General features: G+C 43.0%; 1 protein-coding gene across 2 annotated transcripts; it reads left to right on the top strand.

The window, feature by feature from the left end:
• Positions 1 to 175468: 175468 nt before the first annotated feature.
• PRICKLE2 (prickle planar cell polarity protein 2) lies at positions 175469 to 410330 on the top strand. Of its 2 annotated transcripts, XM_086939086.1 has the most exons (8): positions 175469 to 176223; positions 226562 to 226745; positions 257836 to 257949; positions 270327 to 270464; positions 273595 to 273798; positions 283854 to 284040; positions 295928 to 296776; positions 407620 to 410330. In XM_086939086.1, exons 2-8 carry the CDS (start codon positions 226614 to 226616, stop codon positions 408519 to 408521), a joined length of 2526 nt encoding a protein of 841 aa, XP_086795212.1. In that variant the 5' UTR covers positions 175469 to 176223; positions 226562 to 226613; the 3' UTR covers positions 408522 to 410330. The 2 variants fall into 2 exon arrangements, with proteins under 2 accessions (XP_086795212.1, XP_086795213.1); XM_086939087.1 differs by lacking the exon at positions 257836 to 257949 and having other exon boundaries at positions 176088 to 176223.
• The last annotated feature ends 166386 nt before the right edge of the window (positions 410331 to 576716 follow it).

Genomic DNA, 576716 nt, shown 5'->3' with positions numbered 1-576716 from the left:
AAGTAAGCAAAACTAGCTCACAACCCACAGAGTTCAGCCAAGAGATATGGCCCAGACCAGACCTCTAAGACCTCGAACGGCCTCAAACGGCCCGCTCTTAGCCTGGTCTTTGCCCCGGGCTGCGTCCCGCGCTGCGGGAGTTCACACAATGTTTATAGTAGGCGGAAAGGGCGTGGGGCGGAGCTTCAGGAAGAGCGGACCAGAAGATGGGCTCGGTCTCGCAGGGACACCTGGGTCAGGTAGTCCCTGCACACTCGCAGCCCTGAAGCTTTGCAAGTTCCAAACGCCAAACCAAGGAACCCCCACGGCAGCAGGCAGAGACAGCACAGGTCCCGGCGCGAAGCGGCACCCGCGGAGCGGGTGCGTCGAGCTCCTCGCAGGAAGACAGCAAGGGCGGCAGGTAAGCGCTAGTCCCACAAAGCGCTGACAAAGTGCAGGTGTCCCAAGGGTCAGGAGCAACTCCTGTTGCTTATAACACTCCTCCGATGGGCGGGGGGGCGGAGCTTCAGGGAGAGCGGACCGGAAGATGGGCTCGGTCTCGCAGGGACACCTGGGTCAGGTAGTCCCTGCACGCTCGCAGCCCTGAAGCTTTGCAAGTTCCAAACGCCAAACCAAGGAACCCCCACGGCAGCAGGCAGAGACAGCACAGGTCCCGGCGCGAAGCGGCACCCGCGGAGCGGGTGCGGCGAGCTCCTCACAGGAAGACAGCAAGGGCCCCAGGTAAGCGCTAGTCCCACAAAGCGCTGACAAAGTGCAGGTGTCCCAAGGGTCAGGAGCAACTCCTGTTGCTTATAACACTCCTCCGATGGGTGGGGGGCGGAGCTTCAGGGAGAGCGGACCGGAAGATGGGCTCGGTCTCGCAGGGACACCTGGGTCAGGTAGTCCCTGCACGCTCGCAGCCCTGAAGCATTGCAAGTTCCAAACGCCAAACCAAGGAACCCCCACGGCAGCAGGCAGAGACAGCACAGGTCCCGGCGCGAAGCGGCACCCGCGGAGCGGGTGCGGCGAGCTCCTCACAGGAAGACAGCAAGGGCGGCAGGTAAGCGCTAGTCCCACAAAGCGCTGACAAAGTGCAGGTGTCCCAAGGGTCAGGAGCAACTCCTGTGGCTTATAACACTCCTCCGATGGGCGGGGGGCGGAGCTTCAGGGAGAGCGGACCGGAAGATGGACTCGGTCTCGCAGGGACACCTGGGTCAGGTAGTCCCTGCACGCTCGCAGCCCTGAAGCTTTGCAAGTTCCAAACGCCAAACCAAGGAACCCCCACGGCAGCAGGCAGAGACAGCACAGGTCCCGGCGCGAAGCGGCACCCGCGGAGCGGGTGCGGCGAGCTCCTCACAGGAAGACAGCAAGGGCGGCAGGTAAGCGCTAGTCCCACAAAGCGCTGACAAAGTGCAGGTGTCCCAAGGGTCAGGAGCAACTCCTGTTGCTTATAACACTCCTCCGATGGGCGGGGGGCGGAGCTTCAGGGAGAGCGGACCGGAAGATGGTCTCGGTCTCGCAGGGACACCTGGGTCAGGTAGTCCCTGCACGCTCGCAGCCCTGAAGCTTTGCAAGTTCCAAACGCCAAACCAAGGAACCCCCACGGCAGCAGGCAAAGACAGCACAGGTCCCGGCGCGAAGCGGCACCTGCGGAGCGGGTGCGGCGAGCTCCTCACAGGAAGACAGCAAGGGCGGCAGGTAAGCGCTAATCCCACAAAGCGCTGACAAAGTGCAGGTGTCCCAAGGGTCAGGAGCAACTCCTGTTGCTTATAACACTCCTCCGATGGGCGGGGGCGGAGCTTCAGGGAGAGCAGACCGGAAGATGGGCTCGGTCTCGCAGGGACACCTGGGTCAGGTAGTCCCTGCACGCTCGCAGCCCTGAAGCTTTGCAAGTTCCAAACGCCAAACCAAGGAACCCCCAGGGCAGCAGGCAGAGACAGCACAGGTCCCGGCACGAAGCGGCACCCGCGGAGCGGGTGCGGCGAGCTCCTCACAGGAAGACAGCAAGGGCGGCAGGTAAGCGCTAGTCCCGCAAAGCGCTGACAAAGTGCAGGTGTCCCAAGGGTCAGGAGCAACTCCTGTTGCTTATAACACTCCTCCGATGGGCGGGGGGCGGAGCTTCAGGGAGAGCGGACCAGAAGATGGGCTCGGTCTCGCAGGGACACCTGGGTCAGGTAGTCCCTGCACGCTCGCAGCCCTGAAGCTTTGCAAGTTCCAAACGCCAAACCAAGGAGCCCCCACGGCAGCAGGCAGAGACAGCACAGGTCCCGGCGCGAAGCGGCACCCGCGGAGCAGGTGCGGCGAGCTCCTCACAGGAAGACAGCAAGGGCGGCAGGTAAGCGCTAGTCCCACAAAGCGCTGACAAAGTGCAGGTGTCCCAAGGGTCAGGAGCAACTCCTGTTGCTTATAACACTCCTCCGATGGGCGGGGGGCGGAGCTTCAGGGAGAGCAGACCGGAAGATGGGCTCGGTCTCGCAGGGACACCTGGGTCAGGTAGTCCCTGCACGCTCGCAGCCCTGAAGCTTTGCAAGTTCCAAACGCCAAACCAAGGAACCCCCACGGCAGCAGGCAGAGACAGCACAGGTCCCGGCGCGAAGCGGCACCCGCGGAGCGGGTGCGGCGAGCTCCTCACAGGAAGACAGCAAGGGCGGCAGGTAAGCGCTAGTCCCACAAAGCGCTGACAAAGTGCAGGTGTCCCAAGGGTCAGGAGCAACTCCTGTTGCTTATAACACTCCTCCGATGGGCGGGGGGCGGAGCTTCAGGGAGAGCGGACCGGAAGATGGGCTCGGTCTCGCAGGGACACCTGGGTCAGGTAGTCCCTGCACGCTCGCAGCCCTGAAGCTTTGCAAGTTCCAAACGCCAAACCAAGGAACCCCCACGGCAGCAGGCAGAGACAGCACAGGTCCCGGCGCGAAGCGGCACCCGCGGAGCGGGTGCGGCGAGCTCCTCACAGGAAGACAGCAAGGGCGGCAGGTAAGCGCTAGTCCCACAAAGCGCTGACAAAGTGCAGGTGTCCCAAGGATCAGGAGCAACTCCTGTTGCTTATAACACTCCTCCGATGGGCGGGGGCGGAGCTTCAGGGAGAGCGGACCGGAAGATGGGCTCGGTCTCGCAGGGACACCTGGGTCAGGTAGTCCCTGCACGCTCGCAGCCCTGAAGCTTTGCAAGTTCCAAACACCAAACCAAGGAACCCCCACAGCAGCAGGCAGAGACAGCACAGGTCCCAGCGCGAAGCGGCACCCGCGGAGCGGGTGCGGCGAGCTCCTCACAGGAAGACAGCAAGGGCGGCAGGTAAGTGCTAGTCCCACAAAGCGCTGACAAAGTGCAGGTGTCCCAAGGGTCAGGAGCAACTCCTGTTGCTTATAACACTCCTCCGATTGGCGGGGGGCGGAGCTTCAGGGAGAGCGGACCGGAAGATGGGCTCGGTCTCGCAGGGACACCTGGGTCAGGTAGTCCCTGCACGCTCGCAGCACTGAAGCTTTGCAAGTTCCAAACGCCAAACCAAGGAACCCCCACGGCAGCAGGCAGAGACAGCACAGGTCCCGGCGCAAAGCGGCACCCGCGGAGCGGGTGCGGCGAGCTCCTCACAGGAAGACAGCAAGGGCGGCAGGTAAGCGCTAGTCCCACAAAGCGCTGACAAAGTGCAGGTGTCCCAAGGGTCAGGAGCAACTCCTGTTGCTTATAACACTCCTCCGATGGGCGGGGGGCGGAGCTTCAGGGAGAGCGGACCGGAAGATGGGCTCGGTCTCGCAGGGACACCTGGGTCAGGTAGTCCCTGCACGCTCGCAGCCCTGAAGCTTTGCAAGTTCCAAACGCCAAACCAAGGAACCCCCACGGCAGCAGGCAGAGACAGCACAGGTCCCGGCGCGAAGCGGCACCCGCGGAGCGGGTGCGGCGAGCTCCTCACAGGAAGACAGCAAGGGCGGCAGGTAAGCGCTAGTCCCACAAAGCGCTGACAAAGTGCAGGTGTCCCAAGGGTCAGGAGCAACTCCTGTTGCTTATAACACTCCTCCGATGGGCGGGGGGCGGAGCTTCAGGGAGAGCGGACCGGAAGATGGGCTCGGTCTCGCAGGGACACCTGGGTCAGGTAGTCCCTGCACGCTCACAGCCCTGAAGCTTTGCAAGTTCCAAACGCCAAACCAAGGAACCCCCACGGCAGCAGGCAGAGACAGCACAGGTCCCGGCGCGAAGCGGCACCCGCGGAGCGGGTGCTGCGAGCTCCTCACAGGAAGACAGCAAGGGCGGCAGGTAAGCGCTAATCCCACAAAGCGCTGACAAAGTGCAGGTGTCCCAAGGGTCAGGAGCAACTCCTGTTGCTTATAACACTCCTCCGATGGGCGGGGGCGGAGCTTCAGGGAGAGCAGACCGGAAGATGGGCTCGGTCTCGCAGGGACACCTGGGTCAGGTAGTCCCTGCACGCTCGCAGCCCTGAAGCTTTGCAAGTTCCAAACGCCAAACCAAGGAACTCCCAGGGCAGCAGGCAGAGACAGCACAGGTCCCGGCGCGAAGCGGCACCCGCGAAGCGGCACCCGCGGAGCGGGTGCGGCGAGCTCCTCACAGGAAGACAGCAAGGGCGGCAGGTAAGCGCTAGTCCCACAAAGCGCTGACAAAGTGCAGGTGTCCCATGGGTCAGGAGCAACTCCTGTTGCTTATAACACTCCTCCGATGGGCGGGGGGCGGAGCTTCAGGGAGAGCGGACCAGAAGATGGGCTCGGTCTCGCAGGGACACCTGGGTCAGGTAGTCCCTGCACGCTCGCAGCCCTGAAGCTTTGCAAGTTCCAAACGCCAAACCAAGGAACCCCCACGGCAGCAGGCAGAGACAGCACAGGTCCCGGCGCGAAGCGGCACCCGCGGAGCGGGTGCGGCGAGCTCCTCACAGGAAGACAGCAAGGGCGGCAGGTAAGCGCTAGTCCCACAAAGCGCTGACAAAGTGCAGGTGTCCCAAGGGTCATGAGCAACTCCTGTTGCTTATAACACTCCTCCGATGGGCGGGGGGCGGAGCTTCAGGGAGAGCAGACCGGAAGATGGGCTCGGTCTCGCAGGGACACCTGGGTCAGGTAGTCCCTGCACGCTCGCAGCCCTGAAGCTTTGCAAGTTCCAAACGCCAAACCAAGGAACCCCCACGGCAGCAGGCAGAGACAGCACAGGTCCCGGCGCGAAGCGGCACCCGCGGAGCGGGTGCGGCGAGCTCCTCACAGGAAGACAGCAAGGGCGGCAGGTAAGCGCTAGTCCCACAAAGCGCTGACAAAGTGCAGGTGTCCCAAGGGTCAGGAGCAACTCCTGTTGCTTATAACACTCCTCCGATGGGCGGGGGGCGGAGCTTCAGGGAGAGCGGACCGGAAGATGGGCTCGGTCTCGCAGGGACACCTGGGTCAGGTAGTCCCTGCACGCTCGCAGCCCTGAAGCTTTGCAAGTTCCAAACGCCAAACCAAGGAACCCCCACGGCAGCAGGCAGAGACAGCACAGGTCCCGGCGCGAAGCGGCACCCGCGGAGCGGGTGCGGCGAGCTCCTCACAGGAAGACAGCAAGGGCGGCAGGTAAGCGCTAGTCCCACAAAGCGCTGACAAAGTGCAGGTGTCCCAAGGATCAGGAGCAACTCCTGTTGCTTATAACACTCCTCCGATGGGTGGGGGGCGGAGCTTCAGGGAGAGCGGACCGGAAGATGGGCTCGGTCTCGCAGGGACACCTGGGTCAGGTAGTCCCTGCACGCTCGCAGCACTGAAGCTTTGCAAGTTCCAAACGCCAAACCAAGGAACCCCCACAGCAGCAGGCAGAGACAGCACAGGTCCCAGCGCGAAGCGGCACCCGCGGAGCGGGTGCGGCGAGCTCCTCACAGGAAGACAGCAAGGGCGGCAGGTAAGCGCTAGTCCCACAAAGCGCTGACAAAGTGCAGGTGTCCCAAGGGTTAGGAGCAACTCCTGTTGCTTATAACACTCCTCCGATGGGCGGGGGCGGAGCTTCAGGGAGAGCGGACCGGAAGATGGTCTCGGTCTCGCAGGGACACCTGGGTCAGGTAGTCCCTGCACGCTCGCAGCCCTGAAGCTTTGCAAGTTCCAAACGCCAAACCAAGGAACCCCCACGGCAGCAGGCAGAGACAGCACAGGTCCCGGCGCAAAGCGGCACCCGCGGAGCGGGTGCGGCGAGCTCCTCACAGGAAGACAGCAAGGGCGGCAGGTAAGCGCTAGTCCCACAAAGCGCTGACAAAGTGCAGGTGTCCCAAGGGTCAGGAGCAACTCCTGTTGCTTATAACACTCCTCCGATGGGCGGGGGGCGGAGCTTAAGGGAGAGCGGACCGGAAGATGGGCTCGGTCTCGCAGGGACACCTGGGTCAGGTAGTCCCTGCACGCTCGCAGCCCTGAAGCTTTGCAAGTTCCAAACGCCAAACCAAGGAACCCCCACGGCAGCAGGCAGAGACAGCACAGGTCCCGGCGCGAAGCGGCACCCGCGGAGCGGGTGCAGCGAGCTCCTCACAGGAAGACAGCAAGGGCGGCAGGTAAGCGCTAGTCCCACAAAGCGCTGACAAAGTGCAGGTGTCCCAAGGGTCAGGAGCAACTCCTGTTGCTTATAACACTCCTCCGATGGGCGGGGGGCGGAGCTTCAGGGAGAGCGGACCGGAAGATGGGCTCGGTCTCGCAGGGACACCTGGGTCAGGTAGTCCCTGCACGCTCACAGCCCTGAAGCTTTGCAAGTTCCAAACGCCAAACCAAGGAACCCCCACGGCAGCAGGCAGAGACAGCACAGGTCCCGGCGCGAAGCGGCACCCGCGGAGCGGGTGCTGCGAGCTCCTCACAGGAAGACAGCAAGGGCGGCAGGTAAGCGCTAGTCCCACAAAGCGCTGACAAAGTGCAGGTGTCCCAAGGGTCAGGAGCAACTCCTGTTGCTTATAACACTCCTCCGATGGACGGGGGGCGGAGCTTCAGGGAGAGCGGACCGGAAGATGGGATCGGTCTCGCAGGGACACCTGGGTCAGGTAGTCCCTGCACGCTCGCAGCCCTGAAGCTTTGCAAGTTCCAAACGCCAAACCAAGGAACCCCCACGGCAGCAGGCAGAGACAGCACAGGTCCCGGCGCGAAGCGGCACCCGCGGAGCGGGTGCTGCGAGCTCCTTACAGGAAGACAGCAAGGGCGGCAGGTAAGCGCTAGTCCCACAAAGCGCTGACAAAGTGCAGGTGTCCCAAGGGTCAGGAGCAACTCCTGTTGCTTATAACACTCCTCCGATGGGCGGGGGGCGGAGCTTCAGGGAGAGCGGACCGGAAGATGGGCTCGGTCTCGCAGGGACACCTGGGTCAGGTAGTCCCTGCACGCTCGCAGCCCTGAAGCTTTGCAAGTTCCAAACGCCAAACCAAGGAACCCCCACGGCAGCAAGCAGAGACAGCACAGGTCCCGGCGCGAAGCGGCACCCGCGGAGCGGGTGCGGCGAGCTCCTCACAGGAAGACAGCAAGGGCGGCAGGTAAGCGCTAGTCCCACAAAGCGCTGACAAAGTGCAGGTGTCCCAAGGGTCATGAGCAACTCCTGTTGCTTATAACACTCCTCCGATGGGCGGGGGGACGGAGCTTCAGGGAGAGCGGCCCGAAAGATGGGCTCGGTCTCGCAGGGACACCTGGGTCAGGTAGTCCCTGCACGCTCGCAGCCCTGAAGCTTTGCAAGTTCCAAACGCCAAACCAAGGAACCCCCACGGCAGCAGGCAGAGACAGCACAGGTCCTGGCGCGAAGCGGCACCCGCGGAGCGGGTGCGGCGAGCTCCTCACAGGAAGACAGCAAGGGCGGCAGGTAAGCGCTAGTCCCACAAAGCGCTGACAAAGTGCAGGTGTCCCCTTATCTTTTCCAGCACTGCTGGTATCCATCACCCCAATACTGTCTCTTCGATTTATCTTTCCTTCTTAAATGCTAGCTCTACCCACATTTGCCCTGAAAATTGACAGTGTTCTTCAGTTTTGGCATGTGGTTTGAATCCCTCCTTTTGCCACAGGGAAAGCGCCCATATGTTTGTGCAAGACACACATAAAAATACCTCCACATTCCCTTCCACCACAGAGAAGCCTTATCAAAACACCTGCGCAAAACCGTTGGTCTCATGGTCCACCTGCTCCGGTACAAGTTCTACTCTTCAAGCTAACTCATTACCATCACCACAGAAGCCTTCTTTCACATCTCCAGACATTCATTACAGCCCCAAACCATGGCCATCAAAGATATCCATGATGCTGACTCAAAATGCCTCTCCCAAAGACTTGTTACATTGTTGCTCAAAATCTCCACTGCAACAATCAGACATACCTTACTATTTAAAAATTGCGATATTTAAGTCTACCCGGAATTCTCTTCTTGAAAACATTTCTTTGCTATAGGAACCTACATTCAGCTCCCACTTTCATGATTGCCATAAAAACCATTGTACGAGGATCAATGTGACTGATGGTTTCTGCTCTCCCCGCATAAATGCCTCAGCAATAACCCCACCCATTTCACCAACATTCATCCTCCCTCCAATAGCATACTTAATTAATTCACCCCATGTAATATACTCTGTATGGAAACTGTCATTGTCTCCGCCTAATATTTCACGCCTTGTGTCATGCGTGTCTCTAATTTTACGCACACAGACTGATATTGTTCTTATGTCACCTACTTTTAATCTCACCAGCATCTCAGTTAGAAATGATACTGTGCCCAAATAAATCAACACACAAAAAGCTGAAAGGGAACTTTTGCTTCTGCAATGTTTTCTTGAGCAGCCAAGAGTACTCGGTTGGATTGGCAGGCAATGACCTATCTCTCATCCTGCTGTTTCTTTAAAGAGATCCAGTCTCTCTCAAAGGTGACATCTCTTTGTACCCGATAGAATTTAGAGTGCCTTGAACCTTCTCATGTCTTGGCACACACATGTTTCTGCTTGAGAAGCCTCTGACAGACACTCTGCAGAGCGAAGGACGCTTGTTACAAGCTGAGACTTAACTGCTAACCTAGCAGATTTCTTATAACTCGTTTTCGCTACAGTGATTATTGGTCACAAAAGGTTTTTTGAATCTGTGAGTCTTGTCAGAAAACAAGTGAAAACAAGAGACAACAGCAAAAGAATATTGCGTAACAAGCAAAAAGCAGAGACCAGAACTTAATGTGCAACAAAAAGTGAATGGTCCCAAAGTTTTTCTAAGGAGCTATGCTAAAGGCGCAGGTGGCCGAATAACTCGAACTGTTGTATTCCACCAGTCTACACTTCCTTTTCCATTTTCTCATTCTCGTGGGTTTTCTTTAATTCCGCTTTGCTACTTTTTCTTATCAGTCCCTTCATCCACACTTCCTTCTCGTGTTATGCCTTCCTCCCTCCTGATCTTTGGTCAAAGCCTAATGATGAAAAATAAGTTCTTGTCCCCATAAGTGAGTGTCTGTGCCAACCACTTGCAAACCCTAGCACAAATTAAGCGCCCCTCACTCTCACCAAGGGCTAATTTGAACTTGCGTTCTAGAATCTTTCATGCTAGAATTGGCTAGCATTTTTACCAAGATCACTTTCTAAAAACATACTCATGTAAATACTCAACTTCTGGGTTATTGTTAGCTATAAAGAGGAAAACAATACATTGAGTTCTTGATATTGCATCTGATTGTCTGAAGTAATTGCATGTTCTATGGGCGCTGGATAATTATCCTTGGAATAGAATTTTATTACAACTGGCCTGTGTATAAATGGTAAAATCGAGATGATTAGGAAGAGTACTTCTCTTTTTGTTTCAGTAATTTAGAACCCCCTGTTTCCACCGTTTCCTTTAATGCCACTTTTTCAGTCTTAGCGCCTGGACGCCTGAGGGCAGCTGTAGCGCTCAATAAATCCTATTTTCATTTCATTTCATTGCAACGGAGGATGAGGGAGTTAAGGTTGTAAAGTTTCCCAACTGATGAGTCTGAAGTATATCCCGCACTCAACCCGAGGTGACAGGTCCTACATGTTTATCCCCTGCCCAGCAGCAATTTTATTTAACATTCACTTAAATGTACACACACGATTTTATCTAACTAGATTTCGTCTATATACTTTGCATCTTTTAGTGGCCTTCCTGACATAATCCGGATGGGCAGATAAACTTACGCCTGGCCCTTGCGATAATTCTGTAGTCCAGAGCACCTTGCACTTTACGCTATTTTGCCCCCTTTATAAAGAGCCGAGGGGAACATTTTTAGTTCCACTTTTAAGAGAAATTAGGCCACGTTCTTATATTGAAGGTTTTAATTATCTGCACTCTTTGGCTATCCCTGCTATTTGCATTATGGTTTCAAACTACATTAAAGTCACAATGGCTATCAAGAAACTGTATGAGTCATAGTAGACGGACATGAACGTGGTAACCTCCTTACACACAACCTATGTACCGATGAAATTGTAAGATGTGGTTATATTTTGTCGTGGTGTTAAGTGCCTTGTACCATGGATCATATCTTCACTAAAAGATTGAATTTTAAGGATTATATGCTTTTTTAATCATTGAATTTTATGAATTTCTTCTCAATAATTACTTATGCTGTTTTGTAAATAGGCCATGGGAATACTCATTTTTTAATTTTTTTTAACCTTTTTGATGCGTCGGACGGCCCTCCTGGTCCTTGGCTAAGGTCACAGTGAGTAGAGGGGCAAGAAGAGGCCATGCACTTCAATTCTTGACTCTTTCACCAAGATCACAGATTTTAAGACACCCCTTGAATAAGACTTGGGAGTAAGGGCGTATTTATTTCACCCCACCCATAGTATTAGGGAGGAAGGGGCTCACACAACCGTCTCCGGCACTGGATATATATCAGGGTAGAGGGTGGTACAAGCGGATCCCCGTCCTCACCTACACATAAATCAAGCTGCTGCTCGTGTGCTACTCAAAGGTGGACAACCTTAAAGCGAATATATATATATATATATATATATATATATATATATATATATATATATATATATATATATATATATATATCCACCACTCTGCTTTTCCAGTAAAGAAAGGACTGTCCAGGCCACTCGTTCCAAAGAGCGTGTTTATTTTAGAACAGCATCGCTCGACGCGTTTCGAAGACCAAGTCTTCTTTATCACGAGTACGAGACTGCTGTTTACAAATGTTTAAATAAAGATCACATGGTATTCACGTTATACCGATAAACATGTAAAACAGACTCGCTGAAGTTCTGTAAACGGACCTAAAAAACTATTGGCCCAAATTATAAATGCAAAATTAAACATTCTTAATGCAAGATTGTAAATATTGCTTAGACAGTACATTGTGGCAAGTCAAAAATGAAAAACAATGTTATTCAAGAAGCCTAATCATTTTGCCACGGTAAAAGGAGTCAATAAAGCATCATTCTTCAAAATAAAGGTACATTGCCCTTCGTGATTAAATTTCAACATATATACTGCCCCAGTGGGCAAAATATTATCTATTAATCCTCAATCTGCAGATATAAATTACATACTTGTTAGGCACATAATCATTGTATCGCTTAAAAAACAATCATTTCAACAACAGTAGGAGTGGCCCAAAACAGACAGGATCTGTGGAATAAGCTCTGAAACTCCTTAAGAATGAACAAAATAAATGGTGGGAGGCCACTACATTGCAAAACTATGTGGAAGCTAACCGAGTGCCACGGGGACTACGTATCTACACGACGCCCACATTTAACGACCCAGATCCCGACCTGGTCGAAGAATGGGCTAACAACAGTCACAAGTGCTCTTTGGTTATGCTAAAACTTCTTGTGAAATATGCGTCGAAGGAATGCGACAAACTAACACGTGAAATTGATGAAGTCATATCAATATTAAAAACTTTGTACACTGACCAAGGGGAATTTGAAACGGAAATGGCCAAAATATAGACCAAGCTAGAACGGATCGAGAAAGATATACGACAGGAGGAGGAGAGAAAATTCATAAGGGACAGTGTTGATTATGAGCGCGGACAGGTCCTAACGTTCGCTAGAAAATATGACCACCTGCGAGCTAGATCCACAGTGCCCAACTCTGTAACACTACCAGTTACAGGCTCAGAACCGCAATTTAATCAATTAACAACAAGTGTGCAAGAAAATGATGCACCAGGGACATTGGGTGAAACCCAAAAGTTGATAAGTCCAGGCATACTGAGCCCAAAAGACCACATTTTAATGGAATTTGCACTTGTGGCACAAGGGAGACTGGCCGGACAAAGCAAAACCAACGCCGGAGGTCCAAAAGGACGAGGTCAAGGCGGCAGAGGCACAGGAAAAACCAACACAACAAACTTCAGCAACATATCGAGCCCGCTGGGATCCAGAACAAGGGGCCAGAAGAGAGGCAAATAATGGATTCCAAAACAGTTATCAACTTATCCGAAAGAGAACTCAATGAAGCTGAAATAGAGGTACTGTCCTTAGGATTATCATTTTGTCCATCTTCTTCCTTTGATTATACTCAAAGTAGAATCGATCTTTTTTACTTTACCCGTAAATTGAGACTTCGCAAATGGTTTGCAACTAAAGCCAACATTGACACTTGGGGAGGTGCCAAAGAACCTAGTAGCCTTGTGGTGGAGGATGCCGAAATGCTTCATCTACTGCATGAGTTAGGCGGCAACCCCAAAATCATTGACAATCCAATTCTCAACCTTATCAACGAAGACATTAGCCTTGATCTTAATTCACAAAGTGGTTTTAGACCTAAATCTGTTTTTCTCCCTCAAATTGTTAATGAAGCCATTGATATTTTCCAAAGAGGTATCATTAAGGAATTTGACAAACTGGCTAAAAAAGCCAAATATGTAGAGCGAATCTTAGCGCAGTCCAATTTGAAGCTATCAAATCACTTAGTAATAAATAAATATTGTCATAAAAAAATCAGATAAGGGGGGGAACATCGTTGTGCCACCCCGTGAGATGTACATTAATAAAGGCCTCTCACAACTTATTGACATCAGCAAGTACGAAAAAAGTAACAGACTCACATACAACAAAGTATCAGGAACAACTGGCTGACTGGAAAGACAAGGGTCTTATAGAAACAGATGAATTTAACTTCCTCAAATCCAGGCACCCCAAAATACCCGCACTGTATCTTTTACCTAAGATGCACAAAAGTGTGACTCACCCTCCAGGGAGACCGATCGTCTCCTCTAGAGGAAGTTGCTGGGAAAACACATCCAGATACGTGGATTTTTTTCTGCAACCACTCGTGAAGGAACTACCCTTGTATCTGAAAGATTTAGGTGATTTCCTACGCAAGATAGATGGCATAGGGTGGGATCCCAATTGGTTACTGATGACCCTTGACGTTAACAGCCTTTACACATGTATCCCTCATCAATTAGGGATTGAGGCATGTAGATATTTTCTTAGAAAAAGGTTCCTATCATACTTATTTCACACTGAAATTTTACTGGATATGGCAATGTTATGCCTAACTCAAAATTGCTTTGTATTTAATAGAGCTGTATACCATCAACTCCTCGGGAATGCGATGGGCACCTGCTTCACCTCCAGTTTCGCAGGTTTATACCTGGGCTGGTGGGAGGAACAGGTGGTCCAGCATTCACCCTTTTTCCAAAGCAAGGTCATTAAATGGCTCTGTTACATCGACAATATTTTTGTCATATGGGACGGAACCACTGAAGAGGCCGCAGAATTTGTGCAGACCCTCAATAGCAATATCTTCAACCTCTCATTCACAAGCCATACTAGTAACCTTGAAGTTGACTTTCTTGATCTTAAAGTTAGAGTGGATGATATGACTCTCAATACCACTCTATTCAGGAAAGACACTGCGGGCAATAGCCTGCTGCATGCCCAAAGTTGCCATCCGAATAACCTCATCAATTCCATACCATTAGGTGAATTCTTACGTGCCAAACGCAAATGTTCTAGAGATGAGGATTTTGCTCAAGAAGTGCTCATTATGACCGAGCGCTTCAAACAAAGAGGGTATTCTAATAAATGCATCTCCACAGCGGTTAAAAAAGCTAATGCTAAAGAGAGAAGTAGCCTTGTTATGGAGAAAAACACTAATATCAATATGACAGAACCAGTGACCACTAGATTCATTACTGACTTTCATCAACAAGCGGGGAAAGTTAAACAGGTTATTGGCAAATTCTGGGATGTACTAAAACTTGATAAAGACCTGATGGAGGGAATCAGTGAGTATCCTCAAATTACTTATCGGAGGCCCAGATCCCTTAAGGATATGCTATGCACCACATTATTTCCAGGCAATATCAAGAAAAATCCAGTGAGAAGGTTTTACCTTTGCGGCAGATGCAAAGCTTGCCACACGAGCAGAAATGTAAAGGAAATCAAACTTTCCAGTCAGTGTGACAATTTAAAAATTCTGACTCATGTCACATGTCTGACTGATCATGCAGTTTATTCCCTCAAATGCCCTTGCCAGTTACACTACATCTGGAGCACGATACACCCAGCCAAAAAGAGGGTATTGGAGCACATGCGAGCTATCACCAATGGTGATAAACAATATCCTATAGCGAGACATTTTGCCACACATCATAAAAGCAATGCCTACCTTCTATCATTTTGTGTTCTTGAAGCTGTCCCAGTCAGGGAAAGAGGGGGAGACAGAATTCAGGAATTTAGGAGATTAGAATCCACTTTTTTAGTCATATGTCTTATTCGTCTTTTATTATTTTTACAGATCTCTGGGAAGTCTTAATAGGAGAGTTTATTTTCTTGGTCCCCGAAAAACAGCACACTTGAAGCACGCACTACAGTTTAAGTTTTGAGATAAAGCCCAGCACCTGCCTCTTTGACAGATCAAACATGTGGCTCTACGAGCAAGCATTGAACGTTTGCCTACTTGGGAAGGACATAGTCTAACAGTTTTGTTTGCCCACTTGGGCTTTACTTTATACTTTATTGTATGATTTACTCCTGGAATTCCTTTAAGTTCCCTGCATTAATTCATTTCTAGCGGAGACCTATATTTTGGTTTGCCCACTGGGGCGGTAATTATGCAGAACATTTTCGTAATTAGAAATGTTCCTTTAGTCTTATCTTGTTGCTGCATTGAGTTTCACACAAGAATCATGAAATTATCGTTTTTTTAAGCGATACGATGATTATGTGCCTAACAAGTATGTAATTCATATCTGCAGATTGAGGATTAATAGATAATATTTTGCCCACTGGGGCCGTATATATGTTGAAATTTAATCACGAAGGGCAATGTACCTTTATTTCGAAGAATGAAGCTTTATTGACTCCTTTCACCGTGGCAAAATGATTAGGCTTCTTGAATAACATTGTTTTTCATTTTTTGACTTGCCACAATGTACTGTCTAAGCAATATTTACAATCTTGCAGTTTCCATAGGAAATTAGCAACATTCTATTTGGAATAACTTTGGCGCAGGTTGACGAATCTTCACGAAATTCTCTAAGAAGATGGCCCTCTCTGCTCTGCTCCTCTCCTGAAAGTTTCACGGTGATTCGTCAAGCAGGGGCCGAGAAAGAAGGAGATCCCAAAACGTGTTTTCAACATGCAATTTTCAATAGGGACCTTTAGCCACGGCTACAGCCCGAACTGCTGAACGGAATTACACCAAATTTGGCAAAAAGGTAGAGTTTGGTTCACAGTTCATGCTTTTTGTTAAATGGTGTAAATCCGTGCAGTAGTTCCTGAGAAAATCAAAAGTAAAATCATAGATATATCTATGGGCGCGTAGGGTACGCGTACCTTTATGAGCACGAGCTGCATGCTAATTGGCTGTCAACTGTCTGTCAAAACTCCAAACCAGGAAGTGTTGGTAGCCATCTTGTGTCTCGGTAGAAACGAGGCACAAGAAAACTGAAAAACAAAGTGCGCAAAGGACGCAAAGGGGGCAGGGTAGAAACACCCTGACCCCCTAGGCCTGCTCAGGGGGTCCCACAAGGACCCACAAGGACCCCTAAGGCCCCAAAAAAATATATATTTTTTTTAAAATCGCAAGATGCGCGTAGGATAAGCGTATCCCATGAAAAAAAAAACAGAAGCCTGATTAATTTGTATTTAGCCCCTGGGGGGCCAAATCCCGGGGGCAAAAGTATATAATTAAAATGGGGGGCCCAGAGGGGCCCTCCAGCCCCGGGGACCACCACACCTGGGGCTTTATTGCTACGAATGCGGGGGGCACAGGGCCCCCCACAGCCCCGGGGACCGCCACCCCAGGGGATTCTTTTTTATTATAATAATGGGGGGCCCGGAGGGGCACCCCAGCCCCAGGGACCGCCACCCCCGGGGCTTTAACATTATGTATGCAGGGGGCTCACAGCCCCCCCCCGCAGCCCTGGGGACCAACACCCCCCACCTCCCGGCTCAAGCCCCCCCATGCCCCAGGGACCGCCACCTCCCCGGGGCACTACATTTTTAAAATGGGGGGTCCGTGATGGATCCCCCCAGCCCCAGGGACCACCACCCCCGGGGCTTTTGAATGTTGGGAGGGGGGCCGTGCGGTCCCCCTCCTGGAGCCTTGTGGTGGCCCTGGGGACCGCCACCCCCCAGGGCCGGCTCCTGCAGTGTCCCGGGGTGCCTACCCCCGGCACACTGTAGTTTGCTATGGTAGCTATGGTTTGCTATGGTATGGGAGCCGCGAGGCTCCCGCCCTACTATAGCAAACTGCTTTGGTTTTTGTAAGAGAGAGCAGGAAACCTGCTCTCTCTTCCAAAAATCAAAGATGATTGCTTTTCTACATGGGGAGCAGCATGTTAGCTGCTCCCCATGTAGAAAAGCAATGCCGGCTCTCACAGGACGTGGGGAACTGGCAGGGACTGTGGGGGAGTTGGGGACCCCCCCCCCCACGGTCCCCAACGAAGATAGCCAGCCCCAAGGGATGGGTCCCCGGGACTAGAAGTGGCCCCCCCTCCACAAATAATAAAAAATAAATAAATACATTTAAAAAAAGGAGGCAGGCCGGCCCCGGGGGATGGGGTCCCCGGGTCAAGAAGTGTCCTGGGAGGGGCCCCCTCCTCAACAAATATATAAAAAACCGAGGCAGAGCCCCGGGGATGGGGTCCCCGGGGCTAAAAGAAGCCTCAGGAGGGGGGGGGGGGGGCAGACAGGCAGCCCTGCTCCACATTTAAAAAAAAAAATAAGGGGGCAAGCCCTTGGGGATGGGGTCCCCAGGGCAAAAAAAAATAGGAAAAAGCCCCCTTCTTAAAAAAAATAAAGAAAAGCACCGACATCCCGCCGGAGGCCACGCCCCCTTCTTGCAGTACTCTGAAAATGCACCCCCTGGCGCGTTTGCAGGGGGGGGAACGAATTCCCCTTGAATACTGGGGGTCCCTGGGAACGAACTAGCCCACCAGGAACCTCCAGTATGCGCCAGGGGGCTGCGTTGCAGAGTGGTGTCCTGAGGCTACGCCCCTTTTTACACCTCTCTGCAACACAGCTCTGTGGTGCTTACTAGAGGTAGCTGGTGGGCTAGTTGCACCCCAGGCACCCTCAGGATTCAAGGGTAGTTAATCCCCCAACTATATAGAACTGTTGGCGAATGAGTGGATGTGTATGTAGATTTTGGAATTACTGAATAGGTTGTTGTAACTGGTATTGGTATCTCCATTGTTTTGAAAATGTTAGTTTATATTTTTGAATGTATGTATCAAAGGTTATTTTACGGTGAGAGGTCTGCCACTCTTTCACAAGGATGATGTCATCAGTAATGTCATCAGTGATGTCATTTGAGATGTCATCAGTGAAGTCATGAGTGATGTCACTGACCATGTCACGAGTAATGTAATATGTGACATCATCAGCAGTGCATTGCGGGCGCGCGAGTTATAGTTAGCTGAACTAACTATAACGGGGGAATTTCAATGGTTTTGTATGAGCGAAATGTCCAGCTAACTATAACATGTGTGAAACCTATGGTCTTTTCAGTGAATATATATATATATATATATATATATATATATATATATATATATATATATATATATATATATATATATATATATATATATTTTTTTTTTTTTTTTTTTAAAGGATTTCACTTACCTGATGTATACTTACCTTTTCGTTGTAAAGGCATGCATGGTAAAGGCATATGTGTGGTAAAGCTTTGCGTGTTACAGGCAATACATGGTAAAGGCATTGTGTAGTGAAGGATGCATGGTGGAGGCATGCGTGGGACAGGCATTTGTTGTAATGTCATAGAACCAAACAGACATTAAAGGTGAGCAGTTTTAGAGTGGTAGTGGTGTTGTAGAGTGTTCCATATAAAAAGGAGTTGTTCTCCATTTAAAATTAGGGAACTGGGAGGAGCTACGCGAGCGCCCAAGATGGCCGCGTAGTTTAGCAGCTCCGTGAGACCCGAGCCTCAACCCGACATCCCGATGCCTATCCTGTGGCGCCAAGTCTGACATCGGCCGGCGGAGAGGGAGCGGTGCCTATTGAAGCTACTCTGGTCCCGCTGCGGGGTCGGGGGCCTGAGCAGTTTGCCTGGACGGTTCGGGCCTGGTGGACTGCCGGAGCCTTGGACTCGATTGGGAGAGGTGGCCAGCCACTAATTGAATAACACCCGGGATGATCGATTCCAAGTGGGGGTCATGGTTGGATTCATCTGCGGTGTTGTTAATGATTTCAGGTTCGGATGGTGATGCATGGTTCGGGCCCGGGTGCCGAAGGAATCCTGCCCGCGTCGGTGAGCGGGGCTTGCGGAGTACGACCGAGGCATCGTGGAGGCCCCCGCCCCCACTGCCTGTGACATTGGCTGTGCTCTTTGGGGGGCGACCAGCCTGAGAGAAACTGCGGTAGGAGGACCCGGTTTTAGGCGGTAGAGGAGACCCCTGCAGTGGGACTAATTATTTGTGCCTGCGGCGGGTGCTGGGGGCCTGGACTGCCTGTGAGAGTGGGACTCGACTGCTGGGACTAGTGGAGGCTTGGATATGCTACATATTGAAGACACAGGACACGTACCGGCTGCCCTATTGGATGCACGTGTGACAGCTGCAGCATAGAGAATAAGGGGCGGCTGTGAGGTGCAGTGGGGCCCCTCGGTAAGGGGCTGTCAGCTCGATCACCTACGCCCGAAGCTTTGCAAGGGTGGGATACACCTCTGGTGGGGGCTTGATAATACGGGCGGTGTAGCGCCGTGGAGAGACGTTGGATGGGGTCCCGATTGATGGTTGGGATCGGGGAGTGAATTGGCACAGACCACGGTTGTACGGTCTCAGAGCCCTCTTGGCAGGTGCCTTCACCACCTCTTTGTTGAGAAGGGTACCTAATGGGGAAAAACCGGGAGTCTGGCTTTGGTGTTCATCCTGTACTGCCTTAACTGTCGACCAGCGATTTTTGTGCTGGCTGGGCATTGGCCCTCGGATTGTTTGTTGGCAGACCTGTGTGTTGAGACACAGACTTGTGGTGTGGAGACCGAGTCACACAGTGTCGCTCTGTGCCACCTAGGGTGAAATTGAGGTTCCCGCTGTACCGGTGGGCCTTGGGTGGCCCAAATAGAGATTCAAAATGGCGACCAAACCTGAGAGTGAGAAGCAGCAGTCAAGGTCAACTAAGGGGTCCTGCTACATCCAGGCCAACAAGCTTGGCCGACACACACAGCCCAGGGGATCGCCTCCTGGGCCGGGGAGAGTACAAGATGTTGGTAGGGATTCTGCTGGCCCTTCATCGGAGCCCACGCTGCTGGATGTGATGGCGGCCATCAATGGTGTTAAGACTTCTCTTGGACAGAAGATGGAGTCGCTTGACCACAAGCTGGATACTGTGACCATAGAGGTCAACCTTATCCGAGCCGATCTCACCAAAACCAGTGAGAAAGATAATTACGCACTTGTATAGAAAGTCAAGTCGTTAGACATTTAAACCGCTAGCCTGACAGATGATGTATTGCTGCTGCAACAGGAAGTACGGATTCTTAGAGCCTCTAGTGACCTTACAAGCTGAAAGCTGGATGACTACGAAGGGAGGGCTCTGAGGAATAATGTGAGCATCATTGGTGTCCCGGAGAAAGCCGAGGGCCAGTCCCCTGACCTCTTTGTTGAAGACATCATCCTCAACCAACTGAAACCCAAGGTGCTGGGAAATTTCTTCACGATAGAGCGGACACACAGAGTCCCGGGGGGAAGACCGAGGCCCGGAGCCCCACCTCGTCCAATGATCGCAAGGGTGCTTAATTTCAGGGACAGAGACACTATCCTGCAGGCCTCCAGATCGGGAGGCCCCCTGTACGAAAACTCCACTTACACATTCTTTCCGGATTTCACTCAGGCGGTCCGGAGGCAGCATCAGAGTTTTCTTGGAGTTAAGAAGAGACTCAGAGACAGAGGTTTAAAGTATGCTATGATGTTTCTGGCCCGGCTGAGGATTGAGATTGAGGGGAAGGTCTGGCTCTTTGATAATCCAGACATTGCTTCGGACTTGTTGGAGAGACTTCCCTCCAGGGGGGCCCCAGGGACAGCGTGCTGATGGTGAAGAGGGCTTGCAAGAGCAGGAATGATGCGCGTCGCATTAGTTCAAGACGTTGGTGTTTGTCAGATGGTGCACCGCTCACAGGAGTTCCCTACCATTTTGAAAGTGAGCTGCAATAGGTGCAAGTCGTGGCATCCTGGAGGGTGGGGGGTGGAGATGTGGGGTTCTGACATCCTCCTCAGTTCTACTTTTAGATAGTTGGTTAGTTAGAGTATGGGGCGACAGGCACACTGCAAGTTGGGGATTGGCGGAGGCCGCAAGCAGGGGTGCAGGGTGGGGTGAGGGGGGTTGGGAAAGTTGTTGCATAGTTGTTTTTTTTTCTTTTTTTCTTTCCTTTGCATTAGGAGGCAGAGCTATGATTTATCGGCGCGTTTCCCCCTCCTTTTTTCTTTTTGCATCAGGTGACAATGCTGCAGCTAGACATTCTCTGTGTGGGTCAGATGTCGCATGTTAGTCAGGGATCGGGGATGAAGGTGCTGAGCTGGAATGTGAATGGTCTGGCTGATTAAGAGAGTGATGGTGAATGAGCTTATTAGAAGGCACTCCCCAGATGTTGTATTATTGCAGGAGATGCATCTTGTTGGCAACCGCTGCATGGGCCTCTCTTTAAACGGCAATATACATTGGTGGCACATGCCGGGTTTACAACTGGATCCAGAGGAGTTGATATTTTGACGAAAAATTCCTTTCCCATGGCAATTCAGGCCACTTAGTCGAATCAAATGGGCAGATATGTCGGTGTCTCGGGGCAATTGTGGGGGAAGACGGCTACATTTTGTCGGTATATGTGCCGCCTGGCCTTCAGCCCAACACTTTCCGAGACCTAAGTATTGTTTTTCTTAATCTGCCCCTGTGCCTTTTGGTGTTGGGGGGTGATTTTAACGCGGTGCTTGATGGGGAGGCTGACAGAAGCCCAGCACGAGTACTTAGACCATCGCAGAGGAGGCTCTCAAACTTCCTTGAGACGTTGGGGCTGGTAGATAGTTGGGGAGTGCGTAACCAGACACAGACATCACCCACATATCTGCTGCGCATAACAGCTTGTCCAGATTAGATTACATATTGATACCGGCGGCTATGGCAGCCACAGTTCAAGAGGCACGGTATCTTGGTAGAGGTATTTTTGACCATTCTCCACTGTGGTTGCAGTTCGCGTTTGGACAGCCGGCGGTGGGCAGAGTAGCTCCTATTAGTGCATGGCATTTAAAAGACCCTGCCACCAAGAAGGAGGTGATTCAAATTTTGGAACGCTATTTCCAGGAGAATGTGGGAACGGTCGCTTCAGCGCAGTCCCTGTGGGAAGCATACAAAGTTGTAGCGAGAGGTGAGGTCCTATCTCTGGTGGCGGAGAGGAAAAGGAAACGTCAGGCGGAAATTACTAAGATGGAGGCGGAAGTGATAAGATTGGAGGAGAAGGTGGCTAGATCGGCCGCTCCGGAGGACCTCCACCTTTTGAAGTTAAGACAAGATGAATACAGAGGCCTAGCCAGAGATAGAACGATGGCCCAGAACAATGCCATACAGGGCCGAATATATGAACACGGAGATAAGGCTGGCAAATTGATTGTATGGCTTGAGCATGAGGAATGGGCATCGAGGCTGGTGCCTGAGTTAGAGGGAACAGGGTCAGACACAGTTACGGACCCGCAGGCGGTGGCTGATACATTTTCTGATTATTACAAAGGGGTATACACCGCAGGTAGAGGGTTTACGGAGGCAGAGAACAGTGAAATGATTAAAGATATCGACATGCCAGGGTTATCTGAGGAGGATAAGTGCTATTTAGACTCCCCTTTCTCCGATGATAAAGTTGCACAGGCAATTAGAGGGAGAAAATCCGGTAAGGCGACTGGTCCCAATGGGATACCAATAGAATTGTATAAACTGAATGCTCAAAAAAACTCGCCCTGTATATCCAAGCCATGTTCCTGGAGAGTAAAGGGAAGGGTCAGCTTCCATACGACCAGCGGGTTGCCAATATAGTGGTCATTCATAAGGCGGGTAAGCCCAAGACACAATGCTCTTCGTATAGGCCCATTTCACTTCTTAGTGCAGAACCCAAAATCTTGGCGAAATTACTTGCTACCAGGTTGGTCAAGGTAGTCACAACCTTGATACACCCCGATCAGTCTGGCTTCATGCCACGCCGGAACATGGCTCTAAACCTGAGGAGACTACATGGGATTCTGGGTGGCCCCTCGAAGATACAGGAGCCGGCAGTCCTGGTGTCCTTGGACGCCGCTATGGCATTCGATAGTGTTGAATGGAATTATTTGTTTGCAGTGTTGGCAAAGTTGGGTTTTGGAGCGGAGAATATTGGATAGGTACGATTTTTGTACGCTAATTCCCTGGCCAGAGTGGTTGTCAATAACTGTAGATTGAATGATTTTTCACTGGTGAGGGGCACGAGACAGGGATGTCCTCTGCCCCCGCTGCTTTTCGCTCTTGCACTGGAGCCTCTGGCGGCATGGGTCAGGTGGAATCGGTCGATACGTGGCTTGCGGTGGACACTGGATTGGGAGGATAAAATTTCACTATACGCGGATTATATCCTGCTTTATCTCACCAATCCCAGGGTGTCTTTGATCAGTTTTCTGGATATGCATGCCATATTTGGTAGGTACTCCGGGTTTGCTATAAATTGGTCGAAATCGGTGCTATTGTCCTAGCGGGCGAACCACCGGTAATTCCGCAGTCATGTCCCATACAGATTGAGCCAGTAGGATTTAAATATCTAGGTATCTACATTATGCTTGACACAAAGCTAAGGTACACCAACAACTTGGGTCCCCCCTTGAGCCGGTTTAAAAAGGACGTGGTGCGCTGGAGAGTTCTTCCACTGTCTTTGCTTGGGAGGGAGGTGCTGTTTAAGATGATGGCCCTACCTCAATTTTTATATGTACTCCAGAACACAATCGACCCAGTACCAGTCTCCTATTTTAGAGAAATTGAGACACTTCAGAGGCAGCTTCTCTGGGACGGTAGACCCCGAATAGCATTTGTCAAGCTAAGTCTCCCGTGGTATGATGGGGGAATTGGATTCCTGGATTTAAGGAAATACTACTGGGCTTCGCAATTAGCTGCTGTGAATCATGTCGTTTACGGTCCCCCTGGGGACACAGGTTATGCCATGGACCACAGGCAAGCACCCGGTGGGGATATTAGCAGAGCTTTGTATGCCAAGTCAGGGCGGTTCGAGCTATCGGGCCCAACTGCACATGCAGTGCATGTGTGGCACGCTGCTAATAGGTATTTGGGCTGGGAGGGACGATTGACATTGGCCACCCCTCTGTTAAATTCGGAGAGACTGAGGAGCTTGTGGAAGTCTAAGGGATTTGACAAGTGGGATCTTATAGGGATTACCCAGATTAAGGATGTGTGGGGAGGGAACAACAAATATACATTTGACTTTCTTAAGCAGCAATATAGTTTGCATGATAATGAGAACTATCGATATCGTCAGGTGCGACACGCTCTCCTCGCTCACGTACCGAGGGACACCACGCTTCCAGAGGCTTCTCCTCTTGAAGATCGAGTGCTGGATGGGCACCTTCTCGGGAAGACTATCTCCTTAATATATAAGAAGCTTGTTAATAATATGGAGGACCCGCAGGGGCGTGTCAGAGCACAGTGGAGTGCAGATGGGTTGGAGTTAGATGATGAAGACTGGGTGGAGGCGGTTTCCTCCCCGAAGGTAGTGGCGATTTAGATGAGTCTTCGACTGGTGCAGCTAAAGATCTTACACCGGGCCTCGATTGGTGCGTATGGGGGGAGTGGTGAGTGGAGAGTGCAGAAGGGGTTGTTAGAAAAAGGTACAGGCAGAAGACCCTTTTCCGCAGTTGCCCGGCGTTAACCGCCTCTATACCCATTCAAGTTACCAAACAAAGAGGCAGGCGCTGGAGACCGAAAGGCAGGAAACAAGGGTTTATTCACTCCGGAGGAGAACACATCAGTTCAGACAGCAAGTATCGTCTCGAGGTGCTCTAACCGCATCTCTGAGGCCTGGCCTCTTATACATGAGTTTATTGTTTTATTACGTTAAACACATCCCTGTCGTTACTTTGATGTAAGGAAAGACATCCTCGGAATCCCCGCTTTAGGCCCGTTCCCACACATATTTACAGTTGAAGTCCCCACCCCGGTCACATCAGATAATGATTATCGCGCAGCTGGACATTCCGCCGATTCACGGAATGTGTGAGGTTGATCGGATCTCATGGGGTGGGGGCTTTGATCAGCTCAAGGATCCTTTGATGGGGAGGGGATTTTCTACTGTACAGGAGGAAGGGGGTAATGACAGTATCCGCAGGGTCAGGTGGTGGCTTGGGAACGAGTGAGACAAACGGGCACAAAGGAAAGAGGGGTGTTATCAAGGAATCCGGGACCATGAAAGGGACGGAGGGAAGTGTCCCGCTGGGAACAGGATGGGGTTCCGAGGCAGAGCTGCGTGGGAGAGGGGTTTATGACCCAAGGCATGTGAGAGCAGGGGCTGTCGACGTGCGGGGGATGTGTTTGTGAGGGAGAAGAGCCGTGCTAGGGGTCAGTGGCGCGCAGAGCGTGGTTCTGGCCAAGGTACCTAAGATGGCGGGTGTGCATGAAAAAGTGTGGCATCGAGGGAAAAGGCAAGATGGCGCAGATAATGTTTACCAACCCGTATTAATTTTCCACAGGGTTGTGGAGAGCCTGGTACTTTTATACATATTCTTTGGCACTGCGTGGCAGTACAGACGTTCTGGACGAAGATTCATGATGAGATGAAAGAAGTATTGGGGGAGGGAATACGAACAGAGGCTCGGAGGTGTATACTGAATGTGTGGGAGCCCATGGATCAGAATGTGAATCGGAAGCAATGGGTGACACTAGCATGCATGGTGGCTAAACTAAATATAGCTCAACTTGGGGAGCAAGCCAGCCGCCTCGAGTTTCCAGATGGGCGGGGGATTTAGACTGGTGTATGCTTAGGGAGAAATCTGTTTATGTGGCCAGGGGTTGCCCTGAGAAATGGGGGAAGGTTTGGGGGGCATGGAACAGTCATCCTGGTGAGATTTGTGAGCCTCCAGTGCCCCGAGCGGAATCGGAAGCGCAAGAATTCCTGTGATCCTGTTAAAATATATACAGTTGCATGTAATTCTGTGCATGTGGTATATTGACCTATACGAGGAGAAGATTGTTGTTTCACCTTATGTTTCTTTTTTTCCTTTTTGCTAATTTGTCATTAAAAGAATTTTTTTAAAAATTATAATTAGGTAACTACTCAGGGCTCACAACTTCCTTTTTGCGATCCCTCATTCCCTCGTTCAAGGACCAGTTTAATTCCCTCGTTCAAGGATCCTGGAAAGTGTTCTAAATTTTTCATATTCGTTTATTTATTTCACTTCTGAGAGTGCAGAATTCTCACACACTAAACATATTTTTTCACGATCAAATAAACGAGAGTTGCATGTGTCCGTTCACCTGGCTATGGGGGTTTTGGATTCGAAAAACACAAAACAATGTGTCTTGATGACTTTGCCTCTGCTCCCTGATTACTCTTTTCCATCTGAAGCAGATGAGTTTTCTGCACGTGCTATTGCAAAGACGCTGTGCCAAAGTGACTGAACTGATGATCTTTTGTCATTGTGTGCTGACATTATCTGCATATTTTCTGCCAATGTACTTTTGGCTTGGTCTCAAAAACGTGCATCTTCAAAAGATGGATTCAGAAATGTTGCTGCATGCTCAAAATATTCTCATGTTTGGCATTCCTTTCACACTGTTGCCACCATCACCCCAAATGTATGTCACTGCCATATAGTTCTTTTCCCACTAACACTGCTTACCCTGCTTGACTCTTGTTGTAAATGTCATGTACAGTGCCCTGAAACCTGACTGATAGAGTCCACATGATAGAATTCAAATAAAAGTAATTAAATACATAAATAAATGCATAATCCTATGACTGATGTCAGCAATTCGTTCTCTAATCAATAACTTTTGTGTAAAAGTAGCAGGATTAAATGCCTAGCCTCCCAATCTGTCGTTTTCAGTTAGTACTTTTTTTTATAACCTTTCCCAAATAAATGTGTCTATATTATGTTTCAAATGACTATTAGGAGTAGAGGGGCTGAACTTGTCTTTTTGACACATTAATGAGCAAAACAGTGAACCCAGTTTCTATCCCTGGTGCTTGCGAGGATGATGTGTAGTACAGGCGCTCCTCTCTGTTCATATTTTGGCACACATCATGCAGATGCTTTTGGTTAACAGAGACCACTTTCCATGTGTGGTACCCTCGTGGGGTGGGTGTGAAGGGTGAATAATTCCTTCACAGGTGGAACTGTACTCCCTCATGCGCTCTCCTTTTGTTTTTGCTTTTTGCATCTCTGGAACTACTCTTCTTTTTCCCCCCTCCGAGCTCACTGGTCGCACATTCTGTTTCTTTAGCAGAATCACCCACGTTTCCTTTTCTTTATGGTATTCCCCAGGAGTCCTTGACCACCTTCTCTTTTCAATCTAAAGTTTCCCCCGCTCAGGACTTATGGCCTCTTTCAATAATTCTTACCTCCTTCAAGCTGAGGAATCCAAGCTCTTCCCCTCTTTTTACTCTGCTACTCTTCATGACACCATCTTATCTGGTAGTAGGCATCTGGCTGTTCTTTCGCACACTGGATCTCAACCACTTTAAGGTTTAAATTCTTTCCTTCCCCCCAGCCTCTACTTATTCTGCTCCTCCTCCTTTCTCTAATACTTCCCACCAGGCGCGCAACACCCATTGGGCTCACCGGGCTTCAGCCTCCCCATAACCGCCCCCCCCGCCCCGTTGCCTCCTCTGCCCGGGCTAAGATGACACGCACTGAAATGGTGCAGGAAGGCTGCGCATCCGATCCAAGAATGTGATTGTTTTAATGCTTTCTGAGAGGCCCAGCAGCCCGAGCCAGACAGCCAGCCTCTGAACAGTTTCAGCGAGTGAACCCCCCTGCTCTGACCTCTTGTTTTCCTTTAGAGTGGCGCAGAGGTGAAATCCTTGCCTGAAGGCAGGGATTTCATTTCACCTAAGCACTTGATGGGTTGTGAGCATGGGGTGTGAAGATGTGCACAGCAGGGGGAAGGCATAGCCAGTTAAGGTGATGCTTTTCCTTTGTAAAGGAATTTCTGCTGGCATCTTAGCACAGGGTGTGCTGTCTGTGCACTTGTATAGATGTGTATTCCATACAAGTGCACAGACAGCAAACCCTGGGCTATGACGCCAGCAGGAATTAATTTACAAAGGAAAAGCTTCACCTGCACTGGCCATCCCTTTCCCCCTGCTGTCTGTGCATTTGACCCACATTGATCTACACAGTGAGACCTTCGGGAGGGGCTGGATGCCAGGACACAGTGCTGCTGATCAGCCAGACTCCACAGTATAGTATCAGAAGAGCAGGCAGCAGTTTTTTGTGTAAGTTCCAGTAACTTTAATGCATTTTTCAGCACAGCATTACCTACTGCCTGCATATCTAGGTTACTGTGAATGTTGTTCTTGACTTACATACATAGAAACGTCAACGAGGACAGTCCCCTCCAAATATGCAAATGTAGTGTAAGTTTGTAGTGTTTATTTTTTTTTGAGGTGCTAGTGGTTAATTTTAGAGTTCTGGGTGGGTGTGGGTTTTAGGGTGCCAGTAAGTAATTTTATGGTTCAGGGTGGGTTACGGATTGGGGTGTCAGGGGGTAATTTTAGGGTTCTGAGCGGGTATGGGTTTTGGGATTCCAGGGGGCAATTTTAGGGTTCAGGGTAGGTATGGGTTTTGGGGTGCCAGGGGACATTTTAGGGTTCAGCGTGGGTATGTGTTTTGGTGTGCCAGGGGTAATTTTAGGGTTCAGGGCAGGTGTCGGTTTTGGGGTGTCAGGGGGCAATTTTAGGGTTCAGGGTGGGTATGGGTTATGGGGTGCCAGCGGGGAATTTATGGTTCAGGGTGGGTATGGGTTATGGGGTGCCGGGGGGGGAATTTATGGTTCAGCATGGGTATGGGGTTTGGGGTGCCAGGGGTAATTTTAAGGTACAGGGTAGGTGTGGGTTTTGGGGTGCCATGGGATTAATTTTAGGGTTCAGCGTGGGTATGGGTTTTATAGTGCCAGGGGTAATTTTAGGGTTTAGGGCAGGTGTGGGTTTGGGATGTCAGGGGGCTATTTTAGGGTTCATGGTGGGTATGGGTTATGGGGTGCCAGATGGGAATTTATGGTTCAGCATGGGTATGGGTTTGGGTTTTGGGGGGCAAGGGGGAATTTATGGTTCAGCATGGGTATGGTTTCTGGAGTGCCAGGGGTAATTTAAGGTTCAGGGCGGGTATGGGTTTTGGGGCTCCAGGGGGGTGATTTTAGGGTTCAGGGTGGTATTGGGTTTTGGGGTGCCAGGGGGTAATTTTAGGGTGTGGGGTGGGTATGGGTTTTGGGGTGCTGGGGAGGGATAATTTTAGGGATAGGATGGGTATGGGTTTTGGGGTGCCAGGGGTAATTATAGATTTCAGGGCGGGTATGGGTTTTAGGGTGTGAGGGGGTTAATTTTAGGGTTCCGCGTGGGTATGTGTTTTGGTGTGCCAGGGGTAATTTTAAGATTCAGGGTGAGTATGGGTTTTGGGGGGCAATGCATCAAGCTAACAAAAATGTGTGCTTTAATTGTTGTCCAGTTTCAAATGCAGAATTCACCACATTTTTTTCTCAGCTTGACCTGAGCATTAACCGATCCTGATTATCTGCCATTTTAGCTCCGCCCCATTGATTTACATTAGCCACACCCCTTCATCTGCCATGTTAGCCCCCCCGAAATTAAGACCTAGTTGTGCCCATGCTTCCCACCAATCTCTCTCCGTCCAATGCACCCATATTCCGAGTAAGATTATGTTCGTTTCATCTCTCTGCATATTTCCTCTGTTTGTTGTGTCTGTTTATTTCAACTGCACAGCCTCCAGGCCTACAAAACTCTTATTTTCACTTTTATTCTATTTTACCTTGGCTATTGTTCTCTTTCTTCACTCCTCCCTCTTTTGGTTTTGTTGAACTTCTTTCTTTTTTAAACCGCTTTATTTTCTTTAATATGCACCATTTTTATTGGTGCTTAGACGCAAGTCTTCTATACACAAAATCAAATGAAATGTCATTTCGTGGTGTGCATTGATACTGTACCATGGTGGTATACAAAATGGGGAGTCCTAAAACACAACAGAGTGTCTGCACTGTGGGGCAAAAGGCCCAAATACAGTACTACACCAGATCTATTTTTCAACCATATACATGATTTGTTGTGTCCATCATCACCCCATATGAATATATGTGTGGACACCTCGGAGCAGTCTAGTTCCCACGGATTTATGATGTGTATCTTGGAAGCTGTAAATTTGGGTGCCCATAGTCTTTCTCTCTGGGTTTACAACCAGGGGATTAGCCCAAATTACCCTGAAGCATTAGTTTGCGCAATTTTCTCCAAGTGCTTCTTCGAGGATATTTTATGGCAAAACAGTGTTGCAATGGGCATTGCATGCGGAAAACCACTAACAGGGCATTGCATTGCACCTGGATAAATATTGTCTTGGGGTGTAGTTCAATACCTCTACTCTATGCAGCCTGCTCATATGTTTTTGCAACAATTCTTTGTTGTTATTTATAACCAGCAAATTGTGAAACAGGAAACACCCACAGCACCATAAGAATGTCTTGAACATACATACAGATTTATTGTTGTCACAGCACAGTGACAATTAAGAGGGCGTTTGTGGAATTAACGCCTAATTGAGCGGAAATAAACACAATTAAACACAAGTGGGTAGGAGGCAAAAGAGAGTGACATCACTCATCAGACCAACGATTCAGCAGATTCTAATCTTCCCGCGTGGGCCATAAATTTGGAGCTAAGTAAGGAGCATTGCAAACTTAGGAGTGCCCCAAATCCAGTGACAAGCAGTTGGCAGTAAATATAGAGCAGGACAACCAGACAGGCATTAATAATGGAGGGGTGTATCACATCCACAGGAACGTGAGTGCAAATAATTGGTTGTGACAGTAATAGGATTGTGGGTAAGAGGGAGTGGTCTTTGGCAGTGGATACATCTGCAGTTATAGGAGTGGCGGTTGTAGGGGTGCTGATGCTGCATGTCTGCAGGTGGTCCTTGGGCATCTCATGAGTTCTTGCTGAGTGAGGAATCATGTGTCCGAGCGACACCTTAGAAAGAGGATGATGGTATAGTGTCATTTCTCATCCTACCATTTTCTAAAGACAGTGTGTGTACCACCATGCCTCTCATGCCAGTCAGATGTTAGACACAAACACCGTCAAGGCTGCAAAGAAAATAGACCCAGACGTAGTTGTATGTATCCAGTTGGTCATTAATCTTATATTTAAGGTGTTCGCAGTTTGCAATCCTCAACAACTGTAGGCACAGTGGGTCAGCACTAATGATGTAAACTGCACATGGCTGTGGACACCTATATATGGCTGTGAATGGATAGGTCTACAGTGTCAAATGTGTAATGTGATAGTGCTAAATTTGTAGTCTGAGGGTTAATAATCTACTTTATTGATGCTTTTTTTCTATGGATTTCCTGTATTTCCCTTGACAAAACAGCTTCGAATAAAAGTAAACCATTGGTATGCCCCTATCTTCTAGTAGCAGCACTTCTTCAAATTGATGTCATGATGGCCGTAAAGATTGGTTTATATTAAAGTGGCTCTTATTGCCATAGACTGTAGTTGCTACAATGTAGCCTTATCAAAATGATGGATGCCCCGCTAAACTGCTGGAATGTCTAAACCAATCTAGAAGGTAATGTTCTATGACCAAACTAATAGTAAAAAGGACCAGAATGTAGAATTTTGCATAGTTGCATTAACATAGAACCAAACCAATATTATTGGTTACGTCAAAGAAATTATGTATTAAGAAAAATATTAAGTTATATGACTGGTACACTGAGTTACATGCCTAGAAAGGCAAATTATTTGGCATAGAATTAAGCAACATATTCTAGGCCATTACCCAGCTTGAATATCAAATTAACACATATGATCATTAACACAAGTTGACCCCAGAGGTTAGGAACAGTGGTGCCCAATCCTGGTCTTTGAATTTGAGATCTATGCCAGCTTTGCACTTGTGAACACAGCAGGGATGTGCCATATGTGTAGCTACTTCCATACTCTCAATGGCATCCATCCATACTCACTCATTTCACATTCATAACATCCAACAGCATTTGTTGGAACTTTGCACACAATCCTCCCCTTGATTGGAAGCTGATGCCACTCTCCCCTTTTAAATTTTTAGATCCTGAAGAGATCCCACACCCGCAGAGGGGTCGAAACGCCTGTCGACTAAAAAGAGAAATTAATCCCCACACCAGCATTGTTTATTGAATACAGTGTTTGGATAAATAACTATTATTTTTCATTGACCGTTTCTCGTATGAAGGAAACCAAATTGTATATATCACTGTTGTCACAAGTTTGCACCTTTTTTGTTTTTTGGTTCCAATACACACTGGGGACACAAAGCACTATTTCTATGTATACTTGTGAAAACTATTCGAACAACTGTTATAAACTGTAAATAGTCAACCAAACTGTATTCGGTCTCCTCTCTGTCTGACATCCATACGATCCACTTTTGAATGCCATTGCGCAGTATATACAACACTAAATCAAAAGATAGCACTTATTAAATGTCCCAGCTAGCCCATGCTAGAGGCCAGCTCTGGCTGCTGTAATATGTTTGTGTAAAAAAAAAAAAACGTTGAAACTAAAACATTGTTTCAACAAATTGATATTCCAGACTAATTTGGGGCAAACTAATTACAAACGGAATTCTGAAGTAAGTTTGACGCCAGAGCATATCATTTCTAACTCCCGCAGTGGATGTAACCAGAATAAAAAGTGCACATCTTTTAGTTTTTTAAAGAATGTAAATGCTAGAACTGGAAATAATGTCAAACACAATGTAAAACTCGAAATAAGACATGTTAAGCCCTAAAAAAAGACGTTTACGTTTTGCAATATTTGTTATATTCTAACATTTCTCACTTTAAACTTTGTTTTCCCATTTTACACAAGGCACCTCATTCCAGCTAGTGTTCACACGTGTTTAATCGTCCTTGTGTCCGTGTTAGTAGTCAGCTGGGACTGATTCTGACTACGTTTTTGTTTGCAACAGGAAGCCAGGGTCAATGTTCGGCGTTTACTCTGGCTCTATAAATTCTCAAGAACTATTTACTCGGAGTGAATTATTTCCTGGTACAGTTTTGATAATAGTGCTCCGTGTGTATGAAGCAAGCACTTTGGCATTTGTTCGCTGGAGCTATGCAACATAAATGTTAAAACAAACATGCTTCTTTTCTAGGAAGGAATTTCCAATATCCACTAGGCACAAAGACAAGCCTTGTAGCAGAGGTTAACAAACATTCCCTTCGTGCTGGAAATTAAATCCCAAGCATTATGGTGACAGTTTTACTGGTTTATTCATAGAACACTGCTGCGAAGTAGCTCCTTAGTGAAACACAAGTTGCATTCTGGGACTTGTAGTTTAACTTTTAATATTATAAGTATGAGTTCAAAAATCACAAGATAAAAAACTGCTGTTGGCTACTAAGACAGGGCTGTCTGTCACACATGACATGTATGTTGAAGCTACCCTGCTTTCTATGACTCCTGACACCTCTATTGAGAATGCAAAAACGTTACATGTCAGCCATGCCAAGGTCCCCAGCTCCATGAGTGAGGTGCTGCTCTAGTCCAGGTTTATACTTGGAATTCTGGGGCTTGTAGTCTTGTTTATTCTACTCTAAAACGGGGCTACAAATCCAAGAATTCAAAGGAGGAAAAAAACATGGACGAAAGCAGGTTAGCTGAGACTACCGCAAGACGCCGGACCAAACATATTCCCAGACTGTACTTCGAATAGTGTGTGAATATGTGTGGGTGCATGTGTATGCATCTCTGACACCAAAGGCACAACTGCTAGGGGTGGCACGGACTCACGTGAAGCTGCAATGGTTATAACACTGGGCTCGTGCTTTCGGAGTTCACGAGTCTGTACAAATCAATTTGACCTCGCCCTGAGATATGCTTTTAAAACCCATTATCTGCAACTATGTAAATCCAAATTGGCTCAGTTGAAATGAACCAAGACTACTACTCCCAGAATGCATTAGATTGTCCGAATGGCATCACTGCCCATTGAGGGTCAAACGATTCCTGTCCGAGGTACCCTTTCCAATGGTTCAGCTGTGCTCAGCAGGAGGCGCCCCAGCATTCCAGGCCTAAGGCAGAGGCGCCATCCGCCCCCTCCAATCAGAAGAAACCTACGGAACTCTTCCTTTCTTTGTTCTGCTTTAGTTGTTTGATCTGTTTACACACGCCATGCATTCAGCAGATCAGCGGAATGACCATGTAACCTCGGAGAGCAAATACAAGAGGGGAATGAATTAAAATACCCCTTTCGTTCTGCCGGCCTTGAATTGTGTTGCCATGCTGCTGGAGGTCAACAGAAGAGGGCTCAGTGTATTAAAGGGGGAAAAACCCCCAAGAGCCGGGCCTTAATGAAAAATAAGCCCACATGCTAAGATCAATGAGGACATGGGCACTCGTTATATGTTGCGTAGCCTCGAGTTCGAGCAGCCGGGCCCTCCTTATTACCAAGGTCACCTGGCCTGGTCACGCCGGTGATGGATGGGTTCGGGGTGGGTCGGGTAAGCGCCACCCCGAGGGAGGGGCTGCCATGTGACGCGTCCAGCAAGACAATACAGTCCCTAGAAATTATGCCGGTACCATTTGTACATCAGCACAAGTGCAGCACTGATAAAACAGCGCGGCGCGTGCACTTGCATCGGACCAGGCGCGGGGCCGCGCATTGCCCCCCTTTAAGCCCAGTGGCATCGATAGCAGCTCGGATGGAGATGTCTGCTTACGAGTTAAACTAAACAGAAGTCGATATTCGTTTGTGCGCGCTCTGTGGTTCTTTGTACGGTCGTCTCAGCTCTAGGGGGCGCTGTTCCTAATTGACTTTTATTCAGAGAGTGGCCTTGAAATGCAGGGCTCAGTGGGAGGCCAGGGCTTATCTTTAGCTCTGAGTTTTAAAAATGTCCGCTCAGCTGTTGTATTTTTGAGTGGACTGGCCCATACGCCCTGCAGCAGCTGTGTCCCTGGCTGTAGTATTTTTAACTTTCGAATGCCGGACTTGAGGGAGGGCTGTGCTCGCCTCTGATGCTGGTGTGCGGATGCTACTGGCGTTCTGCGAAAGAGCAGTGTGAGCGCAGTGTGGCCACATTTCACTTCGAAAAACGCGAGCAGCAGCAGCTGTAGGGGCTACACACGTGCAAAAGACTCGAATTAGCACATCTGAAGCACAGCTATTCAGACATGTTTGTGTCTGTCCTGCGTGCTTAGGAGGGGGAGGAGTGCGTTTCAATTAACTGCTTTAATTGGGTTTCGCTTTCCCTTGTTTGCATTTTTTTTTAACCTCGGTGACCTGCTGTGTCCATTGGCATTCGTAATTTCGGGCAGGAGCGTAATACAGACCTCTGGCGCAGCCCCCCCCTCCTCAACCTTTCAGGGGGGGCCAAAACTTCCAAGTGGGGGGCATTCCGCCCAAGGCCAATGACATGGGAAACTCGGGGGCTCCTCATATTTTGCAGATGGACCCCATCATTATGTGTTACTCCACTTATCTCATTATCAGCCTTCTTTTTTTTCTCTCTACAAGTGGCTAGTGCCCACATGCATCAAGCATTTTTGGAATCGCAAACGGTGCGATTCCTTAAATTCGGCCGTTTGCGATTCCAAAAATGCTTTTTGGGATGCATCATTGCTTTTTCTTTGAAATCGCTAATTTTGCGATTTTCTGAAATGCGATTGCATTTAAGGAATCGCAGTTTTGCGATTCCTTAAATGCAATGCATCATTCTTTAAAAAATTGCGATCTTGAAGATTGCAAGTGCAATTTACCACAAGGTTGAACCTCGCTGTAAATTGCGAAAAATGTTTAAAATGGTCAAAATCACATTTCAAACAATGTCATGTTACAGACACACATGTCCTTAGGACATGTGTGTGTGAAACATCCATTTAAAAAAACATTTCAAGGGTGCAGGGGGGGGTCCAAAGCCCATGGAATGCATCAACATTATGCGAATTCAAAATTGCGAATTCACAATTTCCATTGATTCCTATGGGCCTTTTGGCCCATAGGAATCAGTGGGAATAGCGAATTCGCAATTTTGAATTCGCATAATTTTTGCGATTCGGTAAAAATTGCGATTTTTACCGCATCGCAAAAATTATGCATTTTCTGTGATGCATCCCGTTTTGCGAATCCATACTTGCGATTCGGTAAAAATCGCAAATTTGGAAACGCAAAACGGGAGTTTGATGCATGTGGGGGTAAATGCTTTGGGCACAAGCAAATGGAATGTGGGGTGGACTATCCCATAGGGCACACGTTCACTGGGATGTGGCATTTTGATTTTCTTGTTTCACCTATTTTTGCTCTCTCTGTCAAACTAGCAGTGCAGTAAGGGTGTCAATGGCCCTTATGAAAGCAAGGAAACAGCCCCCTGAGCCAAAATATGTTAGAACAATAGAGCTGTAATTGGAGTAAAGAGTGCCCCTCTGCCACTGCACCTACAGCACTAGTGACAAACCATGAAATGGCTTAATTACTTACTTACTAATAATCTCCATCACCCCGAGCTTAGATCTTCCTTTTCAGAGTCCATGTGAGCCCTGCCCTGGCACAAGACAGATATTACACTACCATAGTAAAATCCAAAACAAAATAAAGGAACCACCAAACAGGAATACTCACTTGATACTACCTAACGGACTAACAGGCTTAATGTTATAAACACTTTCTGATGTTACCAATCAGTCCCAAGTCTTATCAAACTCTGTGACCATCAACTGGGCAAGAAGGGTGGGAATTTAGGGCTGCGGCAAGGAACTGGACTCGGAGTAATGAAGATTACCAGCAACTGCATGAGCTATTTTCTTCTCATCCGACTTCTTCGCCAAAGTCTAAACCACACGAGCTATTTCAAATCTAAATAAGATTATCACTGGGGAAAAATAAATGAAAATAAATACCATATACTCTGTATTTTGTGTGCTGGTACCCATTAATCACGATGGATCCCAAAAGAAAAACAGTTTGAGTTCACAGCACTCAAATCATGAGTAGTAAGACCTCCCTAAATCCCTTCCTCCACCTGGAAGTGAAAGTGAGTTATGAACTAATGAGGGGTGGCCCAAGTTGCAGCATTACATATATACCATAGAAACACTTCTTTAAATGCTACCCAGGAGATTGCCATGCCTTTAATAGATCAGCCGGTACTGCTCCTGGCTATTGTCCATCTTTTTCATGATAAACTGAAATTATTGCTAATCAAATGTACATACTTAGAGTAAAGGAAAAGGGTGGTTTCTCTTGATCTTGTAGATCAAAAAGGATTTATAGAAAATTAGTTTTTCGAAACAAAGATTTCTTCTTGTAAATAGAAGCAATGCAGGGCCAATAATTAAAGTTTTTCTTCCACCTCAGAAGAAGAGGGAAAGAAAACAGGGAAAACTAGGTTTCAGGAACAGTTGAACATTGATGGGTTTTTCAGAAAGAAAAACAGGTTGCACATAACACCTCTTTATCAGGAATGAAAACTCAAATAGGGCAATTCACATACAACAACTACCAATGCTCCCACTCATCATCCTGAACTAATTGCTCCTAAAACAGAACTTTAGCAGTCAATTACTTTAAATTTACTGTCTGAAGAGGTTCAAAAGGATAGGCTTGAACAGCTTGGAGAACCAACGCTAGGGGAGAGGAGTTGGCCTGATGGCTAGGGCAGTCGACCTTGAATCTGGGGAACCGCTGAACATCCTATCATTCTGGGCAAATCACTTAATCTCCTGGTGCCTAGCAAATATGAATGTGTCCTCATGTAACCCAACTGGTGCTATGTAAAGCGCTCTGATACCCAATACCTTTGGGTCAAGTTCGCGCTATATAAAACTCTATATGCATTTTTTTTTTTTAGAAGCTGATTCTCATGAAGGAATCGATGAGCTTGTCACCGGTTCTGAAGAAAATGGGCTTTAAACAGCATAGAGGCTAATTCCTCACTAGGCAGCACTCCTGATCCCCTGGAGGCTTTCATTGCTGCCCATTGGCTCTTCAATGTAGAAACCGCTAAGCCTATAAAAAATCCAATTTAAAAATCACGGCTTTTTGATGAATTGCAGAAGGAAGCCTGCACTCTTTTGTTCTGATGCAAGGACTTGAAATTCCACCAGTGTCTAGCATGAACCATTATAGTTTCTGGTCTTAAAGATAGCTGAATTCATAAGGGCTACATCTGAAGAATAGCCATTAGCCTCCAGTGCTAATCCTTCAAGAGCCAAACCTCCAGATGAAGACGCACAAGAGTTGGCAGGGACAGAGTTAAATAGAGACATGAGGATGTAGAGTTAAGATATATGCAAAGGGAACTGCATGCCAATATGAACTAGAAAAAGGTACAAATGGTACGTGAATCAACATAGAGCCACAATCAAAATGTTTACTTTCTCTTTCTACGGATTCTCTAGGACCCTGGAAGTTAATGGAAAGAGAGGAAAGCCTTACAGTAGATCTTGAGGCAAGATAATTGACAGCACATCTATCCCCCAGGCCCTCAGGAAAGGAACTAGGGAGCAAACCAATGGCAGCAGAGCATTGGTTTTTGATGCACGTTGGTCTATCGTAGCCAGGCTAGCCGAAACAGGAGAAAATCTCCTAAAACACAATGGGATATTACCTCATTGTCTCTGATGAAGGAAAAGTCCTGTTCAACTCGTCCACAGGCCCATTGACTGTCCCAAGGAGAAAACAGCTATCAGATGGAGAAGATGCTCCTCTGCACAAAAGCATATCTCATATCTGTAGCTGCCAAAAGAGCATTCTGAGGACTTCCATAGCAGTTTTTCTAAGAAAAGGCAACTTTATGTTCTGTCCAGACACAAACAACTTATCTCTGGACTAGATTCCTGAAAGGACAAAGAGTCTGAAAAGTAGCAATCTAATCAGAAGATTCCTGCTTCTCCTCTGCCGACTAGAATACTCGTGGGAGAGGTGTGGGGCCGCAGCCAGGGCGACTGACGCGGGAATCGGGGGATCCCGGTCTGGTTCTATCCCAAGCTCCGGCGGCAGGTTAGCCCAGCACCATGTGACTCTGGGCAATAGCTTGCTTAATCTTCCCGACGGCCCCCAGCGCGCGCTTTACAAATGTGGATTATTATTATTAATACTGGAGCAGCTGAGTCTTCGAGAATTGCACCCCATCCTTGCTGCTGGCATCCATTATCAAAATGACTCAGGAAATAAGAGAAAGGGCATACCCCTTCCCAAGTTCTATGACTGGCGCCACCATTGAAGTAACTACTGAATATTTAGAGTAACAGGAACTCTGCCCATGTAGTTCTGTGAGGCAGGACTTCACCAGGCTAGAACATGCTGTACAGGGGTTGAAGATGACTGCAGAACCATAGGATCACTGCTAGCATTGCGCCAATTGCCCCGCACCACAATCCATTCCCTCTTTGTTGCTTAGGTCTTCTGAAGAAATGTCAATAAATGTTGGATCAATTTCTCCTTTCTTGTCTGTGTAAGAAAAGCTCATCCCAGATCTGTTTGAAACAGTGCTCTAATGAACTGGATGGTCTGAGTCAGCACCAGATGTGATTTTCGGAGTTAATGATCCAACCATTGCTTTGGATTAGCTAAGAAAGAGAAGATGCAGAAATTACCCAATCGCCTAATAAAGAAGGCATTTTAATACCCTGAAATTAAGGATTCCCACCAATGGTGCTAAGAGTTTAGTACATACCATTGGTACAGACTTGGTGCAGACAAGAAAGGAAAGCAAAGGGAGACCATTGAATTGGTAAAGGTGCTCCAACATGCAAAATCATAGGAACTTTTGTGACTCTTGATGAATTCAGCTGTCAAGTTAAGCATCCTTTATATCCAGTGATGCCAGGTAATCCCTGGGGAGAATTAGCTGGAGAATGTATTGAGGAATTACCATCTTGAACGGCACATGAGGGATGAACAGGCTGACCTCCTGCAATTTAAAAATCGGGCACAACTTTCCAACTGTTTATGGAATAGCAACCCAGCCCTTTCTCTGTTTCTGGTACTTGAGTAATTGCAGCTTTTTGAAGAAATTCCGACATCCCCTGAAGAAGAGCCTGATCTCAAACAGTGAAAATTGAATCTTGTATCCATAATGGACTGTTTGTGAAACCCAATAGTCCATCCTAGACTGCCCCACACTTTCACAAAGTCAACTGGGATGTTTTCTGAATATTCTGTAGGCAGATAGTCAACACTTGGGTGAGGAGGCAGGGCTGGCAATTTGGTAACATGCCAAAATGTGTTGGCAATTGGCCCCACTTGGCCACGAACCCAAGCATAAAAGGGCTTTTTTGAGTTGAAGCAGGGCCAAAAGATCTTCTGGATCCAGCACCTCAACCTTTGCAAATGAGATGTTAGAAATAATCAGTTACTGGTTTTCAGAAGATGTTTTAAACATCTCCTCCAGCTGATGTCGGAACAGCCTCATTCCTGAGCAAGGTATTATACAATGGGATAACCCAGTAACCCTCAGAGCCTGGGTGAGTGTACAAAAAGCTACAATGGCTCTGTCGGGGAACAAAGTAAGGTGGTGATAAGTGTATTTAAAGTGACATGGGTGCAAGTGCTAGTGACAAGGTGTATATACAATTAGAGAAATTATATACAATTATATTTGGATCTAAATGGGGGCCAGCTCAATAAATTAGTCAAAAGGACTGAAGGAGCCTCTAACCATATCCACGGACAATTGCCTGGTATGGAGATCAACCTGTTCGGAATAGTCCCCCTCCACATACTAGTGTTGGAATAATTTTCCTTCTGCTAAAAAACCGCAGGGCATTCCCACATTGGAACTAACTACCCTTGCCACTGGCATTACTTGGCTGAAATCCCTCAATCTACAGGAACCCGTGGAGAATACCCTTCTCCTCCCTCTCCAATTCGCCTCTTATCCTGACTCTGCTGACCATTCTGGAAGCCCACACTCACTGCCGGACTCCATCCATTACCCAGGGCTGTCCACCTGCCCTGAAGAAGACCCGCCGCAGCACAGTACTCATGCGTCGTTTGGGTCGAACCGTCGACGCTTAATACCCTGGGTTCAGCCTCCGCATACTCTCTGGGCTCGACAGAAAGCATCTTAGCCACCACCAGAGAGAATCACTAATTTATTGAGCTGACCCCCATTTAGATCGATATATAATTGTATATAATCTCACTAATTGTATATACACCTTGTCACTAGCACTTGCACCCATGTAACTTTAAATACACTAATCACCACCTTACTTTGTTTTCACCTGGACAGCCATGCAAATATGTCTATCCATGTTCTTGTTGTAAATATCCAATAACAAAAACGTGTTTGCAAAATGTCTTTGTGTTCTCTTTTTCTTACGGGGATGTTTCAAATACTTTTTGCTTTGTTGCGCTCATCTGAGTAATTCTCCCTTAAACTGGTCGAGCTTAAATGTGGGTTTTTACTTTCAGTTGATGTGTTCTTGATACACAAAGCAATTATTGTTCCCCGGCAGAGCCATTATAGCTTTTCATTCCTGGGCAAGGCATGTGCATTAAGAAAGATTTCTGGCCTTGCATGATCTTGTCCACAAGTGTATGCATCAGCTCTGGCTAAACCAGAGACTGCAGTTGCATCACACAAAGAGTCGACGGAAATGTCTGAGAGCAGTCTGACTTCTTGCTTCATCATGGACAAAATAGCGGTGGAATCGTTGCCTTGCTGTAGACCAGCTGAATGGGCTTGGAAGTCTCTCAAGAGGCACTAACTGGCAGAGGAAGCATGTCAATTTCGTATAGATTGCAAAGATGGAAGCTGCATAGGGATTCCGCTTGACTGCCACATCCACCTTCTCTACTAGGTCAGCCGAAGTTGCATCCCCTGAAATTATAGAACGGTGTGATGATAGCACAGCTATCAAGGAGTCAACTTTAATAATGGGAGGACATTTCTCATTAAATCCCAGCAAATAGTATCTTTGTCACAGGAATCTCAGAAAGTTTAGCTTCTCAACCTCATTCCATTCCTTGGTTAGCAGCTCGCGGACAACTTATTCAGTGGAAGATTTTATAGAGCTTTCCATTGGTATTCCTTGAAGAAGACTTTCTCTTCATCTTACAGTTTAGTATCTGGGAGAGTCAAGTTTCCTCTGAGACAGGAAGAAAAACAGAAAGTGTTTAGGGGGATACGCTTATTCACTTCCCAGCCGGTCAGGGTGGTATCAGAGGAAGCATTCCTGATCAATGTATATTTTTTTGTTTTGGATTTTGCTAGGGTAGTGTAATCTCTTTCTTTCATTGGTGGTGCAGCATACATGGTTAGAACTATGGTGAGAAAGACAGACAAAGAGGTAATGAGGCCTATGGAGTTGTTACTTTACAAAGCAATAGCCTCCAACTGGCCCCGTGTTTTGACATCACCAACCGGCTCTAGCTTCATGAGCAACAGTGTCTGCATTCTGATACTTGAAGTTTCAGATTCCACTGTTCATCGTAGAAGGACCTTAAAACTGCACGTATATGTCTCTAAATTTGCCCTGTATAATGTAGGTGACTTTCAGCCAGTACTGCTTTTAAATTTAGTGGCACAAAGCATGCTGGGAATTGTAGTTTAACGTTTTTCATTACATTTAGGGCCTAACATTGCAGCACTTTTTGTGTTTGTGTCTCACAAAAAAGTAATGGTCATCTTTATAACATGACTTTTACAAGGGGCCAGTTGAGATTGCTTTTTTGTTTTAATAAAATAGCTATGTTCTGTTTTTCGAACAGTTTTTTAATCAGAAAAATATGTCCAGGTCAAAATTGTCTGGTTAGTACATTTTTTTCCTTAAGGCTTAAGATTCGAATCCACGAAAACAAAGCTGTTAAGAGCCCCCACGAGGATAACTTTCGCCAAGCATGCTGACATTTGTAATTTCACATTCCCCATTATAAGTATGGCCTCCATGTCCCAGCATGCTTAGTGATGTTGGTAGCTAAAAAGCATGACTGCCTGAAAATCAGTCTCGATAATAACTGATACTATGCAAAAATGAGGACTGACAGAGACTGTCATACATGTCATGGGCCTAGGTGTCAGTTTCCTGTTCGAAACGTGCTCCCAAGAGCGGTCTAAGTTCCATGATTAATTACCATATGTTCAATGATTCCTCAGTGTGGTTAAAATTGGACAGAGTATATATGCAGATTTAAATATGCTGCATGAGGCATTTCTAGCAACAGAGGCGATGCCCAACACCATAACGGCCGGTTTATGTCAGTCCACACCAAGAATCAATTTTACATTGTGCACAAGAACATATTTATGAAATTCACGTTTATTTGCTCAAGAAAGACAGTCTCTCCCTCTTTTGCAGTAGCTAAGTTCTGCTTCGGCATCATTACAGCACAAAAAGGCTGCTTTATGGACCCAAGTTCCTTTAACTGCGTGAATCATTTTCTGTGCATTTTTGTGGTGAAGTTTGAGGACGATTAAACATGTTCTGTCTGCAGGAAATGACCATGTGAGTTGAACATTTTCCGGAATAGGATTCAGATGGTCCCTTTGCCTGGAACAGGACATAGAAGGCTCTGTCGCGGCTTTATGCTCTAATGTACAAAATTAATTGCCTAGCGTTTATGCTGATCTGCTTGTGCACACTCAGTTAGAAAAACATTTTACATTCTTAAATATCTTAGATATTCAAAATATACATTAACATGACATTCATGGAGCTTTACTAGCTTCGGTTGAATGTTCTGCTATAAATCTGCACAAAGCGGGGATCAAAACCCACATTTCCCGAACATAATGTCCTATCAATGCATTGTTCTACATAATTCACAGAGACATTCAATCTCCTTAATTTATGGAAACCAATGGAAAGCCCAACATGTTGTCAATTATTACACGGTATTCTAGAGTGTTCTAGTCTACCTATTTCAAAATTCTCCTATTTTTTTTAAATCAATCTTACAATATAGGACATGTATAACGGGTGTTGTCAAATTATGCCATATTAAAGTTCTGGCTACACCGAGAAGTGGCAAACCCTAAGCTGAGGTCCCATCCTAACTTACTCTCGGAACAACCATGCCTTCTGCAATACAAGATCTGCTGGCAAAAAAACAGCAACATCCATAATCTTGTCATCAATCTATCTTTACACCTGAGTGGCATGTACCTAGCCCAAACAGTGGCATCCCAGAAGGCTCTCGCTTACTCCAAAGGACCACCACTGTTTCTTTTATTTCTCCAACTATCTGAAAATCAAGAATTTTGAAGGATCTTTTCTCAGGTACTGAACCCAGAGTCTGGAATGTTATTCCTCTTGCTAGAAAGAGAAAGCCTTCCTATTATATAAAGGACAATGTTTTTTTTCCAGGGTCACTTCCACATATGACATATTATATGATTGACTCCATCGACCGTGATTGGCCAGATTGAACCTGAAAATGCACCTATGTATGTCCTATAGTAGGGTTTGTGTTGCGTTATTCCGTACTCTATTGCACTGATTACGAGTGTAAGTGCTATTTAGCACATCTGATAGATAACTATACCACAAGGTACGTTATTAATCAGGCACAATAAATAGCACCTATTACAAGCTTGTGGGACATAACATGCAGATTTTGATGTTTAACGTACCAAACTACACATGGTATGGTAATTGTCTTACACATTTCCCGTTATAAATTTTGGCAGGTTTGACCTGCCGAAATTTAACGCAGCTTTATGTTTTTAATGCATCTGATAGTTACCAGATATGTTAAATACCTTTTAACTCGTAATTCTGATTTGTGTGTAAGCATGGGTTAATAATAAGAATAATTTTGAATTTGTAAAGCGCAAAAGCTACCTCCTAAGTGGTTTCCCGGCTCTGGGAGCCCTCTGGAAGATTAAGCGAGCTATTGCCCAGAGTCACACAGTGCTGGGCAGACCTGGCACCGGCGATCGAACCGTGAACCTCCTTGTCTGGAGTCAGGCACCCTGGTGGCTGCGCCAGGTTGTGAATTAATCGACCTAGTCATCATCAGGCTCTCTGTTTAGTCTAATTCGTTAACTAGTTCATTGTGTTTTGTATACTTTATGTATCCTCTGTTACTTTATGTACCTTTCCAAAGGACTCTTTCTTCCTTTTTGGTCTGGTTTACACTTATTAAACTTCAAATATAAAACTAAACCACTCGTATTACTATTACTTCCCAAGGCGTGGTTTACTGAAACAGCTGTCCAGCTCACTCCGATATCCTCTTAGGCTCTCATTACGAATGGCCTTTTCAGAATTGTGAGATATGTGGCTTTTTCTTGGTTCTGTCGATTTTGGCTGCTTAATGTGAAAATTCATGGAAAAACTAGAAATTACTCGGCACTCATATCCGGAATTACCAATTGGCCAGTAATTCTTCATTTTTAAGGGACCCTCAGGGTCCAACTTATAATGGCCTCAGTTGTCCCCGGGCCTGGAATTACAAATACCCTCAGTATTGGTAACTTGCGGCTTTGGAAAATCTGTGGCATTTTCTGAGCCACTCCTAATGAGGGCCTAGAAGGACAGTACAACCTATTCAATAATTCAGGTGAGAAGGATTATTGAAACCCCTAATCATCTTCAAGAAATTAAGTGATTTTTATGAGGTCTTCCTTGAAGTTCCCCATCATACTAGGGGACCTCAACATTTTGGTCAATTACTTAAAATATGCATGCGCATAATAAACTATGTTTTCAGTCGGCCATTACCTGTCTGCACATGATGCAGACCATGGCCCGGTGTGTTGTTCAACCAAATGCCAACCTTGGCATCCCCAAATATCAATCCCTTTCTCTTTCTTATCACTGACTTCCAAGTTACAACCGGTAACTCTGATGCAGTGTCTCCCCATACAACAAGCATGTGCAACAGCAATAGGTTTTCACCTTTAATAGATATATAGGCGGTGTCAATGTTCTTTTTTGATATTGCACAGCAGCGTGGGCTCCTGTGCAACATGGCTTAAATTAAGATAAAAAGTGCTATGATGCAACGAGCATTGACCATTTTTTTAAAGCCAATGTTGCACTGTAGCCCGTGCTGCTGAGCAAAGTGTCTAAAAAAGCGCTGCGGTGGTTGGAGGGAACAGAAACTTGTCAACTGGCGGGTAGAAGCAACACCGGGGAGGTGCGTAAGAGGAGGGAAGGAGCAGCATTGGACAGTGAGAGGAGGGTGTGGGATTGAGGGGAAGCAAAATGAGGGAGCTGTACGTAAGGGGATGGGAGAAGCAGCAACATACAGTGGGAGGAAAGTGGGGGAGTGACAGTACCATGCCATGCATTCTTCAAGAGTACATGGCAAAAAGTTGAAAACATAGTACCTGGAGTAGCACGCAGTCTGTTTAAGGACACTGGCTGTGAAGAGGAAGCTGTAATAGGTCCATGCTCCACAGCAAGGACAGAAGCCCTGGGAAGAAAGTAGGAGGAGGTGAACAGCTTAGAGAGAGCAGGAGGCGTGACTAAAAAGTAGCAAGAAAACAAGAGTGAGCTGGAAGCCAACAAATGGCAAGTATTGGTAATTTATCAGTGGGATCTAAGCCCATTCTTAAGCCTTTTTATTTAACAATCGATTTCTCTGACAGAGCATTAACACTATTGAGGCGAAATCTGAAAAGTAACCTAGCTAAAGAATGTAACAATAAATGGTTTGCAAAGAACTCAGATTTTGAAGTTAAGAGACATACGGCCACATGCATCAAAGTCCGGTTTTGCGATTCCTTATTTGCGAAAATTAGGGAATCGCAAAACGGGATGCAACCATTTATTCGCATAATTTTTGTGATTCAGTAAAAATCGCAATTTTTACCGAATCGCAAATATTATGCGAATTCTAAATTGCGATTTCGCAATTCCCATTGATTCCTATGGGCCAAAAGGCCTATTTAGGAATCGCAAACGGCCGAATTTACCGATTCGCACCGTTTGCACTTCCTAAATAGGTTTATGCATGTGGCCGATAGACCCTGAAACCCCTCCACAAGTGTTGCCTAGCACAGTCACGTGCGGTGTGTGCCCTAAAATGAAAGTAGATACAAGCTGGCAAAAACACTTCAAAGTCAGACAAGAAAGATATTATCAAGTTTACTCCTGAATTATTTCAGGTGACTGATTCTTAGTAGCTCCATGCTGACTTGATACAATTTTTTATTGATATATTCTCTTTGCCTCCATCCAGTCCATAAAGGCAGCCACTCTTTCTTCATAGGCCCTCAATGTCGCAGTGCCAGATTGTTATATTTTATACAAGTTTTCTCCAAGTACAAAGAATACATAATCACCACCAAGATGACGAGTACCTATTTTAATAATTTATCCCTGCAAAAGAAAAAGATTAAAACTCTGCAAGACAGCCATTACCCAGGTCGTCTCAAGATTTGTCTGTGCACCATTTAACTCAGGGGTTATTCTCAATTTGGTGACAGACCACTCTATACCTACTACAACGCTTTTGGAAATCGTCATCACATCACAACTCTCTGCAAACCCTGAATCTAACAACCCACTCAGAGATTTGAAGTCAGGTTTAAGACCACATATGTGTATAGAAGTCACTTTAATTACCATTTGGGAGAATTGCTGATATATGCTCAGGGCTCAAGTCGGGGTACCACGCGGGTGGACGGCGTCCCCGCACTTATTTTACCGGGGGGGGGGGCGTCCCCGCCAAACAGCTGGACTTCACTCTCTTGCCTCTCTGGGACGAGGAGCTCGGCACCTTTCGTGCTGTCACTTCCTGACTTGACGTCACTTCCGGTGACAGCGTCCCCCCACTTCTTTTTTTACGACTTGTGCCCTGTATATGCTCTATATGTCTTTCTCTTGTACCTCCCTCTGTATTAAGCAGACACAGTGGAAGGCAGACGGCTTTTTAGAGAGCACGCTAACAAACTGTCGCATTTCCCATTTCTGTCCTATGCCCCCTTCTGGAACTAAAGTGATGTCATCAATAATGTCAGTTGAGCTATCATCTTCGGCGTTCTGTGAAAGGTCACGAGAAGTGCTCTGGGTAGTCGCAGTTATGCCACTAACTAGAAGTGTCAATGCTTATTGAGTTTTAATTTGATTGATGGCCATAATGTCCACCAGTTGAGTGTGTTTTGATCATTTTCAAAAGTTTTTCTTAACATAGACTAATAGAATGATAACAATGTCCTAATAAAGTGTTGTTACATCAGTGAGGTACCTGTCTTGCTGATTGTATTGTAAATGTGCTTCGATTTATATAACGCGCTTTAACCCAGGGGTCTCAAGGCGCTTGCTTAGGGAACCCGTCCTGGGTATCCACAAGGTGAAAGCCAGGCATCCCGAGGGGCCGTAGTGGAGATTAAGCAAGCTATTGCCCAGAGTCGCAGAGTGTGACCCCGTGAGTCGAGTAGGCACCGGAATTTGAGCCCGAGACCCGCCGAGGCGGGGAATCGAACCCTGGTCCACGGCCGATCTCAGCTTCCGGGTCTGCCGCCTCTAACCACTGAGCCACGCTTCTTGCACAATTCCCATTAATTAATTGCATACTCTGCGGCGGTGTTTTCAATCAAATATTTTTCCTTTAAGAATCCATGTAATACAACGGGTAACAATTGTTGCATAGTGAAGAAATTGCTTTGACGGGTTTCTAATGGGGTTAATTATGTCGCTAGCGTTCCTGGCAGGTGCCCGAGTAGTCTTGCATAATTGTATCCCTTCAAAATATGCGGTCAGAGAAATGAGTGGAGAAATTGAAAGGGGGGTGGCCTTAGCAAACCTCCTACGTGGCATTTACATGTCTGGTTCGAGGTGTGTGCAGACTTCTGCCGGGGGGATTAGATTGACAGCTGGGCCGAGCATTGCTCACCACCAGGAGCGCATCATTAACAGAAAATGGAGCTGGGCCTTTGAATGGAGTTGTCTGTGAGAGGGAGGGTGCTAATTAGGGCTTTGCTCCTCAGCGTGCACCTCGCAGGAAGGTCAACACAAGGTGGCATCTTTTTTATATATATTGCCCTAGATTCCTTCGCCGCCAAGGACTGCCCGCAGTGTGGGATTCTAAAATACATCTACCTCTTTCTTCACAAACACACACACTCACTCTTCTATATGTGTGATGGCTCCAGGTCCTGTAATGTCGTTTTTAATGCGCCTCGCGTGTGGAGTCGTCAGCCTTGAAGCGTGCACGAGGCAATCTGTGATTGAAGACACCTGTATGAGGATTTTGATGAGCTGTTAAACTGGTCACGTGGGCCAAATTCGCCTGAAAGCACCCCTCATCAGTGAACAAAGTTTATGCATTTGTTCTCACTAGTGTGAGTTGCCCTTTACAGGGAAGGCACGCAGAGCTAGTGAGGCTGCAAGCCTTCAACGTAAAGTCCCCACTAGGGTGGGAGAAGATGCTTCTGATGCCGACAGCGGTGTGTGTAGGAAAGAACAACATTCCAACATCACCAAAGCCATCCTATAAAGTCAATGGCATAGCGTAACAATCCGCAATATGCTGCGGCCTTGTATTGATCAATGAATCAATCAGGGTTTTGTAAGCACAGCTACTCACCCGCGCAGGGCCGGTCCTAGGCATGGGCGGTATGGGCAGCTGCCCAGGGCCTCGCGCTCAGGGGGCCCACTGCCGGCCCCGCAGAGTAGCAGTAAGGCACTTAGAGGGGCCTCACATCTTCCCTTTCGCTCGGGGCCTCAGAAGGTCTCAGAAGGCCTAGGACCGGCGACCCGCGAGGGTCTCAAGATGCTAAAGGGGGAGAGGGCGGGGGGCAGCTCAAAAGCGTGCTGGGGTCATCTGAAGAGCCAGGTCTTGAGGTCTTTCCTAAACCGGGAGAGAGTAGGAGGTATGCTGGAGGCGGGTAGGGAGCGGTCATTCCAGGCCTTGGCTGCGAGGTAGGAGAAGGACTTCCCTCCTGTTCTGGTCTTGTAGATGCGTGGGATGGAGGCCAGAGAGAGGTCGGCTGATCGGAGATGTCTCTTGGGTGCGTGGAAGAAGAGGTAGTCGTTTAGGTATGTTGGTCCGGATGTTGTGGAGGGCCTTGTAAGCGTGGGTGAGGAGCTTGAAGGTTATTCTTCTTTCGATTGATCACATTAGCGCTCACAATAGATAGCAAATGCTATTAACTTCATAGCTTACATGTTGCTTTTAAAACACTTCAGGGCTGCAGAACTGCTTACCGTCCCAGAGAATAGCCATTGCTTAATACTAGAATGTGTTAGACGATGTTGATGATGGGCCAGAGCTGCCGACTTTGGAACTGTGGAATCGGGTATGAGCCTGGTCGCCAGCGCAGCATCCTGTGAGTCTGGACAGCTCAGTTTATCTCCCTGTACCTACAAAATGAATATGTCCTTGTGTAATGTTACTCGTCCTCATGGGAAGCACTTGAATACCTTCGAGTCGAGTTTGCACAATGTAAAAACTGCAACAACAAAAAAGTTAACATAACTGGTATATAATGTGAACTTCCATTAACACTTTCCCATCTATCTTTCTACTTAATATGAGTGAGTCTGGTAATGGTAGTCTTAGTAGCCCTTTAAACGTAATTCAAGGGTAGTCTATTACTCTCTTCCGTTGCACCACGACACTGATCGGTCACCTGGAAACATTTATTTGGCCGTGCACCACACAGTCAGCACTTCATGTCATTATATAGACATGGTCATTGCCTTTGTTTTCAAAAGATGAAATATTAAATGGTTCCTTAAATCTTTTTTTTTCTTAAATTAGAATTTTGAAGGTCATGGCCATGCTGAACAGACTCCACAATGCAACCTTTTCAGGGGGTAAGGATGTGTTTGACCTGTGATGCTCCAATGCAAGGGTATTTGCGCGCTCTACAAATTTCTTAAATAAATAAATATTATTCAAAATTAGATGAAGCCCACTGGCTGAAATTAAATTCTGACAGGACAGATTTCAATGAACTCTGCTATAAAGAAACTTAAGATGTGTTTCATGTTTTACATTTATGTCCGGCATTGCAAAAGGCTCGGACCGAATAGGTATTACCGCTGATTGAGATCTAATATGGACACACATCAAGATGAGATGGATTTGCTAAAAAAAAATCTGCAGAATGAATTTACTTGTTTCAAAGTTTATACATTTTTTAAATGCCTCTTAATTTTGTTTTGAATATAGGAATTTTATGATTTTGTTGGTGATATGAATTATGGTGATTTTTATTATTGTGAGGTGTTGCGTTTTTACTGTGTTTTCATGATGTTGATTGTAGACCTCAGCTGAGGTCAAAACGATGTAAATAAACTTGAACTTTGTGGCACGTGGCACTCATAAACTTCAGACCTCATGTTTCAGGGCCTTCAAGATGGGCATCTGTCCAATGCCAGTATCTTAGTCAAGAACCTGACATTTACGATTGATGCTACGCTGTCATTGGAAGAGTACTTTAAAGTTTCTGTGCTGCCTTTTCTTAAGCTGGCTGTATTAAGAAAATGTGTTCTGAGTCTGACCCTATTTTGGAAGCCTGCGTCTACTCGGTCTCTTTAGGACCATGGGTATGCCTTTTATTGAGGCTGATAAAATAACTTCTTAGTGAGATACAAGTGGCAAGAAAAAGTCAAATAGGCAATTAATAGGAGCCGAAATGTTTGAGCAAGTGATCCATCACAAATACCAATTAATTGGCTGCCTGAACCGCAATGTGTTCACAATTCTTTTGTTGTATACCTTTTTATCTTGAGGACTGGCTTCAGTTTTTGAAGGATAAACTGATGCTTCACACTCCAATGCAATCAATCAATCAATCAATCATGACACTTATAAAGTGCACTACATACCCGTGAGGGTCTCAAGGCACTTAGGGGGTGCTGCTAGTGATCGAAGAGCCAGGTCTTGAGGAGTCTTCTGAAGGCCAGTAGGTCTTGGGTCTGTCGTACGGTGGTGGGGAGGGTGCAGCGTCGGATTGGTAACACGGGCATTCAGGCAATGCCCGAGGGGCCGGTGTCCGAGTGCTGCTGTGGGCCTCTTTTTTTAGCAGTCTGGGGTGGCCATTTGGGCGCTGTCTCCATTGTTCGAATACAGACAGCGGCCCAGTGGGTGTCTGAGTGGCCTTTCTAGAGGCAGATGGGCGCTCATTACCTCCGTTTAGCAACAGGCAAGAGGTGTCATTCCCTTTGTCTCGCTGGCCGGCCCATTAATGTGTGCACATACTGAGCGGGGGCAGGGGGCCTGAGTAGAAGTGGCCTAACTTGTTTCACCACTGTAAACTAACGTGTGCATTTTTTTACCCCCCCTCCTAAAGATTTTTTATATGATTACGCCATAGCAGTGATTTGAGGAGTAATTATGGAAATGTGGGCCGATTTTTTTTTTATTTGCGTGCCTGGGCCGATTTTCAATCCCAATCCAACCCTGGGAGGGTGTTCCAGGTCTTGGCGGCGAGGTGGGAGAAGGATCTGCCACCGGCGGTCGTTCTTCGGATACGGGGGACTGTGGCGAGGGCGAGGCTGGCGGCGCGGAGCTGGCGGGTGGAGGTGTAGAAGTTGGGTCGTCTGTTGAGGTATGCTGGGCCGGTCTTGTGGAGAGCTTTGTGTCCATGGATGAGGTGTTTGAAGGTTATCCTATTGTTGACGGGGAGCCAGTGCAGGTCTCTCAGATGGGGTGTGACGTAGCTGCATCGGGGGATGTCGAGGATCAGATGTGCCGACGCGTTCTGGATGCGTTGCAATTGCCTAAGGAGCTTGGCCGACGTTCCTGCGTAGAAGACGTTTCCGTAGTCCAGCCTGCTGGTGACCAGGGCCTGGGTGACGGTTCTTCTCGTCTCAGTGGGGATCCATTTGAAGATCCTGCGGAGCATTCAGAAGGTGTTGAAGCAGGATGAGGAGACAGCTTTGACCTGCTTGGTCATGGAGAGGGTGGAGTCGAGGATGACCCCTAGGTTGCGTGCGTGGTCGGTGGGTGTTGGGGCTGTTCCTAGTGTTGTCGGCCACCAGGAGTCGTCCCAGGCTGAAGGGGTGGAGCCGAGGATGAGGACCTCCATCTTGTCTGAGTTCAGCTTCAGTCGGCTGTTCCTCATCCATTCGGCGACTGCCTTCATTCCTTCGTGGAGGTTGGTCTTGGCGGTGTGAGGGTCTTTGGTGACGGAGATGATCAGCTGGGTGTCGTCGGCGTAGCAGATGATGTTGAGGTCGTGCTGTCGGGCGACGTGGGCGAGGGGTGCCATGTAGATGTTGAACAGCGTCGGGCTGAGAGAAGAGCCCTGGGGTACGCCGCAGATGATTTCGGTGACAGTCGAGCGGAATGGGGTAAGGCGGACGCTCTTAGTTCTGCCGGAGAGGAAGGATGTGGTCCAGTCCAGGGCCTTCTCTTGGATCCCGGCGGCATGTAGGCGTGTTCGTAGTGTGCGGTGACAGACCGCGTCGAAGGCGGCTGACAGGTCCAGGAGGACGAGGGCTGCTGTTTCTCCATTGTCAAGCAGGGTCCTGATGTCATCGGTGGCGGCAATGAGGGCGGTTTCGGTGCTGTGGTTGCTGCGGTACCCGGACTGGGAAGGGTCCAGGATGCTGTTCTCCTCGAGAAAGCGGGTCAGTTGCTTGTTGACAATTTTCTCTGTGCCCTTCGCCGGGAATGGGAGCAGGGAGATGGGCCGGAAGTTTTTGAGGTCCTTGGGATCTGCCTTGGGTTTCTTGAGTAAGGCATTGATCTTGGCGTGCTTCCAGCTTTCCGGGAAGGTTGCTGTCTCGAAGGAGATGTTGATTACTTTCCGGAAATGGGGTGCGATGGCTGTGCTGGCTTTGTTGGAGATGTGGTGAGGGCATGGGTCCAGCAGTGATCCGGAGTGGATGGTGTTCATGATCTCGCTGTTGTCCTCGTCGTTGATGCTGGTCCAGGAGAGCAGGCGGTTGGTGTGGGTGGTGGTCGTGGGTGCGGTGGTTGTTGGGGCGGTCGTGGCGTTGAAGCTGTTGTGGATGTTGGCGATCTTGCGGTAGAAGAAGGTGGCCAGCGAGTCGCACAGGTCTTGCAAGGGTGGGACGTCGTTGGTGTTGGACCTGGGGTTGGAGAGTTCCTTCACAATGATGAAGAGCTCTTTGCTGTTGTGTGTGTTGTTATCCAGACGGTCTTTGAATGAGGCCCTTTTGGTGGCTCTGATGAGTTGATGGTGTCTGCGGGTGGCCTTCTTGTGGGCTGCGTTGCTGTCCGGTGTTCGTTGGCAGAGCCAGTTCTTCTCCTGTTTTCGGCATGTTAGTTTGGAGGCCTGGAGGTCTTAGGTGAACCAGGTGGCTTTCTTGTTGGTGTGGCTGTTGAGGGTGTCTTGAGCAGGGCCAGGGTGTTGGCGCAGTCGTTGATCCATTTTCTGAGGTTGCCGGCGGCGGTATCTGGGACTGTGGAGTCGGTGGGTTGGCTCTGGGCGAGGGTGTTGGTTAGCTGGTCTTCTGTGACCGTGCTCCAGCAGCGTCGAGGCATCTGTTGAGTGCGGTGGTGCGTGGTGGGCTTCCTGAAGGTGAAGTGGACGCAGTGGTGGGCGGTCCAGTGGGTTTCGGTGGTGTGGCTGAAGGAGACGTGGGGGCTTGCGCTGAAGATGGGGTCAAGCATGTTGCCAATGGCGTGGGTTGGTGTTGTCAGGAGCTGTCTGAGTCCTAGGTTGGCGAGGTTGGCGATCAGGGTGGTGGAGTTGGTGTGGTTGTTGTTCTCGAGGTGGAAGTTCAGGTCCCCGAGGAGGATGTAGCCAATGGAGGCGAGGGCGTTTGTGTTGATGTAGTCGGCGATGGAGTCGCTGAACTGTGGTCGTGGTCCGGGGGTCTGAGGGTGGTGTTGGGGTGAGTGTGGATCTGGAAGTGCATGTGTTAGGCGGTGCTGAGGGTGTCGTCGGTGTTGGTCGAGACTCTGATGGTGTTCCTGTGGACGATGGCGATACCTCCTCCTGCGCCGTTGGTGCGGTCCCTGTGGGTGATCTTGTACCCTTCCGGGACGGCTATGGCGATGTCGGGAGCTGAGGCAAGGTTCATCCAGGTCTCCGTCAGGAAGGTGATGTCTGGGGAGGTGGAGTCGAGAAGGTCCCAGAGTTCGACGGCGTGTTTGTGGGCGAAGCGGGTGTTGAGAAGAATACATCTGAGGTAGTTGGGTTCTTTGGTTGGTGGTTTGGTAGGCTGGATGCTGGTGAAGCTGCAGTTCTGGCAGGTGAAGGGTCCTTGGGTGCGCTTCGGGGTGGCTTGGTAGCAGGTGTGTTTTCGTCCGGGGTTGAGTGTGTGGAGGGTGTTGGTATCGTAGCGGAGTCTGGCGTTGTGATGTTCGCTGGGGCCAGGGGTTCTGGTGCTGGGCACGGGCCAGGCGCGGACGGGCACAGACGGGCTTGCCTTAGAAGCTCCTTTGGCGCGCCAGCGGTGCGGCCGCACAGCGGCCGCCATATGAGGGGAGGTGGGAGTGAGGTGCAGCTGGGAGGCGGGAGCGGGGAGGCCAAGAAGGACGAGAGGGGTGGGCTGCAGGGGACACAACGGTGGGAGCCGGGAATCGGGGGATAACGGTGAGTGATGGACAGAGGCAAGGGGCAAACAGTGGTGGCAGAAAACGTTATAAATGCAAGGCAGAAAAAAGGCAGGCACAAAACAATGGCACAGAGAGGCAATACTGCGCAATGCAACAAATAGGGGAAAACGAGCAGAGCCTACGGCGGGCGTAGAGCCCTGGTCACAGCGGCTGCAGCTGGGCTGGGAGCACCGGCGTGGTCAGGTGGAGATGCGCGGTGTGGGGAGCGACCTGCCTGGAGGCAGGGTCAAGGGTCACTTCTCACTGCCGCACAGCACCCGCTTATATGAGGGGAGGTGGGAGGGAGGTGCAGCTGGAAGCCAGTGGAGGAAGAGGGGGGCGGGGCCACAGGGTACGCAGCGGCGGGAGCTGGGGATCGGGGGAGAACGGCGAGTGATGGGCAGAGGCAAGAGGCAAACAGTGGGGGCAGAAAAACGCTACAAATGCAAGGCAGAAAAAAGGCAGGCGCAAAACAATGGCACAGAGAGGCAATACAGCGCAATGCAACAAATAGGGGAAAACGAGCAGAGCCCACCGCAGGCGTAGAGCCCTGGTCACAGCGGCAGCAGCTGGGCTGGGAGCACTGGCATGGTCAGGTGGAGCTGCGCGGTGTGGGGATCGACCTGCCTGGAGGCAGGGTCAAGAGTTGTCATCTTAATTTGGTAGGTTTATCACCAGACCGTTTCTAAAGTGCCCCCCCCCCCCACTCGTGGTGGAACCCACTGCCTCTATCTTTGTGTGCTACATCCAGTCTTGTTTAGTTCAGAAAAACAAGTTAATTTCTAAAGCTTTTTCTGTTCCCTCAGTTCTTGCATCCTCAAAGTAGTTATATACTAGTACAATTGTAGTGGACATAACTCAAGAATGATCACTACCAATCACTGTTGTGGGAGTTGTGAAATGATTATGTACAAAAGAATATGTGGTGGCATCACTTAATCCTCCTGCTCTAGTGCTATTGTGGAAAGATGTGCAGCTTAATGTCAAAACATAGTAAGGGGATAAAGTGGACACCAAACAAGCCCTTCAGTACCTAGCACACAGGTTGGTGGACGAATATATAGGAAAATGTTGAAGGGTCAAGATAAACCAAAATAAAGCTTGACTTAACCACAAGTTTCAGTGTCAAATACCATTTCAACAGAAAATCACTAATAACTGTAAAGTCAAAGAGAATGTACTGAGAGACCTAGTGCCTGATTCACAAAGGTGAACACACACTTTTGTGTAAGTTTACAATGTTTTGAAGGTCACAAACAAATTTTAGGTTTAGTATCTTTACAACTGTGGAGTCTCCGCATTTGTGGCAGAGACTCCCACATAATAACATAGGACGTGAGACAACAAGACTACAGCCACAGACGACTCTTGTTTGAATAGCTACAAGGCTTATCAAGGCCTTCGTGGCCCATCCCCAACTCGGGGGTGGAATCGCGCCCTGCCCCGTGTCTGGAACTCCTGGTCTTCTTTATGTCTTGGTTCCTTTCATACGTGTGCATACAGAGTGGAGATTAATAGTCCTCACACAATTCTCTTTGTATGTGTCAGTTGTTACAGAATGCACCAGTGTTGTGCATATTGGCCCACACGCATCAAGCATTTTTTCATTCGCAAACGGTGCGATTCCTTAAAATCGGCCGTTTGCGAATGCAAAAGTGCTTTTTGGGATGCATGAAGCAATTTTAGAATTCGTAACATGTTTGCGAATTCTAAAATTGCGGGTGCTTTTAAGAAGTCGCAGATGTGCGATTTCTTAAAAGCAATGCATCATTATTTTAAAAAGTGAAAATTCGCAAATAGGGTGCCAAATTTACCGAGTGGTTGAACCACTCGGTAAATTTGGAAAAAGTGTTTAAAATGTTGAAAATGCTTTTTTTTCAACATTCATGTTACGGACACACATGTCCTTAGGACATGTGTGTGTGCAACATGATGCGAAAAATACATTTCAGGGGTGCATGGGGGGGGTCCTTTGGACCCCCCCCTGCACCCATGAAATTTTCTAAGTGCCACTCGCAATTTGCATTGACTCCTATGGGCCTTTTGGCCCATAGCAATCAATGGGAATTTCGAAAATTAACTTAAGAATTCGGTATTTCTTTGGGATTCGGTCAAAATTGCGATTTTTACCGAATCACAAAGAAATACTGAAAAAAATGATGCATAGCATTTTGCACTTCTTAATTTGTGATTCCTTATTTTTCGCAAATTAAGAAATGCAAAATGACACAATGATGCATGTGGGCCATAGCACGCTGATCTTTCATCAGGATTTGCTGCGCGAAAATACTCCAACCTACAACAGTGAAAAATTCACAGCCATCTTTCATTTATTGCCTGGAAAGAATTTTATAGCCTTGAAGAAGTCCGTAGGACGAAACACATCTCGGCTGCCTTTTGCCTGGCCTGTGTATCAAGACTGAACAATAAACATCACACATTTTGAGAAGGAAAGGAAAATTCGGACTGTATCTATATTTTTTGTTATAACTTGGCAATAAATCATTTTATTTGCTACAACTAAGTACCACTGTTAGGACTTTTTATGTGTGCTTCGGTACTTCCTTCAGTGTAATAAGTTTACTCTTAGAGCTTTTCTCTAGTGCTTTACCCTCCAAGTGGTTGGGGGGATTAGTACCTAGAGAGCACCAAAACTATTACTTGTTGTTTTGAATATATATCCGGAAACTTTCCTAGTAGATGTGCATTTGTTTTTGGCAGAGCCACCATTGTTGTGTAAGGACATTGGACTGTCCCATTGTTTAGTATGCGGAGACTTTTCCACGAGTGCGGCGACTCCGCAGTCGTAAAGCTACTACTCGTAATATTTGTTTGTGAAAAGCAAAAAATTATAAACTTTCTCAAAAGTGTATGTTTACCTTTTTGAATCAGACCTCAAAAGATAAATACTCTTGAAAGATTACAAAAGACTAAAGGCACAACACTTGAGAGCAAAAAAGGATGAAAATTGGATGGAAATTAACTAGGGTTTATGATCTACCAATAATGTCTGAAAAGCCTGGCTACTTGTAGACAAATGTTGCAGTTGAAGCTGGACATGTCATAGACAATATATTGGCATTTCTGCATTTAATTTTTAATCTCTATCCCGGACTCTCCTACATGCTCTGATTTCTTTTATGGATTCACAAGCCTTTATGGTTATATAGGAAGAAAAACCCTCAAGAGTTCCTTCGCCAGGCACCTTGCATGGCAACATATTCCAAGATGAACACTGGGCTGGTCCACTATCTTAGGCTTCAGTATTGTAATGTCTCCTTGTTGGACCTGGAAGCAAAGTTTTCGCCAAAATATTGATATGCAATCCACAACAAACTTGAGTAGAAGAGAGAAAGCTTCTCCACCCAACTCAGAATAGATTCTGCAAAAGCTGGTTTACCGTAGATCACTTGTCAGCTCTATCTTTATTGGGGCACGGGAACTACATAAATCCAACTTTAATCCGCTGTTCTACTTTGTCAACTTTTCTGCAGGTCATTAGGGCTTAGAAAGTTATCTGTTGATTACGTGTTAAACCTGGCATCCTTGGCATGGCTTCCCCAATCTTTTTTGGCTCTACCCACGGTATTTCTGACTGTGTGCTGGACTTCATTTTCGCTGGTTTAGGTACTCTGGGCACATGCCACTGCTGATCAGTGAAAATGTGCAAGTGCTCCCTGTGTAAATTATGATTATGATTGGTTCTCCATGATTGGCATATCTGATTTACTGATAAGTCCCTAGTAAAGTGCACTGTGGTGCCCAGGGCCTGTAAATCAAATGCTACTAGTGGGCCTGCAGCACTGGTTGTGCCATCCACACAAGTAGCCTGTCCAATATGTCTCAGACCTGCCACTACAGTGTCTGCGCATACAGTTTTAAACTGCAATGTTGACCTGGCAAGTGCACCCACTTGCCAGGCCCTAAACTTCCCTTTTATTACATGCAAGCAGTACCAGTTCCTCGAGGGAGTAGTGCGGGACGGTGGGGTAGGGTGAGGGAGGGGCAGGGTGGGGGGTAGTAAACTCCGGCATATGGCCGAACGGAGGTAATTAAATAAGTAAATATGTAAAACAAATTACATTGCGTAGGCTGCAACGCCAAATGGCGATGCAGCGCATGTAATGTAATTTGTTTTATTTATTTATTTATTTACTTACCTCCGTATGGCAGTATGCCAGAGTTTACAACCCGCTCCCTGTCCCTCCCTGTTCCGTTGCCAACCAGCCAAACACCGCAGGAGTGAAGAACGTCCCAATCCCCTACCCTCGCCGTAACCCCCAACACCCACAGATATATACCGGGTGATGGAGAACACGACACCGGGAGAAGGTGGGTAAACAAAACAAGGGAACCCAAGGTCTTGGGGAATACAGCGTGTCTTCTCTAATTCCCTGGTAGCGAACTGCTTGACCCCAGTCGAGACCACTGAAAAAGAAAAGGGGGATAAGATTAGACACACCCCATTTACAAAACAAGTGCCAAGTACACACACGAACTACCGACCTCCCCGCTTACCCCAGTCAACACTCAGGAGTAGCTTAAAATGAATCAGGAAACAATCGACAGCTTTCGTATAGGATCTTTCTTCCGTAACCCCAGACCAACCACGCCCCCCCGGGAAACATCGAGAATGACAAAGGGGGTGGAATCAGCAAGAAACAAAAAAAAGGACTGGGAAGGGATAGGGGAAAAAAGGTGTCCAAGAACATAAAAGACACCCAAAAAAAACCTATTATTAAAAGGACACGAAGGTAGCACAAAAAACGGCCGTTATTCAGCTCCTTCGTGAAACTACCCAAAAGATACACAACAAGATGGTTTAGATACAAAAAAAATAGAAAGACGGGACGCCCAGCTCTCAAGGGAAACGTAGCCGCGTATCCCGAAGCGTCACCAATTACAAAACAGGTCCCCACTAAGGGTTCAATTTTGTTTTTTACTATCACAAGGCCTGTCTCTCCCATAGGTTATCATTGGAGCTACCTTGTAACATTTTATAATTGTAACTTTCAATTGGCAAGAGATAGAGATTTTACGTTTGAGCTTCCTGAGCTCAGAATGTAACAATACATCTTTTAGTGAAGATGGTTTTTAATGTGCAAGAGATAGAGATTTGACATTTGAGCTCTCTGAGCTCAAAATGTAAAAATACATATTTTAGTGAAGATGGTTTTTAAATTGGCTTGGGTCTGAGCTGTTGGAGCCTTCCAGTCAAGAGTTGTTTGGATTCTGGGTTGTAAGGGTTGCAATTGGCCTCCATCTACAAGGTGGCCCAAGTATAGAACAGCTCCCTCCCCTAACTTTGATGCCTTGATAGTTATGCCTGCAGACTGCAGGGTCTGTAAAACCTTCACCAAGTGGATCAGGTGATCCTGCCAGATGGATCTAAAGACAGCAATATCGTCGAGTAAGGCCGCAGTGATGGTCTCCATGCTAGCAAGGACTTGATTCACAAACCTTTGGAAGGTGGCAGGGGCAGTCATCAAACCAAAGGGCATAACAGTAAACTGGTAATGTCCATCAGGGGTGGAGAATGCTGTATTTTCCTTGGCTCCTGCGGTCATGCCAATCTGTTAGTGTCCTGCAGTTAAATCAAAGGTACTGAGGGATTTGGCTGCACCCAATTTGTCTAATCAATTTGTCAGGCCTTGGGAAGGGGTCTGCATCTATCTTGGTGACAGAATTGAGACCTGTGTATTCCTCACAAAACCTAATTTCTCACTTTCCCCCTTGGGGGTGAGTTGTGGGGACTAGGACCACTGGATGGCCCAGGGACTCTCAGAAGGTTTAATGACTCCAAACTCCACCATTTTGCTCACTTCAGCTTTGATGCTCTCCTTAACTTGGTCAGACTGTCTGTAGATATTTGTTTTGACAGGCAAGCTGTCTCCAGTGTCCACATCATGGGTCCACCAGTGAGTCTGACCAGGGGATAAGGAGAAGAGCTCAGCATACTGCTTGCAAGACCTGCCTGCAGTCAGCCTGCTGTTGGTCAGAGATGGTATATGGGTAGATAACTCCACCCCTGACCCATCTTTGCGGCTGTAAGAGAGGTGATCAGAGAGAGGTTCACTCTCTGTCTCCTGATCCTCATCAGTAACCATCAACATAGTTACATCAGCTCTGCCACAGTAAATGTCAGGTGATTCACATGGATCACCCTTTTGAGGGTCCTGCAAGTGCCTAGGTCTACCAAGTAGGCAACCTCACCTTTCTTTTCTAAGATGGGGTAAATCCCACTTCATTTCTCTTAGGCGGACCTTGGTGCCACAGGCTCCAAAATCCATACCTTTTGCCCTGCTTGGAACTCCACCAGTGCAGCTTTCTGGTCATACCACAGTTTCTGGAGCTGTTGGCTGGCCTCTAGAGTTTTGGATTCCTTTTCCATGTACTCTGCCATTCTGGAGTGAAGGCCTAGTACATGGTCCCTCACATATTGTTTAGGTTCATTGAGTGGTCTCTCCTAACCATCTTTTACAAGAGCCAGTTGCCCCCTTACAGGACGGCCAAACAGAAGTTCAAAGAGGGAAACCCCTACTCTCTTCTGAGTCGCTTCCCTGTAAGTGAAGAGCAGTCATGGCGAAGAACATCCATCTCCTTTTGAGTTTCTCAGGGAGCCCCATGATCATGCCTTTCAATGTCTTGTGGCACCTTTCAAGCAGACTATTGATTTGTGAGTGATAAGGTGTAGAGACGTTGTAGTTCACTCCACACTCATTCCACATGTGTTTTAGGTAAGCTAGCATGAAGTTGGCACCTCTGTCAGAAACCGCCTCCTTAGGGTACCCTACTCTAGTCAAGATACCAATAAGGGCTTTGGCCATTGCAGGAGTGTAGTGGACCTAAGGGTAATTGCTTCAGGATACCTGGCAATGTTCCCTCTAATTTTTTTCTTCTGTGTGCGGCAGTGTAAGGTCTCTGTGCGCTGCAGTCAAGGGTATGTGCACCAGGAACCCAACTGCATGTGTGGGTGCAGCGACAAATATCAGTGCAGATTGTGTGAATATTCATGTTAAATGCAGCGCCAGCCATGCGCTGCAATTAACATGAATACTTTCTCAAAGGCACACAATATGCCCCCAGAGGACTGACCTTAGCGCTGGTGGTGCCCTGTGTGACAATGTTTGTTGGTGCCCCCAATAACCACCTCTGCCAGTGATTCCCTCACTATTACCCTTTAACAGTGCCCCTCTAGTCTCCATTACCACTCTCTCTGAGATGCATTTAATTCATATTATAGTGCCACTCATACCAGTGTAGGGTGAATGTTACATTGCACACACATTAAACAGAGACAATCAATCATAGGTATGTAAATCAGTATAAGAAATGTTACCTATGGCAGAGGACTGCAAGGTAAAGGAGTGACATGTAATTCATACTGGTAGGCAGTATAGTTTAAGATTGCTTTGTCTTGAGTTGCACAAACTCGGAATTTAAAATTTAACACCATGGTTAGGGTTTCTCTTTAGTAAGAATCGCTTTGTACCCAAATTAACCCTTTTTGCAACATTAGGATAATGAATTGCTGGGGAAATAATCATAACACTCTAATCTATACCTTGCAGTATGCATGAAGTTCTTTGATGACAGTTAATAGTTTACTGATCTATATTAGGATTTTAACTTATAAACTGCAAGTAACAAAATGAACTCACTGACAAAAGTAGTAACCCGCCAACCAATTTTCTTTTTTGCAGTTTGTGATCTGCATGGCAAACGTTCTTTGCAGCAGGCACATTAAACATTCTGTGCTACCTTAAATATTCCACCAGAGAACATTCTGATCTCTCCAATACAACAATAACATTACACCTACAACAAGCCAGGGCTGTTGGCTATGTTAATGGTTCTTAGTAACATATGACAAATGAGCACCAACTACGCCTTTGTTGTATATAACATTGCAAATGCTTCAGTTCTGACATGATGAGACTGAGAGAACTATAACAAGTCTCTTTGTAGTTACATACAAGGCAGTGAAGGGTGGTACTGACGCAGAGTTAAGTTTTTTTTTCACCCTGAGGGTGAGGACCAAAATGGAGAGCCTGATAGGGACCCGTCTCGACACCTGCTGAGCACCGGCAGGACCCAGCACACTTAAAGCCCTGAGTTTTTGTTTTCTTTCTGTGTCCACCCGTTATCCCGCGCAGCGAGTCACAGGCGTGAAGTGAGTGCATTGACACCACAGGATGGCACATCAAAGCACGGCATGCTCGCAATCAGGGCTTTAAGTGGGATGAAAAAACTGTGGGGTTCATCATAGAGGCGTGGCTAATGTAAATAAGGAAGTGGCTTAAAACATTTAAGTTAAAAATCTGTACTTAGCATAGTGTGCTGCCCCACTGGTATTTAACTGTGTCTGTCCATTCATCCAGATATATAACAAAACAAGTAACATTACACCTACAAAAAAACAGGGCTACTGGCTTTGTCAATGATTGTAAATTGCATTAGATAAATAAGTAACAACTTTGAATTCGTTGTATGTAATATTGAAAATGCTTCCTTTCTTGTGGGCAAGGTTGTAGCTAAAGCTAGAGCTGCTGACTTTCAGGCTGAGAAAGTAGCTTCTAGCCTCACGTTGGCTTAACATCCTGTGATTCAAAACTTGTAGTCATGCTGGATTTCTTTTATTAATAGAGTGCAGCATACAATCTGCTCCGCTCTATTTACAAAGGAAATGCAGAAGTCTACAAGCATGGCGTGTGCTTTGAGGTGATTCTGAAATCACACGACATGCTTGTAGACTTGTTGCATTTCTTTTGTTAGAAGGGCACAGCTGTGTGGCAAATTGTATGCCTTTGTGAAAGTAATCATGTTAATTGCAATGCATGACGGGCGCTGCGATTAACATGAATACTTTCACAAAGGCACACAATATGCCCCACAACAGCGCCCTTTTAAAAAAGAAATGCAGCAAGTGCAAGAGGCACTTGCTGTGAACTTACTTGCCGCTGTGCACGCTTCAAACACCACACTGCTTGCTCGAGCTGAGACAGGTGTGCACATGCGCGCACACCTTATAGGGAACAATGATACCTGGTAGCATGATTCACTACTACCAGTATATATTGGTTTCCTGAGGCTGTGGGTAGTTCAAGTGGGCCTACTATGTCCACACTTACATGAAAGGGAACCCAGACCAAAGGTATTGGAATTAAGGGGGTCTTTGGGTGCCCACCTGTTTTGCCACTGGCTTGACAGGTTACACAGGAGCTCACAAACTCCTCACATTCTTGGACATCTGGGGCCAGTAGAAATGGCTGACAAGACTTTTCCAAGTTTTAGTTGTGGGCCACCTAGGGGGATGTCACGGGCCAATATGAGTAAAATTCTCTGTACATCTGAGGCACTACCACTCTCCTAGTGGTACCAGGTTTGGGGTCTCTGGCCTCAGTATACAGGAGTCCCTCCTCCCAATAGGTACTGTGGGAGCCACTGACATCTCCCTTTTCCTGGTCAGCAGCCTGCTGCCTCAGGCTTTCAAGAGTTGGACAGACCTGCTGTCCAAGGAAAAGTTGTTCCCTATAGGGTCCACCTGGGACTTTGAGCTCAATCTGGTAAGGTTCAAGTCCCAAAGTCTCAGTACCCTCTGGGGTTGACAAGCCCTCCCCCTAGGAGAGGGGTCCTGATCGTTTTGCTGTTGGGAAGCTGGTTCCACAGTCTTCCTACCTTTTCTCTTGGGAGGTTGGGCCATACTTTTTGGCTCCAACATTCCTTTTATGCCCTGTGCTCGGGTTTTCCCACACACAGTCTCAGGGATCTCCATCATAGCTTAATTAATTCTTAATTTTACTTCAGCCCATGCCGAGGTTTCCAGGTCATTTCCAAGCAGACAGGAACCTGACAGTTTTGGAGAGACCATCCATTACCTGTTTCAGGCCAGTAACCCGCCCCAGTCTAATGTCACCATAGCCAAGGAATGATCTGTGGTTACACTGTCAGTTTGGTGACTGGATAAGTTTGTCCAGTCAGGTATTGTCCTGGGGAAACCAGCATATCTTTCACCATAGTGACACTGGCACCTCTATCCCTCAGGGCTTTCAACTCTAGTCCCATTAATCAAGGTGTACTGCAGATACTTCTTTAAACTAGTGGGCCATACAACTAAAGTGGCAAAGTCAACCCCCCCCTTCAGAAACAAAAGTTGCTTCAGTGTGAACCCTGATTTGCTCTGGAGACACAGCCAATCCCATCTGAAGATTAACCACACCAGCAGGGGTGGGACTAGAGGCAGTCTTATTAGAAGTGGCATTTCCAGTTCAGTGTCCCAACTTCTTTGCCTTTGCGGGATCAACATTTTTACCCTTATGTCCACTAGTGGATGGGGAAGTTTTCTGGGGCCCACCCCCTGTGCAGTGTTCTGCAGGCCTTTAGAAGTCTCTTGGTTTTTATCTTTAGGGGGTCACCCCCTTTCCCCTTCGGAGGTTTGGTAACCCCTTTCTTATTGTCACCCCCAGTGGTAGTCTTGGTCACCCTAGACTTGACCCAAAGGTCTGCCGTCTTTCCCAATTCTTAGGGAGAAATTTGACCTGGATCTACCAGATACTGATGTAACCTTTCATTAGTGCAATTGCTTAACATGTGTTCTTTCATAAGAGATTGTACAGTCCAGTATAATAATGCACACCACATCCAGTTAACCAGCCATCTAGTGTTTCTACTGAGTAGTCTATGAAGTCAACCCAGAAATGATTCTGGGTTTTGTGAGCCTCCCTGAACTTGATTCTATACTCCTCAGTTGTGAGCCCAAATCCCTCAATCAGGATGCCCTTCATGAGGTCATAAGACTCAGCATCTGCCTCAGTAAGGGTCAGTTCCCAAAGCAGTGCCCCCGGGGCAACTTCTTCACTTTTTTCATGGCACTGGCCCTCTCGAGGTTATGAACCATTTTGTGATATCATCACCCTCCTCAAATTTAGGGGCAATCTCTTTGGGGATTTTGGGATCGTATGATCCTTCATTTTCTTATTGAATTACTGCCACCATTTATGGGTGCAAGACCCAATTCTGTTCTTTGGTCTTCTAGATCCAAGAGTGTGGATTCCTTGGCTATACTTTTGGCCAACCTTGCTAGAAGGATGTCTTCTTCATTGAGGCTTTCCTCAACAAATTCGTTAGAAGAACCTGGCCCACCTGTGTGGAGCCTAAGTCCTCCAACTAGTATTCTGGGGGACATGGGCTTAGTGTCCCTGTCCTGCCTCTCTAGTGTGATAGGTTGGGAGTCTACCTCTTCTCCATCTTCAATTACCTCTGCTTAATTCTCATCTCACTGCTCAGAGGGGTGGTCTTTAGCATACACTGCCAAGAGCTCCTTGAGCTTTTACTTGGAGAGTGGAAACCCCATGGTGATGTACTTGAATCTACATTGAAGCCTAAGTTCACTCATCTCTAGATGAGCATCAGGGTGAGATTGAGCTCTTCACTCTCAATATTTAAATCAGCCAGTATCACACTAATGGTATAGGACTTTTTTGAAGAGGCTATAATTTCTAACTACTTCCCCCTAACTAAAGTGAGTTTTTTAAATGTCTGGAAAAAATCCTAAAGACTTAACCAAGGCCCTAACAAGACTTTTAGGAATTTAGAAAAATAGTCAATTCAATTATATTTTTGGGATTCTTGCCATGTGATAAGGTGTTGGCTACGTTAGTCCAACAAATGCGAAGTCGTAGACCCCAGCGCTGGTCCACCAATCTAGGAAGCTGGCTCTGTATATACTTAACCAAAGCAAGGTATAGTGTGCCCAAAATCCAGTGGATCCCCTAAGGTATAGCAGAGGGTAAAATAGATAATACTAACAGCTCTATTTGTGATAGTGTGGTCACGCAGTAAAGCTTATTTATCAGAGGTTGGTGTTAAGCATTTATTGTACACACTCAGCCAAGAAATGTTATCACACATTCAAAGACTGAATCTAGACCAAATGGAAAGTATAAAAAGCTATACTTTGTACTTTGTTTAAGAACCAAAGTTTACTTAATGCAGGTAAGTTGTAATGCTTTCAAAGTATCAGTGTTTTGCAAATAGAATGGCTTGGAGTTTTTCAAACAGTTTTTTTCAGTCCGAAAGAAAATACTTTGTATTCAGGCTATACAGTTAGCACAGTATATAGAGAACGCCAGGCAATCCTGTGGGGAGAAAGACAGGTGATGGACTTACATGTAAGTACCAGGTTTACAGTTCCAGACGTCTAGTGGTCCAGGCCAACAATGCAGGCAATGTTGGTTGTGGAGGACTGGGGCACCCAGAGGTGCTTGTTTCAGTATCTGCGCCACAGCAGTTGATACAAGCAATGAGATTTACCCTTGCGGTCTGCAGAGAGTAATGTAGTAGGTTGGTTTTCAGGAGACCACCAACACAGTTTCCATTGCAGTCGCTGGTGGCTGGCTGCTGTCATTCAGGTGGAGGAGTTACACCATCGTTGGACCATCATGGGGAGGTTGCGGTCAGGCGGTAGGACCGGAGAAGGCCAACATGGACACTTGCAGTAGGGTAGGGGCTCTCGGACCCCAGCTGGGCACACCTGGGGTCGTGAGGGCTGAGGGGATCCTTTGAGGTCGTCCAGTGGGGATGTTTTTCTTCTGGAAGGGCAGAGCCTTGTTGACACAATTGTCGGTCCTCTACCACTGCGGTCAGGGAGATATTCTGTAGTACTGAGTCATATCGACACCAGTTTTGGTCCTCACTGTGGCGGTTCTGGTACCTGCGGGCACCAGGGCCTAGAGTGTCTAGTCTGCAGGGAGATTCTTGGCCCTTTGGCAAAGGTTTCAGGGCCTCTGGCATTTCTTGGAGGTCAAGCAGGGTTTCTGGCAGACCAGCAGGTCCAGTTGTCGATCCGGGTGCAGATGGCGGGGTTCTTGCTGAGTTTTGTCTGCAGCGGTTCCATTCCTGGCAAAGCAGTGGTCCTCCTGGTCCATCTTCTTCTTTGGTCCATCGAATCCGAAGAGGTAAGGTTCAGGAGTGCCCAGTAAATACTAGATTTAGGGGTAATATAGGGGTGTCCAGGTCAGGACCATCTGATCCCTTCCTTGGGGTGTCTACACCTTCTAGTATTCCATCCTCCAGTGGGAGGGCAGACATAACCGTCTTCCTAATTGGCTGAGTCCCCTCATCTTCAAGATGAAGGGGACTGAGATGTGTGCTTAACCGCGCTTCCCCCATCTGAGGAGTGGGGTTGGCAAAGGTGGGCACACCTCCCTTCCTGGCTAGGTTGTTCCCTGGTTCTGGTGTCCAAGTGAGGGTCAGAACCAGTGGGAGCCAGTTGCTGATAGCAGCAAATGGCTGGGGGTAGCTAACAAAGGTGGCAGGCCTTTGAAGCTCCCTCTTCGTGGACCCTGCCCATCCAGGGGAAGGAGGCATGACAACTATGCCAGGATGTGCTTTGCTTCAAGACCTAGAGAGCGGAGGGCTCTCTATCCAGGGGTCCAGAAACATGTCTGGTGGTGGCAGATGATTGGTAGCCAGTCATGAACCACACCAGGGCTGGTTGTATTTCAGGAGGCATCTTTGCCCTCACCCATGGCATAGTGCACCGAGCTAGATGGGTGACGTGTCTATGCCACTGGCAGTTTTTGTTAGGCATGGCACCCCAGAGCGGGTGCCATGACGACATTTGGGTTTGAGGTCCCACGCTGACACACAGCAGCAGTAGCAGGTTGTATATGTCAGAAGAGCAGTCTCTGAGGGAGGGAATAATACATGCTGCAGCCCTCAACGGCACTCTCTGGTCACAAGGCCCTTTGGTACAAGTGGTACCTTTTACAAGAGACTTACATGTGTGCCAGAAGTTGTGCCAATTGTGGATGAAAAGGTACAGCTTTGGGAAAGAACACAAGTGCTGGGCCCTGGTTAGCAGAAATCCAGCAAACACTTTAGTCAGGTTGGAATCAGTTCTAGGCAAAAAGTTTGGAGGCAACCATGCAAAAAGGGGCACTTTCTTACAATACATATGGATAAATACAGATGAAAAAGTGAAAAGGAAAATAGATACCATAAAACCGGGAGCCCTAATCATAATACACCTAATAACACATTATGTAATTATCATAATGCACAAACAAGGACCTTGTCATTGAAAACAGTTATTCATATTCTGGACTACACAGTTTGGTTGTATGAAAAAAATATAACAGACACAAATCGAATTACATTATTTAGATGGTGGTATTTTTTGTGAATACATGTTTACTGTGTTATCAAGCAGGTCTGTAAGTACAGAACTCTCCATTTAATGAGGCACTGAGTAGAATGTTAATTTTTTGTTTGTGTAAGCTTCACGGAGAGATTGTTAATCAAACAAAGGACAATGATGAAGCTGCGCGATGCACTTTGATGGTCTTCATCATTTAAATACATTGTCATGCTAAAATGCTAACTCGCTGTTGAGACGGAAACCATTTGAATAAAAACCATAAATCACAGAAATTATGTTGATGTCATTTCTGCAAATTATGGGACATATTCATGGGCGTAACATCATCTTCATGAAATGGGTTTTGAAAAACATGTTTTTGTGCAATACAGTTAGTCAAACAGGTACATTTGTGAGTGTGCACTTACTATATACGTTCACTCGTGTAAATATAACAATCAAAATAAAAATTGGACTGCTTTCATGTCAAGTGAATGTGTTGGAGCCTGAGACGTGTGCTTTCAGATCAAGTACATGTGTCAGAGCATTGGACATTGCCAGTGAGGGTTGTACGACGGTACAACGCAGTTAAATACATTGCATGCCTTTACCACACATTTCTTACCACACATGATTTTACCACACATATGCTTTTACAACGCATGCTATTACCACACATTGTTTTATATATAAAAACAATGTATTTGTGGGGGGGAGACCCCCCACTCCCCAACATACCTTAATGCTTGGTAAAGGCATGCTTTGAAAAGGCATGCACATGGTAAAAGTATGCATGCTAAAAAATGCATGGTAAAGGGATAAGAAGGTAAAACCCGATTTGTAAAGGCTGTTTCCCACCAGTGGGGGCAAAAACCTGTGAACACCAGAGGAGGCCCGGTTGGAAACAGATTGCAGTTTTCCACTGCAACAGTACTCTCATCTGGTATACGCAGGCATAGAGATAGCTGTTGGAACTTCCTTAGAGTACTACAGCAGTGCACAGATTGAATTTCACAGAGCACAGAACGAAATTAGACAGACATTTTACATTCATGCTGGATTTTGCATGAGCCACATCAAAACTTAAGAAGGAGTGAGAAGTCTTTACAGAAGATATATCCTCATCTTCCCAAACAAAATGCTTCAACAAACTAAAGGAGGAAATATTTTGAATATCATAAAGTGAATGGTCTAGCCGAGACCGGTAAGCAACGGCACCCAGGTAAATCTGTGCTCACCTTACATTTGTCTCGGACGTGTGTGAAATTAACGAAGAGTTTTTATGGATATATACCTGGGCGTGTATATATATATATATCTATATCTCCACATGCCGGTTCACAGTTCCCCGACCACTGAGCGCTCGTTGTGGGTGCGTAACCCTACGGCAGAACCACGCCGTTACATATTCCACACTTCTTCCCTTTGTCAGAAAAGAATTTGGGCGCACACCTTTTGGATTCCACAATCTGGTTTATTTCGATCTCTTTAGCATGAAAGCAGATGATCTACGCGTTTGGATGCCAAAAGCATCTTGCTCACGATCGTGAGCAAGATGCTTGTGTTACAGACACACATGTCCTAAAGACACATGAAACATGAAACATGCAAACATGAAACATGCACTTCAAAATACATTTCAGGGGTGCAGTGGGGGGTCCTTTGGACCCCCCCCTGCACCCATGGAATGCATCAACATTTTGCGAATTCTAATTTGCGAATTCGCAATTCCCATTGATTCCTATGGGCCTTTTGGCCCATAGGAATCAATGGGAATTGCGAAATCGCAAATTGGAATACGCATAATATTTGCGATTCGGTAAAAATTGCGATTTTTACCGAATCACAAATTTTATGCACTTTCAATCATGTATCCCGTTTTGCGATTCCTTATTTGCGATTCGGAAAAAATCGCAAATTAGGAATCGCAAAACCGGACTTTGATGCATGTGGTTGATAGTCTGTTGTTTTTGTCCAGCATCATGTGACCCAAACCATCACCGGGGAAGGGGTGTGTACATTGTTAACCACATTACAAAAAGTGAAAAATGCATAATGAACGCTGAATGTGAACAAGGGCTCCTGAAGCCCGAAACGTGTTGCTGGCTGGGTTGAACAACTAATAAAAACTTACCTTGCCTGAAAAAACGCTGTGGTTGGTCTGAGTTCCTGCTTCGCCGCGAAAAAGCGGAAGTGGCTGGAATTATTGGTGCATATATATATATATATATATATATATATATATATATATATATGTATATATATATATATATATATATATATATATATGTATATATATATATATATATGTATCCACTCGACAGTCGTCCTTCCTTTCGTACAAGAACGATATCCAGGCCACAGTTCCGTTCAGAAAGTGTTTTATTTAATTCACGTTGAGTGCGTTTTTGAATTAAATAAAACACTTTCTGAACGGAACTGTGGCCTGGATATCGTTCTTGTATGAAAGGAAGGACGACTGTCGAGTGGATACGGGGGAGTGGCGATCGCGTCCCGGCCCGCCGCTGATAGCGGCCATCAAAGCTTTTTCGCCAAAACAAGGTGGATATATATATATGTATATATATATATATATATATATATATATATATATATATATATATATATATATATATATATATATATATATATATATATATATATATATATATATATATATATATATATACAAGCCAAGAATCGGGTCCTGCTGGGATCCTTTCTCCCGAGTCAGGTGGCACACTGGAGTCGGCGGACCACACAGCCGAATTAAAGTTTAAATCCAAGTTTGCTTCAAAGCAGTTAAATGCGCACTCAGGAATCCATATTCAGCAAAAGAAGTTTATTTTCAGAATACACGCTACGCGTCTTGACACTTCTTGTGTCTTGATAACACGTCTATATATGTATATATATGGGCCCTCACCCACAGATACCACATGTGGCTTGCTTCATCATTGGACCCTCACTCACACACATAAGGTGTGTGAGTGGACTCGACTCGTTTGTAAGCGGAGTTCTGTGATAACTGTGAGTGAAGGCAGGAGATCTTGGTGAGTTTAAAATACCCTCCGAAACCTGAAAGGTTATGTAATGCCGTAGGTTTAGAGGCTAGATCAAAGTATGAAGAGTGACACTATATTAGGATATAATGGTCCCAAGTGTCTGGTCGGTCGACATGTTTCAGCCACAAACTGCCCCGCAGGTCAAATGGATTTCTTCAGGACCTGTGTTTTCCCTGCTAGTTATAATAAACAGCCTATTACTCCTCGAGGGTTGAGCGGCGCGGTACCCTTGACGAATGTGTGACTATAGGGACAGTCCATCCCTGAAATTTCGCTATGATTTCGGTAAATTGACCTTGACCTAGACATCAGTTGACCATACAAGGAAAATGTCCTCAGTGTATGGTCTGTATGTAAATGTGCATGCTTTTCTAAAAAACAATGTGATTTGTACATGCCAATAGACAGTTTGCATGAGCCATTCATTGTGAAGTTATCTTCCAGAGTACAAAGCATGGGGTTCGGAAGAGAGACTTTGACAAATAATGCGCTCCATGGGTTGGGTGAAGGAATCTGTCTACCATTTTCTTCCCTTTTGCCCTTTAGCTTTGAAAACAGGCAACTTATATTAACAAAGTCAAGAACTGCCAAGATAAACAAGTCTATATATGTTACTTCTTAGGAAAGAAGCATAATAATTGTGTGCCATTCTTTTAAAACTTAGGTAACAAACATATCTCTCTTTTTAATGTATCTCTACATTCAAACTCCTAAACACAAGTCAATTTGTATTTAAGGTTCTTGTTAAAGAGCCTGCAATTTTCATTAATCCATTCATATTTACTAATGAACACAAAAAGCACATATCATTCCATTGAGACTTCACTGATAATATTTTGAATTATAATTTTCGTGCGTCATTTGTTTGTTTTGGCAGTGACCATGCATGGCATATTTATCTTAAATCCCTGCCTTATCCACTCCAATTATACAGAATTTATATTTGCTTTTTGAAATGGTCTTGCCTGGGTTTGAATCTTAATAGTTATTTCTAAATTGAACAATATTGCGACAGCGATCTTCTGCACATAAATGGAGGTAGTTCATACTAAATCACTTTCACTCCTTTGGCATCCATTTTCCTGTCTTTGAGCCTAGACAATGATTGACAGATGCCTGAAGTCAGATCATTTCCAAATATATAACACCACAACATATTCTGAAGTTGGCTGAGGAGGGGGAAGCCTGCATTGTAAATACATGTATTCTATGTTGGTTCATGAGAATCTGGAAAGAATCCGGTACTTCTAAGCCACTATTGGGTATTCCTTTTTTTGCTACTATACTAACTTCTTTTTTCCACTGTCATTACTCTCTGCTGGCTGTCAAAGCCATAGTTGAATCTGTGATATCTATATGATACAAGATCTGCTAATAGTCAAGTTCTCTCTTTCCTTTTTCCGATTTCTTCTTTGCCCTCAGACTGACTAGTTTGCTTCTATTTGTGATTATCTCTAACCTCTTTTCCTTACTTGGTCTTATGTACCACCTTGCCTGGCTTTGTCCTTCCCTGATATATTCTCTTGTTTTTCTGACACTCTTATCCTCAAGTTCACTTTGTGTATTCTCTTTCCCTTTCTCTGAGGCATCCACTCAAATAGGATAGGACCTAGGAGGTCAGTGGCCTCCTCTAGGCATAGAGACACACACACATACGCCCACACACAAAATGGTTGTCTCCACATCATGTTTCCTAACCATTGTCAGGGCATCCTCTGCAATTAGAAGAAGCTTCTGGCAACTGCGAAAAGATCAGAGATTCAATTATTTAATGCGTGTGAATAAGATAACTTTAGAAAACAAATCTTGAACGCGTGCTGAGACCATGGTGGAGAGGCAATCCACCAAAAGATTTATGGTTTCAAATATACCACAGCGTTATTTTGAAGCAATGCTGTTGTAGTTAATTTAATATTCTCCAAGACGTGCTGGCAAAACACCAGGGGGATGTTGCATTTTAATAGAGTTCTGGGCTCGCTGAAATGGCCAATATCATTGGATTAGGCAGAAAATAGGCTTTTTTACAGATCAATATTTTGAAAGGATTGAGGGTGCCCCACCACAAATATTGTGTGAAAAGAGACATTCCTGCCTCAATTTCTGAGAAAACCGGTGGGCTGAGCTGCAGGGTGTAAAAAGGCCAGCAGGCTTTCTCATTAACTTTAGCATGTGTTGCTGAGATCTCTGTGTCACTCGGTGGGCACAGAGCAGACACAGAGCATCATCCTTACAGGTTGATAAATTCAGTATTTCAATTGGGTAGTACTCGTTCATGTTATATATAGGACTGAGAAATGTCAATCTGTATAGGAAGTGCTTTATAAAAACGATATAGTTGCCGTACCCAGCTAAATTTGTCTGTCGAACTAAGATCCAATAATGGTAATTTGCTGACCCCCAAAAACAGGATATTTGTGTGAAATAGTAAACCTACTGGCAGTAAAATTACGTATAAAATACATTTAAATAGCTCATAAATTGCATGACTATGCGGCAACAATTTACAAATAAAACAGTTCAGTTTAGTGATTTGCTTTCTACAACTGATATAAAAAATACACCTACTAAAAATATTAATAATACAGGAGAAAATAGTGAGCGGAATGATGTCCTTGGTCCCTAACTGCTGCAGTTCTTTGATATAATTATTAACTCCATAGGTTTCTCAATTCATGTCTGCATCCTTTGGACACATATCCTTAGGAACACTGGTTTAATTGGTGGAAGTCGGGCTGTGTGTAGGGAAGTTTCAGTCAAAAACATCTTTACAAATATGTAGAGTCATTCATGTATCAAAAAGTGATGCTTTACATTTACAAGTGCAAAAATGGTATTCCTTAAATTTTGAAAACTGTAGTTTGGCTGTCCTTTTAAAAAAAGTAAAGCTAATATTTCCCATTATGTCCCTTAACCTTTCTTTAAGACTTTTTCACAAGAGTGGATGGAAAGATGACAGGGACATTGTGCTCTTACCTGTATTTCTCCATCTTCACTATTCCCAATCCGCCTCCCAATATGCCAATTTATTTCTACCTCAGGGATCATCTCTCAATGCACACCCTCTTCCATGTCTGTCAAGCGGCTGTGACTTTTCACCACCTTCACGCCTCTGTTACTTATTTTGTATTATTAATTTTACCTTCATGGCCCTAAAGCACACCACTTCTCTCTTATCCACAAATAAAAACAATTGTTTCTTCCTTTGACTTAATTCATTGCTCTCCTGATGTCATTCCACCACTATCAGCCTTGCCTGCCCAGAACATTAAAGAGGAGCCGGCGTTGCTATCCGTAATGTTGCAGCCATCTTTAAACAGTATGTTAACTAATTGGAATTGTTATATACATATTTCATTTAAACTTTTATTTAAAATTACTTTTTTTGTAACATAGATTAATGGCAAACACACGTGTGACTCGAGGTTTTCTAGTCACAACTTGTTTAACTGCAAAATATTTAGTGCAATCATTAATTACCCTCTCAATTTTACTTGGATAGCTCCTCACCAGTTCAAGTTTAATAGAACATTCAAACGTGATTCTGCTAAAATTCTTCACATAACTCTCTGAGTGTACAGTTTGATGTTCTTGGTGAAACAGTTATGAAGATTAATGTGGTACCCACTTCACTTGTTCATACAAACATATACCTCATTTGTTCATACGTTTCACACAATTAATCATTTTCTTATTTAAATCGTTTTAAATGGTTTTAGTTAGCAGATAGTTTTCAAGAAGGACACAATGTCTGTATCTTGAGGAGACTTGTTATCAAGCAAATTGTAACATGTTAGTGCGAGCCAGGATCTTAGGTGTGCACATGTTTGAGATGTTTTGATTACTTTCTTGAGATATGTTAATCAGGAAGGTGACATTGATTTATTTAGACATTACACATTAAAGGACGGATAGTTTATCAGCTGGGAACACTGGTGTTTGGAATGCAAGACTTTCGAGAGATGTAATTTGGCCTGGTCAGACAAGTTATAGAGCAGAGAAAGATATTTAAAGGGATCGCCTTAGAAGAGTGTACTTCATGCATCCAAACAACCTATGAAGAGGGGTTGTACTTCTCTTCAAAAACGGATTAGGGATTTGATTTGCAAAACATGCGAAACCTGTTAGTTGATTTGTTGGAAAGGTTGGTGATGTTATTTTGAATAGAGATATCTGGATCTTAAGTAAAACCCCAATAGCCAATTTCACGAAAGTTCATAGTGGAATGATTGTAAAAACCGGATCTGTAAAAAGGTGAATTTCAGTTTTCTTGGGTTTAGTTTTTATGAAAACCGATGCTTGATGTTGAAACATGAGGACTTCAGGGCCTTGAAATTATCACTGGATGAAACTCCCAGGTGGATTGGGTATCTTATATACACTGGTGAATTTTGGTTTCTACCTATGATAGCAATACATTCAGTGGCTCCGTGTATCAGTTGAAAAGATTAGATGAGGCCCTTGATCCATTGAAGATATCATAAAATAAGAAAAGGGAAGGGATGGAGATCTGAAGGACCCATTTTGCGAAGAATTTGACTTTCCTGAAAGAAAGGATGAGAATCAATGCAGGGCAATTACCTCTCAAGTCATCCCAGGGACATGATACCCAAGAATGTTCCATTGTCAACCCTATCAAAGGCAGTTGGCTGATGCATAAATGTAAATAAACACCATACACCACCAGAATGTGGGGAGGTGCATTCCCTACCTACAGGGTCTAACGTTAGTGTAATAATGATATTTGAAAGCTGCGAATGAGTAGATCAGTGTTTATGAGTGTTTATGGGGAGAGGAGTTGGCCTAACGGTTAGGGCGATTGACCGCGAATCTGGGGAACTGGGTTTGAGTATCAGCAATGATGCTGAACATCCTGTGATTCTGGGCAAATCACGTAATCCCCCCCGTGCCTAACAAATATGAATGTGTCCTCATGTAATGCAACTGGTTCCCTGTAAAGAGCTCTGATACCGAATCGGGTCAAGTTTGCGCTATATAAAACTCTGTAAACAAAATATATATATATGAAGCTTTGGAGTTGGATTGAAAATAATTTGCTATTGATTATTTATATATAAGGTAGCTTCCTGACTGATCTAAAAATTAAATTTCACTCCTTTGCTGGAATTCACTTCCCGAAATTCACAGATATTAAAAGGTCCGACGTTTTTTAGCACTTGAAAATAATTATAATATTAAGAATATCACACAGGGCACATGGGCCTGGGGTGGTGAAAGATGCATTAAACTGAGAGGTGGATTGATGTGAACTGTTTGAAGGAGAGAGAATATCATCTCATATGGAACTATTTTGTCACTAAGTACATTTTTGCCACTAAATTGAGAGGGAGCTGGAGCGCCAGTCAGATTCAAATAGTGCTGAATATTGGAGATGGTATATAGGCTCTATAAGGAAAGGTTAATCTTATCCTTAAAGTAGAATGCTTATGTGCTTATAATTAGTGATAATTGCTCTTTCCATAGTTGGCAGGATCATAAGCCTTTACTCTATCCTACTCACTGTGCAATGTGTTCAGATAAATTTTGTGAGCTCCATGTGATCTCTAGGTCGAGACTGGGCAGCGCATTCGCTGCTCTGCGAGGTGTGCTGGATTAGGTTATGGACTTGAAGCTCCTCCCACTCTCCACCCATATTTTTAATTGGCTTCTGTGACTGTCCTTTGTATTTGTTGGCTTTTGATTTGGTAATAGGCTTATTAGTCCCTCCTTAGTACCTCCCTGTCTTCTTTTGTAACCTTCCATAAGGACCGTACCTTTTACTATGTCCTTACTGTGTCGCTTGCGCTAACCCTGCAGGAGAACTCTTTACTTAAATAATCTAAAGAGCGCCAAAGGCATGCCAGCTTTAACAATGGTGGCTGCTTTTTTTCACAATGGCTTCCACTTTCACAATGGCACTACTCGCGGTACGGGCCGTGCAGCATGGCCAAATCATTGTTTTTTGGGGGTTTTCATGAAATCATGGCTGCTGGCCCGTCTCCTGAAGCTTAAAGATTTTTTTCCTGGTTGGTATTTACCTCAGTGTTTCTTTCATTTGTATATTGCCACTGCATGTTGCCATGTAAAATCCCACAAATTTTTCAAACAAAAATGCAACACACAAAGAAGGTATGGTGCTGTTATTCTATTGAAAAAATAGAGTTTACCGAGCCGCTTCTTTCTTTTCTTCAGAGCCGCTCAAATAGGTCTTGCATTTCTTAAAGTTGGAACATATGGTTCTCGAACTCCCTGTGACTGTGGGTCTGCAGACAAATATTATTTAGAGAGAGGCAGTCGTAACATTATCACAAAGCGGACGAGGGCACCTGACACGGTCTTGGGTCCAATTTGCCGTATACCCACTCCGGGTCAACCCCAAAAAGGCTTCACAAAATAGCTAGATTGTGCAACTTGCCAGCATGCATATTTACAACAGGGGGTGGTGAGGGACAGAGTCTCTGAATTAAGCAGAAAGCTCTCACCCAGTCAAGAGATCAGGGCTAGATCCAACACCGTTTTTTAGCTCACTGCACCATCCCAGTTTCAGAACCTGGCTGTATGCAAATTAGTCTGTTCCTGTCCCAGTGCATGATGGGAACAGGGCAAACCAAACTACAAAAGCCAATTCTTACACTGGGAAGGAAACAAGCTCCCGGGGACCGGTTTCTGGCATTACAGCCATCTTCGGCCCGGTTTGCTTGAATCCTGATGGTGCAATGAGCAAGGGTCTCACATCTGAGAATACCCTTCCACGCTTAGGGTGGACAAAAATATTTACAACAGGGGGTGGTGAGGGACAGAGTCTCTGAATTAAGCAGAAAGCTCTCACCCAGTCAAGAGATCAGGGCTAGATCCAACACCGTTTTTTAGCTCACTGCACCATCCCAGTTTCAGAACCTGGCTGTATGCAAATTAGTCTGTTCCTGTCCCAGTGCATGATGGGAACAGGGCAAACCAAACTACAAAAGCCAATTCTTACACTGGGAAGGAAACAAGCTCCCGGGGACCGGTTTCTGGCATTACAGCCGTCTTCGGCCCGGTTTGCTTGAATCCTGATGGTGCAATGAGCAAGGGTCTCACATCTGAGAATACCCTTCCACGCTTAGGGTGGACAAAAATATTTACAACAGGGGGTGGTGAGGGACAGAGTCTCTGAATTAAGCAGAAAGCTCTCACCCAGTCAAGAGATCAGGGCTAGATCCAACACCGTTTTTTAGCTCACTGCACCATCCCAGTTTCAGAACCTGGCTGTATGCAAATTAGTCTGTTCCTGTCCCAGTGCATGATGGGAACAGGGCAAACCAAACTACAAAAGCCAATTCTTACACTGGGAAGGAAACAAGCTCCCGGGGACCGGTTTCTGGCATTACAGCCGTCTTCGGCCCGGTTTGCTTGAATCCTGATGGTGCAATGAGCAAGGGTCTCACATCTGAGAATACCCTTCCACGCTTAGGGTGGACAAAAATATTTACAACAGGGGGTGGTGAGGGACAGAGTCTCTGAATTAAGCAGAAAGCTCTCACCCAGTCAAGAGATCAGGGCTAGATCCAACACCGTTTTTTAGCTCACTGCACCATCCCAGTTTCAGAACCTGGCTGTATGCAAATTAGTCTGTTCCTGTCCCAGTGCATGATGGGAACAGGGCAAACCAAACTACAAAAGCCAATTCTTACACTGGGAAGGAAACAAGCTCCCGGGGACCGGTTTCTGGCAATTCAAGCCCTGATCTTTGGACTGGGTAAGAGTGGTCTGCTCAATTCAGACACTCTGTTCATCACCACCCCCTTTTGTAAATCGATTTTGGCCACTATAGGTGTGGCAGGGTATACTCAGACATGAGTCCCTTTCTCACTGCTCCATCAGGATTCAAGCAAGCCGGGCCGAAGAGGCTGAAATGCCAGAAACCGGTCCCCGGTAGCTTGTCTCCTTTCTGGTAAAGAATTGGCTTGGTAGTTTAGTCTGCCCTGTTCCCATGATGCACTGGGCCAGGGACAGACTGATTTGCATATAGCCAGGTTCTGAGCTGGGATGGGGCAGTGAGATAAATAACGGTGATGGATCAAGCCCTGATCTTTGGACTGGGTAAGAGTGGTCTGCTCAATTCAGACACTCTGTTCATCACCACCCCCTTTTGTAAATCGATTTTGGCCACTATAGGTGTGGCAGGGTATACTCAGACATGAGTCCCTTTCTCACTGCTCCATCAGGATTCAAGCAAGCCGGGCCGAAGAGGCTGAAATGCCAGAAACCGGTCCCCGGTAGCTTGTCTCCTTTCTGGTAAAGAATTGGCTTGGTAGTTTAGTCTGCCCTGTTCCCATGATGCACTGGGCCAGGGACAGACTGATTTGCATATAGCCAGGTTCTGAGCTGGGATGGGGCAGTGAGATAAATAACGGTGATGGATCAAGCCCTGATCTTTGGACTGGGTAAGAGTGGTCTGCTCAATTCAGACACTCTGTTCATCACCACCCCCTTTTGTAAATCGACTTGCCAGCATGCTGCATTATTTGGGGTTGTAAAGCTTCAACCCAGACTTTCTAGTCCTGAATATCAAATTACTGGATTCAATGGAGAAAACAGCAAAGCAGAGATTTTAAAACAAAATCACTTTCCAACAGTTTCTTGGAGGTTGTTCAGCCAAGCGTAAAGAGCAGTAGGGTCTTCCAATTACGTGCTGCCAGGAACGAAAAGAAGCGGCCTCTGGTGGTTGTGTAGTGGATGCGGGTGTCCAAGGCAAAGAGTAACGAGGTCTAGTGAAGAGCATGAGGAGGCTTGGTAAGGCATATTTTGCTTCTGTGCTGGAAAAACGTTGTTTACTCTGGGTATCCATATATTTGGGGTTAAGGTGTGGCTATGAAAGAGGGTAGAGTCGCAAGGGACGGAGTCATAAAAGCAGTCTTAGTCAATCCAAAGCAGTCTGAGGAAGCCTAACTTTACTGCTCCTAAATGCCTTTTGTGAAAACCAAATGTCATAAAGTTAGGATTTTGTCTCAGGTTACTTTTGTGAATTGGGCCCTTAGTGTTTCTCCTCCCCATTCTATTATTACATATAATCCCTACCAGCAAAGACTGACTCCTACATCTTTCGTCTTTCTTTTCTTCAGTGCCTCTCGAATAGGTTTCGCATTTGTTAAAGTTGGAGCTGTTGGCATTGAAAATGACAATGTTTTTTACTTTTTCTTTTTTAAACCAATGGCAACAGCGCTGTGCAAATATAATTATCCACTGCAAAAAAATGTCATTGTCAACGCCAACAGCTCTAACTTTAACAAATGCAAGACCTATTGCATTGCAAATGCTTATTCTTTCTTTCATTGTACATTTAACACGTTTTCCCTTGAGAAAAGCAGACATGTGCATGACATTACTATTCTTTGGAAAGTTTTGTGAAATCATGAAATTTTATGAGGAAGTGAATATCTTAATGTATCTCACCTAACTTGTCACAGTGTCTATCACAAGAATTGCTTTTCTGATGAGCGATTGACAATAAACACTAGAATAATGACAGCAAGACATTTATGTCTTGGGAGATTAATGTCAATAGGAATGGCTGTATAATCTACCAATTGCTAGCTAGGGATATTGTTATGAATTGATGTTTTTACTGTAAATGGGAGATTGTCAGTGTCTTTTTTTGCTGAGGGTGGGGAAGGACGGCTGGGGGAGATCCAGTGTTAAATGAAAGTCCCTTAGCGCTCAGTCATGTAACATACCAGTGTAATCCAATAAAAGTTCAAGGCACCTAGGAAGAGGTTGTTGGTGTATTGCAAAGTTGAAATCCATGAAAGCTCCTAAACCTTTTACAGGAAAGTCCTGCCATAGCAACATACATACCATACTGCTGTCTAGAATCATGGCTAGTGTCTAACACATACATTGCTGCTTTATATAAAGTGCTGAGCAACCTCATGAGCCAGTTGTATAGAAATACTTCTATTAAAATATCATATGTATGTATATATTTTGTGCTCCACAATTCACAAGGTAGTGCATTTGCTCATAATGAACAATTCCTAAGAGACTCAGCTGGTCAGTAAGCAAGACTACTCTTTAGCTGGGACCTCCACCAGGGGCTGTATCATGAAGAGCTGCGCCGAGCCTTATTGCTGTATTTTTGCACTTGTGATGTCTAAAGTTCATACATATACCGCAGATATTTTCAGAGTTAATCCACAAAGTATAGACAGCACTATTCAGAAACAAAAATAGGCAATCCCTGCTAACTGTTTCTGACATACAATCTGCAGTTATGAGTATTGACTATAATATTACATTTAGAAACCTCAAACATAAAGAAACTGTAAATGTTATGTGCTAAACCAGTGAATCGCTGCCAGACACAGCCCTGGGATTTTCAGCAATTCAAAAAATCCGCTTAGCCTACAGAAAAAGGGCCAGATATAGAACCGGCTGCAAAATATTGGCAATTTGTGAACCGACTTATTTACTAATAGATTGGTTCTTAAATTGCCAATTCCTGGTGGGCTACACTTCGACCTACCTCATGAAAATTAATGACTCATTGGCAGACACGGCCATCACTTGTAAGGTGGCCAGCTGAGTGCACAGACCAATACGTGTCTGATCGCTTTTATGTTTGAAAGCTTTATTGAATCAACAAGATTGAAAAAAGAAACCACAAGGTAACATCAGGAGAAACAAAATGAGTATGGGAAAATGGGCAATGATAATGAATATGAAACTACTGATGTTACAAAGCAAAAACCAAGCATTTTCTAATTAAATAAAGCATTTCTTTTAAATGCCACTCGTTTTCCTTAAAGCAACATGGGATATGTTTTAACATAAATGTAACGTGTAAGCTTCACTTTTTAAGAGTAGGCAGTGGTACAAAATGTTTTGATCAACATTTAAAATAGGGAAGGGGTCCTTTGGGGACCACTTCCTCTTTGTTACTGGCTTACCACCTCTTAGAGGAGGTGGTAAAAGCTTATTTTCAAAATAGTAATACATTTCAATCCGATTCAGTATTTGAACGGGACGCCCTAAAGACGCCCCCTCCAAATACAGAATTGACATTTAGTTGCAAACCTAAATTGTGAGTCAGAAACGTGTTACAGCATTGCATTTTATTTATGTACATATGAAAGAGCCTGTTGCAGTCGCAAACAGCCCAATTATGCAGATTGAACTTTTAGACCACAAATAACCTTTGTATATCTGGCCTATCATTTCTTGCACATAAGCTTCAGTTAAACACGTTTTACACCCACCCTTTTAGCTACCATACAAAAGACAAATGTTTTTTTTTTCAATTAAGCTGCATTTGTTAGGTTGGTTCATGCAGTTCTTAATCACTGTGTAAACCAATCCAACTCCCTATGAAACAGGAGAAAATATATACCTTGTGTGCTGTTATATTTTTCTTCCAGCTGTTATCCACATTGCACTCTGACTGCAGTGTCTTTTAGATCCTTTTACATTTATATGAGTTTGTCAGGGCCTCACTTCCTGAATTAACTAAACCACACCTTCTTTGATACTGTCAGTCAAAATGCCACACATGATTTCTCCTGGAAACCTGCTGATGCGGTGCAACGCTTCAGATGCATAATTGATGTGGTTGTAGGTCAAGTCGTATGCCCTTTGGAGGCTGCCTCGTGGTACTTTCAGCAATCTGGGAAACGATGCATTACAACAATAAATATTACAGCTGCTTAATAAAGGTAAGTGTCTGAGATTGGGCATGTTTAACTGGTAGAAGTGTGGGTGTGATTTGAGCATACAATGATTTGACACCCTTGAACTAGTCCATTTCATAATGTTGTTTACAATTTCATTCAGGAAAACACATTGCTTTTAAAAACAAATTTTTTTTTTTTACACTTTCATTGTTTTTATTTCTGTATCTCGCCACTCCTTTGTTCTCGCTCTGCAGCTCAGGACATGTTACCATGGTTTCAGTTTTAACTTTTATCCCAAGTGCAAGCAAGTTGTGTGCGTAATTAATTTAGACTAGCAATTATCTGCATTGTGCAGCAGGTACAATGTGTAGGTTATTTGGGTACAGATGGCTATCCTTCTTCAGTACTGTTTGGGACAACAAGCTACCTTATAGGGTTGTAATTCACAGTTGTAGTGATAATTGTGCATAGAACTTGCTGGAATAATGCACATTTAAGCCTTGGCCGTCCTGTGTCATAAAGAGGTGCTTAATGTGTGGATATGTAAGCCATTTCTGTGGATGGTGTTGTTATTTTGGAGATTTGTGGGTCATGTCCTTGGAAGGAGAGTAAAGTCCATTTCCCTTGTGAAGATTCTCACTATGTAAGATAACTGTTTGGCACAAATGCTATATAGATTGAAAGCTTTAATTTATTCAATTTACGTTTGCCTGGTCTACTTACCTCCTGTTTACATATGCAGCCAGGCAAGGTGTCCATTAACAAGTTTTATGCTGTGATTTTCTGTGTGCATTTTTTGAGGCTCGTATTAATTATAAAACTCACAATTTATATGTTAGACACTATGGGCATGATTACAATTGTGCCCGACACTTTTGCAGTCTCGGGACCGACCGACCTCTGGTCGGTCGGTCCCGACACCGCAATTACAATGCGGCAGCACATGGTGCGATTGCATACTTCCATTTCTCTATGGGAGCTTGTGCTGCAGCCGTAAACCGGGCATAGCACAAGCTCCCATGGAGAAATGGAAGCCTGTGTAAATCCCTGCATGGTGTGGCAGGCACCTCACGGTGCCTGTCACATGGTGCAGGGAGTCAAAGGAGGGGACCATATGTGCCCCCCAGTCTCCCAACCGGAGGGCCAGGTGGGAAGGGGGCCATGATAGGGGAGACAAAGTCACCTTTTGAGAGCAAATCCATGTCGTAAAGGCCAACATGGATTTGCTCTTGGAAAGTGCCATCATAATCCTGAAAGCAGAAATGCCTTCCTTACAGGATTATGCGGCCCTTCCGACTGGCCGACGGGCCCCTAGAGCCCCTCAGAAGTCAGCCAGATTGAACAGCCAGTTTGAATTCCGACCACCATGATTGTAATACGACAGTCAGAAGTCAAGCCAGTGGTCGGAGGCGGTCCAACCAACATTCTAATTAGCCACTAAATATCACGAGTGTTAGGTATTCCCTTTGTTACAGAGGATGCAATGATCTGTTGTGTATTTCCTTTTGCTGTGTATTCCAATATACAGTGGCTAGGCTGCAGTGCATTCAGAATGCTGTTGCCCGCCTTATTCTCCCACTGAAAAGATTCTTCCGATTTCCTCCCTGCTCAACTACTTGCTTTGGGTCCCAAATCAGAAATGCTGTAGCTTCAAGGTGGTATGTATTTATGTTAAAGCTTTATATTCTACTTCATCCTGTTACACAAACAACCACTTCTCACATTAAATTCTTGGCAGGGCTCCTCTCTCTTAATAATGGTGTCTAAAATGGAAACTTGTCTGAGTTCCTAATTCATTAGGTTTCATACTAAATGTATTATTCAATAAGTCATTATAATATTCCTTTCTAAGTATGACTGATAACTACCTTTAAATCAAATATATGGAATATTAATGCAGACATTACATAAATTCAATGTTGTTTATAGTAGGATTACATCCTGCATATATGAGAAAGTGTTTGATCACAGTTTCAATTAGTTAAATGTTATTCACGTGAAATAGCACACACATTTAGAAAGTCACATTTTATCTCTATGGTGAGTACATCTACTAAATACGGATGATTCTTTATTTGTCACACTTAATTAAGGCAAATCAGTGAAGGCACTCTTCAATGAATGTCAAGTGCAACAATTACATTAATTTGTTAAACCATACATGAAGCATATATTAAGTGCACTTTCATAATGTGTGTTTCTTAAGTGTCTGTGACATTTGCAATGTGTAAAGGGTGGGCCATCTTAGTGCTGCACCAATACCTCTTCTGATGGCAAACCAAGCCGTCACATCAATCTGTTGTCAGATGGACAAATCCCAATATGGATGTTTTATCATATTTCTTATGGAATCCCTCAGAAATTGTATATCATCATAGTATCTGCTCTGTCTATTCTCTAGTTCCATATCTGTTTTCTTTCTTTTCACGTCCTTCTTTGGTTGTACACATTTGAATACTTTATAGATCACGATCAGAAATAATCCACAAAGAGCAATTATCACTAAGGGTTTAAAGATGCTTCCAACAATTCCACTATCTAGGTTTCCAAACCATCTGTCTAAAGCAGATAATCAATTCCTTGTTGCTTTCCATGCACCTGTTGCTGTCAACCCTTTCAAATCTTTCTTCAGGTCAGTAATGTTGCTAATGTATTTCCTCAGGCCTTTGCTATTGTCTGGCTTGTGAGTACAACATTGTTGAACATTTAACATCCAGCAGACTCTGCCCTCTTTTGCAAAAAAGACTTCTAAAGCAAGCCAAATCTGTAAAACCATTAATCTGATGGCATCCATTTCTGTATCTATAACTAAGAATCCTCCGGCTGCACTAGTATATATTTAATCAACTAGAGTAAAAAACATTCTAATCTTGTGAGAATTGGTTATCACTGCTACAGATGGAATTAAAGCACCAAAAATGTCTCTTACAGTTTCACTAGCACTATTACCTCTTTTTTGGCCTCCTGTGTTGTTCTCTTGTTGGATCCTCAATTTTTCCCATGTGATACATTTTCAGAAGTAGTATCCAAATGTAACATGTTCCATACCATCTCTTGGGTAACCTGTAAAATGTGTTTTTTCCCACAAATGTAGTAAACTCAAAGAACAACAGAATCTCCTCCATCCAAGTATAATCCCTAATTTCCTTGAACGTGAAATATATGATAACATTCCCCAGTCCCTACATTTTTGTGTCAGTTGTGGGTTTTCTAATGTGAATGCATAATTTCCCTTTTTGTTGCCAGTCTAAAGCTAAGGCTGCCATGTTTCCCACTATTCTGTGTTCACTTTCTTCTTTAGCCCAAGGTGGTACTTTTGAATGATTCGCTATAGCCAAGATGTCTCTTCTCCTATCCTCTACATAATCTATGAATTTCTTTTCTACAGCTGTTAGTATGCAAGTTAAGTTGTGCCTATGTTTATAAGCTGTGTACAGTGTCATAGTAGCTCTAAAGAAATATCCCATTATCTCAGCATTTTTAGCATCAGGTTGTCTATTCAGGTGCTTCAGCACAGGAACTTCTAAAAGAACCAAGTTGTAATTTGAATAATAATATTGCAAATGAACTTTCCCATACAATAAGCTCATCAATAAACTACAGGTGCTCCATATGTCAAAGGGAGATGATGGTACATTATCCCCTCAGCAAATGATTCAGGCAATTGCATACATATGTAGCAATTCCTAGCATCCATAGTGTCAACATATTCATAAAGCAGTTTAGAATAAACATTCAGTGAGTAATCTCTATGAGAAGCTTCTGCATCTAACTCTTTCTCATCTATTGCAGGTAACCTATTGTCAGTAGGAAAGGGCACTTGCGGGGCACATATAGTCTTAGGCTCTTCTACCTGTAAGTGATGGAACAAGTTCAAAATGATAACCAAAACAACTAACCCTATTGTTGCAGCAGCAAATACTCCTGCATAAATGCAGTTATGTCTAAGCAATTTTGCATTAGGCTTCCTGACTTCTCTAGTGATAGACAGTTAGTTAGAAGACATGCAGCACAGTTATCTCAGATAGTTTCCACCAGCACAAACAGCAATGCAAAGTTCTAATGTCTCTTCAAATCTTGTTAAGTTTGTCTCTAGTACATGCGCTGTTCATACTTCTTAATGATCATTTCCAGAATAAATTGAATCAGTCTGTTTAGTGGCAATGAGATTACAAAATTCAGTTCAGCTGCAAAGTTCAGCTCAAGGTTACTCAGCTGGATGCAAATTGTTATAGCAAAAGGTGTAAATGTGTTTCTCCCAATCTCTGAGTGCTAGGTAAGTGTACCCTTGCTCTCTTTGATCTCCTTACTGTTGGCACCTCGTCCTTAATGTCACTTTGGCCAACTCTCTCGGTATCTTCAGAGATAGTGCGTGGTACGTGCCTTTCAGACAGATGGTGTCTTCCTCTCTCTTGTCTCCTTGGTCACCTGTCTCCTGACAAAACTCATGTTACAGCTGCACTAAGTCCTTCCCCAGTGTCTGAATCAGGTGCAGTCAACTCTACTGGATAAGACCCTTCTGTACCGACTCCAACTATTGACTCTCTCAGAACTCTTTCAGGCCAAACGAGTGCTGTCCTAGCAGCTTGTTGATCCCCAACAGCTTGACTAACCTGCACCCTCTGTCTCACTGTAAACACTGTCACACGAGCAGGTGCTGTTATATCCTCAAGAAGACATGGGGCACTGCCAGTATGGGCAGCATCTACCCAGTTAGGGAGAGCTCTGCCCTTCACATCTATCGCTGTAACCAGAATCACCTGGTAGGAGCCACGCCACCTAGGCTCAAAGCACAACATTCAAATGTGCTTCTTCACCATTACCCAGTCGTCGGGACCGAGGTCATGGCAGTGCTTGTGTTGAGGTGGGGCTGTAGCCTCTCCAACCTGGTGAGACACAGAACACATTACATCAGCCTGCCCTTTGCAGTAATCAAGAATCATGTCACCTGTAATTTTTACAAGTGCAATTTCTGGCACAGCTGGCAGTCTCATGGCCTTCCCTATGATGATTTCATGGGGTGGCAAACCAGTCCTCCTATCAGGAGTACTGAGTAGACTCATCAGTACACAAGGGAAAGCATGGGGCAATTACAGAGATGTTGAAGCACAAACTTTAGCCAACCTGGAATTCAAAGTGCCATTCACTTGCTCCACAATTCTAGAAGGCTGAAAGTGATGTTGTGATAGTGATTGGGGCTTGTACATATGCCCTTGTGTTTGAGTACGAGTTAACATCACTTCAACATAGTGGGGGACAAAAACAGTCAAGGAGTGGCCCATAACAAGACTTTTTTATTTTCCTGGTGCTTACACTAGTGGAGGCAAAAGCTTTAAGACAGCCAGCCAACGCAGCAGCTGCAGGGTCAAGTGTGGCAAAAAATAGGCCACTGGTCTGCGAGAATTGCCATGCATTTGGGTTATCACTGAAAGAGTGAAGCCCTCTTATTTTATTTTATTTTATTTTATATGCTTATAAAGCGCCAGAATAGACCCCCGAAGGGGTATCTCCGCGCTGTGGCTGCAAATGAGGTAAGGTATAATAGTGTGTCCAATGGTGGAGAAAGACAGTTAGTTAGTTACTGGGGAACAGGTAAGTTTTGAGGTTTTTCCGAAACATCATATGGCTGGTGAGAGACCTTAGTTCCGGCGGCAATGAGTTCCAGAGTGTTGGTCCGGTATAAGCCAGCGCACGGCCACCCTGCCTGGTCTTCTTAACTCTAGGTACCTTCAGTAGTTGTTGGTTACTGGAGCGCAAAGAGCGTCCGGGAGTATAGGGCTGGAAGATGTCAGTCAGATGTTTAGGGCCCTTCCCTGTCAGGCTCTTATGGATGGTACAGAGAGTTTTAAACTGGACTCGCTTCTTTACTGGCAGCCAGTGTAGTTTGGTCAGTAGGGGGCAGGAGGGAGTCCTTGGTGGAGCGTTCAGGACAATCCTCGCTGCTGTGTTTTGGATAACCTGCAATTTCTTGAATTGTTCCTCGTTAGCTCCAAGGAGCAATCCGTTGCAGTAATCTAACCTACTGATAACAAGAGCTTGTACCAGTGTTTTTCTATAGTGGTCCGGTAAATAGGGGAAGACACGTCTTAGCATCCCTATAGCCCGGAAACAGGTACCGGCTACTTGATTAACATGATCCTTGAAAGTGAGTTGTTGGCCAAATAACACTCCCAAGTTTCTAACCTTACTCTTGGGAATGGGGACAGGTCCTAGTTCTAGGGGCCACCAGTCCAATGACCAGTGTGCCATTGCTTGGCCGAACAGCATGACTTCGGTTTTCCCGACATTACACTGCAGACAATTAGATGACATCCATTCTGCAATGGCTCTCATGCCATCTGCAAAGGATCTTTTTATTGCAGGTGTAAGATTTTTGAAGGGAAAAAGGAGTTGGGTGTCGTCAGCGTACGACACGGGGTGAACCCGAAAGATCTTGCTAAGTTGGCGAGGGGGGCCACATATATGTTAAAAAGTGTGGGGCTCAAGCAAGAGCCCTGTGGGACCCCCTTATCGAGCTCCCTGTGAGTGGATTTATGGGAGCCGAGCCTAACTTCTTGGGACCGACCAGAAAGAAAGCTCTCCAACCACGCCAGAGCCTCTCTCTCTATGCCTACCTCCTTTAGGCGATGGAGAAGCACTCTGTGAGACACCGTATCGAAAGCGGCGGAGAGATCCAACAGCACCAGAATCATAGAGCAACCATCATCCAGTGCCATTTTGATGTTATTGGTCACTGTTTGAAGTGCTGATTCTGTGCTGTGGTTCGGCCTGAACCCAGATTGAGAATAGTCCAGGCCTTCCGTCGCTTCCAGATGTTGAGAAAGATAGGTGTTCACGTGCTTCTCCGTGATCTTGCCCAAGTACGGTAGAAGAGAGATGGGACGTAGGTTGGAGAGGTCTGTCCAGGGAGATGATGCCTTTTTTCTTATCGGGTTCACCACTGCCTTTTTCCAGTCTGCTGGGACCTGGCCTGTCCTGAGGGAGATGTTAACCACTTCGAGTACGTGGGGACCTAGAAGAGAGATCATAGGGCCAACCATTTTAGCAGGAATGAGGTCATTAGGGGACCCTGTTTTGATATGACTGCAGAGGGTGAGGAGCTCAGTGTTATCAATCGGAGAGAAGGATGTCAGAGAGGGTTTATTGTATATGGCAGAGGTCAGGGTTGAACATATATTGGTTTTATTTGTGTTGTTATTATTGGCTGCTACTATTCTATCATAGATGGTATTTATTTTATCTTCGAAGAATAGGGAGACTTTATCGCATAAATCCTGCGAAAAGTCATCGGAACTTTCACATGCAGTAGGTTTTATAAAATTCTGCAGAATATTAAAAAGTTCCTTAGAGCAGTTGCCCGCTTCTGCTATCTGTTGTGTTAATTGTTGTTTTCTGGCCAACTTAATAGTTTTATAATACTCTGATTGAGCATTTAAAAAAGCTGCTCGGCTATTATCCGTTTTCGTTTTCCTCCAAGCCTTCTCAGCTCCTCTGCATTTTTGTTTCCCTGCTCTCAATTCCTTAGTATACCAGCTTTCTTGTTTTGACACCGGATACTGCTTTTGTCTTTTTAAAGGAGCTATAATATCGATGGCTTGTTTAATAGATTCATTGAGCTTGGCTAAAGCCATATCTGCTGTGTCTGATTCCTGAATATTGGGATCTATCCATGCTTCTTGGACTTTATTAACAGTTACTTTGTGCCATTGTCGTCTCCAGGAGGGGGAGGAAAGTGCATTTTTTGCTGATCTTGCAGGAGTTAATAGTATGAATTCCAGCAAAGAGTGATCTGTCCATGATACGTCTTTGGCCGGTGAGCAGATTACTTTGGCACAGTTGGAGAAAAGTAGATCAAGCATGTGTCCTCCTATGTGGGTAGGACCGTGATTTTGTAGTTCTAAGCCCAAATTAGAAAGATCTGTGATTAGAGCCATGGATTCGGTCAATATTGGTCGATCTACATGTGTGTTAAAATCACCCAGAAGAAGAAAATCTTCTTTCGATTTTAAGTGGGGGGCTAATATTTCCTGGAGGGTGAGTGCAAAGTTGGGGTTTGGTCCTGGAGGGCGATAAACCAAGGCCTCTTTCCAGGTAAAATGGTTTGTCAAAAAAAATTTAAAAAGCAGAATTTCTAACTGCGAGTTTAAGTGTTGTTCTATGATGGTAAGTTGTATATGGTCCTTGTGTATAATTGCCAATCCGCCTCCTGTTTTAATGTCTCTGTCTAGATGTTTAATCTTGTATCCAGAAGGAATCCCCATTGCTATTGCTGTGATTGTGTGGGGTTTTAACCATGTTTCCACAAGAAAACATATGTCCGGTTGGGTAGAGTGAATTAGATCCCAGACCTGATGTTGGTGCTTGGGTAAAGAGCGTACATTTAGTAGGAAACACTTCAAGCCCTTTGGGGGGGGTATTAAAGTCTGGGGGGGGAGCGTTATTATTAGATAGGCGCCGACATTGTAGACAGGAGAATCCGCCCTCAATGCGCAGCCAAGGTATGATTGTGCTACAGCGAGTTGGTGGTCTAAGGCTTAATAGCGTTTGGGCGGAATAGGTAAGTGTATGGTTGCCCTTACCGATAGTTGCTCGTAGAGCAGGGACAGGGTCCATCGCCCCTCGCCCCGTCCTGTCGCGGACGGGCGCAGACGGGCTTTTCTTCGGCGCTTCTTAGGCGCGCTCGAAGGCGCCCCCTGCGCGCAACCGCTGCGCGCTTGAAGGAAGGGCGTGGCAAAATAGCCCGGAGTGAGGTAGCCACTAGAGCGCTAACCTCAGCTCCGGCAAAACCGGAAGTGCTGCCTGGCTCTTGCCTGTCCGCCCTCCGCTCAACGGCACTGCTTGCCGAGTCGGACCGGGGCGGGCAGGCTGCAATATCGAGCCCAGGCGATCTGTTTGTTGGGAGAGAATGCAGGTATTTAAAAAGACACGTAAAACTGTCAGAAACTAAATATTGCTGTCGACTATTAAAATCAGTCCGCAATTGTTCTGCTTCTCGCAGCCCAAACGTGGGAAATTGGAACACTCTATACTCACTCGCAGGTGCAGCAGCGGGTCCGGGAGAGACTGCCACCGTCTCCCTACCGCGTGCACCCGAGAGTCAGGCCGGCCTAAATAGCCCGGAGTGAGGTAGCCACTAGAGCGCTAACCTCAGCTCCGGCAAAACCGGAAGTGCTGCCTGGCTCTTGCCTGTCCGCCCTCCGCTCAACGGCACTGCTTGCCGAGTCGGACCGGGGCGGGCAGGCTGCAATATCGAGCCCAGGCGATCTGTTTGTTGGGAGAGAATGCAGGTATTTAAAAAGACACGTAAAACTGTCAGAAACTAAATATTGCTGTCGACTTTAAAATCAGTCCGCAATTGTTCTGCTTCTCGCAGCCCAAACGTGGGAAATTGGAACACTCTATACTCACTCGCAGGTGCAGCAGCGGGTCCGGGAGAGACTGCCACCGTCTCCCTACCGCGTGCACCCGAGAGTCAGGCCGGCCTAAATAGCCCGGAGTGAGGTAGCCACTAGAGCGCTAACCTCAGCTCCGGCAAAACCGGAAGTGCTGCCTGGCTCTTGCCTGTCCGCCCTCCGCTCAACGGCACTGCTTGCCGAGTCGGACCGGGGCGGGCAGGCTGCAATATCGAGCCCAGGCGATCTGTTTGTTGGGAGAGAATGCAGGTATTTAAAAAGACACGTAAAACTGTCAGAAACTAAATATTGCTGTCGACTATTAAAATCAGTCCGCAATTGTTCTGCTTCTCGCAGCCCAAACGTGGGAAATTGGAACACTCTATACTCACTCGCAGGTGCAGCAGCGGGTCCGGGAGAGACTGCCACCGTCTCCCTACCGCGTGCACCCGAGAGTCAGGCCGGCCTAAATAGCCCGGAGTGAGGTAGCCACTAGAGCGCTAACCTCAGCTCCGGCAAAACCGGAAGTGCTGCCTGGCTCTTGCCTGTCCGCCCTCCGCTCAACGGCACTGCTTGCCGAGTCGGACCGGGGCGGGCAGGCTGCAATATCGAGCCCAGGCAATCTGTTTGTTGGGAGAGAATGCAGGTATTTAAAAAGACACGTAAAACTGTCAGAAACTAAATATTGCTGTCGACTATTAAAATCAGTCCGCAATTGTTCTGCTTCTCGCAGCCCAAACGTGGGAAATTGGAACACTCTTATCACTGCAAAACAGAGCAAAACCACGTGCCAGAGCATGGTAGAGACAATCTCTTAGTTCTGAGAAAGCACACATGCAGCTGTCATCCTATGGTACCGTATCTGACATGTCTTTGTGTGTCAGCCTCTGTAAAGGCTTGGCCATCAGGGAAAAGTTAGAAATCCACTGTTGACAGTAGCCCACCATTCCCACAAACATTCTGATTTCACTCTGTGTTGTTGGAGGATTCACTTTCAAATAGCTGAGATTCTCTACTGTGACATCTTCCTTGTTCCTTTGTCAATGTGATATCCTAGATACAGGACTTCTTTCTTACAGAACTGCAATTTGGTCGGGTCACTTTATGTCAAATCGCCGTAAATTGGTTCAATAGATCAATTGTGTCTCATTTGGAAGCCTCCAGCATATTTGAAACCACCAATAGTCGTCAATGTATTGCACTAGAATTGAGGGATAGGGCATTACTAATGATTCTAGATTCTTTTGAGCAGTTGATTGAAGATGACTGGACTCTCGATATACCCTTGTGGGACTCAGCACCATGCCAAAACAAGACTGTCGAAATGGAAATTAAAGAGGAACTGGCTATCCTTTTGCAATGGTATGGAGAAGACGGCTTGACATAAATCAATATTAATAACCACTGGTCTCAAATGGATTCTGAAAAAAAAAATCACAGCTGGATTTGGTAACACGGAAGAACAAGGAACAACTATGGCGTTCACCTTTTGCACCTCCTTGAATTTCACCTTTTTCAAATCCTGAACAATGCATTACTTGCCGTTTGGTTTCTGCAAATCCATAATGGTGAGTTCCATGGCCTCCCCATAATCTCTTTCAGAATGCCTTGGTCAATCATTTAGTCAATCACAAGAGTAATCCCATTAAACATAGAACCTCTCAAGGTATTTAAGCTAGAAATTTCTCAAGGAAGATGTCTGCTGGGTCACACAGACAGGAAGGAATCATCAAGGCATCTGGGAAGAATCTGATCAGCACAAGGAAAGAGATGTGAGAGAAGTCTGCAAGAAAATCTGAGAAACAGTCCAAGGGGAAACAGTATATCATAAGGTGCAAAGTCTATTGTGCAACACCCCTTCGATCACACCTTCAGGGATCCATTGAAATTGTTGTATCATCATGTTTCAGACTGCAACATTGCTAATTTGTTCCGCACTGGACATGGGAACAACATTTTCCCTCAAACACATGTAGATGGTGACTTTTAGAAAATAGATTATTCAGTTAGGCCTCTGTTTCTCTGTGCACCTTCATCAAGGTCCTTTTCTCAGGTTCCTGTTCCCCCCCATCTCTAGTACACCAATGTATCTATACTAAACTAAAAATGCATGTGAATACCTGCAAGAAATGTTGAGTTAGCAGAAAAGCGAAATCAGCTTTATGCAGCATGGTGACATACAGGCCTACTTAGGACAAGTTTAACCATTAGCTTCAATGGTGCACTTGTGATATGTGTGTGCTCGTCTAAACATGAATGAATATACGTTTTTATTGCATTAGGTTTCATACTGAATGCACTATTCAATGTCATTTTAATATTCAACTATAAGTATCAATGAGAACTACATTTAAATATAATATATGGAATATTAATGCATACATTACATAAATGCAATGTTGTTTCTAGTAGCATTACATTCTACATATAAGAGAAAGTGTTTGGTCACAGTTTCAATTCATTAAATGTTATTCATGTGAAATAGCACACACACTTAGTCACATTCCATCTCCATCATGAGTACATTTCCTACTAAATAATGATGATTCTTTACTTGTCACACTTCATGAAGGCTGAGCATTTATGTGAGTGAGTTCTCCAATCCTATGGTGATGGCACTCTTCTATAGTGCAACACTTACATTATTTGTTAAATCATACATAAACCATGTACTAAGTGCACTTTCATACCATGTGTCTGTGACGTTTGTGACTTGTAAAGGGTGGGTAATCTTTGCTCTGAAGCGTGTGCCCAAACTGTAAACCTAGGAGACCAGTAAAGCAACCTTTGAAACTGAAGCAGGATTTGAAACGTTGATGTCAGAAAGGATGCTCACAGTGATTGGGGCCTGTCTGGCTGGGGGCACAAAGGAAGGCCCAGGGCTCAGTGTAGCTAAAATGGGCCTGTGACAGGGGAGGCCTTGTTGAAGTCAATTAGTTACTTGCCACAGCCCATTGACCAGCCAGCCAAGGAAGCAAAACCTTTCCACACCAAAAGTATTTATCCTGCCCCTGGAGCGTTTTTTTAACTTAATAAACAGGCCAATCAGCTGCAAGGAGACAGTTGGAGTTCATGGAAATTGTCTTCCTGATACTTTAGGCAGAGAAAATGCAACTTTCTAAAAGTATCTTTTCCCTCATAGGTATTAAAAATTAGATGTTACTATTCAAATGGATTCTAAATAGATATCAAAAAGAGTCTTTGAATTATATTTCTAGCTGTTTCTTAACTGAATTTAGCATTTGTAAATGTAATGGTGTAGCCCAGGGCTTTCCTACTGAACAGCCAGCCTTGCTACAATGAAAATGGCTTTTGGTTTTTATTCTGTGTACCGACACATTTAAAATTAACCTTTTACAAGTCCTACTTTTACATACCCTGCACTCTGCCTTATGACCAATAAGGCCTTGTCACGGGTGACTTACAAATATTTAAAAGAAAGTTTTAACCTGTCAAAATGGGTTATTGTGGCAGGATGAATTTTGTTATTTAAAACAGCAACAGCTAGACTACAAATGGTAAACCTGCAGCCATGTTAACACTATAGTAGATCACACAACGGGTGCTGCATTTCACTAGTAACATTTTGCTTACAGGCCCTGGGTCCCCTTTGTACTATATACTGGGAACTTATAGATAAGTCAAATATTCCAATAAGGTATGTGGCTATTAGAGCATTTGAGAAAGGGGAGCACAAGCCTGTTAATGTTGGTTAGCTGGGGTGAAGTGCTCACAGTTCTAATGGCAGCAAAAGTATGTGGTGCAGCAATAGACAAAAAGTATGCGGAGACCATGCAGAAAAGGTGGCTATCATACAGCTTTGAAATGAACATGAGATGCATTTCAAGATATCAAGCACCATTTCTCACAAGCCTTGACAAATGGTATCAACTGGTTTTCTCCAAATGCACAATTCTTTTGTGAGCCTTTTGTTGAAAACTTGCTCATTGTTAGCGAATACTCACTGACATTTACACTTTGAAAGTAGGGGCATCCTAATGAACATAGGGCCATATGTATCAAGGCAAAATGGGTTCGCAAACGCCGAAATTCGCAGAATTTCTGCGTTTACGAACCCATTTTCGCTAAATGGTATGTATGAAACATTTTTGGTGCAAAATAAGAAATCGCTAAATTTGCCATTCCTTATTTTGCGATTGCATTTAAGAAATTGCAAATTTTGAGATTCCTTAAATGCAATGTATCAAGGAAAAAAAAATCCAAAATGCCATTAAGGAATCGCAAATTACCACCAACTTCTAGTTGGTGGTTAGTTGCGAATTCTTTTAAAAAAGCATTTTTAAAAAAATCAAAAGGTGCCATGTGACGCTCATACATGCCCTTAGGGCATGTATGTGCGCCATATGCGCACACATGTCATTTGCAGGGGTGCAGCAGGGTGTTCTTGAGACACCCCTGCACCCTTGAAAATATTCACAATTTGCGATTAGCAAATTGCGATTTGCAATTTCCCCTTCATTCCTATGGGCCTCCTGGCCCATAGAAATGAATGGGAAATTATTCCTTAAGTGCGATTAGCAATTTGCTAATCGCAATTATGGACTTTTAAGAAATCGCTAAAAAGAAGCGATTTTCTACATACATACCATTTTGCGATTTCTAAATAGCGATTCCTTAAAAATCGCTATTTAGGAATCGCAAAACGGAATGTTGATACATATGGCCCCTAGTATCTAGTACAGTATGTGGAAGGCAGATCGAACGCTTACATGGTTACGTGAATCCTGTTAATGTAGAAGGCTTTTTCAAGAATTGATCCTACTCAGTTCATAAGTTAGATGTCACAATGAAACTTGAAGAGATGCTATCAAAGAACCTAAGTGCACCGCTAGAGGCCACAGGCGCTACTAAGATGAGTGGGTCAAGGAAGGTCATGCGAGTGACTGATGAGAAGTCAACTGTTTCAATCAATAGCTGGCCTTACTAGAGTGATGTCGAAAGAGGTAGTCATTTTTTATTTACAGTTGCTGTGGTTGTGATTGCGCTGCGTGAGCTGTCATTGCGTGCCTGGCTGCTAGTTTCTCTTGGTAGACTGCATTTAATGTTAATCATAGCACTGGTAAGGCCATTCAAAAGGCCACATGGGTTGACGTCTTCGGGCATTTGTTTGTGCTTTTTAAGTTGGTCATTCATTCATTCATTCATGGGTTGCAGTTGCCCTTTATCCAAAAATGTGCAATTCATACCTTAACACCACCAGCACAATATTTTCTTTACTATCTTTTTTAAAAGAAAAATTCACTTTCCTAAAATAAAACTGGATTGTTGACATATTTTCAAATGTGTGTTTTAAATTCAGAGGCAGCTCTGCGTATCTTGGGGCCGCACTTTATCCTGTGGCTCAGGGCCTCTGTTGGCACCTTGCTCCGAGTCTCAAATTACCTCATCGCTAAAATGGAATTATTCATTGTGATCATGTTTTAATCATCAATAAGACTGCAATAACTGCTAGGCCTTGCGTCTCGCTTTCCTCAGTACTTTGATTTCTAACAAAATGCATGATGGACCCTTCTTACAAAGCTGGCTATCAAAAAGACGGGGCAATGTTTCATTGCCTTTAATGTTGCCCCTTCTTTCATGGCAAACAAATAAAATGTAGCTTCACTCCATGCTGTCGGGCATCTTGCTTTGGAAAGCCTCCAAAACGGTACAGGGCTTGCCATGGGAATTACTGGTTAGGAAGACATGTTAAATTGCAACAACAGTTATTAATGTCAGAATGTCTGGCTTGCTAAGCCTTCCAGGCCTCGCACAGCATGTTTATTTCACTTTGATGAAAAAGGTGAAGTGAGGAAAATTGATTTATCTGCTTAACAAATAAATCGCAGTGTATAATAGCCTTGTCAGCCCTTCTCATGTGTTTGAAAACCAATGTCCCCATGCAAATCCCATTTTGAGCTAAGCAGGGCTTTTAGGTTGCCCGACAGTCCGGCTTGTCCACCTTCCCCCGCCCCTCCCCACTGACCTCTCTCTTCTGGTATTTCCTAAGGATCAATGGTCTCTGCTGGTCTCTACTGACTCATTCTGTTGATGTGTTTCTCCTTCACGATAAAAGCTCTGTTAGATCCTGCAAGCGGAGGCGATCAGTTGATCTACCAAAGTGAAAAAGGTGATTTGTTATGCACAAAAGACGCAAAAGGAAGCAGGCTTCTCGCTGTGATCCTATTGACACCTATTTAGTCCCCGTTTGATTGATTTGGGTTTTTTGAGGGTCTCGCAATGCTGACCTTTCCTCTAAGAGCCAAAGGCCTTAATGTTTGTAAGGGGGCTGTTTTTTTTTTTTTGTTTTTTTTTTTTAGAGTTTTATACAGCGCAAACTAGACCCGAGTGTTTTTAATGTCGCGGTTAGCTTGTTTTTTTTTTTTACCTTTCTGTGGTCTCGGGCTTCTGCGGAGCCCGCACAGAAAATTCAATAAATACATTAGACCCAGAAATCACATTCCACTGCTTTCCGCGCCACTGGAAATCCAAGTTGCTTAATTACCTGTGAAATTACAATTTCACGTCTCTTTTTTTCCTGCTTTAAAAATAGCCCAATCACACAGGTTGCTGCTAAAAATCGCCACCCTAATCAAGACGGTCTTTCAGTTAATCAACGTATTTAATTAAAAATTAGTTTTTGACATGTCTGGATGGAGTGACCCATGCCTTGATTTCTGGAGCTGTTTGATAACATCTTAAGTGCCAAAATTTGAAAAGAATATGAAATAATAATAATTTTGAAAATATTTGGAAAATGTAAGCTTAGATGAAGCTTGTACACTGCCGAGGCTGGTGAAATATGCAAGTCTTTTCTGCACCTCCTACGTGCACCCACCGCTTCCATATAAACACAATTTTCAAAATAAGGATAGCATGCTTTTTTTAATGGATGCTTTAGCTAATGCTTCCCAAGAAACAAGTGTCTTTTTTATACTTTTGGGAAGCATTTGGATACATTCATGGTGAATCCTTGGTGAAGGGAGTTTGCTTCAGCTTTCCCATTCACACCGTTCTGTACTCTCAGATTTGTATTGGTCATTGTGATGGGACTGGGGTGTGGCACGCTCGCGGTCACCATGCCCCCCTCCCCCCCTCACCCCCGTTCCATAGCCCCTGTAACAGTACATGTTCAGAAGACCATTAGCTAGAAAAAATACACAGAGGCAGGGCTTTAAGTGGGCCGGGTCTCAAGGGGTCTGAGCACCGGCAGTTTTTTTCAGGGGGCCTCGAAACGGGTCTCTATCGGGCTCTGTTTTGAGCCTGACACAGGCAGCCCGTTTTTTTTCCCGGACTGCAATGAGCGCTGTTTGCTGTCACTGCAGTCCGGAATAAAAGTGCCAGGGCTCAAAATAAAGCCTGATAGAGACCCGTTTCGAGGCAGCACCAAGCACATCAATGTGCGCTGCTCACACTGCTCACTTCTCAGTAGTAGAGAAGTTACAGCATGACGTCATGGCAGGGGAGCGTTGTGGGGGAAGGAAAGAGTAATTTTCTTTCTGGATTTCCCTTCTCTTTCTGAAACTCGGGAGCAGCAACATTGTGTTAGGGTCACCAAGGATTTAATTGGAAGCTTTGTCAATATTATATACAAGTTATAGTTGCAGCTTATTTATCTTCTGCAAGTAATAACTATTGACAAAGCCAATATTCCTCACTGATTGTAGGTATGATGTTACTTGTATCAAATATCTGGATGCAATGACGGAAACAGCAAAACACAAGTCGGGCGGCACACTATGCTAAGCACAGATTTTTTGCGTAAATGATTTAAAGCCACGCCCCTAATTACACTGACCACGCCCCTTTGAGAGACCCCTCAGTTTTTTCATCCCACTTAAAGCCCTGCACAGAGGCCAAAGAACCCGTCCCGAGGCTCGGAAATAGGGTTGAAACTGGCAGCAAACAGCGCCTCACTGTCTGTGCCAAAGTTTGCATTCATTAGGCGCAGCTTTCAGCACAGCTGCCTGGCCCAGAAAGACCCGTTGTGACTGTGACCGCAGTAAATACACGAGACCCGGTGGGGACAGGTAAAGCAACGTCACACATTAGCGTCTCCGCGCGCCAACCACTTGTGCTGATGGCAGAGGAGCATGACCCTTCTCAGAAGCATTGATTCCTTTCCCGCACATTGGGGTAGCCTACTAATTTAAGCTCTGTGCTTATATATTTATTTATATGTAAAATATTTTTGGGAGTTTCCATGACCTTGGGCACCACAAGTTCTGAGATGTTTTTTTGACATCCTTAGATTACATACATAACAGTGGCATGTTCAGGGCCCTGAGGACACAGGAATTATCTTATTCTGCGGCTATTGCATTTTTCCATATAATTATGGGCTTGTCACATTTGCCACATAAATCCATCATATGCGGCACAATCTGCCGCTTTTACCCCCAACATTTTTCTAGCTTAAACAGATCCAGTGTTACTAAAAACGTGGCTGCTTGTGCTCGCAAGCAGAGGAAGGCCCTCCGCAAAGGTTGACTGGCCATGTTTCAATTGCTTATTGCTATATTTGGGTAGTTAAACTGGTATTGATAAAGTGAAATCTTTAGCCAGACAGTGTTACATGTGTAAAAGTGCCAAAATAATAAAATAATACTATTATAAAATGTGTTGCATTATGGCGTGCAGTTTTCCTTTTCTTGACCATAATTAGGTCCTCTCCTGCCGCATAATTCCAGCGGCCCTGTGTATGTGGTATTTTTGACACAGTAAATCCGTTGTTTCGTATACTCACTTTACATGTTTCAAAATACAGTTCCCTTCTTACTAAGAAATCTCTTTCCTTGTCCCCATGTGTATGAGAATAATTTCCCACTGTTCGATTCCTTTCTTGTCCCAGTTTAAAGCTCGTGTAGCATTTCCAATAAAGAGTACTTCTCAGAATTGCTGGCAGATGACTTTTGAAAAATGTACACTAAGACTATGGTGCACAATGTTTAACTGTGCTGTGATTTAAAGATGCACTCTTCTCCAGTATGCTTGCAAGTTAGTAAACTGATGTTGATCAGCTTTTAGACTATGCCATGTCAATGGCAATTATACAGCTTAATGCATCAGTTCTGCCATTTATATGTAGTGTAAGTAAATAGCAGATTTTACAGTATTCTGACAGTATCGACCTTAAGAGCGTGAAAAACTGAGGGGCATTTTTACTAAAGGCTTGCGTTGCCTTTGCATGGCACAAGTCATTGCAAGGCAGCGCAAGTCCTTAAATGATGTTTTCTAAGCCAAGCAAAGCCACCTAATCCCAAAGTAATACAAGGTAGCGCATATCTCTGCCTTGTGTTACCTTGCGGCAGGAGGCCGTCCATGGGTGAAGAGTGGGCGTTCCCTTGGATCCACCTTTGGTTTTTGACACAATACCAGATTTACTAAAGTCAGTTAACCTGGGATTGCTCCAAAATGTAGCTCCTTCCTTATTGAGGCATAATGAGGAGAAATATATTTATTTCACTTTGTTACTTCCTCCTTTATGCATGCTGCGCTCTGCAGCACACATAAAATGAGTTAAATAACTCAAAATATTGTCTTTGTGCAGGAAGGTGGCCCTTAGTGCACAAAACCAATCCTGTTCATAACACAGGCACCCTTGCAGCATGGCGCAAGGCTGCCAGAAGCGCTTCAATGAAGCGCTGCGAGGCCTCCGGGTAGTTACGCGCTATATAAGTGCAATTTTCATTTCATTTCATTTCAATGCTAGGAGACAGAAGAAATGCGCCTTTATCTTAGTAGATATGATACAGTTCTGCTGCCTCCCTTTTGCGCACTGCAGCGCAGTACATTTTCTTGCTGCATTGCGTTGCATAAATATTAGTAAATATACCCCTGAGTCTGCCTTTTCAGGGTTTGTACTTGTTATTTACAGTCCATGTAAGAGGCAAACAGCAAACACTTTACAAGAGCTGTACTTTCTTGCTAATTAAGTTGTGAATATGACTGTAACAATATTCCATATCTCTGGGTGTGTTTCCCTACTTTCACAGCCATTAGGCACAGCAGAAAAAAAGTATATGTGTATATATATATATATATATATATATATATATATATATATATAGATCCTGAAGTTTTCGAAAACTGCCTTAGACTTAAAAGTTTCTGTTAATTGTAGTTGGATAATATTCAACTTGCAGAGTATTTGAAAGAGGATGTGGTGTAAGTTCCCATGTTGAAATGATGCCATCTTAAACAGATGGTCTATTATTTAATCACCCACACCTACATTTATTCAAAGAGGGGCATATATTTAGTGGTCACTGACAACCTCAACTAAGTATATGTCAACAGAAAATGCAGAACAATTTTTCTCAATGTTTTGGTTGATGGCAACCAGAAAAAAAAGCATTAGCACACACCAGCGGTATTGTTGGTCTTAACAGATGTGGCAGAGTTTCTCAGGAAGGTTGCACAGTGAGTCCACTGACCAGTGTAACATTCTGTCAAAAAATATCTTTTTTTAACGCAAATGCACAAGTGACCCAGAATGAAGAAAACCAACTGATACTTTTGATGCTTTTTGCCCAAAATATTAGTATCCTGTGCCATTGGACAGGAAGTAAAAACCAGTTATCACTGAAGAATATTATGAAGATGACCATACTGCTACTTCCAGTTAGCATACCAAACCACAATACTCCAACCCTTCAACCAAGAACTTAAGAAGAAACTACCACTAAACCATGCTCTGCATTCAAGATAGGTAGACGTCTAGGGCTAAACTGTATACTAAATTCAAGATTACAGCACAATGAAACGAGCACAAATCTGGAAATAATGTACCAATTAAATTCAAGATTACAGCACACTGGAAAAAAGTGGAAATCGAATCCCTTCAAACATGTATATAGAAAAAGTACCACTTCGATATCCCCAACATATCTACAGGAAAAAATGGGTAATTGCAAAGAAAAACAGTAATGTGATGCATCTCGGGAAGATTGATATTCCATATTGTAAGAAACTGACAGGAGCTGTATTAGCCTACATTTTCCACTGCAAGGACAGTCGATCCCACATAACGCCATTTGTAATCTTAAATACAATGTTGAACAAAAAGAAAATGAGAAAATTGCGCAAAAAGTGCTGGAGCGCACGAGGTCCTCAAAGAAAGAGTTGTGAAATAGAGACTTGGTGCACTGTAGAAGGATGTGATCTCGTGGGCTTTATCAAAGCCAGATAGAAGATTCCTCGAAGACTTTCATTTTCAGATCCCTTCTGATTTGGAGGTATGAGAAGGTGAGTTAGAACTGAAATGAAATATTGTTCCAGGTCTTGGGTGCATAGCATCCTCGGATTGTAGTCTGATTCTGTTTGCATTTCCTAGCTCCCAAACTAGTCAGGCTTCAATTGTTCCACTGTCCACCAGAGATGTTGATGTGTTTTTCATCCATAAGCAAAACGAAAAGCTATGTTTCCATGTGTCCTAAACTTTGTCTAGCGTACGTGTTTATGTTCTGTCGCCTATACCACAGACGTCAGGCCCCTCACCCACAAAGTGTCTTGCTTGCCCGTCAGACTACCCCATCTAGCTCTGTTAGGGCTGACTTTGAGGTAGTGCTGGCCACACTGACTCAGTGTTTTATGGGATATGGTCCTTAAATGCTTAAAAAGGGTGCATCGACTTTCTGCTAACAAGTTTACTAAACATTAGAGAACATTGAAAAAAATAAAGTGAGTGCAGTTTGCTGTATTCTTTTTCTTTTAGTATTAGAGTAAGAAACATGCCTGCTGCCTCTTTTTTACAAGCATTGCCCCACTATCAAATACGCCTGTTCGCACCACCAATTCAATGAGGGCGGTAAAGCCAACAAGCAGACTCATTTGGCCGTATCATACAAAGTGACACTGGCGGTGGCTACAGTTTTAGCCTGACTGGTATTTTAAATGACCGAAGACCTGGAGCAGCACTATTTACCCCTGTAGAAAGTGGTGAATGGTTGCTTGTCACAGGAATTTTCAGGTTTTAGGTTTTAGTTGTAAATATAGCAGGGTTTGCTGTCATATTTAAATTATACAATTGAACATAACACTATACGATACACAAAGCATGATAACAACCCTATTAAAACGTAAATTGGGACATCACAAGAAAGCAGTTAAAAAGAACGCAACACAAAAACTGCAGTTCAATAAAAGAAAATCCAACTGCAGCAATGCATCACAAAAACAATGCAGCACAAAAAACAATAGAGCACATTGATCGCACAGCAAACTGTCACACAGCGATTATACAAAATGTTCTTGTCACACACTCCCATCCACAGAATCCTAGCAATTGCACAAAACGTTCTCGTCACACACTCCCATCTCCAGAATCCTGTTCTCATAATACGGTGGTAAAAGGTGTTCAGAGCAAGCACTGCTTTAATAGCACCAGTGAAATGTGTTTTGTGATCTGACCAGTGCTACGGCCAGAGGGGCATCAAAGACATTAGGCAATCAATAGCTATCATCGAGTTCAATTACTACTCCTGGGTTTCTTTTTAAATCTACAAAAAGCTGGAAGTCTGCTACAAACCCAGACAGACATAAATTTCACACTTTGGCAAGAAAGGCTTTGTGAACTCAGCCCGGAATGCTTAAAGCCAGTTCCTTCAATTGAATGTCTGTTCTTATCAGTAGCGGCTGGTGTCCTTGCAAAGTGGCGGGGCGGGGGTGAGGAGAGTATCAGGGCAACGGACAACCAAAAAAAAAATCAAAAAGAACTTACCTGCTCCACTGGTGCTCCTCTCTGGCTCTGTTCACTGCACACAGAGGCTCTCAGAATCCCTGGCGGCCAATCCTGAGGCTCTTTTTATGCTGAACGCAGCATCAGGATTGGCCGGTGCATTCTGAATTTGTGCTCCCTGGTAGAATGGGAGCCTGTGCCTGCTGTCTCCAACCCAGCAATGCAGCTCGGGTTGGAGGGAGCTTCAGTGCGCTTGACTGTTTAGTCAGCCTGAGACGATAGGCCAAGCCGTCATGCGGACTGAAACAATTGCACCTATTACTACACATCTGCCTGTCATCCCCATGGCCTCGCCCCTAGACATGGCGCTACAGAGAAAAATGAAACAATAGTAAACACAGGATAGTTACTGTTTTATTTTTCATTTTTTTGTCTTCTCTCAGGGGGGGGCGATGCTCCTCCGCCATAGTGGAGGAGCCGCCACTGGCTCTTATCCCCGCCGGTCTCTCACTCACATGTGTTCTTCTGTCTAGCATTGTTCATGTCTTTAGATGGCTTGCAGAGTATTACACATTTTATATTTAAATCTGTAAAACTTGTGAGTAAGAAAACCAAAATGAGGCCAATATCACACCTGGCAGAGAAAACATTCCACAGCCAGTGTCTACTAAAATAGTCTTAGCTTTTATCTCATCAACTGAAATGCACTTTATTTCCAGAAAATTAGTAGAGAACCCCATTTGTCCTGCTTCTAAGGTTTAAAGACAACGCATATTATTTAGCGACCTATATTTAACTCGGGTTTATACAAAATGCATTGAATGGAGCTTTTTAAAGCATTTGACACTCTCCTGGGTAACTTTATGGGAATCTTAATTAATGTTTCTAATTCGAGCTTCATGAAGGGCTTTGATTGTACGGCGCTCAAGTCTTGTTTAAACTGGAACTTTATAGGGACTTTGGGAAGAATATAGAGTTATATTGCTATATTACATACTAGTTAGGGAATAGTCTTAGTTTTCAGCTTGAGAGCGAAAGAAATTTCATATCCATAAAACTAAATAGTATGCAAAATACAATTTTTTTCTCACAGCCAGCCCTCTGTTCATGTGTGATTAAAAGTAAAATAAATACAGATGCAGGTTTATTGGGTGTTTTAATGAGATTATGTCTTGCAGAGCTTTCTGTAGATTTTTGTTTGCGTAGTGCGAGATGTGATTTGAAGAATTAAATATGAGTTAACTCTTATTGGTGATGCATGAGAACAGAGACCCTGCTTTGAAGCATTTTGCAGCCCCACTAATTATAAACTCTTCACCTAAGAAACATGTATAGCCTTAAGTTGAAATATTAAACGTTTTATACAGCCATGGTGCCTTACGATAAGCTTATTCCAGTTGCATGTATTTAACAGTAAAAACTTTAAAAAAAAATGAAGTTTAAATACAAATACATTAATTCACACACATTGCAACAAAATACATAAAAATGCTTTACATGCTGTAATACATCAATAGATCAATTAATGTTATTATTTCAAAAACATCATAAAGTACTTGCCTATTTACAGATTATTTTATATCACATGGTTAACAAAATAATGGAGCTGCCAGTGCAAATAGAGCAACTCACAAATTATATTCAGTTACATAAAAATGTCCTCAAGATAGGCACAGATCTTTTCAGGTACTTGGGAATGTATATAAAAATGAACCTCCAGCACTGCTACGCTGTTAACTTGCCCCGCCCCCCCCCCCACCCCCGTACTACACATACTATGCAATGGCCGATCTAATTGGAATTCAATTCCCTTATCAATCCTTGGTAGAATAGCACCTTGCAAAATGGTTCCTTGACTGATTTTACATAACACAACCCTACATGCTTATAGTTTTCACCCCAGCCACACAAAGGTAGGCATACCGCATGGTGAAATGATACATGCTGTGAGAAATTGTAGTACAAGTTCTGATCTGCAGAAATGTCAGGATGAAATGGAGAGTAGCTTTAAGCGGAGAGGTTACAATACCTCAGTAGTAAAGGCGGCATATATAGCAGCCAATGGAAAGACTAGGGAGGAATTCTCTTCTCCCAAGGGAAAAAAAGAAAGAAGGTGAAGCAACAATCAGATTCATAACCCCTTATAATAGTAGTGAGAGAGAGTTAAGAGCTTTAATGAGGAACAATTGGCATTTGGTCACATCAGACCCGGTAATGGGCAAGTTGGTTGCCAAAAATCCCTTCATAACTTACAGAAGGGCACCGTCCCGGGTATAGGTCAACCCAGAGATACGTCGGTAAAAAAGTTGGTTGCATTCCCAAGAGCCAGGTTTTAGAAAATGTACACATTACGGAGCTTGCAATATTGGATACACCACGGCATATAAAATAACATTTCACCAGATGCAATAAAAATCAAGGGCACATACAACTGCAAAACTGAACATGCAGTGTACGTACTAACTTGCAGCTGTAAATTAAGTTATGTAGGGAGCACAGCATTGCCAGTCCACAATAGAGTAATCATACATATCTGGTGGCACGCCACTGTGAAATGGTTCACCAAAAACATCTGAAGCAAATGAAATATTTTGTTATTGATGCAGTATCTCCAAGTGTACATGGGTGACGGAATCAGATTGCTCAGATAATTGGAAATGCAAGCCATCATACCATTTGATTGCAAAATACCAAATGGTCTAAATTATGATGAGGAATTACATTTAAGTCCTTAGAAAATGCCAGTAAGATAGACAGGATAGAAGGTAAAATTGAAGAAAAGGGAATATGTATCGGGCATAACCCGAACCTAAAATTTCCTCCGACAGGTATTTCTCCAGGTTATTTCATCTCGACTATTGTACATACAGGCAGTTGATAAGCATTTATATTATGACTTCGTTTAGATTCCAAATGTCTGGTGGACCCTATGCAATGTGATCAAATTATGATTACATTTGCAGGAAGCTCTAACCAATGTGAGTGTGAAGCACAGAGAAAATAGGCAGGGTGCAGAATTAAGGCCCATCCTTAGTAGCCAGTGTGTACACAGCCACACCAACTATAGCGAAGAGGAAGAAGTAGAGAGACACAGTACACCACATGATGTAACCATGAAAGCCTCTTTCTCCTTTGAAAGGAAGGTTGGATAAATAAAATAAAACAAAAGTAAATGGGCACTTGCCAGTTAATAAAGAGGGTTCACACCTGTAGAGACAAATGACACTATGAGTGTTGGGGGCCCAAATGAACAATGTGGTTGATGTAGTGGTGTACATAATAATGGTGACTAGAGATGACATACAATGAGCCATAAATGCAAATAATGTTTTAAAAAAATGTTTACAACAATCGTTTATAATAATGATGGTGATGAAATGTTATATTAGCCTGAATTAATTTAATTCAGATAAGGAATAATTTATTGTTGAGCACCGATATGTATCCCATGCAAGGTCTGTTGTCACTATTTTTGATTTGCAAAGCATAAAATGAACGACATGACATGTGCATGTCACGTGATCAGTGCTGCTGCGTTGCCGAAATGCGTTATGCCAGAAGGAAAATAAGCAAAATCATTGTAATCTGTATTGGTATCTGCTTTGGATCGTATGAGAATATAGAAAGAGCGTTAAGTGATATTTATATATATTCACTGAAAAAACTAAAGGTTACACGGATGTTATAGTTAGGGTCAGATTTCACACGTACAAAAACAGTGAAATTCTGCAGTTATAGTTAGCTGAGCAAACCTTAACTCGCGCCCCCGCAATGTACTGCTTATGACTTCACATTTTACATTGCTCATGACATGACATTATCAGCGACATCACTCAAGACATCACTGATGACATCTCAAATAACTGTGAGTGTTTTAAAAAGTTTATGAGTGTTAAATATACATGCCAAGGTGTATTGGTGAATAAGTGGGCCAGTGACTGTAAAGGTGAGTGAGTATGTGTTAGTATCTGTATGAGTAAGTAAATGAGTATGTGTGTGTGTAACTGTAGGGGTGAGTAAGTGGCTGTGTGATTGACTCTACGGTTGAGTGAGTAGGTGTGTGAGTAGCTCTAGAGCTGAATGACTTAATGAGTGAATGGCTGTATGGGTATATACGTGGATAAATCAGTGGCTGTATTAGTGAGTGAGTGGGTGTAGGAGTGGATGTTTGGGCGAATTTGTGTGTAGAACTATGAATCAGTGAGTGAGTGTGTAAGTACTGGTATGGGTCTGTGAATGGGTTGGTGAATGATTGTGTGGGAACGGGTGTATGAAGGTTCTATGGGGTGTGAGTAGATGCATTAGTAATGGTGTGGCTGATGTAATCAGTGATGCCATGAGTGAGGTAATTTGAGATGTCATCAGCGATGTCTCTGACCATGTCATGAGTGATGTAATATGTGAGGTAATAAACAGTGCTTTGCGGGGCGCAAGGTATAGTTAGCTCAGCTAACTATAACTGCTGATTTTTACTGGTTTTGTACAAGTGAAATCTAACCCTAACTATAACGTCCCTGTAGCCTTAGTTTTTTTGGTGAATTTCTAAGGTTTTTTAACTAGTAGTCGTGTTTGCAGAGTGGTGGAGAAAGGGGAGCAGGGCCTCCGACCAGCTCTCAGAAATCCCTGTTTAGGACCAACAGGAGGTACCAGGAGGGCTTTTTGGCCCCCAAGGCCACTCAGCAGTAAATTGAACATCATGCCCGTCCAGTAGTGCACCATGAGCCGTGTTTGCAGAGTAGTGGAGAAAGGAGGTGTGGCCTCTAACCGCCTCTCAGCAATTCCACTGTGTGAGGATTAGTGGAGGTAATAGGAGGGATTGTTGGCCACTAAGGACCGTCAGCAGTCAAGGGGACTTTTCCCCCAACCAGCAGTGCACCAGGAGATACGTTTGCAGAGTAGGGGAGAAAGGGGGTGGGCCTCTGGCGAGTTGCCACCTTTGATTTTTTTTATGTTGTAGGAAGGGGGGCTGCGGTCCCATTTTGGGCCCAGGGACCCCATTCCCCGTTTCCCTGCCTCCTGCGGGAGACAGCACTGCTTTTTACACACAGAGAGCTGCTGACATGCAGCTCTGTGTGTGTAAAAAGCAAAGTGCTCTGCTTTCAGCAAGTGAGAGCAAAACGTTCTCGCTTTCTGAAACTGGAACTTGTTTGCTATGGCATGGTGGAGCTCTGCTCCTACCATAGCAAACTGCAATTTCCCGGGGGTGGGCATCCTGTCCCATTATCTGAGCTAGCTGTGGGGAGTGGAGGTCCCCAGGGCCATCTATGGCTCCTAGAGGGGGGCCGCACAGCCTTCCTTGAGTAGGGGCTGCCCCAGGGAGGTGGCTGTCCCTGGGGCCCAGAAATGCCCGGGAGGATGGCCTTGCAGCCCCCTCCCATTTATTAAATATAGAGTTTGGCACTGGGGAGGCGGTACTCCCAGGGCCGGGGGAGGGCCTTGTGGCCCCCCATATTAAAATGTTAAAGCCTTGGAAGGTGGTGGACCCCGGAGCAGGAGGGGTCTTTGAAGCCCCCTATTACATTAGCCACGGGCGGTGGCAGGCCCTGGGGCTGCAGGGGAGGCCATATAGCCTCACCAGCTCCTTTGTTAAAAAGATTTGCCCCTGGAAGGTGGCGGTCCCCGTGGCCGCGGGGGGTTGTAAGGGCCCCCACCACCTCTTTAATTATGTTTGTACCAGGGAGGTAATGGTCCCTGGGGCATGCTGGTGATGCATAGGTTGCCCCACATTAGCTCATAAACTGCCTCCAGGACCTGGCCCACCCGGAGGCCTTTATTTAATGGAGAGCGGGAGACCGTGATTCATTTTTTGTAAAACATTACAGTGGGAGTTGCAGATCCAACGCAACTCCCACAGAATTCTTTTTTTAATGCATTTTTGGCCTTGGAGAAATTTAAAGATTTCTAAGATGTACAACTGTGGTCGCAGTGGATCTGAGACCCCTCCTGATCTCATGAGTGAGATCTGATTGGCTGCCAACACTTCAGATAATTTCCCTGCTGTGCTGAACGTTCCAAAACGGGTGTGGCCGTGACGAGCTCAGCTCCGATCAGCTCCTCTGTGCCTCATGACGAGGTGAGCTCGTCACCAGCACGGTGGTGCTGTGCACGGCCCCCTTTCCCCTCGGAAAACACCCCGCAGCGAAGGGGTTAATCTATCTTTGGACAACGAGAGGACCCAGATCATTGACTGGAACTTCAAGGTTCGTTAGAGATTAATCTAATGTCCATGTTTTGCAGTGACCCGATCCCCATGTCCCTTCCTCTGGTTACTAGAGTGATCGTGGAGTATTGGCATAGGGAGCTGAGATGGATGGGTATCATCATATTCATAAGAACACATAGGAAACACATCTGTCATTCAGAGGTTTTCTGATTCACACTGCCTAGATACTTGGCTGTAAACACGAGGGCCATACTGGTATATCCAAGTTGGGGGAAGTTTAGGAGGGAGGTCACCTCAGAACTTAAATTTGAATTCTTTCAATACCTCAAATTTCGCAGAAGGTGCAGGAATAGGATCTGAACCCCCTTCCATAATTTAGCCCCCTATTTCCTGGAATATTTTCAAATAACTGTGAGATGATACTGCACATAAATTCGAGATAGCAACTGCTTTAAAGTGTGCTATGCTGGACTTTGAATACTGAAACATGCAGCCAACAATATCCTTTGTGTTCACCTGCCAACTTATTTGAAGTTTAAAACTGTGAAACTGATGATGTCCTTTGTAAAAAATGCCAAAACTGCATCAAAACTCATTATCCCTTTCATGTTTACGATACCTTCACATAGTATTTTTCTAATACCCCAACCTTCTGCAAAAATTGTGCAGTAGCAAACTGATTCACGTGGTCTTAAGTCCAGCGCAGCACAAAATATGTTTGCTTTATTGTTTCCTCCTTATAGTTTAAAAGCAGGACTAACATTGTGCGCGTCTCTACTGGCTAAGGACTTAAAAGAAAAATTATATCACAGTTTCTACTAACAAATTGCAACGGAATGCCCTGTGCCGGCCTGCAGTCAGTGAAACTATGACCCAATTAATCACCCGCATATCAGTCTCTCCTTCACCATGGAGAGCTGGTGAACTATGAATCAAATGCCGAAAGTGAGAAGAGTCTCTGATAATAGACTTCCCAGGGTGATGGGCAGTCACCATGTGTCCTTTTGTCGACACTACTTTGAAAGGTTCTGCATCAAAGGGAGCATCAGATTTTTTTTTCTGTTGTCTCCTCCCAGGAAGATGATGTATTTTGCGTGTCTTCTTTGTTTAGCATATGTTTTCATCTTTTGTTTCTGAACCAAGTCCCTCGTACTAGTGGCATTCTCATCTCGTTCTCTCTAATTTGTTCACTGGGGTATCTTGGTTGTCATTGCTCTCCCGAGCCTCAATGTTGCTAGACTTTCACCAGTGGTCAAGTGAGGCATAAATTCACAATGTAGATTTTAGCACAGTTTGTAAGTTGAACTTTTCAATTGTAGCACGCTGCATTGTTTTCTTTAGCGTACTCATACATTTTCCAACCAGTCCATTGGCCTGAGGCAACAAAGGAGTGCTTTATACTTAGATGCTCTAAAAAGTTTTTGAACTCCCAACTATTAAAAGACAGGCAATTTCAGATTTTAGTATGGCTGGAACAACCCATCTAGCAAAGATGCCATTCAGTCTCACAATGACTCGCTCTTGGGAGGTGGAAGACAGAATGAACTGGTGTGGTTTTAGGACAATCGCACTCCTGAGTTTATGAACCTTCAAAGTATGGTCTTTGACGTTTAGTTGGTGCTATCCGGTAATCCGTTAGGGACTGTAGGACCAAGTAAAATGCTGAGTTGCGCTATCCCAAACGTGGGTAGCAGCACCGGATGCACACAGTAAAAGAAAATTTCCAGCGAAGTAATTTAGGCGTTTTAAATTATTTTATTGCGAATCAAATTTTAACTTCATTCAAAATGTTGTATTCACATGATGAAATTGATACATCCATCTTCATTTCTTTGTTAATTCAAAAGATTCCCCATGAATTCCCAATGCATTTCGGGCTTGAGGCCCTTCATCAGGGGATTTAATTATACTGTAGGCAAAAAAGAAAAATGATACACATATTTAATACGCCATCTAGTATGCGTAATGCAAATCAACACATTTCAAAAAATCGATAAATCTCTTAAGCATCAATCTGGTTATAATCATCAGAAAACTGAAAGTGACCCGGTTTAAATAAATAGAGTACACATTTAACCCCTGAAAGTTTATCAAGTGTAACATGAAGTCAAACAACACGGGTGGAAATGGCTGAGACCGTTAAATAGTGTAGGTACTGACTGGGGTCCGTTCGGTGGAGGAAGGGTGATGGCGGGTGGAAGAATTGAATGTCAGCAACATAAAGCTGGTAAACATGGAAACCCGTCCAAATTAATAAAACCAAGGAACATTAAATGTATAGGGAAGGTCTCAACCCGGGAGAGGGGAAGGCGGGTTAGGCAGATGGCTGTGGGATGGATTCCGCCAGTCGGCTGCAATTTAAACTAAACAGCGGTGGCTTACCGGTATCAGTGCGGAGCACTGGCAACAAAGTCGCCCTCCATGTGCGGTCGGCGGGATGGAATGCGGAAGTGCCGTGTGTGTTTTTCTACGTGAAATGACGTGTGACGTGTACGTTCACGAAATTGACAGGGGTGGAAAACAGACTACTCGGGGTCTAAGATGTTCGTGTGCTGGGGTGGAAAGACTCATGAAAACCGGGGGTGAAAGTCGGAGTTGTGTAACACCGGGCGCAGCTGTACAGGGCCAAACAAGCACTAAGGCTGTAAGCAGACAAGTATAAAAACAACATGAAAGATAGAATTGATGTACAAAGATTAAACAGAAAAATTAGATGATGAACATCACCACTATAAAATAGAGTACATATGTCTATTACGTGGTGCGGAAACTGGGTAATATTATACAGCAAGGTGAGACTAGGTACAAGAGAAATACAATAATTAGCGTGTCTTGTTACAGAAAGCAATGAAAGTCAATCCGATCGTTTAATCCTTTGGGATGGGTCGTGGTAAGACGGTCTATCCAATATATTTCCCGTCTTAATAAGTACTGGCTATTGTCTCTACCGGGTAAAATACTCGGTTGTTCCAACACTAGAAATCTCAGTTGACTGGGGGTGTGATTGTGAAGTTCGAAATGTACTGCCAAGGGGGATTTAGAATTCTTGGTACGAATGTTGCTCTTGTGTTCTGTGAGCCTGGTTTTTATTTTTCGCTCAGTCTTGCCAACATAGGCCAAGCCACATGGGCATTTCAACATATAAATAACATTGCGACTGTCGCAGGTGGCAGATACTTTCAATTTGATCACAGTTCCTTGACTGGGATGTCTTACTTGATTTCCTTTGATGATGGCGTTGCAATTACCACAGTTGTGGCATGGCAGAGTACCTTTGTGAACAGCTGTTTTTTTTTCTGTTTTGGTGTTCAATATCTCCTTGATGTTTCTGGATCGCTGGTATGCAAATCTAGGTGGACTTGAGAAAATACCCTTAAAATCTTCTTCAAGTGCCAATAATGGCCAGTGTTTGAGAATGATTTTTTTGATCCGATAACTTTCTGTGGAGTATTTGGAAGTGAATGCTATTCTCTCTTGCTGGGTGGTGATTACCTTGTCTTTCAATAGTGTGGTTCTGGAGATGTTGGATGCCTTGGTTTTAGCTTCCTCAAGGATTGCCGCGGGATAACCTCGCTTCTGGAATTTGTCGATGAGTTTGGAAAAGTTTTCATTGTAAATGTGTTCAGATGAAGATATTCTTTTTACTCTCAATAGCTGAGAGTACGGGAGGTGTTGTTTCAGGGATGGTTGGTGAAAACTTTGAAAATGTAGCAAATTATTTCTGTCGGTAGCTTTGGTGAAGATCGTCGTTTCCAATTGACCCTGTTTGTTTTCAATCATTACATCCAAAAAGGATATTTTGTCTTTCTGTATATTGTGAGTAAATTGAATTCTTTCATTTATCTCATTCAAATTTTTGATGGCAATCATCAGGCTTTCTCTCGTTCCTTTCCACAAAATAAAGATATCGTCTATATATCTTTTGTATAGAATTAAGTTGTTCGTCCATAAGTGGTTGTTCAAAATGTGATCGAGTTCGTACCTGTGCATGAATAGATTCGCGTACGCCGGCGCGGCGCAATTTCCCATGGCGGTACCGGAGGATTGGATGTAGTACTCATCGTTCCATTGAAAGTAGCTATGGTATAAGGTGAAATTTAGTAATTCCATGAGGAATATCGTGAAATTTTCTTCCATTTCTGATGTCACCAAAAAGGATGCCACTGCTTCTGTTCCCAAGTTGTGAGGAATTGAGGTGTACAGGGCTTGTACATCAATCGTGCATAGTAACATTTCTTTGGTGTTTGTCGGTACCTCTTCCTTCAAAATGTTTAAAAAATTCGTGGTATCCTTAATATATGTGGACATTTTTTGTACGATGGGTTGCAGGTGTTTGTCAAGATATCTTCCTACCGGTTCATGGATAGAATTCACTGTTGAAACAATGGGCCGACATGGTGGGTGGGTGGGATGTTTATGAACCTTGGGGATCATATAAATGTACGGCACTGATGGATTGTCCTTGATGAGATAGTTCTTCTCCTTGGTCCCGATGATGTCGAGGTTAATGGCTTTATCAATGATAGTAGTCAATATCACAATGAACTGTTTAGTGGGGTCATTGGAAATCTTGTGGTATATTTGGGTGTCTTTGACATGGTTATCCAATTGTTGTTGATAATATTCCGTGTCCAGTATGACGAGGGCGCCGCCCTTGTCAGCCTGTCGAATGGTTATCTCCGTGGTCTCTGACAATTTCTTAAGAGCCTGATACTCTTGTTTTGACATGTTGGTGGATTTAGATACAGGTTTTTTGTATATTGCTTCAATTTCTTTAGAGATCACCTTCTCATAAGCATCTAGTACTTTGTGACTGGTGGGAGGCGTGAATTTACTTTTGTTACGTAACCCCATCAGTGTATCCTTGGTAGGTTCGGAGGGTTTTGGAATGTAGATTTTAGCACAGTTTGTAAGTTGAACTTTTCAATTGTAGCACGCTGCATTGCTTTCTTTAGCGTACTCATACATTTTCCAACCAGTCCATTGGCCTGAGGCAACAAAGGAGTGCTTTATACTTAGATGCTCTAAAAAGTTTTTGAACTCCCAACTATTAAAAGACAGGCAATTTCAGATTTTAGTATGGCTGGAACAACCCATCTAGCAAAGATGCCATTCAGTCTCACAATGACTCGCTCTTGGGAGGTGGAAGACAGATCCTCAATTAATGGAAATAGTGAGTATTCGTTCACAATTACCACACAGGTGATGCCCATTGTCGAGCACACCGAAAAAGTCAATGGCTATTCTCTTCCAGGCATGCTTTGGGAGTTCTGACATGTTTAAGGTGTTTTGAGTAACTTTTGTTGATAGGCAGTTGCATAGATGACAGGCCTTCAATTGCTTCTCAACTCGCTCATCGAGTTATGGAACCAGACTAGGTCTCAGAGAGGTTGTTTTGTGGCAAATATTCCCCTATGTCCTACGTGGGTCACTTCAATCATTTTCTGCTGCAGACTCTCCGGAATCAAGACTCTCGACCGTCGCAATACAACCCCCTCTTGAGTTCTGGACAGTTCATCTCTGACATTTCTCTGTTTTTGATTTTCACACTTACTGTTGAGAGGTTGAGTGTGCTTGTTCCATGACTGATGTGTAATAATATCTTTCAACTTTAGCATGTCACTATTGTGGCTCATTACAGTGATAGAAGAAAAGAAGTATCAGAAAATCCCTAGCTAACCGTTTAATTGGGAGAAAAGGACATAGATTAAATCAAGAGGAGATTCTCATAGCTCTTAAGTACCCATCATGACCACATGTATATTGAATCACATAAAAAGATACACATAGAAAAACAATTACAAAATGTGTATAAGAAAGTTGTACATTTTTTTATAGAAGTTATACATTCATAAAATATACTTTTTTTAAAAAACTTTTCAGTGCCATAGAAAAACAGTTAAAAAATTGTGTCCATCAATATAAAAAATATTACAAACATATATTTGTTACAAAAGTTGTCGACGCAGCGTTTCGGTAGAAAGATAGGACCTTCATCAGGACAGGGTTCTTATGATATCAATGTTATGTGGATGGTCCCAAGTCATTACAGTGATAATCTGGGCTAACAAAATAGCAGCTGGTGTATTTGAATTTACGATGAAGTTGATATAAGCCTCAGCTGACTTGAATGGAGTGCCATTCTATTCTCTGTCCGTCTGATTGGTCCACTGGGGTTTCTTGGATGTCATTGCTCTCCTGAACAACAATGTTGCCAGACTTTCACCAGTGGTCGAGTGAGATAACACTCTGGAAAAGTGGTCAGCATGGTTGTGATCCTTTCCTGGATGATTTACAATGTTATAATTGTACTCTTGTAGCTGTAGTCCCCAGTGTTCAATGTGAAGAGGCATCTTGGCCTTTGAATTGCCAAATATTGTTAGTAAAGCTTGATGATCCGTCACCAGCATAAAAGGTCTTCCCTACAGGAATACATGGAAGTGCTCACACGCCCCCACCACGGCGTAACGTTCCTTCTCAGGTTGTGAGTAAGCACGTTCTGGTTGGGAAAAACTCCTACTTACATTCGCCATAGTATGCCTTCGAGCATTCAGGTGTTCACTGTGCTGTGCAAGCAAACAACGAAGGGAACTGACTTACTATTTCTTGGTGAACATTCATGTTGTAGTTCGAGGATATCACTCCCATATCAGCAGCTTTGCTGAAACTGAGTAGACAGGTACTTGACGCTGAGTTTTGAAGCACATGGACAAGTGCTTGCCCCTTTGTTTTCTTGTGTTTCATCACCACCACAATTGAACCTTGACTTTTTAAGGGTGTCGATGCAGCCCATATGTACAGTTTGATTTTTGACAGCATAAATTGCTGTAAGGGATGAAAGGAATTATATTTCTCCTCAGGCTTAATGATTACCGAAGCACCACATAACGATGATGAAAGGTATTGAACAACCATTTACTTTCAGTGTCATTTTCCGACAATGTTTGAATGACTTTGGTGCTTTGGCATGTCAACTGTTCTTTGGCTGACATTTTTCTTCACATGCGGCCAGTCTGATATGCGCACACGTTTCTAAAGTAAACATTGACATGGCAAAACCATCTTCTTCACTTCCACTTGAAAAAAATATGAATGAACTGTTTGATGACGATTTAGATGACAATCAACTTCATTCAGTGTCAATTTGTCGAACCTGATGCCTTTTGGGTGCTTGTCGAACTTTGCTTCTGTAACTTTCTGGTAGCCATTTTGTCATCACTCCCTCTGCATTGCACACTGTCACAAAATGGTTCTCCTTCCCACAGCCCTTACGGGTCTGTCCAAAGGCAGGACATTTGTATTTGTGTGGAAATTAAAATCCACATCTAAAACATAACATATTTTTATGTGTAGGCACCATGTTGTGTTCTTCAGTGTATTTTGCTTTGATTTGCTTTTCACACTCATAACTACTTAATTCTGGGCACCTCCAGCCTCCATGTCAGCAGCTTGTCGATTGGCATGCTCTTCAGCTCTAGCAGCCATCAACACATGTTCCAGACTCAAATTTTCTCTCAGCATTCGCCATCTGAATGAATCGGACCCTGCGACGTATGGCCTCTTCGTCATTAAATTAATAGAACTTACAGTGTTTCATTTTCTCTATAAATTCATCAATAGTTTTGTCAACTCTTCTGTCATTCTTGACTGACAATATATCTTTCATAGTCAACGTTTGGCATTGGATTGAACTTGAGATTCAAGGCTTCTTTATTCTGACGTTATGTGATTTCTTCCTCAGTTCATGGCATTTTCTTTAAGACTTCCTTTACGCCATCACAAGCAAGATTTTTGAGGTATTTGATCATCTTTTTATTATCAGTCTTGTCAAATGCATCAATTAAATCTACAAATGTCTCTATCTACGTAGCCTATTGGTAGCCAATATTTAGCTTTTTTGCAGTATCAATGATGATGGTGGTTTCAAGAAAGCAACAGAATTGTAGACCAGTCTGGACGTGGCAGTCTGTCGGCCACTGCTTCTAGCTCATTCTCTCTGAGACCCTGTGATGTGCTGGAATCTGAATCATCCGTAATATTAACTGGATATGTACTTTTCTTCTTGATCTCTATCGAAGCAATAACCTGCCACTATTCCGGGCTCCTCACTGACTTTCACCCTTTAAAGACCTGTAGAGTTGTTCTGAACCCCATTCAGTGGCTTTGGTGCCTCGGCTTCTCAGGTATGGATGGCTTCATAAGCACAACCCCAGGCACTTCTCCTTGGACTGTTGTGCCCAGTGCAGCGGCATGAAGACTCTCTTTAATTACTTTTGGTAAGCAGACAACTGTTTCATTCAACTCTGCCACTTTGCTTGTCATCTCTATGCACCTAATCACACACTGGTTGATCACTGCCTTACAGCACTTATGATCACAGAGTAATATTGAGCTTGGCTGTTGCTTTGTACTTTTGCCAACAGGTTTATCTCTGCTTGGCAGCACTTGTAATCACAGCATTATCACTCTGTACTATGAATGGCTCTATGTTACATAATAGTGCTGTACCTGTATGTATAGCCTGTATGTATAGCCTAACCAGCAAGTTCTCGGCCAACGACATGTAGATTCTCGGTAAATGCTTTAGTTTTCAACTGCTTCACAGAGGCTGGAACTGCACATTGACTCCACATACATTCAGCATTGATTCTATACTTCAACGACAGCACACATGGCACGTACAAACAGTTTGCTAATCTTTGGCCAGGCCGATTATGAGTTTTGGTGGTGCGGGAGCTAGCAGGCCACCACCGCCCGCTCCCACAGCGCCAAGACTCAGTGATGCCCGTCCGCCAGATTACAACTTAAAAGTGGTCTGGCCGGAGGGCAGAGTGGTGGTCCCGCAGCTGTGCCTCTTTCAAAGGTGGTATTGTCTTTTAAAAAGGCACTGCAATGGGAACGCCACACAAGGTTCCTTCACTGCATGGACACGAAAGTACATACCGTGTAGGAACTGGTGTGCATACACACAGGGGGGGGGGGCACGTGTTATGCCCTGTGTGCATCCACATGCAGAGGAGGCATAGGGTGCCTTGTAGGGCCCTTTTGTTGTCTACACCATGGTTTTCATGGCAGTGGAGCCACCATGAAAACTGTGGCAGAGAGGAAACTCGTAATATGCTTGCTGAGACCATGGCGGTCTCACCAAGCATATTGTGGCCTCAGGACCACTGCGCTACCTCCAAGGAACGGTGGTTGCCTGGTGGCGGCGGCAGTCCCAAGGCGGCCCAACCGCCCAACTTGTTGTGAGGCAGTCAGACAACCGGTGCGGCGGTGGCTGAGCTGCCACCGCCGTACCCCCGCGACAAACAATCAGGGCCTGAGTGTGTATATTAAAGAAATCTTGTTTATCAGTAATCCGGTTCGTGGTTTATCACTGTATACTGCTGTATAGCTGTTTTGTTATGTATTTTATTGTATACCTTTTTACATTTTGACCATTTTTACAGTAACTATATATATATTGATAACAAATATGTATATTGATGAAAACTAACAACACTAGCTAGACATTCACATTTTTATTGCAACTATGATGAATGTATTTCACCACACCTAGACTCAAATGTGCAAAACATCCTTAGGTTATGCCTATACTACTCATCCAAGCCTCCCCAGAGAGTCAAGTAGCCTTAAAAGGTCAACCTTTCACTGCAGAACGAACTTCTGTGGCCGGCTTAGTGGGAAATAAGCATGGTCTCTTCACAAGTTGGCATGCTTACTGAAACCTGCACAAAAGCCTACAAAACCTACAGAGCTTTTTAACCGGTAAGGTGTATTTGTGCTTGATCTAGCTAGCAAGTGTGCAATAATCGAATGCATTATTTTAGGTATCGCAGCCAAGATGGAAGGTAGCTACTACAATACCTTTTGAGAGGGTTTTATGAAGGTCATGTGATCCCCAAACTCACTGAGGTCCAGTACACGTTTTGGGGTAATGGGAAAAAATTACTCCTCTGGGCATCTCTGTTGGAGCCACTATCCTTTGACGTTTTACGTTCATTCCACTCACCTCTGGTGCAAGGATTTTTGAAGCACTGTGCAACATTACAGGTTATGTTTGGGTTACCAGCCCCACAGAGTATTAAGGTCACTTTTAGGTGCCCTAACACCCCTTCCTAGAAAAGCCCTTAATGTACCTGTGGCTAAAATTCTATATTTAGCTACTATTATGTGTTTAGGGCTCCCGGTTTTATTGTATTTATTCTTTAAACATTTCCGTCTGCATTTATTCATATTTATTTGTTGTCCATCTTATTTGTATTTATCCACATTTATTTTGTGCTTTGTGAACAGATGAATTGACCACTTATATGTTTCCGCATTTATTTAATAGATAAATGTGCACTCATACTTTGATGCCTGTCAGGCTTTAGCACATTGCATAGCCAACAATAATAAAATAATAATCCCTCATTAAAGAAACTAGTATAATATCACAAACACATATTGAGATTTGCAGTAATTTAAGAAAATCTGATTCAGTTTTGTAACTCCATATGCTGCCAATATGTACACCTATTAGCCTGAAATTCATTAATCATAGTATAGATAGCCAATCATAGAAACCAAATTAACTGTATTTTTCAGTTTTTTAAAAAAATACAGACAGGAAACACAATGTTTTCTGTCTATATTTATCTGTAAGATGTTATCAGCACGGGCCAAAGGGACAACGCGGGGGCCTTGTTGGATTGCCTTGTTGGACCACCACTCGCGCCACAGATTAACTAGTGGGGTGTCAGATTTGTCACATGACTAAAATGCCTATTAGACTCAGTGCTACAGAACCTCTCTTGTATCTTTCTTTCACCCCTTTCTTTCCTGTTTGTGTCTTTCTATCACCCTTTGCGTAATTTCCCAGCAAGTCAAGGTAGAGGGGATTAGCTAAAACATATATCTTACCTTAAGTTCCTGTAATCATTGCATACATACTACGTTTGGCTAACCCGTGACAGAAATGCTATTGTATTTGTATATTAAAAAAACTAATTAAAATACTTTGAAATAAAAAATAAAAAAAACAGTAAAAACAGAAAACAGGGAGTCCTACATATGATATTGAGAAAAATATTGATTGGAGAAAAGACAGAAGACAAGCTGACGTGTAAATGCAGTTTGAAGTGCACACAATGAATCAATTAGACACACAACTAGCAACAAATAGCCAGCAGCATACATGCCGACCCTTGTAACTGAATGAAACAACAAACATCAGAATGAGTTACATTTGTCCTACACACTGTTTATTATTTTAACTGACAGAAACCCTGCTTGCCAGTTCACAGCATTTGAAAATCTGCTGGGTCTGTAGTCAGCAATCACATCTTGCAGGCAGTGTTTGTTTTTTGTTTTTAGAAAATCTCTTGCGTCAAGACTTGCCAAGATGGGAGAACCATAGCCAGAGAGAGTTGAGGAAAACATTAGGAACATTACTTACATTCCCAACGACATGCATTGGAAAGAGAATTTTTCTGAGAAAGTGAACACAAAATAATGCATCAAAAAGGTGAATAGTGCATTTATGGATGACGTTTTTAAAAAAGTTGAGAGATACAAGCTTCTCTAATCTGGGTAAATGTAGAGCTATATTACAGGTGTTGCTTCAGTTCTGGTTATCATAGCAATTAGAATAACTCCTCCTTTAATCAGAGTTTAACAGGAAATGCAGTAGGACTCTTGTGATAAGACTGCAAAACATGCCATGGGAGCCCAGTGTATCAGTTTGGTGTTACGGCTAGTGCTCTAAATATCTGTACGAACCCCTTTTCCAATATCATGTGTATGTGTCCATATTGGTCCCTCCGAAGTGCACAGTGGTAGTTTCCTTTTTAGCATAGGTGCGCAGCATTATGCAAATGAGGGGATGTTTTTGCTTACTCCATATTCCAAATGCATGCACAGAGGCATTGAAGCCCTGGAAGGAAATGCCACCGGTGTGTTAATAACTGTGTGCCTCTTCCCGTGTTTGACACGTGGGAGGAGGCACCACAAGGTCTCAGGGACATCATTAAAGCCTGTCTCCCTATGAATTTCTGTCCTTTAAAGCCAAGATGGGGCAGCTGTATCTGAAGCCCCACCGCCTGCATCTGTGCAGATACCCGGAACACTGGGGGTGACCATACCTCCACATAATATCTCCTTTAAGCTTGATAATATGCACATTTGAACTCAAAAAGCAAATGGTACACGTGGTCTATTCCCTCAATAACTTCCTACACTGTAACAATCTCTCTAGTGAACTGCAATAGACACCTGCAAATTTTCTTGTCATCCAAACTCCCTAATATCAGGTTTTAGAAACTGAAGACATGAAGTGGCTCCGCGAAATAATAGTCTGTGTATACAGTGTTGGACATAGATTCTGTCTCTCTGCACAGGAAAGCCGATTTGGACATCCAAAGCTCAAGCTGAACATGGACGGTACACTTGACTTCTGAAGCTGAGCATGGGAGGTATACGCTGAGCATTTGATGTTCTGCCTATAGAAGGCGAGGCGAGAATGGGCTACCAAGGCCACACCTGCCCATGGGCAGAATAGTGTGGGCCTTTACAGACTGGACCCCTCTGTATTTCGAGGCTGCACTGGACATTTGAAGCAACATTTTCAAATTTAGAAGCTGAATTTGAACGTTTGTGATTTTATCTGTGCATCTCAACTTGCGATTTTCAACTCAAACTACTGGGCACTTGCCTACAGACCTGCCCATTGTGGCTTCATTGGGCACTTTAAGTTGTATGTGTTCATTAGGAGACTGCACTGAACAGTTCAGCATATATCTGTGCCCCACGAGATTTTATCTCTGCTGTTTCTAGCATGAGCCTATGATTGTCATAAATGGGCAGGCGGGGAGCAGTTTCTCGGTCTACAGTGGCTGTATCTGTCTATTCGGATCTCAACCTGGACATGTGTCTCTTGCCTGGTACTGCTCTTTCGGGTCTCTGCCTGGGTGTATGATTTTTGTGTCTGTTTATATGGTTGTTCTTGTGCATTTGAGACTGTTAATTGTCATTTATATAATTTTCTGTGATGTTACCAAGGCCAGCGGTCATATGATAGAACTTCTAGTTATGTAATCAGGTGTGAAAGGGTCCATATTTTCATGTCCACTCCCTCATTTATTTCGGTCAACAGAGTTACTGTTCATAAGTCGGTTTAAGTGTAGCTAGCCAAAGTGGATTCTTAAGGCACAATGGCAAGTCTGGATCCGGAAATGAGGTCATTGGAAGGGGGTACAATATTTAGTAGTAGGAACTGGAGAGAATTGGCCTGTTTACTGCATGGCAAAGATTAGAGTCACCCATGGCTACTTTACTCATTTAGCACATCAGACAATATAGAATAGTTGAATCCCAGTTAGCTGGTGACATTCCACTGCTATTTCCATGTCTTGTTTTAATTTTTCTTGGCAGATGCTCTGATAATTGATTTAGTGAGGGTCCTGGTCAGAATATATATCCAGATTACTTGTTCTAGACTTCCTTGAGCAAATCAGTATGACACCAGGAGCCAGGGGGAACTTTTAAAGGCAGTCTTCATACAGTTCTTAATTTTCTGTTGTGAAGTTGAACCGTGCAGAATGTTTTTGCCATCTCAGTAATTGTTTGGGAGACCGCGAGTTCATCTATGCACCCCCCCATATCATCAAGCACAGCACAGCCTACCTAATCAGCACAATGATACATATTGCCATGTTTTATCAACTCCAGTGTATCATAAACATATTCAGTATAGAAGCAAGGGATGGGTCGCAAATGCTGGCAAGGTTCTCAACAATACATGCCTCAAAAAATGATAAACGTGCTCTGCTGAGATAAGGACTACCATTTCCTCCCCTATTCCCCCATACCATGGTGACATAAATGTGTTGCAACCCACCATGAACACCTGCAATTAAGGAAGGGGCACTCTTCAGTGCTACGCATCACCCTAAAATTATCTGACACCCACACTCGACCAATTGTAACGAATAGTGCATTTGGGTGTGATGTATACTTTTAATCTCATACCACAACAAACTGAATAAATTCAACACTAGGCCTGTTGATTCACACACAAGTGCACCAACTGCAATGATGTGTGCTCCTTTAGGTTTTCAGCAGTAATATTCAGATTCATTTTTTCCCATTGATTCTTACAAATGTATTTTGAGTCTACAGAAAAGGTGTGTCATCAGATGGTATCCTGTGCCTTTGTTGTTCTGTATGTTCCAGATGTATTTCCCTAGATTTGTTCTAGGTACAGTGTCTGCTTCAAATTGTGTTAGATGTAGGAGACACTGGTAGTATCACAGTGCACTTCCTGCTGCCGGCGCCAGCATCCGAGCCCTAGTTTAGTGTGATTGAAGTCCTTCACCATCTTGGATTTGCCCTGACATGTTGCATTCATTGTGTTTGCAGTAAAGAAAAGCAGGAACTAATGAAAAAGTAGGTAGGTCAGGGCAAGGAAATCTTTGCTCCATAGGTCACAGAGGAATTAGTGCATTAGGATGTCCCACACCCACAGGCGGGTGAACCGTGCAAAGCTGCACCCTCACAAAGCCTTACTCAGAACACTGTTGGACTTGTGAAAGGTCTGCTGAACCTGCTGCACTTTGTATCTGTGACCTGTGAAAAGGATCAGTGGTGGTTGGACCTCATTCCACTTGAAATCCAAGGACAGAAACATCGTCTGGGTGTCTCCAGGAACATAAAAAAGCTGAAGTAGACATTCATGTGAAGAATCCCCGCTAACCAGTACCCTCTGGACCTGGGCTCGGCTTTGCTGTTTCTCACTGCCCCAGAGTCTGTAAATGGTCCCTATTCGGTCCTGGGGGCCTTGAGAGTAGACTCCTCTGTGTGTTTGGGCACCAAAGAAGCATGGGAACTTATTGAAACTTTTCCTTCCAGAGATTCAAGGGGACAAACCACGGAAAGTATCCAACTGGCAGTTCCACAGTGTTGGATTCAATTTTAGGGTTTTCCTGAGTGTAGAAGATTTTTTCCTCAGAAAAAAACAAAACAATCCCTTTTCAGATTGGGACTTAAAAACTGTTTCAAATTTTCCTACTACTGGGTGCTAGGGGTGGCAATCTACTTGTTGTACTTGAGCAGTCCCCATTGCAGTAGGCCTTACATCGTGCCTAGGTCCTCTACTGCAACCATTGAACACAATTGTCTCTTTGAGCTTCTTCGCACTATTTTCTTTTAAATTTTTCATATCTTTAGTTCCCTTTAATGGATAATTGTGATTTCAGTAGTATTTTGTTCATTACATTTTACTCTCTTTTTATGCATTGGAGTTGCAATATTATTGTGATTTTTTTACTTTTGAATTGTTACGGTACATTCTAAATGGTTTACACATTTTTGTTAAGTTAAGCTTGTTAAGCCTGTTTGCCCTGTGCCATTGCTACTAGGGTTTGAGCTCAGGTTTAAATTACTGGAACGTTTGACAAGAACCAACAAGATAGTGAGTTCATTGCACGCGGTGGACACCAATAACCCCCAAATTAATATACCACTTTTGCACAAGAATGTATTAACATTTAAGATTTTACATTTTGCATTTTTATGTGCTTATACTTTTCTGACCTAGTAACTGTAGCATCGTGCCACAAGTAATCACAAACTCTGATTGCATTATACTGGAGCTTTATTTAATACATCTTACTCATGCCCTGTCCCTACTCTAACTAACCACTTCCTGTGTCCACTCCTCCTCTTCCTCTAGCCCCCTAGCTCCGCCCACACCCAGCTACTAGACTGCACTCCAACATTACATCTCCCCCCTTGTTAACGAGATGAACTTAGTGTCTAACATATTTAGAGTTTCTGGGTCAGCCATACAAGTCCGCGGGCTGTTCGCTTGAGATATATGGACGTATCTCAGTTTGCGTTGTGTGGCCTTCTGCCTCCTCGACGAGAGCATCTTTTATTACGAGAGTACATCTTTGCACTTGCGCAACTTCTCGTGTGATGTGCATATGTTCAGATTCATGATGTTTGTTTCTCAACTTCTGAGTGATCCACTTGCCTTCAGTGTCTGAGGTGCCTATGGAGAGCTCAGTTTGATATCGGCAGTCTGTCTTCCTTTGTGACTCTTGCTCACGTGACGCTCGGCCTCTTTTCCAAGGGGATATTATTCTAGTTCCTTTCTGAGTGTCTGCATGTATTTTTACTTCCTTTTGCCTTGTCAGGTCAAGAACAACACTGTCTTCCTGTTTCGAGTCTGGGATGCCAGCCGGTGGGATATGAACTGTGGAGGTCATCTTGGTATGGCTTGGAGATTGATTTGCTGTCTCGGGATGTCTTTCCCACTCCTGCTCGCGCCTAGAACAGGCAAACCCTGGAACCGGCTGGGTATTTGTGTGTTTCATTCTCGTCCGATGATGACTTGGCTCTCCTGACATGTCCGGCTTCCTTTGCAGATCGACTGGTTGGTCCGTTTTTATTTGGGTGCTAATGGCCACGATGTCGGTTTCCATTTTATAGGACCAGGACCAGGACCTTCGAGTCAACCTTGCTGCCCCTATCCGGGGTGACGGTGTAGTATTTGTGTCGCGATGCACCTGGGATCGATATGACAGGTTGGCTGGTGGAGTGATCGAGTGTGCATTGACGTTGGTGTGAGTCGTGTCGCTCTTGACGGAAGAGTGTCCCTTGGTTCTCTGATGTGTTCGGGTGCTTGGTGCCACGGCCGTTGTCGGGACCATGACTCCGTCGACTCAAAGGATCGGACCGAAATGCTATCTGAATCAGAGGGGTTCTCTGTCACTTCCCTCTGAGAATGTTCCTTTGAGAATGTTGCGCGTGGCCGTTGTTGGGACCACGACTCTGCCGACTCAAAGGATCGGACCGACGTGCTTTCTGAATCAGAGCGGTTCTCCATCAGTTCCCTCTGTGAGTGTTCCTTTGAGAATGTCTTACCAGGTGGTCTTCGGAACCGGGTAGTCCTTGACGAGCTGCTTTTCACCTCGGAATTGTCTTTGAAATGCTTCTCCGTGTGTCTTTGTTGGAACATCTTCAATGTTGTCTCATTTGGGAGGTTGTCTGATGATTCCGTGCTTGTTCCTTGTGCTTGATCCCAAGCTTTTGCCTCTTCGTCCTTCTCGCCTGAGGTCAACCATCTCCGCTCTGTTTCTTCGTTGTCGGGGGGCCCATGGATGCATGGATCTTTTCTTGTTTGTTGTTGTTGTGAGGGACCAGTCCATCTTGTGCGATCTGGTTCTCCTTCCCGATTATTTGGTGCTCTAATATCTCTGATCTGTTGGTGGAGTGTTCTCCTGCCAGCTGTTTCCTCGGACTCATCTTCACTCCTTGGCGATTGATGTTCCGGCGTCGATTTCCGGTGTTGACCATTGCGGCCCCTTCTTCTATGGTTTGTCTTTCTCCCCCACTTGTTGTGCAGAAGGCCATCTTGTCCAGGAGTGCAATCTGTCCCACTGGACGCTCCCTCCTCGTCAGAGTAGCGTGTGTCATACTTTGAATGACTCCTTGAGGGACTCCTGGGGGATGAATAACTCCTGGGAGTTGTTATTTGAATGGTTGACTCTGAGTAATCTTTGGTTGATTCCGAGTGGTCGGACGTTGAGTAATCTGACTCTGAGTACTCCTTGTCACTTTCCTTGTCACTGTCTCTCCCCCGTTGTCTTTTCGCTGGTCTGCCTTCTCTCTCTCTCTTTTTGTGTTTGTTGGATATCTGGGTTCTGTCACTTTCCTTGTCACTGTGTCTCCCCCATTGTCTTTTCGCTGGTCTGCCTTCTCTCTCTCTCTTTTTGTGTTTGTTGGATATCTGGGTTCTCTCTTCCCAGGTATCTCGAAGTTTTGCACTCAGATGCACATCCATCAATTTGTCCCTTGCTTGGACTTGCATTCCAATTTCGGCTTTCTTGATAATTTCCTTTAGCGACCAATGCCCTCTCAGTATTTTGTGCTTTGTTTCGGGGTTTTCACAGCCTTCAATTATTCGGAGCCGAACAGCATCCTCATTTGTAAACGTGTTAAAATGGCAGCCTTGTACCAGACTTTGCAACGAGTGATGAAATGTGGCAATGGTTCGCCTGGTTCCTGCCGTGCTGTGTTGAAGACCATGCGATTATGATCCACATCTGCCTGTGCATTGAGATGGGCACAGAGCTCCTCTTGGAGTCTATCATAGATGTCCGCTTCTTCTCTGGAAAATGTTCTATTTGGGCATCGTCCCCCGGGACCCACCAGATGGAGGAGTAGCACCAGACATTTTCTTTCTCTTTGCTCACCGTTGGCTTTCAAGAAATTGTCCAATGCTTCCAGCCACCAGTGCCATTTGAGGCCCTTGATCCAATCATCACTCAAGCTGTGGAGTGAAACATTGAGCTACGTCTCCTCCCGCCATGAGAGAAGGAGGTTCTGATCTGTCGTAGACGCGGGGCATTGTGCTGTACACTTTTCTTCGGGTTTCAGTTGCTTCTGCTTGTGTTTTAGCTTGAGCTTGATTGTCAGTTCTTCCTTCAGTTCACTCGTGTTTGGTCAACATTGCACCCTTGAATTTATCCATGGTTAGTGACAATGTTGGGTTTCACTTGCTTGTTGTGTGTGTTCATTGGCTACTCCACACTTGTATTGGCTCGTGCTCGTTGCTGATTCCGTTGTAATTATTTATGCGTTGTCTTTATTTATGTTTGCTTGTTGCTTCTTTTATTTTATGGACACGCGTTACTTCATTACATTCGCCACTGTGCATTCGCTTGCGTTTCTCACTGTTCGCGTTTCCACCCGTGCTGACCTTTGTTTTGTCAATGCTTGTTTGTTAAGTCACTCTTGTGGCTGCTCTTGCTTGTTAGTTGATTCACTCTCGTGTTAGCATGTGCTTATTCTGTTTGGTTGCCAAGACTTGTTCATTGTTGTCCACGCGCCGTTATCCACGCTTATTTATTTGCCTTACCAACGCTTGCTTCTTTGCATTTACCAGTGCTTGTTTATTTGCACATACCAAGGCTCGTTGACTTGCACGTATCAACGCTTGTTTACTTGCATGCACCAATGCCTGTTTACTTGTCTTTGCCAGTGTTTGTTTGGTCATTACCAATGCTTGTTTATTTGCATATGCCAATGTTTGTTTATTTGCTCCTATCAATGCTCGTTGGTTCTTCGCCAATGCTTGTTTGGCCTTCGCCAATACTTGTTCGGCCTTCGCCACTGCTTGTTTGGTCTTTGTCAATGCTTGTTTGGTCTTTGTCAATGCTTGTTTGGTCTTCGCCAACGCTTGTTTGGTCTTCGCCAACGCTTGTTTGGTCTTCACCAATGCTTGTTTGGTCTTCGCCAATGCTTGTTTGGTCTCCGCCAATGCTTGTTTGGTCTTCGCCAACGCTCGTTTGGTCTTCGCCAACGCTTGTTTGGTCTTCGCCAATGCTTGTTTGGTCTTTGCCAATGCTTGTTTGGTCTTCGCCAATGCTTGTTTCTATTATGTTCGCCAATGCTTGTTGCTAAACTCAGCTCGCCTGACCTCAAAATGGCCGCCTACAGTTTGCACAGGGAAGGTGTCCCAGAAGTTGCCTGACTCAAAGATGGCTGCGTGGTTATCTGCAGGCACTACTTTCTCTCTCTTCATTCGACCCGATTCTTCACACAGGACTCACCGGCAATTGCTCCCAGGGTCAGCATACTCTGGATTTGGCTCCCTCTGGTCAAGGCTACAGTCAGGTGAGGTTGGGGTGGGCTCCCGCCTTACTTTGCAGGGTCCTTCGGCGGCGGCGTGCCAAAACCCACGCATCCGGCGTGAGGTTTTCTGACACCGGGCTCCAGATTTACCGCGCTCAGCAGCGCTTGGCAGCAGACCTTTGTGGGGGTAGTCTGCACCAGGACTCACTCTTATTCGGCCAAAGCAGTCATCAGGTGAGATTGGGGTGGGCTCCCAACTCACTTTCTGGGTTCCCGCTCTCTTGCGCCGACAGCATGCCAAACCTCACGCATCGGGCGTGAGGTTTTCCGACGGCACCCAGGCTCCGGTTTCGGCGCGTTCAGCCGCGCTTGGCAGCAAGCTCTCGGGGACAGCGTCCTCTTCACCAGGGCACCTTTTCTTCACTTTGGGGGTGCTGGACAGGGTCGGAGTGGGCTCCCGACTCCTGTTTCTTCACCACTGCTGGGCACCACGCATCCGCCGGGACTCGCACTTTCGGCGCAAAATGGTTTCTGTCATTGAGCGTTTCAGTGCTCACTGTCTTGACTCTCTTGGGGCTCCCCAGCGTCGCTGAGAATTGGGGTCACTCACTCCTGACCTCCTTCGCCTGGTATCAGCTTCACTCGGCAGCGGAGCTCTTCTCTCGACGCTGCAGGGACAGGGTGCCTTTACACAATCTTGTGGGCTGCATTCACGCTGATCCCACCCTCGTCGCCAGTTGTAGCATTGTGCTACAAGTAATCACAAACTCTGATTGCATTATACTGGAGCTTTATTTAATACATATTACTCATGCCCTGCCCCTACTCTAACTAACCACTTCCTGTGTCCACTCCTCCTCTTCCTCTAGCCCCCTAGCTCCGCCCACACCCAGCTACTAGACTGCACTCCAACATTACAGTAACTAGATTTAATTTTCTAAGCAGTAGATGACTATTTTGTAGGTGTTGTGGACTCAATGTTGATAACTGCTGACAAGGTAATCCACATAATTGTTGTCCATCTCATATTCAACCAAAGGTTTCCCTCATCAGAAGTTCATACTTATCATGATCGTTTGGTCATTGCACATTTTCAAGTGATATAGGTTAACATCTTTTGGCTTAATCCCGGTTCAGAACTCATGAGCTGCCCCCTTATATTTCTTCGTGTTGGCTGGACACTGGTAATATAAAAGTAATACAATTCTGTTACTTATTTTTTCTTGAATACTCTGTTCTAAATATATATATGAAAACATCTATATCTTTGTGTACACAAAATGTGCATACTTCCCTCTTTTATCAGTAGAACTGAATGTCAAATGGCAATGAATTGTTAACAGTGATCCTAAAATAGGCTTTAATATCCGCATGTTTAAAGTACACTTATATTCTATAAATTATGCTTTTTTTACCGCACACAGGTGGTCACACACAGGAATCATAAAACGATTGTATTTTCTTTCGCTCTCCTTGTATGGTGTACTAAATACAGTGGGTAAACACATATTTTTAGACAGTTGGCACATTTTATAAACAGAAAGTAGGACACCCCCTAATTGTTAGTTTTGTATGCTGTTTCTCAAGTATGCCAGTGTGGGAGGAGAAGTGTTGTCACCAGCACGAATCTTAACAAAGTTTCTTTCCTCATTTTCTGTAGTACAGATTTGAGCTCTGAGTCATTTCACCTCTAGTAAACTCCTCTTGCAGCTACACCTTTGCATCACTTAGCAGGCACCCACACATTTCCTTTCCACCTCCTCATCAACTTGTGTTTCTTGTGGAATTACCATAGCTTGACAGCAATGCCACATTGTCTTTTCAGCCGAGGGAGGTAAAAAAACGAGTGAGCACTGCTAGGCCAGGTGTAGGCCGTGAGCTCGCTCAACAATATGAGGCACTGACAAAAACACCTGGACAACCACGATGAATAGGAAGGGTAAAAATACACAAAGGCAGTGGGCACAACTGCAGGAGAAACTGGAGCAAAAAACGAAGTTTGTCTCAGAATAAGACTTCTTGGATGTGTGTGTGAGGCAAAAAGAAGTGCCTAGTGTAGTAGGAAATGCATTGCATCATTACAATGTAATTGTTGGGTTAGGGTCATCACAAGTAAGTGTAGAACAATCTGGCAGTAGATGCGACTAGGCTGAGCTGTGTCTGTCAATGTGCACATAAGTCTTGGCTCCAGCTCCATTGTCACTGGCAGATCTATGCAGGTGAATAGATAGACCTCTGAAAAGGACTCACTGACTGAAGGTCTTTTCCACCTCTCCTTGCTTTAGGCCACTGCAGTTACCGCATCAGTGCGTGCTTTCCTCTTGGGGTCCCGTCTGCTCCTGCTAGCCTTTCTATTTCTTTGTCTAATAAGGGCTTTAATTTGGCCCCAGCGACTGACCAGAGAGGGCCAATACCCCACCAGTAGCTGCTGGAATGGGCATGCATCTGGTTGAAGTAGTTGTGAGACTTCTCAGGGATCATAATTAAGCCTGGGCAAAGTACTACGCTACGCTCGTGTAGTTTGCGAAATTTGCGCTACTTCGCACTACGCGAATTGCAAGTAGAACAGTGCGAACACGCATGGCGTAGCGCAGCGGTTACTTTTTGCCTGCTCGCGGTCCTCAACGTCAAGTTGGCGACAGCGAGCGAGCAAAATGGCACCCCGGCAAGACTTTTTCCTCGTTCGCAATCAGCAACATCAAGTTGGCGATCGCGAGCATGGAAAATAAACCTCTGGGTGAGATTCTCAACGCAAGGAGGTCAGGTTTCTCATTACGAGTGGTCGCGTATGCTCGCGACCGCTCGAGATGAGAAACTACCAGTCTGCGTTGAGAAAGCTGCCGCTCGAGTAAAAATCTATTTGAGTGGCAGAAAACGACAGCTCGCACTGCACAAGATGCTGTTTTCAATGATTGCACAGTGTGGACAAGCATCCGGCACTGCGCAATCATCGCGAACAGCGTACTACGCAGTTCGTGTAGCGCTAAGCGTAGCTCGCCTTGTGCACTTTGCATAGCTACGTGTAGTGCTACTTCGTGAACTACGCCCAGGGTTAATCATAACCCTGCAGTCATTGTATGGTTCCTTGTCTGTAGGTGTTTCTGATACACATCCATCCAGTCATAATTGTAACCCCACTTGGTATTGTCATTTTCAAGGATGTTGATGCTGTGCTTTTTGCCTTACTGTCCATTGCCTCATTTAGCATGAATTTGATGCTATTCTCTGTTAATGGCCATATCGTGTACTACGAGGCCGACGCGCAGGAGATACCTCCCCTTGAGAAAATGACAATGTTTTTTGCAGTTGTTTTGATGCAAAGCATCACAGTGGAGCTCTGACTAGTGTATCACATCCTGATTTGCTTGTCATTTTGTATTGCCTATGCTCCATGGTGGCAGGATTGTTTTAGGCTGTCCTCATGAAGGCCTAGATATGCCACGTCACCTGTCGGAGGAAAAGCAAGGCGATTACTGGCCACATTTGTAGGGTTACACACTTTGTTGTGCATGAGCTGATATGTTGTCAGTTGCCTAGTAATATGCTGATACCCTAGAAATCTCGTTTGACTTACCCGGTTTTTTATATTGTGTTTATGGATAGATGGTCTTATGTGTCATTTTGTTTCGAGTGCAGGTGTGAAATGCCAAATTCCCCTACTGGTAAGGTTGGTATATTCGCCAGTGCTTATCTGGTGTCTCTCTGGATGGAACTGGTGGAATAATATTTGAGAGCACATAACTGTAACCAGCGTCTCCTATTCCTCAAACATAACCTCTTGTGTTCACTTTTTGTTAGATAATGTGTAGTATGCTCTTAATGAGAGCCTTTGTTAGTCAATATCTCTGTAAAAATGTGGTAGTGAAGTTGCTCAGTTACTTTGGGTGTTTGAATTTCCTTCTACAGTGTGCCTAACTTCTTCTTACACAACTGGTGAGGTGTGCAATGGGGAGTTTCTTGTCTATGTGGTACAATTCCTATTAAAGTGTGCAATGGTGCTTGCCATTTTGTGGTTTCCTCCCAATGTACATGTAGAAAATGTAGTGTGTCTGATGTGCCCACAGTGCTTCCTGTGTAGGTGGGTTCCATGGTTCAAGTATTTTTAGTCTGCTGGCATGTTTAGTACTTTTGGAGTTAGCTGGTCTAAATGCACGTGACTCTTTTGTTGTTTGTCGCCACTTCTTTGGGATAAATATATGCTGCTGACATCTGTATGTTCTGTGTTTATATTTTATGAGTGGCTGTTGTTGAATGTGAAGTGTGGGACAGCATTTGGCATGGTTTGGATTTTGCTGTTTTTTTTAATCGACCAATAAGGATGCAAATCATATTCCTGTGTAGCTGGATGGCATCTCACATTTGTGCAGCCACACGAACTGATAGGTATCCTATTCACATTGAGGACATATTCTGTCCTTTTAATGATTTCCTAGCGTCACACAAGACAGCAGGAGTCTCTGGCGAAGGCTTCAGAGGTGGAGTGGGCAGCCCACTTGGCATCTACCACATCTACGTTCACCAATCATTCTGGAAGCAGAACTGTGCACACCCATCAGGCTCGCCATCTGGGTCAATGAGTGTGCTGGTGTTTGCTGGGGGTATTGCCCGCTGAATTGAGATCTGCAGGTGGCATTCTGCTGTGCCCTTTGCAAAGTGATATTCCTCAAGGATGTTTTCCATTGACGTGCACATGGTGCCGTGTCTGGCTCATGGCACAGTGCCCTACAGTTCTCTAAATAAATCTGTTGTGCCAGTGTGCAGCATGATGGGTTTGTCTTGAGCACTGTCAGGTACCACTCCTTACGATACCCGTAGGGCGATGATCACAGACATGTGTATGCAGGTATGTAGGTGGCCCATGTCGATTCTTTATGGAGCAATCCTCTGGGGAATTCCTGTGTTGTTGTGCAATCGTGAGCTGAATATTTGGTCTGATAATCCATTTCCCTGCTGAAACCTGCACCTGTGTCATTTGTTTCTTAATTAGTATGTGCTTTGTTCCTCGGAACACCCAACATCCTCCCCTATGTTGATATTTCTTGCTTTAAATGCACCTTTTTTATTTCTAAGCATGTTCAATATTGTCTCTGTTGTGCTTAGCATGTTAGTGTAGCCTTCGCTTTTATGTAGGATGCACACGTCTCCTTTCAGCGAATGCAGGAAAAACCTTTGGATTGCATGCGTGCCATGTTGTCCTTGTCCTCGTGGTATGGTGGCTTTCTATTCGTGAGCCAGTGACATTCTGGGGGATATGTACTAGGAAGTGGAGGAGAGAGGCGTTAGCCTTCCTGGCTTAACGCCTCTCTCCTCCACTTCTGAAACGCAAGGCTGCACCATATTTACAAGAATGTGGTGCAGCCTTGCATTTCCCCCTGCGATGGCGCTAAGTTTACCAACTTTGCGCTAACGTAGGCACCCTTGCACCAGAGTGCAAGGGTGTCTGCGTGCAGGGGGGGATTGTTTATGTGGAGGAAGGTGCCCCTACCTGCACATAAAAACCCTAGAAATGCCATTCTGTCACTTTCATGTGTGCTGCTTCATGCAGCACACATGAAAGTGACAAAATGGCATTTTTTAAAAAGTTTGTTTATGTACAGGAAGGGACACCTTCGTACACATAAACAAACAATGGCATTTTGCTTTTTCCATGTGTGCTGCACACAAGGCAGCCCACATGGGAAAAGCAAAAACGAGGAGAAATAATGCGTTTCTCCTCGTTTCGCCATCTTAAAGCCAGTTTTTACCTGGTCTTAATGTCGGCGCTGCTTCTTATGTACGCCACCCTTGTACCTAGGGGGCAGCATCAAAATGAATGGGTGTTGCAGTGGAACCCCCACCCCAACACCCACTGCCCAGCCCTTTCAAGCTAAGCATTGCGTGAAAGGGAGCTTATGTACAAAGCAAAGTTAAGCCGCGTTAAGTGGCTTAACGTTGCCTTGTACATAAGGCACAGCCCCTTTCGCCACCACATCGTCACTATAAGTGATGTTGTGGTGGTGGTAGGGGCATTTACATATCCCCCTCTGTATGCTTGCTGTTGCCCTCTTTTTTTGTCCACATCTACCGCATTGCCCCCATCAATTCTTGTCTGCGTTATTTTTGCTGTTGAAATTTTTAATGTGTATATGAATGCAAAAATGGATACTATTTTTGATATCAATTATAATATATAAAAACGATTTGAAATGAAATCTGACTGGGTGAAATAGAAAAACTTGAAACAAAAAACTACAATTTAAAAATACTATTGAACAATAAAATGAAAATAATTTCTTATATTTATGGGTGACAATTTTGGTCTATTTGTGATGTGTTTAGTAAACTTGTTAGGTGGGTACATGCTATAATTAGACCTAGAACTGCTTATGTCAATTGTTTGACTGAACTGGCTATAGATCTTTACTTAAAGTGTTTCTTTCCCTATGTATAGCTAGTTCACCAGATATATAGGGGTCCCCTTTTTTTTTCAAAAGAAGCCCACTGTTTTTGTACCATGGCGATAATTCTGTGCATTAATGCAAGCAAAAGAAACATTTTACCCTTTAAATGTCTTTTGTATTTGAGAGAGAGAGAGCGCTCACGTGCTCAAGCATGTATATACGCATTTCTAAGTGACTTTGGCAGCAGCCTACAATAGAAACACTATTGTCCTCTCAGTCATAAACACTGGCCTTATAAATAAGTGATTTACAAACACGATCTATTCGAATCACCTCTGAACAGCAGATTTCGAAAACGAGTACAAATGTTTACCCATAAAATATTGCAATGACAGTGAAACCCAGTAAGTGCACAACAATAGAAGCTTTTGTGTCTAGGAATTGTACTCTTCGGAGCTTGTTCAGGGAGGCTGTTCGGCTCCCTGCCTTTACAGGAAATAAGCAATATTCTAGCGACGCCTCGCTCCCTCGAGAAGATGAGCCAATCTCCGTACAGCATGTCCTCTAAATAATTCAGGACGTCAACTTGATCTGGCATCCGTCTGCTTTAGTACCTTGGCGACGAGGCGACTGCTGATAACCTGCAAGCAGTGAAGCTGACGATGCCGTGTTACGGTTCAAGGGACACACACCGCAACCACAGAACCGGCTGTAATTACCGGCTACTAACACACGAACTACTGCCCTCTCGGAAATCAGCTCTCGTCCTAATTACGCAATTAATCGGGAAGCATTGGCAGGGTGCCTTATTACGGTGCCGAAAGCTTCTGAACTCGGAGGAAGGGCTAGGGAGGGACTAACCAGGTCCCAGTATTATTTCATTTCATGTATTTATTGTGCAGTTTTAGAAACGATGCCCCAGCCCTGTCCAATGTCCGAGGCACCTTCATTTCCTCGAAGGCTTGTCGACCTCACATTGTATCTCGAACAGTTCTTAAACAGATTAATTTAATTTAATTTAATTTAATTTGCGTGTTTATATAGCGCTAGAATCACTCCCGGGGAGTATCTCTGCGCTTCGACCACTGCGAAACCCTTCCTGGCTTCCCTGAGAGATGGTCCCTTAATGGGTATCTCCAGGGTGAGACCAGGCATCCCCGGCGGTCTGGTGGGGCTGTTAGTGAAGATGAGGCAAGCTAATGCCCAGAGTTGCCGAGTGTGATCGCTGATCAGAGTGGGCACCGAGGCGAGAGAATTATCGAGTCCGCTGACCCTGGTCCAGAAACCTGCCGCGCCGGGAATCGAACCCTGGTCCCGGGCCGTCCTCTGCTCTCGGGTCTGCCGCCTCTAACCAGTGAGCCACACTACCTCACTACGTTCAACACCTGCAGCAGACTACTAGATTAAACCAATAAATCGAGTTGTTCCATGACATGATAAGAAACGACACTGAACAATATTAAAGGATTATGCATCAAAGGATTTTGGACTCGCAAACGGTGCGAATCAGAAAAATCGGCCGTTTGCGATTCCAAAATCACTTTTTGCTATGCATGAAACTTTTAGGAATTTTTTGCACTTCTAAAAAATGCGTTTGCATTTAAGGAATCGCATGTGTGCGATTCCTTAAATGCAATGCATGATTTAAAAAAAAAAAAGCGAATTCTAAAATAGGAGGTGCAAATTAACACGAGGTTGACCCTCGTGTTAATTTGCGAAAATTTTAAAAAAAGCAAAAAAATGCATTTTTTAAACATGCATGTTACAGACACACATGTCCTTAGGACATGCGTGTGTGAAACATGCACTTGAAAATACATTTCAGGGGTGCAGGGGGGGGTCCTTTGGACCCCCCTCTGCACCCTTGAAATGCATCAACAAATTGCGAGTGCAAAACAAAAGAAATGCAAAACGGCATTGATTCCTATGGGCCTCTAGGCCCATAGGAATCAATGTAATGCCATTCCTTAATTGCAATTCGCAATTAAGGAATCGCTATTTCCGAAAATTAAGAAATCCTAAAAACTTTTAGGATTTCTTGATGCATAGGATTTTGCATTTCCTAAATAGCGATTCCTTAATTTTCGCTATTTAAGAAATGCAAAATCCTAGATTGATGCATGTGGGGGCATGAGAACACTAACAGGTAGCTTTTATGAAGCTCGTCAGATGCCTGTTATTGGAAGTCGCATCCTAGAAGCTTGATTAATGTTTCTTCTACATGTTTTTTTTGTTACAGGTTTATATAGCGCAAGTTTGAACCGAAGGTATTGGAGCGCTTTACATGAGCACCAGTTATGTTACACAAGGACACATTCATTATTTGGTAGGTTTAGGGAGATTAACCCCTTCGGCGCTGGTGACGGAACCGCTCCGTCACCAGCCTCAGTCGCGCTGTGCTGTTGACGGAGCGGTTCCGTCACGGCCCACTCGGCGCGCCTGCGCAGCGCTGATTTTGCGCCTACGCGGTGCGTTCTATTGAGCGGGCGGGGCCATGATGGAACCTCTCCGTCACAAGCACAGCGCGCCCGAGGCTCGTGACAGAGCGGTTCTGTCACAAGTACAGGAGCACCGCGCGTCCTCCCTCCCCACTAGCGCTGCGGCGGAATAGCCGCCGCAGCAATGGAGTTAAGTGAATTGCCCAGGATCACAGGATGTTGAGCCGACACCCGAACCCGGTTCTCCAGCTCAAAAGTCAGCAGCTCTAGCCATAAGGCTACATCCTCTCTCCATTACACGACTTAAACTATTGTTACAATAACAGTAACTTTGTTTGTCCACTAAGGTGCGCACGTCAAAGGCAAAGGAACCAGAATAGAAGTTAAAAAAAAACGGATAGTACTGAAGTGCAGGTAGGTGATGGTGGTGGTTTTGGGTGTACAGACAACCATCAAAGTAAGTGGTCCAGGGGTCAACAATACAACCAACAAGGTGGCCGCTACCAAAGATTTTCATGAGCTACAACATGTACCTGCAAACTTCACCAGATTACCTTTGATCCTAAATAATGTTTTTTTTTTCATTTTACCCAGATATGGTGAGTCTTCCAACCAAATATGCCACAATATACCTTAATTCTATTTGATATATTTTAACAATATTTTACAGAGATTTTAAATATTTGTAAATGTATTGATTGAAAACATGAGTAACTGTATTCTATCCTATTTTCCATTGTGTGTGTGTGTGTGTTTGTGTGTGTGTATGTATATATATATATATATATATATATATATATATATATATATATATATATATATATATATATATATATATATATATATATATATATATATATATATATATATATATATATATATATATATATATATATATATATATATTCAATCCAGGGATTGCTTCAAAGCAACAAAATGCGCACTCAGGAATCCAAAGTTAGCATAGAAGGTTTATTTTCAGGTTACACGCTACGCATTTCGACACGAATGTGCCTTGATCACACGTGTGATCAAGGCACATTTGTGTCGAAACGCGTAGCGTGTAACCTGAAAATAAACCTTCTATGCTAACTTTGGATTCCTGAGTGCGCATTTTGTTGCTTTGAAGCAATCCCTGGATTGAATGTTAATCGGCTTCTGTGGTCCGCCGATACTATATGCGCCACCTGGCCCGGGAGAAGAATCCCAGCAGGACCCTGTTCTTTGTTTTGAATATATATATATATATATATGCACATTCATTAAAAAAACAAAGGTTATAGGGGCGTTTAAGTTAGGTTCAGATTTTACACACACAAAACTCCAGAAATGTATCAGTTATAGTTCTAGATATCTCAAGTAACTATAACTCATGCCCTAAGCTAACTATAACTCACGTCCTCACCATACACTGCTATTTACACCACATATTACATTGCTCATGACATGTTCTATGACATCGCTAATAATATCACTGCAACAATTGCTGAGAAAACTGTGCATGGTGGGGTGAGAGTTATAGTTACCTAAGGGCAGAAGTTATAGTTACTTGGGATAACTATAAATATAACTGCTGAATTTCTATGGTTTTGTGAGTGTGAAATCTGAACCTAACTATAAAATACCTGTACATTTTGTTTTTTCAGTGAATCTCTAAGTTTAAAAAAATTCATTTTCCTAACTTTAATGGCCTTGTTACTTTTGTTTTCTTCAGTGAATTTCTATGATTTCTTTAATATTATTTGATAACTATAACATCCCTGTAAACTTTCTTTTTTCCAGTATCTTTTAGTTTTTTAACTTAAAGTAATATTTAATTATGATCAATCAATCCGTCATTATTTGTATAGCGCTGCTAATCACCAATGAGGGTATCCAGGACCTAGTTAGCAGGGTTCAGTGAAAAAAAGCCAGGTCTTGAGTCTCTGCCTGAATACTTCCAGCGAAGGTGAAGTTCGGAGATGAAAGGGAAGGCCGTTCTAGGACTTGGCGGTGAAGTAGGAGAAGGAACAGCCTCCACCGTGACTTTGGCGGATATGTGGTGTCTCGGCGAGGGCGAGGGTGGTGGAGCAAAGGTCTCTGGATGGTTGAGTGAAGTTCAGGCTGTGCTTGATGTACACTGGCCTTAGGTCGTGGAGGGCTTAGTAGGCGTGCGTCAATATCTTGAAATAGCATCTTTTCTGAATGAGGAGCAAGTGGAGGTTCCTAAGGTGTGGGGCGGTGTGGGATGGTGTGGGTCCATTTGGACAGGTTGAGTATGAGTCAGGCTGCTGAGTTCTGTATTGTCTGTAGTCTCTTCACGAGTTCGGTGGTGGTTCCTGTATACAGTGCATTGCCATAGTCCTGCTGGCTGGTGATGGTTTTCTTTGTGCCTTTGGCGAGCCATTTGAAGATTCTTCAGAGCATGCAAAGGGAGTGGAAGCAGGCGGTGGAGACTGCTTTGATCTGCCATTTCATGGTGAGCTTGCTGTCCAGGATGATGCCGAGGTTGCGGGTGTGGTCTCTCGTTGTGGGTCCAAGATCGGAGGGACAGCAGATATAATTTGAAGGGGAGGTGTTGTTGTCGAAGATCAGCTCTTCGGTCTTGTAGGTGTTGAGCTTCAGACAGATTGTTGTAATCCAGTTGGCGTTGTTCTTCATGCAGTTGTGGAAGTTAGTCTTCATGGTGGTTGGGTCTGCTGAGAATGATAGGATTAGCTGGGTGTCGTCGGCGTAGGATATAATGTTGAGGTCTTGGGTTATGGCGATGTCAGCTAGAGGTGTCAGGTAGGTGTTGAAGAGGGTGGGGCTGAGGGAGAAACCTTGAGGGACATTGCAGATGATGCTCTTGGGTTTTAAGGCCAAGGAAGGAAGGGGGATTCTCTGAGTTCCTCCCTTTAGAATCAATGCGATCCATCTGAGGGCATCTCCCTGGATCCCAATGTGGTGTCTGCCTGCATCACAACAGGTTAAAGCAATTGGCCAACCCCTGCATGCAGGCAACCCGATGCCACGCACAGCCTTTGGCTATGAGTGGCAGGTGTGCAGCCAGAACCCCGCTTGCAGCCTACCACATGCCATGCAGGACCTTTGGCCATGCACAACGGAGGTTGGCCACAGGCCTAGCCTGTGGCCAGGTCCTGTGGCCAACACCCCGGGGCCCAGCACATTTTGTGAAGGAGTGGGGCATGTCTCCACCTCCCTGGGCTGATTTTGGTCCTGGGGACATAAACTCCTGGGGCCCAGTGTATTTTTTAGGAGAGGGGGTACGTGGCCATCCTCTCCGGCCTGTTTGTGGCCCTGATAACTTAATCCCCCAGGACCCACCACTGTTTTTATGGGGGAGAAAGGTCCTATCCTGGGCCGATTTGGCCTGGAGACTCCATCTACTGGGGCTGGCACAGGATGGGTGCCCCAATGCCCACCCATAGCACCCACCATATCCTCATTGGGGCCATGGGGGAGCCCCAAGGCTCCTGTGTCCCCAGCTGGGTCTCAATTCCAGAGGGAGCCAGCATTGCTTCCACCCGCAGGGAGCAGTTAAAAATGCTGCTTCCTCCTGGCAGGAGCAACATTCAGAGCTGGTTACCTGCCCCTATCATTGCGTGCAGAGAAACAGATCTGAAGTCCGCTCCTTGCCCACTAGAGAATTTTTCTATTTTTATTTATTTTTCCATGCATCTAATGAACTGGATTATTTTTAAAACTCCAGCCAGCAGGGAGAGGACTTCCATGTTTGCTTTCACTTGGCGGGTTCTTTGAAAGTGCTCCCTCAAAGCAAGAACAAACACAGGTTTCTCTGTTCAGGCAGGGAAAATGCTATGTTCTGGGGGCGGTTATTCCGAAACATAGCAGTAGCTGGCCCGTAGGAATGGGTCCCCAGGGCCATTAATGGCGCTGGGAGACCCCCCTTTGATTTTGTGGCTGGGCCCTGGTGAATGTGCTCCCTGGGGCCACAATCCACCCGGGGAAGGGGCAGCAAGGTTTATTTTACCAGGTTGAAATGGCAGTTTAAAACTTCACATACAGGCTGCAATCACAGGCCTGAGACATGTAAAGGGCTGCTTAAGAGGGTGGCAAAATTATAGCTGAAGCCCTAGTAGTAGCATTTAATTTACAGGCCCTGGGTACATGTAGCCCAGCAAAATCAAGGAGGAAGGCAAAAGCAAAATGTGAGGGGGTATATCACCCTAAGGATGTCAGGTCTAACACAAACAAACATTAGGGCTACTGTTTCTAAAGAGGAAGAGGAGATATTGATAGGTTGTGCAGGACTCGGCATACGCACGGTGGCAGTCAACAGGACTGTTTCATGTTGCCCTCACACATACCAAAGGCTCATGCCCTAATGTTTGTTTGTGAGATAAACCAAGGAGCATGGGCACTGGATCTCTCATCCAGCTCCTAGTCCCCCACCTCCTCTCTCTAGGAAATCCTTTGACACATTGTCAGGTCTAACAGCCATGAACTACTGTGGTAATGTGTGCTTTTTTAGACCAAAAAATAGTTTTGCCTTTTGCTAGTGTTTGTAATAATGGTGAGCGCCTGGCTTCTCAAATAACAAAAATGTTTTGCAAAAATCATGTCAAAACAAGACAGGCATTGACCAAACTAAAAGGCTAATCGCCAATGTCAGAGCTAGCTTGCTTTTCCAATGCTCGTTTATTTTCATGTTTCCGATAGACTTGTTGTAATTGGTTACACTAATATTCCTTTCAAAAATATTCTTTTGAAATACCAGCACATTTTACTAAACGGTGCTTCAAAGCAATGGTACATAACATTTCACAGTGGGTTAGCAAAACATTTTGTTCTAGTTGCTATTTTTGTATCCATTTTATTTTAAAAACAAAGAATCATCAATCATGCTTTCAAGCTTCTGCAAATATTTGCACCTAATCAGAGAGCATTCTGGGAGAATTATTCGTAATCTCATATTGTTAAACTTTGCAAACATGTGTACGCATTTTTATACGGGAACCACTGTAAGTAGTGCAGTCCGAATTTCAACAGTTCTTTAGAGTGCTCACCCTCATAATAAAGGCTTTGCATTAATGAACATTATAAACAAATTCGAACTGCATAAACATATTGACACAAATATTACCATAACTGCAGGCATCCCTTCCCTTCATAATATGGTATTGTAAACTGGCAGCCAAAGGGTATGTGCTGCAGTGAGTTGTGCCTACATTTCCCAATAAACATGAAAACTTGTCCTTGACCATACCATGGTACCATATGTGTGGACCTTTGCAACTCCAAAATGTAAGAAAGAACACTGTGATTAGCCTCTCTGGGCAGGCCCAGAGCCCAATTCTCCATAGGCTGCAAATGGTCTTTGACTTTGTGCATTGGCATTAGCCACAATCCCACTGCAGATGCCGAAACATCAGGGTTTGGAACAGGGTCTGCTATATAGCCAAGCCCTTCTTTCCTTTTTTGTCACTTTTTTTTGGTTCCACAGTTCCTATCAAAATAGGAAACTGTGGTCACAAGGCAAGATCATGTTCTGAAGTTGTGGTCCTTTTCAACTGACTGTTGCCTGGATACCGGCTCCGGTTCTGGTAATGCGTTTCTGGAATTGGTCAGAGACACCTGCACAGTGGATAACAAAGCTTTTCCTGGAACCACAGTACCTATTTTGGAACTGCGGAATAAGGGACCTTGCTGGCTTCCATTGCTCCGGCCACTGAGATCGATGGATCCAGTTCTAAAAACCTTTTCACATTTTTTTAAACATGGTGGGCGTCCCTTTGCGCCTGCACCCACATGGGCCTTACGGTCAGGGTGCCTCTTAGTACTCCTTTTGTTTTTCACTTTCAGGACATGGGGATGATGCCTAGCATCCTGTATCAGCAGCGCAACATTCTCTCCTGATGTTGCAGCCAGCAAATTGGACTGCTCTGGAACCTTGGATCTGTGGTACAAAAGGGGCTGGCAGGAGAAAAAGCTCTCTTGGCCAATCAGCACATTTTAATCTTGGAGCTGTGTAGGTCCACAATACTGTGCTATGGATCCTCTGTGAATTAATGGTCTTTATAGTTCTAAAATGTAACCTCTTCATGCCCAACAATACCACCTTTTTAAACTCTAATTTATGGATAATTGGTGAACATATTCACAGCAAACCTGAAAAGGCACTTCCTTGAGTAAAGTCCTACCTTCATACCAAATTTGGTGTAGTTCTATTCAGCCATTTTTCTGTATTGAAGAGCAAAATGTTGTAGGAAGGTGGAGTATTATGTGATGATGCGGGTTAGGCTTCACTATGCAATACAGTCACAACCCCAAAGGTGGGCCTTGTATTCACACTAATAAATCCTTAGCTCAGTCCTAGCAATGTGGCAAAGAACAGTCAGGCTTTACTAGACGAACATGTGTTAAACATTTCAGAGTACCAAAGTGGACGATAAGTAATTTGCACAACTCTAGAGAAATCCAACACCAATTTATAACAAGCATTGGTAATGCATCGGTTTCGCCTATGCAATGAATACAGAACTGTTTTTCCTACATAGTTCAGAAGAAGGAAAGAGCTCCCTGACAGATAACACAGGAGAGGGGATGTTGTGGTGCAGCGGCCCGAGCTGCTGACTCGTGAGCTGGGGATCCTGGTTTGAGTCTCGGCGACACCATGCAGCATCCTGTGAGTCTATGCAAATCACCTAATCTCTCTGGGTGATAAATTGTTATATAAATATGCTGCAAGAGAAAAAGGCAAAACTTTATGAAAATAAAGTTCTACCAAAGCGGATGTTAACAGCATTTCAGCTTTGGGAAAGTGATAAGAGTAACAGAGGGGGAGCAAGCATTAGTAAATGCAGGAAAATATGCTGCAGCCAATAGAAATGGAGGAAAGGTTAGTGGCACACACATGAACCAATGAGAAGCCAAGAAAGAGAGGAGGCAAGATGTAAGTCTCTTTTAAGATCATATTAAAAACAATAGATTTCGCAAGGACAGCGCATCCCTGTGCAGGCAAACCTAAACAATGATTACATTTTTATCTTGATACCAAAACAAATGGAGTAGCATACATACAACTGGTGTTCTATATTTTAGAACCAATATAAAATCAGTGAAAATGTAACATTGTGGTCAATGGGAAAAACCACTAGTGACAATTGGCCACTTGCAGGTGGAGTTGTGTTGCACCCTTACAGGGCAAAGGGGATGTGGGCCCCAGGACCAGGCCACGAACGTCAGTTCAATTTTACCTGGCCCGTAGAGTACGGGTGTAGATTTATCCTGGCTGTTCCTGTTGCTGAATGGGAGCCGTGGGGAGAGATGTTTTTACCATTTACATGGTGCTGCAGGCGAACAAGATGCAAAAACACAACAATGGGGTGGTTGCTGGCATTGGTCGAAGGTCAGATGGAGTTCCCTCTAGGCCCAGCATTGAATGAAGGGAGCGGTTGCCAGACTTTCAACCAACAAGTCTTGGCAGCGGTAATCCTTAGAAAAGGGTACTTTGACATCCGGTGGTCCCGGGGCACACAGTAGCTGCCTATAATTTCGTAGAAGGCAGAACCACAATTCTCATTATACACAAGACCATCTGGATTTGGGTGATCCCATGGAGGGCCTGAAGGCCAGCAGTTTTTCAGATCCGGGGCATTGGTTTACCTGCAGTTTGCAGGGGATTAGAGCCACTACTCCAGGGGAGTCTGAGGGTGCTGCAGGCTTTCACAGGTGCACCTCTGTCTAGAGGAACTGGGAGTTAGCCTAGGATGAGTTTCGATCAGACAGTTCCAGGAGCATTGCCACAGGTGCAGAGTATCCATTTTGGCTTTGTGCAAGCCCTGTTGTTGCAGGCACAGGTCTCTTCTTTTGCCCTCTTCGATGCAGGTTGTTCAGAACGGACGTTTTGGTGTCAAGGGTAGCTCGTAAACCCTAGGGGCATTAGGGGTGTGGGTGCAAGTGGCCATTGGGCTGCTTGCCCCAGCGGGTATTCCGCCCCTGAGGTGGCCCCACCTGGGGGAATAGGTCACCTTTTCTACCCAGAATCCTTTATTCTGCCACTTCTAAAAATGGTACCACCCTTCTTTCAGTATACAGACAGGGCTGCCCACCCTGGAGGTGTGGTTCGTCTTCAGGGGCTGTAAACCTCCTTGACTATAAAATGTCCCACCTGCCCAGGGGCAATTGTGCCTGGGGCAAGGGTAGAGCTGTTTCTTCCTCTGGGAGTCAGCCCTGATGCCTATCAGAGGATTGGCAGTCTTTGAAGCTCACCACCTTGATGTGCTACTTCAATAGCAATCCTGAGAGGGAGGAGGTGTGCCCCCCTTCCTGCTCAGGCCTTTGTTCGTGCCTCCTGGGAGTGTACACAGTGCCTGGTAGGAGGTCAGAATCCTTTCTTGGTGGTAGCAAGCACGGGCTGCCAGACAGAGCACAGAGAAGCTGAGGCAACCAGGTGGGTGACCTCTAAGGTATCAGTTACTTGTAGAGGGGGGACATGGAGCTAATAAATGGTCAAGAACCCTTTCCCCCAAGGACAAGTACTAGAATACTAGTAGGGTAACTGTTCCGGTAAGAGTGTATCTCAGGGTGGAAAGATGCCAAAAGTGAGGGGGCTTTCCTAATTAAAAAGTAGAGCCCACACATACCCGTAAGGGTATCATGCTTCATCTTCAGGCTTAGCTCCTCGTGGGGTCGGCACTGCAATACCCCACGGGCCCCGCTAGGAGGCTCTTTGGTGGAGATCTTTTATTCAAATAGCCGTGATGATGAGTGCAGGTGTGTATGATAAGTAAAAATGGATGAACTAAAAATAACTAAGGGGTACCAAAATCAATTTAATCTGGGGTCGCCTTGGTAAAGATAGAAATAATGTGTCAATTGTTTGCTTGTAATTGTCAGGATGCAAGCCAATTTCCACAGGAACGAAGAGGAATCCCCAACACCTCCAGAAAACAGAAACAAGAATGTGACCGTGAACACACTCCTGACTACTGTTCCCTAAAAGTATGGGGGAAAACCCAAGGAGTGTCCACCACTCTCCCCATACGAGGGGTTGGGCAACAGGGCAGGTGCAGTTCTGGTTGGTGTAGTCCAGGCTGTAAGAAAACAGGACATGCACTAATACACTAGACAATTATTCTAGAGAGTGACTATATTACATTGACATGCGCTATTATACTACAAGGACACTTACCCCAGTGAAGTCCATGGGTTGTCTTAACGTGAGTTCTTTCTGAGGAAATATGGCTTGAGGAATGTGATACCAAGCCTAAAGGAGCAGAACTCGAGAAAGGACACACCCACACCAGACACACAGGAAATTAAATAAACAGAAAGGGTAAGGACTTTAGGTGCACTGGCCGGCTCTCTCGAGGACAAAGAGTGGAGCAGCTACACTCTCAAGAGGAGAGACACCCGGCCTGGTTAACTATGCCGAGCGGAGCGCTCTCTCTCAGCAGGGAAAAATGAAACAATGAGCCCAGCCTGTGGTTTGTGAGCAGGGGTTCAGAATGAAGTAAAAGGGTATTCAGGAAACACGGTCTGGAATAGCTTCCTCCAAGCACGGGGAGTGGAGAGAATGGGCTTAAATCCCTGACAAGGGGAAAGAACGCCCTCCGTATGCGTGAGAAATCACAGGGCGGGAAAGGGAATCTGGCCGGCCCAGAGAGAAGCTCTCCGGAATGGAGGACCTCGGCAAAGATGGGGAATACCCGTTCTCAGGAAGGACGGCAGAGCACTACCGGAAAGTGAGACCTTGCAGACACAGCGAGGAGTCAGGAACAAAACAGCGCCAGCTAAGGGAAGGAGCTGCTCGGAACCAGGAAGTAGGAAGGGGGCGTGCATACTGGAACAGTAAGCTAAGCAATGGCTACGTTCCGACGCTCCTCTTTACGTGTGCAAGGGAGTGTCTGCAATTCTTTGTTCTGGAATGGTAGTCTTGCCGTAAGGTGCGTGTAAAAAGGACATACGGGGAACCTGAGGCTAAGAACACATGACAAGGTTTTCTAATGTGCCCGAGCCTCGGATTCCTAACACTAATTATGATGAAAAACAATTTGGCAAGTGTGCAGGTCATGTAGGTTGACATGTTTCATGCCTCAGCAGTCCAGGAGGAATCCATGTTGGTTCATCAGGACCAAAATAAGTGATAATACGTATCCCAACCCTTGGTCAGGGTTGGGTAGATGCGTTCTGGAATCAAATGATGACCAAAATGTGTTTACATAATGTGGTAAGTCAAATATGTACCTATTAGGAATTAAACCAACTGAGATTTTCCTATGTTCAAACCTTACAAACAAGAATTCCGTACACCTTGGGTCATTTGCAGATGACTATGTCAGTGCTGCGGGGAGAGTTGTTGATTATCGCGGTGTAGAGCGAGGTCACCACCCCGTCATCTGTTATCCCGAAGGTCAAGACAAGGGTAACGTAAATTTGTTCAGTTGTTTTTGAGAAATTAAAGTTAAAAATGTATAGATATATCAGGCTGCATTAATAATGTGGGACAGGCAGATCAAAACTGTTCGCCTGTAACCTGATGAAATATATGAAGAAAACGAGAACATTTAAAAATTGCAAAATCTCTGGGAAAGTGTGATCCGTTGTCGTTCTTTGCTGTGGTAAAGGATTTGGAGGATATATATATATATATATATATATATATATATATATATATATATATATATATATATATATATATATATATATATATATATATATATATATACATATATATATATATATATATATATATATATATATATATATATATACATATATATATATATATATATATAGAGAGAGAGAGAGAGAGAGAGAGAGAGATATTATAGATATATATATACATATAGACATATACAAATATGTATATTATTATTTTCATTTTTCAGTTTCCAGCATGCAAGCTGTCGCACCTCTGACACAGACAGTGCCACGATGCGTGAAGGCGGTCTTCATGTAATATGCGTTTCTCAGAGAAAATGTTGCGGACTCATGAAGAATCTCCCAATTTTCACATTTATTGCCCATGCAACAAAAAAGAAATCTTGACAGACTGTTTCAGCACCAGGCCTTTGTCAACATAAAGATGGCCGGCATCTTGTTGTCATTTAAATACAAAAATCAGGATGATTGGATTTCAGCCTGCAGTCATCGACAGAGTGGACGTACTACCAGAATTGAATTTCACTTGTACATTGCTGGTAGAATGGCGGCCATCTTAGTGTGTCATAATTAATCAGCAAACGTAAATGAATGTATTCTTCAAACATGTCTGCAAAGCCAGATTGTACAATTATAGGTGATTGCCTACAATTCCAATTGTACAAAATACTTGGTGGCACATTATATACTTTCTACCACATAATGCCACAAGAACTCATAATGATTGGCTGGCAGCCTACAGTCATCAACTCCACCAATAGAAAGGCAGGCATGTAAGGAATCCAGGTGATGATACATGGCAGTTAGTGAAAAAAGGTAGAACATCTGCCAGCATTTATTTTTTATTTTTGCTAAGCTTGATAAGTACAATAAATATTTTTTAACAGTAAGATTTTAAATTTAAATATTCTTGAAATTGAAGCAAACGTTTCACATACGGCATGCATTTTGAAATTTTGAAACACGAGGGTGTTTAAATTCTATTTTTTCATCAAGGGGGTAACCCCAATTCACAGGTTCATCAAATAAAGACGCTGCCTGCTCTTTGCAACTACACGATTTGGTGTGAGAAAGCAAAGTAAAATCAAAGAGCAAGCTGAAATGCTATAGAGACGGTGCATTCTTATAAACTCTGTCCATGTTCCTAAAAGTGCATTGCTTTCCTGTACTCTTGTGCTATTGTATGCCATAATATTAACCCAACATATATGTATTTTTGTAGGTATGTGTTATTTCTGTAGCACAAACCTACCTGAAAGGCAGTTCAGTGCTGTACTTGGTCAAAGACAAGCATAAAGTCAACGAGTAATAGCAGAGGAGGCTGATTTGTGTATGGTTAAGGTATTGTGATGCAGTGTTCTATAAAGAGGTGCATCTTCAACTCGTTTCTGAAATGGAGAAGCCTTGGGGCGGCCATGATGGATCTGGGGATGTTGCTCCACATCCCGGGTGCAGAGATGGATTGGACCTACTATCTTTTTTTCTTCTTTTCTACACTTCTTCGCCTGGTGTCCTGGTTGCATGTGTATGGACAACCAGCAGAACTCCCTATTAACTGCAAACCAGAATCTCTGTGAGCAGACATTCCTAAACCCTCTGTGAAACCCCTGTCAGTGTCTGCTGCTACTGCTAGGCCATCAAGACAAGACTATGTGTGTTGTTCTCCTAACTTGCTACAAACCCTAGTAGCTTACAGTGTTGAAGAGGCTCTCCCATCTCTGTATAAGCTCCTGAACTAATCTGAGAATCGACAGACCATCTTTGTACTTAAATAGCGTTGTGCAGGATTTATAATTTGTAACCAAACTAAAGTGTGCATTGGATGGCACATATACATATTTAACGGTTATGTCTACCTTCATACAAGCACAGAGCAGCTGTGTGTATGCACTTCCTTTAATTAAATCTGAGGTGCCTGGAGTTTGTGTGTGATGTATAGGACATGTGAGGTTTAGGAATAAATAAATAATATCTTCAGGTGCTTTCTGTATTTGCAAGAGCTCGGTAGATCTAGATAATCTGGATAGAACCTCCCTGGCTGTAGGAAATCTTTCTCCTCGCTGTGCAGCTCCGCTTGTGCTGTTTGGCTGCGAACGCCCACTTGTTATCAATCACAAGCTTGTGTAGTGGGTGACATAGCAGCTATCCATCTGCAGAAACAGCAGTCTTTAATAAAAATAACTTGTTTTTGTACTGTACTTGCTGCTTTTTCGAAGGCGCTTGCTGCCACAGTCATGTTCTCTAGTCCTCTATAGAGTCAGCGGTACATACTGTGCCTCAATATATTGATACTCATAGAGTTGAACAAGGAAGTCATTGTCTGATGTGACCCAAGGAAGTAATATGCCTAACCTTCAGGTTGGACACATCTCTGCAGCAGATGTAGGAACCAAAATGTTTGTCTTAAATTGAAACACACACACACTTCTGTGAAATTCAGATTCCATAAAAAGCATGTAATTGTTATGCCTTAAGCTAGCTCCTCCACGCATAATGTGTGGTACAGTCCATGGCTTGTTTTTTTGCCCTGAGTAGGATGTACTAATTGATTACAGTCAAGAGGCCAATTCACGAAGATTTGCACAAAATCCTACCTTTTATGTGTTCAGGAAGCAGGACTTCTTTTGCACTTTATTGAAACTGCAAATGCAGAGATAAAGTCTTTCAAGGTCCAACAGACATCCAACTCTGCATTCCAATTTACAAAGATGCTGTAAAGCAACTATTTTAGAGGCTGGCATTCCAAAAAACGTGGCATGATATGAAAGGGACATCAGGAGTTCATGTTCCTTCCAATAACCACATTATCAAGGAGTGGCAATTACCTTTTAAAGGTTGTATGACAGAGGTATGCATGGCTAAACCATGCGTGCCTCTACCATGCAGCTCGAACCATGAATGCATCTTAACCACCCATGAGTGGTAAGGGGGTATGCGTGTTTAAGATCGCCACTACCCCGACCCCCCTTCCCGCCCTAAAATTCTATCCCCCTACCTCACCCTCCCTACCCTGAGGCCTAAAACCCTGCCCCCTACCATATACTACCCCAACCTCAGCCCCACCCCCGCACTGAGCCCCCAGCCCCACTTACCTTTCCGTGTCCAGAGCTTCCTGTTCCAATGCTTCCTCTTGTGCTCCCCGCTCATCCTGAACACTAGAACGCTATCTGCCTTAACAACGTATATGTGCGGTTACGGCAGATGCGTTGTTCAGACAAGTGTGGTTGCGCTTGCGCTGTTCTGGCACGTGTGGCTCTGCCTGCGTTGTTCGCGATATTACCCCCTTTCAAAACTTAGCAACTGCAGGAGGGGTGTGTAATTTTGATACATTTTCTTTTGAGGAGCAGGAGGAAAAAACTACTTTGGCGCCCCATTTGCCTTGAGACTCCTAAGGAGCTGTTGTGCTGACATTACAAGTGACAACAACATTCATGATTTACAATATCGCTTTTGCACACTGTGAACTGGATTTCGGCAAATGTGAAACAGTCCAAAGATCACAGTGTGGCTGCGACTTCATCAAGTCCCTGCATTTTAAATAAGGCATTTTAAAAACTAAGAGAGCTGCCTTTTAAGAATCTGAAAGTGTCTCTCTTTGGTTGGCTGGTTGGGTGTGTGGTATGCGTGGGGAGGTAATGATAAAATGAGTCAGTTAGTGGATAAATGATGCGAGGATTGCATGGAATGAGTGAATACATCCATGCAACCAATAGCTCGCCCATCATAAAGCCATCTACTGTCACTCACCTATTAAAAAATGCACATAACTATTCAGTATTTCATCATACATGCAATCACTCATGCAACATGAGCATTAATTCAGGCATGTTGCTACAAGTGGCCGCATCGTCATTGCTACCACGAACTTCAAGACCATCAAAGTTCCCATGGTACAGCACCAGACCAGTACTAGCACAGTGGCACCTGAATGGACCAATGTAAATTGTACCAATTTCTTTTTCCTCCACGGATGTTAGACTGTAGCAGGCACAGCCAGGTATCCCTGAGTAATTCTGCATTTTCCTTCCATGTGCACATTTGTTGAAGAGCCAGAGTGGGAATTTTAATGTCTTTTAGGCGAATTAACAATTGTCTGCCCCTGCCCACCAAGAAGGCTTCATATGAGGCTTTTATGGGTTATCTGGCACCACTATGATGGTGGCAACGTATAATTGCATTTCCCTTAAAGCCCCACATCATTTTGCAACTCTATAGAAAAACATCTTTTCTTAGGGCATCGCAGCCCAAGTTGTGGACGATCTGCATGCCTCTAAAAAGCTTCCTTATTTTGCTTCTCCAACAAGATACTTGATTTCTCTTCCAACAGAGGAGACAAGTGAAGCAAAAGTTTTGGTTAAGTCATTTGAAGTCAAGAACCTGTCAGGAATGGATAGTGTATGCAAGTGTCTTCTGAGTGGAAGATTGCCCCCGGGAAATCATCTTCTTTAAAAAGTCATGGCTCACTAAGCTGCGTGGGCTTTCTCTAACTGCTCTTTTGTTATCAACGTCACTTCCCCCTAAGATGTCTCTATTCAGGAGGCTACCTGTACTCTTAAGGAGGTCCATGCAACATCTGTATTCTACAAGGTTACATGTGGCAGTAGCTGCAGTTACAGTAGCATTCATCTACATCCTTTGCAGCCTGACAGAGTTGTAAACAAGTGTTGGCATATCTCACCACAATGGTATTCATTTTCTTGACTAATGAAGTTTAATAGTTTGAGTCAACCCCTGGGTTTCAAATTTCTGACCTTCAAGTTGCACATAAATGAGCAATCTTAACGCCCTAACAAGGGAAACATCCTTTACAACGAAACTTTTACAACGCAGTGCTATTACAACGCAGGTTTTACAACGAAAACCATTACAACACATTGCACTGGGGGGCACTCTAGGATAGGGAATAGATTTAATTTACTATCCAACACCTTCCCTAGTGTCCACGGGGACTGGAGTTGGAATAATAAATCAAACTATTCACTATCCAGCACCCCAAGGCACTATGCGTTGTAAAGGTTTGCGTTGTAAAACTGGTGTTGTAACAGCATGCGTGGTAAAAGCATGCGTTGTAATGTCATACATCCCCTCACAACCATGTCCACGAGAAAACCAAGGTAGAAATACTGCACTCTGGGGTCTTATTTATGGGCTTTTGCTGTAGGGCAGGGCCGCAGGCCTCCCTGCTGCACTGCCCTATGGCAAAAGGAAAGGGCAGGACTTTGCTGTATCTATATGATTCGGCAAATTCATGTCCTTTTCCCCTGCACCGGCGTACAATGGGCTGCCGTGTGCCAACGCAGGCACGTTTGCACCATGGTTTAAGGGTGCCTCTGTAGTGGGGGGGCTGATTGATTTTGTGCAGGAAGGGACGCTTCCTGCACAAAATCAATCCATTCATGTGCTTTCCTTTTTCTATGTGTACTGCATTCTGCAGCACACATAGAAAAATTAAAGCACAAGGAGAAATGTTTTCATTTCTCTTTGTTGCGCCTCTCTGGGGTGGCGTTAGGTTCTGACCCATTTCCAGCTTTGGGATGCCTCATATATCTGGGAATGTGCCAAGTTCCATGGGTGTTGCGTGAGAACACCCACAGCAACACCCATTGACCGCCCCTTTCACGCAGTTTTCTGCGTGAAAGGGTCACATACATAAATGGCCATGAAAAGCCACGTAAAGTGGCTTTACGTGGCCTTCTTTTACGTGGCTATTCATATGCGGTGGCACATTGCGCCACCAGAACGTCAAAAAAGTGACGTTCCGGGGGTGCAAAAGTGCCGATAGGGCCACATAAATGAGGCCCTGTATTCCTATACCGCATGGTGTGGTATTGTCCAGATGCAGTATCACCGCCCCAATACAGGTTTCCACATATCGAATAGGGTGTTCCACGGACTTGTTTTCTGCGCATTACCGCCGTTCTTTTTCCAACATTCCAGGAATTTTTACTTGGAGACATTCTGCCAGCTTTTAACTACAAAAGCTTGCCTGTGGAAACAGATGTGTGGTTTTACCTCATACCTCGCAACCCCCGTTTTCTGCTCACTCAGGATTACCGCGAAAACCCCAGTGAGTGTCGAAGAGGCCTATCGGCGCCAAACGTGATCAGGGCCGGACTGGCAGGGGAGTTTGGGGGTGCGACCGAGCTCTCTGCCGGGGCCGGTTTTCGGCCGATTTTGTTACAGGGCCGATTTTGCAGCTATGCTTCACAAACGACCCTGTAAAAAAACGGCCCCCACCCTTGCGCCGCTCTGGGGGATTGCCCGGTGACCGCAACGGCCACTCCGGCCCTGAACGTGATGCACATGATTGTGGTTGGGGCACAGATCCGGGCATTGAAGTAAAACGGAAAATAACAATTCCAATTTTGTTAGAAAACAAGCCTTCTCTTGCCTCCAGGCTACAAACTGGTGTAGCTGGTGCCTTCCTCCTGGGCATGGAGCCCTCAGCCAGTCCCCACATCCACAGTGTACCAGCAGACATCTGCTCTGTACCACAACCTCCTTCCCTCGTCTTCCTTTCATAGCCTTGCCCTCCTTGGATCTTAGCTTTGATGTAATTAGCGAGCTGGCTATGCATGCTAAGAAATTATCTCGATTCTTTATGGCCCCATTTAAAAGAGGGAAACCGGCTCCCAGATGTCTCTTTTACATTTGCTTTACATCGCAGTATCCCATGCAAATCAATTATAGCGATTTACTTTCCGCTGATGAATCGAAATGATTATATTTTCATTATTGTCCAGAGGCGTGCCAATTGTTTTATTGTCCAATAAATGTGCCACGCGCCGCGTTAATCTTTCTGCATCCTCGCCCCCCTCTGACCCACTTTTCAAGTCCGTGCTCTCTGGCGAGGCGGGATAAGAAAATGAGAGGAAATCTACATTAACTAGAAAGTCGTGAACTCCGAGGAAGAACAGAGAGGCCGAGATATGGCGGCATCTGGTAAATATGAATTTTCATTAAGTACCGTTGCCCCTTGAATACCCACATTAAATAAACATCAGCCAATCTGTATGCAAGCCGGCCCATCACTTGTCAGCTATAACCTGTACCCAATCACCCTTTGCAATATTTTTACATAAAAAGCATACACTGTATTATTTTGTAGTCTGGTTGTTATCCGGGAAATTGCATGAATTTTTGAGAAGCAATCACTTTCTCGACACTTTGAAAATTCGTGTTGGATACTGTAATTGACTTAAAGAAAGGTGGGTGGTATCTGAGAGTGCTATGTTAGCAATACAAGCCAGGTCCCTGGCGTCCCATTAAAACCCATAAAGAGCCCTTACTCTATAATATTAATGTAATTACCAGCATTCTATCTCCTCCTTCGAATAGTTTCATGCTATTGCTATTTGGATCTGCCCTGCATTGGGCTCATAAAATATTCCTTGAGTAGCCCACCCTCTTGAAGTTGCTGATCTTGGGCTCTCTGTGTTCTGGACTTGACTCAAAGTTTAAACAGTCTTGTTGTGATAGGTTGTCTGGGATGTTCCTTCTGATCCCTGTCGTTATAGGATGACTGAATGAGACTGGGCACAACTATTCCCGGAAGAATCATTCTGGAATTATATATGTATAGACCCAGATTCTGGGGGTACCAGGTACAACCATGTATATTTAAATTGCACCATACTAAAGCATGATGAGATGTTGCTGTGTCTACATGTTTTTATAATTTTGAGAACCACAAATCTTTTTTTTTTTTTCCTCATGTTGCGATTGTACGGATAAGGAGGCTTGGGAGTCTGGTGGTTCCACATTCTGTGCCTTCACTGCCCCGTTGTTTGGGGAGTATCCCTTTGTAGGTTATCGCCTGCCAGATTCTCTCCATGTCCTCTATCGTGGTCAATAATTTCGGTGGTCGGGGGAGGAGCTAGCCCTTCGGGCTACTCAGCAAAGAAAATTATTTCTTGCCTGAAATTATTGTCATCGCTTTAATCATTGGAAAGATCCAGTAACCCAGAAGGTATTAGGTGGTTATCTGGAGATGTTGTTCCCAGATTTCCCAGAAATTAACTCTCCTTGTGCTTTTCCCTTTCCTATCAAGTTTGTTATGTTTTACTACAGAGTTTAACCAGTTTATGTGCGTGGGTGCTGATGGTTTAACCCAATTCATACAGATCTCTCTCCTCGCCAGTAGTGTCAGTACAAATAGAAGGTTTTCTTGCTTTTTGGTCAACATGCCCATCCCCGCCTCATTACTGTTATATATCCCAAAAATAATTAGAGGTGTACTTACAGTAATCTGGACTCCCAATACCTTTGTCAAAATCTTACCGATCTCATACCAGTACGGACCAAGTACAGGGCAGTTATGGAACATGTGGATGTCATCCGCCTTCTCCTCTCCACATTTAGGGCAGGCCTTAATATTTGTTCCTTTGAATTTTGATCGTTTTTTTGGAGTCCAGTATGCCCTGTGGATAGTGAACATATGGTTCCTTTTCAAGGCGGACGGTTTTATACAAGACCAACATTTTTCCGAGGATCTTTGCCATATAGTCTGTAGGTCTAGATCTGGATCAGGCATATCTTTCCTCCATGTGAGTTCTGGTATTAAAAAGTATTCCTCACCAGCCCCGAGGAAAGCCCAGTACCATTTTGCTATTTCCTTCTTTATCGATGAACCACAAATCTTTGTATTCAATATAAACGTATGTAAGCCTATATAACCCTGTCCCACTTAACTGTATTCTGCTCACTGTCATTATTCTCTCAAAATTGTTGACACACTCACAGGCCCTGCATAGACTGCATGAAACTGCAAAGTAGATAACTATGCATCAGGGCTAATTATTTAACATTTCAGAGGTTTGGTGAGTTGAAAAAGCATCTTGTGGGTATATAGTTCCAACACAGTGACTTTTGGTGTCTACATCGTGACCATCCAGGGCAGAGATTTTTTTTTGTTGCAGTTTCTAATGCGCAATCTCGACCCGAAGGTATTGGAGCACTTTACATGAGCAACAGTTACACTGCACGAGGACACGTTTATGTTTTTTAAAATTTTATGGCATGGGGAGATTAAGTGATTTGTCCAGACTCACAGGATGTTGAGCTGACACTGAGACTTTTGCCTGGTTCCCCACTTCCAAAGTTGGCTACTCTAGACGTAATACCACATCCTATCCACAAATCCATGTTCACTTCTTCTACTAGTGTCACAAAGTGATTGCCAATGTCCATTCTTCGCTTACCCCAGGCTTGTAAACGGTCTGTTATGTGAGCACTATTTGATTCAATGCCTATGTAGATTACCCATTTGACTCATATACTGAACTGTTACCTTCCTTTCCCTCAAATTGTAAAGCGCTCTGATATCCTTCGGGATCAAGTTCGTGCTATATACAACTTTATAAATAAATAAATAAATAAATAAGTAATAATTGGCTCACCATAACCTTGATGTCTACCAAAAGGAATCTGAAGGAATGCTCGATAAACAGTCATGAAAAGGACCTCTCTGTTTGTCTAGTGTGTGGTAATAATGCAAGGTGAGGTTTTGCTGTAATTATGGGTTTCTTCTGTAGCTCTTCAGCTTCTGGCACAGCTTGTATTAGTGTGATCTGTTCTCAGGTGGTTCTGTTATTGTTGTGGTTTTGGGACTGTACTGTTATTTCTTCCTCTACTTCAATTTTTCTGATTTTGTTGAGACACTGATTTAAATTCTCTGGTTCTTGTCTCTTCTGTGTTCTTTTTAGACTTGCTACTCTACTTGGTATGAACTAGCTCTGGCATTGTCCTGACATTCTCAAAACCCTTTTATTTGTCTAGTTTTGTTGTTGTTGTGGTTTCTATATTGAAATTGTTTTGGCTGTCGTCATGCAGTGTATTGCCTATTGTACTATTTTCTATAGTCTTTTGTACTGTCCTCCATCTCCGCAATGGCTCCCTGATACAGTGATACCATCGGAGTGGTCAGTGTTTTTTACGTTGGAAAACAGGCGGCTGAGCTGAAAAAATGCATTTTCTTTGTGGGTCATTTTTTACATCTTTGTTATCAATCTAAGTCACTGAAAAGAGAATTGGGTATATCCACCTTTTTTCAGTCTGCCTGTGAAGCAAACTTAAGGTATAAATCCACCCAATTCCTCTTTATATGTAAACTAGAGAAATGGGTAGATTTTAGCCCAAACTCCAGTCAGCTGGTAATTTCGCAACATTGGCTTCTTTTGTCCATTGTAGGCAGATGTGAATCCTTAGAAAATAGTGGATTCACGCAATGACTCGCTCCGCATACAGTGGATAAAAAAAAAACATCCTTCCTTAAAGGTAAATAAAGAATACTATAGACCTGATTTGGTGTACAGAGGGCTTGGTACTCCGCCACAAATGTGGCAGAGTACCCTGTCTGACAAACTCACAGTTCATCCACTCTATTTAGAGTCAGGCAGGCTGTCATGTTTCCGACACTGGTGCCCCCGCTGGCTCTGCCAACAGAAACCCTACACTGAAAGAGTGTGGGACCAACGGTGTAGGTGCATCACATCAGTGACGTAGCTAGCCCTTGTGCCACGCATGATGGTCACTGCTTTCACTGCGTGAAAGGGCGGGGAGGTTGATGGCGTGTTTTGCGTTGCCGCCCGTGACGGCCGCATGAAAGAGCGAGGAGGGAGTGAAGGCCGCTGCCCCAAAACTGGTGCCGTACAGGGCGGACCGCCCCCTCTTGCTATGACACTTCATCACATCGTCCACCCATTTTAGACCAGACATTTTGTACTTTTTTTCAGTACAAGACTACCAGGTAAACCCTGTCACTTTAAAACAGACAACAATTTAAAATGACTCCCACTTCCTGGGAAAAATCTCCCAGCAAGCCAGGGTCATTGTTTAAAAATAAAAAAATTTTAATTACGCTTTGGTGGCTGTTCAGCAAACTTTCAGTGTCCTCAGAGATTCTGATGTGGAGTGGCTCTTCTGGAGGCAAAGAGATTTCCGTGGCCCAGTGAAGACCTCTAAATATGGTAGACAGTAATTTGGCCAGGGTGGTGGAAGTAATTACCACTGCCACACCGAAAGAGCGTAGGTTTTCTGCCAAACTTTAAATGATGCCTTATATTTTAACACCATCGATGCTAGTGTTATTTTCCTCCTGTGCTGAGCTTTTGGTTTTCCCATTGTTTCATGACGAGCTGAGCTCGTCATGAGCGTTGAAGGTGTTAAATAACATGAAGTTCAACTGTTTTAACAACCCCTCATAGCATGTTACAGAAGCAATGAGATTTTAAATAACGAAAGATGCTGTATCTACAAAATAGGACTAAAGGCCCCATTCTATATTGGGTGCAACTCCTGATTCAGGTTTTTGCTGCATGGTTTTTGCAGGATAAAACCTGTTGAAAATCATGCAAATGTCACACTTCCGGAAGTAGTGCACATTGTGACTGTAAATAACACACTGTTGTAAGCATGTCGACCACCTATTCTGGGGTGCGTAAATCATATTGGGGTTTAAATAAACATCAGGTAGGTACCACACTGTCAGGATTTACAAGGTGCATAATTTGATCCCAAGTTTGCATCTAGCATGAAATTGAGGGCCTAAGCAAAAGAAAACTAAAATAAAAGGAAGAAAAGGGATCCCAGACATCCCACTGGTATCATAACAAACTAGTAGCTTCTAGTAGAAGCAGCCGGAGTAGCCAGAAGAATAAAACTCTGCCCTACACATTTTGAACTAAACCCCTAAAGGCACCAAGCAGGCAAAGCAAATGAGCCCAACTCTCCCACAGAACTCCCTTGTCTCTTCCATCCAAACATCTATCCACTCATACTTTCACTCTTCCACCCACCCGCTGATAGTCACCATTTCACCTTCACAGTCTGTCATTCATTCATTCTTTCATCCATCATTTAATCTATCCCCAGTCCATCTATTCATCAACTCTGCCAGTAATCCAGCCATACACTCTGCCATCCGTTGATCCATCCATTCATCCATCCATCCAGCCAGCCACCCATCCATTCACCCACTCTGCCACCCACCATTCCATCTATCCACTCTGCCATTTATCCATCCACTCTGCCATCTATCCATCCATCTAACCATGCTGCCATCCATCCATCTACTCTGCCATCCACCTCCCACATATCCATCCATACCCTCCGCCATTCATTCATCCATCCACTTTGCCATCCATCCATTCATCCATCCACTCTGCCATACATTCTTTTGTGTAGCCACTCTGTCATCCACCCATCCACTCTGCACTTCATGTATCCATCGGTCTTACCATCCAGCCATCAAACATTCATCCACTCTGCTATCCACTCATCTATCCACTCATGCATTTGTCCATCCACTCTGTTATCCATTCACTCATCTTTTCACCCACTCACCAATTAATCCTTTTACTCTGCCATCCTTTCACTTGTCCATCCACCTATCCATCCATCACTTTATTCTGCCAGCCTTTCACCTGTCCTTCCCCATCTACATTTACCCACTCATCCGTCCATCCATCTTTCTACTCTGACGCTCTTTTACCTGTTCATCTCCTGTCCATTCACTCATCCTTTCACCCACTCATCCACATGCTTATTCATCCAACAACTCAGCCAGCCATTCTTTCACCCTTCTATGACATATTCATTCCATCGTGCCCTCTTTTATTGACCCATCTTTCCTTCTTCCTTGCTCCTGCTTGCTCTCCTGATAACGCTGTATTTCTTTATAGCTGTAGTTATACATTTTATGCATCCTCCTCATCTGTCAAACAGACTTTATTAGACATTTGACAATGTTCACGTTTTTCTCTGGCTCTGTTCTGCCTTGTACTTTCTATGACTGTTTTAGTGTTCTTTAATTTCAGGGTTGTTTTATTTTGGATCTGGCTTCTGTACATGTTGTGGCTGTATTCCACATAAGTTATGATGTAAAATGCCTCCTACACTATTCTAAGTCTGGCTGGAATTTCCTTGTGTTTCAGCCCTGGCAGTCCTATGTTTTCCATGTACTCGTCTGGATACTTTCAGCCTTGTTGTAGCACTGCTTTAGTTTTAGGGCCTTATGGAGATCTCAGCGGATGGGTTACTCCATGACAATGGTGATGGATATCCCGTCCGCCGAAATATAAATCCCATAGGATATAATAAGATTTATATTTAGATGGACGGAATGTCCGTCACCATTGTGACGGAATAACCTGTCCACTGAGATCTAAACCAGGCCTTACGTCTCATTATGAATTTGTTCTGAGGCTGTCACTCTGATGTTTTTTTTTACATTTTACAGGCTTTCTTCTGCTCCTATTCTGGCTGCCCCTTGGTTGTTTCTATAACTCAAAAAGGGGAGTAGGAAGGAGAGAGAGGACCACCCCAGGGACCACTGTCCTACTATTACTAGAAAGCCCCGGAATGGTCTTTGCTGAAACCAACATGAATCAAATGTCAGTATGTGTCGGGTAGATCAATGTGAAGGGGGCTACTCTTTATAGGATGAAAGCACACTTTCTCAGAGGGCTTCTCCTCACATTCATTGGGTCTACATCCATGTGGGCTACACCCTATATAAATATAGGGGAGCTCTTGCAGTATGACTCACATAGGAAACTCAAAAGATGTCCTGATTTGCTTCGAATTACAAACAGAGGAGATGTGAGTGAAAAGATGATGAAACTGGCTATTTGGAGACTATATGAACCTTTCTTCTGGGTCCCAAGTGAACAGAAATAAAAACGGTACTGTACTGGACAGTTTTCTGGCTTGTGTGTTTGGCATTCATTTGACGTTCTTATATTTGCAGCACTCTTTTTGCTTTGGTATTCTGCTGATTTTTTTCCTGGTCTTGACTTTATTCTGTAGATGGCGCTTTTCTGCTTTTTTTTTATACTTCTTGCACTGGTCTCTGTTTCCTTTGGCCATGTCATTGTTCTAACTATAGTTTGGTCCTTCCTCTAATCTAGCTATTTCTAACTCTGGCACTGTTAGGGCTTTATTTAGGTACTTTTCTGTTCTTCTTGTTTTACAGGTTTTTTTTGTCTGTCACTATTCTAGATTTATTCTACTTTGACTCTTTTCTTGCCTTCTCTGGGTTCAGTTATTTTAGAAACAAATATATCCCAATGCCTTTTCATATTACTGTTATAATGTGCACAAATATGCCATTTAAAACTGTTGAAAACATCCTAAGTATGTAGAGTTAGTGATTGCACTATGTCAGTTCCCAAATAAATTGTGTTGAGATACCCCTCACATCAGGTGGTAGAATTTGTTGCAGATAGCTAAGAGCTGGGTGTGATGGAGAGCCAGGGAGGAGTTGCAAGGAATTGTGGCACAGTTATGCAGTTAGTTGCAGGATCCTTTTATTACCTTTTCTATGGCCATCTTTCCCACACAGCACCTTTTCAAAGAGCTTTTGATACAACCAGAAAGGAATACAAACTGGTTCATCTGTTTGCACAAATGTATCTTAAAAGCATTAGGGAAATGATATGGGGAATACATGTCTGATCTTCCTGAATTGTGATACCTGCGGCAATATGGATCACTTTACAGACATCCGTATAGAACAGCCTGTCCTTTTTGTGTTGTTCAGTAGATGACAAGGTGTAGAGGCAGACCCTATAGCGCGGGTTTTAGAAAGTGCTGGAGAACAGGCAGGTGAGTAGAGTGAAGTTTTATTGCTTAAGAACCTATGATTCTTGGTTTTAATTACTGTAGATTGGAATTGTGGTTCCTTTTTGATTGAATTCAAGGGTAGTTCTGTGATTTTGATTGCTAGTCCTGGGGAATGGTCTTAATCCAGTTTTCAACTGTGCACACCTGTCCTCTCACCTCAGATTTTTACTTGTTTTTCCATATTTTACAACAAAACTTGCCCCAGCTGAGTGCCTTTACAAATACCCTAGTTAAACTCGGGCAGCGCAGAAGCCTTCATTCCCTTTTGTGAGGCAGGTGCTAGTGTACATTTGATGGTTGCCTGGATTTCACCACTCACAATCACACACACTTGTGTTGGCCCCTCACAATTCAAAGTGATATTTGGCATCAGTCTCCCTGAGTTCGCATCCAGAAAGCATCTGACCTTTTCTGTGGCTGTGTGTGCCTTCCCCTTCTCCTTCTTCTTCTCCTTTTGACCAGTAGTGTTATATTTGGACGTCTTAAGCTGTCTAAGTTAAACCCCTTGGACAGCATTACAGAAGTATTTGCACATATTCCAGACATGTGCAAGTAATGTTTTTAATCCAGTCAGGGTAGAATAAGTGATTCATCCTTTTGAGAAGTTTAAAAGTAATTACAGTTCTTCTACAATTCATATATGATCTAATTGGTATACTGCTTAATATGTATTCTAAATTATTGATAATGTGTTAGTCTATTTCATAGGTTCTCATTGCACACCTTGTAGTATGCATGGCATTTCCTCTGAAATATCCCATGTTGATACCATATAACCAATGGGTTTCAGCCCAAACAATGCACCAATGCAGTCTACAGCTCAGCACCACTGGGGAGCCCACACTCTGCAGTCCATCACGAGGGAACCAAACATTGGCTGTAGCTCAGTATGCAACTAATGTGAGAACTCAGTGCCACTGACTATAGCAGCAAGCAGGAATTGCACTGACTTCATAACAGAGTGCTTTTTAGTAGGGTCACCTATGGTTGACCAATTATTCCATGTCTGACAGAATTCTCAGAGGCTACTCACCATATTTAGCATAACCTAGCCTACTATCCCGTTTTTTCAAGGTTGGTTGTGCAGCTGGGTGGTTTGTCCCATTGCCCGCACTCAACTGGTGAGTGGCAGCAAATCTTTTGCTGCTCACATCTAGTGCTTGATATGACATCTCTAGCTTCCTGGCAGTGTGTCCAAATACACTATTTCAGCTGTGAAAGAGGTGGCTCTTTGAAGCTGGAGGGAGGAGCTGCAGCAGGGGAGGAATCTTGCACAATGCAACTTCATAGGCTTGGTCACCTTTAGATGTCCTAACATATTGTGGCGATGTGCAGCTAAACGACTCCGAATTTGTGGGTCAATACCATGATGGGAGTATGTCCTTCATGTTCATTTCTTTCATTAAGCCTCCTTCAAGGTGCACACTGTAGGAAGCAGGCTCTGTATACACTATACCAAAGTATGGTATAGTGTGCACAGAGTACAGTGGATCCCGAGAGATACAGCCGAGGCTAAAATAGATAATACTGTACTCTCATTGGTGGTAGTGTGGTTGAGCAGTCAGGCTTATCAGAGGGTAGTGTTAAGCATTTGTTGTATACACTCAGGCAACAAAGGATGTCACACACTCAAAGATTGAATCCAGACCAATTGTTTGTATAAAAAGTTGTTACTTTGGTTTTTTTATTTCTAGAACCAAGATCTATCCAGTAGCAGGTAAGTGATACTTTAAATACAATGATACTTTTCAAGATACAGTGTGTTCTTGTTTTGTAGGAGCATACAAATAACTTTGCAGTCAAGAAAATGGGTTGTAAACTCTTCAGAATACTTGGAATTACTTAAGATTACTTTTAGTTACTTGTCAGTTACTTTTCTACTTTTGCACAAAACAAACCAATCGCAGTTTGGGTGTTGTAGGACATTAGCAAGTGGGTTAACTCTTTTGAAGACACTAAGTTACTTTGGTAAATTGCAAAACAGGATCAACAGAACATTTTTCTGAGAAAACCCCATCATACAATCCTATGGAGAAAAACTAAGTTTTAGGTTTGCAGGTAAGTAAACAGTTTTGGTAACTGAGTTTTGAGGAGTAGAGCCAAGGTTCCCCTAGATTCAAGTGAGCACTCCAGGTGCATCACCAGCAGCACCAGGGCGGACAGGTGCAGCGTGCAGGGCGCCAATATTGGTCATGGGGCACCTTGGTTGGGGGCTGCTCACTGGCAGGCCACTCGTTTTTTTTTGGTTTTTTTAAGCGCACTATCACCATTGCAGGCATCCTGGCACTGACTAGATCAGATGAAGCGGAGGTGATCACAGGAGTGTGAATTATCAGGCGGTTACCGCGGGAAATAACCAGGTTTTAATCCTTCTCCTGAATGGGAGAAGTTCAGTAATATGCCTAATCTCGGCCGGGTGCGAAGTCCAGAGTTTGGCAGCTGCTACCTCGAAGGATCTGCCTCCGGCTCTGACTTTCCTGAATCTGGGAACCACTGCCAGCTTGGCCTCAGAAGAACGAAGCTGCCTAGTTGGAGTGTACCAGGCAAATTTCGATTGTAAGGAAGCAGGGCCAATTCCATGAAGAGCCCTAAAGACTATACAAAGGGCCTTGAATTGCATCCTCTGTCTCACCGGCAACCAGTGCAGTTTGCCCAGAGAGGACGGCCCGTGTGCTCTTCTCGGAAGCCCCAAGGACCCTTTGGAGCCTATCCAGCAGGAACCCACAGGATCCTAGCAGAAGGGCATTACAATAGTCCAATCTGCTGAGGATGGTACACCTTACCACTTGGGCACGAGCATGGGTTGGTAAAAGAGGCAGGACTTTCCTTAAGGAGCGAAGGATGGCAAAACAACAGGCAGTTGTCTTTTGTATATGCGTCTCCATACTAAGCCTGTGATCCAGCATGACCCCTAAATTGCAGACTGATTCAACCGGCCGGACTTTGGTCCCTGTTTCCGGGGGCCAGAAGTTATCTGGAAATGGCCGGGGAATCTTAGTTCCGGTGCTAAAGAGCACCACCGTCTTCCCCGCGTTAAACTGGAGAGAGTTGTCCTTTAGCCAGCGATACGTATCACGCAGGCAGTTGTGGAAAACCTCCACAGATGTAGAGTCCTCTCCTTCCAAGGAGAGGATCATCTGCATGTCGTCAGCGTAGTTGACAATCTTAATGTTGAAGCTTTTGATGAGTGAAATCAGAGGTCTGAGATACAGATTAAAAAGAATTGGGCTAATAGCTGAGCCCTGAGGAACCCCATGCGAAATCAGAGTAAAAGCTGACTGAAAAGGGGGGATAGACACCGCCTGCTGCCTATCCTGCAGGAATGAGTGGAACCACTGCAGCGCCGAACCTCTCACTCCCGCCTCAAACAGCCGCCTCAACAGAATCTTATGATTCACCATATCAAAGGCGGCAAACATGTCAAGCAGGATCAGAAACGCTGCCTGCCTTCTGTCTGCACGTCTCTGAAGCTCGTCCATAGCGGTGATTAGGGCAGTTCGGTTCCGTGGGCAGGCCGGAAGCCAAATTGATCAACGTCTAGTAAATGATGGCATTCCAGATGGTTGGAGAGTGTGTTGCTAACCAAACGTTCAACAATCTTGGCTGGGAACAGTAGCAGGGAGATGGGTCGGAAGTTTTTAGAACAATCCGGGTCTAGAGAGGGCTTTTTTAACAAAGGAGATACTAACGCCCGCTGGTTTTGGGAGGCAATCTCCTGGGGTTAAGGTATAGGCATAGGGGTCCCAAGTTAGCACCAAGACTACACCACCAGCGGCACAGGGGTGGCTGGGTACAGGGTGCTTACACAGTGTTGGGAACCCAATGCAATCTTAAGGGGGGGTTGTCATCTTTGGATTTCGGCTGCAGGCTCGGTCCAGGAAGTATTCCGGGAGGAACCAGCAGCTGGGCAGGTAAGTAGAGATGTCCCTTGATGTCAGGACACTTCGGGTTTGGGTCACCAGGACAGAGGGCCAGAGAGTGCAGAGGTGCCTTTTGACGTCGGGAATCTGCTCACTGGTCTGGTTGCGGTGGAGGGGGTCTTCGTGATGAGGCTGCAGGCATCGACATAAAACCTTGGAGGTGACAACTCTCGATGGTTTGGAGGTCAGAAATGCCACAGAACCACTTCAGGACAGATGGACCCTTGGGACACGGGTCGTGGGCAACGGGTGCAGAGGTAAGTCCTGGCACAGGGTTTCTTGGTCCCGCAGGAGCTGGATCTTCTTCTGCGGACAGGGCCGCTGTCCTCTGGAGTCTCAAGTCTTTCTTGAAGTGGTGGATCAGTCCTTACCAAATCTGGAGGTCACTGATCCTTTTAGGAGCTTTCATTTTCTTCGGAGCTGCAGGCAGGCTTATAGGCAGGGAGGTAGGGCTGGGCCTGGAGTCTTCACTTCTGCGGTGTCTTTGGGATTCCAATCCTCTTATGTCGTGAAGAACTGACTTCTGAGTTCAGAGATGCCCCCTAAATACTGTATTAAGGGGTGTTTTAGGGGTCTTGAGCTCAGTAGCCAATGGGCTACTGAAATTAGGGTGACTACACCCTTGATGTGCTCACCCCATGTGGGGGAGTGGGCACAGTCCCTAACCATGATTGAAAAGTGCTTGACATCTGCAAGATGGCGGGCACTCAAGAGTGGGCTTCACCTCACCCTCCCATCTGAGGGGTGGGGTTGGCAGAGGCAGACACACCTTCTGGGATGTTCTATTTTTTTCTGCCTGTCTTCTCACCGAAAAGGGGGTGAGACAGGAAGGGGGGCTGCTCCTGATAGCAAGAGAGGCTGCAAAGGTGGCAAGTCCTTCGAAGCTCCCCTGCCACAGGTGGCTCTTCATGACCTGGGGGAGGTGTGAACACCTCTGCCCAGGAAAGGCTTTGTTTCTGGGCCGAGGGAGCGAAGGCTCCCACCCCAGTGGTCCAGAAACTTGTCTCGTCGTGACAGGCTGGTGTTCACCAGTCAGGAACCCACCAGTGGTTGATTTTGTTCACTTTGATGGACTTACAGGTAGGCCAGAGTTGTGCCAATTGTGGAAACAATGGTACAGGTTTAGGGAAAAGAACACTGACCCTGGGTACCTGATTGGCAGGGACCCAGGGCACACTCAGTCAAAGTGCATCAGAATTCTGGCAAAAGTGGGGGTTACTGAAAAAGAAACCCACTTTCCCACACACATATATTTTCATTTCAGAGGATAGGGGCACAGGGAGAACATGATTTGCTAAAATCAAATCATAAGATCAGTTTTGTAAAGTGACCAACATTTTTAATACAGTACTGCTTGGTCCAAAATCTGGTGCTTTACTGCCATATTACATGTTAGTGAATATAACGTGTGAGTGAGCACTGTCTACACAGGTAGACTACTGAGGTAATATCTAGTTGATGTTTTTTCTAGTGCAAACGTACAGCTTTTAGATTGATTATGAATACTCACAATCTTGGACAAAAAAGGGGGACTGAAAAATAAGTTTGAAAGTTGATTGCACAAAACCACAGAGTTTAGCCAAAAGGGTAACCCTGGGCGAAGTACTACACTACGCTCGCGTAGTTTGCGAAGTTTGCGCTACTTAGCACTACGCGAATTGCACGTAGAACCGTGCAAACACGCATAGCGTAGCGGTCATTTTTTGCTTGCTCGCGGTCCTCAACGTCCAGTTTGTGACCCCAAGCAAGCAAAATGACATCCCGGCAAGACTTTTTCCTCGTTCCAGATCAGAAACATCAAGTTGCCGATCAAGAGCATGAAAAATAAACCTCCCTGCAGGATTCTCAACGCGGGGAGGTCAGGTTTCTCATTGCGAGTGTTCATGTATGCTTGTGACCGCTCACTATGAGAAACTACCAGTCTGCGTTGAGAAAGCTGCTGCTCGAGTAGAAATCTACTCGAGCGGCAGAAAACGACCCATGCACTGTGCAAGATGTGATTTGCACTTATTGCACAGTGCAGACAAGCACCAAGCACTGTGCAATCAGTGCGAACAGCATTTTGCATAGTGCACTATGCAGTTTGCGTAACACGCGTAGTGCAAAGTGCACTTGGCATAGCTACGCATAGTGTTACTATGCGAATTACGCCCAGGGTTACAAAAAGGAGAGGACGGGATTACAAACGATGTTTCCTGGTGTCACGGTTTCAATTAGCCCTCAGATCAAATCTGTGGTGGCAGAGACAGAGATTCTGATGGTAAGGCAGATAGATTCCCTTCCCAGGGAAATGCCTGTGTATTGTTGCCCCTACACAGATTTATAATTCAGTGTGTATTTCCAGAATACTTAGGTAAAAAGGTAAAAAGGTAAAGCTAGGATTGAATGCTATATCTAGTAGTGGTGTCTGCCTAACCCAAATAATTGTTCAGCCTGTTAGAATTTCTGTTGTTGTTTTTTACTAGTACTCACTACCTGTATTTTGCCCGATTGTAAGCACCCCTCCCCCAATAAATGCACAGAATGGGGAAAAGGCCATAAGTAGATTGTGAGACCTTATTTGTAGGTCCTGGAGCAGTAGGTGGTTACTGAGCTGTATCTGCTGTTTACCATTGGTGCTTCAGGTCTTAACACTGATTAAATCCATTTGAAAGAGGGTGTTATTAATATTGTACACATATCTCTCCAAATGTGCCAATGGTGAGCAGTCAAGGTTCACAGTAGTGGGTCGTAAAGGGTTGAGAACTCAATTGGGAGAGGATGTAGCCTTACGGCTAGAGGAGTCAACCTTGAAGCTGGGGAACCGGGTTCGAGTCTCGGCAACAACGCTCAACGTCCTTTGATTATGGGCAAATCACTTAATCTCCCTGTCCCTAACAAAGAAAATGAATGTGTCCATCTGTAACGAAACTGGTGCTCATGTAAAGCGCTATGATACCCGATGTCTCTGGTCTAGTTCGCACTATATAAAAAAAATTACAAAAATACAGTATGTTGCAGTAATCACACTCGATTAGCTCAATATCCAGTCGAGTGATATCCTTTAAAAGGGCTTGATTTATAGAAGGGGGACTGTAATTAAACCAGCAAAACATGACATAAATGTCTCACCTGCTCCTCAACAAACATCTTCTGATGTTTCAATACATGCAAAATGTGTCTGCACATACAAAAGGAAACATTTACTAATTTGTAGTGCAGTAGTCAAAGTTTCTTTGATACATTGCGTAGGGGGAAGAAAAAAGTGCAGGGCCATATTTATTAACAAGCATTGGCAGAGGCAATTGGTCTTGCCCTTGTCACTTATTGGCTTTGCCAATGGTTTTTAGCAATGCTGTCCAACATCCCTAATACTGTGTGGCACAGCTAAAGAAGTACAACATGGCTGGCTGTGTCAGAATGCACTTGCCTACAAAATGGCACAGGCACTTTTTAAAGCAAAGTAGAGGGAATCAACATGGAGGGCAGAGGTTAGTGAACAGCAGGCACCAACACAGAGGATGCAAGTGAGGGAAGAAGCACGACATAGATAGACACAGCAACGTAGACCAATGGGGGGGGGGAAGAGAAGCGCACTGGCATGAGAGAGCAACTTAGAGCTGGGGAGAAGCAAACAGGCAAGAAAAATAACATGGGGTGACACATGGGGGTGACTCACACTAGGGTGCACGCTTCAAGGTGGAGAAGCACATGGGTGAGAGACAGCAACACAGAGCATTGTGGAGGATACGCGAGGGAGACAGCTGGAAAACACATGCACTCTCTTGCACTGGTCAATGAGATCTAAAAACAGCCTGCTGCTGCTGTAATTCCCTGCGCTGCTGAACAAACAAGCTGTCTAGAGCCACACACAACTTTCCCACAATGGTGCAGAGAGGTGTGTGCATGATGTTTCTCTTAGGATTTGTACAGGAACCACACCCTTCCAGTACGAAATCCCATACCTCCACATATTATAATACGTTCCACACATTTGGGGAAAATGTACTAAAGTGTGACGCAATGCAGCACAGCAAACCAAAATGCTGTGCTACCCTGTGTCAAATGGAGAGTGAAAGAAAGCGCCACATCCAGTAAGATATGGTGCTGTTTTCATCCCCCCCCCCCCCCATCGCTGGTGCACATTAGGTTGCCATGCACCAATGCACACACCCATGTGAGTGTGTATTCTGTCAAGCATATGTTTTGTCCAGGAAAGGGAGCATTCCAGTACAAAATCTACACTTTGATACTCGTCCCATTTTTTATATGTGCCGTACAATGCAGCGCATGTGAAATGTTTGACAAGTATGGAGAAATTAAAAGATTTCTCCATTGAGGAGGTATACGGTTCAGGTGCACATTTCTGTCTGTTTGCGATACTTTGGACGGGTTCCCACGCACATCCTGGTTTGCTTTGGAAAGCAAATACCCTCACAACGCTTTGTGAAGGGTTTGTGTTACAAACGTAACGCAAACCTAGCTCAGTGTAGGTAGATTTGGGCCTATGTGTGTGCCGTACTATGCAGCACACATGAAATTTTTGATATGTTTTGGAGAAATCAAAATTTGTCTCCAAACTAGTGCCTGCTTGGCAGTTCGGGCTGGACTGTTCCCATGAGGCACAGGGTCAGACTGATTTGCATATGGCCATGTCTGAACTGGGGTGGCAGAGTGGGCTAAAGAACGGTGATGGATTAAACCCAGATCTTTTGACTGGGTTGAGTGTTTGATTGGTTCAGATGCTCCGACCATCACCTGCCCCTTTTGTACTGCTTCAAGGAGGCATCATTATTTTCACATAAACCCCGGTCTGGTGAGCTTTGCTTCAGAAACTATGGGTGTTTGCTGAGATCCACCCATTTCACACCCATGTAACCCCCCTTACAATGTGCAGGAATGCAAAGTGCAATTTGTGCTGAGAAAAGAGCTATTTTCCGATGCAAAATAAGTTTTGATCTGGAGAGTAAACGTTCTTCAGCGTCTTTGCAACACTTTGTGTGACTTTGCACCAGCACAGTCTTAGTAAATCTGACCTAAAGTATTTCCGTGCATGCAAATTGTCTGTGCATAGTGTTTAGCGAACTGATAACGGTAAGTTGGCCACCCTACTTTAGTAAAAGGACCCAATCACGTTGTGCTATTCCACTTCCTGTCCTAATGTAGTCATGCCGAAAAACACACAGCTTTCACTTCCCTCTTGCGTCCGGCCGGCCGGCAGTCATTCATTTGTAAAAGAATAAGTGATGGGCCCAAAGGTTTTCTCTACAGCCTGCCTCTGGCGCTACGGAATGTCGGGGTTGCTGAATACCATGGCTGCCTAGTTTCTCCCTTTGTAACTGTTTTCCTGAATTCCTTTCCATCTATTTTCTTTCTATTCCCTTTCTCTCTCTTATTCAGAGTCAAATTTTGATGATGAAAAATAAGTTCCAGTCTCCAAAAATGAGTTCTGGTTGGCCCCCAGTTCAAATTAAGCACTGCGCTAATCCACCCTGGACTCAGTATGTTCTATAAAAATACCCAAAATAAAATACTATAACTGTCTATAGCCCTTTGATCGATGAGGAAAGAGATATGTTTTGCAGGTAATCTTTCAAACCTAGATCAATTTCTAGCAGCTAAAACCCCTCTGTAGGGCTGGAGCCATTTTGCTTGCGTAACCCAGCTGTGCAATACAGGAAACACATGTTTAATATAAAGCAGTAACCCGTGATGGAAAGTATGCTAACTTTTTGGTCGACTACCAAGAGCAAGCATCCGAGTTCTTGAATAATTAGCGTCCTTAAAGCAATCTGTTTTGATCGTTGCTGCGTTGCCAACAATTTCCACCAGCCACATGCGCCCCGCTAAAAGGGGGCTTTGCTTTTCGCTAAACAACCCCGGGAGATTATTGATCTGCGAGCAAAGGGGGCGCCGATTTGCATAGAAATGAAACACGCAGGCTGGCCACGGCAAACCCCTACTGTCCCGGCTCTGTCTGACGTCACGGCCTCATTAGCATGCAGAGAAGGCGAGCACTGCAACACAAACGACTCTGGCTCCGGGAGCAAGCTGGCAATTACCCTCAATGGGCTGGCTATGTCCCTTTAAAGCCGCGCGCTCGGCGAACAAATTGGGCTTACTTTCGCTGCCTCTGGGGGTCATGTAAAAAAGCCAAGCCGGGGGTCTGGAGCAGGCTGAAGGAGAGGATGTGGCAAGGAGGGAGAAAGAGAAACAAGCTGGGTTTGTGAGGAGCGTCACTGGGAGAGCTCGTAAAGCCCGTATGCAGGGAGACTCCGGGCAGGAGGCTGCAGCTTTCTCGGCAGCTCTGCTCCCCAGCACCCGGTCCTGTTTGATGTGTCCGGGTCTGAGAAGGGGCTTTTGACAGAAGCTGACATCCCGCTTCGGACGGACAGCCGAGGGTGTGTGACACGGCAGGACGAGCACAATGCCCGGGTGCACCGCAGCCTTGTGTGTGATCTTGGAGTGTGCCTATGCTGGGGGGCTGAGCTGCCGGAGCTAACACCCCGGACGGCGGCAGGGAGCTAATCCTCGGGCTGGCAGTCGCTTCATCGCCGAGAGGAGGTAAGAAATGGCTTAAGCTAAAGCCTCGGTCTGTGAGTGGCACTGGGGAAACAAGCCTTGGTAAAAAAAAAAGTACAAAGTAACAGGGGGTGGATCGGACATGACGGGCATTCTTCAGTGACACGAAGGGGGGGCTCGCTGACATGTTGACCCTCCTTGGACTTGTGTTGCTCTGAGTGACAGACTTTGGCGCGTGCTGGTATACACCACAGCTGCCTATGGGGAAACTGTACTGTGCATTTTCCTTACGGACTGCGGGTATAAATTCAGGAAATCCCAATCGGTGCGTTTTATTTTACTGCACACCTATTTTTAGCGAGTAACCTAACATAGAGGGGTCAGTGTACTGTTCTGCAAAGATAAGGTTTGCTCAAGAGCAGGCATGCAAAGCCCATCTTCCTGGTGGAAGTTCCAGTTGACCAGTTGCCATTGGTTTTTACGAGATGTATTTAGCGTAATGGGTTTTGGGCATACATTGAACTGTTGGCAAGGCAATTCCAATGAATTTTAGTTGAACATCGGCACTGATTGTATGCGTTCGCCAGTGTCAGCTGAGTTTATTTTTTCTTCAATTGGTTGAAATTCCAGTGTTTTTCTCTCTCTGTGGCGCGAAGGAAATAAGCCGTTTGCAAACCGTAAACTGGATTTACCTCAGTAATGGGAGACAATTTTAGCAGGCGCATGTGACGCAGCCGTGACCTGTGACCATGTAAATATTTTAATCCATTTAGCCTTTGTTTTGTTGCCCCTGCTCCCTGCCCAGGCCGGACCTTCACGCACCACGGCAGATTAGTGTTGGCCAGAATAAATGGCAGAATCATTATTCCAGCAGCTGCAGTGTCAGCCTTCTGCTTTCAGCGGTATTACCGCCTAATGCACCGTGATCGTGTTTATGTAGTGTCCGGCTTTCCTACTGCCTACAAGGCTCATACGCTGTCTGCCTAGAAGCAAATGCTTCTATGCGCTGTGTCTTTTTGCTTGTTGGTTATAGTATCAGTATTTGCATAGCGCTTAGTTATCTTACATCTGCATGACATCGCAGCGCTTTTGGAACAGAGACCTTTTCCACACGCAGTGGCGTGGCACTGGGTCCTGGGACATTGTGCAAGGAAGTTAAATGCCTCCTTCCCCTGGGCCGCGGGGGAACGTCGGGCGCTACTAATAGCCACGCCCCTGTCCGCATAGTTCTTTGATTACTCACCGACAGAAGTCACTGGGTTCTGGAGCCACTGTTTTGACAGGGGGACGAAGATCGTCATCGATGACATCACAATTGACATCATCACTGAGATCACCGGTGACGCCACGCGCCATATGTACAACAAAGTGCCTTCACATGGTAGTCTCCTGGGACGGAGGGTGGGCACATGGCCCAGATGTTCCCCTGTACTCTTATTATACATTTTTTCGCCCAAGTTATGTCGCACTTTTTCGATTCTCTGAGAGAATGACAGGCCGTCGTGTTGTCTGTTTATCTGCAGTTGCACGACGAACCCCTCTCCCCCCTGCGGTGCATACATATTAAACTGACGCACATTGCTAAGTGGGTCCGTCTGCTTGCTGCAGGCGGTATCTGTAATTGTTATCTGGCGTCTGCAAGAGCGGGCTCTGCGGGGATCGCTCCCACAGATGGGCCGGTCCTCCGGCCCCAGAGGCGATAAGCATCTTTGACACGATTACCATAATTCGAGCCTTTTCGGACTGTACAGCAGATGAGCATCGTTTGCACAAGTGTCGCTGACACCCCAGACTACCATTCTCAATAGCATATGTTGTGAAATATCACATCAAGTACTTGTGTTGTGATCGGACCGCACTGCAAAGGATACATTTATGTGCAAGCAGTGGGAATATTAGTAATAATAATCCACATTTGTAAAGCGCGAACAATCCCCCGTAAGGGTCTCTAGGCGCTGGGGGCCGTCGGGAAGATTAAGCAAGCTATTGCCCAGAGTCACATGGTGCTGGGCTAATCTGCCGCCGGTGCCGGGGATCGAACCGTGTTCCCCAGATTCCAACGTCAGTCGCCCTGGCCGGCCGGGGCGCCACACCTCTCACCCATTGGACCTCTTTCTATGTGCTTTATTGAATGCGATAGAGAGACTGTCAGTGTGCAGGGGAGACAATGTGTGAAGATAGAACAGGAGAATGTACAGAAAAATACTGGGGTTTGTGGCAACAGAGTGGGCTTGCAGGATCATTTTGAGGGTCCTGCCCATGTATTCTAAACTGGGGTGCATGGTGAGGAAAATAATGATGGATTTAACCCAGATCTTTTGACTGGGGGTGAATGTTTTGATTTGTTCTGCATTCCGTCAATCAATTGTGTGTCTTCTGCATGTATTCACCCATGGCATGGTTAAGAGAATATCAAACATAGACAACATGGGACGTGCGCTCACCCATTAGGGAGAGCATCCAAGGTATTTTATTATATCAAGATATATTTGTATAGCGCTTACTACCCCTATGTGGGGGAGTGAGTGACAGCTTTTAGAGAGGTGGCGCTCATGCAGGCGACACCTACTTTATGCCTATTGGTCGATCGGAGGGTGAAGCAGCAACTCGGGGAGAGTCCACTGAGCGCTTTCCTGTTTCCTCATACCATTGTCCGTGCAAGAGGACCGTGACCCCAACCCAATAAAGTAGCCATGGTGCTCTGGCAATTTCCCTTCTCGCGTCCAGTGTGGCGCACACTCAGTGGGTGAATATCAAAGTCTGCCCACCATTTCAGATGGGAGGTTATAAAATATGTGAGTCCAGATTCCCACTGAATTTACCACCTTAGTTTTATGAAGGGTGGCATGAAAGTGCAGGGGGTCTAATATCCATCTCAGTAAGCTCTACATTTTGGTGATAAGGCTGCATCACCCTTCTCATCCCTACCTCTCCAGGGAGGCTCTACCTCCACGCCAGCCCCGGCACAGCGGCTCTCTCTGGCCCCCACTACTTCTGATCATTAGTTTCACTCCAGGACTTTGATATGTCCTCCAGGCAACATCATTGCTATAAAAAAGCATCAAATAAAACTAGAAAATCTGCCCTAACTTATCAACCGCGTTGATGAAGCTAGACCACTGCTAATTATTCTTTATTCGTCTATTTCATAATTTAATTAAACGAGCCCTGAATTACTTTAGTATCCCGCATCAGAGCACTGGCTCAGAGTCCACCAGGATGAGACACATGCAAATGAAATGACCAGGTCTAGCTAGGAAGATGGTTTTGTCTTAGATTACAGAAATTGAGATTGCATTTTTCTGCTCCTTGGCAGATGCTCTACTCTTCATCTTTAGGGGGCATGCGTTTAAAAGGTGATGTCCTTAAATTAGATTTTGAAATAATTTCTGTAGAAATCAAGCCTGTGTTGTTTTTTTTCATTTGAACAAAAATTGCTGGCCATCATAATATCACAGGCTCCACATTAGCTCTCATCTATTGCATGCTTGGTGGTACGTGTGTGTGCGTGTTTTTGTGGGTATGTATCAGTGTTATTGATCTCTCTATTTACAAATCCATAGCAAATCAAACATTTTAAAAGGAGACTCTAATATCCAGTTAATGAAAAGGGATTTGGGTGGGTGGAAGTCGTTCAGCAGTACTTCTGTCCAGATCAGTAGGCAGCTTGATAAGCCTAGCGGGACACATTCGCATTCATGCCACTGGAAAAGCTCCTTCTGGGATTTAAAATCCCAATCTGAATGAGGAGAACAGACTGCTCATATGCATGCACTCTTTTGTTGCTCACTCTCAGGGGAAGTCATTGTGTTTTGGCATCCTCATGGGTTTAAATCCCTCTTCGAGCTTTGTGTGCTACCGGTTGGCTCACAGGCAGTCATTGATTGCTGGTCTTGCCACGGCTAAGCGATATTTATTCACTGTTGGGAAAGAAAGCACAGCGCGTGTGTGAGATAATAAGACTTCAATAGAGATCTGTCTATGTTAGTTATGATCAGGGCATTTCATTTCGCCGTCCTCGCTCTGCGATGGATTACAAGGTAGCTTTGCATTATGAGCATCTCAGAATAGAGGAGTTGTGGTACATTTCAAGTCGGGTCGAGGTGCTCACACTGAAGGTACCGTCATCTATGGATTATCGTCTTCTGGAATGATTGTTCTTGCCGAAACACATAAGAAGGGATGAAGAGGTGACTTGTGGGCGTGGGATGTGGCCACTGTGGGCTAGGGGGCTGATAAAATGATTGAAATTAAATGGGAGATGGTGGTGGTAGTAGAAGGAGGAAGAGAATTGCCTTAGGGTGGATCGAGGTGCTTACACAGAAGGTACAGTTCCTCCATCTATGGCTCATCGTCTGCTGGGATGATTGTATTTGCCGAAACACATAAGAAGGGACTAAGAGGTGACTTGTGGACTTGGGATGGGGCCACCGTGGTCTGCGGGGTTGATAGTATGATTGGATTTTAAGGTGAGATGCTGGTAGTAGTGGATGGAAGAGAAATGCCTTAGGGTATCCCTTTTACTCTGCCAAGCCCTGGAGCCGACTTCCCGCCCCACCCTTGGAACCCAAAGTGCCTATGTGAAAGGAGTGTTGTTCTCCTTCTTGCTGACCCACCTCTCTGTACGCCTGCCTGGAGGAAAAGGAGACAGAGAGACTCTGATATGTAGAGCAGTACAAAGTAGTTGTTCCATATATTGCTGTCTCTCGTGCGGTTTTGTCAGCATCATTTCCTCTGCTCGCTGGCCTTTTATGGAAGTACCTCAGACTTAAAATAAAGGTGCTTTTTGTGCTGTAGAGTGCATGGATCGTAGTAGTGTCCCGCTCTCTGGTGGTGCACCCATTGTTTAAAGGTGCATGTCGGCAGCAATGGCAGTTTGAAGGGGAGCACGGGCCCTTGATTCTGCTATGTCTGCCCATGGGCAATAAACACGCACCGGAGACTAGTCTCATATGGTCTGCCATGGGGTATATGCAATCTGGTTGGCAGCAAAGTGTCTGGCCTTGCCCATCTGCATGATTTCTCTACTATATGCCTTGGTACCCAGACAAATGTTAGTTATTCTCTTACCACCATTGGACGCGCTGAGCTAGCAGAAGTCCACTCCCATGGATGATACTTGGAGGTTAATTTGCTTGGTCTGGCTTCTTCCCTTGTCAACTCGAAAGTGAGCTAAGCTTTCTTTTCGGATGGCAAGAGAGTGCAATGTAGTGTTACATTTCTGCCAGTTTCGATTATCCAGGCATATGCCAAACACGAGTCAAAATACAGTAATGTGTGTCCTCATCAAGAGAGCGCCCCAGAAAAAGGTACAATTAGTGGAAGAATGGCAATGCCATTTTTTTTGTTTTGTTTCTTAACTCCCTGAATCCCAGCTTGGCCTGTCTGAGGTTACTACACTGGTGTCCTTTATAACCAAACATTTGTTTCTAAAACTTTTTAAAGGTTTTAGAGCACTGGAAACTTGTGGTTAACTTCCAGCCTTGGTTTGAGCCCCTTTCCTACCCATATCTCTGATTAGTTATAAGAGGAGCTCTACAGTTCTCTTTCTTAGGTCTACCGATATGGTGTACTATGAGTTCAAAAATGATAGGTAGCTCAAATCAATTTCCTTTCTGGGGTCACCACCATAATAGAAACACAATACAATCGAATATGCTTTGTATTATTACAAATGCAAAAACCACAGTTGATGGACAGAATGCAGAACAATGTCATACATTCACTTCAGTACAGAGATCTGGGCCTAAATCCATCGTTTTTTTGCACTCCACACCACCTAAGTTCAGACATGGCCATATGCAAATCAGTCTGACCCTGTGCCTCATGGGAACAGTCAAGCCCGAACTGCCAAGCCATGCCTTCCCTGGACCGGAAACAAGCTTCCGAGGACCGGTTTCTGGCATTCCAGCCGTCTTCAGCCCGGCTTGCTTGAATCCAGTGGTGTGGAGAGCATGGGACTCACGTCTGAGCATACCCATCCCACTCGGGGTGACAAATGCAAAAACCACAGTTGATGGGCAGAATGCAGAACAATGTCATACATTCACCCCAGTACAGAGATCTGGGCCTAAATCCATCGTTTTTTTGCACTCCACACCACCCCAGTTCAGACATGGCCATATGCAAATCAGTCTGACCCTGTGCCTCATGGGAACAGTCGAGCCCGAACTGCCAAGCCATGCCTTCCTATGTATTATTACAGTATTTGAAATTTCTAAGCATACTATCCCATATGAGAAAAGTCAAATTGTCCCTACCAAGATTCAACCTCACCCCCTGCATGTCACCCATTCATATTTTGCCAGCGGTGCTTCAAATCACTGAGCCAGCCTGTGCTGGTTTATTGTTGTTCCCTTCTGTAGGTTTGTCTGTGTGTTTGTGTGTTTCAGTAAATATTTCCTACTGACGGGTTTCCAATCTGGTGAGATTTATACTCTTATGTTTTTTTAGGCACATTTCTTATATGAGTTAAAAGGTGATCAGAAAGAGCTTCTGATAAGAACCAATACCCTACCAATCAATGGATGGAAAAAAGTGTAGATTAGTTTGTTTTTTATTTTATCAGTTAGTTGCTTTGTCTGTATATAGTAAGCGTTTCCGCTTTTTTCAGAAAACATTTTGAAAATTAGATAACTTGAAAACCCTGTTTGTTACGGCTACCTGAGATATCATTGTTCGACAGAAGCACTTCCGATTATATTTGGTTGTGGATAAGTGAACTTGAACTGTAAACAAAGTTTTGACACACTGCTGTCTCAGACACACAAGACAAGGCAATAAACTGCATGTGCTTTCCAAGAAAAAATGCCCGGTTTCTTAACAGCTTTGTCCCTATCTTTATTCCTCACTGGACTGCAAATAGTTGTTTGTGTCGACAGGTGGCTTCCCTCAGCCTGATTTGGAGGGTATACAACCATAAAAATGCTCTCAAATATATACACGGTTAGTAATTTGCCTGGGCAGAACAATGAACATAAAAATATTTTGACTGTTCAAGTAACTGTCTAAAATTTCAGGCTGAAATCTGGAACTGTCAGACACAAATTTGTGTATTAATACTAGTGAATTCTTAAGCCAAAGGTCATTGTTCAGTGTGTCAGTTTTCATAACTATGCAATATGTTTTTTTTATTTAAAAGCGCACGACGACTCCTGGCTGTCTCAGCGCTATACTTGACTAATCTAACAATAGAATATGCAAAGGTAAGGTTATTTTCAGATCTAATGCCGGGAGCAAGTGAGCCTTCGTTCTTTTCCTGAAGGCTTTAGTAGAAGACTTAATGCCAATCTAGAGTAGAAAGAAAGGCTTTTAACGAGTTGGGAGCCAAAAGAAAAAAGGAAAGATCCCCAAAACTATTCATTTCAGTTTTACCGCTGACCACTATTGGACACACATTCTAAGCAGGGAAGTTGTAAAGTTATCAATCAGGATGCAAGGCGCCACACCATATTAGCATCACTAGAAGTTTCTCATAAGTAAATGGAGCAGTTAACTTTTCCAAGACCAGTGATAAAGGCTGATGTTTCCATAAGGCGAGAGGAGGCCCTACTCATATTGGTTTCGAGTTACTATAAAAAGTCCCAAATAATTAACTTTTTCTATGTATGAGGGTTACTCTAGCAGGGAAATCTATTTTTGCTTGCTTGAGTGTTGAAATCCCTAGCACTATTTCCGCCAGACATTCCAGAATGGAATCCCAGCTTTGCTCTCCAATATTCACTGCTCCCCATGTCCATTTTCCTTATATTTATTTTAGGTTCAGTGTCAGTAAATGCATGTCACAATAATGGGGATTATAATCAATACAGTATAAGCTCTATTGTTGATGTGAATAGCCTATTACTTTTAAGTACTAAAAACTACAAGTCTTCGGTAAATGGCAAGGAGATCCCCAGAAACTCCAAATATGTCTTAGTTCCTACTACATCTATCAATGAAAATCTCATACCACATTCAACCTTTTGTTCCTGTTTAGGCGAGGCAGTCAAGCTGCCAGTTTCTTTTCCCCTTGCCTTGGCTTGAAGGTCCTCCAAAGAAAGACAGCATTGGAGTTAATAAGCTTGTTGTTCCGCCCTTCGAGTATCACCCGTTAAAGATGTGCTTCTTCATCATAAGTTGCCCACTATTGACTGTGCTTTCAAGTGAAACTTGCAACATGGCTCTACCTACACCCGTAGCACTTTCCAATTGAGCACATGGCAAATAGATGGTTTAAGTAGGGATTTGAAGGAAGTGGCTATTGGTAAGTAGAGGAGGCGGAGAGGAATTTGTAGGCAGGAGAAGAAAAGTGTTCAATAGGAGGTAGGCCTGGTAGAAATTGAGGGGTTGACAGGCAAAGTGCACACAGGAAATAACTCTACATCATCAACGCCTATTCACCACATTACTTTAATGGATGGTGTAGGTAGAAGGAGTTGAACATTGTGGACAAGAATTCTGTGTTCCTTTATCAGGACTGGTAGCAACGAATCAGATTTGAAAGATGCACAGCTAGAGGATGGAGTTGGGGTTTCATTATCAAAGAAGATGAGAGGAAAGGTGCTTTGAAGAATGCTGCTTATCAGATACTTCGTGGTGTAGGCTACCACAATGTGCTGCCTCCTCGGAATTGGCTAGTCCTCAGTCTCAAGGCTGCACTCCCGACTTGGGCTTAACGCAACCCTATAACACCAGTTGTTAACAAAATACACAAACCCACAAGTTATTTAGGCAACATGAATATCAATAGCTGAGCATCACAGAAACATGGTCCATGATTCACACAGGGCTCTTTTAGATGTCTCAACTCAATTGCACAATAAAGCATTGAAGTGGGGCTACTTTAAGCATGGAAAACACCATATTTCTCACAAATGATGGATGGTAGACGACTTGAAGGATTAATTTTAAGATCCAGTCTTCAACTCTTCATTCAAGAGAGAGACTGGCAAGTACTGTATAGGTTTCCATTCGAATATGTATGCATTTCCCTATGGCTTTCCAGTCAAGGCTAATACATTTGTTGGTATTAGGTATTTCTACCTCTGGGGTGACACGTTAAATGACTCGAAGTTCAGTCATGCACTTGTAGTCATTGAGGATCTTGACAAACAAGGATCCACTCACATCATCCAGCTTGATCTGGGTTTTGTCATTTATTTTGGTGATCTCATACTTCCATAATGCATGCCTTAGGGTCAGCGACTGATTCATGTAATTTGCTCTGCAATTGTTGTCTCCCATTTCCCTGTCAAGTGGTTGCAGAAGAAGTGGGTGATTGTAAACATGGAAGAATTCGTACTAGGGACTTTGATGGAAGATTGACCTTTGTACCTTGAAGGTATTACTCAATTTTTTTTGACCGTTAACAGTTTACTAGCCCCTATTTCTAATTAGATCTCCAGTCAATTAACAAGGTATGGAATGGGATTTCAGATGCATAAATCATTGGATGATGTCAGAATAAGGCTGTTTCAGAATGTTTCTACTTAGCCTTAAAAAAATGTTTTGGGGTGCAATCTAGTTTGAGTCAGCTAACATTGTCACTGTCATTTTCTTCAAGCAATGCAAAACATGCCAACTCAGTATGCCTATAGACAACAATCTTGGTAGTAAAGAATTCAGTTGACCACCTGTCAGTCAAAATATGTGGATCTTGCCTCTCACCTGGTCTAAATTTAGAAAGATAACATTGGATACCCCAAATAACTTTCTTCCGTGATTGTGTCACCCTTAATAAACACCATAATCAGTCTCTAAGCAGGGATCCTCCATACAGTGGTACACCACTGTTCCAGAATACCGAGATAGATTTCATCCAATGTTGGCTTTCCCATTGGTGAGCAAAATCACCACAGAGACATGGAAGGTACAGTCTACTATGGGCCCAAAAATAAGTGCAGCTGGTGGTTCTGATTTTACATGACCAGTCTTCTGTCATTAATATAGCCGATCTCCAGATGCTGAAAGAGTTGGAGAATATGGATACCATCACTGGGAAGAATAAATGAGCTCCGTCCTTCTTGACCAATCAGACTTGGGTGAAGGTGGGCCCTGGTCCGCCTTTGCTCTCAGTGGAGAGCTTAATATATGGTCACAGGGCTCCATCATTGCAACCTACTTTTCATTGTATGCAGGTTGAGAAAAAGTGTCTGAAACTAACAGTCCTGTAATTGGTCATGTCAACTACCTATCAGTTTGGTTCAGTCAGATCATCTTTTGATATCCTTTTACACACAAAAGAATCTTCATCGTGCAGGCTATTCTCTTTTCTGAAGTTGATTGTGCTTACTTAGCATGTGCTGGCCTATTTGCGAGGATTGTTGAAAAATATCACAGGACTCCAAACAGTGCAATTAATATTGCTTGAGACTGAAACCCAGGGCCAGGATAAAAACACATCTTGGTAATGATATGCTTCATCATAGGGACCCTTTGAAGAAGCATACCCCTCTGTGCATGTGTGTACGTGTGTGTGCGTACGTATGTGTGTGTTTGTGTGTGTGTGTGTGTGTGTACAGAATCACTTTTAATTGTCACCTGTGGATATGTAGAGTTATCCTTCAGGGCAGAGTAGTTAAAGCATACAGGGCAATATTCCATATGGCAATACCACTTATATGTTAGAGAGGATGCACTGCAGTTTTCATAATTCCTATTCCTCCCCTTTTCTAGTTGAAAATCAATAAACATATCTTGGCCCACTACATTGTAAAAAGGGTAGGATATAGAAACTGTCTCTTGTTCGTAAGGCCTTTTGGGTCAAGAGAGTTTGTGCTTACGGCAGTCACTTCTGAAATATCAGCCATAATGGTCTCTAAAGTAAATGCTTCTATACAGCAAACACTCTAAAATCCAATAGGATTCGCCTTTATAATGGGAGGACCACACTTTTGGCTTTGCTAATGTTTGTCTGTAAAGAATTATTTTAAAAAAAAAACTAATAGAAAAAAAGCTTCAAAAAACTAGGGGAAAACAAACGCATCCTATGGTATCTCAAAACTGTGCATTGAATTTCATCTTTTTTTAATCTTCATAAATGGCATGGTTTATATTTGCTACTTTTCACTCAAGAAACTATGAATACAATAAGGAAGGGCCAGAATATAAAGGGAAACGCTAGCCAGGGCCAAATTACATTCCACAGAATTCCACCATTTACTCCCCTGTACTGTCCCAGATGTAGATTTATAGGCCTCCAGGAGAAGAATCATGCTAAGTACTCCCTGTGCTTCAGACGCCAGCTGAAGGAGTGCAGCCCTCCTTCAGCGCCATAAAAGACTCAGTGTCCTAAAACTTGTGAATCAGGCAATATGTGAAATGCAAGTGATAAAACAAAACCCCATTAAAGTCTACTCTTTAACCGTACCCCAGCAAAAATATCCCTGGTGCTGTGCTTTTACAGACAAGCTGGCAAGTGTGAGTAGCAACAAAAAAAGCACATAAAGGGCGAGTTTTTGGGGGAGTGGGGGTTGGCACATGAGGGAGAGAGCTAGAAAATACATGCACTGTAATGGAGTGCTGAATGAAAAAGAAAAATGTAGTTCCATAAATGTGAGCAGTGGAAGGATACAAGTCTGCCAACCAAAAGGATCATAAAAAGGCTATGCTCCAGGGAAGGGTCAAACACAAGAACAGGAAGGCAAGCAATCAAATGAAAAGCAAGCATATGAGAGTGACAATAAAGGCATTCAATAGTCTAGGCCACTGGAATTATGCGGTAGGGGAGCATTAGATTATGTGTCAGGGCGGACTAAATTATGTGGAAAAAAGGCAAATTCTGCAGCATAATGCAGCACATTTTCTTGATGGTTTTACACATGGTAATACTGTCTGGCAAGGAAGTCACCTCATTAGTACACGTTTGACACCCAAAAACAGAAATAAGTAAATAAAAGTTGACCAGTTAACTTTTGCGAAGGACCTTCTACTGCGTGCTAGCAAATACCATGTTTTAAGTAACTTTTGATCTATTTGGGTTAGAAATAATTGTATTTGTTGAAAGCTGCAGATTATACAACAGACCATGAAGTATGTGGCAAAGCGGCAAATCCATAGTTATGTAAAAAAAAAAAGACCCTGCCGCAGAATCGCATAATTCCTGTGACCCAGAATACTTAGTAATTGGTGAGCTGTGAGCCCAATGTTAGTTCACAATAGGTCTTTCACAACCAGGCAACTATTGTTGTCTGGTAGACAAGACTTAAAATATGGACTAGACTCGAAAATAACCTCCCAATAAACTGAATGTAATTCCTCAGGTTTAAAAAAAAGTTGAAGATGGCACTTTCCACTGATTACTTTGGCAACCTATGTCTATGAGTCCAGCTGCTGTTTACAAGTTCTGTAGTGTTGCATTCTTTTTTATCATCGATTAAGTCTGGCGTCCCAGAGCTCAGCTCGAACGTGGCCCATGTGGATTTATTTAGTGTATCTTATAAAAATGACATAGTGTGACAACACAAACCGTTTAGAGACCACAGGCACCAATGAATTAAAACCGACGAGTGAAGCCCTTTATGCTTCTGAGAAAGCTTCCCCCCTTGGGGGCAGAAGTGCTGTTGCAGCTGACTTGAGTGGTGGCAGAATCCACAGAGAGGTCCTATATATTGATCATGAACCTTGAAACCTGCAGTGCATTGACGTTTCTTTAAGAATGATGACTGTAATATCTTCCTTATTACACCAGTCAGTCTGTGCCTGACATTTTCACGGCGACTGCAGCTCCAGATCTAACCTGTGATTGCTCTTATGTCATGATCTCTTGAATGTATTGTCTGCAAAAAAGAGCCACAGGCTATGGTTCATCAGAATGAATTGCTTTTAGTCTGAATTAAGTCCTTTTTTTGTGGCAGTTATAATGCAAATGCTATGAGATAGGGAAAGGAGCCATTAAAACACCTGTTCTACACGAGTGAAGACAGTTATAGTATTGTACAGTCATTCGAAAGCTAGTCTTCGAGGGCATTGCTTCTGTGTGTGTTTTTTGCTTGGATTGTTATTGTTTCTCCATTTTCCCATCTTGCCTTTTAATATGTTGTCTGTTAGTTATAGTCATCTAGAAGCTAAACGCACGGTTTATTTTCACTATTTAAGTGCGTCCACACAAATGGACCAATGGGATATTGGTTTTGACTTGCAAGCATCGTTTTAGCATGCATGTATAAATGTTTTATGGAATGTGCTGAATAGCGCATAAATGCACGTAATATACCTATTTTTATGCCCACTGGGGCAGTTAGGTAATACACCAACTCTTAAGCCTGTATAATATTCTGGGCCGCAAATTCCAATTTAGTGGTCACCAAGATTGCTAAGTTAACATTTTGAATGTACAATTGTTGGAGCAACACATTCATGTAACCTATTTTCCAATGAACCAGGGTAATTCTGTAAAGTTTTGCTACATGGTTGTTAATCGATCTATTTTAGTTTATATGTGCGTACACATGCTTGGTATATTCATCCACGTTGATGCATTTAATAATGTATGATCCGTTGTGTAAAATCACAGTTGGCTAAATCCAATTTACTTTTTTGACTTTAATTGGCTCTTATAAATTAATAGCAATTTTATTTGAGGAAGATGAGGTAAGTTAAACATTTTCAAACCACATTTGTGCACAAACTGATCCTAAATCCCTGTGCCACTTTGGAAACCCCAGAGAAACGTCTGAGGGGCCACTCATGGTTATGTGTATTCTACCCTAGGCAGCAAACCATGGTATTTTGTGGGCTGTGTTAGTAGTTTTGGTACTTGATCAGTAATGAGCCAATTTGATATGGTAACCTGAGGTTTCAAGTCAAGATACACCCTGGTATTTTAATTTTCCTTAGCTTGGATTACCAAATACAAAAGTAAATGTCATAGGGGACTAGTGCTGTCTTCCAACTGTTTATATAGTGGGAAGGGCTCAACGTCCACAAATTTAGTTTTCCTGGAGTTGATACAGGATATCTGGCTTCTAAGAAGCCAATAAAGGGTTGCATGGTTCTGATGGGGTGCGACCACCTCATCTCCAGATTCCACGACAACCCAGTACCATGCAATTATTAGTAAAATGCCTCGAAATGGGGAATAACTTTGTGGGCATATATTTACCGGGCAGTATTCCTCGTGTTATTCCTTGTTCCATGTGATTTAACACACATTTACCACCTGCTGAAAAAAGTGGCAAATGTGTGTGGGGTGCCTGTTGTAAGGCCGGTGTGGAGGGGCGTGGAGATGGAGGGGGGGCAGGGCGGAAGGTTGACTGGCAGGGAGGTGCATTACATGCCCACCCATGTGTTGTTTGAAGGACAGGGGAGCCAGGAAATGGATCTCTGTCCAATGTAGTCTTATCTCAAGGTGATTTCACTGGATGAATTTTTGGCTGGTAAAATCAAGTCCAATTTTCTACACCAGTAAATCCGGGTGTGCAAACGTCGGCACACTCTTGATTGAGCAGAGTGGAATCCCAAACAAGAATTCAACCAAACTCATAATCAGGACCTTAGGGAGACATTTATTAACAGCTTGCCATACAAGGAAAGTCTTGTATTGCTTTCAGCAATCAAAGTCTGACTGTTCTATTAGCAAAGAAAGCAAATGCTACCACTATCAGCACTGTTAAGAACTTAAGTGATTCGCTCTAACAATAAAAACATGCTTTTTCCTAAAAGAGGATCAGTAGGGGTCCTTTATTAAAATAAAATGAGCTGAAGTTAGCCAATGACAGTGCCAATTGACATGGCCACCTGAAGGCATTTTGTAGAAATCATTGAAGACCTGTTTACTTTCCAAAAATGCCTAACCAGTTTTATAAATCCGCTCAGAAAAAATGGTTGCCTAGACCTTGTAGTGTTTTTGATGTTTGCTTTTAGTTATAAATGAAATTAAAATGTGGGGAAGGATTTTTCTGATTTGTTTAATCTTTGTTTGTCCAAGGCTATATTATGGTTGTCAGTTTTCCATTGTCTGCAAAATGGCAAATGTTGAAGGTATTTGTTAAAATTGCTTTGAAAACTCTATCCCCCCCCCCCCCCCAGTTTGGGTAATTACTCACCAATTAACTTATAAAAGAGCGACACACTTTTAAACTTTGTTTATTTGGAAATCAGGTTGTATTTTTTTAACCTTTGTTAGAAGAGTTAATCAAATACATAGTAACTATGATTTTGGTAATATCTGAGTTTATTGATATACATGAAGTCTTAGTAGAATGTCAGTCCCCCCCTAACACATACTTCTGACTTTAAAAAAAACTGTACTGCCTCTCAACCCTACTGACCTTCCACTTGTATTTAACGCCCAAACAAACAGACATAGTGTGCCTTTCAGTAGCCCCAGCAGGCAGATCCTTGTCTATTAATCTCCTCTTTACAGACACCCTTCCCTCATTTTATAGGAATTTAGCTATTTGCAAAAGTGGTTCAAAATTTGCTGAGCTGCCTGGTGCCCAATGTCTGTTTAACATCTGCAGGAACAAGTGCAAACAAAACAATGCATTTTGTTGCAGGGTTGCAAAGCTCACTCGAGAGTTGTGGAAATTTGTCAGCATTGTCAATGTGATTGCTCATATTTAGATATTTGTGAAATAAATAAAAAAACAAATGCTGCTGGAGACTGATGACGTTTAATTTAAAAAGATCAATTTAAAACTGTCATGTTATGGCAAACTAATTTCCAATGCTTCCTAGTATAGGCATGTCAAAGAAAATAAATCTACAATAACTCTGACCTACTATCAATGTGGACAAATAAAATAAACAAATTCTCCTTCTTGTTGCGTTGACAGAAAAGGTAAACTTAGGTGTGTGCATTAGACTTAGCTAAACAAGACTATCCAGCAAGTCAATGGTAATATAGCCATTGAGCTGTCATATTTTTTTCCTTCTTTCACATGCTTTTTTAGGTCTTGGATAGACAGAGCAGAGCAGATTTGTGACATTGAGCCCTCCCATAGGATTCCAATTTGCTGTCTCCATCGTTGCGCTCATATTCTTTCTCCCCATAAGTCCATGACATGCATTTGGCACATTTCTTTTTGTTTTTAGCCCTCCCCAAGAGCATGGACCAATTACACTCCATTGCTTCAATTTTAGGATCTGTTTCATGAACTACTTTTTTCTTTGTAAAGAGCACTTAACATGAGCACTCTTGTTTTCACTCGCTGCTCCAAGCTTCTCGTAAACAGGCCAGTAAATCTTTTTCTTATCTCATCACATTTGTTGTGCATTCGAATACCGAGGTCAAATGCCATACGCTGTTTTCTAAAGGTGCCTGTTTATCTAATTTACACATGATTTGTGTACGTCAAATCTCAGGTCTGGCTTCAGTAAGATATACTTGTAATACTGTGATGGCTGTGACTGACTTTTAAAGAAGTGGCTAAATCAAACCTCTATCACTTCAATTTAAAGTCTTTATTTGGGTGCATGTTTACAAACAAAATCAAGAGATGCAAAGCCTTTGTTTAAATGCATGTTGTAAAAGTAATTCACACCCATTCATAATTAAATGTAATGTTGCACTGCCAAATCAAAGTTAAGTACTTTCAACATACTGCTTTTTTTTTTTAAATGTTGATTTGGCGGTGAATCATTACTTTTAATTCTGAGTGCATGTGAATTAATGGCAAAACATACACTTATTTTAATCATTTCTGTAAATAGGCCTGTAATCTTGTTCTTATCTCTTCACATTTGCTGTGCATTCAAAGACCGAAGTCAAATGCTTTTTCGAGGGCTCCTGTTTAGCTATTTTACACATGATTGGCGTACGTCAATACTCTGGTCCGGCATCGGTGTGATATACTTCTAATTCTGAGTGCCTGTGATTGGCTTTCAAAACACGTTGCTAAATCACACTTCTATCACTTCAATTTGAAGATTTTATTTGGGTGTGTGTTTACAGACAAAATCATTGCACAGCCTTTGTTTAAGCACATGTTGTAAAAGTAATATACATGCATTCATAACAAAATGTAATTTTGCACCGGAAAATCAAAGATAAATACTTTGAACATACTGCATTTTTTGTATTATTTTATTTGCCAGTGCAACATTACTTTTAATGCTGAGTGCATCTGATTTGATTGCAAAACATACGTTTAATTAAGGCTTTTAATTGCATGATTTTCTTTGTAAATGCATATCTAATTGAGCTCTTTCCATTGCAATGTTAGAAGCACAATCTAAGTGTGTGTTTTGGGCGTAATCACAGCTAACAATGTTTCATCAGAAAATCAGGGTACAATTAAACACAATTATTTGCCAGAGTAGCATTACTTGTAATTCTTAATTACTTTCAAAATACTCGCACAAAAAAAAGGCTTTACCTCGGTCTCAAGTTTCAGGTTTCAGACATGCACTCAAATAAAGCCTCTATGAAATACAAGTTTATATTTAGATCTCCCCATGACATATTATTTTATCATGCCTGTGCCCTTGATTTTCAATTGTCACATCCATTAAATTGAAGGCTGACCATCGGATGTAAACAACAGTGACTAGGTTATATTTACTAACATACATTTCCTTTATCTACCTTTTATTAAGCTCTTTCACGTGATGTAGCAAGAAATATATAGTGGAAACAAACATTCTCAGTAGGAACATATACATTGTTCCATGCATGCAAGGAGACAACAATAACAAAAAAACAATTGCTTACATTAAGTCAACTAATGTAAATAACATTGTTTCAGTGCTCTGTCCCCCGGAGCTGCAAGCGCAGATTACATGCTTCGCTGGTGATGTTGCGAGGAGGGCAGGCCTCACCTGGCTCCGAGGGCACATGGCTGCGCTGATGTGCCATTAGCTTTGACAATACATTCACAATGCCTGTAGTCATTAACATTGATAACGTCTATAGCTCTTGGATTGCCTCGACCTATTGGCTTTGCCAATGCTTGTTTATAGCTGGTTGCTGATAGTGACAGAACTTTTGTCATCAGCACCCAAAAGTAAATAGACAGGGGCTTTAGGTTAATCCTCTTGAGCCATTAGTCGCTTCGAATCAGCCTTCCTAAGCACTAGCTTGCTTGAAAAGACTTTCACATCTTGGATCACCCCACAACAGGATTGATCAGGTTTACCTTATCAGTGTGATTGGCAAAGGACTCCCTCTGAGAATCAAAGCTGCTTGTGTAGCTTGTTCAATTGTAATGTTTGAGATCACTTGTTAGTTTGATAGATAATACATATATTAAACAAGAGTTCCTGAAGTGGTTTACCAACAAGTTTTCAGAAAGTACATTTTGTTTGGAAATTTTACAACCATTTTAGCCATTAAGGGTATGTAGTACATTTCTGTATTCAATTCATTTCATGTTTGCAATGAGGGGCTGGTTTCATCTGAGATTGCAAGGGGTTCACAGAAGGGGCTGGCACTATTACTTACAGCTTCTGTAGGTATCTGCAAGGACATGCAACACTTTATAAGTAATCTTTATTGGTTTATAATTTACATAGGTGAACTAACATCTCACAGCTTTACATTGTCTATGGGGGCCATCCATCTCTGCTTCTTTAGGATGTCACATTCAGCAATTTGTCCATCTCCTGTGCATTCAACATTATTTACCCCATCTTTAACAAAAGAATATTCAACAATCATATTGTGCAGGTGTGTAGTCTGGACCTTTCCAAGTACCGGTTGTGCAGTGATACAGGAAACTCCCTGACTTGTAGTGAACTCCATGTCTCTAGCAGACCTGGGAAAAATACATTAGCCAGGGAAGCAGCATCTCTGGGTCCAGAGCCACTCATTCCTTCGGAGCTCATTTTCCATGCAGCAGATGCATTACAGCAGCAGTCTCTTGGTCTCTGCTGGCAGTGACTGCTACTTAATGTGGCTTTATACATACGTCCCTAGCAGCGTTGGGAATGATCTGGGTAATCTTGCTCTTCTGCCTCTTTGGCCTCCTATGGCTTCACCTACTCCCAGTTTTCGTTTTCCAGTGCTCCTGCTGCTCATTCCACTTGTGCCTACGGCCCCACACTGCCAGCACTCCAATCCTAGCTCCCCATATCCTCCTCCTTTTCACCCAATGGACCAGAAAAGAATCTTTCCACCTGACCTTCACCCGGCACTGGTTCTGCTATGCTGGCATCCTAACCTGAGGACATCTTGTAGCCTGTGCCCACCATCCTTCAAGTCATGCTTCAGCCACTCCTCATCGAAGCTCCACATGCAGACACTACTGAAATGTCAGGTGCCACCCTGACTTTTCTCAGGACCTCAAGAGCACTTTTGAGCCCTGATGAGTCCATGACATGGCTGTATTCAGGATTTCGAGTTGGTGTGCTCTGTCCTGTTAGTGTGATACACCTGGGTGAAGAGGGATATGGGAAGAGTGCTTTATATACAATTTAATTTAAAGTGATATATTTTCATATTTATCTAAATGTATTAATTGTCCCTATTGCTTTAGATACAGAGATAGCCATGTCAGTGGTGGACATCTACACAAACTGCTAGAAAGTTATGCATAGGAATCTCCATCCTTTTATTTGATGAGGTGAAAACTTGTAAGTCTAAATCTAGGCGGACAACTCCACAAAAAAATTGTGAATACCACCCAAAAGGAGATCGCCACCTTGCTGTAGGTGGAGATGTCCACTTGTGTAGATCTCCACATGTAAATTAAATTTTGTGAAGAAGGTCCTTTTTGATTTTACTGTAAATAACAAACATTATACAACATCAAAGCATGTTGAAAAAAGGCAGTTTTGTGCACCTAGGTTTATCTTAATAAACTTTGAGGTTGCGATCTCAGACGCCATGGGAGGATAATTTCCCAGGATGCAAAAACTAATATAAGTACAGGTGATTTGAGATGATGGTGATGCTTATGGATTCAACCCTATTCACCAGGTCCAGTCTTCCACAAGACAGACAGTGTTGCAAGGGTCTATAATAACTGCCAATGGAGCTATGACACGGATGCTCAAATCAGCTCTATTTAATTTACTTACCTAAGCAGTTTTGTATAGCGCGGACTAGACTGGAAATTTGACTTGTGACTATCTTAGTCTTATTGAAATATAATTTGTTTACAATTCTTTATTAAAGTTTTCAGAGGCTAAGGCTCATTCCAGAATGCAAAGAAAAAGATTGTTAAAATGGCACTCCCATTTAAAAACAATTATTTCCATTACAGAAATAATGAGTATTGTCGCACAGTTGAATTGAATTTGTGTTGTTGGTCCTTAAGTCATGCTAGATTAATAGGAGGGAGAGGGAAAAGGAAAAGATGACGCATGCTGTTAAGTACAGTAAACTCAAGAGGAGCTTGTATATTGTCCTAGCTCTGTGAATTGATCACCTTTAGAACATTTTCTGGGTTAAAGTAAAGATTATGAACAGTTCCTATGATGGAGGGAGGGGGGAAGCCAGAACTATTTGGGGTGGTGGGAATCATGGGGCTTGGAGCTTCAGGATGTAATCTAAGTAGGTCAATTTTTTAATTCTTTTCCGAAAGTCAAGCTGCTTTGGCTGCTCTCAGGTGAAGAGGTAGAGAGTTCCAAGATCTAGCAGTAAAACCCTAACAGGATTGTTTAGGGGAGAGTGAAGATTTTAAATATTTTGTTTCCAAGAAGAGAGAGCTATTGCACCTTGATTGTTCCAAGCCTACTTAGATGCCCAGGAGGTCCAGTAGGTAGCTGAGTGTGCCATGGCGTAGTGCTTTGTAGGTTAGACAACATGTTTTGAGCTTGGCTCCTGGTTCTAGTGGGAGCCAATTGAGTTCTTTCCAAATTGGAGGGATTGTTCAGACTTTTTTCTCTCCATAATGAGGCATGCTTTGGAGTGAATAACAGCATTAAACGGGGATAGCATGGAAGCCACTAGCCCAGCTGAAATACTGTTTCCAGAGTCTATTCTGGATATTACGAAAACATGGGTAGCTGTTCTGAGTTGATTGTAGGAGAGCAGGTGTTTTATTTGTTTTAGCTGTGTAGGTAGAAGTTAGCGGATTGCATTAAGTTTAGGTGGTGAAACATAGTGAGTGAGGAGATGGCGTTTGCATTCTTTGCTGGGACCAATCCGAATTCAGATAGTTCCAAGATCAGGGAGGGGTTCAGTTTGTGATTAGATTTGTTACACAAAAGCAAGAACTCAGTTTTTGGGGGGGCTCTGTTCATTCAGTGAGTGTTCATAGAGTTGTGTATTGTCTTTAGACCATTTCGTAGAGTATTATTTCATTGACTATAATTTGAAATGTTTCTTTGATAGTGTGGATCCTTGTGCCACACCACATATTACCTTCCCTGCTTGAGATGTATATGATCTCAGTTTTATTATTTACGATCTGCCTTTCAGGAAGCATTTAAACCAGTTTAGCATTGTTGTCTCAGAAACTCATTCTTCTTTCTATGGTCGTTAGTAGAAAATCATGGTCCATCATGTCAAAGGCAGCCAAAAGATCTAGTAATATTAGAAGACATGCTTCTCCATTATCCAAGATGTGGTGAATGTCCACTATTACTTTTAGTGTTGCTATGTCAGTGCTATGCCCTTCTTTGAAGTGTGATTGGGAAGTGGATAGTAGAGCACTGGGATTATAATAGTTGTTTAAATGAATACATACACATTTCTCAATGTTTTTTCACAGCCAAAGTAGGTTGGTGAACGGACTGAAATTCTCCATTACTTTGGGGTAAGCATTAGGTTTTTATCTGAATGGGACAGATTTGGCCTACTTTCAACTTGTCGGGGATGGGCTGTTGTGACAATGTGGCATTTAGTAAGGCAAGTCAGTATGGAGCGAATAATTGAAAGCTTTCTTTGATTAGTTTTGCATGTATTACCTCTCTGAAATAGGGAGTGGGTCACAGTTGGCTGATAATTGTTTTGAGGTCATCCAACCTAATTGTCTGGAAACTGCCCATAGTGTTGGATGTTTGTTTTTGTGAGAACTAGAGAATGTGCTAGTTTAGATTTAAAGTTAGCTTTCATTATAAGTATTTGGTCGGAGAGAAATGATGAGAATTATTTTCATTTTCCGTGGATGACCTAGTAGTGGGTTCTGAGATTGGATGAAGGATGCTCTTGCCTTCTTGATTTCTTGCTTGTAAAAATTATTTTCCCAGGTTGGATTTTTCTCCTCTATTATTATTCATTCTGTCATGTCTTTCTAAGGCTCTGATTTCTCTTTTGATTTTTGTGAAGCTTGTTGTTGAGCCATGGGTGGATGGGTGTGGGGTTGGACAATTCACTGATTGTGGAGTATTATGTATTCTTGGCCTCCATATCGTAGGTCTGGTCTATCTTGTCCAAATTTAGAACTAAAGAGTTTTTACGAGAGCCTTCAGTAATTTGTTATAATCACGGCTTTGAAGTCTGCTTCTGGTTTGTTCATTCTTGCCCACAATGTGGTGTACATACAGGAAGTGGTCAGGACCGTCTACTGCTGAGGGCAGGAGACACTCGATTTCATTTGATATGGTGAAGATTAAGCCTAAAGTTTTTCTTTTGATGTGGGTAGGGAAGGAGGCAAGTTGAGTTAAACGGTCTAGTTTTAGATGGTGTCACCACATCTCAACATTTAAAAAAAGTATATTGCCACAATATATGCTGAAGTCACCCATGTGGATGTTGTGGGAGGAGACATCTAAAGGGTCAAGTTATATTCTAGAAGATGCTCAGGAATGTATTGTGTGCATTTGGAATATATGGATGTAAATGGTTAGGGATGGGTTAATTGATAGGGCATTTTTTATGTTAGAAAAGGATGAGTATGAGTAGAGTTTAGTAAACAAATCCTTAAAGAGTACCTAAAGATTACATCTACCCCCCCTTAGGCTTTCCTCTTACCTGTCTGATCTGATAATTGTGTAGCCATTTGGGCCAAATAACTTTAGAATGTTGCTTGTGAACTCATTCAGCCGGGATTAGGTCATACAAATGTAATACACTTTTTGTTTTCAGCATTTCAAATGGCATTTGTACACTTTTAATTATTCTGATCTGGAATGCATTAATGTATTTAAATGATGTTTATATACTTATCATGCCATTTGCCTCCAAAGGCGAAATACTATAACAAGCAAGTTTGTCTCGGTACCACATTCTAGCATGTCTGCGGAATTAGAACTTTCTTTGCCAGAATAGACATTAGGAAGCCTTTTCAAAAAATGCATTTTAGAGCATGTAAAGTAGTATTCTCTGTAATCTTCTTTTATGTACTCTTATATGAATTTGTGAATATGCATTTGTGAACTGGCCCTGAAACATCTAAATGGAAATAATTAAAATACTCAGGGAATATTCAAATACAATTAGTAAAAATAGAAAGTACGGTGACCTCTTAGCAGTTTAATCTATAGCGAGTTGGACGTTTTGAGGCCTATTCATTAAGGCACGTTTGTAAAAAAAAAAGTACATCTGTAGTACTATTTCCAGTACACATAAATGCTTTTTTGAATTGGTCCAAAGTAGTTTTATATACTAAAGTTCTGTTGAACCTCCAGCTGGCATCATACCAGGACTTGGATTAAAGTGAATTTATTTTCACAGACTATGTGCTTGAAGTTCGAACAGTAAACTTAGAGACTGAAGTGCAGAGGTATGGAATCAAATACAGTTACGGGGTTGTGATATGTGCTGCATCTGTACGTAAGGTAAGATGCCAAAGCCCTTCCATATTAAGACTCTCAATGAAGAATTAATTCAATAAACACAATTTACAGTTGCCACTCATGTGGCAATTGTTTATCAATCCACCTATGCATCCTAACATCAAGAGCTAAATGGATTTATAAGGAGTAAGGCAAACATCTTTAAGATTTCTGACCAGTTTCTCAAAACGAGCTAAAACGTATTGCATAGATATGATACAACGGTCTCCTACCCTTGCTGAAAATTGATAGGAATACATTTAGCAGTTTATAGATGGATAGAGAGGAAAATTACTCGTTGAGCACTGAGGAAATGATAGGTCACCGGTTCATTCATATCTTGTAGATACATGGACAATTTGGCTAAAAACCCTCCTACAAATTGACAACACGGATTTACCTCCATTTGGTGAGTAAAATATGGTGTCATGTTTGTAGAAAAACTAGTTGTATAGTACCCCATGGGCTTATGTAATGTTGATGAAATACTGTGTCAAAGTGTCACTTTTATTATAAAGAGTCAGTACCCTCTAAAAACAGATATATTCAGCATGTGAGTAATCGTGGGCACCCTTTGCAAATGTGTGTTGCTAGTTCTTAAGATTGTACCAAGTTTCTTCCAAAAGGCAGACCATTTTTTCAGAGTAATTTGTCGCTCAGCAAGATGTCTGCAGTGTCCATTAAGACTATTTCTGTAGTTTTACGATGGGCTTAAAGAATGGTTAAACCATGTTCCATGTCTGGATATAAAAAATATCTGTTCTCATGTGAAACTAAATCTTCCACTAACTGGTTTTATGCTGATGGTGACGTGTGAATCTCACCTTAGAGAAAAAGCCTGAAAAGTAGATTTAACCCTGTTCTGTGTGGCCCTCTTTTGTAATTGCCTGGCTAAAACATGATGGAATGTGCTGTGAGTAGATCAATTTTCCAATAAGAAACCTCCACAAGTTTTAGTTTGAGTGTACCATTATTTTCACTGTCACCAAGGACTACCGCTGTATTTTTCTACCCAGGTCTTGTGTGATTCTGTTGCAAAGGAGTGTACCAAATCCCGGTTGCAGTTGCATTAAAAAGAGTTGCCTGCTGTAGTAGAGCTTCCTACTATGTTATTGGAAATATTTATTTTCAATGATAGCAAGACACTGAATGATTCTGACAATCCTTTTGCATATTGTTTAGTGATCAGGGAGAAAGATATTCCCATTTATCCTCACTGCTGTGACATTCACCACACATGTGCATAATGGGATATCCTGGCCTTGTGCGTTTTAAACTGCAAAGTGAGTGAAACTTTGATTTTATTTTTTGGTGGTGTTCAGGTGACATTTTTAGAAGGTGAATGGATATCTGTTCAAAACCTCTGCTTGTGACTTAGTTTTCATAATTTCAGTATTTCAGGAGATGGACATTGTTACCTGACTCTAGCCACTCATAGTCAGCACACATTTCCTTGCCCAGGAACAGTGGGAACAACATCAAATCTACATACTCTTGACATCCTCGTGCAATGGCCAAGTTAGTTGCATGATTAATTATGGTACTAACATTTCTGAATGGACTAGGCTTTTGTCCTTTCATGGATCATCAACCTGCCACTGCACCAAGCACAATAATCAGCCAAACCCCTTAGTGTTACACCCAGCAGAAACTTTGTTTAATGAAACAGAGCAGGAAATATAGACCATTTCTAGCAGTTGGAGCTAAAATGCCTGGACCCACACTGTATGCAGTGGACCCACACCAAATCTCTCAAGTTTTCTTATTGTCCTTTACTGAAAATGGGGCTTTATGGGGGGCCAATTTACAGAGATCTGAGGATTGATGCCACAATGATAGGAAAAACTATCAATTAGCTATCTTGCCCACCAACATTTTGAGTTGAACAAAACATCTTGACCATTACCACTGATAGTTCCTACCCGATTCCACAGAATCTTCACTGAATTCAGATGGAGACAACCACTCCATGACGAGTTTAACCTTCGCATATTTTGAGCGTAATGTAGCCGTTTTCACAAAGTTAATTCTCTAATGCTAGGCCTCGTCTATTTGCAAGTTGGTGTAACTTCTTATGCATTTTCTGTGAAAATATTCGCAATACCTCCTGAAATGATTATACTTATTTTTGTCTGTTTCCAGTTTCAATTTGATACAATTCTAAATGGAAATTAGATAATACATTTCATTACTTTTACAGAACTTACTGTGGACCATAATCTATTTACTCTTGAACTGTATCTTTATTTGAATGGTTGATCCGTACACACTCCAGAACATCCATTAGAGTAAGTCTTGTAGTCGACCCACACTGATAAGCATTGAGACAGGGATATTTGCCTGGAAAGGGTATTATGGGAACTCAGCAAAGGCACATTTAAATGTCTCTAGCCACTCTTCCACCGCAAGCATGCCAGGGTTTATATAGCTTCCCAGTGATTAAACTGTAGCTCTAACATTTCTATCAATTACCTTTTTGTTTGCAGGTATTCACAAACCTCTTTAGGTAACTTCCCACTAGTAATATAGCCAGAGATTTTTTCCTGTCAAAGGAAGGAGTAAGGGCCTGATAATAATTTTGATGGTGTGGGAGTGGGCCACCAAACCACCGCCCCGATCCCACACCACCGAACCTCACCACCGGCCACCCGCCAGATTCTGAGATATCTTGTGGTCCGGCTGGCAGTCCTTTGGCATTTCCACAGCATTGCCTATTAAATAGGCACCAGAATGGGAACACCAAAACCCATTCTTGCACTGCATAGACTATAAAGTCCATGCCGTGCAGGAAAGGTGGTGCATGCAGACAGGCACACCATGTGCCCCCCTGCATGCGTCCCATTGCCCTAAGGGACCTTGGGAGCCTGTAGTGTCCCCTAAGTTTCCTCACTGCCACCCTTTTCATGGTGGTTTCACCCCCATGAAAAGGGTGGATGTGAGGACACTCGTAATATGCTTGACGGTGCAACAGCGACACAGCCAGCATATTGCGGCCCTCAGACCACCGCCAGGGATCACAGATCCCTGGCGGTTGGGGCAGTCCTATTGCGGTCCAACCGTCGTACTCTTAATACGGCGGTCGGACCACTGGTCCTAAATCTGTGTAATTGTGAGAAGGGTATGATAACCTCAGAATTGGTAGAGATGTTATAGAAGTAGATTCACAATGGAAAACAGTATTTTCTCCTGTGCAAATGCACACATACATAATATTTTCCCATTCAGAAACATAAATTCCCTTCATTTCAGAATGTGTAAATGTATATGCATGTTAGAACTCAAGGCAAGCTAAGAAACTGGCAGTTTCCTAGGAATACTCATAGAATTTCTATGAATTAAATGGAAGTTAGAAATTTACTATATGAGAAGCCCAGTGAAATCCAATTTCTGATAGTGTTTGTAAATTAGGCCCTCAATGTCATCAGATCTGTGAACTAATAGAGGTGCTTTTGTTATCTATAATTACATAAGGTAACCATACACAACTAGAATTGTACACAGTGCACATTTCTGATGTGCATGAACAATGTCCTCCATGTGCTTCAGAAGTGTCATGTGTGATGGTATTAGGTAAAATAGAAGTACAGAATTACATAATCAGACACATTTAGATCCTCCGAGTATTGTTTCAATTGCTTCATGAGAACATATTCTTTAAAATGTATACCATTGGAGCTCTTCATTTCTGCACTGTTTTTTAGAATCCTACCATGTAGTACCAGACTAACAAGCAGGTCTTATTAATGAACTATATTGCTTCCTCTAATGTGAGTGTTGACTGCATTAATGGGTTAGCTCAATATCTCCTTAACGTGGGCAATACATTTCTTTACCTTTCTTTGGAGCACGATCAGGTCTACAAATTTATTTTTATTTTCAACCATTGGAATAGACCTATGAAATAATCTAAATTTTAGCATTTAAATCTAAGGTCGACTTAACTAGTTTGTGCCATCTTAGAATCTGATGAACTAAGTAAACATTTAACTGCTAATTGTAATTCATATCAGCCTTACCCGTTACTAGTAATTTCTTACAACGCGTTCTGAAAATGGTTGATATTAATAGTAGGTATTGTTTACTGGAACTAAAAAATTGACAAAACCTATCAAGATACAGTCTGTTCGAAATATACCAAAGACGGTGTGAAACTTGAGTAGTGCAAGGTATGTTTGCTCTGAAGTTTTCACTAACCCACCAGTGTGCAAACAAGATTATCTGTAATTCCCTTGTGCAAGAACAACATTATAAAATTCCCCGACAGTGATGGAAAAACAAACCGTTAGCACAATCAAAGGATTAAACATCCCGAATAACTTCATTTAATGAAAATATTTGTGAGCCATTTAAAAAGTCTTACAGGTTATAGATAGTACCAAGTTTCCCACTTCCTTCAAATTAAAGAGCTGTACAGGCACTCTGCTGGTTAAAGCTGTTACTTCATTTCTTCTTAACAAAACATCTAAAACGCACCACAGAACATTCTCTTTGCCTCTGGTATCTCTTTAGCCAACAGTGTTATTGGGAATGTGTTTCTCTTGAAAAACCAGTATGCTACTAGGCTCTTCAAGGGCTTCAGGGAGCAACTGCAATTGCTTGATTCAAGAAGTGGATGTCTACCAGTCAATGGATTACATTTTCTCTTGTAGTGTGAGGTCTCTAGAACAGCAGGTTAGCAGTTCTTGAGTCTGTAACACAATTAAGCTGATTTCCCCCACACTATACAAACTGGGGCAATATGTATTTTGGTCTGGGTACTTGTCAGGGGTAACTTCTTTGGGGGAGGATATCGACAACTTATATAGATTGGATACATGGCATCTTATATTTGAAAGCAGTCTGCCTATTTCGAACAACTAATTTCAATGTGGTTGTTCAACATACTTTATGAATTTGGCCCTTAGTAAAACCAGGGAACAATGACTTGACCCATCAAATCTACCAATTTCTCTTCTTTGTATGTAGGAGCCCCAAGAGGCCCTACATGATCTCTGCCTTTCTACTAACCTTATAACCTCTTACTCCTCTTTGTGCACATTAATCTTCTTGATATGTCATTACATTTTTTTTGTTCTTTAAATATCTTCATTCTCGGGCGTACACTTCAACTGGGTGTTAAATATGGGTGAGTGAGGACTCTACAATATGCTTCTACAAACTTCACACTATATTTGGAAAACTTCATAAAATGCTTAAAATTTGACATGGTATAGAATAAAAATGTGTGACAAATATTATGCAGAATTCTGCATTGATGAAGAATTTTTCCTGAGACATAATTAGGCAAACAGTCATCCCATCACAATCTTCATGTAGTGCACAAACTGTGAACTTTATCCAATACCACTGATGCAATAAATCAATTTTCCATTATTAGTATAAACTGTTAACGAGTAGCTCACTCATATCTACTGACATTACACTACACACACAATTTGGGAACCTTAAAGCCGTCAGAACAACCATCAATGTAATGGTTGCGCTCAAGATTCCCTCAACTATTTATTTTTCCCTTAGATTATTACCGCCATATCTGCGTACCTGATCTACCCCATAATATTACTTTGTTAGCAGCATAATGATGCAAGGGTCTTTGCTGAGAATGAGGAGAATGACCCTATTCCTTATTGATGTGGGGCCTATTTTTAAAGTTCAGTGACTGGTGGGTTTCTTGCCAAGGCATCAACAAAGAAATGTATTTATTTGTTAAGAGAGAATTACCAACATATAAATGTAATTCATGAAAAGTATTATGAACACGTCGAACCACAATACAATGAACATATCCAACGTAGGAGAATTTCTTTCGATAGAAATTGATTTTCATTCTCCTTCTGCAATTAAGGGTGATCATGTTCTTGCCAATAAGTCAATTTAGGGAACAATTGTCAAGTGCCAATGTCAGAGTGAGAGATAAACCTTAAGTGTTGGGGATAATACAAATGGTGTTTGTAGTAAAATTGCCATACTTTTGATTTCAGTGGCTCTTTTAACTTACCTTATTTATATGGTATTTATTGTTTAAAGATATTTCTACACATGAACACAGCCACTTTGAAAAACTAATAATGGATAACTAGAAGTATAATAACCCTTCTGCATACAAAAACAGGAGGATATCAGAGACCTTTATTATTTCAAAGTGCAGCCAGCAAACCTTGGAAGCGGCGAGTGGTTATTGGTTATTTAAAGGCAAGCGGGTGAATAACATACAATAAAAGAGAGATTGTTAGGTAACTGTGAAAGGACAGTAGAATTTGGATGAGCTTTATAATCTAGAGATAGATAGAGAGAGAGAGAGAGAGAGAGAGAGAGAGAGAGAGAGAGACAGAGATAGAGAGAGAGAGAGAGTTCCAAAGTATGAGGGTCCAGCAGAAGAATCCATGTTTTACAATATTAAGCTTACTTTGGGAGTATGTCAAGTGTAAGAAGGGATTCACTCACAATATTTCAGGTTCTGCTAGAAGCTTAAAGTTTCTTCAGATGCTGAGGCTGGGAGTGAAAAGGAACTTTTTAGCTGTAATATGGAAGATTTTAAAGGTGAATGGCGAGTGACATGATCTTAGGGGAGGGCAGTCAGGGAAAAGGATGCCTTAAAAGGCTACATTGCACATGACCCTTTATACTTCAAAGGGTGCATAACACACAGCCCATTATAATAACGTCGGATGATGACTTGTGCAGTCTTGATTGACAGGGCAATGGGCTACTACTAGACTGGTGACCTTGGCACATGTCGGATTGGCAAAAGGAAGTGAACAGCTGTGGTTCACCCAGCTGAATTGTGTTTGCTTTTGAAAGTCTAAGAGGCAAGCGACATGCAAGCCCATGTTGAAATTGGCCTCTTGTTTGGACTACATGTCAGAATATTGTTTGGACTATATGTCAGAATCATGTTTCCCAAAATATCACGATACAAAAATATTTTGGCAAAATAACTTAGGCTATTATATTGACTTTCAATACTTGTAAACTTAGGTTGAAAAATATCAACAACAAAATGTTGTGATTTAGAAATATGCTAAATACAGCACTAAAATACAGACAACAAAGATATAGATATAATTTTAAAATTAAAGGACACATAAGCACAATATTGATTTCAATAAGAGAGCATAAGCAATTTTTCTAAACAATAAAATGTAAATTTTCATTAATATTTGGTTTGAATAACTATTGCCCTTTATTAAAAAACAATAAACATGTAATTTATAATTCTAAATATTCAAATAACATATTAAAATGGCTAAATAACTAACATTGTAAAATATTTTTCATCTCAAATCTATTTAAAATGTAATAATTCATATCTTATAAATATGACATTAATATAACATTGAAATACAATATAATTAGAATACAATTAATATATTGTATTAGAAGTATGTGTATATATATATAAATGTTTGTGTCTACGTATATTTACATATATATATATATATATATATATATATGTATATATATATATATATATACATATATATATATATTACCTACTGGCGGTCGCCAGTAGGTATATATAGTTAGGATTTTTTCTCTATGGGATTTTTGAAAATTCTATGTCTAATAACTTTGGCGTTTGTGGACCAAATTGGCTGAAATTTTCAGGAAAATGGAACATTTTGTTTCTGAGCAGCCCCTGACAATTTGGGGGGGTTTCATCAAGGGGGGGCCGAGAAAAAAGGGGGGTCCCAATCGCGTTTTTCCCATGTTAATTTCCATAGGGCGGTTGGCCTCACTTTTAGCTCGAACGGCTGAATGGATTTGCACGAAACTTGGCAAAATTGTAGGGACTGTTAGCCCGATGTGCCTTTGCTAGGTCTCAATATATGTGCTCCAGTGGATTTTGAGTAATTTAGGTTCAAAAAAAGATATATATCTGGGCGGAGCCTAACCACACATCTGATCTGATTGGCTGTCAGCACTTCATCCAAGAAGTGTTGGCAGCCATCTTGGGACCAATATACATGATAGCACCTCATTAAAAAGCATTGTAGTTAATAGAGGGTTTTAGGACTTTAGTTACATTATAAATCATTTGTTGATGGTACCATACTCGTTTTAGGAATTGTGGTGGGTTCTAAGGTGATTTTACCATGTGAAAAAACCTTCTGCTGTGATATCATGAATATTGTTTGAAAGAAAACTAATATCTCATGATTTTCCCACAGTGGTTTGGAAGGGGATCTATAAGCTAAACTGAAAGCATATTTTCTGTAAATTCACATTATCTTTCTCAGTCATGTGAAAATGAAGTCTCAGTAAAACATGTACATCCAACAAGGACAGAGACTGTCAGTTGATTCCTTTGTGTTCTACTGCAGCCTCCTAGAGTGTTCTAAAGAACAACTAGAGCGCTAACAGTCCTACTTATTACAAAGGTATGGCACACCTGAAGCCATCTTGATTGGAATAAAGTGGTAGCTCTTAAAACATTTAATTTAAAAAGAAACAACATGAGGGGGTATATTTTGCCATAGAAAGTATGATTAGTGCTGCAGAATGAAAAATTAGGGCACATTTTGAGTGACTTCTCAAATCCTTTTCTATTTCATTAAAACATTCTGACATGCAGTCTCCCAAAATGGCCACCAGAGACAAAAGTGCCCAAATGTAGCCCAAATATCACCCAGATGTAGCCCAAGTATAGCCCAATGACAGAATGTCCCAGAGTGTTCTAAAGAACAACTAGAGCGCTAACAGTCCTACTTATTACAAAGGTATGGCACACCTGAAGCCATCTTGATTGGAATAAAGTGGTAACTCTTAAAACATTTAATTTAAAAAGAAACAACATGAGGGGATATATTTTGCCATAGAAAGTATGATTAGTGCTGCAGAATGAAAAATTAGGGCACATTTTGAGTGACTTCTCAAATCCTTTTCTATTTCATTAAAACATTCTGACATGCAGTCTCCCAAAATGGCCACCAGAGACAAAAGAGCCCAAATGTAGCCCAAATATCACCCAGATGTAGCCCAAGTATAGCCCAATGACAGAATGTCCCAGAGTGTTCTAAAGAACAACTAGAGCGCTAACAGTCCTACTTATTACAAAGGTATAGCACACCTGGAGCCATCGTGATGGGAATAAAGTGGTAACTCTTAAAACATTTAATTTAAAAAGGAACAAAATGAGGGGGTATATTATGCAATAGAAGGTATTATTAGTGCTGCAGAAAGAAAAATTAGGGCACATTTTGAGTGACTTTTCAAATCCTCTTCTATTTCATTAAAACATTCTGACATGCAGTCTCCCAAAATGGCCACCAGAGACAAAAGAGCCCAAATGTAGCCCAAATATCACCCAGATGTAGCCCAAGTATATCCCAATGACAGAATGTCCCAGAGTGTTCTAAAGAACAACTAGAGCGCTAACAGTCCTACTTATTACAAAGGTATGGCACACCTGAAGCCATCTTGATTGGAATAAAGTGGTAACTCTTAAAACATTTAATTTAAAAAGGAACAAAATGAGGGGGTATATTTTGCCATATGAATTATGATTAGTGCTGCAGAAAGAAAAATTAGGGCACATTTTGAGTGACTTCTCAAACCCTCTTCAATTTCATTAAAAAATTCTGACATACAGTCTCCCAAGATGGCCACCAGAGACAAAAGAGCCTAAATGTAGCCCAAATATCACCCAGATGTACCCCAAGTATAGCCCAATGACAGAATGTCCCAGAGTGTTCTAAAGAACAACTAGAGCGCTAACAGTCTTACTTATGACAAAAGTATGGCACACCAGAAGCCATCTTGATTGGAATGAAGTGGTAAGTCTGAAAACACTCAATTTAAAAAGGAACAACATGAGGGGGTTAATTTTGCCATAGAAAGTATGATTAGTGCTTCAGAAAGAAAAATTAGGGATCATTTTGAATGACTTCTCAAATCCTCTTCTATTTCATTAAAAAAATTCTGACATGCAGACTGAAACATGCACTTTGAATACCAGCAGCAGACGTCCCTGGTGAGCAGTAGCTTTACTACAGTGATCTAATGTGCAACTAGAGTGCTAACATTCAGAATTTATGGCAAATGTGTGACACATCTGAATGCCTTCTTGATGGAACCAAAGTAAACAAGCATTGAAAATGCAATAGATCTCGCCCTCGTTTAAGTTAAAGCCATTCTGTTTGTAATGAGGTGGCTTTTTAGCTTTGCTTTTATTAGTGTTTTTTCAACTTTCATGTAAATAACATGCATCTGTATGCATATAAGTATATGTATGCATGCATTTATGTTTGTATTTATATAGATATACAGATGATATATGTTTATATATGTATGTATATATATATATTCACTGAAAAAACCATAGGCTATAGACCATATATAGTTAGGAATTAGCATTTACAAAACCTTGAAAATTCACTGAAAAAACCATAGGTTATAGACCATATATAGTTAGGAATTAGCATTTACAAAACCTTGAAAATTCACTGAAAAAACCATAGGTTATAGACCATATATAGTTAGGAATTCGCATTTACAAAACCTTATTTTACTAACACAAAACCATTGAAATTCCATATATAGTTAGTTGCACTAACTATATATCGCGCACCCGCAATCCACTGCTGATGATGTCACATATTACATCATTCATGGCATGGTCAGTGACATCACTGATGACATCACTGATGACATCTCAAATGACATCCCTGATGACATCACTGATGACAACATCCAGTGACTGTATGTTTCTGTAAAGTTAAAATATGTCTTACATATTGAAGAATGAGTGGATGTATAAGTGTCTGGATGAAGGATTTAGTAGGTGCATGACTGACTGTATGAGTGAGTGATTAAATGTGTCTCACTGAGTGCATGGGTTAGTGACTAAACTGTCTTAATTTGTGCATCATTATGTCTGTTGTTCTGTAAACTGTTGCATGTGTTGATAAGTAGCTATATGAGTAACTATATGGGTTATTGATTGGTTGCCCAAGTATTTGTATGGGAGACTGACTGTGTGTGTCGGTGGCTGGGAGGTGTATGACTCTGTGCATAGATGTGTGAGCAGTTGATTCACTAGATGTATGGTTTCAAAAGTGCATGTGGAAACAGCTGTATGGGCGGTTGACTGTGTGCATGAGTGTATTGGTGAGTGAATGGATATCTCAGTGCTACATGTCAAAGTAAGTACATATGTAAAACACAGTACATATGAGAGTTGGCATATATAAATAACTGTGCATAAGAGCCAGTGAATGTGTTAGTGGCTGTATGGATCATTGTGAACTTGTATCAGGGATTGTATAAGAGAGTAAATATGTGTTAGTATATGTTTGAATAAGTAAAGTTTGTATAACTGTATAGTTGAGGAATTGGAGGTGTGATTGATTCTTTGCATGACTGACTAGGTGTGTGAGTAACTCCATGGATGAGTGACAGTCTGTGAGTGTCTGTTTACACTGATTGTATCTAAGGTTATATTAGAGTCTGAAGAGGTTCATCGTATTATCACATGAATGATATCATCAGTGATGTGATCAGTAATGTCAAATGAGATGTCATCAGTGATGTCATTTGAGATGTCATCAGTGATGTCATTTGAGATGTCATCAGTGATGTCATAAGTGATGTCACTGACCATGTCATGAATGATGTAATATGTGACATCATCAGCAGTGGATTGCGGGTGCGCGATATATAGTTAGTGCAACTAACTATATATGGAATTTCAATGGTTTTGTGTTAGTAAAATAAGGTTTTGTAAATGCGAATTCCTAACTATATATGGTCTATAACCTATGGTTTTTTCAGTGAATATATATATATATAGATATAGATATAGATATAGATAGATATAGATATATATATATATATATATAGAGAGAGAGACAGAAAGATAAAAACTACCTTTTAAAGCGGTACAAATTAAATTACTTATCAGGAAATGCATACATAATATTTTATGATTAAGATGTTCAAATTCATATTTCTTCAAAAAAAACTCTCCCACAATATGTATGTAAATTAAACTTCCTACTTCTGAGATGCATTTTTTTGTATATGAGTAAGATGTACAATGAGGTAATAATGTGGGTATACCTGGGCACAGTGGTAAGTAAACCTATTGCATGTCCAAGGTATTTTCTAGGGGTTCTGGAGCAGTCAGTGCTAATAGAGCTATTTTGGGGTGACTAGTATAGTTTAACACTAGTGTCTAATTGCCTCATGCATGTTTTAATTCCAATTGGTTAAGTAAGGTAAATCCTTTGTTTCTGTAACTGTCCACGGATGTCTAAGACAATCACTCAAGGTTTTCTAAAGGAGGTGGAAGAAAATATGACCCGTAGATAAGGCACAGAAATCACTCATAAATTCAGTGTCAATTAGAGCTATGGGCCAGATATGCTGACCTTTTTCTGCTTTCACAAATGGGCTGATTTTTAGAATTTCCCCCTTTGCGACTGCAAAAAAGCATTTTGGTATGTATGAAAACAAAACTTTGATTTGGTAACACGTTACCAAATCACAGTTTGGACTTGCGAGCAAATACCGATTCAGTATTTGGAAGGGGTGTCCCTTCCAAATATCGAATTGGAATGGTATGCATTCATGTTTTGTATCCAATTCTCCTCGCAAAACTTCAGTGGCGGAGCTAGGCCTCTGGCCACCTGTGGTGATCCCTGTGTTTGCCGCTCCATGGTGGCTGCAGTGAAGAGCGAGGGGGTGATGGTGCAAGTTTTGCCCGTTTGCTGCCCCGCGCGGCAAAAGCATTAAGGAGCGGGTGGGTTTGCTATTGCCACCCGAGACAGCCACCGCCCCCAAAACTCGTGCCGCCCAGAGCAGCCCGCACCACCAGCTACCCCCCTAGCTACGCCACTGCAAAACATTAATACTTTGCAAACTACAACCATGTAGTGTTACCCATTTTCCAGACAGGAAGGTGTCCCCTTGTGGTCCCTTCCACTTGTACACGTAATAAAAAGTTTAAGATGAGGCAGAGGTACACATGCCCACTGCGTCTTCTTAAATAAAAATAAATAAATATCAGGGGCAAACAGTTGCATTTAAAAAAAGTAATTGCTATATTAAAAAGCAACCACAGGCATGGTGGTTTGCTGAGCCCAGCAAGCCACCATCCCTGTGATAGTGGCAATTCCTAATGGATTGCAAATTGAGGCCTGCCTTGTTAATATTCATGAGGTAGGTTGATTTGCAACCCACTAAGAACTGCTAATCTAAAAAGAAAACTTTCTTATGTTTAAAATGGCGATTACCAAATAGTAATTCAGAAGAAAAAAATCTCTATTTGGAAATCACAATTCTAAAGGTACATATGTACAGCGGACCCTATATCATTAAAAACAAAGAGATCTTTATTGATATACAGGAAATTTATGGCATTTAAGATGATAAACAACACAAAAAAGAAGGCTCTTGTTCTTCCTGCAGAAGAACTGTGACCTTAAACATAACTATAGCACCTTCTCTATATTGGATAACTACGCTGGGCACTTTGAACAATTTTAATCTACGCAGGAGATTATGATGACTTCCAAACACATATGGATCTTAGTTCTCTTACCATTACCTTTGCTTACAGCCCTCATTAGTGACACGAGCGGTGCAGACGTATTGTATTAAAGTATCATATAAGCTATTAGAGTCTGGCCTTTGTAATGGTCTTTCAGTTAATGCGGTGACTTGGGTGTACTAGTTGGTGCAAAGGGGGCAACAGTTCAACAGGAGACAGTTATTGATCAAACTGGTATCCATAACCAATGTCACAAACATTAAAACCACTGGTTCTGAAAATGGGTGGCCACCAAGAAATAAAACTCCTAAGGGAGCACCAAACTTTAAGGGCCCCTACTTCATGGACCCATAGTGCCTAAAATGTAAGTGTTGCAGATTCTTTGCTCTGGCTCCAGGAGTTTTTTGTCAGATTACCCAGTTGGCATTTCGCAGCTACAGAAAAGTGCAACATTGTTTTCATTGGATTTGCAAATTTCTGCAATATGTACTTGTCGTTCTCCAGTAATTAAACCATAGTGCAATGAGTAATGCAAAACAAATAAAATATTAATGTATGGATAAAATACTTTTTAACCAAGATGCTAAGATTACATAGCCCAACAATTGTAAAATTGTGTAATCAGGCCAAAGCCTCCCTAAGTGAGAAGCGTGCACATTTTAAATGGTTGCTAATGTCTGAACACCAGAAGATAAATGAGTCTTTCCCCTTTTTAGTCATACTCCCTGTCTGCATTAATTTCTCTTAAAACGGCCCACCAGGCACGCAAGACACCGGGCCTTTTCATATTTTCGTAATCCCCCCTAGATGGGTAGGAATAATCTATTTTTCTAAATACACCCAGTTCAATCTGTAACTCTTACAAAAACAGGGGTTTCTCCAATGTTTTATTTGGCTACAAATCTTAGTAATATATTAACAAAACAAATCTTGTTGGGAAATGCTGTTTCTTTTTATACTTTTCATCAGGCCTCAGAGTCTTTAAATTAATGGTGTTATGCTATACCTATTTTGTGTATGCACTTGCTGCAGTGGCCTCCGAGAGTTTGCTGGGACAAAAAAATAATAAACTACAACCTCAGTTCAGTTTTTGTACGTTTTTAGGAAATTTGCTGTCCCACCCTTCCCAAAAAAAACTTCTGTTGTCCTGAGGGCTAACTATAATAAGAGATGCTGGGAGATGTAGCTGTGTGTCCATGGATATGCCATCTGCTAGCTCACAAATTCAAACTGTGCCGGAAATCTTACAAAAAGATAGCAATGTAAATGACTAGCTGACATGTGTGGGCTGTCTAACCATCAATTTCTAAAGGTAAGACAAAGCTTGTGGTAAGGCAGGTGCTCTATGGCCTTTTTTCCACTTTTTTCTTCTAAAAGTGACGTGTTACATAAAAGAGCAAGATCAATACATAAATACAGATTATATAAAATCAAATAAAAAACATGCATAAGAGAGAATAGAGATCCAATTAGGTATTTTTACAGTACAACCAGGATAAACTATTTTAAAATGTTTAGTACACAGCAGCATTAGAGGGGCGCCTTTTTCTGTCCGTAAATACCACAATATAACTTTGGAATCCACATGTACCAGCATAAAGAGGGTGTTGGATTTGCGCATTTAAGTGTCTCAATGTGTGTGGAAATATTGATAAGACCTTCCATTATTTTTTGTTTCCTATGTTCAAGCCTCCATTTGTACGCTCATATGTGAAATCGTTTGGTTATCCTTTTTATTGCCTATGGACACATGCCATTGAGATTTTGAGAGCATTCACTGGTGAAAGGCATTACACAGCGAGCGCGTAATTCCCTAATGCAAGGTATTAGTCACTGAACACTTGCATAATTTACTTAGCACGCTGTTGAGATGTTTTCAGGCGTTTGTAGCATAACTACCTTTTCACAGTAGCTGTTTAATTTAAGTTTTCACATGAAAATTGCGTGTACAGTTTTTTCCAAGGGAACAGCCTGGTGCTGTTGCTAAGCTCTTTGACGGACTGGATGCAAACCAGACACCCTCAGGGCATTTGGGTCCTTGTGTATTTTAGATTTGATGAAATGCAGGAAACTGTAAATTTTGGCAACGCTCCATTGTCTGACTGAGCTGAACCTCGTGACTTCTGCTGGAAGACGTCTGTGTGCCTTAAGTTTGGAATGGGGCGAGGGCGTTCAGTCCGTGCTGAGAGCATATTTTCCCACTTTAATGAAATGACTTCCTAGATACATTGAAGAAGTCCGTAGTGCAAGTTCAGAAGTATTGTCTTTTTGTAGTTCGCGGAAAGTACCATGAACCATAGGTTCAATTAATTCTTACAGCAAGCATTTAGTTTAATGTTTGTTACAAAACAAGCCTTTTTTAAATTTATTTTTTACACTGCGCTTAGTCAAAATATTTAATAAGCATTGGCAAAGCCAATCTGCTTTTCCAGTGCCGGTTTGCTGATATTGATTTTTCCAATGTAATGCAAGCAAAGGTGTTGAAATGTAGGTAACATGAATATACTAATAAATGAGAAGATCCCTAGTTCGATAATGGAAATATTAAAAATAGTATTGATTTATGAAAGCTGCAATGCTGGAAAACTGTTGAATCCAACGACACTGAATGATTCGAGTCTCTTTGCTTTCAAAGGACACAATTGTTTCCATTTTAGTTGCAAAATGTCTTCCCTCAGCATGTCTGCCATTGTCAAGGGATGTGTGCTCATGTACTGTCACCCCCCCCCCCCCCCTTAGCATCTCAGTCTGTTATCTGTGCCCTGTAAGTTAAGAGTTGTCAAATAGTCAGTGGCGGCACTTCCATTGGGGTGTGGGGGCGTCGCCCCACTGCTTTCTCGCAGTGCAAGAGGCAGAAAATTGAAATGGTAAAACTACCATTTCATGTTTCTGCTTCTCACAGGGCGAGCAAGCAGAAGTGCCTGGTTGGGAGCGGGAGTGTGGGCGTTCCTGGTCGAGTGCAGGGGGGCATGGCTAGCCCACTGTCTTTGAATGCTGACTGTTTGTTCGGCCAAAGGGCCGTCCAAACCAGTCATGCGCAGTTGCGCACTCTCTCTTTTTCTCTATGTAGGCGACATAGCCCTCATAGAGAAAATGGCTCCCTGGCCTACAGGCGCCAGGCCGGGCGCCGTCCGCCTTTCCTGCACCAATAGAGATTGGCTTAGGGGAGCAGAAGGGAGGCTGCCTAGCAAACGCAGGCCGGGAGCAGCAGGCGCGTGACCCGGAGGAAGCAGTGGAAGGAAGGTAAGTTTTTCATTTTATTTAGATTATTTATCCGAATGTCCTGCTAACCTCCCCCCCCCCCCCCTCCTTCCTGCCCGTCTTGCTGGCCGGGACTGATTGAGTACAGGTGAAGGGATGAAAATAGGGGCAACCTCACGGGTGCTCGACTTTAAACCGTTGTAAAATCGTGACGGTTTCATGGATCGTATAATGAATACTTTCGTACAGAGGCCCTTAAACTGGAATTTTGTGATTTTGTTGAGAAGATTAGAGATGTAATCTGGAGTTTAAGATTCTGACTCGATCATGCCCGACAGCTCCCGTCTTCCCTGCTTGGTGGTATTGTATGATGCTGGGCGGGTGTTTTTTCCGTTTTCCTTTACGGCCATGTAAATCCCTATACAGTTATAATTTTAAAGTGAGAATAAATATTCGACCATCGCTAATGTTGTTCAAAGTCAAACGTGAACTACTGTGACTGCCTGCAGATTTTGGTGTACTTGGCACTGTGCCTGGTATTGTAAACGAAGTGAACTTCCTTCCTTTCGGATAGAAGAATACTTCCTTAGTTTCTTCCTCTTTGCAGAAGGAAGTCTCAGACCAATAAAATGGTAATTCCGTTTTATCAACAGGAAGCTGATGTAGAAGGTTGCTAAGGGGTTCTTTCCAGAGTGACCCGAAGTACTGCAGAATCACTGTGCTGCCCTCTCAGCAGCTCAATGAGCCATTACAGGGTTGTTGGCCGCTGCAGTTCCCTGAAGCCGTTCTCTAAACGCTGGGCTAGTGGCTGTTCCTTGTACTTCCCCACCTGTACTTGCATCTTCCTTGCAGGCAGGTGTGAACATTGATGGCACTATGGTCCAAAGACCATAGTATTGACTGCTAATTTACATACTGACTGTGATGGCTCGGTGGGTTAAAAGCACGCCTCCGAGAGGTGGTTACTGCAGGTCAGGGGTTCGAATCCTGGCAGGGACTCATTCCACCACCCAATCTTCTGAGGTTGAAAAATAGACTAAAATTAAACTAAGTAATAATAACTCACCTGATAGGTACTGTACTTCAAAACAATGAATGAAGCTCTATATAATAAGAAATGTATTGTTGTATGAAAGATCTGGGCTTCTCTTGTGCGGAAATCACTTTTGGCTTGATTCACACACCCAACTCTTAAAATCGGAAATGCACTCCGGTAAGTTTCTTTCTTTGTTTGGAGGCATTTTGGGGAACCACCAACAATCCAAGGAGTAGCCTTGAAAGCTTATAACAGTTGTAGGTTTCTGGGGTACTCCCATTTCTCAAAATATACTCCTGAGTAAGTGATGCCGTGATGTGCACATGTTTAGATCACTCTTATCCTACCTCCTCCACAAAGAAATTATTTTTCACTGTGATGAAATCTCTTCCCCCCCACTATCATTCAATTCCACCAAGGGAAAAGGAAGGACAACTAACTCCTAATATTGATAGGCGTTCTGTTACATGCTTTTCCATGTTGAAAAATTACCTGCAAAATGTTTGTGAAATCTGGCAAATGTGTATGGCTCTTTACTGCAGTTTGCTGGTTTATCACCACAACATCATACACTTTCCTTCTTCTAGCCCTTAACTTATACTAGTAGAAAATCGACCATAACATCAGATGGCCTTGTATTTGTTTTTTGATTATTCCACTAACCACTCAAAAAAATGTCTAGAAATCGACGTTAATAGGCGTTTCACTCAAAAGTAAAATCAACATCGATACAAATTGTCTTCCTTTTTCACACATAACAGCAGAGAATCCCAACTATTGAACTAGTTTGGCGTCTGGCCTTGTTTTAGAGTTCGGTTTCCAGTGCTTTCAAAGAGGACACTTTTAGGAGTGCTAAAAACAAATCCCTTATTTTGATCAGCCACCTATATTTTTCCACAAAACATGTTATTGTTCCTCAACGCATTGTTAGGTATCACTTGAACATTCAGATTCTCTCATCTTGTCATGGCAACTATTCACCATCAACATTTTATAAACCTCATTGCCTTCTAAGTATCAGCTACCCAAGGAGACAGTCCCTTGACCTGTGTTTCTCCCATAGGCTGTGAAGCATTCCTGCACCTGTTCCTGGGCATCAACTCCTGTCTCTTGTAAATAAAGCTGCAGAACTCCAGCCACGGTCCCCATATTATCTTTCAATTCATGAGACATACATGTCCTGCATAGCCCCCTACTTCTGCTCCTACTCACCAAATACGTTCCTTCTCCTCTTATGTACGGATAGCAATGTATGGCAACTCCACAGATGAAATATGTCTCCACCGACCACCAATATTGCAATGTTACAGAAGAATGTATTGCACTTGGGAAGGCCTGTGCGCCACTCCACGGGACTCTCAGTAATGCCAAAATTTTGTATGGAGTCCCGATCCTCCTGAAATGTGGTCCCTCAACTGCGCATCTTGTTGCAGAAAGGTTGGGTCTGTGGACTCTCCCATAGTGTAGGAATGAAACAGCCAATTAAAATTTAAAAAAAGTACCTTTCCCCAGGTCACGCCGAACTGTTGGTACTCTCTGATTTAAAGTATAGTTCTCCTGATTATTAGTGCAACCTCGCTGTGAAGTACTGCTACTCTCTGATTTAAAGTGCAGCACCCCACAGAGAAGTGTTGGATCTCTGATTTACGGTATATCAGCCCTGGTAAGAAGAGTTGGTACTGTCTGCTTTAAAGTATAGCAGCCCTGGTGAGAACGGTTGGTACTGTCTTCAGGTAGAGCAGCCTGGTAAGAAGTGTTGGATAATGCACCATTTGTGCGCTCTTTTTTCAAAAGTCCCCCCCTCCCCATAATTTGTTTGGGCACGCTCGCTACAGTGCAGTACAATTATACACCTCACCACTTTCATACACCTCACCACTTTCAAATGTCACCTGCCGCCACTGCAAATAGTACATGGCCTGAACTGTTGCTAAGCAACAAGTTTCTTTTGGAACGTGGGTACAGAGGACATGAGATGAGATTTTGATAAACCAAAGTGTGTGGTAATATTCTTTCCATTCTCTCTGTCTTGGTTATCTGCTAATGATCCTCTATTTCCCCAACCTTGACTCTTCTGCTCCCATCTTCCTGTCAAGCTGACTAAACGTCTCAGGATAGCTTTGTGAAGGGACTTTCCATCAAGTGATTTGAAGAAGATGATTCTATTTTCATGGGTCTTGTCTTATTCCTCTCCCCTGAGTTCTCCTTCCTACACTTTCAGTACTTTGAGGCAGCCACATGACTGCATTAAGGACTTTATTAGCAACCAACATAACACAGAATAATGTTTGAGTGATTGTGGTGTGGTAAGATGTTTAAGTGAAGGACCGTAAGGTACTTTTAGGAAGCCAGAGAGCTAAGCAGGTCACAAAATCCAGTTTTATATATGAAGAAAGGCGCAAAATGATACTAAGCGCTGACAGAATCAATCGTTTGGATTTAATCAAGAAATAGAGCTGTCACATAGCAAAAACATTTATTTTATTTATTTATTTTTGACATTTTTAAAGCGCACCTGGCGCTGACTGATCGCTAGAGGGCGTGGGCAGGGGGGTTAGCGTGTAAAGAGCCACGTTTTAAGGGCCCTCCTGAATTTCGGCAAATTGGGGATCTGTCTGAGGCTCGAAGGCAGCGCATTCCATGCCTTGGCGGCACCAAGGGATAGACTTCTGCCTCCCCAGCGGACTTTCCTTACTCTGGGTACTACAGCCAGCCCCTGCACGGCTGATCTTAGAGCTCGCACTGGCTTGTACCACTGGAAGAGAGGGGTCATGCATTTGGGGCCCAGGCCATGCAGCGCCTTGAAAATCACGCAGAGTGACTTAAACACAATTCTTTTGCAAACTGGCAGCCAATGTAGCTTTACAAGGTCCTGAGAAACTGAGGCGAACTTGGGGGTGCCCGTAATCAGACGTGCTGCTGCATTCTGCAAGATTTGAAGTTTATCTAAAAGTCCCTGCTGGGCATTCAGTAGAAGAGCGTTGCAGTAATCTAACCGGGACATCACTATTCCGGTCACTACTGTCTTCTTATGTTCCACCGGAAGAAATGGCAGGTCTTTCCGGATAGTTTTAAGCACGTAATGGGTAGCCGAGGACAATGCATTGATTTGTGGCCTGAAGGACAGAGAGTCGTCCATCAAAACACCCAGATTTTTTACCTTTGCCACCGGAGAGGGCGGGACCCCATTTCCTCTGGCCACCAACGAGGGGACCAAAAATTGTCTCTTGACCCAAATAGCAGCACTTCTGTTTTTGCAGAATTGAGCTTAAGGCAGTTTCCTGCCATCCAGTTGCTCACCTTCCGCATGCAGCATCTAAACCGATCTGCTGTGCTGTCCGATTCTCCCGGACGCAGCAACACAACAATCTGCGTGTCGTCAGCGTAGGATGTAAGATTAAATCCAAAGGATCTAATCACTGGCGCCAGGGTGGAGACATAAACATTAAAAAGAGTCGGACTCCGGGATGAACCCTGTGGGACTCCGCAGGGGAGCACAAATGGCTCAGATTCGAAGTCCCCCAAGGCCACCGACTGAGTCCTGCCGGATAGGAAGGCTTTCAAGATGTCGAGTGCCTTTCCCTGAATCCCACTGGCCCTCAATCGGTCCACCAGTAATTTATGGTGGACCGTATCGAAGGCCGCTGATAAGTCCAGCAGGATCTGTTTGGTCTTTCCATAGCGGCTTAGAGTCTGTGTTCCATTCGCTCTGATTTAAGTGGAAAGAGGGGAGGGTAGTAGAGTCAGTGATCCACCATTCTGCATTTGGGGAAAGCCCTTCTCTTTGCCTGATCTCCTTGCTACACCTTCCTATCAGAAGAGGACCATACATGTGCTATGTAATAAACTCACACAAAAAAACTGAAATATGCCTGCATCTCCTCCTAAGAGAGCATCACTCACACCCATTTCATCAGGATACAAAGAAAACCAGATAAAAATCAAATACATGCGGCAAGCGCTTAAAGAAAATTCATTAATTACATCTATAATGATTTGATTTGGGCAATTGATATGTAGAAGTTCAATCTTGATAAGTGTACACTTAGCATTCCAGACCGAATCTAGGGCCCGATGTAGGCAAATCTCATTTACCGACTCTAGAATACCGAATTTTACCGATTCGGTATTCTAGATTTGGTAAATGAGATGTAGGAAATAATTTGGTAATTCCTGTGTACATGCACATCTGTGCATGTACACCTGTGTCATGTGGCACACATACATGCCCTAAGGGCATGTATGTGAGTCACATGGCACACAAGCCAGAATGAGGGGTGCAACAGGGTGTTAAAGTGACACCCTGTCCCCCTTGACAATTCGGTAATTTTACCAAATCGGTATTTACCGATTCGGTAATTGCGATTGATTCCTATGGGCCTTGAGGTCAATTACCAAATTCTGGCTTGTGTGCCATGTGACTCACATACATGCCCTTAGGGCATGTATGTGTGCCGCATGGCACAGGTGTACATGCACAGATGTGCGTGTACACAGGAATTCGTTATTTACCACCAAATATTATTTCGTGGTAAATAACAAATTCTTAAGGGCCTGTGGCACTGTTTTCAGTGCCACCTACATCTAGATTTACCGATACCGACCGGTATTTGGTGTCCTACATCTGGCCCCTAATGTGTGGTTGTGAATTTGTCTGTGTGTGAACTTTAATTTTCACCTGTATCATGCGTAAGTTATCAATGGCTTTTTAAAAGCATGTCACCAGAATGACTTGGGGAGAGTCTCTAACCAAATATATCAGTCTCCCGAAAATAAAAAAATGCTCTCCTGTTCTCCATTCCCTGGCTTGCTGATATCTACTATAATGCAAAACCATACACAATTTGTGGTATGGACTGCTATGTAAAGCATGGTATAGCATCAGTATAGCGAATACAGTTCAGGATTTAAGAAGTATTCATTTTAGTATACAGGTCCCTTCAGGTCAAATCACTAGGTGAACTATTCAAATATAGGATTCTTTTTTAGTAGATCGTAGTACACTACAGTACTGTTAGTTTGCTTCAAGCATCTGAAATTATTACTTATAATTACTAATAAAAATGTTATCACTAAGGAGTATCACAGGAGCTCAGGAAAGAATTGGCAGAAATGAGTGAAAATGCAATTTATGCACTTTGGGAATTCAAAATTGTGATCATCTTGTTTTTGATTCAAAATTGTGATCATCTTGTTTTTGACTGCCCTGCTCTGTGTATGTCTCGTTTTAAGTTTTCAAAGCAATTGTTCATTTGTAATGGTATCTTTACTGTCGACGAAATGTGCACTTTTTAACAATCAAGATAATTAAATGATTTGTATAAAGTTTTTACAATCTTTAGTAGTTTTTTCAAAACCGTATTGATACTGGATTGATTACTTTACACCTTTTATTTGTCTATACTCTGATGTAATGAGTTTGATGATACTCATTGCTTACTTTCTGTTGAAATGTGCAGGGGGTGAAGTTTGTGTATTCTTAAATAATCTAGCATTTGAAACGATCCAATAAACAATTGTTAGTAGTTTTAAAGATATATTGATAGTAATATGATCATTGACTTCATGACTTTTTGTTCTTCTTTGCTCCTGTGCTCTGATGTAAGCAAGGGGGACCTGTCAACTGTTCGTTTTATAATGTTGTTGTTGTCCATTTGGGACTAAAATAATATAAGGATTGTATGTCTGTCTATACTTATGACTACCACTCAAATTATATTTTTGATAAGTTTGAACCATCTCAGTGCATGTCTATATTGCAGCAGAAATCTATGTATTCCTTTTTTAAATTTTTTAGTCATTTTTTTAGTAGGAAAAATGTAGAGTCCCAGTACTTTTTGCAGTGCTAGTTAAGGCAGCCAACCTGTCTGGTTTGTTTTGCATCTAGGTCAAGCTGCCCGGACAGTTTTTTCCTTCTTGCCTAAATTTTGTGGGCTGTAACATAAATCAACATATTTTTTCAATTTTGCACTTTCTATTTTACGAGTAACATTCTTTTATGTACGATTTATATGAAGTGTGACTGCTTTGATTATGTTTTCATGATGGCAGTCTTGAGCAGTTTGTCAAAAAATTCAGCAGATCAGATAGATCTTTAATAGGCATTTCTCTGCTTACTATAATCACAGATGTGTCCATATTTAAAGAAAGTGTATTAAGGGCATTTGAAACCTTCACATATTTGTGGGAATATCAAAGCCCCATAAACTAGGTGAATATAGATTAGCATTAAAAGTACTTCAATGTGGTATGAAATGGGGGATTTGGCAAAACTACATTTACTTTACCAACCAGAAGTTTGCAAGTATTTTTAAAATATTGAATTTTACTTGTTTCTGAACTGTGCATTCCGATGTTTCAGCAGAAAGCTATTAGATACATGGTGTCTGTCTTTTTCATAAACGACCTGAGTAGTCATTCTCCTTTAGTATAGAGAAATGCAGTCTAAAGTGTTGTAGGGAACCAACTCGACTGAAGGGGCATACATTTTAAAGTATTTCATGGATTTTATGTATCCCACGTCTCCAACATGACGTTTGAACAGCCAGTGGATAAGGGATCTGAATAAAGCATACATTCCATGGGTCTAAAACCCTGGCAATATTATCCTTTTATGGCCAAGGTCAATGGTAAATTATTCTGTTTTTTAAATGACTACATATTTTTAGAAAGGGATTCTTAACTAGCATTTATTTTATGAAAACCTTTTCAATTTTTCTTCCTAGATATTGAGGTTTCTCCCTACTGGCAGCTGAGTTAGATCAATAGTGCCCTGTTTTCATGATACCTTTGTAATGAGTTTATGTGTATGTTATTTGCCTTTTCCAAATTTCTCAGCATTGGTATCTTTTAGAGGAAGTGGACTGTATAGGGAAAGAGTGATTATAACCACTTTTCCAACCTATAATATGTTTTAGCATCTTTCCTTGCACCAACTGGGACAATCTGTGTTGTAGTCATGTTTCCTGGCAGGAAACTGAGAACACTGCCCATGCTATTAATAAATGGAATGATAGGGAGTGCTTAATAATAGAAATGTATTCTTGGCATTAGTACATTATTATGTTACTTTAAATACGCTGTCAAAAACGCCTTCTAAGACCCAGCAATACAATAGTGAACAGCATGCAGGAAAATGGGAAATATGAATGAGGATTTATTATTGATGTGCCTAACAGGACCCAATCTACTCCCATCTTATTGTAATTAAACTGTTTGCTATTGATGTTAGGGATTTGACATAGTGTGGACCATGCACCAAAGAGTAGCAGAGTGCTTTACAGAGAATATTTTTATTGTTGAAGTGAAGTCTTAAACATGATTTGGTGTGCAGAGAAGGGTAGAATACGGTGTCTTGCGGAAACCAGATTGCATAAACCAGAATGTGAAATTGGACAGTACTAGACAGAACACTGTACATCATGCATTATTACATTCCATGTATTTGCATTGCACAATTTGGTAGGCCAAGTGATTTGCTTGGAATCAAAATATTAATTTTGATTACACGCTGAAATTGAGAAGAGAATTTTAGACTCTATATTCTATGGCCCTTACTTTAGCCACTTGATTACATCTAGCAGAGATAGTAACATATTTTCTCTAAAAGCATCTCTAATTCCTTTGAGAGATACTGAAGCTGATATGACTTCAGAATCAATACTTACCTCTTAGAACAAATTGTGCTGCAGACCCATTTCATTAGTGAATGCAGTATGGAGAGAGGAATATATGTTCCAACACTGTCATTTGTGTATAGAAAATGGTAATTCAAACGGTCGAGACATGGTGACATAGCTTTCATCAGGGCAAAACTGTGTAGTAGATCAAATAAGACTGTGCCACTGGCCCACATGACAGAAGCTGAAGAAACAAAATATATAGCTTTTAACATGATTAACAATAAAATTGATTTTGGTAGTGTTTTCTAGGAATTTACTTGGGTCCCGTCAGACAAACCTGACTTTAGGCCAAATATTACGTTTTTTGTTACCATTATTTATTATTAATCTAATAGCTCTAGTCACTCTTCTTTGTCCGGTATATTTGTAATGGGAATGCAGTCAGTTTGCTCAGTTTTAGTTACCTCTTGTAAATTATTACAAGAATTCCTGTTTAATCACAGAAAATCTCATGGAACAAATCCTGGCAGTAAATAGTGTTGATATTAGTAGTGCTTTCTCAAAGCTAAGCATGACCTTTCCCCCAAATGCCAACAACATTTTAAGAAATGCTTAGAATAGTCTGGTTGTGTGTGGATGCTCAGCTTCAATGCCTCCTTGATTCTTGCCCTGATTAGGTTTTGCCTGCTGGACCAGTGAGTGACAGAAGGTTCAAGAAAACATTAAACTTGCTTTGAGATGTTTCTCAAACTATCTGATCCTCAGTGTTTCCATAACACCTTAACCAATCTTCTTCCTATAGTGCCATATATTGGTCTTAGCAAATTCTCTTTCAAATAACAGACATTCTAAATATATTGAATCTCTGTCAAAAGTCTGTGCATACGCTTAAGTCTTCGAATACTGTTTGACCAGCCCCATCTCCTTCACTCAGTTCTATTCTGTCAGAAGAAAACCATGCCTGTGGGTTCTTGGGGAGTAGTGAAATGAAATAATAAAGCTTCCATTTGAAAACACCAACTTCGTCATCAATACAATTTTACTGGTACATGTCTAAAGATAGATGTTTCTGTTCAACAATTTGCTATGCCATTTTAGTTCTATTCGTTGTACTTTGAAAAAATAACATGTCCACTATGCATCTACAGCACACATCTTTAGAATTCTGATTGTTACACAAGTGTTAACGCCCTACAGTCAAATTTGTCTCTTTTCAAAAATGTAAAACAAACACTCCTTGACCCTCTGAGAATGTTCTTACAAAACAAATCATGTCAACTAAAGTTGCATGTGAGAATTGTTACTTTGCGTAAATGCATTTCACGTATTTACAATGATGAATTTTCAAGCAATGTTCATAGTTTGCATTTCATGTTCAAGTAATTGACAGGATGTATCTATTATTCTGGTTTAACATGCAACGGACACATTATTCTCTTTTTGCAGGAAGATTTGCCTTCATTGCAAGTGTCCACTGGAGGAGCATAGTGTGTCCGCTATGCCCCTTGAGATGGAGAAGACCATGAACAAGCTCATGTTTGACTTTCAGAGGAATTCCACTTCTGATGATGATTCTGGTTGTGCCTTGGAAGAGTATGCCTGGATTCCTCCTGGGCTGAAGCCAGAGCAGGTAATTCTTTATCTGTCAGTTCACCATGTGTGCCCTATACAAATATTGTAATTTGAAATATAGTACAAGGAACTATATTTGTTTTAACATACTATAAAGAAGAAATTTGCAGGTTTAGTACAATGTATGCTGTTTACAAGCAAATGCCTAAAGGGACCTATACCATACACTCTTTGTACTCTCCTGTGGTGACAGGCATTTGTATATGCAGGCAGCTGCACCATGTGTCTTTTAATTTGTTTTTCTCCATCTGTTTTGATTTTATTGTCAAGTGAATATGTTTGGGATTTTCCATTCTAGGGGGCCTGAATAAATGAGTTGTTTCCTAAAAGAACAAATTCCGTAAGAATTGAATAGGGCTAGCACCACTCAGTGTATGGACTGTTAAGTTATCATACACCTTTATTGTTGTCTACCTTTCTCAATTGAGGGCATTTCAATTGGAATATATGCCCTTTCATGTATATTGTTCTTCTCTATCAACATTAACTCATTTCTGGGCACTACGAATGTTTGCTGATATGGAAACTGAAGCACTGGGAGATGACAACGTTGTGTGATTTGGAGTAAAGTAGGTGGATAATCAGGATTAGAGGCTAGATCTTCTTGATCTGAAAGCAGCCAACCCTGTAGAGGACCCCAAAAGTCACTGCTATGGCAATCTGTCTAAACGTATTATGAATTTGTGTTGGCAGTTATGCCTTGTAGTGCATTTCATTTGTGTGTAAGTAGCATTTTTAATAGTTACATTGCTAATATTTTACTAGAGTAAAGTTTCCTTAATGACTACTAAATGTGAGTATTTTACTTCATCTTGAGTGCAATGGAGAGAAAGAGGTAGAGGGTTTTATAAAGTAAATGACACCAGTGCAAAATCCTGATCAACACAGACCATTTAGCTTACTTCACTTAATGTTGATGAAAGAAAAGATCACATTCAGGTCAGTGGAAATTACATTTTCAAATTGCCTCAGGTGATGAACCATCTTATGTTGTACTTTCATCAAAGATCACATTCAGGTCAGTGGAAATTACATTTTCAAATTGCCTCAGGTGATGAACCATCTTATGTTGTACAGTGATTTTTTAAATTATTGTATACCTCTATATATGGTTTAGAGAAGGCTTAATTTAAAGACTAGAGTTTTGAAAGTGAATCTGTAATAGTACAAACCCAATACATGTGCTCGTTTACCATGTATGCCTTTCAAAATATCTTATGCCTAAAGTCACATAAATGATTTATGTTACACATTTATTTTCTCCTGTACAAGGCATTTGTAACTTTAAAGAGTGCTTTTAGAGATCTGAAAGAATGTAGATCAATTACTATTTTGTAGTACAAAAGAGCTTTGCAAATCTGATACTGCATCTTAAAGGGGTGCTGTTGTGATTGCATGATTTTATGACTTCTTCACCAGCCTTACCCTCAGATCCAATAAAGTAAGTCTGATAAGAAACTTACTTTTACATCTCTTACATGTAGTCCCTTATTTACAAACATACATTTTCCTTTGCTAGAAGACCATAAACAATCATGGAAGTCTTGCAAATATAATTAACTGAATTAGAACAAAAGTCAATAAAAAATTGTTTCTGATATTGATATCAGCATTAGCAGTTGCTGCATTAATCATTTGGTATTCACTGTCCAGCACTATTTAGCAAGGTCATTCCCATTTCTTGATCGCCAAGAAATATATTTGGATGCCTGTGTATTTTTTTACTGACAACGTTCGACTCTTTGCATTCATCATTAAGAGATCACTGTTTTCTATATTCAATATTGATGAGCGCAACACATTTCCAAATACATGAGGGGATGCACTAAAGGAATATGTCTTCTTCTCTAGGCCAAACCCCTAACCTAGACGTTAAACTTTACTAAACAAAGGTATTTAATTATATTGACTTTGTAATTTATCTTGTTTTGGAATAAAGCCAAAAGTTGTGCTCATCTATCTAAATATTTGACATATCACATTATCTTCCCATCTTTTTTTGATTTGTAGAAGCTTACTAGTACTTTCAGATGTTTTATAAATTTGTGTTCAGTGTTTTTGGTCCATTGCATCCCAATGGAATATGTTTAAGCCCAAAAGCCTTTCAGTGTTGTGAGTACAGGGGCACTCTACTCATTTCGCTTGCCTTCTGTGGGGCACTAAAGGACACATTGGTGGCAATAAGTAACACTCAAAGATGGAAGCTGGAGTCTCTCAGTCCTATTAATAGCATACCAACAAATGTAAAGCGTGCTTCAATTTACTCCTTCCACGTTCCCTGATTATGCTAAAATTCTTCTTGATCGATATTGATGCCCAGAGACACACAGGGCAGAAAAGGTTCCCTCAGACCTTATACAGGCAAATGAATAAAACATTTTTGACCTATTTAATACTAATATTTCAGCATCCTTTCTTACCTTAATAAAGTGACCTGCTGTGTTATGCTTATTTGCTTGTGTTTGAACTGGGTACTTGGAGACTGTGCTTGGCATGCAAAGAAGGGTTTTAATAGTAATAACAATGCAAGAAAAAATACACGATTCTAAGTCTCACAGAGATTATACTTATATGCATGTACATATTAAAGGCATTTGTACCCCTTCTAGTTGCTATTGCACCACACCTTTCTGCATCCAGAACAATTAAAGACTTCTTAATGGCTATTTTCTGCATTAATAAGGTACCCACCTCGGGGCACAAAACATAAAAATAACCAGGCACAATGAACAACCTATCAGATAGGTCATTCTGATGCAGAAGTACTAACATAATGGCACCATATATTTTTTATTATGTATCAATACAGTAGGTACATGCATTTTCAAATCCTTTGACTTAAGTGGAATTCATATTTCCTGTCATAAACAGTTATGGTCTTTACTTGGCTCACTCTGTTTTCTGGAATGAAGCCCGGCACGATCCATCACTCAGGTCATTTTATGTCAAATGCCTTTTGAAGGAAATGTGTAAAATCCGTAGCGCACTGGGGCAGAAATAATGCTTTTAATGTCGGTGAACAAGTCATGATATGTTTGACAAGTGGGAAAACATCATTTATGTTTCTCTTGCCATTCTCTGGTGGGAATTAGTCATTTCTAGCAGACATAAAGGGAGGTAAAATAAAGCAAGCACTCTGTGGAAACTCATGTCTGTCAACATCATACCGCCTAATGCAGAAACCTGCTGCTTACATCCAGTTTTGTCTCAGTAGATCATCATGTCTGATTTGAAAACCATGGACTGTAACAGAAATGTGGCATTAAGTAGCCACTAGTTCTCATTTAAGTTTGTTTTTCAATACAAGGCCTGATCTAGCAAAATTTCTTATGAATCTCTATCACTGCTTATCATTTGATTGTCAGTGTTCATTAAAGCTAAATAATGAGAAATTCACAGACAAACTGGCGCAATGGAGGAACAATGTCCCTCTCAACATCGATGGCACTATTATCTTCTAATCTATCTAACTAATACCAACACATTTATTTCTCCTCACGCATATGTACCAGTTTACAAACGCTCTAATACACATTCAACTTTCATATAGACAAGCATTGGCAAAGCCAATAGGTCTTGCCTATGCAAGAGCTATTGGCTTTGCCAATGTGTTTTAGCCATGTTGTACACCAGTGTGACTGCTTTTCAACATGGCTGAATGTTAGTGGCGTAATGATTCGTGATGTGGAGTGGAGTTTCATAAAGTAGAGTGTTGGGTGGCGTAGAGTGGCGTGGAGTGGCGTAGAATTTTGGGATGTGCATTAGAGTGGAGTGGAGTAGAGTGGAGGTAGTAGAGTGGAGGGACATAGTGCTGTGGCATAGAGTATCATTGAGTCGAGTTGTGTATAGTGGCATAGAGTATTGTAGAGTGGAGTGGAGTAAAGTAGCATAGAGGGAGTTGCGTACAGTGGAGTAGAGTGGCTTAGAGTAGAGTGTAGTAGATTGTGGTAGAGTGGTGTAACATAGAGTGAAATAGACTGTTGTACTGTCGTAGAGTGGATTTGCATAGATTGGAGTAGATTGTTATAGTGGCATAGAGTGGAGTAGAGTATGGTGGAGTGGCATAGAGTGGAGTAGGGTGTAACTGAGTGTTATAAAGTAGAGTGACGTGGAGTAGAGTAGAGTATTGTATCGTAAAGTGGAGTGGTGTAGTGTGGAGTATGCATGGTGTGGTACTGCACTGTCATTACAGACAACATATATTAAATATAAATGACTTCCATTTGCAAAGACATACAGTTTCACTGATAAAACTGTACAGCGCAAAAACGATAATGTGTGGTCATGACATCTCCTAATGTATTGATTTGTTTTGATCATATTAAATATTTATTTCCACCACACTTCAAAATTTTAATAATGTGCTTCACTTTTGCTTTCCGAATTCTGATAGGTATGCACATTTAATTTACAGACATCTAAATTTTGTTAGTGCTAGAAAAAATCCTTTCCTTTCACTTCCTGAGCAAGGTTGCCCCATAAATCCTCTCACTTTGAAGTCAGAGAAAGAAATGTAAACACCAAGCTCCCTCGGAAGACAGAGCCTGACATTCGACCACTGTCTTTGAATGCACAGCAAATGTGACAAGATAAGAACACAATTTAAAATCCTGTTTACAGAAAGCAAACACTTGTGGAAGAATACAAGGAACCAGGTAAAGTGGGGTAGCTCCACCGGCGGAACTAATTCAAGCTGCATTGTCTAAAATAAATAAAGCCAGCAAATGGAAAGTAAACAACTGTGAGTTACAAAATACAAAGCCAATGGTAAGCAATAGATGGAATGCATTCCCAGGGAAGCTTTTGGCAAATCAGACAGCTTAAAGCCTAAAAAGCGATGCTGTCATGGCATGCACTGCTTGCTTTGATTTGCGTTACTTGTGCAACCAACACTTTCTGGCCATAGCTCAGCACAATCTTCTGACTAGTTCCCTGGCTGTTCCTTGACAAAAGAGATGGCCGGTAGTTTTTAACATTCATAAATTAGACCTTCCTAGCATCACTCTCACTAATGAAAATAACTTCAGTTGGGAAGCAAATACTCCTTAATAAATCAATGCTGCTAATTTTTACACATATCTGTGGTAGATTTCTGTACATGTTATGAAGTGAATTACATAAAGGAAAATAGCATCAAAATAACAGAGTACATGGGGTCATACAGTTTGTGTACTGTGCTGGAGTGGAGAGAGGCTGCAGCAGGGCAGTAAACACATTGCTCTGGAGTGTATTTTCACCTAAACTGCCTCCATCAATATGTGGTAAAACTTATCTTGAGGGCAGTGGTGGCTGGCATTATTCACGGGTGGTGGGCGGGTGCGTGCACGCGGGTAGGGTGCAGAGGGAGACAGTAAAAAAAAAGCAGCACTTACCTTGCTGCGTGCCCACGTCTCTGCTCCTGCTGTCCTTGCCAGACAGAGGAACAGGTAGCACAGAAAAGGCTCCCCTGACCAATCACAGTGCTGCACTGCAGAGTTGTGATTGGTAGGCACCCAGTCTTTCCTGACCAATCACAACACTGCAATGCAGCGTTGTAATTGGTTTTGAGCATCCTGGTTGGACGCTCAACCAGGGAATGGGAGCCTGAACTTGTTCTCCATGCAGGCTGTAATGCAGCCTGCATGGAGAATGGGGAAGGTGTACATCATGGTGTGGGCGGCCCCTGCCCTGCTCGGAGAGCAGAGGAGCCCCCCACCCGCCCGCAAAGGAAACATAAAATTATAATAACTAAAAGTTAATATCATTTTATATTTGCTTTACTTCACTGCTCAAAAGCAGTGGGGCAACGCTCCTCCACCATAGCGGAGGAGCGTTATGTTACTTTTTAGAAAACCCCCAAGGTGGGGAGTGAGGGTTGATTGTGATAAACTACAAAAATAGATTTCTCTGACATGCAAAGATTTGTCTCACTGGGCGCTGGAGCAATTTCTGTAATTCTCCTGAGGACCACCATCCCTTACGTAGTAGACATGGACAAAAAAACATCAGCTTTGAAAGACCATCCCTAAATAAAGTGGACCTTTCAATTCGTACAATATAGCATGTGGTGGGTGGGCAACCAGCTAAGAGTGTCTGATGGTGAATCCAGTTAACGTATACCCGATTTATAACTCTGACCCATACTTCTACCCTAACCCATACACTTTATCTTACATCACACCATAACTTACTTTAATCCTAATTTGTGAACATAACCATACCCTGACCCAACAATTCTTACATTGCTGACCTGTGGTTTTTTCCCTACTTTTTCAACTATTTTGTGTCTGGTATACCAGTCTCAAACCACTGAAAAATTACAGACTCCCAAGTTGGAGTGGTAACTAATTTTCAAAGGGTCACTTTGAGACCCTTCCCCTTTGCGAATGTTTGTAAGTTTCAGGGGGATCACAGCACACTCTGTGTGAGACATTAAAAAAACATTTTTGTAAACATAGTGCTCTTTCATTTAAAGAAAATGGTCTGCATTTAAAAAGCATATCTGTATATATTTAAACACAATAACAGACATTGTAGCCTGCTGTAATTTGCAGGTCAACATCCCAATGAATGTGTCCAATCAGACTCAGTTGCAATTTGTGACCTGCCGCCTCAATATTAATGAGGTTGGTCAGATTGCGACCCATTTGGATTTGGAGTTTTGTGAACCTACCTATTGGTACATAGATCAGGTCACAAAATTCTGTACTAGTTGCAAAAATACTGTCCACATATTGTGACCAATGAGTACATCTGGCCCTTTATTTGGAGATTTCATCTTAGCCATCTCCATTAGATTCATTTTGAATGGATAGCATGCTAAGCAGGTTTACTTGTTTGCTAGTGGCATTGTGTGGGAAATGCATTTTAAGCAGAGTGTTCAATTTCTTTAACAGTGAATGAAGAATAAATAATTTACAGGTAATTTGTCACATACTGAATACAAGCGGAAGAGACTGGAAATTGTGCCAGAAGAAACAACAGTGTGGAAGCCAGACCTTAATATCTTATATATTTAAAATCTTACAATGCAATGACTTGTATTGCTAAAAAACACTTACTCTGTTTCGCCGCAAAGAACAGTGAATGAACATGCTAATCCCTTCGCTACTCAATCAGCAGCCGCTCCATTTCAAGAACTGTTTGATTCAATTCTGTTCTTCACTCATAAAATTCATAAAATTATACTGGATTTATATTTTTTTCAGGGGCTATCTATTGAAAACTGTTTTGCGTTCATAATCCTACTTCTCCATTTATAGGGGCTATGCATTGAAAACTGTTATGCATTCATAATACGACTTCTACATTCGGAAGTCTTATTCCAACAGCTTCTGTCTAGCGGATAAAAATGTCTGACCCTCTTTAATAATAGAATTCAATCCACGTTCTGAATAACAGTTGTCAATGCTGGTACAGCTGCATTACACGGCAGAGCAGGTCTGTAGGATCTCCCCTCTGCTGTTTCCTATTGGCAATCTTCAAAGCTATACTGAAGCAGCATCTACCATTATCTGAGTTAGACCCTGAACATGGTCTTCAATTCAGCTGTGTTTGAGAACTTCAGAAGTTAGCAATTGTTAATCTGCTCTTGAAGACGCCCTAAGCTATTATGCCAGATTTGTCAAATGAGCACTTTATGTCAAATCTGCCACCTCCCTCTAAGCTGACTGGAAACATGGTGTTCTAGACAATTTAGTTCATAAAATGCCATAAGCCTACTTTTTCTGATTGTTTAAGGTTTTCACCCAGTGTGTAACACTATGCTGATAGTACCAGGGCTCTTGATTATTTAAGCAACCAGCTGATTATTTTCAATGTTTTCCACCCTAGGCCCACTTTTTTGTAGTGTCTTGTGAGTTAGCGATGATGGGACTATTTTAGTTCCTGACAGACTCCATAGAACAGTGGTGTAAGTGCTTGGGTAATAGAATTAATGAAGTAGAATGTCAGTCAACAGTTACACGCTGAGTAATAAAGGTGTGAATACCAAGCTCTGTGTGTGGTGTAGTCATTTGCATGTACTTGGGCTGGGGAGGTCTCTACACTATAAAGGTCCTACCAACCTTCGCCTCTTGACTCCACCTCTACTTAGATGTGACAGTATCACTGGTGTGTAACTCTATGTATAAAAGGACTGACCCTGCTTACAGAGTTAGTAATGTACACATCAATGTATATCTAACTAAGGTTAGTAAAAGCTCGAATGTCACCCAGACATTGCTTTGTAAGGCAAATCTTTCCTCTTATGACTCCCTCTCCAGATCCTGGCGTCTGTGCCATTAGTTCTTTCAAATGTTAACTAGGTGAACTATGCGGTTAGTGTCCATTTTTTGATTCCTGAGGTTCGATGGTAGAGATTACAGCTGCTGCCGAATTAGTGGCCTATTTCCTTTATAACATATCTCTTCTGCCTTGGGCAGTGGTTCTTAACATTTTGACTTCTGTGGACCCCTACTTAATCATTACTGGAACCCAAGGACCCCCATAAAATCATTATTGGTATCCATGGACCATCCTGGGTCATTACTGGAAGCTGAGGATCCCTGCCTAAGCCTTTTTGATGATATGAACTATAAAGCAATACACACAAAAAATAGAAACAAAAATTTATCAAACAAATGCATGAATGATAAAAGAAATTATTTAATTTTATTTCATTTGCAAACACGTAAAAAAATCAAAAAGCTCATTTTAATGTGAAGGTTGGGGCTTTTCTAAATTCAATTGAAGCCCCTCGTCGTCCATACTAAATTTGGTTAGATGCACTTGCCAAAGAATCAATCAGAGGATGCTAACTTAATTTTTGCTTCCAATTTCAAATTCCTTCACATTTACAGACCGTTTAAAAACTTTCACTTTTAAATTCTGCTTCCTTATTTATGTACACTTTACTAGTATATTAATATTTCATGTTCAAAGCAGTCGTGGTCCCCCTGAATAGATCTGCAACCCCTCATGGGTTTCCTTGACCACAGGTGAAGAACTACTGGCCAAGGCCATACTGCATTGTTTTATCTATGAGAATTACTTCTATTGCTTTTTGCCTGACCTGCGATGCTTTCAATGACATTGTCCTCCATTCTGTATACAGAAATAAAACCAATTATGCTCCAGGAAAGGATGTCTGACCATCCTTACAGTTTCTTCCTATGTTTGTCAAAGTTTGAGATGCAGAGAGAGTGAGGTACAGAATGGTATGTTGCCAGCTGTACATCCCTAGATTCAAACTCTGCCAGTGGCCATCTGGCTTTCACGATGAATCTTCAATGTTTCTTGTTCCCAGTCTAGACTTTGTTAATGTTATGCAAGCTGACCTTCCAGTCATTTTCAATGTCAGCTAGTGACATGGGTGCACCGTTAAGATTGCCAGACGACTTTATGTCACCAAGGACGAGGTACTTCAGTTCTGTGTTTTCGTTTACCAACCTTATGCATTCTGGTAATTGTAGTCATGGCTCTCTTAAGTTGATCCAGTTACACCTAATTACTACTCTACCTGACAATAATGCTTTGTAAAAGAAAAGCCCAGTGCTGAACTATAGTTCCTAAGAGCTATAGAAGTTATCTGGTAAGCTTAAAGTTCTTTATTAAACAATTAAAAAAGAACAGAGGAACAAGCACCATTTTTTTAGATTCTTACCAGACACGCAGCTTACCTGATGGCACGGATCCTTTGCTTTGAGGACTCCATGTTTGATGCTACCACCAAGCAAGCAAAGTTTTTTTCATTTCTAACAGCCAAGAAACAAGGCTGAAATTTGCTTTGTGAAGACAAAAAAACTGTTATCTTGATGTGCAAGGGTACTTTTTCCTGTGTGTGGGAGCCATTGTGTGTTTTCCATACCTGATAGCACCTTGGCTTGCATGACAGTCACAAGTAGCGAAAACGAGTGACAACCTTAAATAGAGTGAGGCAACCATCACTATGATTTGGCGGCTCAGGAGTGGATGGGCTGCCAGGTCAAAGGTTTACTCCGGTAAACTAGCTGAGGTTCCACTGATGAAACCCAAAGCTTCCCCCGACTTTAAATAGAGTGGATATGTTTGGGTAAACCGGGCACACCACCGATATGCCATGGTGTTCCTACTATACCAAACTCTACATAAAACCTCCACTGATTTCTATCCTTGGTACCGTTATTTAAAAGGCAGCAAGATGCAGAGCACAGGTATTACTCCATTGAAATCCTAAATATAGGGGGTCATTATGATTGCGGTTTTTCCGCATCCTCGGGGCCGGCGGAAGCCACCGCCGGCCCAGAGGATGCGGAAAAACCGCAGCGGACTGACCAAAGACCCACCGCCACATTAGGATGGCTGGTGGGTCCTGCTTTCCGTCCGCAGCTTTTCCGCCGCGGTCGGCTTACAACCGCGGCGGAAAAGCTCTAATATGGTGACGGTGTCTTCCAGACACCGTCCACCATATTAGGATGGCCTGTAAATCATGCTTTTCCGCGGTGGGTTTTCCGCCGTGGAAAAGCATACGGAACTTCACTGCGGGGGCCCGTTGCGGGCCCCCTAGGTGAAGGGGGGTGGGGGGTGCACATGGGGGTACCTATGGTACCCCCCTGCATTTGCATGCAGAAAGCGGCAGGCACCGCGCGGTGCCTGCCTCTTACTGCATGCAAATGCAATGCGTGCATTTTTAACATTGCCGCGGGTGCAGCTTGAAGCCGCACCCGCCGCAATGTTAAAAATAGAGAATGTGACCGCCAGGGTGGCGGTCACATCCTAATTGCACAGGAGGGAACTCCGCATGCCATACGGAGGTTCCCTCCAGCTCTGGGGTCGCGGATGGACGCAAGTCCGTCCGCGATCATAATGAGGCCCATAGTTTGGATTGCTACCTCTATACTTTGAAGGCTTTCACTCAGGAATGGCGTTTGCTGACTTAGTGTCATCGATAGTGTTTCCGACAGTCACACACAACATGTTTTACCTTAAAGATGGCCAAGTAGAAAAAGAATGAAAGAGGACTAAATGGTATTGTCTGTGCTGTAACTTTATTTTCCTAACATTTACAGACTCCCACTAGAGCTCAAATGCCGTTCAGGATAGTTTTTTGATGTTCTGGTTGAGATCAGTATTGTTCATCTCCTACTAATTCTAGATTGACAATTTTATGTCACATCTGATTGCCTCTTAACAGAGTTTACATTTATATTTTTATAGGAGTATGTGTATTGAAAACTGTTATACATTCTTAATCATATTAAGTGAGAAGCAAGCACACCAAAATGGGGGTCTTTTTGCACATTGGTTGTTATTTCAGCTTCAGGAGAATGCCTTGTTTTGTAGATAATATATACCTGTTACACGGACTCAGATAGAACAAGACAAAGGTGGGCTAACAAGTCAGGTTTAACCTCTAGACACCGGTGTGCTCAACTCTGGTACATTCCTTGCCCTCACACATCAGAACATGCCCTAAGCTGGTATCACTGAAGAAAAAAACCTGAAAACAAGTGTGTTCAAAATCCTCTTCGTTGTCAAAACCCCTTGGAACCAACTCCCTGGCCACAAGGCGTGCAAATCGACTATCATGAAACACCACATTGAGGACCATTTGCAGATATTGACCTATCACAGATACTGTCCCATTGTTTGTGGGTGATGGGGAGTTGGTTTGGCCTGATCTCCCGCTCTTGTCTTCAACACTGTACGTAGCGGCTCCCTCAAGAGCCAGTGTGCTGCAAAACATTTAAATAAGTAAAGAAATTGTATGATGGACTGCATCGAGAAAGGCCAAATAATTATATTACTGCATTAAATATGTCCACTTTATTTGTTTTTTTAATTCTTCAACTTTTTCTCATACAACAATGTACCCATTACCATTTTTCTTTTGTCTCCCAGGCCCCTCCATGCCTGGCAGGCATCTTCCTGCTCTTTCCCACCCACCTGTGTCCAGCAGTTCTCCGCTTTGCTTTTTGGCCCCACCCCTGCCACCTGTATCTCCCCTCCCCCCATGGTCGTTCTGCTTCCTCTCTGTCACCTTTCTCCTCCCTCCCCACACAAACCCCTCTGCATCACTGAGCAGTCTCTAATACATGCGGTTGCAGGGGACTGGTGCAGTGGTTGCATCCTCCCTACTCCCACCTTATATTGAGGGACACATTAACAACTCCCTTCAGCAGCATGCAAGTCACGCTGGGTAGCGACGTGCTTGGATGGTGCCATAAAGAGTGCGGGGTTTAAACTGTGTTCCGCACTCTCTCTGGCATCAGATACCTCTTTCCCCAAATCACGATTGATGAGCAGTTTTGATTTGCTGGCTGGGCCACAGTATTTTGGTAAAGGTACATTTTGTGCTAATTTTACTTTTTTGGCCACAATCAGGCACATGCATCAAGCGATTTAGGAATCGCAAACATTGCGAATTGCAAAATTCGGCCGTTTGCGGTTCCCAAATCACTATTTGGGATGCATCATCCTAAAAGTGAAGAAATCGCTATTTTAGCGACTTTTTAAAGTGCGATTGCTTTTAAGGAATCGCAATTTTGCGATTCCTTAAAAGCAATGCATGAAACTGAAAAAAATTGCGATTCCGCAATTAGCGAGAAAAAATTACCATGAGGTTGGACCTCATGGTAATTTTGCGAAATGTTAGAAATATGCAATTTTGTGCATATTTTTAACTTTCATGTTGTGTACACACATGCCCTTAGGGCATGTGTGTACACAACATATGTGCATTGTTTGATTTCAGGGGTGCAACAGGGTGTCCTTTGGACACCCCTGCACCCTTGAAATCGCAATCTCAATTTGCGATTAGCTAATTGCGAATCGCAAATTGAGATTGTCTTCCCATTCATTCCTATGGGCCTCTAGGCCCATAGGAATGAATGGGAAGGGATTCCTTAATTGCGATTCGCAAAATGCTAATCGCAATTAAGGAATTCTAAGGAATCGCAATTTATTTAGCGGTTTCTTAATGCATAGGCATTTGCGATTCCTTAATTGTGATTCCTTAAAAATCGCAATTAAGGAATCGCAAATGCCGAGATTGATGCATGTACCTGTAAGTTCCTGTTTTGCGGACGCAAAACGTGCCAAATCAGGCCACGATTTCTTGGGGGTAGGGCGTGTAATGAGGTCTATGGAGGGTGTTATTGCTCGTCTGTCACCACGTGAATGATCTGTCTGGCATGCATGAGTGGAATGAGCTTAAAAGCATATCACAAAGTACAGAAAAGGCAAGCTAGTTCCCAGCAATGAATAATGCAGCGGGTGTGATTACAGATTTCACTTACCAGTGTTGTTTTCACGTGATGGCTGTGACTGTCTCCCTGGAGGATGTAGCTTTGGGAGCATAATGAGGAGAGAAAGAGATATGTGTTGTTAAGTGTTCTCCAACGCTTGTTTGGAGTGTAACTTTAATCAGATATATTTAGCATGCAAGTGAGGTGGGAAATCAAAGTGTTGCGCAAGGGTAGACTGAGTTCTAACACCTTATATTTCAAATCATGGTAGTAGACAGAGATTTATTTAACAAAATATCATGTATTTCTGTATTCTTCTTGTTTGCAACTTCTGTAGGCATGCAGCAAATAAAAGTACTAATCATGAAATCCATTTCTACACCTAACTCACAATTACTTGTAAAGCAAGATTACTTTCAATGAGGAAATTTGCCAGCAGGTCGGATGACTTAAACCTTTCTGCAAGCAAATGTGTATTTACTACATCCACATAATCATTAAAAAAGTTTATACCTTTCTCAGTAGGGTTGGTACTTTAAGAATGATTAAAAATGTAGAAGGAAACTTAGGACCTGATTTAGACTTTTACACAGAGGGTACTATGTCGCAATTGTGACGGATTACCATCTCCCCCAAACTACCCACCTGTTTTATAGGTGGATGGACCTTAAGTATGTCAGAGATGGACCCTACTAGCGGACTTACTCCTCTGACAGCCCGACATTATACATGCTGTGGGAGTCTTGGCTACTCAAACGCTTGTTCAATTTAGAGTGGGCAGTCGAATGGCCAGTTTTCATTCTCACCACTGCGAAATATCTGTCTGTAAGGGACAGTGAAAATGTTTAAATGACCCCCACACCATGGGGCACAACTCCCAAGGCATGAGGGTCGTTAGTTTTTGTTTTTTTCTAAAACAATATCCCACTTTGGAATTTTGTTTCTAGAAAAACAAATGAATTATGGGTGGGTTTAGTCTTCAAATGTGAGTTGATGAGCATTGCAGTAAGAAGACCATGCTCTTTTATTACAACCTAACTTGAATAGGACTATTTAAACCGTTCATTATCCACGTGTGACAGTACATTGGATTTGGCTGGCAAAATTCAGTTAATCTCATTTTCACTCCCGGCTGCTTTAATGTGGTGGAGACCCAACATTACTTTGGTCTGTGAAGGGTCAATGGGAATTTCTTCAATTGGGTGTGCTGCAGTCGAGCATCCATGGAGTAGAATATTTCCACTGTTGATGCCAATTTCTGATGCATGTGATTGCTCAGTGATGCACATTTTCGACTAGTCACTTTCTCCTTCACCTACTTTATTAGTAGCCCACCCTAGAAGGTAGCCACCTGTGCACATAAATAGTGATAATTGAAAGGTGAAAGTGAGAGGAAAATCATACCAGCCATCACACACAGCACCGGATCTATGACAAAATATAGAAAGACAAAATATCGACCTACAAAAATATCGGAGCAATAATTTCGATGTCAACAATATCGACATCCTATCTACAAAAATGTAAGTACAAAAATTTCGAAAAAAAAATATCGTTGTCAAAAATATCGTTTTTTTTTTAAATATCGTTTTTAAAATAAAAAAATATGTACAATTAATTTAAAAATACTTAAAAATATAATAAACATAGTACATAATATATTATATTATGCAAAATTAATAGGTAATATACATAATGTAATAAAAAAAATATATATACTTAATAATCCGTTGCAATATTTATTGTAATAACTTATAAATAATGAAAAATATGATATATTACAAATTCATCTATACACATAAAATAATAACATGAATAAAAATTAAATAATTATGCAAAACAAATTAAAATACATTTATTTTCAATATTCTTTCAATTAATAATATACTACATTAACTAAAACAATACAAAAAATATTAAGTAACAGAGAGAATAAAACACTATTCCAACTCCCAAAAAAACAACAGTAAGGAAAGGGTTGGATAGCGTAGGCGTAAAAATTACTATTCTCACTCCAGAGAGTGCAACAGTAGGGAAAGTGTTGGATAGCGTAGGGGTAAAAATTACTATTCCAACTCCAGTTAGTGCTACAGTAGGGAAAGTGTTGGATAGCGTAGGGGTCAAAATTACTATTCCAATTTCCAGTTAGTGCAACAGTAGGGAAAGTGTTGGATAGCGTAGAGGTAAAAAATTACTATTCCAACTCCAGAGAGTGCAACAGTAGGGAAAGTGTTGCATAGCGTAGGGTAAAAATTACTATTCCCACTCCAGAGAGAGCAACAGTAGGGAAAGTGTTGGATAGCGTAGGGGTAAAAATTACTATTCCAACTCCAGAGAGTGCAACAGTAGGGAAAGTGTTGGATAGCGTAGGGGTAAAAATTACTATTCCCACTCCAGAGAGTGCAACAGTAGGGAAAGTGTTGGATAGCGTAGGGGTAAAAATTACTATTCCCACTCAAGAGAGTGCAACAGTAGAGAAAGTGTTGGTTAGCGTAGGGGTAAAAATTACTATTCCAACTCCAGAGAGTGGAACAGTAGGGAAAGTATTGGATAGCGTAGAAGGTAAAAATAACATACTTATAAATAAATTAATAATTTAAATTAATACAAAAATTAAATATTAAAAAAATATAAACTATTTACAAATACCAATGCATATTTATTAAAAACATGATTAGAAAAAATTAATTAAGTAAAAATGAATTAATAATAAATACCAATTAATAATAATAAATTACAAATTAATAATTAATTAACAATAATATAATTTACTAAACAATTAATTAAAATAAATTATTACTTAATTGCATTTAAATGACTTCCCACCCTATTCCCCTATAAACCCATAACCCGCTACAGAACATAATTATCAATTAATCAATTTATTAACATTAATTAACAATTAATAACAATTAATTACCAATTAATTAAAATTAATTTAATTCCTAATAATTAATAATTAATTTACTATAATTAAATTACTTCCCACCCTATTCCCTATAAACCCACAACCCGCTACAGAACATAATGATCAAATATTGAATTAATTAAAATTATGTACCAATTAATAAAAAATAATTACCAATTAATTAAAATTAATTTATAATTCCTAATAATTAATAATTAATTTATTATAATTAAATTACTTCCCACCCTATTCCCCTATAAACCCACAACCCTCTACAGAACATAATTATCAATTAATCATTTAATTAAAATGAATTACCAATTAATAAAAATGAATCACCAATTAATTAAAAATAATTTATAATTTCTAATAATTAATTTACTATAATTAAATTACTTCTCACTCATCCAGTAGTATGAACTTCACTGAGAAGATGAAGGCATATCATTTCAGCAGAACGCATGGAAGTGAGGCTTGTTTGACAATCATAAGTCCATACAGTGCTCAAGCTTTCAAGCCAACAGAAAAGCATGAAGATATATCTATGCCCTGCCAGTGCTCCTGCTGTATTTTCACATCTGGTCTTTTCCATTGTCATAAGGTCAAAGTATTGTTTCCCCATTTTTCTGATGACAGTCCATGTTCTGAAATTAAGAAATGAGGAACAGTAATTAATTTTTCGCAGACTGTAGGTTAGGTTTATACTTGTCTGATTTAAGTATTTATGCATTAAACCTTAGTAATATGTAACAATTTGTTATTTTATCCAGTTAGGTGTTTGCTCAATCCTGTATTCTGTATTTATTTTGTTCAGCAGGTCATTGCAATAGAGTGATATATTCATACACACATACACAAATACATGCAAAATGCATTGCATTTCCTTTATCAGATGTGCAATACACTTCCCCCTTAATTTTTGGTCCTTGGATGCTCATTACATGGAATTTCCATTTGGGCTCTAATCCAGGAATATAATAACGTGGTAATGCTATATTTTGTTATTTCAGAAGTCCACCTTTTTAGCCCGTACTCACTAAGGACATTTGGTTGTAAATGTAATTTTACCACAGAATTAAACCTATTTATGCCTGCCAAGATTCGACAAAGGATAGCACAAAGTTGTTCCTGGTGGGCCATCCATTTGCTAATGCATATTTTGCTGCCACAAGTGCGCGGAAACTGTAGTAGTATATCCCACTCAAGCAATAAGTAGGCAGTTTTTCAAGCTTTGGATTGCCCTGAAAGTTTGGAAACACACTGGTGTAGCTTTCCAGGCCTACTTCTGGGAATATTTCTGAAACCCAAATAAATGTAAAAGTACATTCAGCCTCAGATCTATATATGCTCCCCTGCTTTTATATTTTTTTTCATTTTGGACTGGGCCCTTTATTTGTGTTTAGTCTTTTCTTGAGTTATCCAGTAGCATATTGACAACAATGAGTCTTCAATTCACCCTCAATATCTTATTATTCCAAACATATTAGAATTTAAGAATAATAAATATATTGTATTAAAACTGATTTGATTTTATCTAGTACATTACCTTCTCGTTAGAGATCGACCAGTGATGGAGTGGCTTATTTTAATTTGCTGTTACACTGGTGCTGACAATATTAAATAAAAAGAGGTAAAATTGAAATTCTAACCTTTTAAAGGTATTTAGCAAAATATCATTTTCTTATGAGTATTTTAATAAGTCAACACCACTTTCGTATCCTTAATGTAAATTTCTGATCAAGTGTCATATTTCTAATACTGTTAATAGGTTAACAATTAATCTCTCAGCCAAGGGAGCTATCTCTCTGTCCTCATTCCTTCATAATTGTGGTACTTTTAATTTGGTACTCTTTTTATATTATGCTTCCCAGTAATCCTAAATATTAGGATTTATATTTGTATATTACCCTTAAAAACGCCAGGTCAACCCAACCATGATAATCAATAGCCAGATCCATAAAAAAAAATTAACCCTCTCAAATTAACTACCTCTTTAGTCTGTGCAACAGTTCCTGGAAGAAGTACTGGGGAGCACAGATACATTATTCTAAAATATGCACAATTAGTCTGCCTACCTGTAACAAGGGTTCTTTTCTATCCACTTACAGGAGTAGCAATATTGGCCAGATTTCTTCATGCAACTGTTATATGATGAATGTATATTAATAATTTATTACTTTTTCAATAATGCTTCCCTAAAGTATTATTTTTCACATGTTTTTTATTAATTTAAGGGCTGGATTTCACACAACAGTTGGGAATCCGATCCCAATCAGAAAATGCATCTCTGTCTCCCTGTTAATTGGCATATTGCACGGCTTTTATTGAGCTGTAAAGTAATTAGCATAGATAAACATATTTTCTGAAATGAACATTTTAATTTTTGCAGGTCTAGTCATTGTTCTTACTTAGAACTAAATTACTTGACTAAATAGTTGCAGTTCCACATATTGTTTCTACGAATGTATTCAAATAAGTCAAAACTCTTGTCCAATTATGGAAGAATATCAACAATGTGTGCTTGGTAAGTCACTGTTGTAGACAAACCTCTGGCTGAAAGCTAAGTTGGAAATTGACCTTTGTCAACTACTACTTTCTGTTAAAAGAAATGTTTAAGTATTTGGTTGCAATAGTGAATGTAAGCACTTTAATAGTTTCTAGCCTAGTCATATGTGTTTTAAAAATCAACGTATACCTATTTGTTAAGAATGCTGTGACACTGCTAGGTAATCATGCTGCTCTCTATAATTAATCTCCAATTATGTATCAGATTGGGGTGGAATGTAGTGCAAGGAACTTTCTGGACTTGACAGGAGTATTTCAATTTGTGTAGTCATTTCCTCTTATTTCAGTTATATGTTAGCTCGTGAATGTAGATTGTCAAAAATGGGTTCATGAACAGTAAGTTGAGTGACAACACTTACATATGCATTGTTTGCCTGATGTCAGAGGTGAAGACTGAAACAATGATTACAAGTAAAGAGTGTATATATAATCACAAGGCATCAATTATTCAGTGGCAATAAATGGTCCTATTTGAAAGCATTGCTTGCTGGATTTGGTCTGCACCCCAAACAAAACCCTTCATTGCCATTAATATAGGGTCCCAGGAGTGTGGATGTTGAGGTCATTCCCTCCCCCTCCCCCTGTACCCAGGCTAAGAGGAAAAGGGGATAGTGAGAAAGATAGAGATACACACTCATTCAGCCTGTTATTTGGAAGACCCAGAATGGATTTCAGGGGCACACAATCTGAGGGCCAAGTAGATATCAATGTCTTCTGCTGAGGGTGAAAGAGGACAATTAGTAAGGGCACAACATCATGAAATATATATTAGATATTGTGGTAAAAAAAGTGCACAAATTAACAGGTTCAATGGAGGGGACACTTTAGCTCGCTCCCAGTCTACCACAGTCCCCACACAGGAGCCATACATGTAAACACAAGCTGCATCGACACAGGAGGCCTGGACAAAGAGAAAAAGAACTGACAAGAAGGCAATGAAGCAGGATTAACAACACAAAGGGAATGGGAACCAGAGGACTGAGAACAACCAAATAATGGAGAAAACAACAAAGGTGAAGGGTCGAACAAGCTGAGTGCGAACAGTAGTGAAAAGCAAAAAGTCACAGAAACATCTACAGGTGGACTGACATACTTTATTGGCAGCTAATGGATGTGTGCCTGATTATGCTGGTTCTCTAGTGGCAGGGGCTATGATTGTGAATTTTAGTTAGTGTGTTTTTTTTTTAAATGCAAGTGCATATTTTTCACAGACCTGTGTGACATCTCTTCCAAGTTCCCAGTCTCTTGTGCTCTAACATGTCTTGTAAGCTGACATTCATTAAGTTCGTCTTGATAGCGCAGCTGTCACCAGGCCTTATGTGATTAAAAAAGTGGTTTCAGAAGTAACACAGTGGGGGACTGTAACTCCGCCCAGATATTGGTTTATCTGAGTACGACTTTTGATTTTGGCAAAAGCTGTGTGCTTCCGCAGAAAGAGTGCTTATCTTGCAGACAGATGTGATCATTTGTTTATCCAGCTGCTTGTGTCAGATATGTTATCAAGCAAAGCTAATGTTTTTGACCTTTTTGGTCACACACATGCCACTTTGATGGATAGAGGTTGCCCTCTAAGGTCACACAAATGCTACTGCCATGCTATTAAACAACTTCTCCTAGATAATTAGATAATTGCAGTGTTTGTTCTTCTCTGGTTGCCACACGTGTATGCCTATGCTCAAGCTATGGTGATGCCAGTGGAACTCACTTATTTACTGTGGAAGGCCATTTTAAATTCAATAGGCATTTAGGGTAGATTGTTTTTACTCTATTAAAATCTGAAGATAGATATTTTGTTTAATGGATTCTCACTGCTTACTGTAGCAAACAAGGGTTTTATTGTTGGTTACCACTTCTGACAAACCTTGGAGATAGATTTGTACTATGATAATCCTTAATATGCCCTGTTAGGTGACCTATTATTTTGCTTTGCCAACTGTAATGTTATTTAAATGGTTAATTGTGTGACTGTATGCCTGATGGTTGTCCTACTGGAAAGATTATGCTCAATAAGATAGGCCTGAGTTAATTAAGGTGACAAGCCATCGATAAAGGGCGCAGGCCTGATTCCTGCACAGGTAAATGTTATCCCCAAATCCATAGGTCTGACCTCTTTATTATTATCAATTATCACAAAGTCAGCATGCTTTGCTTATTTTCTGTGAAAATAATTATTTACTTGAAATGTACAGATTATCACAGTAGGTTTCGGTGTTTGTTATGCCTTGTGATAACTGTTGGTTGAAGATTTTAATTATGATAATTCTTTATATGCCCTTTTGAGAGGGGTTGATCTGTTCAATAGCCTATATTGGTTTTGGTGATGAAAGGCTATGCATCTTATTGGTACATTGTGAAGCAGAATGTCAGATTTCATTGGTTTGATCTGTTTATTGTTCAAAGTTATGCGAAAGCTCGTAGGCCAGATGGACTTATTTTAAAAATATGTGTTAAATGCAACAGGTTTTTTATGGTGAATTGTTGTTACATCGTGGTGAAAGCCTGAACGCAGGTGTTATGTTAAATTGAATATCAGAGACTACAATACTAGACAAGGGTTTTGGTGTTAGTGACCTCCTCAAACAGATTGTGTGGATAGATTTACAATGAGATAATCCATATTAGGCCATTTTGGGAGGTATTTTTTATGGTTTTCCCAACTGTATTGTGTACATATTTGTACATTGTATTACAGTGTACCTGATGGGTTGCTGATTCGGTTATTATGACAAGCCAGTGGTGAAGACTATAAGCCTGATTGGTTCATTGGGACAAGTTATGACAGATGCCACAGTTCTGATATGCTTTTATAAAAGTTAGAACAGGCAATAGGCCTCATGTATATATTATGAAACACATATGATAGAGCCAATAAGCCTTTAAGAGTGGATTATTTTTGTTACCTGCGAAGCCTGCAGATATGTATGTAGTTACTTGAAATCTTATAGATGACCTTGGTAGGAAATGATTTTGATGTTGAATGCCCTCTCTAACAAACCCTAGGATGTATAAGATTTGCATTGTAAAACATCTTGCTAAACTCTCTTCCAAAGGTCTGACAGGTGCACCTGTCTGTTGTGAACTTGTAATAAAAAACATTAAATACTTCAATGTACATGTGCAGCTATGTTTGATTTTATTTATTATTTCAAAAATACGCCTGCCATGTTTAGCTGGCAACTTGTTTTCTTTTTCTACTTTTAATCTTTCAATTTATCTTGCATATGTTGTTGAGTTTGTGTTTGAGTTCATTGTGGTTCTGTAAGTGGATGAATGCTGCAAAAATTAGTCAGTGGGTTGCTGAACGAACACATGAGTGCTAAGGTGAGTGATGGACTGGATGAATGATGACTTATTGAATGCCTAAATCCAAAATTGAATAAGGACACACTTTCATTTAAAAGCCAGACATATTGGCATTATCAATGCCTGTTTCATTTTTGGGACAAACAAATCAGCATCACAGCCAGTCACCCACTCTGCTTCCCTTATTAAGCCAGTAGCCTGCCAAAATATAGTTTGAGGATTCTTTCTGTATAGTAGTTTGAAGCTGCTTACTTTATATGTGAAGCTTCAAATTCTTAAACCAATTTGAACTGGAAGGTCTTGTAGCGTCCCGCAGCAAATGAGATGCTTTGGATATCTGTTTGCACCCCCAAATGTAGTCTTTAATTTGCTGTAGATCAGCAACCTGAATGGAACTACAAATGTAAACACACCTCCTACTGTATGGAAATATTTAACAGTGTGTCTTAGCACTGTTGCTGAATGGCAAGAATGAGATGGTTCCCAGTTTTTTAGCCATTGATCAACTTGGAAGATCTTGGAAGGATATCCCCATAACCTTCTGGTTCTGTTTTGCCCCCCTCATCCCCTCATTTCAGAACCTTCCTATCTTTTTACCCATCTGCTTGCTGGCCCTGTTGTGTGGGACTTCAAGGTACAAAATAAACTACTTTCTAAACGTTGTCAGGGTAAACTGATACAGCCAAACCATGTTAAGAAATCGGCGTAGTTTGGCAGTATAATTGCACTTTGTGTTTAGAAGCGTATTAGTCTTTTTGTTTTTCTTTGCAGATGAGCTGCTGTGGGAGGGGCAGACGTGGGCCATGAAGTACTCTTGAAAGGGATTATGAGCAACAATGTTTCATTGAGGATAAGTAACAAAGTATCTAATCCATCCAGACAATTTAGAACATAAATATGTAAAAAACAGACAGCAAGAGATGAGAGTAAAAGTTTTTTCCCAATTATAAACAATATTGTCAATACAATCTAATCATCATATATAAATATACACATATACACACACCTTAAAAATGCACTGCAAAAAACAAATGTTAATGTGACATATAGTTAGATAAAAAATTTTAAACAAAAAAACCTGAACTTCAGCAGTTATAGTTATCTTAATTAACTATAACTTGTGCCCTAAAATAACTATAACTTGTGCACCCGCACCCAAAAACCCCACGAAAAAAGTGTGTAGTGTATTAGGCGACCACATGGTGTTTCTTGACAAACAAAATGTGAACACTATATTTTATAAATGCTGAATTCAAGTTTGTAGATCGCAGAGGGAAAACCATCCATCTAAAATATGGAGATTTTGAAAATACTATTAATATCCCAAGGGACAATGGCGATCTTAATAGCAATTTCAGAATCTTCGTATTTGTAATGATATCATATTGATAATACAATTTTTAATTGCTGCTAACCTTTTTATTTTCTGAGCCTCTCTGTTTCTGTTCTTTATTTCTGTTCTAAAGTGATTTAATGCATGCTATAATTCACACTGTGTCACTTGTCTTCTACATAACATTGCTGCTCATAATACTTATTGCCCCATCTGCAAAATACCATACAGTATAATAAAATAAAATGGAATGGAATAAAGTGATAAGCCAAACATCAAAAGGCTGCATTGGCAGGAAACAAAAAATGTAAATGCAAACGATGCAACAGGACACATGACACATACACAATAGGAAAAATTACAATTTTATTTTTTATTTTCACTGTACGAAATATTGCATGTGCTTTGTTTTTTTTCAATGTTGTGTATTTCATTAATACATAGCTTTTCTTTTACTGTGTGCTGTTGTAAAGATGATGTAAACCTTTCATTGTCTTGTGTGAGCTTTGACAGTATTAAAATGCTTAAGGAGATGTGATATTTATATATATTTTTTGTACTTTGAGTTTTTTTAAACTCTTAAACAGTGACACTTAATGTCTTCTCTCCATGGCAGTTTGCCTGACCAAATTATCATTCTGTTCCACAAGGAACAAAGATGAACATCTCTCCAAAACCGAATTAACCATGGCACAGCCTGTGCAAAGAACAGTTGTCAACTCAGTAGTGGTGGAATCATTGAACAAGTATTCAGATGGCATCAATGCTCAAGCATATGTTTCTGAAAACATTGCCCATAAGGACCCTCAACACTGCTTCTTCTCCCATCAAAAATGCTGCCATAACTGAGTTGAGCCGATATTACTCTCTATCATTCATTCAGTACTGTGAAGTAAGGTGTTAAGGATCGGATGTGTACGATTACAAACATATTTATTCAGTCACCTTACTAAACACAGGAAATTATTGAGTGCTACTTGGTGACCACAGGCTCATTTTAACAACCATGGACCTTTTGTGATGATATAGTCTTCCTAAATTTTATGCGTAACCGAAATATCACATCGACATAAACAACACATCACATCTTATGTGTAGTTTAGTAGATGTGGAGGTAAGACTATTAAATATATAATTACCATGAGGGTGGTAGGCAATAGTTTTGTTGGCCATTTGTCATATTGCTCTTGTAGACCATAACCTGATAAGATATTTTACATCCTAGTACATTTCCTTTCTTTATAGATTTGCCTTTCTTCTCATTTGTAGATATGTTTGTCATCTATGAAAAATGGCAAACTTTGTGCTTCTCCTCATCACAGTGCTCATATGTGCAGGAAATTATATACTCGCTCTCCATTTCTGTCTATGTTCTGTTTTAATATGGCACAATTTGTGACACTGTAATGCGTCTCAGTCTTGACCCTTTGTTATATTATATCCAGTGGTGGTTGCCACTGTATGGTTATAGTCATGTCAGAGTTTCCAGAGGAAGTGTGTTTTGTTTTGCTCATACCTTTGGTGCCATTTGTCAAATCTTTACAAAATGTTCCAAAACTAAATTCATCCTCCTCAGCTCTTTCTTCAAAACATTTCTGGTGATGGGTCAAGCAGGCCCAGAGATAAAGAGGAGTCCCAAACCCAAAAAAACGTTTCCCCCATGCAACTTAGTATAGGAAAATTGAACAGTGATACAGAAAAAAACAGCTGAATGGAATTTCACCAAAATTTGCAGAAACTAAATCTTTTCACAGAAAAAGTGCTTGTTGTGATTTGGTGTGAATCCGTTCAATAGTTTTTGAGAAATTAATGTTTGCAATATATGTTTTTATGTATAAATCGAAACACTGAGGATCTGTGGACCCAACAGATCTAAAGATAAGATCTTATTGGATGCCACAACATCAACAAAGATATTAGGGCAGCCATTGAGGAATCAGTGAGTTTGTTGCCTTCTTCACCAAAGAAGAGGTAAAATGAAAATGAAAGTAAAAGAAGGCCAAAGGATTTTTGAAAGGAAGGGTGAGGTTTCTTTGTTGGATTTTTTAAAACCTTGAAAAGTCTTTATTGTGATGACAATACTGTAGCAATTATAGCACTTAAGAAGCCTGACAATAATGACAGCAATAGTAGTAATAACCACAGTAACTCTCAGCTAGGGTACGATTTTGCTAGTAATAAAAGACGCACCCTCTAAGATATTTACTTGTGGAATATATACTGTAGTAAAAAGCTATTTAACAGCTGGTGTCATCAATGTATTCAAGGAATATACATGGTGATGGAGATTGCATATATTAATTAATGTAATTTGTGTTTACTGATATTACCTGCGCATTGCAGAAGTATGGATCCATGTAAGGTTGTGTATAGCCTGAGGAAATCCTTATATCTCCACTCAGAATATATGCACACACTGATGAAGCAACAAGCGAGACAGTTACTCTCGCAGTATTTAGGGCACATTGCTGAATATGTAATGTAATGTGGGCTGCATCTGTGCAGCAGCCTGGGTGCCATTATTTAAAAACAGCACCCTGGGATGAGGTATAATAGTTTCAAAATGTTTCTGCCTGTCTCTAGTGCAGATTAGCTGGTATTGTCTTTGTTTATAACATTCCGAGAACTCTACTGATCCCCTTCTAAATATTGTTCGTTTTGGAGACTTTGTGGCTGTGCAGGAGTGTAATTATTTAGGAAGGTAAATAAAGAAGGATAAGGATAAGTCACTCCAGTCCTTGGAATTTCTTCTCTTAGTAGCAGCCATGTTGTTGTCATGTAAAGAAAGTCTCCCCCAAAAGCCTCCAACATTTCACACGAGCTCAACATGTGGCAGCGGAATATTGAAGTATTCTGTATCAAAACAAGACTGTGAAGTTTCAGTTCTGCATTACACCTTTCTTCTTACACAAATCCTAACAGAATGTATGGATGGTAATCCTTTGTGGAGAAGCTCATCCACTCTTATTACTGAAAGAAAGACCTACAGCCCATAAGCCATTCATTCAAAAAGAAACAGTCTGATATACATATTTGGTGTTTGCTTCTATATAAAATGTTAACTTTCTGGTGAACACATCTAACCGTGGATTCCTCATCTTTTGAATTCACCACAGGTTCGACCAGTGGGGCCTGTCCCAGTGCCAACTGACAATGTTGGGGCCCTATCTAGCCACAAACCCAACTCTGGTCCCTACCTCCACTTCTGTGCAGAAGGTCATCTCAGTCTACCTGCTCCGTACCTACCTTGGCTTCAGTGGCACTTGCTCCAGATCTAACCATGGCAGCTGTTTCAGATCTGCAGAACACAACGTGGGAGAGTTTTCAGGCAGTTCCCCCTCCTTCAACCCCAATACTTCAGCAGGCTACAAACCTTTATTGGAACAGATTTGGAGGCCTTCCAGGGCCCCCAAAATATTTCTCATGATTACGATGATGACGAGGTGTCAAATGATTAAATCCCCCCTCTGGTGCTGGCCTATATTTTGATGTACAAAATGTCATTGGCCTGGATACTTCCCCTGAGACAGAGTTGGGCTCGTCATCCAGAGCCTCTAAAGAGAGGGCCTCTTTTGTTGTGGCAGAGCTGCAGAACAGTTAGAACTTCAGCTACCCATAGTACAAACCAAGGCTGTCCTATTGACAAAGATAATGCAGCTTAGGCCTTCCACCTCACAGGCCTTGCTGGCATTTAACAAATCATTGACCAATACACAGATAGTGTTATGGTCCTCACAGTGTTGTGCTCTATGACACTGTATGGCTAGGTGTCATATGTCTTTCCTGGAGACTCAGCTTTTTGACCTGACATCCAGCTTTTACGAACTTGGTGCTTCAGGCTTCTACAAATAAGGCTAACTCAAATGCATTCCCCAGTTCTCCCCCAGACAGTATATCAAAGCACTTCGATACTTTGAGGAAGAGGATCTTCTTATCTGCCAGTTTGGCTTTCAGATCCTTGAAAGCTGTTTGCCAGTGGCCAGTGAGAGCTTGCTTGCTGCTCCCCAAGAATTCTGAAATGTTTTTCTCAAACAATTCTAGAAGGATAGGACTCAACTGCGTATGTGTTGAGAACTGGCCTAGATACAACAGGCTGTGTAGGTCACCCCATGGACATCAGTATGGTGATCAGGTGTCATGCTTGGATGTGTATGGGAGTCTGTTTTGCAGATGCTATGTGTCCCCTATGATCATGCTATTTCTAGGACAAGATCGGTATTTTGGAAGAGGTTGCTCTTTACCTTCAGTGGTTGCTGAGAGAACCAAACCTGACTTGCATACGGCTGTTCTTCATACCCCACATAGCGTTCACAGTGGTGACTGATGTATCATCCCATGGGGTGGTCTATTATGACAAGTAGAAATCTAGCATCTGAGGTTCCCAGTGGAGCAGAAGCACCATACGAATCTTTTGGAGCTTTGTGCCTTGCAGTTGGTCCTAAAGGTCTTTCTCCCATCCATCAAGGGGAAGCTGGTTCACATCATGATAGCTAACACAATTTTCAAGTGCTACTGCGACAAACTGGGCTGTGTAAACTTGTGGGTGCTGTGCCAGGATGTATTGATACTTACTCAGTAGCTCGACCTTCAAGGGGTCTTTTTGACGGCCAACCCCCTAACGGTCTCCCTCAATGTCAGGGCGGATGAGCTCAGCAAATGCTATCTGGAGAACTATGATTGACACCTACACCTGAAGACAGTCCAAGATATCATCACCAAGTGTGATGTGTCTTGCATAGATCTTTTTACTCACACCTAGAACACACAGTGTAGAACTTCTTGTGCCTCGGAGTTTCCACCTCATGGCTTCATAGGGGACTCTGGTCTTCTGTATGTCTAACCATTGCTATATCTTCTGCCTGAGTTTCTTAGAAGGTCAGGATGGACCGATTCCAATGTATCCTGATAGCTTCAGATTGGGCCTGAGGATAGTGTTGTATTCATATCTCCTGCACCTGAGCATTTACTGTCCGCTCTATCTACCTTCTCGAGAGGACCTTATGTTCCATCAACAGGTCAAGGGTCTGCACCCAAATCACAATAACCTACACCTCCATTCAAGGAGATTAGACAGAACCAGCTCGCTGCCCATCTATCAAATCTATTTATCCTGGTTGTTGGCCGAAGTTTGTGACCTCATGTGGAGATCAGCAGGTTGATCCTCTTCAGAATAAGTTGGTGGAAGTTCTAATGTTTAGTTTGTGACTGGCCATGCAAAGCTTAGTTGTGGGAACCATTAAACATTATTTGTCATCCTTTTCAACATTTCTTTATTTGACATTAGGAGCCACTTGTCCTCCCTTTCTGCCAAAAGTAGTGTCACCCTTCAGCGTGGAAGAGTCTGCCACATTTTTTCCTTTTTTTCCTCCACCGTATCCCATTAAGGAGGGAGAGGGGCTTCTTTAGTTGGACCTGACTGGACCTGTCCTTAGTTTTTACATTGAACACACTAAGGGTCACAAGGTGGATGACCAACTTTTTATTGTTTTTGCTGGTGCTAAGAAAGAAAAGCCGATTCAAAAATAGACCTTGTACACCTGGCTGGTCATGTGCACCAAAGTATGCTAGTCCCTGTTGAGGACGGAGTGTCCTGATGGTCTTCAGGCCCGTTCTACCAAAGCTAAGACTGCCACAGTGGTACTGGTAAGGAATGTTCCAGTGTTGGACATTTCCCATGTGGTCATGTTAACGTCCATCCATACCATTACTAGGCATTAGTACCTAGCTTGCAGAGAGGACCATTTTGCTCACTCTGTTCTCCAGGACATTCTGGTGTGAAGTCCCCTCCTTAGACCCTCCATCTTTTGAGAGGTATTGCTTTGGTATTTATTTAGAGATGAGGAATCTGTGGTTATAAATATCCATCAGGAGAACAAGTTACTTACCTTTGTTAATGCTCTTTTTGGCGGATAGTCTATCTGCAGGACCTCACTGAAGTCCTTCCTCTCCATTTCTAAATGTTCAAAAAAGGTCTCCGGTTAAGTTTAGCACACTGTCAGGTTTGCAATCTATAAAGGCTGATCCATGCCTGAGAGCATGGAAAAGATAAATTAAGAAAACTTGCAGAGGGGGTGCAGATGGCACCACCTGTTAGCATGCAGGTGCACTTGTTGGAAAAGTTCCTTATCCAAACTGGCACCCAAGAGAATTCAAAAGGTGAAGAATCTGCAGATAGATAGAGTATATATCTGAAAGATTACTGAAGGTAAGTAACTTTTTTGTACCTCCACCCATGGAACCTGTTTACTGTGTGTTATTTTTTTCCACATCATGTAACCTGAAATGTGTCATTTATGTGTGTTATTATGTATTACTCAATATGCTTTCATATTTTAATTGATTTATCTCAGTTAACACAACTGGCAACTTACTCTGCTAAATGCTAGTAAATAAAGAAATAAAATAAATAAATGAGGTGAAGTGAGGTTTCTGGAAGGCCAACCAACAAGCAACAAGCTAGCCATAATCTTTAGTTTACTAATTAAAAAAAAAGAACGTTTTTGATCCTTTTTATCTGCTGCCTTTTTGCGAAAGATGTTGCAAACCAGTGAATATGTGCCTACATAAAAGCAGAAATAAATAGTGACAGCTCAAGAAAATACAAAACTGCAAATCTACTCTCTGTTTCTTTTTTAAGTTTCCCAAATTGCAATAAATTCTACAATATTTAAATTGGTGGGGAACAAAATCTGAGTACGTCTTTTTCTTCGCACAAACCCAATATTGTCTCATTAGCTTCTGGCAAACCATTCATGATATATATCCTAACTCATATATATATATATATATATATATATATATATATATATATATATATATATATATATATATATATATATATATATATATATATATATATATATATATATATATATATATATCCCATATCACACGTATATATATATATATGTATATATATATATATATATTTATCAATAGGCACACATATAATGACATAATTCTTGACCTGTACAATTGTAAATATATATATATATATATATATATATATATATATATATATATATATATATATATATATATTTACAATTGTACAGGTCAAGAATTATGTCATTATATGTGTGCCTATTGATAAAAGATTCTTATTTGTTCAACCTTGGGAGGATGACGTGCTGAGCCAGCGAACAGGATTTAAACTTGTGACATTCAGGTGGCACACAAATGTCTGTAGTAGGCGTATTAAACACTTATTTATCTCACTGGTACTTCAACAGGATGTAATATATAAATTCATGAATGTTTCGCAGGAGGAAGGAGTTTACTGTGGTGCATCATGTCTTTTCCAGGTTATTTTAGAAAGTACATGATGTTTCTGATTATAATAGGCCTGCTGTGCTTCAGCATATATGGACACAAAAAAACAGAGTTTATAGCAGCTTAATTTTCAGAGACTATTCTAAAGGATCCGAGGTAAGCAGAAAGTTTTTTTGATTTCATTAGGTTTCAGGGCCATATGGGGTAAGTTATCGGGGAGAAACATTTAAATAGCAAAATGAAAGAGATACCTTATGTCTTTTGAACAGTTTACAAAATCTTTCAGCTAAGGTATCCACCTCTTAACAGTTCAAACATTTTAGCAACTTTTGATTTGTTAAATATATTTTCACTAAGGCCATCCTAACTGCCATGTATCTTGTAGTCTGTATTAGCTTGTAGTAAGTATTTTTGATTCAGTTATTATTCATTTCTATTATTTCTTTACATTATTATTTCTAGAATTTTTTTTAAATAAAATTAAATACGAAAAAGTTATATTTAGTGCATGTTTATCACTCAGGTTCATCAGTATTATAGCTGCCTCCCAGATGATAAGGTGCCTTATGTGAATAGTCCCGGAGAGAAATCTAGAATCAAACAGCTTTTACAGCAGCTGCCTCCACATGACAATGAGGTAAGTGCTGAAAGATCATATAAGGAACGTTTGCCGAGTACATTTTCTTAAAACACCACCACCAAGACACAGCAATAACAAATGCAGTGAAGGAATTTGTGATTCCCACTGTAGAGGATACACTGAGTTGCATCAAAGTCTGCTATGTGTCCTTTAACGTAGTCCGTTGTATGACACTATGCCGAGGTTTGTAATATCAACCTACAAAAATATTGCATGCACTAACACTATATTGACAAGGTAAGTATATAATTACTATTCTTATATCTGCATCTACTCACTAGACTAAGCTTCTTATGTAACAGACCCATGAAGTGGATATAATATTATAGTGATATGATGTACACATGCAGTATAGTGGTGGTATATACAGATGTCCATTGCCTGGAGTTTACTCATCAATTTATCACCATAGTCAGATAATTTAGTAAGTAGAATATCTTAATATGTCAGTTACCAGAATGACCTTCTCTGGACATAATTTTTGCTGTCCAATTGGCAGTAATCCTGTGAGGCCATGGCATTACTGTTAATCATTTCTAAAATATCAGCAACGCTTCACCACCTTATCTAACTCCCAAAACAAGTCTAACATCACTGCCACCATCACCACCAAACACATATAAAGAACACTTACATCTTCTCATATTCCTGTTTGTGTTTGCTTAGTCATTGTTCCTGCAATAGATTGTCATTAAATGTTTGTTACAATATGGAATGCTATCATAAGAATAATGTATTGTCATCCCTGTAAATGTCACATCTACTTGAATTTTCTCACATCCTACAGTTATACACATGTCCCTGCTCCGCTTACAACCACAACACGGTGTAAAGGTGTATTGTAAGCACATTCAACTAATATGTTTCTTTAAAATGTCCCTCTTACTAATTCGCGGCAATGAAATTGTAAAATGGTAGCACATGAGATAGGTGCTCCTGTTACAGAATACTGATAAGCATGTTATGTAAAAAGAAGGGATTGATGCGGTCACCCAAACCAACCGGTTGTGTACTGCTATGAATGCATGTGAATATAAGCAGTTCTTTAAAGTGTGTGTTTACAGAACTGCTAATTGTTAGTTCAACATGCTAGAAACTGTATAGAACACTTACAATGCGTGTTTTTCTAACAGAAATATTAATACTTCTAAGTTGAGTGCTCACTACCTGTAAGAGGGTAGTGATTCAGTGCTTTGGTACTTGGATGTATTAATCTTGGTTGTGTGGATAACTGCCAGTCATAATAAATTAGGAAATAAGATTTACTTAGTTGAAAACCAGTCATATTCATTTCTCACCCACTCAAATTGATAAGAATAATTACCAATCTGTTCAGCATTATTTTGTTACCGTTTGTGGTGCACACACTTCTGTTGAAAGCTTGTGGAATTTTAGAACTATTTCTCTTTGTCGAGTATACATTTGGAATGTTTTATGTGTACTAACATTTTAAATATTTCTTTTGTGCAAATATGTTTGTAACTGACAAACATTTATAGTAACCAAGACATTGCACACACTCCACATTTGCCTTGTGCCGTACACAGACTGCAAATAGTTTGAGCATTTCTTATTTATTTGTGCTCTTTCACCACAAAGTGTAATATTTCTTCCTACTACTCATTGGGTGTTGGTTTTTGAGAGACGTTTGGAGACTGAGCGTGACATAAAGTGGTCCAAGAAACAGAATGCTCCATGTGATGAAAATCATTTACATTTCAGTTGTAGGAATCGTGGCCTAAAGAGGATCATATTCTGAATCCCACAAATCATGAAATTTGTTTGTGGTGTGGTGACCTTGCATCATGAAATTTGAGGTAGCTATTGGAACATGGGATCATAACAAAGTATTTCCAGTACAATGTTTTAAGATGAAATTAAGAAGTGCATGGATATTAATTCACCAAAATGCTAGGTGTTGCAGAAGTGACTTCACACACTCTTTGACCACAGCAGGATCTCCAGTTAAGCACCCCCTTTCTCTATTTGTTACTGAGATGTGAAAGAAAAGGCAAAGAGGGGAAACCACAGAAAGAAATACACAGGACTCTTTAACCTCTGTTTACTTTTTTTCTGGAACTGGCTGCATGACCCCAGAAGGGAGAGGTAGCGAGGTCCATGCCATAGCATAGTGCAAGCAATGGATAGCACCTGTTACACTTGCCTACTCCTAACTGATGTCCCTTAAGACATTTATCTGCCCATAGGTGCATAAGGAATGCTTCTAACTTATAAACTTAATATAAGTGCAAATTGATGCAAGTGATAACTGTCAAATTACAAATGGAGAGATGTTTTAACACTCAAACCTAAAAATATATCAAATGTAATATAGACACAAAGTAATTTCTTAAGATGTGCCATTAGAAATTCGTGTTTGTACTTCCATTTAAGTTTCTAAAAGCCAATTTCTGCAATGCTTTTCAAAGTATATATGATACATCTATAGGCTACAGGAAGATATTTCTTTCCTGTTTGTGCAGTGGGTTCAGCCCAATGGTAAATCTACAGATATACCAGAGAGCCAATGCCAGCCAGTAATAGGATATGTTCATGAGTAAATCTGAAATGGATAACATGTGTATATGAATTTATCAATGTGGAGACACGTGTATGCATATCAGGTGCACAGTTGTTCATGTCACCTTCCAACTGACCAAAGTAAAACTGCAAGACTGTCAGAGCCAGTTAACTTGATAAAATGATAATTTAGTAATATCTTAAATTCAACGTTAACATATTTTTTTGGTTTATTTGGTTCTGTACCAACAGCAGTCTTTAAAGGATACATAATGTCAATGCTAGTATCCGTGTCTGTGATCCTGCAAGACCTATTCTCACCCACCCTTTCACAAGTTAAATTCCTGGCACAATACTCTCAGCTTTTCATTTTTCTATGGTAGATAACATTATTTTATGCAATTAAGATGTGCAATATATTTGTAAATACCTTTCACAAAATTAATGACTGTCAACAATAGTAGCTGCCATTGTGTTTCTATTTCAATGTGGATAGTAAATTCTAGTGACCTTTTCATTGTGCTTGAGCTGTTCTTTCAAAAGTAATAATGTAAATGATAATATTAAATTAGGGATTTACATATTATCTTCTTTACTCTGAATCGTACTGTTCCTAATCCCAGCCCTCACATTTGTATGGTATGTACACAGCCAGATCTTAGAGTTTCCTTCACTCTAGGTGACTACTAAGAAGCCCCAATCACCAAGCCCCATTTGCCTATCACCAACTAGTATCTTTAAAGAATGAACAACCCATATCTAGGAAGTAAGTGGGAGGAGATCTTGAGACCTTCATGAGAAAGAGTAGCACTGAAGAGTAATCCTGTGGTATTCTCCCCCAGATGCAACCTCATCCTAATAATGTTTAAACTCAGCGGGCATACCAAAGTAGCACCTTAACATTAGTCAACACTTTTTATTACATTGAACAAAACTATCAAAATACTCTAAAACCATTTTTTTAATGAAAACTCGATTTATGTAAACTGATAGAAACCTTAAAACATAAGTCCATCAGGCAAACCGTGACCACCAGAAGCCAGTAATGGTAGATGTTGCATTAGTGGTTACCAATGTAACAACTTTAAACCATCTTCAAATGGCACACCTTGAACTTTGCCACACAAGGCAGCTGTTGGAGTGGTGTGACCCTGCTCCCAAGGGAGGCTAACTGGGAAGGAATGGATGGTGTTCATGAAGCACAATTTATTTTTGGGGATAAAAGATATGAATGTTTTCTAGTCCTTAGTGACAGGACAAAAAATATTGAGCAGTCAGGCGCATGCTTCATAAACTAGAGGAAGTAGTGCAGATGACACTATAGACCCCAGCGAGCATCCAACCAGATATGCATACTCTTCCCAGTGAAAGAAGACCTGACCACAAAGAGCAACAAGAGATCATATTTTAATCAGTATGGAAAGCAGGTGCAACATTGTGCATAAACCTGTCCCTATTTGAAACACCACCTTTAAGAGAAAAGGCTTGTGAAGCAGCAGAGCTGCACCTACTCATATTCTCCTAGCCACATGAGTAGCTTCAAGCCCCCCTTTATATTGAAAGTATTGTACTGAGAATACTACATACATCAGAGTGCTTGCAGGGGCAGGGCTCTCACATGTGCATAATAACAGATCTGTGAATTGTTCTGCCCAAATCTGCTCTGCCTCTACGCAATGGATGATAGTAGCCATCTGAATGTAGACCTAATTCCCTGGCAAGGGTTGAACCACAATTGACTGAAGAAACATCACATCAGCACATTGTCCCTGAAAACATTTGGAATACTTTTCTTGGACAATTGCTAATACACATGTACACCTCTAGCAATAACTGACAAACATTTTTTAAAAGATGGGGATTTCACAGATACTGGGTGGCACAAAGCTATCCCTTCTTTCTTTTAAACAAGAACATGTTTGTACTGAGAACCTAAAGGTTGCAAAGGCCTCAATGTTTGAAGAGCCTTGCAGCCGGCCCTAGAAAATCATCTGTACTGATTAACTGATGGAACATACTGGAAGATTCTGCAAGGCATTCATCTAATGAGTTGCCTGAGTAGCCCTATGGATTTGCACCTTGTTTCTTGCAAGTTACTGAACCAAAATGGACTGTAGGAACCTCACATCAGCTTCTTCTCCCTGAAAAGGTTTTCAATATTTGTCTCTGATAATTGTTAAAAAAAAATTAAAAAGCAAAGAGAATTTCCATCACTCACTGACCAGCATTGGGACTGGAAAATGAGTTAGCAATTCTATAAAAATGTCATGAAGCCAACCTTGTGTTTTACCAGTATTGTACTGAGAAGAATAAAGACTGCATAGATCAGAAAAGGTGGTGAGGCTGGATTTATAAGGGAAATGTGCTGATATGCTCGAGGATCGTGTTGCTGAACTTCAATGTCCTATCTTGAGTGCAACTTGAAAAAGTACTTTCATGGAGAGAAGATTTCTGAGAATCTCCTACTGTAGTTCAATGAATGGTCCAATAGGGAACAGACTACATTAAGGGAATTACATACAATTTGGAATAAAAGACAACACACAACACTCTGATGCTTAAACCCTTCACAACTAAGCCCTGGCTTATCCCTACAGGATTCTTAATAAGCCTGGATTGCTGTGGCATGTGAGTGGTGACAGGTTAAAAAAAGCTCTACTCCTATGGAATTCCAAACCAAAATTGTTGTCCCAAAATTGTGGCTAAAGATCTCAAAATGAGCACCACTCTGAAAAACAATCTACCTGTAATCCTGAATTGCCTTCTTTGTCAAAAGGGAGGTGAGATAACTGTAAGTACCTCAGTACACTTCTCAGGCAGATGCCTCTGCAGGCGGCACCAAAATTGCTACAATCCGTTTTTTTTAGAACAGGGGTGTCCAGGCTATGGCCAAAAAGGCAAGATCCATTTCTGACAGGGCATTTCTGAATGTAAATGAAAGTCATTTAAACAGTCATTAGTCATCCTCAAAATGTGGAAAGGGGCAGCTCCTGCCAGACTTACGTTTGACATGCTTGTCTGGGACCTTCTGCAGAACCCTAGATTTCAGGGGAATAGTAGATTAAGAGTATAGCATGGTCCTTAAACATAGAAATGATAGAGGTGCCAATTCACAAAGTATTTTCTGTGAGTACTTGTGTCATTCTTGAGATTGAGCTGCAACTTACCCCTACATTTCTGGGAGGAAGACTCTGTGAAAACAGCTCAGTCATTGGGGCCAGATTGCCCAATACCCATGCCCCCTAAGCAAATTGGTGGAGGGGTGAGGTTACCTCTTCCAGGACTAACCAACAACCTAATGTCTTGATATTGAAGTAAGCATTGGTGACCTGATTCAATTTAAATCAGTATTTTACCCTGTATAAGTAGTAGACATCTGAATAGCACAGAGGACTGCTGCAGACTGTTCCCAGTTCCACATCCAGGTGTTCTGCTGTTAATGCCAAACTCTGAACCTGAAAGGAATAAAGAGTAGACACCCATCTGCAAAGGCTGGCATCTGTCATCATTACATTTGGACAGCATGGAACAGGGCCATATTGCACTCAGTCTCCATGGGGTTCAACAGGTATTATAAAACGGCTGTTTGTTAATGCAGACCATGCCACTGCAATCTCGAGGGCATTCCTTCATTTGTATGGGAACATAGTCTCGTGCAGACACTGCATTTCTGCTTGTGCTGTATTAAAGAAGCTGGGGGCTAGGCAAAGGAGCTGTCAAGTGCCACACTGAAAGTGTGTGACACCGCAGTGGCTCATAGTCCGTGCCACCATACCCCAAGGCGACCACTGAGAGGGGGGAAAGTGGATCCAATGGATCCTTGAAGATTCCCCCATGTAGGCACTTGCTTTACATGCCTGCATTTCAAAGCGGGATCTATACCCTCATTTAAAATGCAGGCTGATTGCCACCTGCACAGTTGAAGGCAGACTGGTGTCTGCAAACTGTCAGCCCGCCTTTCACTGATGCGCTGACCCTTGGGCAGGCACGTATTTGCAGCTGCACTGTGGATGGTGTATTCTTTGTGGTAGGACCCTTTCTGCAGTAAGTTAAAGGTGTGCTGTTGCACAGATCAGAGGGTGCACCCTATCAACAACATGGACCCAAGTCTATATTTTCAAACACCCAATCTCAAATCAGTGAAGCTGGTGTACCAGCAGGGACAGCTGGCTCAGCAATAGAGAAGTGTGGCTCAATGGTTAGAGCGGCAGACCCTGATGCAGTAGGCTGGCCGGGACCAGGGTTCAATTCCCGCCTCGGCGGGTCTCGGGCTCAATTTCATAGGACCTGATAATTCTCGCTTCAGTGCCAATTCTAATCATGAGTCCCACTCTGCGCCTCTGGGCAATACCTTGCTTAATCTCTACAACGGCCCAGGAGTGGGCTCCTCACAGGGAAAGGCCAGGAAGGGTTCCTCGGCGGTATTCGTACAAGCGCCGAGATGCCTACGGGTAGTCGTGCGCTATACAAGTGCGTAATCATCATCATCATCAACTCAAATAATGGCATCCGGTGGAGATACACACAGGCACTAAGTCTGACAATTTTGGCATACTGCTGTTCCAAACTACATTCATCGCTAAACATGCTATGTGATGATAAATAGATCTCAAGCTCAGTATCAAAAAGAAAATCTTTTTTTTTTTTTTTTTTAAATTTTTGAAAACCTTTATTGTGCATGAAAAAGGGAACAAATACGGGCCTACAACCGTCAGGCCGGCCACGAAACAGTTAAGCACAAATGCAGACAATCCAGGTCCCTCAGCGGTATCAGGCAAAATAGCAACAAGTAACAGCAGTTACACTAGGGTGAGTAATGCCGCCAAGGAAAAGGAGCAGTGAAGGTTAATTTTAAAGTTTTTGATCTAAACATAAATCGATAAAAAATTAAGTCAAGGAGAACTGAGTCCATACAATCCGCTTCGCAACACATGCAGGCAGCAGTAAACATGGCAGGAGTGATAAGTCCCCCAAAAATATGGCGGTATAGTACTAAACAACAGGAGCGTCAGTCCGCATTTGCATACCACCCACAACGCCACCCCCTCCTTACAAACCCCATTACTGACCCAGTACAGAAAAAGAGAAAATTATAAAGAGAACATAAATAGGCACCATATAAACTAACGAAAACTGAAATATAACCCCCCACCCTACACACATGCAGAGGCTATGGCCTGCCCCCCCCCCCCCCCAGCAGAGTGTCTGTCGCCCCATAAACCCGAAATGTAGCAAGAAAGAGAAAAAGGGGAAGAAAAAGAAAGAGAAAATAAGATCCAAGGATCGAAGAAAGGCAGAAAAGAAAAAAAGTCACGTTTGGCATATAAGGAGGAAGACGAGTATACAAACAAGTCTATGACCCCCCAAAAATAAAGAAGGTGGGGAGGAGCCGACAATATCAAGCTTTCCAGGCTCGCGAGCAGTGCAATGGTTACTACCCCAAACAGCGCTTCAGAATTGGAGGACCCCGCAGCAATTATAAGCGAGTAGTCCACTACCAGACCCCCTTTTTCGCCCAGGACCAAGATCTTAACCACATAGACCAACAAGAGGATACTAGTACAACGTTCGTGAAAGAAGGAAAGAAGCCCCCCCCCCCGATGCGTAATGCACAACAAATAACATTCGAGGCCAGGTCTTCACCAGTCAGTCGGCAAGATAGAGTGTGAGCATCCTCAGCCCTGGCCAGAGCGCCGAAACATCTCCAAACATGTCCACCACCATGCATTCTTCATCGGCCAGACAAAGGAACAAAATGGCCTCCTCCAGCAGGGAAGGCGAAGAGGAGGAAGGTACTAGCGCCCCCAGTAGACATCACCAGCAACGCGCAAACGGTGGGGCGCCCTCCCCTCCGTTAGGTGACCCACACACTGCAAGCGAGGAGAAAAAGTCACAATGAGGGCAGGGAGGGAATCCATCGCCCGGAGAGTCTCTGAGGGGTGCAACAGTGTTAAGTCAATGGCAACAGTATCAGGCAGCGAGTCGAGGGGCGGCCTCGCAACAGTAGCCTCCCCAGGAGTGATACAGTCTACTGCGTTACCAAATTCTGTTCTCTTCTGCACAGTCCCGCATTGCAACACTGTCTCCTGAGCAGGGTTAGTCAGCGGCAGCAAGGGGCCAGTCAAAGGCAGTTGTAGCGGACCGTCCGTAGCCTCCACTATCCGCCGTTCCAAGATGTCGGTTTGTCGCCGCCAGTGCGCCCGCAAGTCAAGCAAGGCAGTAAGGATATCGCCATAGGTCGGTTCCCGTCCCATCGCTGGCCGACCCGCACAGAATGGGCGCTCCCCCCCGGTGTCCACCTGGTCAGGCATAGGCAGGATCCTTCCCGTTGAGGACGAGGAATCCGCCATCTTCCCTCTACACGGGAGGGGGTGGCATGGTCACCTCCGCAGCAAGCCAGCGGTAAAAGCAGTGGGGCGACTATCCAGGCTGGAGTTAGAAGAGTGGGAGCCAACGATTAGCAAGCAGCACACAGGTCGGAGCCGAGGCAGAACAAACGCTGTTAAACCAGCCAGCGAAGTGGACGAGTTGCGGCAGGGCGGGCACCCCAAGATGGATTCCGGGCAGTCCCAGGCTCACCGGGGGGAAGACAATGCGGATCGAAGTCACATGTATCGTGGCAGCGGGGCGAGCCGGCCGGGAGCCTTACCAGGTCAGAAGGGGCGATGTGGTTCCTTTTCGCGAGCAGGAGCGCTCTTGACCAAACTAGTGCCCTGCGAGCGAGATCGGCTGACGGCTCCCGGCCATTTCAAGGGCGGCGATCGGCTCCAGGTCCCGGGTCGGCTGCAGGGGTCGGTAAACAGCGCGAGTTCACCGCGTAGAGAATCGGCAGAGGTCTCAAAGGAGCACCGATGGCATAAGCATTCGCATGTCTGTGGTTGGACACGGGATAGTCAGGATGAGTGGCAGGATTTCGTTGCGGGATCGGACGGCTCGCGGAGCCTGTAGCTTACACGTCCGTCCCGGTCGCCATCTTGGCTCCTCCCAAAAAGAAAATCTTGAGCTCAGTATTGTCAAGGCCCTTTTTTTTCATCAGCAATTGCAAATGGCATATGGAAATATAACAACACGGATTGTGCCATCCACTCTGAATACTTTTCAGCCTGCAGTGGATTTTTCCTTGTGGAGAAAGATTAACTAAAACCTACTGTTCTCTTTGGGATCAGTAAACAATTATTCATCCTCCTCCCAATGTGCTGAATGGATAGATTGGTATGTGTAGTTTCTACCTATTCCGTTAGAAAGATTAGGTACAGCACCTTCAAGGGAGTAACACTTTTCTAAAAACCTATAGAAATATGTCTGTTGAGTGTCTAATCAACTCTGTAATTTCCTGATGCAAAGCAGTTGTATGGTTATCTTAGGTCTGCCCTGGTGGAAAAATTCAGCCTTCTCTAGAGAGTGTTTTAAGTCTCTCCTTGGTGAGACCAGTTGAGATCTATGGCCGTGTGGTCCATATTCTCTAGCTCATTACTTGGGTCTAGGGAATCGGAGAGGGCAGAAGTTGAGAACTCCCGGCTATGCATTTAATTAGAGCAATGCATGTCTCTGTGAGCCACAGAAGCTACCATTGACGACTTTAGAATGTCTAGCAACTGAACTTTGGAAAAATGTACATTATCATCTCTTGACCCTGCCCCACGATGTTTTCTACAAAGGGAGGACTCTACTAATGTTTTAGCCCAGAGATCAGAAGTCCTAGCTATAATTAGACACTGCCTCTAAAGTTTTATGCAACAGGTTTTTTACCTGAACATTTTTGCATGGCCAGATCCTTTGTCGTACAGCTGGAGAATTTAAGGATATGTTTACAGTGTTTAAGTATCTGAACTCTGTAAGTGGAGAACAATGCAAAGATACTGAATACTTCACTTAATTTGTGGTGTGGCCAGCCACCATTTAACATGTTAGGAAATCCTGCAGTGGTCCCAGAAGCTGACAGTAATGGCATGTAGCCCTTTGGGATTTTCTCTTGTGGTCTTCTGGCTGCTTATAAGTGATTTGAACCTTAGATATGTGTGAACATTTTTCACCTAGTCCAACTTAAGGAAAAGTAATAAGAGATTGTCTCCCCCTATCTAAAAAATGATTATCTCATTCTTAAGGGCCTGGAGAGTCCACTTGCTAATTTGCTCTCTCATATTTATTTATTTATAAAGTTTTATATAGCGCGAACTTGATCCCGAAGGATATCAGAGCGCTTTACAGTTATAGGGAAAGGTAACAATCAAAACATGAGTCAAACATGGGGATTATAATAGTCATTGAATCAAATAGTGCACAAAAAACAACTCAATTATTAATCCTGAGTGGACTAGGAGTGGGCTATATGATGGAGCGTAGTGATATAAGGGGAGTAAGTGAAATAATCATATACAGGAATAATAACCAATACCAAAATAATAATCTAAGCATGAGTCAAATGGGGCTTCTTATAGGCTTTGAATCAAGTGGTGAACATCTAATAGATCATTTATACACCTGGGTGAGCGAAGGATGGGCAAAATGATGTCATATAATGACTTATGGGGAGTAAAAACAATAATCATGGGGCCAAAGAGTATTTATGGAAGCCACATATCGTAGCACTGCCATAGTCAAGTCTCGGTAGGACAAGAGCTTGGACCATTGCTTGAAATCTGCTTGCGGTAGGAAAGGTTTGAGATTCCTGAGTGTTCTCAGAAGGTGGTTAGCTCCCTTGCACACATTGCTAATGTGAGACTTCATATTCAGATGCTTGTCCAGGGTAATTCCTTGGGATTTATCTGAGTCGATAATGCGGGGGAAGCAGTTGAAGGCGGTAAGTTGGTTCATCCATAGGTCGATTTTAGGAGTATGTTTCGGAGGAGAAATTAGGAGGAATTCTGTTTTTGGAGATGTTTAGTGTGCCATGGTGGTTGAAGTGTGTGGAGACTATTTATAGACAGCTGCAGGATAAAAGTAAGATGAATATGCCTGAACACCAGTCTTCATTATGTTCTTCCATGATCAACCTTCCCACAATAATCTATTTCGGTTAAAAAATATATATGATATACTGTTTCTCTTCCTTTACGTTCAGTCTCAAACCTTCAATACCAAATACAAATAAAGTGGCTGCCATCAGCATAGGCAGTTCACTTGAAGCCAGATTAAATTCCTCTAGTGCTGCCTTGATGCACTATTGATTTAGGGCTCTGTAATAGATGTATTAGTAATTTTTAGGTCTGGCTTGACAGTACATTTGTCTGTTAGATGCATTGTTACCAATCCTTTAAACAATGTATCGAGTGGGCTCAGCCTCAGGCCAGAGGACTCTTAGTCTTCACCTCATGCTATTGGCTATTTACTGTATCATTCGACTTTCTAGTAAGTGCTTCCTTTGGAATGCGTGATGGACTATTTTACAGATGAAAAATACACTCACTCATCACACTAATTATCGTAGTCGATGCTTTACCTGCTATATGCATTTTGTACAGAAAAAAAACACTTTTGCTATATTTTGTCAGCATTGCCAAAGTCATTAGAGCAGGCTTTAATGTGATAAACAGGATTTGTGTATGTAACACATGTAAAAAGGTATTTTGGAATATCGGTCTTTAAATATGTTGGCACATTAAAGTCTGTGGTATTGTCTTTGCTAATGCTTATTTGTGCAGTTAGTATGTAGATTCTCTGTTCACCCAGTCGTTTCTCCTCTGCAGCATCGTTTTATACATTCAACAGCGAGGCTTTTGGGTGAAGTATGTACATGAAGCCACTGTTGTAATTAAATTATGTTTTTAAGTATGTAATTTTCAATTTTTTAAGAGAAATGGATATTTTAATATTTTAATGCAGACTAATTACTGAAAACGTTTGATCTGTTTTAGGTACGATACTGTAATTCTCTTGATGACGAAGAGAAAAGAGAACTGAAACTCTTCAGTAATCAAAGAAAAAGGGAAAATTTGGGACGTGGCAATGTGAGACCTTTTCCTGTAACGATGACGGGAGCGATATGCGAACAGGTAAGCCGGACTGCCCGACGTAACCTTGGAGCATTTTGATGGATGAGCCAGTTCTTTTAGAAACACGAGTTCAAGCTGAAAATAGTGCATTTAATCAGTGACCTCAAGAGAGTGCTTTGACCTCATTCCTGTTCTATGTTTGAAGGGCATGGTATCTTTGCAAACCTAAGTCCAAATACCCTTGGCTTGTTTTGTAGAACTCTTTCTATTGAAACAAACACCAAGGTCTGCCGGTATAAAACCAGCGGCAGATCCTCCGCAATGGCGGAAGAGCGTTGCCCCACTGGCTCAGAGCCAGCAGCTGAAAAATAAAACAATATTTTATAATTGATTTGTTTTTCAGCTGCTGGCTGAGACAGCGTGTGCAGGGAGGGGCGTGACCGGGCCATGGGAGGGGAGGAGGAGTGGTAAGGGCACTTTTAAATGCGCAAGTAAGTTTGTCCAGCTATCTTAGGCCGGCCAAACTGATATGCGAACTTAGGTTTCGCCAACCCAGATGTATTGAACAGCCGGTTTGGAGAAACAGCACAGACTCCCTGTGCTTGAGCGAGCATTAAACCAGCCCACTCAGGCCGATTCCCACGCTGCTCTCATGCTTGAGAGCAGATCTTGGATTGGATGGGGAGTCCGTGATGCTGTCCCAGGGACTGCTGGGACCAGGAACTTGAAGAAAAGGAGCACGAGCCGGCCGGCAGCACCAGTTAAGTCATAATTGTTTTAAATATTATTAAACACCCCGCTGTGCGCTCCCCCAACTCCCCACGCCCCCTCACCACTCTTTGTCTGTGTTGGCCGCCACTGTTTAAAACCCTATGTTGTCCCATAGTCTTTCGCAACTACATGTCCTCCTCTTACTCGCATTGAACTCTTGTATTAATTTTCACCTAATCAAATTGCCTATTACACCTGATACTGTACTTGCAAATTTAATCTGGCATTCGGGGAATCTGCGGGGCATAAATGAATCCACTCATTACCTCAAGCAGTGTTTACGAGCAATGAAAGAAGGCTCTAGAGAATGAAAATTTCCCTTCACCTACCACAGTTCAGAACCAAATTCTCTTTCATCTTCTGAGGCTTCGGGGTATGTGACGTTACGTCTTCCTTCTTCAAAACTCCTTCATTATTAATTTCAGCTTAATAAAATGTCTCACGGCTACCTCTTGTGGGAGAATATGGCATTTTCAGGGGTCAAACCTCTGGTATCTTCTTCCTAGTGCCCCCTCCCTCGTGTCTTCCTTCTAACCTTGTCTGGCACATCTAAGGAGCTTTATCTCGGCACTGAATAGAGTGTTTGCAAACTTACAATTCAAAGTATAATCGGCCGTACTAGGGCATCCTGCTTCTGATCATATTATTTCCAGAGGTTACTACACTCTTCCAAATATGTGTTTGGCTGAATAGTTTCTCAATCTGTCCTCAAAAGAATTGCAGGTCACTTCTATAACTTGCTCAATGAAGTGCCTTTCAGTTTTGTGCCAATTGCCACAGAGGGATGGTGGAGCTCTACCTGCTGCTGTGTACCTCTCGTGAGGGCCTAAACAGTCTTGACATCCTACATACTGCAGGGTCACAGTATCTACAGAGCACTTAGGTGATGGTCAATCCAAAGTTACTTCTCATCACTTCTCTCCACCCCTCATCCCCTCCCACAGTACACCATTGTTTCAAGCCGACTTTGGCAATCGTCTGCCACTCCTTTGCCATCCCACTCACTCCTTTGCAAGTGCCCAACACTCAAGCAGAGCCACGGCTGCAGGGAAAGGTGCTGCTGAGGTCTTGGAAGCTGTCAGGGACTTTGGAGGGGAACATAAGTCAACTCTTCTAGTTACTTCAAGCCTTATTTGATTAATAACCGTGAGACCATCACTTGTGAAAAGTCGTAGACTCTAGAAGTCAAGCCTCATCTAGATGCTGATTCACAGTACTAACTTAAGACAAAATCCTAAACTTACTACTTTTGCTATTCACAGAAGTTAGGATTTTGTCCTAAGTTTGTCTTAAGACAGACTTAATACAGACTTAAGACAAAATCCTAACTTAAGTCTGTCTTAAGTTTGTCTTAAGACAAACTTAAGACAAAATCCTAACTTCTGTGAATACCAAAAGTAGTAAGTTTAGGATTTTGTCTTAAGTTAGTTCTGTGAATCGGGCCCCTAGTTCCCCACAGAAACACGGCTACCTGTAAAGCTAGCTAATTAATAACTTTGACACCCTCTTAGTCATACTGTAATGTAACCTTAACATTAGTGGCTCTGAATTAGTGTGTTGGAGAAATCAGAGTTCGCTTGACCATGTTACTCAAAACATGCTCTGTAAAGTCAATCAAGATCCTGTGGTGAGCACCTCCAGACTGGTCCTTGTCTTTTTAAACACCAGAAAAAAGGAAGATAAAGTGTTCCACAGTGGTGACATATCACTGGAATGTTTTTCACTGAACATCTTCTGTGGTTTCCAGGCATTATTGTTGCCAGGTTTATTTGTGCTATGCTTCCCATCATCAGGATGCTCAGGAGCTTTGAAGTGTATTTCCTCCCATACTTGACTTTTTTAAGTCACATATACTGAAAGCTTGTTGTCTGGCTAACCCACACTTCTTGTTATAATTTAAAACACAAAACTCTAACCTGGTTTTCCTGTTCTGTATAAAACCCCAAATGCTTTTCTGGTTGAACACAAAGGTGAGTAACGCTATCTGGTCTTGCCGAAACAAAAAAAATGCTTTTGCAAATAAACATATGGGTCTTAGGGCTAGGATATATATTGACGTTCAAGATAGATTTCAAAAGGGCTGACATCTAAAAATGGGACAGGAGAGTGTGCGGGCAATGCACATGCTGGCTACTGTCAAAACATCTTCTCTTATGTAGCTATAAAGCCATGTAAGCATGTAGATGCTATTTAACTGTGCTGTAACAATACAGTTTAGTTCATGAAATAATACCAGTGTCATTGCCTTCATTAATGCTAAGAAAAACTTTGATTTATTTCCCAGTATGTGCTGCTTTTATTATTAAACATCTTTTGTTTGTGTCCTGCGAAACCATGATTTAATGTAATTCCCAGGATCTGTTGAATTTTTTTTACTTATTTGTAATTAAAACCCTTTGTTTTTGCTCTGCTTTAACAGTGTGGTGGACAAATAAATGGAGGCGACATTGCAGTATTTGCTTCGAGGGCAGGACATGGCCTTTGCTGGCACCCACAATGCTTTGTGTGTACTATCTGCAATGCATTGCTCGTTGACCTAATTTACTTTTACCAAGATGGAAAGATTTACTGCGGCAGACACCACGCTGAATGCCTGAAACCCAGGTGTGCAGCCTGTGATGAGGTAAGCACATACTCTGCATAATGACAATGTACTTTCTGATACGCCTTGTGTGCAGATTTTAAGCTGGTAAACCCTGTTTTGATTTCCCTTAGCAAACTATTCAATTGAATCACTTTTAATGTATCTGTGGCAACGGGGCAATGGGTCTGCCCACTTCATCGGTTGACTGTTTTGCACAGCAAGTGACATGGTTTTGACTGATTACATGTGCACAGCAGGAGTACACTTCAGTGTGAGGAATGATGTTCCTCGGCTGTTGTGCAACTCATTGATATATATTTTATATTTTTGTCATCTTTTGCTTATTGCATAGGTTTGCAAAAAATACAATTACACACGTGCCAAGGCCAGACCTATGGGCGTAGCTGATGCTTGCTTTTCAAGAGACTGCACAAGTGGAAAGGAAACGTATTAAAAACACATTTCAAAAGAAGGCCACCAGTTAAAATTAAAAATTTAGGGGCATATTATCAAGCCTGTGCGCTAAAATTATCGCCGCTTTATCGGCCGAAAACGGCCGATAAAGCGGCGATAATGGGCTTGATAATATGCTCTATCGAATTCCAATCGAAGCACATGTTAGATGTGAAGACATCTAACATGGGCTTCGATTGGAATTCCACAGAGCATATTATCAAGCCCATTATCGCCGCTTTATCGGCCGTTTTCGGCCGATAAAGCGGCGATAATTTTAGCGCACAGGCTTGATAATATGCCCCTTAGAATCTTCCCTACACAGAAAAAAAACTGCGAAAAATGAAATACATGTTAAATAAATTTATAATAAACAACAGGCTTAACTCAGTAAAACTACCAATTCGTCTTTTCTTTCCACGATTCAATCACCAACCCATACTCCAGGTGTTGGACCCAACTTCCTGGACACCAGGGCACTGAGGTGTTACTCTGCTCCACTCGCATCAACTAGAGTGTTCCCCACTGTTGTCATAGGTCCTCAGTACTAGTGGACCCAAAACTAGATAACCAAGAATTCCTCTCCAGCACTGGACTCTCTCAGGGCAGACAGAGCAGTCCAATGCTTTCGCAAGGAGGTGAGGTGGGGTTAGACGTTCAGAATACAGTGCACACCATACTACCAACTGATAAACCAATGTCCCGTCAGGCTTTACTTTTTATAAAAGATAAGTTCTTTAATACATGCAAGAGAAATATACTTCACATGCAACTATGATAAAAGGTGAAACCCAGATGTCTCTGAAACCCTCTGGGCCAGAGTTCAGACCCGATACAGTATTATAGCACCTAGATGATAAGCACTATAAAAATACAGTTTACATGTAGACATACAATTAGTATTGCATATTACAGACCATGTTGCACAAGGTTGCTCTTATTCGCTAGAACCATGATACCAATCCTTGTATTGAATTGAGGTAGTGTCAGCATTTGATGTGAAGTCAAATGTTCTTGATCAGCCCTATACCCGCCACCCAAAGAAACAGAAGTGCCCTCCTGTCCTGAATGAGGACACTACTCTAGTGGCGTCAGGGATATGATCACTGGTGTCTGATGTCTTGGCACAGTTTACTGTAGTCCAACTAGTCCAGTAACCACTGGCTAGCTGTAGGAGGTTAGGGGCTGGTGAGAGTGCCAGAACACCCTGATACCCCCAGTTGTCACACAGAGAAAGGTGGGGGCCTGTGCGACATGACACTTTTTACCAGTTACCGATTTTAACTGGAAGTACCACTGAGGCTCCCACAGCACAATGGAGGGGTCTGGGAAAAGTGATCTCACATTCAAGGACGGGGTTAAAGCTTCCCTGTCTCGCTCTGCCTCCGTTGATGTGCTTCAGACTTCCTTATCTTGAGCAGCTGTCTACAATGTCCTTGTTGTGAGCACCAGCTCCACAAGCCTCAGAGGAACAGCTGGTTTTCTGACTGACGCCCTTGTTCCTTTTCAAACTGGCTGACTCTTGTGCAGCATAGTACATCAGACACAGAGAAAGCATCTTCATGTTCAACCATTTATCAAAGGGTTTTCAGAGACATGGAGAGCGAGCTTCTTATCACGCCTTCACACCACTGGTCATGATTGGCCTCCGTGGATGAACCGGTGTGGGCCGCCTTGATAGAATCGTAGACCAGTCTTGAACAACAAATGAACGCTAAGGCCAGACTTTTATCACCTCTGATTAGTTGGCTGATCTAATCAGAGGTAATCCTTTTGAATCCTGGCCGCCCCTTCAATCCTGAGGCACATTTACGGCATGTTCGCTGCATGTCCAAAGCATGCAATGGATGGCTTACTGTCTTCCCTCGTACCAGCTCAGGCCATTCCCCAGAGAGGAGTTTTAATTATCTTCGGTCCCGGGGATATAGACCAGTACCCAACAGAAAGGGTCCATCCTAACAGAGTTAGTGCAGCTAAATACAGATAAGAGTGTGTCTACCCCCAGCCTACCAGGGGATGGGCTGGGGGAGTTGGAATGTCCAGCAGCACAGCTCACATTACACACAATAACTCGACTCACCATCCTTCCCTGTACACCTACAAGCTCTCAAACATATGTCAGGTAGACCACGACAACAGGACCACAGGCATGGCAGACTCCACAGACTTGATCAGAAGGGTGGCTAGTCATCCATCCTTGTAGAATACAATAGATGTATGGCTGCCACCACTGTCAGTCTATCACAGCCTGTGTAGAGAGGGCAGCAGCCACTCTGTGAAATAGAGGTGCACTTCCTCTCGACCTCCGAGTCAAGCTCTAGGATCTCAATTTATGTAAACAGGCAGACCCTCAGTGGACATGCATGGTTGTCATGTTCACTGAGGTAGGTATCTAGAAACCATAGAGTAACTTTTGAGTGACTTGCTTGGAGATCAGCATAAGGCAGGGGAAGCATGTTTTCCAGAGACATGCAGAAGGCTTCCGTCACAACAGCGGGATTTGGTAAAGAACAATATGTTTTATTGGACTATTCAGAGGAACAGTGTCTGGAAGTATGAAAATCAGATCGATTTAGGGAAAACAGTGTATATAATAAAAAAAATGGTTTGTAGTAGTTATAAAGTCTCCCACTGTCTGTATCAAGTCAGTTTGGATGGATGCCTCCTCGCACATGCCCCCGAAACACGTTTCTCTCAGCACACAGGCCTTGCAGGGAGTAGGCAACTTGCACCATAAAGCAGAGGAATACGTACATGTCTAACTCATCTAAATACTTTTAATCTATGGGACGACTCCTGGACTGTTCTCTAAATCGAATGCTGCATTACCAACTGTAAGAGTTAGCCACTGTATTTTATGTTGCACTAGTTGGGTTGTCAGCATTTTAAAAAAAAAGGTGTTCACTAGACCTATTGATATTCATTTATCTTTCTTAGAAAGATGGAAGGCAGAATTGGCCTTGCCAAAATCCAAACTCCTTATCTGCAGATCATATCAAGCATCAGCAAAATTGGTTAAGGTACTCTGACATCTTATCTCAGAACAGCTGTGTATCACGCTAACTGCGTTGCTTTTATAAATTAAGACTTGTTCTCTTTTCACCTTCTGCTTGGCTTATTTAAGAGTTTTTTAATAGTGTGCATCACACACAATTGGGCACAGAGCAATACAAAGTCCCAATTAATGCACAAAAATAATGGTATTATAAAAGGAGTCTTCTCCAATGAGCAAATCTTCAGCTTCTGGTAGCTCTCCAGCTCTCGACACCTAAATCACAGGATTTAAATAATTCCTGGGCCATTGTGTGACTGGTTAACCCTGAACCACGAAAACGTAAATCGAAATTGTTTAACAGAAGAGTGCATGTGTATGTCGTCACAAGATGGCGCATTCACTTCACCTTGTATTGCGTCTTCGAACTGCTATGAGCGGATTACGGCTATGAGAAACAGGGAAACAGTATTGCACTTTGGAAATAAGTGCAAATAAGATACTGGGAGAGTATTCTGGAGCGCTAATACTATAGCACAGCAGGTTTACGTTTGTAAATGGGGGCAAGCGTATCACTTGCGCATGCACAGACGCACTTCATGACCATAAACTTGCACGGATGGGACATAATGCAGACACTTCAAATCTCCTTGCATGTAGAGTTTCAAATACACATTAACACTCTCCCTATGCTAATTCCGACTGCACACCTTAATGAATTACAGTAAATTCCTACTGGGGAAAAAGATTCTTTCCAGACCCTCTTAGTCCCTCCATCAACCAGTGTCGTCAATACTTTTTGTCCTCCTTCATTTTTGCATTGAAACCCTCTTCTTTTAAAATAACTAAATGTACCATCTTCTTTGTACTTGGACTCCAGCAACAATTCTGAGGGGTCTTGTGGGGAGATTGGAAAGTCTCTACTCATGTCTGTCTTGTTCTGCCTAAATGGCACCTGTACACCACTACAATTCTCACTACATATCACAGGAGTCACACAGGCACATCGAAATGTTCACACACTCATGCAGAAATGCATGCACCCAACAGAATAGGGAAAAAATCAGCTTATTTTGCTTTCTTGACAGAAAGACCGCCACTCCTTCTCCATGTCAAACGAAAAGGCTGGAAACCAAACTGAATAGAACTGCAGAACCGGGACCAAAATCAGAAGAACCACCCAAAGTCATCTCCCAGCTTCTAATAGGGCTTTTAATTCTAGCCCTATCAGAAGTCGGGGCAGGGCTTATAATCCTGCCCGTGCTGTTATGCCTCTCTTCCAATTGGACACCAGGATACACTGTTTTGCGCCCGGACACCCCTCATTTTCACAGGCGTACTGTTCTGATTAAGACGTGCAGTACGGCTGTTAAATTCACAGATTGTGCCTGTGTAAGAGGACATGGCTGAATTGTGCCCTCACACATGCACAATCCAGGCATGCATCTCCAGATTGCCATAAACATCAATCTGAAGATGAATGCTTCAGCCCCACCAACTTCCTCCTCCTCCTCCTGTAATGAGCTAGAGAGCTGCTATACACACACTGGCAGAATGCATAAAAACACGATCATGTTCAAATGAACGTGTTTTCATGCACAATACCAGTGATGCACGGTTGTCTTCGTTCACTCCGAGCTTCTAGAGTCTGTAGCTCCTCGCGAGTGGCAGGGCACCTTGATACTGAGCCGTCACCAAATAGTGCTCTTTCTGGCAAAATGCACAGGTGCAGTGCCCCTTATGGATTTACTAAGTCATAAGAGTATATTTCCAAAGTTGTGAAGAGGAAGAAACCAGTCTGTTCATTAGACCTCCTCAGCATCTGTGAAGAACTGAGTCTGAAAAATGGCACCTTGAAATGAACAGCAAAGATCGCTAACGACACTTGTCAGAAAAACAGATAAGGAGCGAGGTAGGTTCCAGGAAAAATAATCCTGGAAGCCCTGACTAATATACGGTGCTGCTCTCACGAATTACATGTATGGGACTGGGCACGAGAATCTGTGAACATATGAACATACCAATCATGGAACAAATCGAGATTAATGCCCTAAAAAGCCACTTTCAATTACCCAGGACTGGACAATAGCAAATGATAATCATTGGTGAATGAATAATTATAAACCCATGTATTGTAATGCATTGATTACAATGAAAACAAGTTCTTCATGCTGTAGTTACCAAAAAACTGTCATCAGAATCCAGATGTGCATATGTGACACCTTAGTTTGTGTTATATATGATGTAAATTGGGAATCAGCATGATTTGGTAATATGGCCAAAATGAAATCTTCAATGTAAGGCAGGTGTCCACACTGCTGTAAATGATCCAGTAATCATTTATGAAGCCACCATGCCCTCTGGCCATGGATGCAAAGCCCTTTTCCAGGCTTCCTCAAGATCTTGCAGCGATCCCACAATGACACCACTCACAATGTGAACCCTCCCACCCCATGCCCCCCAAGGGCAGAGATGTGAGCATTGGCAAAGGTATATGATTGTCTGCAAGACCATAGTATATTTGTACACGTCAAGATCTCTTCTACATATTTGTGAGTATAAGCTGAAAAGACACTCGCAGTCATTCGCCAGAAAGCCTGAAACTACCTTCAACCACATCTCAGAAAGTTAACAACCATGGGTGGAGGTTCATTTTTGGTTTAAATCTCACTCTTGCTGGTCACACTACTGGAATGCAAAAGGCAATGGTGCATATTCATCATTACTGCATATCATCTGCATGGGTCTAAATCAGAACACAATTGATAGACTTCAGAGAATTTTCCTGTAGAAATGAATTCATGCGAAGTTCAAGGTGCTAAGCACCATAGCAAACTGTACTGCTCCAAATGCTCTGGTTTCTTACAAGAATAGACACACCACTATAACCAAGCCTGGCCCCTTTGGACATCTCCCTCCAGTCTGATTCAATATAAGTCTTTCAAAAGGCAAATATATTTAGGGAAATGTCTTGAGCTACAAGGAGTTCCAGATGCAAGAAAGAAGTGAACGATTAAACAAGAGTATTTCCCGACCACTTACAATTTAGAAAACTCCTGAGACTAGAAATATTTAGTCTTGGTTTCGATTGAAATTCTGCTACTGCTTCTCGGTGATTTAATTATACCGGATGAGCGATTGCTCCTCACGCTATCCACTCTGGTTCAGGTCCTCAATCTTTCATTGTATTGAGTACTCCGAAGTGACAGAATGGTGGCATTGTACTGGTGAACAAAACTTCAATACATAAGTAAGTAAAAGTGAAGAGAACAAAAGATGAGTATGACGGGCGGGATTTCTGTCAATAGGTGACGTATACCCCATCCACATTATTACAAGTGCCGTAGGCCATAATGACTAATCAACCCACCCAACAAATTCTAAATAGGAGCCTACATCCAGGCAAACCAATAGCTAGGTGGTAACAATTTATGTATAAAATAAGAAATGGAAAAACAATAATATTAAAGGGACAGAGGTAAAGTTATAAAAGTCTGCAGTTACCATAGAGGGGAAGAAGAAGCAAAGCAACAACTTCCATTCACTTAAACATGAAGCAAGTTGGAATGTAATCATCTCTGGATTGCTAAAATGCACATTGCAAGAGACGTCTAGTTTAGGCAAATGCCCGGCCTCATGCAGGCTAGATATTAATCCGTTGGATGTCCAAGAGCTCCATTTTTCTAAGATACTGGAGGCTTGCTAGTTGACTTTTATTTCAATCCCCAGGTTAAAGTCCCTATTTTGAATGACCTTGGTAGATAATTTAAGAAGGTTTAGGGTTTTGTTGAGGACATCTTCCAGGAAGGAGGTGTTGTGTTGTGGTGTTTTGTAATCACTGTCACTGTGAAGGAGTTATAGCTTTGGTTGAACAAAGTACAACAGTAGCTTTGAATACATACTTTGCAATGCATAGTGCTGTGTCTAGATTCCAATTTGTAGTAGCTCCATTATTAATATATATTTTATGTTGCTATAATGAGAAACATGTGAACTGTACCAGCCTCTCCTGAGTCAGGATATCTGCAGAACACTTGCATTGTAATACAAGCTTGCCTTTACAACACCCAGTCATTGATTTAGTAAAGTGCATCACAAATCACTACATTGTTATCACTGGAAATATAATGATTCATTAAATGTATTGCCCAAAAATAATATTAATGTGGGTGTTGGGTATAATTTTATAATCTCTAATGGTTTCAGAGCATTATATAGTAGGCTACCCAAGATAATTCATGGTTTTAGAGAATGATACCAGCATGTTACCCAATGGTAATCTGCCTCAGATGGGTGAAACAACTTTGGCATTATGTACATATATGACTATTAACTAAGCTACATCTGCACCTGTTGTTTACTTAAATATAAATCACTTTTTCAATTGTTTCTTATTTAAAGGCTCCATATCGCGTGTGCTACCAAATACGCATACAAATTATTAAAATTGGTAGACCTGACATATCCTTTAATATTGGATTTATTACATTTTTGATTATGCTATGAGTTTGTTCAAATAATTATGGGTTGTGTAAAGTTTGGTTTTGGATGTATTGTTTGTTGGTTTGGAGTTTGTTGGAATTAGTGGTGTGGCAAATGAGTTTGTCTTGTGCAACAGACCAACAATGTATGTTTTCAGCCTTGCTAAACTGATGGTGGTGAGTTACAACTAAAAAAAGTATTGTAGTTTGCTTTTGCCTGTCTGTGTGTAGAACTACTACATTCCTGAGCCAAGATTTCTGTGATATGGTACCTTTCATGACAATACCTGGCCACAACTGGGATGGCTATTGCTTCAACCTCACCATTGGATCCACTGCCCATTATTTCAACTTGACCATGACGTCAAGATGGCTTCTGTTTCCAAATATTGCTAGGAGTAAGAATAGTATGTCTAAGCAGTGAAAGTACATGTTAGGTGGAAATACCTGTCAGGTGTACATAATCATTTGTAAGTTATAGCGAATTTTAAATAATGGTAATGTTGCAAATGTTGTGCACTGGGCCTGTGCCAGGGTAGAAGCTTTGTTCTGTGTTGTCAGGTCTGAAATCAAAAACGAACACTACCACCCTTAAAAGTGCAAGACCTTTCAAAATAAGCCCAACTCCCTTAGAACATAAAATAAGTTAAACAAAGGATAAAGATAACAATGGAAGTATTTGTCAAATACAATGTGCATTAAAAGCATCAGCACTGATTACTCATTGAAGAAATATCTTGATATGTGTGTACCAATATGTGAGGCACCCAAAGTACCTGTTTGCTGCCAATGATGACTTTTTTTTATTGATTTGCTACCCTTTTTTATTTAATTGAATAATAATTTTTATTTCACATTTTTGTCATGTGATAAACATGATCAAATACATGCACATCATCAAGAAATTGATAGAAGAAATATGTATTTCACCATTTCCTGCAAGGGTTGATTTAATATCATATCGTCAATACCATGCTTTTGCATTGAGTGTCACTTTTTTATCATTTCATTTTTTGGAACCCCTGCATCATAACACTAGTGCTTATACAGCATGGCAAGGCCCTACCTTTAATACACGATAATGCACGCGATAGGCCACCATGACTGGCCAGTTGTTTATTGACTAGGTGGTATCATGTTGGAAATTCTTGGCTTAATGTGGGCATTCATGGATAATTGATACGAATCACTAGCAAAATGTTGTTACTGACAAAATGTGGTAGCCCTTGGTTCAATACAGACACCCTTTGCATAATGCCATCAAATGAGCCTGATGCCCTAGCACACTTCTTAGCCTGGATTATGGAGAATAGAGGACCCTTCCATCCTGCCCTGTTGATGCTAAATCATGTTCCAGACTGTGACACTTCTACCTAGTCCAATTAATCCATCCACCCATGTACATATTCATCAGTTTTATCACCCACTCGTCCACCTATCCACTCTTTCATCTATTAACACTAATCCACCCATAGACCATTCCAAAAATGAACCCATTCATGCAGCCGTCCCTTCAATACATTCCTCCTTACTTCTGTTTACTGAGCCACTCATCGCCCCATGTACTTGCTCACCCAGTCATCACAAACTATGTCAATCACTCAGTTATCTGCCCATGCTCTCACTTTCACCCATTCAATAAACCATTGTCTCATTATCACATTCGTCCATTCACCCATCAACAGAGCCACCCATGAAAAATGTATTTTGCCAGTGCTCATGTAGGTTTTTATTGTTTCATATTTATACAGAAAGCAGCTGTTCCAAGAAAGGTTTATCCATCTCCAGTCATTGGGTGTGGTGTTTAAGTCTTCATTAGTTGAACTGGTTAGACTGGAGTACATCTGCTCTAAAACAATAGTATACCTCATTTTAAAGTCCTTTGCTGGATAAACATAAGAATCCCATTTCCATCTAAGCCCACTTGAAATAGAAGACATTTGATGCTGGCATTTACATGACCACCTATTGGCCCTCTCTCTTGCACAATGACACCTTCTGATTGGCTGTAGACTCATCAATGTCATGTAAAACTGAAGCGAGAACCTGCAAGCACTTGCTTTGATTTTCCTTATTCTGTTTGTAAACTGCACCGGTAGGGGGGTGGCTGTCTACATCTTCTGTATCTCTCATCCCTACTAACGGACTTAATTTTCCCTTTTTTCCAGATCATTTTTGCAGATGAATGTACGGAGGCTGAAGGGAGACACTGGCATATGAAACACTTTTGCTGTTTTGAATGTGAGACTGTGCTCGGGGGCCAGAGATACATCATGAAGGAAGGAAGACCCTACTGCTGCAATTGTTTTGAGTCATTATATGCAGAGTACTGTGATACTTGTGCACAGCATATAGGTAAGGAGGTACAACAAAGGTGTCATCAGCTGCCTTTTCAACTGCAATCTCTTGATCTGCACGTCTAGGATTCTAAAACCTCTTATCAAGAATTAACAGAAAAGATCCATCCTTCAATGAGACAATCATCTGATCTGGTCCCTAAACCCTTAAGAATGCCTGAATTAGTGAACTGTGTGTGTCTGTCAGTTGCTGAGGTGGGAGTGATTATTGTCTCCTTAAATCTTTGTGATTATTGGCCACTCTTTAGTGAAAAGTTAAGTGTGTCTCAGATGCAAACTACTTCACTTTGTTTTTCAAGAGCTGTTCTTGAATACACACATTAACTTATATCAAATGTCTAATATTCCTTCTACAAAGGAGCTATCAGACTTTCAACATTTCTAGCATCAATTCATTTCTGACTTTAGTCGCAGTTTTAGTCTTGCAATTTATTTATAATCTGCATGGGTAATGTCGTTGATGACATTTTTAGGCTTTTCTAGAAGGTCCACCTGCTAGTTCTTTTAGGGGCAGTTACAAAATGTTTTTCGTTTTTGATATTTCATAGAAACTCTGTATATTGTTATTTTTGCTCCTAGTAATTTGTATTTTTCCACAATGTAATTCCTGTTGTTAATAAATATTGGAGTGCATCAATAAAATCAGATTTACTATGTAGATTATCACAATTATATAGTACACTGTACTAAAGCATCTCTATGCACAGTGAACGCTTGCCTTCAGTAATTCCCACAGGTGAGTTTCAGGGTGAATCTGAATTTTTCATGTTAGTTTGCACACAAATTTAGAAAGCTAGGTTATTCCTAGGTGACCCGACTGCATGAAGAATCTTTTGCCTCATCTCCTGGTCAATTAATAATAATATTATTAATAATAATAATAATAATAATAATAATAATAATTAGAACCTCAAGGGTTATAATAAAACTGTTTGAAGGATCTTAATGGATATCAAAATTTAATAAACATTGGCAGCAGAGGTTTGTCTTTCATATACCTATCGGGTTGGATAAAAACTTGTTTAAGTACACTTCGAGGATATTTATTATTAACTCTACACTTTAACTGTATTCACTGTACATCCATGTTTGTAAAAGGCGCGCTGTTCAACCTTCTTAGGAGCCCTCTGGCGCCAGCATTGTGTGCTATCTCCTGTATGTAAAATAGTTATTTAATTTAGTCTAGGTAGAGTTAGTTACTATAATCCTGTTTGCATTTGAATCCTGCCCCCATGATGAAGGGTTTCAATTCTGAGGAATACAATGATTACTTCCCTCAGTTTCAAAAAATAGTCTACTGCGGGGTTCAAAGAGAGATTCGCACCAAGCCAGACAACCGTGTTTTAGATTCGTAAGTTGATAAATTCTTTGGACTGAGCAGCAGAGAGAAAACAGTCTTTCATTCTTTAGTTATTTATGTTAACGTGGTTGAGGAAAGCTCTATCTCGCTTTGAATATTGGAACCCCAACTCTGCAACATCCTACCCTTTACCTGCACACCATATCAGACTAGTACACTTTTGTTGTTGTTTTACCACATTGTTAACTCGAAAAAACTGCATTTGGCTGGCAACATTTTGCAGAAAAGAGCTGACTGTGCTGTTCAAAAAGAGACTATTTCAAGTACTACAAGGTTCAAGCACGTGCTTTCAGAAACTCTAGGAAAGTGCCTCTTTTTGCATGGTTAGCACCCACTTTTTGGCTGATGTGATTTCGAACTGTAAGTGCAATGGGTCCCTTCTAACCAGTTTTTCAGTGCCAGATCTCTTTCCCAAAATACTGTACCATGATTGGCACAACTTCAGCTACTCCTGTAAGTCCCTAGTAAGTGGTACCTCTAGTACCTAGGGATGGGTACTGAAGAGGGTCGTCTGACACTGCAGCACTGGTTGTGCCACCCCAAGGCCCCCTCACCAAGGCTATGTATTCTGACATTGCAGGCTGTGTGTCTTGCTGCAGGAAAATCAAAAGAGTTGAAATGGCACACAGCCATGTGTGCCACACATCCCCATGCACTACATTAGATATTGATGTCACCCGTTCTGCAGGCCTTTAGCCCTAAGGAAGGGCGCACTATATCCTATGTGTGGGCATATCAGCATGAGGAGATATGCCCCTATAGTATCCAGACTATTCTTTGATATTGTAAGTGAACAGGGAAGTCATTAAGGGTCCATGGGCTGGATTCTTGTCAAAATGAGTTTCCTAGCTCCATGATGTCTTCACTTATTTCTAAGCGGTGAAGAACCGGGATTTAAACCCAGCGGCGCAGGGGGCACACCCAAAGTCTTCGGGTTCACCTGTCTTAGAGTACAGAGACACGGGATACTTCTTGGTGACGTCAAAGATCAAATTTATTAGCTGCAGCCAGTAACAGAGGTCCTAGAAGTACAACACGGTGTATGTTCTCAGGAGACTGCTCAAATTCATAGAGCGAGACATCGTCTTTTATGCCAAAAATCACATTCCTGGCTAGCATCAATTACTTACAAACTGACCAATCACGTAATGACAAATCCACTTTCCGTTGTCCAGCCCACCAGAAATGACAAGGCAAAAACCAACATTCTTGCTCGGACAGGCCAAACGAACCCATAATAAAAGGACCTCAACCCATGTTCTAAAATAGGCCATAAAGAAGGAACAGAAAAAGATGAGAAGTAAGATAGAGGGGTGTGTGCGTGTACCATAAACTCAGCAATGTCCTGCTCTTTGATCTCTATCTGACCAGATGCCTAACAAGGAACTGGCTCAGCAAGATTAGCCTCGGGCAAGGGAGTCAGTTCACTCAGGTCAAACAGAAGTCAGCACAAACTCAAGCTAAGGTGTACGTGTCCCAGAGACTGTTTGGCCACAGTCATCAGCCTATGCGAGGGCAATCCACAAAATGGCTGCCGTACACAAAATGTTACCCGAAGGTTCGAACGAAATCCATGAATACACAGTGTTTACGTTGATCGATTACGATGAAAACGCTCGTACATGCCGCACTCATCATTTGCGGTCCGCTGATACCAAAATCGTCTAGATACGACGACCTTTATTGAACAGGTTCAGAATCACGGAACCTCAGCGGTTTGGTTCCAAGCATCTTGTTTTACTAAACCCTCACTGATGCCAGTGTTAGGTTTATTGATACATTTACACAGGAGACCCTTTTAGAGGGTCCACTGAAACCTAACCAATCACTAGGGGGTCCCTGGCCAGTTTTCCCCTGCATGCCACTGCCAGGCGTGTTTCTAACCTCATGGGGTGAGAGCCAGTGCTCTCAGAGGACGGACACAATACTGGCTCAGGGTTGAGATTTTTCACACCTCCTCCAGGACAGGATGGCCTTCCAGGGCAGGAAGCTTCAAAGGCAAGCCGCCTTTGAAATCCAGCCAAGGAACCCCTAGATAGTGGGGGATGCCAAGGCTCCTTTTCTGCCTCACTTTTGGCAGGAGGAAAGGTGGGAAAATTAGTTAGATGAGGAGGAGGGTCCCCCCACAGCAGCACCACCCATACGGCGGGGGAGATCAGGTGAACCCCTCTCCTGAAATTCCACCATCTTGAGATGGTGCGAAAACCTCCAATCGGGGCTAGGGTTGTGCCTCTTCCCACAGGAAGTGGTCACTAGGGCCCATTAGCTATTATGTGTCTCTCCTTGTAAAACCACTAAATTCAGTATTTAGGTAGCTCCCTGAGACCTGAACCTCAGATTCATTAAACCAAAGAAGACCAGGCCAAAAGAAGACATGCTACGCGAGAACAGAAGCCCTGCTGCAGAAAGAAAAGGTGCCAAATGCCACCAGCTGCAAGAAGGACTCGACAATCGCTGCTACTGTGTCATTCTGAAACCTGAAAGGAATCCAAGAACTCCGGAGCACCTCCAGCCTTCAATAAATCACTGAGAAGCTCATTTGGAGTGAAGGTTTCACTCCCCTACACACCACAGGCTCTGATCCCATGAAGCCCAGTTTGTTGACTTGCTGCTCCCCAAAATCCTTGAAGCAGCACCAAAGTAAGAAGATGTATAACAGCTTCGGAGGGTCAGATTGCCTCTCCACCAAGATTGGAGGCTCCAGGACCTGCCGGAGCCACGGTGTACCAATCCCAAGGGTACCTGACCCACAACGGGAAAAACCAAGAAGAGTCCATACCGGACTCCCAAAGCAGCACCAGAAGCAAGCACCCGTTGTGGGTTGTCAATATACCCCAAGACCCACTTCCTGAGTGGCTCAGTTGTCCCACGATCACCTCTTCAAATTGCCTGCTCCTGACCACGAGGACCCTAAAGACACTTGACACCGGGCTGACCTGTTCGCTCTGTACTCGGCTACACTGGCCCCAGAACATCCCAACCAGCTGTGCTCCCTCTCCAGGCTCTTGTGACCTCCTATCTCTGTGCAGTGCATTTTCAAGTGGCCCCCAACGAATCCAGGACACTCCTGAATTTCACCTGCTGGAATTTTGGACCTGGTCTCAACATTGACCTACAACAGGAAGGTGAACTTCGTGAAACCATTGCTTGAATTTATATGCAATTTTCTATTTCTTCCATTTCGATTTCTATGGTGGTTAATTGCACAAATGTGATATATTTTCCAAACTCTTTAAAATCATAACTCAAACAGTACTTACCTTAGAACTGTGTTCTTGGTCTCTAAAAATACATAAAAATACTCTTTATTTTTACAAATTGGTCTAGGATTTATTCTCGAGTGTGTGTCTCATTTATTATGTCTGTGTGTGACAACAAATGCTTCGCACTACCCTCTGATTAGCCTAACTTCTTGCCCATACAACCACAAAAAGAGCATTAAAATTATCCAATTTTACTTCTGCATACCTATCGGGGAATCCCTGACTCTCTGCACAGTGTAGTTCGTTTTAGTGCACTATTCAAAGAGCCAGCTTCCTACAGATACTATGTAAGAAATTTATTATTATTACCCTGCCAGACCAGGACCATGCATTTAGGAAGAATGTACCCTTCTAGATGTAAACCATTTCTTATAAATGAACATCTAGTACCAGGTTACCTTTAAGTAAGAGACCTAGAAGTACTTGCATTCTGTATAATGCAGCCACAATGCATTAGTCTTCCAAACACAGGTGCTTCAGGCAAGCAGTAAAAGAGAACACAGCAGTAGAAATGTTTCGAAAGAGGCAGCCTTGAACTTAAAGCACAGAATGTAAATATACTCTAAACCCTAAAATTTAAAAGGGAAACATATATATATATATATATATATATATATATATATATATATATATATATATATATATATATATATATATATATATATATATATATATATATATATATACATATGTATATATATATATATATATATTCTCCCCACCACCGCTGGTTAGGAGAGGAGCTGGCGTGGGCGGTCCTGTTGCAGCCACCAGCTGGCTGAGTCAATTCGCTCCACAACACATCAAAGATATTGATGAAAAACGGGACACCCAGAGCTGCAGTGTACAAAAAGATTTATTCGGCAGATGAAAAAAGTTCCACTTTTTTCATCTGCCGAATAAATCTTTTTGTACACTGCAGCTCTGGGTGTCCCGTTTTTCATCAATATCTTTGATGTGTTGTGGAGCGAATATATATATATATATATATATATATATATATATATATATATATATATATATATATATATATATATATATATATATACATACATATACAGGAACAGTAGTCTCTCGACACAAAACTACCAGGCAGGTAGAAAATAGGAAAAACCACGCGAGTCCCAATCTTCATTCGGCAAATTTATTGACAAGGAAAGCTCACCAAATCTGACGCGTTTCGGGCGTCCGCCTATATATATATATAATATGATTTTTTTTAATGTGTTGAATCTTTTAGGTGCTTTCTCAGGAGAAAATCAGGTCATCTCAGAGACAGGTGTACAAACGAGCACTAACTGTTTTCGGTCATGTCATGGCTTTAAATATCTGATCGGTTATTTTCTTGACTTTGGGTGTATTTTCACATCTATGCTGATTGTGTCCTATTGGATGAACAAATTGTTGCCAGGGAAGATATCACTAATGTAGAAGAAGCAGCTCTATAGTTCTGAGGTGCTATAAATACCATATGATGTGGCAGTTGCCAAGGTAACGGTGCATTTTGTTGTGAACAACACTGCAAGAAGACGTACGTTCAGGCTGCAGTCTATTTAAGCGGCAGTGCTGCCCACCTACGAAGAATGGATCTGATTCAAGCAAAAGGGAACACTAATGTGAAATTAATGTTAATGGAATGCACAAACGCTTTAACCACCTTCCAGATTCACTGCCTGTGTAATTGATGCAAGGTGTAAAACTAATGGGGTTTGAAAGCACCCTGTGTCCTAAAATAACATTGGATCAACTGCAGCACAATTCCGGTGTGAAACCAGGAGCTTATACCTGCAAAAATGAGAATGCTTCTGGGTAATGCAATGAAAAAATGGTATACTCTACTAAGGGAAAAAACAGCTGAAAAAACCAGGATCAAGACAATATCAGATAGTGTGTAGAATCTCTGTTCACTAACTAAAGCCAAGCACCTCAGACTAGTAAAATAAGAGGTAGGCTCATAAATGCAGATGATAAATACCGGAATCAAAGAATCCAATGAATATGGTTCTTAATTGCCCTTATACTTACACCTTGATGCAGGGTGCTGCAAGGAGTTGCTATGTGTCTTACTTGTAACTGCTCTGTCATGTTGGTTAGTCCAGTCATTACTGGTAAAAAAAGATAATTTTGAGATTAATACACCATTCATTCAGGTCTTGTGCCCTAAAGTACTTATAACTCGCCCTCGCGCCATGCATTGTGTTGTCATCAATTCTGTTATTTCAAATGTTGCAGTGAAGTTATCAATGATGTCATAGAACATGTCATAAGTGATGTACTATGGAAAGTAATTAGCAGTGCATGTCATGGGCGTTAGTTATAGTTACTTGCAAAGAATGAGTTATAGTTACTTGAAATAACTATAACTGGTGAACTTCAGTGGTGCTGTTAGTTTAAAACAGTATGCTTTAATAGACACTTTCACCTAGCCATAACTTCCCCTTAACTTTTGGGTTATTCAGTGAATGTCTAAGGTTTTTTTCATTGTAAGATGAGATATAATGGGAATTCCTAACTATAAGGTCACGTTAACCATTATTTTTTTCTGTGAATTTCTCTGTTTTTAAAACGTAAACTAAGTTATCCAGGCCCTGCACTCAACCTCTAACTGGTACCCACCCCTCAATATGCACAACCTGTGGCAGTGCGCAGAATGGGGCTGCGTACAGTGCTTGGTTGCCCTGTGGGTACCCTGCCTCTCTGAATCTTCACAAAACTTTACTACAAAAAGTCTTATTTACCTTTATTGATAAGGTTGCAGCCAATCCGATCTTATCTCAAGATCGGTTGGGTCTGTGGATCCTCTGCTGCGTGAAATATACAATGTTTTTAACCTTAATTATTTAAAAATGACTGAACACATGTATACACCAAATCACAAAAAGCAATCTTTTTCAAAAATGTTTGCAGTATCTCTGCTGGGTACAACGCGTTTTGTGACCACCCCCCTTTTTTTCGACCCCTGCTTGAAAGAAAATTCACCAACTTTCCTTGACGGAGCTGAGGTATATATGGATTTTGTTAGAAGTTGGTTTCTGGTGGACAGAGTATGCACCCTCTGCAAACAGGAACCACAATCCTAGTGAAGGAAAGTGAGTCATTCACCATAATTTATCCCATGCTCACCGTCTGGTAGCTTGGCACTGAGCTGGCAGGCCTAACTTAGAAGGCAATATGTTGAGTATTTGTGCAATACAACCACAGTAAAACAGTGAAAACACCACAAAAAGATTTCACACAGGTTTAGGCAAATAGCCAACATTTTTATGAATATAAGTTCAAAATGGCAAACTAATCAGTAGAAGTTGAGATATCAATTTTTAAAGATAAAATGCAAAAATCGTGCTTAGAAACAAATAGCGCTCACTGAGCTAATTGGTCATGCTGGAACATGGACAAAGCCAAGAGTTCAGCCTGCCCGTAATGGAGCACAGGCCGGCTGCCAAACCCCCATTTCTCCATGCAACTGCGGTGATGCGTCAGTTCCATTTCACAAAGTGCTTGATCTGAGTGGGGCAGTTCCAAATGTGATACGCCAGGTTAGCCCATTCTGGAGGGGCAATGTGTCGATCTCCACAGAGTGGCTGTGAAGCGTTGATTCTGAAGCGGTGGTTCTGGAGGTGACGCAGCAGTTCCAAATATGATGCACCGATCTGGTCTCTGCAACAGCGGTAATGCGTAAATCTCAATCTTTCAGGATCAGCTGCCCCTGTTCCGATCGGTGCAACTGCTTTGATGTGCAGTTTCTGGCAGATGCAGCACTTTAAACTCTCTTCTAAGGCCTGGTACTGGATTGGCACCCTTTGGCAGAGCAAGACTTTCAGCAAGTAAAAAGTCCAAGTGCTGAATTGAAGGTGCAGTCTTTGAAATCCCTGAGACTTCAGAAACAGGAGCAAAGCCAACAAGCCCTTGGAGAGTATTTAGAATATGGTATTTAACACCATCGCTGCTGATGGTATCCTTCTCCTGTGCTGGGCCCTAATGTAAATGGGTGTGGTCATGATGAGCACATGAGAGGTATACCTCATGACGAGCTGAGCTCGTCATGAGCATCGCAGGGGCTAAAGATGCAGATGCAGTCCTTCTCACTCCTAGGCCAGAAGCATCCGGCACCAGGCCAACACAGTAAAGCAGTTCAGCAGAGTGGCAGTCCCTCTTACAGCACAGCAGTCCTTCCTAGCAGAATATCCTCAGTTCCAGAAGTGTTCTGATTTGGTGAAGTTAGAGGTCCAATACGTATACCCAGTCGAGCCTTTGAAGTAGAGAGAGTTCTAAGGGATCCCTTTTTTCTGCCCTGGCTGCAGACTCATTTCTGGTGGGGTATGCAACCCTTTGTGTGAGGCAGAACACAGTCCTTCCAGGTGTAAGTGTTAGCTCTTCCCATCCATCCTTCTCAGGATGAACCATCCATGACATACAATGTGGTGACCCTAAAATAATCAGAAGGACCAGGGTAATTAGTGATACTCAACAACAGTGGTCCACTCGATGAGATCCACCAAGCGGATAAAGGTTAGTGAATAGCCTTAGCCTAATGATTTTTCATAACCCACCCGTATAACTCCAAGATGGGGATAGGTATTGTTTCTGACTGCAAGGGAGAGTTCGTAATATTGCTATAAGTTTAACATCACACACAAAGATAACGCATTTACATGTATACATTTTTCTATATTTTGAAAAACACCAAGTATAAATACATTATATACATTTTATGGTTGCTCTAAAGAAATTTACGAAGGGTGCTCAGAAAATCGGGTCTCGTACATGAAGTATATTAGACTGGAAAGAGAGGAATTAGACCAATTACAGGTATCATAATATATACACAGTAGCCTAGTTGTGTATACTTATTAACCAGCACACAAGTACAGTTTCATCTAAACAGGGGTAATTGTATCATTCATAATTGCCCCTATGCCAAAACAATTTACAATTCAGGCTGCATGGAATGCCGACGTTTCGACCCAGCAGGTAGTAGGGGGATTGGGCCACTCTAAGCCTCAAAAGCGGGTCTTCATCAGGACTGGATACCGTTTTGGGAAGGGGAGCAACCTGAAAAAACATTTCCATTATCAGGACGGGGGAATTAATCAGTTCATTAGGGCTAGCTGCTCCTGGATGGCAGTGGATTAAATCAGCCCTAAAGCAATTAAATGGTGCCCGTCTTGAAATAATAGTAATGCATCTATCTATTCTTGAAAAAAGAGACTGTTGATGTCCTTGTGAAACAGTGTTGTAGTCAGATTCTTAGAAGTGTAAAGACCTCCAATTTATTATATTTCATTCAGGCTCTCCTTCAACAGTGAGCCGTGAAATAGCAGTCTGATCTGTTACTTCGTTCACTTCATTCACTTTAAAAAATAACTTTAACTGGTGAATGTCAGTGTTTGTGTTAGTTTAAAATGTTATATTTAAACTAACATTTTCACCTAACTGTCACGTCACTTTCACCTGATAACTGTAGGTAAAGGTATGTTTAGACTGATGTATTGATTCATTAAAAAAGCCACAAGATATATTTAAAAAAAATTGAAATTCACTTTTTAAAAATTTCAGTTGAAGTAAAAATTATAGATTGAAAAAACGAAATTAAAAACACAATCTCCGCTGTTTGCACGGTTCTTTTCCCCCTCTCTGCCTGCTGTACCAGTTGTTTTCTTCAGCCTTCCCTCGATATTCCTCTCCTGGTCCTGTTGTAGTGGAGTGGGGCAAATGCCGCCCGCGCAGGCAGCCTGCTTTTACTAGCCAGGTGCGATTTCAACATGAGAACAGACGATGCAGGCCTTTAAAACATACCTTGGTTGTTCGACTGCTTATTCTTTTTGCTTTAGGTATTATGGGTTCTTTGACAAAGATTATAAAATGTACCTATCTACCTGATCCCCTCTCAGGACTATAAATAGTTTTGGGGGTGAGATTGTGGAAGTCTGCCAGACATTCAGCCAGTTACAGCTGGTGATGTATTCCTAAATCATCAGGGCAACTAGGCATGCTTGCAGCTGTTATATATACCTGTAAAGATATGTGGCAGTAGGTCCTTGTAATATTAAGGGTGTTAAGTCAGTTTTAGAGCAGAACGTACTAAAATTGGCAATCCCTTCAGAAATTACTCATAATGGCGTCTAAGGGTTAAAGCTCTATCCGGTCGTTGGAATTACATTGGCACTACTCACTGTAATTGAAAATGTTCAGTACTCCTTTGAGCAAAAGACGCACAGCGCCAATAATAGTAATAATAAAGACATAGAATGTCATTATTTCTCTTTTTATGTGCACTGTTAATTCTGCCCTCCTATCAGAGCACGTGACCTCGACAAAACTGATGTAATTAATCCATCTTTATGTTCTTAGGAACAGAAGTGAATGAGACAATAAACAATTCATGTGTTAATATAACTCAATCAAAAAGGAAGCAAATCAGATGCAGCGGGTGGTTTTCAGATGATTACATTTAACGTATCAATTATTATTTTTTTGTTGATTTTTTTTGTTGCGTTGCCAGAAATGTTCCTCAAGTTTAACATCGTCTTGAGCTTTCTTTTTGCCTGTAATGCTTCCCCTCCAGCCGCCCCGCGCTAAGAGTGTTGTACTCTGAGAAGTGTTGTTTTCAGAGCTGCTTTTGATTAAAATGCTTTCCTAAGCGTACAAGCCAAGAGTCTTCACTTTGAGATCTCTGCTGCCCAGTGTAGTTGGCTCAGGTTCAAAAGGACTACACACCAGAAAACCACTAGAACGCATGCTTTTAAATTATTCCACATTTCCACCCAACACAATTAATTGCTAGTATTGTTTCAAAAATGACTCCTGGTTGATCTATCTTATGCTCATGTTCAAATAATCAAAAATCTCAAATGTATTTCGCTTCCTAAATGAGTTTCAGGATAATATGTTTTGCATTTGCTAATGTGGAATACATTGGGAGAACCAGCGATCAAAAATGCAATTTTCTCTCTCTGAGTATGTTATTCTTGTTCGTAATTTATTTTCATAAATAGCAATGACATTTTAAACTTAGAAAATGTGACCCAACTCAGATTTTTGCATTGCAACTTTCCTCCAAGTCTTGATGCTTACACTGTTCCCCTATTTTGCCTTTCAAAGGCATTGACCAGGGTCAGATGTTATTCTTGTTCGTAATTTATTTTCTTAAATAGCAAAGACATTTTAAGCTAAAAACAAATGTGATCTAACTCAGATTTTTGAATTTCAACTTTCCTCCCAGTCTTGATGCTCACACTGTCCACCTATTTTGTCTTTCAAAGGCATTGACCAGGGTCAGATGACCTACGACGGGCAGCACTGGCATGCCACGGAGACCTGCTTCTGTTGTGCCCACTGCAAGAAGTCACTGTTGGGGCGGCCCTTCCTCCCCAAGCAGGGGCAGATATTTTGCTCTAGGTCCTGCAGTGCTGGCGAGGACCCCAATGGCTCGGATTCCTCAGACTCCGCGTTTCAGAATGCTAGAGCGAAGGAATCGCGCCGAAGTGCCAAAATTGGCAAAAACAAAGGAAAACCGGAGGAGAGCAAGATGAATCAGCTCCACGTGACCTCCAATAGACTTTCTGCAGATGTGGATCCACTCTCGCTGCAGATGGACTTGCTCAGTGTGTCTAGTCAAAATCCAAGCTTAAACAGAGAACATTTGTGGCGGAGCAGAGACGAACTGTACCGTTATGGGAACAAAATGGAGCGCAGCCAGTCGCAGAGCCCGTTGCAGCTTCTCAGCCAGTGTAATATAAGGACTTCCTACAGCCCAGGACAGGTGTCCGGGACCTCATCAGATATGTGGGCAAAGCATTTCAGCAATCCAAAGAGAAGTTTGTCAACAGCGATGATGGGGCACAGTGAGGGTTATGCCCAAGACAGCAGGGATGATTATTACCAGGGAAGAATGAGGCAACAGGAAAGTTATGGAGAGATGTCCAGCAAGAGCTTCAATGAGTCCAGGACCAACATCCGGGCTCCGTCATACGACGAGTCGCAAAGCCTGTCCACTCAGAAGTGTCAAACCAGGCTTCCAATCAATGTGCTTAAGTTCCCTGAGGAACTCACTCCTACGGAACAGACGCCGCGCGGATCAATGGAGTCCCTCGCCCTCTCTAATGCAACAGGTAAGACGCTAACAAGCAGGGTGCAACCTGCTAATTTCTATCTAGCACCATGACTTAATGTGTTTTCTGACATTTCCTGTCCTGTGAAACTTGAAATGAGGTGTACGATTGGCATTTTGATTTGTGGAACACAGAATATAATTTGGTGGACGCGTTATCAAAAAAGAAGGTGGAACTGATGTCAAAAGCACTTTTGACTTTGTTAGGTTTGAGAGACACACCTGTTTTATGATGAAAGCAGGAAAATATAAACATCTTTTGTGAATTGCAACAATGGGCATATAAAACATTCAATATAGAGTATTATTATTAGCAAAAGTTACGTAAGATTTTTTTTTCATATGATGCTTCTAAATCCACAAAATAGAACGCCTGCTTCATACATCATAGTGGTAAATGCTTATAGTATGTGTAAAGGTTGCGATGTATTGTGTGTTAGCAAACCTGCTCTCAGTTTGTGTGTATTTCTCTGCAGTTTCTCTGCTTGGTGCGACCTTTAGCACGTGAATATTAATTCAGTATTTTATCGTACACTTGTTATTTATAATGTGTTCACTACATTTTTTGAAAGAGCATGTCTCGTTTATTATTCCTAATAGTTCATCATCTTTCTAACGTTATATTTAATCGTTAAGTACATTAAATTATTTTGTGGCTTGACATAGGATATAGAAGGTGTTTATTCCCAATAGTCAGTGACTATTCATGTGTGTAGGAATAAGCAATTATTTAGAGCGTACTCCTTGCCTTGGGAGGAAAGGCGATTCTTTGTGTCAGTCTACTGGACAAGGTGTGGCTTATTTTCAGAAGCATGACTAAGCAGGGGGCATAGTCTTGATGGGACTAGTTGTTCAGGAAGGAGTGGTGATGTAAGCAAGAGGCATGGTGCTGTAGCAAAGAAACAAGGTAAAATAGAGAGGGAACACAGTCTTCTACTGATGAGGCATGATGATGTAGGAAGGAAGCATGGTGCTATAAGGATGCTATAAGGAGACTGCATGATAAAGCTGGTATGAGGGATGGTACTATAGAAAGGAGACATATTGTTGCAGGGAGGAGCCACGCTGGTTCAGGAAGGATGCATGAACTGTTTGGTATGGATATGCAGGGGGAGGCGTGGTGCTCCAGGGAGTCGGCGTGGTGCTGCAGGGGAGGGCCTGGTGCTGTAAGAAGGGGGCAGAGTGATATAGGAAGAAGGCATAGTTTAGGAGATGGGCCAATTGAGTGAGGAGGCCTAGTCTTACAAAGAAATGCTATGGAAGCAGTGTCCACCTGTGCAGTATGGTCTAACCTTGAGTTGCACTGTTGATGGGAGGCATGGTGTTGGCAGGACTTGTGGACAAGAGGGGGGCAGGGTCTAATCGACATATGTAATGTTGAAAGGAGAGTGAGTGTCAAAGAGGATGAGTTTTTAAATGCAAGCCAAATCACAAGAGGATCAATGGAGTCCTTCGCCATTTTTAATGTATGGGGCAAGACAGCGCTGGGACGCTCCCGGGCAGCCATGCGCTTTATAAATCTTTTTTCATTCTTTCATTTCACAGCAACGAGCAGTACAGTCTTTAAATTGCCAACTACTCTATGTCATAGCATGTCTAGCGCAAACATCTGTGCTTTGAAGCTTGAGGAAAAACACAAATTTGGATTTTCGATCCGTACAATTTAGGGTATACCTTTGTGACATCCGTAGCAAAAACGAAAAGGGGGAACTGTTGACTGATGTGTTTCATTAACAAACCTAGAAGGAGGTAGATGATTTGGGTATCAATCTTTGTTGTTTCTATGTGGGCAAGAGCTCTCTTCCATCTTGTGCACAATGTTTCATGCTACCAGAGTTTCAGGATCAACCTAGGGTTACCTTCATAGCGTGTGCAAGAAATAAAACTGCAAGCCATTTCGAGCACTCGCTTGTTCCAATATCATCTCACGCGCACCCTTATTCCAATGCCATCTCATGCGCAGCCTTGTTCCAATGCCATCTCATGCGCAGCCTTGTTCCAATGCCATCTCATGCGCACCCTTGTTCCAATGTACACAATCATTATTTCAGGAACCCTTCACATAACACTTGTGAATATTTCCCATTCATTTTCTGAAATAAACACAAAGCCCTTTTTGATCGGGACACTGGATTTAGTTTAGAAGGGCAGAACAGAAGGCATCACCCATGGTCGAAACTATTGCATTACAAATTAAAACCAGCCAGAGCCTGTGCAAAGGAGATAAGGGCAGGCCGCCCCTTGAGATTAGAGTGGAGACCAGTGGATGATCTCTCCAATCTTCGCTAGCATCAAGACACAATAAGGCCTGAGGCTTTCTCTGATTGGGTACACACCCTCCATCACCGACTTCCTCATTGAGGACATTCCTTTGGCGTGGGGCTGTTATTATTTAACAGAATAGATGATAAGGCAGAACACTAATTTTAGAATGCTCCATAGCCTCTGCTCTGCCTTCCCAACTTGGTGCCACAAGTAATTGAAACATGGTAAACCATGAACTATCATACAGCTTTCTTAATGCAATTCTCCTTTGTCATTTGGGAATTTTAAATATTGTTAAGTAGCACCAGATGGCAGTATAGTAGGAATGTAAACACAGCTGGTGCACTCTTTTGTATTTTATTAGAAGAAAAAGCAACTGTAAATGTTTGTAGCAAGAGGGTATGCAGGCATCTACTTTTCCCTCTATCCTTCCACAGGTCCTTATTTCCCTTCCATGCACTACCTTTTGTCCTACATATTGCAAGCCCATGACTTATACTGAACATCCTCTGTGGTGCCCGCGCAGGGCCGGACAGGGAACTGAAAGCAGCCCTGGCAAACTTTTCCAGAGCAGCCCCTATCTGGTTTGCAGCAAGCTCGCACAGCATGCGAGCCCACCCACTCTTAGGTGGGCTGCGGGGGGTTCTCCCCCCAAGAAAAGTTTGGAATAAGACAGACAAAAATGGTGCATTTTACAGCACATTTTTCATTACATGTTTAATTGTTTTAATTTTTAAAGCACAATAAATAGTAGAAGATGACCTTTAAGAGCATCAGGTTATCCTGTCATATGTACCCATAGACATTCTTACAGAAAGCACCACAAATGGAGGTTTCAGGTTGCCATGTATAGTATTTTCATAATTTCAGCGTAATTATGAGTGACATTTCAAATATGTGACACAGCAGAGCACAGAAAATGGAGGTTTTTGGCTGACGGAAAATCCTCAGCTTACTGCCCAGCGAGTCTTGGGCTTCAAATTCTTAAGGCACGTCTCAGGTGGCCTGTCCGCGGCAGAATGAAGCTATGAGCCTCAAACTCTGCAGGGTGGCTGGAGGGTGACATCACTCGTGTCACATAAGAGCTTTCCATTCGCCATTGTACTAATTGTTGCCATGGCCTCCTTATTGTGTCATAAATACCTTTGGATAGCGCCTAAAAAGCAGTCCTCAAAAGTCAATGCAGACCAGCTAGTAAAAGACTTCAATACAAAATTAACAGGATGGTGAAATCAGGGTTTTTTGTCTTTGAGAAATGTTTTACAGTACAAGAAACACAACATGCATGGGGCTGCATTAGCTGTGAGGCAGTGTACAGTTCTCCCTAAATAATCTGGTCCAAATAGGTAGAGTAATGCTTAACTGTGAATACACTAGACATTGAAACAGATGTGGAAACTCATCACCCTGCTCTGAAAAAAAGCATACTGTTCCTTCAAAGCTAGATTTAAAAATTCACAATCTACTACTCAAATGGGTGCCATTTCCGAAGTGTCCCTCGTCTTCATTGCTCGACTTTGCTCATGAGAACATGTCACTCATAGTCATTGAATGTCACTCATAATTCCATTGAAATTATCAAAATGTAACACATATGCAAACTGAAACCTTGGCACCTATGAGGCTAGTTGACTTGCCCAATTAAGTTCCTCATTACTTATGGGGAAAGACTTTGTGTTTCTTTAGAAATTCAATATAGTTCAACAAAGTGCTCCTGGACTCCCTGCCTGTTTCTGCTGACCTGTGACTGGTCGTAGTCTCCTATAGACCCCCAGTCAGTATTTATGCTGTGAGCAGAGAGGGTGGGCTGCATTCGTAAATAATCTATGGCTGTAGATTCCATTAGGCCCCTTAAAATCCCTTTCTTTCACTCACAACGTTTTTGCCTGATGCTTTAGAGCTGTTGCTTACTCCGAACTAATTCAAACCTATTTACACCTCACTCTGAACCTATAACCAGTGTCCGTGAACAGACCATATGGACGAGCTCAGTGAGGCAAGCTCTCATCGCTGAGGGCGATTTCTTCTCAGCCCTTTACATACTTTTAGATCTTAATGTCTCATTAGGGAGTATGATTTTCCTCTGGTCAGTAGAGTTATAAAATAGGAGATTTTGAAAAAGACATTAAAAAAAGCAACAGGAGCTGTCGCGATCAATCGTAGACATAGTAAATTGAAAACAGATGCAGCCTTTTGGTTTGACTGAAGACAATAAAATGCACATGTACACCACTGGGGGTGATGTTGGGAGGTTATGTATCCCGCTTTTTATTGTTTCTTGACAAAGTGGGACATCGTTCCTATTTCATATGTAATGTTTAAAGGATCCATCCTCTGGCATCAGTGCAGCAATCCCTCAATCAATGTCAAAAGTCTATCTTCACAAATCCTATGTTTCAATTTCGTGTTTACTCACTCTGGCAGCCTTGAAGATTCTTAAGAGTGACAGACTGTTTTACAAACAAACATATAAGTAGTTTTGTCTGTTTTTGTATCTGTTTACTACACACCCTGTCTGTCAGTGCAGACCCATTCTGGAAATCTCCCTGGGGCTCTATCATTGTGGTTAATGTGGCCTTGCAGTTTTTATTTCAGTTCTTTAAAATCATTTGAGAGACTAGATGCAAGTATGTTCTATAACTAAATGTCTATATTTAGCATGCATTTGTGATTAAAAAGCGTTCCTGGGTAACGTGAAATCCTAACCAATGGGAGGCTTTTGAGGTCTTTGTAAAAGCACAATCTCTTTAAAATGAATTCTATCTTTAGGGATAGCTTTGTAAAGGATCGCTCTACGTCCTTGTGACAACCAGTGAACACTTCAGAACCATCAGCTCGCAGGTAATCAGTCTGCAGCACTTAAAGGGGCAGGCCGAGGCAATGATAAAACGCTGAAATTATGAAAATGCCACATATCATGGCAACCCGAAACCTTGGGTGCAGTTAATGCTCTCCAATTACAGTGGGGTATGAGGAAGCTCTTTTGTACTCTGATGAAGTACTGCTGTGAAGAAACCGAAATAATTCCTACAGAGCTTCAGATCAGGATAGGAATCAAGATAAATCGTACACTCATAAACACATGACACTGCTGGCGGAAGGGGAGAGATGTATAACCAGTAGTATTTAGATGATTGGTGGAATACACAGGATTTTGATTGGTCCTTTTTTCTCTTTATCCAGTGGTAAAGGTAGTTTATGGCGACTGGCTGCTTGTTAATTAAAGCAAGAACATAAAACATAATATGGGCCATGACGTCTGATCATTTCACAACGTTCTTTTAATAATGCTGGGAAACGTATTATCTCTAGCTTCTTGAGCACTAAATCCAGTTGTCTTTTACTAAATTACCTACTTACCTTATGTAAAGTTTCCAGTTGCGTGTCATGCATAGCTGCGAAGGTTTCCGATTGCTATATGTGAATTTTTTTTAATTTCGGAGTAATTATGAGTGACATTTCAATGACATTTCAGTGACACTTTCTCGCGAGCAAAATCAAGCAATGAAGATGAGGGAAACATAAAAATATTAGAAAATACACCCATTTGAGCAACAAGAAACTCTAATCTTACAACTGCAGAAAAACACCAGAAAATAAAGGGCACTAACTTAGTACCCTTGTAAACGAATTGTACTGTTAAACAAATGTTTAATTAATTAATTAAGTGCTTATATAGCGCAGGAATCACTCCCGAAGGGGTACCTCCGCGCTTCGACCGCTGCGAAACCCTTCCTGGCTTCCCTGAGAGATGGTCCCTTAATGGGTATCTCCAGAGTGAGACCAGGCATCCCCGGCGGTCTGGTGGGGCCGTTAGTGAAGATGAGGCAAGCTAATGCCCAGAGTTGCCGAGTGTGATCGCTGATCAGAGTGGGCACCGAGGCGAGAGAATTATCAAGTCCGCTGACCCTGGTCCAGAAACCTGCCGCGTCGGGAATCGAACCCTGGTCCCGGGCCGTCCTCTGCTCTCGGGTCTGCCGCCTCTAACCAGTGAGCCACACTACTTCACTATCATAATCATGATAAAGACTGGCAGACAGTGACTGCAATTACTGCAGACGAGCTGTAACTTTACTTATAGTAGAGGCTGATAGAAAACACGCTGTGCTCTTCCAAAACAAAACATAAAAAGCAATGAAAACAAAGTTATTCATTCATAAAAGGATTATACCCACAATTGTATCTCATATCATAATGCATACTAGAATGTGTGCCTTTTATTTTGCAATCCAATAAATGTAGCATTAGTGGAGAGTGCTTGCCTGATATATTTAGCTAAAGGTGACTACGTCCAATATATTGGGAAAAAGTATACATGATAATGTGTCCAATTATAAACTGATTCCCGCTAAATAAATCAGTGCTATTCCCATCTTTGTTGCTCTGCTCTCTGGCTCTTTTCATCGTGCACAGTTTACCTCTTTTCAATTGTCCGCGTTTTGCTTACCATGTGTCTACTTCTCCTCATTTGCCCCATATATGTAACTGCCTGTTTCTCCCCTGCCCCATGTCTCATCCTCCTTGCTGCTCGCACCTCCTTTCCCTTGCTCTATCTTCTCTCCCAAGTCTCACCCTTTTCCCTCTCAGCTTCCCCCTTTCTCTCTCCGATACCCCTGCAACTGTCCTCGCACTCCCCTGCCTTATTAAAGTTCCTCTTTCTATCTTGACTAGTCTCTCTTTGTCTTAATGTCTTGTCAAAGCCTCATGAAAAATGAGGTTGGGGCATTCATTCCCTCACCCATCTGGCTGTGCTCTGTGACATGAAACTCTCTGGTTGCAATGCAGTCGCATTCAGGCAGTGAAACTCTCAGCATTGGAATATTAGGGTGGGATGTCCACAGAGACCTATGACTCCCTAGCATGTCATGGCTGTTTACACACATCGAGTACGGTTAGAGGAGACAGCATGTGAGTATGTGCCTGTCATGTCTAGTGTGGTTTTTAAGGTCCTTTACTTAAAAAAGAACACTGCTATCTTTTTTCTACTTTTGGTGCGCTTACAAGCGGGGCCTACTGCAGTTGCAGCTACAGCAAAAGTGCATGGCATGCACACTACAAAAGACTAGCCATCACTATTGATCCAATATACTTGCGCTGCACGGAGGGCCGGCACTGCGGGATTGATGGCCCGTGAGGGTAAGGCAATGGGTGGCGTTGGGCCAGGGTGCAAAGGGCCCATTGGTAAATTTTATTCCGTGGAGCATGCCTCACCAGGGGGGAACAGCCTTTACGACGCGGCTGTTACACCGCCGTGCCATTACAACACGGTCTTTTCAACGCAAGTCGTTACCACGACTTGCGCTGGAGGGCGCTGCAGGACAAGGAATTTTTTAATTTACTATCCAACACCTTCCCTACTGTACGTAGGCTGGTGTTGGAATAGTAAATAAAAAAATTCCTAAGTCCGCACCCCCTCCAACGCAAGTCGTGGTAATGACTTGCGTTGAAAAAAACACGTTGTAACGGCACGCGTTGTAAAAGTACGCGTCGTAAAGCCGTACATCCCTCACCAGGGGCCAGACGGTAAATGCACCTGTACTCTGTCTGAACCACAAGCTCATTTTCTTACTACTTTCCTCTTGTTCCATAGGTTTTCCTTTTCACTTCCTTTGAAAGTCTTTTATCTTACTCTTGCACCTGTTCTAAATTGCAACTTCTGCACCCATGAATCCTGCTTTGTATTGCAAAAGCACTTTCCGGCTCCGCCGTTTTTTAAAAATCGGTGTTCTTCCATGTGTCAGTCTGAAGAGTGCTGATGCTAAGATTGTGGCTGTGTGGTGGCAGCATCTTGACAGAGGGGAACACTGGGCAGACAATCGCTCTCACTTCACAAGTGTGTAAAAGGAAACAATTCATACACGCACACGCTCATATCTTGCGGCAGTCTTTGTAACCATGCATATGTTTATATTTTGCACACACATACATTCTGACTGCCATGGAACTCAATTTTGAATTGTACATACCTGGGGGCCACGCTGCAGTGCTAATGCACCAGGCCACAACTCTAGTGGCAGCCACGTGTCCGCCGGGGATGGTCACAAATGTTCATACTTCATTACCACGCTCGGCTTGGGGTCCCATGTGGCCGCAAGGACACAACCCAGTGGAAGCCAGCAGCAGAGGCAGGCTGGCTCCCCGCTGCGCTGTTTTCCAAACTATATCACTTAATCTTCAAACGAACAGCCAGGTGGCCTGCAAGTGAACCAGCCGCAGACCCGAGGTCTGGGATTATGGGCCAGATGTATCAAAGGGTTTTACCCATTCTGTGTCTATGGGAAAATGTGTTCATACAAATGGCCCTTAACTTCTCTGAGGGCGCAAGCAGGCAAATTTGTCTAGGGGGCGCAGAATCATTGGTCAGGTCAAACTCTTGTGTCGATCTGCGTCCCTTTTACGTCACTGCCTACAATGAAGGCAGATCAAATGCCTCAGTGCCTGCATGGTCACGAGTTGCTCGGAGTTGTGGTGGTGGTGCCAAAGGTAAATGTATGTGGGTGCACGCAGCCTGCACGCACCGGTGGCACCCTGTCCCTGCGCTTGCACACACAGTGCAGTGGACTGGTTACTGGTATGGTAATTTGGGTTGAATTTAGTAATGCGTCTGCAAGGCACACACACTACTAAATTAAACCCAGCTACAGCACTGCAGCACCTCTCGGTAAAAAGCATCACCACTGCCATTCCTGAGTGAGAGTTCACCTCACCAATGACCAATGGCAGAGCAGTTGTGCTTTTAGGGGCAGGAGGAGTGCACACTGCGCTCAGGGTACTGTACAGACAGGACAGCCTTCTGATTTTGTTGCTGGGGGCCGATTTGTGAAAAATCGGCCCCAGTAACAAAACCGGACCCTTGTATGGAAACCGGCCCCCACCCCTTCCGGCCTCCCAGGGGATTGCCCAATGCCCGGCATTACCAGTCCGGCCCTGGGCCCATGTTCTTTTCTTCATCCCCCTCCTCCTTGGGCATCTATCCCAGGAGTCCAGACTCAGGACATCTTAATGAGGCATTTTCTCTGTAATGGCCTGTCTGAGCATAAAATGGACATGGACCAGAATTCCTGTCCTTTTGCCCATATCTTTGTTCTCATCTTCTGCTACTTCTCTCCTCACGTGTCCTAATACTGGCCTATTACAGGCATTGCTCGACTGCACCTCTCCCTAGTGCAGGACCTTCCTTAATAATATAATACTGTTGAATCATCTCTTTGACCCATCACCACAATGGGAGTCCCATCCTACTATTATTTACTACTGGTGGCCATACTGTGCCTCCTAGTGTTGCGCTTCTGTCTTTCCTGTGTCAACTCTGTACATTGCTTCCCTTTGGATTGCCAGTATTTCCAGGGATGGGACACCATCGATTCTAGAGTGTCTCCGACATTTTTGGGATAGGGCTTACAACCCTGAGTAGATTCCATATACCAATTCCATGTAGATTAACAAAGCCCCCAGGGGGGAAACTTCTGTTAAGGTGACCACCTACCTCAGGGTCATTACGAACACTATATCCAGACCTGAAGGTGTCGCCTACAAATCATTAGGCTATCACACAAAAGTCCAAGACCGGAAACAGTACCGACCTGAAGTGAAGTGGTCACCCCAGCTTCCATTGCTCTGCTTTCATTTATACCTATGTCTTTTGCCTTAAAGGTGAAAGTAGTGCTCAGATATCCCGCTTCTACTCCATCGCAGCTGCTAGTAGCTGTGACTAGTTCTGCCTTTGTTTCACTTGAATCCTCTATGCTATTCAACCCATCACACTGCAGACCTCCTTTTTATTCACTTGGCTTGATCTGATCAATTTAATGTAGATATCTGCTTTGATTATGCAGCACTCTCAAACTCATTTTGGTAGGTGCCCACGTCATATAAGATAATAAATTGCTAAAAAAATAAATAGGATGGTCCAGGATTCTTGTTCCTAAAATGTCTAAAGAAAGGTTGCAGAAAGCCTCATTCTCACATCGGATGATAAGTCACTTTTCCTACATTTATCATACATTTTTCATACATTTTTCAATCTCTTAGACACTGTCATCTAAAAAGAAACCATCTGAGGTTCACAGTATGCCATGGTTACATTTGAATTTCAACAATTCCAACAAACAGTATCACAGCTTCCATTTGTTGTGCGTGGCATTTTACCCTTTCTTTGCGCAGCACACGGGCATAGACAAAAATGTGAGTTTCTTCATCGTGTTTTACGTTACATTGCAGTAACGAACAAACAAACTGAACATTGGGTGACATTGGGCAATCTAAACAACACATGAGCATGAATAAAACACTTACTTGAGCTTTTGCCAGTCAGAAAAAGTGACACTTGCTAAGTCGTCATTCTCGGTGTCTGGTAGCGCTCTGCTCTAAAATTGGGAATGCAAGTGAGACCTTCTAGTGCTGGCAGAAGAACCCACTGCTGCAGGGAACTGGCTGATGCTGAGAATGTGTTTTGAATTGTAATAAATGCTGTTGGCAATAACTCTAAAATCATCTAGTGAACAATCCTAGAAAGGGCGCAACCTCCCCTGCGCGGACCTCCACCCACTCTGCGCTGGGTAAATAAGTGTCTGTGGCCCCTATTTTAACATCAAAGTGCTCTGGGGGTGCAGAAAGTGGCCCACATGCCCATTGTGGCCCGGGCCCTTTATGTAATACAGCCAGTAGATACTAACTCAGACAATATTTCATAGATATACATTCAGCAGCACATTGAATTGGATCCAGATTCACATAAATGCTAGTGAGGTTTGAACATTTTCCGTGTATGTCAGAATCTTTAAGAGATTTTAATCACATTTGGTCAGTGATCCTTGGTGTCTTTGTTGTACACTTTGCATGTGACTATTGTAAATGTAAATGTAGTGTATTTTGTAAAGCGCACAGCTGCTCCAACGGGGCGTCCCGGCGCTGTATAACGCTGTGGAACCCTTCCAGGCTCTCCCTGTGAGATGCCTCTCCTGGGCTCCCCCAAGGTAGAGCCAGGCATCCTAGTGTTGTAGGGGCCGTTCTGGAGATTAAGCAAGCTATTGCCCAGAGTTGCAGCGTGGCACCCATGATTAGAGTAGGCGCCGATGCGGGAATTATCGAGTCCACGGACATTGAGCCCAAGACCCTGCCGCGTCGGGACTTGAACGCTGGTCCCGGGCCTGATCTCTGCTTTAGTGTCTGCCGCTCAAATCAGTGAGCCACACTGCTCACTATTGCAAGCTTCTCTGTGCTCCTCCAAGTATATGTTTAGTATCATTCAATTTGACTCTTTGCTTTTTTGTTGCAAAACTTGATTGTAGAAATGCTGGGTCCAAAATATAGAACTTCAATGAATTAGAACAAGCAAAACACGATACCCATTCAGCTGCTAAGAACTCGGCGATCTAGTATCGAAGATGTTGTATGTTCGCTTTTACAATGTAGATATTCGTACCCACCATCATTGGTAGTTAGCTGTCACAGAGGGAAAGGAAGAGCAATATCCTACATTTTAGAGAGATCACAGTTGTGCTAAGTATTGGTTGTGTATTGAACTGGTGAGAATGTACTAATAGCAGGCCGTTCGAGTATGAAAGGCATGTTCATTCGTGGAAATGGCATACCCCGCTTCTCCCTATTACCTGGTGTTAATCTTTGGCCACCATGCAGGAAGATATAAAATCCTTACACAGGATGCATCATTTAGACTTCTTGGAATGAGCAAAGAATCTGTGCATTGCAGCTTCATTCTGACCAGCATCCTGGTCACGTGACTGAGTCTGCTGCCTATTTCAGTACTGCATCGATAACGTGTAGATAATGGAAGCCTGTATCTTGGTTGGAAACTTTTTTGAGTGCTGGCCATGTTATTTTTATCTGAAGCCTCCTCTGTGTTATCATCCTACGATGATTGCTGTCACATCTCTGCAGGCACACCACAGGTGAGAAATCCAGTTTAAAAAGCAATAGGAAGCCTGCGTCAATGCCAGTAGGATACCGGCTTCCCTCTGCTTTTCTGTTAGTGATGGAGAGTGTTGTTCTGAGAACCGTAAATGCTCCTCTTTTTTGGGTAGACAGTCTGTGGTTTATAGAAGAACGTGCTAAGATCTTAGCACTGTCTGAAGGGATGCTGCACAGCGCCTTATAAATGAGATAAGTATGCAATAGGGCTAGAATTTACAGTGAAGCTCCTTCATTATGGGCGGCCCAGTGATTTCGATTATGATTGTTGTTATTTTTATCGTGGGGGCAGTAAAGTTCGCCCCCCCATTACATTTCGGCAAATCACACCTGATTAAATTTAATGGAGGAAAACTACCTGATAAATACATAGAAAGGCAGATTTTGATGAGGTAAGCTCCAAAATTAGCATGTCATGTCCCATTTCAATGGCAAAATTTGTAATAGACATTCAGCCTGATTCATCAAGCTGATTTGCGCTCGCAAAGGGCCAGAATCTGAGAATCTGGCCCTTTGCGAGTGCGATTTTTGCATTTGGGATTCATCATCCCAAATGCAAAATTCGGTAATAGCAATTTCGCTATTTTGCGAGGAATTGCATTTAAGGAATCTCTATTTGAGATTCCTTAAATGCAATTCATCATCCATTTTAAAATTGCGAATTCACAATTTCGGCCCGCTATTTACTGCGAGGTCAAACCTCGTGGTAAATAGCGAAAACTTAGAAAAATGCTTTTAAAAGCATTTTTCTAAGTTGCATGTTGCACACACACATGTCCTTTGGACATGTATGTGCGCAACACCTGTTTAAATTTGCATTTAAGGGGTGCTAGAGGGTGTCCTTTGGACACCCCTGGCACCCTTTAAATCGCGATCTTATTTGCGATTAGCTAATTGCTAATCGCAAATAAGGAATACTCCCCATTCATTCCTATGGGCCTTTTGGCCCATAGGAATGAATGGGGAGTTATTCCTTATTTGCGATTAGCAATTTGCTAATCGCAAATAAGGAATATGTAGGAATCGCATTTTTTTTTGCGATTCCTACATGTATCCCGTTTTGCGAGCCTGTAATAGCGATTCCTTATGAATCGCTATTACAGACTCGCAAAACGGGTCTTTCATGAATCAGGCTGATTATCCTGTCTGGCGGGAGCATTTCTTCTCTCCCTTCCTCCCCGTGATGCTGCATGGATGGGTTGGGGTCTTGGCTTTCCTCTGCAGCACCAGTCTAAAGAGTCTAAATGGCATTTTAAAAACTTGAACTGGACTTTAAATTCTCACCATGACGTGCGTCAGTAACTTTAAAAAGAAAAAAAAAGCACGCACAGACTGTGTTGAAATTGCCTGGCACAGCAACTACTTGCGAATTGAATTGTAACCCAATCCTTTTCCACCCTTCGTGCATTTTCTTGCGCACATCCCGAAAATAAGGAGACAAATTGCTGGCAGAGGCAGTCCAGGAAATGAAGGAAGCAATACCACAAAACTGCAGGGGAATTAAGTACCTCCCCAGTGTTTTCCGAGAAAGAGCCTGTGCAAACCCAGTCCAGCTGAGAAGCAGTATTTTTTAACAGCACTGGGACACCACTAAAGAGTACGAATGGCTTCTTGGGATCCTGACTCCTGGGTCTTTTATTAGGAGTCCCAGAACAATCAGGGAGAGGTCTTGCCCAATAACTAAGTGCGGGAATCCGCGTCCAGAGTTCCTGCACGCGTGTAGTATTCCCCCAAGATACCCTGTGGTATTTGCTTATGGTTGATGAACGATTAAAAGGTACGTTCAGTTTTGTCAGCCACATGTGAAACATATTAGTCATCTTTTTGCCTAGGGAGCTGACTGAAGCAAAAGGGTTAGTTAAAAGCTTGCTTAAGTGGCCTCAGGACTAATGAAGGATTTTTCTGGCACTCCAAACATTTATTGCTTTTGACATCATTGCCAAGTCTGTGCCACTCCTATCCATGCATGGACCTCCCGCAGAGAGCCACTGGTTAGCTTGTTGAAGTTTGAAGAGAGTGTGTTAGTTGGAAACTCTAGCTTTGTAGACGTTTACGACTGAAATATTGGGTTGGACCATGGGTTTGTATCTAACACTGGGTTTCAATAGCCCTGAACATTGGCTATATTGCTTTTTGATTGATTCGCTGATTTTTGGTAATGTGGTACCCATATTTAATATTAGGATGCTTCATATCAATAATGTTAGGAGATATCTATTCTGTAGTGCCTTAAAATAAACGTTGGTGGTCAAGGCGGGAGAGAGAATGGCAGCAGAATTGTAAACTATCTTTCCTCCTAAGTAACAGCGATAGTAAAGGCCACAGTGAGGCATGAACCTGGAATGGTGACATCGCAGAGAGTGTGTGTCATAGCTATGCTGCACCAATACCACCAATTATTGTAAGCATCACACGTGACAAAATGACCTGTTGGTGTGAATGCGAAGAGAAAAGGCTACACCAGCTGGTAGCCTGAAAATCTAGTTACAGTTACCTTACCACTTCCCATTATAGTTTGTAAAGTTTAGCGTGTACCCGGCCAATCACATAGTATCTGATCCCAGCGTTTAGGGCCAGAAATGGTAAACAGCAGCAGGCCGAGAAATTTCACCTACCAGATGTCTGTCTGTTGTGTAGTTGTATGGCCAGGAATAACACTCCTGAAAGTTAGTGTGAAGGGTTTGTCTGTAAATTACAGGAGCCCATACGCACAGTCAACTATCCAGGTGGCAGTCAAAGCTGAACTACCATCGTCATCATAGCACTGCGTAAACACAGAGAAAACAGTGCTTCGAAGCAGGAGACGAGTGGTCACACTGAATGAAAACAAGGAACATTGCCCTGAGCATATGCAAAGCAATGAACAAAACTGAGTGCTAAACGCAGAACGTTGCTGTCAGCACGTGCAATAGAGTGAAAGGAGAGAAGCAGGTTGTAACACAATCCCTAGAAGACTAGGAGCAGGAAAGAAAGACTGCAGTGGGGAGGGAGACTTCAAGACACACACTGACAGCTGCGGGGAATAGATAGTAGAAGGACTACCAGTCTGCCCATTCAAGAGGGATGATTCCATTCCCAACATGGGACCACCAGGTCCACACACCCTTATAAATCTCTTCGCGAGCCAGACCCTTTGCCTTCATGAAGATACCCATCAAAGTGAATCGAACCGTCTTCTAATCCTCAGTGGAATTGTATATCGGGCTTATGTGGAGCACAGGGCTTATGCTAACCATAACTCAGGAATAGCCTAGAGCAGAATACATAAAGATATATAATCTAGACATTCACATAAGGTTTAAACTCTTTGTTATATTAAAGAGAATTACATGGCTATTTCCAGTGTGTTTATTCTCAATTCCAGCTCCTTATTTCCTTCACAGATTTCCCCTGCTTCCAGCAGGAGTTATCTGCACTGGAACAGAGTCCGCACGTGGTAAACTCCAAATCAAGCTGGGTGGCATATCCTACCGGTTTGGAACACATGTTCCATATATATTCCTGAACATCTGGCCAAAATACTTGTATGTGCTTATTAGCTCGTGTTGAAGGACGCTGTACAAAAAGGTATTTTATGAATATTCACTTTATGTTGCTATGGGTCTACTAATTCAGGTGTTCCTGCGGGTGTAAAAACCAAAAGCTTGAAGGCAAAATTATGTTCTTCACCGAAACAGGGCAAGTCAGTGGAAAAAATGTGCTGAAGCAAGCTTTTACATGGAATGTGCCTTGTACATATTTATGTATAAAAGGTGTATCACAAAAAAAGAAATCCACGAAATATTTGACATTGATCAGGAGCAGCAGGGTCAAAAGATTGATCCCCATTAAAATGGTCCCTAAAGTGCACCCTGATTTCAGACTTTCTATATTCAGGGATTGTTGTAAAATAACGTCAGTTATCTGATTTCGACTTAGGACACTGTGTGCTATTCTTCAAGCCCCCACAGTTGGATAAAATCCAGACTCCATGTTTCTAAAGGCCAAAACAGGTTGCATTATTGCCAATTCTGAAAACTGAATGTTCATGCTTTGAAACAAGAATACAAGAGTTGTTGGGTACATGTAACTTAAAGTGCCTGTCTGTGTACAAGGTGCACCAACTAGCAGCTGTGGTGGCTCACATGATTAGCAGTAAATAACCATTTTCTGACAGTATTGTCAAGACGCCCTTCCAGGTGTACATGTGCTCCACCAATTCCCCTGTTTCGTTTGTTATGTTAAATATTGTGTGTGTGCATTTTACACCATGATGTGTATTACATAAAAAGTGCACAGTAACGTTCGGAAATTGGCAGTCTCAATCCACTGCTCTATCTACTGGTGTACCGAAAGGTCCAGTAGCCTGTGAAAGAGGGTGCACATGGTGGTGGGTGCAGATTGACTGCATCCTTCCATGTTTGCATGGGGCAGCTAGACTCTTCTTGGGTACCAGGTGCAGGAATTCCCACTAGCAGTGCCACGCTGAGCTGCAATAGCCCTCCTGCCTGACTCCATGCCAATGTCTGAGACCGGCATGATGAGTGAGCGAAGAATATGGTATGTCACCCACTGAGTGGAATATATTTTGCACCACTTGTTTATATGCCATAATGGAAGTTTGAAGGATTTCTGTTTTATTTGGGGATTGCTCATACAGTGGCAGGATTGCTCCTTAGTGATGGTCCACTGCATGATGTGCAACACAACAATTATGGTTATATGGAATGTGTGGTAAAACTCCTTCTGTAATACCAATGTTTGCAGGCCACGACGAAAGAGCCGCATTTGCCACAAATCGCTATGTTGTTTCTTAGGTAGATCACATTTCTGGGAAGGAGGAGCAGAATTGTTTTCTTTTTTAAGACTCACAATCTGAAACGTATTCATTTTTATTATTGACTCCTTCCTCCCTATAGTCCCCCGACCCTGATTTCTTACAATTTAAACCAATAGATGTTGCCACAGATTCACACTGAAGCCCTTTAAAAACACTTGATCAACTTTATTATTGGTTACTAGTTCTTTTTATACTTTGATGTTTAATTTTATTATTATTTTATTTTTTTGTTTTTAAACTCCAACATTAAAAAAGATGCATGGTTCGGTATCGTGATTAATGCAGTATGAAGTTTACATTTTGTGTAAATTAAATTTTGGTACCATTTGTTAATCATGTTGATAAAAATAATATTTTGTTATAAACTATGCTTTCTTTATGTACGTTGCCATAGTCCAGAGTTTGCTGGTTTAGTCATTGAATCATCCAGGTGTTATTTCTTCCTGCTTGGTCTTGCTTCAGCCAAGTGATGTCTTCAGATGCACCTTCGGGTCTGTCAACGGTTCTGGCTGATGTTCAGTGTCTTCCTGTACACCTCGCCCTTATGTTGACAAGTATAATTGTGTTTCATTAATGTGTCACTTCCTAATCACACCTTCACTTGCACTCACTGCTCTCTGAAAACAGGGCTGATGTCAAAATCCACTCATCACACATAATCTACTTTAAATCCACCTAATCATAGCCAGAAACACCTTAAGATTGTTGGGGCAAGTCACCAGTATTTCTCTGATATCCTGCCTTTATTAATTTCCCTTACCCCAAATGACCTTCCTTGATTCCCTTAAAGCCTGGGTTTTGACTGACCACCTCACTGCAGGTCATTAAACACACAATTTCCAGTCTTTGAGTTTTCATCTACAAATCAATAACTTCAGGTGTGTTGATCTAATTAGTTTAATGGAAGCAAAACGAGATTATAACATTCAGAATGTGTTCGGCTATCACACAATCCGGTACTGGAAACAGTATCTGTAATGACCTGGAGGTAGGTGGTCAACCTTTTTGGCTCTTCCATCAACCCACCCTTCCTAGACCATCATTGAGGCGTACATGGAGCACCTTTTGCACCAAACATATATTTCTATATCATATTCACCCATCAGGCTTCTTGGTGCTGAATGACAGGTATTTGTCATCACCAACCTCAATTGTACATATTTCATTGACTTTGAAGGGCTGAGTGGACCCACTTAGATTTCAACCTGTGACCCTAAGGTCAAACATATATTCAGGAAAGAATGCATTCGTCCACCAAGCCACCAGACATGCCGCAATAGTCATTGTCAGGATAATTTACCTTTCTAAGTGCTGTCCTCGAATATTTAGGAAAAGTCTATTTTCAGGTGCCTTTAAATCTACTCAAACAGGAGGAATGAAAATACAGGCATGGGAGGGACTTACAAACTTAGGAGAGGGTTTCAGTGGTGGGTTGAACAGAGAACATTGAGACCATTCAGGCCATCCCCACAAGGTCAGTGTGTCGCTCATTCACAGACTGACTCCTTTATTGCCTTTACTCTTAAACAAAGAGTCCTGTTGAAGGTCTGTTGGATGTGTTTTCCTGGTGGTGTAATAAATGAGTATTATAAATATGTTATAGTAACACCAATGCAATATATATCTGCACAGACCTGAAAAGAAAACAATCTGTGACCTGCAAAGCACCTGTTAAAACGTCTGGCTCCTTGTGGTTAGTGGAAAATGGTGATTTGTACTGGTAATTGGAATCACAGCGATGATAGATTCTACCGAAAGTCAGAAAATTAGTTTCTACATCTCAGTTTGCAGTAAAATGTGCTATTACTGCTCATAGTCTGGATGTAAAGCTCTTTCACAGCCGGCCTTAGCTCTCTATTTGCCTCCCGTGAACAATCCAATCGTTATTTTGGATTATAAAAAATATATTGAAGAGATTATTTACCAACCTTGAGAAATGTACTTCTGCATTTATGCTTCAACCGACAATGGCCTACAGCTGGTTTTATCGACACATACATTTTTATTGGGTCTAGCTGTGTGGCATGGCGTTAAAAATGCATTAGGGCCTTGTTAAATATTGTAAGACCTGGGGTTAAAAAATTATACGTTTTTAATGCGCTCCTCAGGTGCCATTTTTAAACACTGCGAAAAAAAACGAGTATTTCTATTAACTAGTTTATTGGTATTCAACTCACCAACCTCTGAAGGAGCGTGAGTATCCTTGCCGGGATTCGATCTGAGGGACTTGCAGGTTTTATCGGCGAAGCTTGTTCTTGTAGACAGGAGGCAAATAGAAGCTTCCGGTCTGTGCTCTTCTAGCAAAGGGAGCAAACTCGAATCACATTCCATGCTCAAGGAGTGAGTATCTTCAGCGCTGCATCAATAACTAGTACAGTTATTGAAAAGCCCTGAAAACGTGGCTTTTCTCCAAGGCGTATCCGTAGTGCTTGTTATCTGACCACTTCTGTGATATTGTTTTTTAGGCGCCTTGATGCCTCTGGGCTTAGTTGCGCATTATAAGACCTATACCATTACCATTACCATTACGTATTGGGTGTGGCCGGTTTGTCATTGTATGCTAAACCACATGTTTAGGACCTGCTCCATGCCTGCCAACTTGAACAAAAATCCCACACGTGAGGAGTGATGGGGCCTTGGAGGGGTCGGGGCCTCGTGGCGAGAAGCACCTAAGAGGCATTTTTGAACTCTAAGCTGCCCCAAGCCACCTCCTCCCAAAAAAAACACACAAAAAGCTTGCTGAGGCTGGTGCGGATGCCCAAGGGTGTTTTTCACCCCCCTTAATGGACGTCTGCTGTTCAAAGCCTTGGAAAACCACTAATTACAGTGATTTTTAGCTCATTTTCCTTGCCACAGTGTGATATCTGCTCCTCACCGTGAGACTGTGTGATGGGAGCTCATATCGTCTGTCATACGGAGGCACCGTGTGAGTTAGCAGGTATGCTGCTCTCCCCTATGACGAGGTGTGGTATGTTCTGCTATGCTAACAATGGAGGAACATATGGGGCTTCTAGTGCCATTAGTGTCTGAAGTGTCATTATGGCTATACTGTCCCATGGAATTCATTGTAAAAACCAGCCCCACACAGATTCTTACTCGTTCTGCTACCGTCCACAATGCTGCTAGCATGGTATAATGGAGTAGGGTGATCAGGTTTTAAAACCCCAAAACTGGGAAATTTTACAAACATAGAAGTAGGACAGCAATTTTCCATTGACGAGGGGAGCAGAATGACTTAAAAGACAGTTCTCACAATTTAGAAGACGCAGACGAGACACTAAGGGCAGTAGATGAAATGCAACTTTTACATAAAGTATCATCAATATTAATTACATTGTTTTCTTAAAAGACAGGTGACTAATGCTGCATTGGAACAGGCAGCCTACTCTTTAAAAATACATAGAAAAACAGGACATGTGCTGAATTTAGTGAAAGCTGCCGGGCAAAATCGGCGCACTTGGGCACCCAATCGTGCATTGCTAGCCAAAAGAGGTACAGACCCAGCGGCGGCTGCTTCCGGAGAAGCAGCAGTGAGGTGGGGGGGAGGGTTGAAATAAATAAAAAAGTACTTACCTGCCTGCCGGCTACCTGGCCAGCTTCCTTTCTTCCGTCCTGTTCCTGGCTTCTGTGAAAGCAGGAAGCTCGCGGCTCCCAAGCTCCCCATAGCCAATCGCAGCGCTGCAGCGCTGTGATTGGTCTGAGCACCACAGTTAGGTGCTCAGCCAGGGACAGGGGGCCTGGGCATGTTCTCCACCCAGGCTGTAATGAAGCCTGGGTGGAGAACATGGTAAGTGCGCATGACTGTTTGGCTTGCCCATGAGGGACGGCCATACAGTCAGTGCCCACCATTCCTTCCCCCTGCTCTGAGAGCAGAGCAGCCCCACCCGCAAAGCTGCAAGCAGAAGGAACAAATAAAATGATAATAACGTCAAGTTATTGTCCTTTTATTTGTCCTTCTTTGCACTGCTAAAAGCAGTGGGGCAACACTCCTCCGCCTTAGCGGAGGAGCCACCACTATACAGACATAGTACTTACATTTAAATTCAGAAGGGTTCTACTCGCTCAGAGGAAACAGAAGGATAAATCAGGGATATTCTTGATATTTTTAAGATGTCTAAGATCACAGCAAGGTCAAAAGGAAAAATGGGTCACCGTTCATCAAAGCAATTCCTCATCATGCTACTAGAAAGGGACCCATAATTCATTCTAAAGCCAGTGAATCACACTTCTTAGTACTTCGTACACTATGAGCTGTTTAGTATTTCTGTGATTCTCTAGTAATAATTTTTCAAGTTCAATACTCTCTGGGTACTATATTTTATTTTGCTTGGTCTTCGTTTCCTTGCTGTATAAAGGACCTAAGTATTTATGAAGAGTTGTGAAAAATTGCGTTGTTGGTTTGGGGGCGAGCCCTTCTGAAGCAACAGCCACAATCCTTGTCAAGGAGACCCAACAGTCATTAAATTAACCTGTGCTTATATCTCTGGTAGCATGACACAAAAGCAGTCGGGCTTAACTTAGAGGCAATGTGTAAATATGTATGCAGCACACAAACAGCTATAAAGCAAAAACACAGCACAAGAAAAATCCCACAAAAATGTAGATAAAGAAAAAATGTAACACATTATTTGACACCAAAATGGCAAAAATCCAGATAGTAGAACCGTAGATATGCAATTTTAGAGATTTATGCTAAGTATAGCACCAAAAAAGCACAAAGCACCACTATGAGGGGGGAAGGGTGTGGGGGGGGGGGGGGTAATCTGGTCTTGGGAGAGAGGGTGAAAGTCACAAGTTCAAGCTGACTGTGATGAGCTGTGGGCTAGATACAGGGTCCAGGTTAGTCCTGGTGAAAAAGTTACCTTCTAAAGTCCAGCATAAAGTGTCCAGTTCACAGTGGAGGAGGCTGCGAGGAGCATGGAGGGCGTCATGGATTGTTGGCGCTGTAGCGTGAAAGGAATGCTGGGCATCGCGGACCGCCATCGTTGTTGTGCAAAGAGTCAGGTTCACTGAAGCTTTGCACTGGTCGTCGGCACAGGCAGCAAGTTCTTGGCAGGGACTGGCTGTTTGCAGTCTCAAAGAGCCCAAAACTTCAAGATTTCTGCTTTTCTATTAGGAGAACGTCAGCTGTTGCCACACCAATGGTACAGGACCTGGTAGGCATGTCTTGGGGATCAGGAACTCACTCCAATAGAGCCCAGTAGAGCTCAGGCAGTTCCAGTTGCAGGTCTTGGCAGGTCCAGTGCAGCGGGTCAGCTGGGGAGTTGCAGAGAAGCCTCTGGAGCATGTTTTGTCCCTGTAGCTCAGAACAGGAGGTCAGAACATTGGAGTCACTTCAATCTGCAATGAAGGGTGCAGGTCCAGTCTACCGTCTGCGACAGCAGGTCAGGCCTCAAGCAGCAGGGCAGTCCTCTGGCTGCAGGGTAGTCCTGTAGTATCCACAGGTCCAAAGGTGTACTAAAGAGTGGGTCTTAAGGTCCCATTTGTGTACCCTGTCCCACCCTTTGAAGTTGAAAAAAGTCTGGAGTCTTCCCTCACCTTGTGCCTCCCTTTCAAGTGGAAAAGATGTCTGGATTCTTCCCCCTACAGACGTGTCTGGAATTTCCTATCTCACTGCCCTGGTCTCAGTCTGTCTGCAGGTACAAGTGTGACAGATGACAGCTCTGCCCTTCTTATCAAATCAGGATGGCCCATCCTACCCACTCAGACCCTTTATTGTGTGTCTGTCTTAGAGAAATACGCAAAGACTAAATGCCAACCATACCTAGTCACGTGACCCAGGAACAGGCTGCAGACACAAAATGGTTAGGACAAGAAAATGGCAACTTTCTAAAAGAGTCATTCAGAATTGTGACTTAATATCTGACTTCACCATTAAAGAGGGCTACAAATCCTTAGACACCAAACATAACATTTCTACCTGCTCCCAAACAAAAGATATCACTTTGTAAATATAATAAGTGAACCCAATGTTATCCAATGGGAGAGGTAGGCCTTGCAATGGTGAAAACAACGTTGAGAGTTTTTAACTACAAGGACATTTACAACTAAAAAAAACATTTCAAACTTTTTTAAATGCACTGCACTCTGCCCTTGGGGCTGTTTAGGGCCTAACCCAAGGTTAACTTATATGTACTAAAAAAGAAGGTTTATGCCTGGCGAAAGGTTTATTTTGCCAGGTCGAAATGACAGTTTTAAAATGAGACACCCAAGCTGCAAGGGCAGGTCTGAGACCTGTTTAAAAAGGTTACTTACTTGGGTGGCGCAATAAGTGCTGCATGTCCACTAGTACCATTTAATTTACAGGCCTTGGGTACATGTAGTACCACTTTACTAGGGACTTACAAGTAAATTAAATGTGCCAATTGGGTGTCAGTCAATTTCACTATGTCTAAAGGCGAGAACAAAAACACTGTAGCTCTGGTAAAGTGAACTAAGTCCTAAAATCAACAAAATCAATCTCAGCAAAACAGGAGGAGTGAAGGCAAAAAATGTTTGGGGGAACACTACAGAGAGGGCCAGGTCTAACAAGTGTGAAAATGTTTATACTTTAGGGTAACAAGCTGTCTTGATACTTTATGATGGAAGAAACTGGACCATAACGTTGTAGTCTTCAAATTTACCAGCATACATAGAGGGCCCCAACTCCTGATGAGCCAATGAATTTGAAAGCCAAGGAGCTAGCACTATCTTCCCGGGCACATGTTGTCACAAAAAACATCTCTCATCCACAGTGCCCTTCCTGGGGTCTGATGGTATAGATTTCAGAGCTGACTAGACAAACAGGCTTTGTAATCATCTTGATTTCCACTACAGTGGTCAGATATCCTAAAATAAAGACCTTACCTAACTTATTACAGCAGTCGTAGCAGGGGTTGGGCTATTGTTCACATGTTGATTCTACATAAAAGTGTTCATGGTAGGAAAAGGTTTCTTTTTTGTTGCAGCTAAACTCATTTTGTTGTTTAATTGTGTTTCTTTGATTACGTTGGTTGTGCTTTGTCCACTCCATATGTTATCTAGATGAAAAGGGCAATTATTTTTTAAATAAAAAATAAAGTACATACATTCAATGAAGAACCCAGTTTTAAATAAACGCCTTTATTCGTTTGATAATCCACTTTTCAACCCTGGAAATTCGCTTTGAAAATTCATGGCTATGCTTGTGGAGCAAGGACACCTCTTCAGAAGACCTAATGCTCCAAAATACTGCAGATTTTCAGCTGTTTATTGCCATCTTGTTTATTTCTGAAATTCTCTCCAGGAACTAAGGAGAAACAGCTTAGACAGCACTTAATGTTGGTCAAAGTACTCCCTCACCTCTCCAAGATTTGTACCGATCATCTTTATTTAAGACTCATCCATTCTTCCTAAAATCTCAACTGTGCCATATTTTTCCCCATTCAGTATCAGTCACAAAAGCTAATTTATATCTGACTGCATCAAAAAAAGGTAAGCCCTTATCATATAATAATGCATCAGCACTCCACTTGTCGAGGCATTGGGACCCATTATGAGTGCGTTGGAAATGAGTTTGGTTATTTCCCCCTCAACTTCCTCAGAAATACCGATGCTCGGCCATTTATAGCTCTCGGGGGCAGAATTACTCCCTCATTACAAGCTTTTGGGGAATAACAAGGGAATCATTCTGTCAGCATTGACTCCCTTATGTTTATGCCTGGTATTCCTCAAGGACACTTCAACTGCTTTTACGAGGCGAAGTGAGTAGGTGAAAAGCATCATTCTTGTGTGGTTTCCGCAGGACTTCTTGTAACCCTGATGAAGCCAGTAACTTCCATCACCAGAGCTATCAACCTTACTGGATGACATTTATTGGGAAAGCTGGATGGTGGATCGATGCCAATCGTTTCTTCCCATAAAGTATTGACTGTGCATGCTTTAATTGTCTTTGGCCCAAAGGCCGTGCAGTGTATTGACTCATGCAGATTTCTCCTTTTATGACCATTGCACGATTTCCAACAGCCTTTAAGAATGTTAAGTACATTTTGCAAACATTGTAGCTCTAAGTCACCTCACATGAGTTACAAGTTGTCCACATGGCTTAGCTGATTCTTAAATATTTAGTATCAACTTGCTTGTGTGCTCTCAAAATGACCCCTGTTTATCTGCTTACAACAGACATGTGTGCACGTCCACACAACTCCATCTTTTTTTCCTGAGCACATGAACAACGCCCACCGCGAGTAAATGTAATCTGCGATCGACACTTTAATTGAACCTATGAAAAATGTTCTATGTGAGGAGAAGGCTTTTTGGGACGTGCAATTCTAGATGGCAAGTGTATAGTAACACAGTATTTCCCGCCAACGAAAGGCCAAAAGTTTATGTTTCCAGTTTGAGACAAAAAGGCGAGAAAAGCAAAGTGCTTTTCGACGTACAAGCAGAGCAAATATCAAAGAGAACTGCAACTGGAGATGGGAATGAAAAGACAAGTTGACAGTTCAGAGCATTATCCAGGATATCACATGTCAAGCGCCTTCATGGGTCAGTGGTTTGGTTTAGGGAAGATTAAGACACAGGAGCCACGTGAGAGTTGACCTAGGCAGAGCAAAAATGAAAAGGCGCAGAATGTAAAAGAGGTTGTGCGATAATGAAAAAAATCTAATTTGACAGATGTGTAATGCTAGCTATACAAATTTACAGAATCAGTCACATGATGTGGGTGGAGCCTGGAATGTCACGTGACCACTTAACATTCAACCATGGTCAGGCATTCTGTGGCTGCGCAGCATGGTCTTTAGGTAGCGCACGGAATGTCTCTGAGCTTCTGTTGGGAAGTAGTTCTGTTCTGTAGCAGTTGTTACAGCCTCTCTCCAGGACAATACTGTGAAAGGAAGTGGAACACTATTTTGGGTGCTGGATCACATTTGGAATTGAACCTTGGGAATGTGAACAAGGTCTTCAGCCAGTAAATTCGCAGTACAGGAGATGAGCGGTCTCACCATTAACCTATTATATACTTTGGGGAAGCCAGCCAAATGAGAAGCGGGCACATGATTATGCATGTATAGCCCTTCCTGTTCTCGCTAAAAGGCTTGCGCAGAGCCCTGGGGCAATGGATTCTTAACCGAATGCCAGGGATGAAAATGTGAGGAACATTAGTGTGAATTTGTGAACAATTAATGCAATTAAGGGATTTTGCGGTTAGAACTTTAATTTGAGGCATGGCCCAGAACAGTCTACGCAAGAAACTTTATTCACTGAATTTCTGAATTATTTGAGCCCATGTTTTTTCCGAGTAAAGAGGCTAAGCAAACTGTAACTTAATGTAAACTATCAACGTAGTGCTCAACGACATTGTTAGAATGCGTTGAGTCAGGAAGACCAGAATGGCCCAAGAGCCTACAGCGGAAATCCATACGCGATAGACTGAAGGCTTAGGGTTTCTTTCAAGTCCAGGGTGTATAATCCAGCATCTGTCTAAAGCTAATCTCAGCAGGCACCATAAAGACTAGCTGTTGGGATTCTTAGGCTGGTGCCTGTCGCTGCTTAGATTTCATTATAGGGTGGATCGCGATAGAGAAAGGAGGAGTTTGAGATGCTTCCCAGCCAAACTGCCAGTAAGATGGCTGCGTGGTGGAGGTTACTGACAGAATTGTGCTTTCGGACTATTGGGCCTGAACTGTTTGTGTTCTTCTATACCGCTTTCTCTTGGGTTCCATGAGTTAAGGAACCTGATGCACAAAGATACTTTGCACTCACTAACTCAGTGCAGCTGATTTTGTGAACGCAAAGTACCAGTTCACAATACGCAAAAGTGCATTGGCGTAGTCAGTATCCGTTGTGAATTGCAATCAACAAATTGCAGAACTTAGTGAGTCAAGAGGGGGGTTGCAGGTGGCGGAGGGGCGTTTCACTCACTCTGCGAGTTGCACCGTATGCACATATGCATTGCATCTGGGTCTGCTGTCTCAAAGCTCTTCTGACACTTCACACTATTAATGTGCAGGCATGAGGAGGAGAGTTTGACTGTTGCTTGTCCTCCCTGATGTCCCTTTCTTAATGCCACCACTTTGCAAATTCGATTGCTGAGTGAGTCGAAAGTCTTTTGTCCCATGCAGACCTCCGTCCCAACAAGCAGACATGCAGCCAATTTCTGTCCATTATTAATGAAGATTAATAAATCCTTGGCAGCGCAAACTGACTGTCGGTCGGATGGTCATGATTGGGAACATTATCTGTTTGGCCTTTTCCCTGATTAAACAGTCTCAAATCTCAGCGTCCATTTACTGAGCACACGTTTTAAAGAAAGTATTAGGGAAAAGCAGTGAAAAATGAACATTGCTGGTCTAGGTTAGTCCTGATACTCTTGAGTCCAGCAGGCAGGCTGCACGTCTAAGGGGATTTTCAAATAGAAAAGCGCGAGATTTTTTTGTCTCATTTGCCTTTACAGAGTTAACATTTCTACGTCTGCTCAGCGCCATTTTAATCTCAGAGAAACCCAAAGCAGCGTGTCAGAGTGCAACAGTGATAACACTTCTGCAAATGGGATTCTCGGCTCCATCTCCGAGGCGGTGACATTCTCTCCTCGGCAATAATTACCTCCTCTTTCCGAGCTTCTCTGGAGCCACTTTGGGAAAATGAGCTATTCTTGTGCAGCTGAAGAATGTGAAAAACAAAATGTTCTTTTGTTGGCGGTGGCGGATTCTTTGCGCATCCGAACGCCAGCATTTTAGCTCGGCTTAGCAATGTAATTTTACACGGTGGAAGGCTCGATCTCGGTTCCGAGTGTGTTTTTTTCTCTATCTGATCTCCCGTGTGACTCAAATTTCATCGGGTATTCTAATCAGAATCCAAACCCTAGTAATTATTGACAAGGAGAATTTTTGTATTTGGTTTTATGATCTTCACTCCAACATGGCAAGCACGACTAGATGATGGACGAAGTGCAGAAACTATTCAAACATTCACACCCATTTAAGCGATCTGGGTTAAATCCATAGTTCTTTAGCTCACCAGGCCACCCCAGTTTATACCCAGCCATATGCAAATCAGTCTTGACCCTGTGCCTCATGGGAACAGTCCAGCCCAAACTGCCAGGCCAGGGCCTCCCTGGACAGGAAACATGCATCCTGGGACCGAGTTTGGGGTATCACCCCTCATCAGCCTGGCTGGCTTGAATCCAGTGGCGCAGCAAGCAAGGAACTCAAGTCTGGACATACCCATGGCCACTTAGGGTGAATATAGCAAACACAACAAAATGATGGACGAAGTGCTGAAACTTCGCAAACACTCAACCCCTGTCAAGAGATCTGGGTTAAATGCATCATTCTTTTGCTCACCATGCCACCTCAGTTTGGATCTGCGGCAGTGGATTTAAGCTAGCCTCGCTGATGAGGGTGTCATACCCCCGTTGAGTAGCAGCATCAAGACTCATTTTCATATGGCTAGTCTAAACTATGGTGATGTGGCGAGCAAAATAACGATAAATTAAACCCAGATCTGATACTGGGAGTGAGGATTTGAAAAGTTTTAGCATTCTGTACATCATTTTATTTTGGGATGTTGCTTCCTCCAACGTGAACTGATGATGAAAACAATATTTGTGCAAAACTATCTAAATGTAAAGGTTATTTAATTAGGTTTTGTGCAGGCAGTAAGGCGGGCTTCTAAAACCCTAAAATGCCGAAGATCAGATTTTGGTATGACTTTTATAGCATACAACGCAATCACACAGCACCCTATCCAGACTGCACTTTTCCCTAGATCAGTGGTTCTTAACCTTTTGACTTCCGTTAACCCCCACTAAATCATTACAATAATTCGTGAATCCCCACTGTATCATTATTGGAAGATAGGGACCCATGACCTAAGCAATATTTATGATTTCAACCTCAAACAATACAGAAAAATTCCAGAACAAGTATACACCTAGAAAAATGCTCAAATATTGAAATATTGTGTTTAATTCACAGTCAAATATAGAAAGTTTTCAAATTTTCAATGTTCTTTTTTATTTATATATACTTTATTAATTTTAATGTATTCATTTTAATATTATATAATTTTGTAAAACAGTAGCAGGACCCCTGAGTAGGGGTTGTCGACCCCCAGGGGTCCTCAAACCACAGGTTAAGAGCTACCGCCCTAGATAAATGTGTGAATGTGTGTACAGGTGTATGTAGGCTGGGTCAAACTGGGACAAATTATATGCCCAGGCACCAAAATAAAAGTGGCCCTCACTTAGCGAATCAGGTAGTTATATTAAAAAAAAGTGTGTCTCACATTTTCAGACTAAGGCAACTCTGAACTTTTTAACACATCCTGCCAGCATGGTTAGTGAGCGGTGTCTGACTGTACACATTCGTGCGTTCTGCAGTGTTTGTGCTACTATATTCGGGAAAAGCAGCAGTGGAATTCACTATGTTTGTTCCCTAGCAAATCAGATAAAAACCATTAACACATCAGTTTTTCCACTCTTAATGTCCTGTCAGTGTAATTTCAGTGCTAGTGGTGGGCTAAATGTTCTTCAATTATCAGCCCCTGCTAAATAGGAAGTGAAGACGGTGTGTGAGAACATGGTCCAAGGATACCTGGCACTGGACAACAGTACTTTAACATAGGCCACCTACTCCACAAAACTCGACAACTCGTGCCCACAAAAGAGATCCGTAGACTGATCTGTCCGACAACTCCTCTGGAACAGCCAGATTTCCCTTCAGGCCAGCACAACCCTCTTTGTATGTGTGTGATATATGTATAGTGCAAAACTAGGCAAGAGGCAGCAGAGCACTGTATAGGTTTAAAGGTTCATGCAACAACTGGAGAGGGTACTTGTGTCAGACCTTTTTCAAGGGCCCTGGGTTACTATACCCCATCTGTAGTTGAAGACATCGTTTCTCTATGGTGTTCTGTGGTCTGCCCTACTATGGCTCTGCAAACTACATCAAGTACAACCCCTTCTGCACTTGACACTCAGGGTAACTAGGGAACTCAGTCAGGTCTCTCAGGGAAGTAGTTAATGGAGCATGAGCTTACAACATAACAATAAACAAGCAAACACAATAACTTCAATGTCCAGTCCAATGCTTGCCTTATAGAAAATTAAACTATTTTTTCATCAACAAGCAATTCTGAAATGTTGCACTATTCAATTTAAAACATAAGCCAGTGACCTGGCGGCACTTCTCCTGTGTTATGCTGCACCCGCTGATACCCCTTGTGCTAAACCTTCCCTGAGTGATCTTGATGCTAGTTTCTTCCTTCCTTTCCCCCCAAAGTTATGTCAGAAGAATAAATCATAGTTATTTGGGTAGATGCACAGCAAGTTGGTGAGATTTTAGGCGATTTTAATTAAGTTTAGGTGCTACTCAAGTAACGTCAAGTGTCCCGTGACGTTGAAATATAACCGTAGACTGTAGGATCAGTGGGTCACTGGTCCCATCCTTGGGTGCACACTGTAATTCCTCTATGGTTCACAGAGGTTCCATACTTTGTTAGTTATAGATTGTTCATATTTATTTTTTTCATAAACATGTTAAGTTATTCCATTTTCAACATATTGGCTTTGTGGTTAGCGTCAATCCAATGCATTTCGGGGCTATATACTGCCCCTTCATCAGGGAAAAGGTACTGTAACAAAGTTGAAAGGAAAAGGTGTAAGTAGTGGTAGGTATAGAACGTTATGAGTACGTGGTATTGGGAAAGCACTAGGAAGTGTGGGGGGATGTGTATCAATTATGGGGTCACCTTAACGAACTCTGGTCTGCCCGTGTTTAAAATAGGGTAGAAACGAAACCATGCTTTCATAGTAGCTTACGTGCGCTGAAGATATTTAAGTTGTGCCGATATGCTGAAAAAGCAAAGGGCGCGTATTATGAGTCTTCGTTTAAATTAGTAAAAAGCCTTCACACTATAGTGGTTCATGCGGTCCACTAACCTGGTTAGAAGAAGGGTTCGACTTCAGTGCTCATCCGCTCGTAACGCCGGTCAGGACGCGAAGTGTTTCCTGCCGCGTTTGGTCAGTTACGGGTGTAACGATCACGTGGGGAATAGGCAGTGAAAACAGACTCGCGGGTGTAGTCTGGCTTAGGAAGGAGTGGTCGACCGTTAAGATAAACGAAGTACGATTAGAAAAAGAGTTTCATGCGGTGCCCAAAAGTATCAAGTATGATGTTAGTATAGAGGGTGTGATGGATAATAAAAGTAAAATACTGATGAGTATTTAACAGTGTTCGGTGGGGACATGTAATCCAAATAAGACAGTGTGGGGGGTTGAAAATCATTACATACATGGGGCTAAACTGTGGACTACAGTACATTAAATGAATAACGGCAGGAAGCCTTTTAAGGCTCCATGAGAAACATTCATAGGTAGCAAGAAAGTTCAATTCTATCATTGAGGCCCATTGGCTTCTGTGTGGAAAGTCTTTGGATCCAGGTGTTTTCTCGTTGCAGAAGGTATTTGGTGTTGTCTCTGCCTTCAATTTTGGCAACAGTTTCCAGTATAATGAATTTTAGCTGTGAGATGTTGTGTTTTTGTTCTTCAAAGTGGGTGGCAATGGAAGATTTAGTATTTTTCAATCTGATATTAGACTTATGTTCAGTGAGTCTAATTTTGATTTTCCTTTCAGTCTTGCCGATATATAGTTTCCCACAGGGGCATTTGAGGGCATAGATTACGTTGCTCGAATCGCAGGTTGCATTGACTTGTAGTTTGATGGTGTTACCCTTCATAGGGTGGTTGATGGTATTGCCCTTTATTATGCTATTGCAATTCCCGCAGTTGAGACAGGGTTTGGTACCAGTGTATTTGACAATCACAATGGGTTTGTGTTGAACCAGTTCACCTAGATTCTGAGCTCTGGTGAACGCGAATAATGGGGGTTCCAAGAAGATCTTATTGAAGTCCGGTTCCAGATTGAGTAGTGACCAATGTTGGTGTATTGTTCGTTTGAATTTCATGGTGGCTGTAGAGTATTTAGAGACTACCACTATCCGTGTCTGTTGTTTTTTGGGAGCAGGTTGTAGTAGTTTTTGTCGGTCAATGCTCAAAATTTTCTGTTTGGATTCCTCAATGAGGTTCGGTGGGTATCCTCTGTCCCTGAATTTGGTGGCAATTTGTTCAATGGTCTGTGTGGATTTCACGGGGTTTGATACGATCCTTTTAGCTCTGGCCATTTGTGAAAATGGGAGGTATCTTTTTAAATTAGGTTCATGAAAACTCGTGTAGTGGAGCATGTTGTTTCTGTCGGTCGGCTTTACAAACAGGTTTGTCTCAAATCCCTGTTGGGTAATGGTTACTCTGACGTCTAGGAAATTGATGCTCTCCTCCGATATTTCCCACGTGATTTGTATGCGTTCATCTATTTTGTTGAACTGTGTCAATAGGTCTTGTAATTTTTCACTAGTGTTCTTCCACACGATGAAGATATCATCAATGTATCGTGTTAGTAGCACTAAATTATCTGTCCATTCTGGTTTTTTGAAGATGTGGGTTTCTTCAAATTGTTCCATGAAAAGATTGGCGTATACCGGCGCCGCAGAATTGCCCATGGCCATTCCCACCAGTTGTTGGTACCAAGTTTCTTGGTGTTTAAAGTAACTTTGGTATAAGGTGAAGAGCATGAGTTCCATCAAGAACGATTGAAATTGACTGTCTATGGTGGAGTTCAGTAAGGTTTTTTCAATGGCTTCTATGCCTAGAGAGTGTGGTATAGAAGTGTAAAGGGATCGAACGTCCGCAGTACATAGGATCAGTTTGTCTTCAGGATTAATTGGTACGTTGTTCAATTTAGAAATAAAATCTGTGGTGTCTCTTGTGTAAGTTCTCATAGATTGTACTGCTGGTTGTAGGTACTTGTCAAGTATTTGTCCTACTGGTTCATGGATACTTCCACAAGTTGAGACTATGGGTCTCATGGGGGGGTCCATGAGGTTTTTGTGTATTTTGGGTACCATCCTTAGTGTGGGGCTCTTGGGATTGGTCTTGATAAGAAAGTTCTTTGTCGTATCGTTTATTGTTCCATTGTCGTGGGCTTTGTCAATGATGTTTTTCAAAGTCATCATGTACTCCTGTGTGGGATTCTTTTCCAATTTCATGTATGTTTGTGTATCCATAATGTGTTCCATTACTTTGGATTCATACATGTTATAGTCCATGATCACTAGGGCTCCCCCTTTGTCCGCTTTAGTACATGTTATCTGGTGGTTTCTTGATATCTTTTTTAATGTGTCGAAATCTTTTTGGGTAATGTTTCTCATGTGTTTTTTGTCGTATTTGATGTTAGTAAGATCCTGTTTCACTATGTTCTCGAATAAATCCAAGGTTTTGTGACTGATTGGAGGTTGAAAAGTACTATGAGGTCAGCATATCGGCACAACTTAAATATCTTCAGCGCACGTAAGCTACTATGAAAGCATGGTTTCGTTTCTACCCTATTTTAAACACGGGCAGACCAGAGTTCGTTAAGGTGACCCCATAATTGATACACATCCCCCCACACTTCCTAGTGCTTTCCCAATACCACGTACTCATAACGTTCTATACCTACCACTACTTACACCTTTTCCTTTGAACTTTGTTACAGTACCTTTTCCCTGATGAAGGGGCAGTATATAGCCCCGAAATGCATTGGATTGACGCTAACCACAAAGCCAATATGTTGAAAATGGAATAACTTAACATGTTTATGAAAAAAATAAATATGAACAATCTATAACTAACAAAGTATGGAACCTCTGTGAACCATAGAGGAATTACAGTGTGCACCCAAGGATGGGACCAGTGACCCACTGATCCTACAGTCTACGGTTATATTTCAACGTCACGGGACACTTGACGTTACTTGAGTAGCACCTAAACTTAATTAAAATCGCCTAAAATCTCACCAACTTGCTGTGCATCTACCCAAATAACTCTATAGTTCTACCTCTTGGTGTCCACCCAGGGTTTGATAGCACGCCACCACTCACCATGAGTAACTACGAGGATATTTCTAAAAGCACCGAGGCGAGAGCCTCCACGTTCGCGTTCAAACCGGATGAAGCTGACCGAATCTATGCACTGATTAGGGAAGAAAACGCGCAGGAAACCAATACCCGCTCCAAAGAACAACACATCAAACAATTGATATACCTCAGCAAGAGACGTATCAATCAACAACTACACGCTAGCACTCTAGTTAAATACCACCGCAACCAACTTTTACCAAGGGGCCTCCGGATAGCCCTAAAACCATCACTCTGCAAGAATTCAAAAAAATTTCAGGAAAGGTGGTATGAAATCCTTAATAAATGCTCTCTGGACCTTATTCTCTTAATTATCGAGGAGCTATCTGGAATTTTGGATGAATTGGCTACCGAAATCACTGAGACCTCCACTGAATTATCCAAAATGCTCACTGAAGAAGAATTAACAACTATACTAGAAGACATCAAAACGCAAATGGATAAACATACCAGTGATATAAACGATAGAAAAATTCGGAAATACAAAAGAGACACTTTAGACTACCGTCTTGGCGAGGTTTACACATGGGCCGAGGTCTATGCGCAGAAGAGAAGAAACAAACCGTATAATTCTCAGACTGAAACCTCCTCATCTGATAGTGACAGCACACAAAGAACTAAAAGACAGCAGTCAACAAATAGCAGACAAGACGTCCAAAGAGACCAACAACCAACTACTAGTCAAGTAACGGAAAGGAGTCCTTTTTTAGAACAGGGCCAAGCCCAACAAGGAGACCCCGGAGAGGAAAGAACAAAAGACAAAGAAAAGGAAATAGAACCACCCACCACGAGGAGTGTGACGGCAACCACCAAGGAGAAGAAAAAGAAAACGACACAGAACAATTAGTGATCAACATCAGTAAATACCCACTTACCAAACATGAAGAGCGACTACTACAAAAGGGCACATCGTTTGTACCCACGACCAACACCAACAGTCTGGAATTAGAAGTTAGCTTTTTCAAGTTAATGCGCAAACTACGTCTGCGCCACTTCTTTGAAAATGTCCTACCCAAACAATCTGATCAACAAGAAGACCAACTACTTGGACTAAGACCTCATAGTACTTTTCAACCTCCAAGCAGTCACAAAACCTTGGATTTATTCGAGAACATAGTGAAACAGGATCTTACTAACATCAAATACGACAAAAAACACATGAGAAACATTACCCAAAAAGATTTCGACACATTAAAAAAGATATCAAGAAACCACCAGATAACATGTACTAAAGCGGACAAAGGGGGAGCCCTAGTGATCATGGACTATAACATGTATGAATCCAAAGTAATGGAACACATTATGGATACACAAACATACATGAAATTGGAAAAGAATCCCACACAGGGGTACATGATGACTTTGAAAAACATCATTGACAAAGCCCACGACAATGGAACAATAAACGATACGACAAAGAACTTTCTTATCAAGACCAATCCCAAGAGCCCCACACTAAGGATGGTACCCAAAATACACAAAAACCTCATGGACCCCCCCATGAGACCCATAGTCTCAACTTGTGGAAGTATCCATGAACCAGTAGGACAAATACTTGACAAGTACCTACAACCAGCAGTACAATCTATGAGAACTTACACAAGAGACACCACAGATTTTATTTCTAAATTGAACAACGTACCAATTAATCCTGAAGACAAACTGATCCTATGTACTGCGGACGTTCGATCCCTTTACACTTCTATACCACACTCTCTAGGCATAGAAGCCATTGAAAAAACCTTACTGAACTCCACCATAGACAGTCAATTTCAATCGTTCTTGATGGAACTCATGCTCTTCACCTTATACCAAAGTTACTTTAAACACCAAGAAACTTGGTACCAACAACTGGTGGGAATGGCCATGGGCAATTCTGCGGCGCCGGTATACGCCAATCTTTTCATGGAACAATTTGAAGAAACCCACATCTTCAAAAAACCAGAATGGACAGATAATTTAGTGCTACTAACACGATACATTGATGATATCTTCATCGTGTGGAAGAACACTAGTGAAAAATTACAAGACCTATTGACACAGTTCAACAAAATAGATGAACGCATACAAATCACGTGGGAAATATCGGAGGAGAGCATCAATTTCCTAGACGTCAGAGTAACCATTACCCAACAGGGATTTGAGACAAACCTGTTTGTAAAGCCGACCGACAGAAACAACATGCTCCACTACACGAGTTTTCATGAACCTAATTTAAAAAGATACCTCCCATTTTCACAAATGGCCAGAGCTAAAAGGATCGTATCAAACCCCGTGAAATCCACACAGACCATTGAACAAATTGCCACCAAATTCAGGGACAGAGGATACCCACCGAACCTCATTGAGGAATCCAAACAGAAAATTTTGAGCATTGACCGACAAAAACTACTACAACCTGCTCCCAAAAAACAACAGACACGGATAGTGGTAGTCTCTAAATACTCTACAGCCACCATGAAATTCAAACGAACCATACACCAACATTGGTCACTACTCAATCTGGAACCGGACTTCAATAAGATCTTCTTGGAACCCCCATTATTCGCGTTCACCAGAGCTCAGAATCTAGGTGAACTGGTTCAACACAAACCCATTGTGATTGTCAAATACACTGGTACCAAACCCTGTCTCAACTGCGGGAATTGCAATAGCATAATAAAGGGCAATACCATCAACCACCCTATGAAGGGTAACACCATCAAACTACAAGTCAATGCAACCTGCGATTCGAGCAACGTAATCTATGCCCTCAAATGCCCCTGTGGGAAACTATATATCAGCAAGACTGAAAGGAAAATCAAAATTAGACTCACTGAACATAAGTCTAATATCAGATTGAAAAATACTAAATCTTCCATTGCCACCCACTTTGAAGAACAAAAACACAACATCTGACAGCTAAAATTCATTATACTGGAAACTGTTGCCAAAATTGAAGGCAGAGACAACACCAAATACCTTCTGCAACGAGAAAACACCTGGATCCAAAGACTTTCCACACAGAAGCCAATGGGCCTCAATGATAGAATTGAACTTTCTTGCTACCTATGAATGTTTCTCATGGAGCCTTAAAAGGCTTCCTGCCGTTATTCATTTAATGTACTGTAGTCCACAGTTTAGCCCCATGTATGTAATGATTTTCAACCCCCCACACTGTCTTATTTGGATTACATGTCCCCACCGAACACTGTTAAATACTCATCAGTATTTTACTTTTATTATCCATCACACCCTCTATACTAACATCATACTTGATACTTTTGGGCACCGCATGAAACTCTTTTTCTAATCGTACTTCGTTTATCGTAACGGTCGACCACTCCTTCCTAAGCCAGACTACACCCGCGAGTCTGTTTTCACTGCCTATTCCCCACGTGATCGTTACACCCGTAACTGACCAAACGCGGCAGGAAACACTTCGCGTCCTGACCGGCATTACGAGCGGATGAGCACTGAAGTCGAACCCTTCTTCTAACCAGGTTAGTGGACCGCATGAACCACTATAGTGTGAAGGCTTTTTACTAATTTAAACGAAGACTCATAATACGCGCCCTTTGCTTTTTCAGCATATCGGCACAACTTAAATATCTTCAGCGCACGTAAGCTACTATGAAAGCATGGTTTCGTTTCTACCCTATTTTAAACACGGGCAGACCAGAGTTCGTTAAGGTGACCCCATAATTGATACACATCCCCCCACACTTCCTAGTGCTTTCCCAATACCACGTACTCATAACGTTCTATACCTACCACTACTTACACCTTTTCCTTTGAACTTTGTTACAGTACCTTTTCCCTGATGAAGGGGCAGTATATAGCCCCGAAATGCATTGGATTGACGCTAACCACAAAGCCAATATGTTGAAAATGGAATAACTTAACATGTTTATGAAAAAAATAAATATGAACAATCTATAACTAACAAAGTATGGAACCTCTGTGAACCATAGAGGAATTACAGTGTGCACCCAAGGATGGGACCAGTGACCCACTGATCCTACAGTCTACAGAAGAATAAATCAGTCACATGTGCTGTCTGAAATGCCCCAGACAAGTCAAATGCATGCGAACCTCACTTTTTTTCGAAATCTTACCCCTAGTGGTTTCTTGCGAGGAGCATTCAACGTGGATCCCACTGGCTGCAGTATTTACGCTCACTCACACACACAGTTCCTGCACATTTGCTACATGTATATTACACACATACTCAACATATACACAGTAATCTTATATTCGCTATGAGTGCACACTTGGTGTACTCCTCCAGATGACAGGACAAGTCCAGCACCTCTAATAGGTAATGATAGTCCTAGTCCTCTGCACACATACTTCAATTAGCATGACACTAGGGCTAAAATAACAACTCAGGATTCCAGATGTACAGGCAGTTGGGCACTCATGCCAGGGAAACATACACATATAGCATGCAGGTGGCATTCCTGCCTCCTAGCTAGATTCCAAGAGCAGCAATGGACACTGCATAGTATGTAGTGTACTTTAAAGTGCTGTGTCTTTAGAAAAATTGGAGCAGGTTAGCAGTAGTGGTCCTGATGGATTCGTGGAAGTTGTACCAAACCCTGGTGGCTACCTGACTCATAGGAACAGTGACACCAAGGGGAGTACTAGGAACATACAGACTGTCTTTAAGCTGTCTTAATCTCATTAGCACCCATGTCAATGAGGCTGCTGCACCGCTTCACTGCAAGACAATGTCTGAGAAGCCACAAGTGTTGCTGGAGAGAAGATCCTTCTTGCAACACCCAGTATACTAAGGCTTACGATGGCCAGGTGGAAAATAATTAATTTTAATACGGAACAAGTATGGATGGGTTCCAGAAAGGTGAACAAAAAGACAAAGCAAATTGTTAGTGCAGGAAGAAAGTGTGATTATCAGAGAGGGTCACCCCTCAGCTCACTTGTATTTCTAGGCTGTTGCCCACTGACAAATCCACTTCTGGTCTCAGGTGAAGGATATAGAAGGCTTCTTGACAGTCTATTTTTGTCAGGTCTAGACTAAACTGGCAGTGTGCTTCAGCACAAGCAAGTTGGTCAGTCCAGCAGTGCTTCAATGGGTTATAAGGTGTTAGTAGTCCAATAATAGTTTCTATCATGTACTTCCCATTTTAAGCTAAAAGTTGTGTGCAATCAACCTAGGATACTGGGTGCCTTGAAGCGGATCACTGTCAACCTTCCATTAGCATTTGTTTAATCACTCACAATCCTACAGAGTCCTTGGACTAACAGTATTCGAGGCTCACTTTTTATGTTCAGCTTCGACTAGCTGGAAAGGTGGTTTATGTAAGAAATGGAATTACTGGTTGACTGGGGTGTGAGCCCTGGCCAAGCAGCAACGACAATCCTGGTCAGGTAAGGCACAGTCTACCCTGGTAGCTTGCCACAGAGCAGTCAGGCTTAGCTTTGAGGCAATGTGTAAAGTATTTCAGCAACACTTCAAACAATAAAACAGTGTAAACATCACTCTAAAAGAACCCACAGAAGGTTAAAGAATATAGCTTAATTTAAATTAGAACAAGATCAAAAGAACAAAAATCCAATCAGTAGAACCAGTTATCAGTTTTGAATGATTTTTGTCAAAATAGTGCCAAAAGCACAAAAAGCCAACTGTGGATATCTGGTCGTGCTGGACTGGGATAAAGTCACATGTTCAGGCTGACCACAAGGGAGTGCAGGCCGGCTACAGTTAGACCCGCTGAACAAAGTGCCTTAAAATACGGGTGGCGGAGAGTTGTGAGGATCAGTGCTGCAGGCCCACTAGTATTTTTTAATTTACAGGCCCTGGGTACATATAGTACCACTTTACTAGAGACTTAAAGTAAATTAAATATGCCAATTGTGTATAGGCCAATATTACCAAGTTTAGAGGAGAGAGCACATGCACTGTAGCATTGGGTAGCAGCGGTAAAGTGCTCAGATTCCTAAAGCCAGTCAACAACGAAGTCAGAAAAAATGGATGAGGAAAGCCAAAAGTTGGAGGGAAGACCAATCCAAGGCTTACAGGTCTAATAGCTTACTTCTATTTTTAGAGCCTCTTGTTAGAACTCATTGGACCCAGAACTGTGGCGTGGCGCCATACCCACATTACCTTTTACAAAAGGGAAATAGGGCCGGCCCTGCCAATTATTGCTTAATTGGCCTATTAGATATTTATGCCAAAGCTTCTTTTAGGAGTATTAGAAAAATGGGTGGAACACATGCAGATTATTCACTTCTTTCAAAGAGGCCTAAGGCGAGATGAGCACAGTTTATTACATCGCCGCCCTGTCTTTTATGGCTTATCAAGTAGTCCATCTGCAGGGAAAGCCCTTGTTGGTGTGCTACATCGATGGGATCATTTCATCTAATGGAAGAAGTTTGCTGCTTGGGGAATCCCTTTGGCCCTGTTAAGAGGAATAATTTCTCTTTACTCAGACACTTGGGTTAGAATAGAGGCTGGCAATGGGGCCCATGTCTCAAGACGTTACACATAAGTAGGTGGGATCAAGGAAGGGTGCATTCTGGACCCTCTGTGTTAAGTCATTAAATAGTAGGCTTTGGCTCTGCCCTTCATAAAGTCGGATCATTCCTACCAAAAATAGGCCAACAACTTGTACAAATACTGTAATTGACTGATGATTTAGTTATTGTAAGCCAGACCACTAGTGGCCCACAGCGAGCCTTAAATGGCTTACATGTGCATAACTTAACAAATAAGCTGGTTGTTATTCAATCTAAAACAAAGATTGTGCTTTTCAGGAGGCACACAAATAATGCAAGTAAGACTTGTCACTTGGGCACTTGCATCTTCTGCTATGCCCCTGCTTATAATTACTTAGGTACTTGGTTGACATTTAAGGGTTCTCCAAGATCTCACCTCTCCGTTTTAAAGAACTGAGGTACTACAATAGCTTTTTCTTTCTGAAGGCTAAGCACAAGTTATATAGTTTTTCTGTGGAAGCCATATTTGAAGGTATAATGGTCAAGCTTTGACCTTCCCTGACCTATCAATAATTCCAAAATGTAATGCTTTAAGAATAATGTTCCGCCGACCACAGAACATGGTCAGGTCAGAGCGTCACATGGAATTTGGACTGATTAAGCAAGAGTAGTCTTTCTGTGTTTTTAAAGGCTGGCTAAGGATCTTTGAAAGCAGCCTTTGAGCCTATCATAGAGGCAGAATTGGTCCATGTACCAGTCCTTGGTTTACTTACATCTATTTGGCCTTAAAATACCTTGGAATTGCAACAATATGGGCAAATAACCCGACAAATTCAGGCTTCAAAGCCATTATGAAATCTCAGCTCTTGTTATCCTCCCAGGCGTTGGTCTTTGTTGAATATAATCAATCCAAAGATGCCTATCTGCTGTTTTAGTCTTCCAGTTCTCTAACAAGGATGTATTATTTAAGGAGTCGCTGAATATTTCATAAAGACAGAAAATTATTCGCATAAGCTTTTCGCTATTCAAATTAGGCAATTTGTGACCGGCTATACGACAAATGCTCTTGAAACAATTATTTTTATGTGATGTAATCAAAGGTGCGGAGACGCACTGAGGTGCTGCATAAGCACTTGTAACACGCCAAAGCTTTGCTGAATTGCTAAATTCTTACATCTTGATAATTTAAAAAAGTGTGCACTTATGCAATCTGACTTTGTCAAATATAACATAATTGTGGTGCTACGGATGTGCACATAAAAGTCTTTCATCTATGTTCTGCTAATTCCTTAATTATTGAGGAACACTTTTTATACACTCATTCATACATTGCAGATTCATATATAAAGATTTCCGAATAATTCCTTATTTTCTCTGCTGCCAAGATAAGTTTGACTTATGATAAAAGTTCATCGCTTGTTATCACACTGTTTTACTGCTGATTTGCCCTTAAAGATTTTAATTGATCATATGCAGTAAGTTTGTTCATTGGTTTACAATCACAATTTCAAAGCAATCCACAGAATGTTCACAATGATCAGTATTCATTAAACAATGAACATGAAGTGTCTAACTTTCAGTAAGTTAAATGGACTTAATGTACATGGACAGGACTTTAGGTGCTACTCCTGTGTGCAGTTATAGCATCACAAAGTCTGCACACTGCTGACACCGGTCAGGATATTTAGAGAGGAGACCTTGGACGCTAATCCCTCTGAGCTGTCGGGTGGGTGGAGATACTGAATGAGGTCCTGTGAGTGCACAACGATAGTGCCCGTAAGGAGTACTGCGTCTGCAGTTTGGGGTCCTTTGGGATAAGGGGCCTCTCAAACTGTGTAAAGAAGGTAAAGGCATACAGGGGAACCACTAGGACAAAAGGAAACCTGTTGGTATGTGAGCAGATTCAAAGATGGTCAAGGATTTTCATCCTTATGAGGTGCAATCTCCTCTGAGCCGAACCCTCAGACAACCTCACTGTCTGATCACAACACCAGTCTCCGCTGAGTGTGCTGCCCATATCTCGGCTGCATCCCTCACCACCCCTATGAGAGAGAGTGAGTAGGGTTTGCTGTTGCTTGAGTGTTGGGACATTTGGAATTGTGCACGTGACGTCTGAACAGGCTGGCATTCCAGCCCCCTACTGACACGACCAGGGTCAGCCGCTCTCAAGGGTGTGTTAGTCAGTTGTGCCATTACGTTGAATTTCAGACTATGTGTGGTGCTGCTGCATGCTGTGCTGGCTGAACAAGTATCACAGCTGCTAAATTCCCAGTCGCTACTGCCTAAAACACAATTAATCACTTTGTGCATCCTTGGACCCCTGCATGTTACTCACCCTGAGGGCTGTCCTTGCACAGAGAGAGCATTTTAGATAACGGCATCACTCTTCAAGAGACCGCTTGCCATCACTACTCATTTAGAGTTATAATCCAAAATGGAAGCTTGACATTTCAGTGCGCTCTGTAGTACAAACTAGGCGAGGAGGTCCGTAAATACTAGCGTTGCGGGACAAAAGATTGCCCTAGTTTGTCTGAGTCCCCCATGTCCTGGAGAGCCAACTTGACCCAGTGTCCGCATGCTAAATAACATCTGTCCTGGAGCATACACTGAGTGATGTTCTCTCCTTCCAGCTGTAAGTTAGACAACAGTGCAGCAAAGAACTTACTGGAGGAAGCTGTAGTAGACATTTTGAGAGTAGTGAAGAGCACATTTGTGAAGGAAGTAACCAATCAAGGCGGAAGAGGACATGTTGACTCTTTCACAAGAGGCTTCATGGAACAACACCGTGTTATTAATGTATACTCCCTTCTATAACATTATGCTTCAGTCGACATAGACATTAGCTGTGGCCAAATCTTTGTTGGCATAGAGACTTTTGGTCAACAGTTGCAAGCAAGGCAAACAGTGGGCATGTTTCATTCGGACACACCCCATCTCATTGCAGGAAAAAAGTCTTTTGAAAACAAATTGAAACTAGGGCGGCTTTGTGAGAGGCCGCCCCGGCTTGATCTTTTATTGTGGCTGCCAGCGCACTCAAAGCTTTCATCATAATCAACAACAAACAGTTGCCAGGAAGCAGGGCATTATTACCGAGATAATGATGGGGATGATTAAGGCAATCGTGTTGAATGTATGTTGGCCCTAATACCTAGCTTCATGTGGTAACCTATAAAAAGCTTCTCCGCCTCAACCTGTAATTAAGATTGGGAGCCTAACTTGCCAAGGTCCTTCCTAGCACCAATTTATGTCTTTTAAGTCCAGTGCACTCATTAAAATGATGCTTCGTGGAAATGCAAGCAGGACCAATTAGCTAAGCCTGGGATGATGTTGACTTTTGTCTTTAAGAGTTTAATGAACCCTCACATTTCTGGCAGTATCGAAAGAGATGTACAGCAGGGGTGTAACGCAGGCCCATGTGGCACAGAGGTCCCCCAACCAGACCCAGACCGCCCAACCTTTCAGGGGCCCCACAAAACATTTAGGCCCCCCTTCCTACCAGGGCCAATAAATATCTGAGATTTGCCAGACTAAAGGGTCACATCATTTTGTGTTACGCCACCGACCTACACTGGGCGTTGCACCTATTTTATACTTGAGGGAATGACACCAATTGTAAAGCTTTTAAATGGGGTTCAGTACATGTATGTAAGTGCTTCTTTACAAGCAGGCATTTTCCTTTTGATTAGCCGAGCCTGCTAACCTCAGATGGGCGTACAGTTTGAGTTTCCTTTGCAGAAGTGCAGCGGACTGCCTTGGAGAGCCGTTTGTCAGACACATATATTTTCATAAGTTCAGTTACAGTAAACTGACCACTCCCCGAGAATTTACACGTGCTGCTCGTGGAACATGACCTATAATAGGAGATGACAGACACCCATATAATTGGGATAATAACCTACTTCAGCTGTAATTGTTTAAAAACCAAGATGTGCTGACGCACCTCATATTGTCAAAACTTCCATATCCCAGGGAAGAACCATTTCATAAAACCTGACTTTATTTATGTGATGATATTTGGGGGAAGAAACCCAGTCACCTGCCAATTCACTTTCAGTTTAGCAGTGTCCCTTGATATTGTTATGTTTTATTAGATTTTGCAAGATACACAAATGTCCCTTAGTTTGTCATTGCAGTGGCTGTCGGCGGTATATTAGTTGCCCCAACCGAAGGTGCATATGTTCATTGTAAGATGCTGGGATCTCCCTCAAGAAGAGCACATCCCTCTGCCACTAAGTGTCATTCGTTCCTTGCACGAAGCACTATACAAGTCTAGATTAGTTAGTCATTCATCAATTATTTTATTTTTTTAAATCATCGTATCGAAAACCACGGAGCCAGTATGCTACCCGAGTTTTTGTGCGGTTAAGGCACAGCAATTTCTACAGAGGTACGGACTACAGAAAGAAACCATGACATTGTTCAGAAATGCACATTTTTATCAATTCTGCCATCTGTGGCATTGGTGCATTATAAATTTAGAAAAATGTAAAATTTCACCTCTTGCGTTAAATACAACTTTTGCGGCTGAGTTGGTTTGGATGACATGTTTCTCTTTTTATTTGCATAATATTTATTCAATCTGGTAACGCTACTATAACTTGGCGTATTTCATATCCTAAATGTATCCAATTAAAGATTTCCAGCAAAGACTTGGGATGGGGGGGGGGGGGGGCAGTAACTCTAGAATTCGAGAAAATTCGAGAAGACGCTGACATTGTCTCTTCAGTGAGCCGTGAATCTTTGAATTGACCAGTTCTGCTAGCTGAACCCCCTCTAGGCGCTTCCTTTCTGAAGAGGTGGCAGTTCGAAGGTTAGAAGGTGCCACAGAGCTGGTGTAGGCTTACCTCATGATTGCCTGGAAATATTTTAGTATGGTAAAAGAGTACCTGAAAACCCCAGAGCTTAATTGTTTGAAGTTATATATTTTTACTTGATTTTGCTCTCTTCTCGGTTCCACTACCAGTCAAGTGTTTTATCCTCTCCAGGCTGCTATTATCAAACCTTTGCACAGAAATGTATTTAAAAATGAGAGCACAAAGTGTGTGCAGTGCTCAGTGAAAGACTGTCTATCTTTGTCTCTCCTTTGTAACAAAGATTTGACTATGCTGCGAGCTACATTTTTAGGTTTAGTTCCACTATAGTTCCACTATCCTTGCACTCTGAAGTGTCTTGCTACGTTATGCTGGTAACACACGTAAATTGCACAAAAAAAAATCCTTGCCCAGGGCCTGTAAATTAAATGCTACTAGTGGGCCTACAGCCCTGATTGTGCCATCCACACGAATAGGCCTGCAAACTTGTCTCAGACCTGCTATTGCATTGTCTGTGAGGGCATTTTTAAACTTTCATTTCGACCTGGCCAGTGCACCCACTAGCCATGTCCAAACCTTCTATTTTACTATATGTAAGTCACCCCTACGGAAGGCCCAAGGAATCCCCATGGGGAGGGTGCAGTGCATTTAAAAGGTAAGACATGTACTGGTGTGTTTTGCATGTCCTAATAGTGAAATACTGCAAGTTTTTCACTATTGCAAATACTATTCCTCCCATAGGTTAGCATGCGGATTACCTTGAAGTATCTTTTAAGTCTAATTTTCCATTGGGAGCAGATAGAGATTTGGAGATGGGGACACATCACCTCACCTTCCCTGCCAGCAAGGAAGCAACGCACCACCTCCCCTGCCTAGCAGTAAGGAACTGATGCCTCACCTCCCCTTTGTATAAGAAACCAATGCATCACTTTCCTTTTCCAGCACCTCGCCTGTCTTCTGCCTTGCAACATCTTTGACATTTGACGCATCTCAGGTGGTTTGTGCTAAAACAAACACAGCAATTGATTTCTATGGACTAAACTTGCTTAATCCTTTAAAAATGCTATTTTGACTTGTTTATGTTGGATTTTGGTCGTTTTGGTATTGTTTTATTCAGATATATTTCCTGTTTATCTAAACTGGTGTGAACTCCTTTCATAGTGTTTTCACTGTGTTACTGTGTGTGATTGTATGTGTGTGTGTGTGTTTGTATGTGTGTACAAATACTTTACACATGGCCTCTGAGATAAGCCTGAAAGCTAGTTCCAAGCTACCAAGGGGGTGAGCAGGGGTTATCTTAGCTTTATGACTCCCTTATCCTACTAGAGTGAGGGATACTACTTGGTCAAGGTGCAAGCCACTACCAACTAGAGACCCCATTTCTAACATTGATCATATGCTGTGACCTTACCCTCAATTGTACAATACTAAATTAAGTGACACTATATCTCATTGCAGTCTTTATTGCCATAATAACTTAACTATCATGGACAAAGCTACTAGGTCTGGTCAGTGGCACCTATTGATTTGCAAATGCTTGTGTTTTCCCCAGAAGGCGTCTACGGATGCATATGTCTACATAGTGGCTATCTCGGAATGCATTCTCTTTTGTTTTAAGAAAAATATTTGAAAGATTACTACTGCATATGTGTGTGTTCAAGTGGTGGAAATCTTTTAATTCCTTTTTAAAAAGAAAAGAAAAACAATTCCAAGTTGACAGCCATGCTTGCACACACATATTCTGCAATCATGTTTGAATTATTTTTATTAAAAGAAACAAAAACATTCTAGATGGCCACTGCATATGTGTGCCCTTTTACACTGGCTATCTAGGAATGTTTTTTATTTTATTTTAAGAAAAGCTATTCAAAGATGAAAGATGGCTGCTGCACATGCACACGCATATGTGATGGCCCTCTTGAAATGCTTTTTTCTGGGTTTTTTTAAACTATTCAAAAATTGCCACCACACTTTTGTGCACATGCGCGACACAATTCTTGAGTAATTTGTTTCCTTTAAACGAAAGAAAACGTATTCCATGACGGATGTGCACAATCATGTGCCATCTTAGTAAGGTTGCCATCAGTGTGTAACTTTTGGTCAGTGGCAATCTGAACTATTGGAAAATATAGGGCAAAATGAGTGCAAACTATGGGGGTCATTACAATTGCGATTTTTCCGCATCCTCGGGGCCGGCGGAAGCCACCGCCGGCCCCGAGGATGCGGAAAAACCGCAGCGGACTGACCAAAGACCCACCGCCACATTAGGATGGCTGGTGGGTCCTGGTTTCCGTCCGCAGCTTTTCCGCCGCGGTCGGATTACAACCGCGGTGGAAAAGCTCTAATATGGTGACGGTGTCTTCCAGACACCGTCCACCATATTAGGATGGCCAGTGAGTTATGCTTTTCCGCGGCGGGTTTTCCGCCGTGGAAAAGCATACGGAACTTCACTGCGGGGGCCCGTTGCGGGCCCCCTAGGTGAAGGGGGGGTGGGGGGTGCACATGGGGGGTACCTATGGTACCCCCCTGCATTTGCATGCAGAAAGCGGCAGGCACCGCGTGGTGCCTGCCTCTTTCTGCATGCAAATGCAATGCGTGCATTTTTAACATTGCCGCGGGTGCAGCTTGAAGCTGCACCCGCGGCAATGTTAAAAATAGAGGATGTGACCGCCAGGGTGGCGGTCACATCCTAATTGCACAGGAGGGAACTCCGCATGCCATGCGGAGGTTCCCTCCTGCTCTGGGGTCGCGGACGGACGCAAGTCCGTCCGCGATCCTAATCGACCCTTTTATTTGGTTATGTTAGCCTCCATTCATTTCCACTGCATTTATAAGTAGGCGCAACAACACTGGAGATAATTGGTACAAATGTTATTCGCTTGGGGGGATTATTGCATTTATTATTTCATATGACCTCCAAAGTACTAATTCATTGTATTTTAATGTTTAAGAAGCGTCTCATTATTACATTTTAGACTGCTTGCTGTTGCATTACTGCTGTTCATTTAAGTGATAGCTTAATGAAAGAAAGTAAGGCTCGAGAAGGGACTAAGCAAACACACAGACCTTGTGCGAGGCATTGAGGGGGAGTTAGCGCTCTAGATCTATCATGAGAAGGATAGATAGCAAGACTGAACAAAATGGGCACTAGGAAAGAAAGAAAGGAGACTATGATAGAGACAAGTGGAATAAAGGGCAAGCCAGAGGCTGGAAATGGACTGAAACAAAAGAAAAATAGAGTGATAGAGAAAACATATAAAGACAGGCAAATTAAAGTCTATAGTTTAACCCCTTGGTTGTGGGGCATATTCCCCTGCCGTGCTGGGGGAGGGGGGGCGCGCACAGCGCCCGGTGCTCATGACGAGCTGATCTAGTCGTGAGCCACGGTGGTCGTGTGCTCATGACGAGCTGAGCTCGTCATGACCACACCCGTTTGTTTAGAACGTTCGCACAGCAGGGGAATTTGCCCAGCGTGCGAGCGTTCTAACGGTCATGACGAGCTCAGCTCGTCATGAGCACACGAGAACCATGGCTCCTGACGAACTGAGCTCGTCATGAGCGTGGGAGGGGTTAAGCAACTATGATGTTTGTTTGTTGGCCTAAAGGTCAAAATATTATCAATGACCCCGCAAAAAGCTTTGCCAGTGTGTAGATGATAAAATCTCCAATATTTGCCTAACATCTGTTGTATTGCAGACTTTAATTGGTGTAAATGCTAGAACTTCTGGGGTCATATTCAGGGTCGTACTGGCCGCATTGTGCATTGGGCGTTTCCCCCGGAGACTGGAAGGGTGGGGGCCTGTTTTGGAGCGGTCAGAGCGGGTTTTGTTACTGGTGGCCGGTTTTGCAGTAGTGCTGCAATATCTGCCCCAGTAACATAGCAGGAGTGCTGGGGTACGGTTTAGTTAAGCAGCAAGCTTCACCCTTTCACCCTCCCCTTCCCCACCCCCCTGAGCTGATGTGAGTTCTCAGTTCCCCCTTGGTCATATTACAAACAAAGGCTCTTGCACGTTTGCTCAAATATTTTACTCAGAATTTCTCGATGTTAGGACATGAATTGCGTACAGTACAGCTCGAAAACAGTGAGCAGTGGCTGCCTCTGTTTCTCAACTGCGCAGTCTGTGGCAAACCCACTGAGTTAAATGTCTGGGCTTGAAATGGCACAGTCACCTACGCAAATATGCCCTGTGCAAGTGCCCATGTTCATGTTTTGTCCCCTCTAGTAAGATGTGTGAGAATGGTTTCAATTATGAGAGAACCTTTGACCCTGTTTCAGTAATGGTTGTCATCCTGTTGATGGTTGTGTCACTTTCACAGTTTGGTCCTTAACTGAATTTCAATGGATCTTGTTTTAGTTATGTATTTTGTTGAATTCCAGCATTTCTGTAGCATTTTACTATTACTTTGCAGCCCAGAAAATGCTGCCAAGACCATATGATTCCAACGTCCCAGGTCATCAAAGTTCCAACTCCTGAAGTGCATGGGTGATGGAAGAGTGTTCTTTGACGTATCATGTATTAGTTTTGAGTAGAAGTGTTGTGTGCCCCAGACTTGACAATTCAACTTGTGAGCCTGTTCTAGCATGTGGCAGAAAGGCAAAGGAGTGAGAGAAGAGGTTTGCAACATGCATATACAAACCAGTCTGGTTGTGGTCTTAGGGTTACTTGGGTCCTAGTTTTGAGAAGAAATAGGACTTTATTGTTCTTTAGAATTCTCAATAGTTGCTGAAATACAAGTATTCAGACCGTGTTTTCAAAGGAGGAATTACCAAAACTGTGGCCACTCTTGATCTGAGGTTTCTCATTGGTTATATACCCTTGAGGTTGGATTGCATGAAGGTTGGGCTCAATATATGAATCACCTGGTATGTGTATAGTGTATATACAGTAGATGTCCCAATGTACATATCTTAAATCTCTGGTCAAATTATACGTAGCATATATAAATACTTAGTTCAAATTCAAAGTCTATCCTTAAACTCTAAACCACCCTATGAACTCCCCCCTCCACCCCCCAGGAAAAAATAGACCTATCCTTAATTAGCTATTTCCCCTTCAAGATTGTGACCCTGCTGGAACTAATCTGTTTGGAATTAATATTGACAGTGACTGGATTTCAAGAATTAGGTTGCGAATCATGGCTTTGACATTTTAGATTATGGATGCTGGTATTCAAGTTGTGCCTTGTAATTAAAAATAGATTTTCACCAGCACTGTACAAGATTTTAGTGAGGGAAGGGCAAAGGGGCCAACTGAAGATCAATACCAATTGGAAACTGTTATAGATCCTAACCTCTGCAGTCCTCATTGTCCAGTAGGATTCCACGGATTGCAAATATTGTCCAGCTGCTGAAGCAGCAATTGGTAGTTACTGAATACAGATTTTGGAGTCAAAGATAATTAAACAGTCAAAAAGGCAAGTGGTAGGGTATGTATCAGAGAATTTACACAGAGACTGCCAGTGGATGATGACAGTTTTCCTAACTAATTTGCTTCCTCAGCATTGCTCAGATACTGAAGGAACCACAGTGTTTATTGTTTATGTGAACATGTGCCTACAAAGCAAGAGTTGTTTGAGAGTTAGAACCTCTTATGGGTACCAGCAGTAACTAACTGATTTATTTTTGTATCCAACATCTCTAGCGGTTGTATGGCATGGGCTGCTGTTTAGTCAACCCTTGTCAAGTTGTTCAGCGGAAAAGGATGGTTTTAGTGCCTGTGTGTTACTTGAGTAGTTTACATCTATTGCAAGATTTCTGGAAGCTAGTTCCAGAATTGTTATATTTAGTGAGTGGGTTATTGGCAAGTAGACTAAATGGTGGCAGTGGTGTCCAATATTTTATTTATGAATGTTTTGTACTAGTAGGAGGAAACACCCTATAGAATGTCTTGTTTTCCATGCTAAGTGCTTTACTTGTGAAAGTTTACATTACTGGGAGCCAGTAAAGTGGCATGTGCCCTTTACTGACGGATAGGATATTATACCCAAATACTATTAACCCTTTACAATTCATTTATTTATTTCAAGTTCTTTTCTAGCACAAACTTGGCCCGAAGGTATTGAAGCACTTAACAATGTATATTGCCCTTCCACAAAACTCTGTAATCAATGTCTGCTCCTTGATTAAATGGGTTTAGTGGGGCGTTGTCTTCTAGTTGAACGAAAGAGAGCCAGACTCGCTTTATTGCTATAAACATGACATGAATTCCACTCATTTCCTACAGTAATAATTTAACCTTCCATGGTATAAAAATGAGTTAAAATATCACAACGTGCCGGTAAGCTCCTTGCCTGGAAGTCGAAGACTGATAGGGTCCGAAACAATATTAGCTCTATCAGCAAAGATGGAGTATTACACTCCACAGATGAGGGAATTAGTGCAGCTTTTAGAAGTTTCTTTAGTGAAATATATCAAGAAGATAAGAATGTACAACCCAGCCAAGCAAGGGATTGGTTGTCTGGGATTGCTCTTCCGGTTTTAGACTTAGAACAAAGGAAAGTCTTAGACAGCCCTATCACACCGGAGGAAGTAAGTTCTGCTATCCTGAAAAGTAAAAAAGGCAAAGCTGCAGGACCCGATGGGTTACCCTCCGAAATATTCAAAGTAATTTGTCCATCAATTCTTCCTTACTTAACAAACTTGTTTAACAGTATCCTACTAGAAGGTGCCTTACCTCCTGCCTCTTGGGATAGGGCCTCTATAACTCTGATTTTAAAACCGGGCAAACCTGCAACTAACTGCGGGTCATATAGGCCAATCTCAATTCTTAGCACTGACTATAAAATCTTTGCATCCATGCTTGCGAATAGATTGGGTAGTATAGCAAACAACATTCTGCATTTGGACCAGAAGGGCTTCGTAAAGGAAAGGTAATTGTACGAACTGACTTATGACCTTATTGGTGCAATAGATATGGCCACATCAGCATCACTTCCCTTAGCAGTTTTTACTCTCGATGCCACAAAAGCTTTTGACAGGGTAAACTGGGTGTACTTAGAGGAAGTTTTAAAAAAGATTAATCTGGGAGATAACTTTAGGCGAGCTGTAAAACTACTATACAAAAACCCTTCTGCTTCATTATTGGTCAACGGGGAACTTACTGATCCATTCAACATTACACGAGGAACCCATCAAGGGTGTCCCCTCTCCCCACTTCTATTTGATTTATATATTGAGCCTTTCGCTCAATTAATCCGGGATAATATTAATATAAACCCTTTTTTTTTTGAAGGATGGGAGCGGAAAGTCGCACTATATGCGGACGACGTTCTTATTTTTTCATCCGAATTGAGTTCGGCATTTCCTACTGTTATATCTATTGCAGAAGAGTTTGGGGCAATATCCGGTTACGAAGTGAATGCATCCAAAACCGACATTATGGTCTGGAATCACCCTGCACCGGTCGTAGGGTTACAGCCTAGTTCTACCCTTAGGTATCTCGGGTTAAATATCTATACGGACATTAATAAGATCGTCCCTTTAAATTTTGCTTTTGTGGCTAAGGAGGCTCGAAGATCGATGAGATCATGGTCAGCTCTCCCTATTTCCCTGATAGGTAGATCTAACCTGGTTAAAATGACCATTTTACCCAAGATTATGTTTTTGTTTAATACTATCCCTCTCTTTTTTGATCCATCTTTGACTGCCAAACTCCAAACCGAAATAAAAAGATTCATTTGGAATAGCCGTACGCCTAGGTTATCTTGGAAGAAGATAAGACGTCGTCGAGAAAAAGGGGGCCTTGCAGCACCGGATCTGCAGTTTTATGGTTGGGCCTTCCAACTTTCCCACATCAGGATGCTTTTAAAGACCCCTAATAACGTAGGGTGCGGGAAATTATTTGTAGCACTTCTTAAGGGGGAAAAAATTGGGCCAACGAACTTTTTGTTAAAATTTGGTGACCCCAAGTACTTTAAGAAGGTTAAGTTAAAGGTTTTGAGGGATCTTGCCAGAACATGGGCTAATTTAAGACGCACACTCAAGCTGGACTACTATCTTAGTAGGGCCCCATTATGGGACTCTCCAGGTGCACCGTCTTGGCTTTTGGATAGCCTAGCTCTCTCAGTTAGAGAGGCCGGGCTTTCATCTTGGGGGGACCTGTTTGTTGAAGGAGTTTTACTCTCATGGGAGACCTTGAGCTCAACAATAGGAACTCGCTTCTCACGCTTTAAATACCTTCAAATCCAGAGTTGGTCACAGGCTTATAGTCAAGGTAGGGGTAGGTTTAAAATAGGCGCTGATAGCAATCTAGTTACTCATCTGATTGACAAACCTCCTTTTAAAAAAGAGATTACATTTTGGTACAACCTTATACTAGACGAGACTGAAGGCGAATTCCTGCTCCCCCACTCGCTCTGGGAAACATATATCACCAACACCGATTTGGAAGGTTTGTGGTTAAAATCATTTAAGATTCTGGGGGAGATTGTGAAACCTTCCTGGCTCCGTAGTAACCACTTGTTTACACTCCATAGAGTGCACTACTCTCCACTGCGTTTATCAAAGTTCCCCAATAATGCTCAGGTGGCATGCCCTAGATGTGGTCTGGCAGCAGCATCAGACGTTCATATGTTTTTTGAGTGTTCAGGTATAACATCATTTTGGAATGAAATCTGTGCTTCCCTCTCATCAGCAATAGGTTCGCAAGTCAGCCCTAGCCCCATGTTAGTCTTCTTTGGTATTATACCAGAGCTTGAAGGCATAAGTAAAAAACTGGTCTTTTATAGCTGTTTGTTGGCTAGAAGAGAAATTTGTAGACGGTGGAAAGACAAGACACCGCCTCTCTTTACCGATTGGCGTGCAGCTATGTTACAGATGTCCAAATTGGATATGGCTAGAGTGGGTAACCAACACAAGAGGAGATTTTGGCTACTTTTGAATTGGTAATCATAGACCAGAACATCATGTTTTTTTTTTTTTTTTGGGGGGGGGTTTCCCCCCATGTCCTATGATTGTGCTGCTTTGAAGGGTCGTCTATCTTGATCCTCTTTTGCTATACATACCCTTGTGACGAAATGGGTTGTATATAGCAGTATGCCAGACCTGTCGGTGCCATCTGATGATGATAAAGTTGTGGATGCGTGGCATTGTGGGATACTCCGGTCGGTACCATCTAAATCCCCCCCAGTTAACCTGGGTCAGTGTCTCAGTCATCTCCTCTAATTCTTCGTCACTATATGGTCACCAAGGGCGAATATGAGGACAAAAAAAAAAAAAAAAGATATATCACAACGTTCAAAGACTAGGGTTATCTAGTTTTATGGTTTCAATGTTGTGTAGGGGAGGGATTTAGTGAAGTCGTAGATATTCCTACTTCATCCCACTCACTCCCAAATGGGATACTAATGAACACTCAAGAAGATATTGTTACAAAAGTATTTGATTTCTTGTACTATCTTAGCAGCTTCATGACAGAGTGCATCTCTTATGTACACTATATTTTCCAAGACTCCGAGGTGCATTTGTTATGTTAACCCTGCTGAGTAATTGCTCTGTGTTTCACTGTAAATAATTTTAGCTTTTGTAGCACTCTTATGCAATACAAAGTCATTATTCATGTTTCACAGTAAATCTAAGTAATTTTAGATCTGGGCTTCATGTTTGTCTAGACTTCCATCCTTGTTTTTGGGCCTTTGTAGTCAAAGTTCACATTTAACAATTTCCCAGTGTCATCCTAGTTGTCTCTGGTCTGATGCTGAGGCAGGTGAAAGACTATCTAATGTGTGAAGACCCCACCTCTTCATACCTTTGATATACCTGCTTTTGAAATGTCTAGAAAACTCTATGGTGCTGGCGTCATCAAATGAAAGAGGAAGCTTTAGAAGTTCAACTTGATCTTCAAGAGACTAGGAGGAGGTTCAATATTTAATCAAAAGCCTAATGAGTCTTCTGTTACACATTATTGTATAACTTGCCCAATTCCAGGCACCTAAACTTTCATATTCGGTTTATTTAAGGGTAGCCTATGATGGCGACTATGACTGCAGTTGATTGGTAATTTTCTCAGTCCAATGGACCATCTGATTTGTATTGAATAAGACTGATGGAAAAGAGGACAGATCAATGGCACACCAAGACCTTGAACATATTAAAGAAAAAATGAAAAATAAAAAACTAGGAAGAAAGAAATGTACAACAAGCCAAAGGCTACTGGATAATGAGTGGGATCACAAAACTGGCTAATATTCAGAACGAGCTTAACACAAATGGAGAATAGGTGTAGAATCATTGCAAGTCGGAGGCAAGTTTGATGTATAAGAACATATACAAGTGGAGAAGAGAATGATCATTTGTGAAAGGACAGAAAAGAAGAAAAACAGTGAGCAAATTAAAGGCAATTGCAGATTCAAGGAAAATCTAGGCAAAGAAAAAGGACACCACGGGCCAGATTGATCAAGGTTTTGCCCATTGCAGTGCCACAAAACGTTGGTGGAAAATCTTGAATAGGGATTTACTTTCCAGAGCAAATCTTGATATTCCCTACAAAGTAGTTTTAAAGTAACGTAAAGTGGTGTTTTGCGCTGCTTTGCATCAAGTGCGCATCCAATGGGTGGTACATTGGTGTTTCCAAGCAACCACCCATGGTTTTTGACGCAAAGCCGTATCTACTAAAAAGGTAGACAGGGCTTTAACCCAAAAATGTCTCTACTGAAGATGTAGTGTTTAAGAAAAGATTCCTTTGTTCAATAATAATAATAATAATCCACATTTATAAAGCGCGAACAATCACCCGTGAGGGTCTCTAGGCGCTGGGGGCCGTCGGGAAGATTAAGCAAGCTATTGTCCTGAGTCACATGGTGCTGGGCTAACCTGCCGCCAGAGCCGGGGATCGAACCATGATCCCCAGATTACAGCGTCAGTCGCCCTGGCTGCGGCGCCACACCTCTCCCTCTTCAAAACTTACTCTAAATGTGCATGTGTGCTTTAATGCCCAGCACACATGCGCAGTTATAAAATATTTAAATTCTATCTAAGCATAGTATTACTGGGACCCTGCCTGTACAAACCTATGCTAGACATCATGCACCCACCCTGGCACTATGATAGAAGGGAGTTTGCATGGTGCAAAGCAACCTAAGGAGTACCAGTGCACTTGAGCGCAACAGTGCCATGTCTTAGCCGATATGGCACTGTCCTGCTGTCTCCCTTTCATTCAACGCAGCACAGCAACTTTGCCCCTTCCTGTTTTGCAGGACTAAGTCAGAGATGGCCCATACTTTCATCTCTCTACCTCGATTAGTACAGATGGTAATGCACGATAATCACAGTAGGAGGGAGGGGATTGGAAAGTAAATACACAAGACTGAAAAAACAAGAAAGAGGAGTAAAGAAAAAACAGAACTGGAGAAAACGTCCCTCTAGATTCGAGAGGAAAATATTCTTAAGGGAAATGGAGAGATGTTGACAGAGATAAAATTACTTTTGTGTAGTTGGGTTCATTATTTGGTACTTAAAATATGCACTCTCTAGCTTAAATGGCCTTTATGATGGAGTATGGCATTCTTTAGACCGATTCTAAAGTAGTGGTCATTTATCACTACATTGTGCACACACAGCTAAATTAAGACGCTGCTAGAATACTGATCCACTTTCCACAGGGGAAACTTTCCCAGATGAGCCCAGCCAGAAATCATTTCTCAAATGCAGACTAAAGGCGTCGTGATAATTACCAAGTTTCATTCTAGGCATGGCACATTCCTCCCCAGGCCCTTTCCCTGCCTGTGCGGATATTCTTTTCCATGACCTTGCAAAACATACCAGAACTGTATAAATGAAGCCACACAAAGAGACATTAGCAAAAAAACAGAATGTGAGGAAAAAGCACTCCTACTTCAGTGCGTATTTTAATGTGTCAGGAACTTTATAAATTGCTTCAATTGTTTACACTGGTAAGTACTATTTGGCCCCGGCGGAGGTACAGATATCAGCAGGCCTAGAAGGAGGGGTGTGGCAGAAGGGCAAAGCCACTTAGCACTACCTTTGAAAGGCCTACCCTGCCCATTGCCAGGTGTAATTAAACAACAGACATGGAGCATCTTAGTCTAATAATCAAAAGCTATATTTTTTGAATATGCAAACCAGTAGATTTGCCCTATGGCAAAATGTGTGCATTTTGTAACCTGAACTGAATGACACTGACTTGTGAAGGGAGGATAACATTAAAACAAAGGATGAACCGGATTGGAAGTGCAACAAGAGGAATATTACTTCTTAAAAATGAAATTTGACAGAAACATTTTTAGAATTATTCACAAGGCTAAAACCCCTCTCTTTATATATTTCGTTGTTTAAAATATTTCCATTTTCATTTCAGTATTCACACTCCGAATACTAAATTAGTGTATTTTTTGCATGTTGCCAGGTCGAATGTAGTAATGGTATACAGTAAGTTATATTTTGTATTATGGTATTTCAATTGTGATATATGTTCTTCCCTTCTGTCTGGGATATTGTGGAGTCTGCATAGCAGGTTCATGAACAAACTAGGGTACCATTACATATAAATTGAAACTTGGTACTCACATGATGGTTTCAAGAATGCTGCTCTTTGGTCTACTCTTAATTTAGATACCCTGAGTATCTTGTTATAGCTTGCTAATCATACTCAAAACACTTTTAGGTGCTCAGAAAATAAAGCAAATTGTGTTTTTTCTGCTATGCAGTTTTCAAAAATTGTGGAGGTGTGTAGAAAATATACTCTTCATGACAGGCGTATTTGCAGACTGGACTTTCACCCTTATAGAGGTTTCCTGATGCGGCTGACCGAAGACCGACATTCGTTAGTTATCCTACTTAATGGTATTCAATTTATTGACCTGAGAATTAAAGACTCGGTGGACCCTCTGGGATTCGGACCTGGGACTGTGAATCAGACACAGATCTGTGGAGTGGATGCATGCTTCCATTGAGAATCCACAGTCGGTGTCTACTAGAAGTTCAATCACTCAAGTATTAAGTCATTAACTTTTCAATGTTATTGCAGTTCTGCAACTGAAATTAAAAACCATTTAGAATACATTCATCCCAAGTCACTCAAATTTGTACTTGGAAGGTGACTGAGTACTTAAGAGGGGCCCTGGACTCCAAAGGAACAGGCTCAGTTAATCCCTTCTTCCCACAATAGAGGGCCTACAAATGACCTATAGATTATCTCTGCAATAAGAAGGTACCACCTATATCTAAGGAGCAAAGGTGAAAACCTAAAGAGGAAGTTGCTCAACAAGAGCATAATAGATTATCTGACAGAGCTGACCTCACAGTAAAAGGAGGGGGTAGGGCATCAATGGAGGCATGTGTTTACAAATGAAAATGGCTTCATTTATGCCTGCCAGGAATTTTCAGGAGTCCTTGCTGGCCTTAATGAGTTTACTTCTTCAGATTCCTCCGCCACAAATGAAGAGAAATCAGTAGTTTGAATCTAATGCAAGATGCTGGAAGTAAGTTATGGTTAGTCTAGTGAGTTTGGAAATGCCCTAAAACTCGAGGGCTTTCCCCCGACCCTTTTCCACCCTGGAAATGCTCAGAGATGCACTGCTTTTCAGGTATGGAAATAATGCCCAGAGATGAACTGCCCTCCTCACCAGATCACCCCCTGCTTTTGTGAGAGTAAAGAGGATGGGCTTTCTCTAGTGTAAAAAATGTTTTCCCAGCGGAGGAACAAATAGGCCATGCACATAATTGTACGGTATGTACAATTATGCAGAGTAGTAGTGCAAGCCTGGGGAATATGTCACCTGACCCTGTCAGTAGTATGCCTGGAAACCTACATTCTGTGCAGCTGTCAGACACAGTACTGGGAATGTCTGTGTATTCCCAAAAAGTCATAAATCTGCACCCATTCGTAAGAGTACCTTTCTGGGTGCAGTTTCCCAACTTTTTTACGAATTGTCCTCAATGTTGCTTCTGCGGTCAGCCCTCGGAATATACCTGCCATCTGTATAGAAAGATGTACAACGTTTATCCCAATGTCTTTTAACACCCAGGCTCGTTTCTTGAATGAACCTTCTATGCATCTGGGAAATGCGGAACTTGCTTCAGGTTCTATAAAATACTCTCAACTATGATAAGTAAGAGTCACAACTCTGTTGAGCCTTTTATCAATCGTCCTGGTGCCTGGTACCAATGTCTCAGCCAATGGGAGTGCATTTGTACCCGAGGCACTAAGCTCGCTTTGAACATTTGACTTACCAAAAACAGAGAGTCAACCAATCAAGGTATACTTCAGAAGTAGGGAGCAGGCTTAGACCCTAGATTATTATGTTTATTAAGCTTGTTTATTAAGCTTGTAGAACGCTCAGCTATTCAAAGTGTCCCGGCGCTAGCTTCTGAAGAACGAATGAACGTGTGTCAGGTTAAAACAGCAAGGTCTTGAGTTTTTTTCTAAAAAGCACTAGGTCCTGGGTAGTCCTCAGGGCTAAAGGCAGTAGATTCCTGGCCAAGCCAGCCCTACACACAAAGGAGTTTCCACCGAGACGCTGGCGCTTGAACTTCGGGATCTGCATCAGCCATAGGGCCGAGGACCACAGCACTCTGCCAGGCACATAAAAGGCAAATCTTCTCTGTAGGTAAAGGGGGCCCGTATCATACAAGGCCCGGTGAGCAATGGTAAGCATTTTGAATTTCAAGCTGGACTCCACTGGCAGCCAATGCAAGGCGCGCAAGTATGTCCGCACACTATCTCTAGGAGATTGTGTATGACAAAGGTAATTTATACCTAATTGCAATGCCCCATCAATGATATAGCTTTGGAAAAGACATGGACCTAATCTAGAACATGCCAAGTGAATAATATTGCAGTTATGGCTAGTTTCTGATCAACATTACTTGAGTTAATTCTCCCACCATATATGGAAATGTTAGGGAATAACTGTGGAAACATTGGGGCTTATTTACAAGCCCTTTGCGCCGCTGGTACGTTACTTTTTTCCATATTAAAAGTGGCGCACAGGCGGTACAGGGGGCTTGTAAATAAGCCCCATTGTGCTTTTCTGGCTATTACCTCATTATCTCGCCTTTCATGTGGCAGCAGAGGGCTGATGGAGACATTTCCAGGGGCTGTGTGGTATTACTGTGCCATTTATTGTATTACCGCTCATTTTCTTGTAATTACTAGGGAGTATTGCTAGTAATAACACTGACATTGTCGAATGATTAGAAATGGAACAGATATCTGGTAACCCAATTATCAGACAGTGTTTCCCTCTCCGGAGCATTTTACTGAAAAATTTCAAATATTTTTTCCCCCTGTTATTTATGGGTAGAAAAGTGAGAAAATATGATGAACACAAAAACCAAAGTCCTGACACATCCTATAGCCAAGGTATGACCTGAAACACAAACCTAGCACTTATTTAGGAAGCCTCATTAGTATTAATAAGATGGTGCCATATTGCCTCTATAGTGTTTGGTAATTTTCTTATTCTGCCAGACAGAATGCTGTACAGTATGAAGTTGGCTATGCTGTGACTGTCTACTGTAATTTTTCCTCAGTGGCTTGGGTGCAAGGTTGGATCACTCAGTAGCTTTTAGCTCAAGTGGCTGACTATTGAGTGATAATAGTCAGAAATTCCCAAGGAGTGGGTGTTTCTGGGTATTCTCAAAAACGGAGTCTTGCCTGTCTCCAAGTATGACAGATCCTTAAGTTGACCTGAGTGTTATCAAGAACAGAGCTCTGGATGAATAATATTGCTTTTTCAGAGGGCATTGGCTCCCAGTAGCCCTGTATCTGCATGCACATATTTGCACTAACACAGAGGCCGCTCAGCAACCATATATGTCCAAATATCAGCAATCGTTGTCAATAAAAGCGACGGGATCACATGCCTGTTTTACTTGAACACCTTCCTGAATCACCCTACCCATCACTTTGATGCTTCCAGTAATTCACATGGTGATATTCCAATGTACTGCATGACCTGTGGTGTCAGTAACACAGCATAGGCATAAGGTCCGCAAGGCCTGCCAAGGGAAGGAACTATGGTTGTATTTCTTACTCTCGGACCCCTTAACTGGGGGTAGTTTTGAGAGCTGTAATGGAAAATGGGAGGAGAATCAGCCTGGCACTGCACCACTAGAGTCAAGGAACAGACAGGCAATCAGCAAAGGAGGCAGCACTGGTTCAGAAGGTATGTTTTCTGAGGATATTAAAGGGGGACTAAGGTTTGAGTGCATGTGCAAGCTATTTGTGATTTTTCCTTCAGATGCTGAGGGCATGGAGCGAGCTTTTAGTCTACAGACGTGCCCATCTCTTCTAGCGGTGCAAAAGTCCTTGAAGATTTGGCTATTCCGCTGATCTACTGAATGCTGTCAACATCTGGATACCCTCATGGGTGCAAAGTAGCCCTCTACAGATACACAGAGTGATAGACTGATTTACCTGTTCTTGTGCCATATGGTATGTACATGTCTACATATGTGTACTTGTGTATGGGTCTGACTATTACCTCTTAGCAATTGGTTGATGCCACCCATAGCATACTGTCATCATCACCCGTGGCATGTGTTGCACCTGCCCATCCCTAGAAGATGACACTCTTTGTAATGGTGTGGTCATTCTAAGCAGAATGGTTTCCCTGGCAAAATGTGTATGTCATTGAGATATTGGGGATATTGCTGCAGCCCCAGCATAATGAGTCCATTCTTGGAATATTGTGGGCATTCTAGGTATTTGGGCTTTGGATTACAGGGCCCCTCTGAGTAATATATAATATGAGAATGAAAAGATACAGGATTGGAATATAAATGCTAGTAGAAAGTAACATTGAGGAAATATAATAAAGTACACAACAACACATTTGATATGGCGTTATCTAAAATTAGTGTGCCAGAAATAAAAGTCTTTTAATCGGTTTCTCAAAGAAACTGGTCTTCATTTTTACCAGGTTTCCCTGGAGGTCAATCCCTTCAACCAGTATAACTGTGGAAATGTGCCTTTTAATGAGCACACCGGTGTAGGGGTCACCTTCTCTGTCCACGGGTCCGTAGACCAACAAAATAGAGATTGGCACTGAAGCTGGAATCCAAAGAACAAGTTTATTAATCACTCATGAGTGGGATCACGTCCATACAACACCCTCAAGTGTTCCAGGAGGTAGTACATTGAATTCAGAGACCATGGTGCTTATATACAGAGTTTGTTGCAGAGTAAGCATGTAGTTACAAATAGAAGGTACAAGCATACACAGGAATAACTACTGACAAACATGGGCAGATGGGAGTTCACTTAGTCAGCAAAGTGGGAGGGGGAACAGAACTGCTTACAGCAGCCACAAATCGTCAACAGTTACATCTTGGACCGAGTGCATTACAGCAGCTACAGGCCTTTGCTCAGCAAATATATTGCTTTGGCCCAGTACAGAAGGAGTTAACTAAAGTTGATGACACAAGCGGAATAGAAAGGCAAGCAACAGTGAAGACAGAAGAATTACATAGCTAACAAAATGGGTGCCACAAACAAGATGGCTTCAGCTTTATGCTAACAGAAATTATTTTCGATTTCCACATCACTTGGAAGGATCAGACATGCTAGAAAAGCCATGAACGCATTAGAATAGCATAAGTATCCCTTTAGAATAGCTCGTATACGCGATGGCATTTGATTATGCTGTACAATGTACAGTTTACACCCATTGTTTAAAAAAATTCTGTAAAGAAGAGCCTTCTGAATTCTTATGGGGTAGGTCAGGCTCAGTCACTCAAATTTGGGCAAGCTAGTTTCATCCCACCACTTCTAAAGTTTTCCAGCTGCCACTGAAGTTTCCTCGGAGAGAAGGACTAAGACACATCACAACTGGCTACAAAACAAATTGTTTAATACACCATTTTTATGTGCTGAAATATTTATTGAACGCACCTTGAGAGCTGCCAATAAAAAGACTACTTTATTGCCAGTATTAAAAAAAAAAATTCTGTACAATGCACCTTGGAGCCCAAAATTTACTGAAATATATGTTGGTATCAAGGCTATGTAGAGGGTGAAAATTCTGCTGTGAATGAGCATACAACCAGTGGTGTAATACAAAAGAATGGGGGCTCCATGCTAACTGTGATGAGGGCCCCTTAGTCTCTGATGTTTCACAAATATTTGTTGGCCTTGGGCTGAATGGGGGACTCCTAAAGTGTTGAGTACGCCTCTGTGGTGCAGTGCCTGCAGAGGTCAGAAGGAGGCAAGCTTATCAGGAGGCCAGCCATACAACACCATGGTGTAGACGTGTTTTTTTGGAAAGTGTCTATAAAACAACATTTGTTTCCCAATTTCCTAACATTCTTAGCAGTGAGGGAAATTTCAAGGGAGCAATCACTTAACGACAGAAATGAATGGACTGCCTACAGACTTGCTGATTTAGTAATTGCTCAAAACTCTTATGACCTTAATAAGACCTGGCCAGCACCACCTCTCTAAAAATCTCTACAACTCCAGTGCAAATATCTAGCCTTTAGTAATTAAAATGTGTGTCCCTCCACGCACACAGTTCAATAAGAGGAATTTTTCAAATGGAAGGATAATTTGTTGGAAATTCTCTAGTAATCACTCCCTTGGTTGTCACAAAACCACTGAGTTAGCAACTGTAGTCTTCTTAACAACATGCCTTGGGAAAGCTTTTACTTGTGCTGCTCTGAACAACTTGCATTTATTTTCATTTTTGCACTGCAGCAGCATGAAAATGTTGACATCAGCAGAAATCTGGTAGATATCCTTCTCTGTTAGCTTATATTTGCACAGGTCTTTCAGCATGAAGACCAATCGTCTGGCTCATCCCAAAGGCTGTGCTAGCATAACCCAGTGAAGGCCAAATTCACATAAACTACTTCTGCTGTAGTTCTGTTGTGGTGCCGAAGAGACGTCTGCGTTTCGCTGCATTGATGTTGCTTGGTGTTAACAAAAACTCAGTGGGATTTCAATACCTTATCATTGAGGGAGGCAAGAGACATTATCCATAGTAGTGCGCCGTGCACATTCCTGACTGTGCTATTTTCTTGGGGGCATTTGTACTTATAATAATTTCATCTACCATAAATAAACTGGAATGAGTGCATGTAATAGATTGCTTGAGCACACAAGACTATTCACAATAACCAATAACACTGGACTAGCCACTGTGGGTTCCAGAGAGCCATGATGCCTGGCTTAAAGCGCCTCAATGCCTCATCAGGGGTAGAAAGCACAGTAAAAACACAATGGCCCACATGCATCATTGTTTCATTTTGCACTTCCTAATTTGCGATTTTTAGGGAATCGCAAATTAGGAAATGCAAAATGGGATGCATGTACATTTTCTCAAAATATTTGAGAATCGGTAAAAATCGCAATTTTTACCGATTCTCAAATATTATGCGATTAGCAAAGTGCGAATTCGCAATTCCCATTCATTCCTATGGGCTAAAATGCCCATAGGAATGAATGGGAATTGCGAATTCGCACTTTGCTAATCGCAAATCCTGATTGCATTTCAAGGGTGGAGAGGGGGGTTCAAATGACCCCCCCTGCACCCATGAAATGTTGTTTTCGCATCATGTTGCACACACACATGTCCTAAGGACATGTGTGTCCGTAACATGAATGTGTAAAAAATGCTTTTGCAGCGTTTTTAACACTTTTTGCAAATTTACCGAGTGGTTCAACCACTCGGTAAATTTGACACCCTAATTGCGAATTCGCAATTATAAAAGTAATCATGCATTGCTTTTAAGAAATCGCAAATTTGCGATTTCTTAAAAGCAATCGCATTTTTAGAAATCGCAAATATGTTAAGATTTCTAAAAATGCTTGATGCATTCCAAAAAGCATTTTTGGAATCGCAAACGGCCGATTTTAAGGAATCGCACCGTTTGCGACTCCAAAAATGCTTGATGCATGTGCCCCCAATGACAATACATTACAATACAATTCAGTTAGTCTCCTTCTGCCTTCATCGCTGGAGCATCATGGCACAAAAGGTTTATCCTTGGTAACAGATTGATATTCTAAAGAAACATATCCACGTTACTTCATACAGCATATGCCCATTCATACTAATAAATAACACACTCGGAATCTGTGCCAGCTGGCCCCTTATGGCATCGTGGTTGGGTCCTCACCACATTCAGCCACCCTTCCTGCTGATGTTATCTAAGATAGTGGTCCAAGCTCAGGCCATAAGCTGAGTTGATATTTGCCCCTCATGTATGCATTGCATATTGCTGAAAGGCACTTCAAGCACTAGCCCTCTTTTCACCTGTCTGCCAGGGGCGACTCCTCCACTAAACAGAGGAGCATCACCCTACTGCTCTCAGAAGAGGAAAAATACAATGATAATGTCATTATTATCATTTTATTTTTTTGTAGTTTCTGGGCTGGGTTAGGGCGAAGCAGGGCTGAGATGGTGGCACAGGGGGAGGACAGATTTGCACTCTCCTGCGCTCTCTTGCGCATGACTGTTTGAACGTCTGTCTTGGGCCAGCCAAACAATCAACGCGCTTTGCATGTTCCTCACCAGGCAGTAATGCACAGCCTGGTGGAGGAACATGCACAGACTCTCTGAGCGCCGAACTATGGCACTCAGACCAATCACAATGCTGTATTGCAGCATTGTGATTGGCTTACGGGAGCCTGTTTGCTTCCTGCTTCCGGGAGTAGCTGGAGAAGCAGAGAGATAACAATGGAAATAAGCAGGCTCAGGTATGAGGAGGTAAATGTTTTTGGTTTTTGTATTTTGTTCCCCCCACTATTTCCTGCCCCTCCACCCAGTTCCCTACTATCGGCTACTGCTGTGTGTATGTAATAAACACTGCAAAAATGTACCTTTGACAAGTGTGTTAATCATTCCACGTACAAGCAAAAGGCTCCAAAAGCTGTCTTCAGGTTCCTCCCTCCTCTACGAATTGGATGTGAATGCCTATCAATCTTTGCCAAGAGGTGGGGGAGGCAGAGGCTTGGGAAGGACTAGCAGAAGCTGTAAATTATGACAGGCTCCTCTTGTCTCTGCTGCCTCACTGTTTCTGCTGTTCTAGAGCATAGGAGGAACCAGAATATATTAGGGAGAAGAACAGGTGACTGCATGCTGCAGTTGGTTGGGAGGGGGATGGAGGGAATTATTGGATATACATTTATTCATATTTGTAAGTGGGCACCTGTTGGGAATTGGGTTACTGGTTGAGCGGGGTGAAACCCTACTTAGCCTGCAACCACCGTTTCGGTCAGGATGAAGTCACAAGCAAACCCTAAATTAACCTGTGCTTAACCTTCTGGTAGCTTGACAAAAGCAGTCAGGCTTAACTTAAAAATAGCATAAACTTAAATTATTTGATACCAAAACAGTGAAAATCTAATCAGTAGAACTGGAGATATGCAATTTCAAAGTTTTAAGTAAAAACAGTGCCTAGAAGCACAAAGTGTCAACTGTGGTTATCTGGTTTCTCCAGACCAGGATAAAGTCACAAGTTCAGGCTGATTGTAATGGAGCACAGGTCCGATATAGGCCCGCTGAGCAAAGTACCTTTAATCTGATTTGCAGAGCATTGAGAGATCCTACGGCAAAGATGCGTTGTGAAGCGGAAGTTCTGGGGAAGCTGTGGGGCTTCAATGCAGAGTCCTGCCTTGTAGTTGAGGCTGTTATCAGTGAGGGGCTTGTGATGCAAAGTCCTGTGTCGAGGATGCGTCATGCACCAGCAGTTCTTGAAGACGCTGCTGGGCTGCAATGTCAAGTCCTGCATGTCATTGAGGATGCCATCAATAAGAGGCTTGCACTTCAAAGCCCTGTATGGAGGATGAGCCGCACTGTGGCGGTGCTGGGAGGATTGCAAACTGCGATGCAAGGTCCAGCATTGGTGATGAATTGTGCTGTAGCGGTTCCAATGCAGCTGCGGGGAGATGCGTCACACGGTGCCGATTCTGCTTCCAAGACCACAGCTGTGTTGGCAGAGCTCCTTCAGACCCGCTTCCAAGGGTCCAGGACTGGGGTGGCACCACCTGTGGGTCAGGACTCAGAGCAAACAGAGTCCAGGTGCTGGCTTTAAGAAGGTTGGAACCTTTTCTGTCCCTGAGGCTCTGATCAGGAGGCCTAACCTAACCCTTGGAGTCGCTCTGGTGATCCTACGATCAAGAAGCAGGTCCAGTCCCATGGAGGGGGAATTCATTATTCTTCTGTACAATAAGTTGAAGAAGGAGTGCTGCTTAATCTTGTGAATTAGTCCATTTTATATTATCCATATTGTTGTGCCGTCATATAAATAGGTCAGTTTTTTTAGTTAAAAAATACCTCTATACTGTTGGCTGTTTACACGCTCTGCTTTTCTAAATCTTTTGACCAGGTACATTGAGAAATTTTTGGGACAGCACTGGAAATCTTTGGTCTTGGTAGTAAAATGATTGGGGCTTTGAAAATCCATATGCTAATATCTTTGTCAATGGGAAGTTGACTGAATCCAGGTAGCTCGGGCATTAGACTAGGTTGCCCATTGTCACCAATGCTTTTTGATTTGGATATTTAACCTTTAGCCTAGAAGCGAAGCTTTGACATGGACATAATAGTGAGCTGGTTTTATTGGAGGATGATTTATTTATATATATATATATATATATATATATATATATATATATATATATATATATATATATATATATATATATATATATATATATATATATATATATATATATATATATATATATATATATATGAACAAATTGTCCTGTCGCAGCGGGAGCGCAGTCCAGTGGGTGCCAGCGTTGAGACCAGTACAGTGTCTCAGATGAATTCAATACAAAGAAATGAAGTTGCTGCACACTTCTTGGATTTCACGCAGTTATTTTATTCCAAACGTGACACAAAACTCCTACGCGTTTCGAACCGTAGTTCCTGTTCACGGTAGTATTTGTGAATAGTCCCATTTACATTTCTATATTTATACAGGTGCACACCCCTTTCACTACCTGGGGCATGCTGGACCTTGTAGTTATAGCAAATTCTATAGATCGAATTGCAATTTTCATGCATTGCACATTGGGGGACGTGCGTGTCAGCGGGGTGTTTGTTTTGTTACAACACTGAAAGCGTTTTTTTGGTAATTGGACACTGCCGCTTTCTAACGCAATCGTGACCAGCACAAGCGTAATTGATCATGAATCAGTGTACCTGATCATTGATCATGGTGTGTAACTTTGGACTACATGTCATACAACAATTAAGGGCTGAGTGCCCTACGTCCCCACTGTGTGTCACCGCCCACATTGTGCAATTTGATTAAGATTGTTGCTATTGGTTCACATTTCTAACAGGTTGGGTCTATCATTTGAAACAGTCAATCACCGACAAACTTATTAGTATTCAAGGTGACTATTATCTTATAATGCAGATATTAAAGCATTTTTAGTTGACAAATTGTCCAGTGTCATAAATGAACATAAAGTTCTTCATCTCCGTTCAGGCCTGCCGGCTGTTTGTTTCGGAATCTTATAATTAACTTTGATTCAAGTCGTCTCAATTTTTGTGTTCGATTTCCCCCTCTCTCATGCTGTTGGATGTTTGCCAGTCCAAAGTATTTTACATCCAGCCAAGTTTTAGTCTCATGGCTGGCCATGTGTTTCGCAATGGCATATGAGTGGTCTCCATTTTGAATCGCACGAATATGTTGTAGAATTCTTGTTTTGAGGGAGCATGTCGTACTGCCAATGTAGGCTTTGCCGCAAAAGCATTGCAGCATGTAGATGATGAATGTTGATTCACATGTGATGCTTGTTCTTATTGTAAAGTTCTTGCCTTCTGGGTCCTTTAGGTTTTTGATATTTCGACCTATCCTACATGCCTTGCATGTTATGCATTTGGTAAAGCCTCGTTTTCTCGTGTTCAGCCAGGATTCCGTTTTTTTTATTTCAAAATGACTTCTAAACAGATGATCAGAGAGATTTGGCGCTCTTCTGTAAGAGATCAATGGGTGATCGCCTATGCTTGTTCCTATGTCCGGATCTTTGAGCAGTACATGCCAGAATTTCATTAGTGTTCTCTGTATTCTGTAGCTCTCTTTGCTGAAAGTCATTATCATTCGTGGCTGGTCCTCCTTTTCTTCTATTTTTTGCTGAGTTCCTGCTTCGGTTTGGTTCTGAAGACAACAGGAACCAAACCAAAGCAGGAACTCAGCAAAAAATAGAATCTCTCTAACTACAAGGTCCAGCATGCCCCAGGTAGTGAAAAGGGTGTGCACCTGTATAAATATAGAAATGGACATGGGACTATTCACAAATACTACCGTGAACAGGAACTACGGTTCGAAACGGAGTTTTGTGTCACGTTTGGAATAAAATAACTGCGTGAAATCCAAGAAGTGTGCAGCGACTTCATTTCTTTGTATTGAATATATATATATATATATATATATATATATATATATATATATATATATATATATATATATATATTCGCAGTTTCGCAGGTGAGTAGTGGCTTTGCTTCTCGCCTCTCTTCTCAGCAAACACGGACACGGACCACTCAATCTTGTCCAATTACTTTATTTCCACAGTTTCATCGCCATAACGTTTCGGCTTCCATAAGCCTTGATCACACGTATATATAGTTAGTCATAGTTAGAAACATGTTTTCATGGGAAAAGCTTTTTTTGACTTGCCTGTATATTTAGCACCGCTTGACGAATCTTCATGAGATGGTCTCAAAAAAGTTTCATAGTGAATCTTGTTGTGCATGGAAAGTTTCAAGGTGATCCGTCTAGAAAAATGAGGGGTCAGTAAAAGTGTTTTTCCAAAGTTAATTTTCGTAGGGATTTTGAACACAACTACAGCCCAAACCGCTAGACGGAATTATGCCTAACTTGACAGAAAGCTAGCTCTTGGTCTAGAAAGAGCTATTTTTGGTTATTTAGTGTTAATCCATTTAGTAGTTTTGGAGAAATAAAAAATAAAAAAAATGTATATGTAGGGACACAGATCCTTTGATGATGCAACAGTTCCTATGCTCAAATGTGATTGAATGCCAACACTTCAACCAGTAAGTGTTGGCAATCATCTTGGAACTCGGCTTCAGCTGAATCTCCCCCAAAAAGTTTTAAAAAAACAGAAGTGGGCAGGGTACAAATATAAAATAGATATCAGCATTGAGCAGAAAGAGGCAAAATAAGGGTGAAAAATGAAGAGAAGCAAAATAAAGGGCAGCAGCGAGCAGAAAGAGGCAAAATAGAGATCAGAATCGAGTAGAAAGAGGCAAAATAAGGTCAGAATTGAGCATAGAAAAGGCAGAAAACAAGCTGAACCCGCTGAGGCACTCATACACTCACTCGCAGAACAACTCAGACACTCTCACGGTAGGATTTGATCGATTTCTGAAGTGGAGAGATGTTCTGTGTGCTGTTATGTGGTCTTTATCTTCGCGCCGGGACAATCTTGGGAGTAGCTGTGTGCTTTATAAATACCACATAACATAACAATCACAGACCAGTCAGACACCCATGCACCCACTTACAGTATCACTCATACTCTCTCTCAGCCACTCACAGATCTACTCAGACTCACACCCAGACTCACAGACCTACTTAGAGACTCTCATACCCACTCACAGACCCATGCACCTACTCCGACACACTCAGACACCCATGCTGTCTCTCACAGGCTGAGACTCTCACGGAGGCATAAAAAACCCACGCATACACTCTCACACCCACTCACAAACCAACTCAGGCACTCATGCACCCATTCACACATCCAGTGAGACGCCTATGCAGCCATACTCAGACATTCCCACACATTGAGACACTCACTCACACACCCACTGCGACACTCATGCACTCAGTCAGTTACAAGGATGTTATAGTTAGGAAATAGAATTTTTTTTAAACTTAGAAATGTACTGAGAAAACGAAGGTTACGGTAATGTTATAGTTAGGCTCAGATTTCACTTGCACAAAACCATAGAAACTCAGCAGTTATAGTTACCTGAGCTAACTATATTTTACGCCCCCACAATGCACTGCTTTTGACTTCACATATTACATCACTTATGACATGGTCAGTGATATCTCCACTGGTCACCACTGGTTTGTTATAGTTAGGTCTGTGTTTCCTTAGTAACAATATTTTTGGGTTTCCCAATAATTTTTTTGTTGTTTGATGATTTCTTCACAAACTTTCTAAAAAAGGTCTTATCATTCCAGAGTGGTCCACCATGTGGAGGCCAAGAAAAGGGGAGTTCCAAAACAGATTGTTGCCATTTATTTTTCCATAGGAACATTTAAAAGCAATACCGCAGAAACTGCTGAATGGAATTGCACCAAATTCGATGTTGTTTCAGAAAGCGTGCTTTTTGTGTTTTGCCGTAAATCTCTTTGGCAGTTTTTTTACATTAAAGCTTAAAAACATTGTATATTTCACGTTGCAGATCCTCTGATATCCCTTGCAGTGGATCTGCAAATCTATGAGCCAGACTGTGAAGTCTGATTGTTTGGTCATAACCTGACCCCAAGTTGTGGCTTCCATCTTAGAACTCGTGGACTCGTTCCCCGTAAAAAATCTAATAAAAATGATGCAAGGTGGCAAGGTAGAGGTACCCTGACATCCTGCATGGGATGAATGGTACACACACAAATACACTCACACACACTGACATACATGCCCACTAAACCCTACACTCACAGTCACACCCTCTACAAAATTCTACACTCAAACTCCCACAGCCACTCAGCCCCCCGACACACACAGAACCTTCTCACACACATTCACACACACACTGAGGCATTCCCCCATACAGTGACACATACTCGCACAACTCCACACACAGATCTACACTGCCAGAAACACATGTATACTGATAGACAGACACACACTCTTTTCACCACATGCACACACAATCACACACACATAACCCTACAAGTATTCAGACACCCAGACCAAAAAGAGACACAATCACACACACACTGACACAGCCCCCAACATGCACTCACACAGTCAGCCACACAAACTGACACACACATCCCCACAACTGCTCACTCACAGTCTCAAACACACCCACACAACCCCCACTCACACCCATACCCACACAACTTGACATACACACACTCACATACACACATGCACAACCCAGCACACACATAGACTGACACACACACATAATCCCAAGTGACACACATCCTCACATGCACATCTACACATTCCCACACACACATACATACATAATCACACACACACATACATAATCACACACATGCATGATTGCACACACACATACACCCACCCTCACAACCCATCCACACACAGAAAATCCTAAACTCACACTTACACACATGCCCACCTAACCCCACCCACACTGGTACATGCACCCACACTACCCAACAAACTCACACACACATACGCACAGCTAAACAACACCACCACATTCAGTCATACATTGTGACATACACACTCTCACACAGACCCCATACTGACATGCACACACACCCATATAGAGATCCTCACATGTTCACTGAAAAAACAACTACACATACATACTTAGTTACACACACACAATCACATACACAGCACAGACATTCACTTAAATTCTCTCATACACATACATACACACAGGCAACTATGCCCACACACTGAGGCACACGCTCTCAGAAAGAGACACACATACAAATGCACGCATAGATAGACATTTTCACACTCCGAGACACACAAACACCCTCACACATCACTTACACATACCTTGACGGATACAGTTACACAAATGCAGTTATGCACACCTCCAAACACACTTGGGAAATTATATATAGTTTGCACATTTTTATCAGTGGATCCATTGTTGCCCTTTATTTAGCCGGAATCATGGTTATAGCACTGGTTTTGGTCAGTGCAGTGTATCGTGGACCTGGTAAATACATTAGAAATTGTTTTAAAAAAATGCTGCAGTGTGTTCATTGGGTGGCTCTGAATAGAGCCTTTCTGTTTATAGTGTGTAGTGCACTGGATACAAATCTTGATGTTAAAGAACATCAGGTTCCTTTCTCCTGTGAAAAGGACTCTATCCTTTCACTACATTTCTAGTATGTCAAAGTGGATATTATTGTGGTAAATGTCCCATCCTCTGGCCACAGAGATATGCTGAAATTGTTTTATTGACAAGTCTCCTAAATTTCTCGAACTTTGGACAGTGCCAAATCTGCCTTTGACCTATCTTGGAATATACACAGTGTGAAGAAAGAGATCCATCAATTGTGCAAATGTCTCCTTTATTTGGATTTCAAGTCCATACCTTTTGATTGTGCCCAGTTTCTACCACAGTCCACCACAATCATGAGGTCTGTGTGCTCACAAGCCGAAATGCTTTCAGTATTAGGCAACAGTTTATGGCACTGTATACCTCAGTGGCCAATCCAAGTCCACTTGGGAAATCCAAGATCGCTGTCAATGCCACCATTTTTGGCATGCTCCCTGGCCCAAAAGTCAAATCTGTGCCCCACAATCCACACTCACAACCATGATGCTGGTATGCAGAAGCTGGAAACAGGAGGATTTAGTATTAGATGAAACATTTTCAGAATGAGCATGGTGAGTGAAGAACATTTAAAAACAGGTAGTGCAAAAATTTCGTTGGTTGATGTTGGAGTGCTGTTTGCAAGATTAGGTAGTGAATAACTACTATCTGAATTGCATGTTCTGATTCGGAGAAAAAATACTATTTCTGTTATGGTAATTGTAATAGATGTATATTTTTGTGACTTTAATGAGATTCTTAGCCAGACCTGCAGAGCAGTCAAAGCTTTATGAACTTTTCACCTAGAGCTTGCTTGTAATGATTTGCAAATTGGTTGCCATGGACACTGGGCTTGTTGAAAAGTATATGGGGGAAGGGTGTAATGGAGAGTGCCCATTTATATTGCAAATTAAAGAAGCAAATGGGTTGAGAAAGTATGCTAGTACATTTTCAAGAGGAGGGGAGAGAATAGAAATAGATAAAAATAATCTTTTCCTTTCCCTTAGTGTTGTAATCTTTCTTAGAGTGCTCGCCTTATCTGCAAATCTATCACAGAGCTACACGGGTACCCACACTGAGTGACACGATGAATCCTTTTATCGCATTACATAAGCATCACATAGCGACCCTTGCAGGTGGGGAATTTGCAGTGGATCCGCAAATTGAGCACAACATGTAAAGAGGGGCTTAAATTAGGTTCAACCAATAGTGACTGCCCTCAGTAAAAATTAAAGAAAATGCTGCTTTGTTATTGGGTCTGCAGATATTTACACCCCATGCATAACCTTTCCCTCTTGAGTTTATCTTTGGCTGGTGAGGAGGAGCAGGAGGTGAACTCTTTTTTACTTCACGTTAACAGAAGTGGGCTTTTTTGATTGTGGTACAAATCTCTTCATTCAGTTACATTGAACCACAAATGTATTTTTCAGGTTGTGTACATTACTTTTTCAAAACGCACCATTAGTTGAATGTGGAGCCAATACTCTACTACATGGAGCTCACTCTCTAAACAAAGTTCTGCAGACAGTGGCCAATCCCCCACCAATAAATGACAGATTTTGTAAGACCCAGCCTCTTATACCCTTATAAGACTCTTATACAGTTCTACCCCTAAATAAAATTCAGCATCATGAGTCCAGTCCCCTAGCACATATAGCATCTTTTAGTACAGTTGTCTCCCTAAATAAAGTTGTGCTGGAAGTGGTCAGTCTGCCTCTAAACTCGCATTACCTCTTAGTAAGCTGAGTCTCTTGTAAATCCAGCTCTGCGCCTTGAAGCCAGTTCCTCACTAGAAGCAGGAATTATTAATAGGTCAAGCTCTTCCTACATACAAGTTTCTCCATGAAATCTGATCTGTATAAAGTGTCTAGTTAAAAAAGTAATTCCCCCTCGGGTAACTTCACAAACCAACTTTTATTCATTCATACCAAGGACCAACCAATATCACCAAAAAATAAAATAAAATCAAAAATATATATATAATATATATAACTCCATAGATTTAGAGACAGCCCAAAAAGCAAGTAAAATGAGATTTTTGGATAGAGGCTATTCCAAAACACTAATTGAGAGTGCACGAATCAAGTCTATGAGTCACATTAGACAGGATCTTCTTGCCAAGCGAACCCTTGATGGCATTTGCAAAGAGGTTGGGCTGATGGATCCAAAACAGCAGTCAAATAAAGATAACTGCTTTAGAATCATTACTGGATTCAGCAAACAGCACAAGGCCATATATAATATCATTAATGGAAACTGGCCTCTGGTCATGAGTGACCCCATTATAGGTGCAACCTTACCAAATAGGGCTTCACTAACTTTTAGTAGAGCACCCTCCCTTAGGGACCAATTGGTAGATACCTGCCCTGAGATTATTGAGAGGACCACCTGGCTACAGAATAACAGTGGCGTCTTCAGGTGTAAAACCTGTAAGTCCTGTATTCATGGGATAAATAAGAAGTTGTTTACAGATGGATTTAGTGGCCAGGAACACCCTATCACCCAAGTATTGACATGCAAAACAGAATTTGCCATATATGTTTTACAATTCCCTTGTTTACTCAAGTATGTGGGTAGCACTAAGTTACCCGTGCATAAACGCATACTGCTACATTTACGGGCTACTGTCCACCAAGACAATACATATCCGGTGGCGGGGCATTTCCGAGATCATCAACAGGGCGATAACACCAGCCTTCAATACTTTGTCATTGTTTCCGTTAAGGCCAGCAGACGAGGAGGTGACAGGGAGGCCAAACTCAGGAAACTTGAGACCCGCTACATTTTACAACTTGATACCAAGGCACCGGGGGTCTCAATATCACGGAAGATTTGTACACCTGTCTACCGTAACCCCTGTAATGTATATTAAGCTGCCTTATGTGACACATCTCAGTTAATCATTTGATATTTGGAAAATCACTAGGCTGTGATTAGCATCAGAGTCTGAACTCTGGGAACTGTATTTTCGTCCAGTTAGGACTTGTAGATAGTTTATCAGCGAACACTTTATAAAATTGAAGTAGACTCATTACCGCTGGTTTGAGTATTTGACTGTCCACCAAGTTTAGTCTTGTTCCAACAACATCATTGTACATCATAGAGATTAACACTCAATGTGTAATGTATTATGCAAAGCTGCTGAACTGAATATAATTATTTGGTCACACTGTGATCAATTATTCATTTGGAAATCACTGAATCTGCACGTATATTCATATGTATTTGAGTTTATTTTTCAAAATTATTTTGTTGGGTAATTTTGTTTTAATTTTATCACAATACAGTGGACATCAACTGATTATTTGATACCTTAGATGCAAAGAATATATTGGCATATCATGTATCTCAACATGGGCAATTCAAGTAACCACTAGGGGGTTACAATAAGCATGGGCGAATTTTGCGAATCTCGCGTTCGCGAATTTTGCGGATTTGCGAACTCCCAATCCGCAAAATCCGCGAATTCTCGCGAATTTGCGGATTTTTTTTTTTTGTGTTCGCGCGGGTTTCTGCCAGTTCGCGAGGGTTTTGTACAATTTCGCAAAACGCGAACTTACCTGTCGGGTCGCAAGTTTCGCGAACTTGTTGTTTCTACGTGTCCAGCCTGTTTGGGACACTCTTCTTCATCACTGCCACTCTCTGTCACCACTGCCACTCTCTGACTACTCATGCCACCCTCTGGCCCACCCATGCCACCCTCTGTTTCATCACAGCACCCTCTGGTTGTCCAGTCAGTGTACATTATTGTGGCAACGCAAGCACACCTTCCCTGCCTCAAGTGACCTGAATTAATTTGGGGCTGATTAATGTGTCACAGAATATTTTTTTAGCTGGCACCTGCTTCCTGATTAGTGATCTTTTGCACTTGCTAAGTGCTTTCATTGTTGCAAAATTAGTTACAACACCTGCCCTGCCCCAACTGACAATAATGAATTAGGGGCTGATTAATGGATTTGAACCTCCAGCCTGGCTCCTGCTTGTCTCCCTTAGCTGTAATTCAGGACCTTTGTGGCATATGTGTAACTATTCTGAGGTTCAGAGCAGGGTCACATAATAGTTGCAACTGGCAACTGAACTCTGGAGGGGCCCCTCAGGAAGCACTACAGGAAATGGCTACTAATGATGAGCCTGAACTTTTGAACCTGGTAAGTAGTTTCAGTTTTGCTAAGATCGTATTTCTGCAATTTTGCGCTTATTCGCGGGGCGCGAAGTTGTACTGGGAAGCCGCGAACTCACGCGAACAGTGCGAGCAAGCCATGAAATCCGCTGCTCGCGGATTTGCGGATTTTGCGGGAGATTCGCGAATCTCGCGGATTGCGAATTTACCGAAAATCCGCAAAATCCGCGAGCGAAACGGATTTTCCGCCCATGCTTAGGTTACAATATATTTTTAAACGTAACAAGTGGGCAGTATCAGAGTAAATCTGCGACTATGAACTAGGTGTATAGCCTAATGTCAAGCATTCTTCATATTTAAAGGCTACCTGAAACTGGTAGCATAATGGATATCACGCACTAGATTTCAGGTATATAATAGGCGATGTATGAATTTTTCATACAATACTAGGTACAGCGATTTTGCACTTTGGAGATAGGCCTTTGCACTTTATGTTACCTTCAACATTGGAAGTAACGTTTTGAAAATGGTTTACATTGCGTAATTTGCACATTATAACCTGCATTTGCACTTTATATGAACCTTGATATTTGAAATTTCATTTAACATATTGTTTACATTGCGTATTTTGAACAACTAATAAGTCTTTGCCCATTACATAATTATGATATGGAGATTGACATACACATATAGTAAATCTGGCTGTACATGTAAAATGTATGCATTTAGTAGGTTATAGCCATTGGGTACGATTGAGAACAATTGTATACTCTGTCCATTTATATATTGGTTGTTATAGTTACTATTTATTTGCATAATCAGGTATTTTACCGATATTTATGTTGACTTGTAGAAGTAGCATTACCAATGTGGTGTTGACTCATGAACTTGAATTGCCAACGAACAGCATCTATGCAGTATTTTGTCTATGTCCACTAAATTGCAATGATCACGTGATGTAGATTTTTGTAATCACTGGCACTTTAAAAAGAGCAATTCGCATACAAAACGTTGTCATGTGAGCAAGGTTCTACGGAGCTGAAACGTCATGCGACTTACTTTGCACCAATAAATTATTCTGCAATAAACAGGTCCGTGTCCATGAAGTCTTTGTCGGCAGGGCGAGTTGGCGCTGCCGCATGGAGTGAAAACGCGGTACTACGCGATATATATATATATATATATATATATATATATATACAGATATATAATTTTATAGAAAATTTGTTATGCATTGATTAAAAACAATATACATGGAATGTTACGATAATCCAAACATATTTAACATTTAAATAAAAGCATAATTATCTTTCCATAGATGAATACAAGGACAATCAAATAGATAATAAAAACATACATTAAAAACATTCATTGACACAACATTAATACATAACGGGAGAGTATTTTAGACAATATATGCTGTCATTAGAGAGACACAATCACAGATAAATCATTAATTGAACCACACCCTTATTAAAATGAGGTTATTTTATCCTAATTCTTTAGTTCAATCAAACGTTTAGGTGATCTAGTGTACAAATTTGTATTCGTCTATGGAATGATCAATATGTTTTTTTTTAATGTTACATGAATGCATGAGTAGAGTCTGAGTTTCATCAGTGCACCCATGTGAGTCTGTATTTCTATGACTGCATGGGTTGTCTGTGGGTGTTTAGATGGCTGCATAGGTTTTGTGCAAATGTTATAATGATTGCATAGTTACAACCTTGTTAATTGAATAACTCAATAGATAGTACCTAGGTGATTAGAATAATGTATATGTAGAGCCTGCATACTTCAATGTCTACATCATTTCCGTTAGCTGATTACAAGAGTACTTGTATAGTTTCTGGAAAATTAAATAACTCCATGCATAGTGAATCACTGATTTGATGACTGCCGGAGTACTGGCTGGGTGTTTCCTTGAGTGCCTGAATACTGCCTGACTGACTGAGAAAGTACTTTCTTTGCTGTTTAGATACATAAAAGTGGTCACTATATCTCTGAATCATTGGCTATCTCCTTCTGTCAGTACCAGACTACCTGTTTTACTGTATACATGCTTTTCTTCTGAGCTATGTGTGAGTGAAATCTAGGTATCACACCTGATATATAATTGATTACATGGTCCTCTAGAAACATACATACCTTTGTAACGGAGCGTGCACATGCACCAGTAAGTTTCTAAACCAGAAAACTAAATTTTGAAATTTTTCAAAGCACAAAGCCTTTTGCGAATGGCATACCTAAATCATTTCTTAAGTACTTCTTCTGCTTCTAAAACATATATTCAGCATATCTCAAACAAAAGTTACACTCAAATGAAGCTAGCACAAGAAATCCCGAGGCATTCTCCACTGTTAATCCTTCTCAATTTTAAATAAACCATGTTTAAAGAGAAAACACTACCCTCACCATATACCTAAAAATGTCATCAGCATTACTGATCATAGATCACCAGGTAAACATATATGCAATTTCTTAATAGATGTACACATTCAAGCTATCTTTCCCAAAACCAATGTAATAAACAGGCACTAATTCAATTTTCTCTTACTTCCTAAAACATTCACCACTAACCTCTTAAACACATACCATCTAATATATGCAGTTCATCTCATATATTGTTTCTCGTTACTGTGATACTCCTTTTAATCAAACTCCCATACATATCTTCATTTCTAATGTATATTTTTAAAATATTGAAAAAGTTATAAACATCCACTAAATTCAGTTTGTAGATTATACTCTTGTTTTAGCTCTTTCTCCATAGTTTTGACACTGTTAAGCTTTGTAAAACCTAAGCAAAAGAATAGTACACCGCTCTCATACAAAGCAAGTCTAAAATGGCAACCTCTTCAACTTTCCACTTTATCATCATGAGAAAGTCAGCAAATAAAAGCATGTCTTTCATTTTAGACTACTGCATCTTCACTTATTAATGGTTAGCATCTGTTAAACCTCTCCCTCTCTTTTGAAACGGGTTTCCTGTTGCTGCATTTTCGCGATCATCAGGAACTAATCGCAAAAAAAACAATATCTTGCTTAATTTTTCTGAATTTTAAATGCTACTTAACAGTATATTACATAGTCCTGACTTGGGAATTAAAACTTGCCATTACTTAATATGTGTCATCTCTCCTTAACTTTTCAAAAACAAATTCTGTCTCTTTAAAACCCTTCTCCCAATACAATCTTAGCTCAGAGTAGCTAGCAACCCAGTGGAACCAGTTGGTCAAAAGTTCACAGCACATTATAGAAGGAATATGCTGCTTCCAAATAATATGCAGCAGGTGTGGTTTACTCCACAGATTCAAAAGCATTTCCATGTCTCTATTACATTTCTTTCTTTTTTTAAATAACAGCCAATGCACTACCTAATTATATTCAATTTCATGCTGACAGCATCCAATGAAATATATATATCTATGTATGTAAAAAAAACTAAATTTTAACTGCTTTTCCTTTGGACAACTACCTCATTTAGCTCCAACCTCTCTTGACTACTATTGATCATGTGCCATTTTTTCTTGCCTTCTGCCCCCTGATTGTGCCGTTTGTCGGGCCTTCTGTCCCCTGATTGTGCCGTTTTTCGTGCCCCTGTCCCCCTGATTGTATTATCTTTTCCAGTGTTTGTTCACTGCTGGTATTGCCTTTGCCTGTGTTTCTTTGCTGCCGTTATTGTCTTATGACAGTGTTTCTTTGCTGCCGTTATTGTCTTTGCCAGTGTTTGTTTGCTGCCATAATTGTCTTTGCCAGTGCTTGTTCGCTGCTGGTATTATCTTTGCCAGAGCTGTGTGGGCTGTGTGGGCTTTGAGAGCTGTGTGGGCTGTGAGAGCTGTTTGGGCTGTGAGAGTGTGGGCTGTGTGGGCTGTGAGAGTTGTGAGAGCTGTGTGGGCTGTGAGAGCTGTGTAGGCTGTGAGAGCTGTGTGGGCTGTGTGGGCTGTGAGAGCTGTGTGTGCTGTGAGAGCTGTGTGGGCTGTGAGGGCTGTGAGGGCTGTGAGGCCTGTGAGAGCTGGGTGGGCTGTGGGAGCTGGGTGGGCTGTGAGAGCTGTGTGGGCTGGGAGAGCTGTATAGGCTGTGAGAGCTGTGTGGGATGTGAGCTGTGTTTTCTCGACCCCCTCTTGACGAATCCCCCCGAAACCTTCAGGGAAGGATCGGAGCGCAGCGAGGCAAATTTAAGGAAAATTACAGGCAGGTCCCTCAATAGGCGCCAAAGTTATTCTCAATAGAATGTTCGAAACTAGGTCCTAACTGTATATACCTACTGGCAACCGCCAGTAGGTAATATATATATATATATATATTAACACTAGCACTTTAGAGGGCGACATTGATGGTATAAGCTAATTTGCACTGTCATCCTGCAGACCAGGGATTCAAATATCGAATCACAAATGTATATATGCTGTATGTATAATAGTTATGAATTTTGCGGATTTGCAGCCTGTATATAGTGTAAAGATTGGTTACTGAAATCATTAAGAAGTTGTAATTAATTTCGGTAATGTATTGCATTTATGCGTTGGTTATTTTCAAATTGTACATAACAATTTTTAACCTTTGTAAATATGAGTCTGTTTTCTACCATGGATGAACTACAATTTATGTGTTTCTTCAGTTTCTATTAATGTGTACGCCATGCTACTGTGTTAATTAGTCACCCTATAAATGCACTCTTATTGGTTCTATCTGGCATGTGATCAAGGTCACCGTGTAGTGACCGAAACGCGTCATGCTGACGAATGCGTGTGAATAAACCACCTTGAATTCACCTTTGCGCTGTGGAGTGGTCTGTACCTGTGGGTTCCGTTGGTGTGGATTGGATTTCTTGTCCATTTTCTGAAGTAGCGGAGCAGGATTGTGAACCGTGTATATATATATATATATATATATATATATATATCATTCACCAATGCCCTAGAGCTTTTCAGGACACACTCGTGCTCCGCCTGACATCCGGCCTGTTAGGACAATCTTCTCCGCCAATTCACGGGTATATTTAGCTGCTTGCCTGACGCGTTTCGTTCACCAATGCCCTAGAGCTTTTCAGGACAGGAAAGGGAAACCAAAGTAGGGGTTTGGCATGTGGCCTAAGTTGGGTGGGAAGCCAAAGTAAGGGTTCGGCTGACCTCCTTGCCAGTGGTTGGGCCATCGTTGTCCTCTTCGTCCTCTTCCACCTCGTTTTTGTGATCCGCCACTGGAGTCACTTGAGACTGAGCTATCGTCTCCTGAAGAGTTCGGTGTAGAGGTTTCCTTGGTTGGGGGGGTATAGTTTTCTTCTGAGTATGGGTATACTTTGGCGTAGGAGAATTTTTTGAGATCTTTCTCAAATTTTTTGAGTTTCGCCTGGGTCAGGTAATCTTTATACTCGTTTATTTCCCGGTTCTGATCATCAAGTTTCTTTTTGAAGGATGTGATAGTGGCTTTAAAGTGTCTTTCAGTCTCTTCTATCTCGATTAATAGGGTATCTGACAAGCGTTTAGACAATTTGAATAAGACCCAGCAACCAATGGGAGGCGTGCATTTAAACAAACCAATAAAGTGGAGTTTTCTTGGTACATGCGGAGTCGCCTATGATTAAGGGGCAACTCGCCCCGAAACGCGTCAGGCAAGCAGCTAAATATACCCGTGAATTGGCAGAGAAGATTGTCCTAACAGGCCGGATGGCAGGCGGAGCACGAGTGTGTCCTGAAAAGCTCTAGGGCATTGGTGAATGATTTTTACAGCGCGGGGTCCTTACCGCGACAGGATGCACCATCGGCTGTCACCGAGAACGGAGATTAGACAGAAGAGGCTGTGGGTTGGAACGTTGCCGACCCATAACAGTGTGCGAAGCCGGACATAATGAAATTCTCCATCAACAAATGGGACTCCACTAAGGAACAATAACAATCGCTTTTTTAATAGCTCCCAATAAGCATGAGAAATACAACTCCCAGCATGCAAGACAATTTGAATAAGACCCAGCAACCAATGGGAGGCGTGCATTTAAACAAACCAATAAAGTGGAGTTTTCTTGGTACATGCGGAGTCGCCTATGATTAAGGGGCAACTCGCCCCGAAACGCGTCAGGCAAGCAGCTAAATATACCCGTGAATTGGCGGAGAAGATTGTCCTAACAGGCCGGATGGCAGGCGGAGCACGAGTGTGTCCTGAAAAGCTCTAGGGCATTGGTGAATGATAGATAGATATATATATATATATATATATATATATATATATATATATATATATATATATATATATATATATATACACACATATATAGATATCCTGTGATGTGAATGTTTCATAAAAGTTTGAGTGTTAAATATATATACTGAGGTACCACAAGACTTAAATTAGTATACTTTCTGTATTTCTAATGAGTGATTCAATTTTTTAACATAGATTATGTGAGACTGTTTGTATCCATGTATGAGTGTGTGTCTGAGTGCCTGTATGGGTCTGTGAGTAGGTGTGTGAGTGGCACTATGACTGTATATGTGGGGGTGTGATGTTCGTGATTTAGAGACTGTGTAAGCGGCTGTATTGTCAGTGACTGGGTGTGTCAGTGGCTGTATCGGTGAGTAAATGGCTGTGTGAATGGCTCTAAAGGTGGGTGAGTGCATGTGAGTGATTGTATGGGTGAGTGAGTGAGTGGGTGTTTGAATGGCTGTATGGTGTTTAAGTGGCTGTATGGGTGAGTCAGTGGCCGTTTGAGGGGGTGTTTGGTTAAGTGAGTTGGTGTGTGAGTGGATGTATTGTAGAGTGAGTGTCTGTGTGAATGGCTGTATGGGTGTGTGAACAGGTAAGTGAGTGCTTTGTATGGATGTGTGAATGGGTATGTAAGTGGTTGTGTAGGTGTGTGAGTGAGTGTGTGAGTACTTGCATGAGTGAGTGAGTGGCAGTGTTGAGAGGCTGTATGGGTGAGTGACTGGTTATATTAGTAGCTGTATGGGTGAGTATGGTTGTGTGAGTGGCTGTATGAGTGACTGAGTGGGAGTATGATTGACTCTATGGGTGAGGGAGTGATTGTGTGAATAATTGTATGGGTCTGTGAATGGGGATGTGAATGGTTGTGTGGGTGTTTGAGAGATTGTATGCTACTTCGTACATTTAGTTCTAGAAATACACAAAGCTAACACAAGATCATGATACTGTATTGTTCTGGGAATTGAAGAATGACAAAATGCTGAAATATTATTAGGACCAACAATTATTTCCTAAGACTTTAAATTTATGTAAACAATTGTGCATCCTCTCATCTCATAGAAGTCTTAACATTGTGCATGTCCATTGAAATACCAGGCTACACTTCACCTTCGCCCCTCTGTACAAATTGCAGTAATTGCAAAGCGAAGTTTAGTGTATAGAAAGGAAAGATGGAGCTAATCTCATCTTTTTTTACTTGTTTTATTTTATGACTGTGTTGGCTCCCAGTTCATCTGCTTCTGATGTATGTGTGCAGCCCTCCAAAGTCTGTTTCCCCCTTCCAATGCTTGTCCCTTAATAGCAGTCTGAGGGACGCCCAATCATCTGCGATCAGGTGCTGGTAGGGACAACTGCTCTCTTCCGCCCGCGGCACGTTGGTCTGGGGCAAAGAAAAAGGTGCTAACTCAGCACGCCACCTGCAATTGGGTGGTTGATCAGAGGATTTCCAGTGCTTGGCTAGGGCACGCCTGACCAACACCAGAGAAAGGTCCAAGAACCTAGCATCCACCTTGGGTAATTTTCAGGACGGCGATAGCCCCAGGAGGCAGAACTCTAATCCCCACAGGCTGGTGCGAGCCAGTGCATGCTTCATGTCAGCCACCACCTCCCGCCAAAAATGCAGCCCCAGTCATGACCAGGTCATATGTATAAAATCAGCATCAGGTTCCTGGCAAAGAGGACTTTGCTGAGTGGTAGTGCCCCGCATTGTATTAAATGAGGTGTGTTGCATCAAGTTAATCTAATCTTGTGGGGTATTTAAGAGATGTTTAGCTTCTCCATTGAAATTGTCAGAAAATTAAATTGGCCTGCCTGAATTTTAGACAAACCTGTGATTCTTGAATTCACACTTACACACATAACATTTACTGGAATTAGACTAATTTTTACAAGTAGAAGCTGCATGACCATACAATAATTTGAATATGATGCTCTTCAGACCTTATGTGGGCAAAACATAGCTGATTGATTTTTTCATGTGCGTGTGAGCATGCACACACCATATGAAAGCAAAACCTATTGGCTTTGTCATTGGTTGTGTAGTAGAAACTAATAAGATTGCAGGGTGTTTAAGTTATGCTCACAGTGCACTCCCAGTTAGCAGCGCTCTTGCAAAGCTTTATACAGTGGAGCTGTGTGCCTCAGTGAAGTGGGGAACTGCAAAATCATTGCTCACCTACAAAAAATAATATTAAAGGATGCTAGTTGCATTATTTTCTTGTTATAAGCGATTGCTGACTGCCAGTAGTAAGAAAATAATTAGCAGATGTTAACAGAAATTGTACCTTAATCCATCTACTATATAAGGGAGTAATGTGCCACAGCCCTATATTATCAGTAGGGCTCCCGGCTTTATGGGATTTTTTTTTTTAACATTTCCGTCTATATTTATCCATATTTATTTCTTGGCCCTCTTATTGGTATTTATTCATATTTATTTTGTGTTTTTAGGATAAATGGAGTCGTAAAATGGTATATTTCCACATTCATTTACCTCTTAGACGTGCACTCGCGTGTAAGCCTGTCCCGTTTTAGCAAATTAAACAACCACATATAACATAAAACTGCACCAATAGGTGCAGAGTAGGTTTTTAATACAAGTATATGTTTACTTATGCCTGTATTTATGGAAATCTGATGCTGTTTTGTAACTCCCTATCTGTCTATCTGATCATTTTTTGCCTCAAATTCATGAAAGACAGCAAGGGGAGTCTTTCACTAAAAGCACAATTTTGAGTATTTTTCCGCTTTTAAAAATAAATACAGACAGGAAACCCATTGTTTTCTGTCTGTATTTATCTGTAAAAATCAGTAAAAACGGAAAACTGTGAGCCTTAATTAAAAGGATTTTTCAAGTCACTAAGGAGTCCCATGACCATGTAGAGTCTTGAGGTCACTAGCAGTTTGTGCATTTATTAAGGCATGTAGATCTGACATTACTTCATATAGACTCTTTATGTACCCACTTGGGAATATGCCATCCATATGGTTCGTTAGTGATGGCGCCCAGAGTCCTTGGAGGCAGATAGCCGCCATGGGCAGCCTCCCATTGATGAAAAATGAATTTCAACTCTCCGACTTTGCTCAAATAGTTGCTTATACTTGTTACAAAACAGCAAAATCACACACACACTAGACTGAAAATCCATGTCACATTTAATTACCTTGAAGTACTCTTGAGCAAATATGCTTAACTGAACATTAAACCCCCTTACTACTTATCAAAAATAAACCCAAGACAATCCCAGACACGCTGCTTACTGACAGCGTGTGTGGATGGCAGTGCATGGCTTCTCTTGGTGCGTCTTGGCCACCTTGCCTCAGCCATCATTGCTAAGAAACTGCAGCAGGCTAGTGTCACCTTGTGGCCTTTCTTTGATGTCAGCTCCATGTGGCCCGTCTTACAGGTCTTGTCATTCCTGACATGTTGCAACAGGTGACTTGGCTGGTAGCATCATGCACAATCTGTGCGGAATGTGGTGCTGCTTCCTGGGTCAGAGGACACCGTCCTTATACAGTTGAAGTTTGAGAGAGGGGTTAGGGGACCCGCTGCCACCGGCAGCTTGATTCTTGCATGTACTGAAATGTCAATGCTGCTTGGAATATGTAATTACAAGTGAGTAACAACATAGTTTTCTCATTAAAGGTGCACCTGTCATAGGAAAATAATGTCTGTGCCTGAAAGGGAAGTTATATGGTTGCAGATTCTCTGGTCGCTGGAGAATGTACGCTCAGGAGCTTACCCCTTGTCTACAATTCCCATATGCAAAACACAGCCCTGATCACCGACTGATAACATGAGTTCTGCAAAAGGGAGTTGTGATGTTTTGGGCTTTTGTTGAAGGAAATGGTGTGTTGCAACGAAAGCATAGTACAATTTTATTACACGCTTACTCTCCTTACTACTCTAACTGTGCTGGGCCCTTTACAATTAAACAATCTGCAGCATTTTCATTTACACACAGAGACAATGATCCTCTGATTAATATTTCTCAGCCGGTAAGAGGGGTGGAAATTGGGTTGGCCAAAAATAGTCCAGGAAGGACTATTAATTGACTCACAAATTTGAGATCAGATTTAGCTAGACCACTCTTAAGACCATGCTATAAAAATAAAGAATTGCAACAGGAAGACCCAACCTCCTGAAGAAGTTTAGTCAGACTTGAATTATGCAGACTAAAAGCTCTGCAACAGCAACACAGAACAAGAGAAGTAGAACTTGATGTTTTGTAAAAGCTCGCTGATTCTCCCTACAATGCATTTAAATCAATTGTAAAATGGCACAGTTTAAATGGAAGAACCAAAACTACTCAATAATAGACTTAGACAGATATTAAATTAATTTGGTTATTGTATTAAAGATTTAATATCCATAGAAAAAAGCAAACTTTTGGGAACTTTAGTTAAGAATATCACAGCTTGCATTAAAGCACAAAACATTTAGGCAAGGCTTTATCGGATGGTTGTTATAAAAATCAGTTTACAGAATTACAGAGTCCCACTACCAGTAAAGGCAAAATGATAGTTTTTTGCATAACTGCTAAAATGCCATGAAGAAGGGGAAAGGGTTCAGATTTAAAGTCCATTAAGGGAGAATCCATTAACATGTGACAAAAGAAATAAGGTAAATTAAATATGTTTTGACAAACAAGAATTAGTCCATTTGTTACTGGCTGTAGCATCAGCAAAATAGTCCAAAAGTAAAGGATAGTTCTTAGTAATCATCAAAAGTCGATCAGCATAGCATTCTCTCACAAGGAGAAAAGAAAAAGTATGGCATCTGTCAAGAGGCAAAAATCAAGTAGCGTGGCCCCTCCTTTGGGGTTTCGTCTTTTAAAAAGTCTCTAATAAAGACCCAGTGATGTAGCATCACACCACTTTTAAAATGCTGTCATGTGCTGCGATTCACTTACTCGCTACAGTGAGATGCTTTCCCCCTCTAATCATGAGAAACGAAAGATTCAGAGGTCCACATAAGCCTAGCATCAGTGTAAAAGAAAAATGCAAAGTATCAGTCTATAGCAACAGCTGTAATCCTGTTCTCACAGGAATAAATCACTGTGAAAGTTGAAGAAACATTTACAGATGTTGAAAGTTACACATGTACTGCACAATTAAAGCAACGTTTCACTAGTTGTACAAGCACCATTGTATTAGTTCAGGGGAAAGATAAGCAATTGAAAAAAATCATTTTCAGAAAAGCCTTTAAATTGGCATTACACATTTCAAATAAAATAAACTCTAAATCAATATCAAATATAATGTAATGAAACCAATTCAAATAGGGAATATGTAGAACTTTCACCAGACATTATTGGGAAACAGCGTTTACATTGCATGCGCTACAACGCAAGTGATTACAACGCGGTCGTTACAACGCAAACCATTACATTGCAAGTCTTTTCTACGACTTGCTGTAGGGGGCAGCTAAACTAAGGAATAGTAATTTACTATTCCAACACCTTCCCTACTGTTGCACAAGCTGGAGTTGGAATAGTAATTTACACTATTCCTAAATCCAGCGCGACCCCCTACATCAAGTCGTAGAAACGACTTGCGATGTAATGGTTTGCGTTGTAACAACACTGTCGTTGTAATGACCGCATTGTAATTGCATGCGTTGTAGCGCATGCAATGGAACATTGCATATTCACATTATTACATGGAAATAGCTAACTTTGGAAATACTCTATTACCACAATTTTTTCTCAATATTCATATAAGTATACAATTTTCTAAAATCATACTACAAAATATTATTAGGTACACTTTCAAAATCATACCTAGTTTCTACACATTTTTGCATCTACTTTACTAAATGGTGCAATCTAATAGAAGGCAATAGAAACACTAGGCCACTTTATTAATAGAGCAATTTTAGTCAGTAAAGGCTAATAAACACCATGTACATAAGTAATTCTCATTAGTGCAACTCATTTATATGCATTCGTATTACTTTGTATGTATGTATTCTTTATCTTACATTTTAAAGCATGCTTTTATGATGCTTCTACTACACTTGTCTCAGTTTCAAGTGTTACTGTGTCTAACGTGTGCAAAGTGTACTTTCAGCTGTTTGTGTCTTTGATCAGTAAATGAGATTTGTATTATGATTTTTAAACGTGTGCTTCATGAGCTGTTTGGGCCCTCATCTTTCTAGTTCTAGTTTATGTTATTAAACTTGTATGTGATGGATGCCTTTGAGTGGCGGGAACATTTTGCTGCGCTTGCTGTTCTTAACTCGCGCTGACTTATGACTGACAGAAAAATAATTGCCTCTCTTTCCAAGTATTGACTGCTTCTGTCAAGGAACATTGAAAACGAGCCGCTTTCTGCAGATGTCATTACGCACCGCATACGTGAAGGGACGACGCGCCTGTAAAGCCCCGCGAGATGAAACGCATCTGATATTTTATGAACCCCAGCTACCAATACATATTTAGATCGGTACTTCGGGACCAGAGGGTGTCAGAAGGCAGAGGCGCCGTGGCTTCCGTTGTTTCCTGGTGTCATGTGTACCTGCCAGGCGCGAGCCCGTTCCAAGAGTTCATTTCATGCATGGGCGGCTGTGACTTACAGCTGTGCGCGGGTGTTGTACGGCATTAATAAAGCATGTACTTCACACGAGCTGCACTTCTCTAATGCCTGCGCTTTCGTAAATGTTCCCACAACCGCTACAAAGGAAAACAGGCTGGGCTGATGTTAAGTGCGCTTTATTCTATGAAAGAAGCAAAAAGCGAGCCGGAATTATTCAGTGGTGACGCTCCAGTATTTCATTTTGACGTGACGCTCTACACACCACCTTATTTGGCATTGTTCGCAGACCCATGCAATAAAATTAAAGAAAAACATCCTTTTATGGCTTACTGGCTCTTTCATTGAAGTAAAAGGAACCCACTTTTATTGTGTGTTTTAGTTAATTTGAGACGGACATGGAAAGGAGGACGATTACTGTTATAAGCAGAGAAAGGTGGTGGAGAGGTTATAGTTTGGGGAATGGGAGGCGAAAATGCAGTTAAGTCAGGCTCGATAAAGGGCATCTCTCCAAAGGCTTCACATAGGACAGGCTAGGTGAGCACAAAGTGGAAACTTGGCAGGTGTGGGACAGAAGTAGATTAAAAAATCTAAACTAAAGTGTTTATTGTTAACCTATTCACACCTCCTCCCTCAGCTCTCCCCGTACACTAAGAACTGCAGAAAGGGAATTCTCTGTCCCTGGTTTGAAGTGTGGATTGGCCTGGAAGCAGTTTGTGCTAGCCTGGTTTATTTCAGGAGAAAAACTCTCGACTCTTAAAAGCAAACATAATGACAGATTTATTTCCATACTTGGATTGGCCTTGCTCTGGCATGTTGTTTTTCACTTTCGCTTTGGCTGTCCCTGGCAGGCAGCATTGTATCCCAATCCTTTCCATCCACTTTTGGCTCTTTTATTGTTTGCCTTTGTTGCCTGTTTTCTGCATTTAGTTAGCTTATCTCATCATTATTGTATTTTTGTCCCACCCTTGGAGCTTCTCTCTCCCTCTCTCACCTATGCTTTTTTTGCCATAGATGTGTATCCTGACAAAACTCATGTGCTAGTCCTATTTTTCTTTCCTCATTGCCTGTGCATTGCCTCTGTTGTTGTCGTTATATGGTTCGTGTCCACACTTTTCTCTGCTATGTGTTTTTCAGGTAACAGTCCAGCGCTTGGCTTCTATAATCGACTTTGCAATGCCTGGATTCACACCCTAGCTGAGCCCTCAAGTTGGTTATATCATTGCAATTTTCCATTGCCGTATTTTTATGCTACAAAAGGGGGTGGTGATGGACGGAGCATCTGAATCAATCAAACACTCACACCCAGTCAAAAGATCTGGGTTTAATCCATCACCGTTCTTTAGCCCACTCTGCCACCCCAGTTCAGACATGGCCATATGCAAATCAGTCTGACCCTGTGCCTCATGGGAACAGCCCAGCCCGAACTGCCAAGCCATGTCTTCCCTGGACCGGAAACAAGCTTCCGAGGACCGGTTTCTGGCATTCCAGCCGTCTTCAGCCCGGCTTGCTTGAATCCAGTGGCAAAGTGAGCAAGGGACTCACGTCTGAGCATACCCTGCCACACTTATGGCGGCCAAAAGCGGTACAAAAGGGGGGTGGTGACAATTGTTTGTGCTGTCTTCTCTCTCTTCTCGAATTCCTTGTACAACACTCAGCTGCAATCTCTCGACTGGTGGTTACCTTCTTGTCTTTGTATTTCTATATCGTTTCCTAGGTCTTCTCCTCAGCTTATTTCGACAGCTTTTATACACTGTGTTTCATGTTAGAAATTCCCTTACTTTTCACACACCCGTCCCTTTTTTCATCTCAGAATGTGAATGAAATAATAATGAAGTAATATAAAAATAAACACTGGGTAATCACTAAAGCACTTGTGTAACTGTAGAAATGCATTTCATGTATTTATATGGTGAATGAGAGTTGTTTTACAAGTTCTTACACTAACTGGGGTGGAGATGTTAGTGCTCTCTCCATAACCACAGACGGACAGCATAATACCCCTCGGCCTACCTGGACTCACTCTGAAGCACTGCCTGACAAGATGGCGGCATTACATGCTTCACCGGAGCCTTCCTCTCTAAAACCATGCACTAATCTCTAAATGCAGGAGCGTCTGGTAAATCTGCCATATCTACCCCACAATGTCTAAACTCTGCATCACTAAATCATCAAGGCAAACAAACCTTCTGTAGTGCGTTCAAGAGACTCGGGTCGGAACCGGGCCGAAGTCTAACTGGCGGCGGAGATTTTCCCCTGCCTACATCAAATGTACTATGGTGGCGCGCTCGGAACTCCTTGGGGGCGAGCTTGAGGGTGAGGCGGGCTGCGTTTCCTACTAACACCGGCACTGGTGCTGCCTATGGAACTTTGACGATGCCCCCCGGGTGGAAACCTTGAATGTTGTACTTACCGCAGAGCCCGAGCAACATGGCTTATGCCCAGTGGAGCTGTTTAGGCAGCTATAGAGGAGTTTGGCTCTGGTTCACCCCCTCGGCCGTCACATACCCAGCCGGACAATGGACATTGTTTTGCCTCGTCTCCCCGTTGTGTTTTTCTTTCCTTCCCCCGCCTCCTCCCTCTCTTATCCTTCGGCTGCCTACCCCTTTCCAGCCTTTCTCTTATCGTATTCTGTCACCGATCCACTGGATGTTTTTGGATCGCTGGTTTGTCTATCTCACACTTTGACTGCTTTGTCCCCTTGAAGTACTTTCCCCCTTGCCCGTCTGCCTGACACTAGCTTCTTTCCTTACCCCTTTTCACCATTCCCCTCTACCTTCCATTCCCCATCAGACATGTGTACTGGCTATGCTATGCGCTAATAACACATGTTATTGTGTAATCACTGTTTTTCTCCAATGTTTATACATGGATCCTGTAACTGATGTAATTTTGTAACCTGTAACTCGCTGATTCCTCAGATAAAGTGCTCTGATACCTCTGGGTCTAGCCAGCGCTATATACAACTCTGCAAATAAATAAATGAAAGATGTGGCTACCTTTGGAAAGAGGGAACCAAGGAGAAATTCTGCCTTAAGCTCAACATCTTGAGCTTCTGAGAAAATCACTTAAATCTCCAAGTGCCTACAAATGTGTAACTAAATGCACACTCTTGGCTGGTGGCTGTTGTGCTTACATTCTGTTGAAAGCAATGCTCATCTCCACTCCTTTCCATTAACTGATATCATGGTCTGTGAACAATTAGGGCTTTCCCAGGGCCAGTCTGTCTGGTTTTGCCAGTGCTTGTTTAATTTTAGTGTGTTTGCAGAAGTCAAGTGACTAAAATAAATAATAAACGTGAAATCTGAAAAACTAATTTTTGAAGACATGAAGTCTCTTTTAAGCAAATACCATACAATATAGACAAACAACAGTTCACATGGTTAAAGAAAATGGGAAATCATTTATAGGCTTGTCTGGGAAGTCGATACCTTTGGTGAGTTCCCCATTTGGTGACAGCAGCTTTTATGGTCCTGGCAAAGGATTTCTGTTTTTTCCAGTTAAAGGAACGTACAAGATTGGAATTATGTGGCCAGACAAGTATGTGCTGTTAGGTTATCATGTGTAAAAATACAGCAAGCGATAGTGTATCCAGAGTTCAGGGAATTTTTACAGCAGTACATATTTATTTATTTATTTGAACTTGTAATGCGCAACAGCTACCTGCAGTGGGTTTCCCGGCACCAGGGATAGACACAAGAAGAAAAAAAGAAAACACAATACAGTACAATGAACCAGCTAATGCGAAAGGACAGATCTACTGAAAGAGCAGAGTTTTAAGTCTTTTCCCGAAAGCGAAATAGATCAGTCTCAAATTTCAGGGCGATAGGTAGTGCGTTCCAGGATTTGGGGCCTAGATGGGAGAAGGACCAAACCCCCATCTTTACAAGTTTAAATCTTGGAACAGCAAAATCACCATTTGCAGAAGATCTCAATGTGCGACTGGGTTTGTAAGTTTGGACAAGACTCTGTAGATATTTAGGGACCGAGCCCTGTTTAATTTTAAAAAGATAACACAGGGCTTTGAATTTGATACGGCTCGGGACCCTAAGCCAGTGTACATCACGAAGAGCCTGTGAGGCCGAAGATCTCCTTGGTACATTACAAAGAAGTCGGGCCGACGAGTTTTGCACCACCTGAAGTTTGTTGATGGTTGAAGTGTCGGCACCGAGATAAAGGACATTTCCATAGTCCAGGCGGGAGATTACTAATGCCTGGACAACGGTTCTCTGGGTGGCACGGGGCAGCATCCATAAGATTTTCTGAAGCCATCTCAAGGTGGCAAAGCAAACAAAGGCCACCTTAGTGGCCTGCTGCCTCATAGAGAGCTTGTCATATATAAGAAATCCGAGGTTGCGAACTACAGAGACCGGCTGGGGGAGGGGCCGCATGTCACTAGGCCAGTGCTGAGGGCCCCAGAGATCTTTGTTCTTCCCCAAGATGACGAACTCGGTCTTGTCACCGTTTAACTTTAGGAGATGCCTCTGCATCCACTCAGCGTCACGCGACAGTCCGGTCTTCAGGACCGATATACTGTTGCACTCACTGCTGGAAAGGGAGAAAACAATCTGAGTGTCATTGGTGTATGAAAATATTGTCAGCCCAGCGTCCTCCACGATGGAAGCCAGGGGTCTAACATAGATGTTAAATAGTAGGGGGCTGAATATAGACCCATGGGGAACGCCATACGCCGATGAACAGGTAACAGATACAGCTTTCGTCGAAAAACTTGGAAAGTGCGCTCACTTATAAAGGAAGCAATCCAGGCTAGCGCAGGACCGTCTACTCCCAGAGACCGGAGAGAGTTCAAGAGAATGGAATGGGACACGGTGTCGAACGCAGCACTTAAATCCAGAAGGATGAGTGCAGATGTCTACCCGCGGTGGATACCGTGCCGCAACTTCTCCGTCACCCCAAGGAGCGCGGTCTCGGTGGAATAGTGCGCTCGAAAGCCAGATTGGGAAGGATGTAAAAATCCCGAGCTTTCCACAAGATGATTTAACTGAGTGTTAACATGCCTTTCCAACACTTTTGTGAAAACGGGCAACAAGGATATGGGTCTGAAGTTAGCAAGATTGGACACATCCGCTCCTACCTTCTTTAGAAGAGAGACAACCATTGCATGCTTCCATTCCTGTAACACATGGGACTCAATTAAAGATGCATTAAGAAGTCTCATAAGAACCCGCCGGGGTTCAAGGTCCAGTAACTTTAGGACTTTCGCAGGTACATATCCACTGGCATTCATTTTTGGTTAGTGACAAGAAGAAAGACACTCAAATTTGGTACCAGATACATTTCACATCACTGGGTTTGACCGGACTCTGCAGTCAATTGTCTACATGAGTGTAAATAAGGCTTTATGTAGTGTGTGGTAATGAGCTTCCGGATCAAAAGACAGAAGAGAAATATCTATATAGGCAAGTGATGAAGTTCAGACTGGCATTGGGGCTCAATAACTTTCACTTGTTCATGAGTGGCGCACTTACGGCAGTGGCAAATGTAGATCTAGGAGAATAGTGCCCTAGAAAAGTATACTATTGCAGGACTTCCTGTTTTTTCAAACTTTTTATTATATTTATTTAATTTTTATTTTATTCATAGAGTTTTATGAAGCGCAGACTTGACTCAAGGGCAGCGGAGAGCTTTACAGGGCTTCAGAAAAGCAGCAAATACCTGAGATAAGTTTGAAGTAGATACATATGTATCAACAGAAGGTCATTGTTAGATTTGGGGGTCTCTAGTTGGCACAGGTAGGTACTTATGACAAATAGGGACCCTCTCCTCTAGTCAGGGAAAGGGGATTACACACCTAAAATAACCCCTGCTCACCCTATAGGTTGCGTGGCGCGAGCAGTCAAGGCTTATTTCAGAAGCGTTGTAAGTTAAGCAGTTGTGACCACATACATTAACCCAGTGACAACACTACAAATGGACACCACACAGGTTTGACATAAAAATAAGTAGACTTTATATAGAGTTACCACAAGACCATAAACGACAAAAATACACACTATGATTACTTTAAGATGGTAGATTAAGCTTAGTTCAGTTCAGTTCTTAGATGCAACACTCTGCGTCAATGTACCTTAAGTTGCGTTGCGCTTCCAAAACAAGCAATGTCGCAGCGATAGGAAATGCGGCAAAGTTCAGATACAAAGAAATAAAGACGTGAAGATCTTCCAGAAGCGGCACCCCTCCCAGGGTTGAGAGAAGCTCTCCGTTCGATGCGTGGACTGCAGCGGCGACAACCTTACGATGCGACGGCAACAGCTCCAGCGGCGACGCTCTTCTCCAAGATGCGTGAAGCTTCCGCTCGATGCGACAACTACAGCGGCGACATCCAAGATGCGACGGCAGTAGCTCCGACGGCAGTGCGCTTCTCGGGGATGCGAGGTGCTCTTGGTCGATGCAGTGAAATGCGACAGTTCCCGCGGCGACCCCCTCCTTCAGAGTTGCGACGGCAGGCACAGCTACGGCGACACGCTCCGACCTCGTTGCGAGATTCTTCTTCTGATGCGGTGCAGTGCGACAACTACAGCGGCGACACCCTCCTTCTTCGGAGTTGCGACGGCAGCAGCGACGGCAACACGCTTCCTCTTCGTTGCGGCACGCTTCCCTCCGATGCGGTGCAGTGCGACAGTTCCAGCGGATACACCCTCCTTTCTCCGGAGTTGCGACGGTAGGCACAGCGACAGCGACACGATTCTTCTCGTTGAGTGGCGCTTCCAGCTCCTTGCGACACGCATTTCCTCAGAAGGCCCAAAACAACAGCATGCACTTCCAAAAGAACTCTGGGGAGCTGGGGGGTGAAGTCTGTTGTCCCTGAGACTTCAGCAGGAGGCAAGCTCTTTTCCAAGCCCTTGGAGATCCTTCACAAGTTGAAAGCAAAGTACACAAAGTTCCTTTCTCCTTCCTTTGGCAGTAAGGCAACCACTGCAGGCAAATCCCCAAAGCAGCACTTCAGCTTGGGAATAGTCTCTCCTCATTTTCTTCAGGTTCCTCTCCTCAGTAAAGGTTTCCTCTTGTAGTCCAAAAGTGATCTAATTTCTTGGGATCAGGGTCCCAATATTTATACCCAGAAATCCTTTGTTCTCTGAGGGGAGAGGGGCCTGTGCCTAGTCCATACCAGTTCCTGAGCACTTTGTTTACCAGACTTCTCCTATCCTTTCACAGTGAAGGGCAGAAACATCAGAGGCCCCAAAGGAGTTGGAGCCAGCATTGTGGAAGGCAAGTACAGTCCTGGAGCACTTTGTTGACAGGACTCCTTCTCTTCTTTCAGTGTTCAGGGCAGAGACATCAGCCACTCCTCAGCGGGTGGAGCCAGGATTGTGGAAGGCAGGCATAGCCCTAGTCAGAGTTCAGGTGCACTCCTCCCTCCCATCTAGATGCAGATCTCTCTATTCACCACTGGGTGACTCAGCCTGTCTCCTTGAATTCACCAGCCCTGTCACTCACAGAAACCAGACATAGGAATTCACAAACTAGCAGAGGCAGGTTTGAATGGTTAGACAAGCAAAGACCTACTTTCTAAAAGTGGTATTTGCAAACATAGAATATTAAAATAAACTTTCCTAAAAGATGTATTTTATTATTCTGAGTTCAGGCATACTAAACTCGAATTTCTACCATGTTCTCCGAGCCTGTTAGGATAATAAAATGTAACAATTCTAACAGCCCATTCTGGCCTATGGAGAACAGATAGCCTTGCAATAGTGAAAAACGAAAATGGCTGTAATTAACTATTAGGACATGCCACACACATCAGGGCTTGTCCTACCTTATACTTACAATGCACCCTGCCCTTGGGGTGACTGGTCTGAAGAAAAGGGAAGGTTTAGGGACTGATAAGTGGGTGCACTTGCCCAGTCAGCATGACAGTACCAGACTGCACGTATGCTCTGCAATGGCAGACCTTAGACACATTTTACAAGGCTGCTTCTGTGGGTGGCACAACCAGTGCTGCAGCCCCACCAGCAGTATTTGGATTACATGCCCTGGCACACTCAGTGCACTTGACTAGGGTCTGACAAGTAAACCAAAATAGCCAAACATGGAATCACTAATCCATACATCAATTTACAATAGGAAACACTTGCACTGTGGCACTGAAACGCAGTGGCACAGGGCCCAAAGCATCTAACACCAGCAAAAAACACAAGAGGCAACAGCAAAAATGGAACGGAGACCCACGCCAATGGTGCCAGGTCTAACAGTCCTATATGATACGTTAGGCATCAAGAGATAGTAGGTATGTGTTGCACTGTTTTCAGTTTGGATAATCTGAGTAGCGCATTCTATTTTCATAAAATTCAGATACCTCTTTTGGTTACCATAACCTCAGCATTGTTCATGTCTTTTAGCGAGTGCAACAATATAATGTGAAGCAGGGAAGCTAACCCAGAAGTTTGCAAAAAAACAATTCGGACATGTAACAGAAACCAAACATTGTCTACCATTTGAATTGTGAACAAAAGTGAAGACTTTAACGAGTTGTATGGAGGGGTAACAAAATCATGAAAAATAGAAAGACCGAGGCAATTATAAGGATACATTCTAATGGTAATAGGAGCTTTATTGCATTTTTCATTTAAAAAAGTTGCAGAAATAGTTTAAACAAACAATAATTAATATATTCTTAAACTAAAACAATCAAATTAGCACTTACAGACAATTTAAAATAAAACAATAGTTCCTTTAAGGTTATAATATTTTTGACAAGTAATAACCATTTTGGTGGCAAATAGTAACCATTTTGGCAACCAGTTTCGGTAGTAAAATACACAATGAAGCTCTGCCCATGCTATAATTTGACAGAGAGACTTTCTGTGTTCGATAAGGTACTGAAGAAAGGAGGCAGACTAAGGTGTATGTATTAATTGAATAATTGACCATTTTGTTGTAACTGAAAGAGAATGATATTATTTTTGAGGAAAATAATTGAAATGTGTACATAGGAGTTATATCAAATATGCCATTTGCAATATCAGTAAACATGTGGTAAAATAGAATCATCTACCCGCATTCACATAGTAAATTAAATAGATGGTGTCCTACTTAAATACTATTTTCATGCTAATAAGTATATTGAAATGTTTTGTTTTGATTCTGATACAGTGGGCTTGTAGGTTGAAGACAGAAAATATAAGGACATTTAAGAAAAAGATTAAGATACAATATTTTATTAAATTTGTTGCTGGGCAGCAGTCTTGAATGTTGTTAATTTAAGAAGGTAATAAATTGTATGAAGGAAACTATATTTGTGTGCAACTTCCATCACGGCATGTACCAGGGAAATCCTTACATCCCTAAGTGTGGATATTGACTGACTCGTATACATTTTATACAGGCCGAAGCACACTGTTTACTTCATATTTATGGATTATGTAACTTTGCTGATACTCAATTATACATTCCTTTTGAGACATGAAGTACCTATTAAGTCAATTCTTCTCTACCAAAACCCTTGCCTCAAATGAACATTTCTGTGCTCCATAGTGAAGTGATACACTGATGAAATGTTGGTGTCTCCCTCAAACTCCATCCAGATATTCTCTGAGAATATTACTGACATTAACAGATAGCTTACTTTTAAGGCTTCTAAAGGTTTAAGGCCATCTTAGGAACTTGTTTATAAAAAGTTCTTCGTATTTATGATGCTATAATTTGTTTTTCTAATCTTAAACCACTTAGTTTAGTGTGGCCACATTCAAGCGTTAGAAAAACATGCAATACCCAAAGGTTAGAAAAGATTACTCTCTCTGTGATAGTTAATAGTTAACAGAAAAGTAAACAAAGGTAAGTTAGTTTGTTCTGAAATGTAAATAAAATATGGCTGCTTTGGTATGTGGGACTTAATTTTTTTTTTCGCCACTAGTTTCTGTTTTTTGTATTTTGTTTTTTGCCAATGGTTAGTAAATATTTTGCATGTTTGTCTAAACAGTACAGGGCTTATTCACAAAGCCATGCACGAGTACATAAGAGTCCTCCTGTAGTAACCCTTTAAAAACTCTTGCATGTCTTTGTAAATCTGCCCCGAAACATCTAAAATGCAAATAAAATGGGACTATTTGGGTCATATTCGTGTATAATTCGAGCACTTTTACTAACTGTGAAGGGGTTAATACCATTTTTTATAACCATTCGAAAACAAATTACTGAAGATAGTGAGCTCAGTCACACATAATATTCTAGACATGCAGTGGTTAATTCATATAAGCAATTATGAGTATGGAAAGTAGTTCTATAGAGTTAATACTTTATGCGTTTAGAAATTGGACTAAAAACGTCCAGCTCACAGTTAGTTAGTTAGGTATTACTACATTATTTTGTAAATGGCACATGTTAACCCTTTCGATGCTAATGACGGAACGGTTCCATCATGAGCATCGGTTGAGCTGTGCTCATGACGGAACCGTTCCGTCATGACCACACCCATTTGCATTGGGGCCCAGCACCGGGGGTAAATCTGCACCGCACGGAAGATGTTAATACTGAATGGGCAAATGTAGCACTTAATTAGTCCTAGGTTAGCATTCAAATGCAGCAAAAAGCAACAGAGAGTCAGCCTTTCCAAAGGGCTTTTCATTGCGTGGAGGCACACGTCGCAGCATTTATATTAATGTTTGATCTGTTTTAGCTAGAATGATTTTTTTTTTAAAATCTGCAGATTATGCAGCATATAATGGATTGTGTGGCTAATGCGGTATATTCTTATGGAGAAAATGCAGAGGCCGGGAATCTCATAATTCAAGTGGGCCTGATTATAGTTTCTTCTTGTGCTTTGTAAACTGGAAAAATAACCATTATCATTAATATCTTATTGCTCCTAAATATAGTAATATGTTCCTACTGAAAACTCTAATATTTTATTTATGAAATTGCAAAAATGTTTATGTAGTGACTTACTAAGTGTTCTGTAATAGTTCAAGTTAATTTCAATTAACAACACGATGTTATAATAGTCATTACTATTTCTTGTAGATTACACTAGTTTCGTTAGCTGAAAATTGTTCAGGTTCAAAGTTCCGTTTTCTCAACTGTCTTTAAAGTATTCACAATAGCTATGTAGTGAATTGAATCCCAGTTTCAATAGTTCAGCAGTAATGTGTTTTCATCAACAACACAACTTCAACTTCAACACATTCACTCTAACTCCTTAGTAAATGAAGCCCCACTTTCAATAGTTCAACATTAGTTCAATTTCAAAGTTGGATTGCACCAACAATTCAGTTTCAAGATACTTCTCTGTGATTCATGCATCAATACAAACAATTCTCAACAGCCAGGTGATCACTGTAAAGGGAATCTGGGCTCAAGTAGCCTGCCCTGGCGGCAGCTACATTGTAGCACGTTTGCCTAGCAAGGACGACAAGATATAATCTTAAATGGGTCCTGTCTCTCTGGAACATGCAATAATTTGAGCGGCGGCAATTGTAGTTTACATCTAGTACACTGCCACACAGCACGTCCGCCATGTATGTGCCTTTTCTGTCCACAGAGCGCCAGCACTCTTTGATGAACACAAGCGTTACAGAGTGCACAGGCTTGCAACACCACCTCCATTGGCATGAATCCTTTGGAGTGGTAAGTGGCACCTCTAGCCCCTCTTCTTGATATTAACACGGAAATACGATTAGTGGTGAATGAAAATGTATGTAATGTGTTATGCTGAGAAGTTGGTTAGGTCCCAGATACCTGCTAAAATGAAATTCAACAAACATTCATAAGCTTTGAGGCAGTGCTTAATTTTTGCCGGTGCTTAGCACAGCACTTACGTATCAGGACCGGGTCAACACGTATCTGCTGCACGTCACATATTGTGCTGATGATTGTTATATATTTACCTCAATACCGGACTCGTCGAGAGTGTTGTTCTCGTCCCCCCAGGTGAAGAGTATTGCGGCTGTGAGACTGAGCCAAGAGGAGATTCTAATATGTTAATGTTGTAAGTGTTGCCAGTGGGCGGGACCCTGATTGGTCTGGATTTTGGTTCTGCGGGGTAGGGGCTGTGCAGTATCAGGCAGCATGTGCAGATTTTTTAAAGATTTCCACTCCCCAGCACACCCGCGGGCCGCACCCCACTAGTCATCGTTCAAGTCTGCTTGACGACGTTGAACGGTTGAGGGCAGGCAGCAGACGCACCTCACCAGGCATAATCAGTTAATAAAGGCAGTGCAGTGTCCAGGCTCACCGCGAGTAATGGTAAGGAAGTACTACTAAGTAGCAGTAGCCATGCTATTGTCAAATCAACGCTGCTTTGTTTTTCATTGCGTGATGGCAGCTCTGGCGGCAGCTCAACAAGATTCGATGCTGATGATGCACTGCCTGGCCTAGTAGCCGCCGCCGGCCGCACACATATATCATGATAGGGCCCACCTGGCCTCTGGCCTTGAAGTATCCTCCCCTGCTCAGAGTGGCTAAATCCGTGCAGGCTGCCAAAAAACAGGCTCGTGACACACTGTCTATCTTTGCTGCCTTTAAATATCAATGTATTCTGGCAGCTAGGATATCAATCCAACAAAATATATTACTGAATTGTCCTTTAAGTAAGGATTTTCGAGTTAAGACATCTGGATGGGAAGGGGGGACAAGTCTTTAATCCTTTCAACACCTCCGTATCAGTGCTAAATTTGAGCCTAAATTGGGCGGGCGGGAGGTGGTTATAAAAGCGGACTCGATACGGGTGTGGTTTTTTGCTTTCCCAAACCACTCGTGACATTTGATACAGATTCAGGTGAGGCAGTGTACGCAATGCTGGATTCTAGATTGAATTGAAACGTTTGGTTGTGTATGTGGAAATTATTAACTTTCAGCGGAATGATTAATAGTAGGAGTTAAATAATTGTTTAACAATAGATTTGTGTCAGCCCATATGGGGCATTTTCTTGTGTTCGATCATTGGCAGGATGATGTTTTAAGGCTCACAATTGTGATTGTGTCTGGTGGAGTCACGATGTATTGGGGCATGCGTTGTACACATTTGGCTCATTATGAAAGAAATAAGCCTAGTTGCTTTAAAGTCGAACATGCGGGACACGTGCACATGATTGTGGCTATATAAAGGTAGCCTGGTTTCATTGTATAATTCACCAATTTTAAAAAAAACAAATCCCTAGTGTGGCATTATATAGCATGGTTGTCAGCAAAGTGCTTATACATTCCCCCACTTTGAATGAAAAGACATCCATCCCAGGACGGTTAATTCCAACAGTTGAAATGCTAAATTTGAGCCCGTGGTAGGCAACGGGAGTTTAAGTGAATTGCCCAGAATCATAGGATGTTGAGCCAAAGCCGAGATTCGACCCTGATTCCCTAGCTCCGGCCATTATGCCACTTCCTCCCCCCACTTTCATGGTTAATAGTTGGTTCGGTTTTAGACCACTCTACCAGGAGAAATAGGCTGGTGCAAGCTGCCCCCGACGAGAGCCCCGGCACTTATTTTTTTTTTCAAATTAACCAATGCTTTGAGGAGAATTGATGCATAGTAAATTGGTACAGTGGAAGGCTAAAGACTGAAAAGATGCACCCCTTCTCATTTTTCCTATTGTCAGACTTGCTGTTATTACTGAAAAGCAGACACCTGAGTCATATGAGCCATTGAAACTTTTAGATTTTTAATGGATGCTGGAAATAGATTCAACTCGGCATTTTTCATCCAATAATCTTGATTTATCTTTAACTACAACTTTTTGTCATTAGGATTGTCAAATCATAATTTTATATTTAGTTGAATCTGTGTTTGTGTCCACAACCCCACCGGTTTGACTATCCAATGCAGGAACATCTGATACACGAGTTTCTTTTATGAGACTTACTTTGCATGATTTTTTTTTAATTATATTCCAATATTTTGCCCTTTTTGAGAAGTGGTAAATACCATCAAAATGTTACCAACATCCCGTTTAGCTCCTCCTAGAGGTGTTGCTAGATATAGTTATAATGTTGTGAGGTTCCCTAGCTTTACATTTCCACCGTTTCTCTTCTAGCTTCCCTCTTCTTAACTTATTCTGACTCCTCAGCCCCTTCCAAGGTCACAACAATAAAACAAATAAAAAGTGTATAGTGTTCTGGGTTGCCACAGGCCATTTTACAACTAACTCAATCACCCATATCCCGGCCACATATATTAGTTTGGGGATGCAAGGAGTAGCATTTATGATCACTATGGTTTTCGTACTATACTGTGTCCCAGAGCATTCAGACTTTCTATGCAGGACTGTAATGCATTGGTTACAAGAGGTTGCACCTGTGACTGGTTTGCTCTACATTTCAAGTCCTGAGATTGCATTTAAGAGATCTTCATACACATTCCTATATGTTCATCAGAGATCATGGCCATATCTGGTGTTTTTGCTAGAGTATTTTATGAAAATAGGGGAAGGCATCAAAGGATGAGTAATGTCAATTCTGTTCCCCCTATGATTTGTTAATGTTGATATGATGCTCTCAATCTAGATTACAGATTTCTTTGGGGCTGTGGAAGGTTTTGAATTTAATATAATTGCTGGAATATGTAAAATAGGTATTTGGTGCTGATATCAGTAAGGCAATACATTGTAAAGGTTACCTTCCCTAGGTTGTGCTGCTTGGGTGTTCATGTTGGTTGACACTGGGTCATCTTTTGATGAATTTTTCAAGAATCTTTGTAGTTTTATGGTATCTTTGGAACATAGTTTGCAGCCTATAGCTATCACATATATTCCTAGGTTCTTGGTATAATATGCCATGTCGTTTGTCAAGCTTCAGTATTTTGTCAATAAATTCCAGAACTTATTTGTTTATTGAAACTGTTACTTTGTCTAAGGTCTTTTTTTTTGCTTTAATAGACATCACCAACTGTTGCTATATTTGTCAGTTCTCATTCTTGGTACATTGGCATTTGGTGTTGGATTGATGGAAACCCAATGTTCCTTCTGTAATTCAAACTATGTCTGCTTTCTCTAAGTTAGCAGTAAGAACTTCAAAGCTGACTGTGTAATAGGATCTGCCTTTATGGGTTGCATTATTATTAGTTATTTAATAATAGAAAAAAAAGAAACATTAAATATATCTTGTTGATTTATACTTTTAGAATCTCTCAGTGCCATTTATTTTCTCTGTTGTTTAAATCTATCTTATGGTGATAGTTGGTAGTCTGTGATTGATGTCTATTTTAATCATTCTTTACAAATTCTGTATCACGTGAGCATGTTTGAATTATTCCATTAACTAAAATACACAAACTTCTCAGGCATACACTGACTTCAATGACAAATAATCATGCAAGATGACTAATTACCCAAACTGTATTTATAATACCAGCCAACACGTATCATAAAACCTAACAAAAGAAAAAGTGACTATTAATTTCTCAAACAAATTTCACTGCCAATTCAAAAAACTCACTCATTCAATGAATTTCCACACAGGCTCTTTACCCTTTCACCTGACAGAGGACGACCATCCCTGACAAGTGACAATGAAAATGGCTGGGAAAGACAACCTCCTCATAATTATTTATGAAAGATCCCAAAAACATACAGACACTGATAAAGAATGACTACAATTTAATGAAAATACGTCCTACCAAACACCCCAACATTGTTTTGTCTGTTTTAATCCGCAGGAGGGTAGGCTAGAAACATGTCGACCATTAGGAGATAGGAACATTATCCCCATTTTTCCTAATATTTCCCCTGTTTTTTTTAACCATGCCGACTAGAGGTCGGAATAAAAGAATCATAACCCACTAGCCAGGTATTTTTTATAGATCCCCTTTTCCCGACTCCTCGTTCACAGACCATCTTGTCTCTCATAGTCACTATAAGTGCACATGCGTAGGTCGCAGCATGCCCCGTTCCGCAGAGGAACAGGAAGAACCTATGATGAAGCATGCCACCAAGGGGTAACCCTGGTTGGTGAGGGTTTCACAGAAAAAACTTTGTTTTCTCCTGGGCACAACCTAGACTTTCCTAAAATGTGTTGGGTGCCTTTTTCTGTGTTATTATATTTTTCTGTTTAGCACCAATTTATCAGTGGAAAATACAGACAATCTTGAACAACTAGACCAGGATTACAAAATTAATGGCAGCGTATAGTCAAGATGTGGTTCTCCAGCAGCTACTGCATGGTCTTGAACATTCTCCATTCTGGGTGTCCATTTTGACATTTTGGCATCACCATACATAAATAATGATGAATTATACAAGCTGAATCTTGTGTGGGTTTTCAAATCACATTAATGCCCAAATACCAAATTTGAGCAGTGGTTTCCTACTATGCGGGCTTTGAAATAAGGATGTGTGGGCTAAGGTATGAATGGTATTTAATGACTCTTTCGTTTGTAGGTCCCTCCTCTAAAATGTGTTGTACATTCAATACAATTACAGCTAAATACATTTTTTATTGCTTATACTTCTCATAAATTAAAAATGAAAACTTCTTATAGCTGAGAGAAATTGAATAGAAATCTGTTTTCCTGTAGAGAGAAAGTGTTGAAAGCACTAGGTATTTTCAAAACCATTTTTTATTTATTTTGAGTAGTTATTGTGTTGGATATTACTGGAGAAATCTTCGAGAACCAATAAGCCTTCTTCAGAATGAACTTGCTGTGTGCCAAGTTCCTGCCAGGGCTGGGATCGTGCATTAGGTTCCATTACTGAAATAACTTTGGTCTTTGACATATCCTGGGGATTAATGCCTGGCTTGGACATTAGCTCTGCAGGTAATGCCTCGCTTGAGGACTGTTATTGCGGCTACGTGCCATGTTAGTCAGGGAAGCAGAATTCATTTTCTTACCGATTTGAGGCACTTGCTTTTTTGTGCTTGTGACAACATTAGGGCTATATTTTTGCAGAAACGTTTCACTTTGCTGTAATAAGTTCCATGGCGCACGATGGATTTCTTAATGAATGACATTTACTAACACAAAAGTGACACATACCTGGCACGAGGTGCTGTGTGTGGATTTACTTTCCAAAGCAAATAATGATTTCCATTGCAAAGTTGCAGATAGTAACACAGAGTAATAATGCTTTGAGTCAAGAGGATATTCCTATGGGTGGTACATGGGCATTACACCTTATAGGACCTCCTTGTCCTAGTCATTAAAATATGAGGTCCTCCCGCATCCAGTCAGGCCTTCTACACACTAGTCCTTCCTTTCTATTTATGAAATAGAATAAAGACTCCTCCCCTTTTCCTTCATGCCTGCTTAGTTTCCTGTCCATTACAAGTAAAAGATGCGATAGTACTTTGTATTTTATTTTTGTTTCGATTATGCTTTAATCTCTTTGCTCGCCGTGTGAGCTGTAAGTTCACTACCAGCGGCCGCGCTCCCCATTCATGTGTTTGACTGGGATGGTAAGCGTTGCATGCAGTCCTTGAGCTTGCCGATCGGGTGCTAGGCCGTGGAACAGTCTGGTTCTGTGATAGTGTTCACATAAGCACACAACTGTGGGGAGACGGTGTGTTGTTTGTTATGCAACCAAGTCTCAGCCTCGCTGAGTTTTGGTTGCTTTGAAAAACGTGGTGCCATTAGCATTGCTTACTTCCTGCTTTGTTAGGTGTCGTTATGGAGAACTTGGAGGATCTTGCTGAAAGTTCTGGGGGTGAGGCTACACAAAAAAAGAATGCATGTCCAGGATTTGGTTGAAGATGAGATATTATTGATATCAAAGAGTGATCTCCAGGAATTGATCAATAAGGCAGTAGAAGTCTGCCATGCAGGAACCCCAAACAAAGAAGCGGAAGGTGATACTGATGATGATCAGGATAATTCACCCAGGGCAAAACTGTTCAGGGGAAGGTTCTTTCCGAGATGTTGGCGCATACATACATACATGTTCCAAAGGCCCTGGATGAGGAAGGGTTTATTTGCAATATAGTACCTCTGCTGTGGATGGGATTTTATGGGGCAGGCAGATATTATCCCAATGAAATATGGATACCACCATGGAAATCGAGATACCTTTTGGGGTGTCTTCCACATCCATATCTAAAGATAAGCAATAATGTATTTTTAGAAAGATCACTCGGCAAACTGATTTATTTATAAGCTACTAGAAAATTCAGAGTTACTACCCAACTGGTTGCTACTCGTTTTACCAGTATCGACAGGTAGAACGCTACGGTAGCTTGCAATTCTGAGAGCAGCGGGTCTCTGGTATGGCACCCTGTCCACCAACCTGTCTCACTGGCCTATCTTACTTATTATTCACTTGAACACATCCATTTATGTTATGTTTTATGTACTTTTGAGTGGTGCAAGAGGTTTGTTTGTGTCCTGTTCTATGGCTAGCTATTTGTGTTGTCTTACGATGCATCCCATCAGAAGAAACGACCTCCCTATAACTGTTTTGAAAGCCTGATAAAACAGAATGCGGCTATCAAAATCCCTCACCCAACATAGGTTTATTTTCTACATGTATTTTACAATAGATCGAAGTCGACATGCCTCTAGGTTAATTTACTAAATTGTTGCAAATATCAAGTGCACAGACCACTTACTATGAACCAGATGCACAAATAAGTAATGTACTATTTCCGATCCTGTACTGGGAACAATTTTTTGTTATGACTAGAGATGCACAGCACATTTACAGCCGGATTCATGAAACAAAATTGCGCTCGCAAAGGGCCAGATTCTGAGAATCTGGCCCTTTTTTTGGTCCACCTCACCAATCAGCCTGAAACTTTTTTTCCTACCACCTCACTCTCCATTTTTCACCAGTTTACCTGTCCTTTTGCCTCTCTGTTTATCTTTCCACCTCTCACAGCTTTCCTCCCTCTTACTGCTGCATCTTTTCTTCATCTCCTTTAGCCCCCAGTCTCTCTTTCAACTTTCCTTCTCCTACTTTCATCTCTTCTACTCTCCTCTTACATCTTTTCTAGTGACCCCATTTACCAAAACTCCTTCATTCTATCTCTTTCCCTTTCCTATTGCAAAATTCCTTCTCCTTTTCTTCGTCACTCCTTAAGCCATACCCTCCTGTGTCACTTCTGTTATTGTCTCACTCTTACTGAAGTGTCCTTCCACCTCTCCTTCTGCAGTTTACATTTTCCTTCTCACCTTTCCTTCCACCTCTCCCTCCTTCTCTCTTTCCCCCTGCAAACATTTCACACTCTTCAGTCTGCTATGACAGTACTTACTCTCACCACTCAATTCTCCCACTGCAGCTGTTGCTCCCCCTGAATGCTCCTGAACCTCCACTTCTCCTATACCCTCTCATTCTACTATTTCCATTTTACTGCTTCTCATTTCTTCCCCAGCCACTCTATCCCCCACTCTGCTTTCTTCTCTTCCCATTCCAACATTTCATGCATAACCCCCATTTCCACTCACCTTCTCCCATTGCAGCTTTTCTTCTCCCTGTCCCGTCTCCCCTTGAAGGTCTTCAACTTTTCTAATGCTGCACATTCTTGCCACAAATCAGGCAGTAGATGGTTGGGCCCAGCAGAGGTGAGGAGGTGGTCTTTTGGGCAGAGTTTATTGGTCTTTGGCCGCCTTTCTCGCCATGGCTGCTGATGTGTCGTGTAGTCTTCCCCTTGTAGGTTTCTGCAGATAGCAATTGCATTTGCAACCCATTGATTATTACAGATTTAGGGCAAAGCCTTTACCTAGTCTTGCATACTTTTTGAAGATTTCCACATTTATGGAAATTTACAAAAATGCACTTGTGCATGTATGGAACTCTACACAAGGCATACATTTCCATGTATTGTCTTATTCTGCTAAACTTCTTGGGAACTGTCTGCTGGCTGGCCAGTATGCAGTTGTCATTTTAGTAGACATATGTTAGCTTAGAAAACATTTATAAATATTTTACAATATTTTACCTGTAGAGGAACCAATTACTTTTAATCCCAGTGACATTTCAGGTGCTTTTTTCCAGTTTCATTCTGCTGTCTTTTGGGGGACAAGGAGCGGTTGTCCTTGTGTTTCTGTTGTGGAAAATACCAAGATGAATGTTTGCGAATACCTACAACCTTACGAGTTTGTGGGCATTTCATGCATTGAATGGTCACCATTTCTTTACATCCACTTTCCAATATTAACCCCTTGCATGCTCATGACGAGCTCAGCTCGTCATGAGCTACAGTGCTCCGGTGCTCATGACGAGCTGAGCTCGTCATGGCCTTTAGAACACTCGCACGCTGGGCTAATTCCCCTGCTGTGCTGAGCGTTCTAAAGAAACGGGTGCGGCCGTGACAAGCCCAGCTCGTCATGAGCACTGTAGCTCCTGACGAGCTGAGCTCGTCATGAGCATGGGAGCACTGCACGCGCCCCCCCTCCCCCCAGCACAGCAGGGGAAGGGGTTAAACTCAATATTGTGGAAAACCCAGTGTCTCATCACTAAACACTCTTTAACTGCCAATGATGTTGGTATTTCTTACAGATATAATAAATGAGGATAGCAGATAGATGCACAGCAGAGCCAACATTATATGCTAATTTTGTTTGTTTGGCTAATGGAATAAGTACAACCCATATTCAAATGACAACATACACCTTCAAATTCCACAAAAATGAGGAAAAACATATTTTTGATGGTTCTGTATAGAGTATTGCTCTGCTTTGCTGTTGAATGATAGAGATCTTTCGTGCATCACACAGTGATGTGACACTGTGAACATACAATAATTATTGGTTTGGACATGCATGAAAGTACTTAATAGAAATATTCTGCTTCCAGGTAAAGGAAGCTGATCTTGTGATATCACAAAACCAGTGACTAAAGGCAGAATGAAGCTCTAGTTTTTTTCAAATATATTGCCTTATTTCTTTTACTCCTAGGAAGTAATATAAAAATTGTATTTCAATGTTGACACTTCTTTTGTTTTTCTTTTAGGAATATCAGCAGATGGGGGACCCAAGCGTCAGGAGCATCTTTCCAGATTCTCAATGCCTGATTTGAGCAAAGATTCAGGGATGAATGTCTCCGAGAAATTAAGCAACATGGGCACTCTAAATTCTTCAATGCAGTTCAGGAGTGTGGAGTCAGTTCGTAGCTTACTCTCGGCCCAACAGTACCAAGATATGGAGCCAAATCGTAATCAACTAGTTAATCCCGCCAAATACAGAGAACTTTCTCAGCATGGACGGCTTCATCAGTCTTTCGACTTTGGAGGTGGGATACCAGTGAATGATATGAGTGCCCAGAATGCGGCTAAACATGCTCCTATGAGCGATCGTACACAAAGACGAGCTCAAGCCCGTGATAATGATCCACGCTACCGTCCCCACAAACCTAGAAGGTCCAGGCGCTCCCGCTCAGATAATGCCCTACATCTTGCTAGCGAACAGTGCAACAGAGTGCAGGAGGTCCCTTTTCTAAGAACCAGGGAAGACTATGACCGATTCATGCTCCAAAGAGGTGCCAGAGGTTCTCTGGAGCACGGGCAGAGGCGAGATATGTACGGTCGTTATCCGAGGACTGCATCAGATCTTGCTTTGCAAAATCATTTATGTGAAAAATGGGGGCCATATTTGACTGAATATGATTGGTGCTCTACGTGCTCCTCCTCTTCAGAATCTGACAATGAAGGATACTTTCTTGGCGAGCCCATTCCACAGCCCACTCATCTTCGATATGTCACCAGTGAGGATCTCATTCACCAATATGGCCAATGCGGTGGCAGCGGAGCGGGTGGAGGAGGTGCGGGTGGCATACCCAAGTCTTCCTCTTTAGGTGGCAGAGGACAGTTGCACAGCAGAAAAAGACGCAAGAGCAAAAACTGTGTCATTTCTTAATGCACTTGCAGGCGTGGTCCAAAAAGTGTAAAATCACAAACTTGCACTGTTTTTGATTTGGAAGCACCTTTTTTTGCAACAACAAAAAGACTGATGTTAAGCATTTGTGATATTGAGACAACATTCTGAATTGGCTTCTATAAATAATCATTATTGTTGGCATGTTGGATATTTTTGCACATTTCACTTTGAAAGCAACTTTCACTTTAAGATCTTTATTATTGTCTCGTTTGTTCCGTGTAACCAAAATACTGCCAGTCTAGTCTTTTCCATCTGATTTGTCCCATGTTTTAGTTACTGCTGTTCGCCTCCGTGCCCTTATTCTATGCATTATCCTTCTGCTTGTCTTCAATCTTGGTACTAAAGTCCTCAAATAATTTATCAGGCAATGCATATATAGATATGTATAGTAAGTTATTTACATGTTCATTGTAAATGGAATGTAAATGAAAGTTCTGATAATATTTTTGTATTTTGTAATATCAAATGAATCTCTGTCTTTCCGAGCACACATGATGGAAAAGTGGAAACTGCATGCACATTCAACAAGGTCTTCAGTGAGAGTAAGGTGTTCGGCTACAAGTTATCTTTATTAGTGTGCTGAGTGGAATATTTTCAAGAGCAGCATTGTATAACTAGGCCGTGCAGTATCATGCAAGTTCTCTTGCCTGGCTTTTGAAGAATACAATGACGTGCTCAAACGTGTCGGCAAACTGGATATTTTTTAGCTTAGAAATGTCTATTTTAGTTACTCAGACCAGACGCTAGGCAAATTATTCAGAGCAGCAGAAGTCAACTGAAATTGAAAACAAAATGGCTTCCCAACAAATTGAAAACAAAATGGCTTCCCAACACATTACCCTTCAGGATTCTGATAGGTCTATAGTTGCAAAAAGTCATTCTTAACCAGACCTTCGAGCCCAGTCACTTTTACACACTACACCTTTCCCTCAAAACCTGGGTAGTGGAGGTATTTTTTCAATTGAAATTTATTAGTTGGCATAGTGGCACAAATTATGCCAATACCTCTCATTTGACCACCATGATTGACCAACAATCCCGCTAAGCCTTGCAAGAGCATAACTGCCATTGGTGATATTTTCACTGAAAAAAATAACCAAAGTCTGATGAAGAAACACATCCGTGTACAGAAATGTTAAGCTGATAAAATTTAAAGTACTGTTGTGGAGAACTAAAGTTACAATTGGTGCAGTTGTGTGACGTCAGCCTCAAGTTGTTTTGAATATAACATTTTGATATCCTCTTGTGTCCCGAGCAATTTTACCTGCTTATACTTTACAAGGTGAAAGAAATGTAAAGCACCGCTTCTTAACCTGGGACATGTTGGAGAAAAGATGGTAGATTAAAGTTGGAGCAAACGGTGATGTGGCATGACCTACAGGAGTGCTAGTAACATTGAGCCATTCTTTATTGTGCTAGAGATGTGAGTATTCCTCTGTATGCTTCAATTTGCATATCTTGTACTAGCTGCAGGGTGTTTGAGATCATTTGCTTTTCAGGTACAAATATTACAAAGTATTCATTGTCCTTGATCAAAAAGCAATACAGGCATTGGTTGTTTGTAGTTTTTAGCATGCCTCCTTTCACATCCAGAAGCTTTATATAAATTATCAGAGCCTCTCGAATAAAATGTAAAAAAAAAAGAAAATATCGGGGGACATTGGTGAGTCTTTTTCTGTATCACAAATGAAACCAGTGTTTTATTTCTTTTAATAAAAAATAAATGAATATTGTCAGAAGATATAATTATTTTACCCTATAAAAGTGAATAAAATACTTTTAAAAATATGCAGTTTTTTTAATGTGTTGCAATCAAAGTATTTTTACATTTTATGATGTAATGATGCTACCCGATTTCTTGATCATTTAACGTGAGCTCCGCGCGGAGGGAAGAAACCACCCTTTCCACGTGGGGACTTATGAGGAAGGCAGGCGAAGATGCATAGCAGCGCCAGAAGCAGGGCAGCTCATGCACATGAAGGATTATTCAATTGGTTGGCGCTTTTGAAATCCACCCTTGTACATAAAGTAGGTTGTTTTGGAAAAAGAAAAAGTGGGTAATGTTATTACCGATGCATTACACTATCGCTGAATGTAATCGGAAGGAGAGAGCTCAAGTTAAGGCATGGGGTGAGCAGGGATGTAGGGAATATGAACATTAATAAATTAAAAATTGGAGGCAGTCTGGCCTGGTGTGGGCAGGCTGCAAAGAAAGAAGATGGAGAGTTTTAAATTAAAGACTAGAAAATAGGAGGTTGTAAGGTTAACTTGTTGGAAGTTCTATATTTAAAGGAGGGATAATATTTACGGGAGGGGGATGAGTTAGGATTCTTTGTTAGTACACTGTCAGGGATTTGTTGAGGGAAGGCTGATGTAGTATAAACTCTGCTTCAGTACAGCATGAGTCTCAGATGTTGTTCATCCTCAATGGATTGGCAGCAGCTGGTGCTAATCCCAGCCTTCTAAACCAGTTAGAAAGTTTTTATTGTATGGTGTCTCATTTAATAATCAGTGTTTATCAAAAGCCAACACAGCCTTGGTTCTTTAAGTGCCATGCCAATCTTTTACTGGTTATAGAGGAGCAGGCTGTTTTTCCACATCTCGATTGTATTTACCCATTTCTTCTGCGCATGATATTTTGTTATAGTCCCTATAAGGTTTTAACTGGATTTTGGAATTATTTGAAATGCCTTATGGCTGTTGCCACTTTAGTGAAGTTTGTGCCATGTTCTGACTGATACTCCAATTGAGAATGATCGCTTACATTTTATTTACATATTTGGAGTATTATGTCACTCAAACATGCTGCTTTATGGTTTCTTTGGATGCCCATGCAATACAACTGTGTGCAGTAGTGATGCAGCGTTTTGGGCCTACCTTCATATCATTCATTCTCCAGTGGATGTTTTTATCCAACTGAGAGGTGAGGAGAGTTAATATTTCATCAATCTATTTCAATTAACAGTGTACTCCATTTAGAAACACAATAAGGAGCAGGAATCAGTGACTAAAGTTAAGAAAGTGTATTACAAATTATCAATCAAATTTAGGTACACGAATCTCAGTACCATGCTATAAAGTTACAGAATAACAACTGGGAAACCCAACCTTCTAAAGAAGTTCAGGCATAACAGTATTAAACTAACAAGACATTCTGTCACTGCAATACAAAAGATTAGCATTACGATATGATGCTCAGAGAAGAGTTTTTGTTCCTCTCTTCCATATATGAGTACATTTAGAATCGTCTAAGTTAAAGTCCAAACTAAGAGGATGGTTCATTAGTCTAATGAATCTCAAATTTCAGGGAGCTGAAAAAATGTTAAAAATTTGTGAAGGTACAGGAAGTAAAGGAGTGAAGGAAGGTGTCCGCATTTCAGAAGCTCTCTCAAGAGTCTTCTTGGGTCAGTGAAAACTTGAGTGTCTAGCCTAAGCCACACTGAGCAAGCATCAAAGGGAATAAGCATTGAGGTCTAAACCTCTCAAAGTTCAAGGAAAAGTGACGCAGCCTCAGACAGTGTAGACTCCAGTTATTCACACTAAAATCATGCAGATAACACCCCTCTGTTCACATCATCAGTGGTTCCATTGTCCTTTTTTCATTCTCATGTTGTAAGTTGAAACATCAGAGAAATATCCCCCACTGAACATGGTTACAACACCATCCTTGCTCACCTAAACCCATATTGTAACACTGCTGAATGGACTCTCAGTTAACACTCTAGCTCTCCATGTTCTTTCGTCAAGGTCTTCTTCTCAGGCTCTCTCTCTATCACTAATACAGTGTTGTACCTATTCTCAAACTAACAATGTGTGTGAATACCTGCAAAGAAAAAGTCATGTCAATAGAAATTAAAAACAGTATTTTATACAGAATAGAAAAGTGGCCTAAGGGCAAGTTTAAATCCAAAATCAATGACGCACATTTAATATGCAGGTGCTTATTTATACATAAATGAATATAACTTGTCAGTACATTCGATTCAAATTGCATGGGGCAGACAGTAAATCTTTAAATAACTGGTTAAATATGGCCAAGAACTACATTTTATATGCAGTATACATGTAACATTAGTGCACACATTAGATAAATCCACTATCATTTCTAAAGAAAATATACTTTTAATGGATAAGAATGGTTTACTCATCAAGTCTTCAAAGATTATATCATTTAATACAGTTAAGGCACACAGTTAGGTATGAAATCTCTAATTCTACAGTAAATGCACAGCATGTCAAAGAAAAGAACTAGATTTTGGGGGTTATGGGAAGAGTGGGTTAACAACTTGGGTATTGCAACTTTTTAGAATAAATAAAAGTCCAATGATTATGAAATAAGTGAGTTTTTGGGAAGATGGTTTATGCAGTAAACAAGGTCTTGATACTATCCTTGTCAAATCCCGAGTCATGTGGTTGGCTACTCTAGGAACCCTTGAGGGGGGAAGAGATATACAGGGCTGTGTGCCCTCCTCTATTGGGTCCAGGAGGGTGCAATGGTACCGCGTTAAGCCCACTCACTTTCTTTCTTGTGTGAGGACAACAACATTTTTTTTTTTAAATGACCTCAAGTGCAACATTTCTCATTAATATTGTAGGCCACACTGGAAACATGTACTAAGTGTATGTTTTAGGTTATGTATTTGTGACATGTAAAGGTGGGGTAAAAATTACGCTGTACCAGTAGTGAACATAATTCATTAGCTAAACTCTGCTTCTGATAGTTTGCTAGTCACATTAGATTGTTGGACAACTTGACTGATTGGCTATAGTATTCATGGAATTTAAGAGTGGGATCAAAGATGGTATGAAGAGTTTACTTAATAGATGACTTCAGAGGTTTAGCATTTTGACATTGCTCTGTCCATGGATTTTAAATCCTACTCGTAGGATAGGAAAAATTGATTTTCAGCAGCTTACTGAAACATTAATAGTTGAGCTGTGCATTGAGGGCTAAAGGGAACAGCATCCCAGAGCAGTTGGCACACTACCTCCATGGATCTGCCATTGTGTGTTAGCCATCAACTTTGCTTGACAGACTATCTGAGGCTAGGCTGATCTGAGATTCCGTGCTAAGGTAACGTTTCTGTGTGCATGTGTCCTGGGTGCTTGTTCCTGAATACTTTGTGTAAGGTTTACATACCTTTGAATTTGATACTGTGTTCAACCGGGAGCTACTGGGATTGCATTTAAGCTAAGTTTGAGGTTGTTGTCTTTCGACCTCTCTTTAGACTTCATTTTGAATTCTCTGTAGCCTGTTAAAGAGTTTCGCAAGTATACCAGATTGCTATAGTTCAGATAGACAATCTCTTCTTAATTTGCTACCCCCATTCAATCGTTTTGTTTGCGAAAATGAAGGGTCCTTTTTAACTAATCTATTTAGAAGTTGCTGGTTTCTTCATCTATATAAGTCCAAGATGAAAATATCCCATATAGACAGCATAAAACAGACATCCAGGCTACACCTCTTGCCCCCCCACGCTCTCCCCATTGATCATCATCATCAACATGACCTACTTAAATCTCCATCACACACCAGACCTTCTTAGGAAATATAATTGAGAATGCAGCCTCCAGCCAACTACAGGAGCAAATCAACAAGAACATATTTTCTGCAGGACATCCGTCAGAGCATGCTGCAGCACAGAACCAACCATCTTAAAGAAGTCAACCACATTGTTCTTCTGAACAACAATAACAACCCTCGTCTCCTGATACTCCTTTATCTGTCTGTGGCCTTCAACACATTCAAGCATCAAGCACTAATCCACATCTTGAAAACATGTATGACCTTCTCCCGCTTAGGCCTGAAAGGGTTCACCTCTTACCCTGACATCTGCGACCAGCTCAAACAGATAGGAACCACGGATTCCAGAAGCTCCATTTCTCCACTGGAGTACCCAAAAGTTCCATCTGCTCCCCTAACTTCCTAATTCTCCACATGGAACTCCTTAGGTCCTTACCAACAAATAAAGATGCATTATTATATTGATATTGAGCTCCACTTCAAAATATGCACAAACAACATACTTCTGGGAAAAAGCATACCAGTAAAAAATGAATTACTCTTATTCACCGAACATTCCAAACTGCAGTTACAAACAACTTCAGATTTAGCCATAATTCTATCATGTACCTGAATGTTTTCACTGCCTAGTCAACAGTCAAATCAAAATCACTGGGATTTACGCTTGGTATAGATCTGACCCTCAATGAACACTTCATAGAGAAAATCAAGAAGAGTTGCATCATCCCTCCCTCCAAACAAACAGTGAAATCCATCTTTACAGAAGTCCATTTCAGAACAACAGTATAGGCCCTGGTCTTACATCACCTGGATGGAACACTTATGTGCTCAACGGCCTTCTACTGCATCACTTTGTCACTCCTAAAAAACATCCGACGTGCTATAATGCATCTCATGATAGGCGTGATGTAGTTTGATAACATCACCTGGATGATAAAGGAATTACTTTAGTGCCCCTTACAGGTTCACATAATCTTTAGGAGCTGTTGCATCACATACAAAGCTATAAAAACAATATTTTACATACCTGGCCTAGTTAATAATCACGTGTAGTAGGAAGCGCCCCACCAGGAGTCAGAACATCACAAGACATTATATGAAGAAGGGTAAAAAAAAAACTGAAGGCAAGCGTTATCTATGCACCCAAGATGGGTAACAATATACCATCAATGTCAAATCTGCTCTAATGTCACTGCAATTCAGAACAAAATCAAGGAACATTATTCCCAACATGCTAGGAAGGTACCTGCTACTTACCTCTCATCTTGATCTTGACTTATTCTAAAGGTCTTTCACCCATACTCAGTTCTCCATTGATTCTCAGCTAGGTTGTGTAGTTACACCTGAAGTGTATTACAACATTTATGGGTTGACTACCATGCAGAGGATATTGACTATTCTATCTTGTAAAAATTGAATTATCTATTGGCCAACTTCTGTGTTTATTATATTTTGTTCCTTTTCTTTTTTTGGGCCTGTTATGTCCTCTGGCCCAGCTGTAATGTGGTGTTGGATTTCTAGGTACTACGCTGGCTCATTTATGTTTGTTGTGCTTATTTATGCTGTTGTACATGTCCTCATGATGTACTTGCTTGTCTTTCAGTGAGGTGTGCAATGCTTGCGGTGTGCTGCTGAATCACGAAAAATGTGTTATGCATGCCAGTTATGTTTCCACTGGGTGACCCAATCATATTTGTCAACGGTCTTCTATGTTGTATATTTTGATCTTATATGTGCAAATTAGGGCTTTTTGTGTCCAGCTGAGGTCCTCTCCTTCTGTAGTTAGTGAAATCGTTATTCATTTATGTTTTCCAACAAGTCAACTCTCCCTTTTTTCCCCGTAGTTTTATATAGCTCAAACTTGGCCCAAACATATCAGGTATCGGAGCGCTTTCCATGAGCACAAGTTGCGTTTCACAAGGTCACATTCATTTTCGTTAGGCACGGGGAGATTAAGTGATTTGCCCAGATTCACAAGATGTTGATCATCATTGCCATGACTCCAACCCAGTTCCCCCAGATTTGAGATTGGCAGCCCTAGCCGTTAGGCTACTTCCTCTCCCTTATTCACTGGTATGCTTTTCCATATATTAACCCCCCAGTACTAACATTTTCAAGCCAGTCTCTGTAGGCATAGCAACTGTTTGACCCCAAAAAGGCTTGTTTGGTTGGTATGTGCTACAATAGAACCTTTTGCATTTACTGTTTATCTTGCAATAACGCACTCGAAGGGTGAGTAGGAGTAACCTGAATCGAGGCTATGGCGTCCCAGTGGGAGCATATTCCCCAGAGACCAAATAACCTTGCCCAGCACATGAAAAGTAAGGACATGGAATACAAAATACTTTACAGGTGGCACTATACTCCTGTGTGTGCAAATACAGTTAAAATATAAAGATCACCCAGTGCTATGTAGGATATGGACATCATGGTACTCATACACATATCTGTGAAAAAGTCCATGACTTTCTCAAATAGGACTTGTTGTAGCCTGCTTTTAGGTTGATATCTGCTGTGGCAATAGATATTTTTGTATTTACTGTGCATCGTGCGCTAACACACTCAAAGGATGAGTATAACCTGAGTGGATGGGAACCAAGGGATGAATCTCCGGTGTAGAACCCTACAGACTGCTTTGAAAGATCTAGAACCAAAGATTGATCACGTGTTTCAACATGGGTCCTTCCATTGGTCCTGCATTCTCTTGCATCACCAATTTTGGTTTACATAGTTTATTTTCTAAATTGATATTACTTCAGCCAGATGGCTGGCTGAGTTGGTTTCTGTAAAAGAATCGTATTAACAGTAACCTTCAATAGGGTGTAGTCCCCCACCCTTCTTTTTTCAGGTCCAAATGATGTTAGATGATGTAGAATTTCCTGGCGAGAGGGGAAACTCTTCAGTGGCTAATATTGGTAGCTGGTCCAACCTTTTCATTGGTAAGGCATATGTGAGTTGGCTAAAATGGAACTTCTTGGTTAAGCTCAGCCAAGATCCAATCAGGGAATAGCAGCCTCAAGGGGAGTTGATAAAGCTTTTTCCTTGAGTGATGTGTATAGAGTACCAACAGGGTATTCAGATTTTGGTATTCAGTTTACCATCCCTGTAATTCTACAATGAGGTCTGCATTGATCATGGTGGCAGCTCTCCCATTGTGGCAGTCAGGCGTTGCCATTCCTATCCTTCCCTGTCGCTCTGAGAGGGTGAAATATGGAGTGCACATCCTCAAACACTCTTAAGTGAAGCAGAAAAAATAAATGCAAACTGTGCCTGTGTTGGCTGGCAAGATAGATCTCATTCAGGCTGTGAGGCGCAGTTGGAGCACGAAAGATCCCTGACTGGCAGAGCTCTGTTAGAGAGGATGTGGGCCTTCAGGCAGGTATTGCAGCACTCCAGTAGGACTCTGCACTCACACTGACAAATGGCAATGCCTCAAGCAACACAAGCAGGGGGATTGACAGCACTGGACAAAATCAAACCCTGGGCCATGCGTTAGCAGACACACTGCAGGTGTGATGCTAGGGTTGCTTAGTAATGGTTAAATTTAACCAGGAGCTATGGAGCTGCCAATGAGCATTTGAAGGAGAGAGCCCAGGTGAAGGAAGAAGACCAACTCAAAGCAGAATGTAGGAAGCAAACAAAACAAAGAATCAAATGGTCTTGTGTTTGAATTTTTTTTCTTAAGCAATTTTTTGTTAAAGAAATGAAAAGATGGATCTATCCAAGCTCCCTATGAAAAGTAGGTTATAGGCATGAGCATGGGCATAGCAGTCAATGATGCAGAAGGCGCAGTGGCCCTGGGTGACCCACTGAACCCATATCACTAGAATTTCTTCCCAACCAACATTCAGAGAGCCTATTTCCCTTGTTTACACTAAGGCCCACAATACACTTGCTGTGCCACTACAGGCCAATATGTCTGAATTTGTTCCTGAAGGAGGTCAGTGGCTGTTGGGGGGTCTGACAATTTCCAAGACTCGGCGTGAGCTTTCAGGATCCACTGAGGTACTTGAAGAAAGCATGTGTTCGAGGCATATGAGCTGCAGATCACACACCATGCATAGCTCGCCATCTAGTGTTGGGCCCGGATGTTTGCAGTTGTTTTTGTCTTGGTAAAGTTGTTGGAAGTCACAACATAGGTGACTCCTCCTGTAGACAATAGTGCGCATGGGCATCAACTCCATCTTCAGATTGTTTTTTTCCGCCATCGGGCTCGGTTGTGTTTCTCACGCTCCAGTTCGGAACCGTCACCGATTCCACTTTCGACGCGCTATCCTTCACCCTTTCTACAGTATTGTTTCCGATCGCTATCCCCAGTCGACGACAAGGGCCTACTTGGGCCTTGGCATCTGGCTCCTGGAATGGACTCCATTCAAGAAGTGTCCTCAATGTGGCTCGAAGTTTCCCCACACCGATCTACATGAGGTGTGTAACCTCTGCCTTTCACCGGAGCACAAGGCCAGAGACTGTGCAGCTTGTGCCTCTTTCCACTCCAAGAAGACCATTCGGTATCGTCGAGCTCGAAGAACAATGGCTTGCTTGTCGACATCTATTCCCGATGACATCTTCCTAGAGGGCATCGGTGTACCAGAACAGGAGCGGGTCGAAGAACTCCTCATCAGCACCTCCGAAGCAGAGGACTCCGATGTTGAAGAACTCACTCCTTTGCAGCCAGTCGTAAGTAAAGACATCGACCCTGACCACCTCCATACACCGTTGAAAAAGGCTTTGGTCACACCTTCACCTTCGGGCCCAGGTACACACTGAGAGACTGCTTTCCATGCCCCGCCCTCGGGCTCGGCAAAGAAGCCTATCAAGCCTTCAGGCGACTCGGGCTCGAGTCAGTCTGCCGTCCGTACCGAAACCCGGTCACCAGCACCGAAAAAGAAAATGCACTCCTCTTACATGTGGATAGCTGCCTCCACATCCAAGCAATTGGCACCGAAATCGACAGGCACCAAACCATCGACTCCGAAAAAACACTCTGAGCCTAGCCACTCCCTAAAAGTTCGGATTCACACCCTTCAGAGCCGAAAAAAGCCTCGGAACAGAAGAAACAGCTGGTTCCACAGAAAGCCACAGAGACTGTAAAGCATCACGGTTCCAAGACAAAAGACCACAAAACCATGCCAGAGTTGGTGCCGCGTAAGTCTATTGAACCGAAAAAGTCGGCACCGAAAGACCAGCCTCCATCAGAGGAGCTCTTTACACCAGACCCTATACAGAAAACTCTTCTAAAAGACCCCAGAACTTGTCAGCTCACCATAAGTTCAAAGAAGAGACAATTGGATACGCCTGCACCCGCTCCACCACCTAAAAAGAGGGACATTGCCACATCTCCCCTTAGGGTCCCTTCTCCACCACCTCCTCCACCACGGATGAGGAGCCACTAGGTCATCCTAGTCTCCTTCTTCCTCTGATCCCTGGGACGATTACAGCACGCCTGATGTCCCTAATGTTCCATAGGAGGACATCTACCCCTCTAGGCCTTCCCCCCAGAGGACACTATAGAGTTTAACCAGCTACTCCACAGAGCTGCCCAATACCACAGGGTTAACTAACATACAGACCCTGTGGAAGAGGATTTCCTAATGGACACTTTTGATACCTCACAAAGGTCCACCTCTATTTTGCCTATGGTAAAAGGGGTCATCAAGCATGCACCTGAAGTGTTTAAAGATCCTGTTAGGGCTAGAGTTATTAACCCCAGGATCAAGAAAAAATACAAAGCGGCCCCTGCAGACCCAGCCTACATTAAGGACCCCGTACCTTTAGATTCCCTCGTAGTCTCCAATGCTAGGAAAAGGGCCAACTCTCAGGCATCAGGGGAAGCTCCACCCCCCCAATAAAGAGTCCAAACTCTTGGACGCCTCTGGCAAAAGAACAGCGCCACAAGCAGCTAACATATGGCGTATCGCCAACACTCAAGCTCTGTTAGCCAGGTACGATAGGGCACATTACGATGAACTAGAGACCCTATTGCAGCACCTCCCAGACAAATATGAAAACAGGGCTAATGACCTCATACAGGAGGGAAAAATTATCACTAACACCTCCATTTGTTGCGCTCTGGACATAGCAGATACCGCCTCCAGAGCCTTCAACACAAGTGTTCTCCTGCGTAGACATGCTTGACTACAAATTTCAGGTTTTAAACCTGAAGTACAAAGTTCCATCTTAAACCAGCCATTCGATCAGGAACACTTATTTAGACCTAATGTACACTCATTACTTGAAAAGATGAAGAAAGACACAGTCACAGCTAAATCAATAGCAGCCTTGAAATCGCAAGCTCCCAGACGATCTCTTTGTCGCTCCTTCTACAAGGGCAACTCCAGAAGTTACTCCTCTGACAATCCCTCCCCCTCTTACAAGGCTCCCACCCAGTCTACATTCACAAGAGGTTACCAGAGAGGAGGCTACAGAGGCAACAATAACAAAGGTAGAGGCAAGACCAACAATACCCGATCTGCCTCCACCCCTAGCCAATGACTTCCCTCCGCTCCCCCCGGACCATTCCACTCCGGTCGGGGGAAGAATACAACAGTTCCTTCCTGTCTAAAGCAACATCACCACAGACAGGTGGGTGAGACAAATCGTTCAATCAGGTTACTGTCTGGAACTTACCTCTACCCCCCCAAACATACCACCCAAACAGCGCCCAATGCTGTTAGAACATTTAAGTCATCTCCCTTCTACAAAAGAGTGCAATAGAACCAGTTCCCCTGCACCAACAAAACACAGGAGTTTACTCTCTGTTTTTTCTCATACCAAAAAAAGGACGGCTCTCTGAGACCTATTCTAGACCTCTGACCCCTAAACCTGTACATACACTCAGACCATTTCCACATGGTCACACTTCAGCAGGTCCTTCCTCTTCTTTCACAAGGTGACTTCCTTGCCACTCTAGATCTCCTTTGCGGGACTACTGGTCGACAGACCACCAGACGGTACGGCTAGTATACACCCAGATTTGTGCAATTACATTGCGCAGAAATCTTTACTTTTTTCCGATTTCACAGCATTAGGGGATTTTAATCTACATGTGAATAACCCAAGCTGCATTCAGGCGACGCAGTTTGTCTCTTCTCTTTCCGGTGCTAACTTGACTCAGCACGTGAAACTCCCTACTCATAAGGCAGGGGACACCCTTGACCTTGTATTGTTCAACATCCCGTCCCTGAAAATGGAAGTGCCAAGCCAAATGGCCTGGAATGACCACTGTCTTATCCATTTTCTTTTAGTGTGGTGAAACCCAGCCTGCACAAGAGCACTTGTTACCTTTTAAAGAGAAACTGAAAGAAGCTGACTGCTGAGTTCCCAGGTCCAGTTTTGCGGACTAGTCAACCACCATTATCTACAGATCCTAATGCTGATACCCTGGCCTTAAACACGTGGATTACCAAAGCAATGGAGTCCACTGCCCCAGCCAGAGTTACTAAAGCAATGAGGAAATTTCCCTCAGCCCCTTGGTTTTCAGAGACTCTTAGGTTAACCAAAAGCAGGTGCAAACGCCTGGAACGTCAGTGGAGGGTGGACTATGATACTACGGCTAAAGTGCCATATAAGAAATCATTGAAAGAGCTCCACAAATTGATGAGAAAGGCAAGGAGGGAACATATAACGATGTGCATCGATAATGCTGACAACTCAGGTAAAGACATTTTTAAGGTGGTTAACTCCTTTCTTAAACCGCACAAATTAGTGATCAAAGCACAACCCTCTCTTTCACTGTGCGTAAGAATTTCTGACTTTTTCGACAGCAAAATTCAAAAGGTCTATAATTCCTTTTTGGCGCTAGTAGAGACCGGCAAAAACAAATGTGACTGAAAGAAGTATGCGCAATTTTTTCTTCTCAGTTTTTCCCATCTCCCATCGGGAAGCGCTGGGAGAGATCCAGAGATTAAGTCTGGGTCATTGGAGGACCCTTGTCCCCCTAAATTGTGGAAAGAGCTGGCGCACCACTCCATTCATGTGTTCTCTCACATATGTAACACCTCTCTTACCTGGAGCATTTTTCCTGACCTGTGGAAGCATGCTAATGTTGATCCAGGGGAACTGAACGACTATAGACCTATCTCTTTGTTACCAGCGCCAGCAAAAATGCTAGAGAAAGTAGTACAGCGACAACTGGCCAATTTCATTGAGAACCACCGCATTTTGCACGATACTCAATCAGGTTTTCACACTGGTTTTAGAACTGAGACAGCTCTGTTAGAGGTGGCAGAATCAGTGAGGATGGTGGTTGATTCAGGGGCATCAGCTATGCTGGTGCTCCTGGATTTATCAGCGGCATTCGATACGGTTGACCATTTAATACTTGTTCAACGACTCAGGGACATCGGCATTGGGGGAACAGTCCTTGCCTGGCTGAAGTCATTCCTCAATAATCGCACACAAAGGGTTGCTTTACAACCCCATCAGTCTGATTGCAAGCACTTCTGGTGTGGGGTCCCTCAGGGGTCGGCACTGAGCCTGCTTCTTTTTTAATATCTATCTGGCCCCACTGTTCTCACTTATAGCTAACTAGGGTGTGAAGGCGATTTTGTACGCCGATGACACCCAGCTGTTGTTTTCCTTCAAAGATCAGTCGGAGGACTCTTTAAAGTGCTTCAAGGGCTGTCTGAAAGACATTGCCTTCTGGAGGAATAACAATAAACTCAAACTCAATGCTGAGAAAATGGAAATGGTGTTCTTCGGCAAGAACCAACCACCAGCATCGTTTTTGTGGTGGCTGGTGGAAATTGGCTCACCGCCCACTACAGCAGGCACTGTTACAAATCTGGGAGTAAAGTGGGTGGCAGATCTCACTTTTTCAGCCCAAATCCATCAGGTGACAGCCTCTTGTACCAGCAAATTGAGAAATTTGCGGACATTTTAACATCTGTTGCTGGAGAAATGCTGCTGGGTCATAATCCATGCCACTGTGACATCTAGGCTGGACTATGCAAATGGCCTTTATTTGAGCTTACCAGCATACCTAGTCACAAGACTACAGATGGTGCAGAATTCGGCTGCAAGACTGATGAGACACGTGCCATTTCACCATCACATCTCGCCGCATATCAAAGTACTGCACTGGCTGTGAGTGGGTAAAAGAATCAAGTTTAAGGCTTTAACCCTAGCATTCCGGTCAATCCATGGAAATTGTCCCAGTTACCTGAAACAACGACTACACCCGTATAAACAGAATCATTCAATGAGGTCCAATTCACAAAATCTGCTTTTCACCCCCCAAGTTAGGAAAGCTCGGATAGGCGGCCGATCTTTCACGGTTGGGGTGTCAAAACTATGGAACTCTCTGCCTAACTAAATGCAACATAATGACTCTGAACCACTTTTTAGGAAAGCTGCGAAAACGTGGCTCTTCAGTCTTGAATAACATCGTGGAGTTTGCTGTGTGTGTCATCTAAGCGAGCCACCTGGTGCTATAGCACCAGGACCCCTCTGACGGAGGTAGCTGTTTGCGCTTTACAAGTGTCAGTATTATTATTAATATTAAAGTGGATTATTAGTTTGAGAATGAGTACCCTGATACATATGCGTGCTATGCTCAATCACTGCCAACAATTTTAAATCAGTAGAACAAAACTATGCCAATCTCAAACCAATTTAGAAATAAAAGGAAAATTTTTATGAAAAAAAAGACCCCAAAGCAATCAAAATTGGAAAGGAGAACTGGGCATTTGAAGTTGTAATACAAAACGTGCCTAGCAACATTTTGATATTTTGATATCATGTCCATTGTACTCCTGAAATCTGTTTTGTTCTTGATGGGTGAATCTGGAGAAGGTGGTTCATCCGTTGACCTTTTATAGTGCGGTTTGGTCTCTTCCTTTGCCGTCTTCTTAGTAGGTAAATGTTTTATTGGGACTTGTGTTGTTGTTATGTCAGCTGGAGAGTGCAATGGGAGCTCTCCGATTGGGAAGGGGTGCATTGCACTAGAGGTTGCAGCTCCGGAAGTACTCCTGTTGTTAGTGCAGATTCCGCCGGCAGATAGACCAACAGACTTGCCAGCCAGGTAACTTGTGACTTATAATTGCAGTTATAAGTGCACTCTGATGTAGAACTCTATTTCAGATCCCGGAGTCACAGTATGGCTCCCCTGGTGTTCCCTTTCGGTGTGGTCTTCCCAGCAGTGTGATTGTCAGGTTGTTAGCGTTGGGGCAGTGGTGGAGTTTTAGGGATTGGTTTATTGGTTTTGATCAGGCGGTTACAGTAGTCAGCTTGGTATTCGCTCAGTGTGATAAGTGATTCCAGTGCCACTTAATGTTCATATCACATTAGAGCACTAGTAAGCTGTTATCATTCTGTTGGGCTGCTAGGCTATTAGCTCGCTGTTAGTCTGTTGTCAAAATACCCCTATCACAAACACTGATTTCACTGTCACAATCAATTGTTATCGCTGTTAACTCGCAGTTATACTGTTGTCACAATATCACTCTCCCAATAACACAGTTTCACACTGTAGATTAATATTTGATTGCTGTTCTGTATTATAGCATAGATTCTACTGTAAGTATCATCCTGGTAGAGGGCATACAGCCCAATCGGTTATTTGTTAAGCTCAACATGAAGTAGCTGCCACTATTTTGTGTGGTGGTAATAGACACTGCTCGATCTCGGCATCTGGGTTTAGTGGCTGGTAAAAAGATATTTGAATATACAGTTTGTTCTGGTTTGCTGAGTTGCATGTGAAAATATAGTTTGTTCTGGTATGCTGAGTTGCGATTTGGAGATGAGCCCACAAATAGCGATTGGGGGTACAGTAGGCCACATTTGGCACGGAAAGACAGTTTAAGAATGAGCGCATTGCTGAACCGTGTCCACCTTAAGGTCAGGCAGAGCCAGTCCAGAATGGAGGTGTGGGTCGAATTTGCTGCATGAGTGCTGATAATTTAAACAGTACCTTATGCCATCTCCTCCAGCTTGTTCAAGATGGTGTTTGTCGATCCAAACGTTGACCACCTTCTCAATGAGGAGTCCCAGTTACATCCCGCGCGCCAGCCGATATCTTGTTGATGTGGTCCAGATAAGTGTCAGCCCCAAGGTGGTTATTTACAGCACCATGCATCAAAAGGATATTGCATTCGCAAACGGTGCGAATCGCAAAATTCGGCCGTTTGCGAATGCAATTCCCTTTTTTGGGATGCATTAACATTTTTGTTCTTTTCGCAATTTAAGGAATCTCAAATTGAGATTCCTTAAATGCAATGCATCAAACTTAAAAAAAATGCGAATTCGCAAATAAGGGGAGCAAATTACCATGAAGTTGACCTTCATGGTAATTTGCGAAAACTTTGAAAAATGCACTAAAGTGCATTTTTCAAAGTTCCATTTTACACACACACATGCCCTTGGGGCATGTGAGTGTGTAAAATGTACTCCTAAGCAGATTTCAGGGGTGCAACAGGGTGTCCTTTGGACACCCCTGCACCCTTGAAATTGCATTCTTAATTTGCAAATTTTTAATGGTGAATTGCAAATTAAGAATGTCTTTCCATTCATTCCTATGGGCCTAGGATGGGGAAGCATTCCTTAATTGCGATTCTCAAATAGAGAATCGCAATTAAGGAATTTTAAGAAATCGCTATTTTTATAGAAATTTCTTGATGCATTGCAGTTTGCAATTCCTTAATTGTGATTCCTTATTTTTCGCAATTAAGGAATCTCAAAATGCAATATTGATGCATGTGCCTGATAGAGTCTTTCGGGTGGTTTTTTAGCACTGAGACCCTCATCTTTACAGGACAGAGGTTTCTGATGCTGGGACCTGTCCTTCTTTTGGTGAAAATCGGTTCCTTTGTATTCTGTTCTGCTCTGCACCACGAGGAGAGACTCGATGCAACTAGAACTGACTGTGATAAGAGCTGGCATCAATGCAATAAGAAACAGGATAACAGACGATGAACAGAGAATTAGGGAAGTTGAAGAGTTAACTAACCAAACTACCAAAGATCTAAAAGCACTCTGAACTTGAAGATCAGTACAGGAGGGGGAATTTATGATTTTCGGTATCCCGGAAGGTTCTGAAGACTCCTCAGGGTAATGCATATAATTTCTAAAGAACTGGCTACTGCTGGTCACTGGCCTGAAATTCCCCCAAAACTTTGAGCCTGAAAGAGCTCATAGAGTTCCACCTTTCCACGTTATCCTGACCTGACCTGACCCTCGGTCTAGGTCTACTCTCTCCCCAGCAGCTCCGCTTGCTCAGCCGCTTGCTCTCAGACCTCTGACCTGCCTCCAGGTAGGTTGAGGCTGCTGCCAGCCTACTGGTGCCCACTCCTGCTACCCGTGCCGCTCAGGACCCGCCCATCACTTGCCCCTCGCCTGTAGCCTCTTACGCCTTAGCCTCCGCCACTTAATTTCATTATTTTTTACCGCCTTGGATTACCAATCCCGGTTTTATTTTTCCTTCCTTCCCGCCCGGTACAGCCCTTGTTCCTGCAACTGCTGCCTTTGCAGGCCCTCTCCCTGGTCGGCCCCTCTCCTGCCTCCTAGCTTCTCTACCTAACCCCCCTCCCCCTCCCCTTTTTAATGGCGGATACTGCGGGGGCACGCGAGTAAGAACCTTGACCCTCTGTCTAGGTCTACCCTCTCCTCAGCAGCTCTGCTTGTTCAGCTGCTTGCTCTCAAACCTCTTACCTGCCTAGAAACAGGTTGGAGGCTGATGCCCGCCAGCTGGTGACCGCGCTGCTCAGGATTCGCCTGCTTCAATCCGCCCATCGCTTGCCCCTAGCCTGCAGCCCCTTAGCCTCCACCACTTAATTTAATTATTTTTACCTCCTCGGCTTCCCTTTCCCTGTTTTATATTTCCTACCTTCCTTTCTGCCCGGTTCAGCCCCTGTTCCAGCCACTGCTCCCATTGCGGCCCCTCCCCCAGTTGGCCCCTCTCCCACCTCCCAGCTTCTCATCCCTCCCCCATCCCCTTTTTAATAGCAGCTGCTGCGCGGTCGCGCCGCTGGTGCGCCAAAGGCAAGCCTGTCTGTGCCTGATCACGACTCGACTGCGGCAAGCGCCAGAGACCCTGGCCCTCGAACCATCCACCGCTACAGCAGAGCCGCCCTCCTTGCAATCAACCCAGAAAGGCACAGCGACTGCCAACAAGCCAGGCCAAGCATGACACAAGGGCAGTAGTTCTCCTGCTGCCACTGCCGTCAGACCTTCACCACTGCTCCGGTCGCTGACGCCACTGATGCCCTAAGATGCATCCTACTCACTGTGCGCTCCGCGCACAAACACGCCATGGAGATCTGGAACCTTCAGGACTCTCTCTCACCCGGCGTCGCTTTTGGAAACCTGGACCAACGCCTCCTCCGCCCCTGACAACGCCATCGCCAACCCGGACGGATACAAGATCCACAGGAAAGACCGCCCCAACCACCCGGGAGGGGGTCTCGCCATCGTTCACAAGAACGTCCTCTGCATCACCACCTCCAGCAAAATCTTCCCCTCCACCGAACACCTGCACTTCCAGATCCAGACCAGCCCCAACACCACACTCCACGGCACCCTCGCCTCAAGACCCCCTGGCCCCCTGGCCCCCTTCGCCGCTGCCATCACTGACCTCATCGCTCCCTACACCATCACCTCGATGAACTACATACTAATCAGAGACCTGAACTTCCACCTCGACAACCCCAGTGACCCTAACTCAACCACCCTCCATGACAACCTCGCCAACCTCGGACTCAAACAACTCGTTACCACACTGACCCACAGGGCAGGCCACACCCTCGACCCCATCTTCGCAGGAGAAAACAGTGTCCGCTTTAGACACACCACGCAACCCCCTTGGCCCGACCACCATTGCATACACTTCTTCATCGACAAACCCAAGGCACCAAACCAGCCCCACGCCCACCGCAAAGGAACTGGAGTAGTCACTGATGAGCAACTCAACTCCACTTTCATCCGAGACTAGCACACCACGGCACCCAACGCCTACCTCAGAGCCAGGGAGTTTTACACTTGGATCGCCAACTGCACAGAAAAGCTCGCCCCCTATGCAACCTTGACAAATAGCGCCCCAGGAAAGCCGCCTTGTTCACCAGCAATCTCCAAGAAACCAGACGGACCTGCAGATGCCTGGAGAAGAACTGGAGAAACAGTAAAACACTCAGAAACTACACCACCTACAAGGACGCCATGACAGACTACCACCAATAAATCAGAACTACTAAAAGGACCTTCATTCACAACAAAATCCTCGCCAACTCTAGCAACTCGAAGGAACTCTTCTCTGTCATCCAGGAATTCAACAATCCCCGCAGCAAAGCCACAGACATCACCCCTCCAAGGACCTCTGCAACAAACTCAGATCCTACTTCCAACTGAAGATCAAAAACCTCTACAACCACTTCGTCGAACACACGTCCAACTCTGCAGCTGGCCCTTCCTCCAGCCACACCAGCCAGCCCACCATCTCCTCCTGGACATCGATCAAAGCCGAAGAGACCGCCTCGACCATGAAAGGCATCCACTCAGGGGCCCCCACTGACTACTGCCTACCGCACATCTACCACAGAGCCGCCATTGCACCCAAATTACAATGCACCATTAACACCACCTTTGAAACCGGCACCTTCCCAGACGACTGGAAACTCGCAAAAGTCAGGTCCCTGCTCAAGAAGCCATCAGCAGAACCCACTGACCTCAAGAACTACTGGGCCATCTAGCTTTTCCCCTTTGCTGCTAAAGTCACAGAGAAAACAGTTAATGCGGAATTGACGAGGTTCATCGAAAACAACGACATCCTCGACCCATCTCAATCCGGATTCAGAAGCAACCATTGCACCAAGACCGCCGTACTCACGCCACAGGCAACATCAGCAGTATTCAATACCGTCTTCCATTGCACACTTGTGGCCAGACTACACGACGCCGGCATACAAGGAACCGCCCTCGACTGGATCTGATCATTTCTCACCGGCAGAAGCCAAACAATCTGACTGCTGCCCTTCCTATCCAACCCCACGGAAATCACCTGTGGGGTCCCACAGGGTCATCACTCAGCCCGAACCTCTTCAACGTCTACATGTCCCCCCTCGCTGCCATGGTCCGACTACACAGCCTCAGCATTATATCCTACGCCAACGACAACCCAGCTCATCCTCTCCCTCACCAAGGACCCCACAACCACCAGACTCAACTTCCAGAAAGGAATGCAGGATGTCGCGGCCTGGATGACCAACAGCTGCCTAAAGCTCAACTCTGAGAAAACAGAAGTCCTTGTCCTCAGAACCACCCCTTCAGCATGGGACGACACCTGGTGGCCCACTGCCCTAGGCAGCCCACCGACCCCCACGGACCACAGCAGAAACCTCAGCATCGTACTTGCCTCATTCCTCTCCATGTAAGACATTCAAATGGATCCCCCCGACGCAAGGAAGCCAGTCACTCACTCACTCACTCATCACCTGCAGGCTGGACTACGAGAACACCCTCTACGCCAGCATAAACAAGTCCCTACTCCGCAAACCCCAGATGATACAGAATGCCGCCGTCAGACTCGTACTCAGCATCCCTCGATACGAGCACATCAGCCAACACCTTTGAAAGCTCCACTGGCTCCCCGTGGTGAAGAGTCACTTTCAAGATCCTCACCCATGCCTACAAATACCTACACAACACCGGACCCAAATACGTCAATGACAGAGTCATCCTTCACGTACCCTAAAGAAACCTCCGATCTGCCAACCTCTTCCTCTCCAAAACCCAGCGCATCCACAGAGCTAAAGCAGGTGGAAGGTCTTTAACTTACATTGCCGCCAAGACCTGGAACGAGCTCCTGAAAGACATCAGACGTGACCCCTCCCTGAACACCTTCAGGAAGACTCTCAAGCCCTGGCTCTTTGGCTGAACATCACTGCTGACCTCCTCCCCCAGTGCCTTGAGACCCTCATGGGTGAGTAGCACGCTGACAATCCCCTGATCGATTCATTGATTGATTGATTGAGTTATCATCATCTAGGAATACGACGAGACCAATAGTCTGCAAACTACTGAGATGACGAAATTCTGAAGCTAACCTGGCATATGTATGCAAGAATTATCAAATCATCTGGAAAAGAAACAAACTCCATATATCTAATGACTACTCCAAAACAACTGTTGAAGCCAGGAAGGGGTTCCTAAGCTTACGCAATAGACTAAGAGAAATAAGACTTCAATCCTCATTCGCAGGCCCAACGACATTCAATATACTAGCAAAAGGAAAATTCTACAACTTTGAAGAGCCTACAGCCCTATCAAGCTTTCTGGACGATCTCACCAAACAAGAAATGGAATTTTCAAGATCCGCCTCCAACAAAAGGTAGCCATGATGGCTACTCTTTTAGAACTTGGTCCTCCTTTATGTATACTGTATTCCAGCATTCCTAAGTACAGTACTTGTACTTAGGAATGCTGGAATACAGTATACATGAATTGTCCATGATTACTTTGCATCTGCTCTGTTACTGACATTCCTCAGTATGGGACTTTCTCGGATAAGTATTCACTACACTGGCTCTCCTACATAACAGACAATGTGTCTCTCCCATAGATGGTCCTTACATTCCACAGACGGTGGGGTTCTGTTCAGCATGCATTACTAACATTAGAACACTAATCCTAACTAATAATTACATATGATTACTAATTACATATGCTTTATTATTTACCCACTCTCTACAATAGCTTTGCAGCTTTATATCCTCTACATGGCTACTCCTACCTAGCATCCAACATGCCTTTACAACATGTAATCACTACCACTCACAGATGGTGAGTGAGCTCTTATGTTTAGCATCTATTACCAATACCTAAATGCTAGCATCCAGTTGTTAGGACCTACCAATAATCGTTCTGCAATCTGACCCAAATGTTTACAACAGACTCACCACTCAGGATCGATCTAAATCCATGAATAGTACCTTATCCCTATGTATTTGCTGCACAGAGACACTAACCAACTAACTTAGCACTACGAAAAAACACTTTGCCAGTCACTCCAACCAACCATGTTAAAACTATTTAGAACATTCGAATGTGGAGCACTCCATTGAATACAATGGAGTGCTTCTATGGGCCGGTAAAATCCAGCAAAGCAACATTCAAATGTTTTCACAAAGGCCTCTCTGAGCCCGAGGGGAATTAAACCCCCCTCAGGCTCAGAGAGGCCTTTGTTTTATTTGTTAGAACTTTCTGCCCTCTAGCGGCAGAATGTTCTAGTAGCCTTATAGCCCTTCATAGCTGGGCTATATCGGCTATTAAAGTCCCGCTCCCTTATTAAAGGCCCTCGCCTTTGGCTCGGACCTTAAACGTAGGGGCAGGACCTTAATAACCCGTATAGCCCGCTACGGCAGGCTATAAGGCTATATTAACCACTTTGCAAATATAGGAGTTATTACTGGTAGCACAGCAGAAGCCAACAGTGTAGTAATTATGAAAGTTGGGAAAAATGTAACACTACCCATAAACTACATACCCATCTCATAGATTAATTTGGACTGTAAAATCTATGCGAAGATCCTAGCCAAATGATTTAACCTATTTCTACCACAATTAATAAGTAACTCCTAGGTTGAGTTCTTTAAAATCGTATGTCAAACGACAACACCTGTCTCCTGCGGCATGTCTTAGATAAAGCTTCATCATCTACCTCAACCTCTGTCGCGATCACACGTGATGCTGAAAAAGCGTTTGACAGAGTATCATGGATCTTCTTAGAACAGTCCCTTAACGCCTTTAACCTAGATGACGAATTTATAAAAATGACCATGGCTAAATCCAAGCGCCCGCATCTGTATTCATGGCTCCTTATCTTACCCACTTCAACTACAAAAAGGCAACAGATAGGGATGCCCACTCTCTCCATCCATCCCTTTTCATACTAACACTGGAACCCATTCTCTTAAACATTAAAGGCAACCCCAATATTTTGGGATTTAATTTCAAATGGGAAAATAGTTAAACTTTCTGCTTTTGCAGATTACATTTTAACAGTCACAGTAAACCTAGGACCCTGTATCCAGACCCTAATGGAAACCATAGAACTGTACTCTGATGTTTCGGGATACAAATTCAATAGATTCAAATCAGAAGTTAAATCCCTCAACCCACATGGTACAAAAGACATAATCATGAGTTAAGGCCTCTCCTGGCAAACCCAATATATCAAATATCTAGGGGTAGAATTTGGTTCAGACCTAGTAGATACCATTCAACTTAACAAAAAACTTACCCTTGAAAATACAAAAATCTTACTTGATAGCTGATCTCTTCTAAATTCATCACATGGTGGGGGCACAAAGAAACCATTGAAATGATAGTCACACCAATAATTAATTATGTAATCAGTATTCTCCCTCTACTACTCTCAGACGATTTCCACTACAAATTAAACACAATGTTCTCACAATTCATTTGGCAAACAACAAAGCAAGAATAGCACTAAAGAAACGTTGTCTACATACCTCCTTAGGTGGCGTTAACCTGGCCAACTTTAGAGACTACCAGACTGCCTTCCTAGCAAAACAAGACACTTACTGGTTTCAGCTTCTGGACAACTATACCCATGTGTGTTTGGAGGTGGGAAGAGCTATCATGAACACTTATTTCTTATTTCTAATTGAGTATGTATACAACCATGTACTTTGGCAGCCTTTTCCAAGAGACCTTATGATTCATTTTACTACCTGTACCTATTTTGTTCCCCCTTTATTTAATTTACTCCCTTATTTTGACAATCTTGTTTCTTTCTGAAAACTATTAAAGCTTATTGGAAATCAAAATAGTGCCTAGCAAATGTAACGTGGTAATGTAAACTATCTATTCATAGTTAACTTGGAGTATTCATTTTAGAACTATTGTCTTATAGCGGACAAGGCCATGTCTAAAGTTGAAGCCAGTGAGGGCTCCCTAAAGTTGGATACTTCAACATCAAGCTCCAGCTGTAGGTGCTGGTTTTGATACTGAAGGCTCCAAGTGGGACATAATTTGAACCTGAAGCTATTGAGATGCTTCACTTCTGAAAATAAAAAAATACCACATCACCTTGATCCAATCCTTTATCTTCAATTTAGTTAAGTTTTTGCTTCCCAATTTTCAAAAGCTGAGCAAGGCTAGAAGCTGTAGGCATGAGCTCACACATCTTTACTGCAAGATGCTCCTGTACCAAATTTCTCTGAGGGAAAAAGCTCTGAGAAGAACAAACTTGGGCCCAGATTCTGAAAGCTGACAGGCAACGCAGTTCAGCACCCAAAGATGCTGCATTGTGTTGCGTGACAGGGAAGGAGCAGGAGATCGCTACATTCCCATAGAAATGGCTCTCTCCTCCCCTCTAATTACAGCTGCCGAGCGCCACACACACACCTTAGCTCCATAGTGCTAGGGTGTGTGTGTGAGTCTAGCATAGGTTTTGTCCAGGGATGATATCATTGCTGTACAAAAACTATGCTTAGACAAGTGAAAAATCTGTATCTACTTTGATTGTGTGCTGCACAGTGCAGCACAAATGCAAAATCAGAAAGGCACGGAGAAATAAAAAAAATGTCTGTGTAACGCCTACTTTTCAACGGTTTTAATTTGTGGTGCTAAACCCTTTCTACTGATGTTTGAGAATAGGGTATAGCATCAAAAAGAGTGGGTGGTAGTATGGGGACAGCCATGTACCACCCATGTGATGCCCCTCTGATAAAGTAAGGCAAAGCAGCATTTTGCGCTGCTTTACGTTACTTTTCCATACAAACCAACCCAAATACCAATTTGCATTGGTTTGTTAATCCCAAAAATGTTCAGCGTCGGTTTAGCATTACAAAAGTAAACCTTTGAGAATCTGGGTCTTAGTTTTCTTACTTGGCCTCCTTAGCGCCTTGCCCCGGTCCTCAGTAGATGTCCCTTGTCATGCCTGCAGCCCTAGCCCCATTGGGTGCGTTTTCAGACACTAGACCTCTTTCCAGCCAGGGCTCCTTCAGGTTTCAGTCCTCAGTGGTCATCTGGACCACCTGGAAGTCAGGAGTCCTTCTGCTTTCTACGTTCATGTAGAAGGGAATAGTAGGCTTATCACTTAAGCCTTGGTTAGTTCCCTGGGTACCAGCAAGAGTAAGGAGCACTTAGATCCTCTTCTGTCACCAGTCAGGCAGAGTCTTCTGTTTTCAAAATGCTTTCTTCCCAGGTCCAAGAATGTTCTGAGGAGGTGGTAGTGATGTGACAGCTATAAACTGTGCTCTATGCAATGATTAGAGAATTCATTATACCCAGTAGTGACTACTTTCTCACCACTTCATTTTCTGCACTTACCGATCTTGAAGCCAGAAGTAGTAACATATTGAATTGCAATCTAGCCACAAAATTATTTTTGTAATCATAAATGAATTTAAACCATTGTAAAGGTTTAACTCTTTTTATTATTTTTCATTTTATACAAATACTCTCTTCTACATCCCATCAGACGACAAGTACCAAATGCAATCTTACAATAAAGCTGTGTCAGGAAGTCAAGTGTTGGAATTGAGCATAGTATCTCCATTAACAACCCCACCAATGACCTCTATCCATCCTTCCCTCCTTTCCCCAGATGACTTGATGTCAAACTGTTCTGCAATTGTGGGTGAAAGCCTAACTTAACCGCTAGCCCCTTATACAAAAGGAGTGCTTGACTAACTATGTGTGAGCTCATTCGGAATAAGTATCATTTCTATTTCTCTTTATTAGATTTGTGCCACACATGGCTACCCACAAAGGGTTTCGCAGCACTAATGGATTTTGAACCAGAAGCAACCTGGACAACTGCCAACAGATTTATCCAAAAAACCATGCCTTGAGCCCTTGCCTAAATGTTTGTTCAACTGAAGTCTTCCTCAAGATAAGAGGCATCGTGTACCACAGTTTTGAAACCAGGAATCAAAAGGAATGACCGCCACTTCAGCTTTTGGAAATTCTCGGTGTAACTACCATATAGGACCTGACAGATAGAAGCAGTCTTCTAGGGCTGTAATGTTTCAGTATATGGACTAACAGATTTAGGGCTTAACAGTTGTAAATTCTGTGCTCTATGTCTAAGGGATTTAATTGAATTCGTTTTTGTGGGCAGCCAATGCACAGCAGCCAGAGAGGCTGAGGCCGACTGATGTTTAGAAATCCTTAGCAGGAGATGAGCGGCAGCATTTCACACCACTTGCAAACTATTTAGCACAGATTGTGAGGTTCTTAGGTAAATCATTTCCTTAACCCAAGCAAGAAGTCACTTAACTGTGTACTACGGTTCTTCATGCAGGTTCTGGTAAAAATTCCAGAATCTTTCTGACCAACCTAGGTGCATCAAATAACCAGCTGCACGTTTCTTTGCTTGTGCCTGAAACGACATTTTGTCGTCCAGCCAGAATCTTAGATTTCTAACCTCCAACTGAGTCTGGGTTTGAGGGCCAAAGGATTCAGGCACCTCAACCCTGATATCTAGGACATCTAGGACAAGGCAATGCTCATAAATTGTGTGATAGTATAGTGAGGTATGGTGCCCAGTCTATTGAACAATGTGTCCTACAGCATAGCATCTACATCTGGTACCACTGTCTTTCTCCAATAGCCCAGGATTGCCTGGATGGCTACATTTTGGACTGGGGTAAGTAGTGTTCCCTGTAGGGACCTATGAGAACATCCACCCACCATGGGAAAACCCTGTAAACTTACTACTAGATCACTAGGGGTTTTCACCTTTAATACTCTATCTATATCCTCCAATACCCCCTCCCAATATGTATGTAGTTTGGGAAGTGCCAAAATAGATGCAAGAATTATCCCATGGATCAGCAACCCCTCCAGCATATCTTCTATTTCATTCTGTCCCAATGAGCTGCAATCTCTGTAGTATAAATAGGTAGGGATGTTGTGGTATGTCTCTTACACTTTCGAACACTTTAGGGCTGTCTGTGACATATCATAGAGTCACTCCCAGAGTCTCCGTGAAAATGCTATGCCCAGCTCTTTTACACCAGCTTTTTATCAGCCAGGCTGAGGCCTCGGAGTTGCTTGTCGAAGCTGAATATGAGGTGGATATTGTGTCACCCATCCTTCCATTTTTCAATTTCTGTTAGTGGACGGGATACTTCAGGCTTCATTGAGAGGTGCAGTGCCCAGTGGTGTACCTGAAAGTATAGAACCATTGATAAAGAGAGAAACTCATAGAAACCAGGCTCTACGGGTGTTGTGTTCCTTACACCTACTGTTACAGAAAACAAATATTGGACGGAATGCTGACAATGCAAACATTCTGCCCCTGTCAAAAGATCTGGGTTAAATCCATTGTTCTTTTTCCTACTACGCCACCCCAGTTTGGACCCAGCCATATGCAAATCAGTCTTGACCCTGTGCCCCATGTGAACAGTCCAGACCGAACTGCCAGGCCAGGTCCTCCCTGGACCGGAAACAAGAATCCTGGAACCGGTTTCAGGGTATGTCATCCTTCATCAGCCAGGCTAGCTTGAATTCAGTGGCACAGTGAGCAAGGGACCCACGTCTAGGCATACCCATCCCACGTAGGGTGAAAAGTGTTACAGCAAACAAATGATGGACGGAATGCTGACAATGCAAACATTCTCCCCCAGTCAAAAGATCTGGGTTAAATCCATTGTTCTTTTTCCCACTATTGCAAAAAACACAGTTGATGGACAGAATGCAGAACTATGTCTTACATTCACCCCAGTACAAAGATCTGGGCCTAAATCCATCATTTTTTTGCACTCCACACCACCCTAGGTCAGACAATGGCTATATGCAAATCAGCCTTGACCCTGTGCCTCATGGGAACAGTACAGCCCGAACTACCAAGCCATGTCTTTCCTAGACCGGAATCAAGCATCCAAGGACCGGTTTCTGGCTATCAGCCTTCTTCAGCCTGGATAGCTTGACGCCAGTGATGTGGAGTGCCTGAGCCTCACGTCTGAGCATACCCAGCCCACTCGGGGTGAAAATTGCAAAAAACACAGTTGATGGACAGAATGCAAAACAATGTCTTAAATTCACCCCAGTACAAAGATCTGGGCCTAAATCCATCGTTTATTTGCACTCCACACCACCCTATGTCAGACAATGGCTATATGCAAATCAGCCTTGACCCTGTGCCTCATGGGAACAGTCCAGCATGAACTACCAAGCCATGTATTTCCTAGACCGGAATCAAGCATCCAAGGACCGGTTTCTGGCTATCAGCCTTCTTCAGCCTGGATAGCTTGACTCCAGTGATGTGGAGTGCCTGGGACTCACGTCTGAGCATACCCAGCCCACTCGGTGTGAAAATTGCAAAAAACACAGTTGATGGACAGAATGCAGAACAATGTCTTACATTCACCCCAGTACAAAGAACTGGGCCTAAATCCATCGTTTTTTTGCACTCCACACCACCCTAGGTCAGACAATGGCTATATGCAAATCAGCCTTGACCCTGTGCCTCATGGGAACAGTCCAGCCCGAACTACCAAGCCATGTCTTTCCTAGACCGGAATCAAGCATCCAAGGACTTTTTCCCACTATAACACCCCAGTTTGGACCCAGCCACATGCAAATCAGTCTTGATCCTGTGCCCCATGAGAACAGTCCAGACCGAACTGCCAAACCAGGTCCTACCTGGACCAGCAACACGCATCCTGGGACCACTTTCAGGGTATGCCACCCTTCATCCGCCAGGCTAGCTTGAATCCAGGGGCACAGTGAGTAAGGGACCCACGTCTCGGCATACCCATCCCACTTAGGGTGAAAAGTGTTACAGCAAACAAATAATGGACGGAATGCTGACAATGCAAACATTCTCCCCCAGTCCGAAACCGGTCCTAGAATGCTTGTTTCCAGTCCAAACTGGAATGGCATGCTGAGCAAAAAATGATAGATTTAGGCCCAGATATCTATACTGGGGTGAATGTATGACATTGTTCTGCATTCTGTCCATCAATTGTTCTTTTTGCATTTGTAACCCCGAGTGGGACGGGTATGTCTAGACGTGGGTCCAGTGCTCTCCATGCCACTGTTGTCCAGCTATCCTTGGCTGATGAGGACTGAAAGCCCGAAGCCAGTCCTAGGTTGCTTGTTTCCAGTCCAGGGAGGACCTGGTCGGGTAGTTCAGGCTGGACTGTTCCCATTGGGCACAGGGTCACAACAGATTTGCATATGGCTGGGTCCACACTGGAATGGCATGGTGATTAAAGAAAACAATGGATTTAGGCCCAGATATCTGTACTGGGGTGAATTTATGACATTCATCTGCATTCTGTCCACCAATTGTTCTTTATGCCTTACACCTGCTGGGCATAGTAGCTGCTACAGGTGGAATATCACAAAGTGCACTCTCACTAGTATGTCAAATGTTCTTAGAGACAAAGATTTTTGGGACGTATGCCCATATTCTCTTCCCTAACACACCAGTTGAGTAGCAAGATGGCCCTTTGTGTGAATGCTAGTAGTTCCTTACAGCCCAGTTTGGTATTTCAAAGTCAATGGAAGCACTGTCAATGCAGCTTTTTAGTCTGTCAACTGCTCCTGTCCCTCCTCTTAGATGGCTAATCCCTCCTAAGTGACCACTTGCTGCCAACACACCATGCCTTCCTGGCCCCAGTGGCCAAACAATTGTCAACCAAGGATGTCCATTGGGCCTCAGGAGTAGGCCTGGCAGGCAAACTATTTCTGAACTGGTTTACTCAGAGACAGCCCAGTGTTTACTTTCTTAAAGTTACTTTTCCACTGAAGTCATGAAACATCTCCTTTGACCATAGAATTACATTTTTAAAATTGAGTGAAAAATATTGTTTATTCATAGCTTTAGTATTTGTGTATGCAGAGATGTGAAATATTGATCAGGGGCCCTAGTCAAAAAGGTAAATTGACTGAATTTACCTTTTTTATGCCAGGCAGGAATCCTTGAAGGGATTCATGTCAGATGTATTACCTTTTACATGCATGATGATCTCTACCACAAATGCTGAGTTCTCTGCACTGTACATACTCAAAAGTAGGCTTGAAAACCTGTGCCTTGTGCATCTTTCTAGACCTACTCTTGGAAATCTTTGCGAATATCATAAAGTCGATAAAATATGCGCAGGAAGGGTAAGAGCTCTCCACCTGTGCTTTACCAACTTTCTTGGTTAATAGGCCAGTTTATTCATCTCTAGGTCTAGAAAATGCGGCCGTACCTACACAGTTAAAACAGACTTTGGGTAATTGTTCACTATAAAGACATACTATTGAATATATGTAGAATTCCACATTTTTATATGCTAATCACAGCCCTTTGAGGTTACAAGGCAGATTTTAGAATTTACTTTGCTAATACATTTCTACATGGCACATGCATTATTTCTTGCCATGTTCACTCCAGTGCTTTTAAACGGTATTCGGACAAAATATCATAATAAACATATCATGATACAAAAAAATGGTGCCAAGAATATTGGGATGTCAAAAATATCATCGACAGGAATATCAAAGGTAAACATATAATTTTTTATGTTGTTTTTAATATTGTTGTAAAAAATGTCGATGTAGAAAATATTATTGTATGAGATATCATTTGTAAGTTTTATTTAGTATGTAAGTTTGTTATAGTGTGTTTGATTCTATATGTTCATTATTTTTTTATTTGTGTTTTAGTAAGATAATTTATTAGTTATGAAATTGTTGAAATTTGTATTTTTTATTGTATTAATATATATAATTAAGTTTTATACATTTTTTGTAGCGGATATTGGGTTCTTAGAAGGTAAAAGTGGAAAGATTATGAAAAAGTGAAGATTTTTAAAGTACATTTTATGTTAATTATTTACTGATATACAAATTAAAATTTTACAGTTTTTAAATATATTTTGTTACATTATTATTTTAATACATTTTCATTTAAAATTACTTACAATAGAAATTAATGGTATTAAATGTAAACAAATATTTTTAAAATATTGAAAAGATATATTTATAAAAGTAAATAAAAAAATAAAAATGTATAACAATTTATTTTACTAAAGTAAAATAATTAAAATATTTTGTATATAAAAGTTTTGCATTTGAGGGAGTTGGGAACATGGTGGCCAGCCAGAGCGGCACAGCACAGGAACTATGTCAAGCTTTGAGTACTTACTGGCATCGTGAAAGGGTGTTTTCCTCTTTTTTCATGTCTTCCTCCTTCTAAATGTTCCTGTGTGAGCCGACGAGCAAACAAGGAAGTCCAACAAAGGCATGGGAGTGGCATCAGTGTGGAGGGAGGAGGTGGCGGGCCTGGGGTGGGGTTAGCAGGCCTTGTCTTGCATCTCCTTCCAAGGCACTGCAGGTATTGTCAACACAGGACAGCTACCTACCAGCACCCCGGCAGAAGTCAGTAACTTAGGAGACGGCTCAAAACTAAGGGAGAAGTGGTGAGTCTGGACTGGCTCATGCAGTTTGGGGGCAGCCAGACAAGAAGATCTTGTCAGCACCCTTGGTCTCATTTAGAAGGAAAGCAGGGAAAATAAACATTTAAATATAATTAAATAAACAATGTAAATACACTTTTAATAATAATGTTTTATTATCAAATTTTAAAAAGTAATTTATATTGAAATACTACTGTTGTTGTACATTTTCCACTTTTATGTTTCATTGTTTAACACTTTTTGAAATTTCTTAAATTGTTTTATATACATATTTTCAGCAACATTTTATCAGTACATATTAAATAATTCTATGTATTTTAAACTATTATATACTTTACAATTTCTTTACATTTTGTAATAAAAACTTTTGACATGTTTTCCATGTTTAATCATTTTTTTTATTTTTTCATGCATTTATTCAAAATTTTTAAAAAATATTCCATTCATTTCTATATGGAGATGGTGTTTTTTTGTTTTATTTAGCAGTCATTTGTTTACTGCTACCATCTATTTTGCGATTCTTCCCATTATATTGTGTCTGTTTTCCCTGGCGTAGGTCACGGTAAGGTGCTGCTGGTTGTCAGAACAGGTAAGTTCCTTTTTAAGGATTTTGTAAGGGTTTTGAGGGTAGGGGGTGTTTAGGGGGAGGTCTAGAAGTTAGTTATAGTGTTGTGTGTTTTTTTTTGTATATTTAGATGTTTTAATTTTAGTGTTTTTCACTAGTTTGTAGTTTGGGTTTTTGTATACTATTTTAGTAATGAATCGGTGTGTTATGTTAAATTGTGTTACATTACTTATATTTTGATGATTCACTGTTATGTAAATGTTCTTTTGAAAACGTAATGTGTTTTGCGGTGGAGTTTCATATTTACTTTCAAGGTTTTTGTCTGAGAACATGTCCTATGAGCATTGGGAATTTCAGGGTTTTTTTAATAGAGGAAATCAAATTTAGTTTATAATACACCAATGCTTTTTACTATGACTCCTTTTTGTGGAGGTTTCCGGGAGCTCAGTCATCATTACCATCGGAATTTTATTTAATTTTTAGACTAATATTTATTATTTTGTTTTATAAAATTGTCTTGCTGGTTTAGATTGTGATAGTTTTTGGGGTAATGTACTCCTACATTAATAAAGAAGAGTTTGACTTTAAATTGTAGCATGTCGTACATTCTTTTGGTTTGCCTACTAAGTTTAGGAGCCATTTTGCTAACATATTTCTCCATTTGTAGTTGCTGGTAGTATTGCTCTTTTTCTAATTCTTCTGTAAATTAATAGATTGTAGGCTGGCTTCTGCCTAGCATGGATTAGAAGGCATTGTGCAATCCATCCACTGCGTTGTTTGTTTTGGCTTCCTATGCCAAGGTAATGTCATAGACATTCCACCATGGTATTTGGAATTCGGGTTGGCATCTGTGTCTGGAACGATGGAGTCTGCCAACCCAACTGTCTTCAAAATAATCCACTAGGGGCCTTAGTTTGTCTTCGTTTAGTTGACAGAATGGTCTTTTTTAATAATAAATTGTAGTGGTTAAGTACTTCTGTGACAGGGACATATGCTAGCTTTTTTATTTGGAAGACAAATTGGCTCTTTGTAGATTTTTTTACACTTGATCAGATTGATGGAGATGTTTCCATATGCTGTGATTGAATTGATAGTAACAGCCTAATATGCTGTGTGGGGGTACATTTTTAAAATGGTTTGAATCATGGCTTGCTTAAAGTCTATGATTATTTTTTGGGGTAGTACTTATTTGCTTAATGTTTAATGTGAATTAAGAAGTTATAGTCCATCCTGCTTTATTTATTTGATAATAGGGCATATATAAAAGTGATATTTGTGTTTTGATATTCACCATGTATTGTGTATATCTAAGTGAATGGTTTTGGACACATTTTGAAGGACCCATCCATCATCCAAGTTTGACAATGGCTTTGGGCCTTATTGCGACTTTGGCAGTCTTTGGCTGGGACGCCACCTCTGCGGTACTGGGAAGACCACCAAGGCCATGGTGAGACCACCCACCAGATTATGACTTTAATACAGGGCGGGCAAGCAGTGCTGTGGCAGTGGGATGTTGGGCTCATAGGAGAGCCTAACAAGAATCCCACCATCATGAGAGAGCCTGCTGCATGTTCCTGCACAGAGTGCCATGCACTGTGTCATGCATGCCATACCGTGCAGGAACAATGGTGCAGTTTCAGGGGGCATAACCTGTGCCCTCCATACACACACCCTGGCCCAGAATCAGCCGGTGGCCCTCTTAGGGACTACCTACCGGTGGGGTCCCCGCCATGAAAAGGGAAGTGGATATGCAGGTCGGAATGTGCTCAGCGGTGCTGGCATCGGCACCACCAGCATATTCAGGTTATTATCAGACTGCTGCGGAGCGGAGGCAGCAATGTGTGGTGGTCCCACCACCACACTCATACTAGGGGGGAAGGGTGGAGGTGGTCGGACCGCCACTGCAAGTACAGCTTTGCCAGGACCGTCATACTTGTAATGATGCCCTTAGTCTAAGTAAGTAATTTGCTGTAGAGAATATTAGGGTTTGTTCCTCATTGTTTATGTTGTCATATAAAAGTAAAGGTTCCTCATTATGGGCTTGATTCACAGAACTAACTTAAGACAAAATCTTAAACTTGCACCCATTTTGGTATTCACAGAAGGCACTTACTCCTTTTGGTATTCACAGAAGGCACTTACTCATTTCGGTATTCACAGAAGTTAGAAGTCCTAATTTTAGGACTCCTAAATGCCTTCTGTGAATACCCAAAGTCTTAAAGTTAGCATTATTCTCAGTTTAGGAGTAGTAAAGTTAGGAGTCCTAACTTTAGGACTCCTAAATGCCTTCTGTGCATACCGAAAGTCTTAAAGTTAGGAGTCCTAACTTTACTACTCCTAAACTGAGAAAAATCCTAACTTTAAGACTTTCGGTATTCACAGAAGGCATTTAGGAGTCCTAAAGTTAGGAGTCCTAACTTTACTACTCCGAAAATGAGAAAATCCTAACTTTAAGAATTTTGGCATTCACAGAAGGCATTTGGGAGTCCTAAAGTTAGGACTCCTAACTTCTGTGAATACCGGAATGAGTAAGTGCCCTCTGTGAATACCAAAATGAGTACGTGGCTTCTGTGAATACCAAAATCGTAGTAAGTTTAGGATTTTGTCTTAAGTTAGTTCTATGAATCGGGCCCACTGTATCATTGTTAAACGTTCGGGTATTTCTATGCCTTGGTATTTTCTAGGAGCAGAATAATTATGGCTTTTTTAGTTTGTGCAATTAAACGTTTTAAAATGGGTATAGGTGGTAGCTGACCTGTGTTGTGTTTGGGGGCTCTAGACATATCTTTAAAGATTATATTTGGGATTTTCGAGAGCTAGTGCTGCCCTCTCTTACACCCTGCAATACATCCCTTACTTCAGTTTCTGTCACAGTGTGGTTGTGCTCTCTTACATGAATTCCAACATCATCTTTTGTAGCATGCATTACAATAATATTTGGTACATTCACAATTTATATCTTCTGTTGATGCACTTTCTTGGGTGTAGGTGTAGTCCTTGTGATTTTGTAACTGCTTCCCTTTCTGCGATGTTATGTATTTTCTGCCCCTGTCATTTTATCTGAAAATCGTGTAATAGCATAAATATATACAATATTTTAAGGTTTGTACATTTGTTATTTACATGTAAAATTATGCAACTACTTCTATTTTGTATACTTACATGTATGTTCCATTTATATGTTTCACACTGTTTTGCAGCTTTACTATTGGAGGTGTTCTAATGTGGGGCAGGGGCTTTCTTTTCTGTTTCATTGTAAATGTTAATTTGTTGGTAGTTTGTGGAGGATAAGGTCTTTTAGGTTTGTTTTTACTCGCTATTTGGGTGAGTTTATAATTTTTTTCTTAATTTATGTATACTTACTTCCTTATATCTTTTGCTGGTTTCTTATAGTTGTCTTTCCTGGCAGTGTATCACTTTTTCAAGTAGCAGTTTTTTTCTGTTTTAGGAAGTCCATGTAAAGAGATAGAAGTTGGAGATTGTTTTATTAATTATTTGCTATTTTACATTTTTAGTTTATTAACAAGTACGTATTCGTTAAAATACAAGTTTTACTTAGTTGGTCTTATATATTTCTTCTTTAATGGTCTTGTCAGAGAATCAGGCAGAGTTTTCTGGTATTGCAGTGTTTGTCATTTTTGAAGTATTTAGTTGTTTAAATTAGTGCACCTTTTTGATTTAATTGTTTGTCTGGTGTTATTGGTTACAGAAATTTATATCATTTGATTTCATCAGTTGGTTTAGTGTTCATTAGAATTTTTTTTATCAGCTATGTCCTTCTACGGTAAATACACATTTTGTTTTGTTTATGATGTATGATATATATTTTGATAGTTTTGAATATACCTTTATTTATATATATGTATTAATGTTTAGGTTGTTGTCTAAATGTTTGTAGTTAATGCACATTTCTTGGGGGTTGTTATGATTTTAGCTATATAATTTGTTGGCGTGCATGACAAAAATGTTGGTGATGTAATAAATATATATATTTAAATTATACATGCATATAAAATGCTTAGGTCTATTTTAAATAAATGTTTCACCTAAAAAGTGATATTTTTATAGTCATTAATGATATATATGCACTCCTCTATACTAGACTATATCTTGATAGATACCAAATCCTGGTGCATGGTAGTGGACTTTAAGATTGAACCCCGCTTTGACAGAGACCACAACACACTCTTATTAGAACTATTAGCTCCATGCTCGGGGAGTACACCCGGTCTGGAAGTACCAACTGATGACAGACTAACCCTCACTAGCTGCAGGAGGTGAGTGAGATGGACAGACTTACTCACAAGAAAAACTAGCACTCCTATACCCGACTGCTATTCCTATCCTCGAAAACATAATGCAGTCTGTGCGCGAAGATGGCATTACAATTGATCTCGAGAGGGTTTCCACTACCCACTCTAGTTTGATATCCACTATGGTAGAATTTTTTTTCCCAAACCAAAAATCTAGGGCTAAAAGTAACCCCAAACATCCCTGGTATAGCGGGGAATGCCGAAAATCTAAAACTGCCCTGAATGATGCTATTAAGGCCAAGGATAGGTCCTTGATTTAAACTTGTAAAGCAGCCTACCTCAAAACCACAGATGAGGCCAAAAAAAGGCGGGAGAGTGCAAAGTGGGACACCCTGAGAAGTGCTTTAGGTGCTCATGACATGAGGACTTTTTGGCTTACAGTTAATACTGGTAGTGTCAATGGGAATTCAGCTGTAGCTCCAAGTTTAGGGGCAGATGTGTGGTTGGACCATTTTAAGTCCCTCTACTCTACTAGGATTGCGGTGAGTAGGCGGCTGCCTGTCCCCACCAGCACCCTTTGAGATTTAATACCTGATGTTTACTCGATGTACTGAGCAGCGTTTCGCATTACTTTTAACTTCAGCATTGTTTTAAAATGATTAGCGATTTTAAAAACAGTTGAATTTGCCTATTTTGCACATATACACTTTTGTACCTCTCAGCTCCCGCCTCGGTCCCCGCAGCTGTGTGCTGTTTGAGTGGAGGGCGTGGAGACCGGGCACTAGAACGCGCAGGGCGTTTCCGGCAGTACATGGGGCGGAGCTGATCTCAAGCTCCGCACATTATTTAAGTTTCAAGTGTTTACTGCACTCTGAGGATTGCGGTGAGTAGGCGGCTGCCAGTCCCCACCAACACCCTTTGAGATTTAATACCTGATGTTTACTCGATGTACTGAGCAGCGTTTTGCATTACTTTTAACTTCAGCATTGTTTTAAAATGATTAGCGATTTTAAAAACAGTTGAATTTGCCTATTTTGCACATATACACTTTTGTACCTCTCAGCTCCCGCCTCGGTCCCCGCAGCTGTGTGCTGTTTGAGTGGAGGGCGTGGAGACCGGGCACTAGAACGCGCAGGGCGTTTCCAGCAGTACATGGGGCGGAGCTGATCTCGAGCTCCGCTCTCTACTTATCCCATGTGTCAACGCCGGTCCCTGCCTAAACATGCTAGCAATATCTGGCTCTCTCTTACATCGAACGCCTGGGACTTGATGTTCCTCACGGAAACTTGGATTAAAGATGCCTCGAACCCCGATATTGCTCTAGCAGTCCCCCCAGACTATCAATTCGCTGGGCTTAATAGACCTGGATCAAAGGCGGGGGGGGGGGGAATAGCTATTATTCTCAGATCCCATTGGAAAATCTCTTCAAGAAAACTAGATAACCTGGGATCCATTGAAGCCATGTACTTCAGTATCTCTGAGGCCGCTCTCCTCATTGGTGCAGGGGTACTAATTTACAACCCACCGAGCACTACCCCCACCCACACCACGGATTTACTCACGATCCTGGCTGACCTCTCTCTAAAACATCTGCATTTCACTGTCCTGGGGGATTTTAATCTACATGTAGAGGACAGTAACTGTGCAAAGGCGTGCTCCTTGGTAGAAACTATGAAGGGCATCAACCTTTTTCAGAAAGTTGTGGGCCCCACACATACGGGCGGTCACACGTTAGACCTTATTTTTATGAATTCACCTGGCCTCTCCACCCTTGCCCCCCTCCCGGTGACATGGTCTGACCATTTTATTATTCCTTTTAACCTTAAACTCCCACCTACCCTGATCCCAGTCTGTAGGACAGAGAGGATAGGAAGAAAGTGGTTCAAAGTAACGTTGGAAGAGATTGAGCCTGCATTGGCCAAGCTCAAATGGCAACCCTCCACGAACATAAATGAGAGCGTTACTAACCTAAATCAATACCTCACTACGGCCATTGAGAACATAGCCCCCCTTACCGTCCTCTCCTCAGCCAGAACCAAACCCTCTGCACCCTGGTTCTCCCAGCTGCTGCGGGAAGAAAAAAGTAAATGTAAAACGCCTTTGGCGCCGTACCTATGATCCAGCTGCTAAAACAACTTAGAGAGGGGCATTAAAAATTTTCACAAACTCAAACAAAGTATCACAAGGGAATACTTTGCCAGTAAAATTAAATCTGCAGATAATTCAGCCAAGGTACTCTTTCAAGTTGTGAAAGACTTTACCAACCCTGCTACCCTCATGCATAAGACAGAGCCCAGCCAAGAACTCTGTGATAAACTATCTAATTTTTTCTATGAGAAAATGAATCTCATCTATGCCTCTTTTAATGTAGCAAATAGTCCTGACACAGGAGGTATACCCCCTATCAATCCCATGCCCAAGGACACAAGGCTAAGTGGGTTCAAACCCATCACCCTAGACACGGCACTGAAGAAACTTCAATCATGTAAATCAGGTTCACCTTTAGATCCCATGCCTGCTCAAGTTTTCTCTACAGTTGCCCCTGCGATTGTACAACCCCTTCTATCGATATGGAACTCCTCTCTTTCATCAGGCCAGTTCCCAGAGACTTAGAAGCAGGCCGTTCTCATTCCTCTCTTAAAAAAATCTGAGGCAGACCCTGCTGTTCTCAGTAACTATCGCCCGATATCATTGCAACCAAAACCAGCCATAATTCTGGAAAAAATAGTCCAAGAACAACTCTCTGACTATTTTGAAAGCAATGATCTTCTACAAGACTCGCAATGCAGCTTTAGGACCGGTTATAGTACGGAGACAGCACTTCCGGAGGTGGCGGAGACCGTGCGGTAGACTGTGGACCGGGGAGAGGTAGCCATGCTTGTGCTCCTCGACTTGTCCGCAGACTTCGACACGGTCTCCCATGCCATCCTCCTGAACAGACTCCTAGAGATGGGGATCTGTGGAACTCCTCTAGCTTGGATAACTTCCTTCCTAACTGACCGCACACAACAAGTTTGTTGTCGACCATTCTGGTCTAAAGACAAGAAACCGCTTGGTTGTGGGGTGCCCCAAGGATCTGCCCTCAGCCCTCTTTTTTTTTAACGTTTACGTTGCACCCCTAGCAAAGGTGATTGAGTCTTCTGGGGTGAGAGTGATATCCTACGCTGACGATACGCAGCTTATTTTTTCCTTCAGAGATCACTCGCCCTCTGGTTTAGAAAATTTTAGAACTTTTCTTTCCAATATTGTAGCCTGGATGACCTTAAACACGTTAAAACTCAATACGGACAAGACTGAGATGTTGTTTTTTAATCAAACGATTCCCTTGTCGCCCGCCACCTGGTGGCCTGCAGAACTCAACCCACCACCTTCTCCTGTAAAGGTGGCACGCAATCTTGGAGTCCAATTCGATAACGAATTGTCCTTTAAAACCCAGATCCAGAAAGTCACCTCGGCATGTTTTGGGAAACTCCACATGTTAAAAAAAATCTCCCCTTTTCTCCCCACGGAATCATTGAAGACAGAGATGCACGCTTTAATCACCTCGCACTTGGACTATGCCAGGGGTACTCATAGTACGGCCCGCGGGCCGCTGGCGGCCCGGCAAGCCTTCCCTGGCGGCCCGCGGACCGTCCAAACATCGTACCCGTGTTTTAATGTATATATATTTTTTTAAGAGTGTCAGCAAAAACCCCTGCGGGAGCGCGAGTCAAGAGACTGCTGCTCTGTGGGGGCCAGGGTCGGGCGATTCCGTGGAGCTGCAGGGGCCTGCGAGGTGAACAAAGCCTCATTAACATGGGAATGGTCTTTTAAAGACCTGCCAATTGCTCGGGTGCGGCTGTGTGTGTGTGTGTGCCCGGAAGCTCTCAGCCCGGGCACACACCGGCAGGATGAGGGGAAGAGGGTGACAGTGGGAGTGGGAGGGAGGAAGAGGGGGAGAGAGACAGAGGGAGATCGAGGGAGGGAGACAGAGGCACTGAGCGAATCACATGTATTGCACAGATATGTGCATGCCATGTCACAGCATATGCAATATTGATTCAAGCTGTCCACAACTATCGTAATCCTATGGATCCTGATGTGCTCATACCTGTTTTTCTTGTCTTTAATTAAAATCAAATAAATACATATATGTGTGAAAACACCTTTCCCTTCTGTCTCAACTTTCAATGCCCTGGAGTATCGTTCTCGCCATTCCCACATCCAATGCACTCTATCTATATTTCTTCTTTCCCTTCTCCCTCACTCCTCCTCTCTTCAGAGTCCAGGGTCTCCTGTTGTCACCGATGCTGCTGAGCTTTGCTGCTCCCCTCAAAGCTGCTCTGAAAGGCTGGGGCTTAGGACAGATACACATCTCCTTTCCCCTGACATACACTGGGGTGAGTGTTGGGGGGCTTAGGACAGACACACATCTCCCTCCCAGAGGGAGAGCGAGGGAGAGGCAGATAGAGGGAGAGCGAGGGAGATCGAGGGAGAGCACAGGAGAGTGATGGAGAGCGAGGGAGGGAGACAGAGGCAGACAGAGGGAGAGCTAGGGAGGGAGAGAGAGGGAGAGCCAGACAGAGGGAGAGCGAGTGAGAGCGAGGGAGAGGCAGACAGAGGGAGAGCGAGGGAGGGAGACAGAGGCAGACAGAGGGAGAGCGAGGGAGATCGAGGGAGAGCGTGGGAGAGTGATGGAGAGCGAGGGAGGGAGACAGAGGCAGACAGAGGGAGAGCGAGGGAGAGGCAGACAGAGGGAGAGCGAGGGAGGGAGAGAGAGGCCGAGGGAGGGAGACAGAGGCAGACAGAGGGAGAGCGAGGGAGGGAGAGCGAGGGAGAGGCAGACAGAGGGAGAGCGAGGGAGATCGAGGGAGAGTGATGGAGAGCGAGGGAGGGAGACAGAGGCCGAGGGAGGGAGGCAGAGAAAGACAGAGTGAGAGCGAGGGAGGGAGAGTGAGGGAGAGCCAGACAGAGGGAGAGTGAGGGAGAGGCAGACAGAGGGAGAGCGAGGGAGGGAGACAGAGGCCAAAGGAGGGAGACAGAGGCAGACAGAGGGAGAGCGAGGGAGAGGCAGACAGAGAGAGAGCGAGGGAGGGAAGCAGAGCGAGGGAGGGCAAAAGAGTGAGGGAGGGAGACAGAGTGAGGGAGGGAGACCTCAGAGTGAGGGAGGGGGAAGGAGAGAGAGGGAGACAGAGGGAAGGAGGGAGAGGGAAGAAGACAGAGGGAAGGAGGGAGAGGGAAGGAGACAGAGGGAAGGAGGGAGAGGGAAGGAGAGAGAGGGAGACGGAGGGAAGGAGGGAGGAAAACAGAGTGAGGGAGAGGAAAACAGAGTGAAGAAGAGGGAAACAGAGGGAGGGAGAGGGTAACAGGGAGAGGGAAACAGAGAGAGAGAGGGATACAGAGAGAGTGAGACAGTCAGAGTGAGTGAGACAGAGGGAGAGAGGGAGTGAGACAGTCAGAGTGAGTGAGACAGAGGGAGAAAGGGGGTGAGAGGGAGTGAGACAGTCAGAGTGAGGGAGACATAGAGGGAGAGAGAGGTAGAGAGAGGGAGGAAGAGGTAGAGAGAGAGGGAGGGAGAGAGAGAGAGAGAGACTGAGAAAGAACGAGATAGATGTGTTTATGTTGAGTCTGGTGGCTCAGTGGACGAAGGCGTCCGCTGAAGGGACCAGTGATCAACCTCATGGTACCAGTTTTTTTTGTTGATCGAGCCCCGCCCCCTCCCCCACTGACCCCGCCCCCACCGGTGCGGCCCTCGGCCATAAACCACACTGTAAATTTGGCCCCCCGAGAGAAAGTTTGTGAGTACCCATGGACTATGCGAACAGCCTATATGTGGGACTCCCTACCTATCTCCTTCATAGGCTGCAGATCATGCAGAACGCCACAGCCAGGCTGATCTGTAAAGTCCCCTATCGATACTCCATTTCACCCCACTTGAGGAAATTGCATTGGCTCCCGATCACTGCTCGCGTCAAATTCAAGGCCCTGGTCCTAGCTTTCAGGGCTCTTAATGGAAAAGGCCCCAAATACCTTAGACACAGACTAAAACCAGTCCAATCCTCTCTTAACCTCAGGCCTAACCACCTTCGCCTTTTACTCACCCCCAGATTCCGCCATGCGGAAAGGGCGGTAGAGCTTTTGCAGTGGCAGTATCAAAACTATGGAACTCCCTTCCTATTAGCCTCCGTCTCATTGACATCGAATCTCAATTCAGGGGCAAATTAAAAACGTTCTTATTTTCGGGCTGCTAAATTTCTTCTCCCCCTGGATCCGCATTCCTCAGCGCCGGGACACCCCCGTTGGGGGTAGCTGTGCACTCAATAAATGTCAATAATAATAATAATAATAATACTCGAGCGCAGAAACAGAAGCTGGCAGTCCAGCTAATGACCACTCCCCCTCACAGGACAGCACTGCTGTTTGTAATATAATACCTCCTGGGGATAACCAAGACAGTCCAACGATTACCCTTAAAGAGGTAATTAGTGCTTTGAGTAAAATAGCCTTAGCTAAAGCCCCTGGGTCAGACAAAATACCTGGGGATCTTCACCGCAGTGAACCCACCATCGTGGCCCCATACTTTTGGATTCTTTTTAATGCAATATTACACGGCATGGGTATCCCCACAACCTGGGCTGGTGCAGAAATTATCCCTGTCTTAAAAAAAGGCTCTCCACTGCTCCGTTCAAATTATAGGCCAATCAGCCTTATCAATATCTGCCAAAAATTATTTGCGCGAGTGCTGCTTGGCCGTTTACATAGATGGATGGAGGAGCACAATGCTTTGAGCCCACTACAAGCAGGGTTTAGGGAAAAAAGTATTACTCTGGATCAGATCTTCAGACTACAACTATTACACTAGAAGAGCGTGTGTATCGAGGGTGGCAGCCTCTACCTAATATTTGTAGACCTGAAATCTGCATTCGACTTGGTTCCAAATTATGCCAAATGTTGAAGCGACTAAATAAGGGAAACTTTGCCCGAATATGGTTCGGTAAATATGGGGAACTCACTACTCCTCTCCCAGTAGCAAAGGGAGCTCGACAGGGGTGCGTCCTAGCTCCAGCACTTTTCTGTCTTTTTATAAATGGGTTAATTGAATTCTTACACTTAGAGCAAAACTTAGATGCACCCAAACTGGCGACTCATAAAATTCCAGCAATGATGTTCGCCGATGACACCTTGTTAATCCTAAATCCCCCATGGGCATACAGAGAATTCTCAATCAATTTGTCATATTTTGTAGGCAAAGGGGTCTCGAGGTTAATTCACAAAAGACGAAGTACATGGTCTTTAATCCAGGAAAATTTACCCGACCAAATCCATGCCTGGATGGCACCCCTCTACAAAGGGTACCGTTTTTTGAGTACCTTGGCTTAACGATCACCGACAAAATGGACTGGGGGCACAAATTAAAAAATCCAGTCTGAAACTAGCCCAGACAACGGGGGGGCTGGCCAAATTATTCCGAAACTCTGGCCACAAACCAGTTGGCCCAGTATTGGAAATGTGTAAGATCCAAGGTAGAGGAACATCTGTTTACGGAGCGGAACTTTGTGGGTACAACAACTCTATCAGTCTTACTGTGGCTGAAAATTCTTTTTTAAGACAACTATTCGGTCTCCCCCGTAGTTTCCCCCTTACTCCACTAGACTAGATTTGGGGTCAGAACAATCGTAGAGTTGTTGCCCTTAGACCCCTTCTATTCTGGCTTCGTCTTTGGGCCACCCCAGAAATGGCTAGCTTTAGAGAAGAACTAAAGGAAATGATCAGTCTACCCGGTGCAGGAAAAATTCCATGGTTATCTTACATACGAAACATGCTTGTATCCATGGGAGTGGGTCATATGTGGTCTAGCCCGGAAACAAGCTACCCTACTATGTCAAAGAAGATGTTAAAGGATCTCTACTGGGAGCATAAATTGACAATGATACAGGAGAGTTGCACAACTGGCTGACTCACTATAGTGTTCCTAGAAATTAAAGACCAGTATAGACTAGAGCCGGCTATAGACGACATTAAACCGGCAGCGGCTAGGAAGCTATATCTGCAATTCAGGCATGGGGTACTCCCCTTGCGTGCCTTCACGTCCAAATGGGTGGATTCAGAATGCTCGGTCTGCCCAGCATGTAATACTGGAGTTGAAACCGAACAACACGTATTATTCTCTTGCCGTGGGTACAAGAAAGCTAAAAAACGATGGCTTACACAGATCTGCAGAAATCTGGGAACCAGGCACTGTGTAGAGGCTTACAAGATCTTGAACTATAATGTCAGCCTTCATATAGTTTATTCGGTAGCAAGTTTCTTGTTCTCCATGTGGTGCACGCAAAGAGGTTACCTAAGATGTCCCCCATAACACTGTGATCAGTAATGGTCACATTTTAGAGTGCAATAGGTTGCCCAACATAAGGAGGTGCAGGATAACCACACATTGTTTCTTCGTTGCCTAGCACATATTAACCTGGCTATCATGTGTGTAGGCCATTGTTCATAGTTAATGATACATTTCTGCACTTCTGATAATATAAATATCCTGATGGTTGCTATTTATTAAATATTATGGTCCTGACGCAACTCTAGCTGCACATGCACATAGCACTTTAATTCAAGTCCAGAGTCTTATGCATTGTATTAATTTTACTTGCTAATAGACCCATAATGAACGTGGTTGGGAAAAATTTCTTCTTAGTGTATTTAACTGCAAACAAATTTACAAAATAGACTGTGATATATGCTTACATTATTGTTTCAAACAGTCTAGCTGCCCCAGGAGACTGATGGACTTGGACAGAGTAAAATGTTTTAGTTGTTTTTATCTAATGTTTTAATCATGTTCATATTTGTATATGGGGACTTGCATAATTGCTTTTTCGGCCGAAATAAAGTTTTCCTAAAAAAAGAAAAAATATATATATATATATATGTTTCCAATATTTGTGTTTTCAATATAAGTAAACATCTATATTTTTTAACAACAATATTTGTGATTTTACTAGTTAAGTATAGGAAGTTTATATTTTTTATATCAATTTAAATTTCCGATATTTTTGTTTCGAGTTTGTATTTATCATTATTATGTCAGTGATACCTTTTAAAGTGCAGTATGGTCAAAGCACAATGGTGTTTTTTTGAGCCATATACTTTTGTTACATATGAGGATGGTGCAAATTACAATTGCTGTACTAGAAAAAATACTCCAACTGTCTGAAACCAAATTTACAGTAGATTTTTAGAGACAGAGCACACACACTATGCACTGATTAGCAGTGTCACGTTACAAAGAGACATAATACTAGCAACTGTAGTGTCCTCCGAATGGTGAATCATCTAGGATGATCAAGCAGAAAAGGCACACTTATCTGAAATTTATGTTTAACAGTAATTTTTATTAAAGGAAGTGTGAATAAGGGTTCACAAAGTCATTGCAGCACATGGTCATGCTGAACTCCTGGGACAATGGGACCAACCTTTGTTAAGCATTCCATCACATGTGTAGAACAATGACAACTAGGCTAGTAAGCAAGCCAAATTCTGTTTCTTTTGTGGAACTGTAAATTACATATTGAGAAGTCACAAAAATTGCAAAACAGGTACTGTATTAAATTATCTCAAAGCCTTGACAGGAAAAAACTAGAATATATGAAGAGTCATAAAAAGTTCAAATGAAATTGAAATTGCCCTGGAAGAATTTCATAATTGTATTCTTTATAACATTTAGTAATGCATAAATATGAAGGAATTGTTCATTACATCTTTAGTTAAATGTTCTACAACCATAGTTCTGCAAGACAAATCTCTTGCTAAACTTTAATTTGTGGATTGTGTTCATACTAGTAAAGTTAATGAGCCCTTAGGTAAGCAGTCAGTCAGTTTGTTAGGACAAAAGATAACATTTCAAAAGTATATTATTTTGGCATGTTTGACAGTATTATCTTTTAATAAACATTCATTTGAGACATAGTTCTCAACGAATTAAGCAGCCCTTATAGGCAGCTGGTTTTGGTGTAGCAATGATCCACATACACATAGGCTGATAGGTACAGCGCCACGTGCATCCCTCATTCACCAAGGGATTCACCAGTCTCTGTGCTCTACTTATGCTCTATTGCCTGCATTAGGTTAGAGTCCAGTACATAAATCATTCAGGGCAGCAGCAAAGCAGGCAGTGGAAAACGTATTTGTGCCTATATAGCTATCTTCATGCACATCATGGACGTTGGTGCACAGAACTTAATTTCTAACGGCTAGGGCACTCTACCTCGGACCTGGAGATCTGGGTTCGAGTCTCGGTAATGAGGCCAAACATCCTGTGATTCTGGGCAAATCACTTAATCTCCCCGTGCCTAACAAAAATGAATGTGTGTTCTCATGTAACGTAACTTGTGCTATGTAAAGCGCTCTGATTCCCGATTCGGGTCAAGTTCGTGCTATATAAAACTCTGCAAAAAAAGAAAGGCTAATAATGATATCCATCACATTTGCACAGGAGGGGTATTTGAGGCTTTTCCCTTTGTGGATGGTGGTGGAGAGGAGTGCTGCTGACATGACAAGGATCATGTCCCTCTAATCATGTGGTTCATGGAAGCAAACCAAAAATAAGTTGTGAACTCACTCATTGAGTATTCAAGTAGGGACATGTTGCAACAAGCTGCACAATATTTTAGTTTCAGTGAGAGTATAGAGAACAAAAGTATTGTGGTACAAACAAATGACAAATGATTATGAATGTAAGTATAGTTAGGTAAGCATAGATTGACCACATCTATATGCCTTGTAGATATATATAGTGTCAAGGTGGATGAATGTGATGTTAAGAATAGTTAAGAATTGAGAATCTATGTTTGCGATATTCACATACCTTCTTTAATGTTCTAGCTAAAATACCTTTGCCGTAAAGTATTTTAGTTCTTTACCAGTTTTTTAAGGCACCATTAGGGAATCAGGACTACTTGCATGAGACCTGTGAATGCCCATTTTCAACTAAACTAAATGCTTATCTAAATTGTGAATTGGCCAGTTTATGAAACTCCAAAAAGAAAACACTATTGATACGCTCATTTAAATAAAAGTGTCCTAGGTCCTACAGCTGAGCTGACTTGTGATTATATATGAATATATATTCAATGACAAAAACAAAGGTTACAGGGACGTTATAGTTAGGCTCATATTTCACTCATACAAAACCAGTAAAATTCAGCAGCTATAGTTACTTGAGCTAACTATAACTTATGCACCCACAATGCACTGCTTATGACCTCACATATTACATCACTCATGAGATGGTCTGTGACATCACTGATGACATCTCAAATGACCCACACATCATCAGTGCTGAGAGGTTGTCGGAGACCACACACCCTTTCTCCACCACTCTGCAAATGCGCCTCCTGGCACAATACTAGTAGGGGGATAAAGTCCCCTTAGCTATTGAGGGTCTTTGGGGACCAACTTTCCCTCTTCTTAAATCCAGTAAGTCCCACAGAGTGGGCTTGCTGGGATGTTTTCGGTGGCCATGGCCCCATTTTTCCACCACTCTGCCAACACGATTCCTGCCTCACTACTACTGGGGGGAGGAAGTCCACTTTAGTCCTGAGGCTCTCAGGAGGCAAGGCACATCATCCCCCCACCAACAGAGTGCTGAGAGGCACGTTTGCAGAGTGGTGGAGAAAGGGGACATGGCCTCCAACCACCACTCAGCAATCCTGCTGTGCGGGGATTACTGGAGGTAAAAGGTCTTGTTGGTTTGGCCCCTAAGTACCCTCAGCAGCCAAGGGGACTTCTTCCCTCAACCAGTAGCACCCCAGCAGGTGTCTACAGAGTGGTGGACAAAGGGGAGGAGCCTCTGGCAAGTTGCCAAGCGTTTTAAAAAATATATATTTTAATTTCTAAGGGAAGTGGGGCTGGGCAGCCCCCCTTTCCTGGGCCATTTTCATCAACTGTGACCTCATCCCAGGTACCAGGGATTCTAAAAATGGGATGAGGGGGCAGCATGGCCCCACTACCCAGGCCGATTTTGGCCCTGGAGACCCCAAGGACAGACCTTGTTTTTTCTTCTAAAAATAAAGGAAGGGTGCTGCATGGCCCCCCCCCCCTTCCATGGGAAAATGTTAGCCCCTGGGACCCCATGAAATGAATGAAATGAAATGAAAATAGATTTCTAAAGCGCATGGCTGCCCTTGAGCGTCCCAGCGCTAAATGTACACTCAGACGGAACTCCTCTGATCAACACCCTGAGATGTTAGTCGTTATGGGGGAAAAGAAAAGTTTTCAGAGTTTTTCGAAATCTGGCCAAGCTGGGTTCTTTCCTCATTGCTGTTGGGAGGGAGTTCCACAGCTGGCCAGCATTTATTGAGAAACAACGTCCCCCAGTCCTTGCTCTTTTTGCTCTCGGGATTACCACCAGGTTCTCCTCGCCAGAGCGGAGCCTTCTTGATGATTTGTAGGGGCGGATCAGGTCTTTTAGGATCGGAGTACCTGTCCCTTGGAGGACTCTGAAAACGGTACAGAGCGCTTTGAATTTCACTCTCGCTCTTACGGGCAGCCAATGGAGCGCTTTCAAGGCTGGTTTAGCTGATGCTCTTCTGGGTGTATTAGTCAGCAGTCTGGCGGCTGCATTCTGTGCTCTCTGGAGCACGTTCAGGGTGTACTCTGGCGCTGCTAGGAAGAGGGCGTTGTTGTAATCCAGTCTTGACAGAATAAGGCCCTGTACTAGTAATTTTCTGGATTCTGGGGGAAGAAGGGGCATGGCTTTCCGTATTAAACGGAGCAGACCGTAACAGCTCCCTGCAGTTTTTTTCGCCTGAGTGTGCATCGACAGTTCCGGTTCTAACCAGACGCCAAGACTTTTTATGGATTCTTTCGGGGTCGGGGTCGGGGGCTCCCCTAGACAAGAAGGCCACATACATTTGGGGAGGGAGGTACAGAGATTTCCCAGAAGCATCACCTCTGTTTTAGAGCCATTAAGCTTGAGTCTCGAGTCTGCCATCCATGCCATGATGTTGGTAAGGCAGGCGGCAAACTTTTCTCCGTGGCTCTCTGTGAGCGATAGCGAAACAATCAATTGGGTGTCATCTGCATACGTTGCGAGTTTCACTCCAAAGGGTGCAACCTCCCCCTCCAGTGGGGCCATATAGACGTTAAAAAGCGTAGGGCTCAGCGATGAGCCCTGCGGGACACCACACTGAAGGGGGGTGGGCACTGATCTTCTATTGCCCTCGCACACTTGATACGTTCGCTCACTCAAGAAAGACGTCACCCAGGTGAGCGCCAACTCTCTTACTCCCAGCTCTTCCAGCCAGTGGATCAAGATCTTGTGATCCACCGTTTCAAATGCGGCACTCAGATCCAGGAGGACCAGAGCTGCTGATCCTCCTGAATCTAAGATGCACCTGCCCTCTTCTACCATAGCAATCAGCGCTGAGTCAGTGCCCTGACCGGGCCGAAAGCCAGTTTGGGAGTGCCGCAACAGCTCGTTGGTTTCCAAGAAGGACGAGAGCTGCCGGTTGACCCATTTCTCTGCGATTTTTCCCATCCCTGGCAGTAAGGAGATTGGCCGAAAGTTGGAAAAATCGGCGGGGTCAAGCCCAGCTTTTTTCAACAGGGCTTTTACTATGGCCCGCTTCCAACTGGGGGGGACCTGGCCAGAGGCGAAGGAAGCGTTAAGTAAATCTACTGCCGGTCCCGCTATGACATCCGTAAAATGCTTTAGGATGTGCATAGGCATGGGGTCCATCGGTGAGCCACTTTTTTGCGCGGCCAGCTCTTTACAAAAAGCTTCCCTGGTAATCGGGACAAAATTGTCCAGCACAGCTCTGTCGGCTGCCAAGCAGATCTCCCCTGAGACCAGTCTCTGTCGGGGCTTGGGGAGGCCGGCTATGATGTTTTGGATTTTATGGTTGAAAAACTGGGCCAGAAGATTGCAACGATCCGAGCTCCCCTCTGGGAATCCTGAGGGCACTGGAACTTTGAGCAGCTCTTTGAGAATTTTATAAGTTTCACTCGAGGAATTGGCTGACCATTTTATCCTGTCTTCAAGGTAGGCCGCTTTGGTGGAATTACGTGCCGCTTTATAAGTTCTCATGGCTGCCCTGTACTCTTCTTTGGTATTTACTGCCCAGTTTTTTCGCCAGTCCCGTTCTTTCTTTTTACATATTTTCCTCAGGAGGCCTAACTCGGGGGTGAACCATGAGGATTTAGGGCCCCCAGTCTTCCTATTAGCTATTTTCAGGGGAAGTACAGCATCTAGAGCCGTACCGAGCCAATCGCAAAAGGCATCGTCGGCTTCTAACGGGTCCCTACTAAGTACCGGTATGGTCTGTGTCAACTTGCAGGTTAGATCATTGATAGGGAGTTTCGACCATACCCTCACTGGTACTCGTGCTGTGGCTGCCGAAGGGGGTGGGGGAGCTGAGGCAAAACCCACTTGAAAAGGGATCAGGAAATGGTCGGTCCACGGGAGAGGAAGGGGCGGCGACGTGGAGAGAAGAGGAATGTTGGAAAACACTGTGTCCAATAAATGGCCCTTGACATGAGTGGGCTCCTGGTTATGTAGGATAATGTTCCCCAGCCCAAGTTCAGATCTTAGATCGTTCGCTACTTTATCCTCCGGTGAATTGAAATGGAGATTCAGATCTCCGAGCAGGAGGAAATTGGGTGCCGATGCTATCAGCATTGGGGCCTCTTCAAGCAGAGAATTTGCGAATTGTTTGATATTGCCCGGAGGCCGGTAGATCAGCAACCCCGACAACGAGTCGTTGGGGACAGTTGGATCTTAAAGCTACAACTTTCCGCGTCCGAAATGGACCCTTCATCGGCCCTACATGCCAATATATCCTTATATATGATAGCCAGCCCACCCCCTCTACCCAACGGTCTGTGCAAACAAAAGATGCAGAATCCGGGGGGAAGGCCGTTCACCACGTCGAAATCAGAACTGTCCGATGTCCAAGTTTCCGACAGGAACAGGATATCTAACTTGTGATCTAAAATCAGGTGGTGGAGATGTAAGGAATGCCTCGGTAAGGATCTACAATTCAGGAGAGCCAGCCGTAATGGTTCCCTGGGAGGGGGAGCATTCAGAGCCTCTTTGCTCCTATATGATGCAGAGGTCGCAGACTTTGAAAAGTGCATCCAACCTCAGTCCCCTTGGACAAAGGCGGGAGGCTTTGGGACATAGATGCATAAGTTGTTCTTGCGAGTATGTTAGGGGTACTCGCACTGCATTGGGCAGCGTATCTGGCCCTAGGTCCGTACTGGGCCGGACGAGCCCAGACGGGCTTGCCTCTGGCGCGCCCGCTGCGCCCGCCCGCTGCGCAGGCGAGTGAGTGCGGCCATTTATGAAGCGCGAGGGCCTGTGTTCGCCCTCGCACTAGAGCGCTAAGTGCCCTTTTCCCCTACCCAAGATGGCGGTTCCTTACGGTTTTCCCTTGTCGGTAGCCGGAGGTGAATAGGAGCCCAGTAACGGCTCGAAAATGCCCCCAACAGCCTATTTAGTCATACGCTATGCTAAGCAGTGTATTAAAAGAGTAAACACAATTTTATAACAAACTTCAAATTAAGAGTTTAAAAAGCGTGATCGGCTCAGCAATGCCGTGTGGTGTTCGGCTTAACTCCCTGTGTGTGTCAGGGGAGCCGCCTTGGTGTACAGGGTGCGCGCGAGGCTCCTGCCTTGATTTATAGCGCAAGGGCCTGTGTTCGCCCTCACACTAGAGCGCTAAGTGCCCTCTTCCCCTACCCAAGATGGCGGTTCCTTCCGGTTTTCCCTTGTCGGTAGCCCGAGGTAAATAGGAGCCCAGTAACGGCTCGAAAATGCCCCCAACAGCCTATTTAGTCATACGCTATGCTAAGCAGTGTATTAAAAGAGTAAACACAATTTTATAACAAACTTCAAATTAAGAGTTTAAAAAGCTTGATCGGCTCAGCAATGCCGTGTGGTGTTCGGCTTAACTCCCTGTGTGTGTCAGGGGAGCCGCCTTGGTGTACAGGGTGCGCGCGAGGCTCCTGCCTTGATTTATAGCGCGAGGGCCTGTGTTCGCCCTCGCACTAGAGCGCTAAGTGCCCTCTTCCCCTACCCACGATGGCGGTTCCTTCCGGTTTTCCCTTGTCGGTAGCCCGAGGTAAATAGGAGCCCAGTAACGGCTCGAAAATGCCCCCAACAGCCTATTTAGTCATACGCTATGCTAAGCAGTGTATTAAAAGAGTAAACACAATTTTATAACAAACTTCAAATTAAGAGTTTAAAAAGCGTGATCGGCTCAGCAATGCTGTGTGGTGTTCGGCTTAACTCCCTGTGTGTGTCAGGGGAGCCGCCTTGGTGTACAGGGTGCGCGCGAGGCTCCTGCCTTGATTTATAGGGCGAGGGCCTGTGTTCGCCCTCGCACTAGAGCGCTAAGTGCCCTCTTCCCCTACCCAAGATGGCGGTTCCTTCCGGTTTTCCCTTGTCGGTAGCCCGAGGTAAATAGGAGCCCAGTAACGGCTCGAAAATGCCCCCAACAGCCTATTTAGTCATACGCTATGCTAAGCAGTGTATTAAAAGAGTAAACACAATTTTATAACAAACTTCAAATTAAGAGTTTAAAAAGCGTGATCGGCTCAGCAATGCCGTGTGGTGTTCGGCTTAACTCCCTGTGTGTGGCAGGGGAGCCGCCTTGGTGTACAGGGTGCGCGCTGTCGTAAATAATTAATTTACTCTCTTAATTTCTATGCAGGTAAGTACTTAATCAATAATAACTCAGATCGGATGAAAAAAGACAGAGTCCGTGGTGTTAGAGTTTCTAAGGGTTTTATTCCTCATAAAGGAATGGTCATGACCAGGATATCGGATTCTGACCACCACAGGGGTGTCAGAAGGGATAGAGCAAACTTTATTGACATTACATAGCTTATATACTTGATTTATACCATAGGAAGTAGTGTAAGAGGCGTAACAGCTGAGAGAAGACAAGATAACAGTATGCACGTGTTACTAGTACGTAATCAAGAGGCGTGAACTAGGCGTGAACTGGAGGTGTATGCTAGAAACGTCACTGATAGGTGACGCAAGTGGGTGGCACCAAGGGGTGGTGCTAACAAAATTGTTGCAATGTCAGCAGAAATCGGAAGCTTGGATGCGTGCGCAGCTGCATGACGTGTGATTGACGGGGTGCAGGGGACTTGACATTTACACTGACGGAAAGAGACAGAAGTCTGGCATGTCAGATCAACTTGTACTTTTATCGTATCTGATATCTGATGTTTAGGAACCATACTATCTGGGCGGAAAGGTCTCTAGGGCAGAAGCTATTCTATGCTAACTGTGGATGCGTGTATAAGCGCCTAAGTGTCTACATGAGAAGCGTGGGGGCACGAGGCCTTCCATGGAAGCATGGTAACAGAGGCTATGAATTTCTTGTACTGAGACAGGTCGGCCCTTTGGCTCTGCAGCTGGAGAGGATGTTTACTGGAGCTAGTAGGCAGGAATGCATTCTCGAAGAGCGGAACAGATAACTCGAAGGTTATAGTCAGTCTTGGCAGAAAGCAGGCTGAGCTGAGCGCGAGGGGCCACGCTGAGAGTAAGTCAGAGTTCACGGGTACAGAAGCAGCCTGGGCTTGAGGCTGTCAGAGTCAGGAGCAAAAAGAGGCTCGATGGCAGAAATTCAGGGCCTACTCTGTCAGAGCAGGAAAACATGTAAAGTACACTACAAAAAGACGGTGGCATAGCATATTTAAGAACGGACTATATAATTCATTCAGGATGGATCTGAAAGAGGACAAGTTAACGTTGGACGCAAATGTATTTGCGTCTTCATAGCTGGCACAGGAGGGAAGTTACATGCACTTTAAGCTGGTACATGGAGTCGGTGGGGTACGCGCTAGGGAACATAACATGACCAAAAATTTATATTTCCTCAGCGCGAGGCTCCTGCCTTGATTTATAGCGCGAGGGCCTGTGTTCGCCCTCGCACTAGAGCGCTAAGTGCCCTCTTCCCCTACCCAAGATGGCGGTTCCTTCCGGTTTTCCCTTGTCGGTAGCCCGAGGTAAATAGGAGCCCAGTAACGGCTCGAAAATGTCCCCCAACAGCCTATTTAGTCATACGCTATGCTAAGCAGTGTATTAAAAGAGTAAACACAATTTTATAACAAACTTCAAATTAAGAGTTTAAAAAGCGTGATCGGCTCAGCAATGCCGTGTGGTGTTCGGCTTAACTCCCTGTGTGTGTCAGAGGAGCCATCCCCCAAGGCCTACTCCCTTTTTTTTTATTCCTAAAAGAGATAAGGATGCAACTGTACTGCCCCCATCCTTGGCCAATGTTGACCCCGGGGACCCTATCTCCCTAGGATGTAGTATGGGTGCCTGGTCCCACCCAGGGCACCCACTTTTTAAAGTTTGGCAACTGCAGGAGAACTACAAGACCTCTGCTGTCCCTGCTGGCTCTCCTCCTCCTGTGGGAGCCAGCTTTGCTTGTACACATAGGGAGCTGCTAACATGCAGCTCCCTCTGTGTAAAAGCAAAGTGTGCTTCGCTTTGAGAAAGCAAGAGTAAAATGCTCTTGCTTGCTCAAAGCGGAGCACTGTTTGCTATTGGTTGGCAGGAGTGGTGCTCCTGCCAACCCACAGCAAACAGCAAATGTCCCTGGGGTGGGCACCCCGGGACATTGCAGGAGCTGGCCCGGGGATATGGCGATCCCCAGGGCTATATATGCTCAAGAAGGGGTGCACACAGCCCACCTCCTTCCTTGACTAAAGGCCTGCCCCAGGAAGGTGGCAGTCCTCGGGCTGAGAATGGCCCGGGAGGGGGGATCATGTGGGACCCCCACATGTGTTCAATAATTAGCCCAGGGGAGGAGAGGGTCCCTGGGGTTGTGGGGGCCATGTGGGCCCCCGCATCACTTCACATATGTTTGCCTCAGGGAGGTAGCAGTGCCCCAGGGAGGTAGATATTGCCACATCCCCCCGCATTACTATAAAAAATGCCCCAGGCATGCGTTGCCTTCTTTAAAAAGATTCTGTGGGAATCGCAGTTCCAGTGTGACTCCTACCAAAGATTTAAAACAAAAAATGTTTTTGGGGCCCTCCCCCAAGAGTCCTGGGGGGTCAGGGTGTTTTTACCCTGCCCCATTTTCTTTTTTAAAAATGTTTTTCTAGGACTTGGTTCAACCGAGTCACAAGATGGCTGCCAAATGTCCTGGTTTGAAGTCTTGGCAGTCAACCAGATCCCAGCACGAGATTGGGAGTGGTCGCGGATCCTCCGCATCCCCAGATATACAACTGGAAATTTCTTTAAATATCTCTGAAACTACTGAATGGATTTGCACCAGTTAACAAAAAGCTTGCTTTCTGGACCAATAGCTACCTTTCTGACAAATTTGGTGTCATTCGTTCAGCAGTTCAGTCTGTTGCCGTATATAAAGTTTCCTATGGAAACTAACATGGTGAAAAAGCATTTTGGATCCTCTTTTTTCTCACCCGCTGCTTGCCGGATCACCCGTAAATTATCAACACAGCAGCTGAAGTGAGTGGCAAGTTAGTTTTTAAAGTTTCACAAAGATTCATCAAACAACGCCAAAGTTATTGGCAAAACAAAAAAACTCTCTTCCTGTGGAAACTAGGTCCTAACTATGACTACCTACTGATGACCGCCAGTTGGTTTTATATATATATATATATATATATATATATATATATATATATATATATATATATATATACATATATTGTATATAGTTAACAGTGACATTATGTTTAAACTCAGGTTTCACTCATACAAAATCATATAAATCAGTTGTTATAGTTACCAGAGCTAACTATAACTTACACTCCCCAATGCACTGCTTGTAACCTCACATATTACATCACTCATGAGATGATCAGCGTTATCACTGACAACATCACAAATGACATCACTGATGACATCACCCAGTTATTGTGAGTGTTTTCTAAAAGATTCTGTGTTTTAACCCCTTCCATGCTCAAGACGAGCTCAGCTCGTCATGAGGCACAGTTGAGCTGTGCTGATGACGAGCTGAGCTCGTCATGAATATAGGAGAGTAAGAATTTCCAGCACAGGGGAAAAATAACCACAGCAGCGATGTGGTTAAGCTCATATACTAAGGTATCACAAAAGTTAAATTAGTTTACTTTGTGTACTACTAATGAGTGATTTTATTTTAAAATATAGATTATGTGAGTGTCTATGTAACTGTGTATCTTTGTGTGGGAGGGGGTAGCTGTGTGGGTGAATACGTGGGTGTGTGAGTAGCTGTGTGGGTGAGTAAGTGGCTGTTTGAATGTGTGTATGTGTGAATGAATGGCTTTGTAAGTGGTGTATGGACGAGTGAGTGGGTATGTGAGACTGTGTAAATGAGTGAGTGGTTGTGTGAGTTTTTTTATGGGTGAAAGAGTGGCTGTGTCATTGGCAGTATGAGTAAGTGAATGGCTGTGTGAGTGGTTGTATGGGTGAGTGAGTGGGCGTGTGAGTGGCTGTAAATGGTGAATGAGAGGGAGCATAAGTGGCTGTATAAGTGAGTGGGTGTGTGAGTAGCTGTTAATGGTGAATGAGAAAGTGCATGAATAGCTGTATGGGTGAGTGAGCAGGTGCATAAGTGTCTGTATTGGTACTATTAGGGTACATGTGTGTGTGAATGGGTGTATAAGTGGGTGTATGGTTGAATAGGTGGATGTTTGAGTGGCTGTATGGGTGAGTAAGTGAGTGTGAGAGAGGCTCTGTGGGAGACTATGTGGTTGTCTCAGTGACTGTATAGGTGACAGAGTACATGTGTTTGTTTCTGTATAACAGAGTGGGTGTGTGAGTATCTGTATGGGTGAGTAACTGGTTAGTGAGTACCTTTATGAGTGAGTGACTGGGTGTGTGCGTGGCTCTATGCATGATTGTGTGAGTGCTTGAATATTTGTATGGGATTTTGAATGGTTATGTGAGTGGTTGTGTGGGTTGGTGCATGAAATGTTGCATGGGGTGATGAGTGGGTGTTAGAGTGGGTCTGTGGATGATGTCATTGCTGATGTCATCAGTGATGTCATCTGAGATGTCATTAGAGTGATGTCATCACTGATATCACTGACCATGTCTTGAGTGATGTAATATGTGACGTCATCAGCAGTGCATTGCAGGCGCGCAAGGTATAGTGAGTCCAACTAACTATAACGTGGAATTTCAATGGTTTTATGTCAGTAAAATTTCCAGCTAACTATAACTGGTGTGAAACCTATGGTTTTTTCAGTGAATATATATATATATACATATATGTACTTTTTACTATGCTCTTGTGAAACATTTACAGCTCATACATTTTGTTAGTCTGTCACCAAAGCTGTGTGGCAACATTTCTTCCTATTGATCCTATATTTATGGGGATATATGCTGACATTGCTTATGCCAAAGAAATACGTCTTCTAGTATTTGTACATATTCTAACTGTCTAAGCAGCCCCTTAGGCCTCTTCCAGTATCACAAACGTGCATCTAGTTGAGAATCACGTGAAAAAAACAGACGTGGATCCCCTCTGAACCCATGCATAGCTTTGGAGGTTTCTTAATAGCATTCTTGTCCCTTCATTCAAAAACGTTTACAGTTATCATTAGTCACTGTGGTCCTTCAGGCTAGAAAAAGGTAATTTTTTTCCAGTTACAAAAAACTCCTAATCTGGACCCATAGGAGGCGGCTAACTACTGTCCAATCACTCTTTTGCTGCTCTTTATAGAAAACGTTGTTGTCATCCAGCTCTCCGTTTTTGCGAAGAAAATTGAAACCTGCAGCCCGATTCATCAAGCGAAATTGCGTTCGCAAAGGGCCAGATTCTGAGAATCTGGCCCTTTGCAAGTGCAAATTTTGCATTTGGGATTCATCATCTAATAAAGATTCCTTAAATGCAATTCATCAACCAATTAGAAATTGCGAATTTGCAATATTTGGTCGCAATTTACCACGAAGTCTGACTTCGTGGTAAATTGCGAAAAAAGAGTAAAAAGCACTTTAGTGCATTTTTTTCTTTTGCATGTTACACACACACATGTCCTTTGGACATGTGTGTGCGCAACACCTGTTTAAATTTGCATTTAAGGGGTGCTACAGGGTGTCCTTTGGACACCCCTGGCACCCTTTAAATCGCTATCTTATTTGCGATTAGCAAATTGCTAATCGCAAATAAGGAATACTCCCCATTCATTCTTATGGGCCTTTTGGCCCATAGGAATGGATGGGGAGTTATTCCTTATTTGCGATTAGCAATTTGCTAATCGCAAATAAGGAATGTGTAGGAATCGTTTTTTATTTTGCGATTCCTACATGAATCCCGTTTTGCGAGTCTGTAATAGCGATTCATTATGAATCGCTATTAGAGACTCGCAAAACGGGTCTTAGATGAACCTGGCTGCTGGATGACAAGCAATTTGGATTCCACACAAGTATAGAGATTTAGAAATGTCTGTACGATTAACAAAGGAATAAATTGGACGAATTTTAGATGAGGCCGATAAAGCAGCTCTAATCTGCTCTGCACTTCTCTAGGCTGAAATAAACACTTTGGAGAAGGAAGCATTCAAGCAGCCAAGCTTTCATTCTGCAGCTCAATGGACACTGTGGATACCCTCAGGGTTCCTCAGGATTCTTTTTAATATCTACATCTGTTGTCTTTCAGAACCTTTGGCTGCACAGCCTGTTCGTATGTAAATGATACACAGCTGATCATTAAACTGAACCATCTGGAGTGAGGATTACTATCTAACCTTTCTTACATGCAGTCCAAAAATGGATGCTGATTCATTTTGTAAACTTCTATTAATCAGAAGAAACAAGGAATGTTGGATGACTCACTAGCCTCAACACTGCACCTCCCTCCCTTCTGAAAGTATAGTCCTTATATTGTCATTCAAGCAACAAGTCAATGCAATATGCAGCTTATTCTGTTTCCATCTTCACATTTTAAAACATTCTCTGCTTATGTGCCATCGGGTATGCATGCCTTTATACCATTGGCATGCATAACCTCAAAATTGAGCAACAGCATTTACCTTTGACTTCAATGTGGTAGTGACATATTTTTCTTCTTAGAAAAGTCAACCACATTTCACCACTAGAGGCCTAATTAAGAGTTTGGAGGTGCAAGACCACCTTGCTGCCCGCCGCCGCACTGCCAAACTTTTGTGCCTGCCTGAATATGACTTTTTCAGTCACTGGCGGGTGGTTCTTTGGCATTCCTATGGCAATGTCTATGAAATAGGGACCGCAATGGGAAGGTTGAAGGCAGTACCTGCAAGGCATGGACTGCCGGTAGGGCCCCATTTATTTCCTCCCTACCACGATTTTCATGGAGGAGGAACCCCCAGGAAAACCATGGCGGAGAAGAACCTCATAATATGCTCGGTGGGACTGTGGTGGTCCCGCCAAGCATATTGCGGCCTCAAGACTGTTGTGCCATCGCCAGGGTTCCCTGATCCCTTGGGGTTCTGGCAGTGCAATGGCGGTCTGACCAACTTAGTTGTAATAGGGCAGTCGGAAGACTGCCACTCCCTGTGAATCTGGCAGTTCGTGGACCATCAGGCTAGTAATCAATCTCTACGATGTCAGTTGCACTGACAAGCTATCAGCTAAGCAGAGGATATTTTTTGAGAGCCTGTGCATTATTCACAAAGTCTTCTAGCAGCTTCTAGCATTCTGTTTATCTTTGCTTTTTCATACGTACCAACCTCAGAGATAACTCTTGTAAGTAAATCAGTTGCCACGGTACACTTCTAAAATCAAAAGGTAGATGCTCGGTCAGAGTGCACCAAAAATGTAATGTGTATACCTCATGATCTGGCTTCTGCCTCAAGAAGAATCCAGCTCAATCATATACGATTTACTGAATTATTTAACACATGCTCTGGCTGAGAAAATTCTATAGATCACACATAAAGCAATAGGATGTAAGAATTCTAAATTACTGTTTCGCCCTGATATTTCTTGTCAGATTGGCGAAAGACTTTGGGAGTTGAGATAAAATGTATCGAAATGCTATGACATTGGAATAAAAGCGAATTTGCAGGACCCTCGGATTATAGGTTTTGTCAGTGACTCATATAATTTTTTTTTTTAGATGATGCTCGCAAACCTCCATCACTACAAAAGTACAAAAGACTGGGTGAGCTAGAGGATTGATGGAGCATTGCGTTGCTAACTGATGCAAAGCAATGCTTACATGATCTAAAAACATAAAGCTATTATAATAAAAGAGATATGCAGTTTTAAGAAAGAAAGTTGATATTGCACCTATAGGGTGAACAAACTATCTGGATATATATAAAATTCTACTTAGGGGCTGATTATGAGTCTGACTCATGGTGGTGCAACAGTGGTTGTCCACCGTCCTGCCAATTACGACTTCGTTAGTCGTACCAGCGGTGGACTTCTGGCTGCTCCAGGGAACAGTCAATCCCTTGCGGTGGCTCAGCTGTGCCGACACGCAATATGCTAAGCAGGGACTAGCGCAGTCCTGCTCAGCATATTACAAGTTTTGGCACCGCCAGCCTTTTCATGGCAGAGCCCTGCCATGAAAAGGCTGGCAGTGCAAGAACAAAGGTGTCCCTAAAGGGCCCCCAACCCCTCACCATGAGGATGCATAGGGTATTCCCACAAAGTTCCAGTATGGCATGGACATCACCATCCATGGAATGGAATGGAATGGAATGAGGATTTGTAGAGTGCGTTGGCTACCCAGAGGCGTCCCAGCACTGCGAAGCGATTGAGTTGGACCAGAAGGCTGGAATCAGTGGAGCCGAGTGAAGATTTAAACCGGAGTTTTGCTGAAAAGCCAAGTTTTGAGAAGTTTACGGAAGGTGAATAGATTGGGTTCTGATCTTATTGGGAGGGGGAGAGAGTTCCAAATCTTGGCTAGGTTGTAAGAAAGCGAGCGGCCTCCAGACCTGGCCCTTCTAATGTGTGGAGCTGAGGCGAGGTGGGAGGTCGCGGATCTGAGGGGACGGGAAGGCTGATAGGCTTTCACCAAGGGGGAATTGATGGGGGGACCTGTTCCCCAATAAGAGCGGTGTGCGATGCACATACTCTTGAATTCAATTCTGGATCTCACCGGGAGCCAGTGGAGATCCCTCAATCTGGCTCTGACTGAGGTTCGGCGAGGAATATTCAGGAGGGTTCTTGCTGCGCAATTTTGAATAACCTGGAGTTTGTTAAGTGTGGACTGTGGGGCTCCAAGATATAGGGCGTTTCCACAGTCCAGGCGAGAGAGGATTAGTCCTTGAACCATGATCCGTCTAGAGTGGAACGGAAGGAGAGGGAGAATCTTATGAAGTAGTCTCATCAGCCCAAAACAGGTGGCAGCGAGCTTGGTGGCTTGATGGTTAAAGGTGAGATTTTGGTTGAGCCAGATCCCTAGACTCTTGATTTGCTCCTTGGGTTGCGGGGGACTTCCTAAACAGAGGGGCCAGATAGAGTCAATGGATTTCGTGATGTTATTACCAAGGAGCATTACCTCTGTTTTGTCCCCGTTGAGCTTTAGACAGGAGCCAGACATCCAAGCGGCGACAGCTTCCAGGCATTTGTGTAAGCTGTGGCGTGAGTTGAGTGGGGGGTCCAGTGCTACCACTAGCTGCATTTCGTCCGCATAGGTGACAATCTTCACACCGAAGGGGTGGACGACATCAGCTAGCGGAGAAAGGTAGACATTAAAAAGGGTAGGGCTCAGGGAGGAGCCCTGGGGCACTCCACAATTGAGAGGTTCACTGGAAGACATAAAGTCCTTCTTGAAGATTTGGAAGGATCTGTCTGTGAGAAAGGACCTCATCCAGTTGAGTGCTATGCCTGACACTCCTATTTTATTGAGGCGATGGAGTAGGGTGTTATGATTAACAGTGTCGAAGGCGGCACTCAGGTCAAGTAGGACGATGGCCGTGGACCCGCCATCGTCCAGAATCCTTCTTGCCTCCTCCGTCACTGCGATCAGTGCAGTCTCCGTTCCATGACGAGGCCTGAAGCCGGTCTGGGAAGGATCCAGTATGTTATTGGCTTCCAGGAAGTCAGTAAGAATGGAGTTAACATACTTCTCGAGAAGTTTACTAAGCCATGGCAAGAGTGAGATAGGTCGATAATTAGCGAGATTAGATTGATCAAGACTGGGTTTTTTAAAAGAGCTTTGACCATTGCTCTTTTCCATGCAGGTGGGACAGTGCCAGTGAGGAGGGAGGAGTTGAGCAGATCTTTGATGGTAGGCGAGATCTGATGGGTTATCTGAGTGAGAGCACTGGGAGGAGCTGGGTCAATAGGTGATCCAGATTTAACCTGTCCCATGAGTTTTTCTAGGTTAGTAAGTTCTAATGTCGTGCTGGAAAATTTTTGCCGTTCCCATTGCGGTGCTTGTGTTCCAGGCACTGCCATGGGAAAGGCAAAGGACTGCCTGCAGTTGCAAATTTTTAATTCGTAATACTGTAGGCGGGCTGTGTGCGGCTTTGGCACGGCAGAGCCAGAGTTCAGCCAGTGCCGTTGCGCTAAAGCCCTAATCGGGTCCTTAGATATTTACATTTTCGATGACATTGTAAGGCATGGGGGTTTGAAATACTCTAAAAAGTCCAGAGCCATGCACCGTAAGAATGAATGGATATCCTACAGAGAGTGTGCAAGTATGCTGAAGTAGGAGTTTGAGTAAGACAGTAGCAATTTGGGGTACTGTATATTGGAAAAAATAAGATGTTAGGATATAGAGTTATGTAATGCAGGAGATACTTGAAACCTATCTCTCATAACAAGGATTACAGATGGCTACTCAATAACATTTATCCTCATGGAATATAAATGGGTAATATAAATGGGTTATGCAGGATCATAGGGAAAGGAAAGTGATCTTGGCACACGATGCAAGTCGCGAGCAGATCGACACAGAACTCTAAAACTTGTGGGTTGCAATTCTAGTTAAAAATGCAACACAAAGAATATGCTCAGAAACCAACGGAGATTCAATGTAGATGACTTAAAAACATTTCTCATTTAATTGGAGATGGAACTTTCTCAATTCCCATTTTGTAATGGGAGGGGATTGGAATGCAACATTTGCAATAAGTGATAGATCTTCAAGGCCCAAATTTCTGGAAGTTATTGAGGGTTTAATGCACACTTTATATTTTTGCTTCCCTCAAAACGAGAAATAAAAATGATAATGATCCTGAACATATATTTTCCTTACACAGGTTTAATTCATTCTCCGGGATAGACAGCTGCTTGATATTTTCTAAGATAAAAGAAAATGCATGCTGGGCTAATGCAGGTACCCCTAATTTTTCCGATCATTAAATTTCATGATCGAATTGGGAAGTTTGAAAACATTTCAAAGAGCAATAGGTTGTAAATCGATCAGACAATACTACATTTCTAAACTATATTGAGGCTTAAACTATGGATTGTTTTTAGTTCAATTTAGGAAACACATATATACTTGAAGCTGCAGCATATATTCCCAGTAGAAACCATAGATACCTGTAGGACTTGACGTTTGCAATGATGAAAACATTTAATCTGCTCATTACAAAATCTGATGTCCTACAGCAAATCTCAGAGTTTGGCAATGGGATCCTTTAACCATGCTGTGGCCACCTGCCATTGGGGCAAGCACCAGCAGCAGGTCCACCAATCGTCTACTGGAACAGGAGATATCAACCGCATAACCCAGTAGCATCATAAGTGGTGCACATGGTAGTAAAGTATTCGTTATTTCACCAATCGTGCTGGCCGAATAGACAGGCAGGTTAAGGTCAGGTATATGAAATAAGCAGTCAGTGGAGCATTGGGAACACCCAGAAGTTCATGATGGGTCAGGTGTAGGCGATGTGTGGTGTAGCTCACGCGGTTAATACAGTTAAAATGCATGTGTCAATGCCTCTGGTTAATAGAGCACATTTGACCTTTTAGCAGCAGCAACTCCAGATCTTATTGGAGAGGGACATCCCCAGCTCCACCTGGTATCACTCTTTAAGATATTGTGTGGTGGAGGGGCGTAAAGTTTCCTTCATCTCATATACGTGGGATACCCATGCCCTAGTGTTAACTTGTTAAAGTTGAATGGTGATAAGATCTCCTCCTTTTCAAGGTCCTCCTATTACTTGGTCGCCTTCCTGGTGGCCCTGAAACTGGGAAAAGCTCCAGCTCCGAAAAAAATCTGTTAACAGTTTAAGAGTATGTGTGGATGCTTTTTATCTTTCAAAAAGCAAATTAATACTGTCACGTCTACTAGATTCTACTGTCTGCCACTGCTCCGGAAAATGCTTCCTCTACTCACTCCAGAGCTCTGTTTTTCTACTGTCCAAGCAGTTATTATGTCACATGTTGATTTATTTGGGGCTCTCTGTTACAGCTCCACATTTCCAAAGCTCGGGAAGCAAGATTGTATCTCAAGCTTCTTCCTCATCCCAAAGTAGAAATTTGCATTGGCTGCCTGGTGGCAAATAACTTCATTTTAAAACAGTTTGCATTATTCACTGTTACTTCTACAAACTTGACCCAGTTTTCAACTAATCTAGGGTCACACACCACTCTCCTAGCAGGACTCCCAGGTCGGGAGATGCTCTTTTTCTTATCGTTCCCCAGATGTATCACTTTAGATCTGAATACAGATGTTTCCCGTATCTGGCATTTAAGCTCTGGAACACTCTGCCTATTTCTCTCTGGTGAGAATCAAATCATTTAAAGTTTTGTAAGGGTTGAAAAGAGTGTGTACACCACTGATTGTAGTGTCATCTTCCCAGATATTTAGCACTAGGACACTCTCGTGGGTATCAGTTTGTGCTGTATAAATCTGAGTCATTCATTCATTCATTCACATTTTAGCATATAGTGGTAGTTTTCCAAGTATGTTTTGTTGATTAAATGAGCCACATCACCTAAAATATTTCCAAAACTCTTGACTGTGACGTTTGATTAAAACATGGGGATACACGTTCTCGTATAATTACAGTACATTCCTTGGCATGAAAAAGTTAATCGTTTTAATGATCCTACAATTAAATTCTGCACTTTATCATAGGCCTTAGGATAAAAATGGCATTCGCTTCAATTTCATGTGTCAAGAAAATGAATTAGAACAGAGAGAGTTCTTTGCTTCTCCTGGATTAATTGATATCAGGATTTCTACAAATTAACGTCAGGTTAAGAGTACCATAGCTGAGGTCTGAAATAGCACAGATATATCCACCAATTAATCTTTTTAGAACTGTGGAAGTGAGATAGATATGCTAAGAGGACTGCAGAATGCCCGAGGGCCTGCAAGCCTTGTCAGATATTCAAGAGATGTGTGCAACGTGTCTAGACATTTTTAAAGCGCTATAAATTTGATACATGTATGTGTTGGTATTAATGTAGTGTAAACTTAGCTAGGGATCAATGGAACACTGCACATCATGGGTGCTTCGAGAGACTATTCTCCACGTTGTACTACACACAGGGGAACGGACAGCAGCATCTTTGTTGTGCTGGGCCTTAAAATCCTTCTGGTTGACAATACTTGAGAGGCTGAGACAAGTTGTCTTCATCTCTTTTCTAAACTCCTGCATGTTGTTCCATACTCTGTGTGCAGAGTTGGCAACGTTTTTCTCCAGATTTAGTTCTATTCTTGCATTTCTCGAGTTAAGGTCTGTCTACCTCCTCACTGCTGTAACATGTAAAATTTAAAAAAAAGACTGCCAGGAAGGAAATGTTTATGTAAAGGCGATATGGCCAGAATAAATTTGAGCACTGTTATTTTTTAAAAAGGCACCAACTGGAAAAATGAGAAAAAAGGACAAAAATGGAGGCTATCTCATTAAGTTTGAAAAGGGAGCAAACAGAGACAAGAGACTGAAAGGTGTAACTCTGCTGGCCTAATCATGATCATGCCCTCCAGAAGTGTTTTCCAGATAACCACACTCTTAACCATTATCTACTAGTGTGATGTTGCTCCACCAAGACCTCAGCAGGGAAACGTGCTATCAATGATATACACACAGTCGAATTAATATTGCAATACTCCCTGCCCCTGGAACAGGCGATACCTTTTATTTAGCTACTAACTTCTCATCCGGGCATGAACTTTCGTTGCCCACCTAGGGGGGGGATAATCGCCAGCAAAGCCCTCCCTACATGGCACAACCCAGTGAGACCACCTAAACATTCCAATGAAGTAGCCACATTCTGTGTGCCAGCTACTATCCCCAGAAGGAAGCCTGATACAAAAAGACAATTTTTCTCAGTGTCAATATATCCAACAGGTATGGATTTTCAATACAGCCTGCTATTTTTTGTGTGTATGACCCGCAAGCAGCAGAAGAAAGTACTAACCCTATGGTACATTAAAGTGCAACCTGAAACCAATGCCCCTCACACACCACAGCCACCTCTGATCACATTCTGACAGAACGCTAGGTAACAAACTCGACTTCAAAGTCACATTCAGGTAGGAGGCAGTGGTCGTTGTCTTTCATCTGCCTCACGGTGCCATCAAATCTCCATTTAAGCACTCTCTTCTAATTGGAAAGTGTGGTTGCAGGTAGCAGTGCGGTCGATTGCTCTTTATGGAGGTTTAACATCCCGCCAAACAAACTCTCGAGGACTATTCACTTTCCAAGCCTGCAGCGTGTACATAAATCAAACCTGTCAAGGTGTCACACCTCGGGAACCCGGGATAAAGACTGCAGCAGTCAGGTTACCCTCGCTAATCCCGCCCTCAAGGGGTTTGTGCTAATGCACAGCCCGCCAAAAATGGGATTATGCCCAGGTAACCAAACCTCTCAGTTGTCAGATGCCAATCCAGCCTCGGAGTGTCCGCTTGGTTGCACTCAAAAGGACCTTCACATCTTTGTCAGATAACTCAGGCAATGGGTTCTAGCAATTCCTGCTTAGGTGCTGTTTCTAAAAAGTATAGAAGGTAGTCATGATTTCTTTTTCGCTAAAACACTAAAGTTAATAGTCAAGGTGTTAATGGTGCTAGTTACGAGTAAATTTATGAAGGGGATTGCGCCACCGGAACATCACGCTTTATGACGTTCCGGTGGCGCAATGCCCGGCACCATATTTACAAAGTGGCTTTATGGCACTTTGCAGGCTTAACGTTGATTTGTAAATATGGTACCCTTTCACGCAGTTTTCTGCATTATAAGGGCGTGCAATGGGTGTTGCTGTGGGCGCCCTACAACAACACCCATTGCTTTTTGACGCTGCCCCGGCTTCAGAAGGATCTGTAACTCTGAGGCAAGTCCAAAAACTACTGCCATGCAAAAGCTGGCGTTAGATTGGCGCAACGAGGAGAATTACTTTTATTTCTCCTAGTTTTTGCTTTCTCTAGCAAAACACCTTTAATGATTGTTTATGTGCAGGAAGGTGTTCTTTCCTGCACATACCAAATCATTAAATAAAGGAGATTTGCTACTTCTATGTGTGCTGCAGAACACAGCACACATAGAAGTAGAGATAGCCATTATTGATTGTTTATGTGCAGGAAGGGCCACCTTCCTTCAGCTATTTTTAGCGCCAGCACAAAGAAAAACACATGGGTGTGCCGTACTGTAAATACAGCACATCCCTGCGTTTTTTTAAATGATGCAGCGCAGCGCTGCAAAATTTGCCACTGCGCAGCGCCATTTTCATGTAGATATGGGCTCATGTAGAAGTTCACTAGAGTGAATTGCAACAATTATAGTTGCTTTGAAGCTGCCTCCATGAAGGGATGCTCTGAAAATTTTCAGAGAAGAATGCTGAAATCATGGTCTCGTGGTCTTGGAACCCAAAATGTAAACCTACAGTCATGGCCCTCAAGCGCCATGAGGCTCAGACCCGACCCTTCAATTTGCACCCATGGCAGACGGAGAGAAGGTGCAGCCAATCACTTCACCCGAGCCTCGGTGTACTTTCCTAGTTTTCCTGTTTGTGAGTGAAAGAACAGGTAAGCATGAAGGTGTTCAATTACTCAGGGTACTTAAAGTTACAGAATAAGTTGTTCATTGAATTCACGTGCACAAGGAAAGGTGAAATGTAAAGGGCATACCTGGGCATTGTCGCCTATGGCAGCACAACTCTAGGGTGAGGGCCAGGGGTGCTGCAGTAATCCCTTAATCCCAGTTCGAACGCCCATCAATCCATGGCGCATATTCCATCTGGGGAAACACCGACAGAATAATATATGAATAAATACATATTTCAGTGAGTATTACCAATTTGCATTTCTTTGAACTACACATTTCATCAAATGCAGAATTTCAACCGTGTTTTTGCTCAAGAAAATTAGTTTGATTGGTGGGTCCGTTGACGAAAACATTGAAGTAGTTACATACATTTGCAGCTTCCATTTTTTTGAAAAAAAAACAAACCAAAAGACATTTAAACTCACTTAAGGGTGCGCTATAGTATTGCTTTAGGACTGCTGTCCCAGAAACCTCTGTTGCCATATTGCCACTGGTGACTGAATACTTTGGTTATCAATTTCACATTCACCACTTATAGGATCATATCAGGTGTGATCCCTCTATGGCACAAGAGACATTGTTACGGGGAAGAGTACATACAGCTTTTTATGTGAGACCACATTCTGACGACAGTACTTAAAACAATAAAATAAAGTGGAAAAGATCAACAAATATGTTTTGTTCACAAAGAGAATATCTGCAAAAAATGAATTTGTGCAAACTGCACTGAACTTTTTCACCAGCTCATTCATTGCTTTTGTGATCTTGGCTTGTGAATCTAAAGATATATTTTCTCCTTTTAATGAGATGAAAATAATTCCTATCATTCCTATAATAGGCCTAAAATAACAGTGAGCACAACAACGGGTTAAAGACAACAGCTGATCTTTATTGTTACCATTTTCTTATTCATTTATCATTGCGTTGCAAGATTACAGAAACAACTGCTTAGAATGGCTTTCCTTGCTATTTCAGCGATTACAGGCAACAGTTTTATCCACCTCAAAAGCTGTAGATTTGAAAACAGGTTTGGTGGATTTTATTCAAGTTTAGCTCCTTGAAGGGGTACCAACCTACTTTAACATCCAAAATCACCCTATAAGGTGGCTTTCTATCTGCTGGACAGAGCAAAGCATTGAGATACACCCTAAAATTTGGTGGAATTCTGGCAGCTTTTCACCCATCCTAGGTCTACTCATGTTACATACTTCCACCCCGGCCTGTACTTGCACGTTCCTCAGATAGGCCTTCCCTGACCAAGCTTGGCCTCAACCAAAATATGGCATTGTATCTTTTAGTTAGTATCAGCCACAACCTAACGCATTTATGTTCGATTTACCCTTTTTAGGTATGGCCTGACAGCACAGCTTTGGACAGTGTTTATATGATCAACAGAAAAAGAGCTTTAAGAAGCACTGCTCAGAGAAAGGCTTTGACTCATCCCACATTTTGGTAACTTTGAGTATAGATTTTGATTGGGCAACAGTTGTGTGTTTCCACTGAAAGAGACTTCTAGTATTGCACCTTTTTTGCGCTCTAGGAAAGCTTATGCATGATAAAGCAGGACTGATTTGATTATAGTGACAAGCAGTTGATCAGGGCTATAGGTCTGGTCTGTTTATTGCGAAAAGTTACAACAAAGGCAATAGGGCTGAGGTATTTACTGTGAAAATCATATGTTAAACTCAAAAGGCCTTTAAGGGTTAATTGATATTACACTTGTGAAGGCTTGTAGACAGGCATTTTGTTACATGGCATCTCACAGATTACTGCAGCAAACAAAATGTAATTGTTCCTTACTTCCTATGACAAACCCTGGCTGTTGAATATTTGCACCGTGGTAATCTTTGTTAGCTCATTTTAGGAGGATGTGACATGTGTAGTCACCTCCTATTTGTGCTGCATCTTTTTTGTTGGCCTTAGAACTCTGAGCACTTTACCACTGCTGACCACTGCTAAAGTGCATGTGCTTCTTCTCTAAACATGGTGACATTTGTGTATACCCAATTAATATATTTAGCTTACTTGTAAGTCCCTTGTAAAGTGGTATACCATATACCAAGGGTCTGTAACCTAAACGCCACTAGTGGGCCTGCACCCCTGATTGTGCCACCCACACAAGTAGCCTTTCAAACATGTCTCAGGCCTGCCGTTTCAAGGCCTGTGTGGGCAGTTTATTGCCACTTCGACTTGCCATTTAAAACCACTTGCAAAACCATAAAACTCCCCTTTTATTACGCATAAGTCACCCCTAAGGTAGGCCCTAGAGAGCACTAAGGGCTAGGTGCTATGTAAGTAAAAGTTAGAATATATACTTTTAAGATTCACATGTCCTGATAGTGACAAACAGCTAAATGTGTGTTTCACTACTGTGAGGCCTACTCCTCTCATAGGCTAGCATTGAGAATTCCATAATACACTTTCAAGGAGTAATGCATAATTAGAAATAAGTAGCTGCATTATGTTTCATATATTTGAAATTAAAATCCTCTTTATTGGTAAAGTTGGTTTTAGCATTACTATTTTAGAAATGCCGCTTTTAGAAAGTGTACATTTCTCTCCTCTTACTACTCTGTGTGCCTTGTATCCTGTCTCCAATATACATCTGGGGTTGGTGACAGCTAGACTTTGTGCTTTCCCTCGAGACAGCCACACACACAGAAAGGGTGGGTGTGGCAGAGAACTCATCTGCATTCACCCATATTCTGATAGCTCTTCCTGGGTAGGAAGAGAAGGGGGAACTGGCACTTACATCTGATTAGACAGTGTCCTATTTCCCACACAAAGGGCTGATTACCCCCTACTAATACAAAAAGAACAATTGATGGACCGAATGCAGAACAATGTCATACATTCACCCCAGCACCGAGATCTGGGCCTAAATCCATTGTTTTTCTTTCTCATCATGCCATTCCAGTTTGGACCCAGCCATAAGCAAATCAGTCTAGACCCTGCGCCCAATGGGAATAGTCCAGCCCGAACTGCCAGACCAGGTCCTGCCTGCACTTGAACAAGCATCCTAGGACTAGTTTCAGCCCTAATCAGCCAGGATAGCTTGATTCCAGTGGCATGGAGAGCACGGGACCCATGTCTGGGCATACCCATCCCACTAGGGATGACAAATGCAAAAAGAACAATTGATGGACAGGATACATAACAATGTCATACATTCACCCCAGGACAGAGATCTGGGCCTAAATCCATCGATTTTTTGCTCACCTGCCATTTCAGTTTGGACCCAGCCATATGCAAATCAGTCTTGACTCTGCCCCCAATGTGAACAGTCCAGCCCGAACTGCCAGGCCAGGAGCTCCCTGGACTAGAAGCAAGCATCCTAAGACCGGTTTCGGGCTTTCAGCCCTCATCAGCCAGGATAGCTTGACTTCAGTGTCATGGAGAGCACGGGACTCACGTCTGGGCATACCCGTCCCACTTGGGGGTGACAAATGCAAAAAGAACAATTGATGGAAAGGATGCATAACAATGTCATACATTTACCCCAGTACAGAGATCTGGGCCTAAATCCATATTTTTTTGCTCACCATGCCATTCCAGTTTGGACCCAGCCATATGCAAATCAGTCTTGACCCTGTTCCTTGTGGGGACAGTCCTGCTGAACTTCCATGCCAGGTCCTCCCTGGACCGGAAACAAGCATCTTGGGACCGGTTTCAGGGCTTCACCCTTCATCAGCCAGGCTAGCTTGAATCGTAAGTGGGATCGTCCCATGACTGGAAGTCCACAGACCAGGCAGCCTGTCCCGAGAGGAGCTGGAGGACAGGAGGGAGGAAAATTGAAATTGGAGCAGGGCCTTGCCAAGCTAGAGAAGGAGCAGTCCCTTGTTAAAATGGAGAAAGAACAATCTCTAGAGGAGAAAAAGCTGGCAATGAAAGAGAGAAGAATGGCTCATGAGCTCAGCATGGTAGAGATGGACATAAGAGCCCTACAAGTGGCGTCCAGCGACAGGAATGGTGGCAGCTTACCGGCAGTGTCCACTGGTGAGCCCAGAGTCCGGAAACCCAAGGATTTGGTGCCCAGTTATGTGGTGAGGGATGAAATAGACAAATGGTTTGCATCCTATGAAGTGGCTCTGAGAGTGCACAAGGTCCCAGAGGACTTTTGGGGTGGTAGTTTTTGGAGGTATATGGCCACAGTGGGGAGGGACACGCTCCTTACACTAGAGGTAGAGGACCAGACATGATACACAGCTATGAAAGCCATCCTAATCAGTAAGTTTGGAGTGACCCCTGAGAGGTATAGGCTCAGATTCAGGGGTAGCCACAAGATCTCATCTCAAACATGAGAGGATTTTGTCATGTGCCAGAACTCCTTAGAACTTGTTCATTGCTTGAATGGTCCACGTCCAGGCAGCTCCAAGTCTGAATGCGGCAATAGTGCAGATTATGGGAGTGGCCAGTTGGGAGAAAGGTGTGTTGGGAAGGGAACTGCGGGGAAGGAGACCTTCAAGAGAATAAAACGGCTTGTAATCTAATTCTTAGAAAAGCTCCCCTATCATCTCCCTCAAAGCTCACACCTGTATATTATTCAACTGAACTTAATCTTGTAGAGTTCTATGCATGATTAGACGTGTACTACCTATACCATAATAATTGAAACAACAAACACATGGTAAAGTGTTAATTGAACCTAATGCAAATTAGGCATCATGCATGAATGTTTGATTACACAACACATGCAAAAATATGCTCTTTATAAGCGATGGTGATGGTCTGAAAAACAGTGGTGATATTTTAGTTAGTTCAGGTTGTTGTAAAATGTTCCAAGTTGTGACGCTCTCCTCCTCAGTTATATAACAAGTCTTAATAAAGATACGGAACCCACATTAAAAGTACTAACGTTCTAAAAATTACACCGTCTAATGTTCAATGAGTATAGCGCAATGACCTCTTACCCCTGAGATTGGTTCGATCTCAAATATGGTAACTAGAACATTGTTGTATAACAATCCCGCTGCTGGCCTATGATCTGCATCCACTGAAGTCCCAAAGAGATCGCCAATCTCAGTTGCTGTTGCCAAAGGATGTGAGGACAAGCCCAACCCAGTGCGGAAGCCGAAACTCCGACAGGACTGCTCCCACATGCAGACAGAGAAATAGCGAGTGTGTGGTCAAGGGCAAGGCTCGTTTTATACAGAATCCACATCCAACATCGCTGCCGCGCTCGTAAACTACCTGTGCATGTTGAGATATACAGGTAGAAACTAAGCATCTGTGTTCTTGGTACTACAAACTGCATATTTTTTATTGTTAACAAAAGAGGTGACAAAAAAAGGAAAGAAATATAGAAACAAATGGAGCTATGTGAAAAAACCGTACACAAGCAGTTTTGTAAGCACTGACAAAGGATTAAGAGTACAATAACAAATCTTGTATGATATGCATGGGCTTATAGTCACATACTGTTCACAGAAAGACTTGCCCAGTACAGTTAGTAACAGAACACAGAAGTCTTACCCAACACAGTTGTTACAGAACACAGAAGGAACCCAGCTACTCCATGCCCTTGTCACTAAATGACAACGCCACCAATACTTAGCAGCACAGTCGGGGCATGACTTTTGCCACACAGGCCATGGCAAGAAAATGTCACAGGTGAGCCCTAGAGTCGCTGGCCACGATCATGACAGATCTTTTCGATTTTGCCAGCAAGGCACTGAGGGGCTAGGTGAGCAGCAACATGGTGGATCATTATTCAGGGCTGTACATTTTTACTTTATAGGAGCACATGCTTGATATTGTTTTCCAGAGCTGTGCCAGCACCTGGCTGATAGCAAGCTAACTGACCCCAGGAAACTTGCAGAATAGGTGGATATCTGGGTCAGCGCCAGAGTGTCCAAGAAGGCATTTATTTATTTATTTATTAATGATATTTATAGAGCGCGTACAATTACCCGTGGGCGTCTCGGCGCTAAAATGCATTGTTGTCTCACCATGATCAGGAAGTACGGAGATGTGAATTACTGATTGAATAGCCACGTTTTCAGTTTTTTTCTAAACTGAAGAAGTGAGGGGCATGTTTTTAAATGACTTGGAAGGGTGTTCCAAAGTCTAGGGGCCGCAATTGAAAAGCGGCGATCACCCCAAGAAGCTGTTCGACTACGTTGAACCACTAGTTGGTTGAGTGAGGTGGATCGGAGGGTTCTCGATGGGTTGTAGGGAATCAGTTGATTTTTTAGGAACCGAGGTCCTTGATCCTGTAGTATCTTGTAGACTGTGCATAAAGCTTTGAATTTTATCCTGTTGTGGATGGACAACCAGTGGTAGTTTTTCAAAGTATCTGAAATAGGTGCAAATTTGGGTTTTTTTGACAGTACGCGAGCGGCCGCATTCTGCACGGTCTGTAATTTTTTAGTAACTCTGCTCTGAGCATTGAGCAGCAGACCGTTGCAATAATCTAGTGATGTCAAAACAAGAGTGGTGACTAAGGTTTTGGCTGCTGAATCTGGTAGATACGGTATAATTTTCCTTACCGTCCTAAGCTTGAAATGGCCACCAAGCTGCAGACCATACTGGTGAGAGATTACCAAAGATAACCACCTCCGTTTTATCGGAATTAAGCTTCAGGCAATTCCTTGCCATCCACTCGCCGATAGTGATCATTCCGGTTTTGAATCTCTCTGCTACCCTCTGTCCATCACCCTTTATTGCCAGCACCAGCTGGGTGTCGTCAGCGTATGAGGTTAGGCTCATCCCATGTGCTTTGATGACACTAGCAAGGTCCGACACGTATATATTAAATAGTGTCGGACTTAGGGATGAGCCTTGGGGAACCCCACACGGTAACGACAAATCAGCCGACTGGAAGGGGCCCAGTGTAACCGCCTGGGTTCTATTGGCCAGAAAGGAGGCAAGTAAGTCCCTGGCAGTGAGCTGAATGCCCATCCTCTCGACACGGTCGACCAAGATCTTGTGGTCAACCGTGTCGAAAGCTGCTGAGAGATCCAAGAGAACTAACAAAGCAGTTCCTCCTTGATCGCGGATGACTCTTATGTCATCAGCTGCTTTTATGAGAGCGGTTTCTGTGCCATGATTTTTGCGGAAACCGAACTGCGTGTCGTCCAGCAAGTTGTGTTTTTCTATGTAGGCTGATAGCTGCTGATTCATAGCCTTTTCAAGAACCTTGGCTAAGAAGGGGAGGCTCGCTATAGGACGATAGTTTTTTAGTTCGCCTTTATCTGAGCCCGGCTTTTTGAGCAGGGGTTTGATCAACGTGTTTTTTAATGAATCAGGGTAGATTCCAGATGTTAATACTGTATTACAGACAGCGGTAATGATGGGGATAACTGTGTCTGGTACAGTAGCGAGCACGGAAGTCGGGCATGGGTCCAGAGCTGAGCCAGCTTTAATCGATTTAACAATGCTCTTGATTTGGTCAGTGGTGAGGGGGCTAAAACAGGTCATGGAACTTTTGGGAATGGTCGTGAGAGTTTTAGCATTACTGCTGGTCTGGTCTGAGCTAAAGGCTTGATAGATGTCATTAACCTTTGCAAAAAAGAACTCCGATAAGGCATCACATAGAGCTTGTGAAGGGGGAGGATTAAGATCCGGGGAGTTTCCAGCAAGGGTTTTAGCAATGTTAAATAATTGTTTACTGGAATTTTTCGCAGTTTCTATCTGGCGTGTAAAAAATTCTTTCTTAGCTGCTATTATCATAGCTTTGTAAGTGGCAAGGGCTTTTTTATAATTTTCCTTATTTTCACTATCATAAGTTCTTCGCCAGTGTCTTTCCCTATTCCTGGTTAATTGTTTTTGAATTTTTAGTTCTGTTGTATACCACTGAGCTTTAGGTGCATTTCTATTCTTAGAGAGTGATTTAGTGGGTGCCAGCTGATTCGTGGCTTCACCCAACCACTTTTGGAATTGATTGGTAGCGATGTTGGGGTCAGTGGATAGTTCTGGGGTTGTGGTATTGAGAAGCATCATTAAATCATTGGGGTTGATGTCTTTCCAAGCTTTGAACATACCCTTTTTTGCAGGGACCACTTTTTTTCTCTGAGAACCTTTAATGGTGAGTCTGCTGAAGATGACTGAGTGGTCTGTCCAGGTCATAGGGAGAACTGAGGTGATACACAGTCCTTCCACATTTGTGAAAATTCCATCCAGCGTGTGGCCTGCCTGATGAGTGGGAGTCGTGACCAATTGTCTGAGGCCCATTGTATCTAAGTCTGATAGAAGGGCTGAAGTATCCCTATCACCAGGGAGCTCCAGATAGAAATTAAAGTCTGGGGAGGACTCCCTAAAAGGTGGTCAGGGTTCTCACCAGAAGAAGGAGGGAGGAGACAGAGTTCTCTAAAGGCCCACAAAACAATTCACAGGGGAAGAGGGCTGGTTCTCATTCCCAATCAGCCCACCAGTAGAGAAACTAACCCTGACAAAAGTCAGCAGCCCAAGACTCCCAAGTGCTATGAGTGCTTTGAGTATGGACACTACAAAAGGGATCCCAAGTGTCCAAAAATATCACCATCTGGAGGAAAGATTCCAAGGGTGGCTAGTGTAGTGCTGGGGGAGTTTGTTGCAGTTAATGGATGGGGTGTTTAGTGGGGGTTACCCTAGTGTCTCCGAGTGACAGTAATATGGTTCCTAAGATCCATGTGCCCTCAAATACTACAAAGTATAGGAAATGGGTCACCATTATTGGGCATGGTGTTGAGGCTCTGAGGGATACAGGTGCTTGCATGACCATGGTTAGGGGTCAGCTGGCGTTCCCAGAGCAGGTGATTCCCAATGCTTTCCACAAAGTTGTGGTGGCTGACAACATAGAGGGTCGCTACCTAGTGGCCCTTGTTCTTATTGAGTGGGGTGGAGGGTTCAGGACTTCTGAATGTTGCTGCTGCTACAAACACAGCCATTGTCTAGCACCAGCTCTAAGTTAACTATTTGGCAAAGTTAGACTAGTAATTACTGTCCAGCACCTTCCCTGAGGTAAGTACCTGGTGGAATTAGAATAGTGATTTTGCCCAATGTCACTGTCCAACATCTTCCCTGAGGTGGGCAGCTGGTGGAGTTAGAATAGTAATTTTGCCCCCAAATACCTCCCCAGTACCTACCCTGAGGGAAGTATCCCTTGGAGTTAGAATAGTAATATTGCACCCTATTGAATGTTTATCACCTGAGGGAAGTATTCAGCGGTTTAGAATAGTCATTTTAAACCGCAGCCAGTGTTTAGTACCTGGCCTCCAGTAAGTGACTGGTGGAGTTAGAATAATAATTTTATACCCCCTGTAATTGTCCAACACCTGCCAAGAGGGAAGTAGCTACTGGAGTTAGAGTAGTTATTTGGCTCCCCCGTGGTTGTCCGGCGCCTGCCCTAAGGTTACCATCTGGCAGAGTTAGAATATTAACTTTCATCTTGTTAGTGCAGCTGGTGGAGTTATAACAGTAATTTCTGCTTCCAGTAATTGTTCAGCACCTGCTTCTAAGTATTCCCCTAGCTATTTCACCATTCTAACTTTATTATTTAACGTTTAGCAATTGTTTTTCAGGAAATAAATATATTAAAAAATATTTTTCATTTATTTGTTTTATTTAATAATTTTGAAAATATTATATGTCACAAAAATATTATTTGAAAAACTGCAATATTATTTTCTATAAATTCATTTAATTTATACAAACCAATTAAGTGTATGTCGAGCAAACGTTAGAAGATATTGTGGTAGATATCTGTACGTTTAGGAAAAATAAGTTACTTCATATGTAATATAATTAACTGGTAGAAATACAGGTCTTTTTTCTCATAGATCTACTTACTTACTTAGATGGCGGTCTGTCACAGTAAACTTTAGCTTCAGTAACAACATCTGAGTTTGCTGTGTGGTCACATACGGAGTCAGTGTACCAGTGACTGCAAAATGGTGGGCAGCCAAATTTATACGTGTTTGGTGTGGTAGATGAAAATTTAAACAAAGAAATGTTTTGGAATGTACAATTTGAAGTGAGTTTTAAGGTGCATGGAAGTTTTATCAGGGGTGGCTCCCTAGAGCGGAGGAGCGTCATCTCACTGCTTTCTTGTAGTGCGAGAAGTAGAAGCATAAAATGGTAATACTACCATTTTATGTTTCTGCTTCTCACACTGCGAGAAAGCAGAAGTATTTGGTTGAGGGCAGGTGGGTGGACGGGGCTGCTCTAGGGCATGGGAGGGGTGGCTTACCACTGCTGAGGGCACTGACTGTTTGACAAATTGGATTACAATTCAACTCCAAATTTGAGCTGCGGTTTGACCCAGCCGAGTAGTTGGTGACAGCGACTGCTCTGTGCTTTTATGTGAAACATCTTATTGCGGAAACTATAAAATACAAGAGAAGTGTACCTTAGTTATACATTCATCAATACTTCATCCTATTAGTAAAAGACTAGCTCAACCTTTGTGATATACACTCTCTGTAGAAAATTAATTTGATACCTATTGACTCTTGTGCCACTGCAAAATGTAATTAACAGACATTAATTATCTATGGTCCCTATCTTAGCAAATTCTATAGTCCTTACAAGACGTCTGAATAACGTGTGCATATTATATATACAGATGGCTGTAACGTTATTTTGTTCTAGAAATTCTTCCAGTTCAATCAATCTCAAGTGTAATGTAACAATCTTTGCAGTCTTAGAAATGCTCAAAGTTACGTGTTCAGAATAGCTCAAGGCAATTTTCACAACAAGATTTCACTTTCAGAATGTTTCTTTGTATTCCCAAGTAGCCTCCAAAAAAACTCCACAGGAAGCAATTTTTGTTTTTGCAAAAGGAAATCCTAAATCTGCATAGCAAGGTCCTGGCTGGAGAAACATTGTATGACGAAGTCTGGGTCGTAGTTACTTATGAGGGAAATTTGTCCTGATAATCCAAGATTCCCACCACCGTCTCTAAACAAGGCGAAAGTTTAAGGACTGCTGGGAAATGTAGTTTCTCGATCAAGGTGCCTTCTTAAAGTACCATACATGCAAATCTTCATAGCAGACACTGCCATTACTCCAAGAGAGCTGCCAGCCTTTCCTTCTCTGAGATAGACTCAGCCCGAGCGGATTTGAAGTATCTCTTCTCTGAGTCGTAATCGGTGTGCCATACCGCCTGGTGTACCTCTTGACAGTCTTCCTGATTGCTCAGGGCAAGAAAGTATTAAAAACATCATTCATATGTACAATGCATAGCGTAGGAAAGATTGTTTCAAGGCCACATGTGAAACAACGAGGTATTCCTCTATTAGGGCTGACATAACAACAGGGCCCTTGCATTTCTCACATCCTTCCTGGTTATACGATGAAGATGCACTTGACAGACTTCAGGCACACCGAGGGAGCCAATGTTACACTTCTGACAAGCCACATCAGCAGGGCTTTGTTTCTGTGTGGGCTCTGTCCTGAGCCAGACTCTTGGACTTGAACTGAGGCACTAGGTGGTGGTCCCTACCAGAGCTCTCTCACTGCTGTTAGAGGGGAGCCAAGCACAGAAAAAGAGAATTAGCAGAAGGCACGTGATAATGTCCTACTTAACCCTAATTTCTGGCCCTCTCTTAGATAAAACCTGTGACTCAAGAAGTCTGGTATATCAATGTAATGGGGGCTAAATGATTACTTATTTCGGAAAACAAACCTTATCTGGAACAGGAAAGAAACATGCTGCATTCTACTACTGTCACGCATAAAATGCTATATATATATATATATATATATATATATATATATATATATATATATATATATATATATATTATATATATATATATATATATATATATATTAGCCATTGCATTTTACAGAAAGGCAATATTTACTGTCAATTTAAATGTTAGAAGCTCCTTCAAATGTGAACCAATGAATTCTCTGCTTTTAGCTTTACTGTAGCCTTGTTTCACCTCCAATGAGATCTGAGCCCTGAATGTTCCACCTAGTCCCCAGTTGCAACGAATAAAACCATTATTCTTGACATAGACTGACTAGAAATGTTAGGCCTCCTCAAGTGCAACTGGAGTTACAGAGAGCGACCAAAACTATTTATAAGCACCTGTGTCTGTCTGCACAATTTTTTTAAGTGAGCATGGGAAAAATATATTGACATATTACTTCACAGGCTCAATCTGTCTCTGTGAACTGGCACTCAGCACACTGAGCCCAATGAAATGTCATCCAATTGCATATTTATCTGTGTAAACTACAATGAATTTATATGTATTGCTCCCTTACAACCGACGGCCTAGATTTACAAACATTTCATGTAGCATCGCGCAGCAAGTGAAGTTGATGCACTGCATTGAATGAAAGGGAGAGAGCAGAACTGTGCCATTTTTTCAAAGAAATGGCGCTGTTTTGCACTGTCCCTGCACTGCCAGACTTTGCGCTGCCTAGCGCCAATGAAGACACCCTTGCGCCATAGGACAAGGGTGCCTGAGTTGTGGTCAGTGAGGAAATAGAAATTTTCAGGTATCCAGTGTGTCCCCCACTTGCACCCTATCCATGCACCCATGTTCCATGTATGTCATGTGATTCCCGTCCCGTGCCTGCCATGAAGACGCATATGTATTTGCGTCCAACGTTAACGTGTCAGTTATTCAGCCTTCCAAGAAAACCACGTTAATTTGGCTTTTAGGCCTATGGTGCCAACGTCTTTACATGGTACACTTTTAAATAACGCGAAGCACACGTTCTCCACATTTTTCTGGCTCAGTCGAGCCAGGCCCTTAATTGAGGCTCCGAGTCTCTTCTGTCTCTGAAAGCTGCAGTTTAGGTATGCATCCCTGACCTCTGCCTTACTTCCTGCCCAGCGAGCGGTGCCCGGCTCGGCCTGGCCTGCCTGCAAAGACAGTATTTTGCCTACAGTTATCTGCTCGGCCTCCTCGAAAACACATTCCAGTCTAGTGAAATAGGTAAACATGTTCCCGGCTGCAGAGCAAAGGGCCCTGCCTTCCTGTCTCCTTACAAGTAATTTACCGAACCCGTTGCCATGGTAGGCCCTTGGCCCCCGTACATTACATGAAGAACCATATGCACGCACTAGCATTCAGTATTGAACGGCCTCTGCCCGAGAGACCTTTTACTGCAGATAACACTTCCTCCAAACACAAGATACCAGATATGCTATAGGTACAGGTCGTTCTGACATCCCAGACACCAAGACTCTTCTACTAGTGCTAAAGTCAAGCCCCCCAGCTCTCCCCAGTCATACGTCTTTACCACGTCATGCCCAGTTGCGCACGAACTCAGGGTAAAGGTTTCTGCTGACACTGCAGAATCTTTCTATGCATCCACCCACCTATGACACTTCTGTGACGTTTCCAGTACACACCTCCGTGTACGCCCCTGTACACGCCTTCTTTTACGCCCATGTGTTCTTATCTCTTCTCTTTTCACTTGTTACGCCTACTGTATTCAATGTAACTGTACAGTTTTACTATATATAATGTGTGATGTTAATAGAATGTTGAATATCCCTTCCTGAACCTTAGTGGTGATGGAACTCGATGTCCAGCGTCTCGAGATGCTTAATTAAAGCCCGTATGACTCAGATACCACGGACTCTGCCTCTCATTTTTATTGAGCTATCCTTATTGTCATTTAATGTATAGAAAAATAGTCCTGGTAATTTTATTTACCACATAATCTGGCGCCCGAACAGGGACCCCTCCCCTTCATCACGCGCCGGCGATGTAACGCAGGCCCCTGACCCCTTCTACAGCCGTGACGGACCCCTTTCTGTGCACACCTGCGGGTTTTCCTGCTAACTCCCTCAGGCCCACGGAGGAGACGGAGACTGCGGTCCGGCATCCAGACGAGGCGGTGAGGAATGCGGAGAGTCCCGACCAGAGCCCAAGCCGAGAGAGCAAGGTCCGAGGTATCCGGAGGCCCACCTGTTCCGAAGCGCATGCGTAGTAGCAGTCAGATGCCGTAGCAGTCCAGTCCAGTCCAGTATCAAGTTTCCGAGGCCTTCAGTTTTGCTTCCCGGTGAGTACCGTTGTTGGGAACGCATTTAGACGGGTTCATTAATTTGTGCCCGGTCAAGACGGGTCTGGGTACACAGACCCGGTCCAGACGTGTTCACTTAGGTGGATACGGTATGACGTGTCTCTTTATGGGACCGGTATGTCTGTACTGTTTTAGCAGTACATCTAGTGATCTGGTATTCTAGTATTGTTTCTCGAGATTTTCAGAATTGTGTCCTTCTATGTACTAGGTAGTATCAGTCTGAAATGTTTTAATGTATTTTACGTCGTGGTATGAATGATTGTTTGCTACACATTACTGTGTTTATTGTGTTCAAGTTCAAGTAAATTTCAAATATGCCGCTGTTTTCGAAATTACGACAGATAGGAACTAGGAAAGGGATACTCGAAGAAGCAGTTCCCGTCCCGCCTAGGGACACTCCCGGACATTTTATGTACCATAAACATGGCTTAGATGCCATACTGTACTTAGACTTATGGGTAGAATATACAAAAGATCTGGAAGAGAAATATAGATGGCCTGTCTCAGGGACATGGGATGCTGAATGCATCATGAGAGTAGAGGAAGCACTATGGAAAAAGAAAGCCAGACAATCCCAGAAAGATGCTATAGAATTATGGCGTAAAGAAGCGCATAGAAGAACAGAGAAAGAAATTAGGAAAGCAGAGAAATGTAGAGAATCATCAGAAAAAGCCCAAGAAAAAGAGTTACTAGAAGAAGGTGAACGAGTTAGAACAGAACAATTAGACCGACAGAGAAATGCCCTTATTCAAGGCATGTATCCTCTTCTCGCCGAGGGCCTACCTAAGGCGACCCCGGAAGTACCCAGTAATTTACCGCCACCACTGGTTCCAACTAAACTCCGTCATAAACAGACCGCAGCTGATATTTTCCTTTCATCTTACTTAGATGACACTGTCCCAGATTATACAAACAGAACCCCAAATATTAATCCTCACATCCCTGTTCAAGACACGATTCCCCCCACTGTTTCTCCTGCTACTGGTCCTGGCAATCCTTTTACTACACCTGCAACGCAGGGCCAACCAACATTACCTACATCCACTCTTCCAGCTACATTACCACCAGCGACAGCACAGCCAGTAATGGTTGACGGTCACACTCCAGGGGGAGCAGTAGGAGGTCTCCCTATCACCCCGCCTCAAGTTAAACGAACCACACTCAGAGAAGCAGCATTACAGTGCACACCAAAAGTAACTACATACGCAGCCCTTAAACAGTATCTTACTGATTGCAGATATGATCCAATACCAGGCGAAGACCAGATGATACTATATTCAATACGTATACGACGTGTTACGAACTATTTGATTATTCTACCAGACATGAAGGAACATCTAGATAACATATATCATTTTATTAGAACAGGAGTGAGACCAGAAAGTATTCACGAGGCCATGGCACACAGGAAGGTGGAGATTCAAAATATGATCTTACAATTTTTGATAAATTGTTTGATAAGGGAACAAGACCAGCCAGGTAAAGATAAAGAAGAGATGAAAGTCTGATAAAATGGAGTGACAACATAGCTGACGGAAAACATAGTAAACAAGGTTGTATAGAATCCATGTATAGAAAGATTCGTAAAGAAATTCTAGACATACACGCCAGAGAAAAAGCTGCGAGAGAAGCTGAGAAAGCGGATGATGACGTCTCAGAAGACGAAGATATAGAAACTGCGAGTGCAGATAGAATAGCGTATGTAGGTAGGGCGAGACCCTTTGACAAACCTTTTGACAGATCCATACGCCTAGAATGCAAGAAACGTTTTCTTTCTCCCATACCAGAACAGTGTTCTCTCGAACATCTATTCCAAGGCACTGATGAAGTACTGAAACAACGAATAGGTTACAGTGAACTTAGTACCAGGCATGAACAGGAACTGGCCCGGTCAGCAGTCCAATGGGCTGGCAATACTAGTGTATATAGAGATGACTCAGTAGCGCAAACGTTTCTGAATCTCTCCCCAGACGAATAGCGACTAGTTGGTATGTACATGATTCAACATCTCATTATATTGTATGAGAGTCAGCATTCTGATCCAGGTCCCCTATATAATATATTGGAAGAGTTACTCCTAGGTAGATGGAGAGGCCTAGGTACCGATTTAATTAATGTCATTCTAGAACAGCGACACAAGTACAGAACTTTCCTGACTCCACATTTTGTTCCCGTTCCACCCCCAGTAAGGAAAACATTTTACATAGACAGACAGAATCCCTTACGAGAAGTTCATCCCGTCCGGAAGACAGACGGTGAGCTTGAACGAGTATTTGTTTACACCCCCTTAACGAAAATGGAATTATTGGAAATGAAAAAATTAGTACCGTGCCATGATAAAGATCCAGCAGGGTTTCACCGCGAATTAAAAGACATGCTCCGCATGGGGGAGTATACGTATCCCGATATCATTAAAATGTTAAAGGTTCTGTTACCTGCAGGGATTTACGAAAAACTGAAAGAAAAAGAATGGGAGGTGGGAGAGAAAAAGATTGATTGGGCAGAATTAGAAAACGAAGAAAATACACGAATCCCTGGTACTGGTCTTGGAGAAAAGGCTAAAGCACTGCCCGAATTATTAGTACAGGTCTTGCCGAGGTTATTGACAACGAAAAAGGAAGACTGGGATGCAATCTCAGCCTGCAAACAGAAACAAGACGAAGACACTAGTGATTTTTATTCCAGATTCGAGAAATGTTTCATTATTAATAGCGGCCTGAAGACAAGTAGTGAATCGTATCCACATCTTTTTGTGACCAAATTAGTAGAGAATTCTTTACCACAAGTTAAAAATAGAGTACTAAAAGTCGAGAGTACATGGCAAGCTAATACCCCTTCCCAGATGTTACAAATGTTACAGTACCACCAGAACAGAATTAGAGAAGAACACGAACATGAACAGAGACGTATTAAAGATACGAAAATGAAAGTACTAGTTGCCCAGTCCGTCCCAGCTGATGGTCAGAAGAGGGGTACGACACAGACTAGTCATTCTGCAGCTCCTGTTAAAGGGACGTGCAATTACTGTAAACAGCCAGGTCACTATATAAACGAATGTGCCGTCCTGAAACACAATATAGCTACAGGCAAGACGAAAGAAAGACCCCGTCCACCTAGACAAGAACAAGTTCCGCAAAATATTCCGCAGAACACGCAAACTCCTCAGAACACACAACGGACAGTAGCAGTACCCCAACCCCAACCCATTGCTGCCACGCAACACGTTACACAGCAAATGTACCAGTATGCTCAGTCAGATTATCCCGATTATCAGCAGTACTCATGAAACAGCCTAGAGAGGGAGGTTGGCTTGCCCCTTATCGAGGTTCCTGTAGATCAAGAGGGTCCCTACGTCCATAGTCAGGTATTAGGGAAAGACAGAACATTTTTGATTGACACAGGGGCGAGCAGAACTACCATCAGTCATGACGAGGTTCCAGGGGCACTCCTCTCAGGCTCACAGAATGTTTCCCTGGGATTTTCAGGAAAGCCTATTGTTAACGAAGTGTCAAAGCCAGTTTCCCTAGAAGTTGGTCCATTGTCTCGTACTACAGACTTGTTACTTACGAAATCATGTCCAGAAAACTTGCTTGATATAAAAACATTGAAAGCGCTAGGAGCAGTGATCTGTTGTTCTCCGGAAGGAGTGAGATTGATTTTACGTGATTTTAAAGGACATTATGTGTTAAGAGATTTTGATCCACGATTACAGAATGTACCACAGCATTTATGGGCACAAGGTCCAACTGATGTAGGTTGTATGCACATTACACCTTATCGTGTTACTCTCAAACCAGGAGTTGTACTGCCTCGAATCCGACAATGCAAGTTACCGCCTGAGGCTGTAGTGGCCTTACTGAAAATTATTGACGAGCTCATTGCTCAAGGAGTGGTTGTAGAAACTGACTCCAATGTGTGCAATTCTCCAATTATCCCGATTCTTAAACGAACTGACCCAAATGCGCCACCGGTCTACAGACTGGTGATCGACCTTCGAGAATTAAATAAATGCATTTTACCCCAGTACCCAGTGGTCCCAGACATTTCTTCCTTATTGACTGCCATTGATTCCGAAGCAGCGTTCTTTACTGTAATTGATCTCAAGAACGCCTACTTTAGTGTCCCCATTCATCCGGAGAGCCAGTATCTCTTCGGATTCTGTTTAGATGGCCGAAGCTTCAAATTTGCACGTGCTCCTCAAGGGTTCACGGAAAGTCCTAGTATTTACAGCCAATCACTGAAACGACAACTAGACAGTATTCACATGCCTACTGACACTGCCCTGCTCCAGTACGTTGATGATCTATTGATCACAGCACGAACAGAACGTGATTGCGAACATGCATCACTGACAGTCTTGTATTTTCTGGCCGAAAAGGGGCATAAAGTGTCCCCTTCGAAGCTACAATTCTGTGCCCAGCAAGTGGTCTACTTAGGACACTTGCTGTCCAAGAGGGGTAGACAGCTGACACCTGACCGCATTCAGTTAATAGCACATCTTCCACAACCCAAGACACAAAAGGAAGTACGGGCCTTCATTGGCCTCACTTCTTACTGCAGACAATGGATTCCCCAGTATGCATACCTAGCTAAACCACTCATACAGTTGACAACGCAGGAGGCAGCGACTTCGACTGTCCTCCCTTGGACTCAGGAACATAGAGCTTTCTTTAGTTCATCAAAAGCAAGTGTATGTCAAGCACCTGTTTTAGCGACACCATGTTACAGCAAACCTTTTACACTTTTTGTCACTGAACGCGATGGCACAGCATTATCTGTTCTCACACAAGATCAAGCAGGAAAACATAAGCCTTGTGCTTATTTTTCTAGTACATTGGATCCAGTAGCCCAGGCTCTGCCTGCGTGTCTTAAATCAGTTGCAGCAACAGCTCTAGCTATCAGACAAAGCGATTCCATAGTGTTAGGACACCCCCTGACAGTACAGGTTCCACACTCCGTGGAAGTTCTCCTAAACAGGACACAGACTCAGCACTTGACCATAGCACGATTGACAGGATATGAACTGACACTGTTCCAACCACACATAGAGATCAGACGTTGCAACATACTGAACCCCGCTACACTGTTACCCTCAGTCACAGCAGATCCCGTACCACATGACTGTGTGGACGTCATTAATACCGTAACGAAGGCAAGACAAGACTTGACAGACATTGCATTGCCTGACCCAGACCTGACACTATATGTGGATGGTTCATGTATGAGGACAAGTACAGGAGAATTAGTGGCCGCATATGCAGTGACTACTGACACTGATGTCATAGAAACACATCGTATTGACACCTTGTCTGCCCAAGCAGCAGAGCTCATCGCTCTGACCCAAGCCTGCATACGAGCCAGGAACCTGAAAGTAAACATATATACAGATTCACAGTACGCATTCGGAGTCGTTCACGACTTCGGCGTTCTCTGGCAAGAGAGAGGTTTTCTGACCTCCCATGGAGCCAAGATACAACATGGTCCCCTTATTCAAGCTCTGTTAGGAGCAATACACTTGCCTACAGCCATTGCCATCTTGAAGTGCAAAGCACATACTAAAGTTACTGACATTATCTCCCAGGGTAACGACCTGGCAGATCGAACAGCCAAGCTAACAGCTCAGACTCATACAGACATTTCGACTGACACGACAAAGACCGAAGTAACTCCACTGACACATTGTATGACGGTCAGGGATCCCACACATGACGTACTCGACATACAGTCACATGCCACTCCAGACGAAATAAAGAAATGGACGGAACAAGGAGGGGTCCAGACAGATCAGGGATGGATGACGAAGGGAAAAGCCACATGGTTTCTCCCCGACTCAATGGTTCAAGTTATCATAAATACAGCACATAGTCCAGCACACTTAGGAGAGAAAGCCATGTTAGACAGCATTCAGAATATATGGTTCAACAAGCATTTACGTGCAGCAGCAAAACAGAAAGTACATACCTGTATGATCTGTTGTCAGTTCAATCCAGGCAAAGGCATTCCCATGGAACAAGGTGGATTCCATCCTCCTGACCATCCTTTTGAAGTCCTCCAGATGGATTATATCCAGATGGACAGATGCCGAGGATTTAAGTATGTCCTCGTAGTTGTATGTGCCCTTTCCAGATGGACAGAAGCTTACCCAGTCCCAGATTACACTGCCGTGACCACTGCCAAACAGTTGGTTCGTGAATTTTTCCCGCGATATGGTTTGCCCCGTGTCGTATACTCAGATAATGGACAGCCATTCTCGTCCGAACTCATGAAACAGGTATCTCTCCTGTTAGGTTACCAGTGGAAATTTCACTGTGTACGACACCCTGAAGCCGCTGGTCTCGTTGAGAGACACAATCAGACTCTGAAAACACGGTTAGCGAAGGTCTGTGCAGAAAAAGGAGTAGATTGGATGGTAGCCCTGCCGGTTGCCCTCTTTTACATGCGTATGGTAGCTCATTCCAGAACCGGACTGTCTCCGTATGAAGTAGTCTTCGGTCGTCCCCCCAATATGTGGGGTACGCCTATGCCTCGTAAGATTACGGATGTTGATAGTAACATGCTGACAGATTACCTGGCTTCCTTGATGTCTGCACTACTCTCTTGTCGTTCACAGGTCGGGGCTGCCTTCCCGGACAACACCCAAGTGAAACCGCATGAAATCGTTCCAGGAGATTTGGTGTTGGTCCGCAACTTTGACCGCTCAACCCTTTGGAGCCCAGGTGGAAGGAACCGAAGCTGGTGTTAATGACGACGCGGACCGCTGTGAAGATTGAAGGAAGAAAAGGGTGGCTCCACTCCAGCCACATTAAACGATTTCGTGGACTTTGTCCAAAGACATTTCCCAAGGACTGCCCCCCTGATCCTGATACTGACTCTAAACTCCCCCTGTTAGAGAAAACTCCGCAACAGGAGTATAAAGTTAAGCTAAGGTCTAGTAAGTCAGACAGCGTTTAATTGTTTAAGTCCCCCTCGGGTGAAGCGGTTAGACAGGTTTCTGACATGTATAAGATAGACCCAAATAGTCAGAGAGATAGGCGAATCGAAAAGAGAGAAAAATATTGCAAAAACCTGCACAGCAGATGCGTCATTACTTTAATTTTTATGTTTGTTCTAAGTATATCGATTGTATGCATAAGTTTAATGCTACATGTTTTCTTTCCTCCTCTTGGTTCCCATGTGCATACTTCCTTCAATAACACCGTAGAACACACTTTCAGTGACCTGCCCCCTCACGAACTGTCCTATCGTCTTGCACTGCGCAACAACACTTTTATCCGTATGTTACACCATTCTCACCAGACCAGCAATGCCACAAATTGTTGGGTATGTGGCCGACTCCCTCCCTATCAGAAATACAAGGGAGCTCTGCCCCTCTTTCCTTACCTGTTTACACATAATGGTTCGTGTGGAGCATGGTTTACTTTCATATCCTTATTAGACAGTGAGTCCAAAGTTTCACAAGGCAATTGGATATGGGGAAACCTGAATACAGTCATGAATAAAGCATGTTTCCCAGACAAGGACGGTTTTTCCCAAAGGACAGGAACCGATTTAGAAAACGAAGTGTATGGATTAGGTAATTTTTCCCTTAACCTCATGATTCTGAACGTTCAGTCCGAGATTAATTCGGACTTGCCATCTATTACAGTTTTACCAGTAAAAGGTGAATTATGTGTCAGAAAGAATGGTTCAGTACACCTAGGACACAGTGATTGTAATACTGTGGTCGAATTCAGTGATAAAGGAAAGTCTACTTTCAAAGCTTCCCGTCATTCTTATTTTATTTGTGGTCAGACAGCTTATGTACGTCTGCCATTAGATTGGGATGGAACGTGTTACAGTGCGTTCCTACTGCCACCTGTTTTTCTAGCCCCACCTGATTATTATCGAAACTCACATCTTGTGCATGTAAAACATAAGAGAGACCTTCCTCCTGTTATCGATTATTCTGAGTCAGCATGGGACCAGTATAAAGATTACATTAAAGGATACTTCTGGTTCATAGGTCCCGTCCAAAATAGTAGGATAATACGTAGGTTAACACGAACTCTTGAAGCAGTAGTGAACGAAACGACTTTTGCTTTGGGTAACCTGACCGAAGAACAGTCTGCTATGAGACTTGTTGTTCTTCAAAATCGCCTTGTCCTTGACGTCATCCTGGCCGATAGGGGCGGGGCTTGTAGAGTGATCGGATCTAGTTGTTGTATTTTCATTCCTAATAACGCACCGTCAGTGTATAAAGCGATCATGAGGCTTCATAACATAGCTCACCTGATACACCAGAATCCAGGCACCTGGACTTGGTCCGGTTGGCTCTGGAGTGTGATATCAGCCTGGGGATGGAAAGTACTGTCGTTCCTAGGACTAGTATTCCTTATAGTATTCAGTTGTTGTCTCTGTCTGCAATGTGGGCCAGCGATTTGCGGCTTGTGCGCCACAGCTTGTATTCCCCGTTCAAGTTCACGTTCCCGTGCCCGAATGAAGAAGGATGAGCAAATGATGTTATATGAACAGATAGATGGTCTCATGAAAATAGATATATCCTAAAAGGGTGTAGTAGGGGCCAAGGAGGGAATGAGGAAATAGAAATTTTCAGGTATCCAGTGTGTCCCCCACTCGCACCCTATCCATGCACCCATGTTCCATGTATGTCATGTGATTCCCTTCCCGTGCCTGCCATGAAGACGCATATGTATTTGCGTCCAACGTTAACGTGTCAGTTATTCAGCCTTCCAAGAAAACCACGTTAATTTGGCTTTTAGGCCTATGGTGCCAACGTCTTTACATGGTACACTTTTAAATAACGCGAAGCACACGTTCTCCACGTTTTTCTGGCTCAGTCGAGCCAGGCCCTTAATTGAGGCTCCGAGTCTCTTCTGACTCTGAAAGCTGCAGTTTAGGTATGCATCCCTGACCTCTGCCTTACTTCCTGCCCAGCGAGCGGTGCCCGGCTCGGCCTGGCCTGCCTGCCAAGACAGTATTTTGCCTACAGTTATCTGCTCGGCCTCCTCGAAAACACTTTCCAGTCTAGTGAAATAGGTAAACATGTTCCCGGCTGCAGAGCAAAGGGCCCTGCCTTCCTGTCTCCTTACAAGTAATTTACCGAACCCGTTGCCATGGTAGGCCCTTGGCCCCCGTACATTACATGAAGAACCATATGCACGCACTAGCATTCAGTATTGAACGGCCTCTGCCCGAGAGACCTTTTACTGCAGATAACACTTCCTCCAAACACAAGATACCAGATATGCTATAGGTACAGGTCGTTCTGACATCCCAGACACCAAGACTCTTCTACTAGTGCTAAAGTCAAGCCCCCCAGCTCTCCCCAGTCATACGTCTTTACCACGTCATGCCCAGTTGCGCACGCACTCAGGGTAAAGGTTTCTGCTGACCCTGCAGAATCTTTCTATGCATCCACCCACATATGACACTTCTGTGACGTTTCCAGTACACACCTCCGTGTACGCCCCTGTACACGCCTTCTTTTACGCCCATGTGTTCTTATCTCTTCTCTTTTCACTTGTTACGCCTACTGTATTCAATGTAACTGTACAGTTTTACTATATATAATGTGTGATGTTAATAGAATGTTGAATATCCCTTCCTGAACCTTAGTGGTGATGGAACTCGATGTCCAGCGTCTCGAGATGCTTAATTAAAGCCCGTATGACTCAGATACCACGGACTCTGCCTCTCATTTTTATTGAGCTATCCTTATTGTCATTTAATGTATAGAAAAATAGTCCCGGTAATTTTATTTACCACATCAGGATAGTTATTGTGCAGGGAGGGGCACTTTCCTGCACGAAAAATATATTTGAAGGCTTTTTCCTGTTTGCACGGGTGCTGCAGAATGCAGCGCACGAGCAATGAGGACATAATGAGGAGAAATTAGGGTATTTCTCTTTGTTATGCTAGCTTAAGACAGGCAGACCATTTTGTCAAAAAACTAATGCCTGCAACTAATTGTAAATATGGGTTTGTGTCAAAATCCATAGGTGAATGCACAGGAACGGCCATGTACCATCCTTAGAATGCCTAACCTGAGGCAAAGAAATGCAAGGCAGTACAATGCTCTGCATTGACTCACTTTTTTCACAAAGCAACGCAAATCAACGTTTGACCATTGAGGATGGTGCAGAGAAGCATGAATGAAACTTCCAAAAATTAACTGATATTTATTTACTACATTTCAAAGGGGCTGCCTTCAGAACACTCACAAAGAACTTGACACCAGTCTTTTGTCTCCCTAGACCTCTTGGAGCCTGGGCAGTGGAAGGGGGGGGACTGTTCAGAACCAGTTTTAGAAAGGTCTAGACGTTTCTACCACTTCAAAGGCTGGCACCAGGCAAAAATACTAGAACCTCAGACCAACTCTTCAGTTTACTCCTGAACCTGTGGAGGGCACTCAGAAAGACTGTCTTGTATTTAAGAGGACTGCCCGGCTGCTTGAGGCCTGCTTTATACCTCAGAGAATTGCCTGACTGCTTCCAGAGGCCTGTCTTGCAGCGTGAATCCAGGACTACCTGGGTGAACCCAAAGACTAGTTGGCCTGTCTCCTGTTCTGAGCTACAGGGACACAAAAAGGTCCAACAACATTTGATTTGCATCTGGACTATGCCTGGAGTGATTCCCGCCCTCCAAGATGTGTCAATCCAGTCCTGGACCCTTGGAAGTGCTGCTAAAATTACCTGAACAGCCACAATCCAAAACTTGAGACTTGGAACATTTTCTACCAAAAATTGGCCTGAACACCGACAGGAGACCAGGACCTACCAGATCATCGATCCACCCAAGGTGCATCAACGGTTGGCCTGACTTCGCGGTAGCATTCTCTATGTTCTTCTCCTCAGCAGCATATCCTGTTCAGTGGATTCTCTGTGGAAGGGAATCCGGCCTCATGGAGCCCTCGTTGGCTACAGCCTGCACCTTTGTTCCACTGGAGAACTTTGACTTCTAAAAAAGTGGCAAAGTCTGAACATTGATATCTTCACTGCAAATTTGTCTTGTGGCTCCATGACAATGGAGCCTCCTACTCGGACACCACCCTCTGCTTTGCCACTCTGAACTTTACCTTCTCAGACATTTTTCTTCAAATCTTCTTCTAAGTCTGAAGGTAAGCCAAGCAGGTTCACTTCTTGTATCCGAACCGAGCACCATGGCTTTTGGCCATAACCTTTGACTTTGTCCTGGTATTGCACAACTAGATGCTCGAGTTGGTGCTTTGATCTTTTAGGTGTTAGATTTCACAAAAAAATTTAACATTTCACAACTCTGGTTTTATGGTTTTACTGATTATATTTTTGTTGTTCGGGTATCAAATTATTTATTTAAATTGTATTCAATTTTCCCAACTTGGTGTGGGATTTTTCTTGTGTTGTGTTTTCACTTTATTACTATTTGTGTGCTGCATATGTACTTAACACAGTGCCTCCGGGTCAAGAGGTAACAGAGAGTAAAGAACAGATTAATTCAGTGACTTTTGTGGTTCACCCCAACAAGGGTTGTGGTTTTTGTTCGCAAAAGAGTTTTCACCCCCTCAATCGAAAATCCAGTTTCTAACATAAATATTTTATTTTAGGAGGGAAATATCAATGAATATATATAAGCAGTAAAACATGGAAATAGATATTACACTACCATCTTTTACAAACCGTAACATTTGTCACTGCAATTGCGGTGATAAACTCCAAATGAATGGCTTACTCTTACAGCACTACCCATAAAACCTATTATCATGCAGAATACCTGATCGCCAAAGAACCATCAACAATGGTAGTCCCTCTGAGAGAACCTTGATCTGGACCCCATCAAAATGATAGTAAAAACAATTGATTTGGATTGATAATCAAGCAGATTAAGCCACAACCTATTCAATGATTGTAGCAGAAACGGTACACTGCACACTACTGAGAGTAAACAGTACAACATGTTAATTCACCCTAACATTGTCAAGATGGATAAGGCAAGAGAATACATATAATGCAATTTAACTTTGAAGTAAGGTCAGCAAGACAATCAATCAAAATTATTTTGCTTTGGTTCAAAGATCATAAATGACGTTCACACATTAAAAGAAAACGCACATCTAAATCATACCTAAACAACTGATTACTAAAAGATACTGTTCCCCTGAACCCACTGCTGTACTCACTTGGAAGGGCTCATTACAAGTGTGGGCCAAGGTAGAAAATGTTGCGCTGAGCAGAGAAGACCTGCTAGGACTGCAAAAAATACCAATCACAGTACACTGGGACACGATATTGCAGAAGATACTGGAGAGGGATGAGACCCCTGGAATCGCACCTGAGATTACGGTAAACATGCCTTAATACAGAACCTACGCACGCACTTAAAGGATCTTTCACATACATGAAATCAAAACAGATGCACACAAATAAGTGACCACAAAGTACACATTAAGCAGAGCCTACATGTCTACATGATGCATATTCACGCCAACCACTTTTGGGATCTGGGGAAATTTGCTTCAATTTATTAGAGGTGCCATGCTAAGCTAAACCTCACTCTAGTTATACTTTAGTTGTCCTCTACCTTACAGTCCACCTCCCAAATTAACAACATAAGCAACGGTTCTCACACGCCCAATCGACAGGTAGAACATACTACTGACAACTGATAACACGCAAAACAAAAAATAATTCACTGAATTGTGGAATACGAGTTGCTCTGCTGCACACAGAAACCTAAATTATCAGTGTTGCAACATCATAGCCCTGTTACAAGCGTGCAATAACTGTGATCAAAATATGTGATGTACTGTACTGTACTACATATACCTGCTTTTTTCTGTGTTGAGATAATGAAAAACAATTAAAACATCAACAAAATAAATGTACATCTACAATTTATAACTGCGAATAAGTGCAAGATAGTATAAAAATAGTCATGGGAAGTTCAATAAATAAAGATGTTCATAGTGGCAAGAGAGTAAATAGATCAGAGCAGCATTCATTTCCATGGCTAAATGGGCAAGTGTACAATGTAATTTTATATTTTCCAATCAGTGAGCAGACATTTTGACATTTCAAAAGTTAAACTGCCTAGAACAATGTCTAACAAGTTAAAATTCTGATGCTCACCTTTTGACAGCTATTTCATGTAAAACACCAAAGGTCAGCAGGGCAGAAAAATGCAGTCACCTATTTTGCAGTACAGTTTGCTAATGGCGGTGAAAATTAATTTGGAAGCAAGATGTTCAATCTGGTCTGGATAGGATTCAAAGTCCTATGCATTTTTATTTATAGAGAATTGAAAAGTTAATGAACCATGATTGACAACATGTACACTAGAGAATTTGCTCTGAAGAAATCTTACCTAGTCTGGGATGGAATACTCTTTGTTGTAAGTTGTATTTTCTAATGTGAGAAGTAGTCATTTTTCATGGCTAGCCTATTTCCTTATAGACAGAGGTTTATTTGACATGGAACAGAAAATCAAATAATTACCAATTCACCTCTCCAATCATGCAAAAGGTACATTATTTAGAAAAGCAGGCAAAGAGCCAGTTGAACTTGAGCTTGGCTACTGTAAACATTCAGTTTGGATACATAAAATAAGTTGTTGACATATTGGAGCAATGAAGTGTAATCAAAATACTAAAATATACCCACCCAGACCTAACCTTCCAACTCCTATCTCACATTTTGTCAAATTGTTTGAAACTATATTTAATAAGATTACAATAAAGAATAAGAGATCATCAGACTTAAGAAGTTTGAGTTTGACAAACATTATGATGCTCTAGTAGATTAAAAACACAATCCTAATCAAAGTGAAATCTTATGAACACTGTTATGAATACCTACACAAAGGAAAACCTGTTTGATTAAAGAAATCATAGAGGCTTAATTTTTTTCACATTTTCAAACTTGTAAGGAAGATGTTTAACAAAATGAGAGACACGATTAGACATGTGTTTCTCTTAAAAAGTGTTATGACGGGAAGGCTGCTTGACCTGGTTGCTTACCTATGGAAATATGAACAATTTGGGTTGAAGAGCTTACACCAATTATGACAGAACTATTAACTGAAATAGAGTTTAGGACTAAGGCTCGGCATTCTTGATCAAATGTGACTTTCTGTCTCATCCTAAAAGCCAGGAAAGGATCCTGCACAGTGGGAAGGTTACAAGGCCATCTTTAATAAACACAAATGTTGATAGATTTAACGGCAATTTTTAGCATCTTATCTGTAAAGCCCAGTAATGTTTATCCAGACATTTAAGTGGTATAAGAGACCTACTTAGGGTGAGGAACTGCCCCTTGTAGTGCACACAATTGATGGAGTTATATATTTGTAATGTGATCAAGTCAAATGCCAGCATGCCAGTTAACAGATAGATGAAGCTGAACTGGCAATGTAAATGAGTACAAGACAATTCAATCTATAAATTGAAAAGCTTTCACAAAACTTGATAGATAATGAATGCATAAAATTATAATCCTATATTAATCATATGACGAAATACAGTTCTCGGATTTAAATACATCACAAATGTCCACTTGGATAAATTCACTGCGATTGATAAATAAATGTTCAGTACAGCAACTGGAGAGTGATTTGAGAAAAGAAGTGCAAATCTTCAGACGAATGTTCACTTCATGGTAGGAGAAATAAATTAACTTATGAAGGATCCAACATATAAATTGTGAAATTAGTGCTTATCAACCCTAGAGGCCTGAACAGAGGGCATTTAATAATAATTTTCTATATCAGATAACTAAGCAAGATAAACTTAAAGAAAATCATCTCTTTATAAAAGAAGTCTGTGTGAAACACCAGTCATTGTGGAAACAATTAAGTAGAAGATCGGTACCGTGTCCGAAACATGTGAAGACTGTGTTAGTGATCAGCAAATATTTGCAATGTGGAAGACATATCCTGGCACTACGTCTCCACACAAATTTAGCATCAGTGGCGTCACTAGGGGGGTGCGGGGGGTGCGGACCGCACCGGGTGTCACCCCATCTCTGGGGTGACACCAATCTAGTTAGTTACACAGTGCGCTGTGCACAGTTGCGCACCTGCTTTAAGAAATTTAAAATACTGCTACTACTGCAGTCAGTGCAGCACTCACTGGAGCAGCACGTCGCCACGCACGCACGCACCAGATGCATGTGATGATGCTGGTCACTGGTGCAATGCATATGCGTGGCGTACGCAGTTTGTGGGTTCCAGGGCCGTCAATCTCTTTAGCGCTACCAATGACGGCCCTGGGACAGCCCCCGCGCGTGGGTGTGCGCTCCTGCTTCGATGCGTTAGCGCGGTCAAACGCCCGCCAGGGAGGAGACGAGGCCAACGGCAGCGCAGGGGAGTGCTTGTGTGGTGCTACTAGAATAAAGAAAGAATTCATTCCGAGGCAAGGACATCACACCACGGCACGGGCACCATCTCTGCCCGTTGATATAGCGAGCGCCGTCGTGCTCAGAGGTCTCCCCGCGGCACGTCTGTTTACTTTGAAGAGACTTTCTAATAGTTTGCCCGTGTCTGTGTGCTTCATGGAGTTTGCGTCGGTGCCTTCTTGTTCTTTGCAGCTCGCAGCGCTTTATGTGTTTACAGTGCATGCCGAGGGAGCGCTTTGTTCGCGGCTACGAATGCGTGCACGCGCCCTGGAGCATTATGGTGCCAACTTTCTGAGGAGAGTAAGAACTTAAAAGGGTTAGGGAGCGTACAGTGGCGAGGAAACACTCTGCCCCAAGGAGAAGGCCCACCCCCTGTCTGCAGAGGACCACATGGAAATGACCGCACTGCCTGCGTACTCGTGAGAGGTAGGAAGCGCTTTGTAAATTACTAGCAGCCCGCCCCAGCGTTGCCCGGGGCAGAAGGGGGCTGGGGGCAGCATTTCAGGCTTGCGTGCACTCCCGCCCCGGCCCCCGCCCGCCACGACATTGTCTGTGTCCCGGACAATGTCGTGGCGGGCGGGGGCCGGGGTGGGAGTGCATGCAAGCCTGAAATGCTGCCCCCAGACCCTGAGCCTTACCGCAGTTGTTCCGGGCCAACCTCCCGCACCGGCTCCCTCCCGTCCCGTGTCCCAGAGCCTTACCTGAGCCGCCTCTCCTCCCCGAGCTCCTCACTTCACCACCGCTCCTCATCGTCATCACGTACGTTGCGGCCAGCGCTACGCCGTGGCCATCAGCGTCGCGGCCGGCGCTACTTTCAGGGCACTACTTTTTTTTTAAGTTATATTTTTAAATCTACGTTTTTTTTAAATTTTCTATAGCCTATGTCCATCTGCACACCCTGAGGATTACAACAATGTATTGGGTGTGTTGATTGGCGCTGTGGTTCCCGAGTTTACCTTGCCAAAAGGTTTGTGTTCTCTCTTTATAATAGTAGTATAGATATAGCACAATTAGAAGGCGTGTTAAGCTGGAGCACCGAATGCTGACAAATGAGTGCATTTCTGCAAACAAAATGTAATTGCCATAAGTCAAAATGGCATTTTTTGGTAGTCCCCACACAAATGTCTCACACCTAATAATGATGTGTGCGTAAAATGCATTATATTTTTATGGTAATCATGTATAACTGTGTTGAGTTCCAATTTCTCATAATTCTACAACTGTGTAAAACTGAAGGAAGTAAAATAAAATACGTGTTCTAATTACCCTTAACTACGTTTTTTTCCTTATTTGTTTCTCTTAAATGCCAACCCTTCCTTCCTTTATACATTGAATGGTGTAATTTTTGTGCTATATGAACACATTACAAAAAGTCTACAAAGCTATGTAAGTGTGCCAAGGGCAATCCGTGCCTTTACATCGGATCCCATTCAGGAGGCCACAGGGCAAGCAGAGGCTAACTGGGCCTGAGCTATGGGGGGTGGGGTCTTTTGACTCTGATATCCCAGGGTGAGTCTGTTGGATTTAAAAATGGGCCAAAAACAACCCCTTCACCCTTAACTTTCAGTGGTGGCCATGGTGAGCAGTGACAGACTTTTTAGGGAGGTAGTGTCCTGGTGCTCAAGATCAGAGTTTGCTTGTGTCCGGTCCAGGGAAGACATGGCTTGGCAGTTCGGGCTGGACTGTTCCCATGAGGCACAGGGTCAGACTGATTTGCATATGGCCATGTCTGAAGTAGGGTGGTGGAGTGAGCTAAAGAATGGCGATGGATTAAACCCAGATCAGTTGAATGGGGGTGAGTGTTTGATTTGCTCAAACAATCCGTCCATCATCCCCTTTCGTATCGCCAAGATCAGAGTTAAGCAATCAAACAGCAGCACAATAACAGATTGTCCAACCCAGTGCTTTACAGTAGAAAAGAAAAGCACTTATTTACACATACTTAAAACGGAAGACTACTCACAAAATATTATCAAACAAAGCTATGGGTCTTGTGCTAGGGCCACTGCACCTTTGGATGCTGCCTACCCCTTCCACCATCCCCTTTGGTATTGCTTTGTTCGCCCTAAGTTGGCAGGGTATGCCCAGACCGGGTCCCTTTCTCACTTTGCCACTGGATTCAAGCTAGCCTCCATCATCCCCTTTGGTATCGCTTTGTACCTCTTCCTTTTACACAGGTGTCCCTCCTCTGGTAAGGCTAGGACGGTTCCCTTTTGTGTTTGAGTGTCTACACAGTACAAAACAAGGCTCAGGTACTGATTGCTCCTGTTCATCATATCCAGCACTCAGTTTGGTACAACGCCCCTTTAAAGTCTCACAAATTGCAGGACTCCCTTTTCAAAACACAGGCAGTAAGGAACCAGCAGACCAGTACAAAGCATCTTCACTCTCTCCTTTTCTGGGATGACATGCACTGTTCACTGGAGCATCCTTTGTCAGTCCAGGCAGGTCCCTGGTAGAGATGACACAGGTGGCTGCTGCCTGAGGTCCTGTGGCATGAACACAGGTGTGTAGAGTCACATGGGCTCCAGAGGATGTGTCAGATCCCACTCAGCTTCTGCCTTGCTTCCAGGTCATGTGGCAATAGGCTGCAGGTGGGCCACACCACCTAAAAGGTAGGATCGCAGCAGGACAATCGAAAGTTGCTGGCACACTTCTTGATCATGGCATCAAGGGCCGCAATGGGCAAATTCTTCATCATGAGGCACAGTAAGCTGCCGCTGCACTTTTTGGCACAACGGTGAGCACAGCCAACATTTGCTTTTCTTGGCACAGCGTCAAGCTCAGCTGCAAATCCACAATTCCGGCCCATAACCCTAGTACCAGAGAGACTGGCACCCACCACTGAAGCTAACAGATTACTCTTTTCCGTCTTTCTTCTCCTGCCTGCTCTGGGGGTCTCTCGTTTTCTGACTGTTAATAGACAGTCACGACTACTGCTATGTTGAAAGACTCCTTTCCCATCGCAGCAGCCAGGGTAAATTTAGGCACTTCAGGTCAGATGAACAGCTTCTTTCAGCAAGACAAAACGTTAGTTAATGTCCCCTCACCTCTGGAAACCATCTGTCAGGCACACACCAGCTCTGATTACACAGCACACCTTACAGTACTACGCGGAGCACTCCCTTCCTTGGTCACAGAGAACTTGGAACAACAGGTGTGCAGGTGCCTCTCAATTATATTCAGCCAAAGCAGACAGGGGACATGGATCCACTGTCTACATTTTCAGAACTGGATTGTGGGAGGGTTCTTTTTCAAGTATTCTTTCCAGTTTGCACTCCAGATATATTCTTTGTGTATATTGATGCACCTCACAGCAAGTTAGTCTCTAGACTAGAGTACATACAACAAAGGCAACAAGAGGAGCTTTCTGCACAGTCCAAAGCAAGGGGGGCGGGGGTACGCCCCGTGCAGCATTAGTTTTGGGGGCGGCAGCCTCCCCCCACTCTTACCTGCCGTCTCGGTGTGGCAATCGCCCCCCCCTGCTTTTCAATTGCCCAAGAGGGGCAGCAAACGAAAAAAAATCCTACCAGCACCCTCCCCCCCCAGCTCTTTGGTGCGGCCGCAGTGGGACAGCAAACAAGGGGACCGCCACAGTTGGCCAAAGTGCTTGCAATGCCACTGTTTCTGCACCTAGCATTCATCAGTCACACTGAATTGTCAACAGGGACAATCAAAATCCTGGCCTCACCCCTTCAAATTTGGGACTCACTGACTTCTTCTTGCTGGGTCCGGACTCAGAGGCAGTCGGTGAGAGAGAAATAATATCCAGTTATCATTTATTTATAAATTAATATGAATCATGAACTAAGTTAAAAATGTGGCAGTGAAATTGCACACAAATGAATCGGATTAAGTAAAAACACTGCCCTCTTTGGGCGGGTCTAGTGCACCTGACTAAAGCTTTCTTCCTTCCTTGGGCAGTAACGATAGGCCCTGGGGACTGCTGTAATGGCATTTTGTTTGTTTTTTGATACTTGCACAAGTGCCACCATTGCCTACGTAACGTTTGTTCTTGTGCTTGAGTGTCTACCATATATTGCAGTATTATACCTCTTCTAATTGTACTTTGTTTTCTCTCGAGCAGACTTCACTTTAAAATAGTTTATTGGGATTAGACACCTGGTGCAGAGATCTTTGTGTACCCAACAAATTCCAAATCATTGTAGCTGTAAGATAACTTTGGTGGTGAATACACTTGCTGTCGAGATCTGTGTGCAGTCTAGTTACAGGCCTGACTCATACAAAGTATAAAGAGTTAATGTCCCAGCTGCAAAGTGAAGCATGCACCATGCAGGTCACAGATTTGTATTTTACATAGGAAGCTCAGCGAGTTACTGCTTTCATTGCAGACATTCTTGAGTGAGATAGGTCTCAGGTTACCATCCTTGTAATATACCTTAATGAATTATGAACCATCTTTAAGGAATTGCATGCTAACTGCAAGGTATAAGTTTAGAAACAGTGCTTTTTGCGCAGTATTTCATTATTCAAATTTTTCACAAAAGTGTTCCTTTAATAATAAAGACGCATTAGTAATTGCTTTTATGGGAGGTCCATGCGGTAAGTCGTGAGGGGGGTGACACCATGAGTTACCCGCACCGGGTGACACCAACCCTAGTGACGCCACTGTTTAGCATATAAACAATTGGTGATGAAAGAGAAACCTAACCTTTGATATCTGGTCAAACAATACTTGGTAAACAAAAGAATGTTAACCGAGGGCAATTTAGCCTGCTGTGGAATGCGGTAATGCTGTAGTGGGCATATGGAATGTGGATGGATGAAATGTAGGTGATATAGTTGAAATGTGGAGATCGAATGGGGGATAGCTTGTTAGTTTGAAAGAGAGGGCTATGTTTGATGAATACAATTTTGAAGGTTGTAAAAGGGGCAAGAGTTTTTCAAGAAGGCACTGATTTTTGGACAAAATGTCAAGGAATTTGATTAAAAAAACTTGAGGAATGTGTTGTCTGTATTACAAATGTCAGGATTACCCATCAAGTGTGAAAACTGAAACTATGGCTTAAAAGATGTTGAATATTTTGGGCATATAATTTGTAGGTTGGTGATAATACCAATAAAAGACAATGTTAAAGCTACTGTAAATGCTTTACTGCCCATCTATAAGGAGCAGCTTATGGTATTTTTGGATTTAACCAAATTGAATGCAAGATTTAGTTAAAAAAATGTGCAGTAAAGTGGATTTGCTAGGTAGACTAGTGAGGAATTCAAGTTGGTGACTGACAAGAATATTGTTTACAAAATATTGAGTCGCATGAATATCAAAAATATCCTTCATTCAAAAATATTGAGACACAAAATAAAGAAGGTAAGAATACCTTTTTTCATGTATATAACATCTTTATTTTAAATATTGTTATGTTCAATATTTGGTTTTATATAGTTGCATTAAATATTGTTTACTAATTAAATATATATTACTTATTATATTAATGTACGTGTTAGTAGTATTAATTTAATTGTGTACAATGTTTTGTATCGTTTGTAACTTTTATTGTTGAGTTTGTAGGAGATGAGCGTGGGAAGTTATTTAAATTGTAAATTACAGTTTTATTATTTTAGATTAATTTTGCATGTTAATTAAATAATAATTGTAATTAATTATGTAGATTATTTAATTGCTTGATTGTTATTTTAATTCTTTAAGCATATTTTGTGCAGAATGTCAGTTTTTGTTTTCGTTAATTTTTTTTTTTAAGTTTGAGTTTATTAAAAATTAAAGAGAGGAAAAGAAACAGCATAATAATGAACAGTATGAAATACAATTGATGCAAAACTGTACAGGAATATAAGAAAGGTACACTAGTTACAATAAGCAAACTATAAGAAAAGAAGGGAGAGAAAGGAGGAGAAGGGGGAGGGGGTAAAAATACATTATTATATTGCAAAAGAGAACAGTGAAATATGAAGTTAAAACACTGTCAGCAGAATAAAAAGTCAGTAGATAAACATTACAATATACCATCAAAAACTAAGCAAAAGGACAACAGGGTATAATCACTGCAGTTTCTGGACATCGTCTTATGGGTTAGCAATAGGTATAGTGTTAGAACACAGAGAGGCAGACCAAGATTAAAAAAAAGTAGTAAGAGGAAACCATAACAAATCTCTTTTAATGGCGAAAGAAATGGGATTGACATAGTTAGTGTCAAGTCTATGATGGAAACAAACATCAACCCACCAAGCCTTGACCGTTACTTTATCAGCATTTTTCTAATTGGAAGTTATTAAATGAAGCGCAATAGCTAAAAATAAATCCAACAATCAAATATTGGATGGTGATTGAGGCCATAGGGGAGAAAGTGAACCTAGAAATTAGTAGACGAGGAAAAGGGAAGATTAACTTTAAAAATCTTGTTAATTTAGGACCAAACAGAGCGCCAGAATTGAGAGATAGGAGGGCATTAAAAAAGTATGTGTTTTAAATCAGCAAAAGGGGCGGGCAGGACCAGCATGAGGAAGGAGTAGTGGATGAAAAAGAAGCTAATGTCATAGGGGTACATAGTAGGCGCTGATAAACAAAATAAAGGGTTTGGGTGGTATTGGCAGCACTGGAAGTTTTGTGAATCTTAAGCCATAATGTGTCCCAGATGGAGGTCGGCCAATACTGTAATAAATCTTTCTCCCAAGCCAACTCAGTCTTAGATTTCTGCCTCGCAAAATTGGACAGCAAACATGTATAGGTAGAAGAAGCTGAGGGAGAGGTGTTTAATAAGGGAAAAATTGTAGAGCAAGTGAGGGGAGGGTTAGAGAAATGTGGAAGATTAAGAAGGTATTGTTCTAGAGAGGGAATTAGGAGATTATATTGAGTTTTGAAGGTATTAGGAAGGGAGAGCTTTCGTTAATTTCTAATTCATAATTTAATACTTGGTTGTAGGCCTTGTAGGGAAATAGGTTGAAAAGTTATTTGAATTATATTAGTTTTTTTTAAATTCATTTTTATGTTAAATATTTAATTTTATTAACCATTTAAATTGCTTATTTGATAAATTGTTGTTTTAATTTTTGAAATAAAATGTCATTATTTTAATGATTAAAGTGTATTTTGTGATTTTCTTAATGTTTCTTTTTTATTACAGGTAATTACTAATTCATAATTTAGTACTGGGTTGTAGGTTTATTATTACCTACACTTGAATATAATTAATTGTTAATCAATGGATTAACAATCAATTAAAATGTAACAGATAAATTACATAGAAAATAATCAATTCAATAATTTTGACAGGTAAATAAATAAGTATTTAATAACATAAATATTAACTTGTATACAGAAAAAACATGTATAATTTAAACAACTTCCTGACATTCCCCCTACAAAATCAAGTATAAGTTTGTGTTGCTACATACACATTGTGCTCTAAGTAATTCACAAAATGGGATGTTTTGGTTCAGGGTGAAAGCTTTCAGCATGGAGGGTACTATTTTCTGCTGTTTCCATAAATAGATGTTTCAATGTGGTTTTTGATAACAGTCAATTTTATATCCAATACCCGCTTTTTCCTTATGACTATTTATAGTTATGAAGTTAAGGTTCAAATCATTATCATTGATTTAATTAATGCAGGCTGTCAATTCATTTTCAATACCATCTCAGATGTTGAAGACGTTGTTGCCGTACCTCACACATAAGATCACTTTATACTATATAGTTGCATGACAATTGACATGAAGCACCTGCTCCTCCCACCAGCCTATATGCTAATTCACATAACTGGTGGTGAAGCATGTGCCCATTGCTGTACCTTGCAGCTGCCTGTACAGCTGGGTATTACACTCAAAGATGTTTTTTATTAAAGATAGGTTCATCATAATGAGTAACAACAGATTGTGTTTGTATAATCTTAAAAGTCTTAATTAGAGGAAATGCTCTACTTCTTAAAGATTGTCCTCATAACGAATGCCGGTATATAGAGTAGAGACATTCAAAGTGACCAAGAAGTATGCTTCTTCCCAATGTAATATTTACAACAAGGGGTGGTGAGGGACAGAGTCTCTGAATTAAACAGAATACTCTCACCCAGTCAAGAGATCAGGGCTAGATCCAACACCGTTTTTTAGCTCACTGCACCATCCCAGTTTCAGAACCTGGCTGTATGCAAATTAGTCTGTTCCTGTCCCAGTGCATGATGGGAACAGGGCAAACCAAACTACAAAAGCCAATTCTTACACTGGGAAGGAAACAAGCTACCGGGGACCGGTTTCTGGCATTTCAGCCTCTTCGGCCCGGCTTGCTTGAATCCTGATGGTGCAATGAGCAAGGGACTCACATCTGAGTATACCCTTCCACGCTTAGGGTGGACAAAAATATTTACAACAAGGGGTGGTGAGGGACAGAGTCTCTGAATTAAACAGAATACTCTCACCCAGTCAAGAGATCAGGGCTAGATCCAACACCGTTTTTTAGCTCACTGCACCATCCCAGTTTCAGAACCTGGCTGTATGCAAATTAGTCTGTTCCTGTCCCAGTGCATGATGGGAACAGGGCAAACCAAACTACAAAAGCCAATTCTTACACTGGGAAGGAAACAAGCTACCGGGGACCGGTTTCTGGCATTTCAGCCTCTTCGGCCCGGCTTGCTTGAATCCTGATGGTGCAATGAGCAAGGGACTCACATCTGAGTATACCCTTCCACGCTTAGGGTGGACAAAAATATTTACAACAAGGGGTGGTGAGGGACAGAGTCTCTGAATTAAACAGAATACTCTCACCCAGTCAAGAGATCAGGGCTAGATCCAACACCGTTTTTTAGCTCACTGCACCATCCCAGTTTCAGAACCTGGCTGTATGCAAATTAGTCTGTTCCTGTCCCAGTGCATGATGGGAACAGGGCAAACCAAACTACAAAAGCCAATTCTTACACTGGGAAGGAAACAAGCTACCGGGGACCGGTTTCTGGCATTTCAGCCTCTTCGGCCCGGCTTGCTTGAATCCTGATGGTGCAATGAGCAAGGGACTCACATCTGAGTATACCCTTCCACGCTTAGGGTGGACAAAAATATTTACAACAAGGGGTGGTGAGGGACAGAGTCTCTGAATTAAACAGAATACTCTCACCCAGTCAAGAGATCAGGGCTAGATCCAACACCGTTTTTTAGCTCACTGCACCATCCCAGTTTCAGAACCTGGCTGTATGCAAATTAGTCTGTTCCTGTCCCAGTGCATGATGGGAACAGGGCAAACCAAACTACAAAAGCCAATTCTTACACTGGGAAGGAAACAAGCTACCGGGGACCGGTTTCTGGCATTTCAGCCTCTTCGGCCCGGCTTGCTTGAATCCTGATGGTGCAATGAGCAAGGGACTCACATCTGAGTATACCCTTCCACGCTTAGGGTGGACAAAAATATTTACAACAAGGGGTGGTGAGGGACAGAGTCTCTGAATTAAACAGAATACTCTCACCCAGTCAAGAGATCAGGGCTAGATCCAACACCGTTTTTTAGCTCACTGCACCATCCCAGTTTCAGAACCTGGCTGTATGCAAATTAGTCTGTTCCTGTCCCAGTGCATGATGGGAACAGGGCAAACCAAACTACAAAAGCCAATTCTTACACTGGGAAGGAAACAAGCTACCGGGGACCGGTTTCTGGCATTTCAGCCTCTTCGGCCCGGCTTGCTTGAATCCTGATGGTGCAATGAGCAAGGGACTCACATCTGAGTATACCCTTCCACGCTTAGGGTGGACAAAAATATTTACAACAAGGGGTGGTGAGGGACAGAGTCTCTGAATTAAACAGAATACTCTCACCCAGTCAAGAGATCAGGGCTAGATCCAACACCGTTTTTTAGCTCACTGCACCATCCCAGTTTCAGAACCTGGCTGTATGCAAATTAGTCTGTTCCTGTCCCAGTGCATGATGGGAACAGGGCAAACCAAACTACAAAAGCCAATTCTTACACTGGGAAGGAAACAAGCTACCGGGGACCGGTTTCTGGCATTTCAGCCTCTTCGGCCCGGCTTGCTTGAATCCTGATGGTGCAATGAGCAAGGGACTCACATCTGAGTATACCCTTCCACGCTTAGGGTGGACAAAAATATTTACAACAAGGGGTGGTGAGGGACAGAGTCTCTGAATTAAACAGAATACTCTCACCCAGTCAAGAGATCAGGGCTAGATCCAACACCGTTTTTTAGCTCACTGCACCATCCCAGTTTCAGAACCTGGCTGTATGCAAACATGAGTCCCTTTCTCACTGCTCCATCAGGATTCAAGCAAGCCGGGCCGAAGAGGCTGAAATGCCAGAAACCGGTCCCCGGTAGCTTGTCTCCTTTCTGGTGAAGAATTGGCTTGGTAGTTTGGTCTGCCCTGTTCCCATGATGCACTGGGCCAGGGACAGACTAATTTGCATATAGCCAGGTTCTGAGCTGGGATGGGGCAGTGAGATAAATAACGGTGATGGATCAAGCCCTGATCTTTGGACTGGGTAAGAGTGGTCTGCTTAATTCAGACACTCTGTTCATCACCACCCCCTTTCTGTATCATTTTTGGCCACTATAAGTGTGGCAGGGTATACTCAGACATGAGTCCCTTTCTCACTGCTCCATCAGGATTCAAGCAAGCCGGGCCGAAGAGGCTGAAATGCCAGAAACCGGTCCCCGGTAGCTTGTCTCCTTTCTGGTGAAGAATTGGCTTGGTAGTTTGGTCTGCCCTGTTCCCATGATGCACTGGGCCAGGGACAGACTAATTTGCATATAGCCAGGTTCTGAGCTGGGATGGGGCAGTGAGATAAATAACGGTGATGGATCAAGCCCTGATCTTTGGACTGGGTAAGAGTGGTCTGCTTAATTCAGACACTCTGTTCATCACCACCCCCTTTCTGTATCATTTTTGGCCACTATAAGTGTGGCAGGGTATACTCAGACATGAGTCCCTTTCTCACTGCTCCATCAGGATTCAAGCAAGCCGGGCCGAAGAGGCTGAAATGCCAGAAACCGGTCCCCGGTAGCTTGTCTCCTTTCTGGTGAAGAATTGGCTTGGTAGTTTGGTCTGCCCTGTTCCCATGATGCACTGGGCCAGGGACAGACTAATTTGCATATAGCCAGGTTCTGAGCTGGGATGGGGCAGTGAGATAAATAACGGTGATGGATCAAGCCCTGATCTTTGGACTGGGTAAGAGTGGTCTGCTTAATTCAGACACTCTGTTCATCACCACCCCCTTTCTGTATCATTTTTGGCCACTATAAGTGTGGCAGGGTATACTCAGACATGAGTCCCTTTCTCACTGCTCCATCAGGATTCAAGCAAGCCGGGCCGAAGAGGCTGAAATGCCAGAAACCGGTCCCCGGTAGCTTGTCTCCTTTCTGGTGAAGAATTGGCTTGGTAGTTTGGTCTGCCCTGTTCCCATGATGCACTGGGCCAGGGACAGACTAATTTGCATATAGCCAGGTTCTGAGCTGGGATGGGGCAGTGAGATAAATAACGGTGATGGATCAAGCCCTGATCTTTGGACTGGGTAAGAGTGGTCTGCTTAATTCAGACACTCTGTTCATCACCACCCCCTTTCTGTATCTTCCCAATGTAAGTCACAAGTGTCTTTGAGGAAGTTCCTAATATCTTTTAGATAACAAGGGAGAGTTTGTACCAGAGACCTCAAAAAAGAAGACAATATATTTTGAGACATTCTCAAAATTTTGCCAATGGCTAAATTGAATTGTCTACCAGGTAGAACAGTTTTGTGTTTGTATGTTTTGGGATGAAAATACAAAACAGGGATACTAGATAGTCATTTCTTAAGTATAAATACGGTGTGTGAGTAGATCTTGTAGATTACCATATGTAGCTTGTTGCATTGCTGTATATTGTGTACAGCTGGTTTTCTCATAACATATTGTGTCTTTCTACTGTCTCATGGCTTCCTGGATATACAATGATTCAGGCCATAGCAAAATATGGGAAACATCGTTTACAACGCAGTGTTTACACCGCACTACCTTTACAACGCTGCCATTACAACGCAAGTCGTTACTACAACTTGCGCTGGATGGCGCTGTTGGTTAAGGAATATTGTAATTTTATATTCCAACACCTTCCCTACTGTTACGTGGACTGGTGTTGGAATATAAAATTATAATATTCCTCAATCCGCGCCCTCCAACGCAAGTCGACTTGCGTTGTAATAACCGCGTTGTAAAGTACCGCGATCTAAAAGATCGCGTTGTACTGACATACATCTGCAAAATATTACCTCCCTTATCTGAGGGTTACACTACTATGTTAGACTCTCTTTTCAATTGATGTATTACTTCATTAAATTGAGTGTTCTGTTCAGATTGTCTCCAATTAGTCAATATTTGTTGGAAATCATTAATAAGTAGTTCATGAAAAATATCAATAAAGTCTAATAGTATATGTGGCATGAATCTGGGTCTTGGATTAATATATGTATTGACACAGTACTAATGTCCAAACCTAATATAATTTCATATAGTGGTGAATCTTCCACATCATCATTGCTATTCTGCAGGATGTTCAGAGTTCTCATCAGGTCAAGATCCACTGTTTCCAAGTTACAGATTTTATCTTGAGTATCTTGAATACTAATTCTGGTGGCAATCATTGAAATATGCTCATATAAAATTAAGTATTTAAGTAACTTGAGCTTGTAAATATATTTGTAAACATCAATCCATGTCTGCATCTAGTTGAAACTGGTTTGAGGGCAAAGCAACAGAGCCAGTAATAAGATTTGATTGTCAGCTTGTGTTAAAGATTTTTGTACTCAAATTGTTGACCGTATTTACCTCCATTTGTACAGTTACAGAATTTTCTTAATCTCATATCTCTATCATTTACTTGCTCAGACCCCTCAATGTTCAGTGCTTTGATTGATCTCATTCTCTTTGCACCATATCCTACACTCCTTCATTTACTTTTCCATTTTTGCCTCATGGTCTTTCAACATTGGGCTATTTGTTGAGCCTTACAATCCCGAACTCCTCTAAAAAAGAGCTATTTCTGTCATTACTTTCATTACCTGCGTTTTCTTTGGCCTCATTGTCTGTTTCAGAGCTTATATAAGAACTGGAGTCAGCAGTCGTACTTGATTCCTATATTGCAAGATTGCGTCTGTGCAATTATTTTCTGCTCATATAGTCAGATCTGCATTTGAATGTATAAGCACATCCTAAGTCATAGTCATTTTTAACTCTTATCATTTTCAGCTTTCTTTCTCTTACTATCTTACTCAATACTTGACAGGCTTTGTTCATTTTCTTTGCAAAATGTATCAATAATTATTTTTCTCTGTTTCTTTTGGCAGTTTATTATTTAAATATTCAATTGCTTTTCGTGCCTTTTCTCTATCAGTAAAGGATTAATTCACTGACATGTGTAGCATCTCCACTGAGGCTGCTGTGTTGTTCCATTCCCATTCTAGCTGCATTTCCAGACTTGGACTCTCTTAGCTGGTGATCAGTAATACATTGATGTGGGACCATGCCCACATCAATGTATCTTAGTAAAAATATGCTTTCCCACCATTTCACAATTTCAATGTTATTACATTTTTTAAGTCTCTTGAATTTTTCGTTCAAATTTAGTTTTATAATACCTAAGTTAGCACTGATTTTCTCACTGTCTAGATGACTAAATAATGATGAAGCCTCCTCATAAGGTTTCTTATCTTTGCTTGAATAGTGGTACCTGTTTAATGTTTATTGATCAGGACTGAGAAACAAAAAATTATAATATGAAAAAGTAAGAAGTTTCTTGAGCAATCCGACTGCTGGTGGTTTATCATGAACTTTAGATCCAATACAGAAGTTGTTATCTCTATTACAAATTATGTTTGTTGATCATACAGATGTACCATGGTTCTATGTTATTGCCTCTCCTAATTACATTGCATACCATAAACTTGCTGAAGGGCAAAGCCTTACAGAACCATGCAGACAATATTGGGGACATTCACTGTCATTGTGGGAGAGAAATAATGTAATACATGCCTGTTACAAAGAACAAAACTACCAAGGGTAGTGCCCATAATGAGGATCAGTTGGAGGCAGCCAATCATGATCTCAGGGTCATCTCTATCAAACATCATCAATGTACCCAATAATCAGGACTGGGAGATACTGCCAACATCAGCTGCCAACCTTGGTTGGTCCTCCTTGGAAATTACTATATGCTTACCCGCAGTTATTGTTAGTTGTGCAAGGCAGCATATGTAGCAGACCAGTGTGTAGAGGCTGCAGCATCGGAAGAGAGTGCAGCACACAATATGACATTTAAGTCACAGGAAGGGACTTCCTGCTCAGCATAAGCAGCGAAGGATTTATGCCCATTAGTGACTTGCCTCGAAGCCTAGTAATACTTCATATTGTGTGGCTTGTCTGCTTTCACTTCAGTTTACTCACTGACCTTGTGTCACTAGAATTTGTTATTTTTATACTACTTTGATCCCTTTAAAATGTTTAGCAGGGGATTCCTGTGTTTTACAGGGCTCTGAGCTCCTTCTGCAGGCTCCTACTTCCCACCTTGAAGATTCTTGGAAGGTTTTCATGATACCAGTTGGTAGAGAGGACAGGACACTGGGTGATGAATGTCCAATTATGTTTATTCCAAGAAGAATAGTGCTGATCCACCGACAGTAAACAGTGCGATGTCGCACAGCTCCACAGATCTCAAATGTCAAAACCAAACCAATTTCTCCCCCTGCATGTCACAGCACGAGCCGAAGCATCAGCACAAGCTGTGACATCACAGAGTGTGCACGCACAAACAACAGCATTGACAAGAAAAAAACAGTAATGAAAGAAAATAGGAACAAAGAGGAGTAAAGTACAAAATAACAATAGGGTGAGAACATAAAGGAAAAATATATATTGACAGGGAAATAAAACGTAGTAGACCAAGAGCAAACGAATACCAGGAGAAGCACATTCCAAAAGGTGCTCGAAGAAGGAAGAGCAGGGGAGCTACCTGAATCTGGCAGGCAGTCTAACATCCCTTCCACTTCTCCTAGGAGGAACAAGAGGAATGTTGTCTAGACCTGTCTTGCTATGATTTCCGCTTATGGCCTCCTTGATATCAGTACTAGTATAATGTGAATATTTGTCCTGCAAACGAGGATCAGCTTTTACAATTTTGTTCATATTCCACCAATTACATCCATTAACGCGTGAGGCACTGACACAGATTGTGTCAATACGCACAGGTTCAGTGAACTTGGATTCAACTTTCTTTACAAAGTCAGACTTTTCTGTCTTTACAAAATTACCTATAGCAAAACTTTTTGTTAATACATTTTTTCTTTTGTTAAAATAGGATTTTTGTTTGGCTTCAGTAGATTCAACCTTGTTTCTGACAACTACATCTAATTCCTGTGCAGATGGGCTTTGCTTAAATCATTTGGACATCCATGCTGGTCTGAATTCAGAACAAGGTTTTCTGCCCTTCAACGGTTCAAATGGTGAAACTCCTGTTGACGAGTGAGGTGAAGTTCTGTAGAACCACAGCATGGTCCTGACTGCTATAGTTATATCCATATTGTGAGAAATTGCCCATCATATGCAATCACCAATTACTCTGTTTAAGCATTCAACCAATCCTTTAAAAATGCGTCAACTTCAGAAGATACAAATTGTACACCAATGTCAGAGACTATGGTTTTAGAAAATCCCTCCCGCATACAAATTTCTTTAAAAAATTCCACTATTTCCTTTGAGTCAGCCTTGGCATCAAATTTGACCTTAGGCCACTTTTAGTAGTAGTCGACTAAAACTATTGCAAAACGTGACTGGTGAGGTAAGACGAGGAAAGGTCCCATTACATCAATACCCAGTTTTTCCCATGGGTTGTTGGGCAAGGGAATGGGATTCAAAGGGGGATTTGAAATTCGCCATGCCTTGCCACTACGAGAACAAATGGCACACTCATGTACCATGTCTGAGAGCAAGGTCATTTTCAACTGACAGCTCGTCACAAACTTTTACAAAAGGCTGGATGTCAATACCCACATTCTTTTCTCGGGGCCCCCCTCAACAATATATTTGATAACACATATCAAAGTTTCATCATTTTCCATGGCTTTTTTCCAATCACCATCATCGTTGCACAAATATGCTGTAATCCCACAGTAGCAATAATGCAATCTTCAAAATCGTCATCACTACAATGTTTGTCTCCTCCTTCCATTTCTTTACATTTCATAGGAAAACGTGAGAGAGTATCTGCACAGACATTTTTGCAACCTGAAATGTGTTCAACATTGAATTGAAACTGTAGTAGTTTCCTTGCAATGCGTGGTGTGTTGTTTCTGTTGGATGGGTTACCCAGAGTAGAAACCGAAGGTTTATGATCTGTTTGTAACGTGAATCTCCTACCCCACAAGTAACATTTAAACTTTTCAATGGCCCACCAACAAGCCAACAGTTCTTTTTTCTATAACCGAATAATGTGTTTCAGTTTCCTTGAGTACTCTGGATGAAAATCCAATTGTGTGTTCCACATTTTCGATGTTTAGTGTTAATACAGCAGCTAAACCATAACAACTAGCATCAACCGTTAACATGCAGGGTGCAGACAGATCATTGGGTTTTAACGTTTTTACCACGCTGAGTTGACTTTTTAACCATTCAAAAGCATTTTTACAGTCATCATCCCATACAAAGACTATATCTTTCGTTAACACAGTTCCAATAGCCAATCCCGGCTGTGGCCATAGAACTTACTACTGCCTCATGTTATTCACAGTAAACAAAATCCTCTTCCTGAGATAATCCTGAAACACCCGCCTCATTCCAACTTACCTGCAAGTGCTGGTGGATCCTGGAGAAGAACCTTTGTGTCTCTGTGTCTGTCTCTTTCGCTCATTCTCTTGCATTCCTCTGGGAAATACCTACTACAGCAGCTCACACTAATTGTAGATGTAGCTGTTACTACCAGGGAGCTACTTAGGATATCACCAGACTCCAATTGCGCTGAGTAAGTAAGTAATGGCCATTTCTAAAGCGCACAGCTACCTCTACGGAGGTATCTCAGCGCTCGCGGAAGGCTCAAGTGAGAGTCATTTGGCAATTATGTCTGATTGAACAGCCATGATTGTAGTGCTTTCCTAAACTCTAATTCTGATTCCATCCGGCAGAGGTGGACCTGCAAAGCACCCTGATAGGTTCTAAATGGGTTTAGGTTGTGGTGTAAATATTACCCTTTTCATCATATCAAGCATCACCCCAGAGATAATGCAGTACCATTGAAGTAAAGTGCCAAATGGCCAACAATAACCCATGTGCCACGAAAAAAGCCTCAGATGCATGCTTTTTATTAGTACAGTAAACCTAGGCCTATTGGCGTTGCCAGTGCTTGTGGGGTTGCCCGTAAACTGGAATAAAGCAAGGCAGGAAGTGCTTGTCCCCCTGGGGTGCTAGAGAATGTCTTTTAGCCCTGTCTGTTCCGGCAAAGTCATGTCTTCTGAACAGCAGCGTGCACATATATTATCACCCACAGGAACCACACAGTGACCTTCATAACAGGCATTCATATTATATAATTGAGTCAGTAAGACTTAAAACGCAACACAAAAATAACAAACTTTTAAAACATGAAGGAAACAGGAAGAAAGGTGTATCAGCTTGAATTTGACCTGCCCACAAGCCGCTTTTCGCATGAATCACGGATCCAGCTGCAGTATATGTTTGGCGTGACTTAATTGCTCAGGGCTACTGAAAATGGGGCATTTTATCACATGTTGTTACCTTGAGGAGTCACGTTGAGTGCGAATGTTTTACTTGTGCGAAAATGTAACCACATCCTGAGTTGAGATGAAGGATTGTTTAACGCAAAGACTTTAAACACAAACATCGGCTTGAGGGTAAAAGCACATTCAGGGCTCGTTATGTGAATCATTTACAAGCAGAGCTTAATATTTTTAAAAAAAGTGAAGGGGCCAAAAGTTTTACTTAGGAGTCAGACTGCCAAGGCTAGATGACACCCTCTGCCTTTTTCTTCCACCCCTCAAATCTTCCTGGTTCTTTGTCTTACTCTCGCACTCCTGCTACCCTTGACTACATCTAATTAATTTCCTTATCTGCAAAGATATTTAATAATTTACTGTGAAAAAAGCTTCCAAAAAACCTCTCATATTCTGGTTGCCTGGTAATGTGGTTTACCAGTTCTCCCCAAGCAACAGTACTCGGAGAGTTAAATAAAGGCTGCTTTCAACACTGAAGCCACAACCAGTAAAGCTCAGGATTTCTCAGTTAATAGCTGGCTGTGTGGGTGGTGAATAGCAGGCAAGGATGTGTTTTCAATAACACCACACGTGTGACAAAATTCAGCACTGAATAATAAATGTACTTGTGCTGTAGAAGTTGGCCTTTAGGTACAGGTTTCATAGCAGTAATTCAAATCTTGAAAACGTATGAGAAGGGATAATTTTATGAAGCTACGTAATCCCCAGATGCTCACGGAAATAATATGCAAATTGGAGTCTAAATTTGCATTTGGCCATGAACAGAAACAAATTTAAGACTGATAAATCACTGAAAGAAAAAGCATATTTAACAAAGTTAACATCACCACCATGGAGGCAGTCGTGTGGAAAAGATGGACAAGTAATATTAATAGAATATATGACTTTGGCTATCCCAAGCGGGCATCTTGAGAATTTGATTAAATAGAACAAAAATGGAGGGCGAATTACAAAACAAAAAAGTTGCTGCGCTGTGTTGTATAAAAGAGAGAAAGCAACGCAACATATTTACAAAGATATGACACAAATCTGCTCTCTTGTAGCACCAGCGCATTTCTGGCTGTCTAGCATCAATGCAGGCACCCTTCCGCCAAGACGCAAGGGTCCCTATGTTGTGGTCAGGATAGTTTTTGTGCATGAAAACTTGCAAACCTGCATATAAGCTATTCTTGGAGGCGTATTCCTCCTTATGTGTGTAAAGAGGAAGTACGAGCAGGAATAAAAATATTTCTCCTCGTTACTTCAGCCTCGGGTACGTGCACCATTTTTGTTCAGACCCATGTTTACGGACTTTAGTAAATGGAGGTTTGTGTCAAAATATTTTGGTGGATACAAGGAAAGGCCCATGATTCACCCATGTAACGCCTCACTGGTGCAAGGTAACGCAAGGCAGCGCATACTTTACTTTTTTTTCTCACAAAGTCAGGCAAAGTCATGCAAATCATGTTTTTGTGTGGATTTGTAAATACCAAATTAGAATTTGTGTCAGGCTGCACTAAAAAGGTGATGACACCCGGATGCAAAATTTTAGTATATCTGGGACTGGATTCCTAGCTTTGAGGATGTCTCTGAGCGTAAACATATAACATACTTTATTACCCATTCGATTCTCACACAGTTTAATCTGAAAGTGGAAAATTCCCTTTAAATCAATAATTCAAAGCCACTCTCACATGGCAAAGCATGAAACAGAACTGCTACAGGTGGCCAAGAGTGAAGTAATTACCTCATCGTCCCTCCCTCGCTTCCATTCCTTACGTAGTCGAGGCAACCCTGCCTCACCAGACACCCATACCACGTGATTTATCACGCAGGGGCTATAAGTAGCCCCCCACCCCCCTCAAACCTCCTGTTTTTCTTTTGTCTCACCTGATGAGACGCGCGTGCCACGCGCTGGCCATTTGCGGTGCTGCGGTCTTGTTTCTTCACTGGATTTCTTCTTGCTTCTTCGCTGGATTTCTTCTTGCTGGATTCCTTCGTGGGTGGATCTTCTCCCGTGATTTCTTCTGCCTGCGAGGCCTGGCGGTGCCGGCCTGGGCAGCGATGTGCCTTCCCTCGCCGCGTCTGGGGTTTGCGGTGCTCCCTTGGCGATGGAGTGGGCGGGTCCGGCTGAAGGAGTCGCCGGCCCTGTGTGGCTGGGGCTGTGTTTCCGGGTTAGAGGCTGGAATGGGAAGCGGCGGCAGGGGAATTTCGTGAGGCATCCTCGGCTGGCTGTTTCTGCTCGTCTTTCAAGTAAGGGCCTCGTGTGAGGCCATTTTTTATCGTTTCTCTTGCATTTTTGATTGGTTTTCTGTGTTTTTCAGGGGAGGGTTCCGCTTTTTTCTCCTTTTTATTGGTTTTTTGGAGTTTTCTCCTAGTTTTGGTGCCTGTTGATTGGTCCCTGTTGCTGGTCTGCTCCCTATTTATGCTACTTGGGCTGTGCTTCTGATTTTTGAGTTCATTATGTCTAAGCGTGCTTCCAAGCGCAGGCATGTTTTGTCCTCCTCTGACGATGATGAGCCGATCCCTGCTCGTCGGACAAGGTCCAAGGGTCTGGGGCATTCTGCGGCCCTGCTTTCTGCTTCTGAGGTCCAGAACATGATTGAGGCAGCAGTGGCTCGTGCTCTGGAATCCAGGGTTCCTGCCAAGCGCAAGTCTTCTCATCCTGCGGTGGGTCCGGTGGACTCTCCCTCTGAGGACTCTTCTTCTTTGGACGCTGCCATTCCCTCCACCTCTTCCGGGAAGTTTGTGCATAAGGAGGAGGTTCCTGCGATTCTCTAGCACATTAGGGAGAACTTGGGGTTTTCCCTCTTTTCTGCACCTGAGGGGTCGGATGACATATTTCCTCAGTATGTGAAACCCCCAGTTCTCGCAATGCCGTTTCATGGACGCATCAAGGACTTAATTTCTGGGGAATGGCACGATCTAGAGCGCTCCTCGGTTCCTCGCTTTTTGCAGAAGCTGTACTCCTTGGAGGAGGGGGAGGTTTCTCTTCCTCACTCTGTTAAAGTGAATGCCATGTTGGCCACCCTGATTGGTCGTACAGCGATTAATCCTGAGGATTGTTCTCCAGTGGATGCTACTGATAAAAAGATGGATGGGGTGCTGAAGAAGGCCCTCTCTGCTGGTAACTTGTCCATGCGTGCTGGCATTTATTCTGCTTATGCAGCTCAGTCGTTGGTGTCTGACTTTGGGAAACTGGCCACGGCTATCCAGGATGAGTCGGACTGCTCTGACTTGCTTGTCCATATGGAACAACAGGCCAAGCTCTTGGCTGACATCTCCTCGGATGTGCTTCGTTCTTCTGCCATGGCTTCTTGTTCCTTGGTCCTGGCTCGGAGGAACCTGTGGATGCGGGACTGGAAGGCGGATTCTTCGGAGAAGTCCTCTCTCCTTAAGATCCCCTTTGACGGCAAGATGCTTTTTGGTGAGCAGCTGGACAGTATGATCACGAAAGCCTTTAAGGACCGTAAGCATGCTCTGCCTTACAAGAGCAAGCAGTCTACATCTCGCTCTCGCCGCTTCTGGAATCCGGCTCCTTCCTCAGCCTCTTCTTTCCAGTCTTCCCGGCAGTCCTCAAAGGCCTTTTCGGAACGTCAGCATAAGTTCCAGCCAAAAAAGGCGGCTTCCATGGCTGGTCCCAGGGGTACATCGGATGCCTTCAAGCGGAAGTCCTGACAACGAAGGCATGACAGCCTTGGGACCTGTGGGCGAAAGGCTGTTGTTTTTCCTGGAGGCTTGGAATCTGGATGTGACGGATTGCTGGGCATTGAGTGTTGTCAAGAGAGGTTATCCTATCGACTTTGTCGCTATTCCTCCCGGCTGGGGCACCATCCGTACTCCTACACCCAAGTCCCCGGCGAAGCGAATGGCACTTCTGGAGGGTGTTCGGGATCTTCTGAAGAAGAAGGCGATTGTCCCAGTCCCCCTGGCACAACGGGGTCAGGGTTGTTATTCCATTTTGTTTCTGGTCCAAAAGGTGTCAGTGGGGTTCCGGCTGGTTCTGGACCTCAAGAGGGTGAATGGTTGGGTTCGGACTGTTCGCTTCAAGATGGTGACCTTGCAGTCCATCATTCCTTTGGTGATGTTCCGAGACTTCATGACTTCTATCGATCTGCAGGATGCCTATCTTTATGTTCCGGTGGCTCGGGGGCATCAGACGTTTTTGCGTTTTGCGATCGGCGACTCTCACTTCCAGTTTGCGATTTTGCCATTAGGGCTGAAGTCCGCTCCACGGGTCTTCACCAAGCTTCTGGCTCCTTTGGTCGCTTTGGTCCACGCCCAAGGGATATTTCTCCATCTTTACCTGGACGATTGGTTGGTCCTTGCTCCCTCATTCCGGTTGGCTCTCGGTCACACGGAGGTGGTCCTGGCTGTTTTGAGGGGGCATGGCTTTCTTATCAATATGGTGAAATCCTTCCTTATTCCGTCCCAGGATCGTCTCTTCATTGGGGCTCGGTTTCGGACGGATTTGGGGGTGGTCACTCTGCCCGAGGTTCGTGTGGTCAGGATTCAGTCACACGTCCTGTCTCTTCTGTCCGGTCCGGTTCAGGTAGCGGGTCGTTGGCTCCAGGTGCAGGGGGACATGGCGGCCACGGTCTTTCAGGTTCCATGGGCCGGTTTCATTTGCACACTCTGATGGCTCATGTTCTGGCGCATTAGTCTCCGCATTGCCTTCCCCTCTCTTCTCCGATTCCGATGTCCCCTCTGATCAGGTCGGCTCTGAGTCGGTGGTTGGTTCGGGATCATCTGCTGAAGGGGATCTCTCTCTCTCCTCCGGCTCCCATAGTGGGCACATCGGATGCCAGCCTCTCTGGGTGGGGGGCCTGGCTAGGGGTTCATCGGGCCAGGGGATTTTGGTCCCCCCTCTCAGGGCAGGAGGTCTTCGAATTGGAGGGAGTTGGAGGCAGTCCGTTTGGCTCTGTTGGCCTTCTCCCGGTTTCTGCGGGATTCGGTTGTTCTAGTTCGGACGGACAACGTCACTGCCATGGCTTATGTGAACAGGCAAGGGGGGACTAGGTCCTCGTCTCTGGCTCTGGTGGTGTCTCAGTTGTTCGGTTGGGCGGAGTCTCATCTTGTGGCTCTCTCAGTTATTCACATTCGGGGGGTGTCAAATTCCCCAAGCGGATGCTCTCAGCAGAAACATCCCATCCTTTGTGGGTTTCTGCCTACGTCAGGAGTTGTTTGTGGATCTGACAGTGTGTTGGGGTGTTCCGGTGGTGGACCTCTTTGCTTGTGGGAGCGATGCCAAGGTGGCCCGGTTTGTGTCCCACTGTCGGGAGAGTTTGGCCTGGGCGGTGGATGCTCTCTATTGCCCCTGGCCTTGTGGGCTTCTGTATGCCTTTCCTCCCTTCCCTCTTCTTCTCCGCTTCCTTCTTCGGGTCCGTTCCTTGGGGGCTCTGGTGATTCTGGTGGCTCCGGCTTGGCCTCGTGCCTCCTGCTTTCATCTCCTGGTGGAGATGAGGTCGGGGGTGGAATGGTTGCTGCCTCTGTCTCCATCCCCTTTGGTGTTCCCGGTGTTGCAGCGGGGTGTTCTGGTCAGGATGCGCTTGGCGGCTTGGAGGTTGAACGCTTAGGTTTGCTGAGTAAAGGTGTTCCAGCTGGCTTGACCTCTACTCTGTAGGCGGCTAGGCGCCCGTCAACCAACAAGTTTTACCTGAGACACTGGCGTTCTTTCAGTCTGTGGTGTTGTGGTAGGGGTTCGGACCCTGCTTCCTCTTCTTTGTTTGAGGTGATGGTGTTTCTCCAGGAGGGTGCTGCTTTGGGCTTGAAGGTTTCTTCCCTTCGTTTACAGTGGGCTGCGATTAGGGCATTTTGGAGCTCTTGGGACAATCTCTCCGATCCTGATGGGTTGGTTGGTCGCCTTTTTAAGGGTCTGGGTAATGTTCTTCCTGCCCCTCTGCGGCATTTTCCCCCTGGGATCTGTCTCTGGTCTTGGACGCTCTGATGTCCTCTCCCTTTGAGCCCTTGCTTTCTGTGCATCTGTGCCATTTGTCCTTCAAGACCTTCTGGGTGAGCTGGGCGCTCTCTCTTTCAAGCATCCTTTCTGTCGCACTTTTGAGGGCAGGATTGTTTTGCGACCTATCCTTTTCTTTCGTCCTAAAGTGGATTCTCAATTCCACCGGGGTCAGGGGTTGGTTCTTCCTTCCTTTTTTCATTCTCCTGTGTCGGAGTCTGAGGTGCAGCTGCACTCTTTGGATGTTCGGCGGGCTCTCCTGGTCTATTTGGAACGGGTTGCTCCTTTCCATTTGTCTGATTCACTTTTTGTTAATTTTGGACCGGTGAATCAGGGTTTGCGTCCTTCTACTCCTTCCTTGAGTCGTTGGGTTCGGTCTCTGATTTCTTTGGCGTACCAGGCGGCGGGGCACCTTTCTCCTTTGGGGGTTCAGGGTCGTTCCACTCGGTCCATGGCGGCATCCTGTGCGAAAGTCTAAGGGGCTTCCATTTCGAAGATTTGTTGGGCTGCCACCTGGGCTTCGCCGTTGACCTTTGCCTCTCATTACCGGATTGGCCAGGAGGTTGACCGTGCTGATGTTTTGGGGTACAGGGTTCTTTCCACTATGGTTCCTGAATAGTGTTTTTTTCCCTGTTGTCTGTGTTTTTAATAAACCTGTTTTTTGCATACCTTCTATGGTTGTCCTGTTTGGCTCTGTACTTCTCGAATACGTAAGGAATGGAAGCGAGGGAGGGACGAGGAGGTAATGGCTCAATTACTTACCGGTAATTGCATTACTCTGAGTCCTACTCCCTCGCTTCCATTACTTACATCCCTCCCTCCTTCCCTGGTAGTCTGGGCCAACCTTTTGGTATGGTTTCGGTCTCTGTGGTAATACAGGAGGTTTGAGGGGGGTGGGGGCTACTTATAGCCCCCACATGATAAATCACGTGGTATGGGTGTCTGGTGAGGCAGTGTTGTCTCGACTACATAAGTAATGGAACCAAGGGAGTAGGACTCAGAGTAATGCAATCACCTGTAAGTAATTGAGACATGAATAACCCATGTAACGCCTCACTGGTGCAAGGTAACGCAAGGCAGCACATACTTTACTTTTTTCTCACAAAGTCAGGCAAAGTCATGCAAATCATGTTTTATGTGGATTTGTAAATACCAAATTAGAATTTTTGTCAGGCTGCACCCGGATGCAAAATCTTAGTATATCTGGGACTGGGTTCCTTGCTTTGAGGATGTCTCTGAGCGTAAACATATAATATACTTTATTACCCATTCGATTCTCACACAGTTTAATCTGAAACTGGAAAATTCCCTTTAAATCAATAATTTAAAGCCTCTCTCACATGGCAAAGCATGAGACAGAACTGCTACAGGTGGCCAAGAGTGAAGCAGCAACATGTGAAAAATGTTGCTGCCAGCCATTACAGGACTTGGGGACTTAGCATTGCAAACAAATACTCTCAGACACTTTAAACATGCCTATCTGAAAGTGGAATACTCTGCTTAAACATTTTCCATTGATTTAAGACTGAAAAGTAATGATTCCGATTAAAATAAAGTGCCGCAATAATGCAGCTAAATTTAAATTTTTGTACTGCTAAATTTCACTTTTTGTGCCGCAAAATTTGCAAATCTATTCCGCAATATCCTGGGGGGTCTGAATGGAGACAACAGTTAAGTGGGATCAAAAAGTACTTTATGGAGAAAGATGTGGTCATTGGACAACTGCATGGAACCAAGTTAAGACTGGCTCCTGCAAGAAAGGGTGCCTATTCTAGCACCTTGATATGACTGGGATGATTCAGTTTGATGGTATTGAAAATATGTGTTTTTCATTTTGAGAAAAAGCAAAGAAATTAGAACATAAGGTAAGAAAAATAGGTTTTGTTTACCAGGTCATGTGATTTCAATTCAGTTTCAAAGAGAACACGTACAGAAAGCACTGCATATAGATACTCGTAACATAAATGTCATGTTAAGTGAAATGTATCATCTTATGTGGTGAAACTAATCTTTTTTTGTTTGTATGAGAGGAGTTACCTATATACTATTGTAGTGTTTTTATAATACAAAATGCAATTGTGCTAAGTAATTGTGATCAAATTTAAAAAGAAGTTGTACCCAATGGTGCATTTTATAACAATTATATTGGTTAAAGGTGAAAATGTTTATGTACAGTATAAAAGGAAAGCAAATTATTCTCTGAATTCATACACAAAAGGTTATACTCATGGTACCAAATACATTTTATGTGTCCATATTAAACATTGTCTGTCAATAAGCATACAAACGAAAATGTGAAGGCTGTATTACTAGCCACGGCAAAAATCTAAAAGCTCAAAGTCTTTATACCCTTTTTTGCCTGAAAATGAAATGTGAATGCGGTACAATGGATCAGCTTTAAAAGACACACAGACCTCTTCTTCAGATGACATTTAAATAAAAGGCTTTACAATTATTATACAACCCACTTGACATCATTGCATTACACATGCTTGTTTCTGTCCTTTATTTTGCCTCTTTCTGCTCCTTTCTGTCCTTTATTCTGGCTCTTTCTACTCATTCAGACCTTTATTCTACCTCTTACTGCTGGTTTCTGACTTCTATTTTGCCTCTTTCTGCTAGTTTCTCACCCTTATTTTGCCTCTTTCTGCTTGTTTCTCTTCTTTATTTTGGCCTCTTTCTGCTTGTTTTTGACCTTTATTCTGCCTCTTTCTGCATGTTTCGCACCTTTATTTTGCCTCTTACTGCTAGTTGCTAACCTCCATTTGCCGCTTTCTGCTCATGTCTGATCTTCATTTTACCTCTTTCTGCTTGTTTCTAATCTTTATTTTGCCTCTTTGTAATAATATCTGACCTTTATCTTGCCTCTTTATGCTTGTTGCTAATCTCTATTCTGTCTCTTGCTACTCGTTTCTGACCTCTATTCTGCCTCTTTCTGACCTCTATTCTTCCTCTTTCTGCTCATTTCTCACCTTTATTCTGCCTCTTCCTGCTCGTTTCTGGGCTTTATATTGCCTCTTTCTGCTCATAGCTTTCCCAAGGAGTGCTCCAGCAGACCCAGTCCCCTAGGGATACTATCTAAATGATTCCCCAGGGGTGTCGAACTCTAGGTCCCCCAGGGGTATCAAACTCTAGGTCCCCCAGGGGTACTATCTAAAGGGTCTCCCTGGGGTACTGAGCCCTAGGTCCCCCAGGAGTAACGAATACTAGGTCCCCCAGGGGTACCGAACCGTAGGTCCCTCAGGGGTACCAACTAAAGGGTCCCTCAGGGATACTGAGACCTAGGTCACCCAGGGGTACTATCTAAAGGGTCCTGCAGGGGTACCGAACCCTAGGTCCCCCAGGGGTACCACCTAAAGGGTCCCCCAGGGGTACCATCTAAAGGGTCCCCCAGGGGTACTGAGCCCTAGGTCTCCCAGGGGTACAATCTAAAGAGTCCCCCAGGGGTACTATCTAAAGGGTCCACCAGGGGTACCAACTAAAGGGTCCCACTGGGGTAACGGACCCTAGATCCTCCAGGGGTACCGACTAAAGGGTCCACCAGGTGTACTATTTAAAGAGTACCCCAGGGGTACCAAACCCTAGGTCCCCCTGGGATACTATCTAAAGGGTCCCCCAGGGGTACTATATAAGGGTCCCCCAGGGGTACTATCTAAAGAGTCCCCCAACATAACCAACTAAAGGGTCCCCCAGGGGTACTATCTAAAGGGTCCCCCAGGGGTACTATCTAAAGGGTCCCACAGGGGTACCGGACCCTAGGTCCTCCAGGGGTACCGACTAAAGGGTCCCCCAGGTGGACTATTTAAATTGATTCATTGGAAGGATGCTTCAGGTTACCCAAAGACAAAGTGTTTAAGTTCAAGGCGGCCCTGCGCCAGTGCCTACTCAAGGACAAGGTTACCTTGCAGCAGCTACAGGAGACGGTGGGTCAATTGAACTTTGCATTGCGAGTCATCCCAATGGCATGCCCTTCTCTCGGTCGATTGCCCAAGCCATGAAGGTTTTGAGAGAGAAACATCACCGCACTAGGTTGTCATCCGAGGTTCGCCAGGATATGCGGATATGGACGGCATTCCTGGAGGACTTCAATGGCAGGATAGTGTAGCCTGGCCCCCCACGACATCAGCAGAGTTGGGTTTATGGACGGACGCTGCTGGCAGCGTGGGCTTTGGCGCCATCCTGGGGACCAAGTGGGTCACCCAGAGATGGCCTGAGGAATGGGGGTCGCGGGAGTTGACCACCAACATCGGATTCCTGGAACTATTCCCGATATGGGTAGCACTGGTGGTCTGGCCGGAGCACCTTAGCAAATCAGTCGGTGGTGTTCTGGTCGGATAACATGAGCGTGGTAGAATGCATTAACCAAGAAGCGGCACGGTGTCCATTCATACTGCGCTTGGTAAAGGAGATTGTGCTACAATGTTTGAAATGGAATGTGATTTTCAGAGCCAAACATGTGCCAGGTGTTCTCAATAATGCAGCTGACGCCCTTTCTCACTTTAAAATGCAGGTATTCAGGGAGCAGCTTCCAGCAGCAGACCCATCACCAGCACCTTTTCTGGTTGCTCTCTGGCGGATTGGTGCCCCAGACTACCGTACCTCGTGGCATCTAGCTTAGCCCCCAGGACCAAGACAGCATACGAAGGGGCGTTCTTGTCTTACCGTACTTTCTTAGGGCACAATTGGGAGGCTAGCTGGGCACAGGAGAAAAGTTTTGTTGCATACCTAGAGTTGATGCACAGGGAAGGGTGCTCGGTGGCAGCTGCAAACAGGCACAGGGCGGCAGTTTCCTTCTTCGCACAAGCCACGGGCATGAGGGACCCTACGAACATGTTTGTAGTGCGCAAGGCGTTGAGGGGCTGGCGTCGCATACAGGGACACTCAACAGATTCGAGAAAGCCGATTGGGCTGGTAAGGCTTACAGCCCTGTTGTTAGCACTCCAGGGCGTCTGTAGCTCAACATGGGAGGTGCTGCTTTTCAAAGCAGCGTTCACACTAGCGTTCTAGAGAGCTCTAAGGATAGGCGAGCTAGTAGCAGCATCAAAGGGTGACAAACGGGGCGGCCTTCAAGTGGCCTGTGTGGTGATTCAGGATGATACAATGTGGGTGACAATTCAAAGATCGAAAACCAACCAGGAGGGACGGGGGGATACCATAGTGCTTCACCGGGCTCGGACCAACCTTGTTGCCCAGTCTCGAATGTAGAGGCTTTTAGAAGGCAGCGGGAGGGTACGCTGGGGGGGGCACTATTGTGTCACACGGATGGTACACCAATGACCAGGTATCAGTTTAGGAGAGTCCTGGAGCTGGCGGTTGCAAAAGCAGGCCTGGATCCCAAGGAATTTGGCACCCATTCTTTCAGAATTGGGGCAGCAACTGAGGCAGTTGTAAGGGGACTCCCAGTCGAAAAGGTTAAAAGGATTGGGAGATGGTCGTCTGAGTGTTACAAACGTTATGTACGTATTGACATATTGTGACATGACCAGATGACTCACGCTTGGTATCTTTTAGTTTTGCAGTTTCTTGAACCTGTCATGCGGGGGAGGAACTCGCCGAATGTCGGCAAGAAATATCAGCTTCGCTACACAAGCAACAAGAAGATCAACGGACATTGGTGACTTGGATTGTGGGCCACTCTTATGTTCGGTGCGCAAAAAATCTGTTTCTTTCAGGTGAAGGGAGGAGAAGGGCTGAGGAAAAGGGGTTCTCCGTTTCCTTATTCGGAAGGGGAGGCTTAGGCATTAGACAGTTCAAGGACTACTTTCTGGAACTATTATCTCAGCAACCCGCTCCCCCGTCAGTAGTGATAATTCACCTGGGGGAGAACGATTTGACCAAACTAGGGAGGCGCATCCTGATAGAAGAAATCATCTCCACTGCGGGGTGGGTGTCCAGAACATGCGCTGGTTGCACAGTAGTTTGGTCGCAACTTATTCCTCGTTGGCAGTGGCGAGGGGGGGACTCGGTCAAGGCGTTGAATCACTCGGTAAAGAGGATCAACACACAGTTGGACAAATTATTTCGAGCGCCCCGGTTGCAGACGATTCCTCACCGGTGTATTTGGGGGAGCATTTCTACCTGCGGAACGGGGTGCATTTGACTGAGGTTGGGAATGTCCTGTGGTCGAACAACATATTAGTATGGCTAGAGGGATTTGCGAGGTGAACATGACCTTTCTTAGGAGTAGGAAGGGGGGAGGCCAGATCTTCGGGTAACAATGCTGGCCTGTGGCAGTAAGGTCATGACCGGTGAGCAGCTATTTTAAGGTCTGAGGGGGCGGCATCATCCTTTGGAGGTGTCCGCCCAGGGGGAGGAGGGGTCACTGGCCCCTCCTAGAACTTCAGGGGCAGCTGGTGACGCGAGTTAGGGCCCTCCTTCAGTGGTTAAATGGAGTTCACGGGTTGGACCGAGTAATTAACGGGCTCGGCTGCATGGGTGGACCGAGTAATTAACGGGCTCGGCTGCATGGGTGGACCGAGTAATTAACGGGCTCGGCTGCACGGGTGGACCGGGTAATTAACGGGCCCGGCTGCGCATGCACACCTGCTGTAAGGGCGCAGCTTGGAAGACCTGACACCGGTTAGCGACCTTGCCATATGGCCATAAATGTTAGTATGCAAAAAGTTTCAGATGAGGATGTTAGATTTGGTTAGGAAACAAGCTGTATTAGAATCTTGTTAAGGTTAGCCGATCACACATGTCGATATGAATGTATCTAAATGTTCTGAATATTTTTGCAAAAAAAATTGTATATTTTGTTTAACAATTTTATTATTTTGTATCTTAATAAATACGGCCGGGGGGGTCTTGCGATCCCCCGCCTTCCAAAGACAAATCATGTTCCATGTCAATGTGTTCTGGGTTGATGTGGGTATACAGGGAGAGGGGCGGTAGCAGTCACTGACCATGTGAAAAGGGGGGTCCTTGGCCCCCCCGCCCGCATGGCAGTGCGGCGATCCCCTCTCCCCTTGTCTCCCGGTGGTGTGGGGGCGTGATCTCCCGGCGTCCAATGATTACGCGGGAGGTGTGCGCCACACCACCGGTCGGCCGGCGCCCAATCCCTGACCCGGAAGGCGTGGTGCAGTCTTCCGGGTTGGGGGGGCGGCGGCGAGGGGCGGGGGGAGGGGGCAGCCCGCCCTCTCCCCACGTCCCCAGAAATAAAGGAGGGGGGAGCTCTCAGTTGGCCCTTCTTGTCGCCTGACGCTCCCCCACACTGGTCGTGCCCCACGCTCAGGGCCTCCTAATTTTCCCCACCCACCATCCCTGGAACAAAGCTGTGTTGTGCATTATTTATACCTGTTTTGTTATTAATTAAGTTGTTTCTCTTTTAGGATGTATAATTGAAGCATAAATGTCGGGTAGAATGTTTGGTGTATACTGTAATTGTGCATATCTCTCGTGTACTAAGTATTGGCTTCCCGTTTGGGGAGTAGTGTTAAAATGTAAATAATGTTTGCTATTTTGTTTAGGCCTTTTTTCCCATAGTAGCCTGATGATGGTATGTCATGACATGTTGATGTAGATAGTGTAGCTGTTCCTTTTTTCCACAGGTCGTCGTATTTATTAGGGTATTGGACATGCGGTAAGGTCATGACCGGTGAACAGCTATTTTAAGGTCTGAGGGGGCGGCATCATCCTTTGGAGGTGTCCGCCCAGGGGGAGGAGGGGTCACTGGCCCCTCCTAGAACTTCAGGGGCAGCTGGTGACGCGAGTTAGGGCCCTCCTTCAGTGGTTAAATAGAGTTCACGGGGTGGACAGAGTAATTAACGGGCTCGGCTGCATGGGTGGACCGAGTAATTAACGGGCTCGGCTGCATGGGTGGACCGAGTAATTAACGGGCTCGGCTGCACGGGTGGACTGGGTAATTAACGGGCCCGGCTGCGCATGCGCACCTGCGGTAAGGGCGCAGCTTGGAAGACCTGACACCGGTTAGCGACCTTGCCATATGGCCATAAATGTTAGTAAGCAAACATTTTCAGATGAGGATGTTAGGTTCGGTTAGGAAACAAGCCGTATTAGAATCTTGTTAAGGTTAGCCGATCACACTTGTCGATATGAATGTATTTAAATGTTCTGAATATTTTTGCATAAAAAATTGCATATTTTGTTTAACAATTTTATTATTTTGTATCTTAATAAATACGGCCGGGGGGTCTTGCGATCCCCCGCCTTCCAAAGACAAATCATGTTCCGTGTCGATGTGTTCTGGGTTGATGTGGGTATACAGGGAGAGGGGCGGTAGCCGTCACTGACCATGCTGTGCAACCATTTAACAACAACTGGTTCAATATGTTCTCCTAATGTTTCAAGCTTCATTACAAATGTCACAAAAAGATGTTAATATTTCACTTCTGTTCTTGGATTTTCGTCACAATAAAATACACTGAACATAATCTTCACAAAAGTTATTTACAAAAGTTAAAGCTATTGCCATTATAAATTACAATAACTTTATTTAAGTATTAATAATTTTTTTTTAAAAACAGTTATTTATAATATCAATACATCTAAGTCACGTAAATACAACACCTATTGCATTACAAATGCTATAGGTGTCACATTTGCAAAAGTTAAAACTATTGGCATTGTAAATGACAAAGCTATTAATTTAGCTATTTTCAAAACCAACACATAAATAAAATATTTGTCATTTACAATACCAATAGCTCAAACTCTCCTAATGCGAGACCTATTGCATTGCAAATGCTTGTTACTCATCCCAAGCCTCCTACTAATGCTATGACCTCCCCCCATAAAAGAAAAAAGTCTAAATCCTTCACTCTTCTATCCCTCCACTATCCTTTTCAATCAATCTTTTTAACAATTGGGGAGAGGAGTTGGCCTAACAGCTAGGGCGGTCGACCTCAAATCTGGGGAACTGGGATTGAGTCTCGGCAATGACGCTGAACATCCTGTGATTCTGGGCAAATCACTTAATCTCCCTGTGCCTAACAAAAATGAATGTGTGTCCTCATGTAACGTAACTGGTACTATGTAAGGCGCTCTGATACCCGATTCGGGTCAAGTTTGCGCTATATAAAACTCTGCAAAAAATAAAATAAATAAATAAAAATAACAAACTAACATGTCCACTTCTTAAATTTCATATTTCACTATACTTATTCAGCACTAATCTTTATGGGTTCAAGAGCAGCCTGCTACTTGCTGAAAAAAGCGCTTCAACGCCTCATCAATGTAAATGTGTTCTATTTGTAAAGCGCACAGCTTCCCACGTGACGGGGCGTCCCGGTGCTGAACTCATACCACTGTGGAACCCTTCCTGGCTTTTCCATGTGAAATGTCCACTTCTGGGCACCCCCAAGGTGAAGCCAGGCATCCAAGCGCTGCTGGGGCCGTAGTGGAGATTAATCAAGCTATTGCCCAGAGTCACAGAGTGGGACCCATGATTAAACTAGGCACCGAGGCAAGAATTATCAGGTCCAGGGAGATTGAGTCCAAGAGCCGCCGAGGCGAGAATTGAACCCTGGTCCCGGGCCAGACCTCTGCATCAGGCTCTGCCGCTCTAACCATTGAGCCACGCTTCTCCACATCAGGGGTAGCAAGCACTATATAAATGCAAACCGTTTTTCCCTCCTCTACCCTTCTCTATCCAAATAACTGAAGAACATATCCACCACTCAAATTACTTTCATATTTCACTATACTAATTCACCACTAATTCTTTATGGGTTCCGGAGTAGCATGCTACTCACCGAAAAAGAGCTTCAATACCCCATCAGGGGTTACAAGCACTATATATATGCAAACCTTTTTCCCTCTTCTATCCCTCTGCTACCCTTTCTAATGCAAATAACTGACTAACATTTCCACCACTCAAATTACTTTCATATTTCACTATACTACTTCATCACTAATCCTTTATGGGTTCCGGAGTAGCGTGCTACTCACCGAAAAGCGCTTTAACACCCCATCAGGTGTTACAAGCGCTATATATATGCAAACCTTTTTCCCTCTTCTATTCCTCCACTATCCTTCTCAATCCAAATAACTGACTAGCATTTCCACCACTCAAATTATTTTCCTATTTCACTGTACTAATTCACCACAAATCTTTTAATGGGTTCCGGAGTAGCGTGCTACTCGCCAAAAAAGCACTTCAACACCCCATCAGGGTAACAAGCGCTATATAAATGCAAACCTTTTTCCCTCTTCTATCCCTCTGCTATCTTCTGAATCCAAATAACGGACTAACCTATCCACCACTCAAATGACTTTCATAGTTCAAATACTAATTCAACACTAATCCTTTATGGGTTCTGGTGTACTCGCCGAAAAGGGGCTTCAACACCTTCTCATGGGTAGTAAGCGCTATATAAATGCAATTACAATACAATACATTATCCATCTGCACAGGAAGTGACATAACTGGTTTCACCAAAACAATCTTTAAAAGAAGAAGCAAGGAAATAGAGATTCATTTACCATCATCACGGGAAACTATATTCTAGGTTCCCCTAATACAATCTTTAAAATCAGATGCCAAGCAAGAAAATTCATTTCCCATCATCCATCTGCACCCGAGGTGGAATTACTGGATTTACCATCAGCCATATGTACAATGCAAAAGTAAGTGGTCTGCTGTCTCTCTTACACATGCATATCCAACTTTAACTTCAACATTCAAAGGCAATGTATACTCATCAAATTCCAACATCTCAGCAAGACCCCATCCAACAATTTTCTAATCTTGGGCACCTACTCATCCCACTTCAATTTCCTTTAAATCAGACACCCATCAAAAATAAATTAATTAATCATGCAGAGCAACCTTTAACGGCCCCTCGTTAAAAAGATACCGTCCATATCATCGTGGAACTGTGCAGGAAGTAAAGATCTGGCTGTTTACAAACAGATGGTAATCTCATGCACAGTGAGCTAGTGGATAATGGTATGTGCCTTGCAAATTCTGCTCCATCTATTTTACAATTGTCTGGCTCTCTTCAAGTGTAAGCGCAATAGCAGTAACTACCCCACACTCATCTAAACTTCCTGCATTAAAGCACACTCTAACAACCAAGCAGAACAGTACCCTCATCCTAACTAACCACCCGTAAAATGGTGCATATCCATAAGCAAAAAGTTATCAATGTTAAAACTTCCTCCCTTAATCCATGCATAAGCACAGCCGCAAGGTCACTGCAACACAAGTGGAGCATCTCATCAACACTTGATATCAAACATAGGCCACATACACCATGCACACCGAATGGAGAAGCCAATTAACTGGCCTTCCAGAAAACCTGCAGGGCTGGGAATGAAGAGATATATAAATGATACAGTGCAGTACAATGGTTCAAAACATTTCTCTCAAATCCTCCCCAACAATTTAAATTGGGACCTTCCTCTTTCTCTGAAGTGATCAATGGCGTTACTAAAGATCTCCCATCCTATTGTTCCTATTTAGTTCATAGAACCCTTACAGATCATTCAATATCACCTGTTTGCTGAAAATAAATTTGTATCTGGACTCCAAAGGATCTCAGGTGTTACTGTCCTGTCAACGATTTCTTCTTCCATGTCCAACAAGAGATGGCTCACAAATGGGGGGAACATCGTTTACGACGCGGTTTTTACACCGCAGTGCCTTTACCCCACAGCTATTACAACGCAAGTCGTTACTACGACTTGCGCTGGATGGCGCTGTGGGATAAGGAATCTTGCAATTTGCGTTGCAAGACTTGCGTGGTAAAGGCATGCGTTGTTACAACATGCGTTGTAACAACGTACATCCACAAATGGGCCTGTGTGAATGGTGACGAACCTGAAATACTACTTCCAGACTCTAAAGATCCTTTGGTGCACCACTTCATGTGGCTTGAGGACATGCTTCCTTCCTCCAAGGTCATCAAGCTTGGTAAGAAATATTGTGGTCATCCACAACTCAGCGGTATCCTTTACCACTACTGTACAAAAGTATAGCCAAACAAGTGATCAGTAAACTTTGCAGCTAGAGTCATTCTCAGCCTAATTGGTGCAGCCACTCACCTCCTGGATCCATGTATTATACTAGCTACCAACCAAAGGGTCAAAGTCAAAGACTCTACCTGGAGCCGTATTATGCATAGAACCCAGGAATGAAGCTGGAGCATGTACCCGTTTGTGCCTTCCAATTGCACTGTAGTTTTACAGGAGGGGCTACAGACGCTTGTGCAACCCTTTAACTATTATTGATAGAGCTGGCATGCATGCAGCACTAGTGCTATCTTCAGAGGGTGTTCCCTCATTTGCATAGGGCATCAAGCAAATGAGTGAATCACTTTTCCACTGAGCACGCGCCTAAGTAAGTATACAGCCACACAGGGAAATGTAAATGTAAATTGTAAATTGATACTTGTATAGCGCACTACTCACCCGCAAGGGTCTCAAGGCGCTTGTACGAATACCGCTGTGGAACTCTGGCTTTCCCTGTAAGGCGTCCACTCCTGGGCACCCCCAAGGTGAAGGCCAGGCATCCTTAGAGTTGTGGGGGCTGTTGTGGAGATTAAGCAAGCTGTTGCCCAGAGTTGCAGAGTGGGACTCCATGATTGGAATAGGCACCGAGGCGAGAATTATCAGGTCCGTGGAATTTTGAGCCCAAGACCCGCCGCAGCGGGGAATTGAACCCTGGTCCCGGGCTAGACCTCTGCATCAGGGTCTGCCACTCTAACCATTGAGCCACACTTCTCCACTTAACAGGTGCACTGACAGTGCTCTGCAAAACCGTGGGGTATTATTTATGCATCGCCTGAGGACAGCCCCTCTGGAAGGAGAAAAGGGGGCACAGACATTCCCGTGCAGTCATTCACTCCACTTGCCTGCAGCAGGAGCTCTGGCACCTTTTTAAAGTGTAGGTTACTACTGCCTGCACTGTGAATCACGGAGCTGCTTGTAAGCCGTCACTCTGTATTTGTCTAATTGCGCTGGGGGCAGACACGAGTTTGCAGCTGCCCTGGGAGCCGCACATTGAGTGTGATAGGGTGCACTATCCTTTTTGCCGCCAGGTGCCCGCTTACGGGTGTATCGTGGTGTAAACCGGGATAGCGCACCCATTTCGTAATGTCAGCAGCACTGGTGTACAAGCTCTCACATAGGAAAGCTCCACATCATCTTTTTAAAAATGTTCTCAATTACCATCAGATTTCTACCGTCATTTTCAGTTTTTGCTGTTTCTCAGCGCTATAAATTATAGGCGCTACTGTTACCCATAAGATTGAAAGGCTGAGTTCAAGGACTCGAGAGGCTCTGGCTCACTGAGGAGTGACCCTTAGGTAGAATCATTCCTCAACTTTTTTATATTTTGGGAAATTAGCATTATGGAACTTCTTATTTCACTTTTGACTCCGTGGTCAGAGAGTCTCAGTCATTTCATCAATTGAGACTTGCTGATTCGCTAGAGCTGAAAGTGCGAACGGTCATGCCTAGTCCAAATAAAATAAAATAAAAACAGCCTCAGACGGATGAAAGGCACATTCTCCAATCCCTGGAGCAGGAACATAAACTTCCTGAAATACATTAACAAAGTTCGAGTGAGCGATTTGTGATATGCCGGTTTCACCAACTTCAATTAACAGGTGCAATCGTCTGCAAACAGATACATGCAACGTGGGCAAACCCTACGAGATATCTTAGAGTAATCCAAACTAATATGCAGGTCACAACTTGATCCCTTCAGCGGGCATATTAGCCATTGAACTCTGTAATTGGAATTTAAGCATGCATCCTGCTCATTAGCTAATCAGTAGCCTAACCTAAAATGAGTCCCCTCAACACCCCAAGAGGGAGTGAAAAGTGTCACCTGTGTCTCTCGTATCTGTCCTATTTATTCGCCTTGGGCTGAATGAAGGCCCCTGAAGGACTTGCCCGCCTCCCCCCTTGCGCTGCAAGAGCCTCTGTTACATACCTGATAGAAACATCTCTACACCTGAACCCAGCCAGCTATGTTGTCTTGTCAGAGCGAAAAGGTTCGGCTTAGTGGGCGTGAAAAACGCTTGTGCTGTCGGATTGCTGGTTCCAAGGGTCAATTTGTTTTAGTACTTGAGAGTTATGGCTTGTTGAACATAACCAAAATCAACGTGTGCCTGCAGCACTGTTTCTACTGTAAATTGAACTGGGCTCTTCGGGGGAAGTTGGGAACAATCTAAGAATCAGCACATTCCCAACAAATGATAACAATATATGTACATGTCACGTGTAAGAGAACATCCTTAAATGGCCTGAGAACTTGGCAACATTCTAAACAGCAGGAAGTTCAAATAACTCAAACCTCCTGCAAAAATGCAGCCATTCTAATTACAACCAGACGGTGATCATTATGGGAAAGGAATGTAACAGCAGGGAGCAACTAAAACTCATCGCAGCCACTCTGATCCGAAAGATATTACAAGGAATGCAAATGGGACATATGACTGTATTCAAAGCACATTCTCCAATGGCAGATGTGTTTATTTACTTACATTCCTACTTCGCTAACCAACAACTACACATACACAGCACCCTACACCATACGCAGATATGTGATTTCTTCATTTTTATAATCAACCAAATGCATCTAAGGAATCAGCATGGCTGGCACAACATTACCACTAAAATCGCAGAGCAGAGAGATAATTATGCATTTCTGGTGTATGTAAGGAAGTAAACATGAATTGTTTATTTTCACTAAAAGGATATCTTCTAGAATGCAAATCACAACAAAATGGAATTAAATCAATCAGTCAATGTTAGACCTGTCATCCTTAGGGTGGTCTTCTCCAAAACATTTTTCTTTTAACCTCTACGTTTTGCTGAATCTTGTTGGCGACCTTAATACTTTGAGCCCTTTACCACTGCTGACCAGTGCTAAACAGCATGTGCTTTTTTCCCTAAATGTGTGTAATCAGTGTATAAATGATTGGCATATTTAATTTACCTGTAAGTACCTTGTAAAGTGTATATACCAAGGGCCTGTAAGTTGAACGCTGCTAGTGGTCCTGCAGTACTGATTGTGCCACCCACAGAAGTAAGCCTTCAAACCTGTCTCAGGCCAGCCATTAGAGCCCTGTGTTTACAGTTTACAGCCACTTCGACATGGCATTTAAACTACTTGGGCAGCCTTAAACTCCCCTTTTACTAATTATAAGTCACCCCTAAGGTAGGCCCTAGGTAGCCGTAAGACCAGGGTGCTATCTAAGTAAAAGGTAGTACATGTACGTTTGTAGTTTGCCTGTCCTGGTAGTGAAAAACAGCCAAATGTGTTTTTCACTACTGTGCGGTCTAATCCTCTCACAAGTTAGCATTGGGAATTCCCTTTTACTCTTTTAAGTGGTAATTCCTGATCAGAAAGGAGTAATTCCTTCACGCCTGAAACTGAACTCGGACAAGACGGAGGTCCTCATCCTGGGCTCCTCACCCTCCGCCTGGGACGACTCCTGGTGGCCTCATGCCCTGGGCACCGCACCCAAACCGACAGACCATGCACGCAACCTGGGCTTCATCCTGGACTCCTCCCTCTCCATGACCAGGCAAGTCAACAACGTCTCCTCGGCGTGCTTCAACATCCTACGCATGCTACGGAAGATCTTCTGGTGGATCCCCACCGAGACCAGGAAGACCGTCACCCAGGCTCTCGTCACCAGCCGACTGGACTACGGCAACGCCCTCTACGCCGGTACCACCGCCAAGCTCCAGAAGAGACTCCAGCGGATCCAGAACGCCTCAGCCAGACTCATCCTCGACATCCCACGAACCAGCCACATCTCCGGACATCTGAGAGACCTTCACTGGCTCCCCGTCAACAAAAGAATCACCTTCCGCCTCCTCACCCACGCACACAAAGCCCTACACGACCAAGGCCCGAGCTACCTCAACAGCCGAGTCAACTTCTACGCTCCCAAACGCCACCTCCGATCAGCCAACCACGCCCTCGCCGCCGTCCCCCGCATCCGAAGAGCGACTACAGGAGGAAGGTCCTTCTCCTACCTGGCCGCCAAGACCTGGAACTCCCTCCCGACCGACCTGCGCCTGACCCAAGACCACCTCTCCTTCAGGAAGAAGCTGAAGACCTGGCTGTTCGAGCAGTAGCGGCACCCCCCCCCCCCCACCCCCAGCGCCTTGAGACCCTACGGGTATGTAGCGCGCTCTATAAATGTCATTGATTGATGTTTTATATCTTTGAAATGGTAATGATAAATCCTCTTCCTTACTGGTGAAGTTGGATTTAACATTACTGTTTTAGAAATGCCACTTTTAGAAAGTGGACTTTTCCGTGTACTTACTGCTCTGTGTACCTTGCAGCCCGTCAGCAATACACGTCTGGGGTGGGTGACAGCTATACTTTGTGCATTTCCTCTAGAAAGCCACAAACACTGGAAGCATAGGTGTTTCTGAGTACTTCTGATGGCCTTGCCTGAGCTGGATGAAAGGGAGGCACTAGCATAGCGAAACTTAATGCCCCCCCCCCTGCAAACTACATGGAGGGCACTTCCTCTCTGGACTCAGTCAGGAGCTCTCAGGCACAGGTGTGTGCTGAGGGAGTCACCTGGAGCTCAGGGCCCCCCTGCACCATGGCGCTGCGGGCCTATGTTACACCACTGAAGAAAGTTGCTAACACTCCACTGAAGTGGTAGTGCCCTGTCCCCACACAAGGGGCTGATTTACCCCCATAGGGGCCGAGAGGGTAGGCAGAGCTGGATTGAAAGGAGGACCTGTGCACTCCGAGGAGCTGCTTTGAAGTCACCCTCCACATCAAAGGCACATTTGGGTATAAGTACTGGGTCTCGTACTGCCTAAAATAAGACACTACTGGATTTGTAACTGAAACTCTGCCAGAAGAACTACTGTGCTGCTTAAAGGACTCAACTGGACTGCTGATCTGGAAGGCCTGCTTTTCTGCTTGTAGCCCTGCTGGCTTTGCTTTTTCACTTTGCTGAAGGAGAGCTGGGCTCTGCCTTTCCTCCATGTGTGCTCCAAGTACTTGTTGGCTTACCTCCTATTGCTTCAGACACAGGGATATCAAAGTCTCTATCCCTGCTCCTGCCCCTGCCCCTGACTCACTGGAAGTGGCCCAGATACCTGTAACATGGACTATGACACATCTCCTGTCTGTGTGTCGCAGAACAGGTGCATCAACCCAGTTGTGAGAGTAAAATCTGCACATCACATTGGAACCAGCGATTTGCCTTCCAAGATCGACTTCATGGAGAAACCTGGCAGATTGCTCAACACTTCTTGACTCCAGGCCCAGTCCACAGAACCAATTCATTGCTATCAGCGCATGAAGAAAATTGGCGCATCCTCGACTTACGGGACCCGCATCCACACATCTCACAACACATCTTGCTGTTGCGACCAGAAATGGTACATTGATAACTGTGACCTGCATCGGTCCTGTAGCTGGCCGGCACTTCTTCACAGTGATCCCAAACTTTGACTTTGCCCCGGTCCAGCTTGACCTCAAGTAACCCCTAAAGAGCTATTTGCTTCTAAGTGCTATTTTTCGCTTATTCTTTTGAAATTCAATGTCTCAACTTCTATTCATTGGATTTTATTTGTTTTGATCTTATTTTGTTCATAATATAATAATATATTTTTCTATACCTGTGCGGAGTCTTTTTGTCATGTATTCATTGTGTTTCTGTGTGTGTATGTCTGTGTGTTGCACAAATCTTTATACATTGGCTTGTTAGATAAGCCTCACTACTCTGTGGCAATCTACCAGAGAGGATGTGCACAGGCTACCTTTTAGTGTGTACTTAATTTCCCCTGACTAAAGTGGTGATTCCTGGCTGGCCTGGGTGCATACCTCAGCCAACGAGGAATTCAATTTCTAACAAACAAGTATTAACAAAAAGGGTGAACTGCATATTTAATTACTATTTTATTGATTGGCGAATTTAGTGTGTTGTTTGGTGAATGTTAGAGAGAGTGACAGTGTGAATGTATCAATGGTTATAAGAACAGATTGATGAATCAGGCAATGGTTGTACATGTGTATTGTGGATGAATGGTGTTGCCTGGGTAACTTAAGATTAAGAAAAAAAGCAAGACTATTCTTGGCTCAGCAAGCACAGCTTTATGCAGTTGCAGCAGGGAGAATATCTTCGCCACACAGGTAAACAGCTGGTCTCAATCTGCTGCTTCACAGGCAGCCATTTTATACTTAGTCAGACAATGCTTGCTATAAAAAGTCAAACATTAAGTTACTTAGAAGTTACACATTGGTTACAAAAACATTTTGTCACCTATGTTCCTAACCTTATGACATATCTCTGCACATTCTTCATTGCAATTTCTAACAATGCTTAATAAACTAACTATTCTCTACTCTTAAATGCATGTTTGTGTGTGCTTTAGCATTCTGCTCCCAAGACCTCTTATCAGATTCTCTGTGTTCTTGGCCAATTCAATCTCCTGCTCCTATTGTTTAATTATATATTCAATTTGCTGAGAACACAGAATATGTTCCTGCGTGCTAAGACTATAATATCCTTCAAACTTACAAACACAGGTTTTCCTGTTACTAAGACCTTGCAGGTTAAATGTTCTATTTTCTAGTGAACTCTACACCTCTCTGGCATCACCATGGATTTTAGGCCTACACTGCTGTTTCACCAGGTATAATGTTTTATCATTTTCTGCTAGTATCTGCTATAACGTAATTTCTTCATGTTTATTTTCTCTATAACAAAACCCCCTCTAGCTGACATTTCAACTACTGGTACTAAAGCATGGTTTGTACTTGCCACTGGGTGATATGTGTTGCCCTGAACATCTACTACTTATGCTGGTGTCCGAACTGAAAACATCCCTCCTACCTTTTGTACTGATTCTCCTACAACATGCTAAAATGTATTGAATACCAAAATGTATCACTAGCAATGCCACAAGAGCTGGTAACAAGGCTCCTAACAGTCCCGACATCCAGGATGGCAGTAAAGAAAACCACCCACTAAGCCAATTATCTGGGGCCTCTCCTTCATCTACCATTTTCTTCTGTAGATTATGCAAAGTTTGTATAGCCTCTGACAAAGTTCCATTGCCCACATTGTTCGCAGGGACAAAAGTACAGCATGTAGTCCCAATCTTTGCACATACCGCTCCTTACATGTCTGTCATAAGGCCAAGTACATAACAGTGCTGCATTATCATCATTCTCATAGCACACAGTTCTTCCTTTATGCCATTAAATCCATACTTCATAGTATTGATGCACTTTAGCAACTCCCATCGAGGTATCTGTAGCCATCAAGCAGTTGCCTTTGCCTGAATAAATGGCAGGGAACAACTGTGCATCATTAAGCAACCTGTACTTTTGGGGAACAGAATTTCAAGTGGTAGTGCCATAAACCTCTGCAGTTCTTCTCCTTGGATGAATAAATAATTAAAGCACCGCCTCACATTCTTTTGTTATGGGGAAAGCACAGGCTGGTTTATTTGAAAACCCTTTCTTGTATGGGGTTAATGCCTGTAGTAGGCCACTTCCATCAATTAGGCATGGTTGCACAAGGTGTTCTTCAATGCAATGAGGAAAGGACGTCCTCTTCTGAAATGCCCTAAGTCTTTTTGTTCCCTCGTTTACAGGATAAACACAACACAGCCCTGGCGTGCTCCTGTGAAACACACAAAGCTTTCTGGCATAATATCAGTACCATTCCATAAGGACATAACCTTACAGGAAAAGTCTATTTCAAATGCCATTGATCATGGGCATCAACTGGCCCAGTAATTCTAAAACCTGGCTTACAAAAACAATCTGATGGTAAAGGATTTACTAAATAACTATTACACTCGGTGGGTATGTGTGTTACTCCTAAAAACCCTCAACTTAAGAACATTTGTATCCATTCTGTAGTATTGGGGTGACCCGTTCTCTTCTTTCGTTCTATCTCATCGTTAATGTCCTTTCTATCTGTAAGAATGTATAAAGCTTCTGCTGAAGAGTCATATTTTTCGGCATTAACTAGAAAATGTATTACCCTAATGTGTTGGCTGCATTCAGGCCTTAATCCTAGACAGGCAGATATGCAAAAGACATGGAGCTGTGCTTGGGGGTACTTCTTTAGTTGAATGTACTCTATTTGATCCTGTGGCATGAGGAAATAAAGACGAAAAGAAACATGATTTGTTATTACTTTTCTGAACCTATGTCTGACATATGTTCATACCACACATCATCTAGTAGCCTTGTATGAGTAATATGTGACACATTGGCATGAGTAGCCAGTTCTCTTCGAATGTGAGTGATGTAAGAGCTAGAAGATCTAGAGCACACATTACTATGAGAGAGCAATATTAAAAGTGATAGTAATAAGAGAGAAAAAAGAAAAAAGAAAATAAAAATACATAACTTTCGATTTGCAGGTTAAAAAAATTGTCAGAAGCAGAAAATTGATCAAGGATGGAAGAGGAGGGAATTATTTTTAATGGTCATATTCTTCTTCCCCCTCTTGTTCCATTTATGTTGCTGGTGTTTTTGATGTGATACTGGTTTTGTCCGAATGTTTGACAAGTGTGTCCAAGGTTTCCTGCCAACTACTTTGAGGTCAGTGGGGGGTTACCATCATCACAGTGAGAGGCCCTTCACACTTGGGCTCTCTCCATTTCCTAACAAAATTTCTGACAAAAACTTTGAGACCTATGTGCACAACTGGAAGGTTGACCTCAGTGGTGGTGAGCTTCTCCTTTTCTTTGGTAACCTATTTAGAAATGAACTATGCAACTTTGGTTAACTCAGAAAGATAAACATGCATTTCATCATTCAAGATATATGACATATGTTCTTCTTGCACATTACTTCTAGTGGCAAGTATTTGGGCTTCATAGGTGTCCCTGTCCCTATCTGATGGGGTGTCAGGTGATGATCATAAATATGGTGTGTTCCTAAGGGAAAAACATGCCAATGGAAAGCAATACAACCACTTCTCATAGAACGTGGCACATAGCTTGCCGATCTTATTCTTCAGCACGCCATTAAGGCACTCAACGATGCCATTACTCTGGTAATGATAAACAGAAGATAGTTTATGCTTTATCTCTAACATTGTGTTGCGAAATGTGTGCAGATTGCATTAACAAAGTGTGTGCAGTTGTCAGATCTTATCCCTTCTTGAATTCCCCAGTGGGGAATCACTTCACAATCAGAGACGTAGCAGCTGACTTAGCATCACAGAGGATGCATAGTCCTGCTTCAATCCATCAAGAAAAAGGACAAACTACAACTATAAGATTCCAGTAGTTGTTGTACCTATCTAACATGTCCACAAAGTCAATATGGAGAGCTTTAAAAGCACTTTGTAGCAGTGATTGATAGCATTTATCACCTTCAATGTGTGATTTGGAGAGAATTGTTGACAAACCACACAATTATGAAGGTAAGTTAAGCCTGAGGCATCACTGGTTTATCTGTAGATATTTGTCTATAAATTAGATCCTCCCCTGACTGGGAGCACTCTCTAGCCTCCCATAACTGATTATCATGGGGTGGAGCATCTTCTTGCAACCCTTGAAGATGTAAACCGCTGTCTCAGCATAATTAGGAGTGACATTATCTGTGGTACTGTCAGATTCAGACTCAGACGGCGAAGCAGCCTGGGCCAGCAAAAAAAGGGAAAGGTTGGGAGCCTAAATGCACAGGCAGAGGTGTGCGCCTAGCTGCATATTTAGCAGCCCAATATGCTAGTGCATTTCCCCATGACACAAAATCCTGTCCATTTGTATGTGCTACACATTTTCAACTGCCACTACCTGTGATAAAGCAAATGTGTCTATTAAAGCCTCTAAGAGATTCTTATGCATAACAGGACTTCTGTCTAACTTAAGGAACCCTTTCCTGCTCCATCTCATAATGCTAGAGTATACAGCTGTAGTTACATAAGCCAAATCTGAATATTTCTTTATTTTATATATTTATAAAGTTTTATATAGATTGTGATGATGTTTACAGCTCATTGCTTAAGAGCCACTATCAAGGCTATCAGCTCTGATACTTGTGCAGAATAATGTGATGGTAGCGTTAGCTGCTCTACTATGTGGAGTGTGTCTGAAGAATCATGAAGAGGATACTGTCACACCCTGGGTAGAATACCACCTTCCGTCAGGGTAATACTGAATGGAGTAGCAGTACGAATAAAGCCTACATCATGGGGATCTTTAGTCCACAAGGTGTTTGGCATTTGGGAAAGATCTGCATCCCTGACAGAATCAAAAGCTCTACCTGATGTGGGTGTCCTGACTTCCAATACTGTCCTCAACTGTATGTTATACTGAAAGACTACAACTGTATTATTAGAATCTTCAAACAGTTGATCATCCAGTATTTTCCTAACTATTTTATATGGCTCAATGAATATAACACATGCACACAAGACATGGTCATGATCACTGGCTATCAGAGCCCCATAGGTTGGTGTTATCTTTAAGGCCTCTGTTTGCAATATCAGCTCATTATCAGGTATCCAAGAACCATGCACTTGTCACTGAAAAAGAAACTCTTTAGGTAACTGAACCTCTCTTACCAGTAACTCTTGTGTTTCTGCTATTATTGTATACACATCTGTAGTAAATGCTTCTATATCAGTGGGCTGAGATCTGATTTGATCTGTAGTATAAGAATCTACTGTTTCAGCCATGATCCTGGAAGGAGGAACTCCAAGGGTAGAACAAATCATAGTTCCTTCAGGCTCAAATTAAATAATCATATTTAATTTGGCCATGTGATATTTCCCCAATAGATTAGCTGGGGCAGCTGCAGAGAACAGTAAACAGCAATTAATGTACCTCCCTCCTATTTCCATCTCCAGTGGTTTAGTAAATGGAACCCTCATTACTGGCCCAGAGAATTCTGCTATTTCCATTGATCTATTACAAATTGGAATGTCCCCCTCTCTAATACACGGTTGGGTTGCTTTAGAGGATTGCATACCTCTTGTCATTGATAGAATACCTATTGCATACCTCTTGTCATTGATAGCTACCACGACAGTGGGTTCCTCATCTAGCCTGTGTGTCACTGACAATACTGGACACATAGAACTACTCTGTGGACACCTTCACTGAGTATATCCTCCCACATAATTTGTCTGAAAAGGATTTCCTCCCTCTCACAATCACACCTCCATGTCCACCTTGAGGTTGAGTGGCCATTTGGGGTGCTTGGTAATGTTGTCATGGGGGCATTTGTTGCAGCTGGGGCATTACTGGTTGTTGCCCATTTTGTGGTGTTGTCTGAGGTACATATATATTTTGTGGGTTTGACTGTGGCAGCACTACTGTGTTCCCTGACTGATTATAAACCCCTGTCCTTCCAGTTTGTTCATACTATCTCTTAGTCCTGCAAGCTCTAATAAAATGTCCTTATCTGTGACAATAGTGACATGTTTGATCCATCCTCTGGGGACATATTCTGTATCTTCCTATTCCTCGTCATCATCCTCTACTACTTCCATGTGCCCTTACACTATCCTGTTGTTGTGGGTACTGTTGTTTGGTGGCCCTTAGGTCCGATCCATCAGACGTTTCAGTCATCTGAGTGGTGGCTGCTACTACAGCTCCATCCACTGCTCCTTTGTTTGCCAACTTTTGCTGCACTAACTTGGCTGCTAGTTTCTCTGTCACCTCCTGCGTGTTTCTCTTTCTCCTACTTTGTTTTACAAAAACAAATTATATATGCGTGTATCTCTGTCCAGGGTTTGGCTTTTAATCCCATGATGCTATCAAGATAGTCTTCCACATCAGAGGCTAACCTCTTTTTCACTACAATAAAATAGCACAGCATTTCTTCTTGGGTCCACTTTTCTTTAATCCTACTAAAAAACTGAGAGGGATTCTCATTCGGCTGCATTGATTGAACCATGAGAGACCCAATGTCTGGCCTATCAGGATACATTTTCCTCAGCTGATCCCAAACTACTGTCTTAACTAAACTGAATGGAGAACCATCATACCTAGTCTCGGTGAGGATAACATTTCTTACTCCTGCTTTCTGAAAGTTAGTGTCTGTCTCACTGCTTATAAGGGAGCTAAATAAACTCTTTATTTCCCTAGTGCCAGGGTGATGCTGGCAATTTGATGCTGAAAGGACCTATTCCGTTTCCCTGTTCCCTCTATAGGTGGCGGTAACACCTTCTTGAGATTCTCCTTGTCTATTTGTGGCCAAGGAACATAATGAGGTGCCCCAGGTCCTTTATGTATCAGGGATATCTGATATATGGGACAGAAAAACTGTTGGGGTTTGTGCTTTCTGGCATATTTATGCCGCAGGCACAAACATTTTTGGATGTAGGGATAATCCCAGTCTGGATATCCCTCACCATAAAGAATGCAATCCGAAGCATTTGCCATGTCACTTGGATCAAAGGACCCTTTTCGTGGCCATGGACTTATCTGTGGGGCTAAGCCTTCAGTCTGTCCTGCTAAATTATCCACAAAAGGTACAACACTGTACCAGCTAGTTTCTCCTTCGACAACTATCTCAATAGGGGTGAGATTGGTGCTGCACAAATCTGATTGAACACTCATCTGCTATATTGGGCTACCATGACCTGCCAGTCCACCCATAGCTTCACAAGATCCCATCCTAGGATTTGGCTGACCATGTGTTCCCTGAAACCTCAACCATTCAAGCTCTGTTGCTCGGGGTTTCCTAGCTTTAGCAAACATGTCTTGCTCTCCTTCTCTAGTGTCAGTGTGGTTAGGCATTCCATTGCACCCCTTATATGATCAAGATCAATAAGGGGACTTTCTTTTGTGCTAGTATCATAAGTAGAGTGCTTAGCCTTTTGGAAATCAAACTATATCTCCCATGTTATCTACACCACCAAGGTATTTACATTACTCTATTTGCCATTCTCCCGAAACTTGCCTGAATCTGTCTTGAAAGATCATCTTAATATCCTTTTCTCCTTACTTCTTTCATATCCCTTCTATCCTTACTTTGTTCCTTCCTGAACACTTTCTGGTGAAACTATTACATTCCCACTTTACTTTCTGCCAAGGTAGTAGATTTTCTTCAGTCTTTCTAAAACCCTTATATCTACCTTGGTATACTTGCCATTGCGGCATACTAACAACCCTATCTACATAGTCATGCCATCTAGCATCATCTGCATCTCTTTCTTGTGGAATAGACATTTTCTTCCTAACTACCCTTCCTGTTATATCCCTCTTTTGAAATAAGTGTGATGTTGCTGATGAAACATGTAACTGATTGTCACTGTCTCCTGGACCCTGCTCTTCTCCTCTACCCTCCTGTGGGGAGTCTGGACCTAAATGCAGTGTAAACTGAGCTTCTAGTTACCCTGAAAACTGAGAGTCACCTATCCTCACCTGATGTCTGGAAGTACTCGTATGTTTTGGCTTTGACATTTGTGGGACAACATTAGGGGATTCCTTTGGGAATTGTGAAGGGGTCTCAACTTCAGGATTCTCAAATCCCACTGTGGCTTCCTGTAGCTGTGTCAGTGAATAAATACCAGGTACCTTATGGAAAGTACTCATAGGGACATATGGAAGTGGGGGAGCGGACAGGGTACTAGGGGTGACAACATTTGAAAGGTCTTTAGATGTCTCACAAAGACTCATCATAAATGTAAAGTGGCGTCTCCCTTCTGCAATTTAGCTCCTGCATATTTACTCTTAAGGTGTGTACAATGTGCTTTAATAGTTTGTCATCAAATATTCCTTCCTTTGGCCAGGGATAGGTATGTTTCTGAGTAGCTTTAAACTACTCTCTCCAGTACTTATACAACCTCTTTTGGTCAGATGGAAAGGTCTTTTGCATGAGCTCTAAGAGAATCTCCATAACCCCTCCATATTTCTAACAACTTTTGTGAGTTAACCTTTATCTGTCTGTTCAATATTAATTCTTTTTGAAATTTTACACTGGTACTCATAAACAAAATACGTAATAATAACACAATGCAGCATTATACAACATCACTATGTGACCACTTTTCTACTTACATGCATACACACACACACTTACTATCAACATTTAAAATATGAACACTTCAACTACTTCTAAATGTTGATCACCATTGCCACTGGTATCTCCCTGAGCTCCACAAAAATAAACAGCAATGCAATCTATGCAAAAAAGTATAGAGAACAGTTCCACTCAAGTGCAGAAGTAATGTCTTTGTTGAGAGAAAATATATCAGTTGAGGTAAAGTGATCCACAAATCCAATGTTATGATTGTCCAATGTATTTTAATGGTCGTTTTCCAAAAATACACTCTTTTGTAGTTACTTGCTTTAAATATTAATTCTTCAAATAAATCTTTTAACAGCCACACAGCCAACACGTGTTTCGTCAGATGCTTATTATTGCATCAACTGACATCATCAGGGCTTAAACGTTATCTAGTCCTTCCCTGGACTGTTAATCATAATATCCAAAATCTGAGACAAGTGTGAAAAATGCCTCATTTGATCCGCTTCTTAGACTCCACAAATTATCTAATCTTCAAATTCTACATCGATCGTAATTCGTCCATATGCGAGATACACAAGTACATGTACCTATCCAATATCGCCGATGCTCCCTCGTTCAATGCCTTGTTTTGACTCTAAACGATAAATGCAGTCGGCAGGAACTGCCCACTTCCCTCTGTGCCGAAGAGAGGATACATCTGAAACCATGTATCTCATAGCCCATTGACTTCTGGACATTGGGCCCAGGACAGTAATTCAAGTGTTCAGATCATACTTCGAGGTAAGGTTTAATGACATGGGCCTTTCAGCTGTCCCTCTATGTCAAATATTGGAACACATATTGAAATCCAACTTCGGTTCACCCACATTGCCCACTCCCAACTTTATATTAGGGAAAACACTCTACCGACAATGCAGCGCCTTAACTTAATATTGTGCAACATATGTGCATAATCTTTTAATCCTTTCAATTTGCTGAGAACACAGAATACATTTATGTGTGCTTAGGCCATAAATTCCTTCAATCCACCAAAAACAGATTTTCCTTTAACTAAAACCTTGCAGGTAATGAGCTGTATATTCTAGTGAACTCTTCATCTCTCTGGCATCAGCACAGATTTTAGGCCTACACTGCTTTTTCACCACTTGTAATGTTTTATCTTTTTCTAATGGTATCTGCTGTGATGTAATTTCTTCATGTTTCATTTTCTCTATAACATTAGTTGAGTGTGTGCATTCATGAATGATTTCAATGATGGGTGAATTGGTAAGGTGATGGATGAATAGAACATGTTACAAATTGTATTGTGTTGGTGTTCATACTCCTTGTGGGGCTCAAACAGCTTTCTAGGTGAGCCAATTGTAATATTCACAGAACACTGGGGATTTCAACAGAATAAGCTGCGAAGGTCGTTGGTCCTAACCCATCAAATATCTTTCTAACCCACACCCAGACTTTTACTTGCATGAGACTGCATGTACATGCAAATGGATGTGCACAGCATGTCAATAATTGCCACCATGATGTTGGGGTCAGCATAAGTCAGAAGCAAATACCATTATGCCATGAATGCCAGTGACAGAAGTATGACAGGGATAGGCTCCACTTTGCCAATGTTGCCATGATATGCCAGAAAACAGAGGTTGTTATCATGCACAGGGCACTTACATTTTCCTTAGAATTAACACCATCATGCCAAGAAATCTCATCATATTACAAGGGTCAGAGTTATGTCACAGTTTGTAATCATTACCATTGTAATGGTACCCATGTTTAGCAACTGAATGCCATTAATCACCACCATTATGCCAGGGCTTGCAATATGTGCAATGAATGATGACACATCACAATGGAGAGCTATACATATCTGTTCCCACCCCCCAAAAAGGACAGCTAATCTGTACTCTGAGCCGAACCCCTCAATTAAACACCAACCTTCTAGTTGAATACATCAACTTCATGGCAGTGCATGCCTGCCTTGAGATCTGCCCAAAATGCACATCACAACAGAAAAGGCTATGCTTCATTTGGTCCATCTCTTTCCATACCTTTCTAGCCACACACAGTATAAAATGTGTCTCCCATGTCTAGAGCGACACCTTTAGCCACTGGTGGCATTTTAGGCATCAACACGTTAGCTTCTGGGGTATCTAATTTAGGTTTTATGACATGCAAAGTGTGGGCTCAAAACTCCTAGCATTCACTGTGATGTTGTAGTAACAGCCATACATGACTGAAGATTCTTCAGTTGCATAGGGGTCACTGAGTAGCTAGGCCATCACCCAACTTTAATGATGTTGTGCTTTGATGGCAAAGAAATCAGGATCTGAGTGCACATTCAGTCAAAAATCTTCATCCATTATGAGTGCATTTCCTGGCTGTACCGTGAGCAAATTGGAAGCCCTGTCAGTTCCTCATTCTCCCCATCAAATTCTTTCCACCTCCCCCCCCTGAATCTTCCTGCACTCCAGTGGTGGCTTCTTAATTAGGGCTCTGGGCTCCGCCCAAACCCACCTACGTTGCAGTCACCATGATTATTTTAAAGAGTAACTCAGGCAGAGAGTAGAAATGAGAGCTATTGAATAAAGGTCAGGCAATCAGGTGCGTCCTGAGCGCCCAGCATCTGACAGAAGTGATGTAATGACGTTGGACTAACCACTGTTGCAGCCCTTCATCTTCACTTTAGTGGGTGCTGTAGTTGAGCATGGCAGAGGCACAGCTGATTAATGCAGCCTCGGACATTACAGGAACAAGCATTTGCAATGCAATAGGTCTCGCATTTGGGGGAGTTTGAGCTATTGGCGTTGTAAATAACAATGCCTTTTATTTTTTTGTTTTGAAAGCCTGCAAGCGGTGCTTAAGAGCACACTTTGTACTTATAGCCCTTACTTACGAGAAGCAAGGCTGGCAGTAAAAGAGGCACAGTTACTGCCAGATCTGAAATTATGAGACTATAAAAGAACTATAACGAGTCTCTGTGGAGTGGCAGCAAAGGGCCCTATAGGGACCCATCATAGCACCTGCTTTTTAGAACTGCTGGTGCTAAGCACTTAAGGCCCTGTCCTGCACTAAACATGGCCTGAAAAAAACCTTAAAAAAATATAATTATGGATTTCTTACGTGCACCCTTGTGGCGAAAGACTGCTAGAACTTACCACAACAAAAATAATATGTCTGACAGTCTGTCATTGTTATGTGCTCAATAAGCAATATCTCCAAGTAAGCTGAGTGGGGATATGTGTGTCAAGATGTGTCTGTTCCTTTTGTTCAGAATGGTCTTGTTGGTTCAGACTTGTGCTTGGCATAGAGACAAGACGGATCTACCAACTCGTGTTTATATAATGTACCCAAAAGCTATCACTCATTGCAAGGTCCAGCCCTCTCCTTCACTGATACTCAGCAGTATCAGTGCTGTTCTGTTCCCTGTCCTCTCTTAGTGTTGCAGCTAGGCTCGTCATCTCTTACCACACAGCCACTTGCGCTATGCCTACTGATGCTGGTGCTATGACCAGCCCCCTCATTAGGAGAAAGGTAGTCCCCGCCCCTTCTAACACTGCTCACTTCCGCCCACTGATGCCCATTGGGTATCATTGCTAGGCTGGTCCCGAGGTGCCTGCCTGACCAGGGTGGTGGTGATGCAGCTGTTAAAATGTGCATCTCTCTGGCATTGGGGTCTGGGCATTGACAAATGAGGCACCTCTTATCTGATAGCAGAATTATGGGTTTTTGATGGCGGTGTCAATATACTGAGGCTTTATTAAGCACCTTGGAACCATTTTACTGTTTCAGGATGTGGTCTGTCAAATTTGGCTATGGAGCATTTTGCAAAAGCTTCCGGTGTTGCTGCTATGTCTGCACACAGGTTGGAAAGATACATTCACTCCTACATCACTTCTAAACAAAGGAGTTCATTGGGCACTTTCAGTGCACAATTCAAGGCAAAGTTTCAAAACCCTAGACAAAATGCAACCCTGACATTCAAAGTGGTCGACGAGGACTACAGACTTCCTGAAGAAACATTTGAACATTAAAAAGCATACTCTGTCTTTCTGTTGCCGGTTAACAAAACAGGGAGGTACTGGGCAGTAGCATACTTGCCCTGTACTGTTAGAGGTGGCTTTGCAACGAGGGTGCAAAACACCCATTTTTGTTTTAACTTTGTTCAATCCTGCAACTTTTAAGTTGTCATATCAGTCGTTTTGTTTATATAACTTCTTGACATACCTTAACACACCTGACACTCAGAAATAAAGACGAACATGAGACCAAGCACATTGAAAGACATTCAACCAAACAGATACAAACCCGGCACAATACATACAAAAAAAACGACCATGCGTGACTCATTTAGGGCCGGATTCACAGAAGTAACTTAAGACAAAATCCTAAACTTACTACTTTTGGTATTCACAGAAGTTAAGATTTTGTCTTAAGTTTGTCTTAAGACAGACTTAAGTTAGGATTTTGTCTTAAATCTGCCTTAAGTCTGTCTTAAGACAAACTTAAGGCAAAATCCTAACTTCTGTGAATACCAAAAGTAGTACGTTTCGGATTTTGTCTTAAATTAGTTCAGTTAATCGGGCCCAATGTGCGTACTACCCCAATGGGGCCATTTCACGCCGCTGTAAATACCTGGTCTAGTCCAGGTGATGCTGCCAAACGCCTTAATCATGAATGTTTTATAAAGATGGTTATACAGCTTTGACAACATTTCCCTGTATTACTTTTACCGGGAGTATACCCAATAACCTGCCTGATCTCCACTCACCCTGACATTTTTAACTGATATTTTATGTTCCCCAACTATTCCTCATCTGCTTTACCCCACCAGTGACACAGCCGTGAAGCTGTATTATTACAAGTTAGCCAGCTCAGCACTGTGCGATAAACAAAATTGTCATCTCTGACATCAGGTGCAAGCGCTTCGAAGCTGGGGCCACGACCTTTGGCAGGGGCTGCCTCTTTCAGGGTACCCTGAAAAGAGGGAGTCCCTGTGCTGGTAGACACGTGTGTGTATCTGGTGGGGGGAGGTGTCTCTGGAGCAAATTGAAGACTTCTTGGCATTAACATTTGACTGGCATGGGTACACAGTGTAAGATACCCCCTAGCACACTCATGGTTGTGCGTGGCCCAGATTGGCATAATTGGGCACATGCCTATGCCCCACATGACTGTGTTCCCTACAACTTCATGTGTTGGCACGTTTAAATACAGATAGGGCTGCAGCTGTACCGTTGGACAGAGAACAAAGATGAATTTGCTGTCCAACAGCATGTATAGCTGGCATAAAACCTGTAAAAGCACGCGTTCACAGTTTGTGGCTGAGTAGCACTTGATAATTATTACATAAATACAGGGCACTCGTATATCGATCTCGGAAGGCTGACGGGGCCCACCGGGATTCGAACCTTTGACCGTTAGGTTTAACACTTCTGAAGCGGCATTACTCCACCGAGCCATCGTGCACACGTACCTACTGACAGCAGGTGAGATTCACCAGTGTCCCACGGCCTGCTGATCACCACAGGCTGTGCTTGGTCGCGAGCTCTTTGTTTGTCCTCTTGATATGAACAGCGCCCGGAGTTGCCCCGCGCTATTTAAGTGCTGTCATCTGTTTATCTTCTCCATGGTGCAAGTCCAAGGTTCACTTATCACATACATTTGCTGTGACAATCGCCATGAATTTACACTGCCCGCTGGGGCCTGCATGCCTTACTTATTCAGCAATGGACCATCACTTGCCCTTTTTTTTTTGCGTTCATTACATAACGTTGTTTACAAACATGGTGGTGTGAATATATATTATACATATTGCGACCTGAAAAGGCAGATAACGAAATATATTACTGCGATACAAAATAAACGTAGCTATGAATGAGGGTGTGAGGAATGAACGGAGGCCTAGAGAGACAGGGAAGGAACAGGGAGAAGCTGAGAGAAAAGAATGAGATGCAGAGAGAAAAGAATGAGATGCAGAGAGAAAAGAATGAGATGCAGAGAGAGTGTCTGTGTGAATGTTGGAAAGAGGGAGGGAGAGAAAAAGAAAAAGACTGAAGACGAGAAAGGGAGAAGGCGAGAGAGAGAGAGAGAGAGAGACCAGGGGCCTCATTTATGAAAAGTGACGCATCGCTGCGTGAAAACAGCGATGCGTCACTTTTCACTGCGCACTCCTTACGACATTCCTGATGCGTCATATTTAATGTATGACGCATCATGTCGCAAGGAGTTACAGATACGTCAGTATTTCTGACGTATTTGTAAGCGTAAAAGTGACGCATTGCTGGAGTGTGTCACAAAAGTGACGCAACTCCAGCAATGCGTCCTTTCACATGGGGAAAGCCCCATGTGAAAGGGCTTGCGTCAGTCTTACGCCTGCTGTGAGGCAGGCGCAAGATTTTGACGCAACAGCGTCCTAAAAGTGACGCAGTGAAATCTCATAGATTTCACTGCGTCACTATTACGAGGCTTTTTGCGGGGGAACGCCCCCTCTGCATACATTATACCTGACGCAGGTATAATGTGGCGCAGGGGTTTAAAAAGTGACGCATCTACCTAGATGCGTCACTTTTTAAATATGGCGCAACAAGGCGCATTTTTGACACCGCTGGTGCGTCACAAAAAGTGACGCACCGGCGGCGCAAAACTGACGCAAGGCCTTCATAAATAAGGCCCCAGGAGAGGGCAGAATAATTAGCGGAAGAGAGAGATATCAACGGGCAATATGCTGCACGTAAATAGCGAGGGGGATACATGATGGGTATCCAGGGCTTTTCTTCGTCATAAACACACGCTGACACACTGCATGCCTGCTGGTAGAACACAACAGCTGTATTACGCGTTCCTGAGGACATGGATGGACATTAGAAGATGACTAAGAACATCATAAAGCCCTCGGCTGGCTGAGGCGCACACTGAGAGCGAGGAGAGGGCTGGTACCAGTCCAACAGGATGTGAACAAATGTGGCTCACACAAACACCGCTTTCTCTGTAGGCGCCAAGTTAGTTTCCCGCTGCTCGAGGGTGCCGCTAGCCAGATTGCTGGCTGCCCAGGGTGCGCGCAGGGGACCCGCTAACAGGGCGGCCACTTTAGTGCCACAAGAGGGCACAGGAAGCAGCCTTCTAGTGTTTCAGACCCCCAGGGGTCCGGATGGCAGCGTCACGTCCGTTTCATCTGGTTTCATCTGTCATGGTTTACTGCACACTAAGACCACAGGGTGTTGGGAGGATGATGGGGTACACCTGTCCAAAGTTGGTATGGACCTGTTCTTACTGGATCTAACGGAGGCTTTACGGACAGCAGGGTGTAGGTAAGGAAGACTAGTTTGGTGGGGGGCTCTGGGGTAATGGTGGCCACACCCAGATAGGTGGCGAAGTTACAGGGTGATCCAGAGGCTGTAAGGTACATATGGGTACCCTCTGCAGGAGCACAACAAGGCTGCAAAGGCCAAATATCCAAAGGGAGGTCCTCCGGTTTGGACCCAGGAGGAGCGACAGTGCCCCGTTAGTCTCATGGGCGGTTGTGGTCCTGAGCAACCGGGGGTTGCCTGGCAGGCTCTGCCCCCCTATGGGGCTTGTGCAAAAGGGGCGGGCTGTTGGCCCACCGGTGGGAGGGGTCTTCCCTCCCCCAAAATATGGGAAACACCGTTGGGCATGGCCCCGGTGTAATTTGGCTCATCAGGTGGCAGGCGGAGAGGGCCTGCCTGCCTTGAGATCGCCCATAAGCTAACCCAACAATCTTGGCATCTTTGTAATGCTAATAAACCCGCAGCAATGTTTCTCCACAAAGAAGGTGTCTTGTCTGGTCAGTTCTCTATGAGATTGCTGCATGGGTGGATGGTGAATGTTTCCAATATTGGCACTATGGACGACTCCAACACCAGGCTAAGTACATGTGAGCCGAGGCTTTGCTAGTGCAGCTCGTCCCCTCTTAATAATGCATTATCCTTTAAAGAAAGCGGGTTTGGGATCAGTGATGTTCATCGCAAAATGGGAATACTTTCTACATAACTATAAACACGTCCGATATAGTCGAAGAGGAGTTGCCAATGAGAAGGTGCGGACAACGGGAGTGGGACAGGGTAGAGAAGGTGCGGACAACGGGAGGGGGGCTGGGTAGAGAAGGCGAAAACAACGAGAGGGGGTGGGGTAGAGAATGCACGTACAACGGGAAGAGGGTAGCGAAGGCAGGGACAGCGTTTAAAACAGAAGGCACCTTTACCCAGCCTTCTCCCCTGCACGTAGCCCTGGCACCTTCAGGCCCAGCAGTGCCCAGGTGGGGCTGGCTTCAGCCCCCCTAGTTTTGATGCCACCCTTCCTTCCCACGTGCTGTTCACACCGATGGGGGCCCCAGTACTAGGGTGCCAGCTGCAGTACTGTAGGCGCAAACGAGGACTGGGGGGTCTGCAGCAGGAGGGGCAGCGCTTGGTGCTTCTGAAGGTGAAACTCTTCAAACCCGAAGAGTGCTAGCGCCCACCGGCCGCCGGGCCGTGCACAAGGCGCTGGGGCGGCCCTTTGTGGATCCGGCGGAACGGGCGATTGCATGCGTGTTCATGTGCCAGCCCTGGGTTCAAAGGTCAGGAGTGTGTTTTTGGGGGGGCTAGAGGGAAGCCAGCCTGGTCTCTGCACCCGCACCTATGGATGGGGGAACATAGGCGCTGCAAGTTTGGGGCACCCCCCAATACCAATGCTGGGGCTCAGAGGGTGAATGAGGAAGAAAGAGGTCTTTCCATGTTTATTTTGGCACGTTTGCTGCGGTTCAAAGTTCTCTTTTGCACGTACCTGTCTACTTTTCTTACTCTTGACTGCAAAATGCGATAACTCTGTAGAGGGATCTATCAGCAACAGGGAGTGTGAAAGGGGCTGCGGATGGCGCCATATCTAGTACAAAATGTAAATAAAGGAATTGTGCCTGTATTTCAAAGTGCAGCTGCAGTGCGGAAAGCACCAATGAAGCAGCTCTTGAGTAATTCAAAACTCGATGGGCACAAAGATTTTACACTGATGCTTCTGCAGAGACCGGTCACACTCAGCAAAAACTAAAACAAGTGCTCGCCATGACGCCGAGTTTTCTCTATTTCTGCTGTCCTACTTGGACGTACTTGGCCTGACTTCCTTCTGGCGTAAAAGGTTTATTATCTTCTTTATGGGGCCATCTGTTTCGCCCCATAAAGATAACAAACCTTTTACGCCAGCAGGAAGTCAGGTCAGTCAGTCCAGGTGGGATGGCAGAAATAGAGAAAACTGTACGTCACCAAGTGCTCTTTCCCAATGGCTGGCCATCGTTTAGCATGAACGGTGACGCCGGCCAATGGGAAAGAGGGGCGGGGCTTAACGCCTGCTAGTGAATCTCCCTTTAAGTCATGAAATCTCGCGAGCTCGCCTGCACATGTGCGCAGTCGACGCCAGCTCGACCTAAAAAGCCCTGTATGAGGCTTCACGTCACTTATCCCAGCAGTCTCTCATGCTGATTGGTGTGCTTCTGCCAGGCTCTTCCTTTGTGGGGATGAGGGGAGGACTACAGTAGGCAGTGCGTATGATGTTTTTGGGGCAACCGAAGATGCATGTGCAGCCGAGAACGCACTCTGACTCCTTTTGCAGGACACATTTAGAGACAGCATTGTTTGAATGACTTATTTGCTGGGAGGTGAACAGCCCTGAGAGGGAGTTGAATGTGGACTGACCTGATCTATCTGCAGCTGGTAGCCTGCAGCGCCAAGAATGGAGTATGTCAGTCACAGAAAATAAAATGCTGCCCTCACCGCTAATGTTATGCCACTTTGCAGATTCACCTAAGTTAACCCTGAGACAAGGCCCTAGCAAGGTACAGTGGATTGCTGCCTATTATTTTGTATCTTTCTGTGCCCTCCTTTCCGCCGCTTCCCTTTTCACATGTTCAGATTAATATATTATAATTAAAATGTTTCTCTTTTTAATTGGGATGGTTTACACTGCATCAGCAAAATTGCACTTACAAGTGTAGCTTTTACGTGTTCCTAGTCAAGGAATAGGAATGTCTGACGCCTCTTCACCTACATGAAAGAGAACTCATACAACTTAATATATAAATAAATACATTATTGCTGTTTCTGGAGTTATCTGTGCATTAGGGCCACGAGCAACCCAACGTAGCAAACAACATTCAAATATGTTAAGGATGCAAACACCTCTCCCGTTTGATTTACTAGACTATAATGTTGTTCAATATATAATAATAATCTAAGACACATTTAGGGTACACTTGACAGAGAACTACCCTCCTAGTTCTCTAATGGCATTGTTGTAAGGGTAGGGCAAGGCATTAATGTTTTTAAGTGATTGTTTAATAACAGTAATGCAGTAATATAATAGTGTGTACTAAAGTCTAACGCTTCCACATGTTAAAGAAATACACATTTCTGAATTTTGAAAGCTCTTTAATTTTCACATGGTGCTTGTTGCATGACTTGCATTCCAAACTTATACATGGCCTGGCTCGTGCATGGGTTCTTAGGCGCAATCTAGACCATTGGCCCTAATCTCCTCATTCATTTGTTGTCATATCTCCACTCAAAAGGTAACAGCGAGGGGGAAATTGTGCAAACAAACGCACAATGTGTGAAATGACTCTTCTCTCTATACACTTACCCAAAACACTTTAAATACTTAGAGACTGATTTAGATGGTTTACTCCATCACAATGGTGAAGGATATTCCATCTGTCGAAATATAAATCCAATTATATCCTATGGGATTTAAATTTCAGTGGACAGGATATCCGTCATCGTTGTGACGGAGTAACCTGTCTGCCAAGATCAAAATTAGGCCCTTAGTTCTACTACGTAGAATCTTTGCTCTTTTGGAAACTTTTTCTGCAGACCCAAAAGAATTGTGTGGAACATACTGGACAGAACTCGTCAGCTGTCATCTGCACACACAGCCTCAATGCAAAGATTTATAAAGTGATCAATACCTCTACACATCTATGATGCATCAGAAGCACATCCGTTTTGAAAACACTTACTCCCAATACCTGGACACAGGCTGTACAGAACTTGGTAGAAATGTAATGTGGTAGCTACCCAGCACTATGAAAACTATAAAACAAACTAAAACACTCATTGTATGATGTCATCTGTGATGATGTCTTCAGTAATGTCATTAATGATGTCATTTGAGATGTCATGAGAGATGTAAAATATTATGAAATAGAACATGACATGAGTGATGTATTAATTGAGCTCATATGCAGTGCATGACACTGACATATTCATGTAACTATAAAGTTACTTTAATCCGTACTTTTTTCAGTGAATTACCTAGGTAGTTATAGTGAGGTCTGCTTTTCCATAGAAAGAGTATTTTTTAGGTTTGTTAATGTCTTTGACGCCATTAAACTAATCTTCACAAAACTTTCTAAAAAGTAGTTCATCCACCTAAGCTCCTTCCTGGAAAGTTTCATGATTAGCCATCAAGCGGGGCCAAGAAAAAGGAGGGTCCCAAAATGCAAAATCCCCATGCATTTTCAATAGACATGTTACAGCAAAAACTGCTGAACGGAAGTACACCAATTTTGGCAGGAAGCTAGACCTTGGTATGCAGATTGTGCTTTATGTGATTTGATGTAAATCCAATCAGTAGTTTTTTGAGAAATTAAGAGTAAAAAAGAATTGTATATTTTGGCATTTGGGCTCGCAAGTGTTTTGGAGTCCCACATGGAAGCACCAATTTAAAAACAGAGCTTTCTGTTTGGCCCAGGAAGCTTGATTTCCCTTGGGACATCTTGTCCCATCGGGAGTCTGACTGCTGCGGAGTGAAGTTGTCCTGATGTTGTCAGAAAAAAAGATATGTGGGGCAGGTTAGAGATTTCCTGACGCCCTAGACCCCAAGGGCCGAAAATGGGAAAAATGCTACAATCCCACAAGACTCTCACAGGATCGGAAAAAAATGGCGGACTGACTGCTTTTATTTATTATAAGCTCCAGGGAACCTACCCCAGGGGGCTGTGTTTATAAAGGGGAGGGGACCTGCGTGGCCCACCTCCCTGTGCCTCAAGAAGCCCCAGGAAAACCACCTCTGGGGCCCAAAAATTATTTTATGGTGAGAGAGTATGCATGGCCCACCTCCAGGAGCCATTAGAGGACCGAGGCAGCCCATCCCTGGGGCTGATCTCATAATTTATGGGGAGGGGGTCATGCAGCCCCCCTCTCTGAGCCTCTGAAGGCCCAGAGAGGGGGGCTGCCTCAACCCTTCCCATAAAAATTATTCCAGGTCCTGGTGAATGCCGTCCCCGGGGCCAGCATGGGCCCAGACAGGGGGCCCTCATGCTCCTCTATCTCTATAGAGATTGCTGGGCCCCAAGGGATGGGATCACTGGGACTGAAATTGGTCTGGGGAGGGGGGCCATGCTCTCTCGCCCCAAGCAAGCATGCCGGGCTCCAAGGGATGGGGTCCCCAAGCCAACTTCGGCCTGGGGATGGGGGACATATGCCCCCTCCCCCAAACAAGCATGCCAGTCCCTTGATGATGGGGCTAAAAGAGTGGCCCTGAGGAATGGGGTCCCTAGGGCATAACAAAGCTTGGGGAAGGGGGCTACACAGCCCCTCCTCCCCTTTATTTAAATAAGTGGCCTCGCTGCGGAGGTGAGCCACGCAGTTCCCCTCCCCTTTAATTAAAAAAAACGGTGCTCCGGGATGGGGTCCCCAGGGGCAGGTCCTATGGCAACCCCCACTTCGGCCGTGCACAGCGTGGATGTTGGTAGGAGGGCCATGCTCTGGAGCCAACCCCCTGCTGTGCAAAGCCGAAGGCCGTGCTCTGCGAGGGGTTCCATTTAAGTATGGTCATTATTACTTCACGTTATAAAAATCCTAAAAAATCCACTGAAAGGTTGAACTAATGTTATAGTTAGGTGTGATCAAAGGATCTGTCATTTGAGATGTCATCATTGATGTCATAAATGATGTAACTGAACATTTCCTGAGTGATGTCATATGTGAGGTCATAAGCAGTGAAAAGCAGGGGCTCAAGTTATAGTTAGCACTGCTAAGAAACTGTGCAAAATAACCCTGTTGTGGCTGGATTTCTTCTCTTTCCCTGTGAGGAATTGATTTATATATATATATATATATATATATATATATATGCACACACACCACTTCTTCCGGAGAAAACGAGGCAGAGACCCTGGAGGAAACGAAAGGAAGCCTTTTTATTTTCAAACCAGCGAATGCATTTCGGCAGCACTTCTGCCTTCCTCAGCGCCCAAAGCTTTCAATTCTGTGTGAGCGCACGTATATATACACACACACACACACACACACACATATACATATAAAATGAAACAGTATATGCGCACAACCACTGTATAGGTAGTCTTTATACTATACACCACATATGAAGGAATGCTTGTTCTCTGATGCCACTGTGTCTTTGTGCTTCATTTTAGTAATCTCATGCACAGTAGACGACTGCATTGCGTAACTTCTCCAGAGCCGCCATTTTATCAACAGGGAGCTTAATAAAAGATCTGTAGTCTAAAGATAAAGGACACGACTCACAAATTTGGAATCTAAACTCTATCCTGAGTGCTCAAACACACGAGTAGAAAAGAAGAACGAGGGGTCAAAAGGCTTAAGTGGCCGGGTTAGCTCTGAACCGCTTATCCACCATAATGTTCTTTGACTAAAATCAATCCTTTGGAGACACGCCAGCCTCTATCAAGAACACCCTGCTGTTGTCATTGCTTGCATCAGTTCGTGAGAACCATGGGTATGTTTTTTTTCATTTAAAATTAAAAGGTCTTCTGTGTGTTTGAACATCTCTCTGCTGAGCGGTCTAGGACACTCTTCTGAAAGGCTGCACACACCGAACACCCCTCGCGTGGAATCCTCCGAAGAAGTAAAAAGCACTCGTTAGCAGTCTCCAGTCTAATTGTCTGTCTCATAGCAGGCAGCCTTTCGCATCTGCTTGGGGTTTAAAGAGTTCCATTGAGCTGCTCAGCCTCTCAGCTGGGGGAATCCGACATATTCGAGAAATTTTAAACAGGCTCTGGCCAGGGCGCCTGTGTAACAGATTGTCTGGTAGACAAAGAAGCAAAGCACTGAACACAACGATGCAGAGATAAAAACAGAAGGGCAAGCGTCAGATCAACTTAGGGCTATAAAAGAAAGTGATAAAACGTATTGTTGCCCTGTTCTTTATGTTTATGATTAGGTATGAATCATAATGCCCAGTTGATTCTAAAATTTGCATGTATATAATTTTGTTGAGGATTTTCTTAACTGCAAATCTTCATTCCACATCAGTGTGACTTGGTGAGACAAGGCCAGTTGGCTCATATTCTTAGAAAAAAAATGGCCAAATATTGGAGAGCAGAGCAAAGGATTCGGGGGCTCAACAGTATCCTAAATAATGAGAGGGATTGAGGGGCAGGAAAACTCTTTTTCGACTATCCCCTAGTGGGACATGACAGCATTCTGGTCTAAGTGGGGCTACTTTGCCCCTGTGAAAAGGACCCAGGAAGTGGGGCTCAGAGGAATACTCTGCCCCAAACCCTGGAAAACCGTGCCAAAGCTCATTACCGGTGCCCGGCTGGAAGAAAGACCTCATTGAGCTAAAAAGTAAGAGGCACGGTGTATCACCCTGGTGTCTTCACAGTGGCCTTCCTTTCCTGCAGCATGGTAGTTCTACGAGTGGCTCGTCGCCCTTGTCTTTTTGAAGAGTAAATAGGTTGCTATAACCAGCAGAATTTTTGTATTAAAAAATAATTACCATTCCCCTGTTTCCTTAGCAATTAAGCGTGATCTCCTGTGGCTCCCTTTAGTGACTTATTTATCCTCTTCTGCCCCCTCCTCCATTACCCATGATGCCCACTCTACGGAGGTTCGCAAAGCACCTTCATTTATTTGTCTATTTTTGATTGCTTATTTTTCTTGATTGTACTGCTTACTTTGGTCATTCATTTATGATGCACTTGTATTCATACCCCTATACATTGCTGTATATTTTTATCACCCCCTTCTCCCCCCCTTATTGTATAATGTATTGATTTTCTCATATTGACTGTTTTTTTCTTGTTTCAGCTTACTTTGTGTTTTTTCTTTATTGTTCAATAAACTCAAACTTTAAAAAAAAAGAAAATTACCAGCAAATTACAACTTTTTCTTCCATCCACGGCCAGTAAAATGGTGTGGGTTATTCAACTCTATTTCATGTCCTCAGCAGAACAACAAGATGCACAAATGAGGGGATTGATGGAGCTGGTTTAAAATACACATTTTTAAATAAGACCAGCAAGTGAGGCCTGCTGTGGTGCCTTTTCACAAAAAAGATCAAACATCACCTAAAGAACAGGCCAAAATGGATGTCTCCCTATTGAAGCTGATGGTAATGACCTCCCATCACTTGGTCAGGGCTCCTTCATGAAGCGTTTAGGTTACTCATTGACCTGAGGACCACAGAAATAACATGGCCAGTAAGGAGCCCCAGGCCATGCTACATGTTGGGACCTCAACTCGAGGGGCAGAAGAATCCTTCAGCAGAAGGTTTAATTGGCTGATGCAGAAATGTTCTAAAGATACGTATGTCAGGTTATGTCAGGCAGAGCTTAATTAACCTCTGATGCATATCCACTTATGTTCCAGATGGCGGAAAGTCCACATACAATGCGTTGGGTCATTTCTTGTGGAACATAAAGAAGGTTGTAAACTTTTTAGTTTGTACATCTGCCTTGGATGATTGGAGGCAAAAAGGGGTAATTCCTCAAACTGGAAAGCCACCACAAGGCATGGTGCAGCTTGGGTGGTAACCCTTGAGCTACTAGGAACAACCACAACACCAGGAAGAACTGAAAGCCATTCAGAGACATATCAAAATTTATGATGAGTGGGCCTACGTAGTTGAATGTCACAGTATCAACCTCAAATAACATCTATTGCAGGATGCAGACTACCACTATATTGTCAATGTAGCTATATAATGGGAAGTGTAGATTGACTATTCTAACTATGTAAGTATGCTGTAGTCTTGGAAGCCCGGGTCTGTCCAAGGCACTGGACTCTCAGATAACACTGAACTCTGACTCAAAAGCAGACATTACAAAAATATGCACTTTGACACAAAAAGTACTTTTTTCAAAAATAACCTAATTCTCTGGAAGTAAGTTTGATAAGCTAGCCTTAAAGTGACCGATCATTAGGAGCTAATTGAAGTCTTTGGAAGGGGAGAGTAACTCAAATGTAATTAGAAATGACTAACCATGCGGAAACCATCTAGCTGTGAGCCTGTTTCAGACTTGGCGGAAGTGAATTATTTCTGCTAAGTTATAAATATTTAGATGTATCTAGGGGAATGATCATCCGTAAATTATAAATGTTAGGCGTCAGTGGAAGGGGGCAGCCACCTAGAAGGTCTGCATATCTAGGGGCTGCTGTGATTATATGATCACTTAGAAAAGATCATGTTTAACATTTACAAGAAGTGAACAATCACCTCATAAAAGAATGGAAAAAAACAGCCTTAAATGTAGGGAAAACGCTTAGGGCCTGACTATGAGTTTGGCGGTCTAGGAGCCGGGCGGCATGCCACCACCCCGCTCCCACACAACCAAACTTCACCGCCGACTGCCCACCGGATTACAAGTTGTAATCTGGGCGGGTGGTCCTGTGACCACTGGCCCGTGGTACTGCCTTTCAATTCAAAGGTTCATGGGAGAGGCATAGAAAGGCAGCGCAGTGGGACCGCCTCGTTCCAGCACAGCTTGGACCGTAAAGTCCATTTCATGCAAGAACTAGGGATGCAGAAAGACAGGGGTGCACACCATGTGCGCCCCCATGCACTGAGGCCTCAGGGGTCCATGTAGGGCCCCCTTAGTTTCCTCATCGCCATCTTTTTCATGGTGAGCTCACTGCCACCGAAAGGAGGGCAGTGATGAAACTCATAATATGCTTGGCGGAGCAGCAGGGATTTCAGATTCCTCGCAGTAGCAGCGGTTCTATGGTGGTCTGACTGCCAAATTCATAGTATGAGTTGGACCGCCGGTATGGTGGTTGCCGCACCTCCACTGTGGGTTTGGTGGTCCATCAGACTACCAAACTTATAATCAGGCCCATAGTATTTAACCACTTCCGCGTGGATGACAAAGCCAGCTCGTCATGGGCGTTACCTGCGCTACGCGCATGACGAGCTGGCTTTGTCACGTAACCCGCGATTTTTGAAAATCCAGCGCACAGTGGGAAAACGCGGTAGCGCGGAAGCGGTTAAAGCAGCAGGTTAGTCAACTAGTGGACATGAACTTGCAACCTGTATTCTTCTAGAGTAAAACCAATGCAGTCGAATCTCTGGGATGCGAAAAGTGAGAATGTGGGTGTGCCACAGCAATGCACTCCGTCCTGCATCTCCACACCCCCAGATGAGGGACATTGAGGCTTCGAATTGTCACAATCATGGATCATAAGGATGATGCAACAGCACTCCAGTCAATGCAATCACCGAACTACACAATACAATACAAGGTCGATTGAGAGGCAGAAGATATCGTTTAATCAGAAGCAGACACTACGGAGGTGAGCATTTTGACGAGGGAGTACTTGTTGCATAAGTGCATTAGTCACCAATAAATAATAATGGCTTTAAGGTAACCCAGATGTGACTGATCATCCAGAAATAAATTAAAGTATCCAGAAGTAAAAGAAAATTTAAAAAAATGTTACCTGGATGAGAATAAAATGTTCAGAGGTACCAAAACTGAAGAATTATACAGAAAGCATGAATACTTATATGCACCATAAGTAAAGGGTAACACTTAATTTCTGCATGTTTATAGATTACCAGAAGTGACTCTGACCTAGGTTTGCGATTGCTTAGAGCTTAAGTGAAATGTCGATCAGTAAGGAGTATATAACAAACCAGTCATGAGTGTAATTCCCATGACCTAGTTTTAAGGATGACTAGTTACTTAACCATGTAACCTGCACCAAGGTGTCTTGCTTTCCATTACACTGACCACCATTTTGTGGATGTTGGGTAATGGGTTCAGGGGGAAACATCCTAAACCACGATGCTTGAGCAACGACTCACCTGAACAACGAGGAGAGAACAACGAAGACTGCTCAACAACGAATGCCGGAACCACGACGGCCGGAACCACGACTTGACGGCCGCGTCACTTCTCTCCGCTGTCTTCTGCCTACCATCCCCTTACGCACAATACGATTGGGCTTTGTTGGAGTGATACGTCACTCATCTCTGCCCAGTCACAAAATGTCTCCTGCGATAGGTTATGAAAAAAAAGTAAACATTAGCATCGTTTCGTATGCACTCTGGCTGGCGTCAAAGGTAGGTCATTTCTTTAAATGAATATTAATATTAATACTTAAAATTATTTTAATAAGTATTATTTATAAAATGAGTTGTTTTACATTTGTATTAAATATGACGTGTAAACACTTTCAAATCTCGCAACACGTTCTAAAGGGATTTTTGGGGGGTGTGAGGGTTTTTCCCCCCCACAAAAAATGACTAAGTAAAGGAATTTCGTTGTTAAGGAAGTCGTTAAAAAAAAGTAGTTGTAAAGAATAGATCGTTGTAAAAACATTTGTGGTTTAGGAGGTCGTGGTTCAGGCAGTCGTGCTTCAGACAGTAATTATTGAGTCATACAACCCTGAAAGAACCTCTTCTTATATACTGAGCAACGCTGACTGTTGCCCTCCCACAAATAGCAAATTTGTCCCTGATTGGCTACATTAAACAGGGGACCCCTCCCCATCTCATATGCCATTGAGCAATCCTCAGTTTCACAGAGACATCCGTTCTTTGTCTGCGCCTTTATATCCTGAACCCGGTTGTATGACTCAATAACTACTGTCTGAAGCACGACTGCTTGAACCAAGCTCAGTATATAAGAAGAGGTTCTTTCAGTCATCTAGTGTGGATGTGACAGCCTGCCCTGAGGGTTGATGAGTCGTTCTCTTCTCCATAGGTAAGTGCTACCCAGGAGAAAAAGAAAGTGGGCAGAACAGGGGACAAGTCCTAAATAAAGAAGTGGGGGTACGCTCACAGACAGGATGTGACGTCACGACCGGAAGTGACGTCACGAAAGGAAAAAACCTCGAAGTGGGGGGACGCTCAAATACGTAATAGCGCTCACATACTCCATTAACGCAGCAGCGCCGATAAGATCGCAGAGTTATTAGGACAGGGGGCTGGGTGCTTGTCTGGCAGTCCTGGCTCCTTCCTATTCATTGTATTAAACAGCGCGTCTAACGGAGGCAAGAGCAGGGCTCGAGTCGGGAATAACGCTATAATTTAAAGCCCAGCTTTTGCGCAGGGGGGACGGCGTCCACCCGGTAAGACACCTTAAAATAAGTGGGTGGACGCCGTCCACCCACGTGGTACCCCGACTCGAGCCCTGGGGCAGAAGGAGCAATGAGAGAGGGCGCCTGTGACATGCACCCCCGAGCACTGGTGCATCCTTCCCTTCTCCACAGAGGCCTTTTACAAATAACGACTGTTTCCATGAGGAATCAAAAGGACTTTCAGTAAGGGAACGGAAGGAGAATTACCTTGAACAAAACACAGAGATGTGTTTCATCATACCATCAAATATAAAATATTATCTGGAAACTGTGTATTGTCTAGAGCAGCTGTGTAAGTGTGGGATTGTGTTTTAAACTGTCCCTTTGCTAAGGTTCATCTTTCTCGGATAATGAGTAACATTGATTTAAAATGGTTCAGTTTCTGTACTCTCACCATCAGGGAACACGTTAAGTGCCCCATAGGTTTCCCTTAGCACCATGCTTGTCAGGCCGTTGTTTACAAACAATCTTGGATACTAATGCACGTTATAACATATGCTATCTTGCGTTACAGGAGGTTGGTTAGCATACAGTCTGCTATTACAGTGGCCTTGCATTGCTACTGCCATTTAGGATGCGCATCACCATGTGATTCTGGGATTTCCAGTGCTAGTCTTTCTTGATTGGTTGGCATTGTCTTGTTCATTAAGGAATGGGTGTGTGATTTTGAGGTCGGAGAATCCCTCTTCCGGTGGAAAATAAATCATTAATTTATTTGAGTCAATGACTTGACGAGATCAGTTCCAGCATGACAGTGAACTTTTCAATGCTGAATTAAAAGAAACTACTCCCTCTTCCTTCATGCATGTGCAGGATCAAGGAACAGGCTTTTTTGTTTCCATTTATGGTGAAAACATTAAAACAAGCATTGGCAAAGCCAATAGGAATAACCTATGCGAATTCCATTGACTTTGTCAAGGTTTTCTTTTTACATATTGCAGCTGCTATGCAATATAAATTAAAGTTAAAAAAAAAGCAGCATGACATGGACAATAGGCGAAACCTAATGACATTGTCAATGCTTTATTTACTCTCCGTCGTATTGAGGTGTTTTACTATTTGCTTCCTTTCTCTTGAGATGCTCTTAACAAATAACAATCATATCTCAAAGACAAAAAATGAATAGGGTGAAATGCGTCAGTCATTAGTAAACATCTTGAGAGATGTATATTTTTGTTTTCAAAGTCGCATTTATTGTGGCACTGCCTATAGAATTATTTACATAACCAGACGATTTTTTTTAGAAGATACTGACTTGTTTTAATGACAAGCATTGGTAGAGCCAATAGGCCTCAGCAATGCCCATGCTATTGGCCTTGTCAATGTGAATGTCTTTTAGTCATGTTGTCAAGCA

The sequence above is a fragment of the Lissotriton vulgaris genome, chromosome 9 (genome assembly GCF_964263255.1).
Source record: "Lissotriton vulgaris chromosome 9, aLisVul1.2, whole genome shotgun sequence".
Lineage (NCBI taxonomy): Eukaryota > Metazoa > Chordata > Amphibia > Caudata > Salamandridae > Lissotriton > Lissotriton vulgaris.
The sequence above is the reverse complement of the archived record's forward strand: the minus strand, read 5'-3'. Positions and strand labels throughout refer to the sequence as shown.

Excerpts from the sequence above, each read along its gene's own strand:
- PRICKLE2 (XM_086939086.1), top strand. The coding sequence starts at position 226,614 with ATGCCCCTTGAGATGGAGAAGACCATGAACAAGCTCATGTTTGACTTT. Across the intron at positions 273,799-283,853 it reads GGTGTGCAGCCTGTGATGAG|ATCATTTTTGCAGATGAATG; the intron begins GTAAGCACATAC and ends CCTTTTTTCCAG. Across the intron at positions 284,041-295,927 it reads TACTTGTGCACAGCATATAG|GCATTGACCAGGGTCAGATG; the intron begins GTAAGGAGGTAC and ends TGTCTTTCAAAG.